This window comes from Typopeltis vanoorti, chromosome 22 (assembly GCF_054136105.1).
Source record: "Typopeltis vanoorti isolate ZY-2024b chromosome 22, IOZ_Tvanoo_1.0, whole genome shotgun sequence".
NCBI lineage: Eukaryota > Metazoa > Arthropoda > Arachnida > Uropygi > Thelyphonidae > Typopeltis > Typopeltis vanoorti.
Genome location: NC_143570.1, coordinates 20,286,167 through 20,856,232, shown reverse-complemented (window position 1 = coordinate 20,856,232; position 570,066 = coordinate 20,286,167). Strand labels below are relative to the sequence as shown.

Sequence of the window (570,066 nt, the reverse complement as noted above, 5' to 3'; positions counted from 1 at the left end):
CTTTCTGAGACTAAAGTTTTCAATAATTTTAATATGTACTATCATCTTTTTTTTCTGCATTTGTATCTAAACAGTGACATATATTAATTACAGGCAAATTAAACTTGTAAATCACTAATTATATCAGATTTTCAGATTTATGAAATTTAAATAATACCTAATCTTCTTCGAGGCCTGTGTAGCTCAGTGGAAGTGTCTTCTGCACTTGGCCACTCGAAGTTAGCCCTAGGGTTAAGTCTAGTCGCCAACTGGAGGAACTTTTTCTAAGCCTACCTTCGACCAGTTCCAGAGTTAGTCGATCTCTAGCATGGGAAAGCGGGTTTTTTCTCCTGGAAACTCAGGTTTTTTGTCCTGTAAACTCAAGCAAATCGACCATAGTACCCACATTATTTCAGACAATAACATATCCTGTTAGGGTTAGGCACCAAGAGATGGCAGCACTTGTTTGCTTGGCTCTTCATTAGTATCCGCCTATAATTAGTGATAGACATGGACCAGCTATCTCTGATTGGCTACCGGTGGAGATTGAACTGCCCACTCAGTCTTCAAAAGCTAGATAGGGTAGGGTATAAAGGCCTCGCCTACTCCCTATTAGGGAATTAAAGGCATTAGCGGATTTATTTTTTCTAATATTCTTCTTCTTGTGCCTTTTTCCCATCTGTTTGGGGTCGGCCTTTTAAATGCTGCAATTTTACACGCGAGTTCCCAACTGACTTGTCCCAGTGCCTGACTTTGAGAAAAGGTATTTGATGTCTGTAGAAGTGTGTTCGCATCTACAGTCATAGGACACACCGGGAGGCATAACGATAACCACCTTATCCTCGATACGGTAGCGGTTAAATGAATAGAAAATCCTTGACACCACAAGGTAAAAAAGGAGGGAAGGAATAAGAATGTGTTCATGGGGCCGGTTTGCTTGTTCTGAGTGACGAAAAACATGAGTTTCCATGAGAAAAACTCTCCACCTCCATATGGGACTGGCTAACTCACCTTTAGTCGAAAGAGACCAAATAAAGGTTCCTCACGTCACGGACGGAAATCGAACCCAGGTCTTTCTGACTGAAGGACTTCATCTATACCTATTGAACTACGGACGTGCTTTAAATAATACTTAATACTTGTTCAAATCGCATAAGGAAGAAAAGAAAATTTGGACTATCATGCATGGTTATGCTGATCATAAGAAGAGCGACGAAGTCAAACAAACAATGCAAACAGCAGTAAGTCTACGAGGGGGCGGGGCTGAAAAGTTTTGATAAACACCTAGAACAAAAATGATATTAAAGCAACTGATATAACCACAATAAAGAACATATCAGAAAAATTCGTGATAAATCTCCTGGAGGTGAGAAATGTTTAAATAAAGTACTTAATGGTTGTAAATATAGTGGCAGAGTGATCTCAGGAAATGTCAGCTTTAGCAAAAGGTGGTATAAAGGTGGTAAACAGTAATATATTTTATAAAGAATTACAGAATGCCATAGATAAAACAAACAAAACTGACTATTTACTGCTATCAGGAGATTTAAATGCCAGAATAGGAAACAAAAAAATACAAAACAAACATAGGTAAATTTGGCGAAGATACATGTAATCAAAATGGTCGCAGATTGCGCGATTTTGTCATTTATAATAATATGAGAATAATGAATTCAATGTTTAAACACAAGGAAATACATAAATATACTTGGTCAGCCAGAGGATACAAATCAGTAATTGACTACGTTATCACAAATTTTAAATTAGCGGAGTTAATTTTAGACGTAAGAGCATATCGAGGCTTTGAATTAAACTCTGATCATTATATGGTATCAGCAAAAATTCGTTTTAAACAAAAGTAGCTAAATCCACATAGAATTGAAAATTCTTACCCGCCAAGCTACAAAATTTCTTCATTACAGGATCCTCAAGTTAGACAACAATATCAAAAATGCACAAACTTAAAAACAGAAACCACGCATGAATCAAGTGACATAGAAGATGAATGGGAAAATTTGAAAAAAATTCTCACAAAAGCAGCAACAGAAAGCTTAGGAATAAAGCACAAATGGATTAGAAAAAGAGGACTACGAGACTGGAACAAAGAAATAGAAAATATAAAATATAATAAAAACCAAAAAGGACAGTTACCAGAAATGGCTAAATTCCAAAACAATAGAAGAAATAGAGTATAAAAGAAATAATGCAATTGCAAAACGAGAAGTAAGGAAAAAACATAGAGAAAGACGGAACAATTTCGTAACAGAACTAGAAAAGGATTTATTTAACCCACAACCCAAAACCTATAAAGTAATAAAACACATGAATAAAGAAATAAAAGAAAAGATAAAAATACAAACAATAGATTTAGAAAAATGGGTGACCTATTTCCAAAATCTCTGGAGAGATGAGAACAATGAAATAAAATTTTATAAGACAAAGAATGACCTAATAGAAAATATCACAATGTTAGAACTGAAAAATATAATAAAGAAGATGAAAAATAGGAAAACACCAGGAGAAGACAATATAAATATAAAACTATACAAAAATGCAGGTGAAAAATTTAATGAAAGACTTCTGAAATTTTTTAATATGGTTTGGATGTCCGAAAAAACCCCTAACTCTTGGAAAAAAGCACTGGTTATTCCAATCTATAAAAAAGAAAATAAAGACAATTGCAATAATTATATGGGAATTAGCCTGCTGAATACAGGATATAAAATATATGCAGGAATATTAAAAGAGAAACTAAGCAGCATTGTAGAAAACAAATTATTAGAAGAACAAAATGGTTTCCGAAAAGGCCGATCCTGCATAGATCCAATTTTTACTTTAAAATTATTAATAGAAAAGAGAAGAGAATTTCAAAAAGAAACACATGTGGCATTTATTGATTATGAAAAAGCCTTTGACAAAATTAGTAGACAAAAATTGTTTAAAATATTAACCGATTTAAACATACCAAACCAACTTTTACAATCTATTCAAGAAATATATACAGGAAATAAAAGAGCAGTTAAATTAGAACACACCTCAGAATGGAAAAACATATCAAGAGGAGTACGACAAGGATGTACCCTCTCACCTCTGCTTTTCGATATACAGGGTGTTCGGGATAAATTTGACAGTTTCGTAAGGAAAAAGAAAATCTTCTTTGTATCTATTAAATTTAATGAATTGACAAAAAAACATTACAGGCAGAGTTAATTACAATACTATCAACAGGATTTACTCAAAATAACCACCATTAGCATCGATCACAGCTTCAATTCTGCTTCGGAACCTCGAACAAGCTGATGCTACAGTCTCCCTGGGAAGGGCCGCAAAAACTGTTTTAATTTTATCCATTAACTGGGCTTTTGTATTACTGGAAGTGCGATTGGTGTCTTTTTCAACTGCGCCCCATACAAAATAATCCATGGGGTTAAGGTCTGGGGAGTTTGGAGGCCAAACATTTGGACTGGTGAAGTCGTAGAAATTTTCAGACAACCATTTTTGACTTTTCCCAGAGGTGTGGCAAGGGGCCGAATCCTGCTGCCATACATACGGCCTACCATTGGCTACCCTTGTTATCCAGGGCTTGACTACAGTTAGCAACTCCACGAACAAAGCCCGAATTCCAATGCCAGGGTTCTTCAACACCTGTTCCTGCAGATTTGCGAGGAATTCTGCTGTACGAACGCAATCAGATCGTCTGCTAGGGATCTTTCTTCTTGCTACATCCTCGTAGTCACCATTGCAAGTCTCTAGTTCATGCCTGATTGTTTTTACTGTATTCAGGGAGCATTGGGCAGCAGTCGTAATATCCTTATTTTGATGGCGGGCACGAATCATCATGATACAAGTTATTCTCTTCCATGATTCAGGTGGGTTCCAGCTATCCATCCTTTCTGACATCTTGTATATGAATGAAGAAGGGTCCAAACTTTTAAATGATGAGAAGTGTGTGTTAATACATGTAACTTACGGAAAAATATAATTAATTATAAATATGTCAAATTTATCCCGAACACCCTGTATATATAAATAAAATTATAACAATCTGGAAACAGCATAACCCATTTGGTATACAAATGATCCCGCAAATAAAGATAGATACACTACTATTTGCAAATGATCAAATAGTATTAGCTACATCAGAAGATGACTTACAAAGGTCACTAAAATCATTAAATGATATCTCAAAGCAATATAATACGACAATATCTAAAGAAAAAACAAAAATAATGGCATTCAAAGGAGAAAACCCAATAAGAAGTAAAATAGTGATAGATGATAAAATATTAGAACAAGTAAATATTTTCAGATACTTGGGATATTATCTATCATACGAAGAAGAAAAAGACATAGACACTAAAATATCAAACTTTGTCAAAGTAAATGGCATAATAAATAATATATTTAAGCCATCCCTAGTACAAAAACACACTAGAATCAGACATATATAATGGCTTGTCAAAACCAACTCTACTATACGGAAGTGAAACATGGACCATGAAAAGGAAAGATGAAAAATAAATTCAAACAGCAGAAATGAAGTTCCTCAGAAAAACAGCTGGATATACCAAGTGGGACCACAAAACAAATGAAGAAATCTTACAATCCCTGAAAATAAAACCAATTAATTACTACATAAGACAGTATAAACAAAAATGGCTAGAACATTTAAATAGAATTAACAACAGCAGACTACCAAAAATATTATACAGATACAAAATAAGTGGAAAAAGAAGAATCGGAAGACCAAGAAAGAGATGGCATGAGACCGGAACAGGTCACTTAGCCTAAATTCCATGTTAGGAAGAAGAAGAAGAAGAAGAAGAAGAAGAAGAAGAAGAAGAAGCAAAAGGTGGTTTAGTGCAAGATAAGTGTTATGCTATTGAAAGCATAAAATTGGCAGTAGATTATAGGTCATAATTCAGATGAAAATTAGCTGGATTTCAGTGGATGAATCCAATGGAAAGGAGGATTCCAGAAAGAGGATTCCTTTATTATTGATTCCGCATACTCAAATTCTGAGAAAAGAGACGCCGGGTATATTTTAACGTAGGTTAGATGATGAAAATTATATTCCAGTATGTAAGCCTGGAGCTAGAATAATTGGTCTAAATAATGTTATCTGTGAAGCAAAAGAAAATATTATTTAAACTAGTTAGAATGAATGAGTTAAATCTAAATCGAGGTTATTTCGAGTAGGATTTATTTACTTATTTATTATTATGACGGAATAAAAATCATTAGGCGATTATTATTATTATTATTATTATTATTATTATTATTATTATTATTATTATTATTATTATTATTATTATTATTATTATTATTATTATTATTATTATTATTATTATTATGCCCTTATATGAGCCAATAAATCAAAAATGTTAAAATTGTATATCATTATACAATTATCATTAGTGGACGTGAATCGAGTTCACTTGATACATTGTTAAATTTTTATTTAATTAGAAAAGTTTATAATTTTATCGTAAAATCAATTTTTGTTTTGATATAGGAAATTTTAGGAGTTATCTAGTGTTAGGAAATATTTCAGTGTATTACTAAATCTCTGTTTACGATTAATTAAGTAAATGTATAACGTATCGTTTTTTCTTCGTAAAAAAATATTTATTTTCATAAATATTATAGTTTAAAGAAATGCGAGTTTTAGTTTTGGAATCATCCCAGAGAGGTCAGGTGTGCCTCATTTATTTACTTTTGGAATATTGGGATTAAAATGTTAATGTTTTTATAGTGTTAAATAGCAGAGAAGATTAGCAATTTTTGTTAATTACGAATTTTTTATTAAGAATTTTATTATAAGTGAATAAAATAAAGTTTGAATAAAGCATTGCAAGAGCTTTATATTGCAGTTCATAGTAAGTACTATTTGTAATTAAATATAGTTCATTTGAAAAAGTTATCGCTGTAATGTATCATGATTTTAGAATATACAGTCAAGGTATCGTAACAACATTTTAATGGAAATATCAAGAAAGAATTATAATTATATCTGTCGAAAGATTCAGAAGTTAATAAATATTACTGTTTTATTATTTATATAATGAAGGTAGAGAGTTATGCACTTGTTTAAGAGTTAAAATGGTATGGTTTGTTTTGAGCTGAGACTGATACTTTTATATTGTTCTGTTTACATTAGCGGTGTGAGGGGCAAATTTACAGAAAAAAATGAATCTTCTTTGGGAATATTTAGTTATTGGTATTTTAGTGCTAGTTTTTTTTATGTAATTTTCAGTCTCTCTGGCTTTAAGCTTTATGTGAATCAGTCTTTTGTGAAAAATGAAACAGAATTGATTAAACATATACATGGAAACTAACTTTAATTTCCACGTATACATATGAATTAACTTTCGCTGTAGCACAAAGGGAAGGAAGCCTGATTAGATAATTAAAATTTAAAGTAACATTGAAAAGAGGACTAGTTATTCTTTTTTTTTTTTTATCTTATCTTATTTCTTGTCTTCTGTTTGTGTAAAAACTGTTTAACCATATTTACTTACGTGCAGGATTCATATAGTTCCGTAATGATACTAATAAGTAATGTAATAGTAAAATAAGACTATTATTATTTTAAAATACTTTTAATATATGATTCGTTATACCAGAGGACTATATTTAAAAATAAAATTGCAAAAAGTATTACTACAGTTTATTGTTTTATAATTTTAGCTTATGGAAAATCGCACGAAAATAGAACCATTAGTTACTTAAATATAAAGAGCCAACAGGCTTCATTTCGGCGATGTAAACATTATTTAAATTAAGGGGATATTAAATCCCATTTAAAACCGAATAAGAAACTCAACAATGTGGGATTTAATATCCCCTTAATTTAAATAATGTTTATATCGCCGAAATGAAGCCTATTGGCTCTTTATATTTAAGTAACTTAATGGAGCGCCTTTTTTGACAACTCGTATAGCAGAGTATATAAGGTCTTTTCGCTATACCCTTTGGTATTAATTTGGTCTAGCTACTCACTGATGAAGCCTCAATAAAGGTTGAAACCGGTGGGGGACGATTATGAGTTCGCTCTCTTAAGGTTTTTGCCTTAAGGGAGTAATTTGAGTCTCCGGGGAAAGTGTTTTCCGGCACGGCCGGTGAGGGGCTTTGTCGGTGAATGCTTTTCTTCGGAATATGAGCGGTTCTGCTCGGTGGTGGTGATGGGGTGGAAGGCCATCGCTGAGTGGAGCCAACGTTGAGATGGACGGTCTTTCGCCCACTACTGAGTGGTCTAGGGCTCGTCCGAATTTTTAGAGCCGGCTTTACTTACACATAAGGCTGAAACCGGTCTGGGTAGTGACCTCCCACCATAATGTAATAACAGCATACATTTCCTAGGAAATGTGTTTTTACATTATGGAAAATACCAAAACTAGCGATCAGAACTTTACCACGTTTGCTGCGAGTCGCCCGAGTTTGTACTACGTACTGGAACTACTTACATTAGCTCACGCTAGTAATCGCCGATACTTTTATAGTTTATTATACTATATTCGGCATGAAACTCTCTGATTCCAATCTTTGAGTTTCTTATTATATATAAGAATATATTATATATAACTTATTATATATAACGTAAAATAACGGCAAAGCTTCATAAATCTAAAAACTACTTCCGGAGGTGTCGCATTTCGTTGGAATCGGTTTCAGACTATTGTAAAAAATATCTCTCAAGAAAGAATCGAGATGTCTTTTGATTGAGTATGTTTTTCTAGCCAGTTTTCTGTTTTGCGGGGATAAAAAAAAACTCTCATTTCCCGAAGGAAAAACTCTCTGACTATCGTGTGAAACTAGTTAATCTTCTTCAGTTGAAAAGCCTTTCTGAAGGTTCTTCGTCTCAGGCTGGAAATTGAGATATTGAGATATCCAGACAATGATTCATATGAAGTAGTCAGCCATTTATTTATAATTTGTTATATCATTAACAAATAAGATAGTTTATAGCTGTAAAGAATTCCAGTCACGTTACTAATGTGTTTGTATTATTATTAATGTTTTTTTTTTTTTTTTACTTCTCGCGTTTTCTTTTTTTTTTTTTTATTAATGTGAACCGCATATGTGATAGTGGTAGGATTCGAACCAACAGTATTTTGATTGGTGACTGCATACGATTCCGTATTGTAATTCAAGGCAGTAGTTCGTAATATTATAAAGCATAGGTGTTCAACCTTTTGGCTTGCCTGGGCCGCGTATAAAATGTATAATATTACGACAAAACTTCCTTTATTTTTTTAAATTATTTATTATAACATTAAAAAAAAAAGAGGGCAGCATTAAACACAAAACTAGTGAAATATTTGGCCTTGTTTACGTGAAATAAATGCATCATTGTCTGGTTCGATGGAAGTGGTTGAAATTCGTAGTGAGCTCTCAAGATTCTCGTTAGAAATTTTTGATCTAACTTTATTCTTCGTATGCTTCATTCTTGAAAATAGTTGTTCACAAATGTGCGTACTACCAAAAAGCGATGACATGAATAAAGCGTGATTGTGAAGCCAAGGATATTTTTCTCTGGGAAGATAGGTCTTATAAAAATCTAGCAAAGAGACAGGATCAGATTTTTCTTTGAGTTGAATATCTGATTGCAACTATATACATTCCATTTGAAAATTCGAAGGTAACGTATTTATGTCGACTGAAAATGGAGTTGCAAATATATAAAAAAATGAATAATTTTTCGCATCACATAATAATATTAAAAGCTTAAGATCTTATGCGGCCGCATTACAAACAGTCCAGGACCGCGGGTTGGGCACCCCTGTTATAAAGTTCTCCGGTGTGTGTGTGTGGGGGGGTCCTACCTAAAAATTAATAATAAATAAAAATAAAATAAATGAAGTTAAAAAACCTGATGTCTAATTGTTCCTATCATCGATGATCTTATCATTATGTAAAGCGGATGAATCAAAAATTGGATTATCAACAAAAAATTAACGCGATTAAAAAAAAAAAATGGGGAAGCGAAGAAACTGTTTAGTAAATAATGTCGTATTAGTAGTAGGATATTTTGTCGATAGATGGCACTGCTACTACAAGTTTAAGATGGAATGGAAAACGTAACTTACATCCTAGCAAATATTTTTGGTTTTGGTTTTGGTTTTAATGAAATACGTTTATAACAGTTTCTCTACAAAGCACATGGCTTTAATTTTTAAATTAAGTGCCAAAGCTTCAACTTCATCTATCTTAGGGATTTAATTCATTAATATTGAATACGATAACTTTGAAGCTTTGCCGTATGCTCTAAAATCTGTAAAAGGACATGAAGCACATTAAAGTACCCAGATCTTTCCATATAAATTTAACACGTATTGTTTTGGACTTTGTTTAAAAACAAACATTGGTAAGATTAATAAGAATTGAACTGCCAGCCGTCGTACATTTGGAAAACATCCATAAAAAATTGCAAATAAAGGGTCCATTTAATACCGTGGTTTGGCTAAAGAGGGTTAGTTAACCCGTCAGCTCTGCTGTTGAGACTAAACATGGAATTCTTTCCAGCCACTTCACATCTCCAATTTGACTTAAAGATTTCTCACAAACATCCATGCTACCACAGTGGGCGATTCCTTCCTAGGATTGCTGAATTCTGGTGTGATATTTTCTGATCTTAAGCACCACTGTTAGTATTTCTTGTAATTATGTTGCTATGAAATTCACTTACCACGTGTTTAAGGAAAGATAGTTTAATTGGACAGGACTGTTGTCAAACAGTTTTATCCAATTGAATTATCCCTTCTTTCCGCTTCTGTTAGAACCCGAACTAAAACATTTTTCCCGCATGTTTCATCTGTATTGACATCAAGAATTTGCAGTATCGCCATTTGCTCCCAGCATCAACCATTTCTGTTCCCTTATCCATTTCCCACCCAAGCATCAGGTACTGTATAATGCTATAACACTAAGTCAAAGTAATCACAACATTGGTTCTCCAAATGAGCATTTCAGCATGGTCATTGCTACATATTCTGTGAGAGCTCGTTTGCTAGGTTCCCGTATAGATAACGGCACATGTCCGAGCGTCATCATCGAGCAAATGATATCTTATTCTAATACACAACGGATGACTCAAATTATTACCAAGAAACTTTTTTTTTTTTTTTTTAATTTCCCGGCATCTAACTAGCACGCAGAGCCTCCCGTAGCTCAGGCAGTACAGACAAATCTCACTAGGAATACTTTGTGGGCAATTCCTACAAAGTCACCTATAAAGGCAAACCTGGCAGCTAGCACGCACAATCTGTAAAATAGAAGCAATATTGTACAACTAATGCTTTACGGACAAGAGGCGCATTATATTATGGTCGTTAGTCTAGTGGGCAGGATTCATCTGGATCTAATTCATTTGCTTTTGAATATTCATTAAACTTAATAATAATAATAAATAAAAATATTATTATTGTTATTGTTGTTTCTTTAATGTAAATCGTGAGGCCTATTTTGTCATCTTTCTTATATAGTGAAACCTGTGTGGTATATCCATAACTATAAAGTAATACGTATGCCACAGTAAATAACTTTTTTTAATTATGTAAATATTTCGTCTTATATATCGCAAGAATCATCACTACAATTTTCGAGCAACAATAGGAAATGAATTAAAAAACATTGGTGTGCATGCTTAGATTGGAATCCCTCTAGTTGGCTTGTACATAAGCACTACGACACTGCAGCACCCCCAAGGAAAAAACGAAAAAATTAAATTTTGTTTGTGTTTAAAAAAATGTTGTAAGCAATGCTTACAACATTATATAAAATGCAATACAATATGTTAAAGGTTACAGCTTATATTTCGACATTGATTGAATAGTTAATAATTGGAATTGTTCGATTAACGCTTTAGATTACGAAAAAATGCACTGCGATCTAACGCAGTGTCGGAATTATAACGTTCGGTCAGTTTCGGCCAGACTCACCGATATTCGTTTGCACTTGTTACTGCATGTAACAAGTGAACCCAACACTGCTCGTTGAGCAGTGTCGCTACAGATAAATTGTATGCTTATGCGCATTATTTCTGGGAGATACCAAACTTTTATTATTAGCGTGTGTTCGTGGTGAGGGTGAAATATTTTTATCGAAAAATTTTGTCAAGGCAAAAATAGAAGAATGGATTTTATTTTTAAATAATATTTTTAATAAAGCAGATTTTTTTTAATGCGTAAATTTACTTATTAACAAATTGGTTACTGATTAGGAACAAATGAATTTTTTTTTTTTTTTTTTTTTTGTATATGCAGCACACCCACTTAAAAATTTCACCGGCCGCCACTGAATCCCTCTACATTTATTTAATACAGTTGTATTAAATTGTATTAAGTAAAATTTAGCTCTTATATTTTAATGTTAATTTAATTAGTTTTAATTTCATCCCATTAGTTTTAAATCATGAAAACTCGACTGTATATGTAGAGGGATTCGAATCTAAGCATGCGCATTACTTCTTTTTAATTCAATTCCTATTGTTTGCTCGAAAATTGTACTAATGATACATAAGACGAAATATTTATATAATAAAAAGTTATTTGCTCTGGCATACGTGTTACTTTATAGTTATTTTATGATCATCACCCAGGGTGCTGAAATACCATAATTCTCCCGCAGAGGTTGCAGTAGGTTTTTAATGGGGAATCGACCAGTTTGTTCACATGGACGGCTTAGTAGAGCATGTACGTCACGTATTTTTGTATCATTCATGTTTCGCAATGTTCAGGTCATTGTGCACTAGAAACTCAAATCTTGAGAAGATTTTTTTATAAATAGTGTGTTACAGTAATATTCTGAATATCAATTCACTTTATCTTTAAAATGGCTTGTAAAATTTTATGTGTAAAATCAACCCCTCCAGTAAGCAGAGCGTGGTAAAAATTTCGTCTGTAAAAGGCGTCTTTAATTCTAAATTAGATGAACTCTTTCTTGCACCTCCCAAAGGGCGAAAGAATGAGTTTATTCTCCACCCCCCCCCCCCCCACAAACACCCAAGGTAGTGTTGTCCTATAGATTTTGCAACCTCTCATGCGTGGAATGGAGAACTGACAGTTATAAAATCGTCTCTTTCTCCATCCTTCTAACATAAATAATACATTAAAAATATTAAATTAAATAATGGGAAAAAATCAAACAGCTTCCTATTCAGGCAGACCAAGATTGGCCTTCCTGAATAATTCATATGCTACTGAGAGTGATTTTTGATTTTTATTCTCACCCTCTGGTGTGTGTGTGTGTGTGTTATTTATGAACTAATAAAAGCTTCTGATACATCTATATACAACTAGTGTGTTGTATACAGTGGAAAGAAGTATAGGTTGTTAATTAGTTTAGTTGCAATTAGAATATCAAGGTTCATCTCCATTTCGTGCTTTATACGTCTTTTATTCTTACGGCAGTTAATTTAATTTGGGAAATGAACAAAGAGGAAAAGATAAAATAATAATAAATTAAGAGGCACAACAAATAAGTGAAGGAGAAGGAAAAAAGAAAAAACTGGCAGGGGTGGGATTCGAACCCACGCCTCCGAAGAGACTGGTGCCTTAAACCAGCGCCTTAGACCGCTCGGCCACCCTACCGATGGCTAAATGTGTCACTTAATTCTCTGTAATGCTATGATACGTATGTAGGACCCGTAAAACGAATTTTATCGATGTGTTTATTTAAGATATTACGTTCGTTGATATTGTAAAGTAAAAGAAAAAAAAAATGCTATTGTCGAACATTCTAAATAACTTGCCTACTTTTCTTTAAGGATTGAGAAGAAATCTCCCCTTTTAGGGAAGCAGAAAGTTCTTTACGACAAAATATTACAGTGAAAAACTGTAGGAACCTCTCGCGAAGGGTCTTTTGACTACATGGAGTTTAATAATAATAAATTAACATATGGAGTCGTTTAGCTATATTTGGCAAGTTTTTATGAATAATTATTGGAAAGAACAAAGTGCATGATTTTTAAAAGTTTAATGAATAATCACTAATTACGGTAATTCCGAGTTACTAATATTTTACGTTTTCTTTCAATCAATTATTACATATTTGGAACTGCTAGAACCAGAATTAGGTATTTTTCCGATTTTAATGTGTAAATATAGACACTCTGTTGTATTGAACTTAAAATACTGATTATTAAAATTTAATACTTCAGTTTTCTTCAATACCTGGGAAATATTATTATTATTATTTATTTTACTTCGACGCAGGTATGAACTGGAATAGCCACATAAACCATCTACACAACAAACTCCGAACAACAAGTAGCAAACTCTACAGGTTAAAAGACATAGATCCCATACGCCTAAAAACACTAATATACAAAGCACTATGCCAAAATATACTAAGATACGCTATAACAACGTATGCTTTCTGTGCACTCTACAAATTAAATAGATTAATGTCGCTACAGTACAAAATAATAAAACTGATCTTTTGGAAACAAAGCGAAAATAACGACCTTATATACAGTACATTGCAATGTCAGAACACAAAATACTGGCAGCAAAACATTTATGTCACTATGTAGCTTTGCTAAAACATTATTTCGATGCCAACTACAGGACAGTCAGAAATACATACCGTATAACAAGACTTCAGACAACTAATTATATCACATATAAATACAATAATCACTACAGAAAGGCCACACGAAACTTCTACATCCCAGACATGATAAACAAATTACCTTTTGAATACAGAAACCTTACAAACTACAATAGCCTGAAAAGAGCTCTAAGGACTTACTATGAACAAGAAATACGCGTGTGTGTGTGTGTGTGTGTGTGTGTGTGTGTGTGTGTGTGTGTGTGTGTGTGTGTGTGTGTGTGTGTGTGTGTGTGTGTGTGTGTGTGTGTGTGTGTGTGTGTGTGTGTGTGTGTGTGTGTGTGTGTGTGTGTGTGTGTGTGTGTGTGTGTGTGTGTGTGTGTGTGTGTGTGTGTGTGTGTGTGTGTGTGTGTGTGTGTGTGTGTGTGTGTGTGTGTGTGTGTGTGTGTGTGTGTGTGTGTGCACATCTATACATCGGTACCATATGATAGTTATTGTTTTGGTTATCATCACGGCATGAGCTTATCTTAAGCGAATAGCTTGTAATTGACATATATACTGTGCTTGTTTCTGTGCAGAAGACACACATATATCTTGGTAATATGTCTTAAACTACACACACACACACACACACACACACACACACACACACACACACACACACACACACACACACACACACACACACACACACACACACACACACGCATACATATAAGTATATGTATAAAAAACCAAGTTTATAAATGTTAATATATATAATACATCCTTAATATATAAATATATATATATATATATATATACACTTCAAAAAATAGATTTAATGACTCCAAGACCGAGATAACATATAAAGATTTTAATGATAAATACTACTAGTTTCGGCATATAGCAGCCTTCTTCAGGTATTTATAAAGGAAAGGAATACTAATAAACATTGAATTATTTAAATAAACAAACTGGAAATTACAGGTACAAATTGCCTCACATAATCGATACATAAAAACTAATCGCCACATATATATACACATACATACATACATATACACACAGATACACATGCACACACTTTTTTTTTTAACAATATCCTGTTTCTATTTATCTAGTCATTCTCATGGTGATGGTACCTCTTAAGGAATAAGTTGCTCTTTACATATTCATAATATTCTTATTACATATATACATTAAGGTGTACCTGTATGTAGCATACTTATACCCTTATATATAAGTTCACGTAGTTTGTAGCTTTAATTTTTTTTTATATTGTGGGAGGATGGGCTTGATTTCGTGTTTTATGGTGGGTCTTTTATTTCCTTTATTAGTATCTTTTCATCCACATCTTCCGATATGAGTCCCGTTTTTAGCCACTGGTTTCTTGTTTTTTTTTTTTTTTTTTTTTCTATGTATGGTGTCGGTAATGGTTTCTTTTAAATATGTCTTCAGCTTTGTAATTATATCTGGGCTTGTTACTCTGCCATAAACTTTATCGCATCTACAGGTCCAGATAGCATACATCGCTGATATGATGATGATTGCCGTAGTGTTGTTTATGTGTCCTTCGTGTAGCCAGAAAACTGTGTGTTCTCTGATGGGTAGGTTCTGTTGTATGTGAGGCTGAACGGTGTTCCATATCTTAGAGGTATGGGGGCAGAAAAGCATCATGTAGTGTAGTGTTTCTGGTTGGGTGCAAAAATGGCATTTTGCTGGGCCGTGCAGTGGAATACCTTTCCTTATGCACCATATTTTTGTGGCTAAGCAGGCGTGGTGTACTTTGTAAAAGAAAGTTTTAAGTTTAAGGTTTATGGGTAATGCGAAGACCTTTTTAAGTACATGGGATTGTTTTAGTTGTCCTCTTTCAATCTCATGGTGCTTTGGTAGCTACACAGGCTCTGGAAATTTAATAATAAGTTTAAATTATAATTAAAAATAAATAATAATAATAATGTTTAAATTATAATTAAAAATAAATAAATAATAATAATAATTATTATTATTATACGGGCATCTCCATGGAGTCAGTAGACTCATCGCAGAAGACTGAAACTATCCACACAATAATTATCATACCTCTTCTTTAACTCATTGACAGAAGCACTCACAACTCAATCAGACAACGCATTCCATTCATTTATCACTCTCCAAGCGAAAAATCTAGTCCTTGCACCATTGCCAACCACCACACTCTTACTAAATTTCCAGGGATGAGCTCTTGTTCTTCCAAGAAATGTTCTTCAATGAAAATGAAATATTTTCATTGATGTAAACTTGTCTATATGTAATCGATTTTTTTTTCTTTTCCCTTGTTTTTAATGCCGGCCTGGTTAGCATATCCGCTCTCCCGCTGCGGATTCGAATCTCTCCAAGGGCATGGATGTTTGCGATTGTCCTACTAGCCGTTTATCGTATGTACTGCTGTAACCTGTGTCTTGGCGAAGTATGACCTTTGATGTCTTTGTGCCATAAAATTAAATCATCTCTTTGCTTCATAATAAATCCACTAAAGGGAAAACTCTATCGACGCGATAGAACTAGGCGATGTCTAACAAAATTCGACAATGGTTTTTCTATTTACAAAAAACAATTTTTTCATCATGAAAGTGTTGAAAAGTTCTAGAAAAGAAAAAATAAAAGCCTGATCCATATATGACTTAAAAGTTCTGAGAATATAATAACACCCTGTTTCTGCAACAGTTATTTGTTTTATGAAAACAAATATAAGAGCATTTCATATTGATCATTGAAAAACGGAACTATCCCATTCAAAACCGTATGGATAGGTATCTTTTTTTCACGTGGCACCTGTATGAAGTCCCAGGACGTGGAAGGGTAATTTATACCACACAACCAGTCATCTACACAACTTAATCCTCCATCCACAGTCTGACACCCACTAGAGTATTTTTGTCTGTTATGAGCTCGTCTTATCCATCTCTAGTTGAAGAAAGTCCGTACAAAGATTCCTCTCGTCAAGCCGATAATCAAACACGGATATTCTCCAGTAGAAAGGTACATAGTCTTAGTGGCTCTTCCAGTTGTGATTGTTTCTGGGACTATGTCCGAAATAAGTAGGCCAGTTCCACAACAAATCAGTTTTTTTCAAACTGTTATACCATTGCATGTAGCGAAATGCGCAAACCACCTTTAAGATATTTAAGTTTTAGTTGCTGGAGTTATTCCGTAACTCTGGCTAGACGGATTTTACACAGTAAATTATTAGTATTTGGAATCGGAAATTTGTTGAGCCATTTGGCATTTATTTCGCTCATTTTATTTATTTGTTTCATAATTCCCTTGCATATTCGTCTATTTGCAGGAGCAAAATGTATCGAAATTATATATTGAGATTAGTCAACTAGTGTAAACGGTCGGAATTTAATAAAACTGGTTTTACTTGGCACATTTTTATTGACAAGATAATTCGAACTGATTTTGATACATCTGAAATTTGTTCCTATTAAAATTTTTTGTATCAATCAGGGCCATAGTAATCCACTATAATCATGTCTAGGGGTGACAAAATTATATTTCAACAATGAAACACCATTTTACAATAAATAAATAAAAATCAACTAACGCCTTTTATTTCCGTACAGGAAATAAAGGGTAGGCGAGGCCGTTTTAGCCCTATCTAACTTTTGGAGACTGAGGGGAAAGTTAAATCTCCCCCGGTAGCCAATTAATCAGAGATAGCTGGTCCAGGACTATCACTAATTATACATGATGTCGTTGAAGAGAGGCGACTATCAAGTGCCGCCATCTCGTGGTCCTAATCCTAACACTATGTTTACTGTTTAAAAATAGTGTGGGTTCTATGGTCGATTTTCTTGAGTTTGCAGGACGAAAAACTCCAGTTTCCGGGAGAAATAAACTCGCTTTCCCCTGCCAGAGATCGACTAACTCGGGACTCGGTTGTAAAAAGGCTTAGTAAAAGTTTCTCTAGTCGGCGACTAGAATCGAACTTACGACTCTCTAATTATTATTATTATTATTATTGAACTTAACGTTTCAAGTGATCGAGTTTTCAAGTAATGGATTTTGTGATACAAAGTTTCTTATATTAAAGAGCGATCAGTAAGGTTTATTCTATGTTAAACACCATGCCATCCCAAGAGAGTAGCAGACTGAAACACTAAAAACAAGGGAAGAGATGTCAAGACACCACACGGAAGTAAATGTGGAATTGAAAAAAAGGAAAGATGATCAGCTTCTTACACATCGTAATGTTATTTCAGATTACGATCCTATTAGTCTTCCTCAAGCTTGAAACAAGCGCCATTCATCAGTAATGCTGGTGAAGGAGATAGTGCAAGGTATACACAGCACTGATCTTCTGCTTCAGTTGCAGGCAAAGCAATCAGCATGCAAAATTCTTTCTAGGGAGTAAAAAAAAATCCACCCATTGACTGTAAACGGATGTTCCGGGTTTTGTAATTTTCTGACAAGTGACAGCATTGCATTGCAGTTTGAGGAAGCCTAGGCTTTAACTAACATTGGCTCAGAGAATTTAGAGCCAACCTATGCTGTAGTGAATGCAGGTGCTGTGGCATCATTTATTCAGTTCCTTTCTTCACCCAATGAAAACGTTTGTGAGCAAGCTGCCTGGGCTCTAGGAAATATTACAGATGATAGCCCATCTTTCCGGGATTTGGTCATAAAAATCAGTATATTAAAGTCCCTGGTAGAAATGATCAAGCCTGATACTCCTGCTCCATTTTTAAGAAACATCACATGGACTTATAATTTACTGCTTCTATATTGGAGCCTCTTTTATGCAATGGGACTATTTTGCCCTCTTTCCATTCCACTACTGAGGCTTAAATTAAACAGCTAGGTCAGAAGAGATGATAATTCCCTTGCATATTCACGTAACACACAGGCAAGTATGCCATTTGATTCCATGGCTGTGTTCATATTGAGGTTCTACAATATTTTAAGCACCTCCATTCTTCTGTCAATCAATGTCACATCTGGTATTGCAATGCCACCACCTAGATGGTACACTCTTTAAAATGCTCGCTCAATAATTCAACTACTTGGTTTGGTTCTGTTATCTCCCCCACCAGCAGCACTTCTTAAAGTCATCCTTTCATAGGCATTCCTCCGTTTATTGCCACATAGCCAAAGAACTCCTTAGGGTTTCTATTGGCTTCGTCAGCTAGCTTTCTCTCATAATTAGCTTCGACCTCCCTTACCATACCAGTCCCCCTTGCCTAAGCCTTATACTGCTCATGGGCATGTTGATCACGTTTTTCTTTATAGTCCCTCGACAACCTTTTCTTTGTATCCAACCTCTACTTAATGAAGCTATTCACCCATCTAACTCCTACCTGATTTAATCTTCTGACTCTAGATATACATTCAGGTACTACTTTCTTCAAACATCTCTTGACCACCTCCCATGCACGGACATTTCTCCTCCAAATTCTCTCTGCTGAAAGCTGTCTCCTCAGCTTGTAATCACCTGCTTTGTAATACAATATTTCCCTTCTTTATGGAAAATTCTGCATGTCTGGCAATCTCCAAGGTCAAGGCTACATGATCATTTTCTCCAAGTGGAGAAGCATAGCTTCTCCTCTACTGAATCCTACAATGTCACAGTAGGATTCAGCTATTGATGTCATGTATTGGAGCTGAGAGGAGGACATTTGTCAGTAGTGTGTTATGTGATTGCTATCAAGTTGGTTGGTTTTTTTTTCTGTTCTTTCATTTAGTGAGCTTGTAAAACGTAATTAATTTAAAGAAATGGTGCAAACAGTTGACTGGTCATCCAGAAAGCGATGTAAAATAGTACTATTAAGTGAACAGGGCTACAGTTATTAAGAAATTAGAAGAAAAATTGGTGGAACTTAACCAAAGGTGACATTTCTAAATTTTTGAAGCGGTATAAGGAGATTCAGTCACTACAAAACCAGACTGGTAAAGGCAGGAAAAGGTGCACAACAGCAAGTGATAATGGAAGAATTGAGAGGCTGTGCCTACGTGACAGAAGAAAATTATCTGGGTGTATACAAGTGAAATCGCGCAATACAATGTGAAGTGAGTGCAGCGCCGGTGCCTAGTATTTTTCTTGTGTGTGCGATTAATGTTCGGCGCCTTTCCAAAAAAGTTTTTTTTGAACAAAGTGTGAATAAAACGAACAGGAAATGAAAAACAAATGAAAATCGCTTTACAGTATAATGTTACCTACTGATTAGTCCTGCTTATACAAATTCTTTTTACACGGACCTCAACAATTAATCATAAGTTGATTTATGATACATCAAAAAATGAAGAACTATTTTAGGTATATTTTTGTAAATTTTAATCAAAAATTACAGTGATATAATCGGGTGCAGAATACAATTTCAGAATTTATTTGTTCGTTTCTGGGAAGATCTGAAGGGGCCCGAACGGAAGACAACGTACATTCATAATTATATGTACCATTCGTTGTTCGTTTAAACTCTTATCTCATATTTTTTGACATCTTTTAGGCACGTTTGCTTCTGCGGCGCCTGTGTATATTGCACATTCGCACATGCCACCAGCCAGGCCTGGTTGAGTGCAAGGACTGTTCGGCGCAGGCTACAGGAATTTGGTCTAAATGCTAGAATTCCACGAAAAAAGCCATTTTTATCTCTCAAACAAAAGTTGAAAAGATTAACCTGGGCTAAAACCCATGTTAACTGGACAGCGGAACAATGGGACAGTGTTATTTGGCGTGATGAGACCAAAATCACCCTGTTTGGTAGTGATGGCATAAAATACATAAGGAGAAGAATCGGAGAAGATTTGCATCCTGATTGCATTATACCTACCGTGAAACACCCACTTAGTGTTATGATCTGGGATTGTATGACATCAAAAGGTGTGGGCAGAATTTGCGTGATTAATGGGAATATAAATGCTCAAAAATACATAAATGAAATACTTGAGCCCAAACTGATGCCTTCCGCATGTGATCTTTTCCAAGATAATGAAGCATTTATATTTCAACAGGATTCAGCTCCATGTCATGTTGCTGCTGTGTGCAAAAGGTGGTTTCAAGATAATCATATTCCACTGCTGAAATGGCCCCAGAATAGCCCAGACCTTTACCCAATCGAAAATCTATGGAGTCGACTAAAGAAACTTGTTAGTCAGAAGCAACCCACCAATAAAATCAAATTAATAGAAGCACTTATTCAATCTTGGTTTCACATTATAACAGCTGTAGAACTAAAAAAACTTGGTTCACTCCATAGGAAGACGTTGTAAGGCCGTAATTAATGCTAAAAATTACCCAACTAAGTATTAACTCACATTGTGAGAATTTTTGTATATCTCATTTTTTCTGTTTCACTTTTCTTCTTTATAACTGATGTTCTAATAAAAAGTCCTTCATGAAAGTTATTGCATTACATACTTGATTAAATTATCTTTCCATTAATATATAATTTTATGGTATTACACCAAAAAAAAAGTGGTGTTATGAGCCATCAAACCTCAAAAATACATATTTTCCAAAAGGTTTCCACAATTTTGGCTGCTAGTGTACATACAGTAATTCTACTTTTAGATGACAGTATATATGACTATGTATAATTTGTAAAAGCAATGGTATGCTACAAAGTTCTAACAGAGATTTTTAATTAATTAAAAAGTTACCTGCCTTTTATTCTCCAGAGGGAGTAACAAGGTCATTTACGGCTGGCTCAAGACTATCTCCGATGTTAATTAGCATCTGGGGAGGAACATATGGCAGACAGCTGTTGCCATCTTGTGGTCCCTATATATTATTGTCTGAAATAGTGAGTTCTACGGTTGGTTTTCTTGAGTTCCGGGGTTAAAATCCTGAGTTTCCAGGCATGTAATTTAGTAAAATAAAAAATAACAGTATTATTTTTTAAATTTTAGAAATGTATAGATTCACTATCTCAATTCTGTATGCAAACTTTTACCAACTTTTCCAAAATTTTCATTACTTCAGACATACTATTAGGTCAATAGTTGAATATATCAGTCTTTGCACTACTTTGTGCAATAGGATTATCATACATTCTTTCCACTCTTCTGGAATCTTTCTTGTTCTGAGACTCAAATATATAGGCTAGTCAAAGGAACAGCCAGTTTAGCTGCATGCTTTTTTACCATCAGCTCCTATTGCCAAATTCTTATTCAGCTTGTACAACAACTCTAGTACTTCCTCCTCTTCATACGCCAGTTTCTTAATCCAGTTAGCTTAATGTTTCATATACTAGGTTGATTGTTTTATTAGAAAAATGGACTCTCATTAATGCACATCCATTTTACTCTTCCTACCTTATTCTTTGAATTCTAGGGAGACATTCCATTGCATTGCTGATATCCTTCCCATCAAGCAACCTGAGACCATGGGACAGAACCTAACAGTCCTCAACTGGTCATAATTTCCTTTTATTACCTTTTCTGAATGGAACATCCATAAGCTTAGCCACTTCCCAAGTAAATACAGCATGATCACTGTTACCAATCAGTGGCAGAGGTTTCTTGACTGACCCCCCCCCCCTCCAACACTGTAATCAGATTTAACACTCTTTGACCTTGAGCTCTTTCTCTCACATGCTGCTTGAGGAGGTCTCACAACAGTTCAATAAATTTTGCCTTGTTTTTCTTATGAGATTTCACTGCCACCCAATAAGTGATCAGAACAGTACCGTCAACAGGGAGTAGCATAGAGACAGCCTGCCTCACGGCGCAGCTTAATAAGGGCGCATGTTCAGCCATATTGTGATAGGTGCCATTGCTACACTAACACTTCCAACTACAGAAAGAAGTTTTCTAGCTTAAACTGATTAAAAATTATTTGTGAACAGCAATTACCCAAAGATTGGTTGATCTAGCAACTATATCGATAGATGGACATAGCTTATAATTTAAATTTATAAGAGCTTATAAACAGTTTTATTGTGCAATATTTCGTAGAGCAAACATTTAATTAATATTTTGGATTAATGTTTCTTTTGTAATAAAAACAAAAGAGCAATTGGAGATTTCTTATATTTTTGTCTTATAATCCATCAGCAGCGATATTTAATTGTTTGCCTCAGGGCGTGATCTAATCTGGTGACGGCCCTGGCTCAGATAATTCAAGTTACTCGTGATGATTACTTGTTTCAAACCCATCGTGTTTATTTGGTAATTCATTTCTTTGTCACTAGCAACCAATCCACTAAGTCTGTAACAGCACTCCACTATGTATTTGATCTTGTTAGACTCCACAGATGATTTCAAACTCAGTCTCACTGCCACATGGAAAATTGCTATTAGTATTGCAGTCATACTTTTTAACCTAATTGGACTGAAATCATCCAATATCATTACCAGCACTCATCTCCTCCACTGTCCCCCCATCTCCTATTCTGTTTATTGCTTTTCTTTGGAATAGGTTTGATATAGGCTTGCTTCCATGCTGTATGATAAGATACCAGCTGAGTAAGAAAGCATGAAAAGATGACAGAATTAATTGTAGAGCACAATTGGGGATGTTATCTTTCCATGTTTAGTCACCAGAAGACTTGGTATCCAAGGTTCTTTGAATTTCTTTATGACAAAAGACTAGAGTAGTATAAAGTGAGTTGCTCTTGTGGAACATAATTTACTGTGATCACCTAACCAGAAATTCAAAGAGAATAATACTAGCAGGGCCACCTTATCCGAGGTGGACCATTGGAACCATTTGAATCTGTGAGAGGTGGGAAAATTGGAAAGGCAGGGGAGGTTTGCACCCAATGGGTCTGGCAGAGACTGCTGGGTGCAACTCTCCCCTTCCATTCTCTCCCAGAAAACTCAATTGTTGTTTGAAAAGGAGGCAAGTTTTCTGCATTTGGTCCTCCCAAAATCCTATGTGAATATGTGATACAAGCAGATCCTCCCCTACCCTAAAAGTGTAATTGCATACTTGACTTGTTGAGAACTGAATGGAGTGATGAAAGTCTTCATTCTTGTTATTAGATCAGAATACGTTCTTGGATCAGTAGAAGTAATGGAGGTTATCCTGTTTGGGCACCATTGTAATGTCCAAAGATGAAAGACACACACACTAGCTGTCTGAAATTTTATTTCATGTGTATTGGATGGAGAGGATTATCAGTTATTCATGAAATTCAGCAAATACCTCAACATATTTTTCAGATTGATATCAGCAAATCTGGGGAAGGAAGCAATTTGAATTGTGAAAGTGAAGTTTGTAGGGAAGATGACTTCACAACTCCAAACACAAATAATGAAAATAGGTCAGAATAGTTATCAAAATTTGGTATGCAGTGGATAAATGCAAATGAATGGAGAAAGGAAATTTTGAAGTAGGGAAGATCAAAAGGAGTAAGTACATCTTTCTCTGACGTGGAATGTCCAATCAACATATGCACACAATCATCCTTGTGATGGAAGGAATTGTGCAAAATGCAATTTGGATATTTGATGTGGTAGTTAGGTGGCCAATTGAGATTTTAAGAATTACAGATTGGGTTTTGATGACTGTCAATAAAGGGAAATGAATTAAAGAGATGAATGTTAGTGAGTGGATGTGGAAAGGCATAAACATCTTTGGTCTCTGCATGAAAAGTAATGTTTACTTATATCTGTCACATGTCTATCTGTATGTCATGTCTGTGTATGTAGAGCTGATAACTGACTTGGATCATGTCCTTGAGCCTAAACTAGTTACAGATCTGGTTATATGACTGTGGTACAGGGAACTCATGTACCTTCCTGCATTGCACAGCTTCTATACCAAAAAAATGTCTTTCTGGAATAAGTAGGTTCTTAGTTTTGAATTTCACTGGGGTTAACTACTGTGGTTAGTTTTCAGTTTATGGCTGGGAAACATCACTTTCATCAGATGAAAAAATCACATCAAGTAGTCCTGTGTGACTTGGCACAGGTGGGCTCATAAGCACAGGCCTTATAGTAAATGGAAGATTTGGAAAGGAAATATCTTTTACACTGGTTTCTATAAATTAATGAACAAAGAGAAAATCTGTAATGACTCAGAGGGAAAAATAAATAAATAAATAATATATATATATATATATGGTCAGGTACATTATGTAAAAATGATGCTGAGTTTGGTTATTGTATAAAAATCAGTGGCACTGTCAATGGCATATGCTGCAGATGATCCACGGCATTGTTTTGGATTGTTTTCATGTCTGGAGTGAGAACAAGACATTTTGTGTCTTGTTCTCACTTTTTTGAATATGATTTGAAGACATTTTTGGATATGGTTGCAAGACACCATTTAATCAATGAATTCAAGTGGTGAGCCATCTTAAGACTAGAAGCTGGCCAAAATCAGGCACAGATGGACAGATGGTTGCATGTAAATCATAGTTATATGACTGTGGAGCCAACTCTAGCAGTCACAAACAGGAGGATCTCAGAGATACAGTGAAGGAAGGCTGCAGGCTATAACTGCTTTTGGTGACCGATATATCAGATTATTTGCTTGGTAAAACAGGAGTGCTATTCTAAATTAGCTATGATCTGACCTCCTATCAACTACAGGAACATTGCTGTCTGCTTCTACTGTACACAGACGGCCTCATGAAGGTGGACCATATGATAGGAGACCAGTAATCTGTGTGCCTCTATTCCCCACACCACACTACAGGAGAGATCATTTTAAATGGACTAGGCTTTAAATGGGTAAAGAGGGGAAATTACATCCTTATCTTTATATCTCAGAGTCCATTATCCTTCAAGTTGTATTTGTAATCTTTGCTATATGGTCCTTGAACTTCAACTTCCTATCTACTAACATTCCAAGATCTTAGCCTCAGTTTCTTTGAGCATAATCCCACCAATATAATATGACACTGGATATCTATCTAATCACACCAAAGTGCATGACTTTATATTTACTGACACTGAACTGACATCCATTTTCCCATGCCCACAATTCCAGCCTATTCAAATCATTCTGCAAATACTGCATATCAGCCACATTTCTGATTACCCTACCTATCTTTGCATCATCAGCAAATAGCTGTATGTCACCAATGAAATCCTTCTCAATGTCATTAATGTACAAATAAATAACTGTAGACCAAGGACTGATCCTTGTGGTATACACCACTGGTTACCTTAAATCTTGAAGACTCACATCCCTCATACTTTTTGATACCTGTCAGTTAGCTATCCTCTTATCCATGTGAAAATTTATAATCCAATCCCATGTTCTCCAATTTATGCAGTCTTCCATGCTGTATTCTGTCAAAAGCTTTAGCAAAATCCAAAAGTATCATGTTAACATTATTATAGAATGTGAGCAAAATACCAGCTCATTGGTAACATTATTATCGATTGTGAGCAAGTTACTAAAACATGATTTCTCTTAGTAAACCCATGCTGTTCATTGCTAAGTATAGATTCTCTGTCAACCCATTTCTGGTGAGCTAATCAATTTTCAAAAATCTTCACCACCACTCCTGACATACTGATTAGTCGATAGTTGGATACATCGGTCTTTTCACCACCTTTGTGCAATGGGATTACCATATATTCTTTCCCCTTCTACAGAATTTTCCCTGCTCTGTGGTTCAGATTATATAGCCTTGTCAAAGGAATAGTCAGTTCAGCTGAACACCCTTTTAGCATGTGCTGATATCCCATCAGTCCCTATTGCTGAATTGTTATTTAGTTTGTGCAACATCTCTAATACTTCTTCCTCATTAACTTGAGTTTCTTCATCCAATGAGGTAATACTGAGCTCAATGATGCCGCATACACCAGTTGATAGCTTTTAGCAAAATGGGCACTCATTAGTTGAACAACTTCTTCTTCTGCATCTGTCACCCTCACACCATCTGCATTCAGTAGTTATTCTTTCACATTCATTCTTTCTTTTACTTCCAGCATAATGATAGAATTTTATCATCAATGTTTGGTCTGTAGAGCAAGGTTTCCAAATTATTTTTGAGCCCTTAGCTCATCTATATTGAAAACACAAATATATTATAGTAGCACACTTGCAGCATGGAACTTAGCAGAGAATGACTTCTCGATTCACCAGGTCAAGTTGGATATTGTTGGGACTTGGGCCTCTTCTTAAACCAACTTATGGAGAAGAGAACTGTGTCTACCAAGCAGGCTTCAGGAAAGGCTTTTAACTTTTAAATGGAAGTACTAAGGTATATCTGTGCCTTTTTGATAAAAAAAATCCTTTAATATTATGAAACATTTGTGGTCATACAGTAGTGGACAGATTAATCCCAACAAGCCAAACTTTCATCAAGTTTTTGGTTTGGTTTTTGTTTCAGTTCACAATAATTTTGATTTTGGTTTACTGTTTTTGGTTTTAGTTCATTATTTTGGTGTGTGATTTAATTGTCACTACGATGTTTATTAATAGTGTAAAAAAGTTGGCATTCATAGTGTTTTATTCATTTTGTGTAGCTCTAAAATGATACATCTCCAAGAAAGTGTTCAAAAATATGTACTCTTTCTCAGCACACATCCATGAGTCAAAGACAAATTGCCAATGAATGTGTTGGTTTGGGTAGGGGATAGGTACCTTTTCTCCTGACAGAAAAGGAAATGTGATGGCTAATAGATAAAAATATTGGAGTAAAGAGTGGCCCAACAGATCCAGAAAGACAAAGAATTCATCTTCCAACAGGATCTCCCTCTATGCTACACTTCAAAAAAAATGAAAGAGTTCCTCAAAATCCCAACATCCAATTGCTCCACAGGTCAGATAACTCTCCTGACATTACCCCAATTGAAAATTTGGGCCATAGTGAAAAAGAGATTTGGAAAATTGTGATACAAAGAGTTTAACACAATTCATTATAAATGTATGGTTTTGAGATGCAGAAATCAGAAAAATGTGTACTACGTTGGTAGAGTCCATATAAGCGAATTAATGAACTTATTATGAACAGAGGAGTACATAAATGATTAGGTAAAATTGGAGTTTAATTTTTGTACTTTTTTTCTCATTATATTAAAACTTTAATTTAAAATGTGAGTGTTCGGATTACTTTGTTTGCTGCTGTACTTCTGGGATGGGAGGCCTCTTGAATCCCTTATACTTCAGCCAGCTTTACACCTCCTCTCTGCTTTGTAATTTTTATTTAATATAAAGGAAAATTTAATGTGTTTAAAATTTTCATCTGATTTGCTTTTCATAACCTCATTTCACATTGCTAATTAGATTCTGTATTCAGTTTTTAATGTTTTTTAAATTATGTTAAGATGCCACATTTATAATTTTCCAAATTCAAAAGGAAATTGAGTTCTGTGATCAGATAACATTATTCACTGTCCTCTGGAAGGTACATAGCTGAAAAGTCATGGTATGTGGATGATGTTTTTGCTATTTGGCCTGAATCTGAAGCCACTAACTCTCATTCCTAACCAAGATTAACAACCTACATTCTTGCATGAACTTCACAATGGAAAAAGATGGAAAATTTAGTCTTTCTCCTATACCCTCGTTTCATCTAGTGTACTAACAACTTCAGTTCATTGTAAACCTATGTTTGCATGCTATTCGCATGCAAACATGGCGTGAATGTTTGCATGCGAATGGCGCATAGCACGTGGCGGTGAATTTGAGCTGTGCAGAAGAAAGTGATTTTTAATCGGTGAATAGTCCGCTTTTTCCCCCGTTTTTCTACGTTTTTGAGTGCTAAATTGTTTCTCTGAATACGAGTGTACTTCAGTGGTTGTTTTTTGGAAGTTAGTTGCTGTCGCGATATAATATATTTTGGTACCGTCGGAATCGAACGCGTAACGGTGGAAGACAAAACGAAGCTAAGTTACTGTATTTAGTTATATTTCATTTTATTTAATTATATTTAGTACTTAAATGTTCTGATATTTGTACTTTTTTTCCTCTTATTTATTAATTGAATAATTATTAAAGATTACGCTACTCGGCAGTAAGGAATGATGGTGGATTCAGCAGCAGTCGCAAGTGGCGTAACGCCAAGTCCTCCGCCATTTAAGAACTCAATTATTAGCAATATCATAAGGGACTTTGTGGCATGCAGTACTTGCGGCATGTATGCGTCTCGTGAATTACATATGTGGCTTGTTAAAGAGAGTGGAGAGCGTATGTGCGCAAAATGCAGGCAGTTGGAGGAAATAAGTACATTAGATATATCGATATCCGACTTTGTTGCTCCAGGAACGGGGAATGAATGTAGGAAGACAAGTAGTATGATAGCAGAGAATGAGAAAATAATAGTTGATAGTGTGGAAGGTGTGAGTGACTGTGGAAGCTTAGGAGATGGTTTTGTTTGGGAGAGTGAATTTAGATTAAGAGTGACTGACCTGCAGAGGGAGATAGATGAGTTGAAAGAGGAGGTGGAATGTCTTGTGAATGAGAGCAGAAGTATGAAAGATAAGATTAGGAGAATGGAAGAGATAAATGCAAGGCGAATCAGAGTAGGAGAGAGAGAGAATTTAGGGAGTATGAGTGAGAGGTATGGGGGTGCTAGAAGAGGAGAGAATGGAAACAGTAGAAGAGAGGGAATGAGAGAGAGGTATGGGAATGCTAGCAGACGAGAGGATGGAAACAGTAGGAGAGACGGAATGAGAGAGAGATATGGAAGTGCTAGAAGAGGAGAGAATGGAAACGGTAGGAGAGATGGAATGAGAGAGAGGTATGGGAATGCTAGAAGACGAGCGGATGGAAACAGTAGTAGGAGAGACAGAATGAGAGAGGGATATGGAAGTGCTAGAAGTGGAGAAAATGGAAACAGTAGGAGAGAGGGAATGAGAGAGATGTATGGGAGTGCTAGAAGAGGAGAGAATGGAAACAGTAGAAGAGAGAGGTATGGGAATGAAAGAAGAGGAGAGAATGGAAACAATAGGAGCGAGGGAATGGTAAGAGGTATAATGTATGGCGACTCAATGATCCGTGTTCAAGATAGGATGCGTGAGGAGTGTTTGCCAGGAGGAACAATAGAAAGGGTGGCTATGGCAATTAAGAGAGGTGAAAGGGTGGATGAGATGATTGTGATGGTAGGAACGAATGACTTGAGTGGTAATGTAAGTCGGGCAGCGATAGATATGAGATTTTTGCTTGAGACTGTACGGAAGAAGACAGAGAGAGGAAAAATAGTGTGCGTGTTGCCTAGGTATGATAATGATGAGCTGAGCAGAAGAGCGGTGATATTGAATGGCATAATAGCGAGAATGTGTGACAAGAGAGGACTGGTATATGTGGATGCCTGGAGTGTGTTTGAGGAAAGAGAGGAGTTGTATGCGAGAGACCGTTTACATTTGAATGAGGAAGGACGTAGGCATCTGGAGAGATTGCTGTTCTGAGCGAGTCAGTGTGTCCCAGGGAGGATGATAGCAGGGGTGGCCTCTTGTGGGAATGGATACTTGGGAGAAGGGAGACAATGTCAGGTAACACTGAGCCCAGTGGAGTCCAGAAGAGATAATGCTGGGTATAGAAACAATGGCATTTATATGCTGTATACTAATGCCAGGAGTATCCGGAATAAGGGAGAGGAATTGGTGGCGCAGATAGCATCAGCCTGGCCAAAAATTATTGCGATCACTGAGACGTGGTTGACAGAAGGGGATATAACAACAGGAATAGAAGTCGCTGGGTATAGCATTTTTCGTCAGGATAGGAGGGGAAAGCGTGGTGGTGGGGTACTGCTTATGATAAGTGATGACCTATGTCCTCTAAGAGTGGAGAATTTGGAAGGAAGTGAGACAAATGATTTTGAGAGCGTATGGTGTGAGGTAGAGGTAGGCAAGACAGGATTAGTGGGGTGTTGCTACAGACCCAGGAGCACAGAGGATGGGGACCAGGAGATGTTTAGAAAGCTAAGTTTGGCAAGTGCAAGAAGAATGATTGTTATGGGAGATTTTAACTTCAGTAGTATAAATTGGAGAGAGGAAGATGCATGTAGCAATAGGGGAATGGAATTTCTAGAATTCTTGAGGGACAAATGTCTTAGGCAACATGTAACAGAGGGAACAAGAGGTTCAAAAATTTTGGATTTGGTTATAGCATCAGAAGAGTTGATAATAACTGAGTTGACGTCTCTCCCACCAGTTGGAGAGAGTGACCATATGGTGTTGACTTGGAAAATGAATAGACATGCAGGAGTATCAAAGAGACGGGAACTTATGTGGAATTATAAGGCAGGTGATTATAATAGTCTTAGACGTCAACTTCGGGAAGTTTCATGGAGGGAGGAATTGGAAGGCCGGGATATCACCAGTGCGTGGGAAATTGTGAAAGAATATTTGTTATCAGCAATGGTAAGTTGTATACCATGAGTGAAGAAGAGGACACAATTTGGAGTAAAGTGGATGACAAATAATATTAAACAGGAATTGCATGCGAAAAAGAGGCTATGGAAGAGATATAAGTAGATAGGTGAAGAGATGCATGAGGAATATAAGACACAGGCCAGAAGAGTGACTAGTGTGGTAAGGAAAGCGAAACTGGAATATGAGAGGAGATTGGCCCTAAGATCCAAAGAAAATCCTAGGGAATTTTTTAGCTATGTGGCCAGTAGGAGGAGAAATGACTGTGGAAGAATGATATTGTGGGATAAAAATGGGAATAGAGTGACTGATGCAGAGAACATAGTGGAATTGTTCAATGAACACTTTATTGGAGTATTTCATCCTAGAGGAGTCAGTTTTAATGCTAGAGGGATAGGACTGGTACGAGGTCTGGAGGTACAGGAGGAGAGTGTGTTTCAGATACTGAGTACTCTGGATGTCAGTAAAGCTGTGGGACTGGATGGTATTTCGCCACGAGTTTTGAGAGAATGTGCTAGGGAATTGACAGTACGTTTAACGTGGCTTTTCAATGAAAGTCTGACTTTGGCAAAGGTGCCCAGGGAATGGAAGGAAGGTAAGATAGTGCCATTGCATAAGGGTGGTAACAGACTGGAAGTGTCTAATTATAGGCCAGTCTGTGTGTCATCAGTAGTTGTTAAGATCTTGGAGAAAGTAGTGAGGGACCGTGTACAGCATTGGGCAGATGAGGGTAATGTTATCTGTGAGAATCAACATGGATTTGTGAAAGGACGCTCTTGTTTTAGCAATATGCTAGCCTTTTATAATAAAGTTACAAGAACATTACATGAGGGAAAGGCATATACTGCAATTTTCTTAGACTTGGCGAAGGCATTTGACAGGGTGCCACATGATAAGCTGATATTTAAGTTGCAGCACATGGGTCTGGATGTCAGATTGGTCAACTGGATTCAGGATTGGCTGTCTGATAGGTATCAGAGAGTTGTGTATGGTGGAGCAGTTTCCAGGAGGCAGAGGGTTACAAGTGGGGTCCCACAGGGCTCAGTACTAGGACCTATATTGTTTAACCTTTATATCAATGACATAGCCAGTGGATTGCAGGGGGATATTCAGTTGTTTGCAGATGATGCGAAGCTGGGAAGGATTATTAGTAATAGTGCAGATGTGGTAGCCCTGCAAGAGAATTTAAATAAGCTAGATAGATGGGCAAATGAATGGGGGTATCAGTTTAATGCAGCAAAATGTAAGGTCTTGAGGTTTGGGAAACATCGATGGGATGCTGCATACTCTATGGGAGGAGTTATACTAGAGGAAGTAGGGGAGACAAGAGATCTGGGGTTGATGATTGATAGAAACCTGAAGTTTAGGGGACATATTGCAAAGGTGGTGAAGGTAACACAGAGGATTGCTGCTATTATGAGAAGGACACTGACCTGCAGAGATAAGAGGGTTATCATTCCATTGTATAAGTCTCTGATCAGACCACACTTGGACTATTGTTCTCAGATTTGGTCCCCAGGATTTGAAGGGGATAAATTAACTGTGGAAAGGATACAAAGACGGATGACAAAGATGGTTTCAGGACTGTACAAGGATAGTTATGAGGATCGGCTGAGAGAATGTGGACTGCAGAGTTTGGTGGATAGAAGAAGGAGAGGTGATATGATTGAGACTTTTAAACTGTTGAGAGGTGGTTACAGGGTTGACACTGGGGAGTTCTTTCGCTTGGTTGATCAGCGGGAAGGAGTGATGACAAGAGGCCATCCCTGGAAGTTACGAAAGGAAACTGTGAGCAAGAGGGTAAGGAGTGTTTTTTTTGTGTGGAGGGTGGTTGAGCCGTGGAATGCATTGCCTGATGGAGTGGTGGGAGCGAGAACGGTCAGTGAGTTTAAAGAGTGGTATGATAGACTTTGTGTTTCTCAGGGGGGGGACCTCCCCTCAGTGAGTCTTGACAGACTTTATGTCTTAGGAAGGACCTCCCTCGATGAGTCTTTTGACTCCTTGGAGGCCTGAATAATAATAATAATAATAAAATAATAATATTCCATACAGAACTCAGATCAGATCAGGGCTTGGCACACCAAAAAAAAAAAGAAAAAAAAAAGCATAATCAAATCTGTACTTAATAGAGTATGTCTAGGGCTCACAACCAGTGGTGTAGCTAGAGCTTTTGCCACCCAGGGCAGTCCCTGAGTTTGCCACCCCTCTCAATAACACCAAAAATACTGCAAAAAGTCAAAACAGTGTATATGTAAATAAATTAAACCACTATGTTTATTTTTGAAGTAAAACTTTAATTTCAACATTCTAAAATGTTATTTTTCTTGCTTTTCTGTTGGCAAAATTGTTGATGACATTGGCAAAGTCTATTTCATGATAATGTAGATAATTCTTAATCTATTTTATTTAGGAAAACTCCTCTCACAACTAGCAATACTTACAGCAATTGTGAGGAAAATTCGCAGTAGTATTACAATGATTGGAAATGAGTTGTCGAGACTGTATTTTAGAATTAACTGCAAAAGTTCAAAAAGATTCGAAATGCCGCCCCTCCACCCCTCCCTAGCTATGCCTCTGACTCTGCCCCTTGTCATGTGGCAGAGTCATCCTGTTTTTCACTGTAATCTAGCTACCATGCCTGTGATAGCTAGATTAGAGTGAAAAACTCTGGTACCAGAGTTTTTCACTGTGGTACCTCTTCTTCTGGGGTACCAGAAAAGCCCTGGTACCCCAGCACGGAATTTGCATCTGGGTGACACAGTGCCATTTAATTTAATTTGCATATATCTGTAATTTAGATATGATTTGATAAGTTTAACTAATTTTATTGGTATCTTGAAGTATATTAATTTGTAGAGAATGCACCTTGTCAAAGGCTTTCGCAATATCAATAAAGACTGCGGCTGTGTAAAGGTTCCAATTAAAACTACCTGCAATGTAGAGTGTTCTTTACGGAATCTGAATTGTTCATCGGGAATTATTCCAAGCTTGTCGGTAATTGCTTGTAGCCTTGTAAGGATAATCTTTTCTGTGACCTTTCCAAGGTTTGATATGAGACTAATTGGTCTATAACTTTCAGGAAGTTGGGGTTTCTTACCTGGCATTTTTATAGGTATGATATCTGTTTTTTCCAGGTTGTCAGAAAGTGCTGAAATCTGATGATTACATTTGTTATATTAACAATGGGTATTATAGCTTTTCTTGGTAGCATTTTTATTACCTGTTTGTGATGCCATCCGGCCCTGGAGCCTTTACGTTGTGGGTTATGATGCTTGTTATCTCTGCTAGGGTAGTGGGAGAGATGGGTTCTCAGTTATCCATATGATGATTTAGAACTTTTCTGACCTGCCGATGAATTTTATACATGAAGCTAATGTTTAAGTTTTAGCATGCCGAGGCCTCTGCCCTTTCCTTATCTCATTGGACCAGTCCTTGCATATTCTGTATGGGAGATAGAGGTTGTCTGTTGATGCGAAGGATTTTTAAGAATTTCCAGAAGGAATGGTCTTCTGAATTGATTGTGGTTTCCCATTTGTGATAATGATGGTTTTGAAGAGCTTCTCTGACTTTTCTATTGAGATTATTTAATACTGTTTTGTCCTGTGAGGCTCTTGTATTGTGATATCTCTTTCTAGCTTTGTTTTTTTGTTCTGATTAGGTCCATGATTTCTTCTGGGATCCGAGTGGTTGATGGTAGTTTGCATAACTGAAGCTATTACTTTGTGAATTTGGCTTGTTAGTTTGTTTACAGCTATGTCTATCTCCTCTTTATTGTGAATGATGGTCGGTGGGCTGGTGTGCTCTGGGAGAATTTTGGAGAGTTTGTCCCAGGCTATAAATGATTGCTGGAGTGAGATTTGTTCTTGAGTGCCTAGCTTAATCTGGATGGCTTTGTGATCTGATGAAAGTTCTTCTATTGTTTCTAGTTGATATTGGTATGGGATGTTTTTGAGAATAACAATGTCCAGAACATCTGAATTTCCTGTTGGGCTGTGATGAGTGGGCTCAGTAGGTCCAGTTACGACGGCAGAGTTGAGCATTCCATAGTTGTATAAAGTGTGACCTTTAGGCCCTTGATTGAAGAGCTGAACCAAGCTATGTGTTTGGAGTTGAGGTCTCCTGCTAAGATCATGGAGTCATTTGATCCGAGGAGGGAGTCCAAATCAGATGTCAGAGTGGGATGCTAGGAGGGTTGTAAGCTGAATAAATTTTGAGACTGCCAGCATTGCTGGTGTGCACCTCCACCCCAGTTACCTCCAAGTTTGTAGTTTGGGGATTGGGTATTGTATTGTGGTTCAAGTAGCTTTTAATACAGATGGCAGTGTCTCCACCTCTTGCTCCTAGTCAATTGTTTCTGTACATGGAAAACCCACGAAGTCTTGGATTATTTATTGGCCTTAGGTGCGTCTTGTTAATTAAAATTATGTCAGGACTGTATCTGGAGGCAAATTCTTAGAGTTCCAAGATTTTGTTTGCTAATCCATTAGCATTCCATGCTACTATTATAAGTGAATTGGGTTTTAATTTTTTATTCATGGCAGAGAACTGTCGATATAGATTGGGGTTCCTTGTAGGAATCTTTTTCTTGAAGATAATGAGGGACTTGTTTTGTTGAATTCTTGCAGCATGATGGCAAGTGATGCAGTTAGAATAGAGGTTAGGCTAGAGCCTGCTTGCTCATGAGATGTAGGAGTCTTAATTCGTGCAGCCTCAGCATATGTTTTGGTAATGAAAGTGGGTCGGATGCATTCCTGTTAGGATGTCCACATCACCTTTGAGCTGAAAGGTGACTTGCTTGACTGGTTGAGTCGTTGCAAGGAGGGGTAAGATTAGTTCTTGCTGACCCACGATTTTTTGGGTGGAAAATGCACCCTTTATAATTTGCAGGGTGAGGTCCTCCACAGTTTGCACAACCTTACCAGAGTGGTTTTGGGCTTTGTGTAGATGCTGGTCTGGTGTCCCTCGCCAAATTTTAAACATCTGAAGGCAGCTTTGCAGAGTTTTTGGGTGTGTCCAAACTTCTGGCAACAATGGTATTGTCCTGCTGATGCCTGTTTCCTTAGTGGCTTAGTTGTAATTTTGAACCTGCATACATTTGTTAGTTCGTAGATTCTTTTTTGAGCGTTACTAATTTCCACCAATACAAGTGGCATCGGTTTCCTGTCTGATCTTAACATCCTAGTTACTTTGACTGGGGTCAGGCCTTGGTTGATGAGGTCGGCAGTGACCTCATGAGTCATGATTCCTTCGGTAATCCCCTCTAAGTACCACTTTGTGGTTCTTTTCGCTAGCCAGTGCAAAGGTGTGGAAAGGCAACATAGAGCTGTCCAGTATTTTAGTCATCTTGCGGTAATCCATGACAGTTGGGGGCTGAATCTTTACTCCCTCGTCTGTATTTCAGGTCCTGAAGAAGTTGATGTTTTGTTCTCCTAGGGACCTTGAGACTGAGGTCCACTTTTTTTTGTCTCAGAGGATAATTGGAGGGACCTTTTCTTTTCTGTCTTGGGTATCATGTGTTGTTACATCCTCTTCCATATGATCTTCAGATGTTCTTCACTTTTTGTTTGATTGTTCCTCCTGGGAACAATCATATTGTTGGGGAGTCTTTGGTGGTGGAACAATTGTGAAGTCCCCCTTCAGTGTCCACATCACCTTCTTCCGTGTCGTTAACATGAGTGTAGATATTCAGGAAGCCAGGCCATTCTACCTCAATTTCTTTAAGATAAATTTAAGAACGTCAAGTGTCAGATCTCTGTTTAGATTTTGAATGGCGTCCTTGATGTCTTTTATATTTTCCATTTTTGTTCACTTTTGCCAGTAGACTTTGGAGGGTCTACTGGCAAATCGCGAAGATCTTACGATCTTCAAGCTAAGTTCCGTGGACACACAATTGTGTCTACCAGCAAATCGATACTTAAGTTTAAAATACGTAACAAATAGGGAAAGAGTGTCGAGAATTCACAGGATGAACGCCTACCTCCCTAAAAAACCATAAATCCACCACTGGTCCTCATCGCGGCCATCAGACCTCGTGCATTTTTTCATGCAGAGGGAGAGACAGTAGGAATCAAACTGTGTCAGATCCGGTGCAATGTGAGATTCACTAAAAACCTTTAATAAAATCTAATCAGGCTCAATCTAATTTACATATGCCTTAGAATCTCAGAATCAATCTCCAAAAAAATCCATCAAACTTCTCAATTCAATCTCCAAAAATCTATTCATCCATCTTTTCATAAACCCATGATTAAAATTTTATTGTTTTTCTATCAAGAAAGAAATATGGTGTATCATTGCATTCTATATATAAAAATTTAAAGACTTTTTTTTGGTTTGATTCATAAAATTTTTAATATATAAGGAGTATTAATCTTTATGTTCGTTCAAGAACTTTTAAATCATAAAAATTCGACACGACGATGATAGGTTTACCACAAATAGTGTAACTGAATTGTGGTGCCATCTATTGGCATGCAAAGTAAATAAAGAATCTTTATGTATTAATAATACTCAACTCTGACATCGTTGAAAGGTGCTTGTTTTTCTCACGTAGGTAGATAGATATAGGCAGTGAAATTCTGTTTAAGATACTCATGAAGATCAGTGATATCCACTTTGACTCTTCTGGATGATATCAAAAATTTTAGCTAGGTTTTTTGATGTTCCACCCAGAACGATATTTTCAGGACTAGATGATTTGCTGTTATCAAACTATTCAGGACTCTTCTGATTAGTTTCTGACGAAAGACTAGGGGAGGAGAATAGAGGGTATGATTTAATTAACGTCTTGAGGGGGGATAACTTCACGTAGTAATCAGAACAGGACTTGAAGGAAAAGAATGATGTCAGGAGATTTGCATTATCTTTGGAAGGCACGATATTGCACCAAGATGAGAAAGATATGGAAGCATGAGGGAAGAATTTTCATCTTCTTTGTTCGGCCCTTTTCAAATCAAGTTCAGATTTGTTTAATGTTTTTTTGCAGTTATTACAGAATATGTGGAATATGCGTATTTTAAATTTTTATCTTAATAATAAATTTCACTGTATACTTGATATTATTATTATTATTATTATTTTCGGGCTACTCCAGGGAGTCCTTAGACTCATCGAGGGAGGCCCTAAACATCATGTCCACACAACTATACGACATTCTCACAGTATCTATCATACCTTGCCTTGAACTCGCTCACCGTCATAGCACCCACAACAGACTCGCAGCTTATTCCACTCATTTACCACTCTAAAAGTAAAGAACCCAGCTCTAACATCCCTGCTGACCACACTCTTGCCCAGCTTCCATAGGTGTCCCCTAGTTCTCCCACCACCAGTCCTGATATCAAAAATATCCTCTGAATTAATCCTATAGAATCCCTTTAGCAATTTGAATGTCTCAATCATATCTCCCCTTTTCCGCCTATCAACCAGTTTCTGCAACCCACAAATCTTCAACCTGTTCTCATATGGTTCATTCCATAGACCTGCTATCATCTTAGTCACTCGTCTCTGGATCCTCTCCACCTCCTCCCCATCAAGAAGGAACCGAGGTGACCAAATCTGGGCACAGTAGCGAGATGAGGTCTTATCAAGGCTCGGTACAGAGGTACAATAACTTGCTTGTCTCTGCTCGTTAAGGTATTTTTCAAGAACCAAGTGAGTTGATGAGCTGATTTACCTACTTTTGCAATGTGCCGCCTAAACTTCATCACCCTATCCACCAACACTCCCAAGTCCCTGGCCTCATCAATCTCTTGGAGTACAGTTCCACCCATGTGGTATACTGCTGCTAATCTTTTCACCCCAAAATGCATAACCTTACATTTTGTCACATTAAATTGACATCCATTCTCCAATCTATCTAAGTCATCCTGCAAGACTTTGACATCTTCTGCATTCACTATCGCCCTCCCCAACTTTGCATCATCAGCGAACAAATGAACTCTTCCACTTAGATCCTTCCCTATATCGTTAATGAACAGATTAAACAGCAGTGGTCCAAGAACAGAACCCTGCGGCACCCCCACTAGTCACAGGCCGTCTTTTGGACTCCACTCCTGAATAAACCACTCTTTGATATCTCTCCATCAACCACCCACCTATCCATCTCACCAACCCTATATCCATTCCCATATGTTGTAGTTTACGGATTAGAATTCCATGTGGTATCCTGTCAAACGCCTTTGCCAGGTCCAGCAGTATCACTGTAAACCCATTTCCCTTATCCAGTTCAGCCGTCACCTTGTTATAAAACTTGAGCAAGTTACTCAGGCATGATCTACCCTTTACAAAGCCATGCTGTCCCCTGTACAGTATCTCATTTTCATCAATCCATTCCTCTATTTTTCTCTTGACTACTTTCTCCAAGACCTTGACAACAACTCCTGATATGCTGATCGGTCGGTAATTTGCAACCATAGTCTTGGATCCTCCTTTATGCAGTGAAACTATTTTCCCCTCTTTCCACGCCTTCGGGACTAAACCAGACCCAAGACTCAGATTAAACAACATGGTCAAGGGCATTGATAATTCCTTAGCCGCTTCACGCAAGACCCGTGCCGGTATACCATCCAATCCCACAGATGTATTCACATTAAGGTTCTGTAATAGACTATTCACCTCCACTTCATTCATCACAATTCCCGTATAAACTAATGGCTCCTTCATTTTTTTCAATGTCTCCACCTGGATGATATACTTTTGCAAAGTGCGTGCTCAGTAACTCCACTATATCGACTGGTTCAGTGACCTCCTTACCATCGTCATTCCTTAAAATCATTTTGCCATGTACAGTTTTTTTCTTGCTTGCAGCATATTGAAAGAACTGTTTACGATTCTCTTTTGCTTGCATAGCTAGTTTCCTTTCATAATCGGCTTTTGCTGTTTTTACCACACTCGTTACCCTTCAGGCCTGCGCTTTATACCGTTCATGTGCCTGCAGGTCACCCCTTTCTTTAAATTCCCTCCACAGTTGTTTATTTTTTTGCAGCTCAAGCTTAATGATGTTATTCATCCATTTAACCCCTACTTGTTTTACTATTCGGACTCTAGGTATACAATCAGTCATAACCTCCTGTAAATGCTCCTTGACCACTTCCCATGCTCTATCGACGTCCATCCCTTGCAGTTGTACATGCCATGGCACTGATCCAAGCAATCTCCTAAGCTTGTCATACTTGCCAGCACGGTAATTCCACATATACCCTGTCTTAATCAAAAATTCCACACCTTTAGCCACCTCCCAGGTCAAGACCTTATGATCACTCTCACCAATAGGTGGCAACATGGTCATATTCATTACAGTCAAATTGCGAGATGCTACTACCAGGTCAAGCACTCTCACACCCCTAGTATTTTCAATTACATGCTGTCTCAGATAGTTATCCCTTAATAATTGAATAAAATCCATTTCCTTCCTCACATGTGTCCTCTCCTCCTTCCAATCAATGTTACCATAATTAAATTCCCCCATAATAATTACCCTCCTTCCACTCATTTCATCAATTTGTTTATGCATACTACTGTATCTCCACCATCTATTCCATCACCTGGTCTATAGCAGCACCCAACTGTATATTTTATTCTGCCAGTCTCAATCTCACACCAAATAGCCTCAAATGAGCTCCTTTCACTATCCTGCAATACAACTTCAATTCTCCTTGGTTGCAGTTCATCAGCTATCATCAATAACACCCCTCTCCCCATTTTATTCTCTCTGTCCCTCCTAAACACACTATAACATACACATTCTATCCCACTAACTATATCATCTTTCGTCAGCCATGTTTCACTAATGCCAATAACCTGTGGCCAGGAAGAACCAATCAAGGCCAAAAATTCTTCCTTCTTGTTCCTAATACTCCTGGCATTAGTATACATGAAATGCAGTGATCCCTTTGTTCCACCCCTATCTTGATGCGTTATTCTAAATGTCCCATTCCCATTTTTTGTCCTTAGTGCTGGCTCAGGTACATTATATACATTTTTACACTCAACTGTCTCACTGATGTCTGGATATCCACTCCCCCCCCCCCATCCTTGGTAGTTCTAGTTTCCCTGGTTCTGCTCATCCATTTTCACTTCATTCAGCAACACTTTTTCCAGTCTTCGCACACCAAGCCCATTCAAATGAAGGCCATCCATTTTGTATAAGTCCTTTCGCCCATCAAACTCATTCCACACGTCCACGAATTCCACACCACACCGTTTGCATAACCTGCGCATAATGTCATTTGAGTTTATGGCCCTCCTTCTAAACTCCTCTCTGTCATACCGCGGTAACAGACTCACCATTCTAACTCTGTCACTCTTTTCTTTCGCTACCTTTAACAATACTTTCAAGTCCTCTCTCATAAAATATTTATCACCTTTCAATTCATTCGTATCCGCCACAATTATTAATTCTTTCGCCCTCTGTTTTTGCACTCTAATACTCTCACTTACATCCTTAAATTTCGCACCCGGTAAGTACGATTTAGTTACACTCCCATCTATCACTCCTCTTAATAACGAGTCACCATACAACACTCTTTCCTTAATTTCAGAAACTCGCCCACTCTTACGCTGGTTATTTACGTTAGCCGAATCACTCCGGAAAGATTTTGCAGGTGCTCTAATTGCCGCTGCGCATTTTGTATCACTGCGCGCAACCTAGCGATCTCACTTCCTACAAATAATTCCTCATTTTTTTTATCATTCAAACCACTTTCTCTCTCTGTATAGTTGCTCTCACTCTTTCTTAGATCACTGCTCTCATTGCCATCTTGTACATCGCAATTCCCTATCACAATTTATTACAGTTTGATAATCATATTACAGTTTGAAAACTGACTGTGCGTAATTTATTGTACCCATTTAAAAATGGAGCCTCCCTCAACAAATAATAATAATAATAAATCAAATTTTCTTTAAAAAGTGAAGTTCAGTCGGATGTTTAAGTATCTGTGAACAAAATCATAATTGCGAAAATTTTGGTTACCGTAGAGCTAAGCCAAAAATTGAAGATAGAACTAAGACTGTTTATACATGTTGAGAGCAATAATTTTATCTTAATATCTGTAATACAGGTATAAGTGAAGTACAGGTGTTTAAAATAGCCCCACATTTATTATTACTTTGTTTGGATTCTAGGAAATTCACGCTTCTTGTTCTGTTTTGAATATTCACTTCAAATTGAGATTCCGATGAGATTCATTAAATTTTTAAAAGTTTATAATTAATTTATATAAATTCAAAAAAATATGAAAATAATAAAAATATTTTAAAGAGTTTAAGCAATTGCAAAAATATTTAATATACCTTTTGAAAATTAACATAAAGTTAATTAAAAGTGATGTTGCAGACATCATGATTCCACATAGCACATGCACACCTCCAAGACAAACATCCCCAAGCTACAGACTACAGAACAAGTGCCTGCGAATGATCCTGGACGCCCCGTGGTTCATCAGGAACGCCCAGATCCACCGGGACATAAATATCCCCTACATCTCTCCACTACTACGCTCCTTAGCAGAAAAATTCTTTATGAAGACATCTACGCATCCAAACCAACTAATACAACAAGCCGGAAACTATGACGGTAATGACCACTGGAAACATAAAAGATCAAAAGTCATCTTAACACCCAACGATGTAACCACTGCTGCCCACTCAGGAGAGATTTGTGAGCTAAAATAGCTCACAAATCTCTCCCACCACTGTTCTCGAAACAGAGACAACAGGGAATATAAAAAGCGTCAAGCTTCACCCTCTGCGTCATATACAGTATATATATGTCCTGCGTCCTGCGTCCATGATTCCACATGAATTTATGCACTTCATGTGTAAAGCATTCGAATTCCTATGGCTTTCACAACACATAAGGATATCCTGCGATGTAAAATATATAATCAGTTTAAGAAATAGGAAAAAAATCATGTTTTTTTTTCTTTGAGGTGTAAAATTAAAACTCATATTGCAAAAAAAAAAAAAAAGTAATTCCAATGGGCCAACTTGGCACGTGTACTGTGCCATACTGATATATTCTTTTCAAACTCTTTCATTTTTGGTTCAATATGTTTGGTATTAGAGTCCACAGTTCACCTCTGAAACTCGCTGAACTTTTCTTTTTTAGAGTATTAATATACACCCTTCTTTTCAATGTGATATTCCAAGATATCCTGCTCAAACTAATCCTATTTCAAAGCCCACTGTATACTTTGTGTCTTCGAATCAGCATGATGGTATTCCTATCACAAATAACACAGCACACGAGACTTTCTTGTTTCTTGTGCTGCGTTGCGTCTTTGTGTTGCAACATGGTATTAGTAATTAATAATATATGTTCTGGAAAGAAATCCTGCAGGTACTTTCCGTGATTATTTATTCTTTTTCTCAAAATTTCTCTAACACATTTCTATATATTCTGTAATCATTTTCTACTATGCTGTTTAGATGTCCAAGAAGGACGAACTTTTCGTTTTTTTTTTTTTTTTTTTTTTTTTTTACTGGCGCAAAATACTTTATCACCACACTAAATGTTAAGTCAAAAGACTAAACCATATCACAAATGGAGACTCAGGTTAATGTATAATAGTCAGGTGCACTTTCTAAACAAGCTCTCTTTTTGCAGTTACAATAATAATGCAAAGTGTAGCTGTTAATTGGAGCAAAGGTAGGTATTTAATTATTTTGATGAACATGCATGCACCAAGCAAGAAAACACGGACCCAGAAAGGCATCTCTGAATAATGTTGATATGACTGTTTTAATGAGAACGGACAGAACAGAAAATTGATAAACGGTGTACTCTTTTCCACGCCACCTCAGGGGTAGAATACCAGGAGCGCTTTTTTTAACGTGGTATCCCCAGTAGGCCTAATCCACGAATTGATAAATTTAAAAATGTATCCGTTTACTTTGTGACAAAAGAGCTGAATATCATTTTCATTTTTCATATCAAGAAAAAAATGATATTATTAATATAAAGATTGAATAGCAATGGACTAAGGACTCATTCCTGAAGAACACTGGTGGTCACCTTAAATATTGGAGACACATTCCTCCTACACCTCTTCCTGATATTCTGTCACAGAGTGATCCTCTTACCCAAGATGGTAATCTTTATTCCAATTCCACATCGTTCATTTATGCAACAGCCATCAATGCTTAATCCTCCTGTCAAAACCTTTAAGAAAGTCCAAAATTCTCATGGTATAATAATTGACCTTGTCTAACTCAACCGCGACATTGCTATATAATGCGAGAAAATTTTTCAAACACGACCTTCCCTTGGTAAACCCAGCCCGTTCATCGCAGAGCATAAAATCTCCATCAATCTGTTTCTGTATGTGGTTTTACCAACTTTTTCAAAACCTTCACCACCGCTACAGAGATCCTGATATGTCATTTATTACACACATCAATATTTGTACCACTATTGTGCAATTGTTGTCAGCCTGTAGAATCCCAGTGCCAATCAAAGGTGTGCCCCATGTTATTCCATTCGGTTCCATTTTGGGTTGTTCTCACCAGGTTGGTCCTGCTGTTAGAGTAAGTTCATCTCTCCATCTGTCTACCTCTACTTCTATTTCCTTCTCCAGGTATCCAGTAAGTGGTGAGTTTATCTCATGTATCACCTTGTTTTCTCATCAAGTGTCATGCCTGTTTCCATTTTAGGGATTTTACTGTTCTTATGACGTCAGTGACTTTTGTTTGTTTTTTTTGTCTTATTTCTAGGGGTTCTATTTTCTATCCTTTTGATGTTTATCATACTTCCTTTCATTGCTCTTTTGCATGTTCTTAGCTTGGTCGCTTGTTCCGTTGTTAGCGACCATGTTTGTGATTCATAGGTTACAATGGGCAGTACGATCATATTATGAAGTTTGCATTTTAGGCTGATTGGTAGTACTCCCTTCATCCACTCTTTTAAACTCTACAATTTGAATAATTTGGTTGATAGTATGTAGATGATCAATAGTTGAAACACCTTTTCTAAATCCTGTTTGTTCATCGGGTTGGTTCTGAACACCAAAATAGAATTACTAGTTGCCTTGTAATTCTATTTTGGTAATTCTGATGAATATTTTATAGTTATGTGAAATGAGACTTATGGGTATGTAGTTGCTAATGTTTGATTATCACCCTTCTTATGAAGTAGTATTATTTCTGAATTTAGCCACTGCCTTGGTACAGGCTCTGTGTAGGATGCCATGGTATCGCTTGAGAAGTTCTGGTAATATTTCTACGAGTCCTATTTCGAAGAATTTTCCTGGAATTCGATCACCGCTGCTTTGCCATTTTTCATTTGTTTGACTGCCTGTTCTATTCTTCGATGATTTCCAAGATAGGATCATCACACCTTCTATTTGTTTGGTTATCTGTTAGAATATTTGCTTGAATATAATTCTTGGTAGAATTTTGTTACTATTTTCAGAAATTCTGATCTGTTATTTGTTTTATGACCAAATTCATCTACTAAGGAAGAGATCCACGATTTGCTATTTTAGGCCCTTTTTTGCTGTTTTAAAAGATGTGCCTTGTTCTAGGGTTTGTTTGATTTTATTTATGTCGAAATGCCTTAAATCTTTTCTAATTACTCCTTTGACTAATTTGTTCAGCAAACTCTATTTTGTTTTGAAATGATTGAAACCTTTTTTCTTTAGTAGTTCTCTTTGTTTTATCACGTTTTCAGTGTTATCAGTAATTTTTTTCGCTCTTTATTTCTCTTGTTGCTACTCAGTGATTGGCATGCTTGCTTCATTACTTCCTCTTTATTATCGCAAAGCTTTTGAGTATTATTTAATGTGGTTGATTTTTGAGTTGTTAACATTTGGCTTAAGTTGTCTGTAAATTTCTTCTGGTTTCTTTGTAGATCTTGAACTCCTATTTCTGAATCAATTATTCCTGTTTTCGGTTTTTTTTAGAATCAGAAGGTTCCTCTTATTAACCTATGAACTGAATTAAACTGTTGAAATCTTCAAAGTTATGTAGTTGAAGTGAATCATTTAATAATACATAGTCTATTTCATTTCTTTTTTTTTTTATCCGGTGAAAGCCATGTCCATCTTCTTTTTTCTCTTTTCCTAAAGAAGGAATTTCCAGCTGGTGGTTAAAGACGAATTATAGGAATAGCCTTCTTCTGTCGTTCCTTTTCTGGCTACCATGGTTTCCAAGAACTAAATCTTCTGCCTTTTGTTGCTTAGTGCATTAAAGTGTTACTTGGGCATTAAAGTCTCCCATTACAATGACCTGGGAGTTGTCGGGTGTTATTTCTAGTGTAAGTTCATCATAGAGCTCCTCCATTTTTTCCCCCCTTCCGATCATAGCTTGTGGTGGGAGCATAAACCTGTATTATTGTTAGTGATTTTTTTTTTTTTTTTTAATTCTAACTTTAAGGAACCAATTCTGCTTGTATAACTTTTAAATTCTGCGATATGCTCTTTCCATTTGCTCTTAATTATGAAATCGACTCCGTTAAGTCAGCTTTCGCCTTTATTATGGTAAAATAGAAATTGTCTATTTCTATTTTATCTGCAGAAATTGTTTCTTTCGATAATTTTTTTGGTGTCGCATCTCACCTCTGAAAGTCCAGTGATGTCCCAGTTGATTTTTTTCAGGGCTTCTTCTAGTTCTACGAATCTATCCTCTGATTGTTATGTATGGACATTCAATGAGGCGATTTTTATTGTATACATTTGAGCGGTAGATTTAGTTATAGTTTTAGTAGAAGTTTTCGTGATGGTTTTCCCAGTTCTTTTTTATCAGAGGTGGACCTCCCTTCAGCGTTTCAGTTCGCATCTTCATTCGCCTGGAAGAGATTCGTCAAAATCAGTAAATGTCTTTTTTGACCTTGGACTGTGTGGCCTTTCTTTTTTCTCTTTGCCATGAAACATCGCTTTTGGAATTGGATTGTTATTATTATTATTACGGGAGACCTCCAAGGAGTCCAAGGACTCACTTCGTGAGGCACTCTACTGTGCTACACAGGCATCTCACCATCTTCCTTACTACGTAATTTTCCAAACACAACCTACACTCCTACTACAATCAGCTATCTACCGTCCATATCCACCAACAGCAGCATTTTCCCAGCAAATTGCATGTATTCATGGTCGATTTGCCTGTACGCGCGATAAAAAACCCGTGTTTGGAAAAATAAAACCATGCTACCTCCTTATCCGATCGGCCAACTCATCTTCAATTGTAAAATTCCATATAAAGAATCTTACATTATCATACATTCTTTCAATCTACTGTCCTGGTACAATGGGATTATCATATATTCCCTTGTGCTGAGATTCAAATTATACAGCCAGGTGAGCATCTGTGCTCGCTCATATATTCCATCAATCCCTATTACCGAATTTGTATTCCATTTATGCGAAAGCTCTATGACGTCCTCCTCATATACCTGAATTACTTCCTTCAGTGTAGAGGTAGCTGTGAGGTCAATATTGCATACCAGCTTGAAACCATTTATCAAAATGACACTCATTAGCTGAGCAATCTTTTCTGCATCAAGTACCTGCATACTATCTGAATTGAGGGGAGTTATTCTTGCACATTCATTTTTTGTTACTTGCAACATAAGGATAGAATTCTTTTGGAGTGTTTAAGCTTGCAGAGCCAGTTTAATTTCATTGCCACCGTTTAGTTTTTCGTACAACAGTTGTCACTCTTTTGACCTGAGCCTTAGAATTTTCATTTCTGACATAGGAAATGCCTAGGGTATTATTTCCACATTATCTTTTTTTCCCCAAGAATTTCTTCCTTAATAAGATGCCGTATCCATTCACGCTCAATACTAGTTAACATATCTGCATTTGTGAGCCATTTCTGACCAATGCTAACAATGTTAGGCCCCACCGTATTAAGGCAACAACCTCTACCCCTTTGTTTCTGATATTTCAGGCATTTGTGCGCAGCCATAATAAGATAATAAGTTACGTCCATGCTTTTTTCTTTCTTTTTTGTGTACTTTCCTCTATAGTGTGTATGACCAAGTAAGGCACCTTTCAGATTCCTGTTCGTATATAACGCTTCCTTTTTCCGGCATCCTAGAATGTATTTATCAGGTCCGAACCTGACCAATACGCATTCATCTTTTCATTATAATAACCTCAGTCGTTGATCATAATTATATCATTAATACAGGTGCTTATCTTAGTCGTTCTTACACATAGATTTTTTCCATTTACTCATCACGTAATCTGGCTTCGTCTCTCTCTCTCTCTCTCTCTCTCTCTCTCTGGTCTTATTGCAATAAATATTTTCGTGAAGTTCCTGATCCCAAATGCACATGTACAGTGCATCCCTCTTATATAAATCCCTTCTTCCTTTACACTCATTCTACACATCCAAATACCTGCAACCCTTTTTTTTTCTACATAGATTATGAATCGAATCGTTTGTTATCATAACTCTTCATCTTAATTCAGTGTTATCATATCTAAGTATTATATTAACTTTTTTTTTTTTCACTTTCTCATTTTTCGAGTAGTCAAGTGGTCATTTCGTATCCTCTCTCATACTCTATTTATCAGCAGACAAAGTGTTTACTCATACCAGAAGAACTATACAGTATTCCCTCGGTTAGTGCGTCATTTGTTTCGATACCCAAATTCGATTAGTGCGCCTATATACATCTTAAAAATAAATGTTACAGATTTTAAAAATTTTCTATCTATACATTTTTATGGCTAACTATTTTAAAAAATCACTCACCAGAATGAAATAATTTAGTTACCGATTTAAAACATTTTACAAAGTTATTTTTAATGGCATACTACACTACTTCCATGTACACTATATTCCAAATTTTTACCGCCAAAATTTATGTCGTCTGCTATAGTACGGCCACAGATTCGAGACCCTTCGACATTTCTGCGTATGTCACAAAAAGGAGAATCCATTCCCATAATAGGGTAATCAGTCTATCTTCTGGGATGAGTTGTTTATTATTACACGTCGGAAAATGAACTTCTCCTTTATGATCATTGTAGTTTTTAAAGTGGTAGCTATTTTGCTTGTATAACAGTTGGGAAATGTTATCTATAAAGCACGATTTCGCATGTTAGCGACCAATTTGTACGTCCTTCATTTCTTTCTCCCCCTTCAATGATAACGTCCAAGAGTTAATTAAATTTCATTCTGAAGAATTGAGTGATTCCGATCTACTAAATTTAGATGCACAGCGGGAAGATTCCGAAGAATATGAAGAAAATTTAACCACTGATAGTCAGCCAAAAAAGATTTCACAGAAACAGTTTGAAAATATTTTTCGTACAATCGAAGTTTTTAAGCAGCAATGCTTAGAGGCTGACCCTGATGAAGAGAGAAGCAGTAAAATTTGCAGAAGAGTGGAAGAGGGAATAGGGCCATACCGTCGGTTGTATGAAAAAAGAAACAACATGCCCGCCAAACTACGTTAGATCAATACTTTGTTAAGAAGTAGAATAATAAAATTTATATTCTGAATATGTTTTATTCAGAATATAAATTTTTTAGTTAAAGTCTTAGTTTCCTAGTTAAAGGAAAATGATTTTCCTTTAACTAGGCCCTGAGACATACCTTAATTCTTTTATAAAAAAATTAAGGTCCAAAAAAGAAATTTGAGGAACGAATTATACATTTTCCCATATGTTATTATATTCGATTAGTGCGTTTTCGATTAATGCGCCTGATTTAAAGAACGCATTAGGCGCACTAATCGAGGGATTGCTGTAGGTAGAAGTACTGAGACTGCATATTGAGAATCCGAGTATACGCAGTCTCAGTTCTAATCATAAGGATGTTCACTTCTGCGTCCGGTCTGCTTTTTATTTCTTGACAGAAACTTAAATCTTAGCCCTCTCAAAACTCTACTCCTCCACACATCTTTGACTCCTTTCCTCTCTGAGGGGTGGGGTTTGTGGATATATTCGCTCCATTATACCATGCCAAATAGTATCTTCCAACTTCTTTCTCCTTTGACCACAATCTAGTCCAGATTTGTTTCCTTGTTTTTATTATTTTATCCGTGTATTAGCGTTTACAGATTTTTATTCTTCATTGTACTGGTTTTTATAATATTTTTAATGTTCTCATTTTTATTATTGTTTACTACTGTTAAGTTTTTAGGTAATTCCGTTTATGTAACTACTTTAATGAGATAAACGTCTGTGTTCCATTTTTTTTCTTAAATTTTTTCTAAAACTATTATTAAATTATTTGTACGACTAAATATTTTTAGGTATTTAGAAATTTCTTTAAACAATTTTATATAAAAAAAAATAATACTTACCTCACACTAATTTTCTTTTTGCATAAACTTCTTGAAATGATTTCCTAGAAAATACTTTATTTGCCATTTTCCAGCATAGGTGTTATCTTACCATTAATTTATCCAGAGTTCTGAGAAATTCTTGCTCAGCTTATATTTCCAACAAAATAAATGTTTTAATCTTATACGTTCAGATTTTTTTTAATTATCAGGAAGAAGTTGTTTTAAATGTGTAGAGTTGACTTCACTCGAAAGCCATAGAGAGGAGGAATGGACTGCACTTCGTGGATATATATATATATATAAATGAAGTTGTGACTATGTATATTGGTACCATTAAAATTGGTATTAAAAGCGTTATGAATACGAATGAAGCAGTGAAAGATGAAGAGATTGACCAGATGATGGATGAGAGATAGTCCACTCACACAGAATTCTTCAAAGAACTAAACGTGAGATTGAGTGGTTGGAGAGACTTGGCGGATGGTATAACAAACCATCGAAAGAAGGGGGGGATGACGCAAGTGGAGACAAATCAGAGTAGGAATGAGCGAAAATGTGAGTTAGGATCGGATTTTGTATTACGATTCATTAATAAGGGGAGTGTTTGAGGAGAGTGTGAAGAAATCGTGTTTTCCTGGTGCGAAGATTAAGGATAGTAGTGATGATGTAAGCAGGTGAAGTAGATGTTTAGTTTGGACAAAAAGATATTAAAGAGTTGCTGGTGCATACGAAAAAGAAGAGCGAGAAGTAAACATTGTGAGTCTGTCGCTATGGTGTGATAGAGGCTAAATGAGACGGCAGATTGTGTATGAGGAATGGTCTGGACTTTGTGAGGGAAAAAATGTCTGAAAACGTATAAAAGTAAAACATTTATTTTGTTGAAAATATAATCTGAGCAAGCGAATTTGATGGAAGGAAGGATTTAGATAAAGTGGATGGCTTGCATTTTCCAGACTTTCTTTAAGGCGATTGGAACCATTCCGGAAGGCGCAACGTCAGAAGGCTGTTAAAGAATAAAATTCGCTCTTAAAAGAGACTGAACAGAGTTGGGAAATACAGTAGAGTGAAATTTCACATATAAAGAGAGAAAATATAAATATACTTCGGAAAAAATGTACAGGATCAAATATTAATAATAATAATAATAATACACAAGTTATTAATTTCTTACTCATAATAATAATAAAATAATAATAATGAAAAAAACATAAGTCATTGACATATTCAGAGAAAGAAATATGGAAAAATACTACGAGTATATACGAATAATATAACCCCAATAATAATAAAGCGAAATTTTCAGGAGAATGACAGTTTTAATGGCAACTATAATGACGCAATCACAAACGTAATCCTACGAGTCAAAAGCAAATGGACAATATGCTCATATCGATCATGAAGGATCAAAATATTGTCTACTCATGGGCTAAAAATACGAGGGCATAAAGATTCAGCGCAAAGCAGACTATCGCCATCTAATTAAAGTAATGGACAACCTCAACGTACAATACCACACATTCTCCCTCAGCTCGGAAAAAAAATCTAAAAATAGTTTGAGAGGAGATACCGAAGATATTACTACTGAGGAGACAGCAACAGATCTCAGCTGTCACTGTTTGCCTCCGGTCAAAGTGAACAGAATGTTTAGAGCTGACAAGAGATCGATGCCGCTAGTTCTGGTGGAAATTCAAAACCTCCATAAAAATATTTATGACTTAACATCGATCTATGGCCTCACGCCTGAACCATTACGAAAAAGAACATCGGCAGGGCAATGCCACAGATGTCCGAAATACGGCCATGCTCAGAAATTATGTAGAGCTAATTACAGGTGTTTGAAATGTGGAGAGAACCATCCCACTGACACCTGTGCCAAGCCTGGAACCACACCGGCCAGATGTATCAACTGCAACGACCCTCATCCTGCAAATTACAAAGGATGCACCTACTGTCCAAAACACAGTACAAAATAACCAATAACCATATTTATTTCAATGATTAGAAATAAATGTCTGCCAAACTCCCTTCTAATTGCCGCTTGGAATGCCAACGGCCTACCCAACAAAACTATTGAACTGCAAGAATTTTATTCAGATATTCTACTAATAAGTGAGACTCATTTACGACCTGCGGACAATTCGAAATTGAGAAGATACCTGCTCTACAGAAATTAAAGACTGGATTACTACAATGGCGGTAGTACTACCATTTTTTTTTAAATTAAAAACTACATTAAACAATTCAGTAACCAATCCACCAACCAAAAATTTAGAGATTACAGGCATTGAAGTCTACACCAACATAGCTGGTAAGCTCAACATCTACAAAATCTATGCTGCTTACAACTCACCAACAAATACTTTACTGTTGGCTGATTTAGATGCTGTTCTAAGCATCATGTAGTCAATCATCCTTGCTGAGGATCTGAATTCCAAGCATTCAGCTTGTATAGTAATACAACCAATAAAATGGGTGCATACTTTATAATTACACTGAGTCGAACTAGATTGCAGGGCTGGTCCTGCTGAGCCTACTTATCGCAGTCCTCTTGGCAGATCAGATATCTTAGATATTGCTATCCTACAGAACACCAAATACCAATACCAGGTACAATTATTGAATGAGTTGTCCTCCGATTACAATGCTACCTATTTAAATTAGGCAATCAAGAAAAATTATCTCTTCTTCATTACTTTATAGCTTGGGAAAGATTATTAAAAGTATTTCCCGAATACATTGGCCCAGTACCCAACATAAAATCAAAGGAAGAGATTGACAAAGCAATAGAAAACCTCACTAATTAAATCAACATATCACCGGCAGCAGTCACCAAAACTTCAAGTATCTACAAGCCTAACCATCTTCAAGAAGATACTATGAACAAAATTTGAGAGAAGAACAAAGCCAAGAAAATATATCAAATCACAAGATAAAAAACTGAATAAATTGAACAGTACAGTCAGAGGAGCTCTTAAAAAGCACAGAAACCAGTGGGAAAATAGATTATCATCTCTTAGTCCTGAAGATCATTCTATCTGGAATTTTTTTTTAAATCTCAGAAACAAGCACGAATCTCTTCCCCTCACAAAATCCGATCAGGGTTTAGCACACACTGATGCTGGAAAAGCAGAAGCTATAGGAAGTAATCTAGAAAAACAGTGCAGTCCTGCATACAAAAATGTAAACATCAATCATGTTTATAAGTCATTGTCATGTTAGACGAACACTAAAACAACCTGACAATAATTCAAATCTGCTTAACCCTATTTCACCAGAAATAATTAACATAAAGCATCTGAACAACAAAAATACACCAGGTCTGAATGGCATCACAAAGTCATCAAATTGCTGCCTCGCAAAGCTATCCTAAATCATAAATGCAATCCTAAGAATACAATATTTCCCTCCCTCCTGGAAGATTGCTGACACTACACCAGTTCACAAGTCGGGCAAAGATAAGATCCACAACCACATTTACCTCAGAATTATCGCCCCATCAGTCTGCTATCCAATCTAGGAAAAACTGCGGAAAAAGTTATCCTCTCCAGATTTCAAGAATCAACGGACAGATTAAATATCATACAATGTGAACTTTGTATGATATTTCGTCAGAATCACAGTACCACCCAACAAATTCATCTCTCGTAGATCCAACCAAACTTCTACGTTGTAGAGGTTTGGCTAGAGTTCCACAAGGATCCTTACTTGCCCAGTTTTTTTTTTTTTTTCAATCTACATGACAAATATCCCACAAAACTCCATGGCGTCCATTGGGTTTATGAGTTTATATGCAGACGACACTGCAGTACTAGCTAGATCACTCCGTCCTCACCTTGTAACCAAAAGACAGCTTGTAAACTTCAAGACAGAGTCTAAATAGATAAATGGTTCTCAGACTGGAGGCTGCAAGTAAACCCTCAAAAAAAAAAAAAAAAAGAGTGGCCATAGTCTTCGCCAGAAGAATAGCATCTCCTAAAGGAGGGTATTATTCTATTTGGTACAAAAATCCCATGGCAAAAAGAAACCAAATAACTTGGGTTGCTACAAAACAAAAGATTTGTGCTTCAGTAACCATATCAGGCGCATCTGTGTGAAAGTATCCAAAACTCTCGCTCAACTCTATCCCTTGATTAATCCACAGAGAAAATTAAATACAAGGAACAAACTATTACTTTATCAGATGGTGATTCGGCCCATAATTACCTACGCCTCCAACTCGGAGCCATGCCTGCAAAGTTAATATACTAAAATTACAACGAGTGCAAAACAAGTACTTACGGATGATACCAGATGCTCCATGGTTCATCCGAAACGAACCGATTCACCGTGATACCAACATTCAAGATATCTTCTCATTCTTCGTTCTCTAGCAGTAAAGTTATTTTCAAAAGCGACGACGCACCCCAACTAGCTGATACAACAAGCTGTAGACTACAACGAACATGACCCCTACAAATACAAAAGACCTAAAGTCATTCTACTTTCCAATAATATCGCTTAATCCTTCAACCCCCAACAGGGCGTGCTAAATGCTCATAAATTATTCCTACCAGGGTTGTCTGAGATTCAGACAACGGGGATAAAATACTTTAAGCTTCACCCTTTCGCAACAGTATCGTAATGCGTTATGCAGTTCCGAAATTTTTTTAATTACAAGTCTCCTTCTCATTAGGATGAACTTCTACGTCATTTAATTTATAAATATAAATGTAAGTACAAAATAAGACATAACTGCATTATATATATATATATATATATATATATATATATATAGCCTGAAGAAAATTAAAAGTCTATTTCAAAAAATAAATAGAATCTAGTAATTAGTAATTGAAATAAATTTAGGGGGAAAAAAAGAGATAAAATGACAACGCTTTTTTGTGTATTTCTAATGCTGACTCTAGCGATGTCAGTGTTTTTGCATAGCTGTAGCCAATCACAACTTTTCGCATATTATATTATATTATATTATATTATATTATATTATATTATATTATATTATATTATATTATATTATATTATATTATATTAATTCACAACCAGCGATTTACAGTCTTGCCATCTAGTGACGAGAAACACGGAAATCGCTGAGTTATTTTTGTTAGCGATGGAAATAGAAATGCAAACTATAAGCATATTATTACAGTATAACAATTCTAAGCATTATTTAAAATTAACATAATATAACATAATAACATAATATAAAATTATAATAATTATAAAAATCATAATATGAATATATATATATATATATATATATATATATATATATATATATATATATATATATATATATATTTTGACAATTCATTTTAACTCGGTTGGAATATTATAAAATAAGTTTAATGACTATTACCGAGAGAAAAGATGGCAAGATATATTTAACAATATACTACTAGTTTACTAGTTTCGTTACAAGAACATCATCAGGTATCATACTCAAAGAAGTATATAAAAAACTACAGAGACTTAACATTGTACTAACAGAACAAGTGAAAAACAGTAGCATGTTTGAAACAGTTAACGCATAACGCATTATATATATATATATATATATATATATATATATATATATATAATGCGTTATGCGTTAACTGTTTGCTTACTTGGGATTAGGAGTAAAATAACCAAGTTTATAAAATTACTTGGTAACCCTATAAATAATGTGGACATTATTTTATAAGAGATTTAAGATTAATATTTATTTTTATAGATTTAACATTACTTCAACTATTCCAATTAAGTGATTATATGCATTGTTGCAAAATTAATTGCTTAATTCCCATAATGTCCACAGCAGTAATTCAAATTCAAATAAGTTCGTTATAGTGCACCGCAGAGCTTCATTGCACTGTTGACCGATTGATTGTTATGTAGGGCTTTGTTATATTTTACGAATAGCAGTTAGAAAAAACAACAGTTTTTTTATTTAAACTTTTTTATGGAATATTAAAAATAATAAAGAAATATATAATAAAAAAGTTATAATCTATTAACATATATAGTGCGTATTTGCATTTTTATTACAAAAAAAAAAGCAAACAAGTATTATCCACTTTGATTTGCTGTCATGTTGCAACAGCTTTGATATCGCAAACGAAAACAGCTTCGTAATGAATGATTGACAATAGCGCCCTCTTAGAGTTTTAACGATCATAATGAGCCAAATCGTTCTAGCCACCTGCCTGGTAGCGTTTTTGAGTTTCCTTTGAACGAGATATTCGCTTGCATCCATCTTGGCATTCGTTCCACTAGACCAGTGCTTCCCAAACTTCTGGATGTCAGGGCCCCCTTTGGAAAAATTAAAATATTTCACGGGCTCCCTCGAAAAAAAATCGTAATATAGACACATATTATTATAACATTTATTGTATTTATATTCAATACAAAACATACACAGAGAATATTGCAAAAATCAAATACAAATATCACATTTTTAGCTTCTTACATACACATTTTGCATTGCACATTATTTCATATTTTTATATAGATAGATATATTGTTATTGTACATTTACAGTACAAGCACATGAAACGTAAAACGATTAGTAATAAAAGAAGAATTAAAAACATAAAAGAAGTTTAATAACAATTTAATGTGATGGATGCGTTTCAATACTGCTACACCAATATCAGGTGAAATATTTGAAACTGCAATTCTTAGATTTCTGCTTTGAAATGAAACTTATATGAATAAGCTGATATGTACTAATATTCATTAAGCGCCGAAATACGCAGGAAGCAAAATTTGTGAACCCGCACCAATGTGCGATTTTTTTCCCCGTTAAAATATAAAAAATAAAAAAAGAAATAATAAAAATTAAATACGTTTCTTTTAAGATTAAAAAAAAATCTACTTGGTTTTAAAAGATTTTAAATTTGATTTCATTATTTCACGGCCCTCTCAACAAAACCTACGGCCCCCAAGGGGGCCGCGACCCACAATTTAGGAAGCGCCGCACTAGACAACGGAAACTGTCCTCAGATATTCTGGGCCATCTAGACGGAATAACGCCTTTCGAGCGAACCACAGGAGTCTGTCGGCAGATGTGCGTTCCTAAATATTCAACAGGATTCAAATCAGGAGAATCTGGGGGAGGGGGGATGCATGGATATGCTTTTTGCATCATTCACCCACATTGTCGTCATTTAGTGCAATGCCTGCTTCGAAACAATCCTCAAGTAAGAATGAGTAACAGTCAAGTTGTATCCAAAGGGGATGAGAAGAACCCAGCGGTGCCAAGAGAATAATCCCTATATTTTGGCTCGTGTGTGTGTGTGTGTGTGTGTGTGTGTGTGTGTGTGAGGGGGTGGATTATGGCGTATATTTATGGTCTTACAGTTAAGAATTAAAATTACAGATATAAAATAAAAAATGTCTTATAATCATTATATGGTGTCATTTTGTCAGTGTAAACAAATAAAGTACTAAACATTCTCTACTGGATGTTAAATATAAATGAGCACTTGTAAGAAAGTTTACACTTCATTGTAATACCGTTTACTTTGTTAGAAATTATCTAACAACAACAAAAAAAAAAAAAAACGAATTATAAGAATAGCTCGTTTACTGAGAACTATCTACTGCAGGCAATTCAGAAGTCGAATCCAAAATTCGCATAAATAAAAAAAACAAATATTTATTAAATAAATAAATATCTTTATAAAAAATAACTTGAATTAAAATGTATTATATAATATATACCAATTCATAATCAATTTTTAATGTATTTGCAAATAAATACTTTCTACAGCGTATTATAAGATTCCCCTGGTCCGCAATTTATAAGGGTCCAGGGCATAAGTTTTGTCTGCTTGCTTTTCCACTTCAGGGCCCCGATAAATTCTTTTCCCCAGGCCCACCCTTACCCGTCGAAGACTCCGATTATATATTTGGATGTTGCTAAGACGTATGCTTAAGTATTTTTGTCCCTCATTGATTTTGCATTCGCTTTCTATTGAGTGAGGGTAGATATCAAAGTCTGAAGGTTTGACGCATAACCTTTGAAGGAAGGTATTGTTGAAGATCCAATAGGTAACTTCCCGATTTGGATGCTTCCGAAGAAAATGAAAGTTGCAGGTTGATAAAGCAATGATTCTGACTAGAGGAACAGTCTGTCTGGAAATGCAGTATCTTTCCAATCCTGCCCGCTAGACAAATCTCTTAGCATCTGTGATTGCCGCTCTCCATGAGTAGTGGAGTTGGAAGTATCATCTGAATGTCGAAAGACTCAGTGAGTTTACATTATCATACATACTATGCATATTACTGTACATTATCATTTGCTAGTAGTGCTTGAAGTTTGTTTATGAATGAGGTACGACGCTCAACACATTGCAAACTGTCTTTTTCTTAGTGGAGAGTGCGGTTCAAGTCTCTAGTCTTTATGTCATGTGGTCAATATTAGAAAGATGGCATGGTATGAATTCCAATATTTCTGATGTTAGAGCATCCTGCTGTTCTATGCAAATATTAAACACATGCACGTATGAGGGTTGGATGCTTTTATGTGAACTTAAACGCAAAACATCACGCTCCAGGCGTGATGTTTTGCGTTTAAATCTCCGGCGATAATAACCGGTAGTTTAACTCCGAGGATGGCATCCAGATCTGTGGTCAGCAATGTTTTTGATGGTGGGTTATAACCAGCATAGATTTTTATGTTTCCAACAGAGTTTGTGATGACATTGATATCTATGACTTCGAGATTAGTGGTTGTAGGAATGGCCACAGCATGATGGCTGATGTGATTTTTGATGAGGATTGCTGTACTCCCACCTCTATAATCCAACCTATCATTCCTGTAAAGTTGATATCCTTTGAATTTAGGATTGTCAGCAGTGAGTTTCATTAATTAATAATATATCCGGATTATATCTGTCATTGAATTCCTGCACTTCTAGTATTTTATTTTTAAGGCGTTGGCATTCCATACAATAATCACTAGAGAATTTGGGGTGAATTTTATCTGCACTCTCCTATGCATTGGAGAGTGCAGATAAAATGGACTATGTTTGCTGCAAGAAACTTTTTGTAGTGCTTAGTGATGGATTTGCGTTACTGAAATCCCGTAACATATTTACAAGAGAAGAGGTGATGATGGCTGTTATATTTGAATGTGGATTTGGCATATTCTGGTCATGGACTGCTTTTTGGGACAGGCCACGTCAGCATATGTTCTTCTTTGGTGTTGAAGATTTATTTTCTTGGGGAGCTCAGTTGATGGTGGGTGAACACCTGTCGTCTTGTTCAAACTAATAGGAGCCTGATGAACTTGAGCTTCTGGGGGGCTCTCGTTTCTGATAGTGAAGTAGATTGACTGATTGACTCAGTTTGCCTGTTTTTTGGTGGAAAATGCACCCTCTGTAATTTGCAGGGGCCACCATAATTAACGCACTTAGCCGGGGTGGTTTTTGGCTTGGAGCAAGTATGTGTGGGGTGGGTGTCACCACATTTTAAACATCTGTATTGAGCTTTGCACTTCTGGCCATGACCAAATTTTTGGCATCTTTGGCACTGCCCCGAAGAGGCCCTCTTCCTAAGTGGCTCCGGTGAGACCGTAAGCCCACAGATTGTCTTCAAGTTATAAATATTTTTTATAGATATTGTGTATTTCCACCAATACCAGAGGCATGGGGTCTTGTTTGATCTGTACATTCTGCTGACCTTTATGGGAGCAGATCTTGCATGTTGAGGTCAGCAGCTATTTCAGTTGTTTCAATGTCTTCTGGTACTCCTCAGAGTACCACTTTTAAATTTTTCTCCGAGGTAAGTGTGAAGGTATGGTATTGTATACTTCTTACATCCAACTCCTTGGTTAAATTTCTATAGTCAGTCACTGTAGCGGACTGAATTTTGATGCCCTCCTCTGTGTTCTTGGCAGTGGAGTAATTTATCTGCAGGTTGGCCATGGTGGACCTTAAGGCTGTCCATCTCTGCTTTTCCATAAGAATGACTGGAGGCACCTTTTCATTGGTGGAGGCAGAGGAATCTGTGTGTTGGGGGCATTTCATCCATGCCATTTTCGTTTGCTGACTCCGAGGCGAGCGTTTTGCGCGCGTGCATCTCTCCTTGATCTGAATAAGTAGAGTCCGAGATTACTAGATTTTATTTTTCCTCCATTTGAGGAGCGTCTTCATTTTGATCTTCATCAGTCTCGGGTAAAGAGTAAAAATTTAGGAAGCCGGGCCATTCAAGCTCGAACTTCTTAAGGAGTTTCTTTATGAAGCTGAATGTCACACCTTTATCTAGAGCGTCTATAATGATGTCAGGATCTATCATGTTTGATGGCCATTTGAGCTTAAACTTCCTTTGAAATTTATTTACAAGAATAAGCGCTGGCTCTTCATCCAGAGAATCTGTGAGGGCGTCCAAATCGAATCGTAGTAGAAAGACTATTGACATTTATATCTTTAGGGGTGAAGCAAGATGCTTTTCATATTCCCCACTATCTGTTGTGGTTACAGTGAGGGTAAAATTTATAAGCAGTTTGCTCGCCCTGAACGGGCATGGAGTTATGCATCGCTATAGGAGGCTAATATAGCTTTTGGTCTGTGTTTGAATATGTCTGTTGCCTCATATGCTGCAGCTGGCTGAACCAAATCGTTGGGGTGTGTAGACGTCTTTAGGAAAAACTTGGATGCTAAGGATTGTAAAAAAGAGAAAATATAGGGAATATTTGTATCTCTATGAAGTTGATTGTTTCTATATACCACGGGGCATTCAGAATCATTCTCAAGCATTTGTTCTCTACTCGTTGTATCTTGATAATGTTAGTATTAGAGGTGTGGCTCCAGACTGCAGAGGCATAGGTGATTATAAGACGAAACGTCATCTGGTATAGTTGCAATTTGATATTTCTATTATTTGCTATTTCTATTAATTAGCGGATAGATCTGAGCTATGGCTTTAGATGCTTTTGCGCACGTAGACTTGATGTGTTGGTTGAAAGATAGCTTTTTGTTGAGAATTACACCCAGGTATTTTGTTTCTGTCTGCCAGGGAATTTTAGTATTGAACAGTAACACATCTCCTGCAGGAGACATTGGCCTTTTCGAGAAAAGAACGGATGAGCTTTTCTGTGGGTTGACTTCCAACCTCCATTTAAAGAACCAACCCTCCAGCTTTAGAAGGTTTCTTGAAGCTTTCTGGTAATGAAATAGGGTCGGAGAGATCTGGTTAGTATTGTTGTATCGTCCGCATACAAGGCCAAAATGGAAGACATCCATTTTGGCGTTGGGATCCCTGTGGCACTCCAGCAAAGATATGGCGCTGGGACGATTTAGAACCGTTGATTTTGACTTGGATTGATCTATTCTGAAGATATGAATGGATTAGATGAACCATTTGTAGTGAGTTACCAGTTGAGATAAGTTTGTGTAGGAGTCCAAAATACCACATTTTGTCAAATGCTTTGGATAGGTCTAGGAAAACAGCTCCTGTGCACTGGCGCTAGTTATAGCTGGTGGTGATGTATTCCACAATTCTGTGGATTTGCTGGGTAGTACTATGGTGTTGCCGAAAACCAAACTGTTCTTTAGGGAGGATGTTTAGGTCATTTACTGAGGTTTGGAGTCGTGAGAGGATGACCTTCTCCGCAATCATACCCAGATTGGAGATAAGACTGATTGGACGATTATTTTGCGGTAGGTGTGAGTCTTTGGCTGGCTTATGTATAGGAATTACATCAGCCAGTTTCCAGGTGGAAGGAAAATAGTGAAGTCTTAAGATTGCATTTATTATACTGGTCAGGTGCACTATAGCTTTTCGAGGCAGCAGTTTGATCATCCTGTTTGAGATGCCGTCTGGTCCAGGAGCTTTATTGTTCTTAAGTTTTTTAATAATATCATATAATTCAACAGGTGATGTGGGTGCAATATGGTCATCGCTGGTATCTGGGAAATTTAATGCATGTCTGACCTGTCTGTGGATTTTGTACAAGTGATTGAATCTAAGTTGTTATAAGAAGGTTTGCACTGCTCCTCTAGATTCTTCTGCCTTATCTACATCTGTGTGAACTAAGCCCTGGTTTGAGATTATGGGGGGGATCTGTTTTTATTTCTCAGTAACCCCTAGATAGAGTGATCAATAGGTAAGATAGAGGAAAACTTTTTATCCCAAACTTGGTTTCTATGAGTTTTAAGTGCATCTCTTACTGCCCCATTCAATCTATTAAGAACTGTTTTGTCCTGAGGAGCGCTCGAGTTACGAAATCTCTTCCTTGCTCTGCCCTTCTCTCTGATCAGGTCCATAATATCCTCAGGCAAACGATCAGGCTTGGGAACAGGTTTGTGGAAGGTTGCAACCGTTATAGCGGATTTAATCTGTTGGGTGAGGCTAGTCACTGCAGATTCCACATCTTCTGCTCTGCATATGTGAGGCACAGGTCCAATTTGATCCCTAAGTGCTTTAGACAATCTCTCCCACGATATGCCTGAATGAGAGGGAGGAGACGTGTTCTTGTTCTCCCAATTGCAGTAGAATTGGATTGTGATCCGATGACAACTCGTTTAGTGATTTAAGGCTGTACTGAAGTTTAATGTCTTGAAGGATAGCTATATCCAGGATGTCATCGGTGCCAAACGTACTGAGATGAGTTCGTTCGGTAGGTCCAGCCACAACAGCATAGTTTGATTCTGTGTAGTTGGAAAGGATGCGGCCATTTTTTATTGGTAGATTTATGTTCCAGGCAGGATGTTTTGCATTGAAGTCTCCAGCGATGACGACCAGTCCTTTTACTCCAAGGATGGCATCCAGATCTGAGGTCAACAATGTCTTTAATGGAGGGTTGTAAGGAGCAAAAATTTTAAGGTTTCCAACTGAGTTTGTGAGGACATTAATATCTGTGATTTCGAGGTTGGTGGTTGCAGGGTTGGTTATTGAATGATGGTTGATATAGTTTTTGATAAGGGTGACTGTACCTCCACCTCTATACCCAAGTCTGTCCTTTCTGTAAATCTGATACCCTCTGATTTTTAGGTTGTCGACAGGCCTCAGGTGAGTTTCATTGATTAGAAATATATCTGGGTTATATCTATTATTGAATTCCTGAATTTCTAACACTTTATTTTTGATACCGTTGGCATTCCAAGTGATAATCTTAAGCGAATCTGGGGCGATTTTTTTCCTATGCATCAGAGAGTGCAGATGATATGGATTGGGTTTGCTGTAAGAATCTTTTTGTAACACTTAGTGATGGATTTGAGTTGCTAAAATCTTGCAGCATGTTTGCAAGAGAAGAGGCGATAATAGCTGATAGATTTGAAAGTGGACTAGCCAGGTTCTGGGTTTGTACTATCTGTTTGGAGCGGGCCACATCAGCATATGTTCTCGCTTGATGTTGACGATTCGTTTTCTTAAGGGGCTCAGTTAATGATGGGCGAGCACCTGTTGTCATGTTCTCACTCTTGGAGGACTGAGGAGCCTGAACTTCAGGAACTCTCGCACTAGATGACGAGGTAGATTGATTATTTGGATCGTTCCATCTGTTTTTGGGGTGATGTATACACCCTCTATAATTAGCAGGGTGAGGACCCCCACAATTACCGCACTTAGCCGGCGTGGATTTTGGCTTGGCGCAGGTGTTCGTGGGGTGATTCTCGCCACATTTTAGGCATCTGTACTGGGCTTTGCATAGCTTCTGGGCATGGCCAAATTTTTGACATCTGTGGCACTGCCCAGAAGATGTTAACTTTCTCAATGGTTCTGGGGTGATTTTAAATCCACAGATTGATTTTAGATTGTATATGTCTTTGTAAATATTATGAATTTCTACTAAGACTAGAGGCATAGGTGTCTTATTTGATCTCAACATTCTAGTGACCTTTATGGGAGGAAGATCCTGTAAGTTGAGGTCAGTAACTATTTCATCCATGTCAGTATCCTCGGAGACTCCTCGTAGGACCACTTTCAGATTTTTTTTTGGAGGCAAGTGAAAATGTGTGATATTGTGTTCCTCTTGCGTCCAGTTCCTTTGTAAGATTTCTATAATCAGCGGGCTGAATTATTATAATGTGGCGGGCTGAATTTTTATGCCCTCATCTACATTTTTTGCCGATCTATAACTTATTTGTAAGTTAGCCATGATGGTTCTTAGTGTTGTCCATCTCTGCTTTTCCCTTAGGATAATCGGTGGCACCTTTTCATTGGGGGAGGCAGAGGGATCTGATATGGGAGCGTCCTCATCCATACCAACATCATTTGTTGGCTCAGCAGCTAGAGTCTTTCGCTTCTTACGAGCGTGGATCTCTCCTTGATCAGAAGGATTAGAGGTAGAGACAACTAGATTGAGTTTTTCCTCTATTTGAGGAGTCTTCATTTTCCTCAACGTCGACTTCGAGTGAAGAATATAGGTTTAAGTAGCCGGGCCAATCCCGTTCAAATTTCTTGAGAAGCTTTTTAATAAAAGTGAGTGCTAGCCCTTTATCGAGTGACTCAATAATGATGTCGGGGTCGATCATGCTAGTAGGCCATGTCAGCTTGAACTTCTTTTGGAGTTTATTAATGAGTATAAAAGACGGCTCTTTATCGAGCAAATCAGTGAACACGTCTGGATCAGGCACGCTCACATCGATTTAATTGCGTATGAGTGCTAGTAGAAATCCTGCAGGTCTAAAGACCTGCCAGCAGAAATTTTGTAGAATATCAAATCAAAGTCTTACCTTGATATTTCACAAAATGAAGAACGCTTACCTCTATATATATCATACAGAAATCCAAAAATATCACATTAATCAAAACGCGAGCCGCCATTTTTTTTTCAACTCTCGTAGTAGAATATCATATCATACAGAAATCCAAAAATATCACATTAATCAAAACGCGAGCCGCCATTTTTTTTTTCAACTCTCGTAGTAGAAGAAATTGACAATTGACATTTATTCTTTAAGGGTGAAGCAAAATGCTTTTCATATTCCCCGCTATCTGTCGTGGTTACAGTGAGGGTAAAATTTACCAGCAGTTTGCTCGCCCTGAATGGGCATGGAGATTATGTATCGCTATAGGAGGCTAATATAGTTTTTGGTCTTCTATATTTAAATATGTCCGTTGGCTCGTATGCTGCAGCTTGTTGAACCAAATCGTTGGGATGTGTGAACGTCTTTAGAAAAAATTTGGAAGCTAAGGATTGTAGATAAGAGAGAATATAGGGAATATTTGTGTCTCTGTGGAGTTGGCTGTTTCTAACATACCACGGGGCGTTCAAAATCATTCTCAAGCACTTGTTCTGCACTCGCTGTATCTTAATAATGTTAGTATTAGAGGTGTGGCTCCAGGCTGGAGAGGCATAGGTGATTATAGGACGAATCGTCATCTGGTATAGCTGCAATTTGATTCTGTTGCTGAGTTTGCTATTTCTATTAATTAGCGGGTAGATCTGCGCTATGGCTTTAGATGCTTTTGCACATGCAGACTTGATATGTTGGTTGAAAGATAGCTTTTTGTCGAGAATCACACCCAGGTAATTTGTTTCTTTCTGCCAGGGAATTTTAGTACTGAATAGTAATACATCTCCTGCAGGAGACATTGGCCTTTTTGAGAAGAGAACCGCTGAGCTTTTCAGGGGGTTGACTTCCAATCTCCACTTGGAGAACCAACCCTCCAGCTTTAGAAGATTTTCTTGAAGCTTTCTGGTAACGAAGTGGGGTCTGAGAGATCTGGTTAGTATTGCCGTATCGTCCGCATACAGTGCTAAAATGGAAGTCATCGGTTTGTGTGGGATGTCTGACATGTATACAGAAAACAGCAATGGAGCCAGTAGAGATCCCTGCGGCACTCCAGCAAAGATATGGCGCTGGGACGATGTAGAAACGTTAATTTTAACTTGCATTGATCTATTCTGAAGATATGAACGGATTACATGAACCATTTTTAGTGAGATACCGGCTGAGATAAGTTTGTGCAGGAGTCCAAAATGCCAGATTTTGTCAAATGCTTTAGATAGGTCTAGGAATACCGCTCCTGTGCACTGGCGCCAGTTGTAGCTGGTGGTGATATATTCCACAATTCTGTGGATTTGCTGGGTAGTACTATGGTGTTGTCGAAATCCAAACTGTTCTTTAGGGAGGATGTTTAGGTCATTTACCGAGGTTTGGAGTCGTGAGAGGATGACCTTCTCTGCAACCTTACCCAGATTGGAGATGAGACTGATTGGACGATAATTCTGCGGTAAGTGTGGGTCTTTGCCTAGTAGAAGAAAGATAGCTTGAGGTAAAATTTAAGTTTCCATATACTAAAATATTAATGGGTTATTTGACATTATAAGTAATTTTTAAAAATTTTTTAAATATACGGCTAAATTATATTAATTTAAGTATAATATTATTGTTTACAGGAAATTATATTAGAGTTATTTCATTATTAAAATATAAAATCCGAATAAGGACTAAAAAACGATCCTGAGTGACAACCAAAATCTTACAATATTACATGAAGAAGAATGGGGATTCAAAAGAATAAAATATGTTAATATATAAGTAAACAATTTCAGGTGACACAGACCATGATGAGTGAGTTTAATATAAATCACAAGAATAATATACTTATATAAATCCAAAAAATGATCTTAATTTATTTGAAATATAAATGCATTTTATTTAAAGAATAATTAGCTGTTGTAGAATTTGAATGCAAACCATAACTAGATGTTTCAAAAATATGCAATATTCACCTGACTTTGATGTTAATAAGATACAAGATAATTTTGAAGAGAATAACATGTAGGAACAATTCAGCAAGCCATAGAGAGATTTAAAAAAAAAAAAAAAAAAAAAAAAAAAAAAAAAAAAAAAAACTCATTTCATATAACATAGAGAAATGCTTGGACAGATAAACATTTCAAGAATATTACTGTACGGATTGTCTTTAGAATTCATATTTATGAAGACCTGAAGAAAAAATACAGTTTCCAAAAAAAAAAGTCATCCAAGAAAGTTACCTCAAGTGTGGTCTAGTCGGCGAGTGGGATTGAATAGCCGTTAACGGTCTCTGATCTGCCGAATTGTTTGTATGTGTGTGTGTTTCGATGGGTATGCATCTGATAACTGTTATGATTCAACTAGAAGCCTGCCGTGTACACAGTCATCTGTTTCGAACATTATTCCATTATATTGTATGCTCCCAGTTCCTACCAAGGACATAATATTAGCAGGAACTGGGAAAGTAAACCTATTAATTGCAACAGAAAAAAAGAAAAAAAAAGAAAAAAAGAAAGGAAAATGAAAGGGTGAAAGTAAAAGCATTTAATATTAAGCTTATTATATTTTCCATAGCAAGCAACACATATTATTAAAAAATTTTAACTTTTACACATTTAGTAATTGGAAATATGACTATATTTACAAAAATAGTGCTACTGTAACCCCCACCCCCCTTATCGGCGGTCAACCCCTGTCCGAAAATATTAAATGGAAAATTCCAAAAATAAACAATTTATAATAACATCGGCAAATTGGATATTAGATCCAACATTATTTCAAAGCCGAATATTTGTAGAAACTAGGAGAGTTTCGTAAGTTGACCTGAGAGCTTACGAGATCATTTCCGATCCCCAGCATTCCCGAGTTGCACTACCTACTTGATTTAAGTAGGCAAGGCAACTCGGGGTTGCCGATGATTGTATTCTCGTAAGCTCTCAGGTCAACTTTTCTAAACATTCGGCTTTGAATTAATGTTGGATGTAAAATCCACTTTTCTCGGGCGACACTTCCAACCTTTTTGAACTTTTGTACTTAATTCTAAAATACAGTCTCGAGAACTCATTTCCAAATATTGTAATACTACTGCGAATTTTCCTCACAATTACTGTAAGTGTTGCTAGTTGTGAGAGGAGTTTTTCTAAATTAAAATTGATTAAGAATTGTTGCAAAGGTGGAAAAAAGCTACACGCACCTTGCAGCCTTTCGGGAATCAGGAATATCTGGAATAGCGCGCTGTTCTGAGTAGTTCTCGGTTTATTAGATCGACTGTCGCGGTATCGTAGTGTTTGTGTTCAAGTAACGTAGTGTTGCCTTCGGCAACAATAAAAGAAACTATAAAAGTAATCTAATGTATTGCCGAATTTTAAAGAAACTATAAAAGTAATCTAATGTATTGCCGAAGACAATAAGAGTTACTTGAACACAAACACTACAACACTCTTATAGACCCTGGCGAAGTCTATTTCATAGTAATGTAATTCTTAATCAATTTTAATTTAGAAAAACTCCTCTCATAACTAGCATTTGCAGCAATTGTGAGGAAAATTCGCAGTCAGGGCAGCGCCGTGCGGTTGTGCCCCTCACAAGGGCTTTGAAGATGAGGGACGCCATTTCACCACGGGGAAATAATAAAATATATACAGTATATATAAATTACTGAAAACGAGAGCCAAAAGGCTTCACTTCGGCGATGCAAAATTATTCAAATTAAGTGGATATTTAATCCAACATTATTTCAAAGCCGAATATAGAAACTATAAAAGTTTCGGCGGATCCAAGCGTAAGCAAAATTTTCCTATTCTTCAATTATATCGCACGATATAAATTACGCAATTACAAATTATAGTTAATGCGATAAAAATGAAATTTTAAATCATTCAAATTATGAATTCTTAATAATCTAACAATATTTTTAATTTAATACATCACCAGTTTTATTATAATTTGTTTGAAGTGAAACGTTATCAATATTATCACAATTTTATTTCACAGGGTAAGCATCGACTCAGCGAAAATTGTATAAATATTTTCGATTGTTTATAAATAGGAATGCCCCATCCTCTTTAACTACACAAGCTCAAATTGCACAGCTGTGGCTGGCCCCTCAGTGCCAACTCACCACAGTCCGAATGGCTCATCTGACGTCTTGGATATAGCTGTCCTTCAGAATGTCAACCTGCAGTACACCATGGAATCATTGAATGAATTATGATCAGACCACAATCCAATTCTGCTCCAACTGAGTTATCAGAGGGGACTTCCCCCTTCGCCTCACACCTTCATTCCCTGGGAAAAACTATCCAAAATGCTTCCAAACTACATTGATCCCATCCCTCATATTAATTCCAAGGAAGAAATTGATTCTGCAGTCAATAAACTTACTGATCAAATCAACACAGCCACAGCATCTATTACCTCAAATTCAATTGCTTTTAAGCCTAAACGACTACCAGATGACATAATGAACTTAATCAGGAAAAAAAAATAAAGCAAGAAAAAGATACCACAACACCAGAGCACCCCAAGACAAAACATATCTCAACAAAATGAACAATGCAGTGAGAGAATCACTTAAAGCCCACAGAAACAAACTATGGGAAGACAAATTAGCCTCCATATCACCTGGTGATCAAACAGTCTGGAAGTTCCTGAGAAACATCAAAAACAAATCTCTTCCTCCTCTCAAATCTGACCTGAACATTGTTTACACAGATGCAGAAAAAGCTGAAACTTAGCTAAAAATTTAGAAAAACAGTGTAGCCTTTCATATGATAACCTAAACTTCGATCATATTTATAAAATTCACTGCCACGTCAGACACTTGTTAAAATGGCCTGATACCTGTACCAGCCAACTCAAACCTACTTCTCCAGCTGAAATTCATTACATTATAAACAACTTAAAGAATAAAAAAGCTCCAGTGCCTGACGGCATATCCAACAAAGTTATTAAACTGCCACCCCAAAAGGCCATCGTACATCTTACAACAATAATAAATGCTATGTTCAGGTTTAAGTACTTTCCCTCTGCACGGAAGTTGGCAGACGTAGTTTTCCTGTATACAAGCCTGGCAAGGATCCTCAGCAGCCTTAAAGTTATCGTCCAATAAGTCTGATTTCTAATTTCGGCAAAATAGCAGAAAAAGCTATCCTTTCCAGAATTCAACTTTCAGTAAATAAATTAAAACATCCTTCCTTCAGAACAGTTTGGTTTTCGCCTGTTTCACAGTACCACCCAACAAATTCATAGACTAATTGAATTGATTACCACAAGTTAAAATTGGCACCAATACACTGGAGCAGTTTTTCTTGACTTAGAAAAGACATTCGACAAATTATGGCACTTTGGACTACTATACAAGTTGATTTTAGCTGGCATTCCATTAGATCTAGTCCAAATAAGTCATTTCTTAGCGGCAGATGAATGCAAGTCAAACAAAATGATATATTATCTATACAGCGACAAATCTTGGCAGGAGTGCCTCAAGGGTTCCTACTGGCACCGATACTTTTCACGATTTACATGGCGAACATTCCACAGAATCCAATGTCATCTATCATTGCCCTATACTCAGACGACACAGCTATACTAACCAGATCTATTAAACCGCACCCCCTGTCACCAAGAAACTGCAAGAAAACCTGCAGAGATTAGAGAACTGTTTCTCGGAATGGAGATTGCAAGTAAACCTTCAGAAGAGTATCGGCATGCTCTTCACTAAAAACTCAATATCTCCCAAAGATGACATCTTCCTATTTAATATCCAGATTCTCTGGAAAGCAGAAGCTAAATATCTGGGTGTACTGCTAGACAGAAAACTAACCTTCGTTCCACATATAAAAGCCTCACATACAAAAGCATCAAAAATCATTGCACAGCTTTACCCTCGTATCAATAGGAATAACATGCTGGATACCAAAATAAACTGCTCCTTTATCACTTGATGATTCGACCCATTATTACTTATGCATCCCCAGCCTAGAGCCAAACCTCAAGTACAAATGTCTCCGCATGATCTTAAACGCACCATGGTATATCAGAAACGTCCAACTCCACTGGGATTCAAATATCCCCTACATCTACTCTTTCCTGCAATCTTCAGCAGTAAAGTTCTTCTCAGCATCCTGTTCACATCCAAATGAATTAGTGCAACAAGCAGCAAATTATGATGAAACAGACTTCTCCAAATATAGGAGACCCAAGGCCATCCTGCTTCCAAATGAAGATCTTTAAATCGCACCCACTCAGGCAGAGCACTTAGACAACTTTTCCCTACACAGCAAGCTTATCAGATAGCAGGGATTATAAAATCATTTTACTTCACCCTTATAGTCAGCAACGTCTTGCGTATATTTTTAGTGGGAATTGTTAGTTTAAGACAGACCATGAATTCATCCTTATGCTCTGCTTTGTCCTTTGTGGATGTGTGATTGTGAATGAAACAGTGACATTATTCTGCAAATTTGGAAGGTAAGAAACTATAACGTAACGTAACATAACATAAAATAAAAGTAATTTTCTTTATTTAAGACAGACCATGAATTCATCCTTATGCTCTGCTTTGTCCTTTGTGGATGTGTGATTGTGAATGAAACAGTGACATTATTCTGCAAATTTGGAAGGTAAGAAACTATAACGTAACATAACATAAAATAAAAGTAATTTTCTTTATATATATTCTGTTGTATTTATATATTAACGAAATAAACATTTTTGAAAATATTTATTAAAAATTCCTTATTAATGAATTTTAGTGATTACAATGTTTTACTTTTGTCAAATAAAATTTATTTTTATGTATGCGTATCAACTGTTTTGTACTTTTAACAAAGTAAAATTTTTCGCAAACATTTTTCATGGAAACTTATTTTATGGTGGCGCTGAAAAAAGTTTTGCATAAGGGCGCCCCCCTACCCACGGAAGATTTAGCACATCTATGATGCAAGCCTGCCCCTAAGAATACTAATCCTGTGTGGTAAGAACACTAATCCTGCATGGATCCTACAATGTGTGGAATACATTGTAGGGACCTCTGAATAATCTTAAAGGATCCTTAAATTTTGGGTTGCACACATTTTTCCTGTTAATGAACTCTCTTCTTGGTTACCCTCTACAAAAGATAAACAGTTCCCTCTCCCTGGTATTTATCAGCTTCAGTGTAATTGCCTTCTCTCTTACTTTGAACAAATAGGATATTTTGTTGAAAAAAGATTGCAAGAACAATCTTATATTATCCATATAAAGCATGAAAAATCTGGTCCGGCACAACATGGAACAAATGCAGACCACAGTATTCTCTGCTCCTGGACCTGTTACATAGGTTTTGTTTTGAATGATTATTCAAAAAGTGTGTTGAACCACCATTACATGGCAGTTCAAACAAACCAGATTGACCGTCTTTCCTCAGCAGAAATTTGGGAGGGTCTTATCCCATTAGTAGTAAATAGTATTTCTTTATCCTCATATCTGTTGAAATGGAAAACATACTTTGTTTTTCTACTTTTTGAATTGCTCATTCACCAATTATGAACTGTTAGTTTCAAACTAAAATATTTTATTATTATTATTACATCCTCCATGGAGTCGACAGATTTCTCGTGGGGGGGGTGTTCATTCAACTGACAACATATTTATCATATAGAATCTTAAAATCCTTAACACCCCTTTCATTAACAACACATTCTGGTAATGCGTTCCATTCACTGACAATTCTTCATGAAAATAATCTACTCCTCACACCCCTCTTCACCATATCTTTACATAACTTTCAGGGATGACCTCTAGTTCTTCCCCTCTCACCTTCTACTATTTTTATAATCTCATGACCTCTAGTTCTTCCCCTCTCACCTTCTACTATTTTTATAATCTCCTCTGGATTAATCTGATAAAATCCTCTCACTAACTTAAATATCTCTATCATATCACCTCTCTCTCTCTTTCTCCTATCCACATCTCTTCAACCTCTCTCCATAGCCAGCATTCCAAAGTCCTGACATTGTCTTAGTTACTCACCTCTGGACCCTCTCCAGTGTTTCCACATCACACTGAAAACCAGATTTGAGCACAATATACCAAGTTCATGTAGGGATAAAGTAGCACAGCCACTTTTTTATCCCTACACATTAAAGTACTTCTTATCATAGAGGCCCTACGATGTGCAGCTTTTGCAACACTAGCGATATGCCCTCTAAACTTCAGTCTACTGTCAACCATCACTCCCAAATCTCTAATCTCATCCACTTCCTACAGTATGGGATCATCTATGTAGTACACACAGCCTCATATTTCTGCACTTCAAAATGCAACACCTTGCACTTGCTGATATTAAAACTACAATTCCACTGGTTACCATCCTTTTTTGAGCTCTGTCATAACAACCTGCTGGTATCATTCAGACAGCCAATATCTGATCCATCTAACCAATATACTATATATTCCCATCCTCTGCAGCTTGTGCACCAACTAATCATGTGATAATCTAATCTATCAAATGCTCTTTGCAAAGTACAAGAATATTATTATATATGATTTACCTATCATAAAATGCAAGTAAATTGCTAAGACAGAACCTACCCTTTACAAATCCATGCTGACCATCATAAAGAATGCTATGTCCATCAACCAGTCCTGTATTCTATTCCTTACCAATCTCTCCAACACTTGACCACAACTGCAGTTATACAGACTGTTCTATAGTTAAGAGATTTTTTTTTTTGTCCTAGAACCATGCTTGTTGAGTGGTACTATTTTGCCATCTTTCCACTCCTTAGGAACCCTACCCCCACTGCAAGACTTTTATTAAATAACCAGGTCAAGGGCATAGCCAACTGTGGTGCACATTCCTTAAGAATACATGGTGATATGTCATCCATTCCCACAGCCTTATTAATATCTAACCCAACTAACATCTGATACACCTCTGATTCTTTCACTTCCAATTCTCCTATTTTGCATGGCATTATTTACACCAGTGATATATGCTGATAAAGTGCTCATTCAGTAATTCCACTATATTCTTTGCAGCTGTTATTCTGCTGCCATGACTATCCACCAGTGTTAATCTGCCATAATTCTTTCTCTTGCTTGCCATATATAGTGGAAAAATTCTCTTGAGAACCTTGGCCTGATCAGCCAATCTCTCATACTGCACCTTTTCTTTCTTTACCATGCTCGTCACCTTTCTAGCCTGCACTTTATACTCTTCATGGATCTGATCACTACCATCTTGTACCTCCTCCATAACATTTTCTTTTCCAGCACAGCTTGCTTGATTTCACTCCTACTTTGTTTACTTGCTTAACTCTTGGTATGCAGTTATTATTATGTGACACCTCCAGGGAGTCCAAGGACTCATCGCTGGAGGGCACTTTACTCTGCCTCACTAAATACATCTCAGCCTTTCCACTACTACTTAATTCTCCTAGTATGACACTAATACTACCATCAACACCATTTACCGCCTATCATTACCATCAGTAGTTTTTTTTTTTGTTCTGTAAATTGCGTGTGTTCTGAAGGCTGATTTGTCTGTATGCAGGATGAAAAACCCGAGTTTCTGGGAGGAAAAACCCTGCTACCTCTGTATGAGATCAGCTAACTCACCTTCAGTTGAAAAAGCCTATATAAGGATTCCCCCTTCATGACGAGAATAGAGTCCAGGTCTTTTCTAATCGAAGGACGCAATGTTCTGCTGTTCTTCCAATTGTGCTACGGAGGCACTATTATACATATATATATATATATTGCTGGGTTATATGTTGCTTTTGTCAGATACTTCCTTGTGAGTTTCCATGCATTGTCAGAATCTTTTCCACTGAGCTCATCTACCGAACATACTGATGCTAGCTGACTACAGGGCTTCCTATAATCACCTGCTTTATACTTCCACATTTTTGGCAATAACCTTTTTTTGTTTCATCACTTCCCAAACAAGTACCTCATGATCACCCTCAACAATTAGTGGCAGTGTCAACACCTCTTTAACAACTACATCTTGTGAAGTTATCACCAAATTCAAAACATTAAATCTTTTAGTTCCTTCAATCACATGCTGCTTAAGATACTTATATTTCAGAAATTCCACAAACTCACTCTCCTTGTTCCCATACACTATCTCCTCCTTCCATTCTATATTCCTGTAATTAAGTCTCCCATCAGGATCACCTTCTTTTTTACATGCCCAACTAATTGCCTAAACATTTCACAATCGATATTCTTGGTGTTTGAGGCCATTCTACCAGCACCAACATTCTCTATTCTAGCTGCTATACCATACCTTTCTCTGGTCCGACCACTCCTGTTTCCCTGATCCAGACACTGATTGATTTCCATTTCTACCTGTCTTATCCTCACCTTTATGCATCCCATCTTGTGCTGCTGCAACCATATCTTCAACCTCATATCCATCTTTCTCCTATCGTACAATCTGTTTATTTGTAATATCCTGCTTCACAAGTAGACTCTGATCATTTACTACATTTGCACTAATAAAAGTAATATCTTGTGTCTATGTATTTCAAGAAATCATGACAATGTTATAATATGCAGCTTAATATACAGTTGAATAATTATTTTTTTGTAGAAAAAACATTCCTCATATTTATTTGATTTTATGTTGTGTGTGATTTTTTTTTTTTTTGTCTGAGAACTTGTGATTTTAGGGCCCCTCCCTCTCCTTCCCCCCAAAAGAAAACAGAAAGTGAAATACATCTTCAAATGAAGTTGAATTAGCTTTGAAGGCAATTACAAAAGAAGCTCAACAAATGCTTTGAACAATCGCAGCATTATATGATAGATTTAAACATACAGAAGGTATAAGATACATCTTCCTAAGATGGCTATTTTGAAAGAATGCATAAATAAAAAGATGTTTATTATTTAATTACTTTATAATCATACTCCATATGTGTGATTTTTTTTTTTCCTTTCTGAGCTGTAAATGCTCAGAAGTACAACTTGCCTGGCTGAAAAGAAGAAGACATTTAGATCCCACTACTTTATAGTCATACTCACTTCACACATGGAAGTGATTAATAATTGCATATGTACAAGTGCGGTGGCATCACTTGGATATTGAGAACTGGGGAGACAGCAAAGAAGACTCAGAGGTTAAGGAACCAAGTTAATATCACATATACTACGTATCATCTATGAGGATATATATATATATACATAATTTTTTTTTTTTTTTTCATGTGTTCACTGTGTAGAATTATGGCAACTACTTCATTAGAGCATTTTAATTAAAATAAAATAACACTATGCTTTGACATATGAAAGTCATCATCTGGAATACATATACTACATATCCAATTTTTTGGCAGTTTGGCTTATGTCATTTAGCACTGATTCTAAGAGTTTGGGGGAGTGAGATAGTAATACCACATCGCCAGCAAATAATAGAATATTTAACATTTCTTCATCAATGTTTATTCCACCTTCCTTGTCAGTTTTCAAATGATGCTGTCCAGAGTAAATGTGAAGAGATTAGGTGATACCACCCTGATGTACTCCTCTAAAGTTAATTTTAATCAGGTGATTGAAAAGAGCGATATTTGTTGTGCCTTCTTTGTAAATATCTTCTATGAGCTGGATATACAGGATGTTCGGGATAAATTTGACAGTTTCGTAAGGAAAAAGAAAATCTTCTTTGTATCTATTAAATTTAATGAATTGACAAAAAAACATTACAGGCAGAGTTAATTACAATACTATCAACAAGATTTACTCAAAATAACCACCATTAGCATCGATCACAGCTTCAATTCTGCTTCGGAACCTCGAACAAGCTGATGCTACAGTCTCCCTGGGAAGGGCCGCAAAAACTGTTTTAATTTTATCCATTAACTGGGCTTTTGTATTACTGGAAGTGCGATTCGTGTCTTTTTCAACTGCGCCCCATACAAAATAATCCATGGGGTTAAGGTCTGGGGAGTTTGGAGGCCAAACATTTGGACTGGTGAAGTCGTAGAAATTTTCAGACAACCATTTTTGACTTTTTCCAGAGGTGTGGCAAGGGGCCGAATCCTGCTGCCATACATACGGCCTACCATTGGCTACCCTTGTTATCCAGGGCTTGACTACAGTTAGCAACTCCACGAACAAAGCCCGAATTCCAATGCCAGGGTTCTTCAACACCTGTTCCTGCAGATTTGCGAGGAATTCTGCTGTACGAACGCAATCAGATCGTCTGCTAGGGATCTTTCTTCTTGCTACATCCTCGTAGTCACCATTGCAAGTCTCTAGTTCATGCCTGATTGTTTTTACTGTATTCAGGGAGCATTGGGCAGCAGTCGTAATATCCTTATTTTGATGGCGGGCACGAATCATCATGATACAAGTTATTCTCTTCCATGATTCAGGTGGGTTCCAGCTATCCATCCTTTCTGACATCTTGTATGTGAATGAAGAAGGGTCCAAACTTTTAAATGAAGAGAAGTGTGTGTTAATACATGTAACTTACGGAAAAATATAATTAATTATAAATATGTCAAATTTATCCCGAACACCCTGTATGTTATTTCTACTCCTTGTTCTATTAAAGCTTGGAATACTGTGTGATGTTCAACAGTGTCAAATGCCTTTTTAAAATCTATAAAAAGAAAACAAAGTGGCATCTGGTATTCTCTGCATCTTTCTGTTAGTTGAGTAATAGTTTGAATGTAGTCTATTGTCAAAAAGCCTTTTCTCTGCTATTTTCATTGATGGAGGTTTGTATTCTGTTCAGGATGACTCTGCCAAATATTTTATATGTATGTGATAATAAACAGATAGGTCTATAATTACTGATAGCTTCTTTATTACCTTTTTTATGCAGGATTATGGTCTTTGATGTTTTCCATTTAGTAGGTGCTTTTCTTAATTATATATTGAGCTTTCTACTAGAGCTTTAAAGAGTACTTGTCCACCCATTTTTAATTAATCAGATTTTTTGTTTTCACCTCCTGGTGATTCAATGAACAGACATTCTCCATTCAGATCTGTCCCTGATCATATCTTTCAGAACATTCCAGTTGCTTCTTTAACTCCATCCATCCATCTAATTCTTGGTCTTCCTCTTTTGCTTCCATCAACTTTAGCAAGTATCATCATCTTCTCCAGACTGTCATTTGCTCGCATAATATGTCCAAAGTATCACAATTTTTGCTCGATGATCATAGCTTCAAGGGAGCAATCTGGCTTTATTCTGTCTGTCACTAATTTGTTGGTTTGCTTTGCAGTCCATGGTATTCTTAGTGTCTCTAAACCCATAATTCAAATGCATCTATCTTCCTCAGAAGATAGATGCATTTGAATTATGGGTTTTGAATTATTTGAATGCATTCTATCTTCCTTTGTCATTGCTTTCTTTCTGAGTAATAATCTTCTTCTCATTTCTTCAGTACAATAACCGTCTTTATCAATTCGGGATCCTAGGAGCACAAAATTGTTAACTGCTTCAATTTTCTCCCCATTTACTTCAAAGTCGTTAAGTTCACATGTTGTGATAACTTTTAAGTTTAAGACCATATTTAGCACTTTCTTCTTTAACTTTCATAATAAGTTCCTCCAAATCTTCTTTGCATTCTGCTAGCAAGGTGGTATCATTTACATTACTCAAATTATTAATATTTCTTCCAACAATTTTACTTCCAACTGAAGACTCCGTCAGCCCTGCCATTCTTAAAATGTATTCACTGTACAAGTTAAACAGGTACGGAGATAAAATACATCCTTGCTGCACACCTTTACCTATTGTGAAATACTCAGTGTCTCCAAGATCTGTTAGGGTAGTAGCTTCTTGTTCATAATAGAGATTTCTCAAAGGATAATGAAATGCTCTGGTACTCCCATTGTTCTTAACACATTCCATAGTTTCACATGATCTACAGTCAAAAGCCTTGCTATAGTCAAAGAAACAAAGCTAGACATTCTTTTGATATTCCTGTGCTCTTTCTATTATCCATCTCACATTGGCAATTTGATCTTTGCTCCTCTGCCTTTTTGAAATCCTGCCTGTTCATCTGGCATTTCTCTCTTTATGAATGGTTCCAGTCTTTTCTGAATGATCTTAAGACTTTACTTGCATGAGAAATCGGTGCTAGCTATAGTTCTGTAATTTTCGCACTCTCTTGCATTGCCATTCTTCAGTAAAGGTATATAAAAGGTATAATTTTACCATTCCCTAGGCCATGTAGTTGTGATCCAAATTCGCTGACATAGAGCTGTTAAAATTTTAACTTCCTCTTTTCCCAGGGCTTTGTGCAGCTCAATAGGTATTCCATCTCCTCTTGGTGCTTTCTTACTGGATAGCTGTTGCAGCGTCCACCTCACTTCACTCTCCATTGGTACTGGCTCCTGTGTATAAACCTGCTCTTCAAATTTCTCAGTAATTTTGGAGTCCTTTCTGTAAAGGGCTTCTGTATACTCTTTCCACCTTTCTTTGATGTCTGCACCTCTAAGATATTCTTTGTGTTTACTTTTCAGTATTGTCACCTTGGCACTAAACTTCCCTGTTCTCTATCTTTTTGAAACGATCTCTTGTTTTTCATTTCTTGTTTTGGTCTTCTATTTGTTGGCATTCCTGGTTAAAGTATTTTTCCTTCTCTCTTCTGGTTTGTTGAAACTCTGCATTCAAATGCCATACTTCCTGCAAATTTCCTGTGGCCTTCGTTTTTTCCCCTCTCCTGAGCAGTTTTGATGGCATCTTCTGACAGTCATTTGGACGACTTCTTACAAACTGTTGGAAGAAGAAGTTTCTTCTTCCAACAAGAAACTTCTTTCTTGTTGGAAGAAGAAACTTCTTTCTTGTTGGAAGAAGAAACTTCTTCTTCCAACAGTTTGAATTTATTCTGTATACTAATATCGTATTCAGCTGGTGTGTTTTTAAAGATCACATCTGATTGACATTTGTGTTGTTTTCAGTTTCTGTAATTTCACATGTATTGGAGCCACTAATAACTCATGGTCTGTTAAATAGTGTGCACCTGGAAAAATCTTGACAGACTGAATTGAACTTCTCCATCTTCTTTGTCCAAGTATATAGTCAATTTGATTTCTGTATTGTCCATCTATGTGTACAGTCTTCTTTTGTGCTGTTTAAAGCAGGTGTTTTCAACAAACAGAGAATTCTCTGCACAAAACTCAACTAGTCTCTTCCCTGCAGCTGTAGAGTGGTATTTTGCAGATCTTACTGAGATCCACTAAAGGGATGGGATAATGGCACTGGATTAAATGTATTAGCCTTAAGAGAGATTATGTTGAAAAATAAAAATAATTTTGAAATTATAAATCCCTTTTTTCATTGTTAGGTTGAGAACTTTTCAGACCACTATCGTATCTACTTGTATACAAGCTACATTATAGTGAGCTATATATATATATATATATATATATATATATATATATATATATATATATATATATATATACACACTGTATATCATAACTGCTTTGCTCAGCCAATGATCTTAACATGCCTTCTAGCAAGAGAGAGAGGAAAAAATAGCAATAAGTCTTATTATTCTTAAGTTCTATTTATAGTCTGAGGTTCACTAATCTAGTATTAATTTCTATTTTTCTTGGTTTCTGTATACAGGTTTATCCTCATCAATGATTAAGTATTTTCCTGTTCTGGCTTCATAGGTCTTCCTCTTTCTTGCTTTCTGTTTGGTCTGTATTTATCCACTTCTTTTGGCAGCCAATATTTTTCCATTCTATATAAATGCTCTTCCCGTTTTTCTTACTATATTCCTTGATCTTTTAAGTTGTAAATACCTAACTCATGCACTTCTAATGTCTTCATTTTTTATATTTTTTCTCTCAGAGGGTGGTGCGTGATTAGAATGAATTGCCATTTGATGTTGAGTGCAAGCAATGTGAATGAATTCAAGAATAAGTATGAGGCCTCCTTCGATGAGTCTCTGACTCCCTGGAGGTCTCTCTTAATAATAAAATGTCTAATTTTGTAAATTACTTTTTCTTAAAAATTAATTTCTGCTACTAATATTTTATTTCGATCTTTCTTTTTAAGTCCATATTTCTCAACCATCCAGTAGAGTGGAAGTAGCCATTACTTTATAAAATTTTAGTTTGGTTTCGGATTTTTTTTTTGTATCTATTTAAATTTTTCCACATATTTTCTGAATATTTTTCATCTATATCTTTGTCTTTTAGATATATTATTGCAACCCAAATAATTAAACCAATGTCACCTGTTATCATTTTATCTTCTATGACTATTTTTGATCTAAAACTATCTTGACTTAAGGGTCAAAGCTGTATAACTGAGAGGAGACCTCCACATAGCCTTTAAAGGAATGCGGAGAAACGACCAGGGCTTCTGACCTAATGTCCAATCCACACCTTCTCGTGGTGCACCCTGTTGGGTCTACTTGGATACTGAACAAACGAGGATGAGCTGGCAATTTGAGATTTAGCCGACCAAATTGTATTCTTATTGTTAAACCAAAATAAAAAATGATGGTACAACATGACAAAATTTCATGCTGGCTGGGGCGTCGCCCGGTTAAACAAGGCCCCCGTTGTTTTCGCCAGGGAACCAGGGCGAACAGCGAAAAGTCAGCTACTGGAACAAATCTGAAAACAAACCCCAACTCGACATCACCAGAGTTAAAGATCGGTACTATCAACATAAGCCTGAATGGCAAAGAAATGGAGCTAACTGAGGAATTAGATAAGTACCAGATCGACATAATAGGAGTGACTGAAACAAAAAAGACTAAAACTGGTGAGATATTTCTGAGCAATAAATGCAAAATGTTATATTCAGGCAATGACAATCAAGGAAAAGAAGGAGTAGCCATAGTATTCAACACAAAATACAAGGCTAATCTTCTTGAATGGGAGTCAGTCTCAAGTAGAGTAATGTGGGCAAATATGAGAATGGAGAACTGGATAATGAGACTTATTTGTGCCTATGGTCCCACAGAAGGTTCTACTAAGGTAGAAGTGGAGGAATTTTTTGAGGCTTTAGAGAAAGCAACTGACACAATGAAAAATGAAAAGTTGTTCCTTGTTGGGGATCTAAATAGCAGAGTAGGAAATGATTGTGAGACATACAAAAATATTTTGGGAAAATTTGGAGAAAAGAGCAAAGCTAATAATAATGGCAAATATCTGTTGGATTTCTGCTCAGGACATGGACTGGTTATTACTAACACCATGTTCCAACATAAAAATGTGCACAAATTCACATGGAGAGAAGAGGCAAGGAATAAAAAAAGTCTCATTGACTATGTTATTGTTGATAGTGATGTTTTCTCCCTTGTGCAGGGCACCAGAGTGTACATAGGATTTGAAATTGGAAGCGATCACTATTTAGTCTCGAGCAGGATAAAATTGAATTTCGTATTGAAAAGAATAACATGTAAGAAAGTTTTAAGTGAATAAAAGTTGAGCAGCTCTCAGATGTGAACTGTAGACTAAAATACACAAAGATTATTGAAGAAAAAATGAAAGAGTTTGAGAACTTCCTGTCAAATAAGTCAGCTTGTGCTCTTAGAGAATATAGAGACAAATGCAAGAATGCTAAACACTGTGTAAAACTAGCTAAACAAAAGTCATGGGAGGACTTTGGTAAGAATATAGAAAATAAATATCAAGAAGGTGGCAAAATATTATGGAGGTTGTTGAAGAAGCTTAGGAATGGAGGAAAGAATGCTGTAAAAGGAATTAGAGATGATAAAGGTGACATGAAAATGGGAGAAAAAGATATCCTTGAAGTATGGAGTAATTACTTTAAAAAACTGCTAAATGAAACAAGCAGTGATGGCAGCACAGTGGTAAAAAACACTCAACAGGCATACATTCAGGAATACATATCCATACTTGAAGTAGAGAAAGCCACCAAAGGCTTGAAATGTGGAAAGGCAGCAGGAGTAGACGATATTCGACCAGAAATGCTGAAGTATGGTGGTATAAGAGTCTTACAGTGGCTGCACTGCATAGTTCAGAAAGCCTGGACACAGGGACGAATTCCCGATGATTGGAGTAGAGCTCTCATAGTACCCATATATAAAAAGGGAAATAAAACTGCATGTGAGAATTACAGAGGTATTTCCCTACTGAGTGTTCTTGGGAAGATCTATGCAAGTATACTTGAGAAACGGTTGAGAAGAACTGTAGAAGAAAAGCTTGGTGAAGAACAAGCTGGATTCAGGCCAAATAGAGGCTGTCAGGATCAGATCTTCACTTTACGACAAATAGTCGAGAAAGCATGGGAACATAACAAAGATCTGTATTTAAGTTTTGTCGATTTGGAAAAGGCATATGACAAGGTGCCAAGAGAGAAGCTATTCAATACGCTGCAGTTATATGGTGTCAATGAGGCATTATATCAAGCAATACTTAGTCTTTATTTGAGTTGTAAGTCAGCAGTTAGAACTGAAGGAAGTACAGGAAGATGGTTTAATGTTAAATCTGGTGTGAGACAAGGATGTACATTATCCCGTCTTTTATTCATTATCTATATGGATCACATTATGAAGGAAAGTGGTATTAAACATGATATCAAAATTGGAGATGTTAATATCAGCTCTTTGCTTTATGCGGATGATGTTATACTTCTAAATAAATCTGCTACAAGTCTGCAAGATTCTCTGACTAAATTGAATAGCTGTTGTACATATGGTATGAAGGTCAGCAATAAAAAGACAAAGACAATGAAAATAGGCAGAATCATTGAAAATGTCAACTGCGTTGTGAATGGAGAACCTGTGGAACAAGTAAAACATTTCAGCTATTTAGACCCGATTTTTACTGAAGATGGTAAATTAAATATAGAAATAGACAACAGAATCAGCAAAGCTGGTATGGTGGGAAGTCAATTGAATAAATTCATATGGAATAAGAGAGAAATTAGTCGGAACACTAAATTAGCTGTATACAAGAAAATGTTCAAACCAGTTTTAACTTATGGATCTGAGAGCTGGGTCAGAAGTAAAACACTTGACCAAAGACTAGAGACCACGGATATGAGAGTCCTGAGAAAGATTATATGTGTGAACAGATGGCATCAATGGCAATATCATATTAAAAATGAGGATATTAGGAAAGAACTTGACATTGTCAGCATCCAGGAATGCATTAGCAGAGCTAATCTCAGGTGGTATGGTTACTTAAACAGAATGGGCGAGGAAAGATTAGCAAAACAAGTGTTCTCTGCCAGGTTGGCAGTTAAACGACCCAGAGGAAGACTGAGATATAGATGGATTGATACGGTTCAATCTGCCTTAGACGATAGAAATATAAGATCTGATAATGTTGGAGTCTTGACAAGTAACAGACTGATTTGGAGGAAAATTGTAGATAGAAAATTAATAATGATGTAATTTTTTTCATGTAGTACTATCATATCCTGTACACCCCTTGAAGGTACAATGGCAGGAATTTGATGATGATGATGAACTATCTTGACCTTTAAATGCCATGACTTTCTTTTGTGAGATCTTTAAATTATACTGTTGGCTTACATTCATAAACTGATTTCTGGAGGTCATCTTCATGGTGTTTTGTAGTCATCTGATATAGATGACTACAATTATCAATACATCTGTATTGATAACAGTTTTGGTTAACTGCTGGATACCTTCCTTTATTGTTGATTTCCATATTTTAATAATAGAGCTGGAGACAAACTATATTGCTGTCTTACTGCTTCAGCAAAGGTTGGTCGATTGGTAGTCTTTGCTACTAATGGCTCGCAAAAAGTTAAGCTAGTTTGAGCGCGGTTAGTAGTTGGAAGGGAAACCAATCGTTCAATGCTGTTGGCACACTCTCCCTCGATGAGTCTTTGGACTCCCTGGAGGTGTCACATAATAATAATTAATATTTCAATCTTTTCTGCTCGTTTATTACCTAATTGTAACTTTATTTTTGTGTTATATAAACTTATAGTTTACTATACTAAATGTCATGGATATCCTTGTTTTTCTTTTATCATACTCTATAATTTTAGGAGATAGGGGTGATGGGAAGTTAACACTGGCATCTCTGGATGCCAGTTTTGTTTCAGTATTAACACTGGAACAAAATACACCCAAACTGAATGCAGACAGTAAACAGGCAGACATTAGGCTTCCCAACAGTGTATCGCAATCGACGAACATGGATAAATGTGCTGATCTTAGCTACTTTGATTGTGGATGTATTATCAGTGCAAGACAGATGGGTCATTGTATCATCCAAGTGGTAAGAACACTAATGTTCTTGAGGGCAGTCGTATCAAGAGTCTACCACGAGTGTGCCATCAACGGACATATCAGCACCCAGCGAGCAAGTCATGGCTGACCACATTCCATTGATGACTGGGATTGACGCATTTAGTCCAGGCTTATACAGACTAACTGCAAGGCAATAGCAGCACAAATCACATCCACTTTCAATATCAGAGGTTCAAGCAGCATCAGCACATGAACAGTGTGGCATACCCTGCATACATGGGAGCCAACACCCCAATCATGTACTACTGTTGACAACTCGTCATCGAGCACACCGTGCCTGGTGTTGGGACCATCAAAATTGGACCTCTGTTGAGTGGATCAGAGTCGTGTGGTCTGATGAATCCCATTATTAGTTGTACCAAGCTCACAGGAGGGTGCAGGTGTGGTGTTGACAGCACATGGGCCCCATCTTGCCATGTCAGCTCTGTGATGGTTTTGGGAGCCTTCTTATGTGACATGTTAGTGTGTATCTGGAGTGGTCCTTAAATGCTGTGAGTTATGAGAATATGCTGCCTGATCACCTACACCTTCATGGCTTTCGTGCATCCTGCAGCCAATGGTTTGTTTCAGCAGGACAGTGCTCTGTCCCACCAGGCCACAACCACCCAAGCATGGCCTGAGGAACACTCATCTGAGTTTGGGACCATCCAGTAGCTCCCAAAGTCCCCCTGGTTTAAATCAGATCGAATCTCTCCAGGATGTTGTAGAGTGAGACATCATATTCGTGTATCTGGGACTGATGTCTAAGGTGCAGCTGTGGAGAATGCTGCAACATTCATGGCTGGAATTACCTCTGGCATCTGGTGGAGTCAATGCCTTGGAGAGTACAGGCTATTATTTGCGATAGAGGAGGACCAACATGCTATTAGGAAGATATCTCTAATGTTTTGTCCATTTAATGTATTGGTACACAATAAATAACGGAAAAAACTCGCGTAGAAAGATTATTTATTAGTATAATTTTCGCCTGTGTGTCACAGGCATCTTCAGTACATTAAGCTCAAAAATTAAACACTAACTGACAATTCCAAAAAGTGCCACCTAAGTAGCTGGTGTAAGATAACTAAAAAGGTCAATAACTTTCCTAAAAAAAAAAAAAAAAAAAAAAAAAATTTAATACAATAAAAAGTTAGGAAAGATTAGCTGATTTGTAAATTGCTATCTCCCATAAAGGGGATAGACGTAAGCCGTCGGATCTGTTTACTGAAGATGCCTGTGACACACAGGCGAAAATTATACTAATAAATAATCTTTCTACGTGAGTTTTTTCCGTTATTTATTGTGTACCGATATGTCTACTCACGGTTTACCTCTTTTAAAACTCATTTAATGTATTGTTATTTATGCTTGGAAAATTACTGGAGTTCTTTTAACTTTAAGTGAGTTGCAGATGAGCCATTAGAATCTTTGCAACTTCCATCATTTTGAGATTGGGTTGATGGATCAGCATCTCACAAGCGTCTTTGAATTTGTGCTTGTGCCAGCTTTTGGCATGACATAAGAAATATGTGCCTTTCCAGTCAATTCTGTAACAAGTTTGAATCACAGCAAATTAGGCCTTCTGATCATGCACTTCAAACATACCACAGAACTTACTGGAAAGGTGCACATGCATACATACAATACCAAAACATAGCATGAAGAAATTCAAATAAGTGTGCAAGATGCATCCATCAACTCACTCTCAGCAAGAATGATTGAATTAAAGGTTCCAAGGATTGGATGGCCCATCTGCCTACCTAGCAGCTAAGAAAAAGAGGTTTCAACAATTTTCCAAGCAGAAATAACCTATATATTGTATAGATAGAGAAATCAGGAAGAACTGAAATTGATACTGAACTAGTGGTCCTCAGACCATAAACAGAACTATGGTGAACTAACAAATCCCAACCAGTAGCCACTGATATACATGCAATAAGAATTTAATTATTTCTATCTCTAGATGTCATTAGCAGTTATGCTATAGCTCACTGTAGTGAATCTTGATGTAGCTCGTCTCATTGTGTGTGTATTCCAGATGTTGACCTTCACATAAAGTCAAAAAAAGATTGTTAAATTTTATTCTGAAGTATGAACTTCTAATAGTTGTTTGTCCCATAATTCTATACATTGAATTATGTGGATTGCTAAATGAAATAAATGTGAGAGGATGTGGTAGAAGATGACAAGAGACTCTTATAGAACACACAAAGATTTTTCTTAGCATAGGTAGAAGTGAGAAAAAAATTGTGTTCTCCAAATTAAGCATAAGTGTAATCTATGTGTGTGTATGCATGAGAGAGAGAGAAAATGCATGTAGATTTGATGCCAAATAAGTTAAAGTAGTGACATGACATGTCACTACTTAAACTCCCATAACAAGGCTAATCTTAGAAGACCAATAATAACACTTTTCAGAGCTTTTTAATTAGGCTTAAACTAAAAAAAAGAGTTAATGAATGATATCAAATTGTTTTATGCATGCATATGTATAAAAATTTAAATTACAGGGACAACATTCTTTCATAAAAAAAGATTTTTAATCTTTTACACAGTTAATTCTTTTTATGAGCCATCTAATATCATACATAAAAATATATTCCAACAAAACTACTTAATTTGGTCCCTAATTAGTTAATGATCTTAAAGACATTCTCTTCCTAAAAAATTCATTCATTCAGTACATTCTTATAATTGCACAACTTTAGTATTACTGTTACAAATGCCATATTTTGAAGCATTAACAAGGCTGGAGACATAAAAAAAAATAAATAAAATAAATAAATAAAGATGTAATATATTCTTAAGTTCCCAAGGCAAATTCTTTTACAAATAAATTTCATTTTATGATGTCTGTATATAAATCTGGACATGCTTCTTTAAGCATAACGTTTGATTAATCTGATCAACTAAGTTTCAGAAGGGAATTTTCACTTATTTCTCCTTCGTTTATATCTTTAAAGTAATTAACATTTCCATTAGTGATTATGTTTGTTGTGCTTATTCTTACATTGTAATGCCATAGAAAATTGAAGAATTTTCACTTACAGAATGGGAGGAAAACACACACAAACAGTGATCTCTCAGTTATGTGACTGACCTTCAAAGGAATAAGCCTTTAATTAACCAACCCGTGAATGGGGCTAGTGTGTCAACTAACGTCTAATACAACATCATATAATTATATCTTCTGTCATCCAAACCTTCAATTATCTGATCAAAAAATTGTTCTCCTGCTGTGGTTGGATGAATTGAGAGATTACTGTGTATATATATGTGTGTGTGTGTATAAATGAAATAAACAAGAGCACATAACTGATGATGTAAGCTCTTTTAATTAAAAATAAGGAGTAACAAGCATAAGGTTAAAGCATACTAAATGAATAAGAGTTAAATGACTATAACTGAATATATTTCACACTGAAGAAAATACTTTGAGCTTTTTAGAACTTCAGAAAATCCAAGTAATTATCACACATATAAGTTCTCCCAGCTTTATAATCTTAAGTGATAATCATCCAGCAGAATAGGACTAGCACCATGTTTACTGAAGATATGAAGCAACACAAATAAGAAAATGAAGTTGTTTGGACTTCAGAGGATGATTTCCTCTGAAGAAATTTTGTATGGCGAGAAACTGCCATAGAAAATAATCCTTAATTGTTCTTATTGCTTAAAGAGAGAGATTCAGTCTTGAGATTTAGTAGTGAGAATATCCATTTGAGTTTCCTTTTTTCCCTAATAAGACAGTCAAAACCTGAATCTTATCTATGTACATATGTAAGCAATAAGTACCATTATTTTTAAATATAATTCAAGATGTATAATTTTCAAGAGGTTGTGGCACATTTTATTTCACTCAATAAAAGCAGATTTAACAAAAGAAAGGTCTTATACTCCTCCTTAGGTATTATAAATTCAAGCTGAATACTGAACCAGTTTAGGAAAGAAAATTGTAATTTGAATTTTATTACCATTTTCACAATTCAGTGTGTGACATTTAAAATGCAGAACAAGGTAGGTAATATAAGGAGGGAGGGGTGTAAAAAGCACTGTTGGGAGTTTAATACAGTGCATAAAACCATGATGTGATGTGCTTAATATATTTTAAAAAAGATCTAGTTCTGCTTTAAAAAAATGTAAATTACCTCAATACAAGGTGAACAAAAAACATCAATTTATATTTGTAATTATAATTTTTGTATTTGTAATAGCACTGTGCATCACTATAAATATAATTTGTTATGTCCAATTTTTCTTCCAGCATTTAAATTTATACTTATAGTAATTACATGGCATGGCCACTAATTAGCAACTTAGTATTGTATTTCATAGTATGGTTTAATGATTGCAATAATTCATCTTAGTTACAGACATCAGAATATGCAATATAATGACTGCAACAATGCACACAAACCATACAAGGAATAAGTGGAAGATATTACACTGAAAGCCCAAGTTTTCTAAGGGCAAGCAGCCTTGACTGTTGGGAAGATTTAAGAATTGCTATTTATATTGGGAAGTTCACACAACCATATATATACTGAAGTCTGGTTGGCTTTTTAAATCAATTGCTGATTTAAAAAAAAGAATCATGTTTGTATTTCCTGCAGTGAAACACAGTAGATTATTCCATTGATTCCATTGGCAGAAAAAAAGAGCAGGCCCAGATTCCTTCACAACAGTCTCCTACAGGGCTCTGTGTTATCCTCTTTCCTCTTTAACATCTACATGTACGACTTACCACATACTAGCTCAAGCAAGTATATGTATGCTGATGATCTAGCGATCCTACATCAATCTACCTCCTTTGCCAACCTGGAATCGACCCTGAACATCCTAGAAAAGTGCTTCAAGCAGTGATACTTGAAGCCAAATCCAACAAAAACTGTGTCCATGGTATTTCACCTGAACAATGCAGAGGCGAATCGACACCTCAAACTTTCTTTCTGTGGAAAAACGGTAGAACACGAGCCTCACCCAAAATACCTTGGGGTAAGCCTGGACAGAAGCCTAACCTATAAAAGGCACATCCCCAACCTGTCCAACAAAATTAAAACGAGAAACAACATCATTTCAAGGCTTGCTGGAACAATCTGGGGTTGTGGTGCAGAAGTCCTAAGGTCGTCTGTACTAGCCCTCACATTCTCTGCAGCAGAATATTGTGTCCCTGTCTGGGAAAGAAGTGCACACGCTAACATTATAGACACCCAGCTAAACTCTACCATGCACATAATTAGTGGGACAGTGAGAAGCACCCCTCTCTCCTGGCTGCCTGTCCTATCTAACATTGCTCCACCAAACATACACAGAAGACAAGCCTCGATTAAAGAATTTAATAAAGCAATGAACAACTCATCCTGCCCCTGCACCAGACTCTCATAAATCCACCTAAAATCTAGAAAGCCTTTCTGGTCCATGGAGACGAACTCTCTTCAGCTGCCCTGACATGTGGAATACTGGTCCAACAATCTCCCAACAAACTGCTTCCTGGTAGAAGATCCCTGTGCTCTGCAGCCTCGTTTTGCTCTTACTAGGATGATTTGGTCTTCAATCAAACAGGATCAGAACTAGCCAGGGCAGACGTGGCTACCTACTACATAAATGGAAGCTGTCAGACCACCCTTATTGTGATTGTTCTCCTGTTGCTCAGACGATTACTCATATTGTGAACGACTGCCCAAGGAGCCAATTTCATGGTGGCCTACAGGAAATCCACAAGGTGATGGATGAGACCATGGATTGGCTTTCCAGACTGGACCTTGACCTGTAGCTGTTCTGTATTCTTTTTGCCATAAGAATAAATAAATAAATTCCATTGATTCTGTGCACTGGTGTCCAGGGAATGGTCAACTAGACCTAACTGATCAAAACTGTGGTGGAAAATGGAAAATATTTATGTTCAAGATGGATGTTTGGCAGATCTTCCAATTTATCCATAAGAAGATAAGAAGTTACCAGAATAAGGAACCTTGTTTACACCTGGAACAGAGGGGAGGAAGTTGGTCTTTAGGAGAATGGATAAGGGAAGCCAGCTTCATATGGGATTTGAAAGCAATGCAGACATTTCTTTAAGGTTTTATTTTTTCCTGAGGTATAGAGAATAGCGATAACGCGATAACATTACTGTAATTTGTATGTGAATAAGGATGTGAGATTGTGTGTGTGTGTGTGTGGGGGGGGAAACAAGTATTTTCTTAATTTTTTTTTAGAATTGTAGTCACTTGAGAGAAAAGGATGATAATTACATGAGTGCTGTATTTGGCTTATACTCCAAACTAACTATCTCTGCAGCTGATTGCACTGATGGTAAGTGAACAGCTGATATCTATCAGCATGATTAATCTGAAGTATAAGTAGAATACTAATTTGCTAATAAATGGCCTGATACAGTGGAATTTACTGTACTGCTTTCACTGTGCTACAGCTATATTTTATATGTAAAAAAAAAAAAAAACGATATTCAACTTTATAAAATGTAACATTTACAGCATACTAAGACTAAATTTCACTTTAAACAAATTTGTATCCATATCCAATTACACATCTCATAACTGTTGTATTTCTCGAGTCCCTAATTTTTTTACAGAAGTATGCATTGTATTAAAATATCTGAAAGTGAATATTTTTATCTGAATGCAGTAAAAGATATTTTTCAGATCCATTAATATAACTATTCCAATTTAAAAAAAAAAAAAAAATCAAATACTAGATTGAATCTCCCAATCAAAATTTACATTTGTAAACTTTATTTAGTTAACAATTTTGTCTTCAACACAACATGGATCTTCAAAAAGTAAACTGTTACCTCTAGTTAAGAGAGGGAGAGATAGAAAATGTCATGTCCACTTATGACTTAAATCCCTCTCTCCCCAATAACCAAACTGTCTTTTTTAATGAATACCGAATAAGCTCTTTCCCATCTTCAGTCATAGTGAATATTACAATTTATTATTATTACAGTTTCATTTATAACGAATGTTTACTATGGTGTAATTTGTGCCTGATAATTAATTTTTTTTTTATACCATGCCAAGATGAAGTTAGATAGTCCAAATAACTATGATCTCATTTTTATGGAACTGTTCAAAATATACAGTAATGTTTTGCTGAATATCGATCAGGGTCTTCATTCCTGTGAAACTTTCAAGGCATGTTTCTACACCTCAAAACTAATAAAAAAAGATCCCAAATAAACATTGGTATGGAAATACAAGGCATAGAAAATGTTGCATTTCCAAGAGAAAGCCCTTTGTAGTTGGGAGTGCAAATAGCAACAACATGCAAAGCAGGTGTGACGATGATCACATGATTACAAATCAAAGTCACATACTGGAGTTGCATTCAGTCCAATAGATTTGCCCTAGGCAGTTGCTACTTATTTGTGTTTTTAAGTCATGTGGCTGTGTTTTACAATGTAGGACGAGTTAATGTTTATTGAATTTGCTGATATGCACTTTTATTATAGATATGCAGTGTAAATGCACATGATACATACTTTATTAAGAGGCATTCCCTGGCTGTAGAATTCTATGTCTCAAATATTCATTTGTGAGCATGACCAAGTTTTTGTACAGCAAAATTAAGGAGGATGAAGAACCATGGTATATTAGAAACTAAGGAAAATATACTGCATCCACTGGCATACAATTCACATCCTAGCACAGAGAATTTGCAGTGGATGAGGGGTGTCTCACAAATAGTTGTATGGAATGTCCCGAATAAAAATCTGTTTTGCCTGTACCACATTTCCAGCATGTTCAAGCATTTTCAGAAGATAATCATCACCAATTAGTATTCTGTCAGTTGTGCTTTTCACAGATGAAGCTATGTTTGCTTGAGATAAGATAACATTTTCAATTATCACAATCATATGTGGGCCAATCAAAATACTGCAGTTATTCAGTCAAGATGCTGCATGAATTCTCCACCAACACATGGGCAGGTGTCTTTTGAGATAGATTAATGCTCTGTTTTGCTGGCATTCTTGGCCTAGTGGTTAGCATATCCACTCTCAAATCAGCAGGCTGCAGGTTTATGACTGTCCTCAGGTAGCAGATGAATTTCATCACCCCACTTACTTAAGGCCTGAAAAAGTTCCCTGTTTGGTCTCTAGAACAGGGTTTCTGAAATGGGTAAAATAATGAATAAAAATCATCAAAAAAAGAAAAAAAAAATCTTTAGCCCACCCACGGCATTAATGTACTCTAGGTTTACAACTTTTTATGGCTGGGAGTCATAAAATAAAAGAAAGAAAGGCTTGCAGGACAATTGCACCACAATCTCTTGCAAAACTTGGTAGAAAACATTTTTCATGGTGTGCTCAATGACACGAACCAGGAAGTTTCAAGTGCATGAAGTTGTCAGTGGTAGTCATTTTTGTAGTGGCCATGCAGCTACTACAAAAGATTGTGCTTCAGAAAAACGTTTCCGACATGTTTATTGGGATCTTTTCATTAGTTTTTCAAGAATATATGCCTTTAAAGTTTATGACAAGGGTGTGGAATCACCCTGCACACACAGCTGTTATGAACACAATGTAATGATACTGGATTGCAACTAATTGTATAAACAGAAAACAATCCTATACAGAGAACACACTGAAGTGTGCATCTCCAAATAATGAATCCCCTTTCAACTTGAAGAATAAAAGAATTTTCCAAGAACTGTTAAAGATGCAGCTGTACACATAGATAATGCCACGAACATGCTATATACAGTAGCGAACAAATTAATCCAAACAAGCCAAATTTTCTTCCAGTTTTTTGTTTGTTTCTTGTTTTAGTTCACTATTTTGGTTAAATGCTGTGTGTTTTAACTGTCTCTATAATGTTTATTAATAGTGTTTGTTGTGCATTTTTAATAGTGTAAACAAGTTTACATTCATAGTGTTTTATTCACTTTGTGTAGTTATAAAATGGATACATCTCCATGAAAGTGTCAGAGACAAATTGCCAATGAGTGTGGTGTTAGTTTGGGTACTGTTAATGCAATTTTACTTTTATCCTGACAGAAAAGGAAACTACACTTACTCAAGATTGTTTATTAGTAAGGAAAAGCAAAATGAATCCAAGTTTGTCTGCTGTAGGCTTAAATAGAGACTTGGCAGCTAGTGGGATTAATGTTTCTGACATGACAGTCCATCAAAGATTGTTAGATGCAGGGAGGACTGCCCACAGGTCAAAAAAGAAAACAGGCTCCATTAGGCAAACAAGCCTGTTGAGAAGTGGAAGAAAGTCATATTCTCAGATGAGAGCAATTTCTTTGTCTAAGGAGAGAAAGTACCCTATGTTTGCAAATCAGCAGCTGAGAAGACTTCTCCCACCCACCTTTCAACAAGCTCTTAAACACCCAGCTAAAGAGATGTTCTAAGGTTGTTTTAAACATGACAGTCAAGGATCACTTGTGCCTGTTGATGGTATGATGAAAAGTGACCAATACATAAAAATATTGGAGAAAAAATATTGGAGATCTGTAGTCCCACAGATCCAGAAAGACAAAGAACTCATCTTCCAATAGGATCTCACTCTATACCACACTTCAAAAAAAGTGAAAGTGTTCCTCAAATATACCAACAATTGCTTCAGTGGCCTAACATTAATCCAACAGAAAATTTGTGGGCCGTCATGAAAAGAGACTTGGAAAATTAAATTGTGATACAAAAGAAAACTTAATACAATCCATTATAAAAGATAAGTCTTTGACTCCATAAGATCTTGGGGTAATAATAATAATATGGTTTCAAGATGCAGAAATAAGAAAAATGGGTTCTACATTGGTAGGGGTCCACGCCCAAGCAAATTAATGAACAAAAGAGCACATAAATCATTAGGTAAAGTTGGAGTTCAATTATTGTTTAATTGGAAAAATTTAAATTTTTCTTTAAAATGTGTTTGGATTAATTTATTTGCTAACTGACACACATTATTTATTCTATTACTATAGAAATATTTATTATGGAATCCAATGGCAAAAACTGAATTTTCCAGCCTTATGATCTTTTTTCATTACTTCAGAAATTCAACTTTACTGATAATAAGGTGTATTCAAAAACCAATTTCTACGTATACTTATAATAAATTTGAAGCACAAGTTTTGAGCAATCCTGATAAAGGAATTTAACAAACACCATGCTAAAATTATCGTTGTTAGCAAGAAGGCCAAAACAAATGATATCTCATAAAGTAACTTAATACAATTTATTCAAGCCATAGAAATACAAGAACAGGGAGTTATATATTTCACAATATGAAAATATATTTAACAAAAAATAAATAATATTGCTTATTTAATATTAGAACAATTGCATGTAGGCAAATTTCAAAAAAAAAAAAAAAAAATCTGAAGTTTACCTACATGCAACCTCTTATCAAAATCTGTGGTATCATCTTCATCAGTGTTCTAATTAAAAAATTTTACTATTGTAGTGACTTAATATTCACTACAATAGTAAAATTACTATTGTAGTGACTTAATATTCAGAATATTAATAATATATATGAGTGAATCTTCACAAGAAAAGTTGTAAATGTATTGTATATTAGTATCATGAATGGATCATAAGTTAGATAACCCCAGAAACCTTACTTTATCTAAAGGTCAATTATGGAACTTGTTTCAGCGATCTCAAAACAAGGTGATCAAATTCATCTTCCACCTAAAGATATTTACAAACATCCACGCTGCAGTGGGATTTGAATCACTCGGCCTAACATGGTAGCATGGATTAAAATAATTTATATAAAATAAAATTTCTTAAATATTCCTGTCCCTATTCTAGTTCAATAAAACCTTGATTAAAAATTCTTTATGAACGAAATTACAACTAAAAGCTGCAAAGCTGTTTGCATTAAGTTCAAAAGTTCAAATACATAAGCAGCATTACAAAAGAAAGCAATCTACACATGCATAATACTGCTTCTATTCCATGCAGCGTAAGTTAAACCATAATTAAGGAGACTACAATAAACACAGCTCTTGGTGAAATCAGTTAAACAATGCAACCTATAAAGGTTTCCAAGAAGAAAGTGATCTGTTCACCCTTTATTTCATTTAGGCAGAATATATACACAACACTCAAGTACTTTCTAGAAACTGGCTTCTTTAGTGCAAACTTTAATATGAAAATTTTCAACTGAAATCAAAAAACACTGTCTTTACATTGTCATGAAGAACAATATCTTTGCTTATTGCTTGGGTATATCTATAACCCCAAATTAATGTACTGCCACAGTTCTTTAATTTGGGCAATATCACAAGAACTAATTCACAATTTATTTTGTTTTTAATTTGTTAGGTGGTAGCTGAATTTCACAGTCTGCATACAAGAGCCTCGTGTATACTTATCAGATACTTGAATTGATGAAAAACAAAAGCATCCAAAATCCTGCTCTCAATATATAATATGTCTGTCATGCTTGAAAACCTAAGGAATGAAATTCTAAAGAAATAAAGACAATGTGTGCTATTTCAATTTCTACATGCTATATTTGGGTCAGCATGGGGTCATAATTTTTTATTTAGTATAAATTTATGTCTTTCAGACTTTTTTTTGTGGTAATAAAATTAGCATAACATATTCAACGTCTGAAAATCTGTGAACACATCCTTGACTCTTAAGTTTCTGGAAAATTTGTGTTATTGTAAACAATATAAACTGGCAAGGCATTGATATGATTGAGATCAATTAGATAAATGTATATGTAATAAGAGTAATAAACTTATTATAAAGAACTTAAGTTTCTATATAAATAATATCTCAATCAGTTTCAATGATCCCTTTGGTTGGAAAAATTGGGTTTAAATCTTATGCAGGATGTGCAGAACCTTTGTTATGGCTTTTCAACTGAAGGTGAGTTAGCCATTCTCATTAAGGAGTCAGCAGAGTTTTTAATAATGGAAACAGATTTTTCACCTTCACAAAACAGAACACATGCAAAGGACAGCCACAGTACACTATGTACATAGGATTAACCACCCTATCATTGCATTAATTAGGTTCTTGAGAAACTAATTAAGCTGTTACATTCCCTAACATTTAATGCAAAGGAAAATGGGAATGGCTATATAAATAAACAGTATCCCATATAAATACAAGTAAACTTAGCCAAAACATAAAACTGGTGTACAAAATTAAACTGTTCAAAACTGTTTTAACATATAGATTTGACAGCAATTAGAAATAAAATAGTTCATTCAAGACTAAAAACCATTGATAACAATCTATTAAAAAAAGCAAGTTAATTCATTTGTAAATAGCAAAACCATATTAACATTGCAGATATCAGAAAGAAAATTTGACATCATTAATATTCAATTATTAATACTCAAATATGTGTAGCCAGAGGTAAATTTGAGGTAGTATATCATTCAAACAGGATGGGAGGTGAAAGAGTGAAACAGAAATTTGAAGCAAAAGTAGCAAAGACAAAGGAAGACAGACTGATGCAGAAGTAACTTGAATGCTAACAACCAAACAGTTTTGAAGAACACCATCAACTAGTAATGAAGTTTTCATTATATTGGACTTAGCAAGGATAGACTTGCAAGAAGTCATGTTTAGCACACTTTAGTTTTTTTTTGCATTTGTTATATATGATAAAACAAGGCATCTCATGTTGAAATGAATTAGAATTCTTAATTTTGATTAAATATTCTAGAAAACTAACTCCTAATCCAAATCTATTTTATCTGACATACTTAGCCATACATAACAGCTTTGAACTGAAATTGTTGTCAACTACAAGAAGAAATTTAGAATTCACAAAGGTGCACACAATGAATGAATAGCTTTTTTTTTTTTTTTTTTTTTAAAAAAAAGAAATTCTTGTTAACAATAATATCACTGGAATGGCAGCCAGTTCTCTTTGTTTTTAGAGCAGTAACTGATTTTATTTCAGTATGACTAGTTTAATAGGAAATGTCATTTTAAAATGCATCAATGACTTTCTTTAAAAATTAAATGTCTAAGAAATAAGGAAAAAATAATAAAATTAAACTGTTGAAATTTTTCCATTCCAAATTCCCCAAGAATTTAATGGTCTTAATTTTCTAAATAATTTTCATATGATTACGAGCAATGCTATTAAACTTAAATATTTTTGTAAAAAAATAAAAGTGGGACACTCTTCAAATTGAGCTTATTTACATTGAGAATAAAAATGTGGATGCAGGTTAATCTTTAAAAAGCTATATGAGAAATATTTTAAATATTACAACTTTATTTTTTAAAGAAAAGTTTTTTTTTTTTTTTTTTTTTTTTTCAAAAGGATGTAATAAATTTACTCTGCAATAATCTAACCTAATGTGAGAAATCTACAGTCTGCCAGTCTTGTATGACCCTCATCCACAAGATAATTACACAAACAAAAAAAAGGATTATTACCATTGTTTTTGTTGCAGAATGGCTTTAGGGAAGTCTAAGTCAAGTTAAAAATAAGATTGCAAATATTAATATTTTACTTATTTTTACTAAACACTTCAAAATAAAAATTAATTGCAAACCCTAACTAATATTTACGTGTGCACATTTAAAAATGTTGTACTTTGAAAATTCAGATGCACACACCTAGCTACCACTAGTTACTGCATCTGTCTCAACACAATACAATTGTTCTCCTCATTCATATCTTCTATCAGAATAAAAGTGCCAATAATTAAGAATGTTTCATAATCAAATTTAATACATAAATTTTATATATTTGTTTTAGTGTATAAAATATATAATATGCAGCTGCTTTTGTTACAAGAAAAATAAATATATTCAGTAAAATAACTTATTTATGGTTTGAGTCCCTTACAGTTTTGAGGTTGTTTTTTTTTTTTAATTGATCTTCATGAAAACCTAGATATGATCCACAAGGACACAAAAGGTTGCTCACCATTGCTCTATGACTTTCACATTCTCCATTACTTGCTTTGTATGTAATATTTAATACATATACAAAGTATTAAATATTATACTACATTTTTTTCTGGATAAGGCTTAGTTTTTGTAAAGCCACTTTTAACTGAAATTTTAGACCCCAGTATCCATGTAGAACACACAGTTAATAAAATACATTTCATTAAATACCCCCCTCCCAAAAAAAAAACAAAAAAACTAGTGGTGGTATTGCACTTATACATCAAACTGCATATTTCACGTGGTTCCATTTTTCTTCACAGCAGAATATGTTCTCTATAAACACACAATTCATTCTGAAATCTATACAGTATATTTCTGTACAATAAATTTTATGCATCAGCATTGCTTATTTATGGCACACTTCCTATGAGAGTATGTTTTTATCTTTATTAATGGGCAAGTTTTGTAGGCAAAAGAAATGTAAAGGAAGAAAAATGTAACGTTAGTATGAATGAAAAGTCCTGATATAATTAAGAAAAGTATTTCCTTCTGGTGCAAATTATCATTACCTGACTATTCTTATTAAGCTAAGTAACTTTTTCTTTTCTTTTTTTTGAAAAGGGGTAATGTTTACGTTTTCATACTATGAATCATTTCAATTGCCCTTTTTATAGCATGATATGATAGTTAAAATCATGGAATAAAACAAATATGAAATAAACACACCATACAATATAAGATATGTTAGCATGTGCACACACATACACCTTTTTATAATCTGATATGGATGAATTTTGCATGGAATCATTCCAAATACTAGGATAATTTCAATGAAATGTTTAATTAAAAGTACAAATAAATAAACTGTACACAAATATAATAAAAAAATGAAAGAACAAACAGCATTTTGAGTTTCATCATGAGTATTTTAATTTATGAAAGTTGAACTGCAATATATACGGCATGATGATTACAAATATAAATGATAAGGATGCTGACCTATTCTGTTGCAATGTCAGATTCTTCTGTCACGAGTAGTGTGTACATGTGTGGAAAATACTTCCATAAACAATTGCTTGTGAAATTTTCAAGAATTGGAATTTATATTCATTTATTGTTATTGGGGTACAGAGTTTGACAACATCATCCATAAAATGAAAGATATATATGAAACTCAGGTTCATGTATCTTATACAGTATAGGTCTTTTGTTGTTTAATTGATATCTATCAAACTTGACCAAAGAAGAAGTGTATAAAAAAGATATAATTATTATTACATAACACCTCCAAGGAGTCCAAAGAATCATTGAGGGAGGGCACCCACTCTACAACAAACCGCAACTACCATCATCTATACCAGCACTATCTACCACCCACCACCACTAGTATTTTCACATCCATGCCCACAGTAGGATTCGAACCTATAGCCTTTTGGCTGGAGAGAGGATACACTAACCACTCGGCCAACCAGGCCAGTGAATATGAAAACAAAGTTTTTATCTTAGAATTATGTGATCTTTATATTGGAACTCTAGAGAAGCAATGATGAGAATCCCAGTATTTAGTCATTTGTTGAAAGTAACACTTCATAGCATCACTGGAATATCAGGAAGTGTTTCTTTAAAGAGTAAGTTAACTTCTCTGGCAAAGTTGATACTGACAAACAGAACATAAAAATATTTTCAAAAATAAACTAACAATAGTAGGATGAGACAAACAGTAGAAAGTAGAAGTAAGCAAACAGTCTAATTGCAGCTGACTGGTTGGTTATGCTAATATCAAACTATCACAGAAATGTAATGGTTAACTAAAAATAATTTTCCTCTCATATACTTATAAAAAAAAATCCTGGAAAGAAAATACAAAAACCCAATGTCAATTATGTCACAAAAGTTTCCTGTTGCCCTACATCATTATTCCATCTAGTGTACTTGATTGAACACTTTTTATCTTGCAACCAATTTTTTTTTTTTTTTTATATCTAGTGTTGTTTTTGTTGTATGGTAAATATAAGTATATCATTTTTGTTCTAAGTATTGCCCACTTTTTTCAGAATATGAACTTAGAAATTTTGTTCTAAGTATTGCCCACTTTTTTCAGAATGCATTTATGTTGATCCTGCATTTATGTAAAAATATACTCATCTTAAACAGACCCAAACTATTATGCATATATTAATCATTAATGCTCTGATTCATACAATTTTGGCTTATTCAGAATTAAAGCATTTATAACTAAATTCATCCAGGGGAAAAAAAAAAAAAAACTGTCTCCAGAATTTTCTAATAATCATAGCAAATTATGCAAAGAACATAAAATGAAAAGGCAAAATCAGGATGGACAACAATTAGAATAATTTGAATTTTATTCTTATCATTATTACTCTCTTCACCCCCACCATGATTTTGCTTCTTTTGGCTGTTTAGTTTAGATATGTTAAAATTTACATTTTGATATCATGAAGGAAAAAAAAAACTGGCCAATAATTTCAGAAGAGTTAGATAATAAATAATAAAAAAATTAATATCTGCATATCACAGCACAAACTGAGCATAAGAAAACAATGCTATTATCATGCTGATGAAACTAACTGCCCTTAAAACTTTTATTGTATTATTTTTATAACTTTTGTTAATTATTGCTGGAGAAATTATTTTGAGAAATGTCATAATATGAAATGTCACTTCATAATTGCATGAAGTTACTGAAGCTTGCTGTGACAACAAAGATAGATGCTATGAAAATATCTGATTTCAGCAATTTAATTGCCTGGTTTCTTAGGTTGATAGTGTACTTGCAATACAATCAACCTGCTGTGGATTCAAATCTGACTGTGGCATTGATGTTTGTAAATGTCTTTGGGTAGCAAACTGTTTTCATCACCCAGTATGAGACTGCCATCCTGCTTACTGGAGGCATGAAGTGGCTTGAAAAAGTTTAGTATCTAGAATAAGGTTTCAGGATTGTTTAACCCTGCCAAGTGTGATAGCAATGAGTACTGCTGTAATATTTGGTGCTGATTGGTTAATTCGTAAGTTAAAAAAAAAGGAATTTTTTGCTTCATATACATATTTAGGTCATCTCAGAGACGGCCTGCCAGAGCATTACCACAGACTACTGGACAGGTCCTGAGTTCATGTGATGTGCATCTTGTTGATTGTGTGCACACTTGGATGAGTCGATAGCAGACATCCCCCCCCCCCAATAACAGTGATTATGATTTATTTTTCCAGGCAGCAATCAATTAAACGGATTCTACACAAAATAGGACAAAAGCATTTGTGGTGGCCTCTCTACAATCCTGACTATTCCCTTAGTATATGAAAACTAAACTGCTGTCTGGCATTTGTAGTATTCTTAGCAATTTATTCTCTGACATTATTCAAATACCTCAACTAAATTAGGCTTTACAAGGCCTTGATAAGACTTCACTTGGACTATTGTGTGCAGGTCTGGTCTTCTGGTTTCCGTGGCAATTCTGATATAGTGGAGAGACTGCAAAGGAGAGTATCAAAAATGATATAAAGATTGTGGAATACTAATTATGAAGACAAATTGAGAAAAATAGGAGAAAGAGGGGGGTGATATGATTGAGACTTACAAACTTCTGAAAGGGTTATACAGAATTTCAAAAGATGGAATTTTTCATTTTATGGAGGGTGGAGAAAGGACACAAGAGGATCCTTAGAAGTTGAGAATGAATGGTGTCAAGAAGGGTATGAGCTAGATTTTTCTCTCATAGAGTGGTACATGATTGGAATGGATTGCCATTGGATGTTACGTGTACACGTAGCATGAATGAATTGAACAGTATGACAGCTGGTAAGAAAAGTATAGTCTCCCTGTGAGTTTGACTCCCCGGAGATCTCTCTTAATAATAAGTATGATTGGCTATGTATTCTACACTTTTTCTCCCTAGGTTTCCTTGGAGGAAGGCTAGAAATTGTCATTAATTTGATATTAATGAACATTTTATTACTTTATTATTACTTAACACCTCCAGGGAGTCCAAAGACTCATTGAGGGAGGGCACCTACTGTACAACTCTCCATCTTCACCCACTGCAACTACCTTCATCATCTACACCAACGGCATCTACCGCAGACCACCAACCACTAGTATTTTCACAGATAATAATCACAAACATCCATGCCCACAGCAGGATTCGAACCCGCAGTCTTTTGGCTGGAGAGCGGATATGCTAACCACTCGGCCAACCATGCCAGCAGGTACCTTACAATGATGTCCGGCCTGGTTGGTTGAGTAGTTAGCATACCCGCTCTCCAGCCAAAAGGCTACAGGTTCAAATCCCACCATGGGCATGGATATTTGTGATTGTCTGTGAAAATACTAGTCGTGGTGGTGGTGGGCAGTAGATGGCGTTGGTGTAGTTGCAGTTCATTAGTGGTGGATTGATTGGCGAAAATAGAGTTGTAGAGCAGGTGCCCTCCCTTGATGAGTCTTAGTCCTCCTTGGAGGTGTCACATAATAATAATAATGATATGGATGTGAACAATCCCACCACAACAAATGGATAGCTGACATCTTCAACAAAAGCATTAGGGAAAAGTAATCATCTCACATATGCTACATTAATGTGAGGTACTGTAATTGTTGATAATGGATACTGGAACAAAGTCAGAGATATTCAGGAATATCTCTGACTTTGCTCAACATTTTAACAAGTGTACTTGCCTACCTTTATTATATTCATTCCATCACCTCCATTTCTTTTACTTCCATTAGTGCATCTAGTGATATTCTCCTGCTGCAAACAGTTACACATCTGGCTACTAATCCACATATAACCAAAAAAAGAAAAAGGGAAAAAGAGAAAAACAATAACCTCCCCTTCCTAGACACACTAGTCACCCGCCAACCTGATGGAACCTTGGTTTTCTCAGTTTATAGAAAACCCACCCATACAGGCAGATACATTCACCAATAATCCCATCACCCTGCCTCACAACAATATGGAGTTATTAAGACACTATTCAACAGGGCAAAAATAATCTGTTCAAATGATCAAGCCCTAACCACTGAACTAAATCACATCCGTGACACTTTCTCAGCCAATGGCTACCCCCCCCCCCCCCAAAAGAATCCAAAAAATACTTAAACCAGTTATCCACAACCCACCTTCCCCCCCCACTTCACAAAAAAGATTACTCTAAATCCATCACCATTCCCTACATTCGAGGCACCTCGGAAAAAATCAACAAAATCTTAAAAAAACATGACTTGACCACTTGTTACAGACCATATAGAAAATTGGCATCCCTTATCCACTCCACTAAAGACCAACCACTTCCCCTAGACCTACCTGGTGTATACCAGGTCCCTTGCAGCTGTAAATTGTCCTACTTTGGCCAAACAGGCAGGACAGCAAATATCAGAATCTCAGAACACAAGGATTACATCCGATTTCACCAGTACAGCCACTCTGGGCTTGCAGACCATGCTCTGGATACTTGCCACAGAATAAGATGGAAGAAAGCTACAGTAATACACCACAGCAAGTTCAAATATGAAAGACTATTCATGGAATCAGCCTCAGCCCTTAGGAACATGCCAAACCTCAACAAATTTGGATGCATGAGACTGCCCCAAATTTGGGAAACATTTATCAGAAGAACTTCAGCCCAATGGCCAAGAACTACCAATATAGCCTGTTAGGGGGATACTATCAGGACTTTAGGAAAACGGTAGCTTCCTAGCTTCAGTTCTCATTTGCTGTTATGTAGCACTTGCGTGCACTTGTCTTTGTATTAAGTTCCCAAGAAGATGGCAAACGTCACGTTTGCCATCTTCTTGGGAATTTTTAATATATACTTTCCGAAATATTGGAAAGTATATATTAAAGTTTATTTAATTTATATTTCTAGTCTACGCTGTCAATTCCTTAATTATTAGTTATCATATAACTAACTCCTAAGACGAATGTGATTGGAGAAACTATGTTTGTTATAGGCTATGTAGCTGGACTGGTTGGCCAAGTGGTTAGTATACCTGCTCTCAAAACAACAGGCTGCAGGTTGAATCCCACCATGGGCATGGATGTTTGTGATTGTCTTTAGGTGGGAAATGAATTTCATTACCCAGTGCAAGATCACCACCCCCACTTATTGGAGGCCTGAAGTGGCTCGAAAAAGTTCCATGTTTGGTCTCTAGAGCAGGGTTCCTGGACTATGTAAAAAATAAATTAAAAATACAAAAAAGATATATAAAACTGATAAAAATAGAAAAAAATTGCTTAGCTCACCCATGGTACAAAATATACTATAGGTTTGCTAATAACCTTTCATGGGTGGGAGGAAGATAAAATACACACACGTACCAGGGGTGAATATTCAGGGTGTGCACCAAGAAGAAATCCTAAGCAGACTAGAAGAATTTTATAAAGAACTCTATAGTGATTTGTCAACAGATAAATCAAATATAAATAATTCTTTCCCAATCACATATGGAATTCATCCCCCCCCATTCACCTCAGATTAAATAAAACAAATGAAAAATGTCCTGGTGAAGACCTCATTCACATAGAATTAATTAAATGGGGAGGAAACAACATAATTCACATGTCACAAACTTACTAAATCTATACCTAGAAGAGGGAAAGATGCCAGAAAACTGGGAAAATGCTACTCTGTTATTTAAAAAAGGAGACAAAGAAGAAGTAAAGAACTATAGACCAATTAGTATTCTCTCTAATCTATATAAAATTCTCACAAAAGTAATAACAAACAGGTTTCCATAAAGGCTTTAACACAATTGATCATATTCATGCAATAAAACAAATAATAGAAAAATCAGAAGAAAACTAATTGCCTCTCTGTTTAGCCTTTATTGATTATGAAAAAAGCATTTGATTCCATCAAAACTAATGCAATAATCAAAGCACTCCAGAATCAGGGAGTTCCTGGAGAATATATGGACCTCCTCCAGGAAATATACCACACTGCAACAGCAACAATTCAACTTCACACAAGCAGCAATAAAATATCAATTGAAAAAGGTGTCTGACAAGGAGATTCTCTTTCGCCCAAAATCTTTACAGCAGTCCTTCAAGAAATATTTAACAATATAAACTGGAGAAACCTTGGTATGAAAATTAATAACAGAAAATTAACCTAAGATATGCAGATGATATCATAATTTTTGCAAACAAGAAGACTTATATCATGAAAACAGAAAAGTTGGCCTAAAAATAAACATAGAAAAAACTAAAATCATGTTTAATCATCTTGTAACACCAAAAAACATAATAATAGGAAACAATTTTTTAGAAAGACTCTTCATATACATATTTAGGTCATCTCATTGATCTAAACTGTGGACCCCAAAAGGAAATAAATAGAAGAGTTCAACTTCCCTGGAGTGCATTCAGAAAACTGAAAAGCATTTTTCAAAACAATGATGTCCCACTCTGTTTAAAAAGGAAGACATTTAACCAGTGTATACTTTCAGTCATCACATATGGCTGTAAAACTTGGTCTTTAACAATAAATTAGCAACAACTCAAAGAAAAATGGAGAGGCTGATGCTAGGCATCACATTAAAAGATATGAAGCGAAACACCTCGATAAGAAGCCAGACTCATATCATTGACATCATTCTTCACCACAAGTGACTAAAATGGAAATGGGCTGGACATTATCCAGAAGAGAAGACAAACGATAGACTACCATACTAACGAACTGGATTCCAAAAGAAGGGAAACGAGGACATCCTAAAAGATGGTGGAGTGATGAATTATCAAATTTTGTGAGATAAATTGGTCAACCATTGCCAAGAGAAAGGTGGAAGGAACTGGAAGAGGCCTTCATCCAGGAATGGACAGAAAATGACTAAAAAGAAGAAAAAGAAAGAACCCCTAATTGTTTGCAAGCTTTGCATGATTCCTAAAATTAAACATGATATACTAATGCTCATGAAGAGGAGATGTTTCAATGTGTAAACATTGTATCACATTTGTGTTAATAGCCCAGGTGTGCAGTCACAAATACAGGCACCTTTGAGTCCTTTAAACTGATGTGAAGATGGCGCAGCATGTCAAATTCTTAGCATTCCAGTGGTTTCAAATGGCCCAGAAGGCGAGGCAAGGTGTGCACTGAGACTATAGCGTCCAGAAGTTCTTAGTGGCTGTGATTGGTTATTGTGTGAAGCAATAACACAATTGAATGTTGTCCTGAGTTGCTGTTTTTGTTTTCCCGAGTTTCATCTGTTTTGCATGTGTGAAGTGTGAACTGACGTGTTTATGAAACTGATATAAATAAGTTTTTAATATATAGTTATAATATTCTATAAATAATTTATAAATTTTTTGCCCATATTTACAATGGGAAACAGTGTTGATGATTCACTGAATGTCTCGTTTTCTGCCAGAGCTTTTGCAGATTGTATGATTACAGTTCAAGGAGGTTTGAACTGGTGTATAAATAAGTAAAATGAATTACTTCAGCCTTTCTTCGGTTCAATCCGGAAAAATGATAATTCCCAAGTGATTACTTTTTCCGATTTCTGTGCGTATTATAGCTGTATTTAAAAATTTTATCAAAATTCATATTATTCCATGTCTCACTCTAGTATTTGCCAATGATAATCTAAGATCACCACAAAGCATAAATCCTTTGTGCTTCTCACATAAATGGCATACGTGAAGCATAGCTATTGTCTATTTGACCTTTATGATTTCCATATTTAAAATTATATTAATTGATAAATTAAAGTATTCCAAGCTATCCAACAATTAATTGCATTGGACCAATTAAGATAAGTGCTGATGTGCTATGCACGCTTAAACTTTCATACATCAATAAATGCAATCATATTGCACAAGCCACACAACAGTACACCCAACCTAGATGGGTATGCAACGGCATTGATATATGTGGAATTTCTAGTTATTTTGAAACAAACAAACAATACCCAACTGTTTGATTCAATCAAACTTCCAAGCAATTGAATAACAAACAATTTAAGAAACTACTTTGCTTCACTTCCTAGTGAAAGCCTAACAACCTCCTGACATCAGAACTCTGTCAAAAGTGATTAGAGAGAGAGAGAGAGATCTCAACTTTTGACATGGCACAATTTCACATTAAACCTCATAAGCAAATAAGCTTATGAAAATAAGCAAATCTAGTGATTTGCTTATTTTCATTCTGAGTAAGTAGCTTCTTTATTAAATTTTTAACTGGTTAAGAGAGGTAAGATCAAAATCTAATGTGTGGGAGCAAGTACAAAACCTACTTATACTGTGTGCTTTCAAAATAAGTAATATCTTATAACTCGATTTCTTGTCATTATTAACTAATGTTGCATTCTGTTAATGATAAACTTTGTGGTCTTCAGATTGTGTAACAGTTATAATTAGAGCTCCAGTGAGGTATACAATGTGCATTTTAAAGTTATCTGAATTTAATCTAAACCAATTGCACTGATGTCTCTTATTTAGAGTTTTACTTATTATCTGAACATCAAACTTTTACATATCAGAAAAGTTTAAAAAAAAAAAATCTAAACAATGACTTCTCCCATTCTAATTTCTGATTATTCTAAAACACCTGACCACCTAAAATTGAAGGTGTTACGTCAAATTTAGGTGTTATTTAACTCAGTATACAGCAGATGGCAGTAAACAGCATGCTGGGAAATGTAGCCTCGATGGAACGTTAGTTGGAATCATGTGATGTATAATTCTTATAAAACCAGAAATCGAAGCGTATTTGTGAAATGATGAGTGTCCTATTTTGAATAGTTTCTCTGTGATTTTCCTTTATAAATTTTGATTGCTCTGAACTTCCAAAGGAATTATTTATCATTAAAAGATATCTTAGTTTATATGCAAGAAAGACCCCCATGGGGCTTGCAACTTGCAGGTACGGGCATGGCTAACCCCGGGTCCCAGAGCTAAGTATGATCAATTTCAAAGCTTTTCAGTCATACTTTTCTCTAACTCTTACACTTCCTGCTTCTACCCTCATACTAACATTCTTCCTAATGAGGATTCTTTACTTAAAACTTTCTGTCTGTCTCTTTTCTTGCTTACTAACCTCAGGAGGAGGTCGTCCATTCTCTCTGAAGCTATTAGAGTACTCGAGGGCTAGGGGTATTTCCTCCTCTTTCAACTAACCACTAATAGTTATAGTAGTGGGTAGCACTTGTATTAACTTGTATTGTTAATACAAGTGCTACTTGTATTAACCTCCTGTAGTATACATGTTACAATACTGCGATGTGGAAGGCAAGGGGAAACCACCACATTACATTCCCAAGTAAAAGCAACAATGGAAGTTAAAAATGAAGTCAAGATCGGCTGGTGGAGTCTTCACTGAAGGAGTCATGCCTGGCAGGAGAAGTAACCAGGCTTCTCAGGTTGACAGCCAACGAAATCCTGGTACTTATTCAAAAATGAAGACAAGAAATAAGCTGAATATTGGAACATGGAATGCAAGAACACTGCTAGAACCAGGTAAAATAGAAAATGTAAAAAAAGAAATGGAAAGACTTGAAATAGACATTCTGGGCATTAGCGAGACGATATGGGAGGGACAGGGTGATTTCTGGAGTGGAGAATTTCAGATAATATATTCAGGACAAAAGAAGGGCGAGTCAGGTGTTGCAATAATGCTTCATAAAAAATTTGGAAAATTAATCACTACAATTATTAACCATAGTGACAGAATCATGGCAATAAGTATTCAAAATGAACCAGTAAACCTTAATATTATAATGGTCTACAATGCCAACATAGCAATGAAGAAATTTATGAACAAATAGAAGGAGCAGCTTTAAAGACAGAGACAATAGCATAATAATGGGAGATTGGAATGCTATAGTGGGAGAAGAGAGCAATGATAATGTTTCAGGAAGATTTGGCCTTGGACGTAGGAATGAAAGAGGAAAGCAATTAATAGAAGTTTGTACGCAAAAACAGTTAGTTATAGCAAATACACTATTTCAAGTTCCAAAAAGAAGATACACCTGGAAAGCACCTGGGGATTCAAATAGATATCAAATAGATTATATATTGGTCAAGAAAAGATACAGGAACCAAATAAAAAATTGCAAAAGCTATCCAGGTGCTGACATTAGTAGTGACCATAACCTTGTCTTAATGAAAACAGAACTGAAACATAGGAAACAAATCCAAAGATACAAACCAATAAGATGGAGCCTTGAAAAATTAAAGAGTAAAGAAGTAAAGAGAGGATACCAAGAGGCAACTGATCATAACATTCCAGAAAACATAAATAGTCAGAATAATATTGAAAACCAATGGAATATGATTAAAGAGTTAATTACAAATTCATCAAATCAATTATTGAAAAATGCAGAAAAAGAAAAAAGAAAACATTGGATAACAGATGAAAAACTTGGCCTTATGGATGAAAGAAGAAAATATAAAAATGCTGTTAAAGAAGATGTGACAAAAATACAAATATCTTAAAAATCAAATTACAAGAAAATGTAGACAAGCCAAAAAAGAATACCTAGAAGAACAGTGTAATAACATAGATGAATTATTTAAAAAAGAAATCATAGAGAAAGCCTATAAACAAATTAACAAACTGACTTTCAAATTTAATAAGAACAGCAAAAACAATGCCATCAAAGATGAAAATGGAAAATTACTAATAGAATCTGAGGATACATTAATGAAATGGAAGAATTATCTTGAAAATCTCTATAATGGTGACGAACTTGATTTTGATATCAGCATAGAAAATCAAAATGAAGATAATCTAGGACCCCCAATAATGCGAGAAGAATTTGATAAAGCACTCTCCGAAATGAGTAAAAGTCCAGGTGTAGACAATATTCCTATAGAACTGCTACAAAATCTAAGTGGTGAGACAAAAACCTTACTCTATCAATTAATACCCCAAATCTATGATAGAGGAGAAATACCAAAGGAGTTTATGAAATCAACCATAATACCAAAAAAGAATAATGCAAACAAATGCAGCCAATTTAGAACAATAGCTTTAATCCATGTTAGCAAAATTTTGTTAAAATTTATTCAAAATAGAATTTATTCAAAAATAGATTGTCTATTGGATGAAGACCAATTTGGATTCAGAAAGAATAAAGGAACAAGAGAGGCAATACTCTGTTTAAGAACAATAATAGAGAGAAGATTAGACCTTAATCAAAATACTTACATTTTCTTTCTTGATTTAGAGAAAGCATTTGATAAAGTAAACCAGCAAATATTCCTAAATTGTCTAACTAATATCAGCATAGATTTAAGGGATAGGAAAATAATTTATCAAATTTACAAAAATCAAAATGGACAGATTAAAATCAATGATAAGGAGAAAATAATAAATATAAGGAGTGGAGTAAGACAAGGATGTATACTTTCACCACTTTTACTTAATTTATATATTGAAAAGGCCATTCATGAAAGATAAAATAAATAGTGGCATAAAGATAAATGGTGAGCGAGTCATATGTATGAGATCTGCTGATGACATAGCCCTTGTAGCAGAAAACAGAAGAATGTTAAAAACAATGCTAGAATTACTAAATAATAACCTATAAAATAAAAATAATAAATAATATTCCTAAATTGTCTAACTAATATCAGCATAGATTTAAGGGATAGGAAAATAATTTATCAAATTTACAAAAATCAAAATGGACAGATTAAAATCAATGATAAGGAGAAAATAATAAATATAAGGAGTGGAGTAAGACAAGGATGTATACTTTCACCACTTTTACTTAATTTATATATTGAAAAGGCCATTCATGAAAGATAAAATAAATAGTGGCATAAAGATAAATGGTGAGCGAGTCATATGTATGAGATCTGCTGATGACATAGCCCTTGTAGCAGAAAACAGAAGAATGTTAAAAACAATGCTAGAATTACTAAATAATAACCTTGAAAAATATAAAATGAAAATCAACACAGATAAGACTAAAATCATTGTTACAGGCAAAATCCCTATCAATATAGAGCATATAGACATCAGTGAGAAACAAATAAAACAAGTGAAAAACTTTAAATATTTAGGAAGCCTCATAACAGAAGATGGCAGAACAAGAGAAGATATAAGATCAAGAATAAACAAAGCAAAAGCCCAATTCTCTAAGGTGAAAAGCATTTAGGGGTGCTTAAGGGTCAAAGCTGTATAACTGAGAGGAGACCTCCACATAGCCTTTAAAGGAATGTGGAGAACCAACCAGGGCTTCTGACCTAATGTCCAATCCTCACCTTCTCGTGGTGCACCCTGTTGGGTATCTACTTTGATACTGAACGAACGAGGATGGGCTGGCAATTTGGGATTTAGCTGACCAAATTGTATTCTTATTGGTTAAACCAAAATAAAAAATGATGGTACAACATGACAAAATTTCATGCCGGCTGGGGCGTCGCCCGGTTAAACAAGGCCCCCGTTGTTTTTGCCAGGGAACCAGGGCGAACAGCGAAAAGTCAGCTACTGGAACAAATCTGAAAACAAACCCCAACTCAACATCACCAGAGTTAAAGATCGGTACTATCAACGTAAGAAGCCTGAATGGCAAAGAAATGGAGCTAGCTGAGGAATTAGATAAGTACCAGATCGACATAATAGGGGTGACTGAAACAAAAAAGACCAAAACTGGTGAGATCTTTCTGAGCAATAAATACAAAATGTTATATTCAGGCAATGACAATCAAGGAAAAGAAGGAGTAGCCATAGTATTCAACACAAAATACGAGGCTAATCTTCTTGAATGGCAGTCAGTCTCAAGTAGAGTAATGTGGGCAAATATGAGAATGGGGAACTGGACAATGAGACTTATTTGTGCCTATGGTCCCACAGAAGGTTCTACTAAGGTAGAAGTGGAGGAATTTTTTGAGGCTTTAGAAAAAGCAACTGACACAATGAAAAAGGAAAAGTTGGTCCTTGTTGGGGATCTAAATAGTAGAGTAGGAAATGATTGTGAGACATACAAAAATATTTTGGGAAAATTTGGAGAAAAGAGCAAAGCTAATAATAATGGCAAATATCTGTTGGATTTCTGCTCAGGACATGGACTGGTTATTACTAACACCATGTTCCAACATAAAAATGTGCACAAATTCACATGGAGAGAAGAGGCTAGGAATAAGAAAAGTCTCATTGACTATGTTATTGTTGATAGTGATGTTTTCTCCGTGGTGCAGGACACCAGAGTGTACAGAGGATTTGAAATTGGAAGTGATCACTATTTAGTCTTGAGCAGGATAAAATTGAATTTCATATTGAAAAGAATAACATGTAAGAAAGTTTTAAAGCGAATAAAAGTTGAGCAGCTCTCAGATGTAAACTGTAGACTAAAATACAGAAATATTATTGAAAAGAAAATGAAAGAGTTTGAGAACAGGAATCAAACCTTGGAGATTCAGTGGCAAACTCTAAAGGAAACATTGATTGATTCTGCTAGAGAGGCATGTGGTGAGGTTGTGTGCAAAGATAAAAAAATCAGAACTCCCTGGTGGACACAGGAAGTTAAAGAGGCAGTGAAGGAAAAGAAGAAAGCATATCAAAAGTTCCTGGCAAATAAGTCAGCTTTTACTCTTACAGAATACAGAGACAAATGTAAGAAAGCTAAACAGTGTGTAAAACTAGCTAAACAAAAGTCATGGGAGGACTTTGGCAAGAATATAGAAAATAAATATCAAGAAGGTGGCAAAATATTCTGGAGGTTGTTGAAGAAGCTTAGGAATGGAGGAAAGAGTGCTGTAAAAGGAATTAGAGATGATAAAGGTGAAATGAAAACAGGAGAAAAAGATATCCTTGAAGTATGGAGTAATTACTTTGAAAAACTGCTAAATGAAACAAGCAGTGATGACAGCACAGTGATAAAAAACACTGACCAGGCATGCAGTCAGGAATACATATCCATACTTGAAGTAGAAAAAGCCATCAAAGGCTTGAAATGTGGAAAGGCAGCAGGAGTAGATGATATTCGACCAGAAATGCTGAAGTATGGTGGTATAAGAGTCTTACAGTGGCTGCACTGCATAGTTCAGAAAGCCTGGACAGAGGGACGAATTCCCGATGATTGGAGTAGAGCTCTCATAGTACCCATATATAAAAAGGGAAATAAAACTGAATGTGAGAATTACAGAGGTATTTCCCTACTGAGTGTTCCTGGCAAGATCTATGCAAGTATACTTGAGAAACGGTTGAGAAGAATTGTGGAAGAAAAGCTTGGTGAAGAACAAGCTGGATTCAGGCCAAATAGAGGCTGTCAGGATCAGATCTTCACTTTACGACAAATAGTCGAGAAAGCATGGGAATATAACAAAGATCTGTATTTAAGTTTTGTCGATTTGGAAAAGGCATATGACAAGGTGCCAAGAGAGAAGCTATTCAATACGCTGCAGTTATATGGTGTCAATGGGGCATTATATCAAGCAATACTTAGTCTTTATTTGAGTTGTGAGTCTGCAGTTAGAATTGAAGGAAGTACAGGAAGATGGTTTAATGTTAAATCTGGTGTGAGACAAGGATGTACGTTATCCCCTCTGTTATTCATTATCTATATGGATCACATTATGAAGGAATGTGGTATTAGACCTGATATCAAAATTGGAGATGTTAATGTCAGCTCTTTGCTTTATGCGGATGATGTTATACTTCTAAATAAATCCGCTACAAGTCTGCAAGATTCTCTGACTAAATTGAATAGCTGTTGTAATAGATATGGTATGAAGGTCAGCAATAAAAAGACAAAGACAATGAAAATAGGCAGAATCATTGAAAATGTCAACTGTGTTGTGAATGGAAAACCTGTGGAACAAGTAAAACATTTCAGCTACTTAGGCACAATTTTTACTGAAGATGGTAAACTAAATATAGAAATAGACAACAGAATCAGCAAAGCTGGTATCGTGGGAAGTCAATTGAATAAATTCATATGGAATAAGAAAGAAATTAGTCGGAACACTAAATTAGCTGTATACAAGACTGTGTTCAAACCAATTTTAACTTATGGATCTGAGAGCTGGGTCAGAAGTAAAACACTTGACCAAAGACTAGAGACCGCAGACATGAGAGTCCTGAGAAAGATTAGAGGCGTGAACAGATGGCATCAATGGCAATATCATATTAAAAATGAGGATATTAGGAAAGAACTTGACATTGTCAGCATCCAGGAATGCGTTAGCAGAGCTAATCTCAGATGGTATGGTCACTTAAATAGAATGGGAGAGGAAAGATTAGCAAAACAAGTGTTCTCTGCCAGGTTGGCAGGAAAACGACCCAGAGGAAGACCAAGATATAGGTGGATTGATACGGTACAAAGTGCCTTAGACGATAGAAATATAAGATCTGATAATGTTGGAGTCTTGACAAGTAACAGACTGATTTGGAGGAAAATTGTAGATAGGAAGTTAGTAATGATGTAATTTTTTCATGTAGTACTGTCATATCCTGTACACCCCTTGAGGGTACATGGCAGGAATTTGATGATGATGATGATGATGATGAAAAGCATTTTAACAGGAAACCTCAACCTACAATTGAAAAAAAAATTAGTAAAGACATTGATATGGAGCATTGCACTGTATGGATGTGAAACCTGGATTCTAGGCAGATAAGATGTAAGAAGATTGAAGGCTTTTGAAATGTGGTGCTGGCACCGCATGAGCAAAATAAAATGGACAGAAAAAAAATCAAACGAACAAGTCCTGAGAGAGATAAATGAAACAAGAACTCTAATTAAGGGATAGGTGGTTTGGACATATACTTCGACATGATGGACTTGTGAAAAGAATAACTGAAGGCAAAAATAGAGGTGAAAAGAAGAAAAGGCAGACCAAGGAAAAGCTTTCTTGACCAAATCAAAGACAGCACGGGCTTGAGGAGTTACCAGGAGGTTAAGAAGAAAGCCAATGACAGAGCGGAATGGAGGAAATTGCTGCTGAGCTACCAGACTGATGCAACTGATGATGACAGCATAGATATAATCAGAATTTTTATACTGGAAATCTAGTGGCACAACCTGAAATTTATAAAATATAGCTACACTTTCATCAGAGAAATAATTACTGACACACCATTGAGCCACTGTGGCATTAAAATCACATAAAAAAGTCAAAGAGCATAAAATATACAAAACAGTACCTATAAAAATTTAACGACCGAACAGGATTTATTATTATCATTATTATTATCCTAAGACCCCATGGTATCACAGACTCATCTAAGAGGTCCTTTTTTGTCATACACACAACTCATCATACTGTGCCTTAAACACATTTTTTCACAAATTCTCACAAATTCAAATTCTCTGCAGACACCATGCTCTCAAGCAATGCATTTCAATCATTCATAACTCTCCACGTAAAAAATCTGCTTCTCACTCCCTTGCTCACACCCTCCTTATACAGCTTCCAGGGATGACCTCTTGTTCTGTCTCCCACCAGGATTTCTGAATCATAAAGGTTCATGATTTAGTATGATAAAGTTTAATATGAAAATCTTCAGAAATTTAAAATTTAGTAAGCAAGGTTTGCACTATATTAAATAAGAAGCCTTACTTACCAGATATAATTAATTTCTTTTATTTATTTTTTGTTATTTTTATATATCTTCTATTTCACACACACTTGATAGACCATAATGCTGAGCTTGGAATTATGTCCAAAGCAATTAAGGATATACAAGGACCAATATGTTATGTTAATATTGCATGTATTTTAAGAACTAGTTAACTTGTTTTGCAAGAAAAAAGTTATCCAGAAGCTTGTTACAAAACAAAAAAATTAATGAGAATATTACAAGTATTTAACTTTTTTTTTTTTTTTTAAATACAGAAATAGTATGCAATATATAACTGACCAGTATAATTATTCACCAACAATCCCCCCCCCCCCTCACAACAATATGGAGTGATGAAAATACTATACAACAGGGCTAAACTAATCTGTTCAAAAGACTTGGCCCTAAACACTGAACTAAATCACATCCTCAACACTTTCTCAGCCAATGGCTATCCCCCCCCCCCCCAAAAAAAATCCAAAAAATATTAGAACCTACAAACCACAGATCCCCCCTCCATAACAAGGATTACTCTAAATCCATCACCATTCCCTACATTCGAGGCACCTCGGAAAAAGATTCATTACCAAAATCTTAAAAAAACATGACCTGACCTCCTGTTACAGACCTTACAGAAAATTGGCATCCCTTATCTGCTCCACTAAAGACCAACCACTTTCCCTAGACCTATCTGGTGTATACCAGGTCCCTTGCAGTTGTAAACTGTCTTACTTTGGCCAAACAGGCAGGATAGCGAATATCAGAATTTCTGAACACAAGGACTACATCCGTTTTCACCAGTACAGCCATTCTGGTCTTGCAGACCATGCTCTGGATACGGTGGAAGAAAGCTACAGTAATACACTGTAGCAAATACAAATTAGAAAGACTATTTATGGAATCAGCCTCAGCCCTAAGAAATTCTCCAAACCTCAACAAATTTGGTTGTATGCGACTGCCCCAAATTTGGGAGGCTTACATCAGCAGACCTTCAGCTCAATGGCCAAGAACACCTACTTAGCTCGCTAGAGGGCACCATCAAGACTTTTAAGAGAACAATAGCTTCATTCCCAGTTACTGTGTTGTAGTGCCTACGTGCACGTGCCTTTTTTTGTAAGTTCCTTTAGAAGATGGCAACGTGACGTTGCCGAAATATTTATTAAAGTATAATTTAATTTATATTCTTAACTATGTTGTTCATTTCCTTAAGTGTTTTAATAAGACCAGTATAATTGTACTACAAGCAAACCAAAAGTCAACTTTCACTGCAGCAAACAACTCAGGAATCTTGGGAATTTTTTTTTTTTTTTTTTTTATATAGTGGATAATCTGTTACAGTAAATTTCTTTTAAGATAGTACTGTGCCTATAGAGCTCCAATCATAACTTTTCAGTAGTTTGTTATAATAGAACTTGATACAGTTAAATATATAAGTTTAAGCCTGTATAACTGAACCCTTAATCAAAAGTATTAATAAAAGGTTAATATTAATATGAACAAAAAATCTATTAAGTGGTGCAATATCTAGGCAATTTATACTGAAACTGTATTCTTATAAGCTCTCTTGATTACTTTTTTAGTTTCAAAAGATAATATCTTTTTCTATTTGGCTATAAAATAGAATGGATATTTATTATCCTTTCATTATTAATTGCAAATATTTAACATTACAAAAAATCTAATTCTGTGTCCATAAGCTTGAGAATCATGACGAAGATCTTTTGATTTCTTATGCAACTTTGATTTAGCAAATTTGTTAGTAGTGGGTCAAGCACTTCCAGACATTTAAACATTAAAAAAATGCAAGCAATATTCTTGGCTTCTGAAAAGGTAGATCAGGTGACTATGTTTTGCTTGGGCTCTTGATTTAAATTTCCATATTAAGAGAATAGGAAGCTGACCAAGTTAGATTTGCACACATTCATATCAATCATAAGGCAGTTGGCAGTCTAGTGGCCTCTGAGAACTTAGTTTTTGTAAGTGGCTCTTTACTAAATTTAGACTGCTCATTCTTGATAGTACCTTGAAGTCAACTCAACATGAATAATATGTTTTCAGTTAATTCAGAGAAAGAGAAAAATAAATTGCTGTACGTATCCAAATGTAGAAAAAAATAGGAACTGTTAAAAAAGTGGTAGTTGAATAACTAACATGTAGATTCTGATTCTTGTTAAATTTTTTTTTTTTTGAATAATCCGTACACAACACTTTTTTTTTTTTTTTAAACATGAAAATTATGATTTTAGCTCAAACAATTAGTTTATTTTTATTAGTAGATATTATCTAAATTGTTCCACCTGTTATCAGCTTTCATTAGTTAAAGGCATTTTGATTCTTACTGTTTTGGTTTAATGACTTAACAAATCACATCATTTATATGAATGTAGAGTGAAGGTTTAAGTAATGATTTCTAGAGAAGAAACCTATTAGCAGACACACTATGCAAGCCTGATTTTGTTCATCTTTCAAAAGAAATAATTTACAGATGTCATCTCTAGTCATTCAGCAAGTTATTCTGGTTATTCTAACTACAAACAAAAATAAGAATTCACAGAATGTGAAAATCTATTTAAATAAAGATGAGTGAAGAGCACATATCAAATTCTGAAACTGGTCAACTAGTTTCACCAGTGTGTGTGTGTGTGCTTGCACATGCTTATGTATCTTACAAATTATATATTTATAAAAAAAATGAACAAAATAATAGAAATATAAAAAAATGTATGATGAATATAATTAACAATTTAACCATTGGTCTTCTAAAGCATTTAAGTGAGGATACATAACATGGTATATGTATAATGACTATACTCTGCAATACACTAATATACATTTACCATATAATACATTAATAATTTCGCAACAATAATGATATATAACAAACATTGTACATTATAAAATAAAATTTGTATATATCACTATTAGTTCAAAATGAACAAAAAATGTTTTCCTATCTAGTATTTCCAAATGAAATCTCCATAATTACAAACAAACCTAGTAGAAAAATAAGCTCCAATGTAATTGGACAATACTGTAGAAACATGATTTCAGAATATGAAATTATAAAATTTCATGTAAATACGAAAACTGTACCATTTAACAGGCAACATTTTCAAATCACATTATATATATATATATACATATATATATAACCATCACCTCAATTAGAATTAAAAAAAATAATCTGCTTTTCTTATCACAAAAATTAACTTTTCTCTGACACGGTCAGTAACATTGATGAAAACAGCTGTACAACAAAATATTCTTAAGTTATTTTTTGCTTTAGGTTGTGGTGTAAAATTCATCACTTGAGTCATAACAATCCTAATAGAAAATAAGTAACAGCAACTACCCTGAGTTCATTTCTGGAAGATTAATGAATTAACCATACAAGTACACTTTCTTGGAAGACACGGCTGGTAAACTTCAAATCCAATTTAGGCCAGAAGTCATCATATAACTTGGATGCATGGGTGCCAAAGATATCAAGAACATGTCGGTTGATATTTGATATTCTGCAAATAAGATGAAATTATATAAAATAAAACAGTGCAAACAAAATCAACACGTGCACGTGTTACTGCATATACTAATTATTATTAATATACATTCAACTCAAATTACAGGTAAACTAATTAAGTCCTTGTCCAAGCATCCCTATAAGTATGCCATAGGGAGAGTTCATCTTATATGACTAATTATACAAAACACTATGGATCAACTGAAATCCCAACTACCACATGATAATAAATATTGTTTCTCAATGATAATCACAATTTATTTAAGGATAAAAGAAGTATAGATTTTCCCACACAAGAAGCAGTGAAGCTTAAAAAATCTAAGTAAATCAATTTAACATACTCATTTGTGAATACTTGCAAAGACCCTAATAGTATCAATTTTTAGGGATATTTATTATTATTATTATTATTACGGGTATCTCCATGGAGTCAGTAGACTCATCGCGGGAGACCCAAGCTAGCAAAACAATATCTGTCATATCTCTTCTTGAATTCATTTACAGATGAAGAGCTCACAACAAAGTCAGGCAATGAATTCCACTCATTCACCACCCTCCAGGCAAAAAACCTTGTTCTGACACCTTTGTTAACCACACTCTTCTTTAATTTCCAGAGATGACCTCTTGTTCTTCCATCACTATCACACAGCTGAAACATTTCCCCTGCATCAATCCTATAAAAACCTTTTAGTAATTTGAATGTTTCTATCATATCCCCTCTTCTTCGCCTATCAACCAATCTCTGCAATCCACAAGCTCTCAATCTATCAATGTAGGGAGCATTTTTTATATCACTCACCAACTTGGTCACTCTTCTCTGAACCCTCTCCACAGCCTCCTCATCTCCAAGGAATCCAGGTGACCAGACCTGAGCACAGTAATCCAAATGTGGAAGTATCAATGCTTTATAAAGGGGAATAATAACCTCTTTATCTCTGGATGTCAGTGTGTTCCTCAACAACCAAGTAATCCTATGTGCAATCTTGGACACCTTAGCAATGTGTCCTCTGAACTTCATCTCCTTATCTACCAATACCCCTAAGTCCCTAGCCTCATCAATCTCTTGGAGTACCTTTCCATCGATGTAGTACACAGCTGGTAATCTTTTAATCCCAAAATGCAAGACTTTACACTTTTCCACATTGAACTGACATCCATTTTCTTTTGCCCATTTTACCAGCTTATTTAAATCCTCCTGCAAACTTTCAACATCAGCTTGATTTTTTATTGCACTACACAACTTTGCATCATCAGCAAACAGCTGAATATCTCCCTTTAAGCCGTTTCCTATATCATTTATATACAAATTAAACAACATTGGCCCAAGCACAGAGCCCTGAGGCACACCACTGGTCACCTGCCTCATTCTGGACTCGGCTCCTCCATACACCACCTTATGGTATCTCTCCCTGAGCCATTCTCCTATCCATATCACCAATTTAATATCCATTCCCATCTGCTCCAATTTGCGTAACAGTGTTCTATGGGGTATCCTGTCAAAAGCCTTAGCAAAATCCAGAAGTACCACTGTGTAGCCAGTTCCTTTGTCCAACTCTGATGTTATTCTATTATGGATAGTTAACAGATTGCTAAGGCAGGATCTACCTTTAACAAAACCATGTTGGCCTCTATAGAGTATCATATCCTGATCCACCCATTCTTGAATTTTGTCTTTAACCAACTTTTCCAATACTTTTACCACTACTCCTGAGATGGTGATTGGTCTGTAATTCAATACTGCAGTTTTAGAGCCACCCTTATGCAAAGGAACCACTTTGCCTAACTTCCACTCCCTAGGGACCATACCAGAGTTCAAACTTAAATTAAATATCCAGGTAAGAGGGGTTGACAATTCATTTGCACATTCACGCAACACCCGAGCTGATATTCCATCTAAGCCTACCGCAGTGTTTGCATTTAAGTTTCACAATATATTTAATACCTCTGATTCTTTAGCTTCAATTCTCACATTAGGTATTGCTATAGGTATAGAGATATCCTCACTTGGGTGATAGACTTTTGAGAAGTGATCACTCAGTAACTCGACTATTACATCTGATTTTGTCACCTCAATACCATCAGCACCCACTAAGGTTATCCTTCCGAAGTCATTCTTCCTCTTACTTGCCACATAGCGGAAGAACTCTTTGGGATTACCCTTGATCTCTTTGGCTAAGGTCTTCTCATAATCTGATTTAGCTTTTCTTACTATGCTGGTAACCTTCCTAGCTTGAGCCTTGTACTGCTCATGGGTGTCCTGATCGCCCTTCTCCTTGTAAATTCTCCATAACATTTTCTTTTTTTGTAGTTCAAGCTTGATACTACTGCTCATCCATCTAATGCCTGCCTTGTTTGACCTCCTGACCATGGGGACACAATCTGATATTGCTTTCCTCAGATACCCGCTGATTTTATCCCAAGCACTGCTAACATCTTTCCCTTGCAATATGTTCTGCCATGGGATGGCTGCAAGCTCACTCCGAAGCTTGTTATAATTGCCTAACCTGTAGTTTCGTACATACCCCTTCTTAATAGAAAAATCTACAGATTTTGCAACCTCCCAAGTCAATACCACATGATCGCTTTCACCAACTGGAGGTAACGAGGTCACCTTACTTAAGCATATAACCTCTGAACCAATAACCAGGTCCAACACTCTCACACCACGTGTCCCTTCAGTTACGTGCTGTTTCAAGTAATTATCTCGTAGCAGATGTATGAACTCCATTTCCTTTTTGCTACGTGATATTTCCTCCTTCCAATTGATATCACCATAATTAAAATCCCCCATAATAATCACTAAGCCTTCACTCATTGCACTAAGTTGCTGATGCATGAATTCAATATCTCCCCCTGTACTCCCTGGCCTATAGCAGCATCCAACTGTATATTTGGTTGCGTTGGTCACTATTTCGCACCAGACTGCCTCAAATGAACTCTCATTCACATGTCTATCATCATGATATACTACTTTCTTTGGCTGCAACACATCAGCTATCATCAACAGTACTCCTCCTCCTGTTCTATCTTCTCTATCCTCCCTGAAAATACTGTACCCATCACATTCAATTCCAGTGACCACATCTTCTGCTGACAGCCAAGTTTCACTAATGCCTACAACTTTTGGTGAGATTTCACTGACTAATGCCAAAAATTCTTCTCTCTTATTTCTAATGCTTCTAGCATTGGTATACAAAAATTGCAGATTCCCTCTAGATCTTGTACCGGCTTTATAACTGATATATAAGTCACTAACTACCGTAGTCCTATGCCAATTTTTTTCCCCTCTCTTCTGCAATTTATTCTGCCTATAAGGATCAATAAATACACAATCAGTGCTAAAGTTTCTCTCTCTTACACTCAACCTTTTCAATATTAGTTTCCCTGCCCAATAACTTCAACCTGTTCAGAAAACAATAACTTCTTCAATCTCTTATGTCCTTCCATGTTAAGATGCAGTCCATCTCTAGCATACAACTGCCTTTTTCCTTCAAACACACTCCAAACATCAACAAACTCCAGACCTATTTCAATACTAAGAAACTAAGAAATAAATAACAAATTAGAGATATGATAAAAAAACAAACAAACAAAAAGTTAATTTGAAAATAAACAAGCAAAGGGAAGAAACAGTACTGGACACAGATTTGAACATTCTGAAAATTAACTTTCAAAACTTTATAGCTTACTAACATCGTGTTGCTTTTTTTATTTATTTTTATTTCTTTGGTACACTCTCTCCTATTCTAGTATTTATCATGCCCTCTGGAAATTAGTTCATATCCAGTATAAGAAAGGCAATTAAATCTTTATTATTAAATTATCACAGCAAATGACTGCTTTCATTTCAACCCTTTCTAAAATAATGATGAAATTATTAGCAAATTCTACCCTATGTGAATCTCCTCAAATATTCGCCAGTATATAAATTCTACTATTCAAATGACATGGTTAGTTGTGTCAACACAAGCATGACTTCCACTTAATGGAAAGAGGGCAAAATAATTTCATTATACAAGGGTGGAACTAGGATCAATGCCAGTCATGACTTAAGATTAAGATATTGGAGAAGCTCATTAGAACTCTCATCCAGAGGTGAATAGATAACACTTTGATACTCTATGGACAACATAGTTTTATTTAAGTTGGTCTACACTGGCAATCCACTTACATTTTACAATAGCTACAATAGAAATGAGTAAGGGAGAATCAGTGGCATACCCAGAGGGGGGGGGGTGCAGTCTGCCCCAGGCACCAAGAGCATGGAATATCATTACTATTCACTGGATATTTATATAAAAATTTTTGTATCATTTTCAGTTATTAAAAATTATTTAATATTATTGATATTCTTAAATAATTTTTTTAAAATTTGGTGCTAAATACGACATACATATACAATATGTAGATAGTTAATTCGAATTCAAATCAAAACGCACAAATTTTGTTTAGTTACTTTTGTATTATTGCAGTGTCAAAGCTAGAGGGTGTATAACATTCTAATTTACAGTTAGTGGGGGATGAAGTGGTGTGGTGTCAAGACAGAAACAAGCGTGACCTTGATTGAAAACAACCAATAAACTTGACTATTTTAAAATTTAAAATTTTATTGTTTTAAAGCCAATCAAAGCAAGGCGAAGACCAGTGGAACAATTTCATAGTAAAATCACACATTATTTATCCAAACGTATAAGTGTACACATTCGTATTTTTGTGTTTATAGTTGGTGATAGAATACTGTGTTGAAAATAGGCCGGTTATACAACTGTAAGTACAGTTTTAAAAGTACAAATTTAAAACTTTTTTCTACTATTATTTGTTGATTTGCTTCTGATCGATACAATCTATACTAATCAAACCCTATTTAAAAAATTATAGGAACATGAAACGACAAAGACCAAGTGGATATCAAAGAAGGAAAAAAAAATGAAAGAAGAAGCTGTTACAAATATGTCAGGAGCTATTATAAAATACATAATGCCAGCAACATCAGTTTCAACCATAGCAGGTGAAATAGAAGAAATAGTGGTGAAATGAAAACGGCAAGAAATGGAAGATACTTTGAACAAATAGTCCACAGGATAAGAAAAATATTGATGATGAAAAAAAATATTGAACTCAAAATGACAGAAGCAATAGAACAACAAGTAAAGAACGTCAATAGTAAGGAAATGGAATGGATAAATACAAATGAAATATTCTGTGATGTTGCTGCTTGGTCAATCCCAGTTCCAGATGAAATTAAAATTGATATTATTAAGCAAGGAAGTGAAGTATTTCAAAATAAAGATGGACCTTTTGATGCAACAGATAGATCTGGAATAGGAATTAAAGGAGATCATTGCCAACTTACAAAATCATGGTTTTATAAAGAACTACCAAATGGCAAAAATGTTCTTAGAACTTGGATGGTTTATTCTCAGACAGCAAAAAAATTATACTATTTTTGTTGCAGTTTATTTGCCTGCGACGATAACTAGAGTATCGAGTTTTGTGAATGGTTTTAATAAATGGTGGAAATTAAATCCAAAGATTTAATATAAGATTTAAGATTTAATATAATAAGATTTAATATAATAAAACATAAAACTTTGGAACAAATCTTAATTGCTTAGAAATGTGGAAAACGTTAGCAACAAGTTTAAAATTGAATAAGACTATAGATCAAGTTACTCGAGATCAAATTATTAAGGAAAAGACAAGAACAAAGGATGTTTTGAAGAGTGTTTTGGATAGAATTCTCTTTTTTCACTCATTAAAATCTTCCTCTTCGAGGTCATAGAGAAGATTCATCAGTGACAAATAAAGGAAATTTTTTGGAGTTAATTCAGTTTCTATCTCATTATGAACCTGTTCTAAAAGAACATTTATTAAGAACTGAACATTCTGCTTTACATAATAGGAGATACAGCTCATACTTATCTCCCAGAATCCAAAATGAATTCATAAGTTTACCAGGAAACCACGTAAGACAAAATATTGGTGGACATAAAAAAAAGGCTAAATATTATGGGATCCTTTTCGACAGTACTCCTGATGTATCTCACGTGGATCAAATTGTGTGAAGTTATCAGATACGTACACATTGAAAATGGAAAAGTTAAGCAAGGGCGTCATTCTTAGGTTTTTTTTTTTCTATCTCAGGAAAAAATGCAAATGATATTACTTCTGACATTCTGAAGAAATTAGAAGAGGACACACTTGACATCAACCTGTGCCATAGCCAGGGATACGATAATGCTGTAACTCTGATAATGTCTAGAATTCATGGTGGAGTTCAGCATAAAATAAAAATTATCAATTCTAAAGCGTTATTTATGCCATGTGCAAATCACTCACTTAATCTTTGTGGAGTTCATGCTTTTGGAAGCATTTCTACTTGTGTAACATATTTTGCAGTTTTGTAAAAAATTATATTCATTTTTTTCAAGTTCAACTCACCATTGGGAGAAGTATTGAAGGAAAATTAAAAAGATTATCAAATACAAGATGGAGTGTTCACTATGAAGCAGTTCATACAGCATATCGAAAAGTTAATTTTAAGTTTAGAAGCACTATGTGATATAAAAGAAAATATTGACACACAAGGAAGCTCAAATTTATTTGGTGCAATTTGCGATTTTACTTTTTTGTGTTATCTATCTTTTTTTTGGAATGAAGTTTTAGAAGTAAATGGTACTCAAAAATACATGCAAACTAGCAGAATAAGTTTAGAAAAATGTAGTGTGAGACTTGAAAATCTGAAACTCTTTCTCGAAAATGAATGAGAAGGAATGGTGAATAGAGCAATTGAATATGCAACAACAACAAAATGCGATATATTGGACATTCCTATAGAAAAAAGGGGCAGAAAAAGGCTAAAAAGAAAAATCGGGAGAATTGTTGGACGATGTTGGTCTCACACTTCAAGAGGAGTTGAGAAGATCAATGTTGGTGTGCCTTAATCACTTTTTTCCTAGAATTGTATAGGCGTAACAAAGCAATGGGTGAAATAATGACAATTTTTAGGATTCTACAACCCAATATTTTAATACATGGCACAGAAAAAGATTTCGAAAAGTGCATTTGCAATTTAACAAATGTCTATGATGAATTTCAAAGCGAAAATATAATTCTTGAAATAAAAAGACTTTAGCAACATCTAACAGCTGTTAATATCAGCAAACAAGAAGCAGAAAAATAGACAGTTCTTCAATTATTACAGATCATTGTAGAGTGGGATTTTGTGGAATCTCTTCCAAATATTTTACTGTGTTTACAATTTTTTTTTAAACTATTTGTGTATCAGTGGCTTCTTTGTGAAAGAAATTTTTCTAAATTAAAATTAAAAAAAATTACCTATGGTCCAATATGACAGAAAAGAGACCAAGTAATTTATCCATACTTTCTATAGAAAATTATGCCAGCAAGATAAACTTTGACAAAGTTATTGAACATTAAGTGCTGCAGAATGTAAAATAAAATGTGTGTTGAAAGTTAACAGATGTGTTTTTTTTGGAGGGGGGGGGAGAGGGGGCCAAAAAATGCCACCCGGGTACCAAGAATTCTGGGTACACCACTGGGGAGAATGAATATTATTATTCTTCAAGACCTTCATGGAGTCGCAAGACTCGACGTAGGAGTGCCATCTTAAACAATAAAGTCTATCAAACCATCTCTATTTCTTGTGAATGGGAATACAGCCATGGGAGTGGCAAGATATCAGTATTTTATGGAAGTGCAAGAAAAATGGCAGTGACTCTAACTAGGTTTAATTTAAGCATCAGCACTGACAGTCTCAAAGGAAAAGAAAGAGGAGCAAGACATTGCATGAAATTCCATTGCATGAAAGCTCTTAAAGGTACCAGATCAGAGACCAGTTATCTGAGAACCAGTGGTTAATGTACTAGAAAAGTTGGTTACGACAGATTTCAGAAATAATTCCATAAGGAATACGATACTCTCCAGAGACAGCATGGCTTGTGAAAGACTGGGTTTGTCTCAGTAATTTACTCACTTTCTATAATATAGTGACAAGTGAGATGGATAAGGGAAAGCTATATCATGATATTGCTAGACTTTGCAAAAGCATTTGACAGGATACTGCATACAGCAGTGCATGGTGGAATTGTAAACAGACTGACAATTTGGTAAGAATATTAGCTAACAATTCAGTGTGTCAAAGTGTAAAGTTATTCACTTTGAAACAAAAAAGTACAGGCTGTATATTACGATGACAGAACTAGTGATTTAGGGATAGCTTAGACATTAAGAAACATGCTGACAAGCAGGGATAAGGAAGTTATTATCCTTCTTGCACATCCTGAATGCTGTGTACAGATTTAATTGCCTGAATTTGCTGGGAGTGTGGAAGTGGTCAAGATTATTAAGAGGTGAGTGGTTTGTGGAATGCACCTACTGATAACAGACAAGATTTGTCAGTTACAAAGTGTAAAAGACAGGCAGAAAAGAGGGATAAGCTACTAAAGGTTTTTTTTATAAATATATGCTAAAGAAATACTTTAATAAGTGACTGGAGAAGACAGAAAAAGGCTGTTCCTGTAAGTTGTATGAGTTAGCAGGGTGTTAAGAACTAGATTTTGGAGAGTGGTAAATCAGCAGAATGGTTGCCAGTGGTGGTGAGTGCATAAACAAGATTTATGAAAGGCACTGTCTGAATAATGGTTCTTGTGGGCTTCCTGTGATGGATTCTTGGATTCTATGGAGATGGCTATGTAATAGTGAGTACTTCAATTTTCAAGGTCAACACTCTCAACAACCCTTTCAGGTAATACATATCATGGTACTCTCCATGCAAAAAAGCTATTTCTCACCCTTTTAGTCACAAGTTCCTTACTCTTCGGGGATGACCTCTTGTTCTACCATTTTAAAATTTCCCTGGTGTCGATACTCTATGCAAAAAAAAGCTAACCTTCTCACCCTATTAATCATGAGTTCCTTTCTCGACTTTCAGGGATGGTCTCTTGTTCTACAATATGAAAATTTCCACAGTGTCTGATATTTTTTCTCTCTCTCTCTCTATCTCAATTTGACAACACCTCAATCATATCATCCCTTTGTCTTATATCCACTAACTTCTACAAATTACATGCCCTCAATCAACACTCATGACAAACATTCTGCAGCCCTGATGTCATTTTTGTTATCTGCCTTTGTACCTCTCCAAAGTTAAACTTCATCACCTTTAAATCCTGACCAGATCATAGCATTGTAATTTTGATGTTGTCTAATCAAGGCTTTATACAATGTCTTGAAGGTAAAGATCTCTTGGCTTCTCCACTTCCTTCAGTATAGTTATATGAAAAGAATAAGCAGCCTTCCATCTCCATATCCCAAGGTTTTAAAACCATACATTTAGTTGCATTTAAATTGACATCTCCATTCATTCATCCGCCTTTCTAGCTTATTCAAACCCTCCTGAAGAGCTACAACATCATTACTAATATCCTTCCCAGCTTTATATCTGGAAACAAAATATCTTCCTGTAATTCAGTGACATCACTGACAAAGAATGAAACAATGAAAGCGCTAGTACTCATGTCTGTAGAACCCCCCCCCCCCATTGTAACCCTCTTTCCTGATATGGTTCCTTAATACATAGTTCTCTGGTAACTATCAACAAATGTCTTTGCAAAATTCAGAAAAATATATGTGCTTGTGTCTTCCCATTACCAACCACTCCTGTTATTTTATTATAAAAGGCAGCCAGATTAATTACTGACATGAGAGTACCCTTTAAGAAATCCATGCTGACTTATATGAATAATATAGATATTATTCATGTAGGCTATGATGGATTTATTAATAATAATATATAATCACCAGCCCAATTCTGCATATAAGCCCTTACTAATTTGTCCAACATCTTAACAACAGAAGAAATACAAATTGATCTATAGTCTGATGATAAAGGTAGATCAGTATATTTATGCAATGCCACTATCTTGTCTTCCAGTTGCAAGACTCATTAAGCATCTTGATTAATGGCAATGTCAGTTCCTTAGCGTAATCCCTTTAAACGAGAGAAAAAACTCCATCCAGTTTCACAGCCTTCCTGACATCTAGAGTGGTTAATGTCTTCCTCATACACTCGAATCAAATCACCCAAACCAGCTATCATACCTTCCCTTAAATTCATTCAGATTAGATGCACTCACTACCCCTAAGGGCAAATTATTCCACTCACTCATTGCTCTCTGAGAGAAAAACCTAGCTCTCATCCCTTTCTTGACTGTGAACTTTGCAGATCTGTTTATGCAAGAGGAGATTCTATTGAAAAAAGGTTAGGCAAAATCTCTTGGTTATAAGCCTGTAAATGAAGGAATACTTTTTATTAGACTTAAGGGTCATCCAATCAATATGTCAGTGACTAGTTTGTGCACCCACACAGATAATCCTACCAACTTTTGGACTTCCTGCCAAGGAGAGATGTGCTCTTCATTCTAGGAGACTTCAATGCAAAAGTGGGAAAGAGTATGGCAGTCAAGGGTGAGTGTGGCAGATTTAGTCTGGGAGAATATAATGCTCATGGTGAAAGACTGTTGGAATTTGCCCATGCTAATGGATTAGTTATCACTAATATTTGCTTCTAGAAGCATCTGCAATGTACTTGGAAATAAAACAGCAATTGTATCCTGGCACTCCATGGCAGAAGACAAGTATATTTCAATGTGTACACTTGTCCTGGAGCAAATAGTGGCACAGACTAATAGTAAGAGCCAAAATATGACAGATTCTGAAACCTTCAGTCCCACATTCCACCAGACTGGATGTCACAGTAATTCCCAGAGGTTTACATAGGATGCTTCAAATAAGTTGCATGCTTTCTCTTTTGGAGATTGATGAGAAGAACATACCTGAAATGCTCTAGGAAGAAGTCAAATTACAATCAGGGATGCAGCTAAGAAAACCTCCAGGTCCATTCAAAAGACCAAGATATATCTCAAGATTAAACAGGAGATTTGATCAAAAGGAGAGGTTGCATAGATAAAGAGACAGACTGAGGAACATAGCAAATTATATAGATAAGTCAGAAACTACATCAGACAGGAGAAGGATAAATATTATTGCTAAGAAATGTGAAGTGATACAGTTCCAGATAAGGCAGAACAATTGCAAAAAGGATTTCTTGGGTTAGTTTATGCACAAGTTTAAGTCCAAGATGAATGTTATCATGGACAGGATTACAGTGCTAAGAGAAGAACAGATTAAAAAAAAAAAAAAAGATGAAAATTGTACAGTGAGGACTGTATACAGAAGAGAGGGTAAGGAAAAATTTGAAGATGCTCTTTCCCAGGGGAAATCTTGAGTTGGAATTACTTTTAAATGACCATCTCTATATATACCTAGGGTAGGGAGAGAACCCACTCCTACCAGGTGATGCACTTAAGCATGAAGTTGAAAGAGCAATTAAAGAATAAGGCCCCAAATGGAATTCAAATGATCCAGGCAGAATTAATTAAGGCCACAGGGAATGGAGGGATAAGAGCATTTCGCAGATCGTTTCTAAGGATAAGTGAACAGGAGTAAACCTAGAGACCGGAAGAAGTCAGTATTCATACTGCTACATAAGAAGGGCAATATGAAGGACAACAAGATCTATACAACCACATGTTTAATCTCTCCGAAAACAAGATACTACTAAAAATTATTCTATTTAGAATAATTCTACTAAAAATTATTCTAAATAGAATAATTTTTAGTAGAATTCAAGGCCAAGATGAATGAGGAACAGGCTGGTTTCAGGAAAGGCAAGGATACTAAAGATCAGATCCTTTACCTTAGGCAGATCATTGAGATGTATACAAAATTTAGACTTGCTTTGTTTAGTATGTGAAATTTGGAGGTAATGAAAGTAACTGCTTTCCTTGACATATTATCAGGATAATAGATAATTTGTGATTGGCTTCAGGTAAGCAAAGATACTTGTTTACTTCTCACCCATTCAGAATCTATACTGAGGACAGTGTGTGTGTGTGTGTGTGGCAATGGATGAGCTGAAAACAGCTATTAGGATAGGTGGCAGATGGGTAAGCAATATGATAAGCTAATGACACAGTACTCCTCTATAATGACAAGGAAGAACCAGGATGAATCCTTGACAAAAGGTATGAGATGAGTAAGTATAGAGGACTTAACTCAACCTGCACTGAAAAAAAAAAAAAAATTCAACATCAATGGAGAAATAAGAGAGATCAGGATATTTTAATAAGTGGGATCCATTATCAGTGAAGACTTGCTATTCAGAAAACATTCAGAAAAAGAAGATTAGGAATGACTAGAACACGTTTTAGAGACTTATCTAAAGTTTAGAGGGTCAGATCTGTCACTATGCTAACAAAGTTGCAGATTCAGCAGGCAGATGTTTTTTCAATAACTACTTGTGGATTAGACTTAAAACCTACTGACTTTCAGTAAAGTCTAATATGAAAAGGATAGATGTTTTGAGATGTGATGTTACAGGATTCTGTTGAGGATCTCATACACTGAAAGGCAGATAAACAGATGCATTCTAAAAAGGACTGGTGGAACTAACTTTTAGAGTACTGACAGAAGAGAACTGAAATACTTTGGATATATAGAAAGAATGGAAGGAGAACTTCTCAAAACAGTAACAGACGTAAATTCTTGGCCAAACACAAAGCAGATCCTCAACGACATAGATAGATGGATAATGTGTTTGGACTGACTGGTGTCTTTAGAGTTGAAGCCTCAAGAAAGAGAAATTATGGATATACATATAATAGATAGGATACTGGATTTTAATGGGATTATATTGATCAAGTGCATATAATAAATAACTATGTTATACCAACTAGTTTCACCAACTAAGGCTGTTGGCATCTTCAGGGTACATAACTGATGTAAGGTACTAAAAAGTAAAAAACCGTTACAAACTATAATCAACCGATTCCAATTATATTAAACAAAGAACAGAGCATGTACAATACATACATAGAGCGTGTATGAGCTCACTTGTTGTTATTTAGGAACATACTATAGTTGGCACTGTAATTCAGTTCTGGCGAGTTGAGAGATCTAATAAGGGTCTTCCAGATCATGGGTAAGATTAGTCCTTGGTTCCTGTTAAGGTTTTGTATACAGCGGGCAACTGTTGTAGCTTCTTTAAAAATTTGGGAGCGGAAGTCCTCCTCTATGTAAGGAATTGTGCTTCTATCCCACTCTATGGTATGGTTCGTTCTTGAGAAATGACAAGCTAACCCCGATTTTTCTTCTCTGTTATTATTGATGTCACCTATGTTTTCTTTTTGCCTAATTTCAAGGCTCCTTGATGTTTGGTGATGTAATTCAAGCCACACGAGCAGGGTATGTTATAAACTCCAGCAGTGGAGAAAGGATGGCTATCTTTTGGTGATCTTAAGAATTGTCTAATTGTTTCTGTAGGTTTAAAGGCCACTCTTATTTCATATGGTGTAAGGAGTCTTGCAATCTTATTGGAAACTGTCCCTAGGTATGGAATGACGATGGTAGAAATATAACGTATATTATCTCGTTGTCTTTCTCGGGGTTCCAGAGCTTTTTGGTCAAGAAAATTAAACGTTTTTTAACAAAGATAGGATACTGTCATCATCTATAAAAGGATTGTTAATACATTTGATGCTATCTTGCCAAATGTATCTAATGTTAACACATCTCCATGTTTATATTGAGTGGTGAGAGAAAAATCACAGGATTCATTTCTGATTGGTGCAATGACAACTTAATTCTTTTAGCATCCAGAAAACGAGCGATTATGCAGGCCTGGTTGACCAAGTGGTTAGTGCACCTGCTTTCCAACTAATATGCTATGGGTTCAAATCTTGATATGGCATTAGACGTGAAACCACTGTCCTACTTATTGAAGGTATACAGATTTTTTTATATCTATCTCAATATGAGAGGTCTCAAAACCTATAACATGACAGTGTCATGCGTGGGGTGCAAGTGATTATAGAGAACAAAAGGTATCTGTTAGCATATCTTGAAGAGTTGGAGTTTCGGTGAGTTTGGTTTGGAACTGACAAGCAGCTACTTATGTTTGTATATGGTTAGAGGATAGTGGAAGAATGGTGATGGCTAGTTAAATGGAGCAGCAAATATGTAGTTTTTTAAAAAATTTCTTCGGTGTCTCCACATAGCATTCTAAAATGTTCATCGTACTCCTCTCCAAGAAGTCCACAAGCAAGATCTAATACCTGTCCAAGAACACAGGTACCATGACTTTGGCCAATGCCATTCACCATCATAATGGTGAACCCATGTTTTATTACTTGCAAATGTGTATGAAAAGAAAGTGTTCAATGCTGAATATTTTTGGATCCACTGTGTATAAACCTTGTTGTAACCTAGTCATTAATAATGGCTATTGTCCCTGGTTTTTTCAATATGTGTTAACAATTTGCAAGTATGATGCAAAATACTCCTTGATAAGCACATCAGCATGAACTCTTGATGTTTGCCATTGCTGGCGAGCTACTCCAAGGCTTGTCTTGGTTTCACTACTCCTAAAATGCCTGACTGAGTATCTAACTGTGCTCATGTGAACAGTATTATCTTCAGATGGGTATGAATTTTCATTGGATTCATATTGTTCACAGTAAGGAATGCAACTGCCACTGTCTGCTTTGTATGTGCATCTATAACAGCTGCCATTTGAACTAGTTGTGTACTCTTCTCATGTGACCAATTGAAGCACCACTTATTGTGGTGGAACTAGACTATTATCATCTACAATGTGTAAAGATTTCTTCTGCATACAAATTGAAAAAAAAAAAAAAAAAAAAAGGAGGCACATTGTTTTCATACCACCCTGAATAATGATAGCATCTTAGTTTTTTTAAAAAAATTTATCTGTAAAAATGCTTGTAATTTTTACCCCTTTGAGGTGCATAAAAATTTTTATAGGATTTAACCAATTAACTCAGTCAAATCTGAACTTAGGTACAACTTACTCTTCAATAATTGCAGTGTAATTCAGAAAATAATTTATTATGAATACCCATATATATATCAAACACTTCACAATAAACAGAATTATTACATTAAAAAGAATTACATCATCAATAAATGATTTACTTGCCTATTTTGTGTTATGCGATTCAAAAATCTCAGGTAGGTTGGTTTCAAGTTGTGTGGTTCTAAAACAGCCTGGAAAATTATCACAATGTAAATGACATGGCATAATGAGGTAATATAAAACAGTTACATATTCCAAATAAACTGATTAAATTAACATTAAGGAAATGTGAAAATTTACTTTTCACAAAGTGTGATTTATATGAAGGACTATCCAAATGGAGCTATAATATCAAATGGCAAAGAGCACTGTTTGCTTACTTAAATTGTGGATTTCAGGGAGGCTAACTTGACTTTCTTGCATCATTCAGATATTCAGAATGGCAAGTGAAATCAATATTTGCATCAATATTCAGAATGGCAAGTGAAATCAATGGATAGATTACTTCTTAGTAATCTATCCATTCAAGTGCAAGCTATCTCATAAATCCTAGACTGCATTTCTGCTCTGCAGGAACCCTACTCTGGTCTCAGAGTAGGGTTAGAGGATTATGTGAGTGTGAGAATGTACAAAAGATACCAAAGTTAGTGTACCACTGGTCACAAACCAGAATAGAATAGTTAGTATAAAGCATAAGGTGGGCTGTTGTGCCTTATATACACAACTGCCAGGAATATTCAGAACAAGAGAGTTTTTGGCATTGGTTAGTTTCTCTTGGCCAAAGTTATTGACATTAGTGATATATGGCTGACAGAAGATATAGTTAGTGGAATAGAATGTGATGGGTATAGTATTTTCAGGGAGGAGAGAGAGAGAGAGAGAAAAGAATGGGAGAGTTGATAGCTGATGAGCTACAGCCAACGAGAGTGGGAGTTTAACTGGTGATTGGTAAAAATAATGCATTTTGAGGCCATGTGGTGTGAGAGACCAACACATCAAAACATACAGTTGGTTGCTACTATAGATCAGGGGATGTGAAAGATGATCTGGATAGTATGCATCGGCATACAAGCTCAATGAGTAGAAGGCAAGTAATTATTATGGAGGACTTCTACTAGGGAACATACAGGAATTTAAAATATATAAGCTTGAGTTATAGGAACATATCCCTAGTTTTCCCCACTTTTGGAAGAATCTCTGGAATCGTTCTAAAGGAATGGCTTTAGATTTCTCTGTTACGTTATGTTCAATTTCATTTACATCTTGAAACCTTCATACTTTAAGTACAGATTTTAGCTTAGTGAATAAAAACATGGGTGAATATGGTGACGTATGACTGTGATGTTCTTTTGTGCTAGAAACTTGTGAGTTGAAGTCATCTTTAAACCTTTTGAACCATTCTAATGTCTTTGAATGGCTTAATGCATTATTCCTGAAAGCCGTTTTAATGCAAAACATGCACACAATGTCATTCAATAATTCCTAATATTGGGATGATCAAAAAAGCTTGTTCATTCATAAAAGCAATGTGGGTGATTGAGATGATGTAATGACTTCAGGCTTGTTTCATCATGTTATGACATCTATATACACATCTGCTTACAAAACAATATGCTAGCATGCCCAGTTTCTTTATAATAATAATAATTGTCCTGAAATGCTTGGAACATATCTTGTATAATGTTTCGTTTACCCCATATAACTGTAGTGTTTTGATAAGCTTTTCTCTGGACACCTTGTCATATGCCTTTTCCAGATCTACAAAACTTACGTACAAATCCTTGTTATTTTCCATGATTTCTCAATTATTTGTTATATATATATATATATATATATATTTTTTTTTTTTTTTTTCATATTTCTTGAACTGAAAACCTGATCTTGATCCTTTCTATTTGGCCCGAACTCAGCTTGTTCTTTTCTAAGTTTCTCTTCAACAATTTTTTCTTAGCCTCTTCATTTTATAGATGGTAACTATCAGAGCCAGGTTCATATATTGATATACAATCCTGTTTGCAATTTTCTTAAATATTTTCTACTACTGTTCTGTCACTGCCTGTTTCATTTAACAGTCCTTCGAAGTAATCTAAAATATCTTACCTTCAGTTTTCACGTCACTTTTATCATCTCAGATTCCTTTTACAGTGCTCTTTCCTCCATTTCTAAGCTTTTCAATAGTCCTCCAGATCATTTTGTCACCATCCTGATATTTATCTTCTATATTCTTACAGTCTTCCCATGACTTGTGTTTAAGTACTTTTACACACAGCTTAACTCTTACAGTTTTCACTGCATTTTTAGGGCATCTGCCAATTTATTAGCTAGGAACTTTTTGTATGCTTCCTTCTTTTCCAAGACTGCTTCTTTAACTTCTTGTTGTCCACTGGTGTCCTTATTTTTCTATTCTTGCAGACAATTTCACCATATGCCTCTCTACCTGAATCAGTTAAGGGTTTCTTCAGAGTTTGCCAGTGAGACTCCAAGGTTTGGTTCTTGTTTTTGAACTGTCATTTTTTTGTTTCAAAAAATGTTTGTATAGTTGAGTCTATAGTTTACCCTGCAAGAGCTGGTTCTTAACCTTTTCGAAGTCACAGAACACTTTTGATTATAAGAAAAATTTGAGGAACACCAAAAGCATTAGTGTCATAAAACTAACAATAAAAATATGCATGGACTTGCCTTTTATAAAAATGGAACTTATTTTAATGCGATACTTGACCTTGTTGGCTTTTGCAGATTTCAGCAATATCAGGTCTAATATGTGTTAATTTAGGTTAGGTTAGTTTATAATGAAAAAAGTAAGGAAAGTACTTCTTTTGCATTCAATGAAATCAGAAATCAATATAAACTAACCTAAGAAGTACCTAACTAACCTATATCGGTTAGTTTAGTTTATAATGAAAAAAGTAATGAAAGTACTTCTCTTGCACTTAATGAAATCAGAAATCATTATAAACTAACCTAACCTAGGTAAGGTTATAATGATTTCTGATTTCATTGAGTGCAAAAGAAGTACTTTCCTTACTTTTTTTCATTATAAACTAACCCAAACTAACCAATAGAGGTTAGGTTAGTTAGGTACTTCTTAGGTTAGTTTATAATGATTTCTGATTTCATTGAGTGCAAATGAAGTACTTTCCTTACTTTTTTTTTCATTATAAACTAACCTAACCTACCTATATATAAAACCTATAAACATGTTTTTATTACATTTACCACACTCCTCTAGGAATTATTCACTTTAACCGGTTAAAGTGATTAATTCTCGTAAATTATTCATTTTAACCGATAATTATTAATAATAACCGGATTTATCACTTTAACTGTAACATATATATTGGGATACATATTAGGAACTTGATGATGTTCTTATCAAATTCTTCCAATGTGTTTAGCTACTTTTATAGATTATAGCTTAGAACAAATATATACTAAACAAATATTTAAAAATATACTCCTTTCTATAATGGTAAAATAATGATACAACCTATTCACCATAGGGATTGCTGGCAAAATGTAGGAGATATCATGATAAAATGGAACATTTGCTTACAAAGGTGTCATCCCTTTTTCACAGATTCAAATCAAAATGTCACTTATATTGTAACAGACATAGAACCCATATATAAAAAGGGAAATAAAACAATGTGAGAATTACAGAGGTATTTCTCTACTGAGTTCCTGGTAAGATTTATGCAAGTATACTTGAGAAACGGTTGAGAAGAATTGTGGAAGAAAAGCTTGGTGAAGAACAAGCTGGATTCAGGCCAAATATAGGCTGTCAGGATTTTGACAGAGGCCGACAGATAGTTGAGAAATCATAGGAATATAACAGAGTTCTGTATTTAAGTTTTGTAGATCTGGAAAAGGCATATGACAAGGTTCCAAGAGAGAAGCTATTCGAAATGCTACAGTTATATGGTGTCAATGAGGCATTATATCAAGCAATACTCGATACACAGCAATACTTTATTTGAGTTGTAAGTCAGCAATTAGAATTGAAGGAAGTACAGGAAGGTAGTTTAATGTTAAATTTGGTTAATCTTAGCTCTTTGCTTTATGAGGATAATGTTATACTTCTAAATAAATCTGCTGCAGGTCTGCAAGATTCCCTGACTAAAGTTAATAACTGTTGTAATATATATAGTATGAAGGTCGTATTAAAAAGACAAAGACAATGAAAATAGGCAGAAACATTGAAAATATCAACTGCATTGTGAATGGAGAACCTATAGAACAAGTAAAACATTTCAGCTACTCAGGCACAATTTTTACTGAAGATGATAAATTAAATATGGAAATAGACAACAGAATCAACAAAGCTGGTATGGAAGGAAGTAACTGAATAAATTTAAATGGAATAAGAGAGAAATTAGCCAAAACACTAAATTCGCTGTATACAACACAGTGTTCAAACTAATTTTAACTTATGAATCTGAGAGCTGGATCAGAAGTCAAACACTTGACCAAAGACTAGAGATGACAGATATGCAAGTCTTGAGAATGATTAGGGACATCAATTAGGGGAACAGATGGCATCAATTGCAATATCATATTAAAAACAAGGATATTAGGAAAGAACTCGACATTGTCAGTATCCAGGAATGCATTAGCAGAGCTAATCTCAGGTGGTATGGTCACTTAAACAGAATGGGAGAGGAAAGATTAGCAAAACAAGTGTTCTCTGCCAGGTTGGCAGGAAAAAGAGCCAGAGGAAGGCCAAGATATAGGTGGATTGATACAGTAAAAAGTTCCTTAGAAGATAGAAATATAAAATCTGATAATGTTGGAGTCTTGACATTTAACAGACCGATTTGGAGGAAAATTGTCGATAGGAAGTTAATAATGATATAATATTTCATGTAGTACTGTCATATCCTGTACATCCCTTGATGATTTGAATCATCATCAAATCAGGAATTTGATGATGATTCAAGGATATCTTTTTTTCTCCCGTTTTCATGTCACCTTTATCATCTCTAACTCCTTTTACAGTACTCTTTCCTCGATTTCTAAGTTTCTTCAACGATCTCCCGAATATTTTGCCACCTTCTTGATATTTATTTTCTATATTCTTGCCAAAGTCCTCCCATGACTTTTGTTTAGCTAGTTTTACACAGTGTTTAGCTTTCTTACATTTGTCTCTGTATTCTCTAAGAGCACAAGCTGACTTATTTGCCAGGAACTTTTGATATACTTTCTTCTTTTGTTTCACTGCCTCCTTAACTTCCTGTGTCCAACATGAAGTTCTTATTTTTCTATCCTTGCAGACCCTCATTACATGCCTCTCTGGCTGAATCAACAGTGCTTTCTTCAGGGCTTGCCACTGAATCAACAAGATTTGGTTCCTATTCTCAAACTCCTTCATTTTTTCTTGAATAATGTTTGTGTATTTTATTCTGCAGTTCACATCTGAGACCTTTAAAACTTTCTTGCATGTTTTTCTTTTCAATATGAAATTCAATTTCAATATGACATTCAAAGTTTTTTCATCTGTCTTTTATTACTCTATTTAGGATGCCTTACATAAAATAAAATCATAAGAAAAATGTCTAGCATGGTTAAAACAGTAAATCACTAAAGAAAACCAATCATATAAACAGGACCTGACAACTTATGCAAAATTCTGCTTGCCATACAAAAAATACTCACCCACGATCCCATGTGTAGAATCAGGAGTTTCATAAAGTGATACTGCATCTGCTTTTTTTTTTCAATGATTTTGTTTAGAAATTTTTGTTTAAAAAAAAAAATAATAATTCTATTTTGTCTAATTTGCAGTTCCTTGCCAGCTGGCAAAATCTACCTGCTGTGTGCATGCATACACAGCACATGATTAATTATGTAAAAATCTTTCTGCAACAAAAAAAAAGTACTTGCAAAGACCCTGCCTTTTTTTTTTTTGATGTCTTAAATCAATAGGAATTCCATAAAGTCATTAGTCATGTTATCATTCTTTGGTGAAAATTTCCTTTGCACGATAACCAAGAGGAAAAGTTAATAAATAATAAGAATAGAAAGAGCAGTAAAAACATTGATTTTTTGGATATGTATAATATCCAAAAAATTAATGTTTCATCTGTTAGAAATTGATTTTTTTTTAACTAAATAAAAATCATTCTATTTTGAATATAGTCTGCAGCTATTTGCTAGCTGACAAAATGTGAGTGAGTAAGCATATATGTTAAGCCCTGTATATAAGAATTTATTTTAATATCCACTAAAAAATGAAAACACTTACGGCATAAAACAAAACAGCAGTAGAAGCAGCATACAATGGAATCATAGACCCTCTGATATGAGGTAGGAGTCCATGGTCAATGCCCAATAAGTAAGTCATCTGAAAACATTTTTTCGATAACAGCAACAAATTTAGTCTATATGAATAATTTTAAATTAGACATTATTATTTTTATTCTTTTTTTAAACGAATATAAAATGCACAAATAGGGAATCTTGTAAAACTCAGAGGGAGGAAAACACTGAAAGTAGATTATTAAATTTGCTACTTAAGTAGTTATTTTTTTTTACAATAAATATATTTCCTGCAAGATACCCCCCCTCCTCCTCCTCCTGAAGACATCATCTAAAATCACCATGGACTAACATTTAGTTAATATGCAGTATATTTGAGCTGAGCTAACAAAAGTGTCTTTAAATAACATAGTTATTTAAACGTATAGTGTTGCTTTTTATCATTTAATTGCTTCATTTTTTTCATGCTGAATACAAACGTTTGGTAGTGTTTATTGTTGGAGTTGTTTATTTGTGTTCTGCTACTTGTTTATTCCTACTGTTTCCGCTTTCTGAAAATGGTATCCATAAAGAGGCACAGAAAGCTTTGGCACAAAGATCAAGTTCTGCCCTGGATTTTTCCCAGTGGATGCATTGAGAATTGCTTTGCTTCACTTATGCAGCAAAAAATGTGACAGATTTGTGGACTGTTAGAGTGAATGAAAAGAAGGAAAGCATTAATGTATGTGAAAAGTGTATTGATAAGTTAGAGCATTTTGAAATGGAAACTAGCTGGTAGTCAACAAAAATCACTTCCATGTGAAAGCTGTGTTAGTTATGATAACAAAAGGGACAGTAGTAGAAGTGCTTAGGCAAGAGTTGATGAAAATGAAAAGTGAAATGAAGTATCTGGAAGATGAGATTAAACAACTTAAGACAAGACTGGCTGATATGAATGAAAAGGAGGGAGTTAGTTTAATGAAGAGTCAAAGGATAAACATATATCATTGTATGGAGGACTCAATTAATAGAGGTGTGATAACTAATAAAGTACACAAAGCATGCTTTCTTGGTAAAACATTAAAACAAATAAATGATGCTTTACAGAGAAGGAAAGAGCAGGCATCAGAATTAGTGGTAGCTGTGGGCACGAGTGACCTAGTGAAACAGGAATGTTGATAGAGACTTAAGAAAGTTGTTGCAGGAGGTGAAGGATAATAAAATTGTTGGAAAAGTCATTAGCATGCTGCCCAGATATGACAATAGTGAGCTGAGAAGGACAGAAATAACAAATAGCAGGATGGCTGAGTTGTGTGAATCTGTGGAGTGAATTTGAAGGAAAGTTGGAATGGTTTAAAGTTGATGGATTGCATCAACTTTAAATGAGTTTGGTGTTGGGCATTTAGAAAGGCTATTGTTTGCTAAGAAGGCACAGAATCAAGAAGTTAATGTAGCTAATGATCAAAGAGTACTTGTGAAACAGGATAGCACAGCCAAATAGGTTGTACAGTAGGAGGAAGATGGATAAGAGGTTAGAGACATGGTTGAATCAGGACAAGGTGATGGAATCTTTCTTTCTTTTTTTTTTTCATTTAATTTTTATTAAAATTTCATTTAATTTTTTATGATGCAAAGACATCAAGGGTCATAATGCAACAGGGCACAGGTCACAGCAGTACATATGGTAATTGGTTAGTAGGACAATCACAAACATCTATGCCCTTGGAAGAATTTGAACCCACAGCCTCTTGGCTACAAAGCAGATACGCGAACCACTCAGCCAACCAGGCCAGTAAGTGATGGAATGCATAAAACTGAGGATGAGACAGGTATGAGTGGCAATCAGTCAGAATCAAGGAAACAGGAGTGGTCAGCCCAAAGAGAGAGGTGTGGTATAGCAGCTAGAGTAGAGAATGTTAGTAGAACTGCCTCAGAAATAGATTATATGTTTGTATACAAATGTAAGGAGTATTTGAAATAAGACAGAGCTGAGTCTGTTGCATTGATTGAGTCATTATATCCAAAGATAATCAATAAGTGAAATGTGATTGTCTCAGGACATGATGTTGGAAACAGAAATGGAAGGATATACAATTTTCAGAAGGGTGGAAGATGAAAAGAGGGAAAAAAAAAAAAGAAGTGGAGGGAGAGGACTGTTAACGATTGCAGAGAGTCCACAAAGTGTGGAGGTTGATAATACATGTGCAGATTTTGAATCTGTGTAGTATGAAGTTGAAATTAATAGGCTAGTGTATCTGATAGAATGCTGTTATAGATCACAGAATGTAGAGAACACTGATTGTGAAGTGTTTAGGCAAATTGGTTTGGCATAAAAAGGAAAGTAATCCTGATGGAAGACTTTAATCACAGGAATATAGAATGGAAGGAAGAGATAGTGTATGGGAACAAGGAGAGTGAGTTTGTTGAATATCTGAGAGATAAATACCTTAAGCAGCATGTGACTGAAGTAACTAGACTTTAGTGTTTTGGATTTGGTGATAACTTTGTGAGATGTATTCATTTTAAAAATTTTATGGAATTTACAACCGTGTTAAAAAAGTTTTTTTTAACACGGTTGTAAATTCCATAAAATTTTTAAAATTAATGCTGATCACCGTGTAACCCTAAAAGAAAGGATAGCGAGATGTAGTTAACGATGTATTAACACTGCCACTGGCTGGTGAGTGATCATGAGGTACTTGTTTAGGAAGTGATGAAACAAGAATAGGTAACTGCACAAGCAACGTATAGCTGCATACCAAGAATTAAGTGAGACTTCAACAACCTCCAGAATGTCTTGCTGCCTTCGTGATATTTAATTTCTATGTTCTTACCAAAGTTTTCCCATGACTTTCGTTTAGCTAGTTTTACACAGTGTTTAGCTTTCTTACATTTGTCTCTGTATTCTCTAAGAGCACAAGCTGACTTATTTGCCAGGAACTTAATGATTGCAGGATCTGTGTTCACCATGGAGTTCTGATTTTTCTATCCTTGCAGACAACTTCAATAGAGTAGGAGTGAAATGGATGAATAGTGAAATCAAGCAAGCTGCTGTTGGAAAAGAAAATGTTATAGAGGAAAACTTTCAACATCTTTCTCTAATCCAGAGTAATTTAATAATAAGGTGTGATACCTTTTGGCAACTGGCATATGGAAATATGAGTTCTGCATTGCTTCAACTTTGGTATCACGTTTGAGTCTGGCTCCCACTTAAGAGACCTCAATAAAGGTCGAAACCGGTCTGGGTAGTGACCCTTCCCATAAAGCATAGCATTATACATGTCCACATGGAGATGTGCTTTGCATATGGGATACAAAGGAAAGTGATGAGAACTTAGTCCACCTTTGCTACGAGTTGCCCAGTCCTGAAGATACTTCAGGCACAAACTTTGTTTGCTTACACTTGGATAAAGGATTAAACTAAATATATAAGTTATAGAGCAGGCGCAAGACAGTAGCTGGCAATCCATGGGTATGGTAAAGAAAGAAAGAAAAAAAGGCGCAGTGTAATAGGAAATTGGTTGGTCAGGCCAAGATTAATTCAAGGTAATTCTTCCGCTATGTGGAAAGCAAGAGGAAGAATAATTATTACGTAAGAGAAAGGCAAGTATTAGGAGAAGAATCAGAGGTGTATCGGACACTGATCAGGTTAGATGTTAATAAAGCTGTTGGAATGGATGACACATCGGCGTGTATCTTTAAGGAATGTGCACAACAGTTAGCTATGTCCTTGACCTGGAATGAAAGTCTTGCAGTGGGTAAGGTTCCTAAGGATTGGAAAAAAGACAAAATAGTACCACTCCACAAGCATCATTCTAGGACAGAATGTTTTCAATTATAGAGCAATCTGTATAACTGCAGTTGTAGTCAAGGTGTTGGAGAGACTGGTTAGAAAAAGAATACAATTGGGTTGATGGACATAGTATTCTTTATGATGGTCAGCATGGATTTGTAAAAGGGTAGGTTTTGTTTTAGCAATTTATTTGCCTTTTATGATAAGGTAACAAGTGTGTTTAGATAAAGGAGAATTATATACAATGATATTCTTGGACTTTGCAAAAGCATTTGATAGATTTTCACAAAAGTTGGTATACAAGCTATAGAGGATGGGAATAGATAGCATATTGGTTAGATGAAATGGTGATCGGCTCTCTGAATGTTACCAGTAAGTTCTGTATGATGGAGCAGTATCTGAAAAAAGGAGGATAACCAGTGAATGTGTCCCAGGGCTCTGTTCTTGGGGCCCCCTGCTGTTTAACTTATTTGTAAACAATATATCATGTGGACTGACTGGGGAATCTTCATTTGTTTGCTGATGATGCAAGTTGGGAAGAATTATAAGTAGCACTGCTGATGCTAATTCTCTTCAGGAAAATTTGAATAGACTTGACTTGGACAAAGGAGTGGATTGTAGTTTTAATATTAGTAAGTGCAAGATGTTGCATTTGGACACAGAAATATAAGACTATGTATATATTGATGGCACTGTTCTGCAGGAAGTAGATGAGATTCAAGATTTGGGAGTCATGGTTGACATTAGACTGAAGCTTAGAGGATATGTTGCAAGTGCTGCAAAGACTGTACATTGTACTGCTGTTATGATAAAAAATATACTAACATGTAGGGATAGGAAGATGGTTGTACCACTGTATAATGTACTAGTCAGACCACACTTGGACTGTTATGCTCAGATTTTTTGCTGGTTTTCAGTGTGATGTGGAAACATAGGAGAGGGTTCGCAGATAAGCGACTAAGACAATATCAGGATTGGAATGTTGTCAGAGATGTCACTCTGAATGCTAGAGCTGACTAGAACACAGTGGGGGAGAGGGGAGCAGAAATATAAGGCTATCACCAACCTACAGTTGCCACATGATGACATAGGTCAACTGATTCAATTTAAATCCTTTTCATTCACAATAATCCCAACCATGAGAAATGCTATCTGGTGAACTAACACACCACTAATCATGCCCAAGTTGCTATAACTTTGCTTTCCCATCAGTGGGAATAAATGGATTCTTTATTACTTAGTTTTCTTTTAAATCAACTGTTCATTGCTAAGGGAAACTAAATGAAACCAAAAGAAACTTTTGTCTCTGGTAAGAACCAGATTACTGATTTTTTTTTTTTTAAACAAATTTATGGTTGTTAAGAACAAATTTTTAAACCAAACAAGGAAATTTAATGATCTTCTTATAAAGAAATCATGTTTTTGTCATATCTTTTTAGTTGATTTAGATTAACACAATGTAATCATTTATGTGCAGGAAGAATGAAAATTGTTTCAGTCAAGCAATCAAATGCAGTTGACTCATTACAGAAAACTTGTTAGGACCATGGGAATAGTTTGTTATAGTAGATAGCTAGATGGGAAATTTCCTTTAGAAAGGCATTATACTTATGATGCTTCAGTTGGGATGTTTCATAGTTATAACAGATTTGCTTCAGTGAGAATAAATTGTATATATTTTAATACAACAACCTGTTGGTAAAATTTTGTTGTAAAAAAAAAGTAATCTGGATTAAGCAAGTTTGAGCGTGGTTAGTAGTTGGAAGGGATCAATCATTCGATACTGTTGGCACTCTCTCTCTCTCTCTCTGAGTCTTTGGACTCCCTGGAAGTGTCACATAATAATAATGATAATAATAAAGTATGTTTGTGACTAGTTATTAAAAAAACCTTTGAAATCTAAATGCTAAAATATGGTGGTTTCTTAAGACAATGTACATATCACAGAGTAGAAATGCATGTTATTTTTTCAATAATAAGCAATAATATTAGGTTATTATTATTATAATTACGGCTATTTTGCCTGCTTCAGTTTAGGAGTGTCCCTGTTTAAATGTCATTGCTATTTACTCATGGATTCTTAGGGCATTGTAGATGTAAGTTTACCAAAACGTATATGTAGCATAAGGAAGAGAAATTTACACATACCTTTTTCTGGGTGTTGCGGCTTTTCTTCTTTATGTGATGTCCGAAAACTATTGAGTGTGTGGAGGGGGGGGGGGTAGGCAATTTGGAAGAATTAAATTAGAAAAACCTGTTTTTTTTTGACAGAACTGAAGCAGGCAAAATAGCCGTAATTATAATAGTTTATTAAGAGGAGTAACATGAGAATTTTCCCAGAAATAATATATATAAATAATATTAGGTTTATCTGTCATAGTTCTTTGCTTTTATGTGTGTGGTTGAGTCTATTTGTTCAACGATTTAGAAAAAAAGGATATTTACCATATTATTTGATGGGCACCAACAATGGGATCAAGACATTGCTAGTTATTTTAATTTCAGGAATTTTGTTTGATAATGCAGTATGTGAGTGATGGATTTATGAAGGATGAAAGATTTATGGAAGGAAAGCAAACCTGAGGAGTGACTGAAGTGCCTTGCAAGGAAGGCTGGAAGTATGCGAAGAGTACAGTAAGATGGTGGAGTGGTGAATAAAATGAAAGATGCTGTGGAAGATCAAGAGAACGGGATATGACTGTAACGAGAGCGAGCGAGCATTTATTATTATTATTATAAAACCCTCCATGGAGTCAAAGACTCATCGTGGGAGGTCCACTGTTATACACACAGTTTATCATACTGTGCCTTAAATATATTCACTGTCTGCACACACCACACTCTCGAGAGCATTTGTGGTTTATTGCAAGACAAGGCACGAGCTTGAACTGAACAATATGTTTAGAGAAAGGAAAAGAAAACAGCAAAAGAAAAAAAGAAGTAAGGGTGTAGGAAAGCAAAGCATGAAGCAAAAGAGGAAGAGTAAAGAGATTGTGTGGTGATTTTATTATAACAGAAATGCTTAATAGAGTATAACAGAATTGTGCGATTCAGGATGTTAGTGCGACTGTTAGGATGCAAAAAGGGAAAAGTGAAAGAGATGAATGTTTTGGCAGGTATGAATGATGTGACAGGTGACAAGTATGATACATGAAAAGGTGAAAGGTTGCTAGGAGGAGTAAAAAGAGTCAGAAAGTAGAGGGCAAGTTGAGAAGAAGGACCATGATTGCAAATTGATCAATGAACGAGGTTGTGCAGGAGGAGAGGAATGCAGTTTGTAAATATGGGGATGAGTGTGATGGACAGATGTGTGTGTGTGTGTGTGTGTGTGTGTGTATATGACTGATGAACACTTGAATGGATTCAGGGTCAGATGCCTGGAGAAAGCATTGTTTAGCAAGAATTTGGAAGTGCAACATTAAGGGAAAGTAGAATGATTGGTAAGGGATGTAGACAAGCACATTATTATTAACGTCCATGCGGTTAGCCTAGAGCTTTGCGCTTCGCAACCATATGCCTGGGGAAGTGTCCCAGGTTCGATTCCCGTCGAAGATGCGAGGAACATGAGGATCTTCCTCAAGCATAGCCAAGTTAGTTGGTTTTGGGGGCGGGCAGTAGGGTTTTTTCTGCCAGTTTATCTGGCATTTTTCATCCTGCAAGCAGAAAAACCGGCCCCGTGAACATACACTAATACAGTCAAAAATATACCCCCCCCCCTCAGTGCAGACTAGACAACAGGTCGGTTGGGAGTGGTACTAACAACTAATCACATCTAAGTGACACACGGACCCTGCATAGGAAGTGGGAATAACGCATAGTGAAAGAAGAAGAATATTATTATTAACCTCCATAGTCAGACACTCATTGTGGGAGGTACACACTATTGCACACAATGCTCATCCAACAGTGCTTTAAACTGATTCCGTGTGTGTCTACATTCAACAACACATTCAGGCAATGCATTCCATTCACAAACCACTCTCCATGCAAAGAAATTTCTCCTCGCTCCTCTGTTCATATCCTTGTTCTAACCCCCACCCCTCCCCATTCTATGAAAAATCTCTTCCATGTCAACCTGATAACAACCCCCCTGACTAGCTTATTATGTCTCAATCATATCTCTCCCTCTTCCACCTATTCACAAGGTTCTGCACAACCTACATTCTCACAATCATCCTCGTCCTCCAAATTCCAAAGACCACCTTTTTGAATCTTCTCTGACCCTTTCCAACATATTCTTTATTATTTTGATAAGAAAACAATTTATTCATCACTAAGAAACAATTACACAAATTAATCAGACTTAAATCTAATATGTACGTTATATCTAACAACTCAATATAAGTTACACGATCAATTCTCACAATCATGTGAATCTCAGCAGAACTACTTGTCTAGAATCTTATCCCCCCTTTCCTAACCTTACATATAATCTGATCATCAACATATATAACTTCAGCCTTAAGTAATGACTACAACTATAAAATACAATTAGATTCACAATACAATTCAGCTAGGCTTTCTCTTACATAGAGTAAATTAAGTCAATTGTTAGCACAAGGCCTAAAGTCCTGTAACTCTAATTTTAAAACAATTCAATCAATACAAACCACTGTCACAATCTAAGTTTCTTTCTGACAAAAATAATGGAAAGTTCTTACTATTCATGAAGTCTGGTCCTCTATAGCTGCTTATCCCTTCTTGTTTCTGTTCGACGTCGTCATTGCACCTGAACATCCTTTACGTAATTTTCAAGACTTCTTTCCTACTAGCGGCGGACAATTTAATTCCTACAGCTCGGAAGTTTGGCATCTGGTTTCTCCTAATACGACTTGCTTTAGCTGCATCGTTCTCCTGCTCTTTGCTTCTTGAATGAAGGTCTCCGATTGAAATAACACTTCATCACCCACGATTCCAGTTAAGCTCAGTTGCCGTTACCGAACATCATACTTTCCGCAGAACTCCTTAGCTTACGTTGACCATGATACCGTCATGAGTCCGAACTCTCCTGCCGGAACTCCACATGACCTCGTAACTTCACTCTGACCCACGAACGGGAACTGCACACTGGATCGACTAGAACTCCAAGAAAAAGGCCCCGTCTTGACATAGCACACTGCTATTTATTTGGTTCCGATGACCTTCGTCTCTTCTTACACAGTGATCCCTTGGGACCCTTGATGTTCTGCAGCCATCACCCTCATTGATCGGTGCACTGAGGCGAGAAACCTCCATGTAAAGTCGGCCTTCACATTTGGAGTGGCCTCAGGTCATGACTTAATCTCTTAATCTGTCTGGAATTTTAGTTGACTAGAGGTATGCTTAGACACAATTTACCTCGTATGTAATTTTCTTTGTTCTTACACAAGCTTTTTGATTTCACAATATTCAATAACTTCAAAAAATTATTATTTCCAAGTTAATTAACATCATGTTTTTCTATTAATACACAAGTATTTTTAGTGGGACTTAGCATACTTGTAAAATCTGTATAAAGGTATTTTAATACAAAATTCCTTTTGTTTAAGATTTTACAGTGGAGATACTTACTGAGCAGTTCATAAAGGTCTTTCATTCTTGTGAATGTGACTTTATGGAGAGGTTGAGAGCAGTTGATGATGAGGAGTAGAGACTGACTGTAAGTGAGCAAGAGGTGTATGGGGACTTGAGCAATCACCACATATTCTGAAGGAATGTGTCAGGGAGTTGACATCTGCCTTGACATGTTTTTTAATATGAGTCTTGCACTGGGTCAAGTTCCAAAGGAATCGAAGGAGGGCAAGATTGTGCCACTTCATAAAGGAGGTGATAAAACTCAAGCATCAAATTATAGGCCTATCTGTGTGTCGGGTGTTGTAGTTAAGTTGTTGGAGAAGCTGGTGAGAACTAGGATCCAGAATTGGGTTTATAACAATGGTATTATCTTTGATGGACAGAATGGATTTGCTAAAGGGAGGTCAGGTTTTAGTAATCTACTTACTTATTACAATAAGATGATGACTTCCTTGGATAGAGGAGAGGGATATACAGTAATATACTTAGATTTCGCAAAGGCTTTTGATAGATTATCACATGATAACTTGATAGTCGAACTAGAAATTACATAGATTCATAAAGACCTCATAAAGATCGGTCAACATTAATCGAAGGACTGAAAATAAAATGAACATCATAAAAGAAGTAGGGATAACTAGCATGGAAGAAGTATGGTCTCTAGGACCATCTTGATGCTGTTCTGAATCAGCTGGCGGCAGTAACTGTAAAGACCTCGGAATCAACTATACCTCAAACAGAGAGGACTAATGAGATAATAACAGAAGAAGTCGAATGACTACAACAGCCAATGATGAACCGTTTAGATGCTGTTATGCAGAAGTTGGCGGCAGTAACAGCAAGTACCTCTGAAGTATCTCTGCCTCAATCAGAGAGAAATAATGAACAAGGAGACAGAAGGGAGCCTCCTAGATGTTTTAATTGTAACAAGATTGGGCACTTAGCCCTTAATTATTTTAGCAACAGGAGACCCTTCAATAGAAATGAGTCGAAGTTTGGGCAAACTCCTCATGATTATGAAGGTAAACCATGGAGGAGAGGACAATGGAATTATGAACAATATAGAAGGTCGAAAATGATAATTAAAAGGAAGATGCAAGGATCATATTGCGACATGTTATTAGATACCGGTTGCAACACCTCTATCATAAATGAAGATTATTTCCAAAGAAAATCCAGAATATGGAAAGGTGACACCAAGCTGAAGAGACTGATCAGATTATTGGGACTCTCAACTTCTGTGTTTTATGCAACTAAGAAAATTAAGGTGAAAATATACTTACCAGACTTTAATTTGTGGATTTGGTAAGAGTGATTGGTTCTTCCTGCAACACCTAGCTCAATCACACAGAGTATTTTGGGAACTAACTTTCTAGAGAGGCACAAGTTCTCTTGCAATTTCTCTAGAAATGAGATATTCCTAATGGGTAATAAATGGGCCAGAGGAGGGAACCATAATTTTAGAGATAGGGTTAAGAAGTCATGTGAAGAGAGAAGGCAAAATGAATGTAATGAAGAATGTCAGACTAACAAGAGTGATGCTTCAGAATGTTCAACATCCGAAGGTAACATTCAATCTGAGACTTATCACATATCTAGCGTTAAGATAGTAGATAATCAAGGCGAAAGAGAAGAAAAATTAGGGAAGGGGGGATGATCCGAGAACAATCGGAGTAAACTACATTGAAAAGATTAATAGATCTAGAAGTTCCTATAACAGACCAAGGTGGAACAGGCACAGAAACCATGAAGTTAATATACAACCGCAGCAGCAGTTTAGTTATGCAAACTTCCCCGATTTTCTTTTTATGCTTAGAAAAGCTATGTGATTTATTATGTTGAAATTTAGAAATTGCTACAAGGGCTGCACACTTACTAACAGATTGTGCAAGCCTCGTGAACAAATTTAATGGAGAATTCATTAGGTCCAAGATACTAAAGGATAGCGGTGAAATTAGGTGTAATTATAAGGATAGGGCACAAAATTATGCAAGGTACGTGATAAGTCCGAGAGAGAGGTAAAGGAAGTGAGTAGAATAGGTTGTAGGTAAAATCTCTCCAGAAAATCTGTAGGAAGGAAGTCAAAAAATTTCACTTGAAAAAAAAATTTTTTGGGAGGAGGAAACCTTGTACAATCTTAAACAAAAGGAATTTTGTATTAAAATACCTTTTATACATATTTTACAAGTATGCTAAGTCCCACTAAAAATACTTGTGTATTAATAGAAAAACTTGATGTTAATTAACTTGGAAATAATAATTTTTTGAAGTAATTGAATATTGTGAAATCAAAAAGCTTGTGTAAGAACAAAGGAAATTACATATGAGGTAAATTGTGTCTAAACATACCTCTAGTCAACTAAAATTCCAGACAGATTAAGGGATTAAGTCATGACCTGAGGCCACTCCAAATGCGAAGGTTGACATTACACGGGGGTTTCCCGTCTGAGTGAACCGATCAATGAGGGTGACGGGGGCAGAACATCAAGGGTCCCAGGGGATTACCACATAAGAAAAGACAAAGGTCATCGGAACCAAATAAATAGCAGTGTGCTACGACGAGACAGGGCCTTTTTCTTGGAGTTCGAGTAGATCCAGTGTGCAGTTCCCGTTCGTGGGTCAGAGTGCAGTTACGAGGTCACGTGGAGTTCCGGCAGGAGAGTTCGGACTCATGACGGTATCAAGTTCAACGTAAGTCGAGGAGTTCTGCTGAAAGTATGATGTTCGGTAACGGCAACTGAGCATCACTAGAATAGTGGGTGATGAAGTGTTATTTCAATCAGAGACCTTCATTCAAGAAGCAAAGAGCAGGAGAACGATGCAGCTAAAGCAAGTCGTATTAGGAGAAACCAGATGCCAAACTTCCAAGCCATAGGAATTAAATTGTCTGCCACTAGTAGGAAAGAAGTCTTGAAATTTACGTAAGGGATGTTCAGGTGCAGTGACGAAGTCGAACAGAAACAAGAAGGGATAAGCAGCTATAGAGGACCAGACTTCATGAATAGTAAGAACTTTCCATTATTTTTGTCAGAAAGAAACTTAGATTGTGACGGTGGTTTGTATTGATGGAATTGTTTTAAAATTAGAGTTACAGGACTTTAGGCCTTGTGCTAACAATTGACTTAATTTACTCTATGTAAGAGAAAGCCTAGCTGAATTGTATTGTGAATCTAATTGTATTTTATAGTTGTAGTCATTACTTAAGGCTGAAGTTATATATGTTGATGATCAGATTATATGTAAGGTTAGGAAAGGGGGATAAGATTCTAGACAAGTAGTTCTGCTGAGATTCAAATGATTGTGAGAATTGATCGTGTAACTTATATTGAGTTGTTAGATATAACGTACATATTAGATTTAAGTCTTTGTGTCATTTGTGTAATTGTTTCTTAGTGATGAATAAATTGTTTTCTTATCAAAATAACTTGCCTGATTTCTAATCCAATGCACTACTCATAAAATCGAACCTATGTGTCTTGAAGTAGATATTGCCACAACTGCAGAGTAAGAATTATATACAGGTAATTTGGTATACAGATTAGTTGGAGAGAGAGGCGCTGTGTGTCATACTGGGTGTTCTATTCTACGGAGGGAGATATTTCTCTTATCCTACAATTTTGCTGGTGCAGCTGACTTACAAACAAATTTTCCAAAATTTAAAATTAGAATATAACACCAGTAAATCAGACAAAGAATTTGGCTCCAGCCTGAAGCACTTTCTTTTTTCTTGACATCTTGCACACATGAACCTTACTATTTTGCGGCCATAAGATAGAAGTAACTTAGTTTACGATGAAGCAACAAGGAAGTTCAATTGGTAATCATACAAGACAAATTAAGTATAGATAATAAAGAAAATTAAAGTAAAAGAACAAACACACACATATTTTTACACCACTATATCTTCTGCAGCAGATGTCCTTATACCATTTTCTCCAATTAATGTCATCCTTCCATAATAATTTTTTTTTTTTTTCTGGCTACATATCGAAAGAACTCCCTAGGATTATCTTTGGCTTAATTAGCTAACTGCTGCTCATACCTCACTTTTGCTACCCTTACCAACCAAGTCACCCATCTTGCCTGGTCTTTGTAATCCTCATGGAATTGGTTATTACCACTTCTCTTATGCTGCCTCCATAATGCCCTTTTTCTCTGTATCACATGCTTAATCTCTTCATTCATCCATTGTAAGAATTTTGTTTAGGCAATGTGTAAAATTGCCTAAACAAAAGTAATGGAGAGACTTAGATAATACAAATGATAAATATAAGGAAAGTAGCAAAATGTTCCAGAGTTGGAGAAAATGATTTACATATATCTGATTCACACACAAACGAAAGGCCACAAAACATAGCACATTAGTGCCATGTGTGGGCAAGTGAAATAGAAGACAGGAGGAATCTGTTCACATTTTGTTTGAACAGCTGAGGGTTGAAATCAATTAGAAATGGATTAAAGAGTACTGTAAAACAAATCAGAAATAATAAAAGTGACATGAAAACTAAAGATATTCTAGATGTCTGGAAATTACCTTGCTAAATGAATGATTGATGAATGAAACAAAGTAGTAGAACAGCAATAGAAAGTATTCAAGAGGAATGCAGTCAGGAGTAAATACATACATACAAAAGGTAAAAAAAAAAAAAAAAAAAAAAAAAAACCCATCAGAAACCTGAAATGCAGAAAGGCAGTCAGAGTAGATGATATTTATCCAGAAATGCTCACATATGGAGGTATAGAAAATGGCCCTCCCCTTAATGCATAACATTATACATATCCGCAAGGAGATGTGTTGTGCATTATGGGAGATACTGAGATAGGAGTGATGTCAGCTTGCTCCACCTTTGTAACGAGTTTCCCGGTGTTGTACTACCTTACCCCAGTCCTGAAGACACTTTCAGGCGCAAACTTTGTTTGCTCACACTTGGATAAAGGATTAAACTAAATTTATTATTGTCTAACCAAGTGAAAATTAAACTTTCAACATCTTTCTCTAAATCCAGAGTAATTTAATAAAAAGGTGGCACACCGTTTGGCAACTCCTATAGGTAAAGATGACCTGCCATTGCTTCTGCCTGGTATCTCCACATCTGGGCCTGGCTTCCACTGAAGAGACCTCAATAAAGGTCAAAACTAGTCTGGGTAGTGGCCCTCCCCTTAATGCATAACATTATATCTGCAAGGAGATGTGTTATGCATTATTATGGGAGATACTGAGATAGGAGTGATGTTAGCTTGCTTCACCTTTGCAACGAGTTGCCTGGTGTTGTACTACCTTACCCCAGTACTGAAGATACTTTCAGGCACAAACTTTGTTTGCTCACACTTGGATAAAGGATTAAACTAAATTTATTATATGGAGGTATAAAAATGTTTTATAGTGGCTGAAATACACTGCATAAATTCAGAAGGCAGAGTAATCATCAAATTCCTGACACATACTCTCTGATAGTACTACATGAAAAGTAGTACTATCAGAGAGTAAGAAAATCATCAAATTCCTGACACATGATCTTATGATAGTACTACATGAAAAGTTACATCATTACTAACTACCTATCAACAATTTCCCTCCAGATTAGTCTGTCATCTGTCAACATTCCAATATTATAAGATCTTACATTTCTGTCTAAGGCACCTCTTGGTCTTCCTCTGGATTTCTTTCCTACCATCTTGTTTAGATAATCTTTCTTCTCCCATTCTACTTAAGTGGCAATACCACCTGAGATTAGCTCTGCTAATATATTACTGAATGATAATAATGCCAAGTTCATTCTAATAGCCTTATTTTAAATATGATACTGCCAATGATGCAGTCTGTTCAGTCTCCTAATCTTTCTAAGGACTCTCATATCTGTGGTCTCCAGTCTTTGATCAAGAGTATTATTTCTAACTGAGCTCTCAGATCCATAAGTTAAAATTGGTTTGAACATTGACTTGTATACAGCTAATTTATGTTTTGACTAATCTCCCTCTCTCTCTCTCTCTCTCTCTAAATTAAAGATGCCAAAAAATTATATTCTTGGTTTCATCCTTTATTTAAGTGTAAGCAAACAAAGTCTGTAGTTGAAGTCACTTCACGACTAGGTACACGTGGATTCACTTGGCATCTTTAATTTATAGTATAACCAAGTGAAAAAAACTTTCAACAAAGACAAATCTCTCTCTCTCTCTCATTCCATATAAATTTATTCAGTTGACTTCCTATCATATCAATTTTGCTAATTCTGCTGCCTATTTCCAAATTTAATTTGGCACAGTCACTAAAAATTGTGCCTAAATAGCTGAAATATTTTACTTACAAGGTTGGTCTGAAAAGTTCTCAGCCTCGACATAGATGGCAACACTATTGGCAAGATTTTTTTTTTTTATATCAAAGTTGGTGCATCTCTCATAAGCATCCATGTGAAATTGCAAGTTATTCTATCAATTAGTTTGTTTTATACAGCTGTCTGAAGCAAAAGTGTTGTCTGTATCCCTTGAAATGGATAAAATTGAGTATCGTGTGGTTATAAAATTCTTTGTAAAAAGGTTTAATGCCAAAAAAAAAAAATCATTTGAAGTTCATAAAAGTTTATGGGCACTCTTCTTCATTTTCGGCAATTAAGAAATGGGCTGCCGAGTTTAAACATGGCCGTACCAGCTTCGAAGATGATCCATGTGAAGGACGTCCAATAAAGTGTAACAACACCAAAAATCGTTGATCAAGTGCACAATATGGTATTGGATGACTGCCGAGTTAAAGTGCATGAAATTGCTGAGACTATAGGTGTTTCAAAAGAATGTGTAGGATATATTTTGCATGAAGAATTACAAATGAAAAAGCTTTGAGAAAGATGGGTGCCAAGCTTGCTCACAGCAGATCAAAAACGCACTCGCATGAAAATCTCTGAACAGTGATTGGAGCGTTTTAACAAGAATAAAACTGATTTAGTGCATCAATTTATTACTATGGATGAGACTTGGATTTACCATTACACACTAGTACCCAAACAGTGGACAGAAGCTGGTTGTTCAGCACCAAAGAAGACAAAGTCGGTTCCATCAGTAGGAAAGGTCATGGCATCGGCGATTTGGGATGCTAAAGGCATCTTGTTTATTAATTATCTTGAAAAGGGTAAGCCAATAACCAGGAAATATTATTCTGATCTTTTAACCAGACTAGATGAAAAAATTCGTGAGAAAAGACCGGTATGCAGAAGAAAAAAATCATCTTTCATCATGAGAATGCACCTGCCCACAAAGGTGTTTTGGCAACTAGAAAATTAAGGGATCTGCACTATGAATTGTTGGAACATCCACCTTTTCCACAGATTTACCTCTCTCTGATTTCTATCTCTTCCTAAAACTGAAACTTTTCCTTGCTGGTCAGTGTTTTTCTTCGAATCAAGAGGGGATTGCAGTTATGGAGGGGTATTTTGCAGATCTTACTGAGAACCTACAGGGGCAGGATAATGGCACTTTAGCATCGCTGGAATAAATGTATGTCTTAAGGATTATTTTGAAAAATAAAAATAATTTTGAAATTATAAATTCGTTTTTTCATTGTTAGGCCGAGAACCTTTCAGACCACACTCGTATTCTATAGCTTCTCCATTGAGGATGCAGTTCATGTTTTCAAGGTTACTGCCTATTATCATTATTTTTGTCTTTTTAACGCTGATTTTTATAACAAATTTATTACAACAGTTAATTCACTTTGGTCAGGGAATCCACAGACTTGTCCTGGATTTATTTAGGAATATAACATCATCAGCAAAAAAGTAAAGTGCTGAGACCAACATTTCCAATCTTGATATCAGGTTTAATGCCATTTTCCTCCATAATGTGATCCATATAGATGATTAATAACAGCAGAGATAATGCACACCCTTGTCGCACACCTAACTTAACATCAAAACCATCTTCCTGTACCTCTTTCAATTCTAACTGCTGATTTACAATTTACTTAGAGTATGTATTGCTTGATATAATGTTCCATTTACACCATATAACTGGAGCATTTTGAATCTTCTTGGCACCTTGTCATATGTCTTTTCCACAACAACAAGACTTAAATACAGATCCTTGTTATATTCCAATGATTTTTCAACTGTTTGTCTTAAAGTGAAAATCTGATCCTGACCACCCCTGTTAAGTCTGAACCCAGCTTGTTCTTTTCCAAGCTTCTCCTCCACAATTTTTCTTAGCCATTTCTCAAGAATACTTTTCTAAATCTTATCAAGAATGCTCAGTAGAGAAATTCCTCTGTAATTCTCACATTCAGCTTAAATCCCTTTTTTATAGATAGGTACTATGAGTGCTCTACTCCAATATCTGGACTTCAACCCTCTGACCAAGCCTTCTGAATTAAAATATGGAGATTTTTACCTCCATATTTTAGCGTTTCTGGTCAAATATCATCTCCTCTAGCTGTCTTTTCACATGTCAAGTTTTTAATAACTTTTTCTACTTCAAGTATAGATATATATTCCAAACTTATTTTTTAACGGTATTAACAACACCAAAAAATTTTATCAAAGAGATATTTTATTAATTGCTTATGTTTCGCTTAATTTCAAATCAACATTATCAGAGCACAACACACTTGTACACGCAGCAGTGAGTGAGTGAAACAATACAATTGCAATGGACAAAAAGATCTAAAGTCCTCTTTTTGGCACCCTCTAATGTTTAAAAAAAAAAAAAACATTACATTGCAGCTATGTGGGAATTATTCTTTGGATAACAGTCTCCCAAGTTTTTGGGAAATTAATGCAACCATATTTGTTAAGGTTGGGAGAATCCTTCAAAACCATTGCTGACTCAAAACAAAATTTGGAATGTCCAAAGCGTGGTCTGCCAGTCCTGACTTGCCAAAGTAATAGTAGCGAATGTATTTTTTATGTTCTTCCAAGTGGATGTTAACTGATCTTCTTGTTTGTACATAGTAGGCCAAGTCACAGTCACAAGGAACTTCATACACTCCTGGGTATGCTAATGGTTGAAGTTTATCCTTAGGTGAGCAGATCACAATTGCTAGTTTGACATGAGGTTTGAAAGTGGTGCAGAGGCCATGTTTCATCAGTACTTTGGCTATCTTCTCTGATGTATCTCTGACATAGGGGATAGAAAAGGTCATGTTGTGTTCTTGTGTATTTGGGGTCGGGGGCAGATTAATGGGACTATGTTGTGTTTTATCTATTTTGTGGGGATTGTAGCCGTTAGCCAAGAATGTATGACACAGATATTTGAGTTCTGTGGTCAGAGCTGTGTCGTCAGAACAAATGGCTCTGTGTAAGTGTTTTTAAAATGCCATACTGTTGGACTGGATGATGATGTGATTGTTTATGTAGGTATCATCCTGTGTGTGTGTGTGTGTGTGTGTGTGTGTGTGTGTGTGTGTGTGTGTGTGTGTGTGTGTGTGTGTGTTGGCTTTCTATAGATGGAAAAAGATAGTGATCCATCTGAAAGGTAGGTGACTGATGTGTCAAGAAATGGTAAACAATTATTCGATTCTTTTTCTACTGTAAAGTGGATTTTGTGGTGTTGGCTGTTTAAGTAGGTGACAAACGCATCCAACATGTCTTGTCCATGGGGCCAAATGGCAAATACATCATCTACATACTGTAACCACACTAGTGGCTGTGTTAAGTACTTTGTTTTCAACGTGTTCCATGTAAAAATTTGCTAATGGAGGAGACAAGGGGGAACCTATGGCTGTACCATTAATCTGTTTGTAGATTTTTTCTCCCCAAGTAAAGTAGCCTGCATACATGGTAAATTTAAATAATTCAAAAATATCAGGGGGAAATTTATACTTGATTAAATCAAGAGTGTCTATAAGTGGAACATTGGTAAATAAAGAGGGGACTCTTTATTTACCAATGTTCAAAGCTAACCATTATGTCTGAATTTTTTAGGATAAGATTTTTAACTAGTGTTTTAAAATGGACTGAATTTTTTTAAAAAAGTAGAGGGGGTTGCCAGTAAGGGGAGCAAGCAACTTGGCTAACTGTCGGGCCAGTTTATACGTGAGACTATCTATGCTATCGACTATGGGACATAGGGGATATTAGGTTCATGTATTTTTGGTAATCCATAAATCTGGAGTGATTTAACATGAACTGGTTTTATTTTCTTGATGATTTCTTTGGGCCAGGACATCACTTTTTTCAGTAATTTTTGGACTTTTTTCTTTTGAGACAGTGGGGTCTCGATGTATAATTTGGTACATGAAACTGTCACATAGGATGATCTTGCATTTTTCTGTTATAATCTTCTTGATCCATTATCAATGCTGCATTTGCTTTATTGGCTTCTGTAATAATAATATTTTGATTCTTATATAACTTTTTAAAGCAGTTATTTGATTACGTGGTATATTGCTTTTTGGAGGTTTAGCTTTGTTTAGAATACTTGCTATATCTAAACGCATGTTACTGGTCATTGCCGGTGGAAGACCATGGATGCCCCGTTCTACCTTCATCATGATTTCTAATTTCGGAATTTGTCTGGGTGTGATGGCAAAGTTATGTCCTAGAATGAGCGCGTTCTTGGCTTCTTCAGTGAGCTGAATTATTTAAATTTACCATGTATGCAGGCATTGGGGAGGAAAAATCTACAAACAGATTAATGGTACTGCTGTGGGTTCCCCCTTGTCCCCCTCCTTTAGCAAATTTTTACATGGAACACTTTGAAAACAAAGTACTTAACATAGCTACATACAAGCCACTAGTGTGGCTACAGTGTAGATGATGTATTTGCCATATTGATGTATTGTAGCCGTTAGCCAAGAACGTATAGCACAGATATTTGAGTTCTGTGGTCAGAGCTGTATCGTCAGAACAAATGGCTCTGTGTAAGTGTTTTTAAAATGCCATACTGTTGGACTGGATGATGATGTGGTTGTTTATGTAGGTATCTTCCTGTGTGTGTGTGTTGGCTTTCTGTAGATGGAAAAAGATAGCCCCATGGACAAGACATGTTGGATGCGTTTGTCACCTACCTAAACAGTCAAAAGCCCAAAATCCACTTCACAGTAGAAAAAGAATTGAATAATTATTTACCATTTCTTGACGCATTAGTCACCTGCCTTTCAGATGGATCATTATCTTTTTCCATCCACAGAAAGTCAACACACACACACACACACACACACACACACACACACACACACACACACACACACACACACACACACACAGGAAGATACCTACATAAACAATCACATCATCATCCAGTCCAACAGTATGGCATTTTTAAAAAACACAGCGCTGACCACAGAACTCAAATATCTGCGCCATACATTCTTGGCCAATGGCTACAATCCCCACAAAATAGATAAAATACTACTACATAGTTACATCACCCCCCCCCCCCCAATACACAAGAACACAACATGACCATTTCTATTCCCTATGTCAGAGGTACATCAGAGAAGATAGCCAAAGTACTGATGAAATATGGCCTCTGCACCACTTTCAAACTAGCAACTCTAATCCGCTCGCCTAAGGATAAACATCACCCTTTAGCACACCCAGGAGTGTATGAAGTTACTTGTGACCATGACTTGGACTAGGAAGATCAGTTAACATCTGCCTGGAAGAACATAAAAAAATACATTCGCTACTATTACTATGGCAAGTCAGGACTGGCAGACCATGCTTTGGACACTCCTTCACACAGGATTAGATGGAAGAAAACGAATGTGCTATGTAGGAGTCGTTAAAGATCTGAAAGATTTTTTTTGAGTCAGCAATGGCTTTGAAGAATTCTCTCAACCTTAACAAATATGGTTGCATTAATTTCCCAAAAATTTGGGAGACTGTTATCCAAAGAGCAACTCCCACATAGCTACAATGTAATGTTTTTTTATTTGTTGTTTTTTTTAAACATTAAAGGGTGCCAAAAATAGAACTTCAGATCTTTTGTCCATTGCAATTGTATTGTTTCACTCACTTACTGCCGCACGTACAAGTGTGTTGTGCTCTGATGATGCTAATTTGAAATTCAGCGAAATATAAGCAATTAATAAATCATCTTTTTGATAAAATTGTTTGGTGTTGTTAATACCATTATAAAATAAGTTATGAATAACCGTTAACACCTAAGCTTATCTGTTAGAATATATATTCCAGATGCCATTCCTGTTGAGTGTTTCTACCACCATGATGTCACTGCTCGTTTCATTGAACAATCTTTCCAGGTAATTGCTACATACATCACGAATATCTTTACATTCAGTTTTCATGTCTGCCCCCCCTTTACTTCAAACAAACACATCTCTAATTTCTTTTACGTTACTCTTTCCTCCATTTCCAAGCTTTTTCAATAATCTCCAGAATATTTTATCACCTTCCTGATATTTAGTTTCTACATTCTTACAAAGTCTCTGCATGACTTTTGTTTAGCTAATTTTACACAATGCTTTGTTTTCTTACAATTTTCTCTGTATTCCTTAAGTGCACAAACTGACTTACTTGCCAGGAACTTTCAATATGCTTTCTTCTTTTCCTTAACTGCCTCCTTAACTTCGTGAGTTCCACCATGGAGTTCTGATTTTTCTATCCTCGCAGATTAACTCACCACATGCCTCTCTGGCTGAATCAATCAAAGTTTTCTTTAGGGTTTGCCACTGAATCTCCAAGGTTTGGTTCTTGTTTTCAAACTCTTTCAGTTTTTCTTGTATAATGTTTGTGTATTTGAGTCTACAGTTCACATCCGATAGCTGTTCAACTTCAATTCATTTTGAAACTTTCTTACACACCCTTCTTTTCAATACGAGTTCAATTTTATCCTGCTGAGCATTAAATGGTGATCACTTCCTATTTCAAATCCTCTGTATAGTTGTGTCCTGAAACAGTGGGAAAACATCAATAACAATAGTCAATGAAACTTTTCTTATTCCTTGCATCTTCTCTGCATGTGAATTTGTGTGCACATTTTTATATTGGAACATGGTGTTAGTAACAACAAGTCCATATCCTGAGCAGAAATCTAGCAGGTACTTAACCATTATTATCTTTTCTCTTTTCTCCGAATTTTCCTAAACATTCTTATGTCTGGTAATCATTTCCTACTCTGCTGTTTAGGTCTCCAACATGGACCAACTTTTCCTTTTTAGATGGGTCAGTTGCTTTCTCTAATGCCTCGTAAAAATTCCTCCACTTCTTCCTTATTAGAACCTTCTCATGAGTCTCTGTCTAGTTCCTCATTTTAATATTAGCCCACATCACTCTACTTCATATTTCCTGCCATTCAAGAAGATTATCCTCATATTTAGTGTTTAATATTATGGCTACTCCTTTTCCCTGATTGTTATTTCTTGAATATAATATTTTGTATTTGTTGCTTACAAAGATCTTGCCTGTTTTTGTCTTCTTTGTTTCGGTAACACCTATTATGTGATTTGGTACTTATCCAATTCTTCTGCTAGTTCCACTGATGCTTCTTATGTCGAAGTGCCAATCTTGATCTCTGTCAATGTTGAGTTCGGGTTTGTTCCAGTAGCTTACTTTTTGCTGTGCACCCTGGTAAGATGACAAAAACAATGGGGGGGGGGGTCTCGTTTAACCAGGCCCCCAGCCAACATGAGATTCCATCTTCTGATGGATTCATGCTGGCTGGAGTGTCATGACAGAGTTATGGTTTAAACCAATAAGAATACAATTTGGTCAGCTAAATCCTAAATTGCAAGTCCATCCTCATTCATTCAGTATACAGATACCCATCAGGGTGCACCATGAGAAGGTGAGGATTGAACATCAGATCAGAAGCCCTGGTCAGTTCTCTGCATTCCCCAAAAGGACATGTGGATGTTATATTAGCACACATTATTATGTGGGCTAATATAGCATCCCAGCTATCGAGCCTTGACCCTTAAGCACCCCATGGTCATGGTAGTATGGCAGAATTCCAAATGACTGGATAGAGCTTTCATAGTACCCATCTATAAAAGGGGAACTAAAACTGAATGTGAGAATTACAGAGGAATTTCCTTAGTGAGTGTTCCACACAAGATTTATGCAAGCACACTTGAGAAAAGGCTAAGAAAAGTTGCAGAGGGGAACTTGAAGAACATGTTAAGTTCAGGTTAAAGAGAAGTTGTCAGAATCAGATTTTCATCTTAAAACAATTAATAATAGGAATATAATAAAGTTTTGCATTCAAATTTGAGATTTAGAAAAGGAGGCAGATAAAGTGTCAAGAGAAAAGCTATTCAAAATGCTACAATTATATTATATTGAAGACATTATATTGAGCAACACAGTCTTCATATGGGTTGTAAGTTCATCATCATCAAATTCCTGCCATGTACCCTCAAGGGGTGTACAGGATATGATAGTACTACATGAAAAAAATTACATCATTACTAACTTCCTATCTACAATTTTCCTCCAAATCAGTCTGTTACTTGTCAAGACTCCAACATTATCAGATCTTATATTTCTATCGTCTAAGGCACTTTGTACCGTATCAATCCACCTAGATCTTGGTCTTCCTCTGGGTCTTTTCCTGCCAACCTGGCAAAGAACACTTGTTCTGCTAATCTTTCTTCACCCATTCTTTTTAAGTGACCATACCACCTGAGATTAACTCTGCTAACGCATTCTTGGATGCTGACAATATCAAGTTCTTTCCTAATATCCTCATTTTTAATATGATATTGCCGTTGATGCCATCTATTCATGCCTCTAATCTTTCTCAGGACTCTCATATATGTGGTCTCCAGTCTTTGATGAAGTGTTTTACTTCTGACCCAGCTCTCAGATCCATAAGTTAAAATTGGTTTGAACACAGTCTTGTATACAGCTAATTTAGTGTTCTGACTAATTTCTCTCTTATTTCATATGAATTTATTCAATTGAATTCCCACCATACCAGCTTTGCTGATTCTGTTGTCTATTTCCATATTGAATTTACCATCTTCAGTAAAAATCGTGCCTAAGTAGCTGAAATGTTTTATTTGTTCCATAGGTTCTCCATTCACAACACAGTTGACATTTTCAATGATTCTGCCTATTTTCATTGTCTATGTCTTTTTATTGCTGACCTTCATACCATATCTATTACAACAGTTATTCAATTTAGTCAGAGAATCTTGCAGACTTGTAACGGATTTATTTAGAAGTATAACATCATCTGCATAAAGCAAAGAGCTGACATTAACATATCCAATTTTGATATCATGTTTAATACCACTTTCCTTCATAATGTGATCCATATAGATAATGAATAACAGAGGGGATAATGTACATCCTTGTCTCACACAAGATTTAACATTAAACCATCTTCCTGTACTTCCTTCAATTCTAACTGCTGACTTACAACTCGAATAAAGACTAAGTATAGCTTGATATAATGCCTCATTGACACCATATAACTGCAGCGTATTGAATAGCTTCTCTCTTGGCACCTTGTCATATGCCTTTTCCAAATCGACAAAACTTAAATACAGATCTTTGTTATATTTCCATGCTTTCTCGACTATTTGTCGTAAAGTGAAGATCTGACAGCCTCTATTTGGCCTGAATCCAGCTTGTTCTTCACTCAGCATTTCTTCCACAATTCTTCTCAATCGTTTCTCAAGTATACTTCTATAGATCTTGCCAGGAACACTTAGTAGGGAAATACCTCTGTAATTCTCACATTCAGTTTTATTTCCCTTTTTATATATGGATACTATGAGAGCTCTACTCCAATCATCAGGAATTCGTCCCTCAGTCCAGGCTTTCTGAACTATGCAGTGAGGCCACTGTAAGACTTTTTATACCACCATACTTCAGCATTTCTGGTCGAATATCATCTACTCCTGCTGCCTTTCCACATTTTAAGCCTTTGATGGCTTTTTCTACTTCAAGTATGGATATGTATTCCTGTGTTTTGATATTCCTGTATCATCTCTAAATCCTTTTACAGTACTCTTTCCTCCATTCCTAAGCTTCTTCAACAACCTCCAGAATATTTTGCCACCTTCTTGATATTTATTTTCTATATTCTTGCCAAAGTCCTCCCATGACTTTTGTTTAGCTAGTTTTACACAGTGTTTAGCAATCTTGCATTTCTCTCTGTATTCTCTAAGAGCACAAGCTGACTTATTTGCCAGGAACTTTGATATGCTTTCTTCTTTTCCTGAACTGCCTCTTTAACTTCCTGTGTCCACCATGGAGTTCTAATTTTTCTATCCTTGCAGACAACTTCACCACATGCCTCTCTAGCTGAATCAATCAGGGCTTTCTTCAAGGCTTACCAGTGAATCTCCAAGGTTTGATTCCTGTTCTCAAACTCTTTCATTTTTTCTTCAATAATTTTTGTGCATTTTATTCTACAGTTCACATCTGAGAGCTGCTCATCTTTTATTCCCTTTAAAACTTTCTTACATGTTATTCTTTTCAATATGAAATTCAATTTTATCCTGCTCAAGACTAAATAGTGATCACTTCCAATTTCAAATCCTCTGTACACTCTGGTGTCCTGCACCAGGGAGAAAACATCACTATCAACAATAACATAGTCAATGAGACTTTTCTTATTCCTTGCCTCTTCTCTCCATGTGAATTTGTGCAATTTTTATGTTGGAACATGGTGTTAGTAATAACCAGTCCATGTCCTGAGCAGAAATCCAACAGATATCTGCCATTATTATTAGCTTTGCTCTTTTCTCCAAATTTTCCCAAAATATTTTTGTATGTCTCACAATCATTTCCTACTCTGCTATTTAGATCCCCAACAAGGACCAACTTTTCCTTTATCATTGTGTCAGTTGCTTTTTCTAAAGCCTCAAAAAATTCCTCCACTTCTACCTTAGTAGAACCTTCTGTGGGACCATAGGCACAAATAAGTCTCATTGTCCAGTTCTCCATTCTCAGATTTGCCCACATTACTCTACTTGAGACTGACTGCCATTCAAGAAGATTAGCCTTGTATTTTGTGTTGAATACTATGGCTACTCCTTCTTTTCCTTGATTGTCATTGCCTGAATATAACATTTTGTATTTATTGCTCAGAAAGATCTCACCAGTTTTTGTCTTTTTTGTTTCAGTCACCCCTATTATGTCGATCTGGTCCTTATCTAATTCCTCAGTTAGCTCCATTTCTTTGCCATTCAGGCTTATTATGTTGATAGTATACCGATCTTTAACTCTGGTGATGTTGAGTTAAGGCTTGTTTTTAATTGAAGGTGATGCAGAAAGATAGCAGGATGTTAAATCAGGTGTGAGACAAAGGTGCATTATCTCCATTATTATATCTCATCTATATGGCATATTACAAATGGAAGGGGCATTAGGCCTAATATCAAAATTGGAGATATTCAACTTAGTTGTACTTTATGTAGATGGTGTTATACTTTTAAATAAAATCGGTATAAATCTGCGGGATATTCCCCAACTGGATAACTGCTGTAATAAATTTGGTATGAAAATCAGCAATAAAACAGCCAAAGATAATGAAAACAGGCAGAAACATTGAAACATCAAGCTGCATCTCATAAAACTCCTACATGTAAAATTACAGAACAAGTAAAATATTTCTCACTATTTAGGCACAATTTTTTGTGAAAATGGCAAATTAAATATGGAAATAGACAACAGAATTAGCAAAGCTGGTAACAGAGGGAATCAAATGAATAAATTTATGTGGAATAAGATAAATTAGTTTAAAGACAGTGTTCAAACCAGTTTTAATTTATGGATCTGAGAACTGGGTTAGAAATAAAACTCTTGATCAAAGATTAGCAATCTTGGGGGGGGGGGGACAGATGTATCAATGGCAGAATCTTATTAAAAATGAGGATAAGGAAGGAACCTGACAGTTCAGGAATGTATGAGCAGAGCTAATCTAAGGTGATATTGGTCACTAACAGAATAGGAGAGAAAAGGTTAATAAAAAAGGAGTTAGTTACCAGGCCAAAGATCCAAAGGAAGACCAAGATCTAATCTAGGTGGCAGTGACAGCATGCCACTCACTATCTTTCCCACTTGTTCACCTCATCAGACAGTTTATCAACTAAACACACACACACACACACACACACACACACACACACACACAGAGTCCATCAAAAAAATGTATACACACTTTAACAGATGTCATCTATGGTATTTTTTTCGAAGTTGGATCAAATTACGGTAGCAATGTGTGGTATGATGTTCTCTCAAAAGAGGTCATTACTCACATGAATACTAGCATCAACACATGACCAGTAGGACAATCAAACAAATGGCTGAGGCATGATTGTCTTTCAAGGAATGCAAGACTATTTTAAAGTGGTATTTCAAATTTGAGAATGCTGTTGATGTTTAACGACAATGGAGGTGATGACTGTTACTGGTCAAGTGTACCTAGACATTTGGAATAGTCTAGGTACACTTGCTATGCACATTCATTTTACCTGCCATTCAGCAATCGGCATGCACAGCAATCCCACTGGACACTTTGGCCAATTGCCCAAGCAGTAGTTCACCGTAATAATAAGTGTCTGAACATTAATGGTAATCACTTTGAGCACCTCGTGTAACTATAGAAGTCAAAGGTAACTTGTATTCATCCCTTGATCTCTGTATAAATTTAGAATTACAATTTTTATACAAAAGCAGTATATGTATTTAAAAGGTACTAACGAACAAGGTTGGCCCAGAAGTAACAAGACAGTTACCAGAAGATGCCAACAAGATGTTAGCATCTTGTTGTTGAAAAATTATTTTTAACAAAGATTTTTATATTTTTGTTTTAGTTTATGAAGCCAGTAGTCTACATAAATACTGGAATCTTATTTTAAAAATATTAATTTCTGAAACATGTACAAAAGCTTTTTTTATTAGTTTTTTTTTTATAACAGATGCTCATCTGCAGAGAAATAGGAGGTATATGAGGTATCAATAAGGAGTTTTCATATGTTTTGTAATTTTTATGTGAATCCTGTACAAGAAAGGTTTTCGGTGATGGGTTTTTGAAATATACATCCCATTTATATTTTATGAGAGGTAGGATTAAATGTGAATCCCACCTACCCACAAAAATGTTCAACCTATCACACATTATTACCATGGGTAAGCTAAGAGTTAGATAATCTAGTATTTCTGTTTCAGAGTAGTTTTTCAAGCCGCTTTAAGGTCTTTGATAAGCAAAGTGATGGTATCACATTGAGCAATAAAACCTGTCTGTCACATGGACATCTACTTTAATAGATATACTGTATAATAACAGCAGTAAATAATAATGTTTATATGCTGTGTTTTGTGATATCTTATGCCGGAGATTTAGGTTTCATTTTCTTATGCATTTCCAAGACCATCAGGAACATACACAATCTTTATTTTACCTCAACAACTTTCCAGGCCAAGTAGAGTGAAAGAGAAGGGCTTGGAAAAAATTTCATAGAAATTCCAGCTAGTAATCCTGCAGGGATAGCATGCCACTCACTATCTTTCCCTCTTGTCCACCTCATCAGACAGCTTATCAACTAAAAATAAAAAATAAAAAATAAAACATGAAATCAAAAGCAGTATATTTATTCAAAAGGTACTAATAAACAGGGTTGGCCCAAAAGTAATAGGACAGTTACCAGAACAACAATCTATAACAGTGGTGTTCAACCTTTTTTACTACGCGAGCTATTTTTCTATAAAAAGTTATTCGGCGATCTACTCTCTTATAAGTTATTCAGCGATCTACTCTCTTATATAGATCACGTTCCCCCAACCTGATATCTGATTACACACAAATAAACAACTAAAAAAAAATACACAACTAAAAACTTTATTTGTGTATTTAAAAATTTATCACTTTTAATTATTTTAATACAACAAAAAAATAATATATATATATATATTGGAATAAAATATTTATTTCTCTATTTTAGAAAACCAAAGTTAGAAAAAACAACAGATTGATTACAAACTCACAAGTTACAGGAAATGCTGCTTGATTAAAAAAAAAAAAAAAAAAGTTAATGTGAAATTTGGCATTGTTTGGACCTCACAATATTTTCATAGTCAAGTTGAAATGAAGAAGTGGCCAATCGCAGACAATCATCCAAATGATCATTTGTGATTTGGTTTCTTAATTGATTTTTTATGACGGTCATATTTGAAAAAGCGGATTCTGACAAGTATGTCGATCTGAAACACGACAGAATTTTTCGTGCAATATCAGTTAATATTGGGAATTTTTCATGTGCATACTTCCAAATGACTTCATTGTTTATTGATTTTAAATGAAAAATATTCTGAATGTTTATTATCCGCTTCAGCTTGGTTTATATCAAACAGCCCACTAATTTTATTTGAAATTTCTGTGATGTTCAAGTTTTCTTGAAATGGATTATTGATAAAAGATACAATCATTTCAGTTTTATTAAAATGTTTAAATCTTGAATTTATTTCTTCCTCAACTAATTCTATTTCATGAATAAATTCTTTTTAATCATAGCGAAGCATTTCTTGATTTTGTTCAAAAAATTTTAATAAATATGGGAGATGTCTAAATTCGCAGTCGTTTATATTTTTCTTTAATAAAAGAAAGTATTGTTGGAAAGTTTTATTGCACTTAACATGTCGATTAAATTTTTATCTCTACCTTGTAACTCTAAATTTAAGTTGTTTAATTTCGTACAGAAATCTACTAAAAATGATAAGTGTAACAACCATCTTTTATCACTCAATTGTGGATAAATATATCCTTTTTCATAAAGAAAATTTTTATATCATTAATTAATACAAGAAATCTTTCTAAAAATTGACTTCTGCTAAGCCAGCGAACATTATTGTACAACAGAAGTTCCCTATCATCATCTGCCTGTAATTTAAATAACAGCCATTGCAGCGCTTTTACTCGAACAAAATTTACAATTTTAAATGTAATATCCAAAACATATTTTTTGTTTAAACTTTTACTACACAGTACTTGTTGGTGAATAATACAGTGGTACTTTAAAAAATCTGGATATTTGTCATCGTTTTTGCATAATAAAATGAAGCCCGATTTATTACCTATCATTGCAGGAGCACCATCAGAAGTAATAGCCACAAGTTTAAAAAGCGGAAGTTTGTGTTGTTTCACAAATTCATCACATGCCGAAAAAATGTCTTCTCCCCTAGTCTTTCCCAATAATGGTATAATTTTCAAAAGTTCTTCTTTACTTGAATAATCTTGAAATACCATTAACTGAGCAATATCAGTGAAGTCGTTTGATTCATCAAATTGTAATGAAAATGCAACACACTGGTGAATGTCTGACATTAACCTAGCCTGGAAACTTTTCTCCGGCAATTGGAACTCTTCCTTTCAGTAATTTGAAACCTTGTCTGCGGCCTAGGAGTAGTCTCTCTCTAACAACATTTCGAACCGGAAAACTCGTCTCTCAAGCAACGTGGATTCGGGCAGTCTCTCTGACAGCAATTCTGGAACCGGGACCCCTTCTGCTTGCTTCAGTCCCTTTTTATTAGGCCTCCTCTGAGACCTCGCATGAAGTTTGGCAACCCCCAAAGAATAGGTATGAGTCTTTCATCTTAAGTTTCAAGTTCAGCACGCCTTTTGTTCTCCTCCGCTTTCTTTTGATCGTAAGTTGCCAGCAATTGGAAAGTTGTTTTAACTCTTTCTGACTGACTTCGGAGATGTTTACACTTAGAGCCTGCAAGCCTTTCTCATACATACAAGTTTCAATAACAATCTTTCTAATGCCGCCATGTACAGCTTCGGCGACAAAAACATTGCCTTTAACACTCTAACATATTCTTATTAAAGCAGTATATACAGTTAGCTTCAAAAGAGTTATTTACAAAAACATCTAATACAAACTATACCGAGACAAACAAAGTTTATTATTTTTTTTTTTTTACAATATTCACATGGGACTTAACCTAAGTAAAAAATTGATGTAATGTGCTTTGAAATATTTAATATTTAAGCTACAATCGAGTTTTTACACTTCAGTTATAATCGTATTCACTTGGCTCACTGTTTTACTTCCACTGATTCAAATTAATTCATTTACCCGGACTTATAAGAAAATTACTGATTTGACAATTTTAACAAAAAATAAATAAACCATAGCAATACACTTAAATCGAATTAAAAATAATACAAAATAATGATAAATAAAATATTATGTTTTCAGTTTTAATGAAATTTGTAAGTAAGGAGGAATACACAAGAGATCGACCAAAAATCGCAATCGATGGGTTGAACACCCCTGCACTATAATTTCATTATTATTTTGATTATTAATTGATTTCTGTTCCTAATATAATTTGTCTGCTTTTAATTGTGGATTCTCTGACTATCCTATTACTTTTGGTCCACCCTATATTATACTAGTGCAAGTATTTTTATTGCATGGGTACTTCCATGGAGTCCTAAAACTCATCAAGGGAGATCCAAACTACCAACACAATATCTGTCATGCCTCTCATTGAAACGATTAACAGACAAAGCTCACAAATGAGTGAGGCAACCCATTCCATTCATTTACTACTCTCTAAGCAAAAAATCTGGTCCTCGTGCCCTTGCTGACAACACTCTTACCCAATTTCCAGAGAGGACCTCTTGTTCTGCTCACTCTAGTCAAGTGCTGAAACATTTCCCTACATTAATCCTATAAAAATCCTTTAAGTAACTTAAATGTTTCTATTATATCCCCCCCCCCTTTTTTTTTTTGCCTATCAACCAACTTTTACAATTCACAAACCTTCAATTTATCCTTATCAGATCACTCACCATCTTGGTCACTCACCTCTGAATTCTTTCCACCACTTCACTACCAAGAAACCCAGGTGACCAGACCTGAACATAGTGTTGGATTCTGATTATGTAGAGATTAGAGTAATTATTATTTGCTTCAGAATCCAACATGATCTTCCATCACAAAGGCTAGACTTGTAAATATCATTTAATGTATATAACTTATTTTAAAACTTAATATTCATATAACTACCTTAATTTTGTCAAATATTTAATTGTTTAATCAAAGGAATGTGTTAATGATAATAAGATTCTGTATTAAATATTATTAAGCTATTTTATTTATTGTTATGTCAATATTGTAAGAACTTACATTTGCAATTTAACTACGCATTTATTGAAAAGCAAATATTCTAATTATTCCTATTTTGTGAAAGCTTAACGTTATGTAATAACTCAATGTAGTAGTATAGCCTAATGTAACATTAGCGAGAATATTTACGTTTATCCGTTGTCATAGAGACGCGTGAAATAAACGAGCGCGAGTGGAACAGAGCGTGGGCTAAAAAAAGAAGAGAAAATATATAGGAGGTAAAAGAGGTAGGGACGGAAACTTGGAAGTGAGAGGAAGCAGGGTGATAAAATAAAGAAGTAGAAGTAAATAAAAGGTTCTTAAGGGTAGGAGTTAAGTGGATAATTTTTATAAGTGAGCAAGAACATAGCGAATTTTATAGTTAGCTGAAATTGAAATCAGCAGTAATAATAGAAGGAAAATTAAAGCTACAATCGGATAAAGTAAAGAGCTGAACATTCAAGGAAGAATTCTAAATACACCCAGCTGATCTAGTATTGCAGCTTATTTCCGATTTGCCCTAAAAAGAACCTCACAGTGTTTTAATTAGTTTATGAGTGGTAACAAGGATAGTTGAAGTACCCTATAATTGATGTCCAGAATTCTGAAGTGCGATTGATAGTGCTTTAACTATAACTGTGGATAAGTCTTGTAGATGTGTTTTTTTTTTTAAGTAAGATAAATAAATTCCAAAAGTTTGTTCACAACATAATTGATGTACTAGGAACTATTTCCAGTGAGGTCTATCATAGTGTATTGTTTCATTGCTTGAAGAATTGTGTGTTAATTATGCTATGCTTAACCTAATTATAACTGTGGAAACTCTTCGTGATTGAGAGTTGGAGATAAGAATTGTTTGAAAGATATTTTTCAGCTATTAGTGCCTGTGATACTTTGAACTTATAGCATGACTGAGAAATGTGTGAAAACTGATTAGATTGGATGTTCTATTACATTTATTTAAGTGTGGAAACTTTGTAATCCAGAAGCTGAGAAAGTGCATGTGAAGACTTGGAAGATTGTGCTAATGTGATTAACTTGACTTAATGTTTGACTTGTTACTACTATTAAGAATTAGAAGTAAAATTTATGTATGTGTTATATGACCTATATTAAATGCTTCATTTGTTAATCTAACTATTGTAATTGCCTGAATTTCTTTTTACTGCACCGTTCACAAAAATTCGAATCTAGCGGGAATACAAAAAAGAAAATGAATACTTTGGCCTGAATGAATGAAAAGACTGCTAACTAACTTTAAATTGATCCTACTATTTCATATAGACTTATCTAAGGATAGAGTGGTGCAGTATAATAGAAATTTCTCTACCCTTGGATAAGTGATCAATTTACAATTAGTTGTGTTTTATTTTATGAAAGTGACTTGTAACAAGATGGCGGATTCGAACACAACATGAAAATAGAACGTCACGACAAATGGCGCAGTCGACAGGATGTGATTTAATTTATAGAAAGTAATTTAACAGCTGTAAATTAACAGATTTAATTTAACTTGGTAATAATAATTGTGGAATTGCTGCCTGAAAATTTAGAAGGTAAATTGAATAGATCACAATGAACTGGTTGTAATCAGAAATCAGGCAAAGATAAAGTTTTTTTTTAATTAAAGGATTATATTATTTGAATTAATACTCCATTTATCACAATGGCTGTTACTTCAAATTCAGAGATGGAAAACAGTGAATTTTTTAGAAGTTTGAATCCCCAACAAGTAATTCCCCAATTTTCAGGAGAAGACTCTGATGATGTGTTATCTTATTTTACGTATATTGAGAAACTTAGAGAAACAGCAGGTTGGACAGACTTTCAGTTGTTGATATTACTTAGAAACAAATTAATTGGTAAAGCTAACATATTTTTTTTTTTTTTTTTTTTTTTTTCACCATCTTGGTCACTCACCTCTGTATTCTTTCCACCACTTCACTACCAAGAAACCCAGGTGACCAGACCTGAACATAGTAATCTCTTTATAAAACCTTGATATGACCACATCTGGTCATATAAAAGTTTTATAAAGAGGAATGATAACTCCTTATCTCTGCTTGTTAGCATGTTCTTTAATAACCAAGTAATCTGTGAGGTACCCTGGCTACTTTAGTGATATTGCCCTCTAAACTTCAGCTGTCTATCTACGATTACAACCAAATCCATGGCTTTACTAATTTCCTGGAGTACAGTTCCCTCAATGTGGTACACAGTTTGTAATCTTTGTATCCCAAAATGCATAACTTTAGCTTTTCCACATTAAATTGACATCCATTATGTTTTGCTCATAGTGTCAGCCTATTTAATTAAATTATCTTGCAGGCTCTGTACATTACCATACCTAACTTAGCATCATCAGCAAACAACTGAATATATCTCCCTTCAAATTATTTCCTATATCATTTATGTACAAATTAAACAGCAATGGTCCATGCACAGAGCTCTGTGGCACATCACTAGTCACCTGCCTTTTCCTGGTTTCTGTTCTTCCATATACTACTTTTTGGTATCTGTCCAATCAGCCACCCTTTTATCCATATCACTAGTTTCATATTCATCCCTATTAGTTGTAGTTTACATAACAGAGTTCCACGTGGTATCCTGTTAAATGCCTCTGCAATATCCAACAGTATCATCATGCAGCCATTCACTTTATCCAACTCAGCTGCCACTATTATAAAAAGTAGATTACTAGAGCATTATCGACCCTTCACAAAGCCATGCTGTCTCTCAGCGTATCATATTCTTATTCACTCCTTCCTGAATTCTCTTTTTGACCAACTTTTCCTGTACTTTTACCACCACTACTAATATATTGATTGGTCTATCATTTGCTACCACAGATTTAGATCCTCCTTTATCCAAAGGAATTATTTTGTCCTTCAACGACTCTCTTGGAATTTTGCCATAGATGAGATTTAAACAGTCTCAAAGGCATTCTCTTAAAATGTGGCTGATATCCCATCCAATTCCACAGCTGTATTTGCATTCAGATTCTGCAATATTCTAAGTACCTCCAATTCATCAACCTCTGTTCTCTCATTGGTCCCTGTCACCTCTGCCATAACAATATCTTCACTTGGATGATATACCCTTGTAAAATGGTCACTCAGTACAACAATTTCATCTACCTCTGTTACCTCTCTACCATCTGCACTCATTAAAGTTATCCTTCCATAGTCGTTCTTTCTTCTACTTGCCACATACAAAAAACTCTGAGATTTTCTTTGGCTTGCTTGGCTAATTTCTCATAATCTGATTTTGCCTTCCTAACCATGCTGGTCATCTTTCTTGCCTGTTTCTTGTACTGTTCATGAGTTAGTTGGTCACCTTTTTCCTTACATACCCTCTACAACATCTTTTTTTGAAGCTCTTGCTTAATGATATTACTCATCCATCCAACTCCTACCTGATTTACCCTTCTGACCTTCCAGTATACAGTGCAATATTGCTTCTTCTAGATACCCCTTGAATATCCCAATGCACTGAACATCCTTCTCTTGCAGATGTTTATGCCATTGTCCTGATTTAAGCTGTATCATAACCACCTGCTTTCTTCCAGTTACACATATACTTACTCCCTTTTAACTGGAATTTCCACATGTTTTACTACCTCCTAAGTCAAGGCCACATAATCCCTTTTCTCAAATTGGAGGCAATGGAGCCAAACTTAGAGATAGGTCTTCCGATCCTATAACCAGATCAAACAGGTTATGTCATGTACCCAGTCCCTTCCCATCACATTCTGCTTCAAGTACTTATCTATCAGTACATGTAAAAATTACATTTTCTTCCTGCCATGTAATCTTTCCTACTTCCAAGTTGAAGTTCCCCATAATAATTACTTGACTAGCAATCACTGTTGCTCATCTGCTGATGCATATCTTCCACATCAGCCCTGGCAGCAATACAAGAGTTCTTCCATATGCTCCCTCATACAATACGTCTAACTACTAAAAGTACAAATGAAATCTGAAGAACAGATCTCACTTTAATTTGAGGAAGTGGAGTTTCAGAATATAACAGTAGTAATAACAGATTAATAAAGAGATCACAGAGACAAGGAGTGCAAAGCAAAGTAATGAGACCAACATTTCATTACATGAATAATTTTTGCTGTTTTGAATAATGGAAAATCCTATCGCCTTTATACACCTTCAGTAGGAAACCCTTATACTTGCATTATTTCTCATATCCCAAATTGGAACTCAGATTTTGAAACCAGAGGGTAAATAACACATCATTATGAGAATCATAATGCACAATAATTGTTTCATTGTATAACGTGAGATGAGACAAGTGCACTGCTGTTTTACAAATTTGGTTATATGAATTTGAGGGATAAAAAAAAAACTACTCTTAAGAATGTGGAGATGAGCAGCCAGAGCAACATCTTGATTAAATTTTAGTTGGAAGAACAGATGATGAAACGATTACTAAATATAAATAATAAATGAAGAAAATAAGAAAATAATCTTTAATCACTTTCCTCACACATAGGACTGCAAGAAAACTAATAGATCATACTATTAGCTTTCTTGCAGTTAATCAGGTTCTGTAGAACTACAGCCATTTCTAGTCTGTGATTTAAATTGGGATTTGTGTAGTAGCCTGGCTTTTTTCCACATGATGAAATGGTTTCATCCAAGGCATGTTCTGCTGATCCACTTTTAGGATGCCCACACTAAATTAAATGTACTTTAACGTTCGTTTTTTCTGACCAATATACTGGGTACAATTGGAAACTTTGTTCAGAGGATTGCAATGTGTTGTACGTTGTTGTTATTTTTAGGAGCATATCCAGTCTATCTATTGTACTTTGATGTAGAGTATCCACATAATGTGTATGTAGTTAATTGAGGAGTGAGGGTTATTCTTTTTAAGGAGTTCAGTGAGACTATTCCTGTTGTATCAGTTTTGTTTGAATGATGTAAGTAGAAGTTGTCCTAGATGCAGTGTTCATCTTGAGGACAAAATTCACTCTGCTTTGTAGGCAAATGAATTTTATCTCTCTCTCATGTGTCTACCATAAACAACAACAACAACAACAACAACAACACACACACACACACACACACACACACACAGAGAGAGAGAGAGAGAGAGAGAGATAACTACATGCCACTTCACATCATATTTTTTCCACTACACTAGTAAAAATTAATTCACAGGTGGATATTATTGAGGAACTGATAAAAGAGCCTGTGAGCCATGTAGCAGACACTGTCTATATACCTCAAGTATACTTTGAGCAAGAGCAGAGTTGAATTTAGCAATGTTAGATGAAAGCATGGAGCTTATTGCTACACACTCAATTTATTTAAAGAGTTTAAACATCCTAATTTAAGACCACTGAAAGAGTTCACCAATGTTATGAGGGAAATTTTGGAAAGTGGAAATGGTACATCATTTACTGGAACATTTGTAAAAAGGGAAGACACAACAAACCTCACTGAGCAATTGTTCTCTGCAAATGAAAGATTCTGTATAGTGGTTTCAAAGTGCAGTTTTTTATTTATTTATTTATTTTTTTAAGTGAGACAGATGTCTTGCCAGTGTTTTGTTCAATCTGGATATCTAATGTTTAGCAAGTTTGTAAGTGGGACAATTTATAGCACTCATAATGAGGCACAATCAAGCTACAGGTTTGTGGCATACATAGCCTTGGTGTGTGCAAATTAAAAAAACCTTCAATTTGGACTTAATTTTTCGACAAATTTTTAATTTGGACGATGTGCAAAGATTTATCCACACTGGACCAGCAATTCCTTGAACAAACTCTACTTAACATCATTTAAAAAAAAAGCAGATATAATAGAAAAATTCTTGCCAAATTTCTAACACTGTCCCCCCCATTCAAACCAGACCCCCCATCCACACACACATACAATATCTCTATCCAACATCAAAGGTAAAACAATTGCACTGGACTCCTAAAAACAACACAGAATTAGAACAGCCTACATACCTCTATGAACAAAATTTCCATCTAAGACAAATCAAAGCCAGAATCTTCTTTCCTCAGGTATGTAGAGTATCCCCTGTCAATATGGACCCAGTATTTTAGATAGACAGAAGAGACCACCTACCTTGGTGAGAAAAAATAAAGTACAGTTGGTACTTTCTTCCATTTGATGAAGACCATTTCATCAGATGGAAGAAAGCCAGGCTACTACAAAAATCTCAATTTTAAATCACTGAGACTGTCCTTGGAGGTGGCTCAAGTTCTACAGAACGTAGTTAACTATGATAGAACTGATAGCGTGATTCTAAACAAATCTTGGTGCATCGTGCTGTCTTCCCATCAGCAATAATTAGACAAAATCACCACTAAGAGCACGAAAGAGAATTCTCTATGCATGACTTTCCTTGTTCTCAAGGTTATTTCATTCTCAGTCTTTGCTGAGTGTATATTATCAAGGTGGTGCCTTAGATAAGATCCCCGCCCCCCAAACTTTTACACACACACACACACAGAGAGAAACAATTACATTACAATTCAAATAGTACGCCTAAGTATCACTAATTTTAGTCAACCATTTACCTTACTGGCCTGACCTCTGGTGGAAAATAAAAAAGAGTTATGTCAATGACTGGGACCCACTGAATGACCAGCAGAGTAACAGTTGACAACAAAATTAGTGATACTTGGGCATACCGTTTAAACTGTAATGTAAATTGTTTCTCTGTACATATGTGTATATATATGCATGCATGTGTACTGCAGATGATGATGATGATGATGACCTTAATTTAAATGTTGGAAAATTAAAGTTATTACTTGTAACACAGCAGTAGTCTCTAGGATAAATAATTTTCATAATCCTTGGAGATTTTACCCACAACTGTTGTAATAACTATGTAAAGCTAAAGATATTTTTTTATTAATTAGCTGACATTTTTAAAAGGACAGAGACACATCACGTATCAAACTATAAAAAAGTTTACCTTGGCTATAGCATTCCTTATTTATGCTCATACTCAGAAAGCAATACTCAGACAGCAAATTCAAGTTACTCATAAAAACTTAGCACTGCCCAAAATTAAGTTCTAGATTTAAAATCAGAACTCAACAATTACTAAAAATTTTATATTTGAGATGTCCTCAAGAGGATTATTGATAATTTGGCTAAATTCATTCCGGAAACAAAGCAAACCTTATAGCTAAAATTCTCAGGATGACACAATGACAACACTTAAAAATTGCTAACAGACAAATTTAAACAATCTGAATATCTTGTTATCACTGAGATATTCAAATATTTGTGGCTGGCTGCTCCTAGAGCAGCCAATTACAGAAAGTAATAATAAGAGCAACCAACCACTTACAAGAAACTGTCATATGAATAACCTTCAAGTCACACCCTGAATAATGGTCAAATAACTACTTAATAGAGGCTTAAACTTTAAAGTAGCAACAAGAGCAGTCAACAAACTAGATTTTATATATCATACTGAAAGAAGCATAGAGTTTCTCTAAAACAATATTGCTGATTAATATGATTAGAAACTTCTAACATTTTAAATAATGCTAGAACAGTAACCAGCAACCTCACCAAGGCAGAATTAGGAGTTGTGAAATCATTAAAGCCAATAAAGGTAATGAATCAGTCGCTGACAACAACCTATTAACTTGTCAAATATAACCAAACTAACAGGATTTAAAAAAACAACAACATAGAATTACTTCAGCTGGTCATTTCCATATATATATAATTTATAATTGAGAACATCACACTTGACAAAGATGATTTATTAGTCGGTTTTGACATATCCTACCTTTTTGCAAATATAACAATAAATGACATTTCTTTCATGGAACACATTTCTGTCTAATATGACTTTAAGCCCATGGTATTATATTCTGGTTATTTTGTACGGTAAAATACTTTTTACCTGCAAGAAGAAGGTACAGCCATGGACACACCACTATCTCCTTCTAAAGTAAACTTTTATAGAAGATTTTGAACAACTTGTTATAGATACCTTTACTTTACATCCAAAGTTTGGCTCAGATAAGTTGAGGTTATTTTCCTTAACTGGCCCCACTGCCACCAAACTTTACACCTTTGTCAGCTCTGAATAAACAACACAAAAGCATAAATTCAATACTGAAATTAAAAATTAAGACACTTCCATTTCTAGATACAACTGTCACATGGTTTTCCTTGGGCAGTCTACTCTTCATCTACACCTATATATACACTGGCCGATGTGTATACTGACTTAAAAACCACCCAATACAAAAACTATATTGGTGTCCAAAAGCTAAGGAAGAACTACATTTTCCTGTATATGAAAATATTTTCATCACTACAGCCAAATATGAACATAAAGTTATTGCAAGCATACTAATAAATTATATTACACAAAAAAAAAAATGTGTTATAAATTTTGTACAAATTACAAGTTACCTAAGGACATAGTTTAAGGAATTAATGTACATGTTTACAGAAAATTATGCAGAAAGACATTTCAGTATGGAATATGTCCACCCCACACTGCAATGCAGCGCTCACAATGTTGTACCATGCTTGGCACCAATTGATTCAGGAGTTCTAGAGTCAAACTGGCCCACTTCTCCTTCAGAGTAAGGACAGGCACTTGTTTGTTTTCTGGAGGTGAATTTTGAGCAGCAATGCATCTCCCTATTGTGTTCCAGACATATTCCATGGGAATGAGATCTGCTGAGGAGCGTGCTGGCCACTCGATTCTAGGGTTATATCCTCACGCTCCAGAAGTATTTCCGTTGTTCATGTATGATGTGATGTAGCATTGTCATCCATAACAATGAATTCTTCACCTACAGCACCATGGAACAACTGAACATGATACTGAAGAATTTTGTTGCAGTACTGTTCACCAGACATAGTCCCTTTTCCCACCACTTGTAGCTTGATGCATCCATTAAGCATAATGCCTCCCCACACCATGACCCCAGCAATGCCATATCTATCCTTTTCAAGAACATCTTGTGATAGTAAGCAGCACCACTTTCACACCAGATCAAGTATTGTCTAGAACTGGAGGAAAAGTAAAATGACTATCTGTAAAGAGTACATTAGCACATTGGTGTCTTGTCCAATTTTAACGGATGTAAAACCACTGAAAACATGCTCTGCGATGAGCTGTGGATAAAGGGATGCAGACTACAGGCCTTCAGGCATGTAGGCCTACTTTTGCAAACGTCTTGCATAGTTTGTCAAGATATCCACATACCTGTGCAAAAATTCAATGCTTGAATGGAGCTGACTTCTAAGCTGACCTGCTATGATGTGTCAATCAGTCCAGAGCAAATGTCCAGAACACATTCCATTGGTTTGAAATGGAATGCTGCCCAGTGCCTGTATAATACAATGATATGTGGGATTACAAACCCTCTGGCAATATCAGTAATTCTGTAGCCTTCAAGCTTTCCAATAATTCTTCCCTGTATGAAATCATCTAGATGATGTCTTTGAGACATTACAAGACATCCAAGTTTGTAATTTTATTCCTTCACAAAAGAGCTTTTTTCAAACACAATTCACTTAGTGTAGCCTTTTGCTTTTTTTTCTGTTGAGTGATACCACATGACCCCCTTTGTGCGTGATTCGAAAATTTGAATGTGTACCCACTTTCTAGTTGAAATCATTGAACCTAGTTATTCAATGAACCTAATGAACTAGTTGATATCTTCAGAAATAACCATCCTTAGGTTTTGGACCCAGTGTAGGTTTCATTAACAAATTCAAAAACAGAGCTATAAATATCTGCTCTGATAAGCAAGTGCTTAAACATGAATTATATATCAGCGATGCTTCAAGATTGCAGCAAGACTTCACAAGACTAAATAAATTAGATTACAATAAAATCTTAGACATTCCATATATTAAAGGATTATCAGAAAAAAATAAACAGAATATTACACAAATATAACCTTAAAGCCATCTTCAGAAACTCCTCTCCTGATCTGTCCTGGAGTGTACCATAGTCAATGGACCTGTAACTTGCCATATATATATATATATATATATATATATATAGGTGGATACACGATTTCTATTTTGAACAGGAACGCAAAACACATTAAATATTATAACTACTATGATAAATCTGCCCTTTCTGATCATGTCCAGAATACTCTACAGAAATGACTGGAAAAGAACCTGTTCCTTATATTATGCCTAAACTTGTTGTGAGTGGTCCCATAATTTTTGTTCTAATGATTAGGACTGTAGTACTATAGTCATAATGTTCAAATAAACCTCAAACCTATAACTTAAAATACTGATTAAGTAAACAATACCACTTTTACAGAGATTTTACAATACCACCATGCAGCATGGACTTACTCAGCAAACTGCAACATCACATATATGCAAGTTTATGTATTAGATCTATGTATTGTAAAGTATTTACAATATGTAAGTTGCAGTAAATACAGTACCGTATTTACTGTAACTGTCAAGTTCCCTTTTTCATTCAACCACCGAAAGGAAAAAACAAATGCAAAAAAAAAAAAAAAAAAAAAAAAATCACCCCATGGAAACTGAGAAAATCATATCCCAAACTCAGAGTATGTTAAAATAACAGAGATAACAGTTATAATAAACTCAGGTGGGTCACTTAATGATCAGAGCTAGATAACTTGGAGACTTCCAAATAGCCTTTTAATGCAGAGAACCAACCAGAGCTTCTGGTTGAAAGAACCTAATGTCCAATCCTCACTTTGTGGTGCACCCTATTAAAAGTATAAAAGTGGATACTGAAGAAATGGGGATGGGCTGGAAATTTGGGGTTTAGCTGATCAAATTATATTCTGTATTGGCTTAAACCTAAAGATAATGATGGCACAACAAGATGAAAATTCATGCCAGATGAGGCAGTGCCCAGTTAAACAAGGCTCCTTTTCATGATGAAAACAGGACGAACAGTGAAGTCAGCTACTGGAACAAACTTGACATCAGCAGAATTCCTAATAGCTACCATAAACATATCAACAGAAAAGAAGTGGAACTAGCTCAAGAATCAGGAAGTACTATGTTGATATTATTAGTATTACTGAAACAAAGAAGACAAAAAACAGGCAGGATTCTTCTAAATAACAACCACAAGGTGTTATATTACTAAAATAAATTCTCATAATATCCACCATTTTAACAAGATGTTATATTCAGGCAATGATGACCAGGAAAGGAAGAAGTAGTTATAGTCTTCAACATCAAATGAAGATAATTTTTTTTGAATTGCAGGCAATATCAAGTAGAGTTATGCGGACACATCAAAATGGGGAGTTGGACAAAGACTATGATCCAACAGATGGTTCTACTAAGGAAGAAGTGAAAGGGCTTTTCAAGTCATTAGAGATGGCAGCTGATTAAAAAAAAAAAAGCTAGTCCATGTAGGACTTCTAAACAGCACAGTGGGAAATGAATACTACACATATAGAAATTGTTGGGGGAAAAATATGGAGAAAAAAGCAAAGCTAATAATAATGGTTAAGTATCTACTTGATTTCTGTTCAGGACATAACAGTCATCACACAGAGAGAAGACATAAAGAATAAGAGAAGTGTCCCTGACTATGTTATTGTGAACAGTATGTTCATGCTGATTTAGGACACAGGAATATAGGGACACGGTCAACTGGGTGATGGCTGAGTGGGAGCCAGACACCTGGGCAATAAAATAATAGATCAAATATGCCATGCTATTCTATTGATCTATTACCCGGTAAATTTAAATAATTTTTTTTTCAGAAATGAGTTAAAAGAACGGTATAAACATAAAATTTGAAAAAACTTGCATTTAATTAAGTTTATTTTTATTGTGTGCAATTATGAAATTGTATAGAAGTTATATTGAATTTCCCATGCAAAAAATGAGTCAGCTAGTTAATAAATATTTTTGTTTATATCATAATGACAATATTAATTTTTGGTGGTGAAAGACATGCAATGTGGAGCCAAAGAATGAATGAATTATTTGTGGATAGCACATTTTTACTTTATCCCCCTCTTTTGCTCAAATTTTTGTTATTTTGGTTAGAAAGGATGGCGGTCCTGTTTCCCCCTGTTTTATATTGTTTACTACCTAATAAGATTCTTGAAACATACACAACATTATTTATATGATGCATGAAATGTGGCCATTACTAGATCCCCAAAATATAAATGTTGATTATTAAATTGCCATTCATTAAGCTTTACGTATAGTATTTCCGTAAGCTAACATAAATGGTTACTTTTTTCATCTCGTACAAAATCTTCATAAGCATTTAGCTTCATGCAAACTTTTAACCAGATACAATTCTGATGTGCAATTCCCTTTAAATTCAAAAAAATGATCACTTCACTTGCTTTCATTCCAGAACAAGATATAATTTATGTTATTTCTGAACTCGACAATCATTTATCATATGAATTTGAACCAATTTTAGAATGGTTTACGAACACATACACAGGTCGTCTAAGGAATAATAGAACCACGGCTTATTAATTTTGCGGAAGCCTGTCATCGAAAATTGCAATTGAGCTTTGGCAGCAGCACAATTCATCCAAATTGATGGATTTTTATAAATGGACTAGAAAAAAATTCAAAAAACATATGATGTTGATTATGAAAGAGCTGTAGCAGATTTTCAACATCAGCACAAACATAGACATTACGATGAAGCTGACCTTATGATGAAAAATATATTTTGAAAAAAGTTATAAATTGTGATAGGGAAAATATAACAGAATATTTACGTGGTATTGCATATAACTATAATCATCATCATAATCAAATTCCTGGTATATACCCTCAAAGGGTGTACAGGATATGACAGTACTACATGAAAAATTTACATCATTACTAACTTCCTATCTACAATTTTCCTCCAAATCAGTCTGTTACCTGTCAAGACTCCAATCAGTAAGTAGAGCACTCAGGGTTTAATCTTGGGGGGGGGGGGGAGCATAAGTTGAGTAGACAATTTGAGAATACACACTAAGCATCGCATACGATCTATGACTGAGCATCTGCAATGATCACTAATTCATAAGCAGTATAAAAATAGAAGACACGACACAACATAAATAAAATAAAAAAAATTTATTAATTAGGAAAAGAATTTTGGAAAAATTTTCTAGTTTTTTTCTTTTCTTTTCTTTTTTTTTTTTGGGGGGGGGGGGGGGGGGCAGGGGGCTTGGTTCCCCCCTCTGGGTGCACCACTGACTCCAATATTATCAGATCTTATATTTCTGTCTTCTAAGGCACTTTTTACCATATCAATTCCACCTATATCTCGATCTTCCTCTGGGTCTTTTTCCTGCCAACCTGTCATAGAACACTTGTTTTTCCTCTACCATTCTCTTTAAGTGACCACCTGAGATTAGCTCTGCTAACATATTCCTGGATGCTAAAATGTCAAATTCTTTCCTAATATCCTTGTTTTTAATATGATATTGCCATCTGTTCATGCCCCTAATCTTTCTCAGGATTCTCATATCTGTGGTCTAGTTTTTGGTCAAGTGTTTTATTTCTAATTCATCTCTCAGACCCATAAGTTAAAATTGAACACTGTCTTGTATACAGCTAATTTAGTGTTTTGGCTAATTTCTCTCTAATTCCATATAAATTTATTCAGTTGACTTCCTACCATACCAGCTTTGTTGATTCTGTTGTCTATTTCCATATTTAATTTACTATCTTCAATAAAAATCATGCCTAAGTAGCTGAAATGAAGTAGTTTTACTTGTTCTATAAGTTCTCCATTCAAAATGCAGTTGATATTTTCAATGTTTCTGCCTATTTTCATTGTCTTTGTCTTTTTAATGCTGACCTCCATACCATATCTATTACAACAGTTATTCAATTTAGTCAGGGAATCTTGCAAACTTGTAGCAGATTTACTTAGAAGTATAACATCATCCTCATAAAGCAAAAGAACTGAGATTAACATCACCAATTTTAATATTAGATTTAATACCACTTTCCTTCATAATGTGATCCATATAGATTATAACAGAGAGATAATGTACCTCCTCGTCTGACACCAGATTTAACATTAAACACGTTCCCGTACTTCCTTCAATTCTAACTGCTGACTTACAACTCAAATAACGACTAAGTATTGCTTGATCTAATGTCCCATTGAAGCCGTATAACTGTAGTGTTTTGAAAACTCAGATCCTTGTTATATTCCCATGATTTCTGAACTATCTGTCATAAAGTGAAAATTTGATCCTGACAGCCTCTATTTGGCCTGAATCCAGCTTGTTCTTCACCAAGCATCTCTTCCACAATCTTTCTCAGCTGTTTCTCAAGTATGTTTGCATATATCCTACCAAGAACACTCAGTAATGAAATACCTCTTATAATTCTCACATTCAGTTTTATTTTCATTTTTATATGTGGGTACTATGTGAGCTCTACCCCCAGTCATCTAGAATTCATCCCTCTGTCCAGGCCTTCTGAACTATGCAGCCCCCTGTAAGACTTTTATACCTCAATTCTTGAGCATTTTTGGCTGAATATCTACTCCAGCTGCCTTTCCACATTTCAGGCTTTTGATGGCTTTTTCCTAATCCAAATATGGATATGTATTCCTGACTGCATTGTCAGTGTTTTTTACCACTGTGCTGTCATGTAACATGCATAAATATGTTTGTTCATTACAAAATAATATTAATAGATGAATTAAAAAGCTGTACTTTTTCTTTATTATAATATTATGTGATTATACCTTTTCATTTCTAAATCATTTTCGGGTCACTCTTTTTAACCATCGCTTCGAAAATGAATTCTTCAAAAGTAAGTTTTTCAAATGATCAATTCTTCAAAAAAATTATTTTTTTAAAAATTTATCTAAAATTAGAATATCAGAGGCAAATTCACAGAGGTAAGCTTAGGTCATTAGGTCTGGATTATTTTTAGTCTTTTTTTCAATTATGTGGAAATAACACATAACTCATACCTCATAAGTCTTAACCATATTTAAAAAAAATAAATAAAAATCTGCCAAATCGTATGTAATCAAATTTGTAAGTTTCTGTCATCCACCTGACTATCGACCAGTTGACCATCGCCCATTGTGAATCGCTCAACCCAGTTGTTGTGTACCTGGAACATACAAGGGATACGAAATGAAGGCAATCACCATTTATTGTGTACTAAAAAATTGAATATCATACTGAAAAGAAAAATATGTAAGAAAAATTTTAAAAGAATCAAAGCTGAGCAGATTTTAGAGATGAGCTATAGACTTATAATATTTTCTTCAGTGGAAGATACTGAAGAAAATATTGAAGTTGTCTGCAAGGGAAAAAAAAAAAAACAGAACTCCCAAGTCACAGAAAAGAAGAAACTATCAAAACGCTCCTAGCAAAGTATGTCAATATGTACTCCGAGAGAATGCTGGGAAAAATGTAAATAAAGCAAAGAAATGTGTAAGAATATAGAAGATAAATATTAGGAAGTTGGTGAAATGTTCCAGAGGCAATATATTGAAAAGGCTTGGAAATGGAGGGAAGAGTACTGTAAAAGGAATTAAAGATGATAAAGATGACATGAAAACTGAAGATAAACATATCTTAGATGTTTGGAGTAATTATTTTGGGACTTAAATGAAACAAGAAGTGACAAAATGATAGGAAATATTCAAGGAATAAAGTTATCATAGTATCCATTTCTTAAAAGGGAAATAAAAGTGAGGATTATAGCACAATTTCCCTACCAAAGGAAGATGCAAGTTTGGAGGATGCAAGGGAAGATGCATCTTCCAAAGCATGTATACTTGAGAAGAGGCTAAAAAAATGGTTCGAAGAGAAACTTGAACAAACTGGGTTCAGGCTAAAAACAGGAGTTGTCAGGAAGAGAATGTATTTAAGACAGGTAGTTGAGAAATCATGAGAATATATGAGGATCTGTATTTAAGCTTTTTGTAGATCTGGAAAAGGACATGGTGTGAAGGATAAAGCTGTTCAAAGTTGCTGAATTACAACTTAAATGGGACATTGTACTGAGCAATACAGAGTCTATATTTAAGTTTTAAGTGAGCAGTTAGAATTGAAGGAGGTACCAGATGATGGTGTTAAATCAAGCATGAGACAGAAGAGTGTATCATCATCTCTATTGTTATTTATCATCTATATGAATCACATTATGAAGGAAAATGACATTAAAGCTGGTACCAAAATTGTAAATGTTGATCTCAGCTCTATATTTTATGCAAATGTTATATTTCTAAATAATTCTAGTACATGTTTGTAGGATTCCTTAAATAAATTTAATAACTGCTGTAACAAATATGGCATGAAAATCAGCAACAAAAAGACTAAACTATGAAAACAGAAAACTTCAACTGCATTCTGAATGGAATTTCAGGTGAAACATTTCAGCTATTTACTTGCAGTTTTTAGTAAAGATGGCAAATTAAATATGGAAATAGACAACAGAATTAGCAAAACTAATATGTTTGAGAGTCAAATGAATAAAATCTATATGGTATAAGAATGAAATTACTCAGAACACTGAATAGGTATACAGGAGAATGTTCAATCCAGTTTTAACTTATGGACTGAAGAGCTTTACAAGAAAACAGTTAATTGAAGACTGGACAGCATATATGAGAGTTCTGAGAAAAATTAGGGGAATGCACATATGGCATCAATGACAGAATCATATTAAAAATGAAGATATTAGAAAAGAATCTGATATTGTTAAGTATATATATGGGAAGAGCTAATTTCAGGTGATGTAGAAAACCAAACTATAAGAGCTGACGGGACAATATCAAAGTCCTGGCAGATAAGACTAATTATTATTATTATTATTATTATTATTATTCAGGCCTCCATGGAGTCAAAAGACTCATCATGGGAGGTCCTTTCTAACAAACACAAGTCTATCAAGACTTATTGTGGGAGGTCATTCCTAGGAAACACAAAGTCTATCATACCACTCCTTAAAAGCATTGACCTTTCGATCTCACCACTCCATCAGACAATGCATTCCATGGTTCAACCAACCTCCATGCAAAGAAACCACTCCTCACCCTCTTTCTCACATAACCTTTCATAACTTCCAGGGATGGCCCCTTGTCATGACCCCTTCCTGCTGTTCAACCAAGCGAAGGAACTCCCCAGTGTCAACCCTGTAACTACCTCTCAGCAGTTTAAAAGTCTCTATCATATCGCCTCTCCTTCTTCTATCCATCAAACTCTGCAGTCCACATTCTCTCAGCCGATCATCATAACTAACATTATACAGTCCTGACACCATCTTTGTTATCTGCCTTTGTACCCTTTCCACAGTTAATTTATCCCCTTCAAATCCTGGGGACCAGATCTGAGAACAATAGTCTAAGTGTGGTCTGATCAGAGTCTTATACAATGGAATGATAACCATTTTATCTCTCCAGGTCAGTGTCCTTCTCATTATTGCAGCAATCCTCTGTGTTACCTTCACTACCTTTCCAATATGTCCTCTAAATTTCATTTTCTATCAATCATCAACCTCAGATCTCTTGTCTCCTCTACTTCCTCCAGTTTAACTCCTCCCATACAGTATGCAGCGTCCCATCGATGTGCCCCAAACCTCAATACCTTACATTTTGCTGCATTAAAGTGACACCCGCCATTCATTTGCCCATCTGTCTAGCTTATTCAAATCCTCTTGCAGGGCTACCACATCTGCACTATTACTAATAACCCTTCCCAGCTTCGCATCATCCGCAAACAACTGAATATCCCCTTGCAATCCACGGACAATGTCATTGATATAAAGGTTAAACAATATAGGTCCCAGCACTTAGCCCTGTGGAACACCACTTGTAACCGTCTGCCACTTTGATGCTGCTCCACCATACACAACTCTCTGATACCTATTGGACAGCCAATCCTGAATCCAGTTGACCTATCTGACATCCAGACTCATGTGCTGCAACTTGAATATCAGCTTATCATGTGGCACCCTGTCAAATGCCTTTGCTAAGTCTAGGAAAATGGTAGTATATGCCTTTCCCTCATCTAATGCTCTTGTAACTTTATTATAAAAGGCTAGCATATTGCTAAAACAAGAGCGCCCCTTCGCAAATCCATGTTGACTCTCACAGATAACATTATCCTCATCTGCCCAATGCCTCACTACTTTCTCCAAGATCTTACTAACTACTGATGACACACAAACTGGCCTATAATTAGACACTTCCAATCTGCTACCGCCCTTATGCAATGGCACTATCTTACCTTCCTTCCATTCCATGGGCACCTTTCTCGCATCCAGACTTTCATTGAAAAGACAGGTCAAAGGCACTGTCAGTTCCTTAGCATATTCTCTCAAAACTCATGGTGAAATACCATCCAATCCCATAGCTTTACTAACATCCAGAGTACTCAGTATGTGGAACACACTTTCCTCCTGCACCTCTAAACCTTGAATCTGCCCTATCCCTCTAGTATTAAAATTGATTCCTCCAGGATGAAATACTCCAATAAAGTGTTCATTGAACAATTCCACTATGTCCTCAGCATCAGTCACTTTTTTAATCCCACAATGTCATTCTTCAACAGTCATTTCTCCTCCTACTGGCCACATAGCTAAAAAATTCCACAGGATTTTCCTTGGATCTAAGGGCCAATCTTTTCTCATATTCCAGTTTTGTCTTCCTTACCATACTAGTCACTCTCCTGGCCTGTCTCTTATATTCTTCATGCATCTTCTCTTCACCTGTCTCCTTATATCTCTTCCATAGCCTCTTTTTCGCATGCAGTTCCCGTTTAATATTATTTGTCATCCACTTTACTCCAAATTGTGTCTTCTTCTTCACTCGTGGAATACAGCTTGCCATTGCTGCTAACAAATATTCCTTCACAATTTCCCAAGCACTAATGATATCCCGGCCTTCCAATTCCTCCCTCCACGAAACTTCACCAAGTTGACGTCTAAGACTATTATAATCACCTGCTTTATAATTCCACATACGTTCCCGTCTCTTTGATACGCCTGCATGTCTATTCATTTTCCAAGTCAAAACGATATGGTCACTCTCTCCAACTGGTGGGAGAGATGTCATCTCAGTTATTATCAACTCTTCTGATGCTATAACCAAATCCAAAACTCTTGTTCCCTCTGTTACATGTTGCCTAAGACATTTGTCTCTCAAGAATTCTAGAAATTCCATTCCCTTATTGCTACACGCATCTTCCTCTCCCTAAATTTAGAGGAAAATTGTTGATAGAAAGTTAGTAAAAATGTTAACTTTTCATGTAGTATTGTAATAGCACCCTGTACATCCCATGAGAGTGCATGTCAGGAATTGATGATGATAAATTTGGTTCTCAGGGTACACCGCCACATAAACAGATATCAACCAATACCAATAAATATTTTGATATTTTAAAAAATGTAAAATATTTGCTGAAGTTTTGACTAATTAAAAGTACTGTACCTGAAACTCCTTTCTTTATGAATTTTCTGACAATGGGGTAAGGGAAGACATTCTCAAATGGTTTAATGACCATATCCATCATTAAAGAAATGGCTAACCAAGAACAATTCCAGTTTTTAGTTCAGGTTTATTGTTTTTTAATCATTTTTTTGATTTTTGAATTTTGTTATTTCGACCACTGATTTCTAATCCACACATATTCTATATTTTCTTTTTGATTTTATTACATAGATTACAATAATAATTCACAATGTGATTTAATACATAACAAACATTTCCTCTCATGTTGGAAAACAAACTATTATTAGAACAGATATAAGGAAGTGAGTCAAGAAATACAAGAATCAGGTAGGTAATTAATTTTTTATTCACAAAAATAATTTGTGCTCTTCAATTATATCTTGTAAGTTTCAACTGCTGAATTAAAATAAACTTTGCCACTCTAAATTACTGCAAAATTATTCATGCACTACTATATTATCAAAAAACTGTTCAAAGAGCCAAATTATGGTAGGAATATCAACAATTAAATATAACATCCTAGGCATATGATAAGAAAAGAAAAGGAATTAAAAAGCAGTTAATGTTATAAAGCAAACTTACAAAAAAAAATTAATATAATTTTTGATGAGCTAACAAAAAAATAATTACACACCATTTAATAAAATCAGAATATAATAACTTTTTAAAAGAATTTAAAATGGTTACCCGAAAGACACCAGCAAAACCACCCATGAAGAATCCAAGTTGAAACCCTCGTTTTGAGGTTACTATCTTGAAAAAGAAACTTGGGTTGGAAAACAATTTCTTCTGGAATGAAAAAAGGCGAAGTAGAAACTGGGCAATCCAACCCATTAAAAATGGACGGAGAAATCCCTGGAAAAAAATAAAATAAAATAAATAAATATATATAGACACACACACTATATGAAATATATAATACAACATTCAAAATCTCCCCTCCCCATCTCATTTTTCATCTGATCTAATAGGTTAGATCAATTCCAAGACATGGTATTGATCTAACACTATATTATATATATATCCCCACATTTGTCAAGATTAAAAACATAATGAACATTGCTTTTTTTTGAAGTATTATAAAAGAATTATGAGTAATATTATACAAGAGTATCTAGTTCTTATTTCACCCTACAGCACAAGAAAACTAAAACTATGATAATCAAAAATGATGCCCAATTTTCATGATCAGCAATAGCACTTCTGTAAGTTTGGATAAAAAATATGTTCAATAATTGAGAGATATCCTGGTTGACAATGACGGAACCTCAAAAAGATGTTATTTTCCTCTCCTATACTTGCTGTCAAGTGACAGCATATCTGCTCTTTAAGAGGCTATAGGTTTGGATTTTCAGTTTGGGTATGGATATCTGTTGATGTTCATAGGTGGCAGATGAATTTCATTGACTGGTATGAGATCCTGTTTATTGGAGTCTTGAAGTGGCTATCTAACCTTTAGTCAAATGTAACTTTATAGGTTTACAACTTTTCCTATGATTGCAGTTTTTAACATCCATTAATGCATCATCATTTATTTATTACACTTTAAAGGATAGCATGTAGATCAATGTTGAAAGCAGTGGGAGAAAATGATCATGAAGCTTGGGATGTCTGAGCACTGAATGGTTAATCAAATGAGCAGAATAAATGGAGAGTATTATTATCAACAAAGCTGTGAATGGTATTAGTATCAATCAAGAACAGGCCATTTATGTACAGGAGAAAGAGGATAGGTAAAAGAACAAAGCCCTTAAGCACCACTGCATTGGTAGCGAAGCTCAAATGGCGAGAACCACTCACCCTTATGCAAGCTAAGGACCAGAGAGAAAGCTGGCTGGCTATCTGATTACAGACGATGGCAGGTAAACCAACACATGGCAATTTGTTTGGCAGGTCTTGAAGCCAGAGTTGATAAAAAGCTCTGGAAATGTCAAGAACAACATGTTTCTCTGAATCTTTCTGTGGCATCCATGGTAGGTTATGTAGACTAAGAGGTTAGCTGTGGACATTGAAACAATTGAATCAAAAACACACATACACTATGCCTTGATCTTCAGCCAAAAGACCAAGAAATGATACCCAAAAGTAGTACAATACTAGAGCAACTGTGATAAAGGTAGAGCAAGCTCCAAACCACCATGTCACCTTTAAAGGAAAAAAAAAAAAAATCCTTAAAAATCTTTGCCTCTTCTCCCCAATCCCCCCCCACCCACAAAGTTTTGCTATAATGTTAAACATAGTATCTAAATAAATACATTGTCCTGACAACGTGTTTCAAAATTTCAGTTGCAGAAAACATGTGATCATATCTGATCATATATAGAGAGCTCAACAAATTTTGTAGAACACCATTCAAGCAAAAAATTTACTTGGCCAAGATCCTCCATTTTAATGATATGTCCCAGTATCATAAAAAAAATAAAAAATAATAAAAAAAGGAGTTGCACAAAATGATTAATAGTGTTATACCATGGTTGGAGAAGTTTTTTTTTTTTTTTTTTAAACTAAAAAATATTTTGTCCAGTCTGCAGCTAGCCCTGTATGTAACTTGAAAAATCAGAATTCAAGACTTTCTATCATTCACCAATACTAATTTTACAAATAAAATTTAATCAAAAACATTCAAACTAGAATGCTAAATATGTTTAATACTTTGTAAAAATTCCCCTGGTTCACACAGAAAGGACATAATATAACATAAAGCAATTTCCTGCTTGAAGTAAAACAGGATGTGATACCACCTGGTGTGAACGTGTTAAAGCTGCTAAATTTGAGATATGCTGTGATATTTTCTATTCTATTTCATTAAAAAAAAATACTGGTCACGACTTGCAAACATCACTTCATGACTGACTAATGGATCATGACTTGCAGTTTGAAAAACCCTACTCTAGGCAGTGGGGAAGTTGACTATTGATCACTATTTTCATTCTTTTGGAGAGGATTGAGGTGACAGTAATTGGCTGATAGTTCAATGGTACACTTCTATTTCCCTTTTTTGGAATAGGCTGGATACATGATTACTTCCATGCATTGGGATAAGTATAGCTAAGTATAAAAGACTGTAGAAATGATACAGGACAGGTGTCAGCTCTGAAGTGTGAGTATGATTGGAGAGATGCCATCAGGACCAGAAGACTTGTAGTGTCCAAGTTATTTAGTATTCTTATGATGTCTTTTGGCAGAAAAAGCACAGGAGACATATTTTGTACAGATTCTGGTATGGGTGATTAGTCTTGGCCATATATGCAGGAGTCGGAGAGAAGAATGATGTCATCTAGATGAGAGCAAAGTCTACAGGTGAGCAGAAGTTTATAGTACAGAAGAGTACAAATGTCCATTCTGGGATAGGAGGCAAGTTTTCTGCCTGTTGGCCTTATAGTGTCTTTTGGCATAGGCTAAGTGTGAAGCTGGTTCATGTTGCAAGTCAACTGCAGTAAGATGAGTTTTGTAATTCAACTGCTTTGGTATATACTTTCTGCTGAACCAAGGCAAGGAAAGTGGACAATGCCAGTGAGGATAATTTCTGCAACTCAGTCAAAGCAGGCGTATTGATCAGAGGAGCAGAAGCAGCAGTCAAACCATGGAAAATAAGAGCAGAAATTCTGGAGGTTATCCCACTTGAGACCTTTGTAGCACCAAAGGACATGAGGTTGGAAGACGAGCATTCTGCAAGAGAGGAGAAGATCTGAACAAGATTGTGATCTGAGTTGTCAAGAGGAGAGGCAACTTCTACAGTGTATTTGGAAGAATTGGCTAAAAAGAGATCAAGAGTATTGGAAGAGTAAGGAGGGCTATCAGGAATTTGGGTGGGTAGATGTATGATTTGTGTTTGGTCATTGCTTATAGCAAGGCTTCTGTATCTCGTCAAGCTTGTTCAGTGGTGTTGGAAAATTGGAGCTAGTTAGAATTGTTAGATGTTAAGGTAGCTTCGTGGAGGGGAATGTGAAGATGCTAAAGTGGTTCTTGGAATTTGGAGACTGGCAAAATGCAGCAGATGAATGTTATTAAATGAGGCAAGGAAATCAGGTGATTTCCTTGCCTCATTTAGTGAATGACTAAAAGCAGGTGATTTTAGTCATTCTCTGGGCAAGCAATGTCAGATTTCACAAAACGCACAAGTGCACCCTTGTGATAAGCGGAATATTGAAGTGTGTAATTTGAGCACTGAAGTTGGACAAACTGGATGTAGCAGCAGTTTGAGTTTCTGTCAACATGCACCATGACCTAGTCTGTTACTAAGTGAATCAGAGAAACACTTATGTTGGCATTTATGCCAAAGATGCTAGTAAAGTGGATGTGAAAGTGAGTTTTTATTGTGGAGATTCTGGCATGATTGTATGTTTGTGCTTGGTTTGTCTCTTTTTTGTTGGGATTATTTTTGAGGGAGATTTGTTTTTACTGCGGTGTCATTGTCAATGTTTATATGATTCATTGAATATTAACTTATGGTCACATGGAAGGACAGAGTGGGGACATGCTGTGAGAGGAGACAGACTCTTGGACTTGACACGAAGAGAACCACTTTTGCAGAATATGTAGCAGCAGGATAATGCCAATTGACTGGGAAGACTACTGACAAGGATGGGTGTGAACCTGTTTATTGGTATTATGATGGAGATGCTTTTCCTAGTTCATTTTAGCATTCTTTGTCATAGCAACTGCAAAAATGAATGACAAAAATTATACTTGGACAATTTGTGTTGACTTTGCTTCATGGACTAGTTGAGTATCAATCGGATATTGTGAGTAATGGGGTGAAGAGTAGATTTTTTGCAAGGAGAGTGGTGGGTGATTGGAATGCATGGCCTGAGAGTGTAGTGAGTGCAGAGACAGTGAATGCATTTAAGTTGAGGTACGATGAGCTGTGCATGTGAAAGTGGGCCCTCTCATGATGAGTCTCTTGACTCCATGGAGGTCTGTTGATAATAATAAATGTGATAATGATCATGTGAAAACATTCTGCAAAGACATCACAGAACACGTATCTGAAATCCCTGGAGTACATTTCTGGGACAATTAGAACACTGATGGGAAATCAACAAACTCAATTTCACACCAGAAATCGATTACCATTTTGGTGGCGGAATGAGTCAAAATGCCAGCCTGGTTGGCCGAGTGGTTAGAGTGTCTGCTCTCCAGCCAAAAGGCTGTGGGTTCAAATTCCACTACGGACATGGATGTTTGTGATTGTCTGTGGAAATACTAGTGGTAGTGATTGGCAGTAGATGGCATTGGTGTAGTTGCAGTTATTTGGTGGATTGAGTGGTGGAGATGGAGTTGTAGAGCAGGTGACCTCCCTCGATGAGTCTTTGGACTCCCTGGAGGTATCAAGTAATAGTAATAATAATAATACCTGTCTTGTGCTTAACCTTTAGCAGATAGCCTATGCAGTAGAGCAACAACATCTACATATATTTTGAAAATTAGCAGTTTTCAGTCTTTTTAAACTATTTTTTGTTCTACTTAAATACTTAAAGCACTCGAAACCCTATACACATGGGAAGTTGCAAGTCATACACTAAATCTCAACCTTAAAACTATAAGGGGGTACCCAAAAATAACTAGAATCTGAACTTGGCACGTGCACATTTTCAGGTTATGGATGATGCCGCTTGAATCTTGAATGTGCAGTTTTTTGCAGCAGTCTGGCAAGTGGCATCATCCTGTGTGAACTGGCTACTTTTTTGTTAGATGTTACAAGCAAGTTTGGCGATTTTTGTGATGGCTGACTAGTGAACCAACATTTTTATCTCAACATTTTGAGAAGACTGCATAATAGTGTGCAATGAAAATAGCCAGAAATGTGGAGTAGCAGAGACTGGTTACTGCACCATGACAATGCCCCAGCCCACGTGGCCTCATCTGTCCAACAGGGCCGTTGTTCCCCATCCTCCCTACTTGCCCGATCACTCTTCATGTGACTTTTTTTTTATTCCCATGGATAAAGAAAACCATAAAAGGGCAGTGATTCATTGATGTGGATGAAGTGAAAGAAAAGTTGTTGGAGGAGGCCATAAAAAGTATTCCAGTTGAACAATTCCAGAACAGTTTCCAGAAGTGAAAAAAAAAAACGTTGGGACAAGTGCATTGATTCACATGGAAAGTACTTTTAAGGAGGTAAGAATATGATTTTATAAATTTTAATAAATTTAAAAAAAATAAATAATTCTAGTTATTTTTGGGTACACCCTTGTGTGTCAGTTTCTTTCAAATTTCCTGTGTTTTTGTAATTTTCATAAAAGAAGGAAAGTTGTAAGGAAAAACTTAAAACAAAAAAGTGGATGAAACTTGCCTTATTATTTACAGTATGAATCACAATGAAACATGTTGTTTCATTGTGATTCATGTTTCCATACTCTTCAAGAACAAAATATTTTAATATGAAAAACTTACGTTAACAGATTGCTCCAAAATAAACTGCCACAGATAAGAGTGTCATTAAATTGATGACACACACACACCATGCTCAGATTTCAAACATGTGGCTCACTATCGAGCTGCACAATGTAATATCATAACCTAGTTCCCAGCTTCTCAGGTCTTATGTATGCTGATCACAGTCAGTTTAAAATAAAGCCTTAATTTTTGATGCACTGTGTTGGACATGTCATTTCAACAGCTTCTTTGAATTTGCAAACATAGCTGTTGAATACAACATATGGCATTCATATGAGTTGCAAATGTATCTGATACTTTTCACCTGTAGTATGAAAAGCTAGGCCAGATCTATGCTCTTTCATATGAGTCTCTCCTGAACAACCCATCTGTCTAATGTAACAGATACTGCACACACAAAATACTTTACATACATCTGGTCTCTTAAGGGGTGAATGAGATGACTTTTTTCATTGGCATGAAGGCAACTTTTTAAGTTGTACCACATTAAAATATCAGCAATTTTATCTGTGATGTTTTCTATGTACATGTTTGTATCCATGTTTCCAAACATAGTTCACATGTTTGGAAACATGTGCCAAAACATTTGGTGGATTTTGTAAAATGTTACTGATAATTTAAGATTATAACTATTCTTTAGGAATACTTCCCTGAGGAGATCTATTTCCTGTTCCCTTTTGCTGTTATCTGATATGATGTATACTTAATTGTTTCTGCTTTAGCCATACTCATCCTAGGTATCAATTACATATCAATTTGTTCATTGTTCCCTGATGGCAATTTGATTACCAAAATATTGTAAGTATTGATTAAATTTTCTTTTCTAATTAATATATAGTATATGTTGTTAATTTCCTTCAGTAATACCATTATATGGATAACCAACATATATATACACATTATATGGATAATTAATATCTAGTACACTCAATTAATTGCCTTCATCAATAGTGTTATGGATAATCAACATATAAGCTTTACTACCAAAGTGATGTAAAAATAATGGAAAAGTTGGTCGAAGACAGAAGTGGATGGGTAAGAATATAATACTGGTAACGCATAGCTGTGTTGAGTGCTTTCTTCTCTAAACGTTCCAAGCAGACGTTAGCTAAAGGAGGAGGGAGGCCCGCTGCAGTTCCATCTATTTCTTTCTAAACTTTTTCGTGTAAAGTAACCTGCATGTATTGTAAATTTTAATAATTAAAATATGTCTGGTGATAAAGTTTATTTTTATTATATAAGGGTCTCTGTTGTACAGTATTGAAAAGAGGTGATATCCAAGCTAATCATAATGTCAGAATTTCTAAAGGTAGAATTTTTATTATGGATTTGAAATTGATAGAATTTTATTATTATTATTATTATTATTATTATTATTAATATTTTTTTTTTTAATCAAGCAGAGAGAGTTACCTATGAGGGCAGTAAGTAAGTTTGCTGTTTGACAAGTTTATAGGTGGGACTGTATACTACCAACTAAAGGACATGGCAGGGATATTAGACTGAATTATAGGTATCCCAAAAATTCAGAGGCTTAACATGAAAGGGTTTTAGCTTGTCAATGATCTCTTTGAACTAAAGTAATTTTTCTTAAATAATTTAAGACCGTTTTTTTCTTTTAAGCTATACTTAGGAGTGATCTAGAAAAATTGTCATTTAGAAGATTCAGCTTTTTTTTTGTTCTTGTATTCTGCATGATAGTAGCATTGTCAGCTGATAAGTTATGCTTTAAAACTAAGGCAGTTTTTTTTTTTTTTTTTTTTTTGTGGCATATCGCATTTAAGTAGTTTGGATCTGGCCAGAATGTCTGCTACAGCTAAGCAATTATTGGCTATAATAAAATTGATTGAATATTTTATGTTCTATAATTATCATCATGGCTAGTTTGGGTACTTTTTTTTTTTTTTTTTTTAAATCCCTTTTCTAGGTATGACAGAAAAGTTATGACTGAGTGCTGGTAATCTCTTCTGTAAGAGACTGTGATGATAAAATTTACAACAATGTGATCCAGACAAAGATAGAAGATTTCAAATTTTTTAAAATGCCAGATTTTTACTTATTTTTTTTTGCTACTCAAAGGTCTAAATTTTGCTGTTGCACCCAGATCAATGAACAAACTGGATTTTATTTGTAATATTGAAAGAGGCTTAAGATTCATCCCAAATACCATAGCAGACAAAATACATTTAGAAACCACCACCATTTTAAATATAAATTATAAGAAAACAATAACAAGCAACTTAACGAAACATGAATTAACAGCAGTGAAATCATTAAAATCAAATCCGAACATCGTAATAACTAGAGCTGATAAAGGAAGTGCCACCGTTATTCTAAACAGAACCACATATTTAGAAAAAATGAATCTGCTGGTCTTGGACAATAGTGTACATACCAACTTGTTAATGACCCAACCAAAAGAATAAAAAAGAAAACAGAGAAACTACTTAAATCAATTACTACATGGCCCGAAGATACAGTCAAAAAATTACTACTGCACTACGTTCGTTCCCCAAGAATTTATGGTCTACCAAAGATACACAAACAAAACACCACTCCGTCCAATAGTCAAAGGTATAGACAGCCCGAATTATCACCTAGCCAAGAAATTAGTGGCAACACTCAAGGAGTTGGTAGGTCATTCCTCCTCCTATATCAGAAACACAACACTTCATAAACATAATCAAAGACATTACATTAGAAAAAGATGATTTATTAGTCAGTTTTGACGTCTCTGCTATCTTTACGAATGTCCCAATCAATGAGACAATCCTTCTTTTATAGAACAAATTCCCCCCAGATATCACAGCGCTCTTTACACATGTATTACATTCTGGTTATTTTGTATGGCAAAACTCTTTCTACCTACAAAAAGAAGGCACAGCCATGGGCTTGCCATTATTCCCCCCCCTACTGCTAACTTTTAAATGGAACATTTTGAGCAACATGCTCTAGATTCCTCTCCTTTAAAACCCAAAGTCTGGCTTAGATACATTGACGATGTTTTCGGGATCTGGCTCCATGGCCGACAGACACTAGACACTTTCCTTAGTCACCTAAACAAACAATACAAACGGATACAATTCATAACTGAGATTGAAAAACAAAACACACTTCCATTTCTAGATACACTTGTCACATGTCTTCCTTCTGGCAGTCTTTCCTTCACTGTTTACCGGACCGACACATCATCATCATCATCAAATTCCTGCCATGTACCCTCAAGGGGTGTACAGGATATGACAGTACTACACGAAAAAATTACATCATTACTAACTTCCTATCTACAATTTTCCTCCAAATCAGTCTGTTACTTGTCAAGACTCCAACATTATCAGATCTTATATTTCTATCGTCTAAGGCACTTTGTACCGTATCAATCCACCTATATCTTGGTCTTCCTCTGGGTCGTTTTCCTGCCAACCTGGCAGAGAACACTTGTTTTGCTAATCTTTCCTCTCCCATTCTATTTAAGTGACCATACCATCTGAGATTAGCTCTGCTAACGCATTCCTGGATGCTGACAATGTCAAGTTCTTTCCTAATATCCTCATTTTTAATATGATATTGCCATTGATGCCATCTGTTCATGCCTCTAATCTTTCTCAGGACTCTCATATCTGCGGTCTCCAGTCTTTGGTCAAGTGTTTTACTTCTGACCCAGCTCTCAGATCCATAAGTTAAAATTGGTTTGAACACAGTCTTGTATACAGCTAATTTAGTGTTCCGACTAATTTCTTTCTTATTCCATATGAATTTATTCAATTGACTTCCCACCATACCAGCTTTGCTGATTCTGTTGTCTATTTCTATATTTAGTTTACCATCTTCAGTAAAAATTGTGCCTAAGTAGCTGAAATGTTTTACTTGTTCCACAGGTTCTCCGTTCACAACACAGTTGACATTTTCAATGATTCTGCCTATTTTCATTGTCTTTGTCTTTTTATTGCTGACCTTCATACCATATCTATTACAACAGCTATTCAATTTAGTCAGAGAATCTTGCAGACTTGTAGCGGATTTATTTAGAAGTATAACATCATCCGCATAAAGCAAAGAGCTGACATTAACATCTCCAATTTTGATATCAGGTTTAATACCACATTCCTTCATAATGTGATCCATATAGATAATGAATAACAGAGGGGATAATGTACATCCTTGTCTCACACCAGATTTAACATTAAACCATCTTCCTGTACTTCCTTCAATTCTAACTGCTGACTCACAACTCAAATAAAGACTAAGTATTGCTTGATATAATGCCCCATTGACACCATATAACTGCAGCGTATTGAATAGCTTCTCTCTTGGCACCTTGTCATATGCCTTTTCCAAATCGACAAAACTTAAATACAGATCTTTGTTATATTCCCATGCTTTCTCGACTATTTGTCGTAAAGTGAAGATCTGATCCTGACAGCCTCTATTTGGCCTGAATCCAGCTTGTTCTTCACCAAGCTTTTCTTCCACAATTCTTCTCAACCGTTTCTCAAGTATACTTGCATAGATCTTGCCAGGAACACTCAGTAGGGAAATACCTCTGTAATTCTCACATTCAGTTTTATTTCCCTTTTTATATATGGGTACTATGAGAGCTCTACTCCAATCATCGGGAATTCGTCCCTCTGTCCAGGCTTTCTGAACTATGCAGTGCAGCCACGGTAAGACTTTTATACCTCCATACTTCAGCATTTCTGGTCGAATATCATCTAATCCCGCTGCCTTTCCACATTTCATGCCTTTGATGGCTTTTTCTACTTCAAGTATGGATATGTATTCCTGACTGTATGCCTGTTGAGTGTTTTTTACCACTGTGCTATCACTGCTTGCTTCATTTAGCAATTTTTTGAAATAATTACTCCATACTTCAAGGATATCTTTTTCTCCTGTTTTCATTTCACCTTTATCATCTCTAATTCCTTTTACAGCACTCTTTCCTCCATTCCTAAGTTTCTTCAACAACCTCCAGAATATTTTGCCACCTTCTTGATATTTATTTTCTATATTCTTGCCAAAGTCCTCCCATGACTTTTGTTTAGCTAGTTTTACACACTGTTTAGCTTTCTTACATTTGTCTCTGTATTCTGTAAGAGTAAAAGCTGACTTATTTGCCAGGAACTTTTGATATGCTTTCTTCTTTTCCTTCACTGCCTCTTTAACTTCCTGTGTCCACCAGGGAGTTCTGATTTTTTTATCTTTGCACACAACCTCACCACATGCCTCTCTGGCAGAATCAATCAATGTTTCCTTCAGAGTTTGCCACTGAATCTCCAAGGACCGACACATACTGGCCAATATATACATAAACTCCTACCACCACCCAACACAAAAACTATGTGTCATTAATATTCTAAAAAAAACAGGGATTTGAATATCTGCTCCAATGAACAAGCACTGAAAGACGAATTTAAAGTTATTAGCAATACTTTTCTAAAAAATGGTTACAGCCAAAACACTATTAACAAAATTCTCTACAAGATCTCAATAAAAAACAAAGATAAACCAGATTACAATAAAACTATAACCATTCCTTACATTAAAGGAACATCAGATAAAATAAACAATACTATAGAAATACAACCTCAAAGCTACCTTTAAACCTCCTGCAAAATTAAAAAGCTTACCCAACTCATCCAAAGACCCACTCCTGCCACAGGCCCACCCTGGAGTATACCGTATTTATTGCACCTGTAATCCACCATATATAGGGGGAAACAGGATGCATAATTCCAATCAGACAAAAGGAACATTAACAACACATTAAATATAATAACTATGGTGAAGCTGGCCTTTCTGATCATGCCCTGAACACTTTGCATAGAATTGACTAGAAAAGCACCAGTTGTTTACATCACACCAAAACATGGTATTGGTAAATTTAAGTAAATTTAAGGAAGCCTGTGAGATTCTTATCAACCACCCCAATCTGAACAATAATGATGGTCTAAAAATCCCAAGCATATGGAAGGCACATATTCTACCCATGGAACCTTTCTCCCTAAGAGTTAACTATAAACAGGACTGTAGATAATCCAGAATCTTAAATCTAATATAACAATTGTCATGTTAAAAATAGGACATCATTGTTACTGTCAGAAAACTAACTATATGAAAGAATGTTTCTCTTATGTTATCTTAAATAGAATTTAGTTTTGATGTAGTTTTCTAAATAATTAATTAATTTTATCTGAATTTTTTTTTTTTCACTAGAGGTCATGCCAGTAGAATGACCGGTGATCAAATCATTGTTTCTTTAGAATACTGTGTGAAATGTAACTCAGCTTGTACTTGTATATTTGTATATACTCCAGATGATACCTTAATATGAAGGTCGAAATCGGGAAATAAAGATTGTTATTTATAACATGGTTGTAAAGTCCATAATTTCTAAAATGAATTGAATACATTTCTTGAGTTATGTGGATCATGTGAGCAAGGAAGTAAGAAGTAATTTTTTGCATGGAGAGTGGTGAATGAATGGAATGAGATGCCAGAGAGGGGGCAAATGTTCTGATGATAATGATCAAGGAAAGGAATTATAGGTACTGTAGTGTACAAAGAATCTGGCCTTCTATGTGAGTCTTGTGACTTCATAGAGGGCTGGAAGTAATACTATTTATATATATATATATATATATATATATAAAAAAAAAACAAAAAAAAAAAACTCTGATTTATATGATCTCAAGACCCCATGGAAGTTTGGAAGTAATACTATTTATATATGCAAAAAAGTACACTAATGATTTACATGATAAAAAAAAAATTATAATTAAATACCTCAAGAACATAGAGAGGACAGTTTAATGTATGAGGACAACATGGATGCTTTGGACTTCCTTGCATAGAATAAAATTCTGGAGTCTTGCTAATGCCTTTATGTAAAAATGATGACACAAAATATACGAGTCCAACAAATGACTTAATTTTTCTTCTTGATAATACTTGATCATTTTTTACATGATTACTTATGTTATCTATTCCATTATCTATAATACAGTTGTCCAATTGTGTTACAGAGTTCTTTCTGCATTGTCCAGTTTCCTCTGCACCAAGAAGATACCTGCAGTAGACAATAAAATCAAAATTAAATATTTCTTCTACAGAAATCAGTTTATAAAAATTTAATATGCTCCCATTATTTTTGGAGTACAAGCCATTTAATTATGAGTTTTGCAATTAAGGGACTGTTTTTTTTTGAAGCTTAATGTACTTAATCAATATGTTGATTAAGTACAGTCAGCTGTGTGGTGTTACCAATGAGAAACGTAATCCAACTTTAGTTCAAGGAATAGAGATGTAAACTGCTTAATCTATCTGACCGAAGTGGATCAAATAGATAAACCATATTACTATTTTTCAGGGAAAAAAAAAGTAGTTTTCTGTCTTATCATGTAAAGACATCCCTACTCTGCATTAATCATTTATTATGAGGGCTATTAACAGGTTAACTAATGGAGTTGTGACCAAGATTTTTCTTGAGTCAAGATTACTTATCTTTAACAATTTTACTTGGTTTTTATTTGCAAGAGATGAAAAAAAAAATTCATGTCTAGAAATAAAATTAAATGGTCTTGAATCAGTCCTTATAACTGTGTGCGGTCATATTTTTAGGAAGCTCCTGTAAAATTGGAGCTTTTTCTGACTTATTGGTTTTTAATAAATCGGCATATTTCTAGTATACTATTGTAGTTTTGAGTGATTTATTATATGTAGAATATTCAGTAATATAATTGTAGATATATTGTTAAATTTAGGTTGCTTTAAAAATGGCACCAAAAACCTGTAAGAACAAAGCACAAGTTAATGAAGCTGCCAGAGACAGAAACCTTCATACAGTTGAGCAGTATAGTTGCAGCACTGGTGAAGACATAAGTGAGGATAATTTAACACTTTAAATATCACGATTAAAACAAATGATCAGACAATCAGTAAGAGAGAATTAGAAAAAGTTGAGAAACAAAGAAACTCAGACAAGACAAGAAGAAACAGGAAAATGTTAAAGCAGATAAGGTAACAATGAATAATGATACTAACAATAAGTCAGTTGTTAGAACATAAGAAAAAATAATGGTACAGTGATTCGATCATGAAATTTGCATTTGCTAACTTACTTTGAGCTTCATGACAACACTTAAAGATGGTTAAATTTAAATCATTAATCAGAATTAATGATTTAAATAGTGATAAATATAGTATGAGAAACAACATGAAAGGTTTATTGCAAGAAGCGAGAAAGAAAAGAGAGAGAGAGAGAGAGAGAGAGAGAGAGAGAGTAAAAATTGTTAGCTTATTACCTAAATATGACAGAAGTTAAGGAAAGCTATTGTTGACTGGATGTTAACGGTATAGATGCGAACACAGATTGATAAGAAAATAACTATTTATTAACTTAAATGTTAATATTTCATTGGTATTATATCCAGCATCTTCAGAGCATACAAACAAAGTTCGTTACAGCAGCGAGACAACTGCAATCCAGTGTAACAGTGGGACTAGTATGAGTAATTTTAGCGTGCAACACAAAGAGTTGTTTGTTAAGGTATTTGATAGGATGCCACATGAAAGGCTGTTGCATAAACTGGAGATATGAGATTGGTCTGACTTCTGTTGAACCAGGGCTTGGAAAGCAGAAGAGGATTTTGGGTAGAATAGGGAATGAAGGCTTTCATGCCAGTGAGGATAGTTTCTGTGACTCTTTCAGAGTTGGTGTTTGGGTCAGATGAACCAAAGTAGTAGTCAGACCAAAGAAAGGAGTAGTAGAAATTCCAGCAGTCATCCTACTCGTCACTTTTGGAGTGGCAGAAGATGTTACATCAGGAGTGGTTTGAGGAAGGGTATGTTATGAGAGCAGAAACTTGCACAACATTGGGATCTGAGTAGCCAAGAGGAGAGGTGACCTCTGCAATGTATCTGGAAGGAGGACAAGTTAAAAAGAGATTCAGAGTATTGGGAGCGGGAAGAAAGTTATCAGGAATTCATGTAGGAAGATGTACAATTTCCCTTGGATTATTGCTTATATCAAAGACTTCAGTTTTTGTCCAGCTTGGGTGGTAGTGCTGGAAAAGGTAAGCCAGTTGGAATTGTGGATGTTGAGGTCACTTGGAAGATCACCTCAGCATCCATGAGAATAAAATTACATGATAATACAATCAGACTTGGAAAAATGTATCAAAGCAGTGAAAGAAAAAAAATTCAGCTTACTGCAAGTGACTCATATCAAGAACTCCAGCTTCATACTCAGTCTATACCAAAGCATGCAACAAATGAAAAACAGTCATCATCAGATCTAAATCCGATTTCATAAAGGCCAAAAACAGAAAAAGTGCCTCTCGTGCAAATGGAAGCTGGCCTTCTGGTCCTTTTATAAAGGACTCAGCTTCTGCTCACCTGCACTTCCACCTCTCTCTCTCATCCTGATGGCATCACTGTTACTTCACCCAATGAAAGCTGACCTCTCAGCACCACTTTTCCTTGAGTTCCTGCAGAGATGACCAAGGGAAATTGTCTCTTGTAGTTTTTTTGATAAAAAGACATCATAAAATTACTAAATAAATAACCCGGACACTAAAAATTCTTCTGCTCCTGTTGGCATATCTCCAATTGTTCTCAAACATTGTACTCCAGAGCTATCACGTCATACATCATCTCTAATTTATTATACACAGTAGGTACTTACCCCAATGCATGGAAGCAATTACATATCCAGCCTATTCCAAAAAAAGATAGAAGTCTACTGTCAAACTACAGACCAATTACAATCAAATCAGTCCTCTCTAAAATAATGGACGCAGTCACATCAACAGTTAACTTCTCCACTACTTAGAGACCACTGATTTATCAGCAACCACCAGTACTGATTCCACCATTCAAGGTCCACAGATGACCTTTTAGCTTATATTACCTAGACACATGCTATAGAAAGTTGCAGAGAAACTGGTGCTATTGCTCTTGACATTTCCAAAGCTTTTATTCACCTCTGGCACTGAGGCCATCTAAGCAAACTGTCATCTTTTTGATGTACCTGCCATCCTCTGTAATAGGCTAGTGAGCTTTCTCATTGGTTATTCAGCATGTTATTTTGGATAGCCCCCCCCCCCCCCCTCTTGTGAGTTTGAAACCAATGTAGGAGCACCTCAGGGCTCTGTTCTATCACCCACCCTCTTTCTCCAATACATAAATGACCTACTTTCAATCACCACTAATCATGTTCATAGCTTTGCTTGTTATAGTACTCTCCAATCATCCTACTTATCTGACAAAACATGCACTCTTCTGACATCCCAAGCTTCAAGATCATCTGCAATCATTGCCTTAAACACTGATCTATGTACCTCTTTAGTGTGAGGACAATGTGGTCACCTTCAATGCTACCAAAATGCAGTCTTGCCTTTTCTCTCACAAAAGAGATCTCAGTTTCATGTGCCATTGCCCTCAGTAATACACAAATTACTAAATAAAATCCGACCCTCTGCATAGATTGACATTTATCCCCAGTCTCTCCTGGCATAAACACATCACCCTAATAGCTTCCTCAGCATCCAAAAAAAAACTAGGCATTCTATTTCATTCAAGATGTTATTTTACACCCAACCAACTCTCTGATTTGGTCACCTTCAATGCCACCAAAATGCAATCTTGCCTTTTCTCTAACAAAAGAGATCTCAGTTTATCTACCCTTATCTTCAGTAATACACAAATCAATAAACAAGATCAGAAAATAACTTTATACAAATCTCAAATCTGCCCATCCTTAAAATGCTTATATGTTTGGGATAGTGCACTTAAAACTTCTTGACTCTGTCCAGAGGAGAAAAATTTAGCTCATAGATGATCCCTCTCTTACATATTTGCATAATTTAACCTTTATCTCACAGATGCAATGTTTTGGCGCTGTGTCTATTCTACAAGTACTTCTATGGTCATTGCTCCGCTGAACTGGCCAGTATCATTCCATCACTTTCTGTTGTTAATCTCTTTACTGTCTGTGTCTTAAGGCTTAAGTGCTGAGAGAACACGAGGTTGGAGGTTTAATGGACTATTGACAGCACTAAGAAAGGATTAAAAACTAATTTTAATGCTTCCAATCTTTTGTTTCATCCTCAGGGGGAACAAATGTAACACACACACACACACAAGACACCCAATACTGAATGAATATCTTGAAAGAATAAAGTATCCTGTTCCTTGCAGGAACAGGATACTTTATTCTTTCAATTTCATTCTTTATTCTTTTCAATTTCTTTATTCATCACAAACAGAGGTCTGAGGCCTGGCCTCAGACCTCTGTTTGTGATGCCATGAACACTGAACTCCGAGAGGTATCTGAACATTCTGGACAATGCAATGCTTCCTACTTTGTGACATTTCCATTGTCTCTTTCAGCAAGACAAAGCACCACATCATAAGGTTGCTGCTTCAACTTTGTGGACATGAATACCACCACACTTCAGACAGACAGGTAGATCAACTACCATCCGTTTAGATGAACACAAAACTTACATCTGTAATCACAACTATGGTCAATCTGGTCTTGCAGACCATGTACTGGATACCACACAGAGGATCTTCTGGAAGAAAACCACCATGCTCCATCACAGTAAATTTATAATGGAAATACTGCTTTTGGAATCAGCAACAGTAGTCAGAAATCAACCAATTTAAACAAATATGACAAAAGAGATCTCAGTTCATCTACCCTTTTCTTCAGTAATACACAAATCACTAAAGAAGATCAGAAAATAAATTTACATCCTAGACCACCTACAGCCACCCATAGAAGGCATACCACCTACAACCACGTTTCATTCAGTATTGTGTTGTGTGTGTGTTACAAGTGTTATTTGTACTCCCTGAAGATGTCTCAGTGATAGACAAAATAATGGAAGCATTAAAATTAGTTTTTAATCCATCAATTTAAATCCATACTGGATACCACACAGAGGATCTTCTGGAAGAAAACCACCATGCTCCATCACAGTAAATTTAAAATAGTGCAGGGAGTCAACTGCAATGGATGACCCACATTCAACAAACATTACTAGGGTGCTACGAAGGATAATATGTAACCATTTGTCAACCTATACGTTGAATGTGAAGTTCTGGGCATCAAATGGATCATGAATCTGCACAAAAACATTTAGGACTGATGCTCACAACATGGGTTTCCATGGTAGGACCACAATATGCAAGCCCCACATTACCAGAACCAACATGCAGTCATCTTCAGTGATGCAAAAGAGCATGTACAGTGGGACGTGGAAGCTTGGAAAGCTGTGTTATGAAGCAACAAATCGTGCTACATCCTCTACCAACAGATGGATGTGTGGGTGTGGTGGATGCCTGGTGACTGTCTCTTACCAGAGTGCATCACCCCAACTTGAAATTTAGAGGTGGTATGGTCCTGTTTTTCCTGGTTTGGCCTCAGACCTCTGTTTGTGATGCCATGAACACTGAACTCTGAGAGGTATCTGAACATTCTGGACAATGCAATGCTTCCTACTTTGTGACATTTCCATTGTCTCTTTCAGCAAGACAAAGTACCACATCATAAGGTTGCTACTGCAACTTTGTGGACATGAATGAATACCACCACACTTGACTGGCCTCCACAGAGCCTTGATCTCAACCCTATTGAACATCTGAGGGATGCACTGAAGCAACAGATGTCTGCCCCACAACAATCCATGACCTCATTACATGCCTACAGGAAGAATGGTCCAAAATTCCCATTGACTGCTATTGTACACTTGTGTAAAGTTGTCCCATAGGATTGCTGCAATCATCACAGTGAAAAGATATCCTACATCTTATTAAGGTGAATGCCATGGCTGTTTGCTCCTCACACTGTGGTGTCCATTGATTTTTTTTATCAACAGTGTGTGTGTTACAATTAGGCTGCTGATAATGTCCTGGAAAATCCTCATGCATGACATGCACCTCATTTTATGTCATCTCAGGGAAGCAAAAAACATGCATACATATATGCTAAAATAAGTATGGATGCCAAATACAGAAAATATTCTTTGTGTAATAGATGAAATGAATTTATCACAGTATATCTAAACACAGTTTATAAATGTTTTTTTTTTGTAATATTATGAAAAAAAAATAATAATAATCATTTTCAAAAAACCAGCATATGTTTGATAATTGTGTGACTTGATGTACCCATATCATGGAACACTGAGGCTATTGTAAAATATAGAAAAAAAAAAAGAAATATTTTTTCTATGTTGATTTTACACGGGCAATTAAATTACATATTATACTTGTAAGTAAAAGAATATATAACTCACTGTACTGAGATAAATGTTGTAACTAAATGCTAAGGAGCCTGTGTAGCTCAGTGGATGTGGCATTTGCACACCACGGCGCTTGACCGCACGAAGGAAGACTGTTTCGAATCTAGTCATCGACTAGAGGAAATTTTTCTAAGCCTTTTTTTTGACCAGTTCCTGAGTTAGTCGATCTCTGGCACGGGCAAGTGGGGTTTTTTCTCCCAGAAACTCTGGTTTTTCGTCCCGTAAACTCAAGAAAAATCGACTGTAGAACCCACAATATTTCAAACATTAAATATATAATTAGGATTAGGGAACACAAGATGGCGGCACTTGTTCAGCAGTCTCTCTTCACTGCATGCCGCTTAATTAGTGATAGCCTTGGGCCAGCTATCTCTGATTGGCTGCAAGTGGAGATTGAACTGCCCCCCTCAGTCTCCAAAAGTTAGATAGGGTTAAACGGCCTTGCCCACTCCCTATAAGGGAATAAAAAGGCAATAGCTGATTTTTTTTTCCCTAAATGTTAAAATATTTGAATAAGAACCACTAGATGTGTAACTAAAATTAAGCTCAAACAGGATTAGGCTAGGAGACCTGAGGCTAGCAACAGTTGTGAAGGTCACCGGATTATGAGTTTTCCTGCCACAACCCAGCAATAGCGTGGGTGACGGAGAAAACCCTCCAGTAAATCCGGGGGACTTTAGAGAAGAAGCACCAAGGTCGGAAGAATGATATAAAAGACAGAGATTAAATGGCTAGGGGGCTCTTGTTTCGAAGTTTATTCCTGTGCCAAGCCTTTCCGAGGAGGAAGAGTCGCGTTTCCCCGTGAGCAGCAGTTCCTATGAAGATGGGAAGTTTGCTAGTAGCAGAGACATCTTTTCAAGATATCCCACCATGTGATTCCTCGATGATCTATGTGTGTGCTGAATTATCACAGCTGTGTCCTAGTGCCTGATTGAAAGTTAGCTGGGAAGAAGCGGAACGTGCCCGTAAGCCTTTAGAATCTAGGACTGTGCAATGAACTAGAAAGATTGTAAGTAGAATGTTTCATGTAACATCCTAGATTGTGAAGTTCAAACGACAAACGTTGGTTCTATTATCTAGTGGCATAGAAGATGTTAGAAAGAATCTGAAAGTTGTATTTTAGTTTGAGTGTGAATAGTAGAATACAGAGATCTACAGATTTGCCTGTTATGTAATGCTAAGAGTGAATGTGGTTTAAGTTTTGCCTTTTATTGTTTACAATGTGAGAGAAAGTTAAGTGTGCTAAGCATCATCCAAGTGTCTGAAAAGTTATGTGTGATTATGATTTCCTTGTCTTAAAGCTTATGCGAAATGCCTAATTGATCTTGCGGAGAGTTAGGCACATGACAAGTATTGTCTCCAGTGTACTCTTGTCTTAGTTAGAACCAGACATGAGATATGTGTTATTTGAATGTTGTATATAATTTGTCTTAGTAAGAATAAACATGTTTTTGTTAATAGCTTGCCTGATCTTGTTTAGCCAATGCACTCCTCATAAAAATACTGAACCTGTGTGACCTAAGAGTAGTAATAGCCACGACTGACTGATTAATTAATAGGAGTTGTTTGAGATAGAGTTAAATTTGAGTTATTTTTGTGGATAGCTGAATATTTCTCTTGTATGTAAGGGAAGGAACAACAATTCTTTTATGCGATCTTTAATGGCACAATCGAAAAAAAAATTTTTGTTTTAAGGATCAATACAAGTGAAATATGGCAAAGTAGATTAAGGACTTGGCTCCAGCCAGAGGCTTTTCTTAAGACTACAATTCAAGCACATGCAAGAGCATATTTAGGGCCTTGAGAGAGGACGGGAGTAGTACTAAGTTAAGGACTAAGGGATTAAGATTAATTGTGAGCTGATTTGATCATTAGAGTTAATTAGAGACTAATGAGTTGATCATTAGAGATGATTAGGTGAGGATACACTTTTTACTTGAAGTGCTGCCTTGCTTGCCTTCAAATTGTTCAATGAACAGCTTAAAGCAAAGGCTCTTTTTGATAGAAATAGCAAAAAGCGTTAGAGCCTGTGTAGCTCAGCGGAAGTGGCATTTGCACTCTCCATAGCACTTGACTGCATGAATGAAGACTTGGGCTCAAATCTAGTTGCCCACTAGAGGAACATTTTCTAAGTCTTTATTTGATCAGTTCCCAAGTTAGTTGATCTCTGGCACAGGCAAGCAGGTTTCTTCTACTGGAAACTCAGGTGTTTCATCCTGTGAACTCAAGAAAATAGACCTTCGAACCCACACTACTTTCAGACATTAAAAATACTGTGTTAGGATTAGGGACCAAGAGATGGTGGCACTTGTTAGCCATCTCTTAACTGCAATGGCGAGTAACTTACTGATTGCCTTGAGCCAATTATCTCGGACTGGCTGTCAGTGGAGATTGAAATGCCCACTCAGTCTCCAAAAGTTAGGGCTGAAACGCCCTCGCCTACTTCCTACATGGGAATAAAAGGCGGTAGATGATTTTTTTTTAATATATCAAAAAAAGCCTCCTCTGCTTTAGAAGCTGTAAAACAATGAACAAATCAAATTAGAAATTCAATTCTCTTTATTCTCCCTATTTAAATACCTTTAAGTTTGAAAATAATGAATCTTTTCCTAGGCTTTCATCAACTACTTACTTGATTCCTACATTAATGAAGTCTTTGGAGAATCCTTGTTTTCTGCAAAACACAAAACATGAATCATACATCAAGTAACAATAATTATATCAATTTAATTTTTTAAATCAGTACAATTTTAATGAATTACCTGATAATGTAAAGCAGGCATGCCATGGCAGTACTGAAGATGATAATCTAGAAAAATGATCTAAGTAATTAAGATGGCTTTATAATTTTTGATTTAAGTATTATAGTAAAACAGTAAGAAATTGCTAAAAATTATGCATAGTTCTTATTAAATTGTTATTAATTTTAATTTCTTAAAAAATAAACAATAAAACAAGTTTCATTGCAGTTTAAATTTTAATGCATGTAATTAAAAGCCCCAGCATAGAATTCCATGGTTTTATGTAATCTATCTTTCCCTAAACATATCAACCTCGCTGGCCTGCAACATCAAAGTAACACTGTTTCTCATATACCTGATTACTGCTATAATCAGGTGGTTAGTCTTATTCACACAATACCAATACATCAATTATATGTGATCCCTAGTCAGTTAACCTGTTTTACAAAATGAAAACCTTGATGTTTATGTATCAGATCAATTAACACACCTTTATTTACGAAAGAACTTCTTCCTATGCAGGATTTACACTCAAGTCTTTATAGCCAATAGTCATCATTATTGTTTTGACTGAGTTAGTGAAGATCTTTCATTCATATGTAGCCATTTTAATCTATAATCTCATAATTTTTTTTATGAGATTATAGATATTCATTAGAATGGAACTCCTCATTCAAAAAAGTATGATATAAAACTTAAAACAATTTTTAGAACTTTTGCTTATATCAAACTGTTTTGAATAAGGAGTTCCATTCTAATGTATATCTATAATCTCATAAAAAATTATGTAAAAAAAAAAGTAAGCCAAGTATTGAGGAATCCATTAGTTGAAAGCTAGCTGCAATTTCAGAGTGGCTCCTTTATTGACGTTTTTAATAATTAGTGACTGATTGGTGTTGCTGATGGTAGTGCTCAAATTGCAGAGGAGAATTTACATTTTCAATCATTAAAACAATCATATCAGTCAAATATCTACTTTTAAATTGCAGCCAATCCATGATTGTCAAAGATGATCACATATAGTTCCAGATTATTATTATATAGGTATCTCCATTGAGTCAGCAGACTTACCAGAGATGATAGACAGGCTAAGCATGATAGCATTTCTGACATTTAAAGCAGCACAAAGGATTTAGGCCACAAAGGCTGACAAGCCAATGAGATATCTAGCTTTCATTGATGCTAGGGGATTGTGGGAGGGGTATTAAATGTAAGAATGATATTCCTGGTCACTATTAGGATATTATCCAGTGGTAGCCAGTGAAAATTTGAAGTGGGGGGTGCTGCATATACAAAAATTTTTTTTTCTTAATTAGTAACGAATTTATTAATAAATAAATTTACATATTAAAAAATTGCTTTATTAAAAATATTCATCCTCACCACAAACAAATATCGGCGTTAGATCGCAGTGCATTTGTTTCATGTAATGATAATTGAAAAAATATAATTCTTTTCATATTTTAAACAGTGACACTCATCATAATTCAGCCTTGTATCTATAATAAATAAATATGTTATTTTAACATAATAAAATTTTCAAAAAATAATTCACCACGAACATGCACCAATAATAAACGTTTCATATCTCACAGAGATAATGCGCACAAGCTTATGATACACTGCCCAAGCAGCAGCGTATCTAATGATGTAACATGCAATGACAAGCGCAAACAAATATCGGCGTTTGCACTTGTTAGATCGCAGTGCATTTGTTTCGTAATCTAAAGCATTAATCGAACAATTTCAATTATTAACTATTCATGATAACTAATATTTAAGGAATTGACAGCATATACTAGAAATATAGATTAAATAAACTTTAATTTATACTTTCCGATATTTCGGCGAACGTCACGTTGCCATCTTCTTGGGAACTTACTACTAAGATACGTGCACACAAGTACTAATAACAGCAAATGAGACTAAAGCTAGGAAGCTAGCGTTTTCCTAAAAGTATAAATTAAAGTTTATTTAATCTATATTTCTAGTATACGCTGTCAATTCCTTAAATATTAGTTATCATGTTTAAATGTTTAACCAGCGTATAAGCCTCTCAACAAGAATATTAACTATTCAATGTCAAAACACAAGGTGTAACATTTAACATGTTGTATTGCATTTATATAATGTTGTAAGCATTGTTATTATTTATAAACACAGACAAAATTTAATTTTTTCATTTTTTCCTTGGGGGTGCTGTATTGTCGCAGTGCTTATGTAAGAGCCACCACTGATATTATCCTTAATGTACAAGAATTATAGAAAATCGAGCTTCAGGAATAAAAAGTTCATGATGTGAATGCGATTTTCAAAAAGTGAAAAGCACAATGTTGTTGAAGAGGACTAGGAAACATTAAGCTGGAAAAAAAAGGGGAGGAAGAAATTAGAGATTTGGCATTGGCTGGTAAGCAATATTAAATCTTACAAAGGTAAAAGCATCATCCTTATGGTATAAAAATATTACTTTTAAGTCGTCTGTTCGAATTTAAAATACATATGTTGGTGAAGTGGACATGAAAACATTTTTTTTTTTTTTTTGGCAAGATTTTTTTCTGCCTTTATTTTTTGATTTAGGATGTTTTGTTTTATAAATTTTGTTAGAGTTAATTTTTAAGGGAGATTGCTTTTTAACTTACACTGACTGTTGTACTTTTCAGAGTTAGTTTACGCTAATTACGTGCAGTTCAACAGTTGCACATAACCTGCAAGTTTTTTTATCCCTCATATTAATCTGAGAGATAATCATTGATGAATCTATTATCCCAGTGCTTCTTCAGAAGAAAGGTTCTGAAAATCACATAATCTAGGTTTACTGTATACTAGAATTATGTGATTTTCAGAAGTGAAATCCTTAACATTCATTGAAATTAAAAATCCTCCAATTTTTGCCATGGAAAATTTGTTGGCAAATTAAATAAAACAGGCTTTCTTCAATAAATGTCTTAACTGTTATTTTCTTAGGGTAGGTTAGCTTTTTAATTCTGTCATTCCAGATTCAAATCCATAAATGAATTGACTGCAAATTAATTTGTATGCATTTTCAAACAATGTTTAATACAATGCTAATTAACTGCATTTTTTTTTCTTGAATCCAGACATTTTTAAGACTTGAAGAGCAAAGTCACTGCAGTAATTCTGTACTCATCTTCATACTTTTCAGCTAAAATATAACACATTTTTAATAATATAATAAATAATAATGCATTATATTACTTATTATAATAATAATATTAATAAATATTATAAATCGCATTATATATAGAAAGGTTTCATTCATGGTGTCTCAGGTGACCAATCGAGGCCTTAACATTCATTGATAGGATGTCTATTCTGCACAAGTAAATGATTCAATATTCAGATGCTGAATGTGTTTGGAACTTATTGCACTTTATATTCCAGAAGATGTCATTGAGAAAGATAGATGAACAGGAAAAGCAACTTTGTCATGAACTTTACAGTGATAATGCTCTGGTTGAGGTTAAGCTGCAACTGGCTACTACTTGGAATTCGAATTTAATCATTTCTATCCATAATTCTGATATAATTCCCATTTCTTTTAACATCTAATACAACACTACATTATAGTTTCTTAATCCAATGATATGACTTCATGGTATCTCTCTTCACACAAGGTTATTCAATTATGTAAAATTTTGTTTCAAGCATAATTGACCTGATCTGATTCAAGCAGAAAACTTTTGTGATGTCCTTCATATGAAGGAACATCAAACTTAATACCTGATAAGACTTGATAAATTTTTAGTTTGAAAATTCGAATATTTACATTAAAGTTGAATTGCAATATTTCTTACCTCACCATGAGGAATTGTTTTCACCTTTCCTCGAGCTAATGCCATACGAAATAAAGTTTCTGAAGCCTATAACATGAAGATAAAAATCATGTGATTTTCAGTTATGATAAGTATTAGTTAATATGTAACTAATTGGCAATACACACAAATTATAATATAATGTTGGCATGACTGATCTATTCTATAAATGAGTCTGGGTAATGGACTCTGTTTATGAACATAAAAGGGCATGAAATTTAAACTTATGATTTTTGAAAACCAGCACTATAAGTTTCGAACCTCATCTTGCTTATGTATGCATTCTAAACTTCAACAATCATTTCTAAAGGAGAATTAAAACTAACTTATATTTGTGAAACAAGCAATTCTACAAGAACTAAGATTTATGGATAATGGAAGGGAGGGGGGGGGGAGATAATGAAACTTGGAATATTCTATATCTAATCAAACTGATTTTCTGAAATTATTGGACTCTAATTAATCAATAGTGGAATATCAATGGATTTCCGATAATACAAGGCAGTCTTTAAAAGGTGCCTGTGACATATCTATAAAAAAATAAAATTATACAATAACCACAATAATAAACTTTAATGAAAGCACAAATATTTTGTACTAAAAATAACAGTACATTATCAGTGTGTGGAAACAACAAGCAAATCAAAGAACAAGAATACAATTGGTTTACCAATTAAAAATAGTTGCTGCATGCTAGAAATTAATATTAAATCATTAAAACAGTTTTTGATATTTACATAAAATAACAATCTCTCTCTCTCTCCCAAAAGTTTTGGGAGAGAGAGAGTTAATATTAAGAAACAATCATTGTGATTCAGGTTAAGCTGATATAAAAGCGCTTTACAATTTTCTTTGAAAAGGTGTTCATATTTAAAACTGCTTCTATGGAGAAGACAAGCTTCATCCCACAGGATACCTGCATTTACTGTCAATAGTATATTGTGCCAGACCAGACTCTTGAAATTTCATGTATTCTATGCAGTACTGATACAGATTAATTCTTTTTTTCACAAAATGGTCTGTCTGCCCAAAGTATTTCAAAGGGATCTAAGTAAACACCAGCTAAAGACAGAGGTGACAGTTTGTCTTTTGTATATAGTAACAGATGAGAAATTCCACATATTTTCTTATTAAAGAAATAATTATTTCTTATCAAAATACTTGAGTCAGCATGTAACAGATGAGACTACAGATTTAAGAGTGCTCTGATAAGAGTATTGCAAAACTTGTTAGTAGCCACACTGCTTGTAAATGGGGAGTGATCATGCTGTCTTGACCTGGCAGCTTGCCAGATATGCAGAAATTTTGCAGAATATATGTGGAATTATAAAGCAGATGATTACACAAAACTGAAGAGATGGCTAAGAGCAGTGCCAAGGCATAAGGATTTGGAGAGAAAAAAATGTTAGTAGTGCATGGGAGATGATCAGGAGCATTTGAAGCTGATTTTGCTTCAAATGCTCCTGATCATCTCCCATGCACTACAGGCATCTTTTCCGTCCAAGTTTTTTGCCACCATCCAATGTCAATAAGCTTTACATTTTTTTTTTTAACTTTGAAATTAAAAAAAATAAAACATGAAGTAACTTTCCTAATAATGTAATCATTTTAATATAATTCACAATTGCAACAGATTTCAAAAAACATTTTTTTTTTTTTTGTTTTGGGTATATTGATGGAATGCTGCCCTTGTAAATGTGCTGTCCCAAGCATGGGCTTACTTTGCTTAATGACAGTCCTGATTTAAGTAAACAGCATCTGGCTGTATACCCTGAGTCAGGAGGATAAACCAAGTAGGAGTTACACGGATGAATAGTATCATTAGGCAGGAGCTACAGGAGGTTGTGAAGGGTATCTAAAGCAAGCTAATGGGTACGAAAGCACAGGCAAGAAGAATGAAAAATACTACAAGTATGGCAAAGAAGAGTGAGAAGAAGCTCCAAGCAGACTAAAGAAAATCCCAAAGAGTTCTTCTGATATCTGACAAGGTAAAATTTAGAATTATTGCGAAAGGATAACTTGAATGAGTATTGATAGAGAGAGAGAGATAACAGAAACTGGTAGAATAGTTGAGTTACTAAGTGATCATTTCACAAATGTGTAACACCCAAGCAGAGTTACTGCAGTGGCGGATGTGACACTGACTGATGTGAGAACATGGATGGAGCTGCAGGACTGTCAAGCTCTAGATGTGCAGGGCTTAACAAATATGTTAAGATGTCTTGCAAATATGCTTGCCCACTTGCCTATGGTGAGTAGATTTTGTCAGCTTGAGAATAGTTGCAGACTGAACAAAATAGAATATATATTTTTTTTTTATTTAGTAAAGAAACTTCTTAAACAGTATCTGTTTAACTTTAAGAAAACACACATGCAGTACTAGTATGTATGACTTATTGAGGCATATCATTAAAAAATGGGAGATGGAGAAAGCAATTTTTTTTTTTCTTGGTGGTGATTAGAGTTTTGCATCATTGGGATTAGATGGAATATCAGCCTATGTATTACAAGAATATGAAAAGGAATCAGCAGTCTCTCTGACCAAGCTGTTTAATTCCAGTCTTGGTTTTGGGATGGTGTCATAGGGGCAGAAAGAGGGCAAAACAGTTCCGTTCCATTCCATAAGGAAGGCTCCAAGATAGAGGTAGAAAATAACAGAGCAATCAGTATTTCTTGAGTGGGAGCAAGTACAATAGATGCAAAAGACCTAAATTCAGTAGTGGGTAGAGAAGAATATGGTAGAAGTAGATAAATAAAGCAAGATCATTAAGCAGAGGTTGCAGAAAGAGCAAAAGTTGTGAGAAAAGCATTGATACTCCATGGAAGCAGCGTAGTTTTTGTGAAGAGTAGGTATTGCTTTAGTAATTTGCTAACTTTTTTATAATAATACTTATAATAAACTGACAACTTAGTTGGAAAAAGGAGATGGCTATGCAGTGATACTATGACAGGATACCACAGCAAAGAGTAAGACATGGTGGAAATGAATCCAGAAGGCAGATGACTAGTAATGTACTACAGGACCCTACGCTTGAACCACTGTTATTTTAACTTGTACATTAGTGACATGGTAATGACTATTATTTGAAGATGATATAGATGATGTCTTGCAGGATGACTTAAGCAAAAGGTATGAGCAAAGGATAACTGCTACTAGTTTAATGTGGCAAAACATTTACCACATCAAAGATTAATAAACTTTGAGCTTTGAGAAGAGGAAAGCAGAGGCTGCTTAGTAGAGTGATAGAAATAAATGAGACAAGATATTTATGACTGACTGTTGACAAGGGAGCTGAAGTTTGGAGGGCATATTGCAAAAGTGACCAAAAATAGCCTTTCAGATTATTTGGATGTTGAATAACACACTGACAAACAGGATGGTGAAGTTATTATTTCTCCTTAATAAGGTTATGTCTGAAAACTGATAAGAACTTCTGAAAAACTAAGAAAACAAATTATTTATTTATAAATAAACAATGAATAATTAAAAGTAATAAAATTTCTATAAACTATTATGCTCATACCCACTTTAAATATATAATTGAATCTCAGTGATATACAAGACTATATTACAATTCATTAAACTTCTTTGGCAGTAACAAATCACACTGATGAATACTATTCCAATATAGCATTTATTCATTTCTTGCCAGGGTGATAAATGAATATATTAATTCCTAATTAAACACACAACTTTTCACACTGTTAAACAGTAAAGAAAATTTTTCATACTTCCAAATTAAGCAGGATCATATAAAATACATTCTTTGCACAGACAACACATCAAATGATTTAGAACAATGTTTCTGGCCTTGGCTTCCTTAAACGTATAAACTATCGTTCTTTATGTATTCAATCATAACATAGCATGTCAGAAATTATTCCAATTTTTCTCAGTTCCTTGAGTTAGTGTTCTAAAGACTGATGTTTCCTTGGAAAACACTCTAATTAGGATTTATCTAGCCAATAGTCTGTTTACTCACTATTTAAAGTTCAATACTGGATCACTATCTCATAATTTGAATATTTCCTGATAAGATATACAGGAAGAGAGAATTTACTCCTTAATCATTGCAAATATAACATATATCATTAAAAAAATTAATCCCCAAAATTTAACACATTCCTTCAAGTTTCTGATTTCGGGTATTTTTCTTCTGTCTCTATACTATTGCTGTTTCCATGTGTACCATCTAAACATGCCTTCACATGTTATACAATACTGACGAATTAGACCACCATATTAAAATGGTCAAGTAAATGGCTGCTAGCATTATCGAATGGCAGAGAAGAATTGTTAGTTCTTTAATTGGTCAACAATGTCCATCTTATTTCTAGAATTTCCCTTTGAGTTCTTAGAGATAGAGCTTTAAAAAAATAATACAGCTCCATCATATTTTGATGTATGTTAATTTCTAAACAAACCTTGAGTTTGATCCCAGGTATCATGTAATTGAAAGGCAAAAATGAAAAGTAAAAGAGATAGTGGTGCTGGTAGGTACTAATAATTTAAGTAGTGATAAATGTAGTATGTGAGAAGATATGAAAGGTCTAATGGAAAAAGTGAGAAAGAAATGTGAGAATAAAAATTGTAGAATTGCTAATCAGATATGACAGTACCAAGTTAAGAAGGAAGGCAATGCTAGAAAATGATTTCACGTGCAGACTGTGTAGAAGAAATGGAAGCAAGTTTTTAGATATGTGGAGTGTGCTTGATGGCAGAAAAGACATGTATAAGGATGGCATGCACTTGAATTCATTTGGTATCAGGAACCTGGAGAAACTACTTCTTGGTATGAGACCTAATTCAGAAAGTCAAGGAATCTAGATCATCAAGGGAGGAATGGGAAAAATGTGTGAAAGTTCAGTTATGGTATGTAAACATGATGAAGATATGAATGTCTTCAAACATGGTTATGTATGTGGCAAAGGAGTGGAAAAATATGCTTTGAGTCTGGGCCTTTTAAGTATGCCTGGGAATGGAAAAGAGAAAATTCTAGAATAAGTCCAAATAGATTGCATATCTAATTATAAGAATAGGCTAGGTGGTAATTTATTATGTCTATACACAAATGCCAGGAGCATTAGAAACAAAGGTGTCGAGTTCGTTGCTTTATGGAATACAATGTGGACTAAGATTGTTGGCATCAGTGAAACCTGACTATCAGAATCAGATGTGGTAAGTGGGATCGAGTGTGATGGGTATACTATTTTTAGGAATGACAGAAGAGATAGAAGAAGAGGAGGAGTACTACTAATGATATCAGATGACTTAAGTCCAGTTAGGGTAGAAATACAAGAAAACAATGATGGTAACAATGTCCCATGTAGCGATGAGTTTGAGTCCATTTGGTGTGAAGTGGAGGTTAACAGAATGAAATATATGGTTGGGTGTTGCTATAGACCTGGTGGCTCAGTTGCAGGGGACGAAGAAATACATCGCCAATTTAGCCTTATGGGTATCAAACGAATGATCATTATGGGTGACTTTAATTTTCCAAACTTCAATTGGGTAGAAGAGAAATCTCATGATAAGAAAGAAGAATTTATTGAATTATTACGAGACAACTTTCTCAAGCAGCATGAGAAAGAAGGAACTTGGGGTCAAAGAGTGTTGGATTTGCTCATAGCATCAGAAGGGATCTCTGTTTAGAATATGGCTATTTTACCACCAACTGGTGACAGTGATCATGCTGTGCTTTCTTGGGAAGTATCTAATTGTACTGATGTTCTGATTAGAACAGGTTACATGCTGAACTACAAAGCTGGAAGTTATGATCAATTGAGGAGAATATTATCTTTGGTCCCATGGTATCAGTTACTGAATGGGAAAAATGTCAGCAATGCATGGGAATCTTTGAAAAGGTACTTAAATCAGGCGGTATCATCTGAATGTAATTCTAGTGTTCAAAGACTAAATAGGTTGGGAGTGAAATGGATGTGCAATCTTATTAAGCAAGAGCTCCACAAGAAGATGATGATGTAGAAAGAATATCATGAGAGTAACAGTAAGAAGAGTTATAAAATACAGGAATACCTCGATTATCGCGGTTTGTAATTTAATACCAAAATTCCAATTATTGCACTCCAAATTCGAATTATCGCGGCCGCGAGATGTCGCCCACTACATATGCAACCAGTTCGAGTCGCCACTCTCCAGGTATCGCTGTCTTGTAGAGCTTCATTTTTACCTGACGGCACCTGCTCACCACTCACCAGTAACTGTTGGCCTTTGCCTGAAGTACATGTGAATATTTATTTCTCTTCTTATTTACCCCTACAATGAATGCTAAAAGAAACAAGGATGATATCAAGTCTACAGCTATTAAGAAGAAATGTAAAGTGATCAGCTTAGGAGATAAGCTGCATATGATACATAAGTATGAAGCAGGCATAACCAAAGCCAAAATTGCAAGAGAGTATGGTCTAAATGAATCAACTGTTCGCCATATTTTAGACCACGCTGCAAACTATAAGCAACTAGGACAAAGTGCATTGACCTTGTCTGGGTCCCAAACTACAAGAAACAGAAGCCATCTTATGATTGAAATGGAAATGCTATTGTCAGTGTGGATAGAAGATTGTAACCAAAAGAGAATTCCTCTTAGTCAAATGACTATAAAAACAAAAGCATTGAATTTGTTTGAAACTTTAAAAAGAAATCAATTAGAAAGCAAAAATGATTCGGCATCAGTAGTGGAAGAAACTTTCTCTGCAAGTTCAGGGTGGTTTGATTGGTTCAAAAAGCAATCGAGCATTCATAGTGTTTGTCTACAAGGTGAAATTGCAAGTGCCGATGAAAAAGCAGCAACTAGTTTTCCTGGCAAATTGCAACAGATCATTGAAGAAGGAAATTATACCGATGATCAGATATTTAATGCTGATGAAACAGGCTTATTATGGAAAAAAAAATGCCCACTAAAACATTTTTAGCAAAAAATGAAAAATCACAGCCTGGCTACAAGGTTTCGAAGGAGCATGTAACACTTTTACTATGTGGCAATGCTTCTGGAGATTACAAGATGAAGCCTCTCTTTATTTATCGTTCACAAAATCCTCGCCCGCTTAGAAGTTTAGATAAAAAATTTTCTCCCTGTTCATTGGAGATTCAATAGAAAAGATTGGATGACAAAAACTATTTTTGAGGATTGGTTTAAAAACGGTTTTTGTCCTGAAGCTGAAAGGTACTGCAAGTCATTAAATCTTGATTTTAAAATCTTGTTGATATTAGATAATGCACCTAGTCAACCAACAGCACTAAATGATTTGTGTGAAAATGTAAAAGTTATTTATTTACCACCTAATACCACTTCCATCATCCAGCCAATGGATCAAGGTGTAATTGCATCCTTTAAGGCATATTACCTACAAAGAACTTTTTCACAAGCAATAGAAAAGACTACAGGAAATGAAGCTATGACTTTGACAGAATTCTGGAAGACATTCAATATCAAAAATTGCATTGAGAATGTCAAGGAAGCATGAAGTGAAGTAACGTCTTGCAACCTGAGAGTGGCATGGCAAAAGATTATTCCTCATTGTGCAAATGATTTTAAAGGATTTGAAAATGAAGTAACCCATGTTATCAATGACATAACTAAGCTTCGCTTCGATCTAGGACTAAAAGAAATTGAAAAAGGTGATGTTCGTGACCTGCTTCAGTCACATGATAAAGAGCTGGATGATGAAGACCTAATTAACCTCGAGAGAGAGAGAGAGAAAACGTGCTTACGATGCTCAAATCGATGATAATGATGAACAAATTGACGTGCCACAGAAGGAATTTACCCTCAAAGAAATGGACAAAATGTTTAAAATTGTTGAAAATTTTAAAGAAAAAAAATCTTGAACGGCGATCCTAATCTCAAGCGATCAATGAAAGTTCGTCAGGAAATTGAAAATTCCATCCATTCTTACTGAGTTTTATACGAAGAAAAAAGAAAGAAAAAATTCCACCAGACAACTCTACACCAATTTTTATCAAAGAAAGAATGTACTGAAAGAAATGTATGTACTGTATGTACTCCTTATATATAAATAAAGATTAAAGAATAATCTTTTTTTCTAAATGATTCTTCATTTTTTACTTAACTCATTTCTTTTTTTTACTTCATATATAAAATTTAATTAATAGATTTGAAATTCCTTGGCAATGATCAACCATTTTGCACACATTATTTATCCCAATTATAGCAGATTCGATTATTGCAGTATTTTTCATGGCAACAATAACTGTGATAATGAGGTATTCCTATATAATGCTCAGGACAGAAAAGTAAAAAGTATTGAGTTATTGAATTTTTCATTCAATAACTTTATTGAATGCAGATGGTACTCAAGTGTCAGAAGCTAATGAGATTGTTCAGTTAATGAGTGCTCACTTTGCTAAGATATATCAAGTGTATGTAATATGGTGCACAGTGCTACTGCTACATTGGATAAAGAGTTAGAGTTTCATGAAAATGAGGTGGAAGAGTTGTTGCATAACCTAGATAAGAATTTGTCTATAGAGACAGATGGAATATCGACCCATTTGCTAAAGTAATGTTCAGCTGAATTGGCTAGGCCTTTCACATGTTTGTATAACTTGAGTCTCAGCTCAGGAATGATACCACATGAATGGAAGAAATGTACGAGAGTTCCATTGTACAAGGGTGGTGCAAAATCTGATGTGTCTAACTCTGCAAGAAGCAGCATGGGGCTTACTAAAGGAAGGTCGTGCTTTAGCAATTCGCTTATACTTTATAACAGTGTTACAGCCAAGTTGGATAAAGGGAATGGATACACTATGACAGTGGTGTTCAACCTTTTTTACTATGCGAGCTACTTCTCTATACAAAGTTATTTGGCGATCTACTCTCCTATATAGATCACATTCCCGCAACCTGATATCTGATTCTGCACAAATAAACAACTAAAAATAAATACACAACTAAAAACTTTATTTGTGTATTTAAAAATTTATTTAAAAATATAAGTAAAAAATCGATGTAATGTGCTTTGGAATATTTAATATTTAAGCTACAATAGAGTTTTTACACTTTGCTTATAATCGTATTCACTAGGCTAGCTGTTTGACTTCCACTGATCCAAATTAATTCGTTTACCCGGACTTATAAGAAAATAACTGATTTGACAATTTTAACGAAAAATAAACAACAGCAATACACTTAAAGCAAATTAAAAATAATACAACATAATGATAAATAAAATATTATGTTTTCAGTTTTAATTAAATTTGTAAGTAAGGAAGAATACACAGAGATCAACCAAAAATCGCTCCGCATCGACGGGTTGAAACACCCCTGCACTATGATAATGTTGGATTTCTCTAAGGAATTTGATAGGATACCACATGAAATGCTGTTGCATAAACTGGATGGATTCCAAGGGGATAAAGAAGACTTACAAAGATTATATCTGGATTATGGGATTTAGATTATGAGAACAGATTGCAAGTATGCAGATTGCAAAATATGGTTATCAGGAGAAAGAGGGATGATATGATAGAAGTCTATAAACTTTTGAATGGGTGTTATAGGTCTGACGAAAGTTTTTATTATATGGAAGGTGGGAAGAGAACATGGTGGCATTCATGGAAGTTAAAAATTTATTTGCAGTGAATAAAGGGTAAGAGCTAGGTTTTCCTCCCAGAGAGCAGTGAGTGAGTGGAATAGTTTGCCTTTAGGGATAGTGACTACATCTAGTGTGAATGAATTTAAAGGAAGGTATGACAGCTGGTTTGGGTGATTTATAGCCTCCCTCAACAAGTCTTTGACTCCCTTGAGGTCTTAAATAATAATAATAGTAATAATGACTGTTGTATTCCTGTCGAAATAATATATTTTTTAAGCTATCGAATATTTACAACAGGCATAAAACAACCAAGTACTTACTTGGTTGTTTTATGTTGTTATTTTATAAGTGACAGGTTTGATATATTTTGATAACTCTAAGATCCAAACACATGGCTCTTTAGACATCTAGCTTTCTCTTTTTGCTGAATTTTTTTAACGGAACTAAGTCACCTAAACCTAGGTTTCTTTCCTTACATGATTTATTAGGAGCCATTCTGTTACTTTCTGAAGATGTCTGAAAATTCACTAAGGGATCTTTCATAATGAAATCAGCAAGTAACTGAACTGCATAATTCTTTATTTTGATGAAAAGTGAGTTTTATTCAGGGATTGGCAAACTTTCCAAGAAGTAAAATCAAAGATATAAATGTAATTATATATAAGATTTAAAAAAAAAAAAAAAAAATATATATATATATAGCAAACAAATGCCACATGGTGTCTGGGATCAATGTAATTACTTACTATTAATGACAAAAAAAAAAGATTAAAACTGATCAGCCCCTCCCCCGAAACTTCCAAGCTACTAAATTTGAATATAAATGAATACAGACCAACATTCAGAGGCATAAACTCATGGGCAACAGAAAAACATAACACTCAAAATATTGTCGAGTTAGCACTGCGAATGTGTATGGCAGTGAGATTGCAACATATATTGAACTGCCACAACTGATACATATGGTGCAAAAGTGGCCATAAACAATATACAAATTAATGGTTATGATTGCATTCCTATTTACACTATTTTATGGATATCACATTAACACAGCAATTTCATGATTCTGTCAAGAAATTCATTTAAAAATCATCCTTAGCTTCCAGGCTACACAATAATAGACAGTAGGGCATAGTTTATTGACTACTGCCTTAGATGAAAGGAATATTGTTTTAAAGATTTTTTTCCCCCTGCAGTTTATTAAGGCAAACAGCCATTTTATTTGGCAGACCCACAGAATTTTGGAGGATTTCAAATTTGCAATTTTGGAGTTTTACAATTTTGGAGGATTTCAATCAAATTTCTGATTTTTTTTACTTTATATATTTTGATGCTTAAGGTGTTACTTTTTTTTATTTGCGTTTTCAGACAAACTAATTTTTTTAAGATAGCAACCACCTGCTTTAGGTGTATGGAGTGCTTTTTCCTCATTTTGTATTCTAGCCTGCAGGCTCTAGATTGCATCCACACGTCTGATTTTTTGTGTGTGTTTAATTTGTACATGTAGTGAAATGCTAATATTGAGGCTTTTTTCTTTCTAGGAAAACTGTTTCAAAGTGTGCAAAAAAATAAATAAATAAAAAATAAAATGAAATAAAAAGTTCTTTTCAAGCCCAAAAAAAAGTTATGTGAGGGACCAAATAAAAATTTTGGATTTTTATGAAGATACTCTTGATAGGTGGCTATAAAGGAAAATTAGACCCATCCTGTTATTTTCATCCATTCAGCTAAGACAGGCTTTTGAAAATGAAAACTGCAATATTGTTTGTTGCATTTTTCAGCATAAATTATTTAATTATTTAGTACATCCACTTATCAAGACAATAGTTTTAGGACTTACTGAGGGTGGAGTGAGCAAATTACATGTTGAGTTTTCACATGTTACTAGCATTAATGTAGAAGTAGAATAAAATATTAAAAATATATGTTGATTGGATTTTAACGGTATAGATGCGAACACAGATTGATAAGAAAATAACTATTAACTTAAATGCTAATATTTTGCTGGTATTATATCCAGCATCTTCAGAGCACACAAACAAAGTTTGCTACAGTAGTGAGACAACTGCAATCCGGTGTAATAGTGGGATTGCAGTTGTCTCGCTACTGTAACAAACTTTGTTTGTGTGCTCTGAAGATGCTGGATATCATACCAGCGAAATATTAGCATTTAAGTTAATAAATAGTTATTTTCTTATCAATCTGTGTTCACATCTATACCGTTAAAATCCAATCAACATGTGCGATGAACACATAAGCCTTTCCACATGGTTAAGTATTAAAAATATAATTTTATTTTTACTTTTATACCAGTAACTTTAGCTATATAGGCAATGTATTTTCATATCACTGGGGTTTGCAAACAAGGTGAGCTACAATTGAGTTAGGTGATATAACTGGCACTAGCCATTTAAATGCAATTTATTTTTCAAAGGATATGATGAGTTTGTCGTCAATTTTAATAACATTTTTACAGTTAGTCACAAACAAAGATTTAGTTGTGGTGAAATAACCTTGCCTAAGTGAGTGGATCAACTTAAAGCTCTCCAAAGCAAAAAAAATAGTCGGACAAACATTTTTCTCATTGACTAGATACAAAACAGAATGTAGCTGCAACACAGAATATTTCCATTTTCTCTGCTTTTCAAATTTTTTTATAACCAGCTTAATTTCATGTTCAATGTCTTCACTGGATAAAAAAAATAATATACCAGCGATGTTGCTAGAACAGAAGTCTAACATGGTCTGTAGTGATAATGTGATTTTCAATAATCCTCTGCAAGATTGCCTTTGTGATCAACTGTTTCATGGTTTCTCCCAGCAACATCATATGGTTCTTACTGTGTGATGTGAAAAAGTAACAATTTGCAAATACAAAATCATCTCTGTGGTTAGTCAAGTTAGCAATGTGACAAAATCTAGTGGAAAGCCTTCCTAGAAGATTGTTATATCAGCAAAGGGGGTTCCAATTCAATATTAATGACTTTCATATTAGAGCACAAGATGGGTTAAATAGCCATCCAGATATATATATATATATTTTTATATATCTGAAGGAGAGTGACCGGTGGAGTATTGTAAAGTTCTGTATTTGGGTCACTGTTGTTGAACTTATTTAAGGATATTGGGATTGGCCTGGATAATAATTATATGATCATTTGTTGATAATGCAAAGTTGGGAAAAAGTGATGAGGGACATCTCATACAAAATCCTTGTAGGATGATTTAAACAAATTGATTATATGGGCAAATGATTGTAAAGATCAGTTTAATCTTGCTAAGTGCCAAATTATACCTGGACTGAAGATATCACAAGCATCATATTATCATGTTGCACCATCATATGTATTTGTGGTTTAAACCAATTGAGAGTACAATTTGGTCAACTTAGTCCCAAATTGCTAGCCAATCCTCGTTCACTCAGTATCCCATGGATACCTACTAACAGGATGCACCACATGAAGGCGAGGATTGGACATTAGGTCAGAATTCCAATCGGTTCTCTACATTCCTTAAAGGTGATGTAAAAGTCTCCTTCCAGTTATTTGGCTTTGATCCTTAAGGGGCCCCTTCCTAACAACTAAATTCGAAGGATAATTGTTGATACGGAGATTAATAATGATATAAACTTAATCATTTAGTGCTCTCATAATAGCCTGAACATTCCTCGAGGGTACACATCAGGAAATTGATGATAAATACATTAAACTCAAATCAATGGTCTTTAATGGAACCACTGCTAAATTTATTGGGACCTTTTGAGTAGTCTCTGCAGTTCTCTCTTTTCTGCTACACTATATTATTTCTAACATCTTTTGCTATCAGATTCACGCTGTCTCTCAGTGTCATCTGTACCATGAATTCAAATGTTTTAATTTTAGAAGTGCTCCGAACTATATTAGGACTCTGAAAATGTATTTTTATTTAGAGATGACAATAACCTTTTTTTTTTTGAAGGTTAGGTCATTAGGTTTTTTTCTCTATGAAGAAATGATAGTATATCATTTCTTCATAGAGAAAAAAAAAAAATTCTATGAAGAAATTTACAGAAGATTTGATACTTTCATTAAAAAATAAATATATTATTTCTACAATATTAAATCCAAGATTAAACTAGAATTTTTAGAGCAAAATTGATATATTAAAGCATTCTATGATTTAATATATCAATATTAAATCATAGAATGATTTAATATCGATATATCAAGATTCAATATTTTCAAATCAATATTTGATTTGAAAATATTGACTGAAGTCAATAGCATTTTGTTATCAAAAAAGGAAAGATAGTCAGAAAATTTTGAGAAGAAAAAGAGGAGTAAATTATGGCAGTGTTTTGACAATAGTGCCTCTTCCTTTACTGCTGTATTCCATCAGTGATGGAATACATTAATGATGAGATGATTATATATTTTAATAATGCATTGTTAAAACAAACTGATGATCCACTAGTGTGTGGCAAGAATGGAAAATCACACTGCTCATTTGAATGAAATAGGAAGAAAATTTCTTTTAGCACTGGATATCAGTGTATACAGTGGAAGATGGTTTTTTCTTTCTTTTTTTTCAGAGGTTTCTGGTTTCTTCAGAAATATAAAGAAACCAAAAATAAACTTCTTCCAGAAAATTGATTTTCCTGCATTCAAATGTTTTTTTATTTTAAATTTAACAATTTAAAATCAGTTTCATTAATATTTTTATTTTGTTATTTAAGAAAATAAGAGCAATTTTTTTTCTTCTAATTTTTATGCTGTATTCTTTCTTTTAATAAGTTTTGTTTATAAAATTAAATGATTGTTTTATTAAATTTATAGAATGTAAAACTTTATTTTTGCATGTAGTTACAATGTTCGATGAAGTATTATCACATTTTTTAAAATCTTTCTTCAATCTTTTATAAAATCAAATTTCAATGAATATTTTTTGTTTATATACTAAAACTTTTTAATATATACTATCATTCCTTGAATTATGACTACTCTCATACTTACAAAAATCATCCCATTAACACATTCACTGAATACCATCTCATTACTGCAACCAATGGACCAGGATGTTATTGCTGTCTTCGAGGTATATTATTTAAGAAATATTTTTGCTCAGACTATTTCTGCTATTGAGAGTGATAAAATCCTCAGAGAGTTTTAGAAGGAATATAATAACTTGCATTGTACAAAGAATGTATGTTCATATACAAAAATGTATGTTCATATACATTTTCAAATGTTCAAATATATATTCACTGGATTCAATAAAGATGAAGTCTTACAAGACATTGGTAATAAGACAAGTGCAGCTAGCTAAAGAGGTGGATGTTGACAAAGTATTTGTTAGAAGCTGTGGAAGAAGTTGTTGTACGAATTTAGCTTGATGATATGTCTATGTCTTTCAGTAAACTGAAACTGTGATGCAGCAATGATTGCAAGTTAATCAAGTTTAGTATTCTCCTGAGTGTGAAAGATCATCACTGTAATGAAATTTACTTATCCATGTTATTTAAACTGTATTGTACAGTTCAAATCCATATTAATTCAACCAACTACATCCATCATAGCAAGTACCAGAAGTTAATAGTTTTTATATCAAAAACAAAACTGTACTATTTTCCAAACTTTTTATAGGACATTATATTCTAACAGGGTCCTAATAATAGAGTCAATTAACTCCAGCAATGTATCTACTTACCACATTTGTCACATATAACGCAAGAGGTCCTCTCCTACAGTAAATAAGAAAATAATATTTATTAGTTGGTGTGCATGCACACACACACACACACACACTCTTAACATATCTCAATTTGTGTACTTATGAAGAAGGGGTAATTTTCATGAGCAATTAAGAAATAACTATATATAAACAGCTCGATGAGTATGCTACTTATCCACTTTAGGGGAGGGAAGTTAATATTCAAGGAGCAACTATTTTGACTAATATAACATTAAAATCAGTTAAACAGGACAGATTTATTCATAATGTAAAAGGGTTGCTTTCCACCTACCTTTCACATTTCCTTGACATTTAAAAACTAAGACTAATAATATATATATATATATTTTTTTCTTGATATTTCCCATCAGAAAGAACAAACTTTCTGAACTGGGGAAAAGTTCAGGGTATTATTTAGGTCCTTTAATATTATTATTATTACGCGACACCTCCATCTCCACTACTACCTACTGTTCACCAGCACTATGACCACTAGTATTTTTGTCTGTTAATTACATATGTTCTTATGGCCAACTGATCTGCCTGTACACAGGTTGAAAAACCCAAGTTTCTGAGAGACAAACTCTGTTATCTCCATATAAGATTGACTAACTCACCTTCAACTGAAAGAAAAACCTACATAAGGATTCATTTTTGAAAATTATGGAGACAACTACCGTGTTTGAATAAAAACTTTAGTTTAATATAACTAAAATCTACATTCGACGTTTCGACCTTTATGTCAAGGTCATCTTCTGGAGCATACAACTATACACAGAAAACAAGCTACACTACAATCAAACTGGTTTGTTAAAGACACTGACCAACCGCTACAACAATTGTTGGCCTGACCCCTGGTGAAAAAAAAATAATAATAAATTAAAAAATAAAAAAATACATCAACGATAGAGTACTATTATTAGTGTTATCTGTTGGTTGTAGAAATACATTGGGCACAACAACAAGTATCTATCTATATACATATATTAACATCATGTACACATGTGTGCATGATGATTTTTTTTTTTTTTTTTTCACCAGAGGTCAGGCCAACAATTGTTGTAGCGGTTGGTCAGTGTCTTTAACAAACCAGTTTGATTGTAGTGTAGCTTGTTTTCTGTGTATAGTTGTATGCTCCAGAAGATGACCTTGACATAAAGGTCGAAATGTCGAATGTAGATTTTAGTTATATTAAACTAAAGTTTTTATTCAAACACGGTAGTTGTCTCCATAATTTTCAAAAATGCATTCGGATCACCATGTAAGCCTAAAAGAAAGGCTACATAAGGATTCCTCTCATCACAACAAGAATCAAACTTAGGCCTTTTCCAATCGAGTGGCACAACATACCATTGTTCCAACTGTATTTTGCTAAGCTTCGGTGTGAGAACTGCTTTAGGATTTTTTTTTTTTTTTTAAGTATTTAAAACAAGGAATTCTTTAATTGCACTTGTATAATCAAAACTCATTGTACTGAAGTGCAAATGTAGCTTTAAAATTAAAATAACAAACATTGTGTGCAAGATCCGCATTTACAGTGATTAGTGGATTAACTACCCATTAATTTCAAATTGGAGTCAACAGCGAGTCACCAAAGTAGTTTTTCATCTTGTTTCCACAAAATTCATACACAGCTCACTAAAAGATCAGATGAAAAACAAATCATCTAACAATTTAGTGAAAGACGATAAGTGATAATTATCCAGGATATCATTCATGTAAATTTACAAAGTGACATAATTTCCTATTGTAGTCGTCATTATCAAGGAAAAGACAGTTTTCATGAAACTAAAAATGTACAAATGCAGTATGACTTGACTTACAAAAGAAAAAAATATAAGCCATTGAAACTTAAAACAATCAAGTGCAAGCACAATATTGTGCTTGGGTCATGTTTGCACTGTTAATTGTTTCTCACTGCTTATTTCATATCAAGTGTATTACAAGATATAATTAATTATTTCCAGATGTCACACAAGTATTAAGCCTCAATTCCTGTTTAGGAATTCTTATAAAACTCATGATTGGGATTGGCTGGAATTACACGAAGGCAGGAGAAATAACCCGATACTTCAGCTGAAACTGGATATCAAGGCTTAATACTACATACGTCATGTTTAGAGATCATTGTACATCTGATGTGACTATTCAAGAAACACCTATAAACAATGAAAAGCAATCAACAGCATGTCAAACATAATGCAAGTACAAGACTGAGTTTGAGCTCAACTGTTCCAAGTTTGTTTTCATCTAAGTTAATTGTGTCTTAGTGTCTTTACATTTTTAATAAACAAAAAATATCAAAAAGTTTATAGGAAAAAAAAACAAACAAACAAACAAAAAAAAAACGAATAATGAATATGCATTTAATATATTGAATTTCATTGGTATCAATACAAGCACACACTTGCAAAAAAAAAAGTTGTTTGCAGACTGGCTTACAACAAAGAGCCGGTTTTTTAAAAATGTATATGTATATACATTGGGATTTTACTTTCAAGCACTTGGAGGAGAAAAAAAAAAAAAAATATATATATATATAAATTAAGTGGATATTTAATCCAACATCATCTCAAAGCTGAATACAGAAACTATAAAAGTTTCGTGAAGAGACTATAATAGATGGAATAGAAAGTCCATTTTTATAGGCAATATACACTTTTAATGTTTGTACTTTTTCTATTAGGTTCGGCTAGGGCAGCTTGTAGTATGACGGCAGTGTATTCCAGGAAGCTCTCTGGTCAATTTTCACAAGAGTTTCTGTTTTCGGCTTTGAAATAATGTTGGATTTAATATCCACTTAATTTACATAATTTTGCATTGCTGAAATGAAGTCTTTGGCTCTTTATTTTAGAAAAATAAAAAAAAAATGTATATGTAAATATCACATTGGGATTCTTTAGTATTCTATACAGCTCAACTTTTTATTATTCAAGAGGCAGTGCACAAGTAATTAAAAACCAACTGTCTGAAAAAAGATATCATATTCAAGGTAGCAGAGTTTACATTCTCAGACATAAGGCATAACATTTAAAAAAAAAAAAAATCAGCTAACGCCTTTTTATTCCCGTATATGGGAGTAGGCGAGGCCATTTAGCCCTATCTAACTTTTGGAGACTGAGTGGGCAGTTCAATCTCCACTGGTACCAATCGGAGATAGATGGCCCAAGGCTATCACTAATTAAGCGGTACACAGTGAAGAGAGACGGCTCAAATGTGCCGCCATCTCGTGGTCCCTAACCTTAACACAATATATTTAATGTCTGAAAATAATGTGGGTTCTACGGTCGATTTTCTTGAGTTTACGGGACGAAAAACCCGCTTGCCCATGCCAGAGATCGACTAACTCGGGAACCGGTCAAAAAAAGGCTTAGAAAAATTTCCTCTAGTCGGCGACTAGATTTGAACCACCAAACCCTTTCTTCATGCGGTCAAGCGCTGTAGAGTGCAAACGCCACTTCTACTGAGCTACACAGGCTTTCATAACATTTTTTGTAATAATTTATAATTACAATTAACTTTTGCAGTAAATAATTATAAACATTTCTAACTACGAAAAAAAAAAACTGAGATATGCTTCTCATTATTTGTGATATTATGTAGCATTATAAAGAATTACTATATTTTTTGAATAACAGCTTCACACATGTAAGAGTAAACTAAATATAATTATTTCTCCTATATATTTGCTCAATATATTGTGAGCTTCTTTCAGGGAGAAGACCGAAAAACTGGTAACAACATTTAAATTCTGAATACAAGAATTAGTTATACAGTGTGCATATAATATCACGTGTCTCAGTAGCAGCTATCCACTAGGAGAATATATATATGTATGTAGAAAGTTTTTTTACCTTGGGTATATATTATGTTAAAGATACCAAGCAATTTTATAAGCTAGGTTTTTTAATCCTTTTTCCCAAGTAAGCAAACACTAGGCAACACGTGGTAAAGGTGGAGCAAGCTCTGATCACTTTCCTTAGAATTTTCCCCTAATGCAAAGCACATTTCCTTGCAGAAATGTATGATGCTATGCATTAAGGTAATGGTCACTACCCAATACTGGTTTCGAGCTTTATTGAGGTCTTGTCTGTGGGAGCCAGACCTATAAAATGCCAAGGGTCAAGTAATACAGAGCTTATAAATATTTTACCGAAACAAGTTGCCATAAGGTGCTTTGTTTAGGTAAAATATTTATAAGCTCTGTATTACTTGACTCTTGTCATTTTTTAGGTCTGGCTCCCACTGACAAGACCTCAATAAAGGTCGAAACCGGTATGGGTAGTAACCATTACCTTAATGCATTGCATCATACATTTTCGCAAGGAAATGTGCTTTGCATTAGGGGAAAATTCTAAGGAAAGTGATCAGAGCTTGCTCCACCTTTACCACGAGTTGCACTACGTGCAGCCACAAACTTGGCTTACTTGGGAAAAAGGATTAAAAAACCTAGCTTATAAAATGGCTTGGTATCTTTAACATATAATATATATATATATATATATATATATATGAAAAATCTTTAATGACTGATACCGAAAGTTAAAAAGATGACATGATATATTTGAAAAGATACTACTAGTACACTAGTTTCGTTTAATTGATCAACATCTTCAGGCATCACAATCAAAGAAATATATAAAGACTTACAGAGACTTAAAATTGTAATAACAGAACAAGTACAAAAAGACAGTAGCGTGTTTGAAAATAAAATGCAAGCTTCAGTTCCAAACAAACGTATACTACGCGCTGTCGCGAGTGCGCCAATACTGATCTCTCTGACGTGTGCTGTGCGTCAGAGAGATTAAAACTTAGGCTGTTGTTGATATGAGAGGAATCTAGAGAAATTTCTTTAGATTCGACAATCTATCTCTCGAGTTCATCATAGCACACATGGATGTTAGAAGTTTGAGTCCAGTTCCCAATGTGTTGGCGGCCTTCGTCTGAGTTAACTGAAAAGAGAACGTGGCTAGAGAGAGAGCGCTGGCTCTAAAAGAGAGATTTAGGTACTGCTGTATAGCTCATTCTTGTATTCAGAATTTAAATGTTGTTACCAGTTTTTCTGTCTTCTCCCTGAAAGAAGCTAATGATATATTGAGCGAATCATGTAGAAGTAATAAATTATATTTAGTTTTCTCTTACATGTGTGAAGCTGTTATTCAGAAAATATAGTACGTCTAAGTCGCATATTACTATTAAACAATTAATAAATTATAAAGAATTAAAAATATAAAAGGTGAAAAAATTGCATAGCTAAGAGGACGCAACTGATAGTTTTGTTGTTGCTGCTACATCCCTCACTGGCAAACTTAATTTCACACTCATCATAAGCCCCAGTATAAACGCCCATGATTAACTCGAAAACGGTCAAGATATCGGATGAGACTTTTTCTGCTGTGTATGGCTTTAAAAATAAATTAACGACCCTCGTATACTATTCTTTTATCTTTCCTGGTTTTCGAGCACATTTAATTTTAAATGTAAACACACCATATTTTTTTTTTACGAAAATAAATTCCATGGTCCTTTCTGAACAAAAAGCAATAAGAATGATATTAGATAAGACAAAACAGAGATCGTATCTTAAAAAAAAAAGTATCCAGAAAACAGATATGCACATTCAAAAACATGACTAAGCAGTTTCCTGCTTTCATTCAAGGAACAACCCAGCCAAGAGGCTATTGCCCCGTCTGTCTCTGACCTAGTGTATTACGTAATAACATGGCGCCTCCTAATTATGTTAATGGCGTCAACGTTAAGCTCCCATTTGGATGAAGGAATGAATATATTACAATAAATATATTAATTCAAATCTCTGCGGGCCCTAGTCATGAAAATGTAAACCAGGAAGACAATTATACCAGTTCACAATGTAAATAAATGGTGTGGGGGGGGGGCTACAATAGACTTTTTCCATGTGGGAAGTATTTGTAATTACACAAAAACTGGAATGTCGTGTGATACTCTACCTCACTTATTAAGGAATAGGGATTTTTCAAATTTTTAAAAAATCCCTATTCAGTTATGTAATAAATTATTACATTAGCAATGTAGCTTGCACTGCCTACTTGACTTAACTAGCTAAGACAACTCGGGGATTGTATTCTCGTAAGCTCTCAGGTCAACTTACGAAGTTCTCATAGTTTCTACAGTCATTCGGCTTTGAAATAATGTTGAATTTAATATCCACTTTGCCTGTGTAATTTTACATCGCTGAAATGAAGCCATATGGCTCTTTCTTTTAGTAATAGACAATTGGCTGATCCCAGAGGTAGTCCAACACCAAACTCGTTGCAAAGGTGGAGATAGCTACACGCATCTTGCTGCTTTTCGGAGTAGTCCTCAGTTATCAGATCGACTGTCGCGGTATCGCAGTGCTTGTGTTCGAGTAACTCTTATTTTGCTTAAGAATGGCCCCAAAACGCAAGAGTAGTTATGTTGGCAATTTGGATATGCCAAAGAGAAGCCGTAAAGTGCTTCCTTTTAAGTGAAAAAGGTGAAAGTTCTCGACTTCATAAAATAATAAATAATAATAGTTTTAAAAAAATGTATGCGGAGGTTGCTAAGATTTTATTCACATTCTGATAACTTTTATTATAGGATGTTGTTATAATTACTCTATTTTATTATTAGTCATCATCATCAAATTCCTGACATGTACCCTCAAGGGGTGTACAGGATATGATTGTACTACATGAAAAATTTACATCTTTACTAACTTCCTATCTACAATTTTCCTCCAAATCTTTATTAGTTAATTCTAAAATACAGTCTCGAAAACTCATCCCAAAATATTGTAATACTACTACTGCGAATTTTCATCACAAATGTTGCTAGTTGTGAGAGGAGTTTTTCTAAATAAAATTGATTACGAATTACCTACATTACTATGAAATATGCTTCGCCAATGTAATCGATGATTTTGCTAACAGAAAAGCAAGAAAAATAACATTTTAGAATGTTGAAATTAAAGTTTTACTTCAAAAATAAACAGCTTTTAATTTATTTCCCTATACGTCGTTTTGAATTTTTGATGTGTATTGAGAGGGGCGGCAAAAGCTCTAGGGACACCACTGGGGTTTGATATTATCTGCGGTTTCAGATATCCGCGGGGTGTCTTGAAACGTACACAACCGCTGATAAGGAGGGAGAGTACTGTAGTTGTCCTCCATCCTCTGGTTATGTTGAAGTAAACAACTTCCAATTCGGTTTTCTTATTTTTAACCTACAAAAAAAGTTACCTCCAAATAAAATAATTGGCGCCAGAAGTCAGATACGGTACGGCAGGGGGATAGCATATCACACATTCAAAACACTGGTTTATTCTACAGATAGAAACAGTACTTCAATAACTTATCAGTGGGTTATCGAAAGTCTGAAAGCAGTCCCAACTCTGCAATAGCAATCCCAAAGGAACTAATTTTCCATCCTTTCGGTGAGATAAAAAAAAAAAAAAAATATGTTATTGTGAATTATCAAAAAAAAAAAAAAAAATCTGGAGATCAGTGCAATCAATCAAGAGAAGGAGGAGGATATATCCATTAGGATATGAATGGAAAAGATCCGAGTTCGATTCTCGTCATTAGAGAAACTGTGTGGTCTTTTTCAATTAAGGTGATTCAGCTAGGTCTCATCTTCAGTTGAAAAAGGGGCTGGTTAGCACGGTTTTTACTCCTGTAAACAGGCAAAAGAACACACACACAACAAATAAAACATGTTAAGGAATGTTTATTTTTATTTATGTAATATAACTAATGTTCAAAAAACCAAACAGAGAACATACACACAATTAACAGACAAAATACTATGTAAAGAAATATTTATAGGCATGCTTTCTTGATGACTGGCGTTTTAAATACATTCTGTCACCTGCCAAATCTCATGATATTTATTTGTAAGAATGCTGCTTAATTTCTTGCAAGAAATTGGACTCCTCGGTTTGATACTCGTTTGAAGTCTCTAATATAAATTGTATAAAATATTATTCAATTTACAACTTGAAGTCAGTAATCAGTCTTATTTAAGAAGCACATCTAAGGTGTCATAAAACGATGCCAAATGATACAATTTAAATATTGCTTATTTTAAAACTTAAAATTTTAATCTGGTTTTAAAAAAATATTAAGTCCGTTTCATAACAAGGAGGCCGCAAAGTCTATTTGTACTGCTCTTTACATTCTCACCATCCTCCCAGGCAAAGTATTCCAAGCGTGCGAGCGCACACACCACTCCACATCAAATTACGTTCAACAGGTCTCTGACCCATATAAACGGTCGTGTCAGGCATGCCCAGAGCAGCGTTTATAGTGCTGTTGCTTGTACTCAGTGAAAACAAAAAAAAAAAAAGAAAACCTATAGTGTGCTTTGTTTTTTAATATAATAATCTGATTCAAACTGATATCGCTTTATTTTAAAATCCGGATCGGTTCGTTGTTAAAATAAGGAGCGCGCAGCGACTCCACGTCTTTGACCAACTTCCAGGAACAGTTCTTTTTATACTATATGGAAAATATTCTTAACCTTCAAAGTAAACCTCTTATTAATCAGTCATATCACTCCCTCCCTCTATCCACCAAACTTTGCATATTAATCTGCCTTTTAAGCACTGTCCGCAGCGCTTAAAAGGTAGATATTGCTTTGTTATCTTAAGACTGAATATACCTCGAACAAAATAGATGATTTTCTGGGTATCATTGCTGGCCTAACACAAGAAGTTAAGGAACTTAAAACAAAGAACTATGAACTAGAAAACGCAAATATGGAGCTGCGTAGAGAGCTGAAAATAATTCATGAAACTGTGGATGACTTGAATCAACACGCAATTAGCTCAAACCTAGAAATTATTGGCGTTGGAAAGACTTTTAATGGGATTATATTGATCAAGTGCATATAATAAGCAACTATGTTATACCAACTAGTTTCACCAACTAAGGCTGTTGGCATCTTCAGGGTACATAACTGATGTAAGGCACTAAAAAGTAAAAAAACTGTTACAAACTATAATCAACCGATTCCAATTATATTAAACAAAGAACAGAGTGCGCGAGTTGAAGGATCTGATAAGGGTCTTCCAGATCACGGTCAAGATTAGTCCTTGGTTCCTGTTAAGGTTTTGGATACAGTGGACACCTGTTGTGGCCTCCTTAAAAATTCGGGAGCGGAAGTCCTCCTCCATGTAAGGAATTGTGCTTCTATCCCACTCTATGGTATGGTTCGTTCTTGAGAAATGACAAGCTAACCCCGATTTTTCTTCTCTGTTATTACTGACGTCACCTATGTGTTCTTTTTGCCTAATTTCAAAGCTCCTTGAAGTTGCCGATGTAATTCAAGCTGCACGAGCAGGGTATGTTATAAACTCCAGCATATTTGGAGAAAGGATGGCTATCTTTTGGAGATCTTAAGAATTGTCTAATCGTTTCTGTGGGTTTGAAGACCACTCTTATTTTATGTGGTCAAAGGAGTCTAGCAATCTTATTGGAAACTGTCCCTAAGTATGGAATGACGATGGTAGAAATATAACGCATATCATCTTGTTGTCTTTGTCAATAATAACGGGGTTAGCTTTTCATTTCTCAAGAACGAACCATACCATAGAGTGGGTAGAAGCACAATTCCTTACATGGAGGAGGACTTCCGCTCCCGAATTTTTAAGGAGGCCACAACAGTTGTCCGCTGTACACAAAACCTTAACAGGAACCAAGGACTAATCTTGCCCGTGATCTGGAAGACCCTTATCAGATCCTTCAACTCGCCAGAACTGAATTATAGTGCCAACTATAGAACGTTCCTAAATAACAACAAGTGATATCATGCACGCTCTATGCATGTATTGTACGCGCTCTGTTCTTTGTTTAATATAATTGGAATCGGTTGATTATAGTTTGTAACGGTTTTTTACTTTTTAGTGCCTTACATCAGTTATATACCCTGAAGATGCCAACAGCCTTAGTTGGTGAAACTAGTTGGTATAACATAGTTGTTTATTATATGCATTTGATCAATATAATCCCATTAAAAGTCTTTCCAGAAAATTGACTCATGAGGAACACCAATAATTTAACAAATTATTGGTGTTCCTCATGAGCCACGTGAAAATGTGCATGAAATAGCGAAGAAAATTGCATGTAAAATCAAAATCAGCTATAATGAAGATGATATTGAAGTTATACATTGTGTTCTTAATGGGCAGAAAAAAAAGACCAATGCCTATCATTATAAAATTTAAAAGTAAAATGATCAGAGACAAATGGCTGGACAGAAACAAAAGTATCAAATATAGACTAAGTACAACTGATATATGTGACAGTTTTAAGGATAGTAAAATATATTTAAACGAGCACTTGACTGGAAACCTAAAATACCTACTATTTATTGTCAAGAAATGTAAAGAAGAAGTCAACTACAAATATCTCTGGGTCAAACAGGGCAAACGTTTCAGGAGAAGAGACGACACATCTAAAATATGGCGAATCAGATGCGAAGAAGACTTATCTAAACTCCGAGAAAACAGCCAGAGTAATAACTAATTACGAACAACAATGGCAGATGAGAATAATAACTGTGATGTCCCTTTTCATAAATGTGTAATTTTTCAGGATTCAGTAGAATTAATGAACTTTATTCTCAGACACTGTAAGTACCTTGAAAATTTTGCATATAAATATAAGTATTCGAGATAAATTAGAACACATTGAATTACTACTAGACAATTTAAATTATCGGCTAGATGTTCTGATATTTATACAAGAACTCGAGTGTAGTCTAGATGAGATCAGAAGTGACAATGTTCTCATAATTGAGGATATGAATAGTGACTTGCTGAGGAATAGCGGATCCTCTCAAGATTATCTAGATCTACTTGCCATGCATGGACTCGAACAATATATTAATGTCCTCACGAAAGAATTCAATGGTGGTAGAACGTGTCTAGATCATGTATTCGGAAGAACATTAAGTAGAAACAAAATCTAAGCAGCAGTTCTGCGCCAACCTCTCGCGGATCACTTTCCAATCGGTATTAAAGTGCATTTGCAAGTACAGCACAAAGATAGTACAATAGAAAACATTCCCTACACAACAATTGACTCCAGAGTATTGAAACGTAACTTAAGCACTGTCTCCTGGGAAGATATAATGACGGAAACAAATATTGATACCTCGTATCATAAATTTATTGCAATATTGAACAATAAAATACAAGACTCGATTAAAGTTAAAATAATAGACAAAATAAAAGAAACAAAACCCTGGATTACACAGGAAATCAAACACTACATAAAATTTAGAGATAAAGTGTATAAAAAGTTTAAAAAATACCCGCACAATCAATATTATGAACACACTTTCAAGTACTATAGAATCTGATACATCATAAATTAAAAGAAAGTTAAAACGAGTACTACAGAAATGAATTCCTAAAATGCCAAGGAAAACAATGGAAGTTTGTGAATAAATTAATCGGTAAAGATACACGCAAACAAAACCTTCCCATACTTAAAGATATCGATAGGAATAGAAAAAATGGAGACAGAGGATTAGCTGAAGAATTCAATAACCATTTTGCCACAGTCAGTGAAAGCATTCTGAAAAATGCTAAACCCACCCCTCGGAATTGCACTCTCAAGAGACTTGATAACTCCATATATCTTTTCCCCACTTGTGAAAACGAAATCAAAAATGTTATAGCTAGCCTAAAAACAACCAAAACTTCAGGATACGATGGTATTAACACATTGTGAAAGAATGCCAAATGTACATCACAGAACCCCTAATGTACATTTTTAACTTATCACTGATGACAGGCACGTTTCAATCAGATTTTAAGAAAGCCGTAGTTGTATCTATTTACAAAAAGGAAAGAAAAATAACTTGAAAAATTACAGACCGATCTCCCTTCTACCGGTGTTTTCGAAAATATTAGAGAAATTGGTAAAAATTAGACTCGTGAAATTTTTGGACAAAAACAACTTCTTTTCAAAGAATCAATTTGGGTTCTGGCAAAGGTTTAGCAAGGAACGTGCTTTACTGAACTTCACAAACACAGTTTATACCTCTCTTAACGAACATAAACTTACATTAGCAGTATTTCTAGATATACACAAAGCTTTTGACTCTGTATCACAGATTTTTTAATAAATTTTAATAAAAAAATTAGAAGTCATAGGAATAAGAGGTACTGTCCTAAACTGGTTCAAAAATTACTTAAATGCCAGATCACAAATTGTAAAAATAAACAACAGCTATAGCAGCTCCAAAACAGTAGATTGCTGTCTACCACAAGAATCTGTCTTGGGACCAATTTTACTTAATATTTATATCAATGACTTCTGCAATCTTAAACTAAACAGTAAAATAAATACTTTTGCAGATGATACAGTACTAATTTTCTCTACAGACACAGCCGAACAAAATAAAACCATAGTGAATGCTCATCTTTTGAAAGTAACAAATTGGTTCCAGTCAAACAAACTCAGTCTGAATGTCTCAAAAACTAAATTTTAACTTGCGAAATACAACTGGCAAAATGAACTTCACTGCACAATTAATTTTTCATGATTGGAATTGCAGGACAAATTCAAATTGCAACTGCGAGAAAATTGAAAAAGTCAGTGTAATAACTTAGTTGGGATTAAAAATTGATAGTAATTTAAGCTGGAAACCGCATATCATCGATGTCGTAAATAAAGTAAGGATTATGTTAAACAGACTTTACTACCTAAACAGATTCGTAAATTTAAATTTGCTAACAATATTATATTCTGCCTGGATTCAAAGCACACTACAATATTGTATATTAAGTGGGGGAGGAATCTATTGCATTACTCTGAAACCTTTAGTCTCGACTCAGAATAAAGTAATTAAAATCTTAACCAGAAACAAATAAGCATACTGCAATGTGTAATAAATACACCATACTAAACATACTACCCCTTAGATATTTATACGTCTATAGCAGTGGTGTTCAACCTTTTTTACTAAGCGAGCTACTTTTCTGTGAAAAGTTATTCGGCGATCTACTCTTTTATATAGATCACGTTTCTCTGATATCTGATTACACACAAATAAACAAAAATAAATACACAACTAAAAACTTTGTGTATTTAAAAATTAATTTATCACTTTTAATTATTTTAATACAACAAAAACAAACAAATACATTGGAATAAAATATTTATTTCTCTATTTTGGAAAACCAAAGTTAGAAAAAACAACAGATTGATTACAAACTCACAAGTTACAGGAAATGCTGCTTGATTAAAAAAAAAAAAAAAAGTTAATGTGAAATTTGGCATTGTTTGGACCTCGCAATATTTTCATAGTAAGTTGATATGAAGAAGTGGCCAATCGCAGACAATCGTTCAAATGATCATTTGTAATTTGGTTTCTTAATTGATTTTTTATGACGGTCATATTTGAAAAAGCGGATTCTGACAAGTATGTCGATCCGAAACACGACAGAATTTTTCGCACAATATCAGTTAATATCAGTGCATACTTCCAAATGACTTCATTGTTTATTGATTTTAAATGTAAACTATTCTGAATGTTTATTATCTCAAATTCTGCTTCAGCTTGGTTTATATCAAACAGCCCACTGATTTTATTTGAAATTTCTGTGATGTTCAAGTTTTCTTGAAATGGATTATTGATAAAAGATACAATCATTTCAGTAATATCCAAAATATCTTTTTTGTGTTTCTTCTTTTACTACACAGTGGTTCTTGGTGAATAATACAGTGGTACTTTAAAAAATCTGAATATTTGTCATCGTTTTTGCATAATAAAATGAAGACTGATTTATTACTTATCATTGCAGGAGCACGCACCATTAGTAGTAATAGACACAAGTATAAAAAGCGGCAGTTTGTGTTGTTTCACAAATTCATCAAATGTCGAAAAAATGTCTTCTCCCCTAGTCCTTCCCAATAATGGTATAATTTTCAAAAGTTCTTCTTTACTTGAATAATATTGAAATACCATGCGAATAAATACCATTAACTGAGCAATATCAGTGAAATCGTTTGATTCATCAAATTGTAATGAAAATGCAACACACTGGTGAATGTCTGACATTAACCTAGCCTGGAAACTTTTCTCCGGCAATTGGAACTCTTCCTTTCGGCAATTTGAAACCTTGTCTGCGGCCTAGAAGTAGTCTCTCTCTAGCGACGTCTCGAACCGAGAAGCTCCTTTCTGAAAGCGGGAAACTCTTCTCTCAAGCAACGTGGATCCGGGCAGTCTCTGGACCGGGCGGCCTCCTCTCTGACAGCAATTCTAATACCGGGACCCCTTCGGTATTAGAATTGCTCGCATGCGAGGAACTTCATGCGAGGTTCCTCGCATGCAGTTTGCGAGGTTTGGCAACCTCGCAAACTTCATGCGAGGTTGCCAAACCTCGCATGAAGTTTGGCAACCCCCAAAGAATAGGTATGAGTCTTTCATCTTAAGTTTCAAGTTCGGCATGCCTTTTGTTCTCCTCCGCTTTCTTTTGATTGTAAGTTGCAGGCCATCGGAAAGTTGTTTTAACTCTTTCTGACTGACTTCGGAGATGTTTACACTTAAAGGCTTGCAGGCTCTAAGTGTAAACATCCAATATACAAGTTTCAATGACAATCTTTCTAATGCCGCCATGTACAGCTTCGGCGACAAAAACATTGCCTTTGTTTTTAACACTCTAACATATTCTTATTAAAGCAGTATATACAGTTAGCTTCAAAAGAGTTATTTACAAAAACATCTAATACAAACAAAGTTTTTTTTTTTTTACATATTCACATGGGACTTAACATAAGTAAAAAATCGATGTAATGTGCTTTGGAATATTTAATATTTAAGCTACAATCGAGTTTTTACACTTTGCTTATAATCGTATTCACTCGGCTCACTGTTTTACTTCCACTGATTCAAATTAATTCATTTATCCGGACTTATAAAAAAATTACTGATTTCACAATTTTAACGAAACATAAATAAACAATAGCAATACACTTAAAGCGAATTAAAAATAATACAAAATAATGATAAATAAAATATGTTTTGAGTTTTAATTAAATTTGTAAGTAAGGAGGAATACATAAGAGATCGATTGAAAATACCCCTGGTCTATAGGGTACTATTATTCATAAAAAAACGACAACGAATACGTAAATATCAAACAAGATATTTCCTTAGTAGACATAAGGGCCTAAAATATTTAGTTCCGAAAGTAAATAAAGAAGCAATACACAAGCATTATACTTATTTAGTGCCAAAAGTATTCAACACACTACCTTTAACAACAAGAAATGAAACTAAACCAAACAAATACAAAACTGTAATGAAAGAGTATTTATTTTCCCACAGAAATGAGGAAGCTCTGTTCAAAATAATTGTATAAATTATTGGTTTTTAGCATATTTGTATTCAAAGATCCAGTCATGTGTAAAATGTAAATGCTATTTAACTGCTTTGTTTTATTTTGTTCCTAATTAATTGTTATGCAACTTTCTTTGTATGATGAAATTTTATTTTATCTGCGATTTTATTATGTAATTATATTATAATAATATGTAATATGTATATTACTTGAATGTAGATATGTGTATATAATGAAAATGCATTAAAATTTTTGTAACTTTATGCATATCATAACCTGGATGAGCTGTTGCTCTTAGGTTAACTTATGATTATTCAACAAATTGTACTATTATAGGAAGCTTACAAATAAACATTTCAGTTTAGTTTAGTTAGTTATTAACAAAGTCGTGATAATTGTATAATTATTATACAATAATAATTATATTATGCAATAAGTATCGAATTGTAAATTCGATACTTATATTTATTAAATTCGATATTATGTATATATATATATACACACGGGGTGCTTAAGGGTCAAAGCTGTATAACTGAGAGGAGACCTCCACATAGCCTTTAAAGGAATGCGGAGAACCGACCAGGGCTTCTGACCTAATGTCCAATCCTCACCTTCTCGTGGTGCACCCTGTTGGGTATCTACTTTGATACTGAACGAACGAGGATGGGCTGGCAATTTGGGATTTAGCCGACCAAATTGTATTCTTATTGGTTAAACCAAAATAAAAAATGATGGTACAACATGACAAAATTTCATGCCGGCTGGGGCGTCGCAGGGTCAAACAAGGCCCCCGTTGTTTTCGCCAGGGAACCAGGGCGAACAGCGAAAAGTCAGCTACTGAAACAAATCTGAAAACAAACCCCAACTCAACATCACCAGAGTTAAAGATTGGTACTATCAACGTAAGAAGCCTGAATGGCAAAGAAATGGAGCTAGCTGAGGAATTAGATAAGTACCAGATCGACATAATAGGGGTGACTGAAACAAAAAAGACCAAAACTGGTGAGATCTTTCTGAGCAATAAATACAAAATGTTATATTCAGGCAATAACAATCAAGGAAAAGAAGGAGTAGCCATAGTATTCAACACAAAATACGAGGCTAATCTTCTTGAATGGCAGTCAGTCTCAAGTAGAGTAATGTGGGCAAATATGAGAATGGGGAACTGGACAATGAGACTTATTTGTGCCTATGGTCCCACAGAAGGTTCTACTAAGGTAGAAGTGGAGGAATTTTTTGAGGCTTTAGAAAAAGCAACTGACACAATGAAAAAGGAAAAGTTGGTCCTTGTTGGGGATCTAAATAGTAGAGTAGGAAATGATTGTGAGACATACAAAAATATTTTGGGAAAATTTGGAGAAAAGAGCAAAGCTAATAATAATGGCAAATATCTGTTGGATTTCTGCTCAGGACATGGACTGGTTATTACTAATACCATGTTCCAACATAAAAATGTGCACAAATTCACATGGAGAGAAGAGTCTAGGAATAAGAAAAGTCTCATTGACTATGTTATTGTTGATAGTGATGTTTTCTCCCTGGTGCAGGACACCAGAGTGTACAGAGGATTTGAAATTGGAAGTGATCACTATTTAGTCTTGAGCAGGATAAAATTGAATTTCATATTGAAAAGAATAACATGTAAGAAAGTTTTAAAGCGAATAAAAGTTGAGCAGCTCTCAGATGTAAACTGTAGACTAAAATACAGAAATATTATTGAAAAGAAAATGAAAGAGTTTGAGAACAATAATCAAACCTTGGAGATTCAGTGGCAAACTCTGAAGGAAACATTGATTGATTCTGCCAGAGAGGCATGTGGTGAGGTTGTGTGCAAAGATAAAAAAATCAGAACTCCCTGGTGGACACAGGAAGTTAAAGAGGCAGTGAAGGAAAAGAAGAAAGCATATCAAAAGTTCCTGACAAATAAGTCAGCTTTTACTCTTACAGAATACAGAGACAAATGTAAGAAAGCTAAACAGTGTGTAAAACTAGCTAAACAAAAGTCATGGGAGGACTTTGGCAAGAATATAGAAAATAAATATCAAGAAGGTGGTAAAATATTCTGGAGGTTGTTGAAGAAGCTTAGGAATGGAGGAAAGAGTGCTGTAAAAGGAATTAGAGATGATAAAGGTGAAATGAAAACAGGAGAAAAAGATATCCTTGAAGTATGGAGTAATTACTTTGAAAAACTGCTAAATGAAACAAGCAGTGATGACAGCACAGTGATAAAAAACACTGACCAGGCATGCAGTCAGGAATACATATCCATACTTGAAGTAGAAAAAGCCATCAAAGGCTTGAAATGTGGAAAGGCAGCAGGAGTAGATGATATTCGACCAGAAATGCTGAAGTATGGTGGTATAAGAGTCTTACAGTGGCTGCACTGCATAGTTCAGAAGGCCTGGACAGAGGGACGAATTCCCGATGATTGGAGTAGAGCTCTCATAGTACCCATATATAAAAAGGGAAATAAAACTGAATGTGAGAATTACAGAGGTATTTCCCTACTGAGTGTTCCTGGCAAGATCTATGCAAGTATACTTGAGAAACGGTTGAGAAGAATTGTGGAAGAAAAGCTTGGTGAAGAACAAGCTGGCTTCAGGCCAAATAGAGGCTGTCAGGATCAGATCTTCACTTTACGACAAATAGTCGAGAAAGCATGGGAATATAACAAAGATCTGTATTTAAGTTTTGTCGATTTGGAAAAGGCATATGACAAGGTGCCAAGAGAGAAGCTATTCAATACGCTGCAGTTATATGGTGTCAATGGGGCATTATATCAAGCAATACTTAGTCTTTATTTGAGTTGTGAGTCAGCAGTTAGAATTGAAGGAAGTACAGGAAGATGGTTTAATGTTAAATCTGGTGTGAGACAAGGATGTACATTATCCCCTCTGTTATTCATTATCTATATGGATCACATTATGAAGGAATGTGGTATTAAACCTGATATCAAAATTGGAGATGTTAATGTCAGCTCTTTGCTTTATGCGGATGATGTTATACTTCTAAATAAATCCGCTACAAGTCTGCAAGATTCTCTGACTAAATTGAATAGCTGTTGTAATAGATATGGTATGAAGGTCAGCAATAAAAAGACAAAGGCAATGAAAATAGGCAGAATCATTGAAAATGTCAACTGTGTTGTGAATGGAGAACCTGTGGAACAAGTAAAACATTTCAGCTACTTAGGCACAATTTTTACTGAAGATGGTAAACTAAATATAGAAATAGACAACAGAATCAGCATAGCTGGTATAGTGGGAAGTCAATTGAATAAATTCATATGGAATAAGAAAGAAATTAGTCGGAACACTAAATTAGCTGTATACAAGACTGTGTTCAAACCAGTTTTAACTTATGGATCTGAGAGCTGGGTCAGAAGTAAAACACTTGACCAAAGACTAGAGACCGCAGATATGAGAGTCCTGAGAAAGATTAGAGGCGTGAACAGATGGCATCAATGGCAATATCATATTAAAAACGAGGATGTTAGGAAAGAACTTGACATTGTCAGCATCCAGGAATGCGTTAGCAGAGCTAATCTCAGGTGGTATGGTCACTTAAATAGAATGGGAGAGGAAAGATTAGCAAAACAAGTGTTCTCTGCCAGGTTGGCAGGAAAACGACCCAGAGGAAGACCAAGATATAGGTGGATTGATACAGTACAAAGTGCCTTAGACGATAGAAATATAAGATCTGATAATGTTGGAGTCTTGACAAGTAACAGACTGATTTGGAGGAAAATTGTAGATAGGAAGTTAGTAATGATGTAATTTTTTCATGTAGTACTGTCATATCCTGTACACCCCTTGAGGGTACATGGCAGGAATTTGATGATGATGATGATGATGATGATGATGATGGTAAATTAAATATAGAAATAGACAACAGAATCAGCAAAGCTGGTATGGTGGGAAGTCAATTGAATAAATTCATATGAATAAGAGAGAAATTAGTCGGAACACTAAATTAGCTGTATACAAGACAGTGTTCAAGTTTTAACTTATGGATCTGAGAGCTGGGTCAGAAGTAAAACACTTGACCAAAGACTAGAGACCGCAGATATGAGAGTCCTGAGAAAGATAAGAGGCGTGAACAGATGGCATCAATGGCAATATCATATTAAAAACGAGGATGTTAGGAAAGAACTTGACATTGTCAGCATCCAGGAATGCGTTAGCAGAGCTAATCTCAGGTGGTATGGTCACTTAAATAGAATGGGAGAGGAAAGATTAGCAAAACAAGTGTTCTCTGCCAGGTTGGCAGGAAAACGACCCAGAGGAAGACCAAGATATAGGTGGATTGATACAGTACAAAGTGCCTTAGACGATAGAAATATAAGATCTGATAATGTTGGAGTCTTGACAAGTAACAGACTGATTTGGAGGAAAATTGTAGATAGGAAGTTAGTAATGATGTAATTTTTTCATGTAGTACTGTCATATCCTGTACACCCCTTGAGGGTACATGGCAGGAATTTGATGATGATGATGATATATACACACACACACAAGGCCGGCAGAAGTGGGCACACAGGGGCCGCTACGAAGGGGGCGCGCCGCCGGGGCACGGTTCATAAGTTCATTTTTAAGAAACAAAATTTTTATTTTTTCTTAAAACAAAAAATTCTTAGAATGTTAATATTAAAATAAATAAGGCTGGATACACCGAATAAAAATTTTAAAAAATTGTATATTGGCGCCTCTTTGATCAGCCAGCTGTTTACAATTTTGCAGCGAGAATGTCTGCAGAATGTTGTGTCTACTGCAGTTTATCTAAAGTAAAACGGTGAACGGGTTTTATGCACAGAAACGAATTTTCGTACAAAACATTTGTTGCTAGTTAACCAGTCATATGGTACGCATCTCAGGCTACTAACAGTGGCGCAGTGTGGACTATTATTTCATCTCTGTGTCGTGTTGTGTAATATGTTACTCATCTCAGTAGATTACTGATAGTAGCGCAGTGCGGACTATTATTTCATCTCTGTGTCGTGTTGTGTAATAATTTCTTGTGGGTATAAAATAGAAATGAAATAAAAAAATTAAACAAAAGTTATCCAGTGCACAAAATCGTAAGCGTCATGCTGCGAAAGAAAGAGATATTAAGAAACAAACTGTGGCTCTTAATCTTCTTCTTCTGCAGCTTCACCCACTTAAGTGGGGTCACTGTTTGTAATGAGTCTCCTCCACACCTTCCTGTCTTGGGCTGTCACCACATCCAAGTTCTTCATCTTCAAGTCCTCTTCTACCAGCTCCCTCCATCTCTTCCTTGGCCGCCCACGCTTCAGCCTTCCTTGCACATCCATCTGCATGACCCTTCTTCCCACATATTCGTCCACCCTCCTCATCACATGACCAAACCATCTCAACCTTGCCTCCTGTATTTTCGCTCCTAAGTTCGTAATTTTCACCGTTCCCCTGACATAGTCATTTCTCAGACGATCCTTTCTGGTCACACTGCACATCCACCTAAGCATTCTCATCTCTGCTACTTCCATCCTGCTGATGTTATTTTTCCTCAGGGCCACAGTTTCTATAGCATATGTCATAGCTGGCCTCACTACTTATTTATCTTAATAAATGTATTAAAATATTCTGATGCAGATTGTAACCAACTCGATACATCAGAAATCAGAGTTGAAGAACCATGCACATCATCCAGTTTGCATGAAAGTACTATTGCAACGATTGAACAAGATAACAAGACGCATGATTTAAGTGCGCGGTTAGCCTAGTGGCTGTGCGCTTCGCAACCATATGCCTGGGGAAGGAGTGTCCTAGGTTCGATTCCCGTCGGTGACGTGAGGAGCTGAAGGATCTTCCTCAGCCATAGCCAAGTTAGCCAGTCTTGGGCGTGGACAGCAGGGTATTCCCCCAGTTTATTCTGGGGTTTTTCATCCCGCAAAGCAGGCAAACTGGCCTTGAGAACTCAACACTACAGGCCATAGGATACACCGGGGCATAAGGCTGACCACCTTATCCTGTAAACGGAATGAGGTCCGATGATCAATGGACCCTCGACACCGCAAGGTAAAAGAGGGTATAAGGAAGAATGATTTAAGTGATAAACAGTTAAGAGAAAATTTAGTTGTAGTTGACCACGAAATTAACACGTTGTTAGTCTCTGTAAATTTAGAAGATCCAGGTGAATGGGGAAATACTGATGAAAAAATATGGGTTGATTAATTGAAATGGGACTTGTTCAAAAGAAAAACATAATATATCCCAGAGATACATATGATCGTAAATTTGGCCACGCGTATTATAATAGAAAAATGGAAAACGGGGAGATCCTGCCAAGAACATGGCCCATTTATTCCGAAACTTTAAAAATCTTTTTTTGCTCTTGTTGCAAACTTTTCACACCTACTGTATCAAGTAGTCTTGTAGAAGGTTATAACGATTGGAGAAATGTAAGTACAACTCTGCATACACATCAGACTAGTTTAACTCACATGAAAAATTTCTTAAAATGGAAGGAACTTGATAAAAATTTAAAAAACAAAATTACTATTGATTGCCAGACTCGAAGCATGTATGAAATAGAAAAGAAACATTGGACGAGTGTTTTCGAATGCTTGATTGAAATTATAAAATTCCTTGGCCAAAATTTAGCTTTTCGCGGATCATCTGATAAATTATATGAAAGGAATAACGGCAATTTTTTTAAAATTAGTCGAACTGTTTGCGAAGTTTGATCCCGTTATGGAAAATCATGTTGTAAAGGCCCTACAATAGAGTACACTATTTGAGTAAAGACAGTCAAAATGAAATATTGGAGACTTGAAGTAACGCAATCAGGAATACAATTTTATTATCAATTCGAAAATCTAAATATTATTCCATAATATTAGACTGCACACCTGATGCAAGTAAAACAGAACAAATGATCATTATTATTCACTTTGTTTCCTGTGACAATGGAATTGTCAAGATCAGAGAAAACTTTTTAGGTTTTGCAGATATATCAGATTCCACAGGACGTGGTTTATGTGCAACAATAATGGAACAACTGGAAAAATGGAACATTCCCATTGAAGACATGCGAGGTCAAGGGTATGACAATGGGGCAAATATGAAAGGGAAAAAATATGGGCTCCAAAATTTGCTTTTGAACAAAACTCCTCGAGCTTTTTACGTGCCATGTGCTGCTCATACTCTAAATTTAATCATTAACGATGCAGCATCAAAGTGAATGCAGATAAAATTAGTTTCTTTGCAATTATTCAAGAAATATACAATTGCCTTTCATTCTCTTACAAACGTTGGGCAATCCTTTTAAAATTCGTAAAAAATTAACATTGAAACAGCCATTAGAAACGCGATGGGAAAGTAAAATTAATGCAATCTGCCCTCTACGATATCAGTTAGGAGAAATTTACGATGCACTTTTTGAAATTTTAAATAATTAAAATTTTAATAAAGAAACAGCATGAAGCACAAACATTATGTGCTAAAATAAAGGACTACAAATTTATTTGCTCTCTTATAACTGGGCATGATTTACTTAACAGAATAAACCCTGTGAGTAAAATGCTTCAACACAAAAATAAGAACATTACAATTGCTTTAGAATCTATCGAAACTTAAAAATATTCTTACAAGAGTATCGATCAGATACAAATTTTAAAGAAGTTCTAAAAACGGCAAAAGAACTGAGTGAAGAGGTGGATGGAGAACAAGAATTTAAAACTGGTACTGAAGTTCGACGATGAAAGAAGACACAACAATTTGACTACGAGCATTACGACGAAACGCCAATATTACCAGAAGATAAATTTAGAGTGAATGTGTTTTATACACTTCTAGAAGTTGTAATGTGTTCGTTAATAGAACGTTTTGAACAACTAAAAACATATTATGATAATTCCAATTTCTTGTATAGATTATTACAAATTAATAACGAAGATTTACGAAAAATTTGTGACGATTTAGAGATTCTCTTGAAGGACGGCGACAATAAAGAAGTAAATGCAATAGAACCATTATATATGACGAGTTATGTGCTTTCCGGGATATTTTTCGGAAGGATAATTTAAATATTCAAAACCCTTTCGATATTCGTAATTTTATTGTGTCCAATAATTTATCTTTCCCTAACTTTTCAATTGCTTTAAGAATACTATTAACCGTACCTGTTAGTGTAGCGAGCAGTGAACGTTCCTTTTCCAAGTTGAAATTGATTAAAACCTAATTAAGAACAAGCATGTCACAAAAAGCTTGTTAGTGTGGCGTTAATAGCTATTGAAAATGATATATGTGCAGAATTAGACGTTAACACCATTATTTCTAATTTTGTGAATATGAAATCAAAAACCCTAAAATTTTAATTTAAAAAAATGCAAGTATATTTATGTAATTTAATTTATTTTCTGTTATTTTGTAAATATGTTTTTTTTTTTTTTTGAATACTTATATTCTTCTTCTGCAGCTTTTCCCACTTAAGTGAGGTCACAGTTGATGATGAGTCTCCTCCACATCCTCCTGTCTTGGGCTGTTACCACATCCAAGTTCTTCATCCTCAAGTCCTCTTCTACCAGCTCCTTCCATCTCTTCTTTGGCCGCCCACGCTTCCTCCTTCCTTGCAAATCCATCTGCATGACCCTTCTTCCCACATATTCGTCCACCCTCCTCATCACATGACCAAACCATCTCAACCTTGCTTCCTGTATCTTCGCTCCTAAGTTCGTAACTTTCACTGTTCCCCTCACACAGTCATTTCTCAGACGATCCTTTCTGGTCACACCGCACACCCACCTAAGCATTCTCATCTCTGCTACTTCCATCCTGCTGATGTTATTTTTCCTCAGGGCTACAGTTTCTGTAGCATACGTCATAGCTGGCCTCACTACTGTCATATAGATTTTGCCTTTCAGATTGATCGGCACCCTCTTATCGCAGAACAATCCAGCCATCTCCCCCTCCAGTTCCTCCAACCCGCTTGTATCCTGCATCCCACTTCCTTCTCAGCTCCTCCATCTTCTTCCACTGTTGAACCTAAATATCTAAAGTCCCTCACCTTCCTGATGACATTTCCTTCCAGCTCCAGATCTGTCTCCTGTCCGCCGCCCACTGTGCAACACATATACTCTGTCTTACTTCTGCTCAGTCTCATATCTCTCTCTTCCAGTACTTTTCTCCATCTTTCCAGTTTAATTCCCGCTTCTTCTCTTGAATCTGCACACAGCAAGATGTCGTCTGCATAAAACATTGTCCAAGGCGCATCTTCTCTCACCTCCTCTGTTACCACCTCCATCACAATATTAAACAGAAACGGACTTAATGCTGATCCTTGATGCAAGCCAACTGTTAGTTGAAAACTTTGTCTGTCCCGGACAGGTCCGAACACTTGTCTTCACATTTCTGTACATCTCCCACACCAACCTGACATATTTCTCCGGAACCTTCTCCCTCAGACACCTCCAGACTTCTTGCCTTGGCACTCTATCGTATGCTTTCTCCAAATCAATAAATGGCAGATGTAGCTCCCGTTGTTTCTCTCGAAACTTTTCCATCATCTGCCGTAACCCACCAGGCATGAAGCCAAACTGTTCCTTTGCAATCTCCGCCTCCTTCCTCAATCTTCCATCAAGAACCCTTTCTAGGATTTTCATTGTGTGGGACATCAACTTTATTCCTCTGTAATTTTTACAGTCTTGTGCATCCCCTTTACCCTTGTAGATGGGTAAAGGGGATGTACATATTAAATTGAAATTTAAACTTATATTAAATGTTCTAATTATTTCCGAATTCTTTTCTTATTTTCTCATCTATCTTGAGTTTCTTTTAATTTCCTAAAAGATAGTTCCACTTATAAAAATTATTAAAAAACTTTTTACAAGTTACTAAATTCTTAATAACTTGTAAAATGCAAGAATTTTTTAAACTTTAGTTGAAATAAATTTTAACTTTAATTAAAATTCATTTTAATTTTGTTAGCGATTCGGGTCGGTAAGAAGGCTATAATCCCTGTATCATTATATTCAACGATTAAAGTGAAGTGGCTTTATCAAAATTTGCTTTAACTTTTGAGAATTATTTGAATATTCGGGTTTTTAACGATTATTCTGCCTAGTCAACACCCCCGGTTCGTTACATTTAGCAAACCAACGTGTGGCTGTTCTGTCAAAATTTATTTAAGAAATTTCAAATAATTTAAATTTTTATTATCGTAAAAGAACCACACATGCCCGGATCGCTACAGGGGCGCTTAGATAGAAATTGCATGCGGGCGGCAAAGACCCTAGCGCCGGCTGTATGTGTGTGTATATATATATGAAATTTTTCTGAAGAGATGTAAATTTCACTCTGTCATCCCAAAGTTTTTAGAGTTCAAAGAATCGATTCGCACTAAACGCGCCTATAATATCAAGTTTAAAATAAAGTAAAATAAGCCTAAAAAAATAAGTTTAAAATAAAGTAAAATAAGCCTAAAAAAATAAGTTTAAAATAAAATAAGCCTAAAATAATCAAAGTTTAGCAAGGCTAAACTTGATTTATTAAATGAAAGAACCGCAGATACCAAGTCCACGTTAACTTCTTTGTTCTGTAAAAGATTTTTTTGAAAATAACTTAAGTTCATCTTTAGATAACAGGTCCTGGATTGATATTAAAAACATGAGCTCTCTCTCCGTGCTTCTAGATCACTCCAACAAATTAATTCTTATCAGAAAATTCAACCAACTTAAACAGGAGGAAACTCGTTAACCCCATATCAATTCACAAAATTTAAAAAAATGTTGTGATTAACAAATCCTAACACACACTTTCTCCTGCAGAACTTAGTGTGCTCTCAAAAGGTCTTAACTTCGTTCCTTCTCCGACCTCCATTCCTAAAGAACTCTTTCTTACAAAAGTTGAAAAGGCAGCTGCGCAGTTACCAAAACAAACTGCGAATCTACTTAGGATCGATGCCATTTTTACTATAAACAACAGTCGTCGAAAGATAGAAAGAAAAGCAATCCACCAGCTTCGTAAGAACTATGACATTATTATCTTACCTGCTGATAAAGAGAATGCAACTGTAATCTTAGACAAAACTGACTATCGTTCAAAGACTAACAACTTAAGTTCTGATACCTATTCTATTCTAGAAAGTGATCCCACAAGAGAACTTCATAATCTTCTGAAATCTACTTCTGAACTTCCTAGATACACAAGACTATTTCTCCGCTCTCTCCATCCCCTCATTCCTCGTTTGTACGGCCTGCCTAATATCCACAAGGCCGACACTCCTTTAACACTTTCATTGCCAAGCTGAAAATTGGAGTTTCGTGCGGTGGCCAACTTTTTTTTTATTTAGTTAACGACGTCCACGCGATAACGCGTGATCGGCCGTTTGGTGAGAACTCGCATCGCGTGATATCGTTCATTGCCAAGCTGAAAATTGGAGTTTCGTGCGGTGGCCAACTTTTTTTTTATTTAGTTAACGACGTCCACGCGATAACGCGTGATTGGCCGTTCGGCGAGAACTCGCATCGCGCGATATCGCGTGATTGGCAATGAACGTGTTAAGATCTATTGTGGAAGGTATTGACTCACCTACTACAATCTGTCTAAATATCTTGCAGCTTCTTTAAAACATCTAATTGGCAATTCCTCCTCCTTCATCAAAAACTCTGAAGATTTCATCTCAAAAATAAAAAATTTAAATCTCATAGACTCTGACAGAATGGTGAGTTTTGACATCGTGTCTCTTTTTACGAATGTACCTACAGAGGAAGTTCTGACTCTTCTTAAGGACAAGGTTTCTAAAAAAATATTTGCTCTTCTAACTCACTGCATCAATTCCAGCTATTTCTGCTATGAAGATAAAATATATAAACAAACAAATGGGTTAGCTATGGGCAGCCCTCTATCCCCAGTCTTAGCTAACATTTTTTAGAAGATTTTGAAGAGAGAGCTATTTCTATAGCTACTTTAAAACCTAAACTGTGGTTACGCTACATTGAAGACGTCTTCCTTATCCGGGAACATAGTTTAGAGGATCTTCAAAACTTCCTAAACCATTTAAATAATCAACATCAGAACATTAAATTCACATCGATATTATTTTGGCCAGACAGATAAATCTATTTCCCTTCGTCTTGAGGAACACAGACGTGACATCTCCTACAGTAGAACACGAGCGAGCGCCCTTTCCAGTCATGTTCTCTTCTCCGCAAACTCTAACCTCGAAGAACGGCCACACGAAGTTGATTGGGACCGCACAACCAATTTATACATATGCAAGGATGAATTTGAAAGACGAATTATAGAATCAAAAGAAATAGTTCTGGACCCTTCACAATTGAACAAAAATCTACGCTACAATTTGCTTGATTCCCATAGCGCAGTAATCCAATACTGGCGCTCTAAAATTAGCTGTCACACACACATTCAACTCATGCCAACAGTAGCACGCGGTCACCTATTCAAATATGACTGTTACTATTCTGCTTCTTTTTATTAAGCTGGAAAGTCCATGTTTTTTACCTCGTTATTTTGATAAGTCTTATGTTATTTCTTACTCACTTGAAGAAGTCGGAGCACCGATGAAACTAGTCGTGATTTATTAAAGGTTTTTGTTATATTTTCTCGGGTTCTAGTCAGTTAAATTTTAATTTTATAAATGTATACATCGCGAGTCAATCCTAATTACAACAATATATAATTAATTTAACTGACTAGAACCCGAGAAAATATAACAAAAACCTTTAATAAATCACGACTAGTTTCATTGGTGCTCCGACTTCTTCAGGTGAGACAGAAAAAACATAAGACTTATAAAAATAACAAGGTAAAAAACATGGACTTTCCAGCTTAATAAAAAGAAGTAGAATAGTAACAGTCATATTTGAATAGGTGACCGCGTGCTACCGTTGGCATGAGTTGAATGTGTGCGACAGCTAATTTTAGAGCGCCAGTACTGGATTACTGCGCTATGGGAATCAGGCAACTTGTAGCTTAGATTGATGTTCAAGTGTGAAGGGTCCAGAACTATTTCTTTTGATTCGATAATTCTTCTTTCGAATTCATCCTTGCATATATATAAATTAGTAGTGCGTTCCCAATCAACTTGGTGTGGCCATTCTTCAAGGTTAGTTTGCCGAGAAGAGGACATGACTGGAAAGGGCGCTCGCTCGTGTTCTACTGTAAGAGATGTCACGTCTATGTTCCTCAAGACGAAGTGAAACAGATTTATCTGTCTGGCCAAAATAAGGTTGACCACAGTCGCACAAAACTTTATAAACACCAGGAAAATGCAGTTGGTTGTGTTTTGGTCGACTCAGAAAAGAACGAAGTTTTGGCAGAGTAGTATAGTCGGTCTTTATGTTGAATTTCTTCAAAATCCTAGATAGTTTTGGGGTAAGAGAGCTGATAAATGGTAACTATATATGAGTGATAGGGTTGGAATAATCTTCTTGTCGAGGATGTTGGCGTGGTCTCAAACGTTTAGTAATGTTACGAGACGAATATCCATTATTTAAGAAGGTGTTTTTCAGGAAGTTAAGCTCTGTTTGAAGGTCTTCTGTGGAAGTGAGACATCTTGCTCGATGGGCAAGGGTGGAGATGATGCCCAGTTTCTGAAGAGGGAAGTGATGAGAAGAGCCATGTAAATATCTATCAGTGTGGGTGTTTTTTTTTTTTTCTCATATCCCAAAACTATCTAGGATTTTGAAGAAATTCAACATAAAGACCGACTATACTACTCTACCAAAACTTCGTTCTTTTCCGAGTCGACCAAAACACAACCAACTACATTTTCCTGGTGTTTATAAAGTTTTGTGCGACTGTGGTCGACCTCATTTTGGCCAGACAGATAAATCTGTTTCACTTCGTCTTGAGGAACATAGACGTGACATCTCTTACAGTAGAACACGAGCGAGCGCGCTTTCCAGTCATGTCCTCTTCTCGGCAAACTAACCTTGAAGAATGGCCACACCAAGTTGATTGGGAACGCACTACGAATTTATATATATGCAAGGATGAATTTGAAAGAAGAATTATCGAATCAAAAGAAATAGTGCTGGACCCTTCACACTTGAACATCAATCTAAGCTACAAGTTGCCTGATTCCCATAGCGCAGTAATCCAGTACTGGCGCTCTAAAATTAGCTGTCGCACACATTCAACTCATGCCAATGGTAGCACGCGGTCACCTATTCAAATGACTGTTACTATTCTACCTCTTTTTATTAAGCCGGAAAGTCCATGTTTTTTAACCTTGTTTTTTTTTTTTTTTATAAGTCTTATGTTTTTTCTGTCTCACCTGAAGAAGTCGGAGCACCGATGAAACTAGTCGTGATTTATTAAAGGTTTTTGTTATACTTTCTCGGGTTCTAGGTCAGTGAAATTAATTTTATAAATGTATACATCCCGAGTAAATCCTAATTTCAATAATATATATATATATATATATATATATATATATATATATATATCGTATGATAAACCTCACTATTTTAAAATATGGATCTGTTCGCTGTAAAAATAAGAGGATTTCGCAAACTAAATTATAATAAATGTGATGATTATTACATTCGCTGCAGCAAAAGTTCACTATTTTGTTTCATTTTTAACGACGTATTTTTTTTTTTTTAGGGAATTTTAGTACTTATTTACTCAAGTTTTAGTTTCTTTGACGAGTAAAAATATCCTTTATAAATGAATATTCAACAAATGTTCGCATTAAAAGAAAAATCCTGGGTGCACATCCTAATGACATAGGCTTGAGCAGCACATGGTTACCTACATTTGTACCTTGTCAAAGTTTCCTCAGTTCCTTAGATCTCCAAGCAAATTGTGCATAGATCAAATTGGTTGGTTACTTTGTGTTTTACTGGCGCAAAGATAGCAAAGGCCTCTGCAGAAGTCAAATTAATGCTCTGTTTTAGATGCGTGTAATTCCCTGGCTCGTATGCGTATACTGCGAAATGAAAAATCTGAATTTAAGAGAGGGCAAATTCCTTCCACCTCACATGAGCCAGGTTAATTCACTCTGAGTTGCAAAAATCCTTATACAGGTTCTTCGCGTCCTAGACGAAATTGAAACCTAGTTTTTCCAACCAAATGACATCTTATTCACTGAGCTACGAAGGCTCCAGAAAGTGCTTAGAATTGTTAAAATTTTAATTCAAACTTCGTCAGTAATTAATAACTAGTGAAATGAGAAGCTATCTCTAATTTTACTCATTTAGTCTTTCTAGTGTTTCCTGTAAACCCTCGTTTACTACAAATAATTTTACCAAAAGGAAAGAATAAAATGCATAGTTATTCGGTAGATTAGTTTATGATTTTCTAAAATAACGTTATTTTGTTAATCGATTTATGAAGCATGCTCTTTCTGATGGCATACTTCGTATTATTTCATGCATAGAAGCTGCTTCGTTGCATTCCCTAAGCAATTCAACTTTACCACGTATCTAGAGCGAACAGTTCCCATTAATGCGCTCTGTCGATTGTAGCATTCATTTTCATGCACCCTTCCTTGTGACATCTTTCTGAAATCACGCAATTTAAGCACTGATAAAGTTCCTGAAAACAGATTCAATCCAGAAGTTACTATGCATGTGACATGTCATGCATTCTTGGATGAATGCAACAGCTTCAAGCATTCGAACTATTATTTCAATTTCCTAAACCTTAGTGTTGGCCTTTAGGAACAAAATAGAGTTCGCCTTTCAGAGGTTTAAGTACGCGCATTAGAGAAGTTAATAATTAAAATTACACGAAATAATGGATATAAATATAAAAGAAGGTAATAAAATGAGGCTTACCTAGGTATGATTACAAACAGCTGCTAGGATCTGGGATAATTAATATTGCTGAGAGCTGGAGGTACTAATAAAAGCCTGATAATTTCGAAGGGACTTTTGACAGATTTAAGGTTTGTACATAGTAACTTTACCTTCCTTTCTTGTGTCAGGCTGAATAGCCAAGAAAATACTTCATGTCATGATTTCTTACTTAGATGTAAAACGCCAATTTATGGAATGATATGCTTCCCACCTCGGTACGAGATTAAAATTACCCGACGTTGAAAATCACCATATTAAACACTGATCTCTACAATGCAATGGAGCAACAACAATCAAGTCACCCTCAATGCGTACAAAACATTTTTTTTTTTTTACCTGTTTTCTTGCAAAAAAAACCTTTAGACATATTCCACTTTTGATAGTTAAAAGTCAAGAACAGCTCTCTCTTCTCGGACTAATTCACTCTATTGGTTTTTCCCCTGTCCAGTTGCTCATTCTGTGCAAATCTCAATTCCGCCCAACCTAGGAATACTGTTTTTACATCTGGAGTGGTGCACCTAAGCAGTCTCTAAAAATTCTTGACAGTTCAGAGAAGCGGTTCGGTTGACTGATGGCTCCTCTTATACACTCAGCCACTGCCTCACACACGGTCAGTTTCCGCATTGTGTCTCTTCTAAAACTATTTCCATGGGCGCAGTTCAGCATAACTAGCATTTATTATACCCCCCCGCCTCCCATTTCTGCTAAACTTACAACACAAGAAACAGCTGCTCAACATCTTTTTCACAGTTGAACTGTAGACACACACCGAACTTGTTATTCCCAGTAGTATTTTATTCCACCTTGGTTCGGTGGAACAGCCTTCCCCATGAAGTATTCCTCCAAGGACTACAACCTCCAACTCTTTAAGGAGAATATCAAGAAATTACTTTTGCTTTTGACCCCCTCAGGCATTTAATGCTGTAGGCCTTATGCCTCTCGTCGTCTGTGGAAGTGATATAAAATTATATAGATAAAGTTCTTCGCATCCTAGCGGGGCATCGAACCAGTCTTTCCAACCATTGAGCTCGATATCAATTGACGATTATAAAATGAATTACAAAGGCATAAAACTAAAATCTTTTTTTTTAACTAAAAAAGAAAAAGAAAAAGGAAACATTAATTAGAACCAAATACAAAATTTATGTAGGGATATATGCCAGGATGAACCTGTTATTAATGAAGTGTTCAGAGAGAAGAAATGAGAAGTATAAAACGAAATTTGCCTAAACAGAACATGGTCAATTAATATATTAAATAGTTAATTAGGAGCACAGGTAGCGAAAAAAAGTTCCAAATTAGCTGAGAGAATGTTGATTGGTTGTTAGTTGCTTATGTAACACCGAAACAACCCGGCCATTAGACGATTATTATCTCTCCAATATCGGTTTGCATTCATGTGGATTGGCGAATCCTGCAAACCCCCCCCCCCGGATGAGATTGGCGAGAGTGCAAAGTAAGTATCGGACGTAACGAACTATTTTTAGGAGGGTAAGCAAGTGAACTTTGAATTGAATTGATTTTGATACAACTCGATACGTAAGACTATAGAGGGAAATTGTAGAGTAGTTCGATTTATTAAAATTCGTCAATAAATTACCGCTTTACACGTATAGAAATACATACTTCATTGCATCAGTGGGGCCGCACGCATCGGGATATTAATCATCAGTAGCGAATTTTCCATGCTTGCTGCGCAAGCTCATTAATTGAAAAAGAAGTACTATTTATTTGTTAATAAATGCATGCATTTATAAGCATTCCATTTGAGCTTTTATTTTTGTAGACAGAAGACGTCTTAAGCTTGCGCGGCAATAATTGAGCTTTGCGTTGTGTATCGAAGGCCGATGCTTGCTCGTCTAGTCAAAGTTACCTTGGCTTGCTCGGTTGTAGGAGCTTCCAAGTCCTCGCTGCAGCACTATGATTTCATGCGCGCGCATAGCCGTATCCACTCCCTTCACGTCGTCTTAAACATAAGGCCATACGCAGTCAAAGTAGCATTGAATAAAAGTTAATCCAGTGGCTAGTATGTGTAGTAACATCACGTGTTTTTTTTTTTTTTTTAATGTCTACATTAACCTAACATTCGGGACAAACATTTGACTACCCGTTTCTGACTGAACCAAACATATCAATTTCAACAATCACTGTACACCTTGAATCCTGAAACACACTCGGTATGATTCCTCCCGCTAAAGATAGATCTTTGTGAGATTCGATATCCCATGGCAGAGTGTGCCAAATCTGGACTCCAATATTTATGACCATCTCTGGCTTAGAGTTTATAACTTCATTCTGTTTATACCATACTAGTTAATGACTATTAGTATGGATTCCATCACACTAGGTCCACAGGATATCCCCTAGCCAAAATCGTCCACTTCCAGACACGCATTATGGGAAGGTCTGCTAACTAATACTATAGCTCTTGACATTTCCCAAACATCCGATTGGGTCTGGCGTCGAGGACTGCTCAGAAAATCGTCATTCTTGATCTACCTTCCACACCACACACTTTGTACTTGGGTAGCCAGTTTTCTCTCTGGTCAATCGTTGTGTTATGGTGGCCGTCTTCCTTCCTTTGGACTTCTTCATCGATGCAAGTGTCCCAGAATGTTCTGTTGCCTATGCTGTTTCTTCTGTACATAAATGACCTCTCACTGACTAATACTGTTATTGGCACTTTATTGGTCAGTGAGATTTATGTAATATTTGCAGATAATACACAAATCATACAGGATCAAATATCTTCTTGCAGTGACATTTACCTCCAACCTTTCCAGGAATAAACACATCAGTAATCTCCTCTCAGCCAATACTGGAACATGGTGTGTGTAGAGTAGCTTCCCGAGATGAGATGTGGAACATCATTGAATAATAATAATCGTCTTTCATCTTTTCAGTATTTATAATAAATAAGTTTTTATACAACTGAAAGTTTGACAGCAACCTTTAAAAAAAAAAAATGCACCAGATAGTGAGTTTCCCCTCCCCCCTTTAAGAACTAAATATCGATTATAATAAAGTGCAATCATAATACACATTATGATTGCACTTTATTAAATATGACTGCACCACAGGAAAATTAAAAAAACTCATTCCCTGCTAACCATACTCCTACTCAATTTATACGGACGACCTCTAGTTTTCCTCATTATTTATGTACTAAAATATTTCGTCCACATCAATCCTGGAAACCTCCTAAGCAACTTACATGTCTCTGTCATATCTCCCCTTATCCGCAAATCAACCAGCTTATGCAACCCACAAACCTTCAGTCTCTCCTCATATGAAGCATCATATAGTCCTGTAACCATCTTAAGTTACTTGCCTCTGAATCCCTTCCACCTCATCCACACCTCCAAGAAACCTAGGTGGCCAAATCTGTGCACAATAATCCAGATGAGTCTTATAAAAGTCTTATAAAGGGGGAATAATAACTTTATCTCTGCTTGTCAGGGTGTTCCTTGATAAGCAGGTAATCTTATAAGCTGTTTCAGCCAATTTTGCAACATGTCATCTGAATTTCAACTCCCTATCCATAAATACCCCCAAAATCCTGACTTCAAGTTCCTGATCCATCAATATGGTACACAGATGGTAATCTTTTCACTCAAAGATGAATAACCTTACACTATGCAACATTAAATTGGTATCCGTTTTTCCTTTGCCCATATTGCCAGTATATTTAAATCCTGTAAAATATTTTTGTCGACTATTACTCTACCTAATTTTGCATCATCTGCAAACAACTGAATATTTCCTATATCATTAATGACCATTTCTGATTGGCCAATATCGCTAACTATACGATAAAACATTTAAAGTCACTTAACTCCACCATAGCAAAATATACCAGCCTTCACAAAGTCGTAAAATTACGAAGTTTATAATCTTACATGAAACGAGTAGTAAATCTAGAAGCAAAAATCGTTAACTGTTCATTTCGTGCACCACGAGTTCATGAAACGGTACTTCAAAATCTAATGAGGGGGAAAATTGCATACTGGTGAATGGAAGATTAGCCAAGCGTTAATTTTCTCAACACATGGACCAAATAAATTTCGAAAACAAAGTAAATGCTCAGACGAAAAAATTATCGTCTTTTCTTATTTCATCATTCATTTTTAGAATATAACAAATCCATCCATAAGTTTAACTCGCAAAAGAAAAACTTTAAAATAAAACTTATAATATACGCTAACCCTCATCTCAATCTTGATAAACGTTTTCTTTCTTTTTTTTTTTTTTATTAAGACTAAAAACTTTATTGAAATTAACAACACAGTTCATTTCGAAAACGATATGACGCAGTTTTAGAATAATAAGTTCGTTGGTACAAATAAAATTATTAGGAATAATGTTTTATAAAAACTATGGAAAATAAGGGAAGGGGGGGATTTTTTGGAATTTTATAAAAACTATGGAATTTTTTTGATAAGAATGTTATCAAAAAAAGTAGGAAGAGTGCGAATTTTGCTATTACTGTGTTTCTAAATCGTTTTGCTAATAAAATGGTCCAATGAAAGGGCAAAGTATAATTTCAAATCGTTTTATTAATAAGAGCGAAATTATAACGAAAAAAAAGTGTTTTGTAAATTGTTCTTGAACCTAGGATTGCTTCGAAAAGAATATTCACCGCACAAAGGCGTAGCGATATGGCTGAACACATCACAATTCATAATGGTGAGTGCTGTCTCCAGTTGTAATTTGTGATGATGATGACGGTTAGTAAACTAGCGAAATATTAGCAAGTTCAATAAATGAATTAATTATTGGCATTGTTTATACCATATAAATGTGTGGCATGAATAGCTAACCTAAGTTTTTCTACAGCACACATCAGTGGGAAACTGATGTGTACTGTAGAAATGTTTCGAAACTGTCGAATTTTCGACATTTCTATTGTTCTGGAGAGAAATTTACACTAAAGAACTCCGTCCTGTAGTGATAGCTTTGCAAAAATCCGAGAAGATGTGTCAAAAGTTAATAGCGCGTATATGAAAGGTTGTTCAGCGGGTTTGATTTATATATTCATATATACATAAATGAAAATCAGAGGCGAATGCTGGTCTTGAAATTCACGCTTGCTCTTGTTATCATTCAGGGAATGTGATTTAATCCTGATTAGCGGAATAATGAATTACTTATTTCATTATGTACAGGTAACCCTCGTATAACGCGGTTGTTAGGTTCCGCAGAAATGCCGCGTTATGCGAGTCTCAGATCACATAGAAAAAGTAGGGTTATGTTCCGAAATCGTTTTTTTTTTTTTTTTTTTTAATTATATAAACAACAATGACATATCCAACAAAAAAATACATTCTTATTCAATTCAGGTAATTCATGTAAGTTAAGAAAACATAAACTATGAAACAAATACATAGTATAAAAATTACAAATTGTACTTAAACTTCATTGCACATAATGCATAAATGTTTTAGGCAAAATAAAATAGTGCATATTTTAATATTTCATAGCACCAGGATTTGAGGATTGGTTAACCAACACTGGTTTTGTCATGTAATCACCTGATGCATTACTACAAAACCGTAGAGTAATTCTATCTTTGGAAACTTTGAATCCAGGAGCTGATCTTTAATTTTTCGAAATATAGGTGCGTTTTTGCACTTTTTTCCAATATAACCCGGATTGATCAGCATTGAACACCTGGTCTGTACTATAAATGTTTATAAACTTTGAGTGTTTTTTTGTTTAATAAGATTTCCATCCATAGGAATTTTGTTTTGAGGTGCAATCTTCTATCGAAATCATTAGAGATTTCTCCATTTTTCTATTTGAATATCGCATACACGAGCAATGCATTTATCGTTGACCCAGCAATAAACAATTTCTCGGATTTTATGTTCATTTTGTTTGATTATTCGAATTGATGATTCATTTAAATTCAAAGTCCCTGCAAAAACTCCTGGTTTTTCTCCATTTTTCAACCGATCCAAGATTTTGAATATTTTTCTTCGAGAGAAATTAATTTTGTTTTTAATGTTGGTTTTTCCTTTTCGTTGCAGTTTGTGGGCATTACTATAAAAATAATTTTTTACACAAAAAAGCAAGCATTACATATTGTATGTAACTCACCAGAAAATAAAGCGCTCAGCTTGAGATGAACACACTTATGATTTTTAATGCGCTTTCCTGGCAGAAACGTGAACAATTTTCAACACTTTAACGAAGATAAAATTCGATTTTTAAGTCGCGCGGTGAAAAACGTACGTAAAGATAAAGGGTTACTACAATTTGTAGACCGTGTTTTTATCGGAACCGTGTTGTATAAGTATCGCGTTATACGAGGGTTACCTGTATTTAGAAATTTATGTACATTTAATCATACAAATAGAATATCATTTGTAAAATAAATGTATCTTTTTCAATTTAGCTACTTGAATACAAATTCTACCCTACAGTTCTTTATGAACTGGTCAATAACATCGTCATAAAAAGTTGGTTGTAACTTAATTTTCCCAAGCAACACGCACACTTGTAAAGGCTGGCTGAAGCTCACTGGCGAATTCGATATATATATATATATAAATCATATAAAATAAATTCAAGAACAAATAAATCGAATCATTGTAGCGCTTCCGTTGCGCCCTTCAATTGGAAAAGGCCTGAGTTCGAGTCTCGTCATAACGGGAGGAATCTTTATATGGACATTTTCAATCAGAGGTGAGTTTGCCGATCTCGTATGGGGTAGCAGGGTTTTTTCTAACGCCTTCAGAACATACGCAATTTACAGACAAAAAATACTAGCTGTGGTGGTGGGCAGTAGATGGTGCTGATGTAGATGATTGGTAGTAGAGGTTCGGTGTAGTGGTGGAGACGGAGAGTTGTCCTCCCGCGATGAGTCTTCTGACTCCATGGAGGTGTGACGAATAATAATGTTTACACTACAGATTGGTGCAAATGAAACCAAAATTGAAATTATTCAAAATTTAATACAGATCTCAAATTCAAAATTTCTCTAAATTCCATTCAAGGCGGTGCAGTTTGAATGCCGTCTAGAACTCAAGAACCTTTCATCACCAAGAAACTCTGGTTTTTCCTTCGCAAAATACAAGCAATTAACAACCAAAAATGTAATTGCAATGCAGATCAGTATAGTGTGTGGCCTCTAGTGAGGAGTCCGGGGGTTTTATGGAAGTGCCATATAATAAAATGATCCAACTGTAACCAAAACAGAAATGTTTAGACAAATTTTAATATAGCTATATTCCACGCAGCGAGTGCCGAATTATTACTACTTCGAATCAGTTTTCTCAATAAAATGATTCGACTGAAACCAAAATTGAGCGAACTAGACATTTACTTGTGTTCATCCTAAAATGGCTAATATATTAAATTCCAACAACCTGACCAGAATTCTGCAATATACTTTCGATATTTTTTATCCCTTTGCGCCTCTGCAAATGTTTATACATTTGATTAAAACAAAAACTGGAATAGCGAAGAATATTTTATGATTTTGAAAAACATAAAATCCATTCAGCCCGAATCTCGGAACAACTTGGGCAACGAACGAAGAAAATAAATCCAACAGCTGCTCAATCATGCTGCGAAATGCACCTAAAAATACTTATTACTGCTGGAATAAAATTTAAATTTAATTCCAGCTGAAAGATGAATTTAAAGTTTTGGCGCGTCTTATGACAGGTTAGTTAATATAGTAATTTTTATTATCTATTTATGGTAGTTTAAATTGTTATAAATTGGAAACATTTAAATTACAATTATATTGCCTCCGTAACACAATTGGATGAATGGGTTTTTTTTCAATCGAAGGCGAGTTACTTGATCTCATACGACAGTAGCAGGTTTTAAGTAGTAGAGACAGTAGCCGTGCGTAGTAGAGTGTAATTCCCTCCCTTGATGGGTTCTTGGAAGCGTGATCTAACAGTATATATGTATATACGTGCGCGCGAGACTGTATGTGTGTAATGAATAACAAGCCGCGTTGAAAGAATTTTTTTTTTTTTTTTTTTTTTTAATGAAATTAGTACATGTTCGCTTCGATGCTTGGAATAATGGATGGTTTATGTTGTTCTTGCAGATTATGCAGAACTTGGAGCAACTTAAGGTGCAGAACAGTAGTTTTCGTTGATTAACTAGTGCCGGTATAATTTATTTTTATGGCTAAACAATTAAAATAATATTTTATTTATTATTATTATTATTTCGGGCAACTCCAAGGAGTCGACAGACTCATCGAGGGAGGCCCTAATATCATGTCAAGAACAACTATTCGACATTCACACAGTATCTATCATACCTCGCCTTGAACTCATTCACGGTCATAGCACCCACAACAGACTCTGGCAGCTTATTCCACTCATTCACCACTCTCCAAGTAAAAAAAACCTAGCTCTAACACCCCTGCTAACCACATTCTTTCCCAGCTTCCATGTATGGCCCTTAGTCCTCTCACCACCAGTCCTATTCTCAAAAATATCTTCTGGATTAATTTTATAGAAACCCTTCAGTAATTTGAACATCTCAATCATATCACCCCTTTTCTGCCTTTCGACCAATTTTTGCAACCCACAAATCTTTAACTTTCTCATAAGGTTCGTCCCACAGATCTGCTATCATCTTGGTCACTCGTCTCTGGATCCTCTCCACCTCCTCCCCATCAAGAAGAAACCCTGGCGCCAATATCTGGACACAGCAGTCTAGATGGAGTCTTATCAAGGCTCGATACAGAGGAACAATAACTTGTTTGTCTCTGCTTGTTAAAGTATTTTTCAGAAACCAAGTGATTTGATGAGCTGATTTAGCCACTTTTGTGATGAGCCCCCTAAACTTCAACTCCCTATCCACCAACACTCCCAAATCCCTGGCTTCATCAATCTCCTGGAGTATAGTTCCATCAATGTGATATACTGCTGCGAATCTTTTCACCCCAAAATGCATAACCTTACACTTTGCCTTACACATTAAATTGATATCCATTTTCCTTAGCCCAGTCCTCCAAACTATCCAAATCATCTTGCAAAATTTTGACATCCAGTGCACTCACAATTGCTCTGCCCAACTTTGCATCATCAGCAAACAAGTGAACACTTCCTCTTAGATTCTTTCCTATATCGTTAATGAACAAATTGAAAAGTAGTGGTCCAAGAACAGAACCTGCGGCACACCACTAGTCACAAGCCGTCTTTTGGACTCAACTCCTGAATAAACCACTCTCTGGTATCTCTCCATCAACCACTCTCCTATCCATCTCACCAACCCTATATCCATCCCCATCTGCTCCAGTTTACTGATTAAAGTTCCATGTGGTATCCTGTCAAAGGCCTTGGCAAGGTCCAGTAGAATCACTGTAAACCCATTACCCTTCTCCAGTTCAGCCGTCACTGTGTTATAAAACGTGAGCAAGTTACTGAGGCATGATCTACCCTTCACAAAACCATGTTGTCCCCCATTTTCATCTATCCAACCTATATTCTTCTCGTGACTAATTTCTCCAAGACCTTGACAACAATTCCTGATATGCTAATTGGTTGGTAATTTACAACAGCAGTCTTGGAACCTGCATTATGCAGTGGAACTATTTTCCCCTCTTTCACCCCCTCGGGACTAACCCAGACCCGAGCCTCAAATTAAACAAAATGGTCAAGGGTATTGACAATTCTTTAGCCGCTTCACGTACGACACGAGCTGGTATACCATCCAATCCCACAGATATATTGACATTGAGGTTTTGCAATAGACTACTCACTTCCACTTCATTCACCACAATTCCTGTATAATCTATTGGTTCATTCATTTCTGCAATGTCACCACCTGGATGATATATTCTTGCAAAGTGCTTGCTCAGTAATTCAACTGATTCGGTTACCTCCCCACCATCAGCATTCTTTAAAATCATTCTGCCATACACATTTTTTCTTTTACTTGCAACATATCGAAAAAACTGTTTGGGATTCTCTTTAGCCATGGTCAATGTTCTTTCATAATCCTTTTTTCTTTTCTTACCACACTCGTTACCTTTCTGGCCTGTGCTTTATACCATTCATGTGCCTGCCGGTCACCTTTCTCCTTAAATTCCCTCCATAGTTGTTTCTTTTTTTTTTTTGCAGCTCAAGCTTAATGGTGTTATTCATCCATTTAACCCCTACTTGATTTATTATTCGGACTCCAGGTATACAGTCAGCCATTGCTTCATGCAAACACTTATTAACCACCTCCCATGCACTATCAACTTCTAGCCCTTGCAGTTGTACATGCCATGGCACTGAACAATCAAACTCCTAAGCTTGTCATACTTACCACCCGATAATTCCACATGCACCCCGTCTTAATTGTAAATTCCACACCTTTAGCCACCTCCCAAGTCAAGACCCTATGATCACTCTGACCAATTGGTGGCAACGTGGTCATATTCATTACAGCCAAATTCTCAGATGCAATTACTAAGTCAAGCACTCTCTGACCCCTAGTATTTTCCATTACATGCTGTCGCAGATAGTTATCCCTTAATAACCGCATAAAATCCAATTCCTTCCTCCCATGTGTCATCTCCTCCTTCCAATCAATGTTACCACAGTTGAAATCTCCCATAATAATTACTCACCTTCCACTCATTTCTTCTATTTGCTTATGCATACTATCTCCACCATCTATTCCATCACCTGGTCTATAGTAGCACCCAGCTGTATATTTTGTTCTGCTAGTTTCAATCTCACACCAAATAGCCTCAAATGTGCTCTTTTCTCTATCCTGCAATTCAACTTCTATTCTCCTTGGCTGCAGCTCATCAGCTATCATCAACAATACCCTCCCCCATTTTATTCTCCCTGTCACTCCTGAACACACCATACCCCTCACATTCAATCCCACTAGTTGTGTCATCTTCTGTCAGCCATGTTTCACTAATGCCAATAACCTGTGGTCTGGAAGTGCCAACCAAGGCCAAAAATTCTTCCTTCTTGTTCCTAATACTCCTGGCATTAGCATACATGAATTGCAGAAGCCGATTTGTCCCATCCCTATTTTGATGCCTTATACTAAATATCCCATTCTGATTCATGGCCTTTCCTACTCGCTTGGGCATATTACACACATTCACACACTCAACTGTCTCCCTAAAGTCTGCATATCTACTCCCCCCCCCCTTTAATTACTCTAGTTTTCCTGATTCTGCACATTCACTTCCACTACATTCGACAACACCTTTTCAAGTCTCTGTACACCAAATCCATTCAAATGTAAACCATCCATTTTATATAAATCCTTTCGCCCATCGAATTCCACACATCCACAAATTCCACACCACTCATCCTGCATAATTCACGCATAAAGTCATTAGCAATTATGGCCCTCCTTCTATACTCTTCACTGTCATACCGCAGCAACAGACTCACCATCCTAACTCTCTCACTCTTCTCTTTTTCTACCTAAAGCAATTCCTTCACATCCTCACTCATAGTCATTTTTGTTTCCTTTCAAATCATTTGTACCTGATACCACTATCAATTCTTTCACCCACTGCTTTTGCATTCTAATTGACTTGCTTACATTCTTAACGTTCACACCAGGTTGGTACGATTTTGTTAAACTCTCAACTAACACACCTCTTACTAAGGAATCTCCATACAACACTCGCTATTTCATTTTGTTTACACTCACTATCATACCCTTAATTTTTCTATCATACTTTTGCCAATTATTAGTTGGTACGCTTGGTAAATATTTTTGCCAACGTTCCAGCTGCCGATTTGCCCTTTGTATAGCTCTGCGTAATAGAGCGATCTCACTCATTGCGTCAGTGTCATCATTTTTATTTACAAACTGCTGAAAGGGTCATACAAAATTTCAATTGATGGGATTTTTCAATTTATGGAGGGTGGGGAAAGGACGAGAGGGCATCCCTGGAAGCTGATAATGAAGGCTGCCAAGAAGGGTGTAAGGGCCAGATTTCTCTCTCAGAGGGTGGTACATGATTGGAATGGATTGCCATTGGATGTTGTGAGTGCAAGCAGTGTGAGTGAATTCAAGAATAAGAGTGATAGCTGGTGTGTGTAGTATGTGGCCTCCCTCGATGAGTCTCTGACTACCTGGAGATTTCTCTTAATAATAATAATAATAAAATTGTGTCTTGTTTGAGAGGATTAAAAAAAATCGTGTGAATGTTTGCATAATTTGAGGAAACAAATTAAAGACCATGGATAAAGGAAACCACGAAAGGGCAGTGATTCATTGATGTGGATGAAGTGAAAGGAAGGTTGCTGGAGGATCCAGTTGAACAGTTCCAGAATTTTTTCCAGTAGTGGAAAAAATGTTGGGACAAGTGTACTGACTCACAAAGGAGAGAAGGAGACTAGAATATGGTATTATAAAGTTTAATAATTTTTTTTTTTTTAAAATAATTGCGGTTAATTTTGGGTACCCATCATATATAAAAACAATCACGTCATGGTCAGATTCAAACCTGCAGCATGTTGATTGAAGAGTGGATGCACTAACTACTCAGCAATGAGGCTACTTTATTACTCACATATATATTCCCCTAATGCTGATTAGCAAGTTAAACAAAAAATTAAACTTGTCATATATACTAGTTATGGAGATAAAATATATCTTTACTTAAAAATATTTTAAAAACATTAAAAAAAAAAAAAAAAAAAAACAGCAACAGAGAGTAACTCACCGACTCCTCCTTTCAATCAATATAGCAAAGAAACTGGCTAAGAAGGCAGGCATATATGAGCAATGGAGATAATAAAATTTTCCCATTATTTTCCTAGAAAGAATTTAAAAAAATACATACAGTGATTGCATAAGATATTCTAAAACTTATGCAATCACTACATTCAAATTTCCATAACTATTATACTGATTCATGTTAAAGTTTTTATTCCAGAAGCAATGTGGAACTGGAATAAAAATAAATAATTCCTTAACTAAATGAATTATTTACATGGAAATGTCTTGCAAGCTCAAGCTAGCATTATTAATGGGCAAAGAGGAATATAGTGCTCTCTCTCTATGGGAGAAAGCATGGCTTTGTGAAGAGGAAGTTTGCCATAGTATTTAAGACATTTAAGTTAATTACAAATAAATTCTGCTTTGCTATGTGCAATTATTTACAACCAAAATATATTTAAGAAAAAAAAAAAAAAAAAAAATCAGATCTATGATGATTTTAAAATGTTTTTAAAGATGCACTTGAAGTGCATAAATAACTTTTTTTTTTTTAATTTTCTTTTTAAATAATTTTACAATAACTCATTATTGTAAAAAGCATGCTAATCTATAAGTTGTAAAGTGATGGCAAATAATCCAACAGTGACAAATCATTAGCAAAGTGATTGGTTACCAACTACTCTAGAACATATTGATCCTATATTTGAACCCTTTTTTTTCAAGATGTGAATGTTTTCCTTAAAAAAATTGATATATATACAGGGTGTTCGGGATAAATTTGACAGTTTCGTAAGGAAAAAGAAAATCTTCTTTGTATCTATTAAATTTAATGAATTGACAAAAAAACATTACAGGCAGAGTTAATTACAATACTATCAACAAGATTTACTCAAAATAACCACCATTAGCATCGATCACAGCTTCAATTCTGCTTCGGAACCTCGAACAAGCTGATGCTACAGTCTCCCTGGGAAGGGCCGCAAAAACTGTTTTAATTTTATCCATTAACTGGGCTTTTGTATTACTGGAAGTGCGATTGGTGTCTTTTTCAACTGCACCCCATACAAAATAATCCATGGGGTTAAGGTCTGGGGAGTTTGGAGGCCAAACATTTGGACTGGTGAAGTCGTAGAAATTTTCAGACAACCATTTTTGACTTTTCCCAGAGGTGTGGCAAGGGGCCGAATCCTGCTGCCATACATACGGCCTACCATTGGCTACCCTTGTTATCCAGGGCTTGACTACAGTTAGCAACTCCACGAACAAAGCCCGAATTCCAATGCCAGGGTTCTTCAACACCTGTTCCTGCAGATTTGCGAGGAATTCTGCTGTACGAACGCAATCAGATCGTCTGCTAGGGATCTTTCTTCTTGCTACATCCTCGTAGTCACCATTGCAAGTCTCTAGTTCATGCCTGATTGTTTTTACTGTATTCAGGGAGCATTGGGCAGCAGTCGTAATATCCTTATTTTGATGGCGGGCACGAATCATCATGATACAAGTTATTCTCTTCCATGATTCAGGTGGGTTCCAGCTATCCATCCTTTCTGACATCTTGTATATGAATGAAGAAGGGTCCAAACTTTTAAATGAAGAGAAGTGTGTGTTAATACATGTAACTTACGGAAAAATATAATTAATTATAAATATGTCAAATTTATCCCGAACACCCTGTATATATATATATATATATATAACAAAATTATAGTGTGCTAAAATCTGAATACACATAAATGACTTTTTTTTAAAGTTACTGTAATTAAAAAAAAATAGCCAGGATCTTGTATCTAATGTGAGCATAGCATTAAATTCAACAGAAAGCTGGAACTAAATTCAAGTAAGACTTAGTCATTTTGGAAGGTCATGTTTTTACTGACTGGACAAAATCCTGTTACTTAGGTCTGCACATGAGTATGACTAACCTAGAGATTTTTAAACAGTGCTATTGTATCTACTGTACAAAAGTATCTTCTATTATAGGTTCTTGCAATGCACTGAGAGGGGGGAGGGGGAGGAAGTAGTCCTGGAAAGTATATCTGCTAGTATAAGTTTCCTAAAAACTGGTTTAAAAAAAATGTGTATTTTGTTTATGGATTATCAAGGTGTTAAAAAATTGAAAATGAATGTCTTATAAACATCTTATTTCAGTAGTCGATTTTCATCACATGGTACGAGATCACTGCTCTACTTACTGAAGAGGTGCAGAAAAGACCACTTCAGGTGTTTTATTTAATGCAGGATTCATGTTTTATATAATCCTCACAGCCCATCTATACTACTAATATACTGTAAATCATCCAACCTTTTTTTGAGTAGGTTTACCATAATTGATTGCTCTTATATCATCATTTTCCATGATGAGTCTGCTGACTCCATGGAGGGTGTAATAATAATATATATATCCTCAAGGAGTGTACAAGACAACATGATAATAGTGCATAATTAAGTTCACATTAGTAATTTCTTATTAAACAATTTTCTTCCATATTAGTCTTATCTGTCAAATCTCCAGCACTGTTGGATCTTATATTTCAAGTCTTCAAAAGGTGCTATAAATTGCATCAATCCACCTAGTTCTCAGTCTTCTTGGAGGCTTTTAACTTTCCATCAAACATCTATTTTGCTAAACACCTGTTTAAGTGACCCTATCATCTTAGATTGGCATGGCTCACAAATTATTATTATTATTATTACGGGCAACTCCAGGGAGTCATTAGACTCATCGAGGGAGGCCCCAAATCATTTTCATCACAACTATTCGACATTCATACAGTATCTATCATACCTCGCCTTAAACTCATTCACTGTCACAGCATCCACCACAGACTCAGGGAGCGCATTCCACTCATTCACTACTCTAAAAGTAAAGAACCCAGCTCTAACACCTTTACTAACCACACTTTTGCCCAGTTTCCATGGATGTCCCCTAGTCCTCCCACAACCAGCCCTGTTCTCAAAAATATCTTCTGAATTAATTTTATACAAACCCTTCAGTAATTTGAATGTCTCAATCATATCTCCCCTCCTCCGCCTATCAACCAATTTTTGCAACCCACAAATCCTCAACCTGTTCTCATACGGTTCATTCCACAGACCTGCTATCATCTTGGTCACTCGCCTCTGGATCCTCTCCACCTCCTCCCCATCAAGAAGAAACCTAGGTGACCAAATCTGAGCACAGTAGTTGAGATGAGGTCTTATCAAGGCTCGATACAGAGGAACAATAACCTGCTTGTCTCTGCTTGTCAACGTATTCTTCAGCAACCAAGTGATTTGATGAGCTGATTTGGCCACTTTTGCAATGTGTCCCCTAAATTTCAATTCCTTATCCACCAACACTCCTAAATCTCGTGCCTCATCACTTTCCTGGAGCACGGTTCCACCAATGCAGTAAACTGCCTCCCATCTTTTCACCCCAAAATGCATAACCTTACATTTTGCCACATTAAATTGACATCCATTCTCCCTAGCCCAGACCTCCAATCTATCCAAATCATCCTGCAAAATTTTGACGTCATCTGCATTCACTATTGCCCTACCCAACTTCGCATCATCCGCAAACAAATGAACTGTTCCTCTCAGATCCTTTCCTATATCATTTATGAACAAATTAAACAGCAGTGGTCCAAGAACAGATCCTTGTGGTACACCACTAGTCACAGGCCGTCTTGTGGACTCTACTCCTGAGTAAACCACTCTCTGATATCTCTCCGTCAACCACCCTCCTATCCATCTCACCAACCCTATGTCCATTCCCATATGCTGCAATTTACTGATTAGAATTCCATGTGGTATCCTGTCAAAGGCCTTAGCAAGGTCCAGCAGAATCACTGTAAACCCATTACCCTTATCCAGTTCAGCCGTCACTGTGTTATAATACGTGAGCAAGTTACTGAGGCATGACCTACCCTTCACAAAACTATGCTGTCCCCGATACAGTATCCCATTTTCTTCTATCCAATCTTGTATTTTCCTCTTGACTATTTTCTCTAAGACCTTGATAATGATTCCTGTTATGCTGATTGGCCGGTAATTTTCAACAGCAGCCTTGGAACCACCTTTGTGCAGTGGAACTATTTTCCCCTCTTTCCACCCCCTTGGGACTGACCCAGTCCTGAGGCTCAAATTAAACATAATGGTCAAGGGCACTGACAATTCTTTGGCTGCTTCACGTACGACACGAGCTGGTATACCATCCAATCCCACAGATGTATTGACATTGAGGTTCTGTAATAGACTAGTTACCTCTACCTCATTCATCACAATTCCAGTATAAGCTGTTGGTTCCTCCATTTCCGCAAAGCCACCACCTGGATGATATACTCTTGCAAAGTGCTCGCTCAGTAATTCCACAACATCGACTGATTCAGTTACCTCCCTACCCTCAGCATTTTTTAAGATCATTCTACCATGAGCATTTTTCCTTTTACTTGCAACATATTGAAAAAACTGTTTGGGATTCTCTTTAGCCTGCATGGCCAATTTCCTTTCGTAATCTGCTTTTGCTTTTCTTACCACCCTTGTTACCATCCTGGCCTGAGCTTTATACTGTTCATGCACCTGATGGTCACCCTTCTCCTTAAATTCCCTCCACAATTGTTTCTTTTTTTGCAGCTCAAGCTTAATAGTGTTATTCATCCATTTAACCCCTACCTGATTTATTATTCGGACTCTTGGTATACAGTCAACCATTGCCTCCTGCAAACAGTTCTTGACCACCTCCCATGCACCATCAACATCCAGCCCTTGCAGTTTTACATGCCATGGCATTGAGCCAAGCACACACCTAAGCTTGTCATACTTACCAGCCCGGTAATTCCACATATACCCTGTCTTAATTGTAAATTCGACTCCTTTAGCCACCTCCCAAGTCATGACCTTATGGTCACTCTCACCAATTGGTGGCAACATGGTCATGTTCGTTACAGCCACATTCTCAGTTGCAATTACTAGGTCCAGCACTCTCTGCCCCCTGGTATTTTCCAATACATGTTGCCGTAGATAGTTGTCCCTTAATAACTGCATAAAATCCAATTCCTTCCTCCCATGTGCCCTCTCCTCTTTCCAGTCAATATTACCATAATTGAAATCACCCATAATAATTACCCTCCTTCCATTCATTTCTTCTATTTGCTTATGCATACTATTCCCACCATCCACTCCATCACCCGGTCTATAGCAGCACCCAATTGTATATTTTGTTCTGCTAGATTGTATCTCACACCAAACAGCCTCAAATGTGCTTTTTTCCCCATCCTGCAGTTCAACTTCTATACTCCTTGGCTGAAGCTCATCAGCTATCATCAATAACACTCCTCCCCCCTTTTTATTCACCCTGTCATTCCTGAACACGCTATACCCATCGCATTCAATCCCACTAGCTTTATCATCTTCTGTCAGCCATGTTTCACTAATACCGACAACCTGTGGCCAGTGTCCTATTCAATGAAAATAGTGTCAAGTTCCTGTCTATTTTCATTTTTAGATATGTTTCTGCTTGATATCATTTGTTCACTCCCCTAATTTTTTTCAGAACTCTCATTTCTAAGATTTCTAACACATAAGTTTAAACACTGTCTTGTATACTGTTAACTCCCGAAATGGCCATAACATCTATAGATGTCCAACTAAATCTGGATACAATTCTGTAACACCTATTGAATAACATGGATAAGAAGTATAATTTGGCTGTAGTGGATGAAATAGAAGCACTATTTCATCCACCACAGCCGGTAGGGAGGTTAATCTGGTCTGGTGTGGTGGTTAATTCCTCTTATTCCACATGAATATATTAAACTGCTGGTATGGTGGGAAGCATACCAGCTTTGCATATTCTACTGTCTATTATGAAATATTTTCCATCTTCACTAAAAATTGTGCCTAAATAGCTGAAATACTTTACTTGTTATACAGGTTTTCTCTACTGAGCATGCGGTTCATGTTTTTCATGTATATGTGTCTATTTAATAGTTTTAGGCTTTTTATTGCTTATTTTCATACCAGGTTTGTTACAGCAAGTTGAACATATCTGATTTTGATATCAGGGTCAATGCCACTTTCTTTCATAAATTTGATGTGTACAGATGAAGAATAACACGAGATAAAGTGCAGCCTTTTCTTAGACAAAATTTTACACAAAATCATTTTCTAGTACTTCTAATTATAACTTACAACCTAAGTATAGGCTATAATACTGCTCTGTACAATGTTCCATTCACAGTTCATAACACTATATACCTGTAGTGTTATGAACAGCTTTTCTCTTGACACATCATTAGAGCCTTTTCCAGGTTTACAAAACATAAATATAGATGGTCAAAATAAATAATATAAAAATATATAAAATTAATAAAAAAAAAAAAAGAAAAAAAGAAATCCTTAGCCCACCCATAATAGGAATGTATTACAGGTTTAGAAAACTGTGAATGGCAGCCACAATTACATAAAAAATAAATAAACACTTAGTTTGCATAAGTTACACAGTTGAAAAATTAATTAAGATAGATTAACTACAAACATTTCAATTCAAGCATCATAGAAAATCAGTATCAGTGTAGTATGTTGGAAAATAAAAAATTAAACAAGAATGAGTATATGGAGAATGGAATTTATCCTTTTATGCAGTCACAAGACAGCCAGATAAAAACAAATTCTGTCAGGATGAAATGGTGTGTGTGTGTGCATGTAATAAACGCTTATATAATTAAAAAGTATTTAGCATGGAGTATCCATTATCAAAGTTGAGATATGGGTGATGTAGAAGTATTTTGGAACTTTCTTTAAAGAGCCACTTGTATTGATGAGAACATTATGTAGAAATCTGGTGTTATTCCAAAGGAGCCTGAGGCCCTGTATTAGTTATCCCCATTTGTGTTTAGAAAGGCATAAAGAAACAGATCTGTCTATTTGCTAAATGTAGAATAACCAGCAGTTGCATGGGACTGAAAAGACTCCAGGTAGCAGTAGAGATGGAATTTTATTTTTTGTCTTGCAACTGCATATAAGGAGAGATCCCATTCTCCATATACCTTCACTGTTGTTTAATTTTTTAATTTCCAACTATATTATACTGACAATGATCCACAATGTGCAAATTGAAATATTTGCAGTTAATCTATTTTAATTACATAATTTTTCAAATGTGTCTATGAGTAACTTGCATTCTAGATGGGATTCAAATTCAAATCTTTCCAACCAAAAGACACTGTTATTACTGACTGATACTACAGAGATGTGAGGATACAGTAAGCAACTAAATAAAGAATAAGAATATAATTTATTGACAATATTATGTAGCTGACTGCTCTGTGAACTGCTATACAAGCAAAAGTAATCTCTTCAAAGTAATCCCTTTACAAATGTAAAGGGATTACTTTGCCTAGTGACAATGCTGGAAACAGAGCTAGTAGCCTTTGTGTAAGATCATGTTCAGCTGCCTGTAATTCAATCTATTCAATCTGACAGATACCATAACTGTCACGTCACATTTAATATTAAACTATTTTAAGTACACATATATATATGGTGCTACAGAAAAAAAAAGAGAAAAAAAAAAAGAAAAAAAAATGCAAGTGGAGAAATATCCAATTTGAATTGAAATATTAATTTTTTTTGGTTCTGACAATACATATATATATATATATATATTTTAACAAAATTTTCAGTGACACTTCAGTGATAATATAAGTGCTACCCTAAAGTTTCTGGACTAGCTGAAAGTGTAAAGCATAACATAATAATAGATGTAACTGTTCTCTTCAAAGTAATCTTGACAAATGTATAGGGATTACTTTGCCCAGTGACAATGCTAAAAACAGAGCTACTAGGCTTTGTGTAAGATCATGTTCAGCTGCCTGTAATTAAATCTGGATCTGTGAAATATTTTGAAATCTGTCCTTTTGCGCTGTAATTTCATTTTAGAGAATATATCACAGATAAAGAGCCAGGTCTGGATTCACAGAGAGTGTATGATTGTAGCCATGTAAGCTGTTCTTGACCAAAAAGCACAAACAACACAGTGTGCAATAGTAATGTCATATTAAAGAAAAATGTTCTCTACCAAAAACAGAAAATAACACAAATTTGGTTAAGATGTGGTTAAATGCAGTTATCTTTTTTTTTTACCCCCCCCCTCCTCTTTGTATGAAAGATGCTACTGAAAATTATGAAACAAAGGAGTATGTTGGATCAATGAATGCTGATCAGTGGGAATGGTTAATTAAAGTAAAATAAATACTAAATATATTTTGGAGGGAAGGGAAAGATTTTAAATTTTATAGAAATCAGGAACTAGATAGGAAAAACATTGAACTTTGCTTTTTTTATCCATCCTCTGCTAATATTCCATTGCTACAAATATCATTAATGCATCAATTATCTCCATGTAAAAAAAATGCAAATTAATGCAACATTTCTTACCTGATGAAGCAAAAAATAAAAATGAAGGAAAATCCATTAAAACTGAGAAAACACGATGATGTCACAACACTATGAAGAGTTGTTAAGCAGGAGTTGAGATCAAATTTTCTTTGTAAGACTTGAGAGAGCTGAAAGAGAAATAGCATCATTATTATTAAGAGAGATCTCCAGGGAGCCAGGCTCATTGAGGGAGGCCACATATTACACACACCAGCTATCATACTTATTCTTGAATTCATTCACACTGCTTACACTCACAACATCCAATTCCAACCATGCACCACCCTCTGAGAGAAAAATCTAGCCCTCACACCCTTCTTGGCGGCCTTCATTCTCAGCTTCCAAGGATGCCCTCTCGTCCTTTCCCCACCTCCATAAATTGAAAAATTCCATCAATTGAAATCCTGTATAATCCTTTCAGAAGTTTGTAAGTCTCAATCATATAACCCCTCTTTCTCCTGTTTGCTAGTGTCTGCAGTCTACAAATTCTCAATCTCTCTTCAATCTGTCTCTCCTTTGTACTCTCTACAATATATCAAAATCACAACGGAAACCAGACTTGCACACAATAGTCCAAGTGAGGTCTTATCAAGGCCTTGTAAAGAGGCAAAATAACATCCCTATCTTTACATGTGAACGTCCGTTTCTGCATTGCAGTTATCTTTTGAATTGTATTTGCAATTGTTGCCACATGGCCCCTGAACTTCAACTTCCTATCTATTAACACTCCAAGATCCCTAGCATCATCAGTTTTCTTCTAGCCTAATCCCACCAATATAATACAAGATTGGATATCTAATCATGCTGAAGTGAATGGCTTCACATTTACTGACACCCATTTTCACATGCCCACAATTCCAGCCTATTCAAATCATTCCGCAAAGACTGCATATCGGCAGCATTCCTGATTACCCTACCTCTTTGCATCATCATCAACAAATAACTGAATGTTGCTTGTCAAGTCCTTCCCAATATCATTAATGTAAAGATTGAATAACAGTGGACCAAGCACTGATCCTTGTGGTACACCACTTTATCTTAAAACTTGCAGACTCCCCTTTCGTTGAAAGAGACCAGATAAAGGTTCCCCACATCAGTGATGGGAATCGAACCTAGGTCTTTCCAATGAAAGAGCTTTATCTGAGGATACGTTGACACTGGAAATAGCTCGGTTGAAAGAAATTATTAGGAAATCGACCAGGGAAATGGAAAAGGCAGAAAAACGTTTGTTTAAACTTCGACAGGATAAGAAAAAGGATGAAAACAAGAACAGACAGGAAAATACTGAACTTGGTAATCAAAATATTAATAACAACAAGGTAAGTCAGTTAATATCTAAGAAAAAAAAGAGGTAATATGGTATGGTGACTCAATTTTAAAATTTGCAATTGACGAGGGAGTCACCACTTCTAGTTTCCCGGGAGCAAAAATTAAAAATATGACAAACGTAATTGAAAGCCAAAAACGAAATGTAAAAGAAATGGTAGTGCTGGTAGGTACAAATAATTTAAGGTGACAAACATAGTATGAGAGAAGATATGAAAGGTCTGTTGGAAGAAGTGAGAAAGAAATGTGAAAGAGTGAAAACTGTGGGATTACTACCTAGATATGATAGTACTGAGTTAAGAAGGAGGGCGATGATAGCAAATGATGAAATCATTTGCTATCATGTGCAGGCTGCATAGCCTGTCACATGCAAGCTATGTAGAAGATATGGATGCGAGTTTTTAGACGTGTGGGGTGTGTTTGATGGCAGAAAAGATTTGTATAAGAATGATGGCCTGCACTTGAATTCATTTGGAATCAGAAGCCTGGAGAAATTACTTCTTGGTATGAGACATAATGCAGAGAATCAGGGAAACTAGATCATCAAGGGAGGAATGGGAAAAATGTGTTTGAAAGTTCAGCTATGGTATACAAACGTGATAAAGATATAAATGTCTTTGAACATGGTTATGTATGTGGCGAAGGAGTGGGAAAATATGCTTTGTGTTTGGACCTTTTAAGTATGTCTGGGGAGGGAAAAGGAAAAAAATCTAGAACAAAACCAAATACATTGCATATCTAATTATAAGAATAGGCTAGGTCATAATTTATTATGTCTATACACAAATGCCAGGAGCATTAGAAACAAAGGTGTTAAGTTTGTTGCTTTATTGAATACAATGTGGACTAAGATTGTTGGCATCAGTGAAACCTGACTATCAGAATCAGATATGGTAAGTGGCATCGAGTGTAATGGGTATACTATTTTTAGGAATGACAGAAGAGATAGAAGAAGAGGAGGAGTACTACTAATGATATCAGATGACTTAAGTCCAGTTAGGATAGAAATACAAGAAAACAATGATGGTAACAATGTCCCATGTAGCGATGAGTTTGAGTCTATTTGGTGTGAAGTGGAGGTTAACAGAATGAAATATATGGTCGGGTGTTGCTATAGACCTGGCGGCTCAGTTGCAGGGGACAAAGAAATACATCGCCAATTTAGCCTTATGGGTATCAAACGAATGATCATTATGGGTGACTTTAATTTTCCAAACATCAATTGGGTAGAAGAGAAATCTCATGATAAGAAAGAAGAATTTATTGAATTGTTATGAGAAAACTTTCTCAAGCAACATGAGAAAGAAGGAACTTGAGGTCAAAGCGTGTTGGATTTGTTGCTCATAGCATCAGAAGGGATCTCTGTTTAGAATATGGCTATTTTACCACCAACTGGTGACAGTGATTATTCTGTTCTTTCTTGGGAAGTATCTACTTGTATTGAAGCTCCGATTAAACCGGGCTACATGCTGAATTACAAAGCTGGAAATAATGATCTTTGGTCCCATGGTATCAGTTACTGAATGGAAAATATGTCAGCAATGCATAGGAATCTTTGAAAAAGTGCTCGAATGAGGCGGTATCTGAATGTATCCCTAGTGTTCGAAGAATAAATAGGTTGGGAGTGAAATGGATGTGCAGCCTTATTAATCTAGAGAGATTCACGAGAAGAAGATGATGTGGAAAAAATATCGTAGGAATAGGAATAAGAGTGAGAGGAGTTATGAAATATATAAAGCTCAGGCCAGAAAAGTAACGAGTATTGTAAGAAAAGCTAAAACGGAGTATGAAAAAAATTGGCCGTGCAAACTAAAGGCAATCCAAAAGAAAACTAAAGGCAATCCAAAAGAATTTTATCATTATGCCGCAAGCAAAAGAAAGAATGAATGTGGAAGAATAACTTTATTGAATGCAGATGGTACATGAGTGTCGGAAGCTAAGGAGATTGTTCAGTTAATGAGTGCTCACTTTGCTAAGATATATCAACCATGTATATGTTGCATGGTGCTACTGCTACGTTGGATGAAGAGTTAGAGGTTCATGACCTGGATAAGAATTTGGCAATAGGGACAGATGGAATATCTGTCTGTTTGTTACAGGAATGTTCAGCTGAATTGACTAGGCCATTCACACATTTGTATAACTTGAGTCTCAACTCAGGAATGATATGAATGTATGATGGTTCCATTGCACAAGGGTGGTGCAAAAACTGATGTGTCTAACTACCGACATATTAGTATCTCTGGTGTGGCAGTGAAGATTTTAGAGAAGTTGGTAAGAGTGCATACAGAAATGGGCAGACAAGCATTCTACAGTCTGCAGGGAACAGCATGGGTTTACTAAAGGAAGGTCATGTTTTAGCAATTTGCTTATATTTTATAACAATGTTACGACCCAGTTGGATAAAGGGAATGGATACACTATGATAATGTTGGATTTTTCTAAGGCATTTGATAGGATACCACACAATAGGCTGGTGTGTAAACTGGAGAATATGGGATTGGAACATAATCTATTGACTTAGATTGGTTGACAGACAGATATCAAAAAGTGGTATACAATGAGTGTGAATCGTCCAGATTTAAGATAACCAGTGGTGTACCTCAGAGTTCAGTCCTTGGGCCATTATTGTTCAATCTATACATTAATGACATCAAGCAAGGTCTATCATCAGTTTGCAATTGTTTGCTGATGATGCGAAGATAGGCAGAGCAATCAGGGATGTTACTGATATTCAGCAATTACAAAATGATTTGAATACACTGGAAATCTGGGCAAACGAAAATGGCTGTCAGTTTAATGTTAGTAAGTGTAAAGTTATGCACTTTGGCGTGATTAGAGTTCCAGCAGCATATTATATTAGTGGGTTATGCTACAAGAAACTCAAGAGGCAAGGGATCTTGGTGTATTGGTGGATAAGAATTTAAACTTCAAAGGTCACATAGCAAAAGTTGCAAATACAACTCAGAGAATAATTATTATGTTGAAGTGAACCTTGACATGTAAGGTTCTGATTTTGTCTCTTTATAAGGCTTTGATAAGACCACACTTGGATAACTGTGTGCAATTTGGTCTCCCAAGTTCCAAGGGGATAAAGAAGCTGTGGAAAGGGTGCAAAGAAGAGTTACAAAGATTATATCTGGATTTTTTTTTTTTTTTTTAATCAGTGGTCCTAACAAGCACTTAAGCACCCATGACCTTTCCTAAATAGGAAAGGTCATGGGTGCTTGTCATGGTATTCTTGGACTTTGCAACTGCAACTTGAGGATAAGGTGATTAATCCCTATGCCTCCTGGTGTGTCCTATGTCTGTAGATGAGTGTGTTCACAGAGCTGGTTTGCCTGTTCTGGGAGATGAAAAATCTGAGTTTTTGGGTTAAAAAAATCCCCTTACCTCTGTATGAGACCGGCTAACTCACCTTTCATCGAAAGAAACCAGATAAAGGTTCCTCATATCAGTGATGGGAATCGAACCCAGGTCTTTCCAACCAAAGGGCTTCATCTATACCAACTGAGCTACAGAGGCTCACAATCCAATGATGTAAAGCTATGTAAGTAAGTTCAAGACAAAGTCAAGGTTTAAAAATAAGTTCAAAAAATAAACAAGGTAAAGCTGCTGATATTTTGACGGATTTCGAATCAGCATTTTCAGAGAATAAAAGCACTTGTCAAAAACACGATGAAACATCACAACAGCTTTATAAAATGTCTGTTTATTTTGTTCATATATGAAGCTACAAATTAATATAGTTGAAACAGTTATAAATCACAAAAGTTGCTGAGAGGCACAAGACAATATTTTTCAGCATGCCTTAATATACAGTGGGAAAAGGAAAAAAAAACCTTGAGAATCAGCAGCATAACATTTAAGTGAGAGGAGTATGACAAAACACTTGAAAGTTTTTTCAATTGGATATGCTATAAATTAAAGATGCCAAGAAATTATATTCTTTAAACCAAGTGTAAAGCAAACAAAGTTTGAGCTTGAAGTATCTTCACAACTGGGCTACTTGTATACAGAGGCTAATAACTTCAATTCAATTACCTTAGTATCCCACAATGCAAAGCCCCACCCCTTCGGACATGTATAATGCTATGTATTATTGGAAGGGCAACTACCCAGACCAGTTTCAACCTTTATTCAGGTATGTTCAAGTGCAAGATACCTCTCCAAAAAACTCTGAGTGATCCTAAAGGATCACTACTAGACTCATTATTCTTGACCTGAATCACTCCAGGGCAGGAAACTGAGCAATGGTTCTACCTATTGACAAGCAAAAACCTACAACCAAGTGGAACCTCTACTCCCCTGGAAGTAAGCAAACCCACAAGTAATAACAAGGTTTAAGCAATGCAGAATTCATATATTTCCCACATACAAGTAGTGAAAAGGTGTATCGCCTTATTATTAAATTACACTGGATCAGAGATAGATGTTGAAAGTTTTTTCACTTGGGTATGCTATAAATTAGAGATGCCAAGAAATTATATTCTTGGTTTCCTTACACATGAATAAAGGATTAAACCAAGAATATAATTTCTTGGTATCTTTAATTTATAACATACCCAAGTGAAAAAACTTTCAACATCTCTGATTCAGAGTAATTTAATAATAATGTGATACACCTTTTCACTACTTGTATGTGGGAAATATATAAATTCTGCATTCCTTTAATCTTGAAATTACTTCTGAGTCTGGCTCTCACTGATGATGTTTAATAATGTTCATCTTTGGGTTTGCTTACTTCCAGCAGACTAGAGAGGTTCCACTAAGTGGTAGGTTTATGCTTGTCACTGGGTGGAACCACTGCTGAGTTTCCTGCCCAGGAGTGATTCAAGTCAGGAGTAATGAGTTTAGTAGTGATCCTTTAGGATCACCCAGTGAGATTTAAAATGATGTCGTAGATCACTCATAGTTTTTTGAGAGATATCCCTGCACTTTAACCACCCAACCGGCCAAGACGTATATATACGTCCAGGTTACCATGGATGCGAAGTGCATATTAAAATTGTAATACCATTGATATTACATTGAAATATATGATGGATATGAAGTGTAGAGGATTGATGCATTTTATCCATATCAATGGTGATGTGGATAAAATGCATCAATCCTCTATTCCTGGTCCGGGTAGTTGCCCTTCCAATAATGCATAGCATTATTGGAAGGGCAACTACATATGCTTTGCATTATGACAGTGTTTCTCAATCTGTGGTCTGCAGGCAGACTTAAATTAAATATATATTAAAAATATATATATATATATATATATATATATATATATATATATATTTTTTTTTTTTTAAATTATCTGAACAAAACAAACCTTAATATGTTTTGTGTTATGAAGTGTTGTCGAATGAGTTGAAACCTGCAAAACTCCGATGGCATTTAGAAACTAAACATTGGGATGTGAAAAATAAGCAAATTGAGTTTTTTCAGCGATGCTTAGGGACATTAAATCATGGGAAAGATATAGTTTCGGTCATAGGTTCGATTAATAGCAAGGCATTGGAAGCATCCTATCTCTTAAGTTTTCACACAGTGAAACCTTATTCTATCAAGGAAATTTACTACTTCCAGTTATAAAAGATGTGGTAAAAACCATGTTCGGCAACAAGTTACTAAAAGATGTTGATTTGATTTCCTCTTTCAGAATTAATGATATGGCAGGTTACATAGAATCTCAGAGTTAATCGAAAGAGTTAAGAAGAGCCCTTATTATGTGTTACAAATAGACGAGAGTACTGATGTTGCAAACGATGCACAGTTAATATGCTACGTTAGATATGCGCATGATAACATTCATGACGATATTCTGTTTTTGCAGAACTTTGTCATCCCAAACAACTTGAGAAGAAATATTTCACACTCTCAATAATTACATAATACACAGAGAGGATCCAGTGGGAAAAACGTGAGCTCCATCCTTCTGTTCGGATGGAGCTCACGCCCTTACAGGCAGGCATAGTCAATGAAGTAGCTCCGGATATGAATTGGATACATTATTTCACACATAGAGAAGCATTAGCCTCCAAAGGAATGCCACCAGAATTTACAACTGTGCTATACAATGCTGTAAAGCTAGTTAATTTTATTAAAGCTTGACTGTTAAATAACAGTTATTTTCAGTACTCTGTGATGAAATTGGCAGTGAATATATACAATTTTTGCTTCATTCTGAAATTTGCTGGCTTTCCAGGGTCAAAGTACTAACAAACTCTGGGCTGGCAGACCATGCCTTAGATACCCACCATAGGATTCGTTGGAAGAAAACTAAAATAATACACCGCAGCAAGTTTAAGTACGAAAGATTATTCAAGGAATCATCAGCAGCTCTAAAACACGTTCCAAACCTCAACAAATTTGGGGTGTTTGAAACTACCCCAAATTTGGGAGACTTACATTATGAGAACTTCAGCCCAACGGCCAAGACAATCAAATTAGCCTGCCAGAGGGCACCATTAGGACTTTAGGAACAATATTAGTTTCTTGCTTTCTTCCTCATTTGCTTTTGTTAGTGCCTGCGTGCACATACCATATTTTTATGTTCCTGAAGATGGCAACATGACATTGCCGAAATATAGAAGTTATTCATTAAAGTTACCTTTAATTAATATACTTTATATGCATTGTTAATTCCGTAAGCTAATTACCAGTTATCTATATAACATGGTTATAGTACTTTCGAAAGAAAGTTGCTTGTTTGTCCAGCTATCTCTTCAAATTACTAAAATATAAATGAATCCAGGATAAGTCCTTGGAAATTTAGGCTTCTAATGATGATAATAATGTCAATAATCCAATTTTATGACTTAAATGAAACACTTGTATAACTTAAATAAAGCAGCATCAACAATTATTGGGATGTTGTGAAAGACACTGATGACTAGGACTCAGGTATTTACTGTCTCCTCTTTATAAGATATTAATACAACTTCACAAGCAAATGTGCTCAGATTTCATTGAAGGAGGATGAGAAAGGATGGAAAGGATTCAGAGGCAAATAGCAAACAAGGTACTAAAAGTATGTCAAATGCTTAATGAGGATAGACTAAAGCTCTGAGTTTTTTTATATAGTGAAACCTGTTAGGTATCCATAATTATATAATAACACAGGATCCATAACACACGTATGCCAAAGTAAATAACTTTTTTTTATTATGTAAATATTTCGTCTTATGTATCATAAGCCATCACCAGTACAACTAACCAAGGACAATAGGAATTGGATTTAAAAAAAAAAAAAAAAAAACAGTAGAGTGCATTACTTAAATTAAGGGGATATTAAATCCCACATAGTTTTAAAACCGAATAAGAAACTCAAAGATTGGAATCAGAGAGTTTCTTGCCGAATATAGTAAACTATAAAGTATCGGCGAACACTAGCGTTTCTTATTCGGTTTTAAAACTATGTGGGATTTAATATCCCCTTAATTTAAGTAATGTTTTCATTGCCGAAATGAAGCTTATTAGCTCTTTATACTTAAGTAGAGTGCATGTTTAAATTGGAATCCATCTACGTATACAGTCACATGTTCATGGATTAAAAACTACTGGGCTGAAATTAAAATTACTTAAACTAAATTAAAATATTGCAGATAAATTATTGAATACAATTGCAAAAAACAATTTCCCAAACTTTTGGAATAGTGAGGCAGTCATTTTGATTAAGATTAGGTCTATGCAGTAAAGCTTCAGCACTTTCTTTATATAAATGTTCATGTTTATATGTGGATCTATGTAGTAACTTGGCATTTTGGCATTGGATCCTGTGGTTGGCATTTTCGATTCTATGTTGCAAGGCCAGATTTGAGGTTTGATAAGGCAGATGTGGTCTTGATGTTCAGAGATATGTTTATTTATAGATATTCCTGTTTGCCATAGTAAGACAAATTACACAAACATGGTACATGCCAGGTAGCATCATTGGTGAGAGTGTCTTTTGGAGAAGGTAACAAGTTGTGAATTTGGTTGATGGGTTTGTAGGTAGCAATGAGTTCATATTTTCTCATAATTTTTGCCATTCGTTCAAGAGATGCGTTTAATATCTGGTACAGGAGTCCTGTGGGTTTCTTGTCTGGGTTGATCTGTAGGAGAGTGGTTAATTATTTTTTGGGTTGTTATTGGATTATATCCATTTAGTAAGGTTGTGTCTTTGATAATTTCCAATTCTTGTTTTAGGGATTCTTCAGAAGACAAATCTTGTGTAGTCTGGATACTAAATGTTATGCCATATTTTTGAGAAGATTTTTCAGGTTGTTATGGATATAACAACCTGAAAAAGTTGGTTTTCGGTAGACAGAAGTGGAAATGGATCTATCTTGTTTGTGCTGGATGTGTACATCAAGAAAGGAAATACCTTTAGATGATTTCTTTTCTAGTGTGAACTTGATACGAGTATGCAAGGGGTTGATTTTTTGTAGAAATGAGTAGAGTTCAGGTTCTATGTGACTCCAAACTGCAAAGACATCATTGACATAGCTTAGCAACATTTTGGGTCAAGAGCAAAAATTTCATCTTCTAGATGTTCAAGAAAAAAGTTGGCTGAGATAGGTAATAAGGATGAGCCCACTGCTGTTCCTTCCTGTTGTTATATATTTTATCTTTCCATGTGAAGTAACCTGATGTGATTACAAATTTAAATAATTCCACTATGTCCGGTGGAAATTTTTGGGTTAACAATTCATTATTTCTTTGTGAGGGATATTAGTGAAGAGACAGATAATGTCAAAGTTTACTAACATGTCTGTATCTGCTAGTTTAATGTCTTTTATCATTGTATAAAATTCTATGGTATTTTTTTTATCGAAAAGGTTGAGTGGCTAGTGAGTGAATGGAGAAGGTTAGACAGGAATCTTGATATTTTATATGTGGGACTGCCTATAGAATCCATAATAGGTCTGAGTGGACAGTTACTTTTATGTAATTTTGGTGAACCATATATTCTAAGGTCTTGCATGGTAGTTAAAGCTTTGAGGGTTAGAGTTTAGTAAACAGGTGGGGAAAAAAGGCAGTAAATTAGCAACTAATTATTAATGAAATTTTGTAAGATTTGAAATTTAAATATAATTTAAAATCTTATGAAACAAATCTGAAAATACATGAGAATTTTTTAGTATTTTTATATTTTACAGGAGAAGGGAGAGAATAAAGGATAATCACTGTAAATGAATAACAGTGTGGTTAGGTTATAAGAGATGCCTTTAATATATGGTACAGGAGTCAAGGGTGCAAGGTTGATTTTTCATTTGGCAAATGAATTCAAGCACCTAGAAAATAGTATAGAAGCAGTAAGAATATTGCAATGGCTCTGGTATATCAGCAAACACTTTGAACAGTAACAAACAAAAAAAACCTTGCTCCTTTGCTGTGTAGATACTATAGCGGAGTTACATAGGGAGTGGATTTCAATGTGAGAAATAATGTCCTGGGAAAAAAAAGAAACAAAAAGTTTTTTTTTTTTTTTTTTTTTTAAGTGAAACAGGAGTTATGGATGTGTGCTTATGCCAGAAAAAGCTAGGTGTAAGTTGGCCCAAGAAGTGAGATCTGGATAGTATACCAAAGATGAGGGGAAGTGAAACAATCTTTCTAGCATAAAATAATTTGTCTAACCATTCTGGCCAAACATTTTTTGTTCATTGCCCTTACACAATCTGAGGTCTATAATAATAATATTTATAATAATTATAAATATATTTATATATTTAAAAAAAAAATATATATATATATATATATAAAATAAATAAAATAAAATAATTATAGAAAATAGCTTTTTTAATTATTATTATTATTATTACCCAAGACCTTTTTTAATACCGTATTTGTGTTTCATCTTTAATTTTGTGTGCCTGAGACAGGTTCTCCATTTATTGTATGCTCTAGTTATATTCAAATTAGGAACATGTGCCAGTTAATCAACTTTACTGAGTGTTATCGTGATTGCAAAGAATTTGAACTGAAATGCTTTCTAATGTGAATTATACTTGCCAAGCAACTTTTTTTTTTCAGTATACAGATCCAACCATAATGAGAGCATCTATACCCTTTGAAAAATATACTCAAAGAATTAACAAATGCTAGATTTATAAAATATTTGTAATGCTTCTGCATTTTTTTCACATTATCCTTAAAAGAAAAAAAAATTTAGGTTATGGACTGGGCCATTGCCTAGATAGTCCAATCTTCTCCATTCCACCTAATGTTCAGAATTTTATCCTAATCAATATACAGGATATACAAACTAAAATAAATTACACAATTTAATATAAGTTAGAAATTTCAATACATATCATATATGAAAAAATATAAAATTTTTAATTTAATTTAAAGCTAAAAAATTTTATGTTTATGAAACTGCCAACTTGAAGTTGAAATCTGAATTTCACCTATAATGAAAGTAGCATTTCATTATGAAGTATGCTTGTTACAATGGGGTGGAGGGTCTTACATGTGCTATGAGCACAAATTTCAACATTTGATACTTCATCTGATTAATACAGTTAAGGTATTTAATAGATATTTTATTTCCTTGATTTTTTAGTAAGTAATGCTTTTATCAAAAGGAATATTTTCACTGAACTTCTGAACAATTAAACAAAATATTGTCTCAGTTCTGGGTTAGTTCTGAAGGGGTAGAAAAATGGGAAAACAGTTCTACTGCATAAAGGAGGCAAGGCTGATGTAGCAAATGACTGACTGATCAGCACATCAGGAGTTGTTATCAAAGTATCGGAGAAGTTGGTCAAGACAAAATACAGGAATGGGTAGATGGAAGTGGGATAATGTATTAGGGGCAACATAGTTTGATAAAAATTGGATAAAAATAATAAGTTTACAGTAACGCTGCTGGACTTTGCAAAGGCTTTTGAAAGGATACCATGTAAAATTCTAATCAGTAAACTGCAGTACATGGGAATGGATATAGGGGGGTTAGTGCAGGAGCACGCCGGCCATATGTGTAATGTGTGCGACACACACACACACACAGGCGCCAGGATAGTAAAGGCATCAAAAAGGAGGAAATACTTAAAAAAAAAAACGTTTTTTTAAAGTGATTTTTTTATTGGAGGGGGGGCGGATAGGGACACCAACTAAAGTTTTGAACACAGGTGCCGGACACTACTGGTGCGCCCCTGGGTTAGTGAGATGGATACTGGAGAGATTGCAGAGAGTAGTTTATTCAGGAGTATAGTCCAAAAGAAGGACTAGTGGCATGCAGCAGGGTTCTGTTCTAAGACCGATACTGTTTAATTTGTCCATTAATGATAATATATGAAATGTATATATGAAAGGATCTGAGAGGAACTGTTCAGTTATTTGTTGATGATGCAAAGTTAGGTAGAGCAATAATTAATACAGATGTCAAAATTTGCAGGATGAGTTGGATAGACTGGGAAAAGGAGGCTTGATGTCAGTTCAATGTGGCAAAGTGTGAGGTTATGCATTTTAGGGTGAAAAGAGATTACCAGCTATATAACATTGGTGGAAGAACTATACTCCTGGAAATTAACAAAGTCAGTGACTTGGGAGTATTAGTGGATAGAGAATTAAAGCTTAGGGGGCAGATAGCAAAAGTGGTTAAAGCAGCTCATCAGATTACTTGGTTACTGATGAATACTTTGATGAGCAGAGACAAGTAGGTTATTGTTCCTCTTTATCAAGCCTTGATAAGATCTCATCTTGACTACTGCACTCAGATCTGGACACCAGGGTTTCTTGGAGATGAGGAAAGTGGAGAGGATCCAGAGGCGAGTGACCAAGATGATAGCAATTCTATGGAATGAACCTTACAAGTACAGGTTGGGGATTTGTGGGTTACAGAAACTGGTTAATAGACAGAAAAGGGGTTATATGACTGAGACATACAAATTACTGAAAGGTTTTTACAAGATTAGTTTAGAAGAAATTTTTCAGAACAGGTCTGGTGATGGGAGAACTAGGGATCATCCTTGGAAAACAAGTAAGAGTGTAGTCAGTAAGGGTGTTAGAAGTAGGTTTTTTGCTTGGAGAGTGTTGAATGAGTGGAACAGGTTGCCAGTCTGTTGTGGGTGCCATGACTGTGAATGAGTTCAAAGCAAAGTATAATAGATGCTGTGCAAATATTGGATAGTGGCATGGTGTTTAGGGCCTCCCTCGATGAGTCTAAGGACTCTGTGGAGTAATAATAATCTCTTATCAATGAAAATGATTAAAGATGACTTATGAGGTTAATATGAAGAAGAAGAATTTGAAAACAGATAGAGATATCCAAGTGCAGTTATCCATGCACAACTTTTGTAGTTATTTTCTTGCATGGATAATAATGAAAACAACAATAGTAACAGTATCCGCCATCTACAAAATATAAATACTTTGTTGTGAGTGTAAGAACATTTTATATTATAGTATTTCTTGCTGAAGAGAGCATGACTGGGAAGTTTTATTATGCCAAAATATGCCATGGTTGGAGATTGGATTTTTATTTGTGCCTCTAAATGTTTTACATTTTAGGTGAATTTGCTGTTTAGTTATTCTGTAACACTACACATCAGCCATCAACAGTGACAATGCAAAAATTTGTTTTTCTTTAATAGAGCAGAAAGAAAGCCTTTTCCTTTCTTTCTGCTCAGGACTCTTGCTATTAATCCTTAGTGTGCACATAATGTGTCATTCAGTAGATGAATGATACACCTAGTGAAAGTTATAGATGGATGCAATGAAATCAAGCTTTTGCTGATAGACAGAACAACTGCGACTTTCCACCTCCTCTTTTAAATTAGAATATAGGATGCAATATTAAAGGTTTATGAAATTTTTTTTTGGTGGGGGGGGGGGGAATTGTATATAAATGTAAAAAAAAAGCTAAAATGAGCATGAAAATTTGAAGTATGAAATTTATTAGGATTGTATGCACAAGTGCTAGGTTTGTAAAATATGTATTCGCAATGCACCTGCATTTATTTCACATAATCTATGAAAGAAAAAAAAAATTGAGGGCATGGTCTTGCTCATTGCCTAATAGCTCAATCTTTTCTATTCCATAAACCATGATCAGTATCAGTGCATTTGTTGTTTTAACAGTGAGATAAATGTTTCAATTTGTATTTTATCAAACCTTCAAAAGATTTATTATTTCTTTATCCGCAATTATTGTATTTAAGTTTCCAATTTTATATTCTGTACACAGTCACTTGATATCTATATATATATATATTTATTAAAAACCCACAACATTGCAAATAAGCATAAATCAAAGCTTGGTTCACTGAGCAGATAGTATACCCACTGTCAACAGACTGCAAGTTCAAATACCACAGTGGGCATGGGCATTTGTAAATGTAAGTGGGAGATGAATTTAACTGCCTGGTGTGAGACCACTGTTCTCCTTAGTGGAGGAAGTGGTTTGAAAACGTTTGGTATGTGAGAGAGGAAAAGTCAACAAAACATTTGATGCCAAGATTGCAGGAAAAAAAATATTCAAGTTCTAGGTGTCATAAGCACCCTTAAACACAGAGCCCTAACTATTTGTTCTAATGAACAGGCTCTAAACCAGGAATACAAGATCATCAACCAAACATTTATCAAAAATGGATACAGTAAAAAGACTATTCACAAGATCCTCCATAAAGATACCAGTAAGAACAAAAAAGATTTCAAGAATGCTATTGCCATTCCTTATGTTAGAGGCATTTCTGAAAAAATAGACAGAACACTATGCAAATACAACATTAAAACCAACTTTAAACCTAAGACACCTACTCTTCTAAAGATCCTCTTCCACACCTAGCCCACCAGGGATATACAAAATACAATGCGCATGTAACATACCATACATAGGGGAAACAGGGCGAACTATCCCAATCTGACAAGATGAACACAAACGACACATTAAATACCTCCATTTTGGTAAAACTGGCCTTTCTGACCACGCACTCCAAACATACCACAGAATTGATTGGAAAAATACCAAGTCCCTACACTGCACAAAAACCTGGTTTGAGAGAAAATTTAAAAGAGTCATGTGAAATGCTCAAACACAACCCAAATCTCAACAAAAATGATGGCCTAACCATTTCAAGAATGTGGAGGACCCATCTACAACCTGTATAACAACCTAAACTAGCCATAGAAAAATCCGACTACAAGAAGACAACCTGGTGAAGTGTTTGTAACATTCAACAGCAACTGAAAGAAATCATATTATAACAATCAGAACTATCCAGAAGAATATTAATACATGAGGCCTTTAACAGTTTATTATAGTTGTATTTATTTATTTATTTATTTTTATTTTATTCTTTTTTTTTTTTAATTTTATTTATTTTTTATTATCATTTTTTTAAAAATTTAATTTAATTTTATTTTTTTTATCACTCGAGGTCAGGCTAGGGAAAAGGATTAATTAACTACGTAGATGATTTAGTTTACCGGTATACAGGACATGAGCATGTAGCTTGGTTCCTTATACACTCGTATTCTTCTGATGATGACCTCGATACAGAGGTCGAAACGTCAAGTTTTATTTTATTAGTAATTAATAAAATAATCTGTTCAACACGTGCGTTTTTGTGTTCCTAAATTTACAAATATGAGTTATTTTCTAATGGGTCTTTATCTACAATCTTGGCAACAAATACCTTTTGCTAGCCTTTCATCTCCCATTTTGTTTAAGTGATAATACCCACATAACTTCTGATAATCTCAGAAGAAGATGCCTCTGCTCTACTGATTTGCATAAAATAGGAACATGGAATGCAAGCAGCATGTATCGAGGAAAATGGAACTGGTGAAGAAAGAAATAAGAACTCAAGTAAAGATGTTAGGAATCAGTGAACTGAGATGGATAGGAATGGGTCACTTTGACACCAATGATTTCATGATGTATTGCTTTGGACATGAAAATCTTTGAAGAAATGGAGTAGTATTCATAGAAGAGAATACAGAAAATACATTTTGAGTTACAACCCAACATCCAATAGAATAATTCCAATCAGAATAAACCACATCCAGTGAATGTTACATTCGTACAGGTGTATGCACCCACTACAGATTCAAGTGAAGATGAGGTCGAAGAATTTTATAGCAGCTTGCAACAAGTAGTAGACAGTATTCATAAAACAGATTCACTCTTGATATTAAGTAATTGGAATGCAAAAGTGGATGAAAAAGAAGAATGAGGCATCACTGGAAAATTTGTTTTTGAGGAATGAAGCAAGGGAAAGGATGTTGGAGTTTTGTGTTGAAAGAGTTGATTTATTGCAAACACTTGCTTTCAACAAAATAAAAGAAGATTTGTACACATGGACTTCACTTAATGGAGAATACAGAAATCAGATAGATGATACTATTGCTAGCAGAAGGTGGAGAAGTGCTATCCAAGAAGCAAAAAAACACTACCTTGTGCAGACTGTGGGACAGATCATGTATTGATAGCCGAAGAAGTTAAATTGAAATTAAGGGCTAAGAAAAAATAAAAGGACAGTATCAGATTTAATTTAACTCCTATAAATGAAGCATTTAAAATAGAAGTCAGAAAGAAATTAAAGTTTCGAGAAGAAAGGAAGAGAATTAGATGATTTTTTTATGGTGCAAAGACATCAAAGGTCGTACTACACCAGGATAAATGTCACAGCAGTAGATATGGTAATTGGTTAGTAGAACAATCACAAACACCCATGCCTTGGCAGGATTCGAATCCAAAGCCTCTTGGCTGGAGGGCAGATATGCTAACCACTCAGCCAACCAGAATTAGAACAATTATGGGAAGAAACAAAATGTACAGTCATAGAAGCAGCAAAGAAGACAAAGTAAAGCAACAAGAAAGGAAGATTGCAAATGGTTGTCACAAAAAGCTATTCAAATAGGGAAAGAAGAAAATGAAACTTCAGATAAACAAAAAAAAGAGTTAGATAACTGACAGGCTAGGAAAGATGAGGAAAAACAAAAAATAGAAATATAAATGGTTCCTGTTTTCAAACTCTTTCATTTTACAGTAGACTAAAATACACTTTCTTTGTGTATTTTAGTCTACAGTTCACATCTGAGAGCTGCTCAATTTTTATTATTATTATTACCCCAAGACCTCATGGAGTCAAAGACTCATCTGGGAGGTCCCTTTATCACATACACATCTCATCATACCGTGTCTTAAACACACTCAAACTCCTTGCAGACACCACACTCTCAGGCAAGGCATTCCAATCATTCACAACTCTGCATGAAAAAAAACCTGCCTCTTACTCCCCTACTCACACCCTCTTTATACAGTTTCCAGGGATGACCTCTGGTTCTCCCCTGATCTCCCACTATTCTCTGTAGAACTTCTCCACCATTGATCCTATAACAACCCTTTACCAACTTGTAGGTCTCTATCATATCTCCCCTCTTCCTCCTGTCCAACAGACACTGAAAATTACATCTTCTCAATCTTTCCTCATACTCAACATTACAGAGGTCAGAAACTACCTTAGTCAGTAGCCTTTGGACCATTTCCAACATCTCTTCATCCTTCTGAAAACCCGGTGACCAAATCTGGGCACAATAGTCCATGTGTGGCCTAATCAAAGCCTTATACAATGGAACAAGAATCTCCCTACTTCTACATGTCAGTGTCCTCCGCATCATTCCCAGAAGCCTTTGTGTCGTCTTCACAATTTTGGCGATGTGTCCCCTAAATTTTAGATCCTTATCCACTATCACCCCGAGATCTCTTATTTCCTCTACCTCCAACAATATATTCTCACCAAGCATAAATTCTGCATCCCATCTTTGTTTTCAAAATTTTAAAACCTTACATTTTGCAACATTGAACTCATATCCCCATTTCTGTGCCCAATCACTCAATTTATTCAAGTCTTCTTGCAAGGCCACAACATCTTCACTACTCTTTATGGTTCATCCCAACTTTGCATATCTGCAAACAACTGAATATCTCCATCCAAATCTTCGCCAATATCATTAATATACAAGTTTAACAGTAATGGCCCTAAAACAGACCCCTGAGGCACTCCACTAGTGACTTTCCTTTTCCTGGATATTGCACCCCCATACACAACTTGTTGATACCTATCAGATAGACAGTCTCCAATCCAATGCACTAATCTAATATCCAACCCCATCTGCTCTAGTTTGACTGTCAACTTATCATGAGGTACTCTATCAAAAGCCTTTGCGAAATCCAAGTATATTACTGTGTATCCTTCTCCTCTGTCCAAGGAAGCAGTCACTTTATTGTAATAAGTAAGTAGATTACTAAAACATGACCTCCTTTTAGCAAATCCATGCTGTCCATCAAAGATAATACCATTGTTGTCAACCCAACTCTGGATCCTAGTTCTCATAAGCTTCTCCAACAACTTAACCACAACACCTGACACACGGATAGGCCTATAGTTTGATGCTTGAGTTCGATCACCTCCTTTATGAAGTGGCACAATCTTGTCCTCCTTCCACTCCTTAGGAACTTGACCAAGTGCAAGACCTGTATTTAAAAAAATATGTCAAGGCAGGTGTCAACTCCCTGGCACATTCCTTCAGAATACGCAGTCATATATTAATAATATACCCCCAAACACCTCTTGCTCACTTACAGTCAGTCAGTCTCTCCTCCCCATCAGCAACTGCTCTCAATCTCTCCATGAAGTCACATTTACAAGATTGAAAGATCTTTATGAACTGCTCATTGAGTATCTCCACCATACATTCTGCAACGGCTGTCTTTATACCATTCTCTCCAATCAATGTCATCCTTCCATAATCATTCTTTCTTTTGCTGGCTAAATATTGAAAGAACTCCCTAGGATTCTTCTTGGCTCCATTAGCTAACTGCTGTTCATACCTCTCTTTAGCTACTCTTACCAACCAAGTCAGGCTCCTTGCCTGGTCTTTGTAGACCTCATGAAATTGGTTATTTCCACTTCTCTTATGCTGCCTCCACAATGCCCTTTTTCTCTGTATCGCATGCTTAATCTCTTTATTCGTCCATCTCACACCTACCTTATTAACCTTCTCACCCCTGGAATACATTTAGACGTTGCATCTACTAGATAGTTTTTGAAAATCCCCCAAGCTGCATTGATCTCTTTTCCAGCTAACTCCTCATTCCACGCTACACCCGCAAGCTCTCTCCTGAGCTCTTCATAATCACCCTCCCCCTTGTAGTTCCACATATACCCTTTTCTCACAGGGTTCCTCACACTACTGGCAACCACCCAGGTAATCACCTAATGTCACTCTCACCAACTGGTGGATGATTTGACACTTTATTTATAATTACATCCTCAGATGAGATGACCAAATCCAAGACCCTTAATCCTCGTGTGCCATCTGTTACATACTGTCTGAGGTAGTTATCCCTCAAAAACTCAAAAAACTAATTTTCTTTACTTCCAGTTGCTATTTCATCATTCCAGTCTATATTGCCATAATTAAAATCACCTATAACGATCATCCTTTTCTTATTTGCTTGGCTAATTTGACTATACATTTCACTATCACCACCATCCACATTACCTGGTCTATAACAACATCTCACCAAGTATTTGATTCCATTCACCTCTATCTCACACTATACTGCCTCAAAACCACTGGCACTATTTCTGTCTTGCATCTCTACTTTGTATGGACATAACTCTTTCTCTATCATCAATAGCACTCCCCCTCCCTTTTTACCCCTTCTATCCTCATGAAACACATCATACCCTTCCATCTCTATTCCTGTCAGGATGTCATCAACCATGTCTCACTTATTCCGACAATCTTTGGGTGAACAGATGTAATTAGTGCAACCATTTCATCTGCCTTATTTCTTATACTTCTAGCATTGGTATACAAACACAACAGCTCATTTCTAGATCTACAGCTAATTCCACTGATACCACTCACTCGATGTGATCTCTCCGTGCTAGACTGGGGCCATTTCCCTTTCTGCTTTTTCATTTTAGAACCCTTTTCAATTGCAACTGTTTCCTCTTGATCTCTGGTCATCCCATTCCTTTCCTGCCTACACATGCTCTCACCTCCTCTTGGAGCATCCACCTTTCTCATGCTATGTACCCCTGTCCACCCTGAGCCTCCCCATTTCCCTGCTCCTCTTGCATACCCATTCTCTCATTTTCTATACTCATACCACTCACTTCCCCATTCATATCCACTTCTTCAATCTCTCCTGTCTTACTCTCCTGCTCTTCCACATCACTCCCCTCTCGATATGATTCATTCTCTCTATTCACTTTCTACCTTCTAGCAGCAGTCTCTCCAAGCGACTCACACCATAACCACTCAAACTCATTCCACACATTAACAAACAGTACTCCCATCTCCTCACACATTTCAGCCAGCATATCATTCATAATCCTTGCTCTCCACCTCATTTCATCACAGTCATACCTAGGCAACACCCTTCTTGTCACACTATCTCTTGTAACCAAGCAGCCTCCTGATATCCATTCTGACACGCTCTTTGCCCTCTCTCAAATCATTTGTACCAATTAATACTATTAACTCTTTTGCTCGCTCCCACCTCATATCCAATGCATTTACATCCAATTATATCCTGCTCAAGACTAAATGGTGATCACTTCCAATTTCAAATCCTCAGTACATTCTAGTGTCCTGCACCAGTGAGAAAATATCACTATCAACAATAATACAGTCAATGAGACTTTTCTTATTCCTTGCCTCTTCTCTCCATGTGAATTTGTACACATTTTTATGTTGGAACATGGTGTTATTAATAACACCATGTTCCTTCATGAGCAGAAATACAACAGGTATTTGCCTTTATTATTAGCTTTGCTCTTTTCTCCAAATTTTCCCAAAATAATTTTGTATGTCTGACAATCATTTCCTACTCTGCTATTTAGATCCCCAACAAGGACCAACTTTTTCTTTTTCATCGTGTCAGTTGCTTTTTCTAAAGCCTCAAAAAATTCCTCCACTTTTACCTTAGTAGAACCTTCTGTGGGAAATAGGCACAAATAAGTCTCCCTGTCTAGTTCCCCATTCTGATATTTACCCACATCACTCTATTCGATACTGCCTGCCATTTTAGAAGATTAGCCTCGTATTTAGTGTTGAATACTATAGCTACTTCTTTTTCTTGATTGTCATGGCCTGAATATAACATTTTGTATTTACTGCTCAGAAAGATCTCACTAGTTTTTGTCTTTTTTGTTCAGTTGCCCCTATTATGTCGATCTGGCCAATTCCTCAGCTAGCTCCATTTCTTTGCCATTCAGGCTTCTTATGTTGATAGTACTGATCTTGAACTCTGGTGATGTTGAGTTTGGAGTGTGTTTCAGGATTTGTTCCAGTAGCAGACTTTCTGCTGTTCACTCTGATTCCCCTGGCAAAAACAACGGGGGCCTCGTTTAACTGGGTGATGTCCCAGATGGAATGAAATTCTGTCATGTTGTACCATCATTTAATATTGTGGTTTAAGCCAATAAGAATACAATTTGGTTTTCTAAATCCCAAATTGCCAGCCCATCCTCGTTCGTTCAGTATCCAGGTAGATACCTAACGAGGTGCACCACGAGAAGGTGAGGATTCGACATTAGGTCAGAAGCCCTTATCGGTTCTCATTCCTTTAAAGGCTATGTGGAGACCTCTTCTCAGTTATGTCAAACTATGTGCCTGTTTGTATTTCTTATGTAGGTTAAGATTTTGAAGAAATTGTTAAGAACTGGTATACAGAATTGGATAGATGAGGGTAATATTATTTATGCAGGCCAGCATGAATTTGTTAAAAGGTGTTCTTGTTTTGGTAATCTAGTTACCTTTTACAATTGAGTAACAAGAGTAGTGGATGAGGATAAGGCAGAAGAGGGTATTATTATTTATGCTGGCCAGCATGGATTTGTTAAAAGGTGTTCTTGTTTTAGTAATCTGGTTACCTTTTACAACAGAGTAAAAAGAGCAGTGGATGAAGTTACGTAAGGCATACACTGTCATTTTTTTGGGGGATTTTTCCAAAGCAGCTGACAAGGTGCCATATGACAAGTTGATTTTTAAGTTGCATCATACGGTTTGGATAGTTACATTAATGTATTAATGTAACTCACCAATCCAATATAAGAGAGCCAATCACCAATCCAATCCATTAACTTATTAATTACATTAATAAGTTAATGGATTGGATTGGCGATTGGCTCTCTTATAGATATCAGACAGTTGTATATGGGGAACCAGTATCAGAGAATAGGAAGGTTACAAGTGGAGTTCCATAGGGTTCAGTCCTAAAACAAGAGATTGACCCTTACTGTTCAATCTTTATGTCCATAATATAGTCACAGGCCTACAGGAAGACTGCAGTTGTTTGCAGATGATGTGAAGCTCGGGAGGGTTATTAATAATACTGCTGATATTTTGGCCCTTGATGATTTAAATAAGCTGGTAAAAAGAGAGAAAATGAATGGGGATATCAGTTGGGATCTATAGATAGGATATTTCATACTCACTTGGAATTATACTGGAAGAAGCAGGGGACATTGGGGATAATTGTGGATAGAGCTTTTAGGTTCTGAGGATATATTGCGAATGCTATGAAGATATCTCAAAAAATTGCAGCAATGTTGACTTTGATCAGACCACATCTAGATTTCTGTGCTCAGATCTGGTCAGCACAGGATTTGAAAGAGATGTAGTAACCTTGGAGAGGGTGCAAAGATGGATAGCAAAAATGATATAAGGACTATTATAACGTTGATTGAGGATAAGGTAGATAAAAAGCAAATGGGAGGATATGACTGAGATATTAAAGCTGTTGAAGGGTTATCATATTAACACTGACATTTTTCATACTGTGGATGAGTTTAAGGAGTGATATAATAAGGCTTTTTTTGTGTTGGCTAGTGTTAACCTCCCACGAGTCTTATGACTCCATTGGGGGGGGGGGGAGGCAGATGAAGTATGTCTCTTTCAGATGACAATGCATCAAGTGTGAATGGGACATGGTTTGTTTGAGAAGCATGTGGAAAAAACCCTGACTGAACTGCATAATCCCAATTTAAATTAAGAGAAGATTTGGGATAAACTAAAATGTTGAGTATGGGTAAGACCAGTGAATCCAATAACGACACATGGACTGGTGGTGGTGGTGTTGTTCAAGGAAAAATTGGTCTAAAAACCAGACTCATTTCTGCAATTAGTGGAGAGTATGCCTAAAAAGTGAAAAGATTGATCAGGCCAAAAGAAAGCCAATACACACTATTTGAAGTGTGTGCGTGCGTGTGTACACCACATGGAAATTTCAACTTCTCTCAATCGATACTTAAGTATCGATTGAGTAATATACTCGACTGAGTAATATACTTAAGAAACTATCACCAATCAAACTGATTTTCCTCTATGGAGCAGACCGAGACTAATATTCCAAACTACAAACAATGGAAATAAAAGAAATAACAGCTATAATATCAGATGCATATGTATACTTAGATATACATGACAAGACCAAGAGACAAATGAAGCACTTCTAGAGGAGAACAGACAAAAAAGCACTGATGGAAATCATAAAGACTCCAATTAAAATGTCTGACATTACTTATAACAATCATCTTTCTGAATGTTTCAGAGTCCCAATCACACACACACACACATGGGTGTGTGTATAAAAACTGGATGTGAGGTATAGGAAAAAAAAAAAAAAAAAAGAAAGTCAAAATCCTAGAAAACAATTCTGGCAATGCATCAGTGAAATTCTGAACACTGAAATGTAAGATACCAAAAGGTATCTAATTTTGAAGCAGAAAAGTGCAAGAGGGAAGAAAGCAAGCACGTTACCTAGGTATAATGTAAAATTGAGGAAGAGGAGAGCAGCAATAACAAATGACCTAAGAGCGAGGATGTGTCAAAAGAGGTCTGGAATATGTTGATGCTTGGAAACCATTTGAGGATAGAAGAGCTGTAAGTGAGAGATGAACTGCATTTGAACATGGAGGGACATAAACATCTGCGTGTTAGAGCAAGGAATTTAGACTTGTCAGGATGGGTGATAGCAGACCTCTTGTGAGGATAGTCACTTGGGAGATGGGAGAATGTATGTATATTACACAGTCATATGGAGTCCGACGGGAATAATAATAGGTGTATAAATGCTGACAATGGAACGATATTTCTTTATACAAATGCCAGGAGTATCAAGAATAGAGGAAATGAATTGGTGACATTGGGAGCCTCAACCTCTCCAAAGATTAGAATCAATGAAATGTAGTAGTCAGAAGTTGATATCCTGGCAGGAATAGAAGCAGAAGGGTAGAGCATATTTCATCATGATAGGAGTGGTAGTGAGTTACTTATAAGTGACGAGTTGTGTCCCTTCAGTGTAGAGAATTCAGGAGGAAATGACAGCAATGATTTTGAAAGTGCATGGTATGAGGTAGAGTTGGGCAGGACAAGATATTTAGTAGGATATTGCTGTTGACCAAGGAATGCAGAGGGGGGGGGATATGACGAGCAGGAAACATTTAGGCAAATAAGTTTCTCAACTGCAAAGTGAGTGATCATTATAAGATATTTTAACTATAGAGTAGGAAACAACAGGGAATAGAATTTCTGGAATTCTTAGTATTATTATTTATTATTCTGTAACACCTCCAAGGAGTTCAAAAACTCATCGAGGAGGGCATCTACTCTACAGCTCTGCACCTCTTCTTGAGGTACAAACATCTCAGCAACATGTAGTAGAGGGAACACGAGGATCAAGAGTTTGGGATTAGGTTCTAGCATGAGGGGGATAAGTTTGTGATTGAGATGTCTTGCCTTCCCCATGGTGAGATCACTCTGTTCTGACTTGCAGGCTCAACAGATATGCAGAAGCATCAAGGAGAAGGATTATGTGAAATTATAAGGCAGGTGACTATAATAATCTTAGAAATCAGCTTCCATGGATGCAAGAATTGCAAGGGAGAGTGCATATTGCCAGTGCATGGAACTAGTGATATCAACAGCAATGGTAAATTGCATTCAAGTAAAAAAAAAAAACAGATAAATTGGCATAAATAGAGGCAAGTATTATGAGAATTGGAAGTGAAAAAAATCAGGTGTTTCAGGTATTGATTGGGTTAGATGTTAATAAAGCTGTGGGAATGGATGACTTATCACCACATATTCTTAAAGAATATGTATCACAGTTGGCTATGCCCTTGACCTGGTTATTTAATGAAAGTCTTGCAGCAGGTAGGGTTCCTGAGGAGTGTAAAGAAGGCAAAATAGTACCACTCCACATGCATGGTTCTAGGACAGAAGTTTCCAATTAGAGACCAGTCTGTATAACTGCAGTTGTGGTCAAGTTGTTGGAGAGATAGGTTAGGAATAGAATACAGAAATGTGTTTGATGGACATGGTATTCTTTATGATGGTCAGCATGGATTGGTAAAGGGCAAATCCTATTTAAGAAATTTACTTGCATTTGATGATGGGTAATGAGTGTGTTAGAAAAGAAAGAATTATATACAGTGATATTCTTGGACTTTGCAAAAGTGTTTGTTAGATTACACATGATAAGTTGATATACAAGCTGTAAAGGATGAGAATAGATAGTATGTTGGTGTTAGATGGATTGGCTATGATCAATATCAGCAGGTTGTGTATGATAAAGCAGCAGTGTCTCAAAAAAAAGGGTTCTGTTCTTGGGTACTCATTGTTTAACTTGTTTGTAAATGATATATCATATGGACTGAGTGGGGATCTTCATTTGTTTTCTGATGATGCAAAGTTAGGAAGAATTATAAGTAACACTGCTGATGTTAATTCACTTCAGGAAGATCTGATTAGACTTGGACAAAGAAGTGAGGTTGTAGTTTTAATATTAATAATTGTAAGGCATTGAATTTTGGAGTGCAGAAATAGAAGGTTGTGGTAATGGTTCTCGTTGACAGTAAGTTTTAAAAGAGGTATACCATGAGTAGACATATCGATACAGAATTGTCAGTTATTGTTTAATTTGAGCTTAATGTACTGAAGATGCCTGTGACACATAGGCGAAAATTATACTATTAAATAATCTTTGTACGTGAGTTTTTTCGTTATTAATTTTGTATTGGTTGACAGTAGACTGAAGTTTAGAGGGCATATTGCTAGCATATAGCAAAGTCTGCACATCATAGTGCTGCTATGATAGTACTTTAACATGTAGGGATAAAGAAATGGTTGTGCCACTGTGTAAAGTGCCACAACCACTGGTCAGACCACACTTGGATTATTGTGCTCAAATCTGGTAACCTGGTTTTTAGTGATGGTCCGTGCCGATTAGCCTAGTGGCTGTGCACTTTGCAACCATATGCCTGGGGAAGGAGTGTCCTAGGTTTGATTTCCGTCGGAGACGTGAGGAGCTGAAGAATCTTCCTCAGCCACAGCCAAGTTAGCCGGTCTTGGGCGTGGACAGTAGGGTTTTTTCTCCAGTTTATCCTCATCCTGTAAAGCAAGCAAACCGACCTTGAAAACTCAACACTACAGGACATAGGATACACAGGGGTGTAGGGCTGACCACCTTATCCTGTGAACGGTTTGAGGTCCGATGATTAATAAACCCTCAACACCGCAAGGTAAAAGAGGATAAAAGGATGATGAGATGGTTTTTAGTGTGGTGTGGAAATATTGGCTAAGGTCTAGAGATGAAAGACTAAGATGCTTAATGTTTCATCTCGGCATTCCAGTCCACAGTATCAGGACTTTGGAATGCTGGCTATGGAGAGAGGTTGAAAAAATGTGGATTTCAGAGTTTATTGGATAGGAGAAAAATAGGTGATATGATAGAGAGGTTTAAGTTAGTGAGAGGATTTTATTGGATTAATCCAGATGAGATTATAAAAAGAGTAGAAGGTGAGAAGGGAAAAAATCAGAAGTCATCCCTGGAAGTTATGCAAGAGTGTAGTGAAAATGGGTGTGAGGAGTAGATTTTTTACATGGAGAATTGTCAGTGAGTCTCCAACAATGAGTCTGCTGACTTCATAGAGGGTGCAATAATAATAATATTAAAAAAAAATGGACAACTAATGAACTCAAACAGGAACTGCAGATGAAAAAGAGGTTATGGGAAAAGTAATAGAGAGGGAAGAAGAGCAGTTGTGTGAAGAATATAAGGTCAAGAAAGTGAGTAATATAGTAAGGAAGGGAAAACTGGAATATGAAAGGAAACTATGTGAATAAACTATGCATTATGCGAGCAGCTGGAGGAGAAATGATTATGGATGAATGACAGACGAAAAAGGGAGTAATTGATTAATGCATATAACATAGTGGAGCTGCTTAATGCTCACTTCATTGGGATATTTTATCCCAGAAAAGCAGGTTTCATTTTGGAGGGGTGAGGAGGATTGAAGGTTTAGAAGTGCATGAGCAGAATGTGTTTCAAATACTATAACAGTTATCAAGGCAGTGGGAACCAGACAGAATTTAAACCAAGTGCTCTAAGAAAATGTTCTAAGGAACCAGCAGCTTCACTGACTTGGCTGTTCAATGACAGTAACTATTGGGAAAGTGCCCAATGAATGGAAGGACAGCAAGACAGTGCCTAATGGTGGTGGCAGAATGAAGGCATCAAATGACAGATCCATTTGTATTTCTTTTGTGGTTAATATTTTGGAGAAGCTAGTGAGAGATCATATACAGAATTTAGCAGATGATGCTAATATTATCTGCAAAGGTCCAGATGGATTTTTTAAAGAATGCGCTTATTTCAATAATTTGCTTTCTTTTAACAACAAAGCGACAAGAGATTGATGAGGTAAAGGGCATATACTGTCATTTTTTTTTTTTTTTTTTTTTTTGATCTTGCAAAAGGATTTGATAGAGTGCCACACAATAAGGTGATATTTAAGTTGCAATAAATGGAGTTTGATGTCAGGTTGATGAACTGGATTGGAAATTGGCTGTCTGATAGATATTAGACAGTTATGCACAGGGAAGAGGGATCTAGAAAAAGAAAATCACAAACAGAGTTCCATAGTAATCAATACCGGGATGCTTGCTTTTTTTTTTTTTTTTTTTAATCTTTATGTCAATGATACTGCCACTGAGTTGCAGGGAAATATTATTTGCAGATGTAAAGCTTGGAAGCATTATTCATAATAGTGCAATGTGGTACCCCTTAGGAGAATTTGTATGAGCTGGAAAGATGGGCAAATGCTCAGGAATATCAGTTTAATGCAACTAAATATGCTGGAAATTTGGGATCCACTGATGGGAGACTATGCACCCTATTGGTGGAACTATATTAAAAGAAGTAAAGGAAGGAAAGGATCTCGGATTGACAGTCAATAAAAATTCAAAGTTTAGGAGACATGGCAAAGGTGTTAAGTTTAGGCAACCCAGAGGATTGCTAGAAGAATAAGGACTTGGATCCACACAGATAACAGTATAAAGCCCTGATTTAGGGCTTTATACCCTTCTTATCTTTGATTAGATGACATTTGGATTATTGTGTTCAGATATCTGATCACTGGGATTTTGAAAAGGATAAATTAACCTTCGAGAGAATATAGAGGCATTAAACAAAAATGATATTAGGACAGTACAATGTTTGTTATAAGCCCTGACTGAGGATATGCAAACTACAGTTTGGTGGATAAAAGATGAAGAGGGGATAACATCAGACATTTAAACTGTTCAGATATTTAAAAGACTAACACTAGTGAAGATTTTACATATAGTAGAACAAGGCCATTTTTAGAAGTTGCAGAAGGAGATAGTGAAGTAGGAGAGTGAGGTGTGGCTTTTTTGTGTGTGAAAGTTGGTTGGCCCATTTTCATAGGATGGTTAAAGTGCAGAGAGTGAATAGGTTTATGGAGTAGTATGATAGACTGTGTGGTAGGATGGGCCTCCCACAATGGATCTTGTGATGCTATGGAGGTTCTGAACAGAGTAGTAGCAGTAATAATTTTGTTCGTGACAGGCCAGATACGTAGAAACAGTTTATCCACTTGGTTACAAATTATATCCTTGTATATTTTAATATATTAAATATATAGATGCAAAAAGAAGTGTGCTTTGCATTATGGGATACTGAGGCAAATGGATAAAGGATTAAAACAAGCATATAATTTCTTGTCAAAGATTACACAGTTGACCAATATCGGCCGACTGTGTAATCTTTGACAAGAAATTATATACTTGACATGCAACTTACAGACAGAAAAATAGTATCTAGTATTGTGGGCAGTAGATGGCATTTTATGTACATGATGGAAAAGTGGTGTAATATGCAAATAGCATTATTATGTGTTAGACAGTTAAGACAGGAAACTGCTGTGTGGAATACCATCACATGGTGCATCCTTGGAGGTGTCACATAATAAAAAAAAGAATAAAAATGATAGTAGTCCTATTTTGTTTGGAGGTAGCAGGGAGCATAAACATGCTTGATCTTTGTAGATATCAGAAGTCATTTAATACTCTTAATATACTGCTGACAGAATAAACCAAGCAATTAAAATTGACTTAAGATAAAGCATGTGGAGGCCTTGATGTTTAGACATTCATTTATGAAAGCAGAAACCAGCCACTTTAATAAATGAAAATGTTGGTGGACATGCTGTGCTCCTCCAGTCCAGGTAAGCAGTCAAGTATTGGAATCTTATGACGCTCTTCTGATTAATTATCTGTTCTGCGAGTTAAACGAGCTGATTTCGAAAGGCCAATGAATTTTTCATAGAAAATGTTTGCCGATACGTTGAAGGTCTCATTCTAGATAAATTCCAACGCAAATAATAGCCTACTTTTTTTATATTTTTTGAGGCTTCTTGATGAAAATGCATGAGCGCACTACATTCTACAAATATGTATTCAAGAAATGAATTTAATCTATCAATAACCAGCTCTTTATATAAAATATGTCTGAAATATATTTTCGTTTCATTTTTCACAATATACAAAGATGAACAATTTTTTTTTTTATTCATAATGTTGAATACTTACCAAATATAGAGGCGTATATAATTTTACAGATTCGATGAAACATAACGTCCCCACTTCAAGCGCTGCTTGCGAACAGTTCGGTGTCCACGTATGTCCCACTTCATAACAATTATACGGTAGTGACAACTCTCTAAGCTTACTTAAAACAGCCATGATAACATGTTGCTTTCCACATACGAGCGTCACAACCACTACTGCTTAGTCAGGCTTACAGATGCTTTAAACCACAGTAATAATCCATCAACCGAGCCAGCGATCTCTTCATAATAGACGTAGAAGGGGAGGGGAATCAAAAGAAAAAAATGGATACGTGAATTTAGTACAGAGGGCGCTAACGGTAATCGCCATTGGTGAAAGCGTACCGAAACTAGATGTTCGTATTGACCATCGCCTGCTACAAGCGATGTTGTAATTAACATTATACCCTTGATTAAATTTGGATATTGTTTTACAGAAGGCAATAAATGTGACATTGAAGAAAATAAATTAATTGTCGAAATGTCAGCGTACAGCGTTATTGAATATTTGTCGGAGCGAGAGGGTTACCGATGTGGTTATTGTAAGTCTACAGATGCAAGTTTCTCTCATGGTAAGTGAAAATACAGTGTCTTTCACATACAAATAATATTTATTGGAGCGAGAGGATTATCGATGTATTTATTCAAAAGTCTACACATAACTTTACATGAAATTATTATTATTACTTGACACTTCCAGGAGTGTCCAAGGACTCGTCACGGAGGACACAATCTACTATACCATTCTATTCTCCATCAACATACAACGCTACTATAACAGTAATAATAAATATATTTGCATAAGGAAATTCTGAACTATTTCTGCTTTTAAAAAACAGTTTTTATTTTTGAAGTTATGAAGCCGATCATTATGTAGTTTTGGTAATTCTGATGAATACATAGGTTCACATAGCAACCAATGTGATAAACAAGAATCGACAAATTGGAACGCACTGTGTTTTTAGCTCATGCTGTCACATTTCGTCTTTTATGGTACAAGACAAAATATTGATATTCCAGATGTAAATCATATTATTTATCATTAATGTTTTAATTGATCTGATGACTTAGAACTTTTTTTTTTTTTGCAGCTGTTTGTATCTTAGATAGTTATGAAATTCATACTGATATATTTATGTTCCCCAAATGATGTAATATAGATTCTTAAGTTGTTTATGCCCTGTTGGTTTCTGAATTTACTTCACAGTATATTCATTGAAATGTGTCATGTGGAGTGCCTTCCTGCAATGTCCTTGGAGGTGTCACATAATAATATTAATAATAAAAGATATACAAAAAAAAAACTTCAAAAACTTTCGTACAGCACCATGTCATTGTATCTTCAGTTATTCAGCTCTCAATTATCCAATAAGCAAACTGTTTTCCTGGTATGTTTCAATAATGAAAGAGTACTGTAGTTGACAGCAGTTGTGCACAGGAATGTTGAAACATGAAGTGTCTCAGAATTGACACTTGAATTAGATTTGTTACATGTCATACATGTTTAAATGATGTCTTGTAACAGGGCAAATCCCAGAGGAGCAGAAAGAGGATAATATTATTTCACTTTGTTATTATTATTATTTGACACCTCCAGGGAGTTCCAAGGACTCATCGAGGGAAGGCACCTGCTCTACTACTCCATCTTCACCATTCAATCACCAACTGACCGCAACTACACCAATGGCATCTACTGCCGACCACCACTGGTATTTCCACAAACAATCACAAACATCCATGCCCATGGCGGGATTCGAACCTGTAGTCTTTTGGCTGGAGAGCGGATATGCTATCAACTCGGCCAACCAGGCCGGTTGGTGATAAAACTTAGTGTACAATTTACATGCAAATCTGTATATTTGGAGTTGTGGTTATGATACTGAAGAGGTTTGTGAGAGCTAGGATGCAGAATCGAGTTTGACAAATGCATTGGACAGGTGTAATGCATATGCAGTGGTATAGATTTTTACAACATGCTTTGGTAACTGAAGTGGAATGGATGAAACTAGCTATCAAGTATCACAAAGTTGTGTATTGGGGTGGGGGAGGATAGTATTCTGAAAGAGGAAAGTCACTAATGGTATGCCATGCTATGGTAATGTCTGTTTCATTATTGTTTAACTAGTACATTTATGATTTCAGGATGGGTCTAAGAACTCATTGCAGGAGGACCCTCTACCCCACTATTTAATCCTCCAACTGCACACAACAACTACTGTTACTACTGCCCACCACAACCAATGACAACAGTATTTTTTCTTGTAGATAAGCTTATATGTTGGTTAGACATACTTCTAATTTTTTTAGGAAATGACTATGTAAAACTAAATTATTAATTATAAAAACTTTAATTTATAACTACTTATATTCGGCAATGTTACATTGCCGAATATGATCAGGGATCAAAAAAACAATGATATGTGCATGCAGGCACTCACACTAAGCAAATAATGCTGAAGTTGGTCCTAGAGTTCTAAAAGATGCTCCCTAGCAGGCTAAATTGGGTTATCTTGGCTGTTGGGCTGATGATCTTAGAATGTATGCTTCTCAAATTTGAGCCAGTCTCATGCACCCAAATTTGTTGAGGTTTGGGAAGTTTTTCAGAGCTGTGGCTGATTCAAGGAATTATCGTTCATACTTGTACTTGCTGCAGTGTAATAAAGTGGCCTTCTTCCAGCGTATTCTGTGGTGGGTGTTCAATGCATGGTCAGCAAGTCCTGAGTAGCTGTATTAGTAAAACTGGATGTAGTTGCATTTGGATATCCTGATATTGTCTGTCCTGCCAGTTTGGCCATAGTAGGACAGTTTGCAGCTGCAATGGACTTGGTATACTCCAGGTAAGTAGGTCTAGGGGAAGTGGCTGGTCTTTGGTGGAGCAGATAAGAGATGCCAATTTCTTATGTGGTTTGTAACTAGTTGTGAGGTCATATATTTCTTAGGATTTTTGTTAGTTTTTCAGATGTACCCCAGATATATGGAATGGTGATAGATTTAGGGTAATCTCTGCTATGAATGGGAAGGGGGGAGGCTTGTGGGGCTATTATAGCCATTGGCTAAGTTTAGTTTGGAGTATTGTTATCTGATCTGATTAATTTTGCACTGTTATATAGGATTTTTATAATCCCATATTGTTGGGAGGGGAGGGTGGCTGCTGGTGAATGTATCTACCTGTATGTGTAGGTTTTCTGTAAACTGAGAATGCTGTGGATCTATCAGGCTGGCATGTAATCAGTGTTTAGGAAGAGGAGACTGTTGTTTTTCTTTTCCAAGGTAAACTGGATCCTGGGTTGTTGATTGTTTAAGTCCGAACAAGGGATAACATTGTAAGATTGCTGCAATATAGGTAGTTATTAATTAAAGTTTTTATAATTAATAATTTAGTTTTATGTTGTCATTTCCTTAAAAATTGGAAGTAACAGCGTTTTTTTGTCTGTAAATTGAGTATATTCTCATGTCTAACTTGCCTGAGATGAAAAACCTCAGTTTCTGGGAGAAAAAACCCTACTACCTCGGTATGAGGTTGGCTAACTTGTCTCCAATTGAAAAAGCCTATATAAGGATTCCTCTTCATTAAAGATACCAAGCAATTTTATAAACTACATTTTAATCCTTTTTCCCAAGTAAGCAAACAAGCAGGTAACTCGAGTGTACCTCAGGTCTGAGACAACTCGTGATAAAGGTGGAATAAGCCCTGATCACTATCCTTAGTATCTCCCCTAATGCAAAGCACATCTCCTTGCGGACATGTATATTATGCATTAAGGGAAGGGCCTACCCAGACCGGTTTTGACCTTTATTGAGGTCTCATCAGTGGGAGCCAGACCCTGAGATGCCAAGGTTGAAGTAATGCAGAACTTAGACCACCTAGTGGTAAATTTTACCTATACAAGTTGCCACAAGGTGCTTTGACCTTATTAAATAAAATCTCAGGATGAAAGAAAGATGTAGAAAGTTTTTTACCTTGGGTATACTATACATTAAAGATACCAAGTAATTTTATAAACTTGGTTTTAATCCTTTTTCCCAAGTCAGCAAACAAGCAGGTAAATCAAGTTTGCACCTAAGTATTTGCTTGGTATCTTTAACATATAGTTAGTGTATCCACTCTCCATCCAGCAGACCATTCAAATCCTGCCATGAGCAGAGCTGTATGTGATTGTCTCTAGGTGGTTTGTTGTTGTTATGTTCCATCGGAGTCGTTTTTGACTCGTGGTGACTCTATGAACATACATTCTCCATTCAGATCTGTCCCTGACTACACACCTGGACTAATAATGCAAATGTGAAGCAATGTTTACATGTCGAAAAGCGTCCTTTTCATTAGGCATTAGTATTTGTGTTTAATTTTAGGAATCACATGAAGCCAGGAAACAGTTAGGGAGTCTTTAACAGGAATAAATGCAAAAATATAATATCATTGATATTGCTATTTCAAGGTTGTGCACTGCACACCTAGCACACTGTAATGTTCATCCCTGGTATATAGCTAGATATCAAACCATCTTCAGAGCACCATTCTTTGTGGTACAAAAATTGTGTGGGAATTAAGAAAAGAAAAATGAACTATTGTCCTATTTTTAACACCTCGAATGTTGGATAAAAAGAAATTTACAGCAGTTAGGTTGTAGTTGGTTTAAAAATGACTCTCAAATGCAGCCATCCAAATCTCTCTGAGTTCATTTTTCTCTGCATGTTTAGAAAATATATGAAATAGCCTTCATTATTTGGTTATAGAATGTGTGTAACTGATTGACTGATGAATATAATTAGATGGTCTTTATGGTTAGAGGCGGCTAGTGTGTAATATCTGTAAATTGTTTATTCTTCTGGCTGATTTGCCTGTTTTTCAGGATGAAAAGGTGTAAGGGAGTGAGTAGAAGGTTCTTTGCATGGCAAGTGGTTGGTAAGTGTGGTGAATGCAGACATGTTGAATGAGCTATTTCAGTGACAAGGCGAACCACCTGTGATGAGTCTTTGATTCCATGGAAGTCTGGTTGGTGTTATTAAACAAGACTCACTGAAATCACAAAGAACAGTGAAAATTGGCTACTGGAACAAATTCCAATCAATCTTGAATTCTTCAACAGAGTTCAAGATTGGCATTGATTTTCATCAATGCCTCTTATCAACATAAGAGGCATTGATGAAAAGAATATGAAAATAATAGAAACATTGGATAATTACCAGATTGACATAATAGACGTTACCAAAACAAAGAAGACAAACAGGTGAATTCCTCTAACAATTACAAGATGTTATATATAGGTAATAATGATCAAGAAAAGGAGTGGTTATAGTATTTAACAGTAAATACAAGGAAAACTTCTTGAATGGCAGACAGTATCAAGTGGAGTGAGTGAGTGATGTAGACAAATATCAGAATAGGGAATTGGACAATGAGACATATTTGTGCCTATAGTTCCATAGTAGATTGAAGAAGTGAAGGAAGAAATGGGGGAATTTTTCAAGGCATTAGAAAAGGCATATGACACAAAGAAAAAAAAAGTTGGTCTTTGTTGGAGATCTAAACATCAGAGTATCAAATTATTAACAGACATATAGTAATGTGTTGGGAAAATTCGAAATAAAAATTGCTAATAATAATGACCAGTACTTGCTGGATTTCTTTTCAAGACATGAACCAGTTTTTACTAATCATATTCCAACATAAAGATGTGTACAAATTTACATGGAGATAAGACACAAGAAATAAGAAAGTCTCATCAGCTATGTTATTCAATAGATGATATTCAACAAGAAATGCTAAAATATTAACCAACCTACTGGCCACTGAACTAGAAATCTTTATGCAGATGTACATACATCACTTACACTGCATGTATGAAAAATACTTGTTCTGTGCATCACCATGTGTTCTAGGCAATTATTTAAGAGTGCTGCTAGTTAGTCGTCATCAGTAGTCTTGATCATATTGAGAAAACAAAGGGCCTTTTGGAGTTCGATAAACAGCAGATGCCTGTCTGACTGGAGCCATGATTTTTAAAACAGCAGAACTGACTGTCAAGAAATAGCAGTCAGGAACGTGACTGCTATTTTCCGACAAGGCTTGCAGCAAACAGAACTTCCTGTGTGCAGCAATTAATTGAAGGCTGTTCCCAACCATATCTCACCAAACTATGTGCAGGAATTGAAGAGGATCATTATTGGCAGTCACATGCCTGTATGGAAACCCCCTGATTTCTGTGAAAAACCAGCTAGTTTATCTACAGTGGTGTCTCAGGAACACTGTGACTGGATAGACACTGGAAGACTAAAAAAAGTCATGTGGTCCAATGAGTCACGGTACACCTTGTTCTGTACCGACAGCAGGCAGAGAGTTTGGCAGGATCTCCATGAAACAATGAATCCAGCTTTCCATGTAAACACAACTCAAGTTTCTAGAGGTGGTGTCATGGTATGGGGCATGTTTTGTTGGTATAAATAGATACCCTGATATTGCTAGAGGGTCAAGTGCCCTCCAAGGAATATCTGAACATTGTTAATTATGTCCATCCTGTAATGTTGGCTTTTTGTCCAGCAGGTGGCAGTTGTTTCATGGACAACAAGGCTACTGTCCATCATGTAGGAATTGTTCAGCAAGCATGACAGTGATTTCCACCATCTTCCCTGGTCACCACAAAGCCTAGATCTGAATCCTATTGAGAATGTAAATCACATGCTTCTTAACTTCTAAATATATTCACTACAGTGCTCTTAACTAACATAGTATGAAAATCAGCAATAAAAGATAAAAGCCATTAAAATATTTAAGCAGGAACATGGAGAACATGAACTGCATTTTGAATGGAGAGCCTATAGAACAAATAAAATATTCCAGATGTATTTTGGACACAGTTTTTAGTGAAGACGGCAAATTGAATTTGGAAATAATAGGATAAGCAAACTGGTATGATTGGAAAACAGTTGAATAAATTTATGTGGAATAAGAAAGAAATTAGCAAAACACTAAACTAGCAAATATACATTACAGTGTTGAAACCAAATGTATCTTATGGATATGAGAGTTGGATTAGAAATAAGTCATTGATTAAAGAATACCAATTCACAGATATGAAAGTTCGATGAAAAATTAGGGAGCAGTTCACTGCTTGGGCAGTTGGAAGAATCATAATTAAAATTGAAGATATAATAAAGGAACTTCAATAACATTCAAGAACATGTGATGTGAACATGAAGAACATGAAAAAAGAGGCTATGGAAGAGATATAAGGAGACAGGTGAAGAGAAGATGCATGAAGAATATAAGACACAGGCCAGAAGAGTGATTAGTGTGGTAAGGAAAGCAAAACTGGAATATGAGAGGAGATTGGCCCAAAGATCCAAAGAAAATCCTAGGGGATTTTTTAGATATGTGGCCAGTAAGAGGAGAAATGACTATGGAAGAATGATATTGTGGGATAAAAATGAGAATAGAATGACTGATGCAGAGGACATAGTGGAATTGTTCAATGAACACTTTATTGGAGTATTTCATCCTAGAGGAGTCAGTTTTAATGCTACAGGGATAGGGCAGGTTCAAGGTTTAGAGGTACAGGAGCAGAGTGTGTTTCAGATACTGAGTACTCTGGATGTCAGTCAAGCTTTGGGACTGGATGGTATTTCACCACAAGTTTTGAAAGAATGTGCTAGGGAACTGACAGTGCCTTTAACCTGGCTTTTCAATGAAAGTCTGGCTGCGGGAAAGGTGCCCAGGGAATGGAAGGAAGGTAAGATAGTGCCATTGCATAAGGGTGGTAACAGACTGGAAGTGTCTAATTATAGGCCAGTTTGTGTGTCATCAGTAGTTGTTAAGATCTTGGAGAAAGTAGTGAGGGACCGTATACAGCATTGTGTAGATGAGGATAATGTTATCTGTGAGAGTCAACATGGATTTGTGAAAGGGCACTCTTGTTTTAGCAGTATGCTAGCCTTTTATAATAAAGTTACAAGAACATTAGATGAGGGAAAGGCATATACTGCAATTTTCTTAGACTTAGTGAAGGCATTTGACAGGGTGCCACATGATAAGCTGATATTTAAGTTGCAGCACATGGGTCTGGATGTCAGATTGGTCAACTGGATTCAGGATTGGCTGTCTGATAGGTATCAGAGAGTTGTGTATGGTGGAGCAGTTTCAAGGAGGCAGAGGGTTACAAATGGGGTCCCACAAGGCTCAGTACTAGGACCTATATTGTTTAACCTTTATATCAATGACATTGCAAGGGGATATTCAATTGTTTGTGGATGATGCGAAGCTGGGAAGGATTATTAGTAATAGTGCAGATGTGGTAGCCCTGCAAGAGGATTTGAGTAAGCTAGACAGATGGGCCAAGGAATGGGGGATGTCGGTTTAATTCAGCAAAATGTAAGGTCTTGAGGTTTGGGAAACATCGATTGGATGCTGAATACTCTATGGGAGGAGTTATACTGGAGGAAGTAGGGAAGACAGGAGATCTGGGGTTGATGATTGATAGAAACCTGAAATTTAGGGACATATTGGAAAGGTGGTAAAGGTAACACAGAGGATTGCTGCAATTATGAGAAGAACACTGACCTGCAGAGACAAAAGGGTTATCATTCCATTGTATAAGTCTCTGATCAGACCACACTTAGACTATTGTTCTCAGATTTGGTCCCCAGGATTTGAAGGGAATGAATTAACTGTGAAAAGGGTACAAAGATGGTTTCAGGACTGTACAATTTTGAGGATCGGCTGAGGGGATGTGGACTGCAGAGTTTGGTGGATAGAAGAAGGAGAGGTGATATGATTGAGACTTTTAAACTGTTGAGAGGTGGTTACAGGGTTGACACTGGGGAGTTCTTTTGCTTGGTTGAACAGTGGGAAGGAGTCATGATAAGGGGCCATCCCTGGAAGTTACGAAAGGAAACTGTGAGCAAGAGGGTGAGGAGTGGTTTCTTTGCATGGAGGGTGGTTGAACCGTGAAATGCATTGCCTGATGGAGTGGTGAGAGCGAGAACGGTCAATGAGTTTAAGGAGTGGTATGATAGACTTTGTGTTTCTTGGGGGGGGGGGGGAACCTCTCCTCGATGAGTCTTAACAGACTTTATGTTCTTAGGAAGGACCTCCCACGATGAGTCTTTTGACTCCATGGAGGCCTGAATAACAATAATAATAATAATAATGTAATACTTGATCAATGGTGACATGGCCTCCTAAACAGAACAGTAGAGAAAAGTTTAACAGGAAAAACTTTTTGATTCCTGGATGGCAATTAATAGTACTAGTGATAGTATTTTAGAAAATTAAGATTTGATTATTGGAGAACTAACAAACAACAGATTAATTTTGAAAAAAATTGTTGATGTCAAGCTAGTAATAAAGTAAACTTATTTTGTACTAGCATAGTATCCTGAACATCCCTTGAAAATGCATATCAGTAGTTGATGAAAAAAAAATTAATAGTATTTTAATTTAATGCATGGTTTCTTTAACATTTTTTGAATTGTTTTATATTTTTGTTGACTATGTTTGCTACTCTTCGTATGAGGTTTATACATAAATTTTGCATTACAATACAGATATCATATATAATTTTAATGAGTTTTTGAAACTTGTATGCATTTCATCATTAGCATTATAATTTCCTTTCTTTAGGAATGTGGGGACATAGTTTAACTGTACAAGATTATCAAAATCTTATAGATAGAGGATGGAGAAGGTGAGTTCACATAAATAGTTAGCTAAGACATATTAATAGAGATATATGAATCATCATCAAATTCCTGATATGTACCATCAAGGGGGGTGTACAGGATATGATAGTACTACATGAAAAATTTACATCATTGCAAACTTCCTATCTACAATTTTCCTTCAAATCAATATGTTACCTGTCAAGACTCTAACATTGTCAGATCTTATATTTCTGTCTTCTAAGGCACTTTTTACCCTATCAATCCACCTATATTTTGGTCTTCCTCTGGGTCTTTTTCCTGCCAACCTGTCAGAGAACACTTGTTTTGCTAATCTTTCCTCTCCCATTCTGTTTAAGTGACCATATCACCTGAGATTAGCTCTGCTAACACATTTCTGGATGCTGACAATGTCAAGTTCTTTCCTAATATCTTCATTTTTAATATGATATTGCCATTGATGCCATCTGTTCATGCCGCTAATCTTTCTCAGGACTCTCATATCTGCAGTCTCTAGTCTTTGGTCAAGTGGTTTACTTCTGACCCAGCTCTCAGATCCATAAGTTAAAACTGGTTTGAACACCGTCTTATATACAGCTAATTTAGTGTTCCAACTAATTTCTCTCTTATTCCATATAAATTTATTCAATTGACTTCCTATTGTACCAGCTTTCTTAATTCTGTTGTCTATTTCCATATTTAATTTACCATCTTCACTAAAAATCGTGCCTAAGTAGCTGAAATGTTTTACTTGTTCTATAGGTTCTCCATTCACAATGCAGTTGATATTTTCAATGTTTTTGCCTATTTTCATTGTCTTTGTCTTTTTAATGCTGACATTCACTTTAGTCAGGGAATCTTGCAGACTTGTAGCGGATTTATTTAAAAGTATAACATCATCCACATAAAGCAAAGAGCTGAAATGAACATCTCCAATTTTGATATCAGGTTTAATACCACTTTCCTTCATAATGTGATCCATATACATGATGAATAACAGAGAGGATAATGTACATTCTTGTCTGACACTAGATTTAACATTAAACCACCTTCCTGTACTTCAATTCTAACTGCTGACTTACTATAATAAATTTAGTTTAATCCTTTATCCAAGTGTGAGCAAACAAAGTTTGCGCCTGAAAGTATCTTCAGGACTGGGGTAAGGTGGTACAACACCAAGGCAACTCGTTGCAAAGGTGGGGCAAGCTACCAAAACACAGCAAAACCTTGTGTTTTGCATTATAGGAGATACTGAGACAGGAGTGTTGTTAGCTTGCTCCACCTTTGCAACGAGTTGTCCTGGTGTTGTACCACCTTACCCCAGTCCTGAAGATACTTTCAGGCGCAAACTTTGTTTGCTCGCACTTGGATAAAGGATTAAACTAAATTTATTATACTCTAACCAAGTGAAAAATAAACTGCTGACTTACTACTCAAATAAAGACTATGTATTGCTTGATATAATGCCCCATCGACACCATATAACCCTGTAGCAGTTTGAATAGCTTCTCTCTTAGTGTGATATGCCTTTTCCAGATCTACAAAACTTAAATACAGATCTTTGTTATATTCCCATGATTTCTCAGCTATTTGTCGTAAAATGAAAATCTGATCCTGGCAGCCTCTATTTGGCCTGAATCCAGCTTGTTCTTCACCAAGCTTCTTTTCCACAATCCTTCTCAACCATTTCTCAAGTATACTTGCATATATCTTACCAGAAACACTGAGTAGAGAAATACCTCTGTAATTCTCACATTGTTTTATTTCCCTTTTTTACATATGGGTACTATGAGAGCTCTACTCCAATCACCTGGAATTCATCCCTCTGTCCAGGCCTTCTGAACTATGTAATTATTATTATTATTATTATTAAAACAAGACCTCATGGAGTCAAAGACTCATCTAGGAGGTCATTTTATCTCACACACATCTCATCATACCGGGTCTTAAACACATTCAAACTCCTTGCAGACACCACAATCTCAGGCAAGGCATTCCAATCATTCACAACTCTGCACGAAAAAAACCTGCCTCTCACTCCCCTACTCACACCCTCTTTATACAGTTTCCAGGTATGACCTCTGGTTCTCCCCTGATCTCCCACTATTCTATGTAGAACTTCTCCACCATTGATCCTATAACAACCCCTCACCAACTTGTAGGTCTCTATCATATCTCCCCTCTTCCTTCTCTCCACTAGACTCTGCAAATTACATCTTTTCAATCTTTCCTCATACTCGACATTCCAGAGGTCAGAAACTACCTTAGTCAGTCGCCTTTGCACCCTTTCCAACATCTCTTCATCCTTCTGAAAACCAGGTGACCAAATCTGGGCACAATAGTCCATGTGTGGCCTAATCAAAGCCTTATACAATGGAACAAGAATCTCCCTACTTCTACACGTCAGTGTCTTCCTCATCATTCCCCAGAAGTCTTTGTGTCGTCTTCACAATTTTGGCGATGTGTCCCCTAAATTTTAGATCCTTATCCACTATCACTCCCAGGTCTCTTATTTCCTCTACTTCCAACAATATATTCTCACCAAGCATAAATTCTGCATCCCATCTTTGTTTTCCAAATTTTAAAACCTTACATTTTGCAACATTGAACTCGCATCCCCATTTGCTTGCCCAATCACTCAATTTATTCAAGTCTTCTTGCAAGGCCACAACATCTTCACTACTCTTTATGGTTCGTCCCAACTTTGCATCATCTGCAAACAACTGAATATCTCCATCCAAATCTTCGCCAATATCATTAATATACAAGTTAAATAGTAATGGCCCTAAAACAGATCCCTGAGGCACTCCACTAGTGACTTTCCTTTTCCTGGATATTGCACCTCCATACACAACTTGTTGATACCTATCAGATAGCCAGTCTCCAATCCAATGCACTAATCTAATATCCAACCCCATCTGCTCTAGTTTGACTGTCAACTTATCATGAGGTACTCTATCAAAAGCTTTTGCAAAATCCAAGTATATTACTGTGTATCCTTCTCCTCTGTCCAAGGAAGCAGTCACTTTATTGTAATAAATAAGTAGATTACTAAAACACGACCTCCCTTTAGCAAATCCATGCTGTCCATCAAAGATTATACCATTGTTGTCAACCCAACTCTGGATCCTAGTTCTCACAAGCTTCTCCAACAACTTAACCACAACACCTGACACACAGATAGGCCTATAGTTTGATGCTTGAGTTCGATCACCTCCTTTATGAAGTGGCACAATCTTGCCCTCCTTCCACTCTTTAGGGACTTGACCAAGTGCAAGACTTGTATTAAAAAAATATGTCAAGGCAGGTGTCAACACTCTGGCACATTCCTTCAGAATACGCGGTGATATATTATCAAGTCCCACAGCCTTATTTACATCTAGTTTACTCAACTCCCCAAACACCTCTTGCTCACTTACAGTCAGTCTCTCCTCCCCATCATCAACTGCTCTTAATCTCTCCATGAAGTCACATTCACAAGATTGAAAGATCTTTATGAACTGCTCATTAAGTATCTCCACCACACATTCTGCCACAGCTGTCTTTATACCATTTCCTCCAATCAATGTCATCCTTCCATAATCATTCTTTCTTTTGCTGGCTACATATCGAAAGAACTCCCTAGGATTCTTTTTAGCTTCATTAGCTAACTTCTGTTCATACCTCTCTTTAGCTACTCTCACCAACCAAGTCACTCTCCTTGCCTGGTCTTTGTAGAACTCATGAAATTGGTTACTTCCACTTCTCTTATGCTGCCTCCACAATGCCCTTTTTCTCTGTATTGCATGCTTAATCTCTTTATTCATCCATCTCACACCTAACTTATTTAACCTTCTCACCCGTGGTATACATTTAGACATTGCATCCACTAAATATTTTTTGAAAATCCCCCAAGCTGCATTGATCTCTTTTCCAGCTAACTCCTCATTCCATGCTACACCTGCAAGCTGTCTCCTGAGCTCTTCATAATCACCCCCCTTGTAGTTCCACATATACCCTTTTTCACAGGGGTCCTTGCACTGCTGGCAACCACCCAAGTAATCACCTCATGGTCACTTTCACCAATTGGTGGATGATTTGATACCTCATTGATAATTACATCCTCCGATGAGATGACCAAATCCAAGACCCTTAATCCTCTTGTGCCCTCTGTTACATACTGTCTGAGGTAGTTATCCCTCAAAAACTCAAGAAACTCATTTTCTTTACTTCCAGTTGTTATCTCTTCATTCCAGTCTATATTGCCATAATTAAAATCACCCATAATGATCACCCTTTTCTTATTTGCTTGGCTTATTTGACTATACATTTCACTATCACCACCATCCACATTATCAGGTCTATAACAACATCCCACCAAGTATTTGATTCTATTCACCTCTATCTCACACCATACTGCCTCAAAACCACTGGCCCCATTTCCCTCTTGCATCTCTACCTTGTATGGACATAACTCTTTCTCGATCATCAATAGCACTCCCCCTCCCTTTTTACCCCTTCTATTCTCACGAAACACATCATCATAATGCAGCTACTGTAGACTTTTATGCCTCCATACTTGAGCATTTCTGGTCGAATATCATCTACTTCTGCTGCCTTTACACATTTCAGGTTTTTGATGACTTTATCTACTTCAAGTATGAATATGTATTCCTGACTGCATGTCTGGTCAGTGTTTTTTTGCCACTGTGCTGTGCTGTCATCACTGCTTGTTTCATTTAGCAATTTTTCGAAGTTAATTACTCCATACTTCAAGGATATCTTTTTCTCCTGTTTTCAGTCACCTTTATCATCTCTAATTCCTTTTATGGAGATGTATGAGATGTGACCCATATGCTTCTGGACTCACTGTAAAACACAAACTATAGATTTAACTTAGTTATGGAACATTATTCCATTCAGTAGCAGAACTGAGGGACTCATTATCCCACCAACCTACTTCCCATTCATGAAAGCAGGTTTGAGGAATACTGATACAATGAGTATTATTCTTGACCATCTTCTGTTATAGAGTATGATGTGTACTGTAGCATTGTGTCCCTTTTCCACGTGTCACTTATGTTTTGGCAAACATCTTCTCTTAAATGACTTGAAGATACAGTAGCTAGCATCTCTGCTCTCCAACAATAGGTTGTAAGTTCAAATCACTGCTGAAGTATGGATGTTTATGATGGAGATTAAGTTCAACACCTGTTTGTATATTGCTGTCCTACTTGTTAAAGGCCTTGAAAATTTCCATGTTTGTTCTCTTAAGCATTCCAGAATATCTATTCTTTAGCTTACCCATGGTACTATTGCATGATTAATTTATAACATTTTGTAGGTAGGATTCTCATACTTTTCACGTACGTTAACATTTTCATTCTTCTCGTTTACTCAAATGGTCCACAGATCTTTCACATTTTCGGTGCATACATATAGCAGTTTCTGCAATGCATCCACTGCAAAAAATCCAAGTCAGAGCTAGACTTTCATACAGAAGTCCTCTGTGCCGCTGACATACATTTCTTTATGGATGCCATCTTTAAAACTCTGAAGTAGTGAAACAAACAAATAGCGAAAACATAATATAAACAACAAAGTTTCAACAATAACACCACTGAAGGACACTTGTATCCAACTGAAGTACAGCTGCAGCACAATTTGAGACAAAAAAAGCCTCACTATACTTTAATTTAAAAACACTTTTTCTAGCATAGCTCAAAACGACTGCTATGTTCACTTGTGACACTAGCACCACCCCATTACAAAACCATGTTACACATGGTTTTGTGACAAGTAGGTCATAAAGTATCCCATTTCCATTTATCCATTGCTGTATTTTGCTCTTGACCAACTTCTGCTATGCTGATCAGGCGGTAATTTGCTACATTAGTCTTTTTTTATGCAATGAAACTATTTCCCCCTCTTTCCACTCCTTCGGGACTAATCCAGAGCTGAGACTTAGATTAAACAATGTGGTCAAGGGCACTGACATTCCCTCAGCTTCATGTAAAACTTGAGCTCGTATACCATCCAATCCCACAACTGTATTCACATTAAGGTTCTATACTATGCTATGCACTTCCATTTCATTTACTTCAGTTCCAATATAAGCCTTTATCTCTCTGTCATTACTGCAATACCTCTACCTGGATGATATATATACTCTTACTAAGTGTTCACATAACAATTCTTCTATTTTGACTGATTCAATTACCTCCCTACCATCTGTATTTATTAAAATCTTTCTGCCATAAATATTTTACTTGCAGCATATCTAAAGAACTGTTTGGGATTATCTTTAGCCTGCATTGCTAATTTCCTTTCATAATCTGCTTTTGTCTTTCTTACCACACTTACCATTTTGGCTGTGCTTTGTACTATTTATGTGCCTGCTGGTCACTTTTTCGCCTTTAATTCCCTCCACAATTCTTTCTTTCTTTTTTTTTTTTTTTTTTTTTTTTTTTTTTTTTTTTTTTTTGCAACTCCAGCTTAATGATGATATTCATCCATTTAACTCCCACTTGATTTACTTTCCTGACTAGGTATGCAGTCTGCCATTACTTCCTCAAACATTCCTTTACCACTTCCCATGCACTATCAACATCCAGCTCTTGCAGTTTCACATGACATAGTACTGATCCAAGCAATCTCCTGAGCTTGTCATACCTACCAGCCCCATAATTCCACATATAGCCCATCTTAACTGAAAATTTCACACAAACTAGTCACCTCCCAGTTCAAGACCATATGATCACCTCACCAATTTGCAGCAACATGGTCCTATTCATTATAGACAAATTTTCAGATGCAATTAATAGATCAAGCACTCTCAAATACCTAGTATATTCCATCACATGTTGTCTCAGGTAATTATTCCTTAATAACTGCATAAATTCCATTTTCTTCCTCCTATGGCCTCTCCTCCTTCCAATCTGTGTTCTCGTTGAAATTATTGATTAAATTATCTCCCTACCATCAGCATTTATTAAACTCATTCTGCTATAAACATTCCTTTACTTGCAGCATATTATTATACAGGCACCTCCATGGAGTCCAAAGACTCATCATGGAAGACACAATCTATCATACCTCTCCTTTTTATTATTATTATTATATTATACTGTCTCCATGGAGTCAAAAGACTTATCGCAGTAGACCCCACATTGACATGCTAACCATTATTTATACAATACCTATCATACTTCTCCTTAAATTCATTCACAGACGAAGCATTCACAACCACCTCTGGCAACGCATTCCACCCCTTCACAACCCTCCAAGTAAAAAATCTAGTCCTAACACCCTTGTTAACCACATTCTTAAATAATCTCCAGGGATGGCCCCTCGTTCTCTCCCTTCCTACACCCGTCTTAAAAATGTGATCAATCCTGTAAAATCCCTTTAATAATTTATATGCCTCTATCATATCTCCTCTTATGTCTATCAGCTAGTTTTTGGAGCCCACAGATCTTCAATCTATCCTGGTAGGGAACATCCCACAGACATGCAGTAATCTTTGTAACTCGCCTTTGAATCCTCTCCACCATTTCTTCTTCACCAAGAAATCCAGGTGACCAGATCTGTGCATAATAGTCCAAATGCAGTCTTATTAATGCCTTATAAAGTGGAACAATAACTTCCTTATCCCTGCTTGTTCATGTGTTCTTCAACAGCCATGTAATTTGATATGATGTTTTGGTGATCTTTGCAATATGCATTTTAAACTTAAGTTCTCTGTCGACAATGACTCCCAAGTCCCTTGCCTCGTCAACTTCTTGCAGTTCAGTTCTATTGATATAGTAAACAGCATGTGATCTCATCTTCCTGAAGTGCATCACCTTACACTTAGCCACATTAAACTGACAGCCATTTACTTTAGTCCATATCGTCAGCCTATTTAAGTCATCCTGCAAGATATCTACATCATCTGAATTTACTATCGTTCTTCATAATTTTGCATCATCAGCAAACAACTGGATATTTCCTTTCAAAGTATTCCCAATATTATTGATATACAAATTAAACAATAGAGGACTGAGCCTTGAGGTACACCACTAGTCACTTGCCCTCTCCTGGACTCAGCTCCTCCGTAAACCACTCTTTGATATCTATCCACCAGCCATCCTCTAATCCAAATCACCAGCTTCGGATCCATACCCATTTGCTCTAATTTATACAACAGAGTTCCGTGTGGAATCTTGTCGAATGCCTTTGCAAAGTCCAGCAGTATCGCTGAATAAGGATTTCCTTTATCCAGCTCTACTGTTACTTTATTATAGAAAGTAAGCAAGTTACTGAGGCAAGACCTACCTTTCACAAAATCATGTTGTCCCTTATAAAGTATCTATTGCTGTCCACCCAGTCCTGAATTCTAATTTTTACCAATTTCTCCAAAACCTTAACCACCACTCCGGATATATTGATCAGTCTATAATTTGCAACCTCAGTCTTGGAGCCTCCCTTGTGCAGTGGAATTATTTTCCACTCTATTGGTACTTTACCAGAACTGAGGCTTAAATTAAACAGCCTGGTTCAAGGAGGTGCTAATACTCTTGCACATTCTTGTAACACATGGGCCGATATGCCATCTAACCCAATGGCAGTGTTAGCATTAAGGTTCTATAATATACATATTAAGCACCTCTATTTCGTCTATCTCTAGACTCTCATCAGTCAGTGACACATTTGACATTGCACTATCACAACCAAGATGGTACACTTTTGCAAAATGATCACTAAGCAACTGAACTATTTGATTTGCTTCTGTTATTTCTCTACCATCAACACTTTTTAAAGTAATCTTTCCATGGTTATTCTTCCTTTTACTTGCCACATAGTGAAAGAACTCCTTAGGATTTCTTTTGGATTCATCAGCTAGCTTCCTCTTATAATTAACTTTGGCTCTTCTTACCATACAGATTACTCTCTTTGCTTGTGCCTTGTTATCACCTTTTTCTTTATACTTCCTCTACAACCTTTTCTTTATCTGCAACTCTTACTTAATAATATTATTCATCCATCTTACTCCTACCTGATTTCTCCTTATGACTCTGGGAATACACTCTGATACAGCTTTCTTTAAAGACTCCTTGACAATCTCCCATGCACCATCAACATCTCTCCTCCTTCAAATTCTCATGCCATAGTACTGCTGAAAACTGACTTCTCAGCTTGTCATAATCACCAGCCTTGTAATTCCACATATATCCCTTCTTAGCAGAATGTTCAGCACATCTTACAATCTCCCAGGTCAAGACCACATGATCGCTTTCCCCAAGTGGAGACAGTGTAACTAAATTACTTATTGATATGTTCTCCGATGTTATGACCAGATCTAACACTCTAGAATCTCTTGTCCCTTCTATTACATGCTGTCTCAGGTAGTTATCTCTTAACAACTGTATAAACTTCATTTCCTTTGTTCCTTGTGACCATTCTTTCTCCCAATCTATGTCCCCAAAGTTAAAATCCCCCATAATAATTACTCGACCTTCACTCATCATGCTAATTTGCTAATACACACTATCTACATTCTCCCTTATACCTCTTGGATTATAGCAACAACCAATTACATATTTCACCTTGTTGATCTCTCTCTCACACCAAACAGCCTTAAATGAACTGCCCTCTACATATCTGTCACCTTGAGGCACTTCTACCTTTTTTGGCTTTAACGCTTTGTCTATCATTAGTAAACCCCCCCCCCCTTCTATCATCTCTGTCTTGCCTGAAAATACTGTACCTCTTACATTCAATCCCTGTAACTATATCATTCTTAGTTAACCAAGTCTCAAAATTCCTATAATTTTTGGCCTAGTTGTACTAAGTAATGACAAAAATTCTTCATACTTATTCCGAATACTTCAATCATTAGTATACATAAACTGCAATACTCCTTTCCTCCCATAATCTCCCTGTGTGTGAATTTGCCCACTCTGTATACTGTTAATTTTCTGTGAACAATTAATCCCAAATTCACAGTGATTAATGACCTTAGTACTATTTACAGCTGACTCTATCACTTGCCTCCCTAGCAAATCCCATTTCCCTGTTTTTGACCATTTACTTTATCCTCTATCAGTAAATGCCATGCGCCCAATCCATTTAAGTGCAAACCATCTCTCTTAAAATACTCCTTCCTTTTATCAAACTCATCCTAGACATTCATAAAATGAATATTCAGTTTCATTTCTTTGCAAAAGCTTTTACACAATCTTGATATCATTTACTATAATTGCTCTTCTGTTTAATTCATCACTATCAAATCTTGGTAGCACACTCATGATCTTTCCACTCTTGCTCTTTGCATTCATTGCTATCATTAAATTCTTCAAATCCTGTCTCACAGAAAATCTTTCACTACCTAGATCATTCGTCCCTATAACTGCAATAATCTCACTCGCTCTATCTTTCTGCAATTTCACAGCCTCCTTGAATCCATTAACATAGAAAGCACTCACAACTGACTCTGGCAACCCATTCCACTCATTCACAATTCTCCAAGCAAAAAAACTAGTTCTCATATCCCTACTAATGACACCTTTATTCAACTTCCAGGGATAACCCCTTGTTCTGTTCTCTTGAGCCAAGTGCTAAAATCTTGGCTCAAGATTTTAGCACTTGGCTCAAAATAACATTTCCCCTGCATCTAGTCTATAAAACTCTTTAAGCAACTTAAATGTTTCTATTATATCACCTCTTTTCTCCTATCGACCAACTTCTGCAATCCACACATCTTCAATCTATCCTTATAGGGAACATTCCACAGGCCACTCACCATCTTGGTCACTCATCTATGAATTCTCTCCACCGCTTTCTCATCCCCAAGAAACTGAGGAAGACCAGACAGGAGTTCAGTAATCTAGATGTGGACATATCGAGGCCTTATAAAGAGAAAGAACAACTTCCTTGCCTGTACTTGTTAATGTGTTCTTCAATAGCCAAGTAATCTTATGGGCAGCCTTAGCAATATGTCCTCTAAACTTTACTCTCTGTCTACCACCATCCCTAAATATCTAGCTTCATCTATTTCCTGGAGTACAGTGCCATCACTGTGATACACAGCTTGTAATCTATTTATCTCGAAATGCATAACTTTTGAGAAAAAGTTAATACCCATTAACTTTTGCTCATAGTGATAGCCTATTTAAATCATCCTGCAATCTCTCCACATAGCCTTGATTAACTATTATTCTAGCTATCACATCATCAGCAAAGAACTGGATATTTCCTTTCAGGTTATTTCCTATATCATTTATATACAAACTAGGGTGGGGCCACAACCCCCTAGTGCCCATGGTGCCCAACCCCCCCCATGTTCTGGACTGGTAGGCCGGTTCTCCTTGAATACGATGACTCGAATTTTGAAGACTCGAAAGCCTCCCCCCGTTCCACAATGGTAGGCCGGTTCTCCTTGAATTCTGATGACTCGAATTTTGAAGACTCAAAATTGTCAAAATCTGTTGAATTGTAGTTCTATCCTTCCTAAATCCTGCTTGCTCGTCTGCAAGGTTTGCTTCCAATTGTGTTCTCAATCTTTCTGTCAATATGATCATCATCTCATTACCAAGTGACTTATCAAGGCAATTGTTCTATAATTTTTACATTCTAGCTTATTTCCTTTCTTGTATAATGTTACTAATATTGATTTAACCCACTTCTGGTATTTTCTCTTCTTTCCATACCATATTACATAGTTGGTGCATTTCTGTAACCATACTTTCACCACCATATTTAATCATTTCTCCAGTAATGTTATCGTTACCAGGACTCTTGTTGTGTTTTAGCCGTCCTATTGCTTTTTCTACCTCTCCTCTTAAAATGTCCATATCATGCTCATTACCTGCTGGTGATATCTGCTTCAATTCTTCAGTCAGTTTCCCAATGCTATCTGAATCTAGTTTTTCTTCATATAACTCACTACAGTATCTTGTCCACCGCTGTACAATTTTTTCTTTAATCATCAATACTTTGCCTTTTTCATCTTTAATTGTGGTCTGTTTTGGTTACCACTTTCTATTAATGGTTCTGATCATTTTGTATACCTCCCTTGTTTTATGCTCTCCATAGTACTGTTCTATATTGTTGCATTGGGCTTCTAACCATTTCATCTTATCCATTCAGACTGCTTTTTTCACCTCATTACACTTTCTTCTATATTGCTCTTCTATTTGTTCTGATGTATCCCATCTTATCTTCAACATTCTTTTCTCCTGTACTAACTTCAGTGTTTCTTGTGTAATCCATTTCTTCTTGATCTTCTCTTCTTCTGGTAGGAGAGAAGTCAACTGCATCTTCTATCGCCTTCATTACTCTTTTCACTCTTAAATTCGAGTTTTTTTCTTTCTCCACACTTTTAAGTTTCTCTTCTAACACTGTTCTGTACCTTCTTCCTATTTCTGCTTCACTTATTTGTGCTGTATCTCTTCTATTCTGTCATTGGGGTTTATATTTCTTTTTTAATTTCAACTTGATGTTTGCAATCACTAAACTATGGTCCGAGTCTATATCCGCTCCTTGAAAAGTTCGACATTCTGTACTGATGTTATCTATCTTCTTTTAATCATAATCATATCAGTCATGTTTTTGGTTTTCTCATCATTTGATCGCCACGTCCATTTTCTACACTCCTTTTGTTGGAATCTTGTGTTACAGATCATCATCTCGTGGCCCACAGCAAATTCTAACAATTTTTCACCTCGTTCATTTCTTTCTCCAAAACCATATTTTCCCATGACTCTTTCCCAACCATCATTATCTATTCCAACTTTGGCATTCCAATCTCCTTCAATAATTAGCACATCTTGCTTTGGTATTGTTTCCATATTTATATAGTTGCTGAGGGATAATTACCTGAAACAACATGTTATACAGTGGAGCAGTGGTTTGAGAATGCTGGATCTGATAATAGCATCAGATGATATATCCATAACCAAAGTAGACAACTCTCCACCTTCAATCGGGAAAAGGGGCCATACAGTCTTGTTCTGGGAAGTTTTGAAACGTGGAATTCTCTGTCAGCAAAGGGTTTATATCGAACTATAAAGCTGGTAATTATGGCAGACTTAGGAGGCATCTTGGAGCATTGAAATGGCTTGAGAAACTACAAGTAAACAATGTCAGTAGCGCCTGGGAAGTGGTCAGAGATTGTTTGAGAGAAGCAGTATCGGACTGCATGCCAAGATCAGGAGGATAAACCAAGTGGGGGATTAAAACACTTTGGAGGGAATATAAAGAACAAAGCGATCATAATACTCTTTAGTAGTACAAAATTCAAGCAAGAAGGGTGACAAGTATGGTAAGAAAGGCCAAATCAGATTATGAGAAAAATTTAGCAAGCAAGCCAGATTAAATCCAAAATAATTTTTTTTGTTATGTAGGAAATAAGAGGAAAAATTACTATGGTATGTTGATTTGAATCACTGCTGATTGTAGAAATGTAACAAGTGAAAGAAATTGTTGAGTGATCATTTTTCAAAGGTGTATCATCCAGGTGGAGATTTTGATGTTGCTCATGTGTGATAGAGATGCATTTCAAAAATGAATAAGAGGTGTTCAGCATATTGAAAATATCAATGCAAATACAGCCATGGGACTGATTGGTATGTCAGCCCATTTACTACATTAATGTTCAAGACTATTGGCATGGGATGCTTAAGAATCAAAGCTGTATAACTAAGAGGAGACCTCCACATAGCCTTTAAAGGAATGCGGAGAACCGACCAGGCTTCTGACCTAATGTCCAATCCTCACCTTTTCTTGGTGCACACTGTTGTGTATCTACCTGGATACTGAACGAACGAGGATGTGCTGGCAATTTGGGATTTAGCAGACCAAATTGTATTCTTATTGGCTTAAACCAATATACAAAATGATGGTACAACATGACAAAATTTCATGCCAGCTGGGACGTTGCCTGGTTAAACAAGGCCCCTGTTGTGTTTGCCAGGGAACCAGGGCAAACAGCGAAAGGTCAGCTACTGGAACAAATCGACATATAGTAAAAGAATTCCCTTGAGTTAACTTTGTCCTGATTTGTCCTTAGCTTTGGCCACGACATCTGCTCTACTCTTCATAGTTCATCCCAACTTTGCATCATCTGCAAACAACTGTGTATCACCCTTTCAAATCTTTCCCAATATCATTAACCTACATGTTAAACAGTAATGGCATTAAAACAGAGACCAACTCAATATCACCACAGTTAAAGATCGGTACTATCAACATAAGAAGCCTGAATGGCAAAGAAATGGAGCTAGCTGAGGAATAAGATAAGTACCAGATTGACATAATAGGGGTGACTGAAACAAAAAAGACAAAAACTGGTGAGATCTTTCTGAGCAATAAATACAAAATGTTATATTCAGGCAATAACAATCAAGGAAAAGAAGGAGTAGCCATAGTATTCAACACAAAATACGAGGCTAATCTTCTTGAATGGCAGGCAGTCTCAAATAGAGTGATGTGGGGAAATATCAGAATGGGGAATTGGACAATGAGACTTACTTGTGCCTATGGTCCCACAGAAGGTTCTACTAAGGTAGAAGTGGAAGAATTTTTTGATGCTTTAGAGAAAGCAACTGACACAGTGAAATAGGAAAAGTTGGTCCTTGTTGGGGATCTAAATAGCAGATTAGGAAATGATTGTCAGACATACAAAAATATTTTGGGAAAATTTGGAGAAAAGAGCAAAGCTAATAATAATGGCAAATACCTGTTGGATTTCTGCTCAGAACATGGACTGGTTATTACTAACACCATGTTCCAACATAAAAATGTGCACAAATTCACATGGAGAGAAGAGGCAAGGAATAAGAAAAGTCTCATTGACTATGTTATTGTTGATAGTGATGTTTTCTTCCTGGTGCAGGACACCAGAGTGTACAGAGGAATTGAAATTGGAAGTGATCGCTATTTAGTCTTGAGCAGGATAAAATTGAATTTCATATTGAAAAGAATAAGATGTAAGAAAGTTTTAAAGCAAAAAAAAGTTGAGCAGCTCTTAGATGTGAACTGTATACTAAAATACACAAAGATTATTGAAGAAAAAATAAAAGAGTTTGAGAACAGGAACGAAACCTTGGAGATTCAGTAGCAAATCTTGAAGAAAAACCCTGATTGATTCAGCCAGAGAGGCATGTGATGAGGTTGTCTGCAAGGATAGAAAAATCAGAACTCCATGGTGGACACAGGAAGTTAAAGAGGCAGTTCAGGAAAAGAAGAAAGCATATCAAAAGTTCCTGGCAAATAAGTCAGCTTGTGCTCTTGGAGAATACAGAGACAAATGTAAGAAAGCTAAACACTGTATAAAACTTGCTAAACAAAAGTCGTGGGAGGACTTTGGCAAGAACATAGAAAATAAATATCAAGAAGGTGGTAAGATATTCTGGAGGTTATTGAAGAAGCTTGGAAATGGAGGAAAGAGTGCTGTAAAAGGAGTTAGATATGATAAAGGTGATATGAAAACGGGAGAAAAAGATATCCTTGAAGTATGGAGTAATTATTTCGAAAAATTGCTAAATGAAGCAAGCAGTGATAGCACAGTGGTAAAAAACACTCAACAGGCATACAGTCAGGAATACATATCCATACTTGAAGTAGAAAAAGCCATCAAAGGCATGAAATGTGGAAAGGCAGCGGGATTAGATGATATTCGACCAGAAATGCTGAAGTATGGAGGTATAAAAGTCTTACCGTGGCTGCACTGCATAGTTTAGAAAGCCTGGACAGAGGGACGAATTCCTGATGATTGGAGTAGAGCTCTCATAGTACCCATATATAAAAAGGGAAATAAAACTGAATGTGAGAATTACAGAGGTATTTCCCTACTGAGTGTTCCTGGCAAGATCTATGCAAGTATACTTGAGAAACGGTTGAGAAGAATTGTGGAAGAAAAGCTGGGTGAAGAACAAGCTGGATTCAGGCCAAATACAGGCTGTCAGGATCAGATCTTCACTTTACGACAAATAGTGGAGAAATCATGGGAATATAACAAAGATCTATATTTAAGTTTTGTCGATTTGGAAAAGGCATATGACAAGGTGCCAAGAGAGAAGCTATTCAATACGCTGCAGTTATATGGTGTCAATGGGGCATTATATCAAGCAATACTTAGTCTTTATTTGAATTGCAAGTCAGCAGTTAGAATTGAAGGAAGTACAGGAAGATGGTTTAATGTTAATCTAGTGTGAGACAAGGATGTACATTAACCCATCTGTTATTCATTATCTATATGGATCACATTATGAAGGAAAGTGATATTAAACATGATATCAAAATTTGAGATGTTAATGTCAGCTCTTTGCTTTATGCGGACGATGTTATACTTCTAAATAAATCCACTACAAGTTTGCAAGATTCCATGACTAAATTGAATAACTGTTGTAATAGATATGGTATGAAGGTCAGCAATAAAAAGACAAAGACCATGAAAATAGGTAGTATTGTTGAAAATGTCAGCTGTGTTGTGAATAGAGAACCTGTGGAACAAGTAAAACATTTCAGCTACTTAGGCATGATTTTTATTGAAGATGGTAAATTAAATATGAAAATAGACAACAGAATTAAGAAAGCTAGTACAATAGGAAGTCAATTGAATAAATTTATATGGAATAAGAGAGAAATTAGTCGGAACACTAAATTAGCTGTATACAAGACAGTGTTCAAACCAGTTTTAACTTATGGATCTGAGAGCTGGGTCAGAAGTAAAACACTTGACCAAAGACTAGAAATCGCAGATAAGAGAGTCCTGAGAAAGATTAGAGGCGTGAACAGATGGCATCAATGGCAGTATCATATTAAAAACGAGGATATTAGGAAAGAACTAGACATTGTCAGCATCCAGGAATATGTTAGCAGAGCTAATCTCAGGTGATATGGTCACTTAAACAGAATGAGCGAGGAAAGATTAGCAAAGTAAGTGTTCTCTGCCATTTTGGCAGGAAAACGACCCAGAGGAAGACCAAGATATAGGTGGCTTGATATGGTACAAAGTGCCTTAGACGATAGAAATATAAGATCTGATAATGTTGGAGTCTTGACAAGTTACAGACTGATTTGGAAGAAAATTGTAGATAGGAAGTTAGCAGTGATGTAATTGCTAACTTCCTATCTACAATTTTCATGTAGTACTATCATATCCTGTACACCCCTTGAGGGTACATGTCAGGAATTTGGTGATGATAATGATGACTGTTGGCATTACATCTGATGAAGTTGTTCAATCTGAATCTCAGATCTTGTAAGGTTCCAAGGGAGTGGAAAGATGGGTAAGATAGTTCCATTATATAAAGATGGTGCCAGGTGAGAAGTTGGTTAATGGTAGAATTCAGCATTAGGTGGATAGGGATATGATACTCTATAGTGGACAGCACAGCTTTATAAAGGGTGTGTCCTGTCTTTGTAATTTATTCACATTTTATGATAAAGTGACAATAGACTTGGATAAAGGAAATGGCTCCACCACGATAGTACTGGATTTTGCAAATGTGTTTTGCAGAATATCATGTGAAAAACTGTTACTAAAGTTGGAGCAAATGGGAATAGATATGAATCTAGTAGCATGGATGGGAGACGGCTGATAGACAAAGACCAGAGAATAGTATGTGTTGGAATTGAAATCTAGGAGAATATGGATGACTAGTGAAGTTCTTCTGAGTTCTGTACTAGGTTCTTCTGGGTTTATTACTCTTTAATTTGTATATCAGTGATATATGGAAAGATTTAAGGGAAGGGGGGGGGTATTCAGTTGTTTGCTGATGATACAAGATTGGAGAAGGTAATAGTTGATAAAGATGATGTGGATATGCTTCAAGAAGATTTGAATACATTGGTATTGTGGGAAAAAAATAATTATTGTCAATTTAATGTTATGGACAATAATCATTCTTTTCCCACAATGTTTCTAGATCATCCAGTACAATTCGTTATTAAGACTTCCTTTCATTACTGAAACAAAAGTAGTAGCATTCACCAATGATGTGTTGATAATGGTTTGGGGACACAATGGCTTGCAGTTAGAAATAACGGCCATTAAAAAACTCTTTAAAATTGCAGAGTGGGCATGTGAGAAGAAAGTTACTTTCAATAGCACCAAGCCTAAAGTGCTCCACATCTCATGTAAAAAATCAAAACAACCTATAATTGTCCTCCTGAATGGGGAAGTTCTAGTAGTAGCCAGTGAGCTAAAATACCTAGGAGTAACAATAGACAAAAAATTTATCAACAAGCACATCTCATATGTTGCCGGAAAAAAAAAGCTTACAAATAGTTAACCTTCTAGCTAAGTCAGCAAGGATAAACTGAGGAATTAGGCCAATGAGCATTGAAAACAATATATACTGAAGCTGTACTACCACTGATATCTTATGCTGCACCTACTTGGAAAGATGCACAAAAATCTACAAGTTAAACAGAGTTCAATGCCTTTTAGCTATATGAATAATTAAAGGATACAGAACAGTATCTTTTGAAGCAATTTGCATTATTGCTGGTCTAACACTTATCTGCCTGAAAATGCAAGAAAGTTACTTGATGTCATTTTCGGAAGATATAATGGAAATGCCAACATTGATCCAAACTGCTACAAACTTCTGCTTCAATACAATAGGTGGCCTTACCCAGCTAAGAAAACATATATTAAGGAGAAGGAAAGCTCTGAAAGTAATGAATACCAGATATACACTGACAAGAGCAAAACAGAAGGAAATGCCGATTATTGTTTCTTGTTATATTATAGCCAGTCCATTATATAAGAACACTGCTTTAAACTGCATCCCGCTCTGTTCCAACAACCAGAACCACTTGCTATAGTTTATTCATTTACATATCTGGAAATTAGAACTAAACACCTCTCATCAAAAGACTGAAACAATTTATAGTGAAATAAAAGCATTATAGATGGCATAAAAAACCAAAGTAACCACCTAATGTTAATAGAGCAGACAAGAAATCTCACTTCAAAGGGATGGGAAATTAAGTTCTGCTGGGTGAGGGCGCACATTGGGGTAGCAGGAAATGAGAGAGCAGATCAGCTGGCTAAAAAATCAGCTATAGAAATAAGTTACAAAAATCCAGTACTATCGTGGTGGAGTCATTTCCTTTATCCAAGTCTATTGTCACTTTATCATAAAATGTGAATAAATTACAAAGACAGGACACACCCTTTATAAAGCTGTGCTGATATGATAGGGATATGATACTATAGAGTATCATATCCCTATCCACCTAATGCTGAATTCTACCATTAACCAACTTCTCAACAAATTCTACCATTAACCAACAACTCTGTGCTCAAAATCTGCTATAAAAACACTTGTAGAAGAAATAAGCCTAAACTTGTGGGAAGAAGAAGAATGGAAAACATCTAAACACAGACCAACAACAAAAGAATTCTTGCTAAGTATTAGTAGGCAAGAAAATACATGTCATCTCTCCAAGTTTAACCATGCTACTAACAGGACATGGAAAATAAGATGCTATCTGCACCGATTCCATATTTTGGAATCACTATTATGCATTGTTATGCATACCTTCAATAGAGTGGCGATCATTTACTGTATGAGTGTCTGCTACTGGACTCCATCCAAATGCCTCTAATGCAACACATCATCACTTTGGGAGACGGGTTGCCAGTGTCAAAAGAGATACTTATCCAAAAGTATTACTCAGAATTATTTCATTTTGTCAATAGGATCAACTTCCAATTGTAATGTAATATAAACTACTCATATTGTTTGGATTATATAGTGTAAATATATGTAGATATGAAAAGATAAATATGGATGTAAATGTAGAAATATGTACATATAGATGTAAAAATATAAATGTGAATCAGTTATTTAGAAGCCACATTGTAATATATGCATTGAATGCAATGGAGCATGTAGGAAATAAATGACCTGGTAGGGTTACTGTTGGGAGGTAAAAATACACATAAACACACACGCAAGGAATTATTAGAAGAGTAATATAATAATATTTCCCATAGGGGATATAACTAAAGGCCATCAGATATATTCAAGTTAGGACAGTGCAATAAGGTTTTGCACCATTCTTTATAAGGAATATGCTCTTATGTAGGATTTCTTCTGCAAGACTCTGTGCTTAGTAGAGATAGCGTGTTTGGCCAGGCTAGATTACTTGGGTTCATGATACTTGAATATAAAATTTGTGTTCATGAATGGACTGCAACATATCTACCAGATTAAATAAGACAAGTCACAAGAACTAGGAATAATAGACTCCTGGGAAGCCAATGGAGGAAGCTTGTCCTTTTTGAAGAAAGGGAAGTGGACATTTCTGGCCAGCATGAAAGGACAAAGCGATGTTGCGAGGTCTCAGATCCTTTGCGGTACATTCAGATATTTCTTTAATGTAGGAAAGAGGATTTACAAACAACTTCTTCTTTGAGACAAGGAGGCAGAGAGCTTAAAACTGTTGAAAGCTTTGATAATAAAGGATTCATTGAAACCATCGTGTTTTGAAAAAGCTGATATGATGTAATCCAACTCTTGAAGTAATAAATCCTCAGGGCTTGGCAAATTATGAAAAATCCTACTCACCATGAAAAAAAAAATGTAATTGCCCAAGACCCCACCCCCCCCACTTCCATAATAAAGTGATAAATGTTGGTAAAGTGGATATAAAGATTTTTTTTTTTTTCCTGTATAGATATTTTTTCACTGCCAACATCCCATTTCATCACCATTTGTATAAAAATTCAACCACAAAAGCCATTATGGTTTTGAATTTTTTGGAAGGTTTTTCCTTATTTGGTGTGTTACTGTGTGTTTATGAAGTCCTTTGTGGTTGTGATGGGAAAGAATTATGGAGTAGAAGCATGCATTGTAGGGGTGAAAGACTCATGAGCGCCCTCCCCACACACACACACACACACACACACAAGGAGCATATCCAATTTCCTCAGGTATGGTTGTGACACTCTCTTTCCCACTACATATTGTTGCACATTCTCACATCTGGGGGTGGTGGTGGTGCACCAGACACCTCCCTCAGAATGCTTGATTGCCTCTCTCTCTCCAGTCACTCTCCCATAGATGCTCTGTCTGCAGTATATCTTCTGTAGGCATTTCCATGAATGCTTCTCTACTGAAATGGCCAACACCACCATTCCTCCACTTCTCTCTATTCATGTATGAACATGAGCAGTACTTGTCATTATCAATATACTGTTCAGCTCCAAATTCACTAAACCAGCTTCTTATTCTCTTCTTTCATTTCATATACCTCAGTCATTTTCCTATATATGCTCAGTCTCTGCATTATGTCTCTTCTGTAGGTATTTCCATGAATGTTTCTCTACTGAACTGGCCATCACCATTCCTCCACTTCCCTCTATTCATCTATGAATAGATATCTGTCAGCCAGTTAAAGTGATTATTGGGCCGTTTACAGTATTCTTACTTATGTATTTGAAAATAAATTTTATTATTAAAATATGATTTTTAATGTTACAATTTTTCATTTCTTTAATAGGCCGATTGTATAGAAGTAGCACATTTGAGAATTATTTTTACATTTCTTGCAGAAGTGGAAAATATTGTTATAAACCCACAATGAATACTACTTGTTGTCCTCAGTATACTATCAGGTAAGGTTTGTACATTTCACAGATTTATAATTCCTGCAGAAATATTTGTAAGTTGTAATTGAGATCATGATTTTTTTTGTTTTAATCATCGTGCATTATTTTAATATTTCTTTCAGTACATCATGGACATTTTGGGGCAGTTGGAAAGGATTATGACCTGGAAAGGAAGGGGATTTAATTTCTTTAAATACTTTATCCTAGTTAAAGTTTACATCCTCTAGAAACAAACCATGGATAACTTAAGGATAAGGAAAGAGACTTGAAATAGTCATGGATTTTTTTTTTATGACTCTTGGCCACTAATGCCACTAACTTGGCCTGTTGTTCATTTTACTACTGAGTGAGCTAATGAAAAGAACAGGAACAATACATAATAATGAATAACTCCTCCAAGAGCAATACAGGTATCCCTTGATTAATGCAATTAATTAATCCCTCGATATTACCGCATATATCAAAATCATGTTAATCAAATATAATCATCAATGATAAAATTACAATTCGTCCATGATTGATTATTGTATTAATAATTTGTTTTATATGGTACTCTTAGGAAAGATAAAAAAATGAATGTAAAGTAAATGTTTAATAAATGCTTGTACCTATGTTAGTTACTGCAAATTTTTATCAAAAAAAAAAAAAGTTATCAAGAGTCGTTTGAACAGTTTTAGTTTTTTTCTTATCAGCATAAATTCTACGATAACAAGCAAAATGACTCTCTAGACCTTGGCAAACAAGCATTCTTCTATTAACATCTGGATCCATATCTATTACTTGCTGCATAAGTGATTTCTAAACTTCGAAATATTCCATCCAGTGCTTTGATTGTTATCTCCTTTGGAGCTTCATCTTCACATTACATTTGTTCATTGTCTTCATATGTGCATTGTTGTTCAATTTCAAGAAGATTATTGTCACTGAAATCTTTTGAATTTGAATCCAATAATTCTTTAACATCTTCTGCATCAACGCCATCAAAACCAAGGTCTTCACCAAAATCTTTTCAAAATCTGTTCACAGGATTTTGAAAACCACCTTAAGTCATTAGCGCATTCTGGCAAAAGGTTTTTCCAAGCAGCTCTCATTCAACTAGAAGACACTTGCTCCCATGAGTCATGAATGTTTTCAATTGCATGTTTAATGTTAAAATTTTTCCAAAATTCTTGAATCATAATCGCATTTTCTTCATTGTTTCTAGAGAAACTACAAAGAAACTGCCTTTGAGAATGTCTTTTTAAGAAAATAGGCTTTGAAAGTTGCAATGACACCCACATCCATGGATTGTAGCAATGATGATGTATTTGGTGGAAAAAATAAAACTTTCACATTCTCACATAGTTTATTAAGAGAATTTGGATGAAATTCTTTTTTGAATGAAAAAATTTACAAAGAATGTAATTTGTAAATACAGTAATTAATGCTATGAATGATGTCATCATGCTCACCACTTTCTTTCTCTCAGCCAGGGAAACACTCCTTGAGGCTTGCATGTTTTTGCATGGCAAATTTAAAGGTGCATTAATTAAAACTCTTACTGAATATTTAAAGAGATTGTCACAATTAATTTTGCTTCTTTAATCAAATCCTGATTTAAGCAAAACCATATTAAGCAAGGGATACCTGTATATATATTGGGTTGGCAAATAAGTTCGTTCGGTTTTTCAGAGTGGAATGAAACACATTTTATTTAATATATATAATATATTAAGTCAAACTAGTCAGTTATATATTGACCCTCTTTATCAATGACCTGTTGCGATCTGTCCATCAACTTCATTATGCTGCGTTCATAAAACTCCTGAGGTTGACTGGCGAAAAACTGATCCAGGTGTCTTTTGACAGCCTCCTCGTTGGCGAAGGTTTTCCCGTTCAGAGAATTCTGCAACAATTGGAATAAGTGGTAATTGGAAGGTGCCAGGTCCGATGAATACGGAGGATGTGCAGAATATCCATGCCAAGACGTAACAATTTACTCCAGGTTGTTAATGATGTATGGGGTCTCGTGTTGTCATGGTGAAAGACAACTCCTTTCTGATTTGCCAATTCAGGATGTTTTGAGCTAATTGCACGGGCCAGTCGCGTTAACTTTGAGCAATAGACAGCTGAATCAGTTGTTCTGCCTGATGGTAACACCTCGTAGTGGACAGCACCTTTATAATCCCACCACACAGAGAGCATGATCTTCTTTGGGTGCAATCCCGCTTTTGAGGTTGGTTACGGCAGTTCGCTCTTGTGCCTCCATGATCTTTTACGTACCACGTTATCGTACACAACCCATTTTTCATCTCCCGTAATCATCCGCTTTAAAAATGGGTTGTTTTCTTGGCTAACGTCACAGTGAATCACAGATGGATATGTGAGTAGTCATATTGGCCTCAGTCAATTCATGCAGCACCCAAACATTGAGTTTTGAAACATATCCCAGCTTGTGCAAATGGTTTTCAACATTTGTATGGGATATATTTGGTACTGCAGCAATCTCCCGCACTGTTTGTGATGGATTTTTGTCGACGATATTCTTCACAACACTCGAATCACCCTTGGTCGGGTGACTGGCACGAGGCGCATCGCTGACGTCAAACTCTTCAGAACAGAATTTGGCAAATCACTTTTGGCATATGCGTTCTGTTAAGGCACCATCCCCATATACGCTGCATATTTTTTTATGGGCCTCCACAGCTCATTTGCCTTTTTTGAAATAAAAAAGCAAAATATGCTGGTAATGTACGTTATTTCCTTATGTCTAAAAATATGTTGCACACACGCAACTGAAGTAGGCCGAACGAAAATTCACTGAAAGGTTATGTGAAATGTCGCCTTTCAACTGCGCAATACCTTTGCGTGGTAGTGCAGCAATAGCGACAGGTGAAGCGGTGTAAACTTGTACTAACACATAAACCAAGCGAACTTATTTGCCAACCCAATACATGCTTTCCCTCTCTGTTTTTTTTTTTTTTTTTAACATAGATGGTGTTAATTAGGACTTTAGTCTTTCTGTTGCCTATTGCACTTGTTTAAACTAGTTTCATTGTTATCCAGATTATTGTTGTTTCACATACTCTGATAAACTGTTTTTGTGCTCTGAAGATGCTGAATATAATATCAGCGATAAGCTAATAAAGAGTAATTATTTTCTTATAAGTCTGTGTTCTCATCAGTACCATTAAAAATAAAGTAACATCTCAGATCCATAAATTAAAATTGGTTTGAACACTGTCTTGTATATAGTTAGTTTAGTGTTTTGACTAATTTCTCTCCAATTCCTTATAAATATATTCAGTTGATCCCCCCCCCCCATGTACTAGTTTTGCTAATTCTTATATTTCGATCCTCTAAAGTACTTCCTACTGTATCAGTTCACGTAGATCTTGGTGGCAAATTAAATATGGAAATATTTAGTAGTGTATTCCTGTAAACTCTCTGGTCAAATTTCATACTAAACTTTCACAGTTTCTGCATTTGGCTTTGAAATAATGCTGGATTTGATATTCAGTTGATTTATATAATTTTGCATCGCTGAAGTGAAGCCTTTTGGCTCTTTATTTTAGTAAATACTTTATGCACTGACTGAGAGTTCGCTTACGAAAAATACACCTCTCCAACACTTCAAGTTCCTTAGTACTGAACAAGAGTTTTTGCTCTCTTAAGGTTTCTGCCTGTTCTCTGAGCAGAACCAACCAGTTTGAAACACCTGTCAGGCTAGTGAAACTTATCAAAATGGACCAATAGAAGGCGAATATATGGACGCTTGAGCAAGTGATCATGTTTTCTATAAGGTCCGTGGTAAGGCAACTCATAAGTGCCGGTGAGTGTATTCCCGTAAGCTCTCTGGTCAAATTTCATATGAAACTTTCATGGTTTCTGCATTCGGCTTTGAAATAATGCTGGATTTAGTATCCACTTGCTAGGAGTATCAGAAACAAAGGGATAGAGTTTGTTGCCTTGGTCAATATGTTGGTACCTCAGGTTGTAGGCATTAGTAAGACTTGGCTATCAGAATCAGACATACTAATTGGTATTGAGTGTAAAACACAGTATTTTTAGGAAGGATAGGGTAGGAGAGGAGGTGGGGGGGGGTGCTGCTAATGATATCGGATGACTTGAATCCACTTAGTGTTGAGACCTATGATTGTAGTACTAGTAACAGTATTTCATATGGCAGTGAATTTGAAGTGCTCTGGTGTGAGGTGGAATCTAACAAGATCAATTATAGTGGGGTGTTTTTACAGACCTAGTGGATTAGTTGCTAGTGATAAAGAAATGCATCACCAAATAGAGACGATAAGCACGAAAAGAGTAATCTAATGGATGACTTTAATTATCCAGATATTGATTGGGTAGCAGTAAATTTCATGAGAAGAATGAAACTGGATTTATTGAGCTATTGCGAGACAATTTCCTCAAACAGCATGTGACAGAAGGAACTCGATGTCAGAGAGTATTACATTCATAAATTTAGTCACTTGGGAAGTGACTAAGTTTATGAATGTTCCATTCAGAAAAGGTTACATACTGAACTACAAAGCAGAAAATTATGACCAACTGTGAGGAATATACTGAGTTCAGCGGAATGGTATCAGTTGCTTGATGGGAAGAATATTGACAGTGCATGGGAAGCATTTAAAAAATACTTAAATGATTCAGTATCAAAATGTGTCCAGAGAGTTCTAAGAATAAATAGGGTAAGAGTGAAATGGATGTGTAATCTTATTAAGCAAGAGATTTGTAAGAAACGGTTTGATGTGGATAGAATAACATGTGCAAGGATGATGTCTGTTATGAAAATTATAAGCAGCATGGTAGAATAGTCAGTTGTTGTATGTAAAGCTAAGCCTGGGTATGAAAAGAAACTGGCTCTGCAAGCTAAAGACAACCCACAAGAATTCTATTGATATGCTGCCAGTAAAAAGAAAGAATGAATATGAAAGAATAATTCTTCTGAATGAAGATAGTGTGAGGATGACAGATGTCACCCTCACACTATCTACACTAAAAGCTATCAATCAAGTATATGCAATTTCGAGTTGTTCACTGAATGAAAGACTCAGGTGAATGAAGTGGAGATATTAGAACTGTTGCGCAAACTTAAGAATTCAGCAATAGGGACTGATGGGATATCAGCTTGGGTGCTGAAAGAGTGTTCAGCTGAACTGGCTGTTTCTTTGACCAGGCTATATAATCTGAGTCTTAGAACAGGGAAGATTCCACACGAGTGGAAAGAGTGTATGGTAATTCCATGCACTTTATATTTGTCGTTGCACAAGGGTAGCACAAAGACCAATATATCCAACTATCGAAAAATCAGTATCTCAGGAGTGGTGGTGAAGATTTTGGAAAAGTTGGTTAGAGCTCACATTCAGAAATGAGTTGACAAAGAATTTCTGCTTTACAATGAACAGCATGGGTTTACTAAAGGAAGGTCATGTTTTAGCAACTTGCTCACATTCTATAATAATTTTAGTTTTGAACTTGACAAGGGGAATGGATACACCATGATACTTTTAGATTTTGCTAAGGATTTTGACAGAATACAACACGGAAGACTGTTGCATAAAATACTAATGTGGATAAGAGGATTGCTGACTGACAGATATCAAAAAGTGGTATATGAGGGATACAAGATTTAAGGTAACAAGTGGTGTACTACAAGGATCAGTGCTTGGTCCACTGTTATTCAATCTGTACATTAATGATATTGGGAAGGATTTGACAAGCAACATACAGTTATATCTGATGATGCAAAGATAGGCAGGGTAATCATGAATGCTGCTGATATGCAGTCCTTGCAGAATGATTTGAATAAGCTGGAATTGTGGGCATGGATAAATGGATGTCAGTTCATTGTCAGTAAATGTAAAGTCATTCACTTCAGCATGATTAAATATCCGATGTTGTATTATATTGGTGGGATTAGGCTAGGAGAAACTGATGAAGCTAGGGATCTTGGAGTGTTAGTAGTTAGGAGGCTGAAGTTCAGGTGCCATGTAGCAAAGATTGCAAATACAACTCAGAAGATAATTGCAATGCTGAAACAAACTTTCACATGTAAAGATAAGGATGTCATTTTGCCTCTTTACTAGGCCTTGATAAAGACCTCACTTGGACTATTTTGCACAGGTCTGGACTCCTGGTTTCCATTGTGATTCTGATACAATGAAGAGAATTCAAAGGAGAGTGTTAAAAATTATATTAGGACTGTGGAATAGTGATTATAAAGACAGATTGAGAATTTGTAGACTGCAGACACTGGCAAACAGGAGAAAGGATTCATATGATTGAGACTTACAGACTTCTGAAAAGGTCATACAGGATTTCAATTGATGGAATTTTTTATTTTATGGAGGTTGGGGAAATGACATGAGGGCATCCATGGAAGTTCAGAATGAATGCTGTCATGATGGGGTGTTATGGCTTGCTTTTTCTATTTTTCTATCATAGAGTAGGGTATGATTGGAATGGATTGCCATTGGATGTTGTGTATGCAAGGAGTGTTAATGAATTCAAGAACAGGTATGATGGCTGGTTTGAATAGTATGGCCTGCCTTGTTGAGTTCCTGACCTCCTGGAGGCCTCTCTTAATAATAATAATAATAATAATAATATTCTTGCCAATAAAATACAGCATTGGATATCTTGTTATACCAAAGTGCATAAATTGACATTTGCTAACATTAAATTGATAGCTATTCTCACATGCCTACAATTCCATCATTATCAAATTGCTGAGATGTACGCTCAGGGGATATACATGATATTATGATAATACTACTTGAAAAAAGTTACATCATTACTATCTTCCTATCAACAATTTTCCTCTAAATTAATCCTATCAAGACATCAATATTATCATCATAATAATACTAATTACAGATATAGACCATATTGGTCTTTTCCAGTCCAATACCCTTTTTTGAGGTCTACTCTGCCTTCTTTTTCCAATTGGCTTATCAGTATTATCAGATCTTATATTTCTGTCTTCCTCTTACTGTATCAATTACTCTAAATCTTGGACTTTCTCTGGGAGACCAAGATCTAGAGTAATTACTAGGAATTCCTAGCAAAGAAGACTTGTTTTGCTAACCTTCCCTCTCCAATTTTGTTTAAGTGACCATAATACCAGATATTGGCTCTCTTAACACATTCCCAAATTCTAACGATGTCGAGTTCTTTCCTAATATTCTCATTTTTAATATCATACTGCCATGTCTGGTCACTCTTTATCTTTCTCAGAACTATCACATTTGTAGTCTCTGGTCTTTGATCAAGTGGTTTATTTCTAACTGCTCCAGTACAAAAAAAAACAAAAAAAAAGAAAAGTTCAGAAAATGACTGATAGAGGAAATATGGCACTGTGAGCAAGAAAAGATGGTGAATTTTTCATATCACATGAACCATGAGACATTATAAATGAAGGAGCAAGACTGGCTCTTTTCTGTGAAGTGGTCACCATGTTCACCAGATGTTAACCTCCTGTGACTTTTGGCTTTGGGCTTACTGCAAAAGTGTGGTATATTTTGTCTTTTGGTCAATTTTGAACTAATTTTTTTCATTTTCAAAATCTCTTTCCAATGATGTGCTTAGGTACCTACTAAGTTTAACTACTGGTTACCTCTATAGCTCTGAATAGGGATAGGTACTTGAATTTGAAACACCATGTAGATGATGAATAATAGTGGAGATAATGCGCACCCATCTCACATCTGATTTTACATCAAACCATCTTCGTCTACCTCCTTCATTTTTAACTGCTGACTTACAACTCTGATAATAATAATATTCATATGGGGTCCCCACTTTTCTCACCTGTCCTTTTGGGGGCGGGGGGTCAGGTTGAGCCATCCTGATGAGGGATTAAGTATATATATATATATTTTTTATAACTGTAGATCTGTTCATGGGGCTGGTTTGCCTGTTCAGAGGAATGAAAAACCAGAGTTTCCTAGTGAAAAAACCCTCGACCTCCATATAAAACCGGCTAACTCCCCTTTGGTCGAAAGAGACCGGGTAAAGGTTCCTCATGTTATAGACAGGAATCGACCCCAGGTCTTTCCAACCAAAGGGTCTTGTCTATACTGACTGAGCTACGGAGACTCTTACAACTCAAATATGGACTATGTATTGCTCAATATAATGTTCCATTTACACCATATAACTGTAGCACTTTGAACAGTGTTTCTCTTGGCACCTTGTCATATGTCTTTTCCAGATTTACATAACTTAAATACAGATCTTTGTTATATTCCCATGATTTTTCAACTGCTTGTCAAATGGATATGTAATCTTATTTTACCAAGAGATTCATAAGAAAAAGATGATGCAGATGAAATACCGTGTGCATAAGGATGATGATGTCTTATGAAAATTTTAACAACTGTTGTATGTAAAGCTGAGTCTGAGTATGAAAAGAAACTGGCTCTGCAAGCTAAAGACAACCAAAAGAATCTAATGTTAAGCTACACATAAAAGAAAGAACAAATGTGCAGAACAGATTGTTCACCTAATGAGTGTCTATTTTGCTAAAAGTTTTCAACATGGAGTAAGCAACATTACCTGCACTGCTACTCCTTAAGTGGGTGAGAAACCCAGATGTATGAAGAGGAGGTACTAGAACTGTTGTCTCAAAATGAATAAGAATTCAGCTATAAGGACTGATGGGATATCAACACAGATGCTAAAAGAGTTTTCAGCTAAACTGGCTACTCCTTTGGCCAAGCTATATAATTTGAATCTCTGAATAGGAAAGATTTCACAGTAATGGAAAGAATATATGATAATCCCACACAAGGGTGGTGCAAAGATTGACATATTCAGTTTTCAAACTATCATTATCTCTGAAGCGGTTGTGAAGATTTTGGAAAATTTGGTTAGGACTTGCATTGAGATATGGATTTTGATAGAGAATCTCTACATTGCAATGAACAGGATTGGATACACCATGATACTTTTGGATTTTGCTAAGGCTTTTTATGGAATTCAGCATGGAAGACTGTTGCATAGATTGGAGTATATGGGATTGAATTATAAAATATTGGCATGGATAAGAGGATGTCTGACTGACATGAAAAAGTGATAAAAGCACAACAGTGGTTACCTAAAACCTGCAAGATTTAAGGTGACCACTATTGTACCACAAGGATCAGTCAGTTCTTGATCCATTGTTATTCAGTCTATACATTAGTGACATTGGGAAGAATTTGACAAGCAAAATACAGCTGTTTGCTGGTGACTCAGAGTAATCAAGAACGTAGCTGAAATGCAGTACTTCCAGAATGATTTGAATAGGTTGGAATTGTAGGCATGTGAAAATGGCTGTCAGCTCAGGGTTAGTAAATGTTATGTCATGCACTGTGGTGTTCATTTCAATAAAATTATGGAGACACAATCACATTAAGAATAAGTGCTTTAATTTCCAAACATTTTGACCTTCATATTAAGATCACCATCTGGAGTACTTGTGCCTTCACACACACACATGTATATATACAGAGACAAGCTATATTACATTTCAAACATTATGCCAAAGTGACAATGATTTGAGTAAACATTATTCTACTGGCTTGACCTCTAGTAAAAAAAAAAAAACTACATCAAAGTTATACCCAATTTATAAATATCATCAAGAGACCAAATTCATATTAATGCTTTTAATATAGCAATAGTGGTGGCCTAATCAATAATTTAACATAAGTATTAAGGGTAAAATCCTGGATTAATAGTTAATAATTATAATTTAAAATGAACTTTTAGAACAAAAGGTTATGTGAGTAGAATATGGGCCATTCATATTCTTGGGATTTTTTAACCATCATTCTTGTTAACATTAGGGTGGTTGATAAGAATTTCACAGGCCTCTTTAAATTTGTGTTCATACCACATTTTGGTGTGATGTAATGAACAGGTTCCTTTACAGTCATTCTATGTTCCTTTACATAGAGTATTCAGGGATCAGCTAGGCCATATTTACTATAGTCATTAAATTTAATGTGTCATTTTTGTTCCTTTTTTCTGATAGGAATAATGCATACAGTTTCACCTGTATTATACAAAGTACACTGAATATGGTATATCCAGGGTGAGCCATTGGAGGAAGTGGATCCTTAGAGGAGTTGAATAAGTTCTTTAATTTGGCAGGAGGTTTAAAGGTGGCATTACGGTTGTATTTCTGTAGTATTCTGTTTATTTTATCTGGTATTCCTTTAATGTATGGAATAGCTACAGTTTTATTGCAATCTAGCTTTATTTTTATTATTAGGTTCAGTCTTGTGAAGAATTTTGAAGGTAGTATTTTGGTTGTAGCTAGCCATTTTTTAGGTTGGTATTGCTGATAATTTTTTATCAGCAATACCAATTCTCTTAACCCCCCCCCCCCAAAAAAAAAAAAAAACTGATGTCTCTTTCTTTATTATTATTTATTTATTTATTTATTTTGGAAAAATTAAAAAATAATTGTGCAAGTTGCAATAGCACTTGTTTTCTATATGTGCTCCAATTCAGTACATATTCTCTTATGCTTACAATGCCATCATTTCAGTGAAAGTAAAACTATCTTAAAATAGTTTGTCATTATTTTTTGAACAAACTGCAAATATCTACTTGGTATGCTATACAGCTCTTAAGCTCTAACATTTAAGTTTCACTTAGAACTGAGTGAATGGCATTTAGAACAAGATGTCATCTCGTTTACTTGTATTTACTTATCACAAATAGAAGTTACAAAACAGTGTGTAATTTTATAACTTTAGTGGGTTTTTTTTTAATGTTTTAGTTTATATAATGTTTAACTGCTCTATGATGTATTGCATATTTAAAAAATATTATATATCAATGAAAATTAACTGTTATATAGATATTGGTCAAGTGTAGGTGAATAACTAATTTAATTACCAACTAGTTTCGCTGGCTTCATCAAAGACAAGCTAAATGTTAACTGACAATTCTATTTCAATAACAAAATAGTAGTGCGCATGAAACAATATGCGTGTCGCAGATACATGATTTACTTGTTGAGATGCATTTTGTAGTTTGCACTGAAGTTCATTTCTTGTGTGTTTATTGATCTAATTAAAGTCTTCCATATTTCTGGTAGGATTAACTTGGTTCCTGTTGAGGTTATTTGTGGAATGGGTGACTGTAGCAGCTTTTTTGAAGATTCTGGAACAGTAGTTTTCTTCTATATATGGCATAAGACTTTTATTCCATTCAGTAATGTGGTTGGTTGTAGAGAAGTTGGAAGAAAGGCCAGAAATATCTTGTCTGTTGTTTCTAACATAGCTGATGTGTTCCTTTTGTCTCACTTCGAAGCTTCTAGACATCTGACCAATGTAGCTTAGACCACAGGAACAAGGGATGTTATAAACTCCTGCATGTTTGTAGAAAGGATTGAAATCTTTTGGTGATCTTAGAACTTTCTGGATAGTTTCAACTGGCTTGAAGGTCACTCTAATATTGTGTGGTTTTAGGAGGAGAGCTAGTTTTTTGGAGATGGTACCAACGTATGGAATACTTATAGTAGTTATATATTGGGCGTCATCACGTTGTCTTTGTGGTATATCAGAGAAGAGAATCGAGAAATTCAATCATTTGTATAATAATCTTATTGAGTCAAAACCTTCTATACCGGACAACAAAGTAATCGTTAACCAATCTAAGCACATACTAACTAAACCCGAGACTGCTATTCTCAAAAAAAGGCCTTCAATTTCACCTTAACACCTACTGTAATACCTAAAGTAGATTTCATCTGCAATTTAGAGAAGGCAATATCACTACTACCACAACTTACAGCTAATGACCTTAGATTGCAAAGCAGCATAATCCTCTTGTCTCCTTCAAGATCTCCTCACACTAATGTCACTCCTATGGAAAAAAGAACGCTACTCAACTTAAAGAACAACAAAGACATCATCATACTTAAGGCAGACAAAGGGAACAGCACTATCATCTTAAACACAAAAGATTATGAAGACAAACTCAACAATCTTTTATTGGATACATCTGTCTATAATGTACTTAACACAGATCCTACGTTAAATAACCATAACAATACCAATGAATTATTACGTCAGATGACAAACTGGGCTGCAGTTTTAATTAAACAGTTAAAATCTGTGCATCCTCTAACTCCTAGACTATACGGCGTTCCAAAGGTACATAAGGATGGCTCCCCGTTACACCCAATAGCGGATGGAATCAATTCTCCAACGTATTTACTGTCAAAATGTCTAACTAAAATTCTACAACAACACATCCATAATTCAGATACTTATATTAAAAACTCAACATTTTATAGAAAAATTAAAAAACATCTCTATCTCTGAAAATGATATGCTTGCCAGCCTTGATGTCACTTCCCTGTTTACCAACATTCCAGTGGTTGAAGTTATCAACATCTTAGACAATTTATTCCCACAAGACTTCTCTTTATTGTTTAGCCACTTTCTATCTTCTAACTATTTCGTATGGAAGAAAACAATTAATCGGATTGGCCATGGGCAGTCCCCTCTCACCCTCTTGTGTCGACTTATTTATGGAAGATCTTGAAAGTAAAATCTTATCTCAAATTAATCCAAAACCTAAGGCCTGGTTCAGATTTGTTGATGACATCTTTATCATTTGGAACCACAAAAAGGAAGAGCTATTAGATTACCTAAACAAAATCAATATGTTCCACCATACTATCAAATTCACACTAGATCTTGAAAAGGACAAACAACTACCATTCCTAGACATCATAATAAAGAAAAAAGAAAATAACAGTGTCAACTTATCAGTTTATAGAAAACCAACAAATACTGGACATTATCTAAACTTTAGCTCATCACACCACATCTCCCAAAAACTCAGCATTATTCATATGCTAAAGAAAAGAGCTATACAATTCACCACAGACTATAATGATCTACAAGAAGAATTAAATAAAATATCAAACGCTCTACTCCTAAATGGCTACCCTAGAGGATTTGTTAACAAAATTCTCTTCTCTGATATACCACAAAGACAACGTGATGACACCCAATATATAACTACTATAACTATTCGTACGTTGGTACCATCTCCAAAAAACTAATTCGCCTCCTAAAACCACACAATATTAGAGTGACACCTTCAAGACAGTTGAAACTATCCAGAAAGTTCTAAGATCACCAAAAGATTTCAATCCTTTCTACAAACATGCAGGAGTTTATAACATCCCTTGTTCCTGTGGTCTAAGTTACATTGGTCAGACGTCTAGAAGCATCGAAGTGAGACAAAAGGAACACATCAGCTATGTTAGAAACAACAGACAAGATATTTCTGGCCTTTCTTCCCACTTTTCTACAACCAACCACATTATTGAATGGAATAAAAGTCTTATGCCATATATAGAATAGAAGAAAACTACTGTTCCAGAATCTTCAAAAAAGCTGCTACAGTCACCCGTTCCACAAATAACCTCAACAGGAACCAAGTTAATCCTACCAGATATATGGAAGACTTTAATTAGATCAATAAACACACAAGAAATGCACTTCAGTGGAAACTACCAAATACATCTCAACAAGTAAATCATGTATCTGTGACACACATATTGTTTTACGCGCACTACTATTTTGTTATTGAAATAGAATTGTCAGTTAACGTTTAGCTTGTAATTTTCTTTTCTTTGCTTTCCTGATTGTACCCTGATGAAGCCGGCAAAACTAGTTGGTAATTAAATTAGTTATTCACCTACACTTGACCAATATCTAAATAATAGTTAATTTTCATTAATCTTTGTGGTCAAGAATTAACAATTTCTATATGCTATGTATCATTTTTAAATTCAGAATGCTGTTCATTTTTGTAAGTTACATTAGACTTCTATGCATACACAAAATGCCTTTAGTTGTGAAAGTCCTTAAAAATGCTGTATATCATAAATGAATGATGATAAATGTTATAGCTTGAGAGTAGCAACTGCAATAGATAGTAGACCATACAGTGCTAAATTTGTAGCTGGTAATATGCAAGAAGTAAGGTTATGACTTCCAATTTTTGTTGTTTTTGAGACAATTTAGATATGGATAGATGTATACTATCCATATCTACAATTTATAGCAGGTTCGAATCCCGCTGCGATCATGGATGTTTGCGATTTTCTTACCTTATGTACTACTATAACCTGTGATATGGCACAGCATGACCTTTGCTGTCCTTACACCATTAAAACTATAAATCATCATCTATAATTTAGATAAACATTTATGTTACATTTGCATAAATATTGATCTAGGATACTTCTCCTGTAATGATATTTAGTTAATGGCATGCTAAACAATGTGAAGAATTTTTTTTCCCTCTTTCAGATGTGCCGTTCTTGATTTTAAGCTATCAAAATCTCAGAAGAAGGTATTGAAGAGAATGCATAACTTCCTTGCGTATGGGAAAACTGCTGGTGCTGCTATAGTAAGTACAATAATATGTAATTATTTAAATTACCAACAGTAATTGTTTTCCTACTATTATTTTATATTCACAGCTATTTTTAAAGTAATTGAAAGTTAATGCCATTACTGCCTTTGATGGACTTAAGTTTTCTGGTAAAATGGAGTACTTAAGTGTAAGAACTAGAAAAGTCTACAGGTGGAGACCTTTCCATAGCCTTTTAAGGAATATTATAGAGAACCAACTAGGTCTTCTTATTGTAATGTCCAATCCTCATGTTCTTGTGGTGCACCCCATTAATAGGTTTCTAACTGAATACTTAATGAACAAGGACCAGCAGTTCAGGATTTAGCCAATCAAATCATCTTCTGTATGGCTGAAACCAAAAGATAATGGTGGTACATTAATGAATTTTCTAAATACCAACTACAAGATGTTATATTCAGGTAATGATGATCAGGGAGAGGATGCGGTAGGTATAGTATTCAATGCTAAATGGAAATATAGTTTTCTTGAATGGCAGGAAATTTCAGGTAGAGTAATATGGGCAAAGATCAAAATGGGGAATTGAATCAGACATATTTATGCCTATGGTCCCTGAAATTATACTAAGGAAAAAAGTGGAAACAATTTTGAATCATTAGCAAAGGCAGCTGATAAAAAGAAAAAGTTAATTCTTGTTGGAGATTTAAATTGCAGAGTAGGAAATGAATACGAGATGTATAGAAATGTGTTTAAAAAATTTGGAGAAAAGAGCAAAGCTAATAATAATAATGGATACCTGCTGGATTTCTGTTCAGGACTAGTTATTACTAATCAATGTTTTAGCATAAAGATGTGCATAAATTCACATGGAGAGAAGACAAGAAATTAGAAAAGTCTTATTCACTTTATTATTATTATTCATCTCTTCACACTGGTTCAGAACACCAAAATGTTCAGAGGATTTGAAAGAGGAAGTGAAGCGATCACCATTTAGTTTTGAGCAGTATAAAAATGAATATTATTATTATTATTAAGATAGAGAGATCTCCAGGGAGTCAGAGACTCATCGAGGGAGGCCACATACTACACACACCAGCTATCATACTTATTCTTGAATCCATTCACACTGCTTGCACTCAAAACATCCAATGACAATCCATTCCAATCATGCACCCCTCTGAGAGAAAAATCTAGCACTCACACCCTTCTTGGCAACCTTCATTCTCAGCTTCCAAGGATGCCCTCTCGTCCTTTCCCCACCCTCCATAAATTGAAAAATTCCATCAATTGAAATCCTGTATGATCCTTTCAGAAGTTTGTAAGTCAATCATATCACCCCGCTTTCTCCTGTTTGCTAGTATCTACAGTCTACAAATTCTCAGTCTGTCTTCATAATCAGTATTTCCACAATCTTGATATAATTTTTAATGCTCTACTTTGTACTCTCTCCAATATATCAGAATCACAACGGAAACCAGGAGACCAGACCTGCACACAATAGTCCAAGTGAAGTCTTATCAAGGCCTTGTAAAGAGGCAAAATAACATCCTTATCTTTACGTGTGAACATTCGTTTCGGCATTGCAATTATCTTTTGAGTTGTATTTGCAATCTTTGCCACATGGCCCCTAAACTTCAACTTCCTATCTATTAACACTCCAAGATCCATAGCCTCATCAGTTTCTTCTAGCCTAATCCCACCAATATAATACGACATTGGATATCTAATCATGCCGAAGTGCATTAATGTCTTTACATTTACTGACATTGAACTGACACCCATTTTCCCATGCCCACAATTCCAGCATATTCAAATCATTCTGAAAAGACTGCATATCAGCAGCATTCCTGATTACCCTACCTATCTTTGCATCATCAGCAAATAACTGTATGTCGCTTGTGAAATCTTTCCCAATATCATTAATGTACAGATTGAATAACAGTGGACCAAGCACTGATCATTGTGGTACACCACTTGTTACCTTAAACCTTGCAGAGTCAGATCCCCCCGTATAACACTTTTTGATATATGTCAGTCAGCCATCCTCTTATCCATGCTAATATTTTATATAGCCCAAACCCATTTTCTCCAATTTATGCAGCAAACTGCCATGCTGTATTCTGTCAAAAGTCTTAGCAAAATCCAAAAGTATCATGGTGTATCCATTCCCCTGTCTCGTTCAATGGTAACATTGTTATAGAATGTAAGCAAGTTGCTAAAACATGACCTTCCCTTAGTAAACCCATGTTGTTCATTGCAAGGTAGAGATTCACTATCAACCCATTTCTGAATGCGAGCCCTAACTGATTTTTCTAAAATCTTCACCACCACTCCTGAGATACTAATTGGTCAATAGTTCGATACATTGATCTTTGCACCACCCTTATGCAATGGAATTATCATACATTCCTTCCATTCCTGCAGAATCTTCCCTGTTCTGAGACTCATTAAACATCCTGATCAAAGGAATGATCAATTCAGCTGAATACTCTTTTAGCACACATGCTGATACTCCATCAGTCCCTATTGCTGAATTCTTATTCAGTTTGTGCAACAGCTCTAATACCTCGGCTTCACACACCTGCATTTCTTCATCCAGCGAAGAGGTAACAGTGAGCTCAATGTTGCGTTCACTAGGTTGATAGCTTTTAACGAAATGGTCACTCATTAACTGAACAACCTCTTCTGCATCAGTAACCCTCACTCCATCTGGATTTAGAACAGTTATTCTTTCATATTCATTCTTTCTTTTACTTGCAGCATATCGATAGAATTCTTGTGGGTTGTCTTTTGCATGCAGAGAGCCAGTTTCTTTTCATAACCAGACTTTGCTTTCCATACACATTGTGACTATTCTAGCCTGCTACTTATAATGTTCATAACAGACGTCATCCTTATGCAAACGATATTCCTTCCACATCGTCCTTTTCTTACGAATCTCTTGCTTAATAAGATTACACATCCATTTGACTCCTACTCTATTTATTCTTCAAACTCTCGGGACACATTCTGATATTGCATCATTTAAGTATTGTTTAAATGCTCCCCATGCACTGTCGATATTCTTTCCATCTAGCAACCGATCCCATTCCGCTAAACTCGGTATTCTCCTCAGTTGGTCATAATTTCCTGCTTTGTAGTTCAGCATGCAATCTTTTCTGAATGGAACATTCATAAACTTAGTCACTTCCCAAGTGAGTACCACATGATCACTGTTACCAACTCGAAGCAGAATAGTTACATCTTTAACTGAAATGCCCTCTGACACTACAATGAAATCTAACACTCTTTGACCTCGAGTTCCTTCTGTCACATGCTGCTTGAGGAAGTTGTCCCGCAACAGCTCAATAAATGTATTTTCATTCTTCTCATGAGATTCTACTGCTACCGAATCAATATTTGGATAATTAAAGTCTCCCATTATGATTACTCTTTTCGCGCTCACCTTTTCTATTTGGTGATGCATTTCTTCATCACCAGCAACCGATCCACCAGGTCTGTAACAACACCCCACTATGTAATTTGTCTTGTTAGATTCCACCTCACACCAGATGGCTTCAAACTCATTGCTACATGAAATATTGTTAGTAGTATTACTACATTCATAGGTCTCAACTCTAACTGGATTTAAGTCACCCAATATCATTAGCTCGCCCCCTCCTATCCACTCTATTCTTCCTAAAAGTACTGTACCCATGACACTCGATACCAGTTAGTAGGTCTGATTCTGATAGCCAGGTCTCACTAATTCCTACAATCTGAGGTCGCAACATATTGACTAAGGCAACAAACTCTACCCCTTTGTTTCTGATACTCCTAGCATTCATGTACAGACATAATAATCTACCTGCATGTTCTTTTGTATACTCTTGTTTGCAGTCTGCCTGATGCAGTTGGATAACTTGGAGATCTTTATTCTTCTCTAATGCCTTACACATGTAGACATCTTTGCACACATATGATGAGTCCGAACCAGATGAACACAAACCCAAAATCATTCTTGCCTCATTGACATTTCCATGACAAAGCCCATTCCCATCATTAACAGTTATATACCATTGTCGCGCTTACACTCACATTCACATCATTCCTCCCTTTATAATTTAGTTTCCTTGACTCTCTGTGTTAGGTCTCATACCAGTTATTAGTTTCTCAGACTCCTGATACCAAACACATTCATATCATGTTGATAAGAGAAATAAGTTTAATAAAGATAAAAGTGGAGCATCTTTCAGAGGTGAACTGTATACCTAAGTATACAAATACCACTGAAGAAAAAATAAAAGATTTTCAGAACAGTAATCAAATCTCAGAGAGACATGTGGTGAAATTGTTTTCAAAGATAGAAAAATCAGAATGCTATGTTGAACTGAAGAAGTTAAAGAGGCAGTCATTGAAAAGAAGAAGAAAAACGTATCGAAAGTTCTTAGAGCAAGTAAGTCAGCATGTACTCTGAGAGAATACAGAGAAAAATTTAAGAAAGCGAAGTAATGGGTAGAGACTAAATACTAGCTGCAGGGCTCTTTGCTTGTGCCATTGCTAATTTGTATATCATTGATGTTGTAAATGATTTGAAGGAAAATATTGCATCATTTGTTGATTGAATAGTGTAATAGTTGTCATGGCAGTGTAGAGAACATGCAGAATGATTTAAATAGGCTGACAGTATGAGCAAAAGATAATAGGTACAGTTTAATGTGGAAAAGTGGACAGGTATGCATTTTGGGATAAAAAGATTACACACACACACACACACACACAGTGTGCTACATTGAAGAAAGTGTACTCCAGGAAATTGATGAAGCTAAGGATTTGAAGGTATTGGTAGATAGAGAGTTGTAAGTTTAGAACATTATTATTAACATCCGACCTCCATAGAGTCAGAGACTCATCATGGGAAACATATTGTAATAGTGGCCTAGGTAGCTCATAGAATTGCTTGGTTATTGAAGAATGCACTAACATGCAGCGATAGTACAGTTTTCATTCCCATTTGTAAGGCTTTGATACATCTACATCTGGATTACTGTACACAGGGCTGGTAATCTGAGTTCCTTGTGGATGAAGTGTGGAGAGGATCCAGGGACAAGTGACCAAGATGATGAGTGATCTATAATGTAACATATGAGGATAGATTGAGAGTTTGTGGTTTAGTTTACAAGGGTTGGTTTATAGGTGTACAATTGGTGGGTATGATAAAAACATTTTACTAAAAGGTTTTATATGATTGATACAGAGGAAATTTTCCAGTATTTGGCTAGAGAAACTAGTACAAGAAGTCATCTCGTTGGAAACTGAGTAAGAGTATGATGGTAAAGGCCTCAGGACTAGTTTTTCCTCTTGGAGAATAATAAATGAGTGAAATGGATTTGCCAGAGTATCTTGTAAGTGCTGAAGTATGGTAGTATAAAAGTCTTACAGTGGCTGCACTGCATAGTTCAGAAAGCCTGGACAGTGGGACGAATTCCTGATGATTGGAATAGAGCTCTCATAGTACCCATATATAAAAAGGGAAATAAAACTGAATGTGAGAATTACAGAGGTATTTCCCTACTGAGTGTTCCTGGCAAGATCTATGCAAGTATACTTGAAAAACGGTTGAGAAGAATTGTGGAAGAAAAGCTGGGTGAAGAACAAGCTGGATTCAGGCCAAATACAGGCTGTCAGGATCAGATCTTCACTTTACGACAAATAGTGGAGAAATCATGGGAATATAACAAAGATCTATATTTAAGTTTTGTCGATTTGGAAAAGGCATATGACAAGATGCCAAGAGAGAAGCTATTCAATATGTTACAGTTATATGGTGTCAATGGGGCATTATATCAAGCAATACTTAGTCTTTATTTGAGTTGTAAGTCAGCAGTTAGAATTGAAGGAAGTACAGGAAGATGGTTTAATGTTAAATCTGGTGTGAGACAAGGATGTACATTATCCCCTCTGTTATTCATTATCTATATGGATCACATTATGAAGGAAAGTGGTATTAAACATGATATCAAAATTGGAGATGTTAATGTCAGCTCTTTGCTTTATGCGGATGATGTTATACTTCTAAATAAATCCGCTACAAGTCTGCAAGATTCTCTGACTAAATTGAATAACTGTTGTAATTGATATGGTATGAAGGTCAGCAATAAAAAGACAAAGACAATGAAAATAGGCAGAATCATTGAAAATGTCAACTGTGTTGTGAATGGAGAACCTGTGGAACAAGTAAAACATTTCAGCTACTTAGGCACGATTTTTAGTGAAGATGGTAAATTAAATATAGAAATAGACAACAGAATCAGCAAAGCTGGTATGGTGGGAAGTCAATTGAATAAATTCATATGGAATAAGAGAGAAATTAGTCGGAACACTAAATTAGCTGTATACAAGACGGTGTTCAAACCAGTTTTAACTTATGGATCTGGGAGCTGGGTCAGAAGTTAAATACTTGACCAAAGACTAGAGACTACAGATATGAGAGTCCTGAGAAAGATTATAGGCGTGAACAGATGGCATCAATGGCAATATCATATTAAAAATGAGAATATTAGGAAAGAACTTGACATTGTCAACATCCAGGAATGTGTTAGCAGAGCTAATCTCAAGTGGTATGGTCACTTAAATAGAATGGGAGAGAAAAGATTAGCAAAACAAGTGTTCTCTGCCAGGTTGGCAGGAAAACAACCCAGAGGAAGACCAAGATATAGGTGGATTGATACGGTACAAAGTTCCTTAGACGATAGAAATATAAGATCTGATAATGTTGGAGTCTTGACAAGTAACAGACTGATTTGGAGGAAAATTGTAGATAGGAAGTTAGTAACGATGTAATTTTTTCATGTAGTACTATCATATCCTGTACACCCCTTGAGGGTACATGTCAGGAATTTGATGATGATCTTGTAAGTGCTTTGTCGGCGAATGTGTTTAAGGAGATGTATAAGTATTGTGTGGATGGTCTGGCCCTCCCACCTTGAGTCTTCAGACTCCATGGAGATTTGCATGCAATAATAATATAAAATAATAAGCTTAAGAAATAAATAACCATTTTGAAGAAAATAAGACATTAATTTCTCACTGTTTTGATTCTTGTATCAAATTCATCCTCATTAGCTTACGTGCAACATCTTTATATAACTCAAAAGCAACACTTAAATATCAGGTAAGCTAACAGAAAAGAAAAAAAAAAATTGTCCACTACTAGTCTACTTCTAGTCTGTTAGTTTCTTGGATTTATTTTTTTTCCTCTGTAGTTTCACAGATGCTAAAGGTCACGAGAAGATTAAGTTATCCCAAGAAAAGAAATCTCACCTTGTCTAGTGATTTAATAGTTTCTTTTATTGTTGTTGTTGTAGTAGATAATGCAGGAAGTTTTGCTTTCATCAAAGTTTGGCTATCACATCACTGCTGAAGCATAGTTTTGTGATTATTATTATCCACCCCATGGATTCAAAGACTCATCTCCGAGGTCCGTTTGTCATACACACAGCTCATCATACCTTATCTTAAACACATTCAAATTCTTTGCAGACACATACACTCTCAAGCAAGGAATTCCAATCATTCACTATTCTGCATGCAAAAAATGTGCTTCTCATTCCCTTGTTCACACCCTTCTTATACAGCTTCCAGGAATGACGTCTTGTTCTTTCCCAATCTCCCATCATTTTATGAAAATCCTCTTCAACATTGATTCTATAACAACCTCCTTACCAACTTGTATGTCTCTATCTTATCACCCCTCTTCCACCTATCCACTAGACTGTAAATTGCATCTTCTCAACGTTTCCTCATATTCAACATTCTATCAGAAAATACCTTAGCCAGTTGCCTCTGGAAAACTTCTTTCCTACATCTTTTCATCCTTTTGAAAACCTGGTGACCAAATCTGTGCACAATAGTCCATATGTGGCCTAATCAAGGCCTTATACAATGGAACAAGAATCTCCTTAGTTCTTTAAGTTAGTGTCCTCTGCATCATTCCCAGAATTCATTGTGTTTGTCCTCACAATTTTGGTACTGTGACCTCTAAATTGTAGATCCTTATCCATCATCCCAAGATCTCTTATTTCCTCCACCTCCAACAATATATCCCCACCAAGTGTAAATTCTACATACCATCTTTGTTTCCCAAATTTTAAAACCTTACATTATTTAAATTAAGGGGATATTAAATCCCACATTGTTTTAAAACCGAATAAGAAACTCAAAGACTACTAGCTTGAGCTAATGCAAGTAGTCCAAGTACGTAGTACAAACTCAGGCAACTCACAGCAAAGGTGGTAAAGCTCTGATCGCTATTCTTGGTATTTTCCATAATGTAAAACACATTTCCTAGGAAATGTATGCTGTTATTACATTATGGTGGGAGGTCACTACCCAGACCAGTTTCAACCTTTATTGAGGCTTCATCAGTGAGTAGCTAGACCAAATTAATACCAAAGGGTATAGCGAAGAGAACTTACATACTCTGTTATACGAGTTGTCAAAAAGGTGCACCCATTAAGTTACTTAAATATAAAGAGCCAATTGGCTTCATTTCACGATATAAACATTATTTAAATTAAGGGGATATTAAATCCCACATTGTTTTAAAACTGAATAAGAAACTCAAAGATTGGGATCAGGGAGTTTCATGCCGAATATAGTATAATAAACTATAATAGTATCGGCAACTACTAGCATGAGCTAATGCAAGTAGTCCAAGTACGTAGTACAAACTTGGGCAACTCGCAGCAAAGGTGGTAAAGTTCTTATCACTATTCTTGGTATTTTCCATAATGTAAAACACGTTTCCTAGGAAATGTATGCTGTTATTACATTATGGTGGGAGGTCACTACCCAGACCGGTTTCAACCTTTATTGAGGCTTCATCAGTGAGTAGCTAGACCAAATTAATACCAAAGGGTATAGCGAAGAGAACTTATATACTCCGTATATAAGTTCTCTAAAAGTTCTCTAAAAACTTATATACAGAGTATATAAGTTCTCTTTGCTATACCCTTTGGTATTAATTTGGTCTAGCTACTCACTGATGAAGCCTTAATAAAGGCTGAAACCAGTCTGGGTAGTGACCTCCCACCATAATGTAATAACAGCATACATTTCCTAGGAAATGTGGTTTACATTATGGAAAATACCAAGAATAGCGATCAGAACTTTACCACCTTTGCTGCTAGTTGCCCGAGTATGTACTACGTACTTGGACTACTTGCATTAGCTCACGCTAGTAGTCGCTGATACTTTTATAGTTTATTATACTATATTCGGCATGAAACTCTCTGATTCCAATCTTTGAGTTTCTTATTAGGTTTTAAAACAATGTGGGATTTAATATCCCCTTAATTTAAATAATGTTTATATCGTCGAAATGAAGCCTATTGGCTCTTTATATTTAAATAAAATCTTACATTTTGCAACATTGAAGTGACATCCCCACTCCTATGCCCATTTACTCAATCTACTCTACTCCTAATAGTTTGTCCCAACTTTGCATCATCTGCAAACAACTGAATACCCCATCCAAATTTTTCCTGATATCAATAACATACAGGTTAAAGCATCCCCTGAGGCACACCACCAATGACTATCATCCTCCATTGCTCACCCATACACCACTTGCTGATACCTAGTAGATAGACAATCTGCAATCCAATTCACTAGTTTAATATCCAACCCAATCTGCTCTAGTTTGACTATCAACTTATCATGTGGTAATCTATCAAAAGCCTTTGCATAATCTAAGTATACTACAGTGTAGCCATCTCCTTTGTTCAATGAAGCCATCATATTATTGTAATAAGTAAGTAGATTACTAAAACATGACCTCCCTTTAGCAAATCCATGCTGTCCATTAAATATAATACCACTGTTGTCAACTCAATTCTGGATCCTGGTTCTCACCAGTCTTTCCAACACTTTAACCATAACTGACACACAGATAGGCCTATATTTTGATGCTTGAGTTCTGTCACTTCCCTAATGAAGCAACACAATCTTGCCTTCCTTCCTCCTTTGGAACTTTATCCAGTGCAAGACTCATATTAAACAATTATGTCAAAGCAGATGTCAACTCGCTGGCACATTCCTTCAGAATGCATGGTGATATATTATCAAATCCCACAGCCTTATTAACATCAAGTTTGCTTAATTCCCGAGATACCTCTTGCTCACTTAGGGTCAGTCTCTCCTCCTTATCATCCACTGTGTCAAACTCTCCATGATGTCATATTCACAAGAATGAAAGACCTTTATGAACTGCTCATTAAATATCTCAACTATATCCTCTGCAGCAGTTTTTCTTATACCATTTTCTCCAATTTTTTATTTATTCACCTGGGATTCCCATCCTTTTTTTGGGGGGGGGGGTTTGAGCCTTCCTAATGAGGGATTAGGTATGTGTATTTTATGACTGTAGATCTGTGTGTGTGTGTGAGTGCATGGGGCTGGTTTGCCTGTTCTGAGGGATGAAAATCTCAAGTTTCTGTGTGAAAAAAACCCTCTACCCCCCATGAGACTGGCTAACTCACCTTTAGTCAAAGGAGACCAGATAAAGGTTTTTCACATTATGGACAGGAATCGCACCTGGGGCTTTCCGATCAAATGGTTATTTTCTCCCATCCTGTTATACTTTTTTTTTTTTTTTGCTGGCTACATGTCGAAAGAACTCCCTAGAATTTTTTATTTATTTATTTATTTTTTTTTTTTTGCTTCATTAGCTAACTGCTGCTTATACTTCACTTTTGCTACCCTTACCAAACCAATTCACCCTCCTTGCCATTCTTTGTAATCCTCAGGGAATTAATCCATAATGAATTTTTTTTCTCTGTATCACATGCTTAATCTCTTCATCCATTTCACACCTACCTTATTTAACCTTCTCACCCTTGGAATACATTAAACATTGCTTCTACTAAATACTTCTTGAATATCACCCAAGCAACATTACCATTATTACGTTACATTACATTATTATTATTACGTGTAGCTCATCTCATCGAGGGAGGATACTCTACTCTACCTCGTCAAATACCCTCTCCACTAATACAACACTACTACATCAAAACCATCTACCGCCCTTCATTGCCAAGGACAGTATTTTTTGTCTGTAAATTGCGTGTGTTCTGAAGGCCGATTTGTCTATGCACTGGATGAAAAATCCGAATTTTCGAGAGAAAAAAACCTGCTACCTTCATATGAGATCGGCTAACTCACTTTCAATTGAAAAAGGTCCATAAGAATTCCCCTCATAACGACGATGAACCCAGATCTTTTCCAGCCAAAGGGCGCAATGTTCTGCTGTTCTCCAATTGCGCTAAGGAGGCATGACATTGATCTTCTTTCCAGCAAACTCTTCATTCTGCTACACCTGGGTGTAATTCCCATCCATAATGTGAAGAACCTTTATATGGTCTCTTTCGACTAAAGCTGAGCTTCTCATAACCACCAGCCTTATAGTTCCATGTACCCTTTCCTCACAGAAGTCCTCACACTGAAAAGTTCTTGGCTTCGACCATAGATGGTGACACTATTGACAAGATTTCTTTTTTCTTAATTGTACATCTGTCATAAGCATCCATGTGAAATTGCAAGTCATTTTATCAAGTAGTTTGTTTTATACAGCGGTCTGAAGCAAAAGTGTTGTCTGTATCCCTTGAAATGGATAAAATTGAGTATCGTGTGGTTATAAAATTCTTTGTAAAAGAAGGTTTAACACCAAAAGAAATTCATTAAGGTTTATGCGCACTCTTCTCTTTCGTTTTCGACAATTAAGAAATGGGCTGCCTAGTTTAAACATGGCTTTACCAACCTTGAAGATCATCCACTTGAACAACATCCAAAAAGTGTAACAACACCAGAAATCATTGATCAAGTGCACGATATGGTATTGGATGACTGGCAAGTCGGAGTACGTAAAATTGCTGAGACTATAGGCATTTCAAAAGAACATGTAGGATATATTTTGCATGAAGAACTGCAAATGAAAAAGTGTTGTGCAAGATGGGTATCGCACTTGCTCACAGCAGATCAAAAACACTCGCATGAAAATCTCTGAACAGTGCTTGGAGCATTTTAACAAGAATAAAACTGATTTTGTGCATCGATTTATGACTATGGATGAGACTTGGATTCACCATTACCCACCAGAATCCAAACAGCACTCAAAACAGTGGACAAAAGCCGGTTGTTCAGCGCCAAAGAAGACAAAGCTGGTTCCATCAGCAGGAAAGGTCATGGCATCAGTGTTTTGGGATGCTAAAGGCAGTTTTTTTTAATTAATTATCTTGAAAAGGGTAAAACAATAACCAGAGAATATTATTCCAATCTTTTAACCAGACTAGAAGAAATAATTTGGTGAGAAAAGACCCAGTTTGCAGAAGAAAAAAATCATCTTTCATCAGGACAATGCACCTGCCCATAAAGGTGTTTTTGCAGTGGGGAATTAAGGGATATGCACTATGAATTGTTAGAACATTCATCCTATTTCCCCAGATTTAGCTCCCTCTGACTTCTATCTCTTCCCAAAACTAAAACTAATCCTCACTGATCAGCATTTTTCTTCAAATCAGGAGGTGATTGCAGTTGTAGAGGGGTATTTTGCAGATCTTACTGAGAACCACTACAGGGATGGAATAATGGCTCTGGAGCATTGCTAAAATAAATGTATTAGTCTTAAGGGAGCTTATGTTGAAAAATAAAAATAATTTTGAAATTATAAATTCGTTTTTTTTCTATGTTAGGCCGAGAACTTTTCAGACCACCCTCATATAATGACATCCTCTGATGAGATGATCAGATTTAAGACTCTCAATTCTTGTGTGTGTCCTCTACTACATACTGCCTGAGGTAGTTGTTTCTCAAGAAACTCATTTTCTTTACTTGCAGTTGCTATCTCTTCATTCCAATTTATATTGCCATAATTAAAATTGCCTATAATGATCACCATTTTCTTATTTGCTTGGATGATTTGCTTATACATTTCTTGGTCATTACCCTCCATTTTATCAGGTGTATAGTAACATCCGACTAAGTATTTCATTCTGTTCACCTCTATCTCACACCATATTGCCTCGAAACCACAATTCCCCCCCCTTCCATCTCTACCTTGTATGGACATAGTTCTTTTTCTAAATAGTACTGCACCTCCTTTTTTACCCTGTTGCAAAAAACATCACACTGTTCTATTCTCTATTCTTGTCAGGATGTCATCCTCATCCAGCTAAGTCTCACTTATTCCAACAATTTTTGGGTGAACAAAATCAATGTAACCATTTCATTTGCCTTGTTTCTTATACTTCTAGCATATGTATACAAAAAACATAACAGCTCATTCCTGGATTCGATAACAAATTTTACTGATATCATTTATTAGATGTAATTTCTCCATACTTTCCTTGAGGCATTTATTTTTCTCCTTACTCAGCCCATAACCTTCTTCAAATCAAACTGTTTTCCCTACACCTCACATCATCCCCTTACCTTTTTGTCTATGCATGTATTCATATCCTGTTGAATGAAGCATCAACCTTTCTCATGCTGTGTTCCCCTGTCCACTCTTGAGTCTCCCTATTTCCCTGTTTATCTTGCCAATTTGCTCTCTCATTCTCTATACTCATGCTACCCACTTCTTCATTAATAAGCACCACTTCAGTCTCTCCGTCTTTACTCTCCTGCTCTTTCACATTGCTTCTTACTTGATCAGATTCATTCTCTGCACTCATTACTCTACCATCCAGCAGCCTCTCTGAATGACTCACACCAAAACCATTCAAATACAGTCCATCACTCTTGTACAGTTCAATTCATTCTTCAAACTCATTCCACACATTAACAAACTGCACTCTTTTCTCCTTACACATTTTCACTAACATATCATTCACAATCTTTGCTCTCTGCCTTATTTCATTACTGTCATATCTGGGCAACACACTGACCACCTTTCTTCTCAGACTACTATCTTTTATACTTCTCAACAACCTCCTGATAATCCAATCTCATGTTTTCCTTGTTCCCAGTCAAGTCATTTGTTCCTATTACACTACCAACTCTTTTGCTCGCTTACTCCTCATATCCAGCACCTTAATCACTCTATCATTTTACTGCTAGGAAAACAAACCTTGTGCATCTTGTCCACACCTCTAATAATTGAATCCTCCATACAACACCACTCGTGGGTCTTTGTCTTTCATACTGACATCATTCATTTTCATCTTCTTCACTCTTCCATACATATCTACAATTCTTTTAATTTCACTCAGCATCCATTTCATCTCTTGTCTCATCTTAACCAACTCAATTTTCAAATCTTGCATCATTATCACACTCTCATTCACTTTCAATTTTATCACCAGTCATGCACGCTTGTGCGCCATCAATGCACTTGCCACCTTACTGTTAATTGCACACTGTTTTTCAGCTTCCACTACATTTGTATTGCTTTTGTCATTCTTACTAACATTGATTGTTAAGTTCATCATATCATTCGTTCACTTTTTCAAAACATTTTTACCAATTTTTGCTGCTTTTTACACTGTCTCTTTTTACTATCAGACAAGCACTCATCCTTTCTGTGACATTCTCACTACTAACACCTTCAGTTACCAATGTGTTACCACTTATCAAGTGGTAACACATTGGTAACTGAAGGTAATGTGTTATCACTTATCAAGTCCTCATTCAGATCACACTTCATGTCCACCACCCTCCTTCCATCAAAATCAAAATTAAACTGTTGTAAAGACAAAGCTGCTGCCATCTTTCCTTTGCCAGTTACTATACTCCACTCTAAGGTTAATAATTTTGTAAACATACTTAAACGCCCAAGCACTAGAAACACTGCAAGCGCACAACTTCTATGGCAAATCTTACTCACTTATTCACGATGAATTAGTCAAAATACTTATCTGAAATGGGAGCCTTCTTTATGTGAACCTTCCAGCAATTTGCTACCTGGTGCCCAATCAGATCAAGATACATTCAACTCTTGCTACAGCAAACACCTCCATGATTCATTCACTCACAGTAACAAACTACTGTAAATCCTGACCATAGCTCCATAAGTATAATGCTGTGCAAAAAGAAATACTCGATACCAAACTGTCCCTCTATAGCAACCGTTTTTAGTAGTCCTGAGAATCGACTGTATAAGGCTAGGTAGATACTCTGGGAGTTTTTATTTGTGAAGAGCCTGATTTGTCAGATTGGAAAGAGAAGTGCTTTTGTCATCAGTAAAACTATAGATTTCATGTGCACTCAAATGTAGAATAAGTCAAAGGTATGGTTTTGTGACACCCCACAATTAGTTTTGAAGTTCAATGATAAAGATCATTCTAGCACCACATGTAGTGCACAATTGGAGAGAAATGTGGTAAGCCAGTTGCAATAGGCAGAAGATAGATCCTAAAATGGAAGCATACTTAGGAGGTCTTGGTACAAAGACCAGTGAAATGCCTGAGACATCAAGAACAACTGCTTCAGTCACTTCAGTGACATTATTGCTTCATCACATCATCACTTCAGTTACAGCCAAATTTTTCCATGGCATTTGCCCAGAGTGGGTGTATAAGCAATAATATCTGCTGTGGATTGCATGAAATCCATTCTAGTGAGCATTTATTAGTTGGGGGAGAGGGGGGGGGGATTACCATGTAGTGTAGAAGTTAATTGTATGAATTTATGCATTATTTTAAGTAAAATTAAAAAAATGATGTAGTTTGTTTGTACATCACAAATTTTCTGAAAGAGGGATGAAAAGGGTAAAATTGCTGTCATTATTGTTACCTGACACCGCCAGGGAGTCTGAAGACTCATTGAGGGAGGGCACCTACTCTGCAACTCTGTCTCCACCACTCACAATCCACCAACTACAACGAACCACCACTACCATCATCACTATCCCAATGCCATCTACTGCCCAAAACCACCACTAGTATTTTTACAGACAATCACAAACTTTCATGCCCACGTAGGATTTGAACCTACAGCCTTTTTGCTGGAGAGCGGATACTCTAACCACTCATCCAACCAGGATGAGTGGTTAGAGTTTTTATTAAATTTTTTTAATAAAACATAAAGCAAGTGCGAAGTTAGTTTTATTATTATCACATGATACCTCCAGGGAGTCCAAAGACTCATCGAGGGAGGGCACCTACACTACAGCAATTCATCAACTACAACAAACCGCAACTAGCTTCATCATTTATACCAATGCCATCTACTACCCACTACCACTTGTATTTCACAGACAATCACAAACATCCATGCCCATGGTGGGATTCGAACCCGCAGCCTTTTGGCTGGAGAGTGGATATGCTAACCACTGGAGAGCGGATATGCTCTTCAGTGGTGCTGTCATCTGCAAAGCTTTGAATGAGGTTTTACAGTCAGTGAGAAAAGAAAAATGTTGATGTACAGTTGGAAAAGAATAGAGCCTTGAGGTAATCCGATATTAGTGAAGTGTGAAATTTCTCCACTGTTTCTTGCTGAAACAAGATAGGAAGCTCTCCGTGCATTTGCAGAGTACAGCAGAAAGACCATAGAATTGTAGCCTGCCCAAGGAGGCCTTTTGTAAACATGATCAAGTATCCCTGGTTTCTCCTCATAGCATTTGGCTAAAGGTGAGTAATCCAGATTTCAGGTATTACAAATTTCTCTTTATGAATATTTAATTTATTCTTCATATCCTTTTTCCTTTTCTTTTAATCCATCCTTGTATTTCCAGTCCTTGATTAGTCAGAACCAATCTCATAAGATAAGATACAGAATTTCTTACAAACTCTGTATTGCTTATCCTATAATACATTGAAACTGTTCTGCTGTCTTATTCTCCCTATACCATTTAACAGTGAAAGCAAGAAAAAAAGAATCCACGAAACTTTTTTTGGATAGTGTATAGCATTCATGATATAAACTTAATGGATAAATAACCATTTTAGAGAAAATAAGGTTTTTTAATTTCTCAACATTTTGATCCTTGTATTATTCAATTTCCAACTGAATGGAATATAAATATTAAGCCCTATTTAATCCTTTCTGCATCTCAGCATGGTAAGAGATTTGAATAGGCAGTGTGGGCAAAGAATGTCAATAGTGTCAGAAGGGCCACATCACTATGCCCAGCTAATGCAGGGGACATTGAGAGACTAATATTAGCAGCCTGTCTCATGATGTAAAATTATCTTTCTCAGGAAAACAATAATGTGAGAATTACATTATTGTTTTCCTCACAGAGTAATTCTCACATTATTGTACTTAAAAAAGGATTGTGGAAGGGAAGCTTGGTGAAGAACAAGTTGGACTCAGGCCAAATAGAGGCTATCAGGATCAGATTTTCACTTTACGACAGATAGTTGAGAAATCATGGGAATATAACAAAGATCTGTATTTAAGTTCTAGATCTGGAAAAGGCATATGGCAAGGTGCTTAGAGAAAAGCTATTCAAAACACTACAGTTGTATGGTGTCAATGGGACATTATATCAAGCAATACTTAGTCTTTATTTGAGTTGTAAGTCAGCAATTAGTACTGTTGTATAAAGTAAAATTTCCGGCCAACCTGGCAAAGTGTTCTTTGTCAGGTTGGAAGGAAAGAGCCCCGGAAGAAGACCAAAATATAGGTGGATTGATACAGTAAAAAGTGCCTTAGAAGACAGAAATATAAGATCTTATAATATTGGAGTCTTGACATGTAACAGATTGATTTGGAGGAAAATTGTACATAGGAAGTTAGTGATGATGTAAGTTTTTCATGTAGTACTATCATATCCTGTACACCCTTTGAGGGTACATGTTAGGAATTTGATGATGAGGAGTAAAACAATAAAGATTGCAACTGGAACCAGCGGATTGGACAAGGAAATTGAAAACTTAGCAGTGATATGATTTAAAAATAACAACTTGCAATGTAAGATCATTAAATCAAAAAGAAGGTGAACTAATTAAAGAAATTAACAGAAGTATTAAATTAGTATCATTATCTAAAACTTAGAACAGAAAAAAGGAAAGCATAAAACCCAAAATTATGTAATAGCATACAGTGAAGTAAGGAAGAAAGGACAAAAGCAGGAGTGGCAATAATACTACATAAACAGCATCAGTTAAATATAAAAGAATGTGACTACATATCAGAAAGAATCATTCATATGTGATTAAAGATGAAAGGGCATACAATAAATTTCGCAGATGTTTATAGTCCTGAAGAACAGAAACAGAAATAAATACATTCTATAAAGAATTACAAGAAACTAGATAAAATAAAAGAAATAAAATCTTGGGAAATGTATCTAAAGTAGACGATATAATAACAAATAGAAACATTAGATCTGAAGAAATAATTAATATCCGAGCTCTGACATCAGTCGATATCAGAACTGATCACACATTACTTAATGAAAATTATGATTCTGGGAGGGGAAAAAAATCAGTCAAAAAAATAACAGATTAATAAGATTAAAGAAAAAAGTTTAAGGTAAAACTGTTACAGGAAGAAAGTATTAAAACAATATATCAATGAAAAATAGAAGAGCAGTTGGTACTCAGAGTAGATTAAACTATTGGCACAAAAGAAAAAAGAAGCCATTTTAGCATATCATCTAGATAAAAACGATGAAGAAAAGTATAGCAGATGCAAAAGCTTAAGAAATGAAACTAGTAACAAAATCTGGAAAATAAAACAAGAATTCTGGAATTTACTAAAATAAAGAGTCAAATAGCTTCTGGAATAAATATTCACAACAGTTTGAACTTGACTTTGATAGCACACAAATATGGAGATTAATTAGAAACCATACTCTTAACTGAACGAAAATGTGTTGGGAAGAAAACTTTAATAAATTGTATGAAGATGAAGGAAAAAATAATGTTATCTGAAAACCAGAAAGATTGTGAATGCATAGAAATAACATTAAATCACAATATTTTAAGAAAAAAATGAGAAAAACAGCCAGAATGAGTTATTAAAATACAGAGGAAGAAAAATAGTAATTCAATTAACTATGCTATTTAAAAAAAAAGTGTTTCTTAAGATATAAATACTAGATGAATGAAGGACAAATATCACAATGCCAATTTTATAAAAGTAGATAAAACAGATCCAAATAATTACAGAAGGATCAATTTATTACCAACCATCTGGAAAATCTGTACAAAACTTATCCAAGAAATGATAAATGAATCTCCAACATTAAATGATGACCAACAAAGTTTTAGATCTGGAAGATCCTGCAGATATGCAATATTATTGTATCCAATAAAAAAAAATAAAAATAAAAAAAAAAACCCAATATAACACTCCAGTTTTTATTTGCTTTGTAGCCTTACATAAAGCGTTTGAGTATAAAATACAAGGTATTTTAAATATAATAGTAAAAAAGGAAAATAAAAACACAGATAGTAAAGCTTATCAAAGATATTTATATGGATAATAGATGTGTAATAAGGTAGTGCTTGTAATGAAATAAAAGAAAGTAAAATGAAGGAAGGAAATAGACAGGGTGATTCATTAATTTCTTGACTGTTTAATGTTTTAATGAATGAAATAATAACAGAACTAAAAAATAAGCTGAATGGAAGAAACATTAATAATGATATAGAAAATCAATAAAGATGTAAGATAGATATAGAAGATAGTGATATAGTAAATGTAATCTGCCATGCAGATGACAATAATGGTAACTGACACAGGATATATTTTACAAACAAAAGTATTTCATTTCCAACAGATTTGCCAAAAATATAATATGGAAATATCAGAAATTGAAAAAACGCAAAACATGTGATTATTAGGCAACCAATCAGATGTAAGTTTAGAAAGAAATGAATAAAAAAATAATGGTAACAAGATTTCTGGATTTAAACCAGTGGTTCCCAAAGTGGGCAGTGCTGCCCCCTTGGGAGGCACTGGAATGATCCAGGGGAAACAGTAATAGCCTCATGAGCAAAAGGGGGCGGTGAATTGAAGTAAGAGGGCAGTGAAAGCATAAAGGACAAAAATTAAGTGCTGAAAAAAATATATCATGAAAAATTTGATGATATAACTGTTGTATAGCATAAGTAAAGGTCATATATGGTTGCTTATTTTCCAAGGAAACATACCAAATGCAAGTTATGGCTGATTGGCATCGAAGTCCGATGACAGGTCTTAACAAGCAAAATGTTGGCAGGCACATACTTTCAAGTGATCGGGATTTTACAAGTCCAGTATGCATCAGCAGGAACTTGTTCACTGTATAATACTATAAATATGTGAGACTTATGAAATCAGTTTTAGATTGTTTCTGAATTGTGTGGCAAGCAGTTAGCAATTTGATGTAATGCATGTTCGATACCTAGTCAGTACCTTACTTATACGGACGCAAATTATTGTTGTTCCAATAAAACAGCTGGTTTTATGTATTTTTTACCTTTTCTTATAAAAATAATTTGGTTTAGATACATGAAAAATTGCATTCTAGCAATATGGTAAATTGAACTTTTTTTTTTACAGATAATATTATGGCTGAACCCAAGAAGAAATGTAGACAATATAATATCGAATATTTGAAATATGGCTTTATTCAGTCGCCTACAAACAAAACATTACCAATGTGCCTTGCGAAAAAGTTTTTTCAAACGAATTTGTGAAGCCATCAAGACTAGAAGAAAATTTGACAAAAGTTCATGCTGATAAAAAAGATAAGGATTTATTGTATTTTCAAGCACTTGAAAGAAAAATTTTTGAAACAACCAACATTGGCAGGTATTTTTTCAGCAGCATCCAAACTGGATGATGATGATGATGATGAGTTACCCGCTTCTTACAACATTTCCTTACTGATTGCTAAATTGGGAAAACCCATAATGTTGATGAAGAACTAATCCTATTAGCTGTTGGCGAGGTTATACGCACTGTACTGCACAAGCCAGCCTCTGATATTATCAAGAAAATTCTTTGAGCAATAATACAGTGCAACGAAGAATTGATGAAATGGCCCAGGATGTTGAAGACTCATTATGTGAGTATTTACAAACAACCCAGCTCTCTATACAACTTGATGTGTCTACTTTGCCAGGATATGAAGCCTTTTAGCATATGTATGATACATAAAAAAAGAAAAAATTTGCCAAGAATTATTATTTGCTAAAAATTTGCTAACCTACATTAAAGGATGATATTTCATGTATTGGAAGAGTTTCTTAAAGAAAAAGAAACTCCTCTGAATAATAACTTGTCAGTTTTTGCCGATGGTGAGGGTAGGGTGATGGTAGGGCGCTAGCATGGTTTTATTGCATATTCAAAGAGGTGGTGCCAAATGTATTCATTGTACATTTTGCACATTGTACATTGTGTGATTCATTGTCAACATTTAGCTGTCAAATACCTGAGTGATTGCCTATACATGTCATTGCATTATTTAATTGCAGCAGTCATCAAAATCAAAAGTCATTCATTGAATGACAGATTGTTTGGACGACTTTGTATTGAAAATGATGAAGAATTCAATCACTTGCTGCCCCATAGAAGTTTGTTTTGGTTATCAGAGGTGCCTGTTTGAATTGATTTTATAAACTCTTTGACTGAGTGCTACAGTTTTTAGAAAACAGAGATCATTCTTTACAAGCCAACTTAATTAATTTCAAAAGTGACATAGTTTATTTGACCATCTTGTTTAACAAATTTAAAGAAACAAATCTACAGCTCCAATGAGATGAACTGAATTTAATAAAAACAAAAGCATTATTTCTGTGTTTGTCAAAACTTGTCCTCCACAAATGAAACTTAGGATGAGGAGAATTCAGCCAATTTCCAAATCTATCAATAGTTGAAAAATGTGATGAAGATGTGCTCAGCTATTGGATGCTTTCCATTGTGATTTCAACCAATGATTTAAAGATATTTCTTGAAATGAAAATACTTGATTGGGTTTTGAACCCGTTTTGAAGTACAAACCTGTGTTTGTACTTGAAAACGGGTTCAAGAATCTTTACAGTTACAAGAAGAACTGATAGAAGTAACAACAAATGAATTGAAATTAAAATTCAAAAATGAGTATCAACAGTTCTGGTTGCAAAAGCAGATGCCCATACTTTATCCTGGATTGTGGACTGTAGTAAAGAAGTTTTTAATTGCATTTCCATCATCATATTTAATGTTAGTTAGCATCATTCTTAAATCACTGATTGCAGTGATTTAAGAATGATGCTAACAAATATTGAGCCAAATATCAATAAATTGGTAGCATCACACCAGGCTCATCCTTCTCATTAAGATTGTTTTTAATATTAGTGATCATTATTTACTATTTTATGTGCAATTTACGTTTGTTTTCTTTAGTTTATTAGTGTTATTAAATTTTCAGCTCCAACTTTTCCTGGTTACATGCAATTTATGTTTCTTTTGTTGATTTCACTAAATATTTTTAACATTTCAGTTCCAAGGTGTCTTATTTCCAAACTTCAAAAATCTCTACTGGATGCATAATAATACACAAATTTGTTTCTGTATCTGTTTGTTCACTTAAAACTCAAGAACTGTTAATTCAATTTTCATACGATGTTCTTTTATATGTATCAGGTAGTGCTGATCAGGTCTTAGAAAGTAGTTTCCAGGGGGATGCTGATTTTTTTTTTTTTTTTTTTTTTTTTTTTTTTTTTTTTTTGGAAAATGGGAAGCATAAACCAAATAAGTTTGGGAACCACTGATTTAATCAGAATGATATGGAAAAATAAATATCTAAATATTGTAACTAAGAAAAGTATAATATGACCACTTTTAATTTATGTATTTGAAACAGTTAAGATCAAATAGTTATAACACTACTACAGACATGAAAACTCTTAGGAAAAATTGCAGATAAAACAGATTTTGGAAAAATCAGAAATGAAGAAATGTACAAAAAAGTGTGTTTTACAACCAATAAATGAATGGACAACAACAGGGAAAAGAAATGGCTGAAGCTAACAAGAAAAATAAATAAATAAAAAATAAAATCAAACCAATAGAAAAATGGAAACCAAACACAAGAAGAACAGTTGGAAGACCACAAAAATGGTAGAAAGATGGATTGCAATAAACATTGTCACAACAGGTCTGAGACCTAAGATAGAAGAGAATATAAATATTAAGGGCTGTAAAAGTTTGTTAGCATAAAAAATATTATTGAAATATAAAATACATCTAAACCTCTTTTTACGCAATAGATACGTTCCTAAAAATTATGCGTAAATAGAATTCGCGTAAAAAGAACTACTGACTCCATAGAAAAAGTGAAGATTTCTGAACCTGAAATATAAGCAAAATAATGAAAAAAAAAAAACTTTAAATTCGTTAGGATCATAAGATTTTTATTTACATTTCATGGAGAACACACATACATATAAAGAATTTTAATAACTTTAAAAAAACATATTTCAATTGTTTGCTAATGATTCTATAAAAAAATTATTCGCTATCGGTTTCTGACAATAAACGCTAAAGCTTTTGTTTTCATGAGACTGTAATATCACTAGAACTACTAGATATGGTATTATCGTCATCGACTTCTGCCTCAACTTGTGGAATTCTTCTTGTCATGCCTTGAACAAAAGTACCACTGGTTGTTTCGGTAGTTTTAGGCATGAACTCATTTATTAATCGCTGTGTTGATGCTTTAGATGTCGCAATATAATTCTCTGTATGAAGACATTAACAACTTAAGCTCACGTGAAAACTTCCCAGCACGTTCTTCATTTGGATCATATCGGACAAAATAATTGCCTAAATTGCTGGCCAGTTTAAGACCTCCTTTAATGATATCAGCAGTGAAAATAGGATTATCTTGATCATTATCATTAACTTCTTTGCTTTCAGGAGTCTCAGAAACAATCTCCACTATTTTGTCTTCGCTAAGAGGTGTTTATCAATTAACAATTCTTTGATATCTGCCGAAGTAAGATCATCGAATCCTTCTCCGTCAATTTCACATGCCAAACTTATTATATTGGGGAATTCTGCAGTATGATTGAAGGGAACAGGAGCATTCTCTTTAACACATGCGGGCCAAATAGCTTTCCAGCATGCATTTATAGTTTCTGGTCTCAATTCAGATAACGATAATCGAACCTGATCAATACAATCCATAATTGAAAATTTTTTCCACACATCCATAACTGACAGTGTTTCATCATCATTTAGGTTGTTCAAAACATACTGAAATGTTCGTCTGACATAATATGTTTTAAAAGTCGCAATTATACAACTGATCTAGAGGTTGTAGCAATGATGTGGTATTGAGCGGCATAAAAAAAAATTGCACATTTGGGTGTTCTATGGCAGGATGACCGGGTGCATTATCAAGAATCGAAAGCACTTTAAATTCGAGACCCTTGTCATTCAAATAGCGTCTAACCTCTGGCACAAAATGTTTGTGGAACCACTCAGTGAAAATATCAATGGTCACCCTTGGCCATCCAATGAACTGGCAATTTTTGAAAATCTATGCCTTTCATTGGCTGTGACTTAATGATTGATTTATGAGCAGTGGTTTTAACATCTGATCTCCTAAAGCATTCAAATAAAATAGGAGTGTTATGCGATCCTTTGCTGCTTTGAACCCACCAACAGTTTTTTGCATTTTTGATACGTAAGTTCTGTTTGGCATTTTTTTCCAGAAAAGGCCAGTTTCATCCATATTCCAAACTTGTTCACGAGTGTAACCTCCATCTTCAATTATTTTAGCAAGTTTTTGTGAAAATGCTTTAGCAGCTGTTTCATCAGCAGAAGCCATTTCTCCTTTAATTTTTATATTATGAAGAGCATGTCTTTTAATAAACTTAGCAAGCCAACCATTGCTTGCATGAAATTCATATTTTTCCTCGATTGAGATGAAGAATCTGGCTGCAGTTTTTTAATCTGTTCATAAAATCTCAATGATGATTGCTTGATGGAATTTCCGTCAGCTGGCATTCTTTTTTGTACGTTATCTTCTATCCACATCACTAAAGCTTTTTCGGCCTTTTCTAGAACAACATCTCTTGTGTATGATGATAATTTCGCACTCGATTTTGTACCAGAATATACTGCATTTCTAATAGACTCTTCATTTTTCTTTAAGATCTGACAGTTGATTAGTTGATTCACAGACTCCAAAATACTTACCCACAGCTGTCGCACCTTCCCCAGTTTGAAGACGATCTAAAATTTGAATTTTTATATCTAAGGAAATGGCTTTTTGTTATCGGCAACATCATGTGAGGGCTGGATTAAAATCTTCTGTTAATGAAATTAAAGTTTGAAAATTACATATAGCTTACCATTTATTATTTCCTAGCAAAATTATTAATTTTATAATGCGATTTTTATTTTGATTTCACTAAAAAAATGCAATTGCAAAAAATGCGGTAACTGTGTTGTCTACTCAAACACCAAATTCAAACTGCTAAGAACTGTTTTTTTATGCGCAGTCAGTTATGTAATTCAGGGAATTCCCAATAAATGAAATTTGTAAGAATTTAGAATTTTTTTAATTGAAATGAGAATGCAAAAAAAAAAAAAAAATCTCAGAATTTTCTAGAGTTTAGAATTTTCTTAATTGAAACGAGAATGCAATTCTACAAAAATCTTTCTTGAATTATGGATTTTTTCCTAACTTAGACTTTAGGTAAAAGTGAATAAAAATCGTGTAAAAAAAATTTTTTTTGATATCCCAATTTGCGTAACTCCGAATTTGCGTAAAAAAAATTCACATAAAAAGAGGTTTAGGTGTACTGAACAGTTGAGTGAAAAATATTAAAACATAATTGAGTATTTATTATATTATATAAGAATAGGTACTTTCATATTTCCAGATAAAGTGAGTTTCTATTGAATGAATTACTTGAACAAACAATATTTTAAATATCAGAGTAATATTTAATAGGATTGGGTTTTTTTTTTTTAATAATATTTTTGATTTGTTTTCTCATTTTTGATCAGCATGGTTTAGTAATGCCATTTGAGAAAAACTAAATTCCAACTTTTATGTCTTGACAGCTAGGGAATAAGTAATTTTACATAAGGAAATAATAAAACAGTTAAATCTGTATATCATGCATAAATACAAGAAGCAAATGTAGGAAAGGATAAGTTATCAGCCGCTTGAGAAAGATTCAGAACTTCTTAATCTATGAAGATAAAACAAATACAGCACATAGAAGTGGCAAAATCAAATTTGGATCAAAATTTAAAGTTTTGGCCTGAATGGGAGAAATTTCAAAATAATATCTTTGAAAGCAGAATCTCTCTAAAAATAGGTCATCATTTACAGATGTATGACTAGCATTCAGTAACAATATAAAGTTAACTGGCCTGGTTAACTTTATATCTACTCTCCAACCAGTAGGCTTCAGGAGACTCGAATTTTTTATCTTTCTAAATTATGAAAAGAAAAACAAAACTGTTATTACAAATATGATAAGCACAAAGTGCTAAAAGAACATTCCTCTCTCCCAAGATTGTAATACAGGAAATGTATTAATTTAGGAATCTTCAAGTATTAATTCTTTAACTTGAAAATGCAGTTAATAATGTTTTGTATAAATATTTTGACTATTAAATTATGTGATATATAAACCTTTATTTATTTAATATTTTGGCATTTTAATGGGAAACTTTCCTTTTTCAATATGATTCTTTTGTATTCCAAGGATTATAAGTTAAACCTTGTTCGTAAATGTCAAAAAACATTTGAGCAATTTTTGTATGATGTTTTCTAGAATAAAGATATTATTATAATAAATTTAAAAAAACATTCAGTGGTAATGAAAGAGTTGATCAAAAGCTTCACTTTTACAGTTGTAGATTACTGCTATTTCCCCCCCCCCCAAAAAAAATACAATCCTATTCCCTTGAATATATAATTTGTATGTTTCTTTCATATATGTTTTCAATATATACGATAATTTCATAGTTGCAGTAATTCACCACTGTCCCACATATTTAAAACATATTTTATTTATGTATATTGATCACTCAATTATCTGGTTACACTGGTAAATTGATTTGCTCATTAGGTAGCCAAACTGTTACATACTACTATTCAAGGATCGGCTAACTGAGGTTTAGTGATTTGAGGGCTGGATAATTGAGAAATTGCTGTATACTGAAAAAACTCATGTAATTTACATAGTTTTCCTTACCCATTATAATTAGATGGATCAAAAAGAGAAATCAGAATGCCAGAGTCATGCTGAGGATAATGAACCTGCTGCTGATTTTCTTGATTCTGCTCATATACAGGATGTAGCTGCTCGTACAGAAATACATCTAGAAGAGAAATGCATAGAAATGGGGAAAAAGTCAAGATCTGAAGGTACTGTTTTTGTTGTTTATAACATGAATTTATTTATTTCTGTAGTAAAGTTAGAATGACTAAATACTATTGCCACTGCCAGTACATTAGTAGTGATAACAACCCCTAATCATATTTGAGGGGAAGAACGTTTTTTTTTTTTTTTTTCCAGATATGCAAAGGGATTAAAAGAGAAGAATGATCAGGGTTGGTTCAAAAGCAAAACAAATTAGACACAGTACTTTACTGAAATTGGTAACAAATATTTTATAAATAAATATTTTATACTCTACCAGTCAACCAAGGTTGGTCAATTGTAGAGCCTCTGCTACTAATGGCTCACATAAAAAGTTAAGCAAGTTTGAGCACTGTTAGTAGTTGGAAGGGTTTATTGTTTGATGCTGTTGGCACACTCTCTCTCTCTCTCTCGATGAGTCTTTGGAATCCCTGGAGGTGTCAAATAATAATAATAATACTGAAATTAACTATACATCATTCAGTGTGAAACAGACAAGCAATTACAAAAGACCAACTTTTGATTGCCTTTTGTAGTTGGCAAGAGATTAGAAATTTTGTTCACTGGAAAATACATAAGTATCAGGTGAAATTTCTTCAAGATTCTGGCAATAGAATCAGAACACTATATTCCTATCTGATAGATATCCTTGGGTATGTAATTGTAAATGTAATATCCATTGAGTGACAAGAGGTGAAAAAACTCATAACAAAGATAAGAGGTGAAAAAAAATTGTAACAGAAATAATTAAATACCTCCGCTATAATACATTTAGTTTAATCCTTTATCCAAGCGTGAGCAAGCAAAGTTTGCGTCTGAAAATATCTTCAGGACTGAATATGGTGTTGTACTACCTTACTGGGGTAAGGTAGTACAACACTGGGCAACTCGTAGCAAAGGTGGACCAAGCTAACAACATTCCTATCCCAGTATCTCCCATAATGCAAAACACATCTCCTTGCGGATATGTATAATGTTATGCATTAAGGGATTGGCCACTACCCGGGCTAGTTTTGACCTTTATTGAGGTCTCTTCAGCGGGAGCCAGGCCCAGAGATGGAGATACCAGGCAGAAGCAATAGCAAGGTCATCTTTACCTATAGGAGTTGCCAAAAGGTGTGCCACCTTTTTTATTAACTTACTCTGGATTTAGATAAAGATGTATAAAGTTTATTTTTCACCTTGGTTAGACTATAATAAATTTAGTTTAATCCTTTATCCAAGTGTGAGCAAACAAAGTTTGTGCCTGAAAATATCTTCAGGACTAAATATGATGTTGTACTACCTTACTGGGATAAGGTAGGTGTTGTACTACCTTACTGGAGTAAGGTAGTACAACACCAGGCAACTCGTAGCAACGGTGGACCAAGCTAACAACACTCCTATCCCAGTATCTCCCATAATGCAAAACACATCTCCTTGCGGATATGTATAATGTTGTATGTTAAGGGATTGGCCACTACCCAGACTAGTATCGACCTCTATTGAGGTCTCTTCAGTGGGAGCCAGGCCCTTGCTACGAGTTGCCCGGTGTTGTACTACCTTACCCCAGTAAGGTAGTACAACACCATATTTAGTCCTGAAGATATTTTCAGGTGCAAACTTTGTTTGCTCACACTTGGATAAAGGATTAAACTAAATTTATTATAGTCTAACCAAGTGAAAAATAAACTTTCAACATCTTTCTCTAAATCCAGAGTAATTGAATAAAAAAGGTGGCACACCTTTTGGTAACTCCTATAGGTAAAGATGACCTCGCTATTGCTTCTGCCTGGTATCTCCCACTGAAGAGACCTCAATAAATGTCGAAACTAGTCTGGGTAGTGGCCAATCCCTTAATGCATAACATTATACATATCTGCAAGGAGATGTGTTTTGCATTATGGAAGATACTGAGATAGGAGTGTTGTTAGCTTGGTCCACCTTTGCTACGAGTTGCCTGGTATTGTACTACCTTACCTCAGTAAGGTAGTACAACACCATATTCAGTCCTGAAGATATTTTCAGGTGCCAACTTAGTTTGCTCACACTTGGATAAAGGATTAAACTAAATTTATTATAGTCTAACCAAGTGAAAAATAAACTTTCTAAATACCTCCACTGTTATTCATCATTGATTTTGATATCAGGTTTAATGCCATTATGAAAGTGAATGGTATTAAATGTGATATCTCAGGCTAATCTCAGCTCTTTACTTTTTTGTAGATGATGTTATAATCCTAAATATATCCAGTACAAGTCTGCCAGATTCCTTAACTAAATTGAATGACTGCTGTGACAAACATTGCATGAATATCAAGGCAATAAAAAGAAAAATGCTATGCAAAATCAGTAACACTGTAAAGCTGTATCTCCTGAATAGAAAACCTGCAGAATAAGTAAAACATTTGAAGTATTTAGGCACCATTTTTAGTGAAAATGGCAAATTAAATATGAAAATAAACAAACAATAGAATAGACAAAGCTGGCATGTGGGGAGTCATCCAAATAACTTTATATGGAATTAGAGAGAAATTTATCAAACACTAAACTAGCTGTGTACAAGACCGTGTTCAAACTAGTTTTAACTTTTAGATCTGATGGCTCGGTTAGAAGTAAAACAGCTGATCAAATACTAGAGACCACAGATATGAGAGTTTTGAGAAAAATTAAGTGAGTGAACCAATAGCATCAGTGGCAGAATCATATTAAAAATCAAGTTATAGGAAGGAACTTAACATTATTAGTATTCAGGAATGTGCAAGTAGAGCTGATTTCAGGTGTAATAATCACTTAATCAGAATGGGAGATGAATGATTAGCAAAGCAAGTGTTTGAAGCTAGAAGAATGGTAGGTAAAAGACCCAAAGAAAGGTCTAGGTGGATTAATGTAGTTAGAAGTGCCTTAGAACAGTGCTTCCCAAACTTATGAATGCCAAGGCCCCCTTTGGAAAAATTAAAATATTTCACGGCCCCCATCGAAAAAAAAAATCGTAATATAGACATATATTATTATAATATTTATTGTATTTATATTCAATACAATTTATATTGACGATTTTGCTTTTGTAATCTTTTTTGTATTTCTTATCAATACCTTTGAAATGAAATTTATATGAATAAGCATATATTTATTAATATTCATTAATCGGCAAAATATGCAAGAAGCAAAATTTGTGAACCAACACCAATGCGTAATTTTTTCCATTAAAATATAAAAAAGGACAAAAAATAAATAATAAATAATAGAAATTAAATACTTTTCTTTTAAGATTTAAAAAATCTACTTAGTCTTAAAACATTTTAAATTTGTTCCACACGATTTTAAATTTATTTTTATTATTTCACAGCCCCCCTCAACAAAACTTACGACTCCCAAGGGGGCCACGGCCCACAGTTTGGGAAGCACTGCCTTAGAAGACCCAAGAATAAGATCTGACAATATTGGAACTCTGACAGATAATAGACTAATTTGTACATATCAGCCATTTAATGATGATGAGATGTGTGAATTTCAGCTGAAGATGAGTTAGCCAATCTCATTCTGATACAGAGGTGTAAGAGTTTTTCTTCCAATAGACTGTGTGATAGGATTAACTGTCCTGTGACCCAGAAAATCTTTGTTCACTGAGAAACTTTTATAAGCGATTCCATCTAAAGGTGAATCAATAATCTCATTTTTATATGAAGGTGTAAGGGTTTTTTGCCTGTGAAACAAACTGGCTGAAAATACATCCCTTATCACTATATCACTATATCAACCTTAAAAATTTTATGAAAAAAATTTTTTTTCACTTGTTTACAAAGTAAATTATACTTGTTAAGAAATTATATTTGTTTAATCCTTTACCCAAGTGTATGCAAGCAAAGTTTGCATATGAAGTATGTTTACTACTAGGCTACTTGTATATAGATGCTTTACTTCACATCATTTGCTCATTACATCATAATGCAAAGAGCACCTCCTTATGGGCCATTTCTTCAAGTTCAGTATTACTGAAAACTGTTTCACACAATAACTTTTCATTGGTCCAGTGTTATCTTAGCAAATGCATCAGAGAAGTTTTTTTCAAATTTCATACATTCACTTTTTGATATCTTCATAATAGTGGATTTCTTTCATAATAGATTTATGTAATTGTTTTGTCTTTAACTTTTCCTGCCTTGATCTAGTCACTTTACAGTTCCTTGTCCTGGATGCTCACAGCAAAGGAGGCTGAACCCTTGTAGTTCATTTATTTTCAGATGTCCAGTAGTTATAACCAGACATGGTATTTGTTAATCTGGACAACAGCTTATCTGGTATGGATGATTTCCATTGTGTTTGCCATTTTGAAATGGGACAAGGAACACTTAGTCTAGCTCCTCTTCTAAAGCTGGTATAACTATCAGCAAAGCTTCCCAAAAACCACACTGCCTAGCTTTTGGCATCCTGAGAATATGCAAGCCCCTTCACCATAATAGAATGGTGTCCCACAGAGAGTCTGTTTAATTATTTTATCATCGTCATCACACACACACACACACACACTAGAAAAACCTGCAAAACCTATAGCTTATCAGCTATGTGGGGAGGGGGAAAGTAATTAAGGAGAAAGAAGGAACTTGTTGATATGTTTCTTGAACAGCTGTAGGTTGATCAAGTCTTTAGAGAAAAGAGGATATGAAGTTCATTTGGTAGTTTTGAAGCTGGATAACAAATATATGTTGAACCAGCTGCTACTGTTCATCTTTTTACAAATTTAAAGAAAAGTGGTGGAATGATGGTGACAAGTTCAGCAGAACATTGCCCATAAAAATACTTATAGAAAAGGCATAAGACAGAAAAAGAATGTCAGTGAGAGAGGGGAGTCATTTATCCAGACTGCCTTCTTTTTGATAGCACTAAATATTTTTAGAGCGATTTTTAGTATACCATTCCAGATGCAAGAGCAATATTCTAAGGTTGGGCAGATTTTGATTTATTCAGTGCTAAGCAGTTATGCAGGGATGAGAAATAATTCTGAGCACATAAAGAGCATCAAGTTATTTGGAGGCTGAAGAGGCTTTGTACTAAGAAAGCTAGATGTGTAAGTCAGTCTACAAGGTGAAATTTGATTTGCCTTTGAGATATGAGTATTATCAAAAAAGGTAATGGATAAAGATATAGCAAAATATAATACATAAAGGAAAGTTATATGCATGTTGCCTTCAGTGTTTCTATTGACAGATTGCCATTAAGTGTTGCATTAGTTTGAGCTAGTGTTCATTTTATATCTGATGTGCACAACTGAATGACAATATGTTTGTTGAATTAGCTAGTGCAGATTCTATCCATATTATTTTTAGTGTTGTGTGAAACTCAGACATAATATTGAAAATCATGACATTATTTTTGTCAGTAAGCAGGTGTTTAAAATTGCCTCAGTTGCCCCTTAAATATTCACCCAAACTTTAATTATTCAAGACAGGTTACTAGATGACATTGATTGCATTTTTTTTTTTTCGTAGCCTATGTCAGTTATATTGAGCATCTTATATTAATATTTTTCATCTGTTTACCTCAGTAGATTTCATACATATATCTAGTATGATCTCTTCTGAATTTCTAGAATAGTTTGTACTGGTTTCTTCTTCCTCATAGGGGTGTACTTTACCCCTATGGCACTCTTATTTCCTGGCATCCTGCTAATTATGATTAATTATCCTTCTCAAATTTTTGAATTCTTCATATTTCAATTTACCTTGTATATTATTTAATTCATCACCATCATCAAATTCCTGGTATTTATCCCTCAGTGGGTGTACAGGATGATTATGATAGTACTAAATGCAGAAGTTACACCATTACTAGCTTCTGATAAATAATTATCCTCCAAATTAATCTGTTATCTACCAAGACTCCAACATTATCATATCATATATTTCTGTCTTTTAAGGCACTTTTTACTTTTTATCACTTTTTTTTAACACTTTTTATCAATCCATCTACATCTTGGTTCTCTTCTAAGTCTTTTTCCTGCCAACTTGGCAAAGAACACTTGTTTGCCAATCTCTCCTCTCCCATTCTGTTTAAGTGACCACCTGAGATTAGCTCTACTATAAAAATTCCTGAATACTAACAATAGCAAGTTTCTTTCCTAATATACTGATTTTAATGTGATAACTGCCATTGATGCCATTTGTTCACTCCACTAATTTTTTCTCAGACCTTTCATATCTGAGGTCTTTGATCAAGTGTTTTATTTCTAACTCAGCTCTGAGATCCATAAGTTAAAATTAGTTTGAACACTGCCTTGTTCCATATAAATTTATTAGGTTGACTTCCTACCACACACCAGCTTTAATAATTCTGTTATCTGTTTCCATATTTAATTTGCCATCTTCACTAAAAATTATGCCTAAATAGTTGAGATGTTTTACTTGTTTCACCATTCAGAATACAGTTGATGTTTTCAGTGTTTATGCCAAAAGAACATTGTCTTTTGTCATTTTATCACAAATTTTCATACCAAATTTATAACAACAATTATTCATTTTAGTCAGAGAATCTTCAGACTGTTACTGGATGTATTCACAAGTATAACATCATCTGCATAAAGTAAAGAACTGAGATTAACATTTCAATTTTGATATCAGATTTAATACTACTTTCGTTCATAATGTGATCTATATAGATAATGAATAACAGTGGAGATATGATTTACCATTATCACACACATGATTTAACATCAAACCATCTTCCTGTACCTCCTTCAGTTTTAACTGTTGACTTATAGCTTAAATAGAGACTATGTATTGCTTGATATAACATCCTATTAAAGATGAACTGTAGCATTTTGAAGATCTTTTCTCTTGGCACCTTGTCATATGTGTTTTCCAGATCTACAAAACTGAAATACAAATATTTGTTATTTCCAAGATTTCTCAACAATTTGTCTTAAAGTGAAAATCTGATTCTAACAATCATATTTGATTTGAATCCTGCTTGTTCTTCACCAAGCTTCCATTCCACCAGTTTTCTTAGCTGTTTCTTAAGTCTACTTGTATAAATCTTACCAGAAACAATTCTCAATTCAATTTTATTTCCCTTTTTTATAGATGGGTACTATGGGAGCACTGCTCCAGTCATCTGGAATATGACTCTCTGACCAGGCCTTCTGAATTGTGCAATGCAGTCACTGTAAAATTTTCTCCATATTTGAACATTTCTGGTTGAATTTCATTTACTCAAGCAGCCTTTTCCACGTTTCAGGTTTTTGATAACTTTTTGTAATTCAAGTATGGATATGCATACCTGTTGGGAGTTTACCACTGTGCTGCAGACATATAGAATATCTTTATCTTCAGTTTTCATGTCACCATTTTCATTATCATATCACATTCCTTTTACAGTACTCTTTTCTCCATTTCTAAGCTTTTTCAATAGCCTCCATTTTGCCATCTTCCTGATATTTATATTCTGTGTTCTTATCAAAGTCTTCTCATGACTTTTATTTGGGTTGTTTCACACAGTGCTTTGCTTTTTTTGCATTTTTCTCTGTATTCTCTAAGAGCACAAGTTGACTGACTTACTAGAAACTTTCAATGTGCTTTCTTTTTTTCCTTGACTGCCTGTTTAGCTTCCTGAGTTCACCATAGAGTTCTAATTTTTCTATCCTTACAGACAACCTTGCAACATGCTTCTCTGGCTGAATCAATCAATATTTTCTTCAGGGTTTGCCACTGAAACTACAAAGTTTGGTTCTTGTTTTCAAACTTTCATTTTTTCTTGAATGATGTTTGTGTATTTGAGTCTACAGTTCATCTCTGTAAGCTGCTCAACTTTGATTCATTTTAAAACTTTCTTGCACACTCTTCTTTTCAGTATGAAATTCAATTTTATCCTGCTGAAGTCTAAATGATAATCATTTCTAATTTCAAATCCTCTGTAAACTTTTATGTCCTTTACCAGTGGGAAAACATCGCTGTCAACCATAACTTAGTCAATGAGACTTTCTTATCTCTTGCATCTTCTCTCAATGTGAATTTGTGCACTATGTTCAAACATGGTGTTAATAATAACTATTCCATGTGCTGAACAGAAATTCACAGGCATTTGCCATTATTATTAGCTTTACTCTTTTCTCCAATTTTTCCCAAAACATTTCTGTATGTCTGGTAATCATTTCCTACTCTGCTGTTTAGATTTCCAACAAGAATCAGCTTTTCATTTTTCATTGTGCTTTCATGTTTGTATGTATTCAAAATACTTTCATAAGGTTGGGAGGGGCATATTTTCAGGCTCCAACTTTAAAAATAATAAGAAAGAAAGCATGTAACTTATTGTGGTTTTTATTTTCATTAAATTGTTTTAAAAAAAAAAAAAAATCAGCTAATGCCATTTTATTCCCGTATACGGGGAGTAGGTGAGGCCATTTAGCCCTATCTAACTTTTGGAGACTGAGTGGGCAGTTCAATCGCCACTGGTACCAATCAGAGATAGATGGCCCAAGGCTATCACTAATTAAGCGGTCCACAGTGAAGAGAGACAGCTCAAATGTGCCGCCATCTCGTGGTCCCTAACTCTAACACAATATATTTAATGTCTGAAATAATGTGGGTTCTACGGTCGATTTTCTTGAGTTTACGGGACAAAAAACCCGAGTTTCCGGGAGGAAAAACCCGCTTGCCCGTGCCAGAGATCGACTAACTCGGGAACCGGTCGAAAAAAGGCTTAGAAAAATTTCCTCTAGTCGCCGACTAGACTCGAAACCAAGTCTTCCTTTGTGCGGCCAAGCGCCATGGTGTGCAAACACCACAACCACTGAGCTACACAGGCTCTTGAGCTACACAGCGATAAATTGTTTTTTAACATTATTAATTTATATGTTTTTCTTATGTCAATTTATTTTCTAAATTCATGTCTTTCCTATTTTCATAACATATTAAAGTATAACTCATTTGTATAGCATATTCTTGTTAGAAATTATGCTGTTTTATTACATTATTGAATTTACATATTTCTTAATGTCACTTTTCTCTTTTAAAGTACTTTTATGTTCTGAATACTTCAGTTTGGATACAGGTATTGCTGTTTGTTATATTCTTTAACATTCTTATCTTTTTTTTTTAATTTTGAGATGGACATATACAAGTAAATCCAATTAACCTTTACTATAGTAATGAAACCAAAGGAATAGTTTTTATTTAATAGAGCAGTGGTTCTCAAAGTGTGGTCTGTAGACCTGTGAAGGGGGGGGGGGGGGGCTACATGGTTAGAACTTGTGGTATCATATAATATATTGTATTAGAAGGCCTATATAGCTCAGTGGAAGTGGCACTTGCATCCTTTGCATTAAGCCACCCAGAGGAATAAGTTCAAGTTTAGTCGCCGACTGGAGGAACTATTTCTAAACCTATCTTCGACCAGTTCCCAAGTTAGTCGATCTCTGGCATGGGCAAGCGGGTTTTTTTTCCTGGAAACTTTGGGGTTTTCATCCTGTAAACTCAAGAAAATCGACTGTAGAATCCACATTATTCCAGAAAGTAACATATCCTGTTAGGATTATGTACCAAGAGATGGTAGCACTTGTTTGCCCATCTCTTCATCAGTTGCTGCCTGTAATTAGTGATAGTGATGGGCCAGCTATATCTGATTGGCTACAGGTGGAGATTGAACTGCCCACTCAGTCTCCAACAAGCTAGATAAGGTTTAAAGCCCTCACCTATTCCCTACAAGGTTTAGGATGTAAATATCTATCTGTTTTCAGCACTGGTACTGTGCTCTTACTAGCTTACTTTGGTATTCCCACTATGATCTTTGTAACTCCATTATCATCCAGTAAATTGTTATTTTGAAATCCAAAGTTTTTCTTGTACCCATGCTGAAACACAACAAGTAAGCACACTTTGCTCTTATTTTGCAATATTTTTTTAAAAAAATGTGAAAACTTTCGTAAATATTTAAATTTTATCTAAAACTTTTATTTTAGAATTTAATAATATTTATTCTAAAATAAAATTTATTTATAATATATTTTTCTTATATTGAAGGGTGGATCATTTATTTAAAAGGGAGGTTAGAAGACTCACTTTCTCAACCCACAGCTGTACCATCTCACTAAAGATTCTGAAAAGTGAAAGAGTTCTTTGACTTATATAGAAGGGTGGAATTCACTCAAAAAATATATATATATAGATACTAGACAAAACTGTAAATAAGAAATGAAAATAATGAAAGCCGTCTTTATTAATAATTAACCTTATCGTGTCATATGCAACAGAACATCTTCAAATAATATTATGATGCCAGTTAAGTTGTGGCATCATTTTGAGACCAGTCATTGAGAATTTAAAGAAAAAGGAATTTAATTTGTTATGCATACATGTGATAAACTCTTTAAAAACCAAAAATTGTTTGTTATAGCTTTGCAAACTAGAAATGAAAATGCTACTGAAGCATCTTACAGGGTAAGGTATTGTATTGCATTGGCTAAAGAAGTGCACACAGTAGCTGAGAGACTAATAAACCTGGTACAGTTGACATTGCAGAATTCCTGTTGGATAAAAAGTCAGTAAAAGAAATCAAGACCGTGCCACTTTCCAACAATACAGTAACTCGTGAATTAAATATTTACCTGCAGACATGAATGCCGAGTTAATATCTCATCTGCAGAATTGTGCTTTTGCCTTACAAATGGATGAAACTTGATGACTGAACATACTGTTTTGCTTGTATTCATCTGGTATCAGCAACAATTAATTATTGAAGAAAGTCTTCTTTTATATGAGTGCTTGGAAACAAAAACAAGTGGTATTGAAATATTCAAATTGATGGATTACTTTTTTCTTTTTTTTCTTTTTTTTTGAATCATGATTTATCCTGGAACAACTGTGTTGACTTTTGCACTGATGGTGCAAAAGACTGCTGGCATCTTAGCATGCCACCATGGCAGTGGCACCAAACTGTACTAGGACTCGTATTCTTCATCACTGCTATGTACTCACAGTAAAAAAAAAAAAAAAAGAAAAAAAAGTCAGTTTCACTTAAGAATGTCCTTGATGAAGTAATGAAAATTATTAATTTTATTAAATCTCAACCCTTGCATACACATCTTTTTAATATCCTGTGGGACGAAATGGGAAGTATACACATAAAGCACTTCTGTGACATACTAAAGTATGATGGCTGGCTTAAGGGAAAAGCCCTTATGTGATTGTTTCAGTTGTGAGCTGAACAACTGCTTTTTTTTTCATGGAACACCATTTTTATTTGAAAGAATGACTGACAGACAAACTATGGTTATTCAGACTTGATTGGGCAGACATTTTTTTGAAAATGTCTGCCCAATATCCAATGAAGCAAGCATGGCACTACAAGGAAAACAGCTGACAATGTTTGTTGTCAGTGATAAAATTCAAGCAAAATTAGAATTCTGGAAAACTTTTATTTGTCACCATTGCTTCCCAATATTTAGACTTTTCTGATGATTGGTGGCGATATTAACAAATGGAATTCTTTGATATTGTATAATGAAATGTGGAAGAACTTTTGGAAGATTTGCATTACTCAGTGAACCAATATTTTCCAAATTGCCAATGCATGATGTCACAAAATCATGCATGGGTAAAAGATCCATTAAAAATGCATGATAGAACAATGGATTTTAATGCAAGAGTGTACAAAAAAGTTAATTGATATGGTTTCAGATTCCACATTGCAACTGACCTTTAAGAAAATACTGCTTGTTGAGTTTTAGTGTAGTGTCAAAGAAGAATATTCAGAGTTATCTGATAAGGTTATTAAAATACTCCTCCCTTTACTAATCACATATCTGTGTGATGCTACCAGATTTTTTAATATACTACAACCAAAACAACATATCGAATGCAGAACCAGATATGAGAATCCAGCTGTCTTCTGTTAAGCCAGACATTAAAGAGATTTGCAAAAATATAAAACAGTGCTTTTTTTTTTTTTTTTTTTTTTTTTTTTTTTTTTTTTTTTTTTTTTGAAAATAGTTATTTTTCATGAAAAAATGTTATCTATATCAACATGTGATGTGTTCATTATTGTTATTTTTAAATGAATTAATACAAAATGAATTTTTAAACAAAATGTTTAAAATTTTTCTCAGTTTTAATTTCTAATATGGTAAATATCAATAGATATAATCCACATAAACAAAAGCTCTTTGGATCCTCAGTAATTTTTAAGAGTGTCAAGTGGTCTGAGACCAGAAAGTTTAAGTAGAGAATTTGCTATAGTAAACATTCCTTTAAAAGAAATATATACTCTATTTTTGCTGTGGGGTTTAGTTAAAACTTTACTTCATTATAGTTAGTAAACTCACTTAGTATAATTATGATTTTCATTCTTCCACTTTTTCTTCCCATATTCTTCACTCAATTTCTCCTGATTCCTTTCCACTCTCTTATCTTCCTGACCATCATCGTTGGAATCCAATACTCTACCATTCGAGCAACATGAGGGTCATTGAAAGGCAACTTGAACAAGCAGCTGATTATATCTATTCATATGCTCTTAGTAATGGGTTCACATTTCTGTCAAAGTATGCACACGTACTTCAGAAGTGTTTGTTCACTCAAACCCAAAGTTAAGAGTGAACAAACACTTCTGAAGTACGTGTGCATTAACAGTGAATATTCAAACTTGGAAAGTTAAGAAAGCAGTAGTTATTTTCCCAAAATATTTCATCACATTGATGAAAACCTAAATAACCTACATTCTCAAATTCCCATTGTGAATATATGGGACATGTTAGAAAAACAGATCTTGGAGAAAAGTCCTTTTCTATCAAATTTGACCAGTTAAGGACTGTTTGATGAATGCCTGGTTTGTAGATGCAATCCAAAACCTTGTGGCATCTATGCCAAACTGCATATGTGCTGTAATTCAGGCTAAAGAAGGTCCAACATGGTATTAAATATAAGTTTCTAATTCAGTGGTTGATATGTGTGCATTAAAAAACATCCTGTACTTCTTTGAGTCAATCTTCATCCTCTGCCTGGTTCTTGCTTCCTTTCTTCTTCAGTAGAGAACCACTTTCCAGCATCCAGTTTCACTCTGTTGTTCATTTGAATTCTTTGTACTCTTGCCTGAATTTTCTTTGTGCAATAACTGTAAACTTTAATTCAGCAACCCAGAAACAACATTGTACTTTCTGCTGCACTATAAACTATACCATTTTGACACTTTTACAAAGCTGCTCAATTTAGCTGATAGGATTACTTGTTTTCTATGAGCCTCTAAAAGTTGATGAGTGTACTCTTTAAAGGTACTTGTACCATAACTATAAAACAACAAAAATTACATGATAACCACAGTAATAAACTTTCATTAAAGTTTGTTACAGTGGTTATTGTACTTTTTGTTGTTCTAAAATTTGATGAGTTTTGCATCTGTAAAGGATTTATTATTATTATTATTATTAAGATTAAATGGACTATTGTGCACAGGTCTGGTCTCCTGGTTTCCATGGTCATTCTAGTATAGTGGAGAGTGTCAAAAATGATATCTGGATTGTGGAATACAGATTGAGAATTTGTAGGCTACAGACACTAGCAAACAACTAGTGTCCATCTACTTTCCTCAGATAAGCCCTGCAGAAGCTTTGAGGAAGAAAGCAGAAATGCCACCCAAATAAACAAGTATATCAAAAAGAATGTATTCAGTAACTTGTATACCAAATTTTTGTGGAGAAGTAAAATATCTGTATTAAATGAAATGCAGAATCAATAAAAAAAAACATCGAAGGAAATAAACAAAAGACAAAATGCAGAAAAATTCTTCTTCTTCTTCTTCTTATTATTATTATTATCATTATTACATGACACCTCCAAGGAGTCCAAAGACTCATCAAGGGAGGGTACCTACTCTACAACTCTGTGTCCAGCACTCAATTCGCCAACTACAACAAGCTGCAATTACCTTCATCATCTATATCAATGGCATCTACTGCCAACCACCCACTAGTATTTTCACAATCACAAACATCCATGCCCATGTCTGGATTCGAACCCGCAGCCTTTTGGCTGGGGAGCGAATATGCAGACCTCTCGGCCAAACAAGGCAGCTATGGTTATATTATGTATATAAATAAATCATTCCATTATTATTTTTTTTTGTAATAGATTTCACGGTTTGATATGAACACAGATGGATAAGAAAATAACTATTTATTAACTTAAAAGCTAATATTTCGCTGGTATTATATCCAGCATCTTCAGAGCACACAACACAAAGTTTGTTACAAATGCAAAACAACCACAATCCTGTGTAACAGTGGGGCTAGTAAAAGTAATTGCAGCATGCAACACAAGACTAAAGTACTAATATGGCGCCATCTAGGTTTAAAAAAAAAAAAAAAAATTCAAAGTTTTGAAATAGTAGTCCAAATGATAGTCTTAGAAAGTTTGAAAAAATGAAATAAAATAAAAGTAATAAATATTATTAATATTGTTAATATTAATAATATTAACAATACCATTACATTATTAATATTTCTATTGAACTGTGTTGTATTACTGAATTGTATGCACATTTGTGCCAATCCATATGTAAATATGATGGATAAATATTTAGTTACTTAAAAAAAAAAAAGTATATTTACATTTATAAAGAATTAAGTACTCTGTATTTTGTACTGTACAGAAAATATGTCTCATTGTGTATGTGTATATATATATATATATATATATATATATATGAAAGCAACTGTAAATTACAATTACAGTACATATTAGCTTTTCATTATATAAAAACTCCGTGTAACCTTCACTGTTAATATTAGAACAAAAAGCCTTGGTAAATACATAATATATATGAGTAAAAAAATATTATTATTAAAAGCTTTTATTGAAATCTAATGCACAAAATGAACCACATATGCAGCACTAAGTGCTGAATATTATAAAATAATATGTTGGCATGTCACTCAAAATTATTATAGTATCTTATCCCATCTTATCTTCCTTTTTCCCTCTTTTACCTTGCGGTGTTGAGGATTTATTAATCATCGGACCTCAAACCGTTCATAGGATAAGGTGGTCAGCCCTACGCCCCGGTGTATTCTGTGTCCTGTAGTGTTGAGTTCTCAAGGCCGGTTTGCCTGCTTTGCAGGATGAAAAACCCCAGGATAAACTGGGGAGAAAATCCTACTGTCCATGCCCAAGACCAGCTAACTTGGCTATGGCTGAGGAAGATCCTTCAGCTCCTCATGTCATTGACGGGAATAGAACCTAGGACACTCCTTCCCCAGGCATATGGTTGCGAAGCGCACAGCCACTAGGCTAACAGCACGGACTTTATTATAGTATATATGTAAATATTTTAATGATCAATAAAAAAAATTATTATTAAGAGAGACCTGCAGGAAGTCAGATACTCAACGAGAGAAAGGCCATACTGTTTGCACCAGCTGTCATTTAGTTCTTGAATTCATTCACACTGCTTGCACACACATCATCCAATGGCAGTGTATTCAAATCATGCACCACTCTATGAGAGAAAAATTTAGCCCTAGTTCTTGACAGCATTCATTCTAAACATCCATGGATGCATGCCCTCGTGTCCTTTCCCCACACTCCATAAAATGAAAAATTCTGTATAACCCCTTCAGAAGTTTGTAGGTCTCAATCATATCACCCCTTTTTCTCCTGTTTGCTAGTGTCTGCAGCCTACAAATTCTCAATCTGTATTCTACAATCCAGATATAATTTTTGACACTCTCTCTCTCCACTGTATTAGAATGACCCCAGCTCTGGGATAATGACCCCAGACCTGCATGCAGTAGTCCAAGTGAGGACTTGGACTTTATATATAAATTTATTATTGGTGATAATTTTGCCAGCATTATTTATTTTCAATTAGATATGTCCCTTTTAAAGCATTGCTATTAAATAAATAAAATCCTGCTATGTTGGCATTCACCAGTAGGTCTGTAGGTTCTGTTGACTCAAAGTACTTTCTTGATGAAGTCTGTTTTGAATAATTGGAACTGGTATCTGAATAATTTGTAGGTTAAAGAATCTGTTACCCATCAGTAGTGTAGAAAGCTTGATTCTCTGTGAATTTTTGTTATCAGAACTGTTATATATCACATCATGACATCTGCCATTCCACCTCATTCTGAGAAAAAAATGTATGGAAACATCTGAACTCCTCAGTGAAACAGAGATGATAATATAATTTTTACTTGCCTGAACTGCTATTATGTGACAGTGCTGTATCACATTGAACTGATAAAAAGTAAAAAAAAAAAAAAAAAAGTGTTCCTAGAAGTACAAAAGTAACTTTTACGTGCAATTTCTTTCTGTAAAACAGTGTGATAATAAACCATGAAATAAGTCTCTAATCCCACAACTGTGTAATAACATTTGATTCTGTATAAAGTCTCTTAGTACACAAGCTTATGTAGACTTATCATGCAGACAAATCCATAATCAATAAGAAAGTTTTAATAGGGAATTTACTCTAATAGTAGTTGATAGTAGCAGAACTATTGGAAGTTTGTGTTTGATTCACTTAGTTTATGCCCTTAGCATAAGAAAGATGAAAATAATTAATCAGAAGGCTGCTTCACTTGTTTGTCAGCTGTTTGTTTATATGTGGTAGAATTTATTATGTATAGAAAATCTTCAGGCTAAGGATTTTCTATACTTTTAATAATTAATTAATTAATAATTAAATTTAAAATTTTCAAGTGATCTGCATTTTTGTCTGTTTTAATTTATTAAAATAAAGAGATCTGGTATGTAGATTTCTAGCACAATGAAAAAAAAAATGTATATTACAAATATACACTACAGATGAGCCAAAATTAAAATTAGGTTCTTTTTCTGTAATAACTGATCTCATTCATACAAGAATTATTTTGCAAAATTTGCGCCATTTTGTAATTGCTTTAGATACTGTATTTGCCAGCGTATAAGACGCACTTTTTTCTTTGAAAATAGGTCTGAAAAACAGGGTGCATCTTATATGCTGATACTCAGTTTTTTTATTACTTTCATTTCTGGAAATTTTCTCTTTTCTGAGTTACGCAATTTCTTTCTTGCTTCCTTGAGGTATGTGAGAGCATTCCAGTTACGCAGAGTTCAGTGGATGCGCATTCGCTGTTATCGATGATCATAGCTGTTAAATCACAGATCTGCAGTTAAATTTTCTCTAAATTTCTAGGCAAATTATGGCTGAAAAACATCTGCATTGTTACAATATTGCATACAAGCTATGTGTGATTGCGTATACTAAAGAACATGGAAACAGGGCTGCAGAGAGGTATTTCGGGCTAAATCATTTAAGAAGTGTGGTGTGGCATTAGTAATGCACTAGATAGTATGGAGGACGATTTGTTGTATGATGACTCAGATTCTGATTCAGAAGAGGTTTCAAATGTCTCTTCATTTAGCTCTGGAGATGAATTTCTGGGTTTTGATGAAGAAGATTAAAAGATGGGTACTCTTTCCTAGTTAGTTTAGGTATTTGTTGAAAGTAGACCTACTTATTACTTTATATTTGAAATACTGTAAATTCTTTATAATATTCAGTGATAAAATTTTTTTCCTAACAAACGTCTTATAGGCCGGTGCATCTTATATGCTGGCAAATATGGTAATTTCTCTACTTGTTTTTATCAGATATAAGTTTAATTTTAATTTGTTTTATTTTTTTGTTTCTTTCTGTGCTGGATTGGTTTTAATGTTTTCACATGATGCTCAGCCAATAAAATTCACTGTATTATTACTTGATTTTTGTGGAAAAAAGTTAATATGATGATAGATTTATTTCTCATTAAAATTGTTTTATGTTATGAAATTTCTTTCTTCCTGTCTCTCACCATTGCTTTCTCTCGCACACAGCAGCACAAAATACTTCACTAGATTCAACTCACATTGATTCAGTTGTATCTGTCCTACCAGTTAATCATTCCAAGAAAGATAGTAGTCCTGAATCAGATGATCATACATTTTCTATTGAATCTAATTATTTGGCTGTTAGACCAGGTATGTTTGAATTTAATTGTGACATTCAAATATAAATTTTATGTTGCATGTAGTTAATGCCTATGCATGCTCTGTGTGTGTGTGTGTGTGTTATCTTCATTTATTCAAATATTTCCTGACAAAGCAAGAAGAAATTGTTCAGTTATTCAGAGAATAGTTGAATTTCTGCTTGCCAATGAACAAGCTGTGGATTCTGATCTCCCTGTGGCAGAAATGGGTAGAAAGACTTGTGTTCACAGTTCATATCATCATCAATTTCCTGACATGTAACCTCAAGGGGTGTACAGGATATTATGATAGTATACTACATGAAGAACTTGCATCATTGCTAGCTTCCTATCAACAATTTTTCTCCAAATCAATCTGTTATCTGTCAAGACTCCAACATTATCAGATCTTAGATTTCTTTCTTCTAAGACACTTTTTACTATATCTATCCACTTATATCTTCGTCAAAGATTATGGTTCTCAAAGGAAATACAAACAGGGAAACTTTCAAGAAACAAGTGTGCCTTAATGGAGAAAGAATTAAAGTCAGCAAGTTTTGAGTATCTGGGATCCATTATTAATGTGAAGAATTGCTGTTCAGAAGTCAGAAGAAGATTAGGAATGGCTAAAACAACAATCAGAGGCTTGTCTAAAATCTGAAAGGATCTCCATGGGAATAAAGTTGAGGATTTTGTTGGCAGTTGTTTTTCTAACAGCGGCTTGTGGATATGAGACTTGGAAACCTAAAGAAGTCAGATAAGAAAAGAATAGGTGCTTTTGAGATGTGGTGTTACAGAAAGCTGTTGAGGATATATACCGAAAGGCATACAAATGAATGGGTGTTAGAAAAGATCAGTAAAACTTTAAGGCTCCTTAAGGATATTGACAGAAAAAAGTTAAAATATTTTGGACATATTGAAAGAATGGAAGGAGGACTTCTCAGAACAGTAATAGAAGTTAAATTTTTCAGTTCACAATGAACTCAGGCTATTTTGTTTAGCAAGGAAAATTCTACAAACAAATAGAGGGGACAGCCATGGGTTCTCAACTCTCCCCACCCTTGGCCAACTTTTATATGGAGACTACTTTTGAAGAGAAAGCCTTAAACTCTGCCCCACAAAAACCAACCATATGGCTTCGCTTTGTTGATGATGTGTTTGCTATTTGGCCACATGGCTCCGATGCACTCCTCTCCTTCCTAACACACTTGAACACAACCAACACCCCAGAATCAAGTTCACCGTGGAAGAAGAAAAAAACAACTGCCTTCCTTTCTTAGACACACTAGTCACCTGCCAGCCTGATGGAACCTTGGTTTTCTCAGTTTATAGAAAGCTTTCTATAATAGGCAGATACATTCACCAACAATCCCCCCCACACACAACAATATGGAGTCATTAAGACACTACACAACAGGGTTAAACTTATCTGTTCAAATGACAATGCCCTAACCACGGAACTAAACCACATTCTCAACACTTTCTTAGCCGCTACCCCCCCCAAAAAAAAAAAAATCCAAAAAATATTGAAGCCAATAAACCACAACCCCCTCCCCCCCTTCACAACAAGGATTACTCTAAATCCATCACCATTCCCTATATCCTAGGAACCTTGGAAAAAATTACAAAAATCCTAAAAAAACATGACTTCTTTGTTTCATACCTTATAAAAAATTGGCATCCCTTATCTGCTCCACTAAAGACCTACCTGGTGTATATCAAGTCCCTTGCAGCTGTAAGCTGTCCTACTTTCACCAAACAGGCAGGACAGCTAATATCTGAATTTCAGAACACAAGGACTACATCCGGTTTCACCAATACAGCCACTCTGGTCTTGCAGACCATGCACTGGATATCTGCCATAGAATACAGTGGAAGAAAGCCACGATAATACACCGTAGTAAATTCAAATACGAAAGGCTATTCATGGAATCAGCTTCAATCCTAAGAAACAATCCAAACATCAACAAATTTGGTTGCATGAGACTGCCCCAAATTTGGGAAACCTACATCGGAAGACCTTCTGCCCAATCGGCCAAGAATACCAACATTGCCCACTAGGGGGTACCATCAGGACTTTTAGGAGAAAGAATAGCTGCCTGCTTCATTCCTCATTTACTGTGTGTTGTGCTTGCATGCACGTGTCTTGTATTTAAGTTCCTGTGATAATGGCAATGTGACGTTGCTAAAATATTGGAAGTGTATTAAAATTTATTTTAATGTATATTCTATTGTACGTTGTAATTTCCTTAAGCTATTTAGTAAGAATGTATAACCAACGTCTAAGCCTTTCCATGAGAAGTAAAAGAAGGTAAAGTTCCTGGGAATAAAAAAAAGGAAAGGGTAGACTGTCAATGAGATCGATGGATGGTGTGTGTGTGTGTGTGTGTGTGTGTGTGTGTGTGTGTGTGTGTGTGTGTGTGTGTGTGTGTGTGTGTGTGGAGTGACTGATCTTCAGAGAGTTGAAGCCTCCAGAAACGCATACAACAGGACTATATGGTGAGGCCTAATTTGGCACATCACCAAGCATCGGAGTGACCATACGGCATCTGTGGATGTCCAGTGAACATATGAATGAATATCTTGGTCTTCTTCTAGGTCTTTTTCCAGCCAACCTGGCAGAGAACACTTGTTTTGTTAATCTTTCCTCTCCCATTCTGTTTAAATGACCATACCACCTGAGATTAGCTGTGCTAACACATTCCTGGATGCTAACAATGTCAAGTTCTTTCCTAATATCCTCGTTTTTAATATGATATTGCCATTGATGCCATCTGTTCATACCCATAATCTTTCTCAGGACTCACAGATATGTGGTCTCTAGTCTTTGGTCAAGTGTTTCATTTCTAACCCAGCTCTCATATCCATAAGTTAAAATTGGTTTGAACACTGTCTTATATACTGCTAATTTACTGTTTTGACTAATTTCTCTATTATTCCATACAAATTTATTCAGTTGACTTCCTACCATATGAGCTTTGTTGATTTTTGTTCTCTATTTCTGTATTTAATTTACAGTCTTCACTAAAAATTCTGTCTAAGTAGCTGAAATGTTTTACATGTTCTATAGGTTCTCCATTCACAATGCAGTTGATATTTTCAATGTTTCTGCCTATTTTCATTGTCTTTGCCTTGTTATTGCTGATATTCATACCAAATTTATTACAACAGTTATTCAATTTAGTCAGGGAATCTTGCAGACTTGTACTGGATTTACTTAAAAGTATAACATCATTTGCATAAAGTAAAGAGCTGAAATTAACATCTTCAATTTGATATCAGGTTTAATACCACTTCATCGTGTGATCCATACAGATAATGAATAACAGAGGGGAATAATGTATATCCTTTTCTGACACCAGATTTAACATCAAACCATCTTCCTTCACTTCTAACTTCTGACTTACATTTCAAATAAAGACTAAATATTGCTTGATATAATGCCCCATTTACACCATATCACTGTAGGTTTTGAATAGCTTTTCTCTTTCCTTGTCACATGCCTTTTGCAGGTCCACAAAACTTAAATTCAAATCTTTGTTATCTTCTCACGATTTCTCAAGTAGTTGTTGTAAAGTGAAAATCTGATCCTGGCAGCCTCTATTTGGCCTTAATCAGGCATGTTCTTCACCAAGCTTCCCTTCCACAATCCTTCTCAACCATTTCTCAAGTATACTTACATAAATCTTACCAGGAACACTCATTAGGGAAATACCTCTGTAACTCTCACATTCAGTTTTTTTTTTTCCCTTTTAGTATATGGGTACTATGAGAGCTCTCGTCCAATCATCTGGAATTCGTTCGTCTGTCCAGGCCTTCTGAACTATGCATTGCAGCCACAGACTATTATACCTTCATACGTGAGCATTTCTGGTCTGATATAATCTATTCCTGTTGCCTTTCCACATTTCATGTTTTTAATGGCTTTTTCTACTTCAAGAATGGATATGTATTCCTGATTACATGATTGTTGAGTGTTTTTTTTTACCACTGTGCTATCACTGCTTGTTTCATTTAACAATTTTTGAGGTAATTACTCCATACATCAAGGATATCTTTTTTCTTCAATTTTCCTGTCACCTTTAACATCTCTAATTCCTTTTACAGCACGCTTTCCTCTATTTCTGAGCTTTTTCAACATCCTCCAGAATATCTTGCCACCTTCCTGATATTTATCTTCTTACCAAAGTATTTCCATCACTTTTGTTAGCTAGTTTTACACAGTGTTAGCTTTCTTACATTTGTCTCTATATTCTCTAAGAGCACAAGCTGACTCATTTGCCAGGAACTTTTGATAAGCTTTCTTCTTTTCCTTCACTGTCTCTTTAACTTCCTGTATACGAGGAGTTCTGATTTTTCTATCCTTGTAGATAATCTCACTACATGCCTCTCTGGCTGAATCAATCAATCAATCTCCAAAGTTTGTTTCCTGTTCTCAAACTCTTTCATTTTTTCTTGAATAATGTTTGTGTATTTTACTGTACAGATCACATCTGAAAGCCACTCAACTTCTATTTGCTTTAAAACTTTCTTATGTGTTCTTCTTCTGTTCAATATGAAATTCAATTTTATCCTACTCAGGACTAAATGGTGATCACTTCCAATTTCAAATCCTCTGTACACTCTGGTGTCCTGCACCAGTAGGAACATTAATACGAGGCTAATCTTTTTGAATGGCAGGCAATATCAAGTAGAGTGATATTTCTTATCTTAGAGTGATATCTCTTCTCTCCATCTGAATTTATGCACATGTTTATGTTGTAACATTGCGTTAGTAATAACCAGTCCATATCCTCAGCCGAAATCCAACAGGTATTTGCCATTATTATTAGCTTTGCTCTTTTCTCCATATTTTCCCAAAATATTTCTGTATGTCTGATAATCATTTCCTACTCTGCTATTTAGATCATGGACTAAAAAAAAGACAAGGACCATATTTTCCTTTTTTCATTTGTCAGTTGCTTTCTCAAAGCCTCAAAAAATTCCTCTACTTCTACCTTAGTTGAACCTATTGTAGGACCATAGGCACAAATAAGTTTCCCATTTTGATATTTGCCTACATCACTCTACTTGATATTGCCTGCCATTCAAGAAGATTAGTCTCATATTTAGTGTTGAATACTATAGCTACTCCTTCTTTTCCCTGATTGTTATTGCCTGAATATAACATTTTGTATTTATTACAAAATGTATATTCAGAAAGATCTCACCCAGTTTTAGTCTTTTTTGTTTCAGTCACCCCTGTTATATCAATCTGGTACTTATCCAGTTCCTCAGCTAGCTCCATTTCTTTGCATTCAGGCTGCTTACATCATTGATAGTATACTGATTTAAGCCTCTTTTAATGAGTTCTGGTGTGTTTCAGAATTTGTTCATATTAATTTGTAGTTCATATTAATTTATTTAATGGTATTAATTCATAACACAAGAATATTAAGAAAATAATTAATATCTTATTTGCCTATATTTCGCTGGTATTATATCCAGCATCTGAGCACAAAAATGATTTGTCACAGTACACAAACAGCAAAAATTTAGTTAACAGTAGGACCAGTTGAATAAATTGTAACAGCAATATGTGGAACTAAAGTCCTAATTGGCTCCATCTATTGCTGGATAGAGAGAGAGAAAAATGAGTATTAATTTGATCGGGAGATAACTGTCTCCCAAATTTCTGGTATATTGATACAACCATAATTGTTGAAGTTTGGGGAATGTTTTGAAGCCACTGCCTATTTGAAAGACAATCTTAATGACTTCTGTGTAGCACTTTTGTTTTCTTCCATTTTATCCTGTGTGAAGGGGTATCCAAGGCATGGTTTACTAGTTCTGACTTGGCATAATGATAGTTCTGAATGTATTTTTTATGTTCTCCAAAGCAGATGTTAACAGTTCTTCCTAGTAATTCCGATCATAAGTGCAGGGTGCTTCATATACTCCTGGATGTGATAAAAGAGCGAGTTTGTTTATCTTTCGATGAATGGATTAGAGTTGCCAATTTCATATATAGTTTAAATGTAGTGTGGAGCTGATATTTATTAAGCACTCTAGATATCTTTCCGTATGTGTCTTGAATGTATGGGATAGTAATAGTTTTGCAGTAGTCTTACATATTAGGCAATGGAGGGGATTTCCAGAAACATTTAGTATTGGATCTATTTTTTGGAGATTATGGCCATTGACTAAAAAAGTTTGATACAAGTAAGTGAGTTCAGTAGTAAGAGCATTATTATAGAAACAGATAGCTCTGGCTCTGTGTTTTTAGGTTACCATATTGTTGAGCTGGATGATAGTGTGACTGTCAAATATCTCCCAGTATCTGTAGGTTTTCAAAAACAGAAAAAGATAACAAACTATCAGAAAATGAGTTAAATAAAATATTATTTTGTTATTATTGTTTTGTTGTGCATTAATATCATTAAATAAATTAACATATTCCAAAACTTTTTGTGCTTATTGGAGACCTGAAGTAGCTTGAAAGCTCCATATTTTCTCTAGAGTAGACAATTATTGAACTCATGTATTAAATGTAATAGAGGTTATCATATTTTCTGTGGGTGTTAATTGATATAAAAAAATTAATAAAATTAATATTTCAATAAAGAACAATGGCTTTGCATTAACGTATGTATTTGAGATAATACTTATGATTTGTTATGGAAGACAATACTCCTTTGCTAAATACAATCAGTTTGTACTGTTATGAATTACTGAAAAGTCCTGATCAAAGTTCCATAGCAGCAGTGCTGCTATTTCAGAGTCAGTATTGTAAACAGCAAAAGTTCAAACACTTCCTGATATGTACTAGGGGGTGCATATCAGGAATATATATATATATATATATAGCCCCCCTATATGTATGTGTGTTGTATATATACTAGTGGCCAAAATTGTGGAAACATTTTGGAAAAAGTGTATTTTTGAGGTTTGATGGCTCATAACACCACTTTTTTTGGTGTAATACCATAAAATTATATATCAGTGGAAAGATAATTTAATTAATAATGTAATGCAACAAAGTTTGTTCAATTCTCTGTATTCTATGAAATTATAGTCAAAATAACCAGAAAAAAAGAAGCACAACTTGCTTAGGTTGATATAAAATAGCTTTCCTTCATTTGAATGTAGCCAATGAGCATTTTTTCCATGAGCATTTAGAGAGCCAATCAGGTGTCATCTTGTTTTGGCAATGAGCCAATAAGGTCACAGTAGGATTCAGCTATTGATGTCATGTATTGGAGCTGAGAGGAGGACATTTGTCAGTATGTTATTTTTCTGTTCTTTCATTTAGTGAGCTTGTAAAACGTAATAAAATTAAAGAAATGGCACAAAGAGTTGACTGGTCACCCAGAAAGCGATGTAAAATAGTACTATTAAGTGAACAAGGCTACAGTTATGAAGAAATTAGAAGAAAAATTGGTGGAAACTTAACCAGAGGTGGCATTTCTAAATTTTTGAAGAGGTATAAGGAGACTCTGTCACTACAAAGCCAGACTGATAAAGGCAGAAAAAGGTGCATAACAGCAAGTGATGATAGAAGAATTGAGAGTCTGTGCCTGTGTGACAGAAGAAAATCATCTAGGTGTATACAAGATGAAATGGCACAATACAATGTGAAGTTGAGTGCAAGGACTGTTCGGCGCAGACTGCAGGAATTTGGTCTGAATGCTAGTATTCCAAAAAAAGCCATTTTTATCTCTCAAACAAATGTTGAAAAGATTAAACTGGGCTAAAACCCATGTTAACTGGACAGTGGAACAAAGGGACAGTGTTATTTGGAGTGATGAGACCAAAATCTCCCTGTTTGGTAGTGATGGCATAAAATAGGAGAAGAATTGGAGAGGATTTGCATCCTGATTGCATTACACCTACCAAGAAACACCCACTTAGTGTTATGATCTGAGGTTGTATGACGTCAAACGGTGTGGCCAGAATTTGTGTGATTAATGGGAATATAATAAATGCCCAAATATACATAAATGAAATACTTGAGCCCAAACTGAAGCCTCCTTCCACACTTGATCTTTTCCAAGATAATGAAGCATTTATATTTCAACAGGATTCAGCTCCATGTCATGTTGCTACTCTGGGCAAAAAGTGGTTTCAAGATAATCATATTCCACTGCTGGAATGGCCTGGGAATAGCCCAGACCTTAACCCAGTCGAAAATCTACGGAGCCGACTAAAGAAACTTGTTAGTCAGAAGCAACCCACCAATAAAACCCAATTCAATAATTCAATCTTGATTTCACATTATAACAGCTGCAGAACTAAAAAACTTGGTTTTTAGTTCTGTAGGTGTTGCAAGGCCATAATTAATGCTAAAGGTTACCCAACTAAGTATTAACTCACATTGTGAGAATTTTTGTATATCTCATTTTTTCTATGTATTTCACTTTTCTTCTTTATAACTGCTGTTCTAATAAAAAAAACCTTCATAAAAGTTATTGTGTGTGTGTGTGTGTGTGTATATATATATATATATATATATATATAATAGAAAATGTGAGAATTACAGAGGAATTTCTGTACTAAGTGTTCTAGGTAAGATTTATGCGAGAATACTTGAAAAAAAAAGGATGAGGAAAGATCGTGGAAGAGAAACTAGAGCAAGCTGGGTGGCCAAATAGAAGTTGTCAAGATCAGATTTTCACTTTAAGACAAACAGTTAAGAAATTGTGGGAATATGACAAGGATCTGTACTTTAGTTTTGTAAATCTGGAAAAGGCATATGACAAGGTGCCCAGGGAAAAGATTTTCAAAACACTTCAAGGAAATACAGGAAGATGGTTTGATGTAAAAGCAGGAGTAAGATAATGATGCATATTACCTCCACTCTTATTCATCATATATATATATATATATATATATATATGGATCACATTAGGAATATTAGAATTGGAGATATCAGTCTTAGCTCTTTGCTTTATGCAGATGATGTTGTATTCCTAAACACATCGAGTGCAAATCTCCAAGATTCTCTAACTAAATTGAATAAATGTAGCAAATTTGGCATGAAAATCAGCAATGAAAAGACCAAAACTATGAAAATAAGTATAGAAAACTTCAGCTGCATTCTGAAGGAGATCTTTTAGAACAAGTAAAAGTTTTTAGTGAAGATCACAGGTTAAATAAATCTGGAAATAGACAGCAGAGCAAGCAAAAGTAATTTATGAGTCATAAATTTATATGGGATAATACAGAAATTAACCAAAATACGGTTTTAAGTTATGGATCTGAGAGTTGGGTTAGAAATAAAGCACTTGATCAAGGACTAGAGACCACAGATATGAGTGTTCTGGGAAAAATTTGGGAGTGAACCAATGACATCAATGACAGAGTTATATTAAAAATGAAGACATTAGAAAGGAACTTGATATTATTAGCATTCAAGAATGTGTCAGCAGAGTTAATCTAAGGTGGTATGGCCACTTTAATAGAATGGGTGAGGAAAGGTTAGCTGAACAAATATTTAATGCAAAGATGGCAGGAAAGAGACTGGATAATGACCAAGGTCTAGATGAATTGATTCAGTGCCATAGAAGCATGAAATGTTAGATATGGCAATATTTGGAGTGCTGATAAGTAATAGACTGATTTGGAGGAAAATTGTTGATAGGAGATTAATAATGATGTAAACTTCATCATGTAGTGCTGTCATACTAACATGAACATTGCTTGGAGGTACATATCAGGAAATTGCTGATTATGATTCTTGCTGAAGTTTTCCCATGAGTTTTGTTAAGCTACCTGTACACATAGCTTAGATCTCTTGAATTTTTCTCTATATTCTTTTAGGACATCTGCTGACTTATGAGGGTGGTCTGAAAAGTTCTCGGAATAACAATGAAAAAATGATTTTATAATTTTAAAATTATTATTTTTCAACATAATCTCCCTTAAGACTAATACATTTATTCCAGCAATGCTCCAGCACCATTATCCCATCTGCCTGTAAGTGTAGGTTTTCTGTAAACAGAGAAAGCCAGGGATCCATCAGGCTGGTGTGTAATTAGAGTTTCTAGAAAGGGAAGACTGTTGTTTTCCTTTTCCAAAGTAAACCGGATCCTGTGATGTTGATTAATTAAGTGTGTTGAAGAAATTGTGGAGTGTATCCAGGCCATGCAGCCAAATAGCAAACACATCATCCACATAGCATAGCCAAACAGTGGGTTTATGTGGGGCAGAGTTTAAGACTTTTTCTTCAAAGGTCTCCATAAAAAAGTTGGCTATAGATGAAGAGAGTGGAGAAACTCATTCTAAGAACATCAGTCCAACAGCAAAGACAACCCAATTTAGCCTGCTAGGGGTGGAACCTGTAGGACTCTAGGACCGACTTCAGTTGCCTTCCTTCAGCCTCATTTGCTTAGTGTTAGTTCCTGCAAGCACATATCACTGTTTTATGATCCCTGAAGATGGCAATGTTACATTGCCATCTTCAGGGATCACAATGTAACATTGCCGCAATATTGTTAATTATTAATTAAAGTTTTTATAATTGATAATATACAAGGGTTGTCTGAAAAGTTCTCAGCCTAACAATGAAAAAATGAATTTATAATTTCAAAATTATTTTTATTTTTCAACATAATCTCCCTTAAGACTAATACATTTATTCCAGCACCATTATCCTGTCTCTGTAGTGTTCTCAGTATGATCTGCAAAATACCCCTCTACAACTGCAATCACCTCTTGATTCGAAGAAAAATGCTGACCAGCGAGGAAGAGTTTTAATATTGGGAAGAGATAGAAGTCAGAGGGAGCCAAATCTGGGGAATAGGGTGGGTGTTCCATCAATTCATAGTGCAGATCCCTTAAGTTTCCCATTGCAAAAACACCTTTGGGGCAGGTGCATTGTCCTGATGAAAGATGATTTTTTTATTCTGCAAACCAGGTTTTCAGAAGAAAAAGTCTGGTTAAAAGATCAGAATAATATTCGACAGTTATTGTTTTAATCTTTTCAAGATAATATAAACAAAATGACTTTAACCTCCCAAAATACCAATGCCATGACCTTTCCTGCTGATGGAACTGACGTTGTCTTCTTTGGTGCTGAACAACAACCGGCTTCTGTTCATTGTTTTGATTCTGGTGAGTAATGGTGAATCCAAGTCTCATCCATAGTAATAAATCGATGCACAAAATCAGTTTTATTCTTGTTAAAATTCTCCAAGTACTGTTCAGAGATTTTCATGCGAGTGTGTTTTTGATCTGTTGTGAGCAAGTGCGGTGCCTATCTTGCACAAAGCTTTTTCATCTGCAATTTTTCATGCAAAATATATCATAAACATTCTTTTGAAATGCCTATAATCTCAGCAATTTCATGCACTTTGACTCGCCAGTCATCCAATACTATGTCGTGCACTTGATCAATGATTTCTGGTGTTGTTACACTTTTTGGACGTCCTTCACATGGATCATCTTCAAGGCTGGTATGGCCACATTTAAACGCAGCCCATTTCTTAATTGTCAAAAATGAAAGAGAAGAGTGTCCATAAACTTTTATGAACTTCGAATGAATTTCTTTTTGCGCTAAACCTTCTTTTACAAAGAATTTTATAACCTCAATTTTATCCATTTCAAGGGATACAGACAACACTTTTGCTTCAGACAACTGTATAAAACAAACTATTTGATACAATGACTTGCAATTTCACATGGATGCTTATGACAGATATGACAAATATACCAACTTAGAAAAAAAAAATCTTGCCGATAGTGTTGCCATATATTGTCGAGGCTGAGAACTTTTCAGACCACCCTTGTATTTACTAGGAACTTTCAGTATACTTACTTCTCTTCCAGGACTGTTTCTTTAACATCTGATGTTTACCGTGATGTTCTTATTTTGCTATCCTTACAGACAACTTCACCACATACCTCCATAGCAGAAACAATGAACCTTTTCTTCTGAGATTGCCACTGAGACTTGAAGATTTGGCTTATTTTCAAACTATTTAATGTTTACTTTAATAATGTTTGTATAGTTGAATCAATAGTTTACCTGTAGAAACTGCCATACTATAATACTTTGTAAAAGTTTCTTACATGCTATTCCTTTCAATGTGATATTAGTACAGTAAACTTTTGATTTAACAGATTATTAGTTGTTAAGGATTGTCCGTTAAATCGTGAATCTTAGGAATAGTATTGAAAATAAAGCACTTTCAGTTGTATAGTATTAATATATTTTAATGAGAAATATGCAAATACCATTTTACTGAGAATTGAGCTTGAAAAAAGCATCAAGTTTTGGTTGCTCTCCACTTTTATACTGTTTCTTAATAATTAACAATCGAAATTGCCGAAAATGTTCAAAATAAGCAATCACCTCTGGATCTGAAGATGCACTATGATTGAGATGATTTCTTACATGTATTCTCTAACCACCAATAGTTTTGGACTAGCTGGAACCACTTCTTCTTCCTCATTGTCAGCCTCTTGATTGTCCCATAGAACATCTTCAGCAATCTTCCTGGCTGAGAATTTGGTAGCCTGGGTTGCCCTCATTGATGTCTAGCCATTGTTCAATGTCATTCTCATTGACATTATCACCAGCTTGCATCAATGTTTCACGGAAATCAGAGGTTGCAAAACCTCTGAAATCATATTCTGGTTCACTCCTGTTCAGTAACTTGGTCCAGCCATTGGCCGATGTTGTAGTCTTTATCTCCTTCCAAGCAGCAGCAAAATTAAAGATGGCAGATTGATGTATGCACGCAAATTTTGCATGCATACATGCACGCAAAATTTGCTTAAATGTATGCAAGCAAATTTTTTGGGATCGTTTTTGTTCTCCAAGACAACCATGACCTCTTCAAGAAACTTCTTATACAACCTCTTGCAGGTAATAATGACACCTTGGCCTATAGGCTGTATTATAGAAGTGTTTGGAGGAAGAAAGATACATTTTATTCTTCCATTCCTACTAACCAACATCTCAGCATTAGGATGGACTGATGCATTATCAAGAAGTAAAATGGTTTTTACATCTTCAAGAGAGATTTTCAGGACCCCCTTCTTGGTAGGTTTGCACTTCAGATTTGAAGTGATTGAAAAACCAGTCAGAAAAAATATCACTTACAAACCAGACATTCCTTGAGCTGGAATAGATGACAGGCAACTGGTTCATAACATTCTTCAAAGCACAAGGCTTTCGTGCTCTTCCAACTACCATTGGCTTGAGGTGTTGCATGTCATCGGCATGAGCACAAAGTAGGGCTGTAATGCACTCCTTGTTTAATTTGCAGCCAGGCCTTCTAATCTCATTTTGTTTGCAAGGGTATTTTCGGGAACAATACGATAGAATAGACTGGTCTCATCTGCATTCTAAACGTGAGACAAAATCAGACCCTCAGACCCTCACAGTCAGATTCAGTGACTTCACCTCGTCCTTCAACCTTCAATTCAATGACTTGATGTGTTTTCTGAAGGGTTCAACTTGTTCAATATTGGCGCTCAGTGCTTTGTTTGCATGTTCGTAATGCTATGCCATTTATGAAAGTGCCAAAGCCACCCATTACTCGCCTATAACTGTATGCTCATGTGTTGTGCCAATTTTTCAGCAGCCACCTTTAGTTCAACACCACAAACAACAACGCCACTAGACCGCTGTCGAATGAACCACTTGTAAACTCCTTCTTCTAAATTCTTATGCTTGGCCAACTTTACATGTTTCTTATCCGCCACAGTGAAACCACTTTTGGAGCTCTTGACGCTATATTTTAGCGAAACTGAGTAAGTTTGTCTTTATTTTTGCCTATGTCCGAAACTTTTTTCGTTTTCACCCCGTAAAGTTCACAAACTTGAGCAATAGATGCATCACTTTCCAACTTACTTATTAACTCAAGTTTCTGTGCTATCATCAAGTTCACTCGTTTTCTTTTAACTCCAGACATATTAACTGATATTAATAATGATTAATAATGGTTTAACAAAAAATTACTTCAGCAACAACCTAAGCACCATGTATTTTGCTCTAGCAATCACAAATATCAACGTAATATCATGAATATACGTGAATGTATCAAAACAATTTATAAACACTGCTGATCGCTTCCAATTAACCATCATATTATTTTTTTTTATTAATTATTTCATTATCTGTATTTATTTGTCAAATTATGTCCTTAAATCCAAAGTCTGTTGAATCGGGGTCCATTAAATCGAGAGTTTACTATATTAGTATTTTTTTAGTATTACTTTCAAGCCTCTGTGGAGGCCAGAGATCCATCGCAAGAGGATGAATACTCACAGACCACAGTAACATCATACCTTGCCTTGAAAACATTCACTGTTGGAGCACTAAACACCCATTCCAGTAATGCATTTCAGTCATTCACGACCCATGAAGCAAAAATTTCTTTTTCACCTCTTTACTCTCATGACTCTTGTACATCCTTCAGGAATGACCTCTAGTTCCTACATCACCCATTATCCTATGCAATAATTCTTCTGTATTTATTTGGTAGACTCCTCTCACCAGCTTATGTCCCAATCATATCTTCCTTCCTCCTATCTGCCAAGCTCTGAAAACCACATTCCCTCAAGCTGTCCTCATACTCAGTATTCTGGAATCCTAAGACAGTATTTAGTTATTTGCCTCTGCACTATCTCCAATGTTTTCCCTGATCACCGATACAGCCAGGTGACCCAAATCTCTGCATAGAAATCAAATTGAGGCTTAATTAGCACATTGTTGAATGGAAACCCCCCCCCCTTATCCTTACAAGTCAGCATTCCTAGCATTATAGAAGTGATTTTTTGGGTAACTCTTACAACTTTCACAATGTGTCCGTTGAACTTCAGTTCACTATCTTCTAAGATGCCCAGATCCCTTGCTTCCTCCACCTCCTGAAGCAGAGTTCAATATTCATTTTTATTCTACTTAAAACTAAGTGATGATCACTTAGGAGAACTTTCTGTAGAACCATAGATAAGTTCTTTGTCCGTTTCCCCATTTTGCCCACATGACTTGAAACTACCTTCCAATCTAGAGATTTATCTTCATATTTTGTGTTGAATGCTGCAAATATAGTGTTATATTATTGCCCAAATATAACATTCTATACTTATTATTTAGTAAGATCTCACCTGTTTTTATCTTCTTTGTCTCAGTAATACAATTATGTTCACGTGGTACTTTTCCACTTCTTCAAGTCCAATTTCCTTTCCATTAATACTTCTTATATTGATGGTTCCTATCTTCAGTTCTTCTGACATTGGGTTTGTTTTTTTTTTAGATGTTGAGTTTGGGTTTGTTCCAGTAGCTGCTTTTCGCTGTTCACCCTGGTTCCCAGATGAAAACAGCAGGGGCCTTGTTATACTAGGTGATTTCTGCTGTCTGATGAAATCACATCCAGCAGATCTCATCGTGTCGTATCATCATGTGTATTTGTGCTTTAAGCCAGTAGAAAGTACAGTTTGGTCGGTACCCAGTGGTTACCTACTATCAGGGTGCACCACATGAAGGTGAGGATTGAACATTAGTTCAGAAGCCCCAGTCAGTTATCTTTATTCCTTGAAGGTGATGTGGAGATCTCCTCCCAGTTATTAGGCTTTGATCCTTAAGGGACTCCTGGGAATCTCAAAAAATCCAAAATCTTGACTGTGTCAGAAGGAAAGTCTTGGAATAATAATCAAAGCATTTCATCCAGTGGAATGTAGTAAATAAAGAGACCTTATTAAAACTTGCCATTAGATCAGTAAGTTGTAAAAAAAAAAAAAGTTTTTCATCCTCATACAAGTATACAAAAAGTATATGGATATTTTTGATAAAAGACCTAGATTGTCTTATATGTGCACTTAATAAGCAAGAAAGAAATCTTTTCACACAGCATGTCTTGCCATCAATGAAATGCACATTAGACTTTGGCAGACACCTTCTTTATGGATCTTAATTAGGCCAAAGGGGTCCTTACAAAATGTGGGCATAGTTTCTTTATAGTATTATTATCCCTGCTAATTAAAGCTCAGTTGCTCAATCTGACTATTAGTGGGATTATTTTTCATATCAAAAAGATTAGAAGACTGATGAAATAAAATTATATAAAACAAAGAATGACCTAGCAGAAAATATCACAATGTTAAAACTGAAAAATACAATAAAGATGATGAAAAATAGGAAAATACCAGGAGAAGACAATACAAATATATAACTATACAAAAATGCAGGTGAAAAATTTAATGAAAGGCTTCTGAAATTTTTTAATATGGTTTGGATATCTGGAAAAACTCCTAACTTTTGGAAAAAAGCACTGGTTATAAAAAAGGGAATAAAGAAGTATGAGAAATTTTCTTTTGGATTTATTAGTGGACCATAGTTCTTTATAAATATCTATACATATATATATACAAATATAATAAAATAATATAATAATAATATAATTGATGTTGAAAGTTTATTTTTCACTTAGTTAGACTATAATAAATTTAGTTTAATCCTTTATCCAAGTGTGTGCAAACAATGTTTGTGCCTAAAAGTATCTTTAGGACTGGGGTAAGGTGGTACAACACTGGGAAACTCGTTGCAAAGGTGGAGCAAGCTAACATCACTCCTATCTCAGTATCTCCCATAATGCAAAACACATCTCCTTGCGGATATGTATAATGTTATGCATTAAGGGAAGGGCCACTACCCAGACTAGTTTCGACCTTTATTGAGGTCTCTTCTGTGGGAGCCAGGCCCAAGTGGAGATACCAGGCAGAAGCATTAGCAAGGTCATCTCTACCTATAGGAGTTGCCAAACGGTGTGCCACCTTTTTATTAAATTACTCTGGATTTAGAGAAAGATGTTGAAAGTTTATTTTTCACTTGGTTAGACTATAATAAATTTAGTTTAATCCTTTATCCAAGTGTGAGCAAACAAAGTTTGCACCTGAAAGTATCTTCAGGACTGGGGTAAGGTGGTACAAACTTTGTTTGCTCACACTTGGATACTGGTCACTATCCTGGCCTGAGTCTTATATTCTCATGCATCTGCTCTCCACCACTCTCCTTATATCTCTTCCATAATCTCTTTTTCACCTACAGTTTCTGTGTTTGATATTGTTTGTCATCCACTTTACACCAAATTGTGTTCTCTTCTTCCCTTGTGGAATATATTCCACAAGGGAAGAACTGATTCTTCCCTTGTGGAATATAAACAAAAAATGACTGCTCATTAGTTGAAGCGATTGTTCAACTAATGAGCAGTCATTTTGTTAAAAGCTATCAACCTGGTATATGCATATAGCTTACTATTGCTGCTAACAAATATTCCTTCACAATTTCCAAAGCACTAATGGTATCTTGCCCATCCAATTCCTCCCTCTGTGGAACTGCCCCAAGTTCATATTGAAGACTATTATTATCACCTGCCTTATAATTCCACATACATTCCCTTTTCTTTGATACCCCTGTATGTCTATTCATCTTCCAAGTCAAAACCACATGGTCACTCTCTCCAACTGGAATTATGTGAAGAGATGTCATCTCAGTTATTATCAACTCTTTTGATGCTATGACCAAATCCAAAACTCTTTGAACCTCTTGTTCCCTCTATTACATGTTGCCTAAGACATTTGTCCCTCAAGAATTCTAGAAATTCCATTCCTTTATTACTACATGCATTTTCCTCTTCCCAGCTTATACTGATATAGTTAAAATCTCCCTAACAATCATTCTTCTTGCACTTGCCAAGCTCAACTGCCTAAACATCTCTTGCTCCCCACCCTTTGTGCTCCTTGACTTGTAGCAACATCCCACTAAATATCCTGTCTTGTCCACCTCTACCTCACACCATATGCTTTCAAAACCATTAGTGTCACTGCCTTCCAAAGCTACTACTCTTACAGGACGTAAGTCATCACTTATCATAAGCAGTACTCCACCACTGCATTTTCCCTTCCTATCCTGCCAAAAAATGCTGTACCCTGCTACTTCTATTCCTGTTATTATATCATCTTCCATCAACCACATCTCAGAGATCCTAATAATCTTTGGCTGGGCTGATGCTATCAGTGCCACCAATTCATCTCCTTTATTCCGGATATTCTTGGCATTAATATAAAGCATAAAAATGTCACTTCTTCTATACCTATCATTATCTTCTCCAGAACCCACTGGAGATTATATTATTATCTCCTCCAGAACTAACTGGACTTAGTGTTACCTGATGTCGTCCCCCTTTCCACAAGTACCCATTCCCACAAGAGGCCACCCCTGCTACCATCCATCTAGTTTCCCTGTATTGACACAAATCTCTACCTATCATTATCTCTGTTTTCCTGGAACGGAAAACAGCATCTGGAGAGATTGCTGTTTTCCGAAACGGAAAACAGCAATCTCTCTAGATGCCTACATCCTTTCTCATTCAAATGCAAGCAGTCTCTCGCATGCAGTTCCTTTCTGACTTCAAATCCCCTCTAAGCATCCATATATTCCAATCCTCTCTTCTGATACATTCTGGCTATTATGCTATTCATTATTACTGCTCTTCTGCTCAGCTCTTCACTATCATACCTGGTCAACACACACACGCAATCTTTTCTCTCTGCGTTTTCTTCCGTACAACCTCAAGCAAGAATCTGTAAATCAGATATCTGATTTACATTGCCTCTCAAGTCATTCGTGCCTGCCATCACAATCATCTCATCCACCCTTTCACCCTGCTTAATTGCCATAGCCACACTCTCTATCGTTCCTCCAGACAAGCACTCCTCTATTATCTTATCTTGCACTCCACAGATCATCGAGTCCCATAACTCTCATTCCATTGCCTGGGTACCTTTCCCTTTCTCTCCCTTCCACTGTTTCTATTCTTTTTTTTTTTTTTTTTTTTTTTTTGTACAACAAATTCTGTTATTCTAGTGTATGTCACTTGCCATGAATGGTTAGTGATTATTGTATGTTATGGCTTATCACATGGTCATATGAATTTTGTTTTGTGCTTAACATCTTAATTTATAAATATCCTACATCTGAGCCAGCCCTGAGTTTGTCTGATATGTTATTGCTGAAGATGGATGGCCATTTTTCTTGTGTTTATTTCATATTTTTACAGATAAAAAGACTGAACATTCAATTCCAGTTTAAAGAAAAGAGTGTATCATTATTTACTTGCTCAGTCTCACAGTTATAAGTCATAGGAGTTTGCCATTTTACAAAGTAAAGTGTCCAGGGTCATAAAACTCTTCAAGATGAAGAGCTCACCAGTGAATTTAATCTTCAAAGAGGAGTAAAATTACCCCACTAAAAACATAGACCATATGTTAACTGAACAAGACAGGCTGACCCTTGACAATAATACAAGAGACCACTAAAGCTTAACCTTTGTCAGTATGGTTTCACAGAAATTGGAATGTTTTCTCCTTTAAACCACTGTTGTTATGAGACTACTCCTGTGCTCTGTTCATCAAAAATGAAGCACAACCCAACAAAATAATCAGGAGTGTGTGATATCATATACTCTTAAAAAATACTTGACTTAGGACAAGTAGAATTATCAATAAAGAAGGGAAAAAATTAACATAAATAAGCATATAGACTATATAAAAAAATAAACTCAATTCCACTTTCTAAACATATTTTGACAACAGGTCTTCTCGGAGAAAACATTTAAACCAACAAGATGTGCATCTTCTCTCTGTTGTTATTCCAAATTGGAAAGATATGTTTTGGAAATCAAAGAAAGGCTACAAACTAAGAGAAATTTGAATAATAGATAGTCCCAGTGTTATGGTATTTTATCCTGAACACCTGTTGAGGATATATATCAAGAAATTGATGATGATGAAGCTTTTCAAACAGTAGTAACATCTGACATGGAAGAATATAAAACACACATTATGATACTGTATATAAGCCTCAACATTCAGTTTATAACTTATTCAATCATCATCAAATTCCTGCTATGTACCCTCAAGGAGTGTACAGGATATGATAGTATTACATGAAAAAAATTACATCATTACTAACTTCCTATCTACAATGTTCCTCCAAATCAGTCTGTTATTTGTCAAGACTCCGACATTATCAGATCTTATATTTCTATTGCCTAAGGCACTTTGTACCATATCAATCCACCTATATCTTGGTATTCCTCTGGGTCGTTTTGCTGCCAGCCTGGCAGAAAACACTTGTTTTGCTAATTTTTCTTCGCCCATTCTGTTTAAGTGACCATACCACCTGAGATTAGCTCTGCTAACGCATTCCTGGATGCTGACAATGTCAACTTCTTTCCTAATATCCACGTTTTTAATATGATATTGATATTGATGCCATCTGTTCACACCCCTAATCTTTCTCAGGACTCTCATATCTGCGGTCTCTAGTCTTTGGTCAAGTGTTTTATTTCTGACCCAGCTCTCAGATCCATAAGTTAAAACTGGTTTGAACACTGTCTTGTATACAGCTAATTTAGTGATCCGACTAATTTCTCTCTTATTCCATATGAATTTATTCAATTGACTTCCCACCATACCAGCTTTGCTGATTCTGTTGTCTATTTCTATATTTAATTTACCATCTTCAGTAAACATCGTGCCTAAGTAGCTGGAATGTTTTACTTGTTCCACGGGTTCTCCATTCACAACACAGTTGACATTTTCACTGATTCTGCCTATTTTCATTGTCTTTGTCTTTTTATTGCTGACCTTGATACCATATCTATTACAACAGTTATTTAATTTAGTCAGAGAATCTTGCAGACTTGTAGCGGATTTATTTAGAAGTATAACATTGTCCGCATAAAGCAAAGAGCTGACATTAACATCTCCAATTTTGATATCATGTTTAATACCACTTTTCTTCATAATGCGATCCATGTTGGGAAGTCAATTGAATAAATTCATATGGAATAAGAGAGAAATTAGTCGGAACACTAAATTAGCTGTATACAAGACAGTGTTCAAACCAGTTTTAACTTATGGATCTGAGAGCTGGGTCAGAAGTAAAACACTTGACCAAAGACTAGAGACCACAGATATGAGAATCCTGAAAAAGATTATAGGTGTGAACAGATGGCATCAATGGCAGTATCATATTAAAAATGAGGATATTAGGAAAGAACTTGACATTGTCAGCATCCAGGAATGCATTAGCAGAGCTAATCTCAGGTGGTATGGTCACTTAAACAGAATGGGCAAAGAAAGATTAGCAAAACAAGTGTTTTCTGCCAGGTTGGCAGCAAAATGACCCAGAGGAAGACCACGATATAAGTGGATTGATACGGTACAAAGTGCTTTAGACGATAGAAATATAAGATCTGATAATGTTGGAGTGTTGACAAGTAACAGACTGATTTGGAGGAAAATTGTAGATAGGAAATTAATAATAATGTAATTTTTTTCATGTAGTACTATCATATCCTGTACACCTCTTGAGGGTACATGGCAGGAATTTGATGATGATGATGATGATGATGATGATGATAACAGAGGGGATAATGTACATCCTTGTCTCACACTAGATTTAACATTAAATCATCTTCCTGTACTTCGTTCAATTCTAACTGCTGACTCACAACTCAAATAAAGACTAAGTATTGCTTGATATAATGCCCCATTGACACCATATAACTGTAGCGTATTGAATAGCTTCTCTCTTGGCACATTGTCATATGCCTTTTCCAATTCGACAAAAGTTAAATACAGATCTTTGTTATATTCCCATGCTTTCTCGACTATTTGTCGTAAAGTGAAGATCTGATCCTGACAGCTTCTATTTGGCCTGAATCCAGCTTGTTCTTCACCCAGATTTTCTTCCACAATTATTCTCAGTCATTTCTCAAGTATACTTGAATAGATCTTGCCAGGAACACTCAGTAGGAAAATACCTCTGTAATTCTCACATTCAGTTTTATTTCCCTTTTTATATATGGGTACTATGAGAGCTCTTCTCCAATCGTCGGGAAATTGTCCCTCTGTCCAGACTTTCTGAACTATGTAGTGCAGCCACTGTAAGACTTTTATACTACCATACTTCAGCATTTCTGGTCAAATATCATCTACTCCTGCTGCCTTTCCACATTTTATGCCTTTGATGGCTTTTTCTACTTCAAGTATGGATATGTATTCCTGACTGCATGCCTGGTCAGTGTTTTTTACCACTGTACTGTCATCACTGTTTGTTTCATTTAGCAGTTTTTCAAAGTAATTACTTCACACTTCAAGGATATCTTTTTCTTCTGTGTTCATGTCACCTTTATCATCTCTAAATCCTTTTACAGCACTCTTTCCTCCATTCCTAGGCTTCTTCAACAACCTCCAGAATATTTTGCCACCTTCTTGATATTTATTTTCTGTATTCTTGCCAAAGTCCTCTCGTGACTTTTGTTTAGCTAGTTTTACACAGTGTTTAGCATTCTTGCATTTGTCTCTGTATTCTCTAAGAGAACAAGCTGACTTATTTGCCAAGAACTTTTGATATGCTTTCTTCTTTTCCTTCACTGCCTCTTTAACTTCCCGTGTCCACCATGGAGTTCTAATTTTTCTATCCTTGCCGACAACTTCACCACATGCCTCTCTAGCTGAATCAATCAGGGTTTTCTTCAAGGCATGCCACTGAATCTCCAAGGTTTGATTACTGTTCTCAAACTCTTTCATTTTTTCTTCAATAATCTTTGTGTATTTTAGTCTACAGTTCACATCTGAGAGCTGCTCAACTTTGATTCGCTTTAAAACTTTCTTACATGTTATTCTTTTCAGTATGAAATTCAATTTTATCCTGCTCAAGACTAAATAGTGATCACTTCCAATTTCAAATCCTCTGTACACTCTGGTGTCCTGCACCAGGTGGAAAACATCACTATCAACAATAACATAGTCAATGAGACTTTTCTTATTCCTTGCCTCTTTTCTCCATGTGAATTTGTGCACATTTTATGTTGGAACATGGTGTTAGTAATAACCAGTCCATGTCCTGAGCAGAAATCCAACAGATATTTGCCATTATTATTAGCTTTGCTCTTTTCTCCAATTTTTCCCAAAATATTTTTGTATGTCTCACAATCATTTCCTACTCTGCTATTTAGATCCCCAAAAGGACCAACTTTTTCATTGTGTCAGTTGCTTTCTCTAAATCCTCGAAAAATTCCTCCACTTCTACCTTAGTAGAACCTTCTGTGGGACCATAGGCACAAATAAGTCACATTGTCCAGTTCCCCATTCTCATATTTGCCCACATTACTCTACTTGAGACTGACTGCCATTCAAGAAGATTAGCCTCGTATTTTGTGTTGAATACTATGGCTACTCCTTTTCCTTGATTGTCATTGCCTGAATATAACATTTTGTATTTATTGCTCAGAAAGATCTCACCAGTTTTTGTCTTTTTTGTTTCAGCCACCTCTATTATGTCGATCTGGTATTTATCTAATTCCTCAGCGAGCTCCATTTCTTTGCCATTCAGGCTTCTTACGTTGATAGTACCAATCTTTAACTCTGGTGATGTTGAGTTGGGGTTTGTTTTCAGATTTGTTCCAGTAGCTGACTTTTTGCTGTTCGCCCTGGTTCCTTGGCGAAAACAACGGGGCCCTTGTTTAACCGGGCGACGCTCCAGCCGGCATGAAATTTTGTCATGTCGTACAATCATTTTTTATTTTGGTTTAACCAATAAGAATACAATTTGGTCGGCTGAATCCCAATTTGCCAGCCCATCCTTGTTCGTTCAGTATCCAAGTAGATAACCAACAGGGTGCACCACGAGAAGGTGAGTATTGGACATTAGGTCAGAAGCCCTGGTTGGTTCTCTGCATTCCTTTAAAGGCTATGTGGAGGTCTCCTCTCAGTTATACAGCTTTGACCCTTAAGCACTCAAATGAACATGAAATACAGACATGCATCTTATGGTCATATGAATTTTGTTTCGTGTTTCATGTCTTAATGTATAAACATCCTACATCTGAGCCCTGAATGCTGTGCTATATTCAAAACATAAATCTAATTAATTAAGTATTTAAAATTAAATTTAATACTTTTGCTTTCTACACAGTTTAAGCTACAAGAAGAATCTCAAATAATAATAAAATAAATAAAAAAATGTGTGTGTTTTATTTTGTTTAGTAAGAATTGTTATCAAATACAAGGTTTGACAATTAAATTCCATGACTTAGTCACTTGTATTAGAGTAAGTAAGATCATATATCTGTTACTGTTGGCTCTGTCTTATCTTCTATAATTTACATAAGTCCTCACATTTAGTTTTGTACTTTCACATTGTTGTTATGGTTTGTAATGATAGTACAAAGATCAAACATTGTTTTGTTTATGTTAAGTAAAAGTGTGAATGAAGTTTACAAAGTGATAAAATAATTGGATGATGACTATTAACTACATCTTGGTTACTTTTGTTGAACTTGTTAGCTTTGGGGATAGCCATGAGAATCTTTGAAAATGTATTAACCATGACAACCAACAATATTTTGAATTAGAGAAATGGATAAAAAATGTACATAAATGCATAAATGCCTGAAAAATCAAATCCATGTTGAAAGGAAGGAGATTTAACAGTATAGAGACATAAACAAAGCTCAATAAAGGAACTGATGGTTGTGCATTCAAATGAATTTTGAACATGGCTCCATCTTATCTGTGAAGATGCTCCAAAGTATTTAGTTACTCAAGGAGATGAAATGAATCAGTTTTTAAGGCTTTTTCTCCCTTTCATCTCTGAGTTTCTTTAATCAGTGCAGCCACTGGAACTTACTGCATTTTATCAAAATTAAAATTTTATATTAAAACTGCATTTTGTAAATTTGTATTTTACATTAAATTTATATTAATATTTCCATTTTCTTATTTGTTTCTCATTTCAGTTTTTGGACCAGACCCTGAACGACCACCATGTAAAAAAGCTAAAATTATTCGAAAAGAACGTAAATTGCAAAAGTTGCTTAAACAGGCAGAGGCTGAAGGCAAGATTGTAAAGCATGCTGAAGAGGTGAGTTTCTGTTTTGCTGTTCAACTGTTTGTTTAAAATAGCAATAAATTCATACTATATTTTTTTTTACATGAATTTAGTCCTGATGTTTTAAAATGTCTGTGCAGTTAGCCTAGTGGCTATGCGCTTCGCAACCATATGCCTGGGAAAGGAGTGTCCTGGGTTTGATTCCCGTTACCGACTTGAGGAACTTAGGATCTTTCTCAGACATAGCCAAGTTAGCTGGTCTTGGGTGTGGACAGCAGGGTTTTTCTTCCTGCAAGCAGACAAACTGGCCCCGCGAACACACGAGATACAGCCATAGGATATATCGGGAGGCATAGGACTAGTCACCTTATCCTTGGGATGGGGTACGACTTTGAAGAGTTCAAGTGAGCTCTGTAACAGGCCAGTAGGCCTAATACATAGAAGAAGAAGATGTTTTAAAAATGATCTTGCTTTTCAAGAATAACTTCCCAATGTGAATTTGTGGGTGAGAGCTGAGTTCTCTAACTTAGCTTGGCTGTTCTTTGTGTAAGTGTGGTTAAGCATTGATCAGGCATAATTGTTGAATGTTTGAAGAATCACGATACTTTGAGAGAATAAATATAACTTTATTCATCATATTTACCATCTGTATTGGTGACATTATGAATTTATTAAGAAATCCAAAGTAAGCAAAGTCCTTATTGTCACCATTAATCACTAGTCATACATAGTGAATTGCTGTAGGGGGGGGGGGCTTCAAACGTGTAGATACACTTAATAGTTTAATAATATTTTTAAGTAATGACAAATAAAACATATCTGTCAGATATGCAAATAAAAAAAATTAGAATAATTTTTGCAGAAAAAAAAAGTTATTCTGAATAGCTTGGCTTAAAAGAATGCACCAACCAGTTTGGTCAGCAGTCTTTACTATTAAAAGTTTTTCCATTTTGCTAGTAAGATTGCTACATTTATGGATAACTATAGTTTTAAATAGTGTAGCACTTTTCACTTCAGTAACAACTTCATCTTTGTAGTAGTAGTAGTAGTGTGAGGTAAGTTTCGTCTTGTGTTCAGTGCACCCTCATTAAATTTGCTCATTTTAATCTTAGCATCTAATGTAATAAGTTTACACATCTTCTTTCACTGGAAGCAACAGCACTCTTACTTGATTTGAATCTGCAATAATTATTATTATTACATGACACCTCCAAGGAGTCCAAGAACTCATTGTGGGAAGGCACACTACTCTACTTCGCTAAATACATCTCATCCTCTCCACTAATACTTAATTCTCCAACTACGACACTATTACCATCAACACCATCTATCACCCATCATCACCAACAACAGTATTTTTTGTCTGTATGCAGGAGGGAAAACCCTGCTACCACTGTATGAGATTGGCTAACTCATCTTCAACTGAAAAAGCCCATATTAGGATTTCCCTTCATCATGCCCAGAATCGAACCCAGATCTTTTCCAGTCGAGGGGCACAACGTTCCGCTGTTCTTCCAATTGCGCTACTGCACCTAATTATCATAATCAATTTCCTGCTATGCACCCTCAAGGGATGTTCAGGCTACTATAACAGCACCATATGGTTTATATTTACAGTATTATTAATCTCCTATCCACAATTTTCCTCCAAATTAGTCTAATCTTTGTCAGCACCCCAATATTGTCATATCTAACGTTTTGAGCCTCTAAGACACTTTTGATTGAATTTATCCACTTAGACCTTGGTCTTCCTTTGTGTATCTTTATTACCATCTTGGTATTAAACACCTGTTTTGCTAAACTTTCAATTCTGCTTACACATTCTGTTGTGTATTTCCAGATTTAACTTGCTTCTTCACTAAAAACTGTGCCTACGTAGCTGAAATATTTACTTGTTCTGTAGGCTCTCCATTTAGAATGAAGTTCATGTGTTCAGTATTTCTGCCTATTTTCATAGTTTTGGTCTTTTTATTGCTGATTTTCAAGCAAAAATTTGTTATAGCTCTTATTCAATTTAGTTAGAAAATCCTGGAGACTTGCACTAGATGTGTTTAGGAGTATAGCATCATCTGCAAAGAGCAAAGTTTGACATCTTCAATTCTAATATCAGGCCTAATGCCAGTTTCTTTCATAATGATGAATAGATGATGAATAAGACTAGAGGTAATGTGCATCCTTGTCTTACTCCTGATTTTACATTGAACCATCTTCCTATAAATCTAATTGCTGACTTACAACTTAAATACAGATTATATTGCTCTGTATAATCTTCCATTTATCCCATATAATTGTAATGTTTTGAAAAGTTTTTCTCTAAACACCTTTTCCAGATTCACAAAACTTAAGTACACATCCTTGTCATATCCCCATCATCTTGTCATATCCCCCTTTTCCAGATTCACAAAACTTAAGTACACATCCTTGTCATATCCCCATCATTTCTCAACTATTTGTTGTCAAGTGAAAATCTGATCTTGACAACCTCTGTTTGGTCAGAACCCATCTTGTTCATCTCCAAGTTTCCCTTCCAGTCTTTCTCAACCTCTTTCAAGTAAGCTAAAAATAAATCCTACCTGGAACACTTAGTAGAGAATTGACTCTGTAATTCTCGCATTCAGCTCTACTCCAATCTGGAATTTGACTTTCTTGCCCTCTGAATTATGCAGTGTAGCCACTGCAAAATTTTTATACCTCCATATTTAAGCATTTCTGCTCAGATATCACCTACTCCAGCTTTCTTTCCACATTCCAAGTTTATGATGGCATTTTTACCTCAAGTATTGAGGTAAAAATGTATTCCTCATGTATTCCTTTTTGCATTCCTCTTGAGAATGTTCTAGTATGGTTCTCTAACTGCTTGTTTCATTCAGTAGTCTTTCAAATTAATTACTACAGACATCTAGGATATCCTGATATTCAGTTTTTATGTCACCTTTATCATCTTTGATTTCTTTTACAGTACTCTTTACTCCATTTCTAACCTTTTTCAATAGCTACCAAAACATTTTGCCACCTTCCTAATATTTATTTTCTGTATTCTTACTAAGTTTTCCCATGACTTTTGTTTAGCTACTTTTCCATAAAGCTTAGACTTCTTACTTTTTTCTCTGTATTCTTTTAGGACAATTGCCAGGAACGTTTGGTATGTTTTTCTTCTTTTACAGAACTGTTTCTTTAACTTCTTGTGTCCACCAGGATTCTTATTTTTCTATCCTTACAGACATCTTCACCACATACCTCACTAGCTGTGTGAATCATTATCTTCATCAGTTTGCCACTGAGTCTCCAAGGTTTGGTTCTTGTTTTCACACTGTTTCAAATTTTCTTCAATAATGTTTGTTATAGTTGAGTCTATAATTTACTTGTAAAAGCTTCTCAGCTTTAATTCTTTTTAAAACTTTCTTACATATTGTTGTTTTTCAATATAATATTCATTTTTATCCTTCTTACTTCCTTCTTAATTTGAAATTGGTCACTTCCAATTTCAAATCCTCTGTGCACTCTTGTATCTTGAACCAGCATGAAGATATCACTATCAACAATGACACAGTCAATGCCAGTGTTCTTATTTTTTCTGTCTTCTCTACACGTGAACTTGTGCACATCTTTATGTTGGAACATGGTGTTAGTAATGACTAGTCCATATGCTGGGCAGAAATCCAGTAGTTACTTATCATTGTTATTAGCCTTGTCCTTTTTTTCCAACTTTCCCATAATATTTTTATATGCCTGATTGGATTCACTTCCTACTCTCTGCTGTTTAGATCTCCAACAAGTACTGCTTTTTCCATTTTCTTTATGTCAGCTGCCTGCTTTAATGAGTTGAAAAATTCCTCTACTTCTTCCTTAGGAGATACTTTTGTAGGACCATAGTCACAAATAACTTTTATTGTCCATTTGCCCACCACTTCAAACTGACTTCCAATCAAGAAATTTATCTTCCTGTATGGTGTTGAATCTATTGCTACTCCTTTCTTTCCTTGAATGTTATTACTGAGTATAACCTGTACTTATTATTTAGTAAGATCTCGCCTGTTTTTTGTCTTCTTTTCTGGATAATTCCAATTAAGTCTACGTGGTACTTTTCTATTTCTTCTGTGAGTGCAATAGCCTTCCCATTAATCCTCCTTATATTGATGGTTCCTATCTTCAATTCTTCTGATGTTGGGTTATTCTTCTTCTTCTAGATGTTGAGTTGGAGTTCCAGTAGCTGACTTTTCACTGTTCGCTCTGGTTCCCTGACAAAAACAACTGGGGCCTTGTTTAACTGGGCAATGCATCCAGTTGGCATGAAATTTCATCATGTTGTATCATTATATGCATCAAATAGAGCACACACTAAGTCCCAAATTGCCAGCCTATCCTCATTTGTTCAGTACCCAATAGATATCTACCAATGGAATGTGCCACATGATGGTGCCACAATTAGGTCAGAAGCCACATCAGTTCTGAAAGGCAATGAGGATGTCTGCTCCTAGTTTTTTTTTTTGGTTTTGACCTTTAAGTGACTCCCTTCAGTTTTTAACAATAATAAAATAAAACAGTAAATGGTTTATAATTAACAGCAAAACATAGAGAGAGAGAGAGAGAGAGAGAGAGAGAGAGAGAGATGGTGAACAATGACATGATAAACTGTTCACAAAAACTGCATATTGGTTGATTCACTGGGAATCATGTTGCTAAAATCATCATATGAGCAAATGTGGTGTGTCATATAAATTGTCATTGGTCATAATTCAAAAGTACCGCATGAATGGAGCATCTTAAAATGACGTATTACTTTACTAATCTTTAATCCCAAACTTGATTGCTATTCTTAGGAAAATAGTTAAGATTTATATATTTATACTTTCCATACTGCATTGCATTATGGGATACTAAGGCAGATGATGTGAAGTCATTAGCCTCTATATACAAGCATTCCAATCGTGAAGTAACTTCACATACAAACTTTTTTTGCTTACACTTGGATAAAGGATTAAACTAAGAATATAACTTCTTGGCATCTTTAATTTATAGTATAACCAAGAGGAAAAACTTTCAACATCTTACAGCATAGTTACAAGGGAGATTTTGCAGCAAATAGCAAGTGAAGGGAAGGAGAAATTGTGTCCTCCTCCTCCCTTTAAGCTGAGTAAGGATGTGATTAGGAAAACATGTGTCCAGATTCTCATTGCATGTGAGTGAATGGAATGGAATAAGCTTTCACGGGTGATTGGGAGTGCACCCGCAATGAGTGTGTTCTTATCACTAAACTCTCCTACATGTTACCTTTCACAGTGGAAACGTTTGCATTCTGATTGTAAATTTTCTATCATTATTCTGTCACTGCTTGTTTCATTTTTGATATTTTTTGTAGAAGTAGCACAGTGCACCATGTTATATACACCTGGTAACATATCCTAGCAAAAAAGTCAGCAGATGTCCTAAAAGAATACAGAAAAAAATGGTCTTTGAAAGTAATTAATTACTCCAGACACCTAGGATATCCTTACTTCAGTTTTCATATCACCTTTATCATCTTAGATTCATTCCTTTTGGAATACTTTTCCCTCCATTTCTAAACTTTCTGAATAGCCTTCAAATCATTTTGCCACCTTCATGATATTTATTTTTTATATTTCTTACTGAAGTCTTCTAATGACTTTTGTTTGGCTACTTTTCCACATTTCTCAGGGGCTCACATTGGTGAGTACGGGCATGTCAAACACCAGATACCCAAGCTAGACCTGATCTTACTTTATACAATATACACTTGGTATATCATAGGGTCAAAGCTGTATAACTGAGAGGAGAGCTCCACATAGCCTTTAAAGGAATGTGGAGAACCGACCAGGGCTTCTGACCTAATGTCCAATCCTCACCTTCTTGTGGTGCACCCTGTTGGGTATCTACTTGGATACTGAACGGACGAGGATGGGCTGGCAATTTGGGATTTAGCCGACCAAATCGTATTCTTATTGGTTAAACCAAAATAAAAAAATGATGGTACAACATGACAAAATTTCATGCCGGCTGGGGCGTTGCCCGGTTAAACAAGGTCCCCGTTGTTTTCGCCAGGGAACCAGGGCAAACAGCGAAAAGTCAGCTACTGGAACAAATCTGAAAACAAACCCCAACTCAACATCACCAGAGTTAAAGATTGGTACTATCAACGTAAGAAGCCTGAATGGCAAAGAAATGGAGCTGGCTGAGGAATTAGATAAGTACCAGATCGACATACTAGCGGTGACTGAAACAAAAAAGACCAAAACTGGTGAGATCTTTCTGTGCAATAAATACAAAATGTTATATTCAGGCAATGACAATCAAGGAAAAGAAGGAATAGCCATAGTATTCAACACAAAATACGAGGCTAATTTTCTTGAATGGCAGTCAGTCTCAAGTAGAGTAATGTGGGCAAATATGAGAATGGGGAACTGGACAATGAGACTTATTTGTGCCTATGGTCCCACAGAAGGTTCTACTAAGGTAGAAGTGGAGGAATTTTTTGAGGCTTTAGAAAAAGCAACTGACACAATGAAAAATGAAAAGTTGGTGCTTGTTGGGGATCTAAATAGCAGAGTAGGAAATGATTGTGAGACATACAAAAATATTTTGGGAAAATTTGGAGAAAAGAGCAAAGCTAATAATAATGGCAAATATCTGTTGGATTTCTGCCCAGGACATGGAATGGTTATTACTAACACCATGTTCCAACATAAAAATGTGCACAAATTCACATGGAGAGAAGAGGCTAGGAATAAGAAAAGTCTCATTGACTATGTTATTGTTGATAGTGATGTTTTCTCCCTTGTGCAGGACACCAGAGTGTACAGAGGATTTGAAATTGGAAGTGATCACTATTTAGTCTTGAGCAGGATAAAATTGAATTTCATATTGAAAAGAATAAGATGTAAGAAAGTTTTAAAGCAAAAAAAAGTTGAGCAGCTCTTAGATGTGAACTGTATACTAAAATACACAAAGATTATTGAAGAAAAAATGAAAGAGTTTGAGAACAGGAATCAAACCTTGGAGATTCAGTGGCAAACTCTGAAGAAAACATTGATTGATTCTGCCAGAGAGGCATGTGGTGAGGTTGTCTGTAAGGATAAAAAAATCAGAACTCCCTGGTGGACACAGGAAGTTAAAGAGGCAGTGAAGGAAATGAAGAAAGCACACCAAAAGTTCCTGTCAAATAAGTCAGCTTGTGCTCTTAGAGAATATAGAGACAAATGCAAGAATGCTAAACACCGTGTAAAACTAGCTAAACAGAAGTCATGGGAGGACTTTGGCAAGAATATAGAAAATAAATATCAAGAAGGTGGCAAAATATTCTGGAGGTTGTTGAAGAAGCTTAAGAATGGAGGAAAGAGTGCCGTAAAAGGAATTAGAGATGATAAAGGTGACATGAAAACGGGAGAAAAGGATATCCTTGAAGTATGGAGTAATTACTTTGAAAAACTGCTAAATGAAACAAGCAGTGATGATAGCACAGTGGTAAAAAACACTGACCAGGCATGCAGTCAGGAATACATATCCATACTTGAAGTAGAAAAAGCTATCAAAGGCTTGGAATGTGGAAAGGCAGCAGGATTAGATGATATTCGACCAGAAATGCTGAATATGGTGGTATAAGAGTCTTACAGTGGCTGCACTGCATAGTTCAGAAAGCTTGGACAGAGGGACGAATTCCTGATGATTGGAGTAGAGCTCTCATAGTACCCATATATAAAAAGGGAAATAAAACTGAATGTGAGAATTACAGAGGTATTTCCCTACTGAGTGTTGCTGACAAGATCTATGCAAGTATACTTGAGAAACGGTTGAGAAGAATTGTGGAAGAAAAGCTTGGTGAAGAACAAGCTGGATTCAGGCCAAATAGAGGCTGTTAGGATCAGATCTTCACTTTACGACAAATAGTCGAGAAAGCATGGGAATATAACAAAGATCTGTATTTAAGGTTTGTCGATGACAAGGTGCCAAGAGAGAAGCTATTCAATACGCTGCAGTTATATGGTGTCAATGGGGCATTATATCAAGCAATACTAAGTCTTTATTTGAGTTGTAAGTCAGCAGTTAGAATTGAAGGAAGTACAGGAAGATGGTTTAATGTTAAATCTGGTATGAGACAAGGATGTACATTATCCCCTCTGTTATTCATTATCTGTATGGATCACATTATGAAGGAAAGTGGTATTAAACCTGATATCAAAATTGGAGATGTTAATGTCAGCTCTTTGCTTTATGCGGATGATGTTATACTTCTAAATAAATCCGCTACAAGTCTGCAAGATTCTCTGACTAAATTGAATAGCTGTTGTAATAGATATGGTATGAAGGTCAGCAATAAAAAGACAAAGACAATGAAAATAGGCAGAATCATTGAAAACGTCAACTGTGTTGTGAATGGAGAACCTGTGGAACAAGTAAAACATTTCAGCTATTTAGGCAAGATTTTTACTGAAGATGGTAAATTAAATATAGAAATAGACAACAGAATCAGCAAAGCTATACCAGCTTTGCTGATTCTGTTGGGAAGTCAATTGAATAAATTCATATGGAATAAGAGAGAAATTAGTCGGAACACTAAATTAGCTTTGAACACTGTATACAATACAGTGTTCAAACCAGTTTTAACCTATGGATCTGAGAGCTGGGTCAGAAGTAAAACACTTGACCAAAGACTAGAGACCAGAGATATGAGAGTCCTGAGAAAGATTAGAGGCGTGAACAGATGGCATCAATGGCAATATCATATTAAAAACGAGGATATTAGGAAAGAACTTGACATTGTCAGTATCCAGGAATGTGTTAGCACAGCTAATCTCAGGTGGTATGGTCACTTAAACAGAATGGGCGAGGAAAGATTAGCAAAACAAGTGTTCTCTGCCAGGTTGGCAGCAAAACGACCCAGAGGAAGACCAAGATATAGGTGGATTGATATGGTACAAAGTGCCTTAGATGATATAGAAATATAAGATCTGATAATGTTGGGGTCTTGACAAGTAACAGACTGACTTGGAGCGAAATTGTAGATAGGAAGTTAGTAATGGTGTAATTTTTTCATGTAGTACATGAAAAAATTACATTTTTTTGATGATGATATCATATCTGGAAACTGGTCTTCTACTCTTCTTTCACTCTACTCTCTCTTACTTCTTACCCCCCCCCCCAGTGCTATTAGAGCAATTCGAGGGTGAGGAGGTGACTCTTTTCTCTCAAACTGTAGTTTCTACTAGCTACTAAAAAGGCAAGCCCAGTTGTCTTAAGGTGACAGCCCCACCACTAGGATACCTATCGTCATGCTAGTTACTTGACATAGGAAAACACATATTACTTTCAAGTCTCAACGAAATCCAAACTGGACAGAAAACATGGGAAATTTTAACCTGGAAAAGGTTAAAAAAACTTTAGAAAAAGAAAAACGTGGTGAAATATGTTACATGGAACATTAGAAGCATATAAAGAAGAAGAATTAGATTAAATTTTAAATGATGAAAATATAGAAATTGCAGTTCTTACTTGAACAAAAAGAAACAGCTAACTACAATATCATATATAGTGGAGTGGACAAACAAATACATGCAAAAGCTGGTGTAATGATTTGAATTCCATAAGTCAATTAAAGCAAAAATAACTCATTATACATACTGGAATGAAAGAATATTAGAAGTGTGATTAAAATTAAATAAAGAAAATTTAACAGTTGTTGGAGTGTATGCCTCTGCAGAAGGAAAATGATTACTTTTACAAAGAGTTACAAGGAATATATGAAAAATTAAATAAAACAGAGCATATAATTATAGCCAGAGATCTTAATGCCAGAATAGGAATGAAAAAAATTAACAATAATATACAAAAATTTGGAGAACCATAGTAAACAAAAATGGAAAGCACTCATTGATTATACAATATATAATAATTTAAAAATAATGAATACATTTTACAAATATAAAAATATACATAAATATATATACATGGTGTGCAAGAGGACAAAAATCAATAATAGACTACTTTATAGCAAATGAAAAAAAAAAAAGCAGCAAACCTCTTCCTAGAAGTTAAAGTTAGAAGAGGGCTAGAAATTGACACAGATTACTATTTAGTACATGCAAAACTAAGATTTCCACCAAACTGGCTACAAAAATACAAAAAAATTAATAAACTAGAGGAATAAAATCTAACAAAGTAAGATTTTGTTCCTCTAGTTACTAAATGATCAAGTATAAGAAATTTATACCAACAGAGGATTAATAACTACTAAGAAAAAATACAAGAAAATGAGGACATTGAGAAAGAATGGAATAATATAAAAGAAATTATCACGTCAGCAGCATATAAAAGTCTAGGAACACACAAAAAATATCATAAAAATAAAAAATTACATATATGGGACAATGAAATAAAAATCATAATTGAAAATAAAAAGCTGGCTTTTAAAAGATGGTTAAGCAGCAAAAAACAAGAAGATGAAATTGAATATAAAGAAAGATGAGCAATAGCCAAAAGAGAAACCAGAAAGAGACACAGAGAAAGCTGTGAAAAATTTGTATCATATCTAGAAAATGACATATACAAAATAAGACCCAGTGCATACAAAATACTAAACAACATGAATGCAGATATAAAAGAAACTGCAAATATAAATTGTGAAATAGATGTAAAAGAATTCTTGGATTACTTTACAGATCTTTGGATGGATAATACTGGTATCAAAAATAATTACACCAGAAACTTATAAAATATTTTAAATTATATGATAACAATGAAGGAATTAAAGGACAACTTAAATAAAATAAAAAATGGCAAATCAGCAGGAGAAGTGGGGTAAACTCCAAACTGTATAAATTTGCTGGAAAAAAAAATTTCATCAAAGATTACTAAAATTTTTAAATAAAATATATACAAATGCCAATAGAATGGAATACAAGCGTAATAATACCCATATTTAAAAAAGGGGATAAAACAAAACCTGCTAACTACAGAGGTATTAGTTTATTGAATACTTGCTACAAAATATATAGCAGAATACTTAAATGAAAAATTAAAAATATACAGTGAAAAAATATTATTAGAATGTCAAAATGGATTTAGAAAAGGATGCTCTACAATGGATGCAGCTTTCTGTTTAAAACTACTTATAGAAAAAAGAAGAGAATTTAATTTGGGAACTCATCTTTTGTTTATAGATTACGGAAAAGCATTTGACAAAGTTAAAAGATATATACTGTTTGATATATTACAAAGAATAAATATACCTAATATTTTACTACATGCAATATTGAATATATATAAAGATAATGAAATAAAAATAAATGAAAAGTTGTCTGAAAAACAATCTATAAACCATGAGTAAGACAAGGATGCCCCCCTGTCTCCAACACTTTTCAATATTTACATTAATGAAATTTTAATACAGTGAAACGCCTTAAACAATCGAGGTATAGAAATTTCCCAGAATAACAAAATAAATACGCTTTTAAAAGAGGTAAACCGTGAGTAGACATATCGGTACACAATAAATAACGGAAAAAAAAACTCACGTAGAAAGATTATTTATTAGTATAATTTTCGCCTGTGTGTCACAGGCATAAATACATAACCCCCTTTATGGGAGATAGTACTTTACAAATCAGCTAATCTTTCCTAACTTTTTATTATATTATTATTATTATTATTATTTTTTTTTTTTAAAAGAAAGTTATTGACCTTTTTAGTTATCTTACACCAGCTATTTAGGTGGCGCTTTTTGGAATTGTCAGTTAGTGTTTAATTTTGAGCTTAATGTACTGAGGATGCCTGTGACACACAGGCGAAAATTATACTAATAAATAATCTTTCTACGTGAGTTTTTTTCCGTTATTTATTGTGTACTGAAATACGCTGTTATTTGCAGATGATCAGGTAATAATATCAGATAAGGAAGACAATTTACAAAGAGCAATATATAATTTAAACATTATAGTAGAAGAGTTTGGAATGAAAATTTCCATAGATAAAATTAAAACAATGGCATTTTGTGGACAAACTCCAGTTAGAAGCAAAATAGTTATTAATAATAAAATAATAGAACAGATAAATACTTTCAGTTATCTTGGATGTGAAATATCATATGAAGGAGAAAGAGACATAAAATTAAAAACTTTTTAATTTTATGTCTCTTTAGAATTTTTACAGTTATAGGCCTGATAAATAGAACAATCAACCCAAATATAGTACAAAAAGAAACATACTTGAAAATATACAATACTTTAGCAGTGCCCATATTATTATATGACAGTGAAATTTGGGCAATAAACAAACAAGATAAACAAAGAATAAAACAAGTGAAAATGAGATTTATGAGAACTGCAAAATACACATAAATAGATCAAAAAAGGAACGAAGACATTTTAAAAGAACTGAAAACAAAATCAATAGAAGAAAAACTATCATCATCATCATCATCAAATTCCTGCCATGTACCCTCAAGGGGTGTACAGGATATGATAGTACTACATGAAAAAAATTACATCATTATTAATTTCCTATCTACAATTTTCCTCCAAATCATTCTGTTACTTGTCAACACTCCAATATTATCAGATCTTATATTTCTATCGTCTAAGGCACTTTGTACCGTATCAATCCACCTATATCTTGGTCTTCCTCTCGGTCGTTTTCCTGCCAACCTGGCAGAGAACACTTGTTTTGCTAATCTTTCCTCGCCCATTCTGTTTAAGTGACCATACCACCTGAGATTAGCTCTGCTAACGCATTCCTGGATGCTGACAATGTCAAGTTCTTTCCTAATATCCACGTTTTTAATATGATATTGATATTGATGCCATCTGTTCACACCCCTAATCTTTCTCAGGACTCTCATATCTGAAGTCTCTAGTCTTTGGTCAAGTGTTTTACTTCTGACCCAGATCTCAGATCCAAAAGTTAAAACTGGTTTGAACACTGTCTTGTATAGCTAATTTAGTGTTCCGACTAATTTCTCTCTTATTCCATATGAATTTATTCAATTGACTTCCCACCATACCAGCTTTGCTGATTCTGTTGTCTATTTCTATATTTAATTTACCATCTGCAGTAAAAATCGTGCCTAAATAGCTGAAATGTTTTACTTGTTCCACAGGTTATATCCATTTTTCAAAAATGGATTGAACATGTAAACTGAATGACCAACACCCGACATCCTAAACAAATACTAAAATATAAGCCAATTGGAAAGAGAAGGCAGGTTAGATCTCAAAAAAGGATATTGGATTGATAATGAGACCGGAACAAACCAATATGGTATATTCCTGTAATTAGTGTTATGGTGATGATTAGCTCTCTTCCATTTTTTTCTGTATTCTTTTAGGGCATCTGCTGACTTTTTTGCTAGGCGATGGTTACCAGGTGTATGTAACATGGTGCACTGTGCTACTTCTACATTGGATGAAGAGATAGAAGTGCATGAAAATTAAGTGGAAGAGCTGTTGCATAACTTGAATAAGAATTTGACAATGGAGACAGGTGGAATATTAGCACTTATGTTAAAGGAATGTTCAGCCGAATTGGCTAGGCCTTTCACATGTTTGTATAACTTGAGTCTCAGCTCAGGAATGTATAATATTTCTATTGTACAAGGATAGTGCAAAAACTGATGTGTCTAACTACCTACCTATCAGTATCTCTGGTGTGGTGATGAAGATTTTAGAGAAGTTGGTAAAAACTCACATACAGAAATGGATAGATAGACAAGCTATACTCTGCAAGGAACAACTAAAGGAAGGTCATTTTTCAACAATTTGCTCATATTTTATAACAATGTTAGGCTGAGTTGGATAAAGGGAATGCACTATGATAATGTTAGATTTTGCTAAGGCATTTAATAAGATACCAATGAAAGGCTGTTGCATGAACTGGAGAATATGGGATTGGAATATAAACTCTTGATTTAGATAAGTGGATGGTTGACAGACAAATATCAAAAAAGTGGTGTACAGTGGGTGTGAATCTGCCAAATTTAAAGAGACTAGTTGTATACCTCGTGGTTCAATCCTTGGGTCATTGTCAATCTTTATTTCTTTAAAGATTAACATTAAAAAACATTCCTTTAGATCCTTCCTAATGTCGGTCTATACACTGACATCTAGCAGGAGATATACAATTGTTTGCTGATGCAAAGATAGGCAGGGCAATCAGGGATGCTGTTGATATCCAGCATTTACTGAATCATTCAAATAGGAAAAACTGGAAATCAAACAAAAATGGCTATCAGTTTAATAGTAGTGTCGTGACGTTCTATTTTCATGTTATGTTCTAAATCTGCTATCTTGGTCCAAGTCACTCTTATCAATATAACAACTAATTGCAAATTGATCTTCGATCCAAAAGTAGAGAAATTTATAATTATACTGCGCCACTCTATTTTTAGATTAGTCTATACAAAATAGTAGGATCAATTTTTAATTAAGTTAGCAGTCTCCTCATTTATTTAGGCCGAATTATTTACTATTCCACTTGGGGTTCCTGCAAGATTCGAATATTTATGAACGGTGCAATAAAAGGGAATTCAGGCAAACACAATATTTAGATTAACAAAGTAAAACATTTAATATATGATATATATAACATATACAAGAATTCTGCTTTAAAATGAAACAATACAATCAACTTAATACATCTTGCTAAGTCACTCATGCCAATTCAATGTTCTAAACTTTCACATACAATTTACAGCTTCAAAATCACAAGCTTTCTTAACTCAAGTTAATAAAACGAAACTTCTTATTTAATCAGACTCCACATATCTATCAGCTGTACTTAATGTTTAAATTCACAGGAAGCACTAATCAAGGTAGACAATATTCCAAGCAATTTTATTTCGGACTTTGAACTTCGAAGATATGTTAATGTTAGAATAAACAAACAAGTATGACTACTCTTACCAGATACAATCTTCAATACATCAATTAATTGTGAGCACACTTATGAATTAACTTATTCACGTTAGCAGAACACATTAATAAAAATTCTCCAACGATTTAACTGAACTACTGTTAGTTGCGCTTCACTAAAAAAAAACACATCAATAAGGCACTGATATCTTTCCTTGTTTACTTTTCTCAAACTAGTTAATTTCAATATAATTCTTCTCAGGGCAACATAGAATTAAGACGTAATCCTAGACTAACTGGAACTAATCAGAATTTTCCATTGAATGTCCAGTTCTTTATTTATCCGGATACGGCATTAATTTTCTTTTACAACACAGCTGACTTAACTTGCAGCTAAGTATATGATTCACTATGTTTTGGCTCACTTCTAAACATTATTCTCATGAATTCCTGCCCTAGAGAACTTATAATTTTCTTCCACTTCCTTTGCTTGTATCCTACCTTCCTTCCCGCTCCGCAAAAACTTCCTCTCTCCTCTCTAATTCATAATTCTTATTGCCTTTCTTTCTCCTTTCGGTTCCAAGGTCACGCACTCTTCGACTCGTGCTTGTTTATTTCATGCATCTCCATGACAACGCATGAACGCAAACATTTCGCTAATGTAATACAATGCTTTACTACTACATGAGTGATTACATAACGTTAAATTTTCACAAATAAGAATAAACAGAATATTTGAGCTACTGCATAACTCTAAACTTCTGTAACAGAAATAAATAGAGAATATTTACATTTCAATTAATACGCAGTTAAAATTATCAAGTACAAATTCTATAATATTAACATAGTAATAAATAAAATAAAAATAAAATAAATATATAATAAAATAAATAAAAAAAAAAAATAAATAAATAAAAATAAATAAAAATAAAATAAAATAAATAAAAATCAGAACTCCCTGGTGGACACAGGAAGTTAAAGAGGCAGTGAAGGAAAAGAAGAAAGCATATCAAAAGTTCCTGGCAAATAAGTCAGCTTTTACTCTTACAGAATACAGAGACAAATGTAAGAAAGCTAAACAGTGTGTAAAACTAGCTAAACAAAAGTCATGGGAGGACTTTGGCAAGAATATAGAAAATAAATATCAAGAAGGTGGCAAAATATTCTGGAGGTTGTTGAAGAAGCTTAGGAATGGAGGAAAGAGTGCTGTAAAAGGAATTAGAGATGATAAAGGTGAAATGAAAACAGGAGAAAAAGATATCCTTGAAGTATGGAGTAATTACTTTGAAAAACTGCTAAATGAAACAAGCAGTGATGACAGCACAGTGATAAAAACCACTGACCAGGCATGCAGTCAGGAATACATATCCATACTTGAAGTAGAAAAAGCCATCAAAGGCTTGAAATGTGGAAAGGCAGCAGGAGTAGATGATATTCGACCAGAAATGCTGAAGTATGGTGGTATAAGAGTCTTACAGTGGCTGCACTGCATAGTTCAGAAAGCCTGGACAGAGGGACGAATTCCCGATGATTGGAGTTGAGCTCTCATAGTACCCATATATAAAAAGGGAAATAAAACTGAATGTGAGAATTACAGAGGTATTTCCCTACTGAGTGTTCCTGGCAAGATCTATGCAAGTATACTTGAGAAACGGTTGAGAAGAATTGTGGAAGAAAAGCTTGGTGAAGAACAAGCTGGATTCAGGCCAAATAGAGGTTGTCAGGATCAGATCTTCACTTTACGACAAATAGTCGAGAAAGCATGGGAATATAACAAAGATCTGTATTTAAGTTTTGTCAATTTGCAAAAGGCATATGACAAGGTGCCAAGAGAGAAGCTATTCAATACGCTGCAGTTATATGGTGTCAATGGGGCATTATATCAAGCAATACTTAGTCTTTATTTGAGTTGTGAGTCAGCAGTTAGAATTGAAGGAAGTACAGGAAGATGGTTTAATGTTAAATCTGGTGTGAGACAAGGATGTACATTATCCCCTCTGTTATTCATTATCTATATGGATCACATTATGAAGGAATGTGGTATTAAACCTGATATCAAAATTGGAGATGTTAATGTCAGCTCTTTGCTTTATGTGGATGATGTTATACTTCTAAATAAATCCGCTATAAGTCTGCAAGATTCTCTGACTAAATTGAATAGCTGTTGTAATAGATATGGTATGAAGGTCAGCAATAAAAAGACAAAGACAATGAAAATAGGCAGAATCATTGAAAATGTCAACTGTGTTGTGAATGGAGAACCTGTGGAACAAGTAAAACATTTCAGCTACTTAGGCACAATTTTTACTGAAGATGGTAAACTAAATATAGAAATAGACAACAGAATCAGCAAAGCTGGTATCGTGGGAAGTCAATTGAATAAATTCATATGGAATAAGAAAGAAATTAGTCGGAACACTAAATTAGCTGTATACAAGACTGTGTTCAAACCAATTTTAACTTATGGATCTGAGAGCTGGGTCAGAAATAAAACACTTGACCAAAGACTAGAGACCGCAGATATGAGAGTCCTGAGAAAGATTAGAGGCGTGAACAGATGGCATCAATGGCAATATCATATTAAAAATGAGGATATTAGGAAAGAACTTGACATTGTCAGCATCCAGGAATGCGTTATCAGAGCTAATCTCAGATGGTATGGTCACTTAAATAGAATGGGAGAGGAAAGATTAGCAAAACAAGTGTTCTCTGCCAGGTTGGCAGGAAAACGACCCAGAGGAAGACCAAGATATAGGTGGATTGATATGGTACAAAGTGCCTTAGACGATAGAAATATAAGATCTGATAATGTTGGAGTCTTGACAAGTAACAGACTGATTTGGAGGAAAATTGTATATAGGAAGTTACTAATGATGTAATTTTTTCATGTAGTACTGTCATATCCTGTACACCCCTTGAGGGTACATGGCAGGAATTTGATGATGATGATGATGATAAATAAAATAACTTAATAATATTTAACACAGTATTTTCATTATTAATACATATATCTTTGATTAATTAATTTAATATTAGACAAAATTAAGGTAGTTATATGAATATTTAATTGTAAAATAAGTGATTTACATTAAATAATATTTACAAGTTTTGCCTATGTGATGGAAGATCATGTTGGATTCTGAAACAAATAATAATTACTTCAATCTCTATATAATCAGAATCCAACAGTAGTAATTGTAAATTTATGCATGTGATAAGAATTCCACCAGCATATTATATTAGTGGAATTATGCTAAAATTAACTGATAAGGCTAGTGATCTTAGCCTGATGGTGGATAGGAATTTGATGTTCAAAGGTTACATAGCAAAATTTGCAAAAACGATGATAATTGGAATGTTGAAGTGAGCCTTGACATGTAAAGGTAATGAAGTCATTTTGCCTCCTTGATAAGACTGCACCTGGACTATTGTGTGCAGATTTGGTTTTCCAGGTTCCAAGGAGATAAAGAAACCATAGAAAGGGTGCAAAGAAGAATTACAATGATGATATCTGGATTATGAAATTTAGATTATGAGAACAGATTGCAAGTGTGGATTACAGACACTTGCAACAGTTAACAGGAGAAAGAGGGGATGATATGATAGAGGTTTATGAACTTCTGTTTTATGTTGTTATAGGATATCATCTGATTAAATAGAGATAGTGAGTGGATCTAGTGTGAATGAATTTGGATTTTTTTATTTATTTGTGTGGGATTACCCCTGATCCTTGACTGCCACTTAGGACTGGTTGAGCCCTCCTAATGAGGGGTTAAGTATGTATTTTTTGACTGTACAGCATGTGTTCACGGGGCCGGTTTTCCTGTTCTGAGGGACGGAAAACACGAGTTTCTGGGGGGGGGGGGGACACTCAACCTCCATATGAGGCCGATTAACTCACCTTTAATCGAAAGAGACCAGATAAAAGTTCCTCATGCCATGGATGGGAATCGAACCCAGGTTTTTCTGACCAAAGGGCTTTGTCTATACCGACTGAGCTACAGAGGCTCTAATGAGTTTAAAGCGAAGGTATGACTACTAATCAAGGGAGGCTACAGTGATATATAGCCTCCCTTGATTAGTCCTTGACTCCATGGAGGTCTCAGACAATAATAACAACTTTCGGTGTGCTTTCTTATTTTCCAGGATTGTTTTTTTAACTTTTAGTGTCCACCATTATGTTCTTGTTTTGCTATCCTTATAAACAACTTCACCCCATACCTCCCTAGCTGAATTAATCATTGTCTTCTGAGTTTGCCACTGAGACTCCATTTTTTTTCTTGGAGTCTCAATTTACCTGTAAAAGCTACTGAACTTTAATTCTTTTTAAAACCCTCTTATATACTGTTCTTGTTAATGTGATATTCATTTTTATCATTTTTATGAATTTTTTTTTTTTTTTTAAATTTCTTGTGTCTTCTCTCCATGTCAACCTGTGGACCTCTTTAAGCTGGAATATGATGTTTGTAATGACTAGTCCATATCCTGAGCAAAAATCCTGCAGATACTTACCATTATTATTAACCTTGCCCTTTTCTCCAAATTTTCAGAAAACGAGATTAATTTCCTACTCTACTGTTTAGATCTTCAACAAGAACCACATTTTCCATTTTCTTTATGTCAGATGCCTGCTCTAATGATTAAAAAAAAATTCCTCCACTTCTTCCTTAGGAAAACTTTCTTTCCATGGGACCATAGGCTCAAATAAGTTTCTTCATGACTCTACTTGAAACTGCCTTCTAATCTAAAAGTTTATTTTCATTTTGGTGTTGAATGCTATTGCCCCTCCTTTCTTTCATTGATTGTTATTGCCTGAATATAACATCCTATATTAATAAGTCTCACCTGTTTTCTTTATCTTCTTTGTCTCAGTAATGCCAATTATGTCCACATGGTACATTTACAGTTCTGCAAGTTTAGTTTTCTTTCCATTAATACTACTTATATTGATGGTTCCTCTCTTCATTTATTCTGACATTGGGTTTGTTTTTCTTCTTCTTCTGAATGTTGAGTTTATCCCAGTAGCTGACTTTTCACTGTTCACCCTGGTTCTTTGACAAAAACAGTATGGCCTTGCTTAACCGAGCGATTCCTCTGCTAGCATGAAGTCTCATGTTGTACATATGTATTTGTAGTTTAAGCCAATAGAGAGTACTGTTTAGTTGGGCTAAGTCCCAAATTGTTCATTCAGCCCATCCTCATTCATTCAATATCGATGGATATTTGCTAACAGGACACGCCACATGTCAGTTAGGATTGTATATTAGGGTGGAACCCTGATTGGTTCTCTGCATTCCTTAAAGGTGATGTGGAGGCCTTCTCCCAGTTATTTGGCTGTGACCCTTAAGCAGATCCCTCATGATTATCTTTGTGATGAAATCTTGAAATTTCATAAAGAAACAATGGCAAACTACAAGGATATTGTCCAATATACGTTCAGATCACTCCCTCGAGTAGTTCACAAGTGTTGGAGAAAGAGTACTATTGATGATTGTGCATTTTTGCTGGTAAAGCTTGTAAATGACATAGTATCTAAACTGAATAAGGAATTACTAGGATGAAGACAAAGCTTTTATTCTTTTCAATGAAATGAGATGTTCTTAATTGAAGAGGATATTTGCTTTGTGGGCTTTAAGAAGTCCATACATTCAGGGCAGATGCCAGTAATAGGTTTAAGTTTCTTTTATGGTTGTTTCTTCTCAGCGAGAGAGTATGTTTCATCTGCCTCCTAAGAAATGGTCCTGTTACCATTCTTTATGTTAAAGGTGTTTCTGAAGAAATAGCTAACTGTTGAATTAGTTGGCATAGGTGTATTTTCATCCTGTTAACAAAAATTCTGCTTTTTTTTAGACTCCACAAAGTATACATTTCATGCCATTAGCTCACCCTGGAATCCGTTCTCTGCCAGTGTGGGTCAGCATGCATAGGCCAAATTGTTAGATTAGCAGCTGTTCTTCATGATGAACACCTTGATTATATTAAATTTCATGGGCTAGAACAGTCAGGACTTGCAGAACATGCCATCTCTACTGAACATCAACTCATTTGGAAGAAAATTAGGGTCCTTCACATAGTAATCTTAGGAATGTTTACCTGCCAAGAAAGTTGTGAAACCTTGCTTCACTGTCCCAGTCTGAACAGAAATGATGGCCAGAAATTATCACTATTATGGGAAGTAGTTCTATTCCACACATTCCATAGTGAATAGTTTTTTTTTTTTTTTTTTTTGGTTGTTGTTTTGTTTTTTTTCTTCTTATCAAGGATTATACATTTGCCTGTTCTGATTTCACTGGTCTTTCCATCTTGTAGTCTCTCTCTGGTCTATAATTATCCACTTCTTTTGGTAGCTGATATCTTTCCATTCTATATAAATGCTCTTTCTAATTCTCTTTGTATTCCTTGATCTTTTCATTTTCATACACTCTTCTGATGTTTTCATTTTTTTATATGGTCTAATTTTGTCCATCTTTTAATTGTTCTAAAAAAATCTCATTTCTACCGCCTGTATTTTACTTTGATCATTCTTTTTAACAGTCCATATTTCTGAATCATATAATGTTATTTTATACAATTTAATTTGGGTCTCTTGTCTTTTTTTTCTTTTCTTTTTTTTTTTCAGTGTCATTTTAATTGTTACACAGGTTTTCTGAAATTGCTTTATTTATTTATTTTTCACCTATGTCTTGTCTTTAGATGTACTATAATGCAACCTAAATAATTAAACTGTGTCACCTGTTCTATTATTTTATCTTCTGTGACTATTTTTGATCTAAGATGATGTCATCCTTTAAATGTTGTTTGAACTGTATTGTTGACTTATTTTGTTTAATTCATAAACTAATTTTTGAAAGCCATCTTCATTGTCTTGTAATATAATTTGAAATATGGTCATCTGCATACAGAATTGTATTGATATTAACAGTTCTTCTGGTTAACTGGATGTTAATAATTTGATTCCTCTCTCTCTCTCTGTGTACACACACACACACACAGAATAAAGCCTAATGCATATAAAAAAAACTACAATAAATTGCAAAATAGATTTAAAAGAATTCTTGGATTATTTTACAGATCTTTGGACAGATAATACTAACATAAAAAATCACAAAATGTTTTAAATGATATAATAACAATGAAAGAATTCAAGGACAACCTACGTAAAAAAAAAAAATGGTAAATCAGCAGGAGAAGATGGGATAAACTCCAAACTGCATAAAAAAATGGACAAATATCATTTTGTCCATTTTAAATCAACATGGACAAATGTTGATTTATCTTGTTTAGACAAATCCTGTCTTGTTTAGACTAATGTGGTTTGTTTTGAAGTGACCCAACTTATCAAAAATCATATATTATGAATTTTTGAGGCAAAAGATAAGTTGTTTTGGGAAATATTTAGCAATAATTGACTTGTTTTTTCTGGGTTATTCTTATGTGTGTTTGTTTTAATTGTAAGATTTGTTCTTGAAATTTGTAGTTTTTAAAGCTTTTATTTTTTTTTTGAAAACCAGGTGACCAGATCTGAGTGCAGTAGTCAAAGTGTGGTCTGACAAGTGCCTTATATAGTGGCACAACCACTTCCTTATCTCTACATGTTAGAGTACTTCTTATCATAGCAACATTACAATGTGCAGCCTTTGCAACATATCACTCCCAAATCTCTAATCATCCACTTCCTGCAGTTTGGCACCATCGATATAGTACACAGTCTTATATTTTTGCACTCCAAAATGTAACACTTTTCACTTACTGATATTAAAACTACAACCCCACTCCTTTGTCCAAGTAAAAAGTCTATTCAAATCTTCCTGAAGGGAACTAACATCAACAGTGCTACTTATACTTCTTTCCAACTCTGCATTATCAGCAAACAAATGAAGATCCCCAGTCAGTCCACATGATATCGTTTACAAACAAGTTAAACACCAAGGACCCAAGAACAACCCTGGGCATTCCACTGGTTACCCTCCTTTTTTGAGACACTACTTCATCATGCACATCCTGCTGTATCATTCAGAGATCCAATCTCTGATCCATCTAACATTGTTTACTGTTAGATAGATCAGAGATCTATTCTATCTCTACTATCTATTCTACTTACCAACTTATCATGTGCTAATCTATCAAACACTTTTGCAAAGTCCAAGAATATCCCTGTATATGATTCTCCCTTGTCTAACACACACTTGTTACCTTATCATAAAATGCAAGTAAATACTAAAATAGAACCTACCCTTTACAAATCGATGCTGACCATCATAAAGAATTCTATGTCCATCAACCCAATCCTGTATTCTATTCCTTACCAATCTCTCCAACATCTTGACCACAACTGCAATTATAGTTGGAGACTTCTGTCTTAGAACCATGCATATGGAGCATTACTATTTTGCCTTCTTTCCACTCCATATGAATCCTACCCACTGCAAGACTTTCATTAAATAACCAGGTCAAGGGCATAGCCAACTGTGGTGCACGTTCCTTAAGAATATGTGGTGATATGTCATCCATTCTCACTGCCTTATTAACATCTAACCCAACTAACATCTGATACACCTCTGATTCTTTCATTTTCAATTCTCCTAATACTCTTCTATATATTGCACGGCATGATTTACACCAGTTATATATGCTGATAAAGTGCTTGTTCAATAATTCCACGGCATGATTTACACCAGTTATATATGCTGATAAAGTGCTTGTTCAATAATTCCACTATATCCTTTGCAGCTGTTAGTCTGCTGCCATGACTATCCACCAATGTGAATCTGCCATAATTATTCTTCCTCTTGCTTGCCATGTAGTGGAAAAATTCCCTTGAGTTAACCTTGGCCTGACAGCCAATCTCCTCTCATACTGCACCTTTTCTTTCTTTACTATTCTTGTCACCTTTCTAGCCTGCACTTTATACTCTTCATGGATCTGATCACCACCAGCTGTCTTGTACCTCCTCCATAACATTTTCTTTTCTGCCTTGTGAGTTTCTATGTATTGTCAACATCTTTTCCACCCAGCTCATCTACCGAACATACTCCATCCATTTTTGGCAGTAACCTTTTCTTGTTTCATCACTTCCCAAACAAGTACCTCATGATCACTCTCACCAACCAGTGGCAGTGTCAACACTTTGTTAACAACTACATCTTCTGAAGTTATTACCAAATCCAAAACATTAAAGCCGCTAGTTGCTTCAATCACATGCCTTAAGATACTTATCTCTCAGAAATTCCACAGACTCGCTTTCCTTGTTCCCATACACTACTCCTCCTTTCATTCTGTATTCTTGTAATTAAAGTGACCAACTAATTTGCCTAAACATTTCACAATTGGTATTCTCTGCATTCCCTGGCCTATAACAGCATCCTATCAGATATACTAACTTGTTTATTATTTCAACTTCGCACCACACAAATTCAAAATCTGTGCATGCACTATCAACTTCTACACTTTGTGGACACAATTCCTCTGCAATCATTAACAGCATCCCCCCCCCCTCCTCTCCTCTTTTCAAATTTTTATCCTTCCAGAAAATTATATATCTTTCTAATTCTGTTCCTGACATACATCCTCCTCAAACAACCAAGTTTCACTTATTCCAATTATCTTTGGGCATACTGACTCAATCAGCACAACAAACTCAGCTCTCATTTCAAATATTCATACCACACCTCTCTCTTTGGTGTGACCACTCCCGTTTCCCCTGATCCTGACTCTGATTTCCATTCCTACCTGTCTCATCCTCACTTTTATGCATTCCATCATCTTGTACTTCTGCAGCCCCATATTCAACCTCATATCCATCTTCCTCCTGTTGTACAATCTGTTTATTTGTGATATTCTGCTTCACAAGTAGACTCTGATCATTTACTACATTAACTTCTTGACTCTGTGTCTTCTCAGGAAACAATAGACTTTCTAAATGCCCAACACCAAACCCATTCAAATGTAATCCATCAGCTTTAAACCATTCCAACTTCCCTTCAAATTCACTCCACAGATTTACATATTGAACTCCCCCCTATGCCTCACACAACTCAGCCATCTTACTATTCATTATCTCTGCTCTTCTTCTCAGTTCACTGTTGTCATATCTGGCATCACGTCTACTACTTTCCCAACAACACTATTCTTCTTTACCTGCTGCAACAACTTCCTCAAGTCTCTGTCAACATTCTTTTTCTCCCCAACTGTCATTTGTGCCCCCATGACTACCATTAATTTTGACGCCTGGTCTTTCCTTTTCTGAAATGCATCAGTTATTTGCTTCATTGTTCCACCAGGAAAGCATGTTTTGTGCATTTTATTAGTAATCACATCCCTAATGATAGAGTCTCCCATACGGGAGATGGGATATATGGGATCCTTTGACTCTTTCTTCATAATATTAACTTCCTCCTTCTCATTATCATTGGCCAGTCTCTTCTTTTAGATGTTTAATATCCTCTTCCAGATGTTTCATTTCGGTTTTCATTTTCAATAACTCCTGCCTAAGTTCTTCTACTACGGTCCCAATGCTTGCCCCCATTTGTAATGGCTCTAATCTATCAATCCACTGTGAAAAATCCAAAGCCGAGCCACACTTGCATATATCAGCCTTCCATGCCACTGACATATGTTTCTTTATGGATGCCATTTTCTGAAGCTGAAAGAGTACAAACAAACAAGTAGCAAAACACAATATAAACAACAACAAAAATTTCAACAACAACAACAACACTGAAGGACAACTGAAAAAATGCAGTACAATTTGTGATAAAAAGCCACACTATACACTAATTAAAAACACTTTTTTTAGCATAGCTCAAATCTTCCGCTTCGTTCACTCGCGACACTAGCGACTTTTGTTCACTTCAGTGTGTGCAAATTGTATGCCTTCTTTGAATAAAAGATGTGTGGAATGAGAATGAAACCAGAGAGTGGGTGCTATAAGTGTTTGGAAAGTAACAAGAATCAGTAACAAGTATCAATGATAGTGAATGAAGAATCAAAATTTAATAATAGATGCAAAAAAAAATGCAATTGTGAACAGCAAGGTTAATGTTGCATTCAGTAACAGCTAGATTGAAATGATGGAAAGTAAAGAGAAATGACCAGGTGTTAATGGAAAAGTTAGCACATTTACATGGGGTTCTTCACAGAACAAAATGTGAGATTGAATGGTTGGAGAAATGTCTGGCAGATAGTATGACACAACTGAAAGAAGGGAGGGATGTAAAGTGATTGTGGGTCTAGACAACCTAGATGTCAGAGAGTGACCAAATGATGCTGAATGTAGCTCCTCGGGTTCTTAACTTTAGTGGGCTAATCAACACAAAGTGTAAACAAGGTTCTGGGATGAAGGGAGTATTACAGTATATGTATACTAATAACAAAAGTATTCAGAATAAGGGCAGGGAGTTTTAGGCATTGATTAGCTCAACTTAGCCAAAAATTATTAGCATTAGTGAAATTTGGTTGACTCAGGATGATATAGTCATAGGAATATAATGCAAAGGATATAGTATCTTTAAAGAGGACAGAAGGAAAACAAGGTGGGAGGGATTTTTCTAATGATAGCGAAGAATGAAAGCCCTAAAAGATAGAAGTGAAATATAGATGTATGCATTGGCAAATTAGCACAATAAATGTAGACTGAGTAATTATTATTGGAGATTTCAAATATGGGAACAGATTGGGAGGAGAATTGGTCATAGGGAAGGAAATGGAATTTATACAGCTGCTAAAAAATTATTACCTTAGAGCATATAATGGAGAGGATAAACTTCAAGTATTGGATCTGGTCATGTGTTCGATCAGAACTCAACAGTAACCAATCTAGCTATGCTGCCTCCATCTGGAAAAAAGTGATCATTTAGTCTGATCTTGAAGATGGCCAGATGGAGCAATTTCTGTTAAGAAGGGATAGATCATTATGACAAGCTACTGAGGAGTCAGCTTTCAGTACTGCCATGGTATAAGAATTTGGAAGGAGAGGTATGGGGTGGTGAGGAAAGTGGTAGCAGACTGTATAACTGAGCATTAATTGGATGGATGGATGAATAGCATCATTGGATGGCAGTTGCAGAAAAGAGAAAGAGTAGTAGAGGAAGTATAAGAGAGGAGTGATCAGCACTGCCATAAGCAGTATGGGATACAGGCAGGAGCAGGTTACCTGTGTGGTGAGGAAGGCCACGGCTGGTTAGAGGAGGCTGGCTGTTGGGAGCCATGGGAGATCCTAAGGGTTCTTTCACTGTGTGTGTGTATGGGAGGGGAACAGAAATGACAGTGGGGAGATGATATTAAAGAGTGTTGATGGTGGGGAGGTGGCAGAGGCAGGCCAAATGCTAAGGGGTCATTTTGCAAGGTCATATCATCTAGGTGGTGTTGTAATGCCAAATCTGATATTGAATGATGATGTGAAAGTTGAAGAATTGGAAGTACTCATGATATTGCAGATCCTTAATGTGAACAACACAGCCATGGGATTAGATGACATATCAGCTTGTGTATTAAGAGAATATGCAGAGGAATTGGCACCTCTCCTGACAGACTGTTTAATTTGTCTAATTTCTGGCAGGATGCAAGTGGAGTGGAAGGAGGGCATAGTAGCCCCCTACATGGAGATGGCAAATCGTAGGCCAATTGGAATGTCAACTAGTGGTTGATGTATTGGGGGGAAGTAAGTTTGGGAATGTGATACTTTATAGGGGGCAACATGGTTTTGCAAAGAGGGTGAGTCTCTTCTTTTTGATTTGCTTACTTTTTATAACAAGATGACAGTGAGTTGAATGTGAAGGAATGGCTGCTCATTGGTGCCTCTGGACTTTGCAAAGGCATTTGACAGAATTCCACATGAGACTTTGTTACATGAATTGGAGCAGGGTAGGTGCTTAGCCCTGTGTTTGATTTGTACATCGATGATATGGAAAATTATTTCTTATTTATGGGAAATATTCAGTTGCTTGCTGGTGGTGGTGCAGGACTGGAAAGAGTGAGTCAATGAAGGTGATATAGAGATCCTGTAATATTATTTGAATAGACCGGCAATGTGGACAAGGGTGGATGGCAGCCAGTTTGATGTGACCAAGTGTAAGATAGTTCACTTTGAGAAGAGAAAATCACAAGTTTGGTGGAACCAGAATCTTGCCAAATCATGGAGTGGATGTGTAAAAATTGTCATAATTTAGACATATTGATATGCATGTTAAAATAAAATGTAAAGTATGAGATTTATTGTACTCGCCAGATATCAGATAATTGTAATAATTTCAATGTTTTTGTTGTAATTCACAATTGTTAAGTGTACTGTGATATCTACCATCTTAAAGACATTCTCTTTTCACTACTGACGATAAATGTGTCAGTCATTACTGACTTTTGGCTTGCTGCTTAGTTGAAGTGCACATACTCATCAAGGAGGTTGATGGATTATTGACAGCTGACAGAGAGAGCATTCAGTACTGGGGTAATGAAAAAAACAAGAAGAGAGTGAGAGAGAATGGAAGTTTGGGAATGCAGACCAGAGAATTTTGATTTTAGGAAGTTATTGAAAATTGTGACAGTCAATTTATATTAATAAATTGACTGTCACAGTAGAAGATTCCAAAAAAGAGAATCTTAACAAGGTGAATCCTTAGACTGAATAAGTGAGACTGTCGACACTGTGACTGTTCATAAGTGAACAGTAAATAAAGGGAGATATTAAATAGAAACGGCTTGATAAGGAAACTGACTCTAATGAATATATATTGTTTAAGAAAATGATTGGTTTAGTAGACTGATTAAGTACTACATGTTAAACAAACCAATAATAGAACGAATCAGTTTGAGAATGAATTTATCCTATCAAGATAAAGGAGATCTTTAAAATATAGTTTTAATTTAGAAGGCCTTGGATTTAGTTTTGTAGTTATTAATTTAACTATATTTACCATGTGTATAATTTTATTTAGTTTCATTGAATGTATATATTTTTTATTTGGTAATGAGTTAATCATTTCCTCGATTCTAAAGAGAAAATAGTCAAGTCATTGCACCAATTGGATTGAACTCTTGTAAACTTACTTCACACTCAGTGTAAAAACAGTTTCTTTAGAGATTAGCAGTAGTTAGAATCTCATTTGAATTTTGTTCAGCTAAGTTTATGGCACGAGTGCCTTGTCTAAAAAATTTTTCTGACTATATGATTGAATTGGTTTTAAATTTAATTTAATTATAAAAAAAATGATTAAAAATTAATTGTTTTAAAGGCCAAAAAGTGTCTTAAAATAATTACTCTAAAAATAAAATAAACATATTATTTATGTATAATCTTAAATATAGCCTATTAATCTGCACCGCCACGAACTATTTAATTTACTTATGTTTTGTAATCATAAACGCACACATATATATTCATTAGAACTAATTTTATTGACTGGAAAGCATTTATCTGATAAAGGACACATTTACAGCTCATAATTTCTGATAGGGACTGTTTTAAAAATACGACATGCAGCAAATGTTAAAAATATTGAAAATGAATTAAAACACAAAAAACTTATTACTTTTTCTGTATTCTGATTGACATTCTAACTAGCATTGTTATTTTAAGCAAAAATATATTATTTTATTTATTTATTTGTTTGTTTTTTAATTTATAGATCTTACCCAAAAATTCTAGTAGTCAGTTCAAATCTATTGAAGATTTTTTATCTAAGCCTTTCCCCGAGCCTCCTGCTCATAAGTTACATGTGAGTTTATAGCTGAGAAAAAAAAAATCTTTCATTTATATATAATTTACTGTTTTTTATAAAGTACTTTGGATATATTTTAAATGCTAGATTATGGTATGTAATTCACTAATAGTATGACTAGCAATAAACATGTCTTCAAATGGTTGATCCCAGTGATAGCATCTCTACCTTCAACCAACTGGTTATGGTTTGAATTCTACTGTTGCATGGATGTTTATAATATCTTTAGTGGCAGGTGAATTTCATCACCTGGTGTGAAATTATTATTATGCTTTTTGGACCTGAAATGGCTTGGAAAGGTTTTTACATAGTTTCTTCATATTTTTATTATTATTATGTGATATCTCTAAGAACATATGTTGGGGAGCAGTCCATGCTGCACAACCCTTTGTCTGTGTATGTGTATGGGTGGGTGGGGGGGGGTAAAGATTTACCATGATGTAAAGATTCCTCTCATTGTGAAAAGAATCAAACTCAGGTCTTTTCTAGTTGAACAGTACAATATCTCATCATTCATCCAAGTGCACTGTGGAGGTGCTATTTGATTTCTAGATTATTTCCCAGATTATTCAACCTTTATTCCACCCATAGTATTGATGTATACAGTAAGTTTGCATTCTTTCATAATTGGGATTCACATACTGAAAAGCATAGTAGTCAAGAATTAGAATATGTTTATTAAATCTGCAGTAATTGAAATGATATTTCTTTTGATAGTATAAAAAAAATATGCCTACATGCCAAATACAGTGTATGTTCATGACTACTCAGTGATTCATTTAAAGTTCACATTAACATCATATTTTGTAACCAGGTTGACCTTTTTGTGTCCATATCTGTGAAAATTATTATTTTTTGTTTATTTGTATGTTCATTCACATACTAGGCACTTCAGAAATGACATCTATAAATCTCATGCACACATACAGTATATCCAGGTATACATATACATTTTGAACAAGAAAAAAAAAAGTATCTGAAGAAACTGAAACGTGATCACTTGACATGTTTTGGACTTGATTGTGAAAATGAAAAAGAGAGACTGATCTTGGGAAGTGGTGTTTGCAGCAAAGAAGAGGAAGTTGTTTAGAACCAAAACAGGAATGCAAAATTAATTAATTTTTTTTTCTCTTTCCTGAACCGAGTACAGAAGAACCATATGTGCACATGTTCACTATAGTGTAATTAACAAACATTATGGTTTCATTATAGCTGAATGATATATAATCACTGAAAAATTTTGGTTAAAGTTACTCATTAGAAAAAGAAAGAAAAGGAAAGGAGGAAATGAAAAGCTTCTTCTTGGATAATTGTTTACTTGAAGGTTCCAAAGTAACTAAATTGAGCATACTACATGCAGTTTGGGTTTATTATTATACATTTTTTTGTGAATAAGATGTTTGTCACATTTAAGATTTTTTTTAAAATAGATAGTAAATTAGTAATTATATTATATTGGGTTTATTATAATAAATATGAGAGGAATCTTTACATCATGGTAAATCTTTACTACCCCTCTCCCACCACACACAAAAAGGGTTGTGCATTGACTTTTGCACACATATATGCAAAAAGTTTTATATTACTTAGTATCAAAATACTGATAATTCAGTTGAAAATAGCACACCACCGTCATCATCATCAGTGAATTATGACTAGTACAAAAATGGTATAAAATAGTATAAAAGATACTACCTTTTGGTAGAACAAACAAAAATCATAGAATTTCTGCCTATAGGTGTGGAGATGCCAGAACTATATGGATTTGGAACCCTTCTTTCTGCTGAAGTATCCTTTGATATAGGAATCAAATAAGCATTAGATTCCATTTAAGTTTTGATAGTGAGAAGCACTTGTAAGAATGAAGGAGAAGCTATGTGTTCTATTAAGTATTTGACAACCCCAATTTTCTGAGAGATGTGATGAGCTGAATCATGCATATATTATTATTATGAGACCCAGGGAGTCAAGGACTCAGACAGAGAGGCTATACATGACCCAAACCAGCTGTCATACCTTCTCTTAACCTCATCCACACTAGATACATTCAATACTTCAAGAGTTGAAGTATTGAGTGTATCTGTGAGACTTAAACAAAGTTAACTTCTGTGGATGCTCCCATGTTCTCTTCCCACTTTCCATATGATGAAAAAATTCAGACTATATCCTCTAACACCCATTTAGAAGTTTATAGACCTCATTAGTGTGGCATTCTAGTTTTTTGTCATGTCACTCCCCCCCTTTTTTTTTTCTCCTGTTTAACCAGAGTCTGTAGTCTACATACTCTCAATCTGTCCTCATAATCTACATTCCATAATCCCAGTATGATCTTTGTAACTCTTATTTGTATTCTTTCCACAGATTCTTTATCCCGTTGGAACCCAATAGACCAAATCTGTGCATGGTAGTCTAGGTACATGCCAGAGTTTCTTTCAACATCACAATTAACCTCTGACTTGTATTTGCAATGTTTGTTATGTGACCTTTGAACTTCAAATTGCTATACACCATAATGCCAAGATCTCACCTTCATCAGTTTCTTGTAGCATAATCCTGATCATGAAAATCTCATCATACCAAAGTGCATAACTTGACACTTACTAACATTGAACTGATAATCTTTATCATTTGTCCAAATTTCCAGCCTATTCAAATCATTCTGTAAGTGCTGGATATCAGTAGCATCCTTTATAACTTTGCTTATCTTTGAACATCTCCTGTTAGATCCTTCCTAATGTCATTAATGTAGAGATTGAACAACAGTGGTCCAAGGACTGATCCCTGGAGTACACCACTGGTCACCTTAAATCTGGCAGATTCACAACCACTGTGTACCACTTTTTGATGCCTGTCAGCCATCCACTTATCCAAGTCAAGAGTTTATATTCCAAACCTGTATTTTCCAGTTTTATGCAACAACCTTTTGTGTGGTATTCTAGTAAATGCCTTAGTAAAATGTAACAGTATCTTAGTGTATCCATTCAACTTTAACATTGTTATAACATATGAGCACAGTGCTCCCTTTAGTAAACCCATGCTGTTCTTTGCAGAGTATAGCTCTTGTCTGTCAACTCATTTCTGTATGCATCTTCTTATTAATGTCTCTAAAATCTTCACCACTACACTAAAGGTACTGATAGGTTGTTGGAAGTTTTTCCACTTGGTTATACTATAAATTAAAGATACCAAGAAATTATATACTTGGTTTAATCCTCTATCCAAGAGTAAGCAAACAAAGTTTGCACCTGAAACATAATCAGGACTAGGGAAACTCGTATATAGAAGCTAATGACTTCACATCACTTGCTCTAGTATCCCACAATGCAAAGCACATATCCTTACTGGTATGTATAATGCCATGCATTATGGGAAGGGCTACTACCCAGACTGGTTTCAACCTTTATTAAGGTCTCCTCAGTGTGAGCCAGATCTAGCCAAAGTCATATTTTTATATACAAGTAGTCAAAATGTGTCACACCTTATTATTAAAATATTCTGGATTAGAGATAGCTGTTGGAAGTTTTTCCACTTAGCCATACTATAAATTAAAGATACCAAGAAATTATATACTTGGTTTCTTAGTATCTTTAATTTATAGTATCCAACAGCTATCTCTAATCCAGAGTATTTTAATAATCGGGTGTGACATCTTTTGGCAGCTCATGTACAGGAATATGACTTCTGCATTGCTTTGGCCTTGGTGTCACCTCTGGGTCTGGCTCCCACTGACGGGACCTCATTGGGGATAGAGGCCGATCTGGGTAGTGACTGTAGGGCAAGTGATGTGAAATTATTAGCTTCTGTATACGAGTTACTCTAGTCCTGATTATGTTTCAGGTGCAAACTTTGTTTGCTTACACTTGGATAGAGGATTAAACCAAGTATATAATTTTTTGATATCTTTAATTTACTGATAGGTTGGTAGTTAGACACATTAGTTTATCCATCAACTTTGTACCACAGAACTATCATACATTCTTTATTCCTGTGGTATCTTTCCTGAGCTAAGACCCAAGTTATACAAAAACATGTCAAAGGCCTAGTCAATTCGGCTGAACATTCCTTTAACATATATGCTGATATTCTGTATGTCCCTATTGCTGAATTCTTCTCCAGGTTATGCAACAGCTCTTCTAACTCATTCTTATGCACTTCTGCCTCTTCATCCAGTGTGGCAATAACACTGTGAACCATGTTACATACACCTGGTTGATATATCTTAGCAAAATGAGAACTCATTAATTGAACAATGTCATGAGCTTACAAAAGAGTACCATCTGCATTCAGTAAAGTTATTCTTCCATAATCATTCTTTCTTTTACTTGCAGCATAATGATAAAATTCTTTTGAATTGCCTTTGCCTTTAGCCTGCATTGCTAGCCAGTTTCTTTTCATACTGTGATTTAACTTTCTGCACAATACTCATACCTTTTCTGGCCTGCACTTTATATCGTCCAGTAAAGGTAGGTTTCTGATAAACACTGGTTGACAAAGTACCAGACACCTTGCAAGTAAGAAGGATATCCAAGAGTAGTAAACTCCCAGAAATTTACTTTTCCATGACAAGTTAAACACATGGATGTAGGCTATTTATTTGATGTAGGAAGGTAGTTCATTCATTTTCAGAATGAGGTCAGAAGGCAAATATATCATCTACACAGCAAACCCAGAAAGAGGGTTTGCTATGTAGATGATATATATTGAGAGCAAGGTATTGTCTAGATCAGCACTTCTCAAACTGTGGGTCGCTGCCCACTTCGGGGCTGTTAATTTTGTTGAGGGGGCCATGAAATAACAAAAACAAATTTAAAATGTTTTAACATTAAGTAGATTTTTTTTTATCTTAAAAGAAATGTATTTAATTTTTTATTATTCATTATTTCTTTTTTATTATTTTTTATATTTTAATGGAAAAATCACACATTTGTGAACCAACAGATTCACAAATTTTGCTTCCTGCGTATTTCGGTGTTTAACGAATATTAGTAAATATATGCTTATTCATTATAAGTTTCATTTCAAAGGTATTGATAAGCAGCACAAAAAAGCTTACAAACTCAAAATCTGGTGCTCATTTAAAATGGCCAAGTTTTTGTGCTTTAAATTAATGTTTCATTGTTAGTGTACACAGGTGCGGGCAATGCATGGGAAAGAAATACGCTTGGGGTGCAGGGTGACTGCATTGATAGCACAGATCACGTGCATCAGAACTATAAACGCCGGGGATTCCCTTATTCACGTAATTCACCAATTTCATCTTGTTAGTCAGTGGTGTGCCAGTATCGGTACATGGTGCTGTTATTTGATCTATTCTACGTTAAAAATTTAGCCCTGAGATGGATACATTTCATGTGCTCATTCTGCAAATGTACAATAACAATATATCTATCTGTATAAAAACATAAGATAATATGCCATGTCAAATGTGTGTGTGTAATATTTGTTTGATTTTTGCAATGTTCATTGTGTATGTTTTGTATTGAATATAAATACAATAAATATTATAATAATATATGTCTATATTATGATTTTTTTTTTCCGATGGGGGCCGTGAAATATTTTAATTTTTCCAAAGGGGCTTTTACATCCATAAGTTTGGGGAGCACTGTTATAGATGGTATAAATAATAATTTATGAAAGACATGGACAGAGGACTTTCCATGGTTGTACCTTCAGTCTGTTTATAAATCTTTTTTCAGATAAAATATCCTGATTGTATAAATTCATATATCTTCACAGCATTCAGAGGGAAATCATCATACAGATGGCAAATAGTGTCAGCAAGGGGAAGTTAGTAAATAGAGAAACAGTGTTGAAGCTGACTGAAATATCCTTGATTTTTTTCAAGAAAATGTGTGGAATTCTTGATAAATGAATGGGACTGATATGTGTGCTTAATTGAAGGGAAAGAAACCACCATGTGGGAGAGTCAATACAGTTCACAGTTGGTCTCATAGGACAGCCTTCTTTATGGATTTTTGGAAGACATCCATATAAATGAGGAGGCCCTTCAAAATGAGTGCATAGTTTCTTCAGACTATTTTCATCCCATCTAACAACTTCATCAAGCTTATTTATTTACCTAATTTACGTTTTGGGGTTAACTCCAAAGGACTCCAAAATTACTGAGAAATTTGAAGAGCAGGATTATACACAGGCGCCAGTATCACTGGAGAGCGAAGTGAGGTGGGCACTGCAACAGTTATCCAGTAAGAAAGAACCAGGAGGATATGAAATACCCATTGAGCTGCTCAAAGCCCTGGGAGAAGAGGCAGTTAAAATTTTAACAGCTCTATGTCAGCGAATTTGGATCACCAACTACATGGCCTAGGGAATGGAAAAAATCAGTTTATATACCTTTATTGAAGAAAGGCAATGCAAGAGACTGCAAAAATTACAGAACTATAGTATTGATTTCTCATTCAGGTAAAGTCTTACTTAAGATCATTCAGAAAATACTAGAACCATTCATGAAGAGAGAAATGCCAGATGAAAAGGCAGGATTTCGAAAAGGAACAAGAGATCAAATCGCCAATGTGAGATGGATAATAGAAAGAGCACAGGAATATCACAAGAATGTCTACCTTTGTTTCCTTGACTATAGCAAGGCTTTTGACTCTGTAGATCATGTGAAACTGTGGAATGTGTTAATAACAATGGGAGTTCCAGAGCATTTCATTATCCTTTTGAGGAATCTTTATTATGAACAAGAAGCTTGTCCGAACAGATCTTGGAGAAACTGAGTATTTCACAATAGGTAAAGGAGTGCGACAAGGATGTATTTTATCTCCGTACCTTTTTAACTTGTACAGCGAATACATTTTAAGAATGGCAGGGCTGGAGAGTCTTCAGTTGGAATTAAAATTGGTGGAAAAAATATTAATAATTTGAGGTATGCAGATGATACCACCTTGCTAACAGAATGCAAAGAAGATTTAAAGGAACTTATTATGAACGTTAAAGAAGAAAATGCTAAATATGGTCTTAAACTTAACCTCAAAAAGACAAAAGTTGTGGCAACATGTGAACTTAATGATTTTGAAGTAGATAGGAAGAAAATGGAAGCAGTTAACAATTTTGTGTTCCTAGGTTCCCGAATTGATAAAGATGGTTATTGTACCAAAGCAGTTAGAAGAAGATTATTACTTGGAAAAAAATCAGTGACAAATTTAAGCAAGATCTTTAAAAATAAAGATATTAGCCTCACAACAAAAATTAGAATCGTGAAAGCAATGGTATTCCCTGTGGTGCTGTATGGATGTGAAAGTTGGACCTGAGGAAGAGTGAAAGAAGGAAGATAGATGCATTAGAATTATGGGTTTGGGGACGCTTACTAAGAATACCATGGACTGCAAAGCAAACCAATAAATCAGTGATAGACAGAATAAAGCCAGATTGCTCCCTTGAAGCAATGATTATCAAGCAAAAATTGTCATACTTTGGACATATTATGCAAGCAAATGACAGTCTGGAGAAGATGATGATGCTTGCTAAAGTTGATGGAAGCAGGAGAAGAGGAAGACCAAGAATTAGATGGGTGGATGGAGTTAATGAAGCAACTGGAGTGCGCTTGGAGGTCCTGAAAGACATGGTCAGGGACAGATCGGAATGGAGAGTGTATGTTCATGGAGTCGGAAACGACTCAGTGGATCATAACACACACAGGGTTAACTAATTCTTGATGAGTAGATGTATTCTGTAACAAGATGTCTATCTTCCTCTCATAGCCATCTTTTCCATTACTGTTTCCTTTATCTGCTATTGAAATAGAGATATTGTTTTGTTTTCACTGAACGTAATGCATGGAATTCAGTAGCAGATAAATTGCAAGGAGGTAACTTAGATTTAAATAATGAGTCAGCAATTTCAAAGCATAGGCTGTTAGCATAAATCACTTGAAAGACCAGAAAGATTGCATTTGATATTATGCAGAAAATCAAGATACAGAATGATTTTAAGTATGACAGCAAAGTAGTGCCGTTTAGCCACCGTGTTAGTCTTAGCATCAGGCATTGGGCATACAGAAATGTTTACTACCCATTTGTTCAGTAAGAATGTTTCCAGTGGAAAATTTAGCAGCCTGGTCAGCGTATCTGCTCTCCAGCCAAAGGCTGTGGGTTCAAATCCTGCCATGGGTATGGATATTTGTGTTTGTATGTGAAAATATTAGTGGTGGTAGTGGGCAGTAGATGATGCAGTTGGTGGTTGACTGGTGGATGAGGTTGAGTAGTGGAGATGGAGAGTTGTAGAGTAGGTGCCCTCCCTCAATTAGTCTTGGACTCCCTGGAGGTGTCTAATAATAATAATTTTGCCAGCCTGGCTGGCCGAGTGGTTAGCGTATCCGCTCTCCAGCCAAAAGGCTATGGATTCGAATACTGCCATGGGCATGGATGTTTGTGATTGTCTGTAGAAATACCAATGGTGGTTGTCGACGGTAGATGGCATTGGTGTAGTTGCTGTCAGTTGGTGGATTGAGTGGTGGAGACAGAGTTGTAGAGCAGGTGTTCTCCTTTGATGAGTCCTTGGACTCCCTGGAGGTGTCAAATAATAATAAATTTATGTTGTCTGCAATATAATGAATCATATGTTTGCTTAAGTCTGTGTGAATGCCTCTCAGAAGATCAAGCTAATGATTGTTTAGAGATATAAAACAGTGATATCTAGTAATTCAGAATCAGGAGTAGCAGTTGTCACCCATTCAAGATCAGAAATAGACTGTATATTAGATATTAAAATCTTTTTTTTTTAAGTACTCAAAGTTGGTCTATACCAAGGCAAAAAAGTTTGTGTGAGTATAAATTACATGAGCTCCTAGTCACCTGATAGTATTTCTAAATTTAGCAGCAAACATAGGAATAACTTTCATAAAGGAAAGCAATCTGAGAAAGATGTTTGCCTTGTAAGACTAACAGTTTCTCTAATGGAATCTGTTTTTTTTTTTTTATATCCTTCCAGCATGCAGCAACCATTTCATTGGTTAACTAATTGTATTTACTTTGAATTGCTTGTTTGTTCCACACACAGATGATGTACTTTTTGCTCTTGTTGATTTATGCCAGAAAAGGAAACAGAGCATCTGGCCAGATTGCAAAGCTGTCATCACCATAGTAATGACAGCTTTGCAATCTGAAACGGTATCTGAAATAAAAGCTGAGGTTGTATGGTGGAAGAGAGCAAAGAATCTTCTTCCAGTGAGTTAGAAGTTGCAAAGGTAGGTGAGAAGAGACTTCCCATTTCTGCAGTTCTGGCCCTGGCAAGTGCAGGGGGTCCTAGTCAGTATTGGACCTCATCCAGAAAAAAAATTTAGTTCAAAGTAAAAGGACAAAAATATAATCTGAAGTGCTATATATTTATTATAAACATACATCTAATAATATTAAGAATAACATAGCCAGAAAATACTTGACAAATATATAACATATTTTAAAGACTTTCTGACCTTTCCTTCTGAAAATTCCCATAAAAGTGGTTCAAAATTTAAACCACTTGCTTCTTCATTCTTCAGTTGATAATATTGCAAGATTATTTAGCCTATCTTGCCCCATATTAGACCTTAAGCAGTTTTTAAATAATCTTAAAAAGTTTTTAAATAATTTTAAAACTTCCTCCCAATACTACTGTCACAGGAATTGTTAAAAATATTCTTAGAGAAAAAAATAAATTTGGGGAGGGAGCAGGAGGCTATGTCATGAAATGAATTCGAGTATTTTTAAAGCCTGACCCATCAAACCTGCTAGAATCATTATTTTCATAGCCTCTGTCTCTTCAACAAGAAAAGGACAATCTCTGTCTGAAACATTCGATGTTTTGATAGAGGCATTACCATGTTTTGATTTTGTAAGTCCGGTATCTAAGTGTATTCACAAGAATAAAGAATAATTTATTATTGCAAATATTTCAGCCAGAAATTACGTTAATCCTATTTAACTAGGATTAACGTTCTTTGTCTAGCTTCACCTTGTGATCATGCTGATGCACTGATAATAGCCTGTTAATTATTTCTGGCCAAAATAATTGCAATAATAATAATTTTTATTCTTGTGAATATGTGTGTTGAATTATCTTACTATGCTACAAGTACTATTAAAAACTAATTTTTAAGTGTGCTGCATGCACAGTTTTTACTCTTTTTTTTTTGTGTGCTATTCATGGAATTTTATTAAAAATCCAAAGAGAGGTCAAAATGTTTTTGTGTAAAATGTAGCTGCAAAGATTGAATAGCCTTATCACATATTTCATTAAAATGTCATCATCATAATCAATCTCCTGATATGTACCCCTAAGGGGTGTTCAGGTTACTATGACAGCACTACACGATTAAGTTTACATTATTATTAATCTTCTGTCAACAATAATTCTCCAAACCAGTTTATTACTTTTGAGATCTCCAATATTGTCATGTCTAACATTTCATACTTCTAAGACACTTCTAACTGATTCAATCCACCTAGACCTTGGTCTTCCACTGGGTCTCTTTCCTGCCATCTTGGCATTAAACACCTGTTTTGCTAATCTTTCCTCACCCATTCTGTTTAAGTGGCCATGCCACCTTAGATTAGCTTTGCTGATACCTTCTTGAATGCTAATAATGTCAAATTCCTTTCTAATATCTAAATTTTTAATATGATTCTCAGAACCCTCATATCTGTGGTCTCTAGTCTTTGATCAAGTGCTTTATTTCGAACCTAACTCTCAGATCCATAACTTAAAACTGGTTTGAATACTGTCTTGTATACTGCTAGTTTGGTGTTTTTACTAATTTCTCTCTTATTCTATTCAATTCATTCATTAAAACATGAAACTGTAAATTATTCCTTAGCATCAGTAAATGGTTTATCTGCAGACTCATAACTGAAATGGCATTTTCTTCTCTTTAATCTTTTTTTTTGCAGTAAATTCTTGAACTATTTCAAGATCATTTGCAAGCTCATTAGCATCTATAAGCATCTGGTTAATGCCATTTATTTAACCAATCTAAAAGTTTTTCAAATGTTGATGTGTCGGTAGATATCTATTGTTACTCCTTACAATCTCTTGCTTACAAAATTTACTTTATACAAATGATTATACCATAGGACCAAAGAAACTATAAATTTGTAATCTTTCAGATGATATATAACTATAACAACTAGCGATAAGCCAAAACTTGTGTAAGTTGTGAGAATCGAGATTCAAGAAAAATAGAAGCTGCATTGGAATCCTAATAGGTGTATGGCCACAATTGTTCAACTGAGCTTGCCTGCAGCCTTAACAAAGATAAAATTAATCATATTTTTTTAAATTAATTAATTAGATTAATGAAAGTAAAATAATTAAAATTTTGTATGCCCACATGGCTGACAGAACAGGATCCTAGGCAGCTACCCTCTGTATGACATCTTCTATCTGTTTCTAGATTTCGTTTTCCAGCTGAAACATCTAGAAGACATCTCTGGTTTACATTCTCAGCCTTTATTTTGGGTATGCTGTGTTTATGTGTCTTTGCAGAATAACCATATTCAGAAATCAATAGCTTACATCTCTGCATCAGATTCACCGTTGAAAAGAAAAATAATGGCAAATTAGCTTTCCTTGACATTCTGGTCTCCCACTGTCTGGCATCTTGCAGAATTCTGTATACAGTCAGTCCTCAGGGGTTCTGTTCTGATGAAACAGTTATAAGTCAGAAATCATTGTATGAACCATTAGGATATGTTAACCATTAACAAGCCTGAATGTTAAAATGTGTAGGTCTGTTTTATTATATTTTTAAACTAATTTTACTCTTTTTATAGTGAATTAATACAACATACAAGTTATAAAATTGCAAAGAGTATTGTAGTATAATAAATAAGAAAACATTAGTGAAGAGGCACTTCTACCAGTGAAGTACAGCTGGAAACATCTGGAGCAAGAGTAATTCTTCAAAGCTGCTGCATTATTAATTGGAGAAGGCTGAGTCATTAACAACAAACTCTTCATATTCAGGAACTGTTCACCAGATGCTAGGTTACCTTTTGGAAGGTCTAGGCTCATCTTAAGGGATGAGGTGACAGTAGGAGTGGACTTTAGAAATTTGTACATTGTTCCAGCGTAGTCTGCACACTTTGCCTTTTCTTTTCTGCATAAGTTTCTCTGTAGCAAGCAGCTACAGAGAAATTTATATAGCAAGGTAGAATGATGTAAGCTGCATCATTCTTCCCCCCATGTTAGATCCATTTCCTCAATCTCCTAAATCATAAATTGCATATGCCATAAATTGAGGACTATATTGAAAACCAACCTTCCCTTGTCAATACAGTCAAAATTCTGCACATTATCCATCAAAACGATTCAGAACTCTTCTTAATGGGCTGCACTTCGTCTCTTCTTCTTCTTAATGGTTATTGACCCTTACATTCCAACCACTTGTAACTAGGATTCCAATTCCCTGCATTACTGGTATCTTTGAACCAGTGTCAAAACCTTTGAGAAAATACAACTTTATGCCTATCTTCTTTCCTGTCAACAAAATGTCTATTTTATTTATTGTCAGTGGATTTACTTTTACAGATGTCTCTTGCAGCAGTTCACTAAGTGCCTTGTTCCCTTGAGACTTAGCGAGTGCCAGTGGTATACTGTGAGTTTTCTCATAAATATGATCTGGTGCAACACAGAATGTGTTGGTTGAAGCTAAGCTATTTCAAATTTGGATGATTATTTAAAAAGAATTCTGAGGACATTTTGTACTGAATCAGAATTGTAATGATTACATTTCTTTACCAAAAGTTTGGATATTCTTATTTTTGAAAACTGTAAAATTTTTTTAGGTACAATTTATCATTAATAATGTTTTGTTGTCAATTCTAGAAATGTGGCTCTTCCCATGATGTGAAATCTACTGCTCCTTTCTACCTTTTTGAAATAGTCATAATTCATTGACTACTTTGCCATGTTTAACATGGCATGCTCAATTTTATTGCTGAGTTATCTTTTGCTGGTGAAATGTCAGCATGTAAATATTTTATTTAGTTAATTATTTATTTTCATTATGGTTCCAAGTAGTTCTTTTTTAATCTCTCTCCTGTCCAGAAAACTTCAGTGTGAGTAAATTCAACAGCTATAGGAATTTTAACATGTGAATACATCTTCTATGAATGTTATGGCATAATTTATAGTTTAGCTATTCATGTTTCATTTTCTAAAATGTTACTCATAACTGGTTCCTGAGTTTTATTGATAGTCACTGCAAATGCTAACAAGATGAGAAATTGCTCACAGTTAAATACAATTTCATTATCATCATTCATATTTAGAAAGTCGATAAGGTTGTTGGGATGCTGAATTAAATGTGCACCTTCACCTACATTTAGTACTCTTGCTCCAACAGAACAGTGAACAGAAATAGAGGTTAGTAGCTTGGCAATATATAAGCAAAGTTCATTTTGATGACAAGACTCATATGCCAGTAGACATCCACCAGTTACCACACAGAGTAATCTGGCTCACATTCATTTAATCATTCTACTGGCCAGGACGTATATATACGTCCAAGTTACCATGGATGTGAAGTGCATATTAAAATTGTAATACCCTTGATATTACATTGAAATATATGATGGATACGAAGTGTATGAGGATGCGTATTTGATCCATAATGGCCAGTAAGGTGGTTAATACACTTTATTACCAAGAGCGGTTATTATTATTTTCATATCTCTATGTATTTTCCCTATTCATATTAAAAAAAAAAGAGTATTGTTAATGCAGATATTTGTGATAAATTTTAACAGTGATATTTGAATTGCATCTTCTTCACTTCTGTCCTCAAGATGAGTTGAATAATCCCTCATGAATAAGAACCTTTCACGCTTCTCACATTGCATAATGGAATGAAACTAATGAAGAAAATTTACCAGCCTGATTACTTGCAGACTTTCTGTCACCAGTGACTGTTTTGCAGGAGTATGCAAGTTCTGTTTAATTTCTTAGAAAATGTTTTAGATTATGTTGAAATATTTTATTGTTTTGTTTCTCTTACTTTTAGAACTTCTGATTTCTACTCATCCAAGTTTAATCTGCTCAGAACAATCTCATTAGCAAGACTGGACTTTTAGAATATAGAAAACTTCAGTTTATTTATATATTTTTTTTTTCTATTCATGCAAATTGTTAGGTGAATTCTTCCTTAACATGCACTGTGGATTTTAACTGCTTTAATTTAGCTTTAGTTTAACTGCTTTAAAGATTAGTAGAATTAGTAGTGCAGCATTTCATCTGAATGCCATTGTTGGATGTGGAGGAGTTAGCAGTCATCAAAACACCATTTGTATAATTGATGGCTATATTTCAATAGTGTAGTAAAACTATATATATATGCACATGCATGCACACACTGCTCAGAAAGAAATTAGCAGACCCTATAGTGTGAGGAACAAACAGAGATGGCACCCACCATGTCCAACTAAAGGAGGTCATACATCTTACACTGCAATGAGGGCAGCAATCCTATGTGGCTTAATTTCCACAAGCATATGATAGAAGAATTTTGGACAATTCTTCTTGTAGGCATGTAATGAGGTCCTGGGCTGTTGTGGGGGCAGACATTCCTTGACCTCACCTAATGCATCATCCCACAGATGTTCAATAGGGTTGAGATCAGGACTCTATAGAGACCAGCAAAGTGTAGTGATGTTCATATCCACAAACCATGCACTTACAGCAACAGCAGCCTTTTGATACTGTGTATTGTCATGCTGAAAGAGACAGTTACGTAGAAATGCCACAAAGTAGGAAACATTGCATTGTCCAGAATGTTCAAATACTTCTTGAAGTATTTGACAATTCAATGTTCATGCACAACAAACAGAGGTCCAAAGCCAAACCAGGAAAAACAGGACCGTACCATCACTCTGCCAACTCCTGATTTCAGAGTTAAGACTATGCACTCTGGTAAGACATGTTTACTGGGCATCCACCACACCCACACCAGTCCATCTGCTCAGTAGAGTATGTAACATGATTCGTTCTTCCATAACACAGCATTCTGAGCTTCCACGTCTCACTGTACATGCTTTTTTGCACCACTGAAGACAAAACTGCATGTTGGTTGGGTCTAATGTGGGGCTTGCATGTCACAGTCCTACCAAGGAAACTTGGTAGGACTCTGACATGCACAAAAACATTCAATTCTGAATGTTTTTGTGCAGATTCATGTTCCAGTCAATGCCTGAAACCCTGTTTTCAATGCGTCAACCAACAAATGTTGGTTTCTTTCCTGCCAACCTGGCAAAGAACACTTGTTTTGCTAATCTTTCCTCTCCCGTTCTGTTTAAGTAACCATACCACCTGAGATTAGCTCTGCTAACACATTCCTGGATGCTTACAATGTCACATTCTTTCTTAATATCCTTGTTTTTAATATGATATTGCCATTGATGCCATCTGTTCGCGCCCCTAGTCTTTCTCAGGGCTCTCATATCTGCTGTCTCTATTCTTTGGGCAAGTATTTTACTTCTGACCCAGCTCTGTAAGTTCAAACTGGTTTGAACACTGCATTGTATACAGCTAATTTAGTGTTTTGACTAATTTCTTTCTTATTCCATATAACATACACATACTGGGTAGTTTGTGTGTGTGTGTGTGTGTGTGTGTGTGTGTGAATTACTTCAATAAGTATATATTAAAGGCCCTAAGAGATTTCAGTCTAGTATAGTAAATTAAAGATTATAAGAATATTATTAATCCATTTAAGTTATAGTCAGATATGATAGAAACTTCAGTTTTGAAATTTACCAGAGTTTATGTGAATATAATCTTCCGCACAGGAATAGCATTATATGAGAACCAACAGTTTGAAACAGCTGTCAAGTCAAATCTAAAAGTACTAAGAAAAGTTGAATTAAGATGAATATCTTGGGCACATAGTCCATGTCTTTTAAGTAGTGTCAATCCCAGGCAGTTCCTATGCTAAAAGTTATATTCACTCTGGTAAATTTTGAAACTTTTTTAGTTTCTCTCTTGTCTAGCTATATCCATAGATTAATAATTTCCTTGTAATCTGTAATGTTAGCCGATTGTATGCTCTCTAACCAGACTGTGAGTTTGAATCCAGCTGTAGGCATGGATGTCTGTGTTGTCTTTAGATGGGAGATGAATTTTGTCACCTAATGCGAGACCACTGTCCCACTTATTGGGAGACTGAATTTCTGGACTTAAAATCCAAAATGTATATATAAAATTAATAAAAATGAAAAAAAAAAAATCCTTAATCCACCCATGTTAGGAATATATAATAGGTTTGCAGTACCTTTTTGTGAGTGGGAGCCACATAAATTTTAAAAATGACTGAGAAAAGAAGAGTGGTATTGTCTTTGCCAAAGATAGAAAAATTATAAATAGCTTTATGTGCACAAAAAAGACAGCCCTTAACTTCTTCACATGTACATGGGCAAAGAATGGATGATGTAACCATGAGATAAAGGGTATTATTGTTCATTAAGACAGAAGATGATAGACAAAGATAACCTCAAAATGCCTCCCCCCCCCCACACACACAATTGCTTTAGAAATAGAGAAAAAAGTTTTTAAAAAAATGTAAATAAAAAACTGTCTGCCCTTCTTGCAGTAGACAGGAGGTTGATTTTGTCTGTGTGGGCAAATAAATGGAACTATTTGCCCATACAGGCAAATAGTTCCGTATGCTTGGTTCCGGCTAGTGCTACCTTTCAACATGCATGGCACAAATGATATGATTACAGTGACTAGACAAGACTCTGACTTCGAGGCGTTCAGTCATAATCCCAGCTTTGCACCACTGGTCACTCGACCAAGCACATGTACCAAGTGTCCGAACTTATGGTTCCTCTTGTACTGAGCATGCTGGCCTGATTGGTAGAGTGGTTAGCATACCCACTCCCCAACCAACATGTTGTGAGGTTCGAATCCCATTGTATGTTTTTGATTATCTTTAGGTGTAAGATGAATTTCATTGCCTGGTGTGAGACCACCTCTCCACTTATTGGAGACCTGCAGTGGCTGAAAATGTTGCATGTTTTGTCTCTAGAGCAGAGACTCTAGACCATATAAAAATAAATAAAATTTTTAAAAATTACAAAAAATATATATATATATAATTGACAAAAAATGGGGGGAAAAAACTTAGCCTACCCACAATACAAACGTACTATAGGTTTAGTAATAGCCTTTTGTGAGTGATAACCGCATAAAAAAAATAATAATAATAAATAAGAAAATGCACTCTTACCTAACAAAAATTTGTCGACATAAAACTTCAAAAGTGTTAGGACTGCTTGCTTCATTAAAGCTGACCTGCATGCTGATTGAAATGACTGGAAGATGTTGATGCCTTTGTCAACAACAACTTCAAGAGCTCATCTCCAAAACTGACTTTGAAAACTGTGTTTGGCCCACTGTAAGTTGGTGATGTGCAATATATAGATTCTCCTGATCAATTCAACATCCTGCCTTTTTGAGGTGTAGTCCATTTCCACCAAAAGGACTCTTGTGCTATCCTTCCTAATATCAAGTGTTACCTTCTTAGTTTAATAAAATGCATACTAGATCTAGGTGGCAGTGACTTTCACTACCCAGTGAACAACCACTTGCTTATTGGGAAACTGAAATGACTGATATTCTATCTTTGTTCCCCAAAGCAGAGTTCTGGCTTCTGTTCCTGCTAGCAAAATTGATTTAGTTATAAATTATTAGATCAGTATTTCACCCTGGTTACCAAAGCAGCTTCATGGACACGCATTTTATGCAAAGTACATGCACACTAGCAGGAAGGCAAAAACAGACTGAGTGTAAAAAGGTGGAATCCTTCAGGCTTAACTGGCACTCTCAGTGGTACAGTGATTACTAAAGATCTCACGATGATAGTCTTCCAGATTTTTGGTAATGTGATGTAGTCAAATTTGTATAGGTTTGTTTTTAATTCATCTGCTTCACATCACCAAAAATCTCAGAAACCATTATCTTCAGACCATCAGCAAGATTCCATCATTGTATCCATAGAAGGCATCAGTTAGGACTGTAGGATCCTGCCTTTTTTACACTCAATCTGTGTTTGCCTTCATATTGGTGTGCTTGCACGCATGTGCTTTAGTGTATATCTTTATGTCCATAAAGATGTGTTGTGATCAAGGCTTCTAAGCATAATGCCAGTTTTTTTCCTAAATTGTTCATTGCATGTAATGACGAATATTTTCTCCAGATTATCCACTAATCTTAAATCCTATCTAAAGTTTTGCAGTTGATATAACTTTCCATTCCTTCTATAGTATCACTTTTTTTTTGCTCAGGGTGTTACTTTTTCATCTGTCCAGCTTCTAATTCACAAATCCAAAGTCTGCTTAACCTTGGAATACTTACATTAGGGTTGGAGAACCAGAAACCTCTCGAAAAATTCTTGACCCTTCAGACTAGAGCAGTTCAACTAATTGACAACTCTTCTCTTTGTCTCTCTCTCACACATATGTCAGCTTCTGCATTATCTTTTTTTTCTGAATATTTCCACATGTACTGTTTAGCAAATCTACTATGCCCATTTATTTTTCATTCCATCTATCCTTTCTATTTGAAGCAGCCTTCTCCATGAAATATTTCCCAGACTACATCCTGTAGCTCTTCAGGAAATATCAGCTCTTAGTTGAGTTATTTTCCCCTCAGGTAAAGTTTTTTTTTCCTTCCCTTGGAGTAAATCATTTTTGAAATCTATCATATGAGCTTGAAGTAAATACACCATCTAGGAGACATGTAAGTGTGAAAATCTTAATTATACAATAAATTTTATTTTGTTAACACTTAGAGTCAAGATTGATATATGGATCTTGAAATAACTTGTTCAACCTATAACATTGAAATCTTAAATTTGCCATTTTAAAGTACTCTTCCCATGTTTGGAGTGATGTACAAAGTACAGAAGATGTTAACAGGTAGTCCTTTTACTACAGAGAAAAGGAGGGAAAATAAATTACAAAAGTTGTCATGAATCCTGTTTATACTTTTGCTGATAACAGCATACTCAATTCTGTTTCTTCATTTGCCAATCCTTGTAGTGCTCAAATGTTCCAAGCTTCAAGATCTTTTGTAAATAATGCCTTAATTAAATGTTTGACTCCTGGCCATTACCTACTAAAGTGGGATAACCTGGTGAATTTCACTGCCAAAACACAGTACTGTCACCTCTGTTATCTCTGATAATATTCAGATATCTGTGCAAGATCATATTTGCCTTCTTAGTTTGACCTGCACCTCTAGCCTTTCCTGGCACATTTCCCATAATCTTCAAAAAACTTGTTCTTTTTCATTCAGCATACTGTTTCTCATTTGTTCAACCTTTGACATTGTATAAATCCTAAATTTGCCATTTTAAAGTACTCTTCCCATGTTTGGAGTGATGTACAACCTAAACTTCTATAAAAATGAAATGCTTCATGGTATCAAGAAGAGTGCAGTTGGTGTAATAGATGGACACCTCATTCTCCACCATGTTTTTGCCTTATGCCTCTTTTTTAGGAGAGCAAAAAGCATTGCTCTTCTGAACTGGACACCATTCATACTTTCATTTTCTTGAAACCTGTAAGCAACTACTGAAATTCATTTACCATCCAACTTCAGACCTACTGAACCAACTTCTTATCTACTTCTTTTCTTTGGAACTGCCCTTTTTTACACTGTTTTCTCTTAAGACTACAATCTCCAGCTCTTCATACAACAGGTTTTCCTTCTTTCTCCATAACCATTATCCATAAGTGGCCCACAGTGATGTGCTGTATGTTTTGCAAACTCTTGTGGTGTTGATATGTTTTAAAAAAATAATATTTATATATATTATATATAATATATATATATATAGGTTTTTAACAATGGATCTTGTTTAGAAATTATGTTGATCATGGATATTAAGCACTCATAATGAAGGGAGAAAGTTAGTATTTTTTTCTTCTTTTTCTCATGCACACACACTTTTTTGTGGATATAGATGCTTATTTATGCTTATAAAGTTAATCAAGATATGAAATGCATTAGATGACTGGTGCACTGCTTGACTTCATAATTAAAAAAAAAGTTAGATGACATTTTATTCAGTCTATGTTTATATAGAATGTTTATTAAAAGTAGATTATGCCTATATTGGAAAGTAGCAGGATGAAATTATCATTGTTATTTCACTTTTAGCTACGATTAGTTCCTTCAGATCCTTCCTGTCCAGAATTTGACCAGACATTTGAAGAATCATACTCTCTCTACCAAAAGTATCAAATTACTATACACAGAGACTCAAAAGAGAGGTGTGTAAAATCACAGTTCATCCGTTTTCTGACAACCACCCCATTAAAGGTAAAATTTTCATTTTATGTATAAAAAAGAAAGAAAAGAAATGCTAACTTTCCAATCTGGGCAGTCCTGCACATCAACTTTGGTTTGCTTTCAAAAATGGCACTGTATTGGTTAAATCTTTCTGCATATATAATTTATGCTGTATTAAATCAGTAGATGTGTGTGCATGCCTGTGTTTCATTTAAGATATTGAAAAAAAAAAGGGAAGGGGCAGGAAACATAAGCCAAAATGATTAGAACCAATTTTTCTTTTGTAGTCAATTTAACACATTTCTTCAGATTTTAAATAAGTAAATTGAGAATATTGACTGTTATGTTTTTGAAGACAATTTCACCAAACTCATAAATTATATGTACTTTTCAAGATGGCATGTATCTCTGCAGTTTGAGTTTGTGAGTGTGCTTTGTAATTATTGCCACTAAATCTTAGAGGATTTTTATTGATAGAATAATAATGTAATTGTTATATATGCATGCCTTAAAATCATTTTTTGTACTCTGAAAAAAAAAAAAAAAAAAAAAAAAAAAAAAACAATATTATGTTCACAAGTACTTGATGTGATGGTTGGTAGACCAACTAATATGTTAGTTGGTCTGCCAGCTAATAAAAAGTTCCTTCATACTTGTGATATTTTGCTTGTCACAATATGTCCAACAACGATGGCAAAATCAAACAGATTAGATTTTTTATAGAAATTGTAACATTTCACAATACTGTGTTCCCTTCTGGCACTAGCCAGTATGATTAACAATGAGAGGATAACACATCTGCTCTCCAACCAGCAGGCTGAAGGTTCGAATCCCACTGTGAGGATGGGTTTGTGATTGCCATAAGGTAGGATATGAAGAGACCAATTATCTGCTTACTGGAGACTTGAAAAGGTTCCATGTTTGGTCTGAAGTGAGGTTTCCAGATTATAAAAAAAAAAGTAGTATACAGGTGGAATTAAGAGAGACAAGATGGATCTATACTTGGACCATTGCTCCTTAGTTTGTACATTGATGTTATAAGGAATAGTTTGAGGAGGGGAGGGGAGGGGGGTTATTCAGTTGTTTACAGATAATGCAAAACTGAGGAGGAATTTTTTTTAAAAGGAAGTTCAGAGAGCATATTGTGCAGAAGTTCACAAAATTGTTTAAAGCATCACTTGTATGTTATGCACGCACACACACTGACAAGCAAAGATAAGGAAGTTATTTCTCTCTATAAGGCTTTTGATACAGACACATCTGCACTACTATGCCGATTTGGTCACCTGGATTTCTTGTGAAGTGGTGAAGAAAATCTAGGGAAATGAGTGACTGAAATGGTGAGTAGTGTGTAGAGTACTCCGTATGAGAATAGACTAAAGTTTGTGGGTTAGTTACAAATTTTAATTGATATTCAGAAAAGGAGAATTGGTTTTCACTATTATCCAATTTCACTATTGGGTAATAGTGAAACAAATATGTTATCAAAGGGGTTTTATAGAATAGATGCTAAAGAAATGTTCTAATACATGACAGGATAGGAGAAAATGTAATCACTCCAAAAGTTATGTAAGCATGTTTCTAACAAGAGCACATAAACTAGACTGTTTGCTTGGAGAGTAGTGAATGAGTGGAATGAATTGCCAGAGGCACTCATGAGAGTGTTAGTGAATGAGTTTAAAGAGATGTAATAAGCATTTTGCAAACAGTAGTTAATCTGGGCCTCCTGTGATGAATCCTCAGATTCCTTGGAGGTTCCTGTATATTAATACTAATAACAATGTAATTCTTATTAAGTAAATATCAATAAGAATTACTTGAACAAAAACTTTCCATTGTTAGTTCCTGGATTCTCTGACTTTCAAAAGTTTTGACAATAATAAAGCAGTCTTTATGCCATACCACTGAAATGTAATAAGGATAATATTTGATGTTTTGAAATAAGAATGATAACCAACACTTCGAAATATGAATGAATATGAATGAGCTTGTGTGAATGATTGGATATGTATGGTAAGATACTTGCTCTGAAATTCATTCTGGAGATGATATATGCCACTTAAACATAAAAAGAAAAGTGTATTGCCTAGAAATTGAGCAAAGCTTATAGTGTGACTATTTCTTTGAGCTACATACAGACTAATTACTTCCTGTTATGCAATGGGTGTTTTTTTAATGTAGTAGCCATTTTAAATTAAGTTATGAAAAACATGCCTCCTAATTCATTTACATGAGAAAGAGAGACAATTATTATTTTGTGTAAATCACCTTCTTCAAAATCTCGCTAAGATTGTTAAAGATAATTAAGTGCAGAACTTATACAACTTTTGAAAACTGAACGTTAGCAGTTCTTCTTCTTTACCATCTTATCTTATTGTTGACTTTGTTTATACTGTTAACTAGCTAAAATTGGTCAGAAGTTATCCACCCTCTCCAGAATTTCAGAAGACTATCGATGTTTCCTGTAACTTGTTTAAACGTTATCAGATGATAATACACCAGGAAGATGAAGTTGACTGTGATGAAGAGTGTTTTACTAATTTCCTAGTATCTTCTCCTTTAGAGGTAACTAAATTGAAAAACTTTCCAAAAAAAAAAAAACTGTGACATTACTTCCCAATTGTTAATTTTCCCTTTTGGCAATATCTGAAAAACAGTTAAAATTTCTGTAATTTATATTACATACACTGAGTAGGCCAATTTATCAGAGATACCCTCTTAATAGTGAGTAAGACCGCTGAACTTTCTGAAAATCATCGCTGCAGAGGAGACACTGATTCTACAAGGTTTTGGAAATACTCCTCAGGTGGACATGATAAATTCCTGTGATGGCAATCTAATTGTGTTACATTCCAAAGAGCTGTAGTGGGATTGCTGATGAGTCTGATAAGATAAACTTACTGTTCTGTTCTTATCAACATTCCTGGATGGTGGAAATGCATATTTCCACTGTCCAGGAATGGATAGTGGAGATGTTTTGTTATTCTGTTTGATGTGTTCATCCATAATCTACATGAGTAGGTAGTCTTTGTCATTCCCCCCTTGCTCTGCTGATTTTTAATGGCCTGAGGAATGCCAAGAACACAACTGCCTCTCCACTGACACATGTACCTTGCATTGTTGTGACTAAGCATGATTTCATGTTGTTGTAGCTAGGCCATTGTCTTCCCAGCCTCATGGTATTTATCACTTCATGCAACTTTTCTCCTTCCTCTTTTGTCCATTGATTTTCTTTCACCTACCTTAACCATGGCTGTTTTTGTTGGAAAAGCATAGTACCCTGATAGTTATCTGCTGTCATGGTGCATTCAGTTGTACTCTCTCGCAGCCACTAATTGTATAATTATCTCACAGACACACGTGAATGCAAATAATTTCTCTTGTAGGTAATGCACCTGTTTATAGTGCCTTTTATGTATCATTAGTCATGCTGCTATTGGATTCTATTTAGAATGGCGGATATCTCTAATATTTTGGCCATTGAAATATACATGAAAAAACTTGTCATATGCTAAAAAATTGAATTTATTTCATCTAAAATGTTAAAATGAAAATAGAGAATGCTAGGATTTAAGAAAGAAGTTTTTTCAGAAAAAAAAAATTATTTTGGCAGAATAAATTGTTTCATCCGAAAGTAATTACATTCCACTCTCACTATAGTAAACCCATAGGGAACCACACGAAGAATTTGGTATACAATACAACAGAAACAAAACAATATTGAACAACTACCACGATATTTGTTATGGAATAAACAGATTTATTAACAAAGAAATCTATGTTTACCCCATGATGATATGTACATCCACAACTATTGGTTGAATCTTGGTCGAATAAAGCATTAATGACAGTAGATTACATGCGAAGGTTTTCTGTCATCTTGGAGAACAAGGATTGGGCATATCATGTAATTTTATCCCTTAGTTCATCAAGGTTTGAAGGTGGGTCATGGTGGTATACCCATTCCTTCAAAATACCCCAAATGAATGAAGGCATCAAGTGATGTGAGATCAGAAGAATGTGAAGGGTACAGGAATTCTCTGAACCTTGAAATGAGCCTCCCAGGAAAGTGTTTTGATAAATAGGCTCTAGACCCACTTACTTGGTTCTAGAGCCTATTTCCAACAGGTTAGAATACAAGTATTCAGCAGGTTAGAATACAAGTATTCCAACAGTAACCTGTTGGAATACTTCTGGGCGAAATGGAGCGTTTTTTGCACAACACATCCTATGCAAATCCTGGGTGAATGGAACCAACACAATCTTGATGTAGCATTTGCTATTCAAGGTCACAGTTACACCACCTTCTTCAATGATGTGGGGCCCAGTTATGGATTGACTGGAAACTGCACACCATGTGGTGACCTTCTTGCTGTGAAGTTTCTCTTGGACAAATTCAGGTCTCAGAAAACCAAGAAACCTGCAGGGTCATGCATTTACATGACCACTTAGATAGAAATGTGCTTTGTTCGAGAATCAGACGGTATGGATGGTATATCAGAGTCTCTCAATTAAGGTATTGATGACAGTATTGCTTGGGTCACACTTATTGAACAAACTGCTCATAAACGTCACAGCCTTGGGCCATTTGCTCTGCCAATTCCATATGAATGAAAATAATGCTCAACAATAATCATCTTTTCTTCCAACATCAACACCATTACTACATCTAAATGTAATGGTCTACACATGCTTTTCTATTAATATGCATGCAGTCAAACATCATATCTCATAGTGTGTGTACTGAAGGGGTGTTGAAGTTCAGTGCTGTTGATTTTTCATTTATTTTTTTATTTATTTTTATTTTTTGCACCATAACATAGTTATTTTCTTTAGTGTACCATTGGGCCCATAGGACTTTGATTGGAACATCTTGGTGGTTTGTTATAATAGTGTTTGCTATAGTGAGAGTTGTCTGTAATCCCTATAGATTGATTTCATTATCATGATACTTTTAAAACACTTAGGTTTTTTTATGATTTTTTTTTTTTACATTACTGCCCTTGAATAATACACTCATAGATTGTTTAGATTAAGTAACAAATCTTCTGAAAAAACTGAGTTATATTAAAATTGATAAAATATTTTGTAGTTATGTTATTTTATACATCTCTTTGTGTCATCTTTCGATATGCATGATTAAAAGAAGCTACATGATGTTAATTTTTACTAAATGAAATGCACTTACGTTACATTTGGATAAATGCATTCAGAAGTGAGAAGTATATTAAAACTTAATGCGTGGATACTTAATATTCATGGTGAAGAGATAGCATGCAAAACAAGACAGTAGGTAAGTCGAAACTATGTTTATCTAGACAATTAAATCAGCTGGCCTTTCTAAAAAGATGTGGATACAAGAGTAATACCTAATTGCATCAAACAAAAAATCAAATTCTATTTGAAAAAAGCCCTCCACATATATAAATGTGCCAGTCTTGCACTACTGCGAGAACAGATCATGCAACACACACACCAGCCTCTCGCTGCTACCAACACTGCCATTGGCACTCAACTCTGAGCTTTGATCCATTCTCTCAGACATTTCAGAAACATCTGCACAAAAAGAATTCCTAAAAATAAGAAATAAGCATATCAAAAAGTATAATATTCTATGCAGTTTTAAATGCAACCACAAATTCAACCTCTCCATACCATAGTGAATCTGTCTTCAAACAGGCTCAGTGAAGATGTTGTCAGCACCCCTCAGCCACAATTTTGTCATCACGGCAAGAGAAGTGCCTGTGCTAGACCTAATGTATGATGTAGAACACGGAATTTGTCACTTGGCTTCAGAAGTAGCCAACAACATCAGACTTGTCACTGCCAACATTCTTTCCCAGTCTTCACCTTTAAAAAGTAATTATCTTCTGGCCAACTTGCTCTCTTAGAAAGTTATGAAAAGATAAAAGTATTGTCATCACCAGAGAAGATAAGGGTAATGCCACTCTCCGAAATCACTCCACCTAGACTAAGATCTCATCAAAATGCAGGTTAAAAATTAAAAAGCCTACTTAAAAAAAAGCATCTTCTTGGCTGCCTGACATTGCAAATAAAAAACAAAAAAAATGGTTCTTGTCCCCCCCCCCCCAGATATACAGTTTACCAAAAATCCACAAACCCAATTCCTTCCCACCCCTTCCAAAAATCTATAGTCGATGCCACTGATGCTCCATGCTGCAAATTGTCAAAACAGTTAGCAAACTCTCTTACCCCACTCATTGGTCATACCACATCCTATATAAAAAAAACTCGATCCATTTGAAACCTCAATTGAAAATCTAACTTTAAATAATACAGATATATTGGTAAGCTTTGACATCACCACACAGTTTACAATATTCTCTTGAATGACACCTTAACACTCTTAAAAACGTTTTTCCTCCTGATATCTTAAATTTCTTTTCCTTTGCTATCAATTCTGGTTATTTTTCTTGGAGGAACAAGATTTATAAACAGATAGAGAAAACTGCTATGGGTTCCTGCCACTTGCTAATTATTACATGGGAAATTTTGAAAAATGAGCCATAGCCAGATAGGCTAAGAACTGAGTCTAAGATGTGTAGATAATGCGTTCTCTATTTGGCCTCATGGCCCAAATGTATTAGACTCCTTCCTCTGTCACCTCAATAGTCTACATCCAAGATGGAAAAGGAAAATCATAGTTCACCCTTTCTAGACACTAGTGACACACACACCTTCCAAATGGTAACCTCTCCTTCACTGTATACAGAAAACCCACTCACATAGCAGATATGTTCATCATCCCCTCAACAATATGGCATCATTAACACTAATTAATCTTTGTTCTACTGGAATCTCTCTTTCAACAGAGCTCAACCATAAACAACACCTTCCTATCCAATGGCTACAGTGCCTTTCAGAATGATTTCAGAAATGCTATCATCATCCCCTGTTTTTGGGGTACATTGGAAAAAAAATGAACTTGAAATGTCAGAGAAATTCATGAATCCTGGGGAGTGTATTCCCATAAGCTCTCTGGTCAACTTACCTTATGAAATGTTCATGGTTTCATATTTTCATTATTTCGGCTTGAAATAATATTCACTTTGCTTATGTAATTTTGCATCACTGAATTGAAGCCTTTTGGCTTTTTATTTTAGTAAAAACAATTTATCTTTATTCCATTCCTTCCTTGAATAATATCCCTATTTATATACAAGATGCTTTTCTCTTCTTGGGATATCATCATCATCAAATTTCTGATGTGTACAGGATAATCATGATAATACTATATTAAAAAGTTACACCATTACTAACTTCTGATCAATAATTTCCCTCCAAATTAATCTGTTACCTGTCAAGACTCCAACATTATCAGATCTTATATTTCTGTCTTTTAAGGCTTTTTACTGTATCAATCCATTTACAACTTGGTCTTCCTCTAGGTCGTTTTCCTGCCAACCTGGCAGAGAACACTTGTTTTGTTAATATTTCCTCTCCCATTCTATTTAACTAACCAAATCACCTGAGAGAGCCTGTGTAGCTCAGTGGATGTGGCGTTTGCATACCACAGTGCTTGACCGCACAAAGGAAGACTTCATTTCGAATCTAGTCGGCAACTAGAGGAAATTTTTCTAAGCTTTTTTTCAACCAGTTCCCAAGTTAGTCGATCCCTAGCACAGACAAGCAGGTTTTTTCTCCCGGAAACTCGGGTTTTTCATCCTGCAAACTCAACAAAATCGACCGTAGAACCCACACTATTTCAGACATTAAATATATTGTGTTAGGGTTAGGGACTACAAGATGGCAGCACTTGTTGAGTTGTCTCTTCACTGCATACCAATTAATTAGTAATAACCGTGGGCCACACCAGTGGAGATTGAACTGCCCACTCGGTCTCCAAAAGTTAGATAGGTTAAAACAGCCTCGCCTATTCCCTATATGGGAATAAAAGGCGTTAGCTGATTTTTTATTTTTTATTTTACCACCTGAGATTAGCTCTACTAACACATTTCTGAATGCTAACAATGTCAAGCTCTTTCCTAATATCATTTTTAATATGATGCTGCCATTGATGATATCTGTTCACTCCACTAATCTTTCTCAGAACTCTCATATAAGAGGTTTCAAGTCTTTGATCAAATGTTTCATTTCTAACCTGGCTCTCATATCCTTAAGTTAAAATTGGTTTGAATGATGTCTTGTATACAGCTGATTTAGTCTTTTGACTAATTTCTTTCTTATTCCATTTAAATTTATTCAGCTTGATTCCTACCACACCAACTTTACCAATTCTGTTGTCTATTTCCATATTTAATTGTCATCTTCACTAAATAGTTGAAATGTTTTACTTGTTCTATAGGTTCTCCATTCAGTTGATGTTTTCATTGTTTCTGCTTATTTTCATTAGCTTTGTCATTTTATTGCTGATTTTCATACCAAATTTATTACAACAATTATTCAGTTTAGTTAGGTAATCTTGCAGACTTGTGCTGGATTTATTCAGAAATATAACATCTTCTGCATAAAGTAAGGAACTAAGATTAAAATGCCAATTTTGATATCAGATTTAATACCACTTTCCTTCATAATGTGATCCATGTAAATAATGAGTAACATTGGAGATAATATGCACCCATGTCACACACCCGATTTTACCTCAAACCATCTGCCTATACCTCCTTCAATTCTAACTGCTAACAGCTTAAGTAGAGACTATGTATTGCTCGGTCACATTTAACCATAAAACTGTAGCATTTTGAAGAGCTTTCCTCATGGCATCTTGTCATATGCCTTTACCAGATCAACAAAACTAAAATACAAATCCTTGATATATTCCTCAACTATTAGTCTTAAAGTGAAAATCTGCTCTTGACAGCCTTTATTTTGCTTGAATCCAATTTTTTCTTTAAGCTTCCCTTCCACAATTGTTCTTAGCTGTTTTTTAAAGTAGGGAAACAACTCTATAATTCTCACATTCGTTTTTATTTCCCTTTTTATAGATGGGGTACTATGAGAGCTCTGCTCCAATCATCCAGGCCTTCTGAATTATGTAGTGCAGCCACTGTAAAACTTTTATACCTCCATATTTGAGCATTTCTGGTTGAATTTCATCTACTCCAGCTGCCTTTCCACATTTCAGGTTTTTGAGGACTTTTTCTATTGCAAGTATGGATATGTACACTTCCTGGCTGCATTCCTGTTGGGAGTTTTCTACCACTGTGCTGACACTGCTTGTTTCATTTAGAAGTCTTTCCAAGTAATTATTCCAAACTTCCAGAATATCTTTGTCTTTAGTTTTCATGTTATCTTTATCATCTTTGATTCCTTTTACAGTATTTTTTCCTTCATTTTGAAGCTTTTTCGATAGCTTCCAGAATATTTTGCCACCTTCATGATATTTATTTTGTGTTCTCACCAGAGTCTTTCCATGACTTTTGTTTATCTAGTTTTTCGCAGTGCTTTGCTTTCTTACATTTTTCTTTATTCGCTAAGAGCAGAAGCTGACTTACTTGCCAGGAACTTTTATATGCTTTCTTCTTTTTCTTGAACTTCCTCTTTAACGTTCTGATTTTTCTATCCTTACAGATAGTCTCACCACATGCTTCACTGCTTTTTTCAGGGTTTGCCATTGAATCTTCAAGGTTTGAGTCTACAGTTAGCCTCTGAAAGCTGCTCAACTTTGATTTGTTTTTAAAACTTTCTTACATACTCTTCTTTTCAATATGAAATTCAATTTTATCCTGCTGAAGTCTAAATGATGATCACTTCCAATTTCAAATCCTCTCTATACTCTTGTGTTCAGAACCAGTGAGAAAATCACTATGAACTATAACATAGGCAATGAGATTTTTCTTATTTCTTGCATCTTCTCTCCATATGAATTTGTGGAGAGTTTTGTTTGAACATGGTGTTAGTAATAACTAATCCATGCCCTGAACAGAAATCCAACAGGCATTTACCATTATTATTATTATTAGCTCTGCGCTTTCCTTCAAATTTTTGCAAAAAATTTCTGTATGTCTGGTAATCATTTCCTACTCTGCTGATTAGAACTCCAACAAGGACCAACTTTTCCTTTTTTCATTGTGCCAAGCTGCTTTCTCTAATGCCTCAAAAAAATTCTTCCTTGGTATAACCTTCTGTGGGGCCATAAACACAAATAAGTCTTATTGTCCAGTTCCAAATTCTTGTATTTTCCCATATCACTCTTTTTGATATTGCCTGTCATTCAAGAAAGATTATTTTCATATTTAGTGTTGATTACTATACCTATTTATATACTTTTTCCCCTTAGAAAGAACTCACCAGTTTTTATCTTTTTGTTTTAGTTGCCTCCATTATGTAGATCTGGTACTTATTCAATTCTTCTGCCATTTACTTTCTATTGATGCTGTTGTGTCCCAATTTACGATTATTATCCTATCTAGTGAAATTATGCTTATCTATGTTCAACTATTATCTGTGCACGAGATATCACCCAAAAATACAAATATTTAAGTTATTTCTCCCCTTAGTGTCCCTAATATTTATATTATGCTGCGCCTTTTGGGACATTTAGTTTGAGATATTAAATACAAAAACAAGGAGCAATTACTAAAATATGTCTGAATGTGAAACAATATTGCAGTCGTGACACTTTATCTCGTTTTTTAACACATTAATTTCCCGCGTGATTAGGTTTGTACGTTTTTCAAGTGGTGCATTGGGCAGCAATTTCAGACAACTGTTTTATCAATGAACAAAGGTTTATTAAACTCATTAGTATGGTACAATTCAATTTCTAATATAATTCAATTCAATAGTAAGAAAACATTTACAAATTAGCATTAGCTTATCACAAGTAACTTGGCTATGATCCTATATGGGTATTACGATCATGCCGCCATAACAAATTCAACACATAAAATCATAAGTAAAATCCCTTATCTAATTAACACATTAGTTAACCCTATATTAGTCTGAATATGCGCTATATGCTGTAGCACATGGACATATATGATCAACTCACTCTATTTTACTATCTAAAATTACGTAGATTAAATTATCCTTTCACTGTACTATCACATAACTTTGACATTTAAAACTTTCCTATACGTTACAATACACATGTATAATTCTCAGGACACACGAATTATTTATATAATATTAATATTAGCAAGCATACTTTCAATATAATCAGTCATGTACTAAAGTCCTAGTATAATTTTCTTAGTCTCTTCAACAGTTCAGTAATAGAATAACGATAACAATTACAGACGATTTTCAGTTAACGCGAGATTTTTACAGTACCTTTTTGTCTTCAGTTTTCTATATTGGCCTCTACCTTTTTCCAATTGAACTATCCTGGTATGATCTCTCCTATAATCTGTTACTCCTAAGTTCTTTTGGCATTGAACTGTGCTTACGCGATCTTAACTTTTCGTTCTTGAATTAAGGACACTTTTAGAATCATCTATACAATGGCTGTGAAACTCACCACGTGGACACCGACTTCTTTACAGATTTCCCTTTCACTGGACGATGAAACACATAGACAATACCTTTGGCTAAATGGCATTCCTCGTTTCTTACCATAGGAAATACGGAATCGAAATCCCGCTCACTTTTGTTTCCTTGTTGTGACGAAGGAGATAACTCCAATCCCGCCACTCAGGAAAACCACGTGAAACCTATACGAAGGAGCTCGTGAAGAAACTATCCTGGAAAAAGCCTCCTGGGGGGGGGGGGTCTAACCCTTTTATACCTTGACCCCTAATGGTATTTTCTTTAATTTCTTTTCTCTGCCCCTTACTTGATTTGACTTCACCGACCAATTAGGGTGGCGTTTTTCTGCCAAACATCCTTTGGTCGGCGAGCCCGTGACGATGTCTAAATCCAGGAATTGACCCTGAGCGATAGTCTGTTGTTTTTCTTTTGCTAGCCTCTAATTTAACCCCCCTTCCAAAATTTTTCTATGAATTTACTTAATATTTTAATCTCTAGCCTCTCACATACAATTTCTTATGACTAATCCTTTTCTGTCTTACTTAGCTAAATTTTTTTTTTTTTTTTATACCACAACTGTAATACATTCCTTCTTTTATTATTTAGTTCAACAAACACTTTTTTGACATATATTTTACTTGGATGCAAGAATATTTTTCTTTCTTTTAAATAATTCATCTATTAGCTTTTATACAGGGTTTTTTTATTTTATTTTCTCTTCCTGTTACACCATGATAGCTAGGAATTCTACATTCCTATGGTATCAGGGTGTAACAATGCTTCTTATATTGACAGTACCAATTTATCTGGAGCTCTGCTGATGTTGAGTTGGGATGTGTTCTGAGATTGTTCTAGTAGCCGACTTTGCATTCATCATGGGTTCACTGACAAAAACAGTGGGGAGGGGAATCTTGTTTAACAATGGGATGCCCCTGCAGGCATTAAATCCTGTCATGATGTACATCATCATACATGGTTTAAGAATACAATTTGGTTGGCTAAATCCCAAATTGCCAGTCCATCTTCATTTGTTCAGTATTGGGTAGACACCTAAACAGGGTGCAGGAAGAGAAGGTGAGGATTGGACAATGGGCCAGTAGCCTTAGTCGGTTCTCCGCATTCCTTAAAAGGCTACGTGAGGGTGTTCTCCCATTTATATGGCTTTGACCCTTAAGCGTCCCCTTGGGATAATTTTAACCACTAATTTGGTCTTACATAAGTATATTACACACATACACAAATTTCATTGTCACCCAACAAACTAGTCTTCTTCCACCTTACTTTATGGTGTGGTCAATTTTCGTGAAAGTAGCTCTGGCAGAATTAGTAAGTATTCCCACTCCAAAGGGATACAGTCTTAGTTGGAGGAAATGCTAGTGATAGATGACCTTCATCACCCACTTTCAGAATCCATAATGGCAATCATTTATTAGTCAAGAGATTTCCATTTGTTAGTATACCAGGGTGGTCTGAAAAGTTCTCGGCCTAACAATGAAAAAACTAATTTATGATTTCAAAATTATTTTTATTTTTCAACATAATCTCCCTTAACACTAATACATTTATTCCAGCAATGCTCGAGCACCATTATCCAATCCCTGTAGTGGTTCTCAGTAAGATCTGCAAAATATCCCTCTACAGCTGCAATCGCCTCTTGATTCAAAGAAAAATGCTGACCAGCGAGGAAGAGTTTTTTTTAGTTTTGGGAAGAGGGAGAAGTCAGAGCGAGCCAAATCTGAGGAATAGGGTGGATATTCCAACAATTCATAGTGCAGATCCCTTAATTCTGCCATTGCCAAAACACCTTTGTGGGTAGATGCATTGTCCTGATGAAAGATGATTTTTTCCTTCTGCAAACCAGGTCTTTTCCCACGAATTTTTTCATCTAGTCTGGTTAAAATATCAGAATAATATTCCCCGGTTATTATTTTACCCTTTTCAAGATAATAAACAAAATGCCCTTTTAGCATCCCAAAACACCGATGCCATGACCTTTCCTGCTGATGAAACCGACTTTGTCTCTTTGGCGCTGAACAACTGGCTTCTGTCCACATTTTGACTGCTGTTTAGATTCTGGTGTGTAATGGTGAATCCAGGTCTCATCCATAGTAATAAATCGATGCATAAAATCAGTTTTATTCTTGTTAAAATGCTCCAAGCACTGTTCAGTGATTTTCATGCGAGTGCATTTTTGATTTGCTGTGAGCAAGCACGGCACCCATCTTGCTGCAAAGCTTTTTCATTTGCAATTCTTCATGCAAAATATATCTTGCACGTCTTTTGAAATGCCTATAGTCTCAGCAATTTCACACACTTGAACTTGCCGGTCATCCAATAGCATGTCATGCATTTGATCATTGATTTCTAGTGTTGTTACACTTTTTTGGACATCCTTCACATGGATCATCTTCAAGGCTGGTATGGCCACATTTAAACTTGGCAGGTGATTTCTTAATTGTCAAAAATGAAGGAGAAGCATGCCCATAACTTTATGAACTTCGAATGAATTTCTTTTGGTGTTAAACCTTCTTTTACGAAGAATTTTATAACTGCACGATACTCAATTTTATCCGTTTCAAGGGATACAGACAACACTTTGCTTCAGACAGCTGCATAAAACAAACTAATCGATACAATGACTTAAAATTTCACATGGATGCTTATGACAGATGTACCAACTTAGGGGGGGGGAATCTTTCCAATAGTGTTGCATCTATGACCAAGGCCAAGAACTTTTCAGACCACCCTTGTACATGAAAAATTTACATCATTACATTTACATCATTTACATTTACATCATAAGTTCCTACTACAATTTTCCTCCAAATCAATCTGTTACCTGTAAGGACTCCAACATTGTCAGATCTTATATTTCTATCTTCTAAAGGCACTCTTTCACCGTATCATTCCACCTATATCTTGGTCTTCCTCTGGGTCTTTTTTCTGCCAACCTGGCAGAGAACACTTGTTTTCCTAATCTTTCTTTTCCCTGTTTAAGTGACCATACCACCTGAGATTAGCTCTACTAACACATTCCTGGATGCTAACAATATCTTAGGTGCTGGTTTACATTCATAATACAATTTAATGAAATAACTACAGCATAAAGAGAAATAATTAAACTTCTGTTTAACCATTTCAGTATTCGATCTCTGTCACAGAGACATCATCATCAGGAATACAGTGTTAAAATTGTACTAACACACACAAGAAACAAAGTTTCTTGTTCTTGCAACTTATATTATGGTTAGACTGGGAGATCGGCTAACATCTTCCTAGATGAATACAAAAAAAATACATTCTTCTGCCACAACAATGTTAGTCAGATCTAGCAGCAATGCCTTAGATACCTTACACAAAATCAGATGGAAGAAAACTATTATGCTCCATCACAGTAAATACAAACTTGAAAAACTCTTTTTAGAATCAGTGATAGATTTAAAATACAGCCTAATCTTAATAAATATGATTGTGTTAGCATTTCCAAGAAATGGGAAACTAATTCTTAATATATATATATTAGTTTTAGCCTGAACTCTTCAGGACAGTGACACCCTTGATTGAACACATACTAAAGCTTATCCATGGACTCTAGAGATTTTTAAATGTAATAGTGGTGGTCATAAAATGCCAGACTATAGATCTTTTTTATTGTTTATTTTCTTACAATTAAAGAACAGCTATTTACTATTCACAGATCTAACAGTAATGATGACTAGAAGACTTTGAACTTACTCATGCACTACTAATAATACTCTGGTTTAGTTGGTATTCATATATTTCTACATAATTCTGTTATAGATTATTTGCTTAAAATTTTCAGGTATCTGACATGGCGACTCTTAGGTATGGCTCCTTTCACCAACAGTACTGGTTAGATGATCGATTAATTGCAGTTGGAGTTATAGATATTTTGCCTTATTGTGTATCTTCAGTTTACTTATATTATGATCCTGAATATAGTTTCCTCTCCCTGGGAACATATGCTGCTTTGAGGTAAATTGGAATTTGTAAGTTACGTTAGCTAAATTTTTAATAAAAGTCAAACTGTTCAACTTTAATAATGCAATAAAATCTACACAAATCTGTTTTCTGAATTGTCACTACATCTCATGGTTTATATTTCACCTCTCCCAGTTTTAAATAAAATGTAAATTAGTTATAATTTTACAATGCATACCTTCAAAGATGTATTTTTTTTGTAGTTGTCAAATCATTATTTTATTTCTAATCCAACTTGCATGTATGTATGTGGAAAGTTGGTTTGTGATTCTTAATTCTAATGGCTATTCACATCTCAGATAAAGATGATTAAAGAAGTGTTAATTGTCAGGATTTCATCTTTCTCTATGAAGTATGATATCGTCATGATATAAATCATAATGCATTCATTTTCACATACAGAGTATGTAATACTCTGTTTTGTACAGAGTACAAATGGTGACTCCCCCTTTAAGAGAATCAAAGAATGTCAGTTTTTGTTGTTGTTTTTTAATTTTCTATGAACTCTATATACATGACACAACAATCTCACATGTGATCAAAATGAATCATTCTAGTAAAGTAGAGATGTAAAAAAACATCTATGTTCATGGCAGACCAGACCATGCCATGGATACAGATCATCAGTTCCAATGGGATGGGGGGGGGGGAGAAACTTCTCTCATGCAGAAATAGATATATAAATTCAGCTATATCACATTGCCAAAAATATGAGAGACCATCATTATGAGATTTTCAGCAAGATTCCATTACCATACCCATAAAGGGTACCACTTAACACTATAGAAACTGGCTTTCAACAGAACGATGGTGTGAAGAACAAACAGTCATGGCACCACCTTAATAAGATGTAGGACCTCCTTTCAGTGTAATGACTGCAGCATTCTTATGAGACATACTTTCCACAAGCATATGATAGTGATCAATGGGAATTTTGGATCATTCTTCCAGTAGACATGTATTGAGGTCCTGGACTGTTATGGGACAGACATCCCTTTACCTCAACTGATGCATCATCCCACAGATGTTCAATAGGATTGAAATCAGGGCTCTCCCCTGAATGTATGTACATATATTTTCTGCAGCTTCTTCCAAATGCTGTTCATACATTTTACTGTCACCTCACTCCATGCTGCATCTACATTCTTTGTACAATACAGGATATGTTCTTTCTCACAGTCTCAGAGGATTTCTCATCCTTAGTAGCAAAATGGACTGAGCAAACATATTTCTTAAATAATATGCCTTGGATATCAATAACACTCTAGTCTGTGGATTGTAGAGATGAGGTGCTTTTTTGGTGAACATGTTAATAGGATAGTAGTATGAGGGGGTTAAGTCGAGAACTGGCTATACACTGCTTGGAAAGAAGTCAATGAATACCATAGTGTGAGGAACAAACAGCCATGTTGTTCATCTTAATAAGCTGTAGGACCTCCTTTTCCTGCAATGACTGCAGCAATCCTATGGGGGATACTTTCCACAAGCATACAATAGTGATCAATAGGAATTTTGGACCATTCTTCCTGCAGGCATGTAACAAGATCCTGGACTGTTTGGGGCGGATGTCCTTGACCTCACCCGATGCTCCATTTCATCCCACAGATGTTCATTTGGGTTGAGATTAGGGCTCTGTGGAGCACAGTCAAGTGTGGTGACATTCATGTCCACAAACAACCCAGTTACAGTAGTTGCCTTATGACGCAGTGCTGAAAGAGACAATAGTCAGTTCTGTAGAAAAGCTATGAAGTAGGAAGCATTGCATTGTCTAGAATGTCCAGATTCCTCTCAGAGTTCATTGTTCATAGCATCACAAACAGAGATCCAGGAAAAACAGGGCCATACCACCTCCAAATTTTGTAGTTTGGGTTACGCACTCTGGTAAGAGATGGTCACCGGGCGTCTTCCACTCCCACACCCATCCATCTGCTCGTTTGAGGGTGTAGCATGATTCGTCGCTTGATAGCACAGCTTTCCAAGCTTCCACATTCCACTATACACACTCTTTGTACCACTGAAGATGACGCTGCATGTTGGTTCAGGTAATGCGGGGTTTGTATGGTGTGGTCCTACCATGGAAATCCATGGTAGGATCACAGTATGCAATATGTGAGTCTTGATTCTGAATGTTTTTGGCAGATTTGTGTTCCAGATGATGCCCAGAACTCTGCATTCAACATGTCAGCTGACAAATGTTTTTTAATATGTTGAGCCCATACACAGGAGGTTGGTTGATCAACCTATAGTACCGTGTATGGGTGTATTAGTCCTTTATAGTCTGTGGTCACATTCAGTGACTAGTGAGTCATCTACTGCAGGTAGCACTTGCAATTGATTCCCTTCACTTCCATCTCAGTGTGGTATCACTGATTGCTGACTTGGGATAGCCCAGTTTGTCAACAATTTGCTGAACAACATGTCTTGCAACATGGCATCTTATCACAACGCATCTTTCAAACTGTCAGTTCCCTTCTTGCAGCCATTTCACCTGGACACAGTTGCACTGACTTGGGAGCATCATATTCCTCTAATTTATACTTGCTACAAACATGTCTTTTGACTTCTTTCCAAACACTGTATGTCCTTCATTATGCTATGTGAAAAAAGGACAGCAGAAATGATATCAGTAATTATAGGCCAATCCAGTTTGTTATCACATTTGGATAAAATGCTTATATATCTGTTATATTAAATAGGATTGTAGTGTTTTTGGATGATGCACATCCATATGAATAAGCAGGATTCTCTACAGTAGATCATATCTATACTATTAACCAAGTAATAGAAAAATCAAATGAATAGAATCTTCCTGCATATTTAGTGTTCATAGATTTTGAAAAAAAAGCCATTGATTCTCTGTATCAGTCACAAATTATAAATAGTATAAAGCAACAATTCATCACAACAAAGTATATCAGGTTATTAAAAACTGCATATCAGAACTCATCCAGTATAAAGCTAATACATCAGGGAAAGGAATTTGGTATTGGGAGAGGAGCAAGGAGATCCTGTATCATTAAAGTTGTTTTATGCTATAGTTGAAGAAGTCTTTAAAAACAACTCATGAGAAAACTATGGAATTTGCGTCATTAGAAAAAAAAACATACATTTTGCAGATGACATTCTTTTATCAAAAAGCTCAGGAAATGTTAAATGACTTTGATAGAGAAAGCAGGAAAAAAAGATTTAAAGATTAATCTAATTAAAACCAAACTAAAATTAATAATCATATTGAAATTATGGAAGACTATATTTATCTTGGTGAGTACAGGTAGTCATCGACTTACGACCATGTTAGGTTCCGACCGACTGGTCGTAAAGCGATCTGGATGTAAGTCGGACCAGTTTAGGTAAATCAGACACTATGTACAACACAATTGGTTTACTATTTACAAAAATAAAAAATATGTAGGTGTCCTCCCGCGATGAGTCTTCGGACTCCTTGGAGGTGTCAGGAATAATAATAATAATATTATGAAAAAGATATCAAATACTGTATAAAACCTAAAAAAAATTTTATCTTAAAGAACTAAACAAAACATATGTAGAAAATAGATAAGAAATATTTTACTGACCACTCGTGCTTGGCTGCAGGTCATCAGTGCCGCCACTTGATGTAGTGGGAGTTGTTTTTCTCATAAACATGTTGATTTTTGTCTGAATTGTTTGTTTCCTTTTCTGCTCATAAATTTCACGGTATGGCCGAAAAGCATCTTGTACCATTCGTTCAATCCCTGCAAATCATTCGATGTTTGGGTCCATTTCCTCAAAATGTGCAAGAAGTTTATTTAGTAGAGAAAAACCTTCAGATAATCCTCTAGTGGTGAATTTTCTTTCTGGTTCTTCCTCATCTTCATCTTCATTTTTCTCTTTTTCCATCCTTTCTTCTTCAGCCATTCTTTCTTCTTCCAAAGTGATAAGTTCTTCATTTGTAAGTTCTCCAGATTCTTGCTCTAGCAGCTCCTCAACATCTTCCACTTCAATGTCTAAAGAAAGTCCATTTGCCAGTGTTACAATATTTTCCGTAACCATTTCAAGTTCATGTTCACTATCAAATTCATCATTAACAAAATGCTGAACACAGTTTTTCCAGATTCCATTCATGCATTTCTTTGTCACAGCCTCCCACGTGACCGCAATATTTTTGATGCATTTATAAATATTGTTCTGTTTCCAAAACTCTTGCAAAGATAGTTCTGGGTTGGCGTCTGTTGTGGCTATAGCTTGGGCGAAAGTGGTTCGAAAATAGTGCGCCTTAAATGTGGCTATCGCCCCTTGGTCCATAGGCTGAATGAGTGGAGTTATATTTGGCGGCAAATAAAAAACTTTTACATCTGGATGGAAGTGGTCTAAGTGAGGTGGATGGCCAGGTGCATTATCTAAGATTAATACAGTTTTGAAAGGAATTTCTTTCTCTACGCAATATTCACGAACTTGAGGTACAAAACAATTTAAAAACCAGTCTTCAAACAATGTTTGAGTCATCCAGGCTACTTCCGTTCAAACTGAAAATACAGGCAGAGTGTGCTTGTTTACATTCTTGAACGCATGGGGATTTTCAGAATGATAAATTAAAAAAGGCTTCAGTTTAAAACCTGCGATGTTCCTGCCAAGGAGCAAAGTCAGCCTATCTTTAAGTGCCTTAAAACCAGGCATGCTTTGGCTTCTTGCTGAATGTAAGTGTGTTCTGGCATCCTTTTCCACAACAATCCAGTCTCATCCATGTTGAAAAGCTGCTCTGGTTAATACCCTCCTTCCGTAATTATTTCATCTAGACGTTTAACAAACTCTTGAACTCCTTCCATATCCGCATTTGCTGATTCTCCAGTGACTCAAACCCTATGAAGGTTGAATCTTCTTTTGAATCTTTTGAACCATCCTGTACTTGCTATAAATGTCTGATTGTAATCTTTTCCAGCGCATTTCTTCAGCGTCTGAAAGAGACTTCTAGCTTTCGACTGTACTGTAAGAAGGCTTAAGGGTGTTCGCTTCTGTATCTGATCTTCCATCCAAAGAAACAATAATTTTTCCATTTCATGGATGGGCCCTGTATGTTGTTTCGTTATCACTGTTGCTCACATGGGTGCTGAACCTTTAACAACTTCAGGAATCCTTTCTTTGTCTTTCAAAATCATCGACACTGTAGAATGAGATAACTTAAAATCACGTGCGATCGCATTCACCTTTCCTTCTTCATGCTGCTTGATCACTTTCAATTTTATGTCTAAATCAATGGCCTTTCTTGACCTTTCAAACAAAGGCACTTTCCTCTTGGTTGAGATGTTTAGGGGTTTTAAAAAAATGCCAAAAATAGTGAACGTAATATGTATGCAAACAGAGATCGAGACGTATGAATCTCACCAAACACACATTACTGGGCAGTGGGCTGACGTTACATGCACAACCGTTCCCATTAGGCTTTGGGGACCACACATATAAGGCATGTGAGTGTAGTAGAAAAATCTGTTACAGTAGTTCATATGAAACTACTGTTCATACTGAAACGGTAGTTCATACTGCTACTGAATCTCACACCGCAAGATGCAGTAGCAGTCGTAATTCGATCAGTCATAAAGCGCATAGGTCATAAGTCGACAACTACTTGTAATTAATTTTAAAGAAAAACAAGATAAAAAAATAAGTAGAAGACTCACATAAGGAAGCAAAGCATTTTGGCTGTATAAATAGTATCTGTTAGGAGATTTACTTATATTCCTGAAAAAGAAAGCTCTTTATATACATTATTCCAGTGTTTACCTATATGTGTGAGACATGGGCAACAACTATCGCCTGGGAGTTACTATTGTCAGGACGTGAACGTCGTGGTGATAGTAACTCCCTCCCTGTGGTAAACACCACACTCTCCCCAACAGTGTCACTATACTGAAGACTCAAAAAAAAAACAAGTTTTATTGTATCACTGAATAAGATACAGAGACATTTGCAGTCTGTGTAATATATTTCTCAACAAATAGAGACAACTGGAATAAAAACGACACTAACTAATGAATCATATCTCCCCCCTCCAACAGAAACTGCTGTATAGACTCGAGCAAAACCATATGTTGCACCGGCAAGATATGGTTTTGCTTGACACCACCCCCGTCGTGAACGTGTTAAAACTAAGAAATATATAGTGAACGTGTTTCTGATATTATGGAATTTGGGTGAAGAGAATTAGCATTTCAACTCAACTGTTGGCTTGCTTTTATCTTTGGTTCGCGTGATCTTTTGTTAATATTTACCAATCATATGCACTTCTTCATAGCTGTTCTATGAAGAAGTGCATATGATTTTCAAATTCTTTTAGCTTTCAAATTCTTAAGTATGGATCATTGGTTAGACTGGATTTATAAAATGCACAAAAGAGAGCAATATAGCAAATACAAATACAATATAGCAAATACAAATACAATATAGCAAATGTTGTTATTGTATCTGGATCAAATGAAATTAATAAGGGTGTGTTGTCTGGCATCTCTAAAGAACCAACTAGGAAGAAAATGAAAAATCTTCGTAAGTATGACATGAATTACTTGAAATGTGAATTTTCATGGATGGGAAATGAAGGGGAACCTATTCCAAATTTTGTTCTATTAAAAATAAATCATTTTTTGTTTACATGAACATATAAATTCAAATAAAATAGACATTTACAATGAAATACACTTTATTTTTTTATTATTATTTTGATAAGGGGGTACTTGGTAATAATGAAAATTTAAGAAGGGGTACACAGATATCTGAAGTTTGAGAAGCACTGCAGTAGTGGATGGAAAGAGGCTAAAAAAGAAATATGCTGTGTAAGAATTATCATTTCTTCATATTGCATGAAAGTAGTAAATATTTCTCTTCATGAATGTTCTTTCTACTATTGGAAGGTAGGACTGTTTTGTTTCTAAAGTTAAATTTTTCCTCTTGTTAAATGCAGAATCAATGATTAATAATAAAATTTGAACTGAGAATGCAGTACAAGGATTTGATATAACTTATCTACTCTGCTTAGTCTACTCTCAGATAATAACAGTTTTGAAAATTTGCTTGAAATGCAGTTCAACAGATTACTACATTGCTATTTCTTGGCCTGTATGTTTTTTGACATCAGTTCATTCAATTTAGTTGAGCTAAATGTAGTATTATTATGTCAAACAATAACATTGAATAGGGTAGTAATTTCAGGAAGTAAAAGGATGCTACAGTTTACGCCAGCGATTTTCAACCGGTGTTTTGCCGAGGTCTTCAGGTGTGCCGCAAGATTTATGAAAACAAATTAATTGAAAGAAATAATGTCATAATTTGCACATTTATTTATTAGTGTGTGGTCTTCCATCTTATTGTGTGTGTAAATCAATCAAAATTATGCCTATTTTTTGCCAGATCATCAAAAAAATTAAAAGAATATATTTTTAGTGTGCCGCAGAATTTTAATAATTAGTCTAGGTGTGCTGTGTTATGAATTGAAAATCACTGGTTTATACTATTGTATACTAATGCCAGAAGTATCAGGAACAAGGGCAAGGAGTTTTGGTGCAGCCTTTCCACAAGTTATAGGGATTGATGAAACTTGGCTAACAGCAGATGATGTTACAGAGATATGACATGAAGGGTTTAGTATTTTCAGGTAAGATAGAATGAGGAGAGGTGTACTGCTGATGATAGCAGATGAATTGCATCCAAAAATAAGAGACAGGTAGTTGGATGGCATTTGTTTTTAGGCAGTCTTGTGTAAGATTGAGGCTAAGGAGACAAAGTATATGGTTGGCTGCTACTATAAACCAGGGAGTTCCAGGAATGATGTGGAAGATATGCATCAGCATATTAGCACAGTGACAAATTGAGTAATTATTAATGGGGGACTTCAACTGTGGAGTTGAAGATTAGGAGTAGTTGTATAGATTAGGAGGAAAGATCACATGGCAGGAAGGAAATGAAATTTATACACCTACTGGAAGATAATTACTTGAGGCAGTATGTGACAGAAGGACCTCAGGGTATGAGAGTATTGGGTCAGAAGCACTATCCATAACCACAGCAGCCACATTGCCTCTGATTGGGGAGCATGTGTGGTCTTAACTTGGGAGGTTGCAAAACATAGGGAATATTCTGTCAAGAAGGGCATATATGGCTGGAACTAGACAGGTGATTATGACAAGCTTAGGAGGAAGCATGAAGCTGTACCATGGCATAAAAACTAGCAAAACCTGCAATGGAAAGATGATAGTAGTGCATGAGAGATAAAGGGTATCTGGAGGAAGCAATATCAGACTGTATATCCAAGGTCAGGAGCGTTAATCAGGTGGAAGCTAGATGGATGAGTAGTACCATTGAGCAAGAGCTACAAAGAAAGAAAAATGTTGTGTAAAAGTATATAAGGAGAAAGGTGACCAGCATGAAGGCAAAATCAGATTATGAGAAAAAACTAGTCAAGCAGGACAAAGGAAATCCTAAAGCATTCCACTATCTGGCAAGTAAGAGGATATGAAGGATAACTTTAATGAGTGCTGATAGCAGCTGATAAGTGACAGAAACAGATAAAATAGTTGTTACTGAGTGACTGCTTTTTCAAGGGTATATCATCCAACTGACATTGTGACATGTAGGATGGGACTGGTGTGGGAACAGAGGTGGATAAATTGGAAGTTCTTAGGATATTGCAGAATCTCAACGTGAGTGGGGATTAGGTGGGATATCGGCTTGCATTTTATGAGAATGTGCAAGTGAACTGGCAGTGCCTCTCTGACTAGGCTCTTTAAGTTTCATAACATAACATTCTCATAACATGTCATTACTGTAAATTAATTACTGTTCCAAAAATTTCCATTGTCTTTACTGTCTTTTATTCCCAAGAGAATGAAAAGACAGTAAAGTAATTCCTTTGCATGAAGGAGGTGCTATGAAGTAATTTGCATGAAGTAATTATCTTCCAGTAGGTGTATAAATTTCATTTCCATCCTGCCATGTGATCTTTCCTCCTAATCTATACAACTACTCCTAATCTTCAACTCCACAGTTGAAGTCCCCCATTAATGATTACTCAATTTGTCACTGTGCTAATATGCTGATGCATATCTTCCACATCATTCCTGGAACTCCCAGGTTTATAGTAGCAGCCAACCATATACTTTGTCTCTTTAGCCTCAATCTTACACAAGACTCCCAAAAAACAAATGCCATCCAACTACCTGTCTCTTATTTTTGGATGCATAAGACTACAGTAACAATTTTAGACCAATCAGTATTCAGGAGAGTGGCAGTATACATACTGGAAAAGTTAGTCAAAGAGCAAATTCTGGAATGAGTAGATAAGAATGTGATACTCTGTGAGGGGCAGCATGGGATCAGTTATGCCTTAGTAATTTACTAACTTTTTATAATAGAGTGACAGCTTAGTTGGATAAACAAAATGGCTACACAATGATTTTGCTAGATTTTTCAAAGGCATTTGACAGAATATCACATGAAACTCTGTTATGCAAATTAGAACAAATGGGATGGATGTGACACTTTTTATATGGATAAGAGAATGGCTACTGGACAGATATCAAAAAGTGGTGTATGGAGAAGCAGAATCTAGTATGATTAGTGGTGTGCCACAAGGTTCTGTGCTGGGACAATACTGTTTAATTTGTTTATAAATAATATAAGAAATCTGAAAAAAAACAAGGACATCCTCTAAAGAGATTCAATGATGACTTCTAGGGCTGAAACAGGTCACTCATCCTAAATCCTTGGAAAGCATGATGATGATGATGATGAAGAAATCTGAAGGGAAATATTCAATTGTTTGCTTAGGGTGCAAGATTGGGAAGCGTAAACAAGGCAATGTGAAGAGCTTGCAGGATGAATTAAATAGGCTGTCTCAGTACAAGCAAAAGATAATGGGTGTCAGTTTAATGTGGAGAAATGTAAAGTTATGTATTTGGGGATAAATAGATTGCAAATTGTGTATCACATTGTTGGAACTGTACTCCAGGAAATAGCTGAAACTGCTATTTCGTATTGCTAAGGCTGCCAAGGTAGCTCATAGGATTACTTGGCTATTGACAAACACACCAGCTCTACATACTAGTGTGTTCTTCTTCTTTATAAGGCCTCACTATATCCACATCTGGAATAACGTCTGGTCACCTTGGTTTCTTGGAGATGGAGAAGTAGCAGAGATGATCCAGAGGTGAGGTCTGGGAATGTTCCCTATGATAATAGATTGAGAGTTTGTAGGTTGCAAAAAAGTTGATTGATAAATGAGAAAGAAAGGATGTGATAGAAACATTTAAGTTACTTAAAAGATTTCATAGGATTGATGTAGGGGAAATGTTTCAGCACATTGCTAGAGGGTCAGAACAAGAGGTCATCTCTGAAAATTGAGTAAGAGCATGTGGTACGTAGGGGTGCAAGGACTAAATGTTTTGCTTAAAGAGTACTGAATAAATGGAATGAGTTCCGGAGTCATTTGTGAGTGCTTTGTCTGCTAATGATAGAAAAAGTGAACGTGTGAAAGAGAGAATTAATTATTAATTTACAGCTTGATGTCTGTGTACTAAATGAGTTTGTATATAATTGCCATAAATATAAATTTTTTTTTATATTTATGTTTTTATATTTACCTGTTCTGGCTTCACTTGTCTTTCTCCCCCCCCCCCCCTCTCTTTTGGTCTATATTTATCAACCTCTTTTGGTAGCCATTATCTCTCCATCCAAAATACACTGGTGCCCAAAAGCTAAGGACAAACTACATTTTTTACCTGTATATGAAAATATTTTCATGACTACAGCCAAATGTGGACAAATTTATTGTCCACATACTAATAAATTATATTATACAAAAAAATGTTTTATAAATTTCATACAAATTAAATTGCAATACATTTTTGGCAAAAGTTACAGATTTCCTAATGAGAGAGTTAAGGAATTAATGTACAGTGTTTATTTAATTAGTAGATATTGAAAGACATTTCAGTATGGAACATTTCCAACTCAAATTGCATTGTAGCTCTCTCAACCAGGGCTACCTTAACACGGTAAGCAGGTGATGCATCGCATCGCATCGGGGTGCCTTCTTCAAGGAGTGCTGAACTGAGAAGAAAAAATAAAATAAAAACACATTTTAATATTATCATTTCTTAAATGTGGATATTCACTAAATATATTATAATAAATACATTGACTTTTAATTACATTTAGCAAAAACTGCAAGTTTTTTTTTGCTATGTGTAGTATAGAGCTGGCTGAAGCACTAGACAAGAAGGGCATTGCTGGCACTGCTCACAACATTGTACCATGCTTAGCACCAATGATTCAGAAGTTCTTGAGGCCAACTCCTTCAGAGCAAGGATATGGCTGTTTCCTTTCTTTTAGTGTTACACGGTGATCATTCATTTTAGAAATTATGGACTTTACAACCATGTTATAAATAACTCATTTAATATCCCGACGTTTCAATCTTCATATTAAGATCATCATCTGGAGCATGTTGTTTTCTAGAGAGGAATTTTGAGACATGCTATCCCCATTGCATTCCAAATGTGTTCTATGGGGTTGAGATATCGGGAGCATGTTGGACACTTGATTTGAATAATATCCTCTGTCTCCAGAAGTATCTTCACTACTCGTGTACATTATGTGGCATCGTTATCCATAAAAATGAATTACAGGTAACCCCCATATAAAACGGTCATCAGGTTCCTTAAAAATGCCGTGTTATGCGAATTCGTGTTATACGAAACAAAGAACTAGTACAAAAAACAGGGTTAGGGTTTCAAAAGTTAAAAAACTATATTATTTATTATTTTCTTTTTATAACTAAGAGAAATGTATTGGAAGTTTTTTTTCCATTTGGTTAGACTATAATAAATTTAGTTTAATCCTTTATCCAAGTGTAAGCAACAAAGTGTGTGCGTGAAGTATCCCCATAATGCAAAGCACATCTCCTTGCGGACATGTATAATGCTATGTATTAAGGGAAGGGCCACTACCCAGACCGGTTTCAACCTTAGTTTCACCACCTCTGGGTCTGGCTCCCACTGAAGAGACCTCAATAAAGGTTGAAACAGGTCTGGGTAGTGGCCCTTCCCTTAATGCATAGCATTATACATGTCTTCAAGGAGATGTGCTTTACATTATGGAGATACTAAGACAAGTGATGAGCGCTTGGTCCACCTTTACCACGAGTTGCCTCAGTCCTGAAGATACTTAATGTGCAAACTTTGTTTGCTTAGACTTCGATCAAGGATTAAACTAAATTTATTAAGAGAAATGTATGTTTATTAAAACAATAATTGATCAAAAGTATTACATAATGTTTACATAATAGTAATTAAGAATAGTACAAAGAAGAAAACAGTGAAAGCCTTAAAATATGTTTAATACTCCACGAACAAAATGAATTTAAAATTCTGTATGCAAATCTGACATGACATACATGCTCGAATGAAAAACATCATATGAGATGGTGCTTGCTCTTAAAAGCTCTCATCACATCCCGTGTTGTACGGCGATTTCCTCAATTCTCAAACTGTGTTAGAGCGAGAACATGTTGTAGGAATGCCATGTTATATGGGGATTTTCCCCAATTCTCGAACCGTGTTAGAGCAAAACAGTATTGTAGGAATGCCATATTATACGGGGGTTACCTGTATTTGTCTACATCACCATGGAGCAATTGAACATGACATTAAGAACTTCGTTGCAATATCGTTTGTGGCTCAGTGCATCCATTAAGCATAATGCCTCTGCACACCATGACCTCTGCACCACCATATCTATCCCTTTCAAGAACATTCTTGCGATGGTCAGTATTACCATTTTCTTGTCAGATCACATGTCTAGAATTGGAGGAAAGACTAAAGATGGACGCAACACCACTGAAAAACGTGCTTCACAATGAGCTGTGGATAAAGGGATGCAGACTACAGGCCTTCGTGCATATAGGCCTACTTGACACAGTTTGTTGAGCTATTCGCATACCTGAGCTTGAATGGAGCCAACCCACCATGGTACATAGATTACATTTTGCTATGATAACCAAAAATCTGTTATCCTGCTCCATGGTAGAGTGAGGGTGTCCTCTTAGCAAATGTCTGGAACACTTTCTGTTGGTTTGAAATGCTGCCCAGAGCCTGGATATAATGCTATGTGAGATTCCAAAACTCTCTGGCAATATCAGTAATTCTGCAGCCTTCAAGCTTTCCAATAATTCTTCCCCACATAATATCATCTAGATCAGGTGTTCCCAACCCTATGCCCACGGGAACCATGGCGCCCGTCGAACAACATGTGTGTGCCTGCCGCTGCTCAACCGTGTGCCGTATAGTTTGAAATAATCATGTCATTTCATTGGCCAGTGAAATGAAACAATTCATTTCACTGGCCAGTGAAATGCAATGTCAAAGATCACACTAACTTACATATATATATATATATTTAAATTTTTTATATAATGTAAACTTTTGAGTAATAAAACATTTGATTATAACGTAATTTTGTATGTATTCATTTAACAAAATGAATTTAAAAAATTTGCTTGAAAAAAATAGATGGCGCCCATCGCCCTACCAGTATTTTAGAATGTGCTCTAGGAAACAAAGGTTGGGAACCCCTGATCTAGATGATATCTTTGAGATATTACAAGACATTGAAGTTTACAGCTTTATTCCTTCATGAAAAGAGCTTCCTTCAAACACAATTCACTTAGTGCATGAATTTGCAGTTATAATCTTCAGCAATAGGTTTTGGACACCCTTGTAGATATTCTTCCCATTTCTCTCTATGTATTGGTCTTATCGTTTATATTATAAATATCTAGTGCTATTCTGACGTCTTCATTTTTTACATATGGTACAATTATGTGCATTCATTAGTTGCTCTTAAAAATTTCATTTCTGCAGCTTGTATTTTAGTCTCATCTTTCTTGAATTTTGAAGAATATGACAATATTGTTTTTTATTTTTGGACATTTTTATGGGCTAGTGCTCAAAATATTGTTTATGCATTAACTTACCCAGCCAACGAGTTGCAGACATGAATGCTTTCAGAGTTATGATTGGTTTATTCAGAATCAGCCATTAATATTAACAAAGGCTAGTGATTGGCAGAAGCCTGTTCACAGAGACAGGGTACTGGAAGTTTCGCCATGGGTCTCTCAACCGGTTAACCTCCCCCCCCCCTGCTGTGTGTAAGAAGACCTCCAATTTTTGGTCTAAAAAGTTTATATTGTAAACTTTTTAGACCAAAAAAAAAAGTTTATATTGTAATGCAATATGATCATCTACATACAGTTTTATTAATAACCATTCTTCTGGTTAACCAGATCCCATGTTTTGTTGTTTTGTATATTTTAATAATCTGATCAATATACACATAGTGAATTGAGTTGGAGAGAAGCTACATCCCTGTTTAATGCCTTGATTAATTTCATTCTCTTCTGTTAATTTATTACCTAACTATGTTTGTATCTTTATATAAACTTTGTACCAAATGTAATGGATATCATTGTTTTTTTCATTATATACGATAATTTTTCTCTATGTATTTTATCAAAAGCTTTCTCATAAACCATAAAAAATTGCCCATACACAATCTTCCATGTCTGAAAACCATTTTGTTCTTTTGAGAGTAGACTAATAGACTGATTCCTCTGTAATTTCAACAATCGTCTATGTCTCCTTTCTTCAATATAGATATAATCTTAGCTTTTGGCCAATCTGATGGAACCTCACATTTCCTCAAACAGCTGTTTATTAATTTTAAGAATCAGTGATATAAATGTTCTCCAACATATTTCCAATGCTCAGTATTTATGCCATCTAATCCAGTTGATCTATTTTTTGATACCTTTATTGCTTCTTTTTAGTTCTTCTGATCTAACTGGTTCTATATCAGTATACTGATTTCTTCATTGTTTTCTGTTATTAAATTTGAGGCATACCATAAATTCTTATGTTCTATCCATTGTTTCTCTTGTATTATGTTCATTTGTGCTGATCTTTTTTTTTCATTGTTTAATTTCCTTAATATTTTGTAGGCTATTTCTTGTCTTCCATGTATATCTTCGGTTTTATTAATAAGTTTCACCAAGTTTCATTAAAATTCACCAAGTTTTTTACGAATCTTGGTGAATTTTCTTTACTAGAATTTTAGCTATATTTATGTTGGCTAAGTGATCAGCATATCTGCTCTCCAGCCAAAATGCTGTAGGTTGGAATCCTGCCATGGGCATGGATGTTTGTGATTGTCTGTGAAAATACTAGTGGTGATGATGGGTAGTAGATGGCATTGGTGTAACTGATAGTAGGCAGTTGGTGGATTGGGTGGTGGAGACAGAGTTGTAGAGTAAGCCCTCCCTCGACAAGTCTTTGGACTCCCTGGAGGTGTGATGTAATAACAATGCCACTTGGTTTTCTTTTATTGCATTTTCTTTATCAGTGCTCCAAATTTTTTGGTTTTTTTTTCTTTTTCTTTCCAAGTACCTCAGAGACTGCTTTATGAATTATCTTTATCAAAGTTTTCTAGTCTTCTGCATGGATTTTGGCTTCTTTTAGGTAATCTGTTGATTGTGATTGATATAGCTTTCTTCTTGCAATAGATATAACTTTGTATATTTTTTCTATTGTTTTTTTCTCCATTTCATTAGTATTAATATTTTACAAAAAACTAAATAATGATCTGAAAAATTTCATTTCCTCTGTAAACATGTACATCTCTTATATGTTGAGCTAGTATCTGATTAGTTATGATATAATAAATGATAGATCTTGTTCCTTGGCTTTTCCAAGTGTGTGTGTGTACATTATTTTATTTTATATTTTTTTTGAAAAAAAAAAAAAGTATTAGTTTTAAGATTATTGAAAATACAGAAGTCTAAATAATTCTTGACCATTGTTATTCATGCAAAGTTCTCTATATTTTCCTCTGATATTTGGGATTGGATTATCTCCAACTCTAGCATTAGGATCTCTTGCTGTTACTATATATATATATATATATAGTCAATTTTATTACATTTAACTATTTTTTGTAGTTCCTCATAAAATTCTTCAGTCTTCTTTTCTACCTTCTTCAGGGACATATATATCTATGATATTTAAGTAGCTTCTATTTGTTTTTAATTTAACTATTATAATTTGATCATTGACAAAATTATACTTTAATGTTCTATTTTGCTATTTATTATTGATTAAAATAGTCACTCCACCTGAAGCGCTGATATGTTGATCCTCTCCACTAACATTGTAAAACCATCTATGAGGCCAAAAGTTTCTGGGCTGACAAATAAAATTCGTGCCAATTTTTAAATGCTGAGAGTGACATACCAGTTTCAACTGTTTACCTGCATCATTCAGTTGGAGGCACTCGTTTGACTAACTAATGGTAAAAATTGAGTACCATGCTGTGATCAAATTTTTCACCAAAAATAGGGCTTTCTCCAAGTGCTATGAACTAGTGATTGGGTGGTGTAGGAAATCTTTTCCTTCATATTCCTCTATGAAGGAATGAACTAAACAGTTTCACCTAAGATGAGAGGGCATCGACGATGATCCTCATAATGATTGGCCTGTGGAAATGATGACTGAGGAAGATGTCTCTCTTGTTCAGGAGGAACTGTTCAATGAAACAGATGGCTGAAGCCCAAAGAAATCTCAGCAAAATTGGGCTTTCTATAACCATCTTTCACATCATTCACAAGACGTTTTATGTCACAAAGGTCAGTGCAAGGTGGGTTCCCTGACTTCTCTCTTCAATTCAGGAGCATCATGTGACCTGTTCCCACAAGTTTTTAGAGCTTTGCCAAGGGAATCAGAGAGAAGTGCTGGAATCCATTGTTACCAGGAATGAAACCATTGCCTTTTATTATGATCCTCTTTCCAAAAGGGGATCCATGGAGTACCACAAAGCAAGTGAAGCCCTGCCAAGAAAAGCCAAGATCATGGCAACAATCTTCTGGGATTTCTGGAGAATTCTCTCGATTGACTTCAAGGAAAGAAATACCACCGTGAATGCAGAATATTATGCTTCACTATTGTACAAGCTGTGTGATGCCATAAAGGAGAAGAGACGAGGAATGCTGAGTCATAGTGTTTGCCTACTTAAATCACAACGATGCTCCAGTCCATACAGCTATTTTTATGAAGGCTGTAGTGAAGGGCTGTGGCTTCCATGAGATTCAACACCCACCCTACAGCCCAGATCTATCACCCAGTGACCACTACCTCTACACAAAACTGAAGAAAGACCTCTGAGGAAGAAAATTTGCAGATGACAGTGAGTTAAAAGATGCAATTTTAGGCCATTTTGCAGACAAAAGTACAGGCTATTTTTTTTAGGGCGTAGAAATGTTAATTCAAAGATGTGAAAAGTGTGTTGAAGTAAAGGGAGATTATGTTGAAAAGTAATTCAGTTGTTTTCTTTCTGTCACCTCTAAAAGTTAGTCAGGCCAGAAACTTATGGAAACACCCTTGTATGTCTTTTTGTTTCTGTTTTCACACTATATTAATATATTTAGTTGTTTTGGTAGTTCCTTTGTTATTCTGCTTTGTACATTCCAAGCCGCTACCTTTTCTCCTAATAGTATACCTTTATCATTTCTTGGTCATTTTCCATTTTCTCATCATCATCAAATTCCTGCCATGTACCCTCAAGGTGTGTACAGGATATGACAGTACTACATGAAAAAATTACATCATTACTAACTTCCTATCTACAATTTTCCTCCAAATCAGTCTGTTACTTGTCAAGACTCCAACATTATCAGATCTTATATTTCTATCGTCTAAGGCACTTTGTACCGTATCAATCCACCTATATCTTGGTCTTCCTCTGGGTCGTTTTCCTGCCAACCTGGCAGAGAACACTTGTTTTGCTAATCTTTTCTCTCCCATTCTATTTAAGTGACCATACCACTTGAGATTAGCTCTGCTAACACATTCCTGGATGTTGACAATGTCAAGTTCTTTCCTAATATTCTCATTTTTAATATGATATTGCCATTGATGCCATCTGTTCACGCCTCTAATCTTTCTCAGGACTCTCATATCTGCAGTCTCTAGTCTTTGGTCAAGTGTTTAACTTCTGACCCATCTCTCAGATCCATAAGTTAAAACTGGTTTGAACACCGTCTTGTATACAGCTAATTTAGTGTTCCGACTAATTTCTCTCTTATTCCATATGAATTTATTCAATTGACTTCCCACCATACCAGCTTTGCTGATTCTGTTGTCTATTTCTATATTTAATTTACCATCTTCAGTAAAAATCGTGCCTAAGTAGCTGAAATGTTTTACTTGTTCCACAGGTTCTCCATTCACAACACAGTTGACATTTTCAATGATTCTGCCTATTTTCATTGTCTTTGTCTTTTTATTGCTGACCTTCATACCATATCTATTGCAACAGCTATTCAATTTAGTCAGAAAATCTTGCAGACTTGTAGCGGATTTATTTAGAAGCATAACATCATCCGCATAAAGCAAAGAGCTGACATTAACATCTCCAATTTTGATATCATGTTTAAACCACTTTCCTTCATAATGTGATCCATATAGATAATGAATAACAGAGGGGATGATGTACATAATTGTCTCACACCAGATTTAACATTAAACCATCTTCCTGTACTTCCTTCAATTCTAACTGCTGACTTACAACTTGAATAAAGACTATGTATTGCTTGATATAATGCGCCATTGACACCATATAACTGCAGCATATTGAATAGCTTTTCTCTTGGCACCTAGTCATATGCCTTTTCCAAATTGACAAAACTAAAATACAGATCTTTGTTATATTCCCATGCTTTCTCGACTATTTGTCGTAAAGTGAAGATCTGATCCTGACAGCCTCTATTTGGCCTGAATCCAGCTTGTTCTTCACCAAGCTTTTCTTCCACAATTCTTCTCAACCATTTCTCAAGTATACTTACATAGATCTTGCCAGGAACACTCAGTAGGGAAATACCTCTGTAATTCTCAAATTGTTTTATTTCCCTTTTTATATATGGGTACTATGAGAGCTCTACTCCAATCATCGGGAATTCGTCCCTCTGTCCAGGCTTTCTGAACTATGCAGTGCAGCCACCGTAAGACTTTTATACCACCATACTTCAGCATTTCTGGTCGAATATCATCTACTCCTGCTGCCTTTCCACATTTCAAACCTTTGATGGCTTTTTCTACTTCAATTATGGATATGTATTCCCGACTGAATGCCTGCTCAGTATTTTTTACCACTGTGCTGTCATCACTGCTTGTTTCATTTAGCAGTTTTTCAAAGTAATTACTCCATACTTCAAGGATATCTTTTTCTCCTGTTTTCATGTCACCTTTATCATCTCTAACTCCTTTTACAGCACTCTTTCCTCCATGCCTAAGCTTCTTCAACAACCTCCAGAATATTTTGCCACCTTCTTGATATTTATTTTCTATATTCTTGCCAAAGTCCTCCCGTGACTTTTGTTTAGCTAGTTTTACACACTGTTTAGCTTTCTTACATTTGTCTCTGTATTCTGTAAGAGTAAAAGCTGACTTATTTGCCAGGAACTTTTGATATGCTTTCTTCTTTTCCTTCACTGCCTCTTTAACTTCCTGTGTCCACCAAGGAGTTCTGATTTTTTTATCCTTGCACACAACCTCACCACATGCCTCTCTGGCAGAATCAATCAATGTTTTCTTCAGAGTTTGCCACTGAATCTCCAACGTTTGATTCCTGTTCTCAAATTCTTTCATTTTCTTTTCAATAATCTTTCTGTATTTTAGTCTACAGTTCACATCTGAGAACTGCTCAACTTTTATTCGCTTTAAAACTTTCTTACATGTTATTCTTTTCAATATGAAATTCAATTTTATCCTGCTCAAGACTAAATAGTGATCACTTCCAATTTCAAATCCTCTGTACACTCTGGTGTCCTGCACAAGGGAGAAAACATCACTATCAACAATAACATAGTCAATGAGACTTTTCTTATTCCTTGCCTCTTCTCTCCATGTGAATTTGTGCACATTTTTATGTTGGAACATGGTGTTAGTAATAACCAGTCCATGTCCTGAGCAGAAATCCAACAGATATTTGCCATTATTATTAGCTTTGCTCTTTTCTCCAAATTTTCCCAAAATATTTTTGTATGTCTCACAATCATTTCCTACTCTGCTATTTAGATCCCCAACAAGGACCAACTTTTCATTTTTCATTGTGTCAGTTGCTTTTTCTAAAGCATCAAAAAATTCCTCCACTTCTACCTTAGTAGAACCTTCTGTGGGACCATAGGCACAAATAAGTCTCATTGTCCAGTTCCCTATTCTCATATTTGCCCACATTACTCTACTTGAGACTGACTGCCATTCAAGAAGATTAGCCTCGTATTTTGTGTGAATATAATGTGTTATAATTCAGGCAATGTGAATACATTGCCTGAATATAACATTTTGTATTTATTGCTCAGAAAGATCTCACCAGTTTTGCTCTTTTTTGTTTCAGTCACCCCTATTATGTCGATCTGGTACTTATCTAATTCCTCAGCCAGCTCCATTTCTTTGCAATTCAGGCTTCTTACGTTGATAGTACCGATCTTTAACTCTGGTGATGTTGAGTTGGGGTTTGTTTTCAGATTTGTTCCAGTAGCTGACTTTTCGCTGTTCGCCCTGGTTCCCTGGCGAAAACAACGGGGGCCTTGTTTAAACGGGCAACGCCCCAGCCGGCATGAAATTTTGTCATGTTGTACCGTTATTTTTTATTTTGGTTTAACCAATAAGAATACAATTTGGTCGGCTAAATCCCACATTGCCAGCCCATCCTCGTTCGTTCAGTATCAAAGTAGACACCCAACAGGGTGCACCACGAGAACGTGAGGATTGGACATTAGGTCAGAAGCCCTGGTCGGTTCTCCGCATTCCTTTAAAGGCTATGTGGAGCTCTCCTCTCAGTTATACAGCTTTGACCCTTAAGCACTCCATTTTCTCTGTCTGATGAATTTTCTAGTTTAAGCATCTGAATTGTAGATATTTTTTTACTTGGTAAGGTAACCAGCCTTATGCAAAACCCCCAACCTGGAGGACCAGGGCATCTCCTGGCACCTACCTCTCAACCTATTCAACTAGGGAGGCCCTACCAGTAGTTTAGCTACTGCTGGCATAGCTCTTGAGGTCAAGGGCTATCAATTTTAATTACATGTGCCTCCTCACTGTCAAGGTGGAGATACCAATAAGGAGATGTAAATTTTATTTTGATAATCTTGGAGTAATTTCTGGCTTCACTAAAATGATTACAATAAGCTTCTTTGTATTGAGTTGAGCTTGAGTCTGAAATCAGTAATAACAAAAAAGAAAAGACTCACATCTTTACATTTCTGTTAGGCATATCATCTCTGATATACTTTGGTTAGCTAATGGTTATTCATTCTTACGTTGTAGTCTTGATTTCACTGAAGATGAATCGAATTATTCTAAAATGTTTGATGTTTACATTACCAGTAATAAATAATGTTTGTACTGTGCTCATGTGTTGAACACTGTCTGAACACAATTATCTTCAAAAGAGAGTAAAACTGTATTAGAACTTCATGCAAGAAGGTAATAGTTAAACAGCTAATGCCTTAAAATAGAATTCATTAAAATTCAGTGCTAAAATGAGACTACTAATGAGAATTCAGCTACAATTCAGTGCTAAAATGAGACTACTCGCAGCAGAGTAACAAAGAATGATGTTTTATTTATTATTTTTAAAGTTTTTTTTTTTTTTTATTATTTGTATTGCCTGTGCAGCAGTTTTTGTACTTTAACTGAATTTTTTCTACTGGTGTGCCTAACATGGGTAGTAAATTTTCATCAACTGAAAATTCCCATTTTTGTAAGAGGATTTTTGTTCTATACTTTTAACTGAATAATGAGAAATCGGACGATTTCTCAAAGTTATAGCATTTATTGGTGATAATTGTTCACCTAGTCATTTATGTGTATAATCTTCTCTCACTAACATCTGTTCCTATCTGCAAGTTTGCAGATGATAGTATACTCCTATTTCCAAAACATGCCAAGTTTAATAATATCCATAACCAGTTCCTTAAACTCTGATCTCCTTATCCTGCTTCAGTGGGGTGAAGACCACTTTTCAATTTCATGCTGCCAAACAGATTATTTCTCACAAGAAAGATGTTTCTTTACCTTGAATATTATTCATATCCCCAGACAAGATCAGATTTCTCTAAAGAGCTGCTTTCTCCCATAAATTTGCCCATTTTAAACTTGATATATTATCCAGAAAAGGACAGTTTTCAAAATGATAACTTCTCAGAGATGTTCTGCAAGTATATTTAAAAGTGCGACTCTGATGAATGTTAACTACTTCCATTATTCTTCCACTTTCCTCTTAGCCTGTAAAAGCACGTGTATCTCCTAGTTACCATTAATTCAGTCTAGCTTCAACCCAAATTCTTGTACTTCCATCTCTCTCATTCTCTCTCTGTCCTGTAGAACATTCATTCCTCTGCATATGGTTTTTGTAAAGAATATATGCCCAAACCATTCAAGAAACTCATTTATAGGATATAGTTTTTAACTGCTCGACATTGATATGTTACAGCATTAGCCGCCTGTGGTATTAATACTTAAAACACTGCTATTAATTCTGCAAATTTTTATTAATTTAATATATTTTGTACTGCTCATTAAGGAGTGAAAATAACATAAATCTATTCACGTTCTTTTTTTTCTTTTTTCTTTTTTTGTGGTCTCTGAATAGATGTAACAACCATTTTGCTATTATAACTAATCACATTTTTGAAAAAAAAATTGGGTAACTATATATATATATATATATATATATATATTTTTTTTTTTTAATAGAGAAATTGCCTTTGTGAGAGAACTCCAAAAATCTTTTCCTGAGCTACAGTATTATTACATGGGTTTTTATATTCATTCCTGTCCAAAAATGAGGTATAAGGTAAGGTTTATTTGCATTATTAAACAAACGTTCCTGATAAAATTACTTTTTAGCTGTTTAAAAATATAACAGCCTTTATTAGATAAACCATCATCGTTGTCATATTCCTGGCATGTACCCTCAAGGGATGTACAAGATATGATAGTACTACTTGAAAAACTTACATCATCTTACTAACTTCCTATATACAATTTCCCTCCAAATCAATCTGTTACCTGTTAAAGACTCCAACATTATAAGATCTTATATTTGTGTCTTCTAAAGCACTTTTTACTGTATTAATCCACATACATCTTGGTCTTCCTCTGGGTCTTTTTTCTGCCAACCTGACAGAGAACAACTGTTTTGCTAATATTTCCTCTCCCATTCTTTTAAGTGACCATACCATTAGCTCTGCTAAAACATTCCTAGATGCTAACAGTGTCAATTTCTTTCCTAATATCCTTGTTTTTAATACGATATTGCCATTGATGCCATCTATTCACACCTCTAATCTTTCTCAGGACTCTCATATCTCTAGTCTTTGGTCTGTCTCAAGTGTTTTATTTCTAACCGAGCTCTCAGATACATGAGTTAAAATTGGTTTGAACATTGTCTTGTATACAACTACTTTAGTGTTTTGACTAATTTCTTTCTTATTCCTTATAAATTTATTCAGTTGATTCCTACCATACCAGCTTTGTTGACTCTGTTGTCTATTTCCATATTTAATTTACCTCTTCACTAAAAATTGTCCCTAGCTAGCTGAAGTGTTTTACTTGTTCTACAGGTTCTACATTCACAATGAAGTTGATATTTTCAATGCTTCTGCCTATTTTCATTATCTTTATCTTGTTATTGCTGACCTTCATACCAAATCTATTACAACAGTTATTCAGTTTAATCAGGGAATCTTTCAGACTTGTACTGGATTTATTTAAACACAACATCATCTGCATAAAGTATAGAGCTGAAATTAATATCTCTGATTTTGATATCAGGTTTAATACCACTTTCCTTCATAATGTGATCCATATAGATAATGAATAACAGAGGGAATAATGTACATCCTTGTCTGACACCAGATTTAACATCCAAACTATCTTCCTGTACTTCCTTGAATTCTAACTGCTGACTTACAACTCAAATAAAGACTAAGTATTGCTTGATATAATATCCCATTGACACTATATAACTGTAGCTGTCTGAATAGATTTTCTCTTGGCACCTTGTCATATGCCTTTTGCAGGTCTACAAAACTTATCTTTGTTATATACCCATGATTCCTCAACTATTTGTCGTAAAGTGAAAATCTAATCCTGACAGCCTGGCCTGAATCCAGTTCGTTCTTCCCCAAGCTTCCCTTACACAATCCTTCTCAACCATTTCTCAAGTATATTTGTATAAATCTCACCAGGAACACTCAGTAGACAAATACCTCTGTAATTTTCACATTCAGTTTTATTTCCCTTTTTATATATGGGTACTATGAGAGCTCTACTCCAATCATCTGGAATTCATTCTTCTGTCTAGGCTTTCTGAACTATACAGTTCAGCCACTGTAAGACTTTTATACCTCCATACTTGAGCATTTCTGGTTGAATATCATCTACTCCGCCTGCCTTTCCACATTTCAGGCCTTTGATGTCTTTTTTTCTACTCAAGTGGATATGTATTCCTTACCACTGTGCTGTCACTGATTGTTTCATTTAGCCATTTTTCGAAGTAATTACTCCATACATCAAGGATATCTTTTTTTTTTTTTTTTCCTCCAGTTTTCATGTCACTTTTATCATCTCTAATTCCTTTTACAGCACTCCTTGCTCCATTTCTGAGCTTTTTTCAACAGCATCCAGAATATCTTGCCACCTTCCTGATATTTATCTTCTATGTTCTTATCAAAGTATTCCTATGACGTTTCTTAGCTAGTTTTACACAGTGTTTAGCTTTCTTACATTTGTCTCTGCATTCTCTAAGAGCACAAGCTGACTTATCTGCCAAGAACTTTTGATATGCTTTCTTTTTCTTCACTGCCTCTTTAACTTCCTGTGTCCACTATTGAGTTCTGAATTTTCTATCCTAGAGAAAACCTCATCAAATGCCTCTCTGGCTGAATCAATCACTGTTTTCTAAACATCTTGCCACTGAATCTCCAAGGTTTGGTTTTCCTGTGTATTTTAGTCTACAGTTCACATCCGAGAACTCTCAACTTTTATTCGCTTTAAAACTTTCTTACATGTTCTTCATTTCGATATGAAATTCAGTTTTATCCTGCTCAAGACTAAATGGTGATCATTTCCAATTTCAAATCCTTTGTACACTCTAGTGTTCTGCACCAGTGAGAAAACATTACTATCAGCAATAACATGATTCTTGTAGATAAACTTATACGTTGGTTAGATATACTTCTAATTTGTTTAGGAAATGATAACGTAAACTATGAAGGTGGTCTGAAAAGTTCTCGCCTCGACCATAGATAGCAACACTATCGGCAAGAATTTTTTTTCTAAGTTGGTACATATGTCATAAGCATCCATGTGAAATTGCAAGTCATTCTTATCAAGTAGTTTGTTTTATGTAGCTGTCTGAAGCAAAAGTGTATCCCTTGAAATGGATAAAATTGAGTATTGTGTGGTTATAAAATTCTTTGTAAAAGAAGATTTAACACCAAATGAAATTCATTTGAAGTTCATAAAAGTTTATGGGCACTCTTCTTCATTTTCGACAATTAAGAAATGAACTGCCAAGTTTAAACATGGCCGTACCAGCCTCAAAGATGATCCAGAAATCATTGATCAAGTGCACGATATGGGACTGGATGATTGTCGAGTCGAAGTGCAAGAAATTACCGAGACTATAGGCATTTCAAAAGAATGCATAGGATATATTTTGCATGAAGAATTGCATATGAAAACGTTTTGGGCAAGATGGGTGCCACGCTTGCTCACAGCAGATCAAAAACACACTCACATGGAAATCTCTTAGCAGTGCTTGGAGCATTTTAACAAGAATAAAACTGATTTTGTGCATCGATTTATTACTATGGATGAGACTTGGATTCACCATTACACACCAGAATCCAAACAACATTCGAAACAGTGGACAAAAGCCACTGTAAAATGTGAAGCCACCGAAGTAAAATGTGACTTGAGGGGGGGGTTCTTGAAAGCATCATCAATGTGATACGCCAGATGAAATGTTGATTAAAGTAAAACAGCTGAAATATGCTGATAATGCATATGCATTCGTTTCTGGAAGATAGACTGAGAGATACATTACAGCTTATTTATATATGCATCTTACAGCATACATATTTCTAGCTTTATTTGGAGATCATCTGGCAACTGCAAGAAAACATACTTTATGAAACCAAGAGAAATGATGACTTGCACCCAGTGTTCATTCTTCAAAACGATATAATCCAGAGTCAAAAAAACATTATCAACTTGAAATACTTGGCTTTCATTTCAGTGAATGCTTAAATTTGATTTAAAAATTCTTGTTAATGTCGGTGTAAATGCCACATAATTCTAAAAGAAAACTATTAATTTCAGACTACTCTACCAGTTTCTTAGTTTTTTGTATTTCTTTGGGAGAGTTAGATATCATTTAAACAACAAGAGATCTTTACCACATCAGAGCTGAAATGGAATCAGCAGTTGAAAACTGATAATCACATATTAATTAGTGATTATGGTATGTATTATCTGGAATTATCATATTTCAAAGTATAAATTTGCATCATATCCAAGGCTTGTATACAAAGATTCTTGATGTAAGATGGTGCCTTGGATTTTATTGTTTAAAATAGGTTTACAAGCTGTATAACTGAGAGGAGACCTCCACATAGCCTTTAAAGGAATGCGGAGAACCGACCAGGGCTTCTGACCTAATGTCCAATCCTCACCTTCTCGTGGTGCACCCTTGTTGGATATCTACCTGGATACTGAACGAACAAGGATGGGCTGGCAATTTGGGATTTAGCCAACCCAATTGTATTCTTATTGGCTTAAACCAATATACAAAATGATGGTACAACATGACAAAATTTCATGCCGGCTGGAGAATCGCTAGGATTAAACAAGGTCCCCCCCATTGTTTTCGCCAGGGAACCAGAACGAACAGCAAAAAGTCATCTACTGGAACAAATCTGAAAGCACACCCCAACTCAAATCACCAAAGTTAAAAATCGGTACTATCAACATAAGAAGCCTAAATGGCAAAGAAATGGAGCTAGCTGAGGAATTAGATAAATACCACATCGACATAATAGGGGTGACTGAAACAAAAAAGACAAAAACTGGTGAGATCTTTCTGAGCAATAAATACAAAATGTTATATTCAGGCAATGACAATCAAGGAAAAGAAGGAGTGGCCATAATGCTCAACACAAAATACGAGGCTAATCTTCTTGAATGGCAGGCAGTCAAGTAGAGTGCTGTGGACAAATATCAGAATGGGGAATTGGACAATGAGACTTATTTGTGCCTATGGTCCCATAGAAGGTTCTACTAAGGTAGAAGTGGAAGAATTTTTTGATGCTTTAGAGAAAGCAACTGACACAATGAAAAATCAAAAGTTGGTCCTTGTTCGGGATCTAAATAGCAGAGTAGGAAATGATTGTCAGACATACAAAAATATTTTGGGAAAATTTGGAGAAAAGAGCAAAGCTAATAATAATTGCAAATACATGTTGGATTTCTGCTCAGGACATGGAGAGAAGAGGCAAGGAATAAGAAAAGTCTCATTGACTATGTTATTGTTGATGGCGATGTTTTCTCCCTGGCACAGGACACCAGAGTGTACAGAAGATTTGAAATTGGAAGTGATCACTATTTAGTCTTGAGTAGGATAAAATTGAATTTCATATTGAAAAGAGTAACATGTAAGAAAGTTTTAAAGCGAATAAAAGTTGAGCAGCTCTCAGATGTGAACTGTAGACTAAAATACACAAAGATTATTGAAGAAAAAATGAAAGAGTTTGAGAACAGGAACCAAACCTTGGAGATTCAGTGGCAAGCCTTGAAGAAAACCCTGATTGATTCAGCCAGAGAGGCATGTGGTGAGGTTGTGTGCAAGGATAGAAAAATCAGAACTCCATTGTGGACACTAAAGAGGCAGTGAAGGAAAAGAAGAAAGCATATCAAAAGTTCCTGGCAAATAAGTCAGCTTGTGCTCTTAGAGATTATAGAGACAAATGTAAGAAAGCTAAACACTGTGTAAAACAAGCTAAACAAGTCATGGGAGGACTTTGGCAAGAACATAGAAAATAAATATCAAGAAGGTGGTAAAGATATTCTGGAGGTTGTTGAAGAAGCTTAAAAATGGAGGAAAGAGTGCTGTAAAAGGAGTTTGAGATGATAAAGGTGACATGAAAACAGGAGAAAAAGATATCCTTGAAGTATGGAGTAATTACTTCAAAAATTTCTAAATGAAACAAGCAGTGATAGCACAGTGGTAAAACACACACTCAACAGGCATACAATCAGAAATACATATCCATACTTGAAGTAGAAAAAGCCATTAAAGGCTTGAAATGTGGAAAGGCAGCAGGAATAGATGATATTCGACCAGAAATTCTGAAGTATAGTAGTATAAAGTCTTACAGTGGCTGCACTGCATAATTCAGAAGGGCTGGACAGAGGGACAAATTCCTGATGATTGGAGTAGATCTCTAATAGTACCCACATATAAAAAGGGTAATAAAACCGAATGTGAGAATTACAGAGGTATTTCCCTACTGAGTGTTCCTGGCAAGATTTATGCCAGTATACTTGAGAAAGGTTGAGAAGAATTGTGGAAGAAAAGCTTGGTGAAGAACAAGCTGGATTCAGGCCAAATAGAGGCTGTCAGGATCAGATCTTCACTTTACGACAAATAGCTGTACAAGCACGAGAATATAACAAAGATCTGTATTTAAGTTTTGTCGATCTGGAAAAGGCATATGACAAGGTGCCAAGAGAGAAGCTATTCAATACGCTACAGTTATATGGTGTCAATGGGGCATTATATCATGCAATACGTAGTTTTTATTTGAGTTGCAAGTCAGCAGTTAGAATTGAAGGAAGTACAGGAAGATGGTTTAATGTTAAATCTGGCATGAGACAAGGATGTACATTATCCCCTCTGTTATTCATTATCTATATGGATCACATTATGAAGGAAAGTGGTATTAAACCTGATATCAGAATTGGAGATGTTAATATCAGCTCTTTGCTTTATGCAGACGATGTTATACTTCTAAATAAATCCACTACAAGTTTGCAAGATTCCCTGACTAAATTGAATAACTGTTGTAATAGATATGGCATGAAGGTCAGCAATACAAAGACAATGAAAATAGATAGAATCGTTGAAAATTTCAAGTGTGTTGTGAACAGAGAACCTGTGGAACAAGTAAAACATTTCAACTACTTAGGCACGATTTTTAGTGAAGATGATAAATTAAATATGGAAATAGACAACAGAATCAACAAAGCGGGGAGAAATTAGTCTGAACATTAAATTAGCTGTATACAAGACAGTGTTCAACCCAGTTTTTACTTATGGATCTGAGAGCTGGATCAGAAGTAAAACACTTGACCAAAGACTAGAGCCTGCAGATATGAGAGTTCTGAGAAAGATTAGAAGCATGAACAGATGGCATCAGTGGCAATATCATATTAAAAACAAGGATATTAGGAAAGAACTAGACATTGTCAGTTCTTTCCTAATATCCAGGAATGCTTTAGCAGAGTTAATCTCAGGTGGTATGGTCACTTAAACAAAATGGAAGAGGAAAGATTAGCAAAACAAGTGTTCTTTGCCAGGTTGGCAGGAAAACGACCCAGAGGAAAAGAAGATATAGGTGGGTTGATATGGTACAAAGTGCCTTAGACGATAGAAATATAAGATCTGATAATGTTGGAGTCTTGACAAGTAACAGACTCATTTGGTGGAAAATTGTAGATAGGAAGTTAGTAATGATGTAAATTTTTCATGTAGTATCATATCCTGTACACCCTTTGAGGGTACATGTCAGGAATTTGATGATGAACATTTCTGAAGCTTCGTTGAATTTTATGAAAAAATATTTATGTTGTCAAAGTATTTTAGTAATGATTTCTGTTACATGTTATATAAGGAAAAGGTTACAGCACTGTAGTATTCTTGATTTATTCATTGTCTTGGAGGAGCTGCACGATCTGTAATCTGTACCTATATCTCTTTTTGAGGTAGGGTGTGTGGCTTAAGTTTTGAAGTCCTTGATTCCTGTTCTTGTCTCTTAGAGAGGTATGCTTTATCTCTTAGCATTTTAAGTATTCCTACTTTTTTTGTAGGGATGGCATGCAAAATGTATCATGAATGTAGGCCATTTAGGTAATTTTTGAATTCTTTCAGTTCCCTTAAACATGACCGATGACCATTACATCATCCACTTAACCAAATTTTGGGTTTTGGATGGTAGTTTTCTGATTTTTTTTTTTAATTATTCCATATAAATTGGATAGAAGTGGAACACTTCTTGTGGAAAAAAAATTTTTTAAGGCATTTCTAAAGTTTCCTCTCCAGGGACAAATGTAAACAGATTTGTGACAGCTAGGTTGTCTAGATTTGATTTAAAGATGTCTAGATCTTAAGTAAACCATGATTTGAACATTTCTCATGGCAATTTATCCACAATAATTCGCAATCAAGTTAAAGTCAAAATCAAATTGTTAAAGGAATGTTCAGCTGAATTGGCTAGGCCTTTCACACATTTATATAACTTGAGTCCCAACTCAGGAATGATACCACAGGAATGAAGGAATGTGTGATAGTTCCATTGCACAAGGGTGGTGCAAAAACTGATGTATCTAACTATCGACCGATATCTCTGGTGTGGTAGTGAAGATTTTAGAGACGTTGGTAAAAACTTGCATACAGAAATGGGTAGACAAACATTCTATACTCTGCAGGGAACAGCATGGGTTTACTAAAGGAAGGTCATGTTTTAGCAATTGTTCATATTTTATAACAATGTTACGGCCAAGTTGGATAAAGGGAATGGATACACTATGATAATGTTGGATTTTTCTAAGGCATTTGATAGGATACCACACGATAGGCTGTTGTGTAAAGAGAATATGGGACTGTAACATAATCTATTGACTTGGATCAGGTAATGGTTGACAGACAGATATCAAAAAGTGGTATACGGTGGGTGTGAATCTGCTAGATTTAAGGTAACCAGTAGCGTACCTCAGGGTTCAGTCCTTGGGCTATTATTGTTCAATCTGTACATTAATGACATCAAGCAAGGTCTATTATCAGATTTGCAATTGTTTGCTGATGATGTGAAGATAGGCAGGGCAATCCGGGATGCTACTGATATTTAGCAATTACAAAATTATTTGAATAGACTAGAAATCTGGGCAAACGAAAATGGCTGTCAGTTTAATGTTAGTAAGTGTAAAGTTATGCACTTTGGCATGATTAGAGTTCCAGCAGCATATTATATTAGTGGGGTTATGCTACAAGAAACTGAAGAGGCAAGGGATCTTGGTGTATTGATGGATAAGAATATAAAGTTCAAAGGTCACATAGCAAAAGTTGCAAATACAACTCAGGATAATTGCTATGTTGAAGTGAACCTTGACATGTAAGGAAAAGGAAGTCGCTTTGCCTCTTTATAAGGCTTTGATAAGACCACACTTGGATTACTGTGTGCAGATTTGGTCTCCCAGGTTCCAAGGGGATAAAGAAGCTGTGGAAAGGGTGCAAAGAAGAGTTACAAAGATTATATCCGGATTATGGGATTTCGATTATGAGGAGAGATTGCGAATATGTGGATTATGGGTTCTGATTAACAGGAGAAAGAGGGGTGATATGATAGAGGTCTATAGACTTTTGAATGGGTGTTATAGCATTTCAGATGATGAAATTTTTCGTTATATGAAAGGTGGGGAGAGAACACGGGGACATCCATGGAAGTTAAGGTTGTTCTCAGTCAAGAAAGGGTTAAGAGCTAGGTTTTTCTCCCAGAGAGCAGTGAGTGAGTGGAATAATTTGCCCTTATGGGTAGTGAGTGCATCTAGTATAAATGAATTTAAGGGAAGGTATGATAGCTGGGTTGGGTGATTTACAGCCTCCCTCGATGAGTCCTTGACTCCCTGGAAGTCTCAGATAATAATAATAAAGTTTATTTCCCTTTTTAAAAGAAGTACTATGATAGCTCTTCTTCAATCACATGGAATGCAACCTTTTTGCACACATCTGAACACTTCAGTAACCACCGTAAAACTAATATCTCCTTATTTGAGCCTTTTCCCTACCTTATATCAAGTATTGATATGCACTCTTCATTGCATTTTACTTGAATATTTCTTGTTCCCTCTTCAATATCTTTGATTCTGATGTATTATAAATGTATTTAGTTGACGTCCTTTTGCACTAGCTGTCTATTTCTATATTTAATTTGCAATCTTTACTAAAAAATTGTGCCTAAATAACTGAAATGTTTTACTTGTTATATAGGTTCCCCATTCAGAATGCAATTAATGATTTCAATGTTTCTGTCTATTCTTATTGTCTTTTTATTGCTAATTTTCATACCAAATTTATCATAGGTTGTTCAGTTTAGTCAAGGAATCTTGCAGACTTATACTGGATTTATTTAGACGTATAACATCATCTGCATGAAGTAAAGAGCTAAGATTAAATCTTTAATTTTGATATCAGATTTGATGCCACTTTCTTTCATAATGTAATCCACATAAATGAATAACAGTGGAGATAACATCAGACTATCTTCCTGTACCTTCATCAATTCAACTGCTGACTTACAACTCAAATATACAGTAAGTATTGTTTGATATAATGTCCATTTACACCATATAACTGTAGCGTTTTCAATAGTTTGCACTTGGCACCATGTCATGTGCCTTTTCCTGATCTACAAAACTTAAGATCCTTTTTATATTCCTATGATTTCTCCACTATCTTGGCAACCTCTCTTTGGCCTGAATCCAACTTATTCTTCTCCAAGCTTCCCCTTCCACAATTTTTTTTAATTTGTTTTTCAAGTATTGGTCGATTGGTAGAGCCTCTGCTACTAATGACTCATGTAAAAAGTTAAGCAAGTTTGAGTGCAGTTAGTAGTTGGAAGGGGTAAATCGTTCAATGCTGTTGTTACATACACTCAATAGGGAAATTCCTCTAATTCTCACGTTCAGTTTCATTTTGCTTTTTATAGATGGGTACTATGAGAGCTCTACTACAATCATCCAGAATTTGACCCTCTTACCAGGCCTTCTGAATTATGGAGTGTAGTTACTGTAAAAGTATACCTTCCTATTTGTGGTATACTTTTTTTATACCTCCATATTTGATCATTTTTGGTCGAATATCATCTACTCCAGCTGACTTTCCACATTTCCAGTTTTTGAACTTCAAGTATTGATATGTATTCCTGAATCATCATTCTATCATTGCTTGTTTAATTTAACAACTTTTCAAAGTAATTGCTCCATACATCCAGAATACTTTTATCTTCAATTTTTATGTCACCTTTTATAGTACTCTTTCCTGCATTTCTGAGCTTTTTCAATAGCCTCCAGCATATTCTGCCACCTTCCTGATTTTTTTTTCCCTATGTTCTTACCAAAAGTGGTCTTCCCATTACTTTTGTTTAGCTAGCTTTACATAGTGCTTCATACATTTTTCTCTGTAGTATTCTCTAGGTTCACAATCATATTGAAAGTTTCAGTCAAGTAAGTCAGCCAGGAACTTTCTGTATGCTTTCTTCTTCTTCTTTAAGTTCCTGAGTCCACCATGGAGTTTGGATTTTTCTATTTCTGTAGACAACCTTACCAGATACCTCTGAATCAGTCAGTGTTTTCTTCAGGATCTCTAAGGTTTGGGTCTTGTTTTCAATATTTCTTTTTTTTTTTTCTTGAGTAATGTTTGTGTATTTGAGTCTATGGTTCACCTCTGAAAGCAGTTCAATTTTGATTTACTTTAAATGATTCACTTTAAATCTCTCTCTCTCTCTCACACACACACACTTCTTTTCAACATGAAATTCAGTTTATCCTGCTCAGTGGTGATCACTTCCAATTTCAAATCCTCTGTATGCACTTACATCTTGAACCAGTGGGACATCACTATCATTAATAACATAATGAGATTTCATATTTCTTGCATTTTCTCTCCATGTGAATTTGTACAAATATATATGTTGGAACATGGTATTAGTAATAATTAGTCAATGTCTTAAACAGAAATCTAGCAGGCACTTACATTATTAACTTTGCTCTTTTCTACAAATTTTCCCAAAACATTTCTGTATTTCTTGTAATCATTTCCTACTCTTCTGTTTAGATCTCTAACAAGGATGAACTTTATCATTGTCAGCTGCCTCCTATAATGCATCAAAAATTTCTCCACCTCCTCCTTAGAACCTTAGGCACAAAAGTCTAATTTATCCAGTTCACCATTCTGATATTTGCTCACATCACTGCTTGATATTGCCTGCTATTCAAAAAAGGTTATCTTCATATTTAATGCTGAATACCATAGTTACTCCTTTTCTCTCTGTTAAAACGGTTTACTGATCCTGCACCTATTTAAAACACTACATAGACTATTTCCAGGTTATAGATTAGATTTGTAATATGAGTATTATTTAAATATATCTGATTTCTTTCAGATATGTTCATCTACCATGAAAACAAAACTTATTCTCCAAAACATTAAAACTCATATTACATTCATTTATCTTTATCTCTAAAATAATAGAAGAGAAATTATAATACAAAAGAAGCAGTGTTTAATTAAATAACTATCATCATCAAATTTCCGATATATATTTATATATCCTCTAGGTGTGTACAGGGTATGATAGTACTACATGAAAAATTTACATCATTACTAACTTCCCATCTACATTTTCCTCCAAATCAGTCTGTTACCTGTCAACACTCCAGCATTATCAGATCTTATATTTCTATCTTCTAAGGCACTTTTTACTGTATCAATCCATCTATATCTGGGTCTTTTTCTATCAACCTGGCGGAGAACACTTGTTTTGCTAATCTTTCCTCTCCCATTCTGTTTAAGTGACCATACTACCTGAGATTAGCTCTGCTAATGCATTCCTGGATGCTGACAATGTTAAGTTCTTTCCTGATATCCTCATTTTTAATATGATATTGCCATTGATGCCATCTGTTCATGCCCCTGATCTTTCTCAGGACCCTCATATCTGCTGTCTCTATTCTTTGGTCAAGTGTTTTATTTCTGACCCAGCTCCCAGATCTGCAAGTTAAAACTGGTTTGAACACTACATTGTATACAGCTAATTTCTCTCGTATTCCATATAAGTTTATTCAGTTGACTTCATACCATACCAGCTTTGTTGATTCTGTTGTCTATTTCCATATTTAATTTACCATCTTCACTAAAAATCATGCCTAAAGTTGATATTTTTGATGCTTCTGCCTATTTTCTTTTTTTCTTCTTCAAAAATCTCATAAGTATAGGATTCTAAATCAGTGGTAGAAAATATTCAAGAGGAACGCAGTCATGGGTATATACACTTCAGTACTGGAGACAGAAAGGTTAGAAATCTGAAACAAGGTAAGGCATTTGTAGTATATGATATAGTGAATGGCCACTATATTTGACCAGGAATGCTCAAAGATAATAGTGCATTCAAATCTCACTATAATAAAGTGCCAAAAAGGTCCAACCAAGCTATGTTTGCTATGCAAGAATCACCCATATAAAAGTTTTTAGTGGCTATGCTGAATGGAAGAATTGGATGATTTTCATACTGAATCTTTTGGAAATATTTTTTGCAAGTATAATTGGAAAGAACATTATTAATAAAAACTTCTTTGTTCAAACCAAGAAGTTATTATTATTTTGCAGGCATCCATATAGTTAGACTCATTGTGGATGACCCACTAATCATTTCCAACACAATACCTATTACATCTCTCCTTGAATTTATTCAGCAACAGAGCACTCGCAACCACTTCTGCCAATCCATTCCATCCTTCCATCACCGTCCAGTCAAAAAATATAGTTAGTCCTAATACCCTTGCTAACCACACTGTTATACAATTTCCACAGGTGACTCTTTGTTTTCTCCCTTCCTGCCATGTACCAAAAAAAAAGTATTTAGGGCCAATCCTATAAAACCCCTATAACTTATAGGCCTATCACATCTCTTCTTTTTTTTTTTCCTCAGCTAATTTTTGAAGCCTACAGACCATCAATCTGTTCTCTTATGGAGCATTCTATAGGCCTGCCACAATCTTGATCACTTCCCTCTGGATCCTCTCCACCATTTCTTCATTCCCTACGACTCCCAAGGAAACAGATCTGCATGCAGTAGTCTAGATGTGGCCTTATAAATGTTGAAAGTTTTTCCACTTGGTTGTACTGTACTATAAATTAAAGATGCCAAGAAATGATATTCTTGGTTTCATCATTTATCAAAGTTTTCTCATGAAATAACTTCATGACTTGGCTACTTGCATATAGAGGCTAATGACTTTACATAAATTGCCTTGGTATCCCACAATGCAAAACACATATCCTTATGGACATGTATTATGGGAATGGTCATTATCCAGACTGGTTTCGCCCTTTATTGAGGTCTCAATCAGTCAGTGGGAGCCAGACCCAAAAGTGATATCATGGTTAAAGTAAACAGAAGTCATATTTCCATATACAAGTAGTCAAAAGGTGTCACACCTTATTACTAAAATACTCTGGATTAGAGATAGATGTTGAAAGTTTTTTTTTTTCTACTTTAATTTATAGGTTATACTATAAATTAAAGATGCCAAGAAATTATATTCTTGGTCACAAGCAAACTTCATTTTGCTTACACTTGGATAAAGGATGAAACCAAGAATATAATTTCTCAGCATCTTTAATTTATGGCCTTATAAAGTGGAATAATAACCTTTTTTAATCACTGCTTGTCAGTGTATTCTTCAGCTAATCCGATGTGTTGTTTAGTGCTTTTGCAATATGACCTTTAACCTTGAACTCTCTGTCCACAGTAAATACCAAATTTCTGGCTTGCTTCATCAGTTTCCTGCAGTTCTCTCAATGCAGTACACAGCTTGTGATCTCTTATGTCAGAATAAACTGGCAGACATTTATCTTTTTCCATATTACTTCTGTTTCTTTTAAAGTTACACGGTGATCATCATTCATATTTATGAATTAAAGGACACAAAGCACACATGTTGAAATGATTATTTTACTAATTATTAATAAAATAACGCTTGATGTTTCGGCCCCTGTATTAAGGTCATCATCAGAAGGATACATGTGTATAGGAACCAAGCTACATGCTCTTGCACTCCATAAAGGTAAATTAAATCTATGCTGTTAATTAATCTTTTTCTTAGCCTGACCTCTAGTGATAAAAAAATAAATAAATAAATGAAAACTACAATAAACTCTGCCAAAGTCTTCCTGTACTAAGATTCTTCTGGAATTGTACAGTTCATATTGTTATACTAAGATTTTCTTCTGGATTTGTACAGTTCAGGTTGCTATTGAATGTTCAGGAAAAAAAAAAACACTTCAAGTCTTCTTGTATTGAGATTTTTCTTTGTGGTTGCTATGAAGGTTACAGATGGGTACTCCACATTCTTGGAATGGTTAGTCCATCATTTTTGTTCAGATTATGTTTGAGCATTTCACATGCTTCTTTGAATTTCCTCTCGAACCAGGTTTTGTGCAGTGTAGGGACGCGGTACCTTTCAGATCAATTCTGTGGTATGTTTGGAAACGTGGTCAGAAAGGCCAGTTTTTCCCAAAATTGAGGTATTTGATGTGTCGTTTGTGTTCATCCTTCCTGATTGGAATGGTTCCCCTGTTTCCCCTATGTATGGTAGGTTACATGTGCATTGTATTTTGTAAACCCCTGGGTGGGCTAGGTGTGTGGCAGAAGATCCTTGGAAGAATTGAATAGGTGTCTTAATTTTGTCGGGGGTTTAAAGGTGGTTTTTGATGGTGTTGCTCTAAACCCCCAACAAAATTAAGACACCTACTCAGTTCTTCGAAGGATCCTCTGCCACACCTAGCCCACCCAGGGGTTTACAAAATACAATGCACATTTAACCTACTCCCAATCAGGAAGGATGAACACAAACGACACATCAAATACCTCAATTTTGGATGACCACGCACTCCAAACATACCACAGAATTGATTGGAAAGGTATCAAGTCCCTACACTGCACCAAAACCTGGTTTGAGAGGAAATTCAAAGAAGCATGTGAAATGCTCAAACATAATCCAAATCTGAACAAAAATGATGATCTAACCATTCCAAGAATGTGGAGTACCCATCTGTAACCTTCATAGCAACCACAAAGAAAAATCTCAATACAAGAAGACTTGAAGTGTTTTTTTTTTTCCCTGAACATTCAATAGCAACCTGAACTGTACAAATTCAGAAGAAAATCTTAGTATAACAATATGAATTGTACAATTCCAGAAGAATCTTAGTACAGGAAGACCTTAGCAGAGTTTATTGTAGTTTTCATTTATTTATTTTTTTTTTTTATCACTAGAGGTCAGGCTAAGGAAAAGATTAATTAACAGCGTAGATTTAATTTACCTTTATAGAGTGCAAGAGCATGTAACTTGGTTCCTATACACATGTATCCTTCTGATGATGACCTCAATACAGGGATCGAAACATCAAATGTTATTTTATTAATAATTAGTAAAATAATCATTTCAACACGTGTGTTTTGTGTTCCTAAATTCATAAATATGAATACTACTTCTGTATTTAAGTTATCCTGCAGGATCTCTATATCTTCATTGACTATCACTCCATCCAACTTTGCATCATCATCATCATCAACAAACAACTGAATATTTCCCTCTTGAATCATTTCCTATATCATTGATATGTAAATTAAAACAGCAGAGGACCAAATACTGTCTTATGCTACATGACTTGTCACTTGAACTCCTCAAACACACAATTTCTAAATATCTGTCTACCTACCATCTTATCCAAGTTACCAGCTTTGTATCCATTCCCATTTACTCCAATTTATGTAACAGAGTTCGATATGGTATCCCATTAAATGCCTTTGCAATAGCAGTATCACTGAATAGTCATTTTCTTTATTCCACTCAGTTGTCACTTCATTATGAAAAGTAAGCAGATTACTAAAACAAGACCTACCTTTCACAAAACCACACTGCTCCTATCAAGTATCATATTCCTGTCCAACCAGTCCTGAATTGTCTTTTGCCAGTTTGGAATGTCCATAATGCAATGGAATGCTCTTGCTCTCTTTCTACTCCCTTGTGAATTTACCAGAACTGAGGCTTAAAGTAAATAGCCTGGTCAGAGGATGTGTCACTTCCTTTGCATATTCTCTATACATGGGATATGCCATCTTATCTCATGGACATGTTGGCATTAAGGTTCTACAGGAAATAGAAGGGATAAAGGATGTACTTTATCCCTTCTGTTATTCATTATCTATATGGATCACATTATTAAGGAAAGTGATATTAAAACTGATATCAAAATCGGAGATGTTAATCTCAGCTCTTTGCTTTATACAGACGATGTTATACTTTTAAATAAATCCGCTAGAAGTCTGCAAGATTCCCTGACTAAATTGAATAACTGTTATAATAGATGTGGAATGAAGGTCAGCAATAACAAGACAAAAACAATGGAAATAGACAATAGAATTGACAAAGCTGGTATGGTAGGAAGTCAACTGAATAAATTTATATGGAATAAGAGAGAAATTAGTCAAAACACTAAATTAGCTGTATACAAGACGGTGTTCAAACCAATTTTAACTTATGGATCTGAAAGCCTAGGTCAGAAGTAAAACACTTGACCTAGAGACTCGAAGAGATGTGAGAGTCCTGAGAAAGATTAGGGACATGAACAGATGGCATCAAGGGTAATATCATATTAAAAATGAGGATATTAGGAAAGAACTTGACATTGTCAGCATCCAGGAATGCATTAGCAGAGCTAATCTCACTTAAACAGAATGGGAGAGGAAAGATTAGCAAAACAAGTATTCTCTGCCAGGTTGGCAAGAAAAAGACCAAGAGGAAGACCAAGATATAGGTGGATTGATACAGTAAAAAGTGCCTTAGAAGATGGCAGGAATTTGATGTTATTTATAATAGATGCAAAGGAAAATTTTTACTACGTGACAAAGAACTAGGGGTCACTCGTGGAGGTTGTGTAAGAGTGGTTAATGGAGGTGTGCAGACTAGATTTTTTGCAGGGAGAGTGGCAAGTGATAGTAATGGATTGCCAGAATTAGTTGAACATCCTGACATTGAATGAAGTTTAAGGATAGGTATGCTAAGTTTTGTGTGTGTAAAAATTAGTGAGGGTCTTCCTATGATCAGTCTCTGAACTCCATGGAGATGCCATGTAATAATAATATTTGCCAATCTCAAATTTCTCATTGATATTGATTCACATATTTACCCCTATATATACATATACATATCTATATACAGGGTGTTCGGGATAAATTTGACAGTTTCGTAAGGAAAAAGAAAATCTTCTTTGTATCTATTAAATTTAATGAATTGACAAAAAAACATTACAGGCAGAGTTAATTACAATACTATCAACAAGATTTACTCAAAATAACGACCATTAGCATCGATCACAGCTTCAATTCTGCTTCAGAACCTCGAACAAGCTGATGCTACAGTCTCCCTGGGAAGGGCCGCAAAAACTGTTTTAATTTTATCCATTAACTGGGCTTTTGTATTACTGGAAGTGCGATTGGTGTCTTTTTCAACTGCGCCCCATACAAAATAATCCATGGGGTTAAGGTCTGGGGAGTTTGGAGGCCAAACATTTGGACTGGTGAAGTCGTAGAAATTTTCAGACAACCATTTTTGACTTTTCCCAGAGGTGTGGCAAGGGGCCGAATCCTGCTGCCATACATACGGCCTACCATTGCCTACCCTTGTTATCCAGGGCTTGACTACAGTTAGCAACTCCACGAACAAAGCCCGAATTCCAATGCCAGGGTTCTTCAACACCTGTTCCTGCAGATTTGCGAGGAATTCTGCTGTACGAACGCAATCAGATCGTCTGCTAGGGATCTTTCTTCTTGCTACATCCTCGTAGTCACCATTGCAAGTCTCTAGTTCATGCCTGATTGTTTTTACTGTATTCAGGGAGCATTGGGCAGCAGTCGTAATATCCTTATTTTGATGGCGGGCACGAATCATCATGATACAAGTTATTCTCTTCCATGATTCAGGTGGGTTCCAGCTATCCATCCTTTCTGACATCTTGTATGTGAATGAAGAAGGGTCCAAACTTTTAAATTAAGAGAAGTGTGTGTTAATACATGTAACTTACGGAAAAATATAATTAATTATAAAAATATCAAATTTATCCCGAACACCCTGTATATACACATATATATATATATATATATATATATATATATATATTCTAGGCACCTTAGAATACAGTATCCTAGGCACCTCTAATTCATCAAACTATTCTTTCATCATTAGTATCTCATCTGGCACACTAGAATATTTCCACCTGGATGGCTACATACTCGCAAAACATTCACTGAAAGTGTTTGCTTCTGTCATCTTCCTACCACCAACACTCATTAAAAGTCATTCTTCCTTTTACTTGCCACATAGCAAAATTGGGAATTTCTTTTTGTCTCATCAGCTAGCTTCTTCTCATAATTCTTTGGCCTTCCTTAGCATACTACTCACCCTTCTTGCCTGTGCCATGTAATGTTTACTACACTTTCTTACAGATCACCTTTCTCTTTATATTCTTACCACACCTTTCTTTGTCTGCAACTCATGCTTGCTTAACAATGTATTCATTCATCCATTAATCCTGATTATCCTCCTCTGCTAATGAGTAAACATTCTGATGCTGCTAACATCTCTCCCTTCCAAATTCTTCAGTTTGTCATAATTATTTGCTTTGTAATTCCGCATATAACTTTCTTAGCAGAAAATTATACGTCTTGCAGTCTCCCAGGTCAAAATGACATGATAGCTTTCCTCAAATGGAGATAGTGTGGATAATGAATAGAGAACTTAGTAACATTGGTTACTAAAGCTATGACCAGAACCAGCAGTCTTGAACCTTGGTTCCCCTCCATTTCACATTATCTTAGGTAATAATCTTCAAGCAGCTGTATAAATTCCATTTCCTTTCCTCCCTCGTCCCTGTGATCATTATTCTTTCCAGTCTATGTTGCGATAGTTGAAAAATTCCATCTAGGATGTGAAGAATCTTTATCAGTATACTGATCTCATACAGAAGTAGTAGAAAGGGTTTCTCTCTCTCTTTCAGAAACTCTGGTTTTTCATCCTTAAACAAGCAAGCCAGCCATTAGAACACACAATTTACAGACATAATACACTGGCCTCATAGCCTGAGTTGCCTTAGCTGCAAATCCAAATCAACCAACCAACCATAGTTGAAGTCCCCCATAATAATTACTTGACCTGCACTCACTGTGCTAATTTGCTAATGCATACTGTTTACATTATCCCTTATACCGCTGGCCTATCAGTCAGCTATATGTTCCTTCCTGTTGGCTTTGCACTAGACACCCTCAAATTAACTGCCGTCTGCATCAGTGTCCTCCAGATACACTATTGTTGGGTTCATTTCTTATGTTATCATTAAGAAAACTCCACCTCCCATTCTGTTCCCTCTTCTCTGAAAATACTAATATCATTTGCATTCTACCCTGTGACTGCATCCTCCTCCATCAACCTAGTCTCACTAATGCCTTTACTTTTGGCCAAGTTGAACACCAATGCCAAAAACTCCTCCCTCTTTATTTCAAATATTTCTGTGTAAACTACAATACATTCTTAATCCACAACCTCTTACATTCTGTGCTGATTATCCCGCTAACATTAAGAACCTAGTGGCTACATTCAGCATCACCCAATCCCTCTTACTTCAGATCAGACTTTCAGAATCTGATTTTTAGATAATCTTGGATATTTAAGGTAATAAAAGTTTGGAATGAGCTTATTATAAGGTGCCAAGGAAAAAACCCTACAGAATGCCATAATTATATGCTATTGATGAGACATACTGAGTAATACTTATAAGGGTGGTCTGAAAAGTTCTCGGCCTAACAATGATGAAAGAATGAATTTATAATTTCAAAATTCTTTTTATTTTTCAACATAATCTCCCTTAAGATTTATTCCAGCACCATTATCCAGTCCCTGTAGTGGTTCTCAGTAAGAGCTGCAAAATGCCCCTCTACAGCTGCTATCACCTCTTGATTCAAAGAAAAACACTGACCAGTGAGGAAGAGATAGAAATCAGAGGAAGCCAAATCTGGGGAATAGGGTGGATGTTCCAACAATTCATAGTGCAGATCCCTTAATTTTCCCATTGCCAAAATACCTTTGTGGGCAGATGCATTGTCCTGATGAAAGATGATTTTTTTCTTCCGCAAAGTGAGTCTTTTCTCACGAATTTTTTTGTTAAAAGATCGGAATAATATTCCCCAGTTTTGTTTTACCCCTTTTCAAGATAATTAATAAACAAAATGCCTTTAGCATCCCAAAACACCAATGCCATGACCTTTCCTGCTGATGGAACCGACTTTGTTTTCTTTGGTGCTGAACAACCGACTTCTGTCCACTGTTTTGACTGCTATTTTGATTCTGGTGTGTAATGGTGAATCCAAGTCTCATCCATAGTAATAAATCAATGCACAAAATCAGTTTTATTCTTGTTTAAATGCTCTAAGCACTGTGCAGAGATTTTCGTGAGCAAGTGCGGCACCCATCTTGCACAAAGCTTTTTCATATGCAATTCTTCATGCAAAATATATCCTACACATTCTTTTGAAATGCCTATAGTCTCAGTCATGATTTCTGGTGTTACACTTTTTGGACTTCCTTCACATGGATCATCAAGGTTTGTACTGCCACATTTGCAGCCCATTTCTTAATTGTTGAAAACGAAGGAGAAGAATGCTCATAAACTTTTATGAACTTCAAATGAATTTCTTTTGGCATTAAACCTTCTTTTACAAAGAATTTTATAATGCACGATACTCCATTTTATCCATTTCAAGGGATACAGACAACACTTTTGCTTCAGACAGCTTTATAAAACAAACTACTTGATAAAATGACTTGCAGTTTCACATGGATGCTTATGACAACTATGTACCTACTTAGAAAAAAAATCTTGCCGATAGTGTTGCCATCTATGGTTAAGGCAGAGAACTTTTCAGACTACTCTCATATATAGCCTGTTGAGTCAGTAATTAGAAGGTTTAAAATATTCTGATGTAAAAATCAGATGTTTTTAAAAAAGATGCACACAATCTCCCTGTTATTCATTATCTAGGAAAGTGGCATTAAACCTGATAGCAAAATGTGAAATATTCAACTCAGCTCTCCATTTTTTGCAGATGTAGATGAGACATTATACTGAGAAATGCATGTAGCCTGCTGTTCAAATAAATCCACTGCAAGTCTTTAGGACTAATAGAATTGAATAACTGCTAATAAGTTTGGCAGTAATGTGGAAAAACAATTATATTCTCAGTTTAGAAAAAGTAAAATATTTTAGCAAAGATGGCAAATTAAATTTGAAAAAGAATTAAAAGAGCTTTTATGGCTCAGTTAGTACTGACTATGCCCTTTGGTTGGAAAGACCTAAGTTCAAATCCCATCTAGATAAAGAACTTTGATCAAGCCTTTTCATTGAAGGTGAGTTTGTCAATCATCTTGGAGGCAGCAAAGTTTTTCCTCCCAGAAACTGATGCTTCATTCTGCAAAACTGGAAATCAGGATTTAGAGATGAGTGACCAAGATGACAAGCCTGTGAAATGCTCTCTATGAGGATATATTGAGGGTGTATGTGTGTGCAAAGTTTGGTTGACTGGCTGAGGGAAAGAACATGAAGCTTAAAAGTTACTGAATGGATTGTATAAGATTGACACAAACACAAAAAAAATTTTTCAATACATTAGTAGCAGGATGAGAACAAGAGATCATCCCTGGAGTTTGTGCAAAAGTGTGTATGGACTAGGTTTTTATCTTGGAGAGTGGTGAATGAGTAGAATGGTTGGCAAGAAGTCAGCTCCTCAACAGTGAATAAGTTTAAGTTGAGGTATGATAGGTATTATGCGAATAATGGTTAGACTCCTGTGATGAGTCTTAATTCCATGGAGAACCCATATAATAATAATACAGAAAAACTGGTCAGAACATGCAGTCTATCATAAGCATTAAGCAGGTTGCTAAGATGCTGCCAAATTCCTTGGCCATGATAGACCATTAAGCTTAACATGAATGAGAAGACTGAATAATAGAAGAAGCAAATGGCTATGTTGGGAAATTAAATTTATTTATTTAAATAAATTTTTATGGAATAAAAATGATTAGCCAATGCTAGCAACATACAAGAGTTTAAATAAGTTTATCTTAAACCTGAAAGTTGGATTAAAAAGAATAATTTCATCTAAGACTAACTAAAGACAATATATGAGAATTGGAGGGAGGATGGGTAGAGTGCAGACTCATTAAGATGTAGTAGAAAGGAAACTGACATCATTAGCATTCAAAAAGTGTGTGAACAATAGTAATTTAAGGTGCTGTGATGACTTATAAATGTATGGTCACCTACATAGAATAGAAAAGGAAAAGGTTAGCAAAACAGGTTTGTGTATGTTTAAAAAATGACCTAGAGGACCAAAGTTTATGTAGAATTACAAGACTAAGTAATATCTTAGTCCTGATAAATAGATTAATTTGGAAGAAAACTGGTGATAAAAAACTAGGTAATGTGTAATTATGTATTATTAGCATATCTTACAATAATGATTATATACTTAATTAGGTAGCACTGTGATAATATCTTGCACATTCTATGAGGATACAGTCAAGAAATGGTGATTATAATAAGATAATTGCACATTGAATGAAAATCTTTAAAAATACATGAAGTATCTGAATGAATGAGACATTTTGGAATTGTGTAATTTATTAGTTTTTCAGGTGTTACAACTGACAAAGCAAAAGCATTGTGATTTTTGGATGCAAGTACAGTGGCATTCACTTATCACTTACTGTAATATCCACATTACTCTGATTTTTTTTTTTTTTAATGTATTAAAAAAAAGTTCAAATCCACTTGACTGATTTCCTGGGTAATGTGATTCCCCCCCCTCTTATTGAAATGAATGAAATTGATTCTGCCTGTTAGCAACAAGTGTGTACATGAGAGTAAAGCACTGAACCTACATGACATCATTATTATTATTATTCAGGCCTCCATGGAGTCAAAAAACTCATCGTAAGAGGTCCCTCCTAAGAAACACAAAGTCTATCAAGACTCATCGAGGGGAGGGTCCCCCCCCCCCAAGAAACACAAAGTCGATCATACCACTCCTTAAACTCATTGACCGTTCTCACCACTCCATCAGGCAATACATTCCATGGTTCAACCACCCTCCACCCTCTTGCTCACAGTTTCCTTTCGTAACTTCCAGGGATGGCCTCTTGTCATCACTCCTTCCCACTGTTCAACCAAGTGAAAGAACTCCCCAGTGTCAACCCTGTAACCACCTCTCAACAGTTTAAAAGTCTCAATCATATCACTCTCCTTCTATCCACCAAACTCTGCAGTCCACATTCCCTCAGCTGATCCTCATAACTATGTCCTGAAACCATCTTTGTTATCTGCCTTTGTACCCTTTCCACATTTAATTTATCCCCTTCAAATCCTGGGGACCAAATCTGAGAACAATAGTCCAACTGTGGTCTGATCAGAGTCTTATACAATGGAATGATAACTATTTTATCTCTGCAGGTCAGTGTCCTTCTCATTATTGCAGCAATCCTCCGTGTTACCTTTACCACCTTTGCAATATGTCCCCTAAATTTCAGGTTTCTATTCAACCCCAGATCTCTTGTCTCCCCTACTTCCTCCAGTATAACTCCTCCCTTAGAGTATGCAGTGTCCCATCGATGTTTCCCAAACCTCAAGACCTTACATTTTGCTGAATTAAACCAACATCCCCCATTCATTTGCCTATCTGTCTAGCTTATTCAAATCCTCTTGCAGGGCTACCACATCTGCACTATTACTAATAATCCTTCCCAGCTTCGCATCATCTGCAAACAACTGAATATCCCACTGCAATCCACTGACAATGACATTGATATAAAGGTTAAACAATATTGGTCCCAGCACTGAGCCCTGTGGGACCCCACTTGTAACCCTCTGCCTCCTTGAAACTGCCCCACCATACACAACTCTGATACCTATCGGACATCCAATCCTGAATCCAGTTGACCAATCTGACATCCAGACCCATGTGCTACAGCTTATGTGGCACCCTGTCAAATGCCTTTGCTAAGTCTAAGAAAATGGCAGTATATGCCTTTCCCTCATCTAATGCTCTTGTAACTTTATCATAAAAGATTAGCATATTGCTAAAACAAGTGCGCCCCTTCACAAATCCATGTCGACTCTCACAGATAACATTACCCTCATCTGCCCAATGCTATATACGGTCCTTCACTACTTTCTCCGAGATCTTACTAACTACTGATGACACGCAAACTGGCCTGTAATTAGACACTTTCAGTCTGCTACCACCCTTATGCAATGGCACTATCTTACCTTCCTTCCATTCCATGGGCACCTTTCCTTGCAGCCAGACTTTCATTGAAAAGCCAGGTCAAAGGCACCTAGCACATTCTCTCAAAACTTGTGAAATACCATCCAGTCCCACAGCTTTACTAACATCCAGAGTACTCAGTATTTGAAACACACTCTCCTCCTGTACCTCTAAACCTCGAACCTACCCAATCCCTCTAGCATTAAAACCCACTCCTCCAGGATGAAATACTCCAATAAAATGTTCATTGAACAATTACACTATGTCCTCTGCATCAGTCACTCTATTCCCATTTTTATCCCACAATATCATTCTTCCACAGTCATTTCTCCTCCTACTGGCCACATATCTAAAAAATCCCCTAGGATTTTCTTTGGATCTTAGGGCCAATCTCCTCTCATATTCCAATTTTGTCTTCCTTACCAGACTAGTTACGCTTTTGGCCTGTGTCTTATACTCTTCATGCATCTTCTCTTCACCTGTCTCATTATATCTCTTCCACAGCCTCTTTTTCACATGCAATTCCTGTTTAATATTGTTTGTCATCCACTTTACTCCAAATTGTGTCCTCTTGTTTACTCATGGTATACGAGTTCCTCCTGTCAACTTACCATTACTGCTAACAAATATTCTTTAATAATTTCCCATGCACTAGTGATATCCCGGCCTTCCAATTCCTCCCTCCATGAAACTTTCCCAAGTTGACGTCTTAGACTATTATAATCACCTGCCTTATAATTCCACATACGTTCCCGTCTCTTTGATACTCCTTTGATTATCAAACTTTGATTTGCATGTCTATTCATTTTCCAAGTCAAAATCATATGGTCACTCTCTCCAACTGGTGGAAGAGATGTCATCTCAGTTATTGTCAACACTTCTGATGTTATAACCAAATCCAAAACTCTTGAACCTCTTGTTCTCTCTGTTACATGTTGCCTAAGACATTTGTCCCTCAAGAATTCTAGAAATTCCATTCCCTTATTGCTACATGCATCTTCCTCTCCCTAGTTTATACTACTGTAGTTAAAATCTTCCATAACAATCATTCTTCTTGCACTTGCCAAACTCAACTGTCTAAACATTTCCTGGTCCCCACCCTCTGTGCTTCTGGGTCTGTAGCAACACCCCTCTAAATATCCTGTCTTGCCCACCTCTACCTCACACCATATGCTTTCAAAATCATTAGTGCCACTGCCTTCCAAAGTCTCCACTCTTAGAGGACATAGGTCGTCATTTATCATAAGCAGTACTCCCTCACCATGCTTTCCTATCCTGCTGAAAAATGCTGTACCCAGCGACTTCTATTCCTATTATTATAACCTCTTCTGTCGACCACGTCTCAGTGATCCCAATAATATTTGGCCAGGCTGATGCTATCTGCGCCACCAATTCCTCTCCCTTATTCTGGATATGCCTGGCATTAGTATAAAGCATATAAATGCCATTGTTTCTATACCCAGCATTATCCCCTCTAGACTCCACTGGGCTCAGTGTTAGCTGATGTCGTTCCCCTTCTCCCAAGTACCCATTCCCACAAGAGGCCACCCCTATTACTATCCTCCCTGGGACACACTGACTTGTTCAGAACAGCAATCTCTCCAGATTGCCTGCATCCTTCCTCATTCAAATGTAAGCGGTCTCTCTCATACAATTCCTCTCTGTCTTCAAACGCAATCCAAGCATCCACGTATTCCAGTCCTCTCTTGTCACACATTCTAGCTATTATGTCATTCAATATGACTTCTGCTCAGCTCGTCATTATCATACCTAGGCAACACACACTATCTTTCCTCTCTGTGTCCTCTTTTGTACCACCTCAAGCAAGAATCTCATAACTCTTGCTGCCCTATTTACACCACCACTCAAGTCATTTGTTCCTACCATTACAATCATCTCATCCACCCTTTCACCTCTCTTAACTGCCAAAGCCACACTTTCTATCGTTCCTCCTGGCAAACACTCCTCACGCATCCTATCTTGAACACCACGGATCATTGAGTCCCCATACATTATACCTCTTACCATTCCCTCTCTCCTACTTGTTTCCATTCACTCCTCTTCTAGCACTCTCATTCCGTCTCTCCTACTGTTTCCATTCTCTCCTCTTCTAGCACTCTCATTCCGTCTCGCCTACTGTTTCCATTCTCTCCTCTTCTAGCACTCTCATTCCGTCTCGCCTACTGTTTCCATTCTCTCCTCTTCTAGCACTCTCATTCCGTCTCGCCTACTATTTCCATTTTTAATTTTTAATAATAGATGAGAAAATAAGAAAAGAATTCAGAAATAATTAGAACATTTAATATAAGTATTCAAAAAATAACATCTTTACAGAATAACAGAAAATAAAGTAAATTATATAAATTTACTTGAAATTTTTTAAAATAAAATTTTAGGATTTTTGATTTCATATTCACAAAATTAGAAATAATGGTCTTAACATCTAATTCCACACATATATCATTTTCAATAGCTATTAATGGCAAGCTAACGAGAGCCTTTTTTGTGACATTTATTCTTAAGTAGGTTTCAATCAATTTCAACTTGGAAAGGAACGTTCACCGCTAGCTACACTTACAGATAAGGTTGATAGTATTCGTAAAGCAATTGAAAAGTTGGGGAAAGATAAATTATTGGACACAATAAAATTAAGAATATCAAAAGGGTTTTGAATTTTTAAATTATCCTTCCAAAAAATATCCCAGAAAGCACATAATTCATCATATAGTTCTAAAATGCATTTACGTCTTTATTGTTGCCGTCTTTCAAGAGAATCTCTAAATGGTCACAATTTTTTCGTAAATCTTCGTTATTAATTTGTAGTAATCTATACAAGAAATTGAAATTATCATAATATGTTTTTAGTTGTTCAAAATGTTCTATTAACGAACACATCGTAACGTCTAGAAGCGTATAAAACACATTCACTCTAAATTTATCTTCTGGCGATTGTGACGTTTCGTCATGATGCTCGTAGTCAAATTGTCATGTCTTCTTTTGTCTTCGAACTTCCGTAGCAGTTTTAAATTCTTGTTCTCCATCCACCTCTTCGCTCAGTTCTTTTGCCGTTTTTAGAACTTTAAAGTTTGTATCTGATCGATACTCTTGTAAGAATATTTTTAAGTTTGATGGATTCTAAAGCAAGTGTAATGTTCATATTTTTGTCTTGAAGCATTTTACTCACAGGGTTTATTCTGTTAAGTAAATCATGCCAAGTTATAAGAGAGCAAATAAATTTGTAGTCCTTTATTTTAGCACATGATGTTTGTGCTTCATTCTGAGTTTCTTTATTAAAATTTTTTCATTATTTAAAATTTCAAAAAGTGCAACGTAAATTTCTCCTATCGTAGAGGGCGGATTGCATTAATTTTGCTTTCCCAGCGCATTTCTGATGGCTGTTTAAATGTTAAATTTTTTATGAACTTTAAAAGATTGCCCAGCGTTTGTAAGAGAATGAAAAGAAATTTTATATTTCTTGAATAATTGCAAATAAACTAATTGTATCTGCATTCACTTTGGATGCATCATTAATGATTAAATTTAGAGTATGAGCTGCACATGGCATGTAAAAAACTCGAGGATTTTTGTTCAAAAGCAAATTTTGGAGCCCATATTTTTTCTCTTTCATATTTGTCCCATTGTCACCTCCTTGACCTCACATGTCTTCAATGGGAATGTTCCATTTTTTCCAGTTGTTCCATTATTGTTGCACATAAATCACGTCTTGTGGAATCTGATATATCTGCAAAACCTAAAAGGTTTTACCTGATCTTGACAATTCCATTGTCACAGGAAACAAAGCGAATAATAATGGTCATTTGTTCTGTTTTACTTGCATCAGGTGTGCAGTCTAAAATTATGGAATAATATTTAGATTTTCGAATTGATTAATAAAATTGTATCCCTGATTGCGTTACTTCAAGTCTCCAATATTTCATTTTGACTGTCTTTATTCAAATAGTGTACTCTATTGTAGGGCCCTTTCAACATGATTTTCCATAACTGGATCAAACTTCGCAAACAGTTTGACTAATTTTTAAAAATTGCCGTTATTCCTTTCATGTAATTTATCAGATGATCCGTGAAAAGCTAAATTTTGGCTACCAAGGAATTTTATAATTTCTATTAAGCGTTCTAAAATGCTCATCCAATGTTTCTTTTCCATTTCGTACATGCTTCGAGTCTGGCAATCAATAGTAGTTTTGTTTTTTAAATTTTTATCAAGTTCCTTCCATTTTAAGAAATTTTTCATGTGAGTTAAACTAGTCTCATGTCTATGCAAAGTTGTACTTACATTTCTCCAATCGTTATAACCTTCTACAAGACTACTTGATTCAATAGGTGTGAAAAGTTTGAAACAAAAGCAAAAACAGAATTTAAACTTTCGGATTAAATGAGCCATGTTCTTGGCACAAGCTCCCCGTTTTCCATTTTTCTATTATAATACGTGTCACCAAATTTACGACCGTATGTATCTCTCGGATATATTATATTTTTCTTTTGAACAGGTCCCATTTCAATTAAAACAACTCTTAATTTTTCATCAATATTTCCCCATTCACCTGGATCTTCTAAATTTACAGAGACTTAACAATGTGTTAGTTTCGTGGTCAACTACAACTAAATCTTCATCTAACTGTTTTTTCACTTAAATCATGCGTCTTGTTATCAAAATAGTTGCATTACTTTCATGCAAACTGGATGATATGCTTTCTTCAACTCTGATTTATCAAGTTGGTTACAATTTGCATCAGAATATTTTAACAAATTTATTAAGAGCCCCAGTTTGTTTCTTAATATCTGCTTCTTTCGCAGCATGACGCTTATAATTTTGTGCACTGGATAACTTTTTTTTTTTTAATTTTTGATTCCATTTCTATTTTATACCCACAAGAAATTATTACACAACACAGAGACGAAATAATAGTCCGCACTGCACTATTGTCAGTAGCCTACTGAGATACGTACCTTATGACTGGTTAACCAGCAACAAATGTTGTGTACAAAAATTCGTTTCTGCACATAAAAACCATTCACTTTGTATAGACTACAGTAGACACAACGTTCTGCAGGCAAGCATTTAGCCTTCTCTTGCTGCAAAATTGTAAACAGCTGGCTGATCAAAGAGGCAATATAGAATTTTTTTAAATTTTTATTCAATGTATCCGGCCTTATTTATTTTAATATTGATCATTCTAAGAATTTTTTTGTTTTTATGATAAAAATTTTGTTTCTTAAAAACGAACTTATGAACCGTGCCCTTCGTAGCGGCGCCCGCTACCGCCGGTCCTGTTTAAAACATCAGTAATGCCCTAAAAATTGAGTGAAAAGTCAATGACATAAAAGGGGTGCTCCTAAACAAAAATAGGCAAAATTGCCATAAAAATTAATATTTATTCAGAGGAGTAACATGGAAAATTTTTCAGAAATAATATCTACTCAAGGCTGATCAAACTTTTATATAAAAATGAGTAAGCTCTTTGCATGCTAACATAGGGTGGCCATGCAAAATTTGGTGGTTGTACCAATAATTTTTGAAATATAAACAAAAACTGCCTAAGCTGTGGTGAATAAATTAAGCCAGTGAGTCAAACAAAATTTTCGATCCAAATTATTTTCCAGTGAAGGACAGATGCTATAGATTTAGTCAAGATGTCAAAGATATAACCATGAGTTGAGATATAAAAAACATAGGCCACGTGATCTCGTAAGCGATCCCAATAGTGTGTTCAAAGTGCTCATGGATGTGCAAAAAAAAAAAAAAAAAAAAATTAGTAAAAAAATGAGTAAAAATAAACATTCATTTTTCTATTGGATGTATTTCTTTTGATTAAAGAACTCAAAAAATTTATCCCTTTTTTTTTTCATTAAACTATTAATCATCATGAATATATATATATATATATATTCATGATAAATATATATATAAATTTATAAATTTTTATAAAAATTTATTCCCATATATATATTACACACACACACACAATACAGTCTTATTTATGCAATTCATTAGCTATTTTAGAAATCAGTGAGATATTATTAAAACACTTAAGGAATTGAACAACGTAGTTAAGGATATAATTAAATTAAACTTTAATAAATATTTTCCGATATTTCGGCAACGTCACGTTGCCATCTTCTAAAGGAACTTACAAAAAAAGTTACGTGCACGTAGGCACTACAACACAGAAACTGGGAATGAAGAGATGAAGCTATTGTTCTCCTAACAGTCCAGATGGTGCCCTCTAGCGGTCTAAGTAGGTGTTCTTGGCCGTTGGGCTGAAGGTCTGCTGATGTAGGCCTCTCAAATTTGGGGCAGTCGCATACAACCAAATGTTTTATGCATAACCAACGTATAAGCCTGTCTACGAGAAGCTTGAGATATTCTTTAACACTTTCATGCCAGGTCAAGATGCCTTGCCCTACCACAATTTTCTCTTTGGATATCAGCAGACACCACATATTGTGATGGGTTCTTTGATTGGAACTAATGTAATCTATGTAGAGGGAAGAAGAAATTGTGTTTGTTAAGGATATATTAGAAAACAATAATTCAGGGGAATACAATATTTGGTTGGCATATTTGAATTACTAAAAGGGGTAAATATGTGAATCAATATTAATGAGAAATTTGAGATTGGCAAATATTATTATTATATGGCATCTCCATGGAGTCCAGAGAGTGATCATAGGAAGGCCCTCACTAATTTTTACACCACAAAACTTAGCGTACCTATCCTTAAACTTCATTCAATGTCAGGATGTTCAACTAATTCTGGCAATCCATTACTATCACTCACCACTCTCCCTGCAAAAAATCTAATCTGCACACCTCTACTAACCACTCTTACACAACCTCCACGAGTGACCCCTAGTTCTTTGTCATGTATTAAAAATTTTCCTTTGTATCTATTATAAATAACATCAAATTCCTGCCATCTTCTAAGGCACTTTTTACTGTATCAATCCACCTATATCTTGGTCTTCCTCTGGGTCTTTTTCTTGCCAACCTGGCAGAGAGCACTTGTTTTGCTAATCTTTCCTCTCCCATTCTGTTTAAGTGAGATTAGCTCTGCTAATGCATTCCTGGATGCTGACACTGTCAAGTTCTTACCTAATATCCTCATTTTTAATATGATATTACCATTGATGCCATCTGTTCATGTCCCTAATCTTTCTCAGGACTCTCACATCTCTTCGAGTCTCTAGGTCAAGTGTTTTACTTCTGACCCAGGCTTTCAGATCCATAAGTTAAAATTGGTTTGAACACCGTCTTGTATACAGCTAATTTAGTGTTTTGACTAATTTCTCTCTTATTCCATATAAATTTATTCAGTTGACTTCCTACCATACCAGCTTTGTTGATTCTATTGTCTATTTCCATTGTTTTTGTCTTGTTATTGCTGACCTTCATTCCACATCTATTATAACAATTATTCAATTTAGTCAGGGAATCTTGCAGACTTCTAGCGGATTTATTTAAAAGTATAACATCGTCTGCATAATGCAAAGAGCGGAAATTAACATCTCCGATTTTGATATCAGTTTTAATATCACTTTCCTTCATAATGTGATCCATATAGATAATGAATAACAGAGAGGATAAAGTACATCCTTGTACACCACATTTAACTTTAAACCATCTTCTGTACTTCAATTCTAACTGCTGACTTACAACTCAAGTAAAGACTAAGAATGGCTTGATATAATGCTCCATTGACACCATATAGCTGTAGTGTTTTGAATTGCTCTTCTCTTGGGACCTTGTCGTATGCCTTTTCCAGATCTAGAAATCTTAAATACAGATCTTTGTTATATTCCCATGATTTCTCAACTGTTTGTTGTAAAGTGAAAATCTGATCCTGACAGCCTCTTTTTGGCCTGAATCCAGCTTGTTCTTCACCAAGCTTTTCTTCCACAATCCTTCTCGACCATTTCTCACATATACCTGCATAAATAAATCTTACCAGGAACTCTCAGTAGAGAAATATCTCTAATTCTCACATTCAATTTTATTTCTCTTTTTATACAAGGGCAGTCTGAAAAGTTCTCGACCATAGATGGCAACACTATTGGCAAGATTTTTTTTTCTAAGTTGGTACATCTGTCATAAGTATCTATGTGAAATTGCAAGTCATTCTATCAAGTAGTTTGTTTCATACAGCTGTCTGAAGCAAAAGTGTTGTCTGTATCCGTTGAAATGATTAAAATTGAGTATCAGGCAGTTATAAAATTCTTTGTAAAAGAAGGTTTAATGCCAAAAGAAATTCATTCTAAGTTCATAAAAGTTTATAGACACACTTCTCCTTCGTTTTCAACAATTAAGAAATGGGCTGCCGAGTTTAACCTGGCAGCACCAGCCTTGAAGATGATCCACATGAAGGACATCCAAAAAACTATAACACCAGAAATCATTGATCTGTGCATGAAATTGCTATATGCATTTCAAAAGAATGTGTAGGATATATTTTGCACAAAGAATTGCAAATGAAAAAGATTTGTGCAAGATGGGTGGCACGCTTGCTCACAGCAGATCAAAAACACACTCTCATGAAAATCTCCGAACAGTGCTTGGAGTGTTTTAACAAGAATAAAATTGATTTTGTGTGTCGATTTATTACTATGGATGAGACTTGGTGTCACCATTACACACCAGAATCCAAAAGCCGGTTGTTCAGCGGCAACGAAGATGGTCATGGCATCGGTGTTTTGGGATGCTAAAGGCATTTCGTTTATTAATTATCTTGAGAAGGGTAAAACAATAACCAGGGAAATTATTCCTATCTTTTAACCAGACTAGATGAAAAAATTCATGAGTAAAGACCCAGTTTGCAGAAGAAAAAAAATCATCTTTCATCAGGACAATGCATCTGCCCACAAGTGTTTTGGCAGTGGGAAAATTAAGGGATCTGCACTATGAATTGTTGGAACCCCCACCCTGTCCTTCAGATTTGGCTCCCTCTGACTTCTCCTTCTTCCCAAAACTAAAAAAAACTCTTTCTTGCTGGTCAGCATTTTTCTTCAAATCAAGAGGTGATTACAGCAGTAGAGGGACATTTTGTAGGTCTTAATGGCACTGGAGCATTGCTCCAGCGCCATTATCCCATCCCTGTAGTGGTTCTTTTGAAATGCCTATAGTCTCAGCAATTTCACGCATTTGACTCGCTGGTCATCCAATAGCATATCGCACACTCGATCAGTGATTTCTGGTGTTACACTTTTTTGATGTCCTTCACATAGATCATCTTTACGGCTGGTACGACCATGTTTAAACTCGGCAGCCCATTTCTTAATTGTCGAAAATATAGGAGAAGAGTGCCAATGAACTTCAACTTGATTTCTTTTGGCATTAAACCTTCTTTTACAAAGAATTTCATAACCGCATGATACTCAATTTTATCCATTTCAAAGGATACAGACAACACTTTTGCTTCAGACAGCTGTATAAAACAAACTACTTGATAGAATGACTTGCAATTTCACATGGATGCATATGACAGATGTACCAACTTATAAAAAAAAAAAAAAAATCTTGCTGATAGTGTTGCCATCTGTGGTCGAGGCTGAGAAATTTTCAGACCACCGTCGTATGATACCTTGTGTGGATAGATTGGGTTTCTCATGATGAGTCTTCAGACTCCATGGAAATGTCCATATAATAATTACTAGTAATAAATATTTCAGGAACATTACATTGCTATCATCAGGGATCAGAAAAACGATGATATATGCATGCAGGCAGCACACACTGAGATAGTGGTCAGTTCTGATGTCTCCTTTTTATTCCCTAATGTCCCACTCAAAGACACCTTATACGTCATATTTCCTCCTAGCTTGTTTCAGTTTACCATTAACTCAGGCTATTGCATTTGGCAAGGAATAATCTACGAACAGATAAAGGGGGGTGGGGGGACAGCCATGGCCAACTTCTTCATGGAGACCTTTGAAGAAAGAGACAAACTCTGCTCCACATAAACTCACTATCTGGCTATGCTACATAGATTATGTGTTCTCCATTTGGCCACATGGCCTACATACACTTAACATATCTAAACAATCAATACCCCAGGATCCAGGATACCTAGAAAAGGAAAACAAGTCTCCCATTCTCATTAGATGCCAGCCTGATGGATCCCTGGCATTCCAGTTTACAGAAAACTCACAAATACAGGTAGATACATTCACCAGTAGTCACCCCCCCCCTTTCCCTTCCAACAATATGGGATTATGAAACCTCTGTATAACAGGGCAAAATTAATCAGTTCTGATAGCAGTGCTCTAACTACTGAACTTGACCATATTCTCTACACTTACTTAGCCAATGGCTGCTATTCCCAAAAAATATTAAAACTCTGTAAGCACCCCCCCCCCTCCTTAATAGAGATTACTCAAACTCTATCACCATTCCATATATCTCTGGCACATCCAAACCAAAAACTTAACAAAAATCCTAAGGAAATACTACCTTACAACCATTTACAGACTACATAAAAAATTGACATCCGTTGTCCACTCTACAAAAGTACCAGCCACATTTCCTAGACCTAGCAGGTGTCTACCAGATCCTTGCACTGAAAACTGTCCTACTGTAACCCAACAAGCAGGACAGCCAGTATCAGAATTTCTGAACACAAGGACTACATCCAGTTCACCATTACAGCCACTAAGGACTTACTGACCATGCTTTGGACACTCACCACAGGATATGCTATTATATGATATCTATTGCACCACAGCATATGAATATTATTCCTCGAATCTGCCTCAACCCTGAGAAACTTTCTAAATCTCAACAAATTTGGGTGCATGAGACTGTTCCAAATTTGGGAAGCACTCATCCTCGGATCTTCAGCTCAAGCCTTGGGGCTGAGGTCCTCTGGGGAGAGGGGGGTGCCATTTAGGATTCTAGGCCCGATTTTGGTTGCCTTTCTTCGGTCTCATTTGCCCAGTGTTTGTTTTTCTGATTCCTGACAATGGCAATATAACGTTGCTCAAATATAGAAAAGTATTAATTAAAGTTATTTTAATATATGTTATCATTTCATGAAAAATAATAATTGAGTAGCCAACATATAAACCTGTCTACCAGGATCCTATTTTAATTGCTTTCAGGTAGTATCAAGCAATAAAATGTTTCATTTAGTAGGAGTATTGTTTACTGAAATAGGCAGATTTCTTTCATTGTAATTTTTTTTCAGACTTTTTTTTTTTACCCAAAAAATAATTTTATCAACTATTCACTATACTTATATGTACCATGAAAGTAATGTGAAGATTATAAATATTATTTATCAGCATCTGTTATGTACTAAACATTTCTTGTTATTATTGCAGGGACAGTATTTTCCATCTTTTCTTCTTTGTCCAGAAAGTTATACATGGCATCCGATAGAAAAATGTCGTCCAAAACTAGATGCTTCAAAATATTCTCGCTTTGAAGATGATAGCAGCAAAGGTATTCACTATTTTGCTAATGTCATAGTCATAAGGCAGTTGTTCCCCCCCCCCCCATAGCTTTTTTTTTTTTTTCCTGTATGTTTTGTCTCATGGCAATGACAAGAATTAACTGCAACTACTGGTTGGTTCAAATCTGACAGCTACATAAAAGGCAGCATATGTTAAAGCACATCAAAGTGGTATACAAGCACAACAGTATAAGCTTGAGTTGAGGCATTTTTTTTTTTTTTAATATTTATTTTTTGTAAGTGTACACAGTGATCTCTCAATTATTATTATTGCATGGGTACCCCTATGGAATTCATAGACTCATTGCAGGAGACCAAGTTTATCCACATCCCTACTAACCACACTTTTACTCAACACTTTCAAGGATGACCTCTTGTTCTTGTCCCCTCTAGCCAAGTGCCAAAACATTTCTCCTGCATTAATCCTATTAAACTGTTTAAGTAACTTAAATGTTTCTTTTTTATGTCATATCCCCCTCTTTTTTATCCATCAACCAACTTCTGCAGTCCCCACACTCTGAACATTCCACAGACCACTCACAATCTAGGTTGCTTGCATTCAACTCATTCAATTGCTTTCCCAGTATGGTCAGATAATTGAAGGATTATTGTATTATGGGAAGTAAGAATTCGAGAAATTTTGTGTTTTCCCAAGGAACTGGTGTACATTTTAAAGACTTCTATCTTTAAAATGTACATCTGTCTAGAATTAAGCATTTCACATCTGTAATGGCCATTCTTACCAAGAACTAATTTCTTATATCATATACTGCAGGATTTTTCATATCTATACTCTTTTTCAGGTTATCTTGGAAGTAAAAAAATATACAACAGGCCGTGCTGCTTCCGAAAGTAGCAGGATATTTAGTTCGCTGTTACTATGGCAACAGTGAAGTGTGTCATGTTTGTAACCGAGCACATGCGTAGAAAATCCCCTAAAAGCCGTCATTGCCCAAATCACACCATTCTACGTATAACATTACATTATGATTGCTAACATGAAATTGCACAGCCAATACGACTGTGTGCACCTTTGGATTTTCTGGAATTAACTACAGACTGTAACAAAGGAGATGTCATATAGTTTATTATAAACTGGCTTAAGATAAGCAGCGATTGTTTATGTTATGAAGTGAACTTCTCGTCACAACATACATTTCCAAATATGACATATTTTATTACAATAATATATACATAATCACTTATCCCTTTATTAATTTAATGAGAAAGCTCCTCAACACCACTCAGGTTATGCAACTTTTCCATGTGCACTCAGTAATTTTTTGAAAGTTGTATTTTTAGCTGCAACATGCGCCTTAATTTGTGCCCATATGAGTTCTATGGAGTTCAATTCACAATGGTATGGTGGAACTGTGTCCTTTGTGGTCGCCAATGCTATCAATGAGATATTTTTGAAACCGATTCTTGGCATTTGCCACCAAATTCAGTTTGTTTTCACCATATCAGAAGTGAAACAGATTTCTTTTTCCTTCAGCCACTTCTGAATGTCCTTTTTTGCATTTAGCCTGAGATGGCAAATTGTCCATTACAATAATGCTGTTAAGCTCAGTGTTTGGCATAAACATGTTCATGAACCAATGTTCATAGTGCTTTCCATCTATTTCCTTATGATAATCGGCTTGTGATTTCTTTGCCCATAAAATTTCAAGGGCCCCCCCCGGTACAAATCCGTCTTTGCTACCGGCGTGTATTATGATTATACGAGACCCTTTTCCACTCTGTGCTTTCAGGCCTGTCATTAAGCCCAACAAAAATGCTTGACGAGCACTTTTTATTGTCGTGTCCTGGAGAACTTCAGTGCAGGTGCAACTGGCATTCATCCAGGTTTCGTCTGTATAATAAATTTTTCGTCCCTCGTGACGACATTTCCTGATAGAATGCAAATACTGGCGATGCCATAAAATTATATCTTCCCTTTCAAGTAATGCCAATGATTGCTTTCTTGTGGTGTAAACTAAACCAAGGTCCTTTAATAACAACCGGTAATTTGCTGTTAATGAAATGTGAGGGAGATCATCATTGGTTACAACAGTCATTACCTTATATACATAGGAATTTTGTTCTTTCTGATGAATTGCTGACAGCATAAAGTCGTCATATTTCACCTATGTCACTAGTCCTATGGCACTAGGCCTCTTCTTCCCCTGGCATATGCAGTTGTCCTGTCGTAGTCAGTTCCTTCTTCATGCAGCATACTGCTTTCTTGCTTACACCTGTCAGTTCTACTGTTTGCTTCACGATGTTGCCCACTGTTTCATCAGGATTTCTCATCTGTAAACCAGCATAAACATTTAGTATGATGCGCTTTTCAGAAGTTTGCTTTTAGGATGCGTTACTAATTTAGGACTACTGTGAGTGGGAATACAAGAGCCAACACCACTAGTCATCTCTTCCATGTTTAGGGTAAAGTTGGCTGGAGACCATGTGATAGATAATTTGCATTTTCCAAAAATAAGTTCCCTGTAACAATTTAATGGTGTGAAACAATTCTAGCATGGCAAGTAAGGAAGTAGTAAAATAATTATATACAAAGTACCACTTGATGTGATGTAAAAAATTTAAGGAACCATTTTATGTAGTGCAAGCCTATAGTACGAATGGTAAAAAAAACCCAGAAATGTAGCCTATTCTGCTACTTCCAAGATAACCTGAAAAAGAGTATAGTTTTAGCCACAGTAGCTAAATTGAAACACTGGTAAATTAAGAATTTATTCAGTGACATAAGGGATTCTTGTGATAATGGGTTACAGCCCAGGTATATATATAGCTTCAAAGCCAACTGAACTATGAATTGTCTTTGCCTATCACTGAGGCACTTAGCTGTAAATTCATTCTAGGTATTAACATTTCATCTGCATATCATTATTTGCCTAAACTTAACTTCAGGCTAATATGATAAGAGTAGGTAGTTCCTTACCCAACCATAGCAGTAGTATATGCTATTGTAAAATATTATACGTTGTTTGCGCCTTTGTAAATATATTTACAACTGTTTTAATTCTTTATTCAAAACTTATAACTTAACTCTAATTTACTTATTATACAGTCCTAACTCTGAGCTCTTAATACGTTGCTTGAATCAGTCTCTTATCTTTAATTCCCCCTTGTCTCAAGGCTGTAATTATGCTTCTTCACATGCACGAAACTTTATAACTAAGAAATTGCCTCTGGCTGGAGCCAATTTCTTTGTCTGAACTACTGGCGTTTTTTTTTTATATACAATTCTGAAAATTTATTTTGTTTATATCAACTACGCGATCAGGATTTGCAGATAGGAGTTGAATATCCTTCCAAAGAAAAATACTCAGCAAGGCATGGAACTTTCCTCTCTTATACTTAATACTAAACCTAGCAATGCAGAATTACTAATTTTCAGTCATGGCTACTTAACTCTCTAGGTCACACAGATTCGATTTTTATGAGCAGTGCATTGGTATGCAGGAATCAGGCAAATTATTTGACAAACAAAACAATTTATTCATGCTAATTGAATGTACATTAAAAGTTAACACTGAACACACAAATATTTCAGGCTCTCTACTTCTACAGCAAAATATGCTTGGAAATAAGTAATTCTCCTAAGTTAACAATTCTCTCTTAAATAACGAGTCTAAGGTACTAATTTACACAGAGCAAACTTACACATGCTAAACAATAGACAGGCTTAGCTAATAAACAATATTAAGCATATTAAATGTTCACCTTACATTAATTCTGTCCTATCTCTACAACTAAACAAATTAATTCAATGATTAGCTAAATGCCGTCAGTCCTCAAACAATATTAACTTGAAAACTTTAGAGTAATCTCTGTCACAATTTCTGCCTCTAGTAAAATACAATATATTAGACCTTACTTTGTATATAGTCATCTTGTCCACACTAGTAGATTCTTGAAATCACTATCCTCCATTATATTCCAATCTTGGCTACACATATGCCCCATGCTACACATATCAGTAATACTGTGGTATACCTAGTGTTCCTGATGATGACTTTAATATGAAGGTTGAAACATCAGATAATTAGTTTATTCTAAATTAATATTATTACTCCAACATGGTAGTAGTCTCCATAATCAATGAAAGAAAAGTAACATATAAATATGTAACAATTCAATGTAAAAGATTGTGTATGTAAATGAAAAGTTTCCAGAAACATTCTGTAATGAGGCTATTGTACTCAACCGTTCTTGTTTAGCAAAGATTCTGAACGGATTAATGTAAGTCTTATTCACATAATCTGCTTAACTAAGTTGTAAAAAATGATATGATATAATAATACTAAAAACATCTTAATCTTACAGGTGATGGTGAAGTGCATCTGAATGAAGTCATGATCCTATATCGAAGACAGGCTAATACTTATGACATATACCAGCTTCTTAATCCTAGTGCTAAAGAAGAAGAAGAAGTTATTAGAGAATATGCATCTCTTGTTGGCAGAAAATGTTATACTGAAATGCTACTTTATAGGTGCTGAACCATTTTTCCTCAGTGATAAAAACAACAACAACTGGAGAACAGATTCTGGAAGTTTAGACATATTTAAACATGCTCTAGTCTGTTATTATGGGAGAAGTAAAAAGTTTTGAATCTGTTGAAAGTTGAAATTTCTATCCAAATGAATAGATGGGAAAGCAGAATCATTTTGTGAAAGAATGAAGCTATTACATTTGTTGTGAATAAAAACTGCAGAGAATACCATGTGATATGTAATTTTTAAGATTATGGATATATTTTAAGCATTGTTAAAGTTTTGAATAAATATAAAATAATTTAAAAATGCTGCATGTGACTTTTGAATATGAAGCAATTCAATTTTGGAGGTTCACAAATCATTATTAAAAAAAAAACATTACTTTTATTCATAGTTTTGTAAAGTTATTATTATTATTATGTATCTGATATCTGTATTGTTTTGAAATAAAACTTAAAACGTACTATCAGAGTTACGAGACATCGATGGCATAGAAAGACATTCAAAATCGATCATAGATAACCGAAATTTAAGCAAGCTGAATTGATGGGTTTCGTATGGTAGTCATTTCACTCTTATTGTAGGGGACAAAGCATAATCTTAATCTGGTTTTCATTTTCTTCCACAGAAGTTAAATATTAAGATAGAGTAGTTCTTTTAATGGCAGTTGACTTCCATAATTTGGAGGACTTCAATAATTTCGATTTTCTGGTTTAAATCACTCTTCCTGTATATGCACTGATTACTTAAAATTTATAGATAGATAATTGTAATCCTTTTACTATCTGTGTAAATTATTTTAAAATACTTTGACTGTTTATGATATACACTGCTTTGAAAGAAATCAAGAAAAGTTAAAGAAGTCTTTGCCTCTAATTGGCAAGTGATCATGCAGTATTGGCATAGGAAGGGCAGCTAAGAACATGGAATTTTCACTTAAGGGATACACAGAACTATAAAGCTACCTCCTGAGTTTGTGAAATATATGTATCCCTTTTTAAGTGAAAATTCCACATCCTTAGCCCTCTTCCCATGCCAACACTGCATGATCACTTGCCATTTGGACGTAAAGTGGTATTGATTGTAGACCCTTGATGTTATCACCACATCCAACATTTTCACACCCTGAGTGTCTTTTTTTCCATCGCATACTATATTTGGTAATTAGCTCACAGTAGCTGCATAAATTGCATGTCTCATCCATGGGATTAGATGGGATATCCTGTGGAGGGGAGTACACTAATTGAATTCCATTCCTGTCTCTTCCTGCAGTGATTTTATGTGCATGATCAGAAAGACCCATTTCACCTAATTGTATGTTTACTGCATCATATGTAATCTTTTGCTAATTAACTGCTTCCTGTTTCACCTAAAAAAAAAATTTTTTTTAATTATCTAGAATACCCTGCCTTATCAGTATCATAAGTGAGACCATAATAATAATACAAAGCATTTTTTTAAATTAATAGAGCATTTGTTTTACTCATACAATCCCTTAGATAGGAATACTATTACCAAATATTTCTTTTAAAAAAAAAATGTATATGGCATAATGAATCTACTTGGGACTTCAAGCTAGTAAAGGAAAACTTGACAAGAGACAAATTGAGTGAAACAATCGCACTCTGGAGTTATTTTAAAAGCTAGCATTCCCACAGTAAATAAATTCTCTAATGCCTTTCACTCCTGAAAGGAGTGTAAATAGGCTGCATGTTAAACCTTAAGTGTTAAGAGGACATCATGTTGGAGATGTAATATAATAAGGACAGCACTGGGAAAGGATTATAAAAACTTAATTCTTGCAATATTTCATTTCAGGAAGTACAAACTAACCCTTGTAACACACACACAACAGTACTAAATGAAACGAGGATATAACACTAGTCCTGTATAGACAGATCTCCTCTATGGGGAATGTAGGTCAAGGTTGTAAATTGGGCTGGGGATTAGTGTTTCTCAAATTTTGAGAAGTTTCTTGCATCTATATTTATTTATTTAAATTTGGGTGATTTCTGAGGATAGCTGCAGATTCCAAAAACAGTCCTTTTCTAAATTTGCTATGATGGAGTATGGCATTTTTTTCCAGTTGATCCCACAAGTATAGTCCACAAGACCAGACTGACCATGTTTGTCTAAAGTATGCCAACCTTATATACTCCAGGTACTGCAAGAGGAGGGAGCTGATCTTTAGTGGAATGGAAACTTGCTACTGTTATCTGTTCCACTAAAGATCAGCTCCCTCCTCTGTCTTGCATACCATGCATTAGATACTACTCATAGGATCGACTGTAAAAAAAACCCACCATGCTTCATTGCAGCAAATTTAGAAAAAGACTGGTTTTGGAATCTGCAGATGCCCTCAGAAATCATCCAAATTTAAATAAATATGGATGCAAGAAACTTTGCAAAATTTGGGAGATATTAATCCTCAGAAATCCAAATTTATAACCTAGACCTCCAGACGCCCACAGAGAGCACTCCAGCTACATAGACCTAGTGTTATATCCACGTGTTTCATTTTATATTGTATTCTCTCTCTCGTGTGTGTGTGCACGTGCACGTGAGAGTTTATATTTCCTGAAGATGCCTTGCAATAGGTGAAAAATATTGGAAGAATTAAAATAGTTTATTTAATCCTTTCCCAGTAGGCAGAGCTCCTCCAATCCTAAATTTCTGGAAATCAGTTCGAAAGCTAGGCTACATCTTCAGCTATCAAGAATAGTTGAGCACATGGCTGAAAATGATTTTCAAAGCATTAGAGTGCAACAGACAACTGCCACTCTCATGACAGAAGCCAGGAGAGCATTATTCACCTGAGTGTATTGATCCATCTGTTAAAAAGGTGGTGATGAAGGAAGTTATAGGATAAGAATACTTGGTCTTGTTTGGAAACAGCCTCTTATTCTCTGGATATGCTGTCACAATTCTATTGAAACAATCCAGTTAAGTTGCAATATGTAATACGCCACGTTATACAAGAGCTATAATGACATGGTCTGAGGAAACTGGAGCAGGAAGGTTAGACTGCATCAGCAACATAGTTCCTGATGTGAACTCTGTAGAATGTACCTTAGGGAGTTCATATATCAAATTTGGGAAGCATATATATTTGATTTCACTACAGAACCAAAACTAAATGCCATTTTGACATGGGGAGGTGATATATCAAAATCCTTATGCCTGTTACCAAAATGAAATGGACACTGAATAGTAGCAACTAACAACAGAGATACAAAAAAGTTAGAGAAGTGCAATGAAATTAGGCATGACAGACATGAATGCAATAACAAAAATTGCAAAGACAACTGAATAAAGAATATTCGTTTTTAAGGGATTTTGACTGCATTCATGGTAAAAAGCAAAAACAAAGTTGTAAGGCAGTCTTATTACAAACACTAAAGGAAAACTCAAGCAAATAATTTTAGCAAAATGTTTAGCCTAAGCCAGTGGTTCCCAAGCTTTTTCAGTTCACAGCACCCAAAGTCAGAACATAGACCTATCTAACAGTTGCAGTGCGCATTTGGTTGGTTAAGGTTGGTTAAGTTAAAATAAATAACTAAATGAAACACTTATTTCAAATTCACAAACAATTTATGTAATTAAGTACATATTTTGAGCAATCAAATCATTGAATAAATAAATCTTAATTAGTGGGACTGGTTGAGCCTGCTGTTCACTGCACATCTCAAATCTTGGAATCAAACTGGACACAGCCACCCTCATTTTCTGTTCCACATTGATTTTCACATGGTACTTGCTAAAAGTGAAACAGATGTCCTTCCTATCATCGCATTATTATTATTATTATTGACACCCCCAGGGAGTCCAAAGATTCATCAAGGGAGGGCACGTACTCTACAACTCTGTCTCCACCACTCAATTCCATTGTAACTTAATACTATGTCCAAAAGTGGTATACAGTTTATCACACAATGGAAAAGACAACCACTCTGCTTACTGAAATCTTGTTGTTTTTTTTATTTAAAAAAAAAAATCAATGTCTAGCCTCTAGAGGCAAGATTCAAGGATTATACACACTGGATACTAATGTGCTATAAACTTTTCATGGATGGATTGTCAAAAAATGACAGAAGCTTAAAATAAGGAGTGGACATGCATCAACTTCTGAAGTTAGTGATTTTTTTTTTTGTAGAATAAACATCTGATAAGCTGAAGATTTAATGGTGTCGATTACAAAAAAAAAATTTGTTTTTTTAGGCCTTTTCTTATGGTTCCTGGAATATTCAATCTTTAGCACAGGTAAGTAGGATTTCTCCAGGAAATTTGTGTGTTGGGGAGGGGGGGTTAAAAACCTATCAAGAAAATCTACCAGAAAACACTAGAAATATAGTGTTAGAGACCATGAAATTGAAGCAATTGTTACCATCCTAAACTCACCAGATGTGTATGAAAATCAATGACAGCCTTGGACCAACTATCAGTGATAATAACTAAGAGGAGTTGGCTACCTAAAGTTACAACTAAAAAATATCTTTCATATTTTCTTTGGGAAATACAGCATATTAGCAGAGACAGATTTATTAAAGGTAAAATTAAATAGAGAATAGGTAGAAATATAATATTCTATGGTTTGGCAGCATGCCAAAGGAATTATTAAGGTATTTCAATGGAGTCAGAAGACTCATCACAGGAAACTCACAATAGCTATCATACCTCTCCTTGAACTCTCTCATTGTTGGGGGTTGGGATGAACTACTAATTTTGGCAATCAATTCAGTCATTCATTATTCATCATTCTCCAAACAAGAAATGTAATCCACACACTTTCACTAACACACTCTTACACAACACCTAGTTCTGTCATGTATTAAAAAATTTCTTTTGGGTCAATATTATACAATCCTGTTAATAACTTTTGTTTTTATCATATTCTCCTCTTTTCCACCTATGAACTAAATTTTGCAATCACACACCGTCAACCTATTCTGAAAAGGTGCATTGCACAGATCTGTTACCAGCGTTGTCATTCATTTCTGAATACTCTAGTACCTCTTGATCCCCAAGAAATCCAGGTGACCAAATCTGTGTACAGTAGTCAAGATGAGGCCAAATCATAGCCTTATAAAAAGGGATTACAACTTGCTTATCTTTACTTGTTAGCATGTTTTTTTCAGCCAAGTAATCCTTAACTATTTCATTTACTTTTGCAATATGCCCTCTGAACTTTAACTCTGTCCACCATTATCCCCAAGTCCCTAGCCTCAATTTCCTGCAATCCAGTAACATTAATGTTATATGCAGCATGTAATCTTTTCATCCCAAAGTGCATTAACCTTACATTTGCTGCATTAAATTAACAACCTTTGCCCACACCGCCAATTTATTTAAAATCATCCTAATATCACTGATTAACTACTGCTCTTCCCAGTTTTGCATCATCAACAAACAACTGAATATTCCACCCCTCCCAAATGTTTCCCTATATCATCAACATACAAATTAAGGAATAATGGCCCTAGTATAGAACCCTGAGCTTGCTACTCATCACTCTCATTCTCCTAGATTTGACTTCATATCGTCTTCTCTTCCGTCTAAGACGGGTTGAGTCTTCTCTATTCCTTGCTGTTCGAAAAAGTTCCTTATATGTTCTGCATCCCAAGATGTTCTTTATTAATTTCAGCCAGGTAATTCTTGGTCTTCCAGGTCTTCTTTTTTCAGTTGGAAAAGTATTGATTAGGACGTTAGGAAGTCTGTCTGCGTCCATGCATACAGTGTGTCTAAACCATCTCAGTTGTTGTTTTCTATTGTCTTTTTATACAATAGTTCTTGTCTGACTGTGATGTTTGTTTTCTTTTCTATCCAACTTGTTCTATTTAGTTTTCTTAAGCATTTCATTTCAAATGCCAGCAGTTTTTTCTCCTCTCTTTTTTTTTGACTGTCCACACTTCTGCCTCCATAGATGACTGTTGGTATAATTATTACTTCATATAATTTGATTTTGGCTTGCTTAGATATCTTGTTTGTTTTCCAGATTTTCTGTAATTTTCCCATGGTGGTCCATCCTATTGCTATTCTGTGTTCGATTGTTCTGAGTTCATCTATTGTTTCTGTTAGTTTTGATCCAAGGTATATGAAGGTGTCTACTTGTTCTATTTGTTTTCCGTTTAGGGTGGCTGAGATGGTAGTTCCGTTCCTCCCTATTTTCATCACTTTTGTCTTTTGTATATTTATTATCATGTCATGTGTTTTACAGGTTTCGTTTAGCTTGTTGATCAACTTTTGTAGTTCATTTGGGGTTCTTGCAAGAAGGATGAGATCATCTGCATATTTGATATTATTTATGTTTAAATCATTGACATTGATTCCAGGCTCATTGTCTATTGCCTTCTTTACAACTTCTTCTAGATATATGTTGAATAGGCATGGGGATAATGGGCATCCTTGCATTACTTCTTTTTGGATCTCTATGGGTTCTGTTGGGAGTGTGTCCTTTTTAATTATTGCATTTTTTTAGAGTAATATTTTATCAGAAACTGTATTATATATTTGTCTATTGCTTTTTCTAGTAGAATTTTAAGAAGGATTTCTCTGTTGATGTTATCGAAAGCTTGTTTAAAGTCCATAAAAACAATAATATAGTTCTTTATGGTCTTCCCACCTGAGCTCTGCTAGTTGGTGCAATGTGAAAATTTGGTCTATTGTTGAATAGTTTCCTTGGAAACCAGCTTGTTCTATGCATATCATTTCTTCATAGGTGTTTTTTCATCTATTTTGTATAATTCTTATGAATATTTTATAGGTGTGAGGGAGTAAATTGTTTGGTCTGTAATTTCTGCAGTCTCTTTTGTCTCCTTTCTTGTATATTGGGATGATCTTTCAGTTCTCCAGTCATCTGAGATCTCTCCTGTTTGTAGCATTTTATTGAATAGGGTTGTTAAATATTCTATTGATATGCTGCCTCCATATGACCACAGTTCAGTAAGGATAGTATCAATGCCTGGTGCTTTGTTTTTCATTTGTTTTATTGCATATCTAACTCCTTCTTGTAAAATTTTTGGGTGATCATTATTTTCTTCCATTGTTGGCATTGTAGTTTTGTTTCCTTGGTGGAAGATAGTCTTAAAATGGTTTGACCAGATTTTTCTTATATATTCAATATTCCCAGTTTCAGTCATCTGGTTGTTTATCATTGTTACTGCTTTTGCTGAGAATTCCTTTGTAATTTCTCTTACAGTATCATGGAAGACTTTTAGGTTGTTTTGTTGGTATGTTTCTTGGCATTTCTTAGCTTTTTCTTCTAACCATTTTTCTTTCGCTTTTTTGCATAGGTTATCAACTTTATTTTTTAGTGCTCTGTATTTTTCTCTATTCTCTTCATTGTTTTGTTGATTTACAAGTATCTTGGCCTCTCTTTTACGGTAGCTATGATTTCTTGGGTTATCCACTGTTTATTTTGGGTTTGGAACCTAGAGTGTCTTTTGCAATTGATAACACTGTTTCTTTTCCTTCTTCCCAGTATTTTCCGCTGTTCTGGAAGATGGAGGGTTTTAATTTCAAGCACATCTGTTCTAAAAATAGACTTCTGCTTGAGCTATCTTTTAGTTTTGATCAGTTGATGTTTTCTTCTTTTCTGATATTGTTTTTCCCGTTGAATTTTATCTTCACTTTGGCAGTTAATATTTCGTGGTCAGTGTCAAAATCAAAACTTCTTAATGTTCGTACATTATTTACTGATCTTTTCCATTATTTGTTTATGATGATATAGTCTACGCAGTTCTTTATATTACCATCTGGGGATGTCCATGTATATTTATTATTAGGGCATTGATAAAACAATGTGTTGTAATCATTAGATCGTTTGCTTTACAGAAGTGGAGTAATTGTTCTCCTCTGTCGTTAAGCTCTCCGTATCCAAATTTCTCCATCATATCTTTTTTGTCTGCTGCGAACTGTCCTATTTTAGCATTAAAATCTCCCATCACTATCATGAGTTCTCTATTTTTGGGATTATCTATTTCCTGTTGTAGTTCTTCATAGAAATTTTCTATTTCTTCCTCTGAATGGTTACTGTCTGGTGCATATATTTAGATTATTTTAATTGTTTGACCTTTTTCTTTTGTTTGAAGTTCGGCTGTGATTATTCTAGGAGACACTGGGTTTATTTCAATTACTGAGTGTGTAAGTTTCTTTTCAATTAATAATGCAACTCCTTCTCTGTGTATGTTATCTTTTCTTCTTGAGAAGTACAGTCTTCCTTCTGGTAAATCCATGAATCCATCTCTGCACCAATGTGTCTCTGATAAACCTAAAATACTCCATTTCAGTCTTAAATTTTCCTGGACTAATTGCAATTTTCCAGGTTAGTATAGTGATCTTATGTTGAGGGTGGCTACATGTTTCACATCCTTGGCTGACCACATTGCTGATTTCTCACCTACTCTATGTGGTCTTCAAGTAGATGCGTTGGTTGTCCCGTACGCAGTAGCACTATCTCAGTTTGTAGACTTTCTCCTGCTCATGAAAGTTACTGGCATAATAATGTAGCCAGCTTGCCATGCCTCTGCTTCATCCTTTGGTCCATGGCTCTTTATTCAGAGCAACCCATTTGGATTTCCCCCATCCACCACCTGGGGGACGCGCCTGGTAGAAGTGTGGTCTCCCCCAAGCTTCACCATATACTA

At 35.4% G+C, this 570,066-nt stretch overlaps 2 protein-coding genes and 1 non-coding gene across 6 annotated transcripts; 1 reads left to right on the top strand and 2 right to left on the bottom strand.

Moving 5' to 3' along the window:
• Positions 1–12,487: 12,487 nt before the first annotated feature.
• On the bottom strand, positions 12,488–12,569 carry TRNAL-AAG (transfer RNA leucine (anticodon AAG)). Its single transcript has one exon. It is a non-coding gene; the product is annotated as a tRNA-Leu (tRNA).
• A 105,931-nt stretch (positions 12,570–118,500) lies between these two features.
• LOC150094197 (transmembrane protein 135-like) lies at positions 118,501–316,977 on the bottom strand. 2 transcript variants are annotated; one of them, XM_090412359.1, is made up of 13 exons: positions 316,801–316,977; positions 286,579–286,706; positions 278,165–278,257; positions 234,335–234,368; positions 219,056–219,121; positions 215,262–215,308; positions 215,132–215,173; positions 205,976–206,258; positions 193,481–193,648; positions 169,643–169,783; positions 140,998–141,096; positions 134,880–134,947; positions 118,501–119,795 (listed from the first exon to the last, which is right to left on the bottom strand). In XM_090412359.1, the coding sequence occupies exons 1-13, from the start codon at positions 316,951–316,953 to the stop codon at positions 119,654–119,656; spliced, it is 1,464 nt and encodes a 487-aa protein (XP_090268485.1). In that variant the 5' UTR covers positions 316,954–316,977; the 3' UTR covers positions 118,501–119,653. The 2 variants fall into 2 exon arrangements, 1 of the variants encoding a protein (XP_090268485.1); XR_016550264.1 differs by lacking the exon at positions 118,501–119,795 and having other exon boundaries at positions 140,998–141,133.
• A 167-nt stretch (positions 316,978–317,144) lies between these two features.
• Positions 317,145–561,733, top strand: Ate1 (arginyltransferase 1). 3 transcript variants are annotated; one of them, XM_090412357.1, is made up of 13 exons: positions 317,145–317,389; positions 326,434–326,497; positions 348,004–348,066; positions 362,391–362,490; positions 389,587–389,746; positions 407,561–407,704; positions 432,486–432,610; positions 462,054–462,143; positions 482,307–482,468; positions 497,713–497,885; positions 520,718–520,817; positions 556,795–556,915; positions 561,252–561,733. In XM_090412357.1, the coding sequence occupies exons 1-13, from the start codon at positions 317,299–317,301 to the stop codon at positions 561,425–561,427; spliced, it is 1,569 nt and encodes a 522-aa protein (XP_090268483.1). In that variant the 5' UTR covers positions 317,145–317,298; the 3' UTR covers positions 561,428–561,733. The 3 variants fall into 3 exon arrangements, with proteins under 3 accessions (XP_090268483.1, XP_090268484.1, XP_090268482.1); XM_090412358.1 differs by lacking the exon at positions 482,307–482,468 and adding an exon at positions 484,842–485,003 and having other exon boundaries at positions 317,147–317,389; positions 407,564–407,704; XM_090412356.1 differs by lacking the exon at positions 482,307–482,468 and adding an exon at positions 484,842–485,003 and having other exon boundaries at positions 317,147–317,389.
• Positions 561,734–570,066: the final 8,333 nt, after the last annotated feature.

Coding starts and splice junctions, on each gene's coding strand:
- LOC150094197 (XM_090412359.1), bottom strand. CDS start 316,953: ATGGCTGTTTTAAGTAAGCTTAGAGAGTTGTCACTACCGTATAATTGT. Junction 206,259..215,131: donor TTCATTAATGTAGGAATCAA/GTAAGTAGTTGA, acceptor TGTCTACTGCAG/GTATCTTCTTGGTGCAGAGG. Junction 141,097..169,642: donor TGGCCTGGAAAGTTGTTGAG/GTAAAATAAAGA, acceptor AAATGTTTTCAG/ATGACTTACTTATTGGGCAT.
- Ate1 (XM_090412357.1), top strand. CDS start 317,299: ATGTCAGCGTACAGCGTTATTGAATATTTGTCGGAGCGAGAGGGTTAC. Junction 432,611..462,053: donor TTGTAAAGCATGCTGAAGAG/GTGAGTTTCTGT, acceptor TTTAATTTATAG/ATCTTACCCAAAAATTCTAG. Junction 520,818..556,794: donor GTCCAAAAATGAGGTATAAG/GTAAGGTTTATT, acceptor TTATTATTGCAG/GGACAGTATTTTCCATCTTT.